General features: G+C 40.9%; 1 long non-coding RNA gene across 1 annotated transcript; it reads left to right on the top strand.

The window, feature by feature from the left end:
• Positions 1-74,792: 74,792 nt before the first annotated feature.
• On the top strand, positions 74,793-489,611 carry LOC129046031 (uncharacterized). The gene is made up of 3 exons (XR_010407794.1): positions 74,793-75,253; positions 264,862-264,974; positions 489,500-489,611. It is a non-coding gene; the product is annotated as an uncharacterized LOC129046031 (long non-coding RNA).
• Positions 489,612-553,202: the final 63,591 nt, after the last annotated feature.

The raw sequence follows: 553,202 nt of genomic DNA, 5'->3' as shown, positions 1-553,202 counted from the left end.
GGGAGGCACCAGAGTCGGCCCACAGGCTGAAGAGGCTAGGGAGCAACCGCCTTTACTGTGGTTGACACTGGAAGGCGAGGCAGGGTGAGCAGGTTAAGGATTGGCTAGGCAGAGTAGTTTCCGTGGGCTCTTGGGCACAGGAGCTGTTCCTACTTATCCCTGCCCCTGGGGTGATCAGGGCACAGTGGATTGTGGCTGGGCAGTGAGAGCTCCATAAAGGAGGTGGTTTGGGTTTTGGATTGGTTAGTTTGCATATGAAATATGCAATCCCTCTCTCTAGGGATTAGCTGACCCTGGGAGGAATAGTTCCTCTTCTGGTATTTAGGCCCTAGATGTCAGAGCATCAAGAATGCAGAAAAGAAGAATATGTAGTTAATACAAAGAAGGAGGGCAGAGCCACTTGGCGGTGCGCCTGGTTTTTAAGTGTCTCTCTCTGGCTAGGTGACACATGAGCTCACCAGTGTCCTGTATGTTTGCTTACTAAATCGAGCAGCCTGACTTTCTAGTCTATAGCTTATTCAGAAAATCAAGTATTGGTTGAATTAATGAATCCATGTATCCCATTTTGGGTAGAATAATTTTGTTCCATCTGTGCTTTAATTTCATTCTCATGTGACACTGACTCTTTAATACCAATTTGCATATCTGTTCTGTTCTAAGCCTGTTGACTTGTCCTTCCTGATGTTAAAGTCTTTCTTCTCGCATATTCGAGGCAACTCTCCAGCTCCCAAACTAGAGCCCTGAGCCTGGTTAGGAGTGGGGAATTTAAGGAGGTGCCAGGGCTACTCCGGAAGTGTTGGCACCAAGTCCGGCTCGCAGGCCAAGTAAGTTAATTAAGGTGGATGATCTCTCAGTAACCCACCCAATACCTCCAGATCCTCTAAAGCCAAGGATAGAAATTCTTCTTGCAAAAGCCATTATAAATATCCATGTCTCCAAATAGCCATTCTCCAACTTCAGTTGTTTAGGGAAATCAAATTACTGGGACCTTAATGGATTTAGAGGAACCCAGAAGAACTGGAAAGCAGGGACTGGGTGTTACCAAAAGAGGGCATTAATGGCTATAAGACCATCAGGGATTCCTATGATACTAATGTGAAGTCAGGCTGAGAAATGTGCTTTACCTTAAGGAATTTCTCAGGGTCTCATCCTTAATTCCTCTCCCTGCCCCTAGTTCTCCCACCATAGTATTCTTGTTCATATCATTTCAGACTACTGACCCTCAAATTTGTATCACTAGCCAGCTGTCTCATCTGAGCTCCAGATTTTCAAACCGATTTGGTGTCTCTGCTCGGAGGTCTTATAAATATTTCAAAGGTAGCATATCAGTTTTGTCCTCCAAGTCTCTCTAATCCTGCTAATGTTCTCCAACCTCGAAATAGATAGTGACAGTAATCTGGTCGCTCTGGCCTGAAATCCAAAAGTCATCCTTAATTCTCTACATCCCTAAGTCCATCCTGTGGTGAGTTCTCAATTCAGACTCCAAAAGATATCCTAAATCTATCCCTTCATCTCCCCCATTTCCTTGAGTCCAGTCTCCCACCATCGTTCTCCTGATTGGTTTTTCTACTTTCATTCTTGATCTCAGCCAGGCAGTTTTCTCTCCCCAACAGCCGAAGTGATATTCCCACATTGTGGATTACGTTGTGTGCCTCTTTGGCATAACATTCGTTGTTGGCAAGTCCTTCAGTGAATTTGGAATAATATCCGAGTTCCTTAGGGCTGACACCCTTCCAGAGCTGGTCCCTGCTGGACTCTCACAGCCACTCTTCTAGTGTTCACACTGCCCCACCCACGCTGATCTTGTTTTAACTACAAAAACCCAGCACCTGCTTTCTGACTTCAGGACTTTCACACATGCTGAACCAATGCCTTCCTTCCACATGGCTAGCTAGCTCTTTCTCATTCTTTGTGCTGCAGCTTAACTGGTACCACCCATGGGAACAAGCCCTGACTGCTGTCTCTTTCTTTTTTCTTTTCTTCCCTTTTTTTTAAAGATTTTATTTATTTATTTGAGAAAGAGAAAGAGCACATGCACAAGCCGGGGGAGGGGTAGAGGGACAAGCAGACTCCCTGCTGAATGCGGAGCCTGACGCTGGGCTTAATCTGGGGACCCTGAAATCATGACCTGAGGTGAAGGTACATGCTTAACTGACTGAGCCACCCAGGCGCCTCCTGACTTCTGTTTCTGAAGTAGGTTTATTTCCCCATCATGTTCTCTACCTCAGTGCCTCATTGGTTGTTTTCCAAAAATGCTAAGGGCAATTGGGGATTATTTTATTTCTTAGTTTTGTTCTCCCTTGCTTAGTATAAATTTCTTATAAGGGCAGGGACCAGGCTTGTGTTGTTCACTGTCATTCTTGAGGTCCTGGTACATGGCCGTGTACAGAATTGGCTGCTATTTCTGGATAAATGACTGAATTAGCACTGGTTTTCATCCCACCCCACCTAAAAGCTAGAGTTTTGTCACTTAGCTAAACTTGGGTGGCTAGATCTTGTATCTACTTGCAGAATTGACCTGCTTACCTGAACCTTTGTCAGGAGAGAGCTAGTAGTTTGTCTTCTGTTTATCCTGCTCACCTTCAGAGTTTACTGCATTCTATTTATTATGCTCAACTTACATAGATTACATAGATAATTTTCTCTTTGCTCTGGACCAGTGCACTTTGCTTTTCATGTCCAGCTGAGTCTTGGGAAGGGACAATTAAGATGCTTTAATTTTCTTGTTATATTGGAAATCATTGTCAAATACCTGTGACTTTTTTTTTTTTTTTCCAGATGGGCAAACTGGTAGAGTGATAGAGTAGATCTTGAGGTCCCTTGTCCTTGGAATGTTCAACTTATATTTTTCTGAGTGACACTTTTTAAAATAAACAAGTGTCATCTGAGGTACAGTGCAAGCCAGTTTGAACAGGACTACATGAAGCTAAATGTTAAATAGCAGAGCAAGAAAAGAATGTGTTTGTGTTTATGCTGCTTTGAATTGTTCACACCTTGAAGGGATTTTTGTCATGCCTTCCCAATGAGATCATAAACTGGGGAGCAGGAGCTGTACTGTAGGATTCGTTTTTCTAGAGCTCTGCTGAAAAGAAACCTTCTTATCCCCTTAAAAGATACTGGGGAGAGACCCCAGTCAATATGAAATGCAGGACCATGTGTTAGAATGGGTAGTCCAAATACCAAATGGGGGAGTATTATGGGTTTGGAAAATATGAGTGGTACATGACTAAATTGTTGGTTTATGATAATTTTTTAATGGGCAAATGAAATAGTTACTCGTGTTCCTCTTCCCCCTTCAAGAAGGGATCAGGAAGAACACGGAAGTGTTCAAAATCAGTGATGGTAATAATAATAATTAATAATAATAATAATAAAACTGTTAATAAAGTTCAGAAAGACTTAGCCTGGAGACTTCTTTCTTTTCTGTATTTCCTTGCAGGGCACAAATATTAGGATATTATATTGACATTAAGAATCTGAGCCAGTTAACTTGGATCTGTTTAAATCTGCCCAGCATCAGGGACCCCTTCAGTGAAGATGTGAGGACAGAGATGACCCTCGGAACTACCTGCCTAAAAATCTGCTGCTTTGTGTCTCTGTCCCAGGAACATCCAGTATCCCCTCTTTGACAGTGGATCGGTGAAGGGGAAGTAAAAGAGTAACTTCATGATAGCCATTTGGTGGCTGCCAGACATAGAGAAAAAAGGCAATTAAATAGGCATTTTATGAGACTACTATGATAGGGCAGACTTCCCACTGGGCCTCTTATTTGGAAGGCTCTAACAGGAAATTGGTCACTGTAGATTCACATGGCAGGAGAGCTCAAGGAGAGTATTTAATGCAGCTCTTTGACATGTGGTTTAAGAGCTCCAGAATCCAGGTACTACTCTGTGAGTCTCCCATTTCAATGGCTCTTATATATATTGGAATGCAGCATTGGGTTTCCCCAAACTTAGAAGGCAACTGTGACTGATTCCTTGATCTTTGAAGGCAGTTAGCTGCTTCACTATAATAGGAAACAAAAGCTGTCAGCAGCAGGGGTGTCCCTGTCTCCTGACAGCCTTCTACAGACTACAAGTGTAGCACTGATCACATTGGTTTATAACTTCTATTTTATATCTGAGCCTTGTATTAAATCTCTGTGCTTCCTGGGTCCCTAGTGCCAGAAATTTCCTAACAAATATTAAGTACTCAGTATTTCTTGGCCTGAATGTACAAATTGCTGGTAATTATATAGTATATTATATACCATTATATACCATATTATGGGATATGATCCTTAAGTGAGCAAAAATCCCCTAAATCATTATTGGCATCACAAAGTACATAAACAGATAGATACACTGTCCTGCAAAAAAGTGCAGCACAGATATATTTTTTCTGAGTTAGAACAATTCTTTGAACAAAATCCATTAGGGTGATTTTATTTTAGAGATATTTGTCCAGGGCATAGATAGTGTATTTTGAAACATAAGGATTACACTTGGAGTGGTACACTGATACCAGGAGAGAAACATGGGAACTGAGGAGGCAACAGCAGATCCCCATCTCACATTTGCATTCTTTTTTTTTTTTTTAAAGATTTTATTTATTTATTTGACAGAGGCACAGCGAGAGAGGGAACACAAGCAGGGGGAGTGGGAGAGGGAGAAGCAGGCTTCCCATGGAGCAGGGAACCCGATGCGGGGCTTGATCCCATGATCCCGGGATTATGACCTGAGCCGAAGGCAGATGTTTAACGACTGAGCCACCCCAGCGCCCCTCACATTTGCATTCTTATTCTAGGACATGTCAATGAAGGAAGTTTGTAGATAGAATTGAACTTTGAAAATTGCTTCTATTTGTCTCACTAGCAAGTAAGTTGAAATAGTATAAGCAAGAAGGCACATAAACCTGCTGTGCCTTTCCTGGGGTGTTTGTATTCATACCGCTCAAAATCTTGAGCTAAAAGAACTATCTTCTGGGGTGCCTGGGTAGCTTAGTTGGTTAAGTGTCCAACTTGATTTTGGCTCAGGTCAAGATCCTGGGGTTGTGAGATTGAGCCCTGTGTTGGTCTTCATGCTGGGTGTGGAGCCTGCTTAAGATTTTCCCTCTCCCTCTCCTCTTCCCCCCCACCCCGCCCTTTAAAAGAAAAAAAGAATTTTAACTGTGGAACTAATTATTCCTTACAAAACCTATTCATTTTTGAATAGGCGATATGGTTACTTGTTTTAAAATTTGCAAATTAGACCATAAGAAGCCCCTTTCTCCCCTCTTTCAGCTACCCAGTTCTCACCAATGTAACCAAGGGTTAGCTGTTTCTTAGGTATTTTTTTCAGAGGTGTTTTATGCATATGTGAACATTTTTGTTTCAGTAGATTTTCTCCTCCTGTCCTCTTTGGACCTCATCAGACTCATACATCCATCCAACAAATACAGTTGAGGGTCTGTAAAACATGACAGGTACAGAGCTGGGTGTTAAGACAAGGTAATGAGTAAAAACAAACATGTCTCTTGCCCTTATGGGATTTCTAATCTACTCAAGGGGACAGACAATTACAAAATCAGAACAATTAATATAAAATTGGAACTGTGACAAATTCTATGAAGGACAGGTAATAGATAATATGAGAGCTTATATTAGGATGACTTAGTGAGATCGTGCATGGCTTCCGTGAGGAAGATGAAACGGATTTGAAGGATGAGCAGGAGTTAATCCGTAGAAGGTGGGGAGGGAAAGAGAATTCCTTGCAAAGAGGCAAAACAAAGTTCTTCTAGTAGGAGAGAAGGGGACTGAAGGGATGCTAGTGTGGCTGGAGGGTAGACAGTGAAGGGCACAGGGCAGAAGATACGGCTGGACAGGTAAGCAAATTTCTGACTTTACAGGCATGGTAAAGGGTATGTGTTTTTCTTTCTTTCTTTTCTTTAATATGTTCAATTAGCCAACATATAGTATGTTTTCTCCTAAGAGAAATGGGAAGCCATTAAAGGATTTAAGGAGTGAAGTGTGTGACACATTATCAGGTATGTGTGTGTATATATGTGTGTGTATATATATATATATATATATATATATATATATATATATATATACATACATAAAATAGGTCTCTCCAGCTGTATTGTGGATAACCAATTGAAGTAGCAGAGAGAGGAGGGGTCATGAGTGGATTGGTTAAAAGTGTGCTGCAATAGTCTAAGTGAAAAAGGATGATAGTTTGAACTAGGTTGATGGTGGTAGAGATAAAGAGAAAGAGATGGAGTTGAGTGATAACTTAGTACCTGGCAACAGACTCGGTATGTGGGGTAAGAGAGAAAGGTATAAAGAGAATACTAGATTTGACGCTTGAGCAACTGGATAGAAGATACCTCTTTTTTAAATTGTGGGTAATTATGAGGTTGATTTTGGTCCTTCGGATTTTGAAGTACCATTATGATCCTCAAGAAGTTTCAAGCAGTTCCTTGGATTTTTGCATCTGGAGCACAGAAGAGAGGTCTGAATTAGACATAAAAACATATGAGTTATTTGCAAATAGACACTCTGCTTGGATGAATGGGAATCTCTAAGAGTTTCAAGTGTGAACAAGAGAGGGCTGTATTTCAACATTTGAGCAACGAAACTTTCTAGGCAGAGGAGGCTGAGCTAGCAAAAGGAGAAAATTAACACGGAAAAAAGGGAAAGAATGTCTCAAGAAGGGAAAAGGGGATATTAATAAGGACAAATGTTGATGAGAAGTCAAAGAAGAGAACTGAAAAACCTCATGTTGGCTTAGCAAAATAGAGGTCATTGATGACTTCAGCCCTATTTTTTTGGTGGATCATTGAGGCAAAGGATTAGACTGAGTTGAGTTGTGAGTATGAGGTGAAGAAATGGACATCATAAAATATGTAAAACCTTTTAAAAGATAAATGGCATCAAAGGATATTATTGAGAGATTTGAGGTTTAAAAAATACAGCAGGGAGACTTCTATTTCTGGCATACAGTGACATATAATCTGCTTTCCACCTACTTTCCCACTTAGGACAAATAGAAAGTCTGGCCAAATATTTTCTAAAAACCTTTTTAAAGGCCATGTAAATCTGTAAGAAAGGCACTGAAATATTCCAGGGCCAGGATCTGGGAAAGAAACCATGAAGAGGAGTCCAGCCTTTGGGACTAATTTTACCCTAGAGGCATTTGCTTATTTCACTCGCTGATAAAGAGCTGAAGAGAACCTTCAACAGATTCATGGGTTTATAATGCCAAAACTTGGATTTTAGTGACCTTTGAAAGGGAGGGGTCCAAGTAAACTGCAATCTTTGGGTTAAAATCACAGAGTTGAGCATTACTAGGTGAGTAAGAGTGCATCAGAAATAGACCAGGCCTCACAGAAATGGAAATTGAGCTTTGAATAATCTCAATCCCCGATTGTTTTATAGTGATTTGGGATTGTTATTGCCCCAGTTTTGCCAGACAAAGTTAAATGTTCTTTAGGAAGATAATTTATTCAAAGTTTCAAGTCATCTCTCTATCTTTTAGTAATCAAAAATCAAACAAAAATAACAGGCATAAAAGTAGACAAGACTTGACTATAAATGAAGGGAATCAATAGGTAATAGAAACAGCCTCCTAAGGCATCAGGTAATGGAATTATCAGGCATAGACTTGCAGATAACCATACCTAAGGAATTAATATAGAATTGAAAATTTCAGCAGAAAATTAGAAACTATGGAAAAGAACCAAACAAATTCTAGGCATAAAAATATAAGATAATTGAAATTAATGATGCAGTGAATTGAATTTAACAGCAGCTTATACCAAGCTCAGGAAGAACTTCAGTGAACTGGAAGATAGGTCAGAATGATCATCTAGATAAAACATGGAGAGATAAAAAGATGGAAAATAAGAGTTGAAGAATTATATGAATTATTGTGAAAAGATGTAATATACCTGAAATTGAAATTCCAAAAGAAGAGAGAGTGAATGCATCAGGAGAAACATTTAAGAGATACTGGCTGTGAACTTTCCAAGTCTGATAAAAGATAGGAAACCACAGATTCAAGAAATAGTATGAACACCAAGCAGGATAAATAAAAAGAAAACCACATCTGGGCATATTAAAAGCTGCTGAAAACCAAAGACAAAGAAAAAAAAATCTGAAAGGCAGGCAAAGGAAAAAAGCTGTATTATCATCAGAGGAGCAATAATGATGCTGACAGTTGATTTTTTTTTTTTTAACAGAAATGGTAGATATCAGGAGAATGGAATAATCTCTTCAAAATACTAAAGGAAAATGCCAACTTAAAATTTTATATTCATTAAAAACGTCTTTCAAAATTGGAAGTATTAAGGTAATATATGCAGTTAAAGTAAAAATCAAGTGGGTAGTAAATAGAGGTAAGGTGTTGTCCTTGCACTGGGGAAGTGGTAAAAGATTTTAAGAAAAGATGCATTGTAATCTCCAAGGTAATCACTAAAATAGCAAGAGAATATATAATCAGTTAGTGGAGAAGAAAAATAGAATAATAAAAACTACCTAATTTAATAGAAGATAAGAAAGGATAGAAATCAGAACATGGAACAGAGGAACTCATAAAATACAAATAGACAAAGTTCATTTTAAAGCATAAAGTACTGCTACAAAGAAGAACATTAATGATAAAAGTTTTATTCAACAGGAAGATAGTTTTAAACTTACATGTACCTAGTAACTTAGCTTCAAAATATATAGAGCAAAAATTGACAAAGTTAAAGAGTCAAATCTACCATCATAGTGGGAGATTTTTAGTATCTTACTTTTTCTCAGTAACTGATAGAACATCTGAAAAAATATTAAACACAAATACAAAGGATTCAAGCAACACAATGAAAAATTTGATAGGCATATACATTGCACTGTACCCTATGGCTGCAAAATCCACATTTTTTTTCTGAATACATATGAAAAATTCATTGAAGTTGAACATATGCTGTGTTATAAATGAGTCTTAACAAATTTCAGAGGATTAAAATTATATGAACTGTGTCATTTAAGCCAGGGGAAAGAAATCAATAAACAAAAGATAAGTAGAAAACTCCTCAAATGTTAATGGATGTTAAGCATTATACCTCTAAAAATCTATAGGTCAAAAAGGAAATCACACTGTAAATTAGAAAGTATTTTCAACTAAACAAAAATGAAAATATGACATTTTGATGGCATTTTGTGGGATGCAGCTAAAGCTATGCATGAATGGGAGTTTATGGCCCTAAACACATAAATTGCAAAAGAATAAGGAAATGATCTAAACCTCTATTTCAAGACATTAGGAAAAAAGAACAGTAAACCCACAGAAGGAAAAATAATAAATATTAGAGCAGAGATTAATGAAAAGATTTCCTAATGGACAATAGAGAAGATTATTGAAGCCCAAAGCAGGTTCCTTGAAAGAGTAGTTGGTATTGAATAAACACACTGGAAAAATTGAGCAACAAAAAGGGAGAGATGAAAAATAAAACTTGACTACATATCCTATAGACATAAAATAAAATTATAAAAATGGTATGAACAACTTTATGGCAATACATTGGGAAATTTAGATGAAATGTACAAACTACTAAAAATCAAAAGTGCCAAATTCAGATGAAAAGGAAAAGCCATAGAAAAAAATGTAACTTAAAGAGGAAAATTTGAAGAATTCTATAAGAATTAAGAAAAAGAATTATATTGATAATTCAAAACCCTCAAAACTCTAGGCTTTGATGGCTTCTCTTTGATGAGTTTTACCAATTCCTTAAGAAACAATACCAGTTTTATACCATCTCTTCTAATAAGTAGAAAAAAAAATTTACACCTTCAATTTTTAAAAATCCAGCAAATAAAATATCAATTCACTTAAAAAATTTAAAACTACCTTGTAATTTTATCCTTCTGAAAATATTTAATAAAGCCTGGGTCATTTCAAGTTTCTTTTCTTTTTTTTTTTTTTTTAAGATTTTATTTATTTGAGAGAGAGAGAGAGAACGAGGTGGGGGGCAGATGGAGAGGGAGAAGCAGGCTCCCTGCTGATCAGGGAGCCTGACATGGGGCTCGATCCCAGGACCCTGGGACCATGATCTGAGCCAAAGGCAGACACTCGCTCAACTGACTGAGCAGCCACCCAGGCGCCCCTCAAGTGTTAATTTTCTTTTTGGTTCTAGCCCCTTTGATTTGTAAAAAATATATTATATATAAATATATATATATTTTTCAAGTAAACTGATAGTAGTCTAGGAACTCCTTTCTTCATTGAAATAGCCATAATGTTACTGGCACCATTAAAAGTATGATTTCCACTTTCAGTAACTGAATAAGAGACAAATATTTCCTTAATAACAGATACATCTTTCTGCCTCTAGGAGGGTAGTCATTTATGACAACTAGTTCACTTTTTAGATAAGATACTTCATTGCTTAAATAGACAAGATACTAACATTAGACCTATTTCTCCACTTATAACCTATATAAAATAGTGAGGTTCTCTGTTTTTTAGCAAAAAACACCTTTGATGTATTAATGTAGTGATAGCTTCTGGAAGATACTTAAATGAGCCTTGTAACTTAAGCAGTTGATCATCTACAAGATGAATACCCATTTAATTTATAATATTTATTTATAATAAATTATAATTTATAATATGAACTACCACCCTTCCATTGCCTTAACTCTTGTAAAGGGCAGTGGTGGACATTTTTTTTTTTTTAAGATTTATTTGTTGACAGAGAGAGACACAGCGAGAGAGGGAACGCAAGCAGTGAGAGTGGGAGAGGGAGAAGCAGGCTTCCCGCCGAGCAGGGAGCCTGATGCAGGGCTCGATCCCAGGACCCTGGGATCATGACCTGAGCCAAAGGTAGATGCTTAACGACTGAGCCACCCAGGTGCCCCAAAGTGGTGGACATTTTTTATGTGAGAGATTCCATATATTCTTTAGGAATTCTTACTTTGGCGCTCAACTTGAGTAAAGGTGTTTAGATGAAGCATCAGTTGGATCATCATTTCTCTAAAACATTAGTGTTTTGAAAAAGGTCATTAAGAATTTCAGAAATAACTTCATTAATGAGATATGTATGGGAGTGGACACCTTACTCAAGAAGAACCAGAGAAATGATAAAGAATGTCCTAGCTTTGCTGCTAGCCTGTGAGGTTAAAGTTTAGGAAATACGGTGAAGCAGGGCACTCCTTTGCATCTTGTTTATAGTCTTTTTCACAAGAATGGTATTCAAAGTAGAATGGAAAATTTTCAGTCCCAACCATTGTCTTTGAACATGTGAGCTAGTTCGATCAGAAACTCTCATCTCTTATATTGCTGATTGCTCTGAAAGGCAGGTTCATATTTCCAACCAGGAGGGATTATGTAGTTTTCACAATAGATTTCTGCTGCAGCATGTTAGCTAGGCAGAGGGACTGTTGTCTGCTGGGCCAGAGCCCATGTTCACCCAGAGTTAAAGAGGTGAATTGGATATCAGTACAGCATGGTTTGCTGAATGAGCCTTGCTGTGGATAAAGCAGGGAATTTAATGACAATTTGGCAGATAACCTCAGAAGGTTTCAGAGTTTGTCATTTTTATGGTCTCTGCTGGAAGTTTCTTACTCAGCTCAGGACTGGCACATGAAGAATTGCAACTCTGCTGGATTCTATGACAAAAGAAGCCCCGGAATAGTAGGCAAAAGCTGTTATTCTGAAAGGTGTATGGTGTTTTATATCCAGATAAGGGGAGAGAAATGTCACAGTGAGTGCCCAGCAGTTTCCAGCCAGCTCTCCTGGCCAGCTCCACCCCCCATAGCTGTATCCCACACTTAACCTATGTGGCCAGCGGCTCACTGCCACCAGCTGGCTCAACAGTCAGTCATTTTGCTGCACAGCTGGGTGTTCCTCAGGGTCAGGCTGTCAGGCAGCCTCAGCTTTGTGGCTGCTGGCTCCTCCACGGGGCAGGAGGCATTTTCCCTGTAATCATCTGAACTCCTTTTATAAAGCTGCCCGATCTTGATAACATGGCTTGATACAGACATTATAGAAAAGTAAAATTACAGTCCAGTCTCACTCATGAATACAGATTAAAAAATCCAAAATAAGTACTGGAAAACCAAATCTAGCAATACATAAAAGGGATACTATATCAGACCAAGATTTTTTTGGAGCTAGCAATATAATAAGGCTGATTGAACATTCAAAAATCAACCAGTTGTAAATCACTGTATGAAAAGAAAAAGGAGGAAAGTCCTAGGGTTATCTCCATAAATGTGAAAAGCACCTTTAATAAAAATTAATATCCATTTAGATAATACAATCTATAAAATGGAGATAGAAGGAAACCAACATGGGGCGCCTGGGTGACTCAGTTGGTTAAGTGTCCGACTCTTGATTTTGGCTCATGTCATGATCTCAGGGTGGTGAGATGGAGCCCCACGTTGGGCTCTGTGCTGGGTGTGGTGCCTGCTTAAGATTGTCTTTCCCTAAGTCAATCAGAGAAAGACATGTATCATATGACCTCACTGATATGAGGAATTCTTAATCTCAGGAAACAAACTGAGGGTTGCTGGAGTAGTGGGGGGTGGGAGGGATGGGGTGGCTGGGTGATAGACACTGGGGAGGGTATGTGCAATGGTGAGTGCTGTGAATTGTGTAAGACTGTTGAATCACAGACCTGTACCTCTGAAACAAATAATACATTATATGTTAAAAAAAAAAAAAAAGAAGATAGGAGGGGAAGAATGAAGGGGGTTAAAGCGGAGGGGGAGACGAACCATGAGAGACTGTGGACTCTGAAAAACAAACTGAGGGTTCTAGAGGGGAGGGGGGTGAGAGGATGGGTTAGCCTGGTGATGGGTATTAAGGAGGGCACCTCCTGCATGGAGCACTGGGTGTTATACGCAAACAATGAATCATGGAACACTGCATCTCCTGCTATCTTCTTCTTCTTCTTTTTTTAACATATATTGTATTATTTGTTTCAGAGGTACAGATCTGTGATTCAACAGTCTTGCACAATTCACAGCACTCACCATAGCACATACCCTCCCCAGTGTCTATCACCCAGCCACCCCATCCCTCACCCCCCACCACTCCAGCAACCCTCAGTTTGTTTCCTGAGATTAAGAATTCCTCCTATCAGTCAGGTCATATGATACATGTCTTTCTCTGATTGACTTATTTCTCCTTTTTGAAGTGAGAAAGATAAGTATATCCATCAACCCTTCATAATTCAACATTTGCTTTCTGGAGAGCGTAGCCAGCCAGTACAGTAAAACCAAAAAAAAAAAAAAGGGGGGGGGGAGGGAACCTATAAAGAAGTAAAACTTAGTATTCATAGAAAATCCAAAGTACCGTATAGATTATTGAGATGAATATGTGTATTTAATAAACACAAGGTGAATGTAAAGAATTAATTGCATATTGTATGTATTGGTAATAATTAGAAAATAAAATATTTAATTTTCAAAACAAACTATCTAGATTATATTTAACCAAAATTTGTGAAACCTTTTCCCAGAAAACTAAAAATGTTAAGAGAAATGAGAGAAGCTTTAAATAATGGGGAGATATGTCATATTCATGTATTGGAAGTCTCAGTAATGTAAACATAGAATCCTTATCAATATTCTAGGTTTGTGTGTGTGTGTAGAAGTTGACAAGTTTATTTTTAAAGCTTTTTTTAAAGTTAATTTTTTTAATAATCTCTATACCCAATGTGGGGCTCAAACTCATGACCCCAAGATCAAGGGTTGCATGCTCTTCATAGTGAGCCAGCCAGGAGCTCCTTGACAAGCTAATTTAAAAAAATACAGGCTGAGGCCCACGAATAGTGAAGACATTCCTCAAGAACACAGTTGGGAGGATTAACTCTATCAGATATCAAAGTTATTATATAACTGCAGTATTAAGGCAGGATGGTATTGGTGCAAGGATAGACACAGACCACTGGGACAGACTAGAACATCCAGGTAATACTCTTATATGTGGTCATGGGATTTACAATGAAGGTAGCACTGAAGAGCAGTGGGGATCAGATGACCTTTTCAATTATTAGTGCTGTTCTTTTTTTTTTTTCCATGTAAAAAAATGCTTGACGCTTGCCACACTCCATGTACAAATATTACTTTTAGGTGGATTAAAGTCCTAAGTCTGAAGCAAAAAAGCTACTAGAGGTTAACTGAAGAGGTATTCATGACCTTGGAGTATTATATTTACTTACTGATAGGTAAACTGAAAAGAGCAATGGGTTTGGATTCTCCATTCTTTGTTTTATTCCCCCTCTTTACCGTGTTCCATTGAATAGACGGCATTTTTGTTTTTGTCTTTGTTGAAAAGTTAAATATTCCATTTTTGGTCTTTATGGTGGTTGCCTTCATAATCTTGATTTTTATTTACCTCCATTGACTCCTTAAATGCATCAATATTTACATACAACCCTTAACAAGAGCAATACATTTACCTTCACTCCCATACTTTGTCTTCCCCAATGGCTCCATCATCTTCATATTGTCTAGAATTTTATTTCTAGTTCATTACAAGTATACCGACTCTTTTTTAGTCTTTTACAGTTGTTTGGACAATGAGATACATTTTTAGGAAATGCGATACCCCATTACTTTCTCTATCCTTTGAACTTCTGAATGTGTTTCCTTATCGTGTGGGTTTTTGTGTAACAAACCTTTTGAAACTTATGTGCCCAAAAATATTTTATCATGTTCTCACATTAGAATGACAGTTTGTCTATAAAAGTCTGATTTTAAATATATCTTTCTTTAATTTTTAAAAAATACCAGTCCATTGATTTCTTGTATCTAGCATTAGGGTTGAGATGTGTAATTACAATATGACTCTAGGGGCGCCTGGGTGGCTCAGTCGTTAAGCGTCCGCCTTCGGCTCAGGTCATGATCTCAGGGTCCTGGGATCAAGCCCCACATCGGGCTCCCTGCTCAGTGGGAAGCCTGCTTCTCCCTCTCCCTCACTTGTATTCCCTCTCTCGCTGTGTCAAATAAATAAATATGATCTTTAAAAAAAACCCAACAATATGACTCTAATTCTTTTAGAGATAATCTGCTTCTTTCTGTAAGCTTTTAGAAGTTTTGCTTTGTCTTTGATAATCTAAAATTTCACCTCTAGACAGAGGAGTACTTTTGCTTGTATCTTCTGTATGGCATTCTCTAGAGGACTTTTAAAATTCAGGTCTTTTAGCTTTATTTATAGGAGATTTATCTCTATTATTTCTTCAAATATTTTCTGTTTATTTTTTGTCTTTCTTCCTAAAAGTCCCATTATTCAGATAAAAGCAGTATTTTTTTTGTCCTGTATATCTAAAATGCTCTTTTCTGACCATATATTTAAGAAAAATTTAGTATAAGTAATGTAAAGTGTTATTAGTTTCAGGTGTACAGTATAGTGCTTCAGCAATTCCATACATTACTCAGTGCTCATCTTGATAAGTGTGCACTTTAATCCCCGTCATGTATTTCACCCAACTCCCTACCACCACCCCTTTGGTAACCATCTCTTTGTTCTCTATAGTTAAGAGTCTGTTTCTTGGTTTGTCTAGCTTTTTTTTTCCTTTGCTCATTTGTTTTGTTTCTTAAATTCCACTTATGAGTGAACTCATATGGTATTTGTCTTTCTCTGACTCATTTCCCTTAACATAATACCCTCTAGGTCCATCCATTTTGTCACAAATGGCAAGATCTAATTCTTTTATTATGGCTGAGTAATATTCCATTGTCTGTATAAACCGTATCTTCTTTATGCATTCATCAGTGGATGGATACTTGGGTTGCTTCCATAATTAGGCTATTGTAAATAATGCTGCAATAAACATAGGGATGCATATATCTTTTCAAATTAGTGTTTTTGTTTTCTTTGGGTAAATACCCAGTAGTGGAATTACTGGATCATATGGTAATTCTATTTTTAGAATCCTCTGTTCTAAAATGGTCTTTTATATTCTTATTCTCTTTATTTTTTCTCCTGCCTCTCCTGGGGGAGTTGCTCAATTTGTATGTTACAAATTTATTCATCAGTACCTGTGAGCTCTTATTTCCCTGGAGGTATAAGGTACCCTGTCTGCTAATGTGTCAGATAATATGTGTTGGGAGAGTTATGGCAGAAAAAGGGGATGAATCCCAGGGCACTGAGACTCTCAGCCAAAAAGAACCACGGCCTAACACTCTTGTTGGCTGTTGTCTTACAGGTAACTCCTTGTGCCAGGGTTTCACTTTCGAATTCTTGGGGGAGATGCAGCTCTTGGAGGAAGCCACCTCCCCAGGATGTACTTCATAGCCTTAGGAGATTGAAAAGGCTGTGTTTTTCTTCTTTCCACTTCACCATACTTACCAACGGGCATTTCTTCAAAAATACTCCAATATAACACAAATAACTACATCATAGTCAAACAGAAAAAGCTGCAAACTCCAGACCTTCAAAATCAAACAAAATTTGAACACACAGATTCCTGGCATCTTTCAAATTCTTTTACCTTTACCTGAATGAATATAAGTTTGCGTCTGGTGCAGAAATCTTTCAAGAACAATATATTCTTGAGTACATATTTTTCTGGTCATGTCTCCAAGATCTGGAGTAGTGCAGTTTGCGACATTGGGTATGTTTTTAAGTTCCTAGGGGATGCCTGGCTTTGTCAAATAGAGGGGTTTTGTTCTTTAGGAGAACGTGGATCTATTCTAAAGTGGTTAGTCTAGTACTCCCTGTCCCCACTTCTTGTTTCTCCCCTATCTCCTTAAAAACAAAGCTGCACCCCTCCCCAACACACCAAGGAAACAATGTCTGAACTTGAGAACTACTAGTGCTTAAATAAGCATTTTAGGACTTTTAAAAAGAAACTTTTCAGTTCCCGCAGTCTTTTTCCACCTTCCAATGTCATTCCAATACTAAATAAGCAGCCATCACATTTTTCTATAAACGTAGGGCTCAATTTACTAAGTAGACTCAAAAGCCATAAAAACTAACCAAACCAAACCATGGCAATAGAAGGAATGACAGTAAAACACAGAAGACCAAACACTCCAAGTTCTAAGAATGATAAGTAATGGCTGGTGTGAGACCACTTACAGAGGTCTCTCATTCAAGGACTGAACCAGCAAAGGTCCCTAAAATCAAAAGACCAAGGTCATTGGTGCTGTTTTGAAGTATTGGATATGTGCATCTTTGCTACAACTTTCAAGGAAGAACTTTATAATTGGATGGGTTAATACTTCTCTCTTCATTGTATACTCTATCCTATACAGTCCTGGGTGCTTCCTCTGTGTGATGCCCTGTAATGATGATTTGACCTGCGGTTCTACTGGCCCAGCTAGAGAGCTCTCTAAAGATGACCAGCTCCTGAAAAGGCAGTGTGGCGTAATGGAAAGGGTCAGATGTGTTGAGGTGGAGATGTTACTTGACTTCCTCTAGGAAATTTATCAGGCTCAAGGAAAATTGCTGACGTGTGACTGTGTGAAAGTCCTATAATCTCTCTGAGCAGGAGTTGGCAAACTTTTTTTTTTTTTTTTTTGTAGTAGTAGTCCCAATAGTTTATTTTTGCTTTTGTTTCCCTTGGCTCAGGAAATATCTAGAAAGAAAGAAGTTGCTACAGCTGATGTCAAAGAAGTTACTGCCTATGTTCTCTTGAGGATTTTTTATGGTTTCAGGTCTCACATTTAGGTCTTTAATCCACTTTGAATTTATTTTTGTGTATGATGTAAGGAAGTGGTCCAGTTTTATTCTTTTGCATATAGCTGTCCAGTTTTCCAAAAATCATTTGTTGAAGAGACATTCTTTTTCCTGTTGGATATTCTTTCCTGCTTTGTTTAAGATTAATTGACCATATAATTGTGGGTTCATTTCTGGGTTTTTCATTCTGTTCTATTGATCTCTGTGTCTGTTTTTGTGCCAATACCATACTGTTTTGATTGATATAGCTTTGTAATATAACTTGAAGTCCAGAATTGTGATGCCTCCATCTTTCAAGATTGCTTTGGCTGTTCAGAGTCTTCTGTGGTTCTATACAAATTTTAGGATTGTTTGTTCTACTCTGTGAAAAATGCTATTGGTATTTTCATAGGGATTGCATTAAATGTGTAGACTGCTTTGGGTAGTATAGACATTTTAACGATATTGATTTTTCCAATCCACGAACATGGGATGTCTTTCTATTTCTTTGTGTCATCATCAGTTTCTTTCATCAGTATTTTATAGTTTTCAGAGTAGAGGTTTTTCATCTCTTTGGTTAAGTTTAATTATAGATATCTTATTGCTTTTGGTGCAATGGAAAATGGAATTGTTTCCTTCATTTCTCTATTTCTTCATTATTTGTTCATTTGTTGATTTTTGATGGGAGTTCTCTTTGCCTCCTGGATCTGGATGTCCATTTCCATCACCAAATTAGCAAAGTTTACAGATTTACTTCTTGATATAAATTCTCTGCCCCCTTTTCTCTCTCTTCTTCTTCTTCTGGAACTCCTATAATAACGTTGTTACATTTGACAGAGTCACTGATTTCCCTAAGTCTGTTTTCATTTTGCATAATTCTTCTCTCTTTTGTTCAGCTTCATTGCTTTCCATTACTTTATCTTCTAGGTCATTAATTCATTCCTCTGCTGCTTCCAGCCTCCTGTTCATTGCATGAAGCATGTTTCTAATATCATTTATTTACACTCTTCATCTATGATTGGTCATTTTTTAAAACTCTTACCTCTGTGGTAAGGGTCTCACCAATGTCTTCTTTTCTCAAGCCCAGTGAATATCCTTATGATCATTGCTTTAAATTCTGCATCAGGTATGTTACTTATATCTTTTCTGCTTAGATCTCTGGCCATGGGATAGATTTTTCTGTCTTGACATTTTGTCTAAGTCTCTGCCTTCTCTGTGTTAGAAAAGCCAGTATGTCTCCTGGTTTCTGAAAGTAATGGTCTTATGAAGAACAGGTCATGCAGTGCCCAGGGCCTGGCGCTTCAGGGAGTGTCTCTGGTGTGTGCTGCTTGCACTCTGCTGTTGTGTTCTGGCTGCTCTGTCCTTCAGGCCAGTTGTCTGCAGTGGCTCTCCTTGTTTGCTGTGGGCAGTGTTTAGTCCCTGGCTTGAATGTGGTGAGTTTTAACTACATGTGCTCTTGTCTGTTTGTGAAATGAGACCTGATGCCACCTCTACTGTAACTGAGGCTCTGAAGAACTCTCTGGTTGGGAGATGTGGTGTGAGCAGGGGTCTGTATTGGTCTTCTGGGGGAGGGGCCCACTGGGCTGACTGAATTAAGCGTGGTTGAGAAGAGCAGTTCTGGAGCGCATGGGGGTGGGGCTTGGTGTAAGCGAGTTAGGCAGTCAGTGTCAGCACTGTGCTGCTTTCTGCATTGGCTCTGTGTTTATGCTGAAGGTTGGAGGAGGGAAATGGTGCTGGTCAGCTCCTTTGTTCCTGGAGAAGTATGTCCATGAACACTGCCTCTCAGGGATGTGGTCTGCGAAGATTGAATAATGTCCCCCCTGTGTGCCCAGGCACTCTTCAGATGGCTGTTTCCACACTGTCTGCCTTCAGGGTTGTTTGCCTGCTTTCTCTCCAGGAGCAGCATAGTGCTCTCCGGGCACTATCCCAGCCAAGCCCTGCTGACCTTTGAAAGTACAGGCCTTGAGTCCTGCTGGTTACAAGAACTCAAGAATTTCAGCTCCTCTCCTTTTCCAGGCCAGTGGCTTTGGGGAGAGATTCTCCTTGGGTGTTCCCTCTTTCTCTCTCGCCCTTCTCCATGACCACGGCTCCCTCCCCTCCACAGCAGCCATGATTCCTTTCTCCCCTAAACTATGTCTCTGCACTGTCTTTTTTCCTTGATGTGGCCTGTTCTCTCCCTTTATTGTGGAGCTTGTTCTGTCAGTCTTCAGGTCAATTTCTGGAGTATTTAGGATGAATTGATAGTTCCCTGGTTGTGTTTGTGGGATGAGATGAGCTTAGGGTCCTCCTAATCTACTGCCGTCTTCCTGCTCTACTGTTCCATTTTTATACTCTTAAATGCCTTTACTAGAGCAACACAAATTGCTCCAACCCCAAAATATAGGCACAGGGTCTCCAGACATTTGTTTAAGGGATGTGAAAACATTTCTTTTTCTCTTTTCATGACTTCAAAGCCTACAACTTTAAAGCATGATAGGGACAGAGGAATTTAATCTATTTAATAGACTAATCAGAAGATAGCTCATTGGTCTTGGGATCAAGTGTGAAAAATCTGAATGTGGCTTTGAATGATGAAGGAGTGATTGTGTATATTTGTGACATCTACAGAAACCGTAAATACATCCAGACTGGCATGAGTACCAATAAAGGGAATTCCATTTATGGGAAATGTTTACTATTAGTAGTGTTAAATGAATGGCTCAGAGACTTCTCATTTTCTCTTGTTATCAAAAACAAGTAAACAAAAGTATGATATTTGAAATAACAGTTCCAATTAAGGTGGTTGAGCGAGGATGGGTGAGCATCTCTTTGGTCTTACAGGTTGCCTCTGTGCTGTTGCTCCCCCTTTACCATCCTGTGGTGTGACTGTCTTTGGCTTGGTGTGTGCTGTGAGTGCATTTGTGTGTTTATATTCTAAAGAATACATATTTATTCCATGGGGCTCTAGAAACCAATATTAACTTTCAAATGGAAAAAAATTTCAGCTAGTGACACTCTTTCCTGTTACCTTTTTCAGCCACAAACCTCTGATTTTCTTTGTCCTTTTTAAAGGAGTGACTGTTTTGCAGGCCCATCCTTATTGAGTCCTTGCTTCTTTGCAGAAACATTACAAAGCTACAGTGTGAGAGGCTGGAGTTCTAAGGGGTTCAGTAATGAGTCCAGAGTGCAGGGAAGGAGCTGGAAGCTGCTATGAATAATGAGAAAACCAAGTGGGATGAGAATAACAGTGACAGCACATAGCTTTGTCTTGTGTAAATTAGGTTTGTCTAAGCAACAGAAGCTAGGATAAACTCAGAGTGAACTTCCATCTTCAGGCTCATGTTACCTTCAAAAGCAATTGAAAAGGAAAAAAAGTACCTAACACACTTTCTAATCAGGAATATTCTTTCCAGGTAACATACCCAATGAGAGCCGAATCCTAAACTGTTCCCTTTTGGTGGTACTGGCCAGCTTTGTTTCATGGGGATACCCACTGGCATGCCTGCCTCCTCATTCCTGGGTGACTTGGCTAGAGAAAGTATCTACCATGTTTTGCTGTTTCTCCAGCAGGCCCTCTGTGTTCTCTGCTGTTCACATCTTTGTGTAAACATCACACTTGAAAGTTGACAGGCCTTGGGTTTCACTTCACACTCAAGATGCAGAGCTCTGTCAGATTTTAAGTGAAAGGGTATAGTTTGTTTAAGCTTGATTCAGGATAATTTGGGAGGAAAGGTGGTCTCCAGGTGCTTAGAATATCTTGTTTTCCTTAAGGTGAGCTCTGAGAAGCACTTTTCTTGGATGACATATATCCTGGCAAAACAACAACAAAAAATAGTTGTAGGGGTAGCAAGGGGCGGGGGGAGAAATGTGGTGATCTTCAGAGTCTGACAGAATTGGGTCCTGATCCCAGCAATCCCAAACACCAGCTTTTTAATCACTGGAGAGCATTAATGGTCCCCAAGTCTTTATTTCCCCGTCTTTCTTTTGTATGTAGAAGAATTAGGCACATTGTTCTTCACCATGGGACTGTATTTCCCAGACCTTTCAAGTACGAAGTTCTCACCATTTAGAATGTGAGTGGAGGTGACATGTGAATTACTAATATCACCTCCTTAAAGGCAGTCACCAGGCCTTCACCCCTTACCTGTGAGTACAAATATTCTTAGGAGCTGAAACACTGATGTGGCAGTGAGGAACCAACTCCTACCACACCGACGGGGGCTGCCACGTAGAGAATGGTGGAGCAACATAGGAGGAACATGGGTCCCTGAACTATCATGTGGCACAGAGCCGTTCATGGATCCCCGCCCACCTGCTCCGTTCACGTATTCCTGCCCACCTGCTATCTCTGTCCTGTTAAATGGGAGAAAATGGATTTGTCTCATCTTTGAATCCCTCACTGTATTACTTGCTCTAGCTTATTTTCTAATTAATAAGTTGACTTTGAAAAAGTTACTTCTCTGCCCCTTAGTTGTCTCGTCTACAAAACAGGGAAATTACATTGCGTATCTTCTTTACAAGTTTATTGTGAGGATTACACACACACAAAAGACTGTAAGGGTTTCTTGTGTGTTCTGTGTTTGCCTAGTACTGTCATTGGTCATATATGCTCTTTTAAGTACTGAAAGGGCAGATGTTTCAACACAAATAAAATGAAGGGCTATAATATATATATATTTTTTTGTGTTTTGCAGTTAGGTTAACCAGCCATCTTGGTTTGCATAGGACTGAGAGGATTTCTGAGGGGTAGGATTGGAGTTTTAAAACTGCTACAGTCTCAGATAAACTGGGTCAGCTTGGTCCCCTAACTGGAGACCCAGCATGTGTGACTTGCAGTGCTAAAACCAAGGAAGTCTCAGGAAAACTAGAAAGACATGGTCACTCTATTCACAACACACCAACTGGAGAAGTTTGTTGAGATAGATAAATTGAAATCTGAAGTAACCTGTACCCAATCTCAGTGTCTGGATCTGGTGGGAATTTAATCCACTGATGCCAACCTTACAATTTATATAATTTTTTTTGAGACACTTACTGCAGATAAGAAATGCTTGTTACATACCTCCACCATGACTGATGAGCTTATTGCTATCCTGAAGAAGTAGATATTGTCATTAGTTTGTAGTAGAGAAATGTAGGCTGTAGTAAAAGGCAAGTGGTGATATAGTCATTGGGTCCCTTTGGGTAACTTTATGACCAAATCTAATTAACTTCTGGGTGATCGAATCAGTGGTTTCACACATTGGGAAAAAGATTGAAATGTTGATTTATTGTGCTGGGGCCCATTTGATTGACTTAGACAGGTTTGTTGAGGAGAGGAGAGAGCAGAATATAGCTCACTTATCCATAAGTACTGAGCTCAGCGGTCCACTTTACAATGCCTATGCCAAAACTGAAATTGGATTTTGAATTTACCTATTAGTAAATGGACTTCATGAGTTTTGACTTAGAACATAGACGGCAAAATCTTTAGTTTTTTTTCTTGTTATGACTTTCTTCAGGTTTTACTCATTTTTCCCTCATCCTCCTGAGTGTGAAGAGAATTACAGTTACATCCTGGGTCACATAGGACTCATTGTTCCCAGCAGTCACCTGAGTACAGAGGACATGCCTCTTACATTCTGGAAGGGAGTTCCCTGGGGCAATGTGGTGGGCCAGGACTGTGTGTACTCTGGAATTGATATTCACCTTTGATTCTGAAACTTTTTTGTTGGTCTTTCTATTACAAAAGCTTGAAAGTGATATTTTCCAGGATTTACTGATATTATCTTTAGAAGTACCTGGAAGAAATCTTCATCTTAAGTGAAATTGTATGGGAACAACAGTCCCTTTGGCAGCAGTAATGAATGCTATATAATCACCATCAAGTGCCAAGCCAGTGTCCCCGTGAGGCTTTGGTGGTCACGACTGCTGATTCCACTGGGCTGGTCAGCTGTAGGGGTGTCTCCTGCCCCTCAGTTTTCCCAGGCTTCACGCTGGACCAAAAGGAAATTGTCCAAATAGAAGAAAAGCATAATTTGCCGAGGACATAAGAGTATTGTTGGTAGGTAGACAGTCCAGTTTTGTCTGGGGAAGGAGTTCCCTAGCTTCACAAACCAAGTTGCGTTTGCATTGCTGAAAGCTAGCACTTCCTTACCAAGTAGCTATTTTGGCTCTCTTTGCCAGAAAAGCAACCTGGTCAGTGTTGCATACTCTACAGTGTTTCTCTCTGGTATCATAATGCTATGACTTTAGCTTGTGCAATATCTATGTGTGCTGAAGTACAGGTCTAGAATCTTTTTTTTGGTCAACAATCAGACTACTATTCCCTAGAAAAAGAAAATGTACTTTCTCATAAACTTGCTGTCTACATCTTTTCTTTCTGCCATCCTTCCTTTCCCTTTTCTTCCCTTCCTGTCTCTCTCTCTCTTTTTCTTTCTTCTCTCTATCTTTGGCTTAAACAACAGATTTTTTTTTTTTCCCTCTGTTCTGGAGGCTGGAATTCCCAGATCAAGTTGCCAGCTGGGTTGGTTTCTTGTGAAGTCTGTCTTCCTAGCTTGCCATGCTCCACATGGCCTTTCCTCTGTGGGTGCCTGTGTGCACTCAATACCTTTTCCTCTTTTTTTTTTATTCTTATGTTAATCCCCATACATTACATCATTAGTTTTAGATGAAGTGTTCCATGATTCATTGTTTGTGCATAATACCCAGTACTCCATGCAGAATGTGCCCTCCTCAATACCCACCACCAGGCTAACCCATCCTCCCACCCCCCTCTCCTCTAGAACCCTGTTTGTTTTTCAGAGTCCATCGTCTCTCATGGTTCGTCTACCCCTCCGATTTCCCCCGCTTCATTCTTCCCCTCCCGCTACCTTCTTCTTCTTCTTTTTTTTTTCTTAACATATATTGCATTATTTGTTTCAGAGGACAGTCTTGCACAATTCACAGCGCTTACCAGAGCACATACCCTCCCCAGTGTCTATCACCCAGTCACCCCATCCCCCCACCCCACCCCCCACTCCAGCAACCCTCAGTTTGTTTCCTGCGATTAAGAATTCCTCATATCAGTGAGATCATATGATACATGTCTTTCTCTGTTTGACTTATTTCGCTCAATATAATACCCTCCAGTTCCATCCACGTCGTTGCAAATGGCAAGATCTCATTCCTTTTGATGGCTGCATAATATTCCATTGTATATATATACCAGATCTTCTTTATCCATTCATCTGTCGATGGACATCTTGGCTCTTTCCACAGTTTGGCTATTGTGGACATTGCTGCTATAAATATCGGGGTACACGTACCCCTTCGGATTCCTACTTTTGTATCTTTGGGGTAAATACCCAGTAGTGCAATTGCTGGATCATATGGTAGCTCTATTTTCAACTTTTTGAGGAACCTCCATACAGTTTTCCAGAGTGGCTGCACCAGCTTGCATTCCCACCAACAGTGTAGGAGGGTTCCCCTTTCTCCGCATCCCCGCCAACATCTGTTGTTTCCTGACTTGTTAATTTTAGCCATTCTGACTGGTGTGAGGTGGTATCTCATTGAGGTTTTGATTTGGATTTCCCTGATGCTGAGCGATATTGAGCACTTTTTCATGTGTCTGTTGGCCATTTGGATGTCTTCTTTGGAAAAATGTCTGTTCATGTCTTCTGCCCATTTCTTGATTGGATGCTTTGTTCTTTGGGTGTTGAGTTTGATGAGTTCTTTATAGATTTTGGATACTAGCCCTTTATCTGATATGTCATTTGCAAATATCTTCTCCCATTCTGTCGGTTGTCTTTTGGTTTTGTTGACTGTTTCCTTTGCTTTGCAAAAGCTTTTTATCTTGATGAAGTCCCAATAGTTCATTTTTGCCCTTGCATCCCTTGTCTTTGGCGATGTTTCTAGGAAGAAGTTGCTTCGGCTGAGGTCAAAGAGGTTGCTGCCAGTGTTCTCCTTTAGGATTTTGATGGACTCCTGTCTCACATTGAGGTCTTTCAACCATTTGGAGTCTATTTTTGTGTGTGGTGTAAGGAAATGGTCCAGTTTCATTCTTCTGCATGTGGCTATCCAATTTTCCCAACACCATTTGTTGAAGAGACTGTCTTTGTTCCATTGGACATTCTTTCCTGCTTTGTCAAAAATGAGTTGACCATAGAGTTTAGGGTCCATTTCTGGACTCTCTATTCTGTTCCATTGATCTATGTGTCTGTTTTTGTGCCAGTACCATACTGTCTTGGTGATGACAGCTTTGTAATAGAGCTGGAAGTCCGGAATTGTGATGCCGCCGGCTTTGCTTTTCTTTTTCAACATTCCTCTGGCTATGCGGGGTCTTTTCTGGTTCCATACAAATTTTAGGATTATTTGTTCCATTTCTTTGAAAAAAGTGGATGGTATTTTGATGGGGATTGCATTGAATGGGTAGATTGCTCTAGGTAGCATTGACGTCTTCACAATATTTGTTCTTCCAATCCATGAGCATGGAACGTTTTTCCATTTCTTTGTGTCTTGCTCAATTTCTTTCATGCGTATTTCATAGTTTTCTGAGTACAGATCCTTTGTCTCTTTGGTTAGATTTATTCCTAGGTATCTTATGGTGTTGGGTGCAATTGTAAATGGGATCGACTCCTTCATTTCTCTTTCTTCTGTCTTGTTGTTGGTGTATAGGAATGCCACTGACTTCTGTGCATTGATTTTATATCCTGCCACTTGACTGAATTCCTGTATGAGTTCTAGCAGTTTTGGGGTGGAGTCTTTGGGTTTTCCACATAAAGTATCATATCATCTGCAAAGAGTGACAGTTTGACTTCTTCTTTGCCAATTTGGATGCCTTTGATTTCTTTTTGTTGTCTGATTGCTGTGGCTAGGACTTCCAAAACTATGTTGAATAGCAGTGGTGATAGTGGACATCCCTGCCGCGTTCCTGACCTTAGGGGGAAAGCTCTCAGTTTTTCCCCATTGAGAATGATATTCGCTGTAGGTTTTTCATAGATGACTTTTATGATATTGAGGTATGTACCCTCTATCCCTATACTCTGAAGAGTTTTGATCAAGAAAGGATGCTGTACTTTGTCAAATGCTTTTTCTGCATCTATTGAGAGGATCATATGATTCTTGTTCTTTCTTTTGTTAATGTATTGTATCACATTGATTGATTTGCGGATGTTGAACCAACCTTGCAGCCCAGGGATAAATCCCACTTGGTCGTGGTGAATAATCCTTTTAATGTACTGTTGGATCCTATTGGCTAGTATTTTGGTGAGAATTTTTGCATCCATGTTCATCAGGGATATTGGTCTGTAATTCTCCTTTTTGATGGGGTCTTTGTCTGGTTTTGGGATCAAGGTAATGCTGGCCTCAGAAAATGAGTTTGGAAGTTTTCCTTCCATTTCTATTTTTTGGAACAGTTTCAGAAGAATAGGTATTAATTGTTCTTGAAATGTTTGGTAGAATTCCCCTGGGAAGCCATCTGGCCCTGGGCTTTTGTTTTTTGGGAGATTTTTGATGACTGCTTCAATTTCCTTAGTGGTTATAGGTCTGTTCAGGTTTTCTATTTCTTCCTGGTTCAGTTTTGGTAGTTGATACATCTCTAGAAATGCATCCATTTCTTCCAGGTTATCTAATTTGCTGGCATAGAGTTGCTCATAATATGTTCTTATAATTGTTTGTATTTCTTTGGTGTGGGTTGTGATCTCTCCTCTTTCATTCATGATTTTGTTGATTTGGGTCATTTCTCTTTTCTTTTTGATAAGTCTGGCCAGGGGTTTATCAATCTTGTTAATTCTTTCAAAGAACCAGCTCCTAGTTTTGTTGATCTGTTCTACTGTTCTTTTAGTTTCTATTTCATTGATTTCTGCTCTGATCTTTATTATTTCTCTTCCCCTGCTGGGTTTAGGCTTTATTTGCTGTTCTTTCTCCAGCTCCTTTAGGTGTAGGGTTAGGTTGTGTACTTGAGACCTTTCTTGCTTCTTGAGAAAGGCTTGTATTGCTATATACTTTCCTCTTAGGACTGCCTTTGCTGCATCCCAAAGATTTGGAACAGTTGTGTTTTCATTTTCATTGGTTTCCATGTATTTTTTAAATTCTTCTTTAATTTCCTGGTTGACCCATTCATTCTTCAGTAGGATGCTCTTTAGCCTCCATGTATTTGAGTTCTTTCTGACTTTCCTCTTGTGATTGAGTTCTAGTTTCAAAGCATTATGGTCTGAAAATAGGCAGGGAATGATCCCAATCTTTTGGTACTGGTTGAGACCTGATTTATGACCTAGGATGTGATCTATTCTGGAGAATGTTCCATGGGTACTAGAGAAGAATATGTATTCTGTTGCTTTGGGGTGGAATGTTCTGAATATGTCTGTAAAGTCCATTTGGTCCAGTGTGTCATTTAAAGTCTTTATTTCCTTGTTGATCTTTTGCTTAGACAATCTGTCCATTTCAGTGAGGGGGGTGTTAAAGTCCCCCACTAGTATTGTATTGTTGTCGATGTGTTTCTTTGCTTTTGTTATTAATTGCCTTATATAATTGGCTGCTCCCATGTTAGGGGCATAGATATTTACAATTGTTAGATCTTCTTGTTGGATAGATCCTTTAAGTAGGATATAGTGTCCTTCCTCATCTCTTTTACAGTCTTTGGTTTAAAATCTAATTTGTCTGATATAAGGATTGCCACCCCAGCTTTCTTTTGGTGTCCGTTAGCATGGTAAATGGTTTTCCACCCCCTCACTTTCAATCTGGGGGTGTCTTTGGGTCTAAAATGAGTCTCTTGCAGACAGCATATCGATGGGTCTTGTTTTTTAATCCAATCTGATAGCCTGTGTCTTTTGATTGGGGCATTTAGCCCATTTACATTCAGGGTAACTATTGAAAGATAGGAATTTAGTGCCATTGTATTGCCTGTAAGGTGACTGTTACCGTATATTGTCTGTGTTCCTTTCTGGTCTATGTTGCTTTTAGGGTCTCTCTTTGCTTAGAGGACCCCTTTCAAGATTTCCTGTAGGGCTGGTTTTGTGTTTGCAAATTCCTTTAGTTTTTGTTTGTCCTGGAAGCTTTTTATCTCTCCTTCAATTTTCAATGACAGCCTAGCTGGATAGAGTATTCTTGGCTGCATATTTTTCTCATTTAGTGCTCTGAATATATCCTGCCAGTCCTTTCTGGCCTGCCAGGTCTCTGTGGATAGGTCTGTTGCCAATCTAATGTTTCTACCCTTGTAGGTTACATATCTCTTGTCCCGAGCTGCTTTCAGGATTTTCTCTTTGTCTCTGAGACTCGTAAGTTTTACTATTAGATGTCGGGCTGTTGACCTATTTTTATTGATTTTGAGAGGGGTTCTCTGTGCTTCCTGGATTTTCATGCCTGTTTCCTTTCCCAAATTAGGGAAGTTCTCTGCTATAATTTGCTCCATTATACCTTCTGCCCTTCTCTCTCTTTCTTCTTCTTCTGGGATCCCAATTATTCTAATGTTGTTTCGTCTTATGGTATCGCTTATCTCTCGAATTCTGCCCTCATGATCCAGTAGTTGTTTATCTCTCTTTTTCTCAGCTTCTTTATTTTCCATCATTTCATCTTCTATATTACTGATTCTCTCTTCTGCCTCATTTATTCTAGCACTTAGCGCCCCCATTTTTGATTGCACCTCATTAATAGCCTTTTTGATTTCTACTTGGTTGGGTTTTAGTTCTTTTACTTCTCCAGAAAGGGTTTCTCTAATAACTTCCATATTTTTTTCAAGCCCAGCTAGTATCTTTAAAGTGATGATTCTGAACTCTAGATCTGACATCGTACTAATATCCGTATTGAGTAGGTCCCTGGCAGTCGGTACTACCTCTTGTTCTTTTTGTTGAGGTGATTTTTTCCGTTTTGTCATTTTGTGCAGAGGAGAATAGATTAATGAGAGAACAAAATGCTAGCAGAGTAACAATGTCCCCAGAAAATATACTCTAAACAAATCAGAAAAGACCTGAAGCAGTGGGAAAAGAAAGGGAAAGAGAGAAAAAAGAAAAAAGAAAAAAAAAGAAAAAGATAAAGATAAAAACAAAAACAAACAAAACAAAACAACAACAACAAAAAAACCAGAATGTGATCAAATATGATCAGGCTGGTATATAGATCAGTGCCACACACTAGATTTGGGGTGTATTTTGGTCTTTTAGAAGAAAGTGCCTCCCAAAATTTTAAAGAAAGAAAAACTTATATGTGTACAAAAATAAGGGTTGATATGATGAAGGGGTGGAATATGACTGTAAAGATGGAAATTATAAAAAATTTTATAAAAGGAATTGATAAGAAGTTGTTTGAAAAAAGAAAGAAGAGGATTTAAAAAAGAAAAAAGAAAAAGAAATAAAAAGGGAGAGAATGTGATCAGGCAGGGGAATAGAAAACACCATATACTAGAGATTTAGGGTATATTTTAATCTGTTAGAAGAAACTATCTCAAAATTTTAAAGAGAGAACAAATTATATATATAAGCCAAAAATACGGGTAACTACTATGAAGGGATAGAATATGACTCTAAAAATTAAAAATAAAATTTTTTTTTTAAAAAAAGGGATTGATAAGATGTTGGTTGAAAAAGGGAAAAAGAAAAATTCAAAAAGAAAAAAAAGAAAAAAAGACAGTTAAAAAAATTAACTTTGAAAGACTAAAGAGTCATGGTAAAAAAGCCACGAATTCTATGTGCAGTAGTCCCCTAGCGCTGGAGTTCTGCCGTTCTCATTGATCGGTAAACTTGGTCTTGGCTGGCTGTTCTCGCTGATCTTCTGGGGAGGGGCCTGTTGCCGTGGTTTCCAAATGTCTCTGCCGGAGGCGGAAGTGCCCCGCCCTTGCCCCCTCCTGGCTAAGTGATCTGCCCGGGTTTGCTCTCCGGGGCTTTTGTTCCCTGCGAGCTTTCCGTCCAGCTTTGGAGGCGGAGAGTGAAAATGGCGGCCTCCCAGTCTCCGCCCCGGGGGAGGTGAGAACTCGGGGCCCCGCTCCTCAGTGACCCCACACACAAAAGCAGTCAGTCACTCCCGGCTCCCTGGTCTCCGGCCGCACTCCGTGCTCACCCGGCCTGTGACCGCGCGTTTCTCTCTCTGGCCCCCGACCCCGGGTGGAGTCTCCAAACCCAGCAAATCCCTGTGGTGCGCTCCCATGCTGTTCTTCCCGGGGGAGGAAGGGGAATGTCCCCAGATCTGCTGCTTGTGGGGTCCCTGCTGGAGGAGCAGGGGCCTGACTGTGCCGCGGATCACGGTTTATGGCAACCCCGAGCTGAGAGCCCTCGCCTGGGCTCCGCCTCTGCAGCCGGCTTCCCTGCGCCGATCCCTGGGAGCTCTGCCGCACTCAGGCACCCCCGGTCTTTCTGTGACCCCGAGGGTCCTGAGACCACGCTGTCCCGGAGGGTCCACCCCCCGCTCAGCCACCAGAGTGACGTCCCTCGTCGGAGCAGACTTTTAAAAGTTCCAATTTTGTGCTCCGTGGTTCTATCACTTGCCAGAGGCAGCCGAGGCCCCTCCCCCGCCGTCTATCCTCCAGAATATCGCCTCGGATTCAATTCTCCCCACGTCCTACCTTCCAGAAAGTGGTCGCTTTTCTGTTCAGAGTTGTTGCTCTTCTTTTCTTCGATCTCCTGTTGAGTTTGTAGGTGTTCAGAATGGTTTGATCCCTATCTTGCCGAATTCCTGAGACCAGACGAAATCCAGGTCTCCTACTCCTCTGCCATCTTGCTCCGCCAACCACCTTTTCCTCTTCTTATGAGGACACAAGTCCTATTGATTTGGGGCCCCACCCTTATGACCTCATCTAACCTTAATTTGCTCCCTAAAGGCCCTATCTCCAGTATAGTCACAGTGGGGCTTGGGGCTTCGAGTTAGGAATTTATTGGGGGGAGACCCAATTCTGTCTGTAACAACTCTCTTTCAACTCTCTGAGGAATGTGGAGAACATCTCTTTAAAATTACTGTTAATACTAAATACTGCACTACTTTGTGGCACAGACTTTCTTCATTTCTTTTTTTTTTAAAAATTTTTTTAAAGATTTTATTTATTTATTTGAGAGAGAGAGAATGAGAGAGAGCACATGAGAGGGGGGAGGGTCAGAGGGAGAAGCAGACTCCCCGACGAGCAGGGAGCCCGATGCGGGACTCCATCAAGGGACTCCAGGATCATGACCTGCGCCGAAGGCAGTCGCTTAACCAACTGAGCCACCCAGGCGCCCAAGACTTTCTTCATTTCAATTGGAAGAAAAAGCTCTTATTATAATAATGGAATCTTAAACATATATATAATTTATAAGGATCCCTATGTGACTAGAGACATTTTATCTTACATTTTGGGGTTTAGCACATTTTTGTAAAGTTTACTGTTTCAGAAAATTTGAAATTCCTGTGTGAGATTAATCCCTCTCCTTTTGGCACTCTGATAATTTTACGAAATTATCAAGAAGAAGCTACAAAGGTTACAAGGTTGCCTCTGTTGTCTTTGAGAACCTGAAAGAAAAATTGATATTATTTATTTCTTCACTGGAAATGTTTATTAACTAGATGTAAATAATTTATGACTAGATTTAAATGTTTAAATGTCTTATTGGCATTGTTTACTCTTAGGCTTCAGTTTTCTTACCTCATGTAGAAAACAAAGATACAATAATATTGTGAGGGTTTGCTGTGGGAATTAAATGAGTAATGCTTATACAACTCTTAGCATGGTTTCAGCAACACAGTAAGAACTCAAATGTCCTATATTCTATTAATGTCATCATTATCATTACACTAAAAACTTTGGGGACATAAAGAACTACCTTAAACGAATTTATAATCTACTTGATAAGACAGGGCTTAAGCTTGTGGATTTTTCTGTAATATATAATGATACCATATGGGCCAAATTTCTGGTTGTATGTGAACTGTTGATATTGGACTGGAAAAGTCAGGCTGTAGCCTAGTAGGTATACAACAGAGCAGAAATTGAGAGAGTGGGGGCAGAGGTTGAGTACTCAGAAAACAAAAATAGATATTCATGACCGGAGTAAGCAATTGCAAGACACAAAATTAGGGAGCAGTTCATTGGAAAAAAATGAGGAAAAAATGAACAGCCAAGCTGGGGAGCAAGACATAATAGACACCAGAAAATTTAAATTGGGCAGATTTTCTCCTTTTTTTTTTTTTTTTTTTTGCTGTCTTGCTCCTTTCATAGATCTAGAGATCCCCTCTTGGTTTTTGCCTCAGTCTCCCCCTGCCTGGCTACTGACAGTAAGTGCATTGGTGTAATTGGGAAAGTTATTTTATGGAGGAAATGGGGACTCGAACTTGATGTTGATAGATGGGAAGAATTGAAGCAGGATGAAGAGGAAATGTAATTGTATGTCCTGGGGGAGGGAAGGTGATGACTAAACGGAGGCCGAGGCCATGAGACCATGTGCCTGTGGGCCCAGTGATGAGGTCATGTGAGTGTATCAGGGTTCCTATAAGGAAGTTGCGGTGTGGGTGGGCTACAATCCTGGTGTGGTCAGCTTAAGCCATCAAGTCTGGATTTTATCATTTAGGCAGAGGAGAGTGTTGATAAGGGTAAAAACCAACTTTTTCTTAAGTTCATGTATTTCATTGACACATAAACAATGACTTATTCCCTGGGTTCCTGAAGCAGTAATCAGACATGGCCACAGTGATGTCTGTCAAAGTGGCTGACCATAAACCTCGAGCACCCCATTGATCTGAAGCGTATGTGTGTATGACAAAGGCAAACTGATTTTGCCATTGTCCTTTATTTTATAGTATTAGTATTTTGGGACCCCAGCTTACCCTTTTTCTCATACATTTAATTCCTTTGGGAGTAGAATAAGAGTTCTTTTCTTAGCATCACTGTGAAATCTCAACACAAGATGAAGGATGGACTCCTTTTAAATACGTCCATCTTCAAGTTGCTTTCCAGCAAGCTTTCAAATATGCAATACTGTATTATTACTACTGTCATCTACTCTATGTTACATTCCCATGGCTTATTTATTTTATAACTGGAAAACTGGAAATTCATATCTTTTGACCCACTGGATCCATTTTGCCCAATCCCTACCCTGCCTTAGGCAATCATCAAGATGTATCAATGAGATTTTTAAAAACGTATTTAAAAAATTTCTTTTAGAGTCCATATACAAGTAAGATCGTAAGATATTTGTCTTTCTGTGTCTGACTTATTTCACTTAGCATAATGCCTTCAAGGTCCGTCCATGTTGTTCCAGATGGCAAGATTTCATTATTTTTTATGGCTGAGTAATATTTCATTGTATATATACACCACACTTTTCTTTATCCATTCATTCATAGATGGACACTTAGGTTGTTTAAATATCTTGACTATTATAAATAATGCTGCCGTGAAAATGGAGGTGCATATATTTTTTGAGTTAGTGTTTTCATTTTCTTCAGATAAATCCCAGAAGGGGAGTTGCTGGATCATATGATGGTACTATTTTTACTTTTTTGAAGAACTTCCATACTGGTTTCTTTAGTGGCTGTACTAATTTACATTCCCAACAACAGTGCAGGAGGGTTCCCTTTATATGCTTGCTAATGCTTATTATTTCTTGTCTTTTTGGTAATAGCCTTTTTAACAGGTGTGAGGTAGTATCTCACTGTGGTTTTGATTTGCATTTCCCAGGTGATTAGGGATGTTGAGTATTTTTTTCATGTACCTGTTAGGCATCTGTATGCCTTTTTTTTGGAAAGATGTCTATTCAGATCCTCTGCCCATTTTTTAATCAGATTTTTTTTTTTTTTTTTGCTCTTGAGTTCTGTAAGTGCTTTTATATATTTGGGACATTGACTCTTTATCAGATAAATTATTTTCAAATATTTTATCCCATTCAGTAGGTTGCCTGTTCATTTTGTTGATGGTTTCCTTTGCTGTGTACAAGCTTTTTAATTTGATGTAGTCCCACTTGATTATTTTCACTTCTTGCGTCAGATCCAAAAAATCATCACCAAAGTTGATGTCAAGGAGCTTATTGCCTATGTTTTCTTGTAGCAGTTTTATGATTTCAGGTCTTAAATTCAAGTCTTTAATCCATTTTCAGTTACTTTTTATGTATGGTGTCAGAATCCAGTTTTATTCGTTTACAGGTGGTTGTCTAGTTTTCCCAACACAATTTACTGAATAGATGGTCTTCTCCACATTGTAAATTTTTGCCTCCTTTGTCAGAAATTGACCATATATGTGTGGGTTTACTTTTGGGCTTTCTATATTGTTCTATTGATCAACATGTCTATTCATTTTTTTTTTTTTAAAGATTTGTTTGAGAGAGAGAAAGAGTGAGTGCACACACACAGGGAGGGGAGGGGCAGAGGTGGAGGGAGGGGGAGAGAGAGAGAATCTCAGGCAGCTACCTACTGAGTGCAGAGCCCAACACGGGGCTTGATCCCATGACCCCAAGATCATGACCTGAGCTGAAATCAAGAGTCGGACATTTAACTGACTGAGCCACCCAGACACCTCTTGATGTGTCTGTTCTTATGCCAATACCATACTCTTTTGATTACTGTAGTTTTGTAATATAGTTTGAAATCAGGGAGTGTGATGCCTCTTGCTTTGTTCTTTCTCAACATTGCTTTGGCTTTTAGGGGTGTTCTGTGGTTCTATATAAATTTTGGGTTTGTTCTATTTCTGTGAAAAACACCATTGAAATTTCAGTAGGGATGGCATTGAATCTATAGATGGCTTTGGTACTATAGACACTTCAACAATATTCTTCCAATCCATGAGCATGGAACATCTTAACATTTGTTTGTATAGTCTTTAATTTCTTTAATATTTTATAGTTTTCAGTAACACATGTATTTTCTCCATAATGTATATCAAAACCTTCTTGTGCTTATTAGGAACACTAAACAGTACTTCAGCATTGTGCTTGGGGGGGAGTTTTGAACAGTGAAATCACCAACAAAAAGCATAAAGTGAAAAACATGGTACAAAATAGACCGTGAAAAGGACTCTTATCTACAGTGTAAGAGCTGAAACAAGAAGACTGAGTATGACCTCAGCTGAGAATGGGTGCTTTGATTCAAATTTTTTGCTGGTCTGCACATGTTTGTGAATGACTGTGAGGCATCATGAGTATTGATTTTGAAGTTACAAAAAATTTTTATTGAGTTGAGGGAATTTGCAAATACAAAATCCACAGTAATGAAGATCAATTGTGTAGCATTTACTGGGTGCTTGATTGTGAGCCAAGTACTGCATTAAGAAATTGATTTTAAATAAACCCCATAATAAACTCATTTTACAGATGAAGAAGCTTTAGAATAATTAATCTTGCACAAAGACACATTGCTGATAGGTGGTAGACCTTTGATTATGAATCCATACCTTTGACTCTAGAGTCTTCTTATAAGCGGTATGTTGTATGGAACATACATTGTATAGAACAAACTAGGGTGGAGAGGTTAAGTTATTCAGCCTTTCCCAATTATAAAATGGTAGGGCAAGGACTTAAATTTCTGCTGTAACTTAAAAACGTGTTCCTGACAGATCATCTCACAGGATAGAGTGATGAATAGAAAGAAAGGAAAGGTAACCATCAGGACAGAGGGCTTATGCCAGTTGGAGTTTTGTCTATAGAAGTATGAGATGTAAACTATTGGTTTTGAAATTTGTCTTCTTGGCTTTGCTTTAGACAGGACTCTAATACACCAATAAAGGTAAACTCCTCTTGATTTTTAAAATTCAAAATATGTTTAATTTGAGGTGATATCAGAAGATGAAGCAGGAAAGAGTTGGAGATCATCTTTTAAAAGTTTTTTTGAAGGAGAAAGGGGTTTTGCTGCTTTTTTGACAGGTTTATTGTGTGTATTGCTTTTGACTTGTAAAGGTTTAGACATACTGGAGGGGTTAAATAAATCCAGTAATCTAGAAAATTCTCTGGATTTGCCTCTTTAATTTCTGAATAATGTAAGGGAAACAATCACTCCCTGTGGACAAGGGGAAATAGACACATTTCTTGTCGAAGACTAAATTTTTGTAGACCTTTTGGAGGGTGATTTTGCTATAAGCATCTGATATGCATACTAGGAAATGTAGCCCAATCTTTTAGTGATTAGTTGTGCAATTAGTACATACATATCTCATTTACTAAGGTAAATCAGTCTGTATCTTCTTTTCAAACAAGACAAGGCTTTTAGAATACATGAACTCCATTTACCCTATCCCTGAATTATATACCATTGTTGTGTATTTTATTTTTATCAAAAAAATTATCATTTTTATTTATATGCTTATATTTAACATGGTTCATGTTTGTTTAATTTTACTCATGTATTTGTTGCATTCTTTGCTCTTTATTTTTCCTGTATCTCTAATCTGCCATCTGGAATCATTTTTCTTCTCCCTGAAGTATATCCTTTAGAATTTACTTAGGCTGGTGGCAAACTCCCTAAGTTTTTGTTTGTCTGAGTGTCTTTATTTCACTTTTATCCCTGATGGATATTTTGTCAGGTATGGAATTTGAAGTTGGCAATTTTTTGCTTTCAGCACATTGAAGATATGTTACTTTTGTCTGGCTTCCATTGTAACTTTCAGCCTAACAGCCACCTCTTTGAATACAGTTAGTCTTTTCTCTCTGATTGCTTTTAAGCTCTTTTAGGCTTAGTTGTTCTGTACTGTCTAAATGTGGTTTCCTTTTTAATTATCCTGCTTGGGATTTGTTGACCTTCAGTGTAAGGATGGACTAAAAATAAACCTTGTTCCCAATCCACTTCCCATCCCTCTCTTGAGAACTGGAAGGAAATTCCTCAGTTACTCAGCAGAAGAGGAAAGATAAAAGTTCCTGAAAAGTTGTAACCACGGTGCCCCTCCCTTGTATTTGCAGCCTGACTTGTTACTACTTGCCTGGTCTGACAAAAACCTAAGAATTTAGTTTAAAGTGGTATCAGGATAGTAGGCCCTTTTACCCCCCAGCTTCTGACAGAAGCAAAGGTAAATCTCCTCCAGAGGAAACCACTTTCATTCCATTCAGGAAAATAAGCAACTTACACTAAACATTTTAAGGAGAAACTCATCATAAGTAAGAACGAACAGAAACAACATATAACAGAAATGAAACCAGAAAAACTTCAGATACTGGTATTTTTAGGCGCAAAATGTAATAGTGTTTCTTGTAAAGAAAAAAAGACCAATTTAAAAGCTTGTGGAGGGAATATTAAAGTACAAAGAATAATCAGATTTGGATTTCATCTGGAAGACGAATTATTTGAAATAAAACTCTCTTACTGTGTTTAATAGCAGACTTGACTAGTTTCTCCAAAGCACATCTGTGTCTGTTCTATCTTCTTGGATTCTAATTATATGGCATTGGTGGTGGGTGGTATTTGAGCTTTCTAAGAATGCCATTTCAAGAAAACACAACTTGTTGGATGTTACTTGGAGGAATGATGCACATTTCACACGTTTTCTGGTACAATTTCAGAAATTTTTTGAGGATCACATAGGGCCAAAACAATGCGTGAAGTACTTTAAAGGAATACAAAAATGAATATGCATGGTTTGTACTTCCCAGAACCCTCAAAATAATGGAAAAGTAAGACAAAAACCTAAAAAGCTCAGATAAAAAATAGATTTTATTATATAAGGATCTTATTATATAAGGATCAGTGGCATACAGACATATAACATGGTAGTTTAGAAGGGATATTAATTCTGAAGGCAACACAACTGGTAAAAATGGTTTTCAGAGGAATTTTGTTCAGGGTAAATGTTTTCATTTTCAAGAATGTTACTTTTTCAAGTTTCTTGACAAATAATTGTGGGTGGAAATGGGATCATAAGTGTCCTGAATGAATTGCCCTACTTAGGATAGAGCAAAAAGTGTGTTGTTGTGGGACAGAGGAAGAGGGAGGGAAGGAGGAAGGGAAGGGATGAGGGAGGGAGGGAAGGGCGGAGGGAGGGAGAGATAGCTTGAAATGGAGCCGAGAGGTAATGAAAGTTTGGCATGCTTCTCATTGTAGTTCCTCCTTAAGAACTGCTAAATCTTCAGTAATGCCTACAAAGATGATTAAATGCTTAGTAAAAATACATTTACTGGACTGAATTGTATGTTCTGGCTCTAGTGAGGCAGAATGGACATACACTGGATGCAGGGCATGGTCAGGAGAGTGAAATGGGAAGATAGATGTGATGGGAATCATGGCTATCATCAGGAGGAGAACTTCATGCCAGCCCAGGTTAGGGAACTGGAGACCAGGTCATGTTTAACTGCATCTCTGAGGAGAAAGAGACCCAGCTGACATCTGGATGATGCTAAGAAAGTTCTTGGGAGAGCTCTGGGAGAGAACTGGGACCTAGAGAGATGGGTTCGGTTTAAAAGAAAGATGAGGGTATTCCAAGAGCAAGAAGGAGCTTGAGCAGAGGCACAGAGGATAGAAGATGCAGGGAGCTTTAGTAGCATCTTCAGGGACCGTGCTTACTGTTTCCCACAGGATCAGCTAAGGGAACAGAGACTGCCTGAACTTGAAACCAGCTGGTTAGGGCAGAACCTAGGATTCTAGGTCCCACGTAGTCCTCCTCACATGCACATAGTTCTTATCTTTCTGTTGCACTTGGAACCTGCATCTTTGTGGCCTCCTTCATGTTAGGCCTGCTTCTATGGGCTTACTTGCTGCCTCCTGCAAACAACAGTGGTGGCAGACTGGGTTTCTGGAATGGGGTGCTCACAGTGGCCAGCCGCATACATCATGCTGCATCTCCTGGTTATGATTAAGTTGTCATTTGGCACATTTTTGCCTGGAAATGGCTTTCTGGAGCACCTTGGGAGATGTCAAAGTCCATAACCGAGCCCTGGGACCAAAGCATTCATGCCAAGTAAATGAAAGCAGACCTATCGCTGGGGCCTACCCCCTGAAATACGGCGGCCCACATCTTTGAAAGTTACAAACGCCACTGTCTATCATCCCCCACAGACTTTCCATTGTTGATGCTTGTCAGCTCCTGCGCAACCTGAATCGCTTGACACTGGAGAAAAGGTGAAGTAAAAGTGCAATAAAACCCACTGTTGACTGGCAGTGCACTTGAACGTGATACTCCAGCTCAAAGAACAATGTTTGAAAGAGCCTAGAGTTTCTGACAAACATGTAATTAATGACCATCAAATGCTTTTGATTAAAAAGAGCATGAATCTGAAGTCACATGGAAGGTGACTTTCTCTAGTTTTTTTTTTTTTTTTTTTTTAAGGCAAGGAGGTTGCTTCCATCTTTGAGGGCTATTTAATGACCACAGAACTTTGGTTCAGGCAGTTGGAAACTGATTCATGCTACGTCACAGTCTATATTTGATTTGCAAACACAGTTTCTCCTTTACCAAGTGGCCACTCATTTGAAGTCAAAGTTATCTGATTACAGGAAAATAACTTGATCATTCTGATTACTGTCAATATTTTGGAAACTTGTTCCAGCCAAGCACTTTCAGAAAATGTCCATCTTTTCATCTTACTGTAGTTTTACAATTTGGGTAACCCTTAGTTTTGGAGAGAGCTGCAGTTTGAGGGGTACTTGGGGGGTGCAGTTGCTTAAGCATCTGACTCTTGGTTTCAGCTCGGGGTTGTGAGATAGAGCCCTGCGCACGGGCTCCATTCCGGCGTGGAGTCTGCTTGAGATTCTTTCTCCTTCACCTCTGTCCCTCCTGCTTGCTTTCTCTCTCCTTCTCTTCCTAAAATAAATAAATGAATCTTTTTTTAAAAAAAGCTGCAATTTGAGATGATGCCTGTGAGGACTTTAAAAATAGTTGGTGATTTTTTTTTTTTACTTGTGGAAGAGTTGCAGGTCATCCCAATGTGGCCCTAGTCTAATATGATAAATTAGTGATCTTAGAGGTAAGATAAGGAAAAGTCCCTTCATGCTAATTTCCTGCCCATTTGTAATCATTAGGTCTTGAAATCCCCCATATATCTCTGTCACATAGATAAAAGGCCCCGATTACTTAACTTCCACTCAGACATGTCACACACCTGGTTTTAGGTAACAGTTCTAGAATAGGAAGAGAGGAAAGTCTAAAGAAACAAAACAAGGAAAATGCTTCCAGTCTGCAACATCAAATTTTATTACATTGGGTCATAAACAACCCCAATTAGCAAAGCGTGTTCACAGTTAACGTTTCCTCTTGAAAAGCAGTTGTGTGGGCATTTCCCTGGGAGAAGATGGCAATTGTGTAGCATCATGGCGCTGTCCTTCCTTTGGGAAATTTATAAGGAGAGGTGGGGCCCTGTTTATCCAGCCTTCTGCTTTCCTCACCAAGTCCGTTCCTTGTCAGGGGCCAGTCAGATCTCTGGAAGGGGTTAAGTAGGAGTCCGGGGGGACCACTTGACATCTGCTGCACCAACAACTTTTTGATCTTGTTGTTTTTGGCTCTTGAAGGGCAGGCCCACGTTGCAAAGGGTGCGTGTGCACGCGCCCGCACACGAGGTGGGGCGTGCTCTGGTGTGGGAGAGAGCAGGGAAACCACCCCATGATGACAGATCAAATGAAGGCAAAATAACTTTTTTTTTTTTTTAAGTTGAGTGGGATTACAAGCTATGAAATGCTGATAATAGGAAGGAAAACAGCGCGGGTTTCGTGTGTGAAACCCTTTGTGAGCAGGAATGTAACTGTGTGGGTGTCTTGATATCGGTAACTGACACTTGAGCGTGAGTGTCCGTGAAAACCAAGTTACGTACTGCGCTCAGAGCCGTGGCCCCGCAGGTTTACCAAGACTCTGGCATGGAGCATTTCTTTCTTTCTTTCTTTTATTTTTTGGGCAACAACAAAGCGAAATCCTGCTGAGAAGAGCATGGGGGAAGCTTGGGCAGAGGTGGCAGAGTTTTTTTTTTTTTTTAAAGATTTTATTTATTTATTTGAGACAGAGAGAATGAGAGAGAGAGAGCACATGAGAGGGGGGAGGGTCAGAGGGAGAAGCAGACTCCCTGCCAAGCAGGGAGCCCGATGCGGGACTCAATCCAGGGACTCCAGGATCATGACCTGAGCCGAAGGCAGTCGCCCAACCAACTGAGCCACCCAGGCGCCCGAGGTGGCAGATTTTAATGCTAGTGGCTCAGTTACCATGAAGTTTGAAGTTTGCCATTTGCCTCCTGTCTTAGTCTGTTCAGACTGCTGTGACAGAAATATTGTAGACTGGGTGACTTAAAAACAACAGAAATTTGGGTGCCTGGGTGGCTCAGATGGTTAAGCGTCTGCCTTTGGCTCAGGTCATGATCCCAGCGTCCTGGGATCGAGCCCCTCATCGGGCTCTCTGCTCCTTGGGAGTCTGCTTCTCCCTCTGCCTCTCTCTCTCTCTCTCTGTCTCTCATGAATAAATAAATAAGATCTTAAAAAAAAAACAAACCAACAAAAAACCCCAGAAATTGATTTCTTACACTTCTGGAGGAGAAGTCCAAGGTGAAGGTGCTGGCAGATTCAGTGCCTGCTGAAGCTGCAATTTTGGATTCATAGAACTGTCTTTTTGCAGTGACCTCGCTGGGGTCTCTTTTCTAAGGGCACACAACACATTCATGAGGACTTCTCCTTCACTACCCAATCCCATCCCAAAGGCCCCACCTGTAAATACCATCACACTGGGGGTTAGGTTTCAACGTAGGAATTCTGGGGGACACAGGCACTCAGTCTGTAGTACATCCATCCCAAGCTCAGGTCCTCATCTTCCTTGGTGGGGGGAGGGAAGAGAAATGAAAGACTGGGATTGGGGATGGGGAAGGAAAAATGGCCTAAAGCATCCAACGCCTGAAGCGTTCCGAAGCGTCTGAGAAAGTACGGCGGAAAGAAGGTGGCAGAAGCTGTCACTGCAGCTGTAGCATCAGGATCTGGGAAGTTAGGGCAGCAGCTCTCATTGGCCCCTTCTGATACCACCACCCTTTGACGACACAGCCCTCCTGACCCTGGAGGGTTTATAAGAGGGAGGCCTGGCTATGGTGAAGACGGCCTGGTTCTGGGGTTTGTAGCATGAATGTGTCTCTCTGCCTTGACCACTCTCACATTGAGTTTCTGATTATGTTTTGTCCTTGACTTAACCAAAAGGTGACCTAGCAGGACCTACAGAAAGCTATCAGGAAGGCCTTTAGACTCCCTCTTCATGCCCCCTTCCACTGTTGGTTGAAGACTGAAGCTATGATTTTGTTCGATTTTGAGCTTGAGGTGTTCCCTTGGTCTACTGCAGACATTCTATTCAGCTGTTCTCAGTCGCTACAAAATTGGTTTATGTGAGGCTTTCCAACATAGAACCTAATCAAAGTGGAGAGGCTGAGTTTGGCTGTGGGGAACAAGGAGAGTCAAGTCCAGGGTTTGGCAACAGGAAAGGTTGGAAGGTGGGAAGATGGGAAGGATAACCCCACAAGCTCCCACTTGTCATGCGAGGTAATGGAAGCCCAGCTTTGGCTGGGATCTGGTTGGCATAAGGGAATCTGAGCACTCCAGCTACAATATCTGGTTCATAGACAACTGTCTTTTTCCAGTAGATTCCACATTTATGCAGTGTCTGCAGTAAGTAAGCAACATCAGTGCACAGGTTTAGAGATCATGAAAGTGGCTTGTCTTCAATCACAGACCTAGAAAGTGAGATTGGAATCCAGGTTTCTCTAAACCTGGGAAAAGGTATCTTAATCCTCTTCCCTGATGCTAAGGGACTGGATGGCTAAGGAGTTTCTCAGTGTGTGCTTTGACATTCAGATCCCACCAGAGGAGGAGGCCTGGCTCCTTAATGACAATCCCATGTATACCTTGAGATGAAAGCTTTTGTTTTTCGGTGAATCGTTCTGGGGGGAGGCATGTTACACATGGTGCTGTGAGGTGGAACCTGCCCTGGCTACATCAGTACGATCCAGCTGCCCTGGACATCCATCTCCACGCCCCGGGTTCTGAGTCCAGACATCTGGAACGGGGTGCGGGGCTCGGCTCGGCTCGCTGCCCCTCCTCTGCCTTTCATGTCACCTGGAGTCCGCTCAGCAAGGTCTATCGTGAGGGCTTAAAACTAATCTCCCGTAGTTTATGAGCCCAAATCCATTTGCAGTGAGGAAGACCCCGGCTGACCAGTGGCTTAAACACATGTCCGGCTCCATAGCATTCCTATGGCGAGACTGGAGTTCCACAGGCATGATGTCAGCGAGAGCCCGGGCAGGCCCTTCTCCCACACGTGGCTCAGAAATCATTTACAAAGCAAACAGAGGAGACAGCCCTGGGCAGGCAACTGTTCCTTTTACTCTCAGCCAGGCTTGTGCTTGCAGGCCACTCCTCGAGGGCTCCTCTGATGTGAAGGTGCGATTGAAAACAGGTGTCTACCCAGTGCCTATAAAATATATACTGGCAATGGGGGAGGTCCTTGGAGATTCTTTCAACTGGTAGAAATATGGAGACAATTCCCAGCTCTGACTCTGCCTAGATCCAGGCCTCCAGCCTCATCTCTCTTAAAAAACATAATCCAAAAAACTTGCAGGGAAACTGGGAGCATATGGTTCCACCATCCTGTTCTGTAGAGAGAAATGTGAAAAAGATTAGAGACTCTGTCAAAACGTCAGACTGGGCATTGCGCAGCTGGAAATGTGGCTCTCATCCCCTGCCTTGGGTCCCCCCTCCCCTCCCCCCAAACCTCCCATGCCCCAAGGCGACCCAAGTGACCTTGGACTGCACAGGCAAAGCCATGACTGTGATTTGGATGCCAGATTTACCCAATTTCTATTTAGCAAATAAACTGAATGTACTGCTGTTTGTGTTTAGGATAAATACCCGATTAGAGTCTCTTAAAATATGACTACTGCTGCCCATGAAGGAAAGGAATTTCAGCTGGGCAGTGTCTGTCCAGGGCGGGAGGATTGGGTTTCCTCTTTATTTGTTGTCAGCAAGTGCTCCTGCTCTGTCCTACCTTGCAAGCTCATTAAGCAGATGCTTGGATGTGGGGATACTGACAACGCAGCTGTATTTCATTTGTAGATAATAGATGCAATAAATGTAATAACCAAACGAGATCTGTTGACTCCTGAGCTAATTTGGGTGTAGATGTTACAGCATTTGTGCAGCTGGAAATATTTCCATCACACAAATATGTTTCAGATAAATGTGCCCTGTTCCTGTCCTCACTAAGACAGAACCTTCCCCCCGCAAGCCATCCCTCTAAACCATCTTGTATATCTAAAAATATGTGTCCATGAGTTACAGTCAGTTGAAACACTGTTTGAAAGAATATTAGTATCAGCCATTCATTACACAAACAGGTGACATTAAACCCTTACCCCTGGGGGGCCAAACCAGCCCTGCTTTCCTTAGGCAGATTTAGTCTGCAGTCTGAAAAACCTTAGGTAGAAAGGTGTGGATCCACTCTCTTTCTTTTGCTTCTTTTTATTACAGGCAGAATTTCTTTTCCATGCTCTATATATTTCTAGAGGCTCCTCACCTTTTTTTTAATCTTCTCTGCTATTGAAGCCAAGGCAGTCTGGGTAGTTGTGTGTGGGAGGCACAGCTCTGTGACTTTAAAACCGTGGCTCTGGGTGTGGACAGCCTTAGCAGAAAGGAGTTCGTAGTACACGCGAGACCCGCATGTCAAAGAAGACCTTACAGTTAGCACCCATAGCCTTGATAAACTATAGTCCTTGCCTGCTTTTGTCCGGCCTGGGAACTAAGCATGGTTTTTACATTTTCAAATGGCTGCAAAGAACCAAAAGAAGAATATTTTGTGATACGTGAACAGTAGCATCCATAAATAAAGTCTTAGAACACAGCTATAGATGTTCCTTTATTGTTTTCTCTGGCTTTTTTGGTGGGTAGTCGCAAAATTACCCAGTTAGGCGATCCAGCAAAAGTTTGCCAACTTCTGACCTAGACTGAACACCCCACCAATTCATGCAAGTGAGGAAAAGCTAAACTTGACTGCAGTGCTTTTTATTTTTATTTTTTATTTTTTTAAAGATTTTATTTATTTATTTGAGAGAGAGAGAATGAGAGAGAGAGAGCACATGAGAGGGGGGAGGGTCAGAGGGAGAAGCAGACTCCCTGCCGAGCAGGGAGCCCGATGCGGGACTCGATCCAGGGACTCCAGGATCATGACCTGAGCCGAAGGCAGTCGCTTAACCAACTGAGCCACCCAGGCGCCCGACTGCAGTGCTTTTTAAATTGAAATTATCTTAACTTCCAGGTATGTGCACCGAGGGAGAGTATGTTAAGCCCTGGTTGTTGGCAGAGTTCCTTCTTCAAGGAAGCATTGTCATTAGCATGTATCAGTAATAGTCTGATCTCTGTTCCTCGCATTGCCATGTCAGCGAGTCACACTGTTTAGTATGCAAGCGCTGCTTCTAATCCGCTTGAAAAGCTTGAGTTATTTTTCATTTTACAATCTTTTGTATTCAAACTGTTCAATTGTTTCGCAATAGATATTCTCAAAAGCCTGGTTTATTGAAGTATAATTTTCATACATTATCTAGGTTTATAGATCCAGGGGTTTTGACAGAAGTGTTTATTCACTACACCATCACCACCAAGATACAGAACAGTTCCCATACCCCCCAAAAAGTTCCCTCATGGCCCTTTGTGGTCTGTTGCCTTTCCGCCTCCCTGGCCCCTGGCTATGACTGATGTGTTTTCTGTTCCTATGGTTTTGCCTTTATAAGAATGTCACAGAGGGCGCCTGGGTGGCTCAGTTGGTTAAGTGACTGCCTTCGGCTCGGGTCATGGTCCTGAAGTCCCTGGATCGAGTCCCGCATCAGGCTCCCTGCTTGGCGGGGAGCCTGCTTCTGCCTCTGACCCTCCCCCCTCTCATGTGCTCTCTCTCTCTCATTCTCTCTGTCTCAAATAAATAAATAAAAAAAAATCTTAAAAAAAAAAAAAGAATGTCACAGAAATAGAATCATACAGGGTGTAATAGGTACTTTAAAGTGATGTCAGTGAACTCTTAATTGATGAGTTTTTACTGTACATGCAACCAACATTATATAATTGAGATTGAATCTAATTTCCTTGGTTATCTAGATGAGGAATGGCAAGTTCGTTGTCCATATGGATACATTAAACGTGTGGGACTAGAATTCCAAAGTTAATATAAAATGTTCTTCTGAAGAAAGAAAATATTGGTATCAATTATACTGAATCTTCTTGGATGGATTTTTTTGATTATATAATCTTAGCCTTTTCGTTTAATGGCCCCAAAATGATTTCTAAGATAGGTTTGTGAGTGAAAATGGAAAAGCAGCTCTGTTTATGTGGTCATAGCCTGTTCATCTAAACCTTTCTCTTCACTTTATATATTATATTTTAGAACTAGAGTATAATATGCTAAGTGAAATAAGCAAGTCAGAGAAAGACAAATACCGAATGATCTCACTCATATGTGGAATTTAAGAAACAAAACAGATGAACATAGGGGAAGGGAAGGAAAAAGAAGGTAAAAACAGAGAGGGAGACAAATCATAAGAGACTCTTAACCATAGGAAACAAACTGAGGATTGCTGGAGGGGAAGTGGGTGGGGGGATGGGGTAACTGGGTGATGGGCATTAAGGAGGACATGTGATGTAATGAGCACTGGGTGTTGTATGCAACTGATAAATCACTAAATTCCACCCCTGAAGCTAATAATACACTATACGTTAACTAAATTGAATTTAAGTAATAAAAAACCACCCCCCCCCCCCAAAATTTATTTAGGCTTATTCTCTAGGAATAGGGAATTGAAGGAAGTCTTGTTCACCACATGCATAAATAAAAGGGGGCAGAAGACATGTGAGCTTGCACTAGGAACAAAAAAAGGCAAGCGTGTGTTTCCTGTGTTTGTATACTGCACTACTTTTCTGTAAGTTGAATTTGTTCTAGAGAAGTAGCTGTTAATAAGCTCATTTTCTTTCTAGACAGTTGTGCAACAAAGAGATCCCTATATGCTTACTGTGCTGTGTTAGTGCAAATAAACTTGCAAAAGGAATTAATATTCAAGATTGTCAGCCCGAATCTTGCCTGTTCCTTCCTTTTTCCAAATTTAGTGTTCACTAGGGTCACACACTTTTGCCCTTTGGTGACCCTTTTTAATTGTCTAGGGTGGAAGAAGTCCAAAGGACCCCTTAAGCGGAAGCCAGGCATGAACTGAAGTAATGCAGTGGATATTTAAGTACACCAAAGGTCTTGCTACGTCTGGTTTTCTCCCTGAACATTTATATGCCTTTGCATATTTTTCCTCTACCTACCAGAAAAGTAGAAGACATAGATTGAATGCACCTTAAGCATCTTTCTCAGTGGTAGGTTTTTTTCCAAGAGGACTAGAATTTTGCCTTCTCTTTCTGCACAAATGGGTTTTGAATTAAAACTCAGGGTAGCAAGTTAAAAAATTAGTCTGAAGTTTTCATTTTATTTCAAACTGAACTCATGTTACTCCTGTTGAAAATTGTACTGACAAGCCTATACATATAATTTATGATATTTCCTTTCAAGATATTTAGCTGAATTAGAAACATTCGTGAACAGGTCTCTCTGCAGTGGGTTAAAATGTACTTTTCTGCTGGGGAAGGGAGCATTGGGTGGTGTGCAAAGGCACAAAGACCAGAATACCTTTTATTTCAATGACTCTTGATCAAGTAATTGACCATAAACTGTTTACAACTGTGACCCTTGTTGCAATCACAGAGGAGGTGTTTATGGATAGACATTAAGCCCTTTTTTAAGTTGTTCACAAAGTACTGTTTACAGAGCAAACTTCCCCAAATATTTTATTTTTCTCCAAAACATTACTTAAAGTAGGTAACAAGGTTGGACAGACTTTGTATTGAGAAGCAAAAGGAGATGAACAAGTGATCCTTTGCCTATGTTTTTAGGAGAACCTGACTTTTTCAACAGTACCACTTTCACATTTTACATCAGGGAAAAGGAAAACCTCAACATAAGGTCTGTTAGAAGCATTCAAAAAATAAAAACTCTAGCATTTTAGACAGAGGCTGTTGCAGTGGCTTGTTAAGTTGCTCAAAGAGGAAAGAGTTGTTGACCACATTGGTTCTTACACAGGATCGATAAAACTTACCAGTGAAGAGCAACGATAGGACTGTGAGAGAGAATATATTTGGAACTACATTTTAAGGGGATTAAAATAAGATACTACCAGTTTAAATCAGAAAAAAAATGCCAAGAGGTTTTTCTGAAGTTCCTGTGAATCATTTCTCAAAAAAAAGTACACTTATTTTTAAAGAATGCATTTTTGATACGAAAACAATGAATTGTGGATTACTCCATCAAAAACTAATGATGTATTGTATGGTGACTAACATAACATCATAGAATAAAATTAAGAGTAAAGAATGCATTTTTGGAAGGCTTGCTTGTGGCCTAGTGAACAAACTCCTGGGACAAATGTGATAGAAACAGAAAGCACAGCTTTCGTCATCACAGCTCCCCAATTGCCACACACGGTTGACATCGCACAGACTGAACAACGTTGCCAACTGATCAGGTACTTCTTGACGCACCACATGTCCCTGCACTTGTAGATGCAGATGAGACGTAGAAGACACTTTTTCTTTCCTCTGGCGAGGCTCAAAGACTTGAACATGGTGAAAAGATAGTTCTTGAATCAGGCATCATCGTGAGCAAAGCAGCAAAGAAGCTTTGGCAACACTTTAGTTGTGAGGTGAAGGGAATGGGTACCCAGGAAGTGGCAGAAGGAAATGAACAGACGGGGTAACTAGGAGACATTTTAGGAAGGACAAATTGGCAGGCCTGGTGCCTGGGGCTGGGAGAATACCCAGGTGACTGGTCGTAAGCCAGAAGGACCAAGAGAAATAGGGGGAATCCAAGGAGAAGGTTTTGATGAGATTGCTAAGCTTAATTTCAGAGGTGATTTAAAGGAGGTTCTGGAACATGCAAGGGAAAGTGCCCAGAGGTAGGAGGAATAACACCACTGATGACTCTGGGATTCATCTCAATGGGAAGTGCTAGTTTTGATGCTTATAATATTAATCAGACAGGATGTTGAATTGAAAGGCAGTCATTTTGACAGTGTCATGTACTGCTTAGGAGCCCAAACTCAGAGTAAATCACAGGAAGAGGAAAAGCAGAAGGGGAAACAAATATTTCCTATAGAGTCTACCAACTCCTGGGCAATGGGCCATGTGTTATTATGTGCTTTCTTATTTTAGTCTTCATGACATTCACCCTCCTTTGCGCTAGGTAACACATGCTGGTTGGAAATGCTCAAAGTTTTGTCCTTCACAGATGAGAAAACTGGATCAGAGAGGCTCAGTAGTTTATTCACAGGCTGAAATTTACAGCCAGGTCTTTCTGATGTCTAAAATCCATGTGCTTTTCTCTGTATTACAAAGCTGGCCTGGCCTGTATTTGTTTTCACATCTTTGTTTCCGTTTTTATGGCCTTCTCCCCATTCATGGTCCTCTTAATCATTGCTCCATGGGTTTTAAGACTTCCAGCCTCTCTTTATGACATTGCTTGATACTTACAACTGAATCTGAGAAAATGTGCAAATTAGTGGAGGTCTACACCATCTTCAGACCCTATACATATACTGCTCATTTCTCACTCAAGTGACTGAGCAGAGCTTTGAATGACTAGTTCAATATTACGGGATAAACATGGATTGAGCAGGTTACTGTGCTCATGACATCATGTTAGGTGTGAAAGACCAAAGTGTATCTTGTAAGGGGGTTGGGCACTTCTCCTTGGTTGTGGATGTAAGTCATACCAGTGTCTTAGGAAACTATATTAAGAGATGTATTTTCATCCTCCTCCTCTATTTTTCCCTCACCTGATCTGCAAAGGTAGTTAACCCCCTTCTCAGCCACCTTACAGGTCTTAACGCAGAGGCTGACTTTAAGACACATCCATTGCTTCCTTTACTTTTCCTAAATGCTAGGCTCATGGAGAGCAGAGTGGGTGGGAAAGAACTTTCTGCTGTATTACTTTGAAGAAAACAGAAAGGGATTTTTGTGAGACTCTTGGCTCTCCTCCCTCCCTGCTCCCACCAAAAAATGAGAGGTGGGTAAAAGAACAGTGGGGCCTACCTCCTGTTCTGTGGCGGTTCAAGATGTCAGAGGAAGTAACTGTGTAGCACCCTTATTGAGGCTGCCTCTGTGCTCTTACTTCTGTAAGAATTCTGGTAGCCATATGTGACTTGCATCCCGAGCTCCCAAACCCAGTGGAATAGACTGGGCTTGGACAATAGGGCTGTCGGCAGGAACTGTGATGTGCTGAATGACTCATGATAACATGCAAGTCTTGTGTCTTTGGGTGTGACCTAAGAGTGTCCTTCGCTTCATGTCGTGACTGATAGCCATGCGGATGAAGTCAAGAGTCAGACTGAATTTGAGTTAAAGAAAATGGAAGAAGATGGTTTTATATATCAAGTTTTTAGGTTGAAGTTCATGCCTACTATATGTGCATGTAGATAAATCTCTGTATCAGATTCATTATCATGGATGGGCAACAAATGGGAGAGGAACAGATAGTGAATGCTGAAGAATTTTTGCAGTGGGGTGGATCTTTGTGGAAAAGGAGTCCAAAAAGCTTTCATTGCAGATTTGAGTATGATACTGTGGCAGAAACTGCTAGTTGCCACCTCTATATCCTTTCTCCCTTATTTTGTTACTAGTCAACTCCAGCTAACAGATTAGTCCCCTTGCAGCTTGGATGGCAGTGTTGCATATTTCTGGCCATTAGATGGAAAAGAAATGTCTCCCAGGAGACTTCCCCCCCCTAGTTTTTATTGAGATCTGTCTGATGTACAGCACTGTGTAGGTTTAAGGTGTATAATATAATGACTTGACATACATATACATAGCAAAATGATTACCACAGTAGGTTCACTTACCATCCATTACCTCATATGGTTACAAATACATTTTCTCCTTGTGATGAAACTTTTAGGATCTAAGCAACCTTCAACATACCATACGGCAGTGTTAGCTCTAGTTATCATGTTGTACATTACATCCCAAGGACTTAATTTTCTTATAACTGAAGTTTTGTACCTTTTAACCACCTTCACCCAGTTTCCTGACTCCTGACCCCTCCCTGCCTCTGGCAACCACAAATCTAATTTCTTTCTGTGAATTTGTTTATTTTTCCCACATAAGTGAAATTATTCAGTATTTGTCTTGCTCTGCCTGACTTCACTTCACGTAATGCCCTCAGGGTCCGTCCATGTTGGTGTAAATGGCAGGATTTCCCTTTTTAATGGCTGAATAATAATCCATTGTGCATATATGCCACATTTTCTTTATCCGTTCATTTGTTGATGGGCACTTAGGTTGTGTGCATGTCTTGGTTATTGTAATTAATGCTGCAGTGAATACAGGGGTGCAGACATAGTGACTGTGTTTCCTTTGGATATATCCCCAGAAATGGAGTTGCTGGATCATATCTTTTTTGTTTACTTTTTAAGAAAGATGAAAAGAAACCTCCATACTGTCTTCCAGAGTTACATGCAACTGATGAATCACTAAATTCTACCCCTGAAACTAGTAATACACTATATGTTAACTTGAGTATATATATAAAATCTCCCTCTCTCTCTCTCCTCTCTCTCTCTTTTTCTCTCTCTCTCTCTATATATATATACTCAATAACTTGAGTATAAATAAAATCTAAAAATAAAAGAAAATATCTATAAAAAGAGCCAGGTTTAGCTAGCATAAAAGATGTTTGCCTGTCTCCATCTTTTTGTCTGAAATGCACACGTGATGCTCAGAGGTGGATTAGCCACCTTACAGCTAAGAAGACGAAAGCTACATGCTAAGCAGGGTGAAGCAGGAGGAGGGAAGGGGTCTGCATCCTAAGTGATATCCTTGAGTACCTATACCAGACCTGGGAGGTGTACTTCTGGACTTCTCGCTGGGCGAGGAAAGACAGTGCCTCTTGGGTTAAGCCACTGCCACTGGGTTTCTGCTCCAGGTGGCCAAATCCGAATGGACAGGGCCTTGAGGGAGCATATCCAGAAGAACAGAGTAGAGGGGAGAGCCATCCATGGGAAGCACAGAGGTAGGAAGGTATGTACCAAATCTAGGGAGCAAGGCACAAACAGTGTGGAGAGTAATTTATTTTGGCTGAAAAATGTCCACTGAAAAGATGGGAAAGAACAGGCAGGTATTGAAATGATTAAATATTAAGGTGTTGTCTTTTGAAAATACTGGAAAGAGGACTAACAAATATGTTTAGGACTAATTGGGTTGGATCAAACTTTCACTGATGATAGTCTTGTTCTGGGAAACATGGTTAACTATCAGTTATTAGAACTTGTCAAATACTCTTTCATAATGAAGATTCCACTCTATCATCCAACAACTGGCTGATGGATTTATGGGGTTGGGATAGCAAATGTTATGTTTCTAGCATATGGTGTAGATTATGTCTACACAATAGAAAGCAAAGTGGGAACCTGGTGATGGTTCTGATTGATTGAATTTTTCCCCTTCTACTGAGTTAAGCTTTATATTTCAGTTGAGATCATTAAAGCAGAGGCTTGGTGAATCCTCAAGGAACTTGAAGGAGCCTCCTTCATCTTTCCAGTGGTTCTTGGATGTTAGCAGGCTTCAAATTTACTGGGGGAATTTGTCCAGGGCAGGTTCCTGGGTTTGACCCTCAGAGACTCCGGTCCAACAGGTCTGGGATGGCTGTCAGGAATCTTCATTTTCAACAAGTGCCCTGGTGATTCTTTGCAGACAGTTTTCTGAGTGTCATTTGAGAAGTGCTGACCTATCGCCTGTTATCCTTTCTTATTTCCTCTCCTTCCCTGTGCCAGTGTTCTGGTGCTTTCCAGAAGGGAAGGTGTTTCAGAAGGTGAGGATCTCATTTAATTTCGATGACTTTCTGTTAGTAGTTGGGACGTTTCACCAAAGGGCACACCACTTTTCTCCTATCTTTTAAAAATTTTGGTTTTTTCATATTCTAAATGAATACTGTTTATTTCTTTATTAAAGATAATGCTGTTAACTACAGAACTTGTAAAAATTCAGGAAGGGATAAATAAGAAAATAGAAAAGATCACCATTCCTCTACCTAGAGAGAACCATTGCTGATGTTCTGGTGTATATCCTTCTTTCTCTTTTCATAAAACTTGGAATCAGTCTGCCTAAAGACACGTATGCTGTATTTCATACCCTTCATGTTTTATCCTGTCAGACTTAGTGATATTATGGTTCTCATTGCTAATGTGAAGCTGAAGGTACTCTGCTCTCTTCGTGAATCTGTTCATTATTATCTTATGAAAGAGTTTTAGGATATTTGTGCACACATCTTTGTTATATGAGGAAAAGCACTTCATAAATTAACGAAGTTCTGATTGGTTTAAAATAAACAACACCATATTCATTTCAGGAAAGACCCAGACAGAAGTCATTTATTACTGTTATTTTTGTGTGATTTTAAGTTAGAAGCAACTCTTTTTGCAGGTAAAGCCTTATCTCTATTGTGGAAAAGGTCACCCAAGGCACCAGACCACCATATCTCTATGCATTTATGACAGTAAATGGTGTTGTGGTAAGAGTGTAGATACTTGGTTTCCTGAATCAACCAGGAGTCTTTGGCTGTAGGCAACATAAACTGATCCTGGCTTGCATTAAATAGGAAGCTTAGTGGCTGTAGTACAGTAGCTCATGGAACTGAAGGACAAGCAGAATTGAGTGTTAGTGAAGGTAGAAGGACAGCTCAGAGGATCTAGGTGGCAAGTGCTAATGGGTGGTCTCTTCTGGGCACTTGTCCTGGAATAAATCTGCACCAACTCTGAGTTTCCTGGAAGAGGGGACGGTGTTGACTCAATCTTGAAAGGATCGTGCTGGTTGCTCTATTGAGAATACACTGAAGGGGAACAGAGGCCGAATCAAGGCCACCAGTGAGAAAGCTTCTGTAGTCATCCAGGTGGGAGATGATTGGGCCGGGGCCAGAGTGATGTCAGTGGAGGTGATGGTGAGAAGGGACCAGGTTCTAGACCTCTTTTGAAGGGAGAACTGTCAGGATTTCAAGGAAGTCAGGATATGGAGTGTGAAAAAGAAGAATCAACAGTGATGCCCAGTGATCAAAAGAATCAAAATCTTTTGACTGAGCAGTTACTAAGATGGGAAAGACTGCAAGAAAGAAAATGTCTGCAGGGATCTGGGGCTTGGTTCGGTTGTGATAAGGGTGAGCCTGGGTGACAGTATCAGGAATAGGCAGTTGGACATGCAGGTGGGCCATTCGGTTCAGGGGAGAGGGGTGTGATGGAGATAGTAATTTGAGAGATGACAGTATATGAAATTTAAGGTCATGAGTTGGGAGTGAGTATAGAACGAAAAGGGAAGCGTGAAGCATACAGGGAGAGGGGGAGACTTGGAAAGGGGACCGAGCAGGAGTAATCTAATTGATTGGACCAACTCGTATCTCATGGCCGTGCCGTGGTTTGGGAGTGGGTGCAGTCTTAACAAGTTGACAGCCATACCAAGACTGCAGGCAATGGTGGAGATGGTTCTGCGCAGTCATTATCAGAACGAATGGACCCTTCGTACACATAAACAACCTGTGGTCATCATAGTCCTCTTCCCAGAATTCATTAGATAGGCATTTACCTCCTATCACAAAAGCATGTAATAAACACAGGTTTTATGCTGGCACACGCAGCTGGGTTCTATAAATTTGCTAGATCCTTATGCCAATCCATGCTATTGAATTTATTAATAAAAATAAACTCAAGAATCCCCACTGTCACTTGAAGTCTTGAGACTGGATTTTGTTGCCAGATCGGGTACTAGATTGTAAAATCATTAAGGCAGGGATTGTGTCATGTCTCTGGGTCCCTAACATCAAGCATAGAAGCGACAGACGGTTGCTACCAATACAAAGTATGTCCTAGGAGCACTGGGGAGAAGCAGTCCAATTCTGTGACTCTTCTGTGGTGTCTGTTTACACGGATATTGCCGCATCTGGTTGTATTTGGTCTAACCATGGCTTGGAATGATTTGGCAAGTTGCAAGCGGTTGCACTTGAACTCCGTGAACCACAGAACCACTAGGAAGATGCTGATGGTCTGTTTATCATCTCTCTCTGCACCTAGAGCCTGGGAGAGTAGCTCCAGGCATTGCCTGCTCCTGTGAAGGCTCAGGAAGCTGAGGTGGCCTGGAGCCCTGCCCCAAGGGTACCCTGTGAAAAGGGGAGATGAAGTTATCATGCACGTGGTGAATTCTCCTCTGGCTGTTCTATCATACCCTCAGCCAAGGAGGCGATCCAAGGTGTGGCGCTTCAGAACGGTGAAGCCCTGTGGTGGAACACCACAGACCTTGGCAGGAAGAACTTTGATACCCCCTGGGGAAAGTTGCTCTAACTTTGAAGGTGTTTCACTCCGGAAAGGAGCCTGTGATTTGTGAAGCAAGACTAATCTTCTCGTGGGAAACTGCAGCATGAAATGAGACAAGGTGTGATAACCTGTCAAGTTCCAAAAAGAGATGATTTAGGGGGAGATAGTGTCTTGAAAACGTGAGGATGGGTGTTACTAACTTAATCCATATGATGCCTTCAAAACAAAAAGTATATTAGGGGCGAAAGGCGTGAAACAGACATTATTCATTGTCTCCAGGTGATATTTCTCCCGTGAGTTTACAAGCAAGTGTTGGCATGCTGTGTGCAGACATTTGTACAATAGATTAGAGCGCCAGATCGCCACAGATGAAAAGTAGGGGGAGACACCTTTGACTCTTTCCCTTCCCCCTCTAATTTATCTATCTCATTTATTCCAGACAAGAGCTCCTTTGCTGTGTGAAAATTAGAGACATCTGTAGTTATACAACCTAAGTCGAGGATAATCAAGGCTTACGCTGCCAGGTGTGAACAGATTGCTTGTCGGGTCAGGAAGGTGACTCCCTCTCCTCCTCTCTTGGGCACCATCCACAGTCATTAGGAGGTGTTTTCCAGGAGTGGATGGGGAGGGAGGAGAAGAAGAATCCATATTCTGGCGGGAGAAGCAGATGCCTGCTGGACCAGGATGACTCACGCAACTGGCAATGTGCTTTTACTTCCGTGAGACAGTTCCACAGACTCTCCTGCTAATCTTGGGGTGGGGGTGTGAAGGGGGACCTTGGACCTCTGAATGGTTCCGTATTTGGGTGATGTTCCAACAGCAGCAACTCACTTTGGCTAGGATGTTCATGTACAACTTATGGACTGGGGAAAGACTTTCCAAATCTAGGGAACAGATTCTCCAAATGGCCTCTTGCTCCTGAGAAGATAGGACTGCAGGAAGTTTCTAATTAGAAAAAAAAAAAAAAAAAAAAAAAAAAAGAGGATGAGGTTCTATAGTGACTCCTATATGATTTTGTTTTGAATTTAAAAAATTATTTTTAGGGGCGCCTGGGTGGCTCAGTCATTATGCGTCTGCCTTTGGCTCAGGTTGTGATCCCAGGGTCCTGGGATCGAGCCCCACATCGGGCTCCCTGCTCCGTGGGGAAGCCTGCTTCTCCCTCTCCCACTCCCCCTGCTTGTGTTCTCTCTCTCGCTGTCTCTCTCTCTGTCAAATAAATAAATAAAATCTTTAAAAAAAAGTTATTTTTAATTAATTTGAATTTAAAAACTGCTATACAAGTCAGTCATTGGAGAATTTTTTAAGTATGTTTGGAACAATGTGGGTATATGAACGTGTTTTTTTTTTTTAAAGTTTTATTTATTTATTTGAGAGAGAGAGAGAGAGAATGACATAGAGATAGCATGGGGGGGGGGGGTCAGAGGGAGGAGCAGACTCCCTGCCGAGCAGGGAGCCCCATGCGGGACTCGATCCCGGGACTCCAGGATCATGACCTGAGCCGAAGGCAGTTGCTTAACCAACTGAGCCACCCAGGCACCCGAACGTGTTTTTTTTTTTAAATAGGCTTTATTTTTTAGATAAAACATAATTGGAAGGCACAGAGGTTGTCCTTACATCTCCTGCCTGCCCCCCTGCACCCCTCCCCCAGTGTCGGTACCCCCCCCCAACCAGAGTGAAAGATTTGTTTTAACTGATGAGCCTACACTGACACACCATTATCACCCACAGTACTTGGTTTACATGAGGCTGCCCTCTTGGTGTGGTTCATTCTGCGTTCTTAAACAAATATATAATGATATGTATCCACCTTTATAGTATCGTAGAGAATAGTTTCACTGCCCTAAAAATCCTCTGTGCTCTGACTACTTATCCCTCCTTCCCTCAGCCCCTGGCAACCAATGGTTTTTTCATTGCTTCCATAGTTTTGCCTCTTCCAAAATGTCACGTGGTTGGAATCATATAGTATGTAGCCTTTTCAAATGGGTTGCTTTCACATAGTACTATGCATTTAAGATTCTTCTATGTCTTTTCATGGCCTGATAGCTCATTTCTCTTTGACGCTGAATCCTCTTCCACTGTTCGGATGTGCGCTTCTGATAGGAATTTGTGATGATGGGTTTACTCCTCTGGGACAAGGGATGTCACATACAACAGGGCAGGCTTGGAGGATAGCCTTTTGGGTTGCTGACACTGGAATGTCACTTGCTGCAGTGGTTTAGCAGGCCTGGGAAAGCTCTGCTGTTTTTAAATTTTTGACTGGATTTCTTTACCACCTATGAGAGCAGAGGTATTGAGTGTTAGGAGGAAGAAAAGAACATGGAATTTGGATCCAGGAGGATGTGTGTTTGGGTCCCAGGTCTGCCATTTATGAACTATAGGATCTTGGGAAAATCGCTTTATCTCTGCCTCTGAGCTGCTGTTTCTCCATCTGTAGAACGGAGACAGGGATCCCAATTCACAGGAAACTTGGGACAGTTAAATAGTGCATGTGATACTGCTTCATAAACTGTAGCACCTTTTCAAATGTTCATTTAATAATTGTGTCACGGGGGTGCCTGGGTGGCTCAGTTGGTTAAGCGACTGCCTTCGGCTCAGGTCATGATCCTGGAGTCCCTGGATCGAGTCCCGCATTGGGCTCCCTGCTCGGTAGGGAGTCTGCTTCTCCCTCTGACCCTCCCCCCTCTCTTGTGCTCTCTCTCATTCTCTCTCTCTCAAATAAATAAATAAAATCTTAAAAAAAAAATAATTGTGTCACATGAAGTGGCCGAGTCCTGAGTGTTCTCCTTCTGGCCTTGCCGGCACTCTGCTTAGCTTTCCCAGTGATGGGAACTGCAGGACCTTTTATTGCATCTTCACACCCTGAAGGGCCGTTGTTGTTGAGTGTGCTCACTTTCAGGGCCAGATTTACTCTGTAACTCATGGGTGAACCTTCTTGCATCCGCATTAGCCCCTGTTAGCCCCCAAAGTCACACACATACCACTGGAAATCTCATAGGTTGACCTAAACAGGAACTGCCCCAGACTCAATCTGGACCACCCCAAACTCTATTCAGCCTGCTCCAAACTAAAAATTTCCAGTTAATTCCGCAGTTGGTTTCTAGACCATGTCATCAAACTGTTTTCTCCTCAGCCTCTGGAAGCACAGCAAGTTTTGGGTGAATGTGAGGAAGCTGTTATTTATAGAGACCCACAGGAATGCAAGACCGTCCATGTTTCTTGTTAAGCCACAGGCAACACAGGTTCAACCATATCATTGATGCTTGGAGGTCTCATGTGCCCTTGAGTCACCCCTGACACAGGTCATTGTTGCCTTATTGATGCTATTAATGTTTTCTCAAATCTTCCCATTGAAAAGGAAATGTAGACAGTCAATCTCAAGATGGAGGGAGACTTCTTAGATCACTTGTCACAGAAGTGGGTTGTTAATTTTGAGCCTCTCTGATCCTCACATCTGAGTTCTGGATCCTCCAGTCTAAAGTAAACTCCATGAGGTCAGGGACCATGTGTCTTACACTATCTTTATGTCTTTTATAACTTGTAGGACAGTGGTTGGAATAATTAGGCCCTGGAGAGATATGAAAATGGTCTAGGGATTTAGAAAAGGGGAGGACTATTCATTCCCTAGATACTCAGTACTGCAGAAAAGGTGATCATTTAGGCAGAGACTGTTGAGCCAGGATTAAGAAATAGGTACCAAAATAAGATCTACAAATGGCCAACAGGTACATGAAAAGATGTTCAAGGTCACTGATCATCAGGTGCAAATCAAAACTTCAATGAGATATCACCTCACACCTGTTAGAATGGCTCTCCTCAAAAAGGGAGACAGAAGCATTGACAGAATGTGGAGAAAAAGGGAACCTTATGTACTATCTGTGGGGATGTGAATTGGTGCAACTGTTATGGAAAAAGTATGGAGGTTCCTCAGAAATTTAAAAATAGAATTACCATATGATCCAGCAATCTCACTTCTGTGTATATATCCAAGGGAAATGAAAACAGGATCTTGAAGAGGTTTTGCATTCCCATATTCATTGCAGGATTTTTCACATTAGCCAAGACACCTAAGTGTCTGTCAGTGGATGAATGGATAAAGAAAAGGTGGCATATATATAAACAATGGGATATTATTCAGCCATAAGAAAAATGAAATCCTGCCCTTTGCAACAACATGGGCCTTGAGGGCATTATGCTAAGTGAAATAAGTCAAGACGGAGAAAGACAAATACCATTCAATCTCACTTATATGTAGAATATTAAAAAAGCTGAACTCATAGAAGCAGTAGAATGGTGGTTGCCAGAGGCTGTAGGGGTTGCAGTGGGAAAAACAGGGAGATGATCAAAAGGGTACAAACTTCCAGTTATAAGATGAGTAAGTTCTTGGGATCTAATGTATAACATGGGGGTTATAGTTAACAATTCTGTATTACATATTTGAAAATTGCCAAGAGATCTTCAGGGTTCGCATCGCAAAGGTGATTATGGGGCAGGATGGAGGTGTTAAGTAACGCTATGGTGATAATCATTGTATAATAGAAAGTGTATCAAATCAACATGTTGTACACCTTAAATGTAACACAATATTATATGTCAGTTGGTTCTCAGTAAGACTGGGGGAAAAAAGAAATGGACACCAATGATGGCTTTGAAGTTTTGCAGTGGGTTTGGGGAAGGAAAGAAATCTAGTGAAGAAAGAAGATTGAGGTCTCTAGAAAATTAGTTTCTTCGACTCCATTAGAATTTGATTCAAATCATTTTTTGGAAGTAGAAGTAGGTATAAATGGTGAAAGAGTAAATATTTTAAGAAAGAAAAATTGGAAACTCAGAATAAGGCATTTCTAAGATGTATTCATAAAAGGACTAGATCTTTGGATACTAGATGTGTGTGTCAAAGAATTAAAGTTTTGTGGTCAAACAGGTTAAACCAAATTAATATATCGGTGATGTTAGTAAGCTAATGTATATTGTAAATTTTCAGTAATGAATATCATTTCTCAAAATTATTTAATCATGGAACCCTCTTTGTTAAGAACACTTAGGAAGTCTTTCAAGGACTTTGTTTTCGGAAATTGTGCTCTCAGGTAAGCCATACCACTTGGAGATTTCTAAAAAGAGTGTATTTTAGAATATCCTTCCAATTACAGCTTCATTTTTGAGCACTCACTAAGTGCTAGGCAGTTCTTTAAATATATAATACGCATTATTTCATTGTTTCCTCAAAGCAACCCAGTTAGGTAAGTATACTTATCCTGTTTTGAAGAAAAGGAAATTAAGGTTTGGAGAAGTGAAATACCTAGAAATGACTGAGCTGTTATTTGAGTCCAGTCATTCTGGCTCAAAGTCCATGCTAATCATCACTATAATCTATGGCCACAGCAAAAATAGGATAAAACAAAACAAATAAAAATCCTTCCATATTTTTTTCTGTACTGTGATTATTTTAGGGGTTGTAAACTGGTTGTTTCATTTTGCCTGGCACAGTATTGTAAAATAACTGGAATTTGAATACCTTTGAGAAGTGTATGGACTTACTGGTTCTACACTGGACTATCTCTTTCATTATTTTATTTTCAATCTGATGGAAACAATTAGTTGCCTGCCTGCCTATAGGCATTTGAATTTTCTGTTGTTCTAGCTCACCATGGCTGGTTCAGAAAAGAAGGAATATGGCTTATGATCATTGGAACTGACTGACTCTCATATTCTTAGGAGACAAGAGAAATCTGGGACCTCCTCAATTTCAGAAAATGAGGTAGAAGATATTAGGCCCTTTACTGGACCACCTTATCGTAGCTTTTCCTCAACATATAAATCCTTTTAAAAACATTCTGGACATAGACATTTAATGTCTGCTCCAGCGTTTTCAGTGACTAGGGAATAATTTTTTGTGTATACACCTAATACACATAAAACTGGTACCATTTTCTCCCCTTAACCAAAAGTTCTACCTGGTGTTTCTGCCCCATGGAGGAACATAGAACAAGTAATTGTCCTTGCTAAAATGTCCATTCAGTTAGCTAGTTCTCTGAACATACGGATTCTTTCCATGGTTTTCCATTAGTAAGCATTTCCACGCCCTTTCCTTGGTTTTATCCCACTGTAGTGGATGACCAGTAGCTTGACGATATGTTACCCAGAATTTGAGTTGCACGCATCACTCAGGTTGTGACTTGATTAGTGCAGGCAATATTTTAGGATGATCTGGGCACCACGCTTCTGATGACACAGGCCCAGATTGCCTTGGATTGACTTTTTCAGTGGCTCTGTCCTTCAACTGATTCACTTAAGTTCATGGTCAACCAAAGGCCAGTATGTGTTTCACACAAAGTCAAGCCACGCCTCTTGATTTGGGAAAATTGTCTTGAAACTCATTTCTCTAGAGACCTCAATCTACTTATCATAGTTGATTTAGAAATGTGTGTTTTGACTGAGCTTTGTGTGTGGGGGCTCTGTGAAATGGAGTAATGTGAAATTTGTGTAATTACAAGAAAACAAGGTTCCTGATCACTTCATTAGTAAGTATGTACTGAGAAATTAAAGATGTAGTTCTGCTTTTCAAGAACTATCCAGCTGGGAAGAAAAGGTCAAGTAATTAGGAAGCAGTTAGTGAAGGATGTGAGAAAATATTTAAATGATGTATCATGCTGAGTATACCGGAAGTCCGGATCAGAGAAAAGTTGGAGCAATGATGGTGGGGAAAAATAAAAGAAGGTTCCATGGAGGAAATGAGACCCACAGGAGAGACAATGCCCACTGCCTCGAGCATGGTAGAGGTGGGGCAAAGGGTGACTGAGGGATAGTGAAAGGTTGATGGGGCCAGTTAGAGGGGGTCTTGATATATCCAGACAAAGGAATTTTCGTCTTGAGATTGTGGGTCTTCTGCATGGTATGACATGGCAGAAGTGCTGTGGAAGGAAGTTGATTCTGGAGGTGATATTCAGAATAGATTAAAGGGGCTAGAACCTGGAGGCTGGGAGCATAGGTCCAAGGCTGTATGTAAGGAAGTAATGACCACCTGCCTTGAAGAACCATTTTAAAGAGAAAAGGCAGGATTTATTTGATTGCGTGGAGGTGAGGAAGAAGGGTTTGCTAAACATGATTTTGTAGTTTCACACCCGGTTGGTTGGATAACAGTGATTCCATGGTCAAAGCCAAAGAAAGAAAGGTCTGGATGAAGGAGAATGATTTTGTTTGGGCCAGACTGGGTGGTGGTTTGGGTTTGGGGAGCATTCAAATGATATGGTCCAGTAAAACCTGGGGATAGGGCGTGGATGAACTGTCAAGGGACAGACTGTTAACTTTAGAATAACTGGGAGTGTCCTGGTCTTCACTTATTAGTATGTGCCACCAGGACCGTGGTGCTTAGGTCTAAATGAGCAGGCGGCTGTGTACCTGCTACAGAGGTGAAGAGAGGAGGTGCTTCAGAGTCCGATCTGGATCCAAACCCAGCTGTGTGACCTGGGCAGTCACTGTAGCATCTCTGAGCCTTAGGAGAGTCACCTGTAAAAGAAGGCATGACAGCGCCGGCTTCATGAAGGCATTGGGAAGATGACGTAAGATTGGGTGCAGCTGCCTTTACAAAGACATGTACAGTGGTGTGTAAAACTCCATGTATCACAGGTGTGGTCACTGTTGCTTTTGTGATGATTGTTGTCTGGGCCCCTGGAGCAACGGCTGTCTACTCACCCGTGGGTTCGGCACTCTCAGGAAATGGTGCTTATGGACTCCCGAGACTGATATGAGTGTGGGATCTCCCTGATGACTTCTCATCACCCTGGAGCTGCTGGGCTGGGAGCCTTCTGTTTGTGAGAGCCTGGTTGGAGAAAGATACCCACTCGGCAGGGGTATAGAGTATTTCTTTAAGCAGCCTCCGAAGCCTCTAGACCCGCTCACCTTTTTAACTGCCTCAGAAGGGCTAGCTTTGCACAGCTGTCTTAATGCCGCTGCGGTCCTTGCCGATTCCCTACCCGCAGCTCCTGCCCGGGCAGCTGCTTCTCAGCTCTGACAGCTGAGGGTGACGATAAACTCAGAGTGACCACAGGCGCTGGCCACGGCGTTTAGGGGCCTTCCTCAAACACTTCAGGTCCTGGACAGACATGGACTTGAAATAGCCCTCCTGTGTCAGGTCTCAGGATGCATTTCAGGTGCTTGTAGGTCACTTGGCATTGGCCACAAGACCACAGTGGAAATACCAGCCCAGCTCTTTCATGTGCTGCCATGTACCCAAGCCAGGGCTGGGCAAGGCTGTGTGTGGTGCCAGAAACGAGGGCAGCCAAGCCTGTCCGGATGCAGAGAACTCTGGGAAACAGGAATGGGGACTCCTGGCAACTTTTGGAGGAGCTGGACTCCTTAGCTCGGGGCTTGGGAAGCTGTTTGTACTTAGATTATTCTTTTCCTAGTAAAGTAAGAGATGATGATGGAACACCCTAGGGCCGAGAGGAAGGCTCTTTGCACATGTCAGCTTCTATGGCCACTTCTTAGGGAAATGACCCTTGTTTGATCCACATGCTACCTAATCTCTGTTTGTATGTGCAGCTCATTGCTTGAAGGGCAAAGCAACTGCATTCCGCTCTTCTGCTCAGATGACTCAGGCCAGAAAGGTGCTCGCTTCTAGTCAGCACTCACCAAATCCCTACAGCTTTGGTTGTCCTGATGTTCCCATTTGGCATCCAGTGAGTGCAGTCTTGGCGTGTTTAGGTTTGATTATGGGTATGGGTTTGGAAGTGCAGATTTGCATGGGTAAGCATTTTGTAAAGTAGTTTCTTCTGAAAGCATTTATCAAAGAGAAATATGTTGGCCCAAAGGCGGAAGGAAGCTGGGGGAGGGTGCAGGGGAGGAGGTGAGAGGGGAGGAGCAGAACATATGCTCTTCAGCTGCGCTGGCCGGCTTCGGCTTCGAAGCAGCACCTCTCCTGCGGGAGGGAGGCTCTGCAGGTTGCAGCATGGATCCAAGAGATTTATGCACTGCACACCAAACACATATCGACGACTCTCCACCATAAGGTGGTTATGGGTCTGACATGAAGGGATATTTTATATGAAATTGCTGAAAGATCTCTGGGTACTAAGCAATAATCACCTTAATGCTTTAGAAAGTGTTCCAATTTGTTTTCCATTGGCTTCTTGGCAGTTGGGATTTGCATGCCACTTCACATCCAATCATGGGCATCCTGTGTGCCCCCATGCTAAGCTCCCTTCAAGAAAAATGCACTGCAGTCTGGGCATAAGTCTCAGTAGCTTTAAAAACGTGCATAGACTTGGCATCTCTAATTCTACCTCTTGGAGTATTTGAAAGAAAAAAAGTCAGAAAAAGGATGTTCATTGAACAAATGCATGTTCAAAGATCTTTATCACAGTGGGGTATTTTTTGTCTATACCCTTCCAAAATTAATGCTATGCGAATGTATGTGTCTACCCATTGTAACAGAGGAAAATTGGAAACACTGAGTGTGGCAAAATAAGGGATTTGGTGTTCTTAAGAGTACTGTAGAATTATTTTTTTATTTTTTTAAAATTTTATTTTATTATTATATGTTAGTCACCATACAATACATCATTAGTTTTTGATGTAGTGATCCACGATTCATTGTTTTCATATAACACCAGGTACTGTAGAATATTATGTATTACTAAGTTCAAAAAATGAGTTGCAGGACAGTTTATATATATATGTATATATATATAATATGTGTGTGTGTGTGTATATATATTCTGTGATTCTATTTTTATAAAAATGCATGTATACATACATAAATGGGAATGAATTCTAGAAGGGCATATATAAATATGCAAAGATGCTTATCTCTGGATGGTAAGGATATAGGTGGCTTTGCTTTTTAAACCATTGGCCTGTCTCTGTTTTCTGTAGTAAACATAGATGGTGTTGAACAAAGCGGGGGGTGCTACCTTAGTGATAGACTGCCTTGTCTTCTCCGGTCCATTGACTACTGTGCTTCCCCCTGAGCAGTTTGTGCTCATGTGACCTTCATGGAGTGTCGAGCAGAACCAGTTCTGTTGTCCCCTGGTGTCCAGTGTGCAGGCTCTTACAAGTGAGTGGACCTGTGAAAAGTAAGCCTAGGCTGCAAGGAAGGTGACAGGTAGCTCCTCTTCTTCTCTGGTCTATGCCAAGGAAAGGAGGCTTTGGTTAGTTGACATCTTTCATCAGCTGAGATTGGACTACTTTATCAGATGCGAGGGCAGAGCGTGGGCCTCTTCACTATTGCTGTAAATGGTTTTGTCAGGCATGGGCCATAAGTCAGTGTACGGGGAGGATGCTTTCTTTGCTTTTGGTCTATTGCATTTCTTACTAAAATCATACTATTTGGATACTGGTTTCGTCAGGATCATGAATCTTTGCTTCTGAATCTGAGTCAAAGGATGAGAGAAACCTGTTGGAATCCGGCTTTTGAGCTTTGTAATTTGTTATCGTAGTGAACCAGTTAGCCTGAAATTTTTTGCTGTAAAAATTCTGGTAGTGAACTATCTCATTGTTGCAGTGTAGAAGCTATGAGAAGACTCTGTCCTGCTTTCTGCTTTCTGTGTTCTTCTCTCTTAAAGTGGGGCAGAAAGGGCTCAGTTTTTACTATACCTGGTCTCCAAAGTGGCAGTAATTTTGAGTAGTCCTTTCACATTTCACACTACTACCCTTGCTACCAGGGAAATTAAATTTGAACAAACATGCTCTAAGAGTACCCCCAAGACAAAAAAGAAACTCCCCTTACTTAAATTGTTTTTCTTTTAATCATGCATGCCATCCTGGAGACAATCAATTTAGCCGTTTCTCAGCAGAGACCCCAGTGCTCATCTTTTGCAAAGGAAAAATGATGCCCTAAGTATCAGATCGCAGTTGCTTTGCCAGTGGCAAAGCAGGGTGATTGTCTGCAACATCTGCGTTAAAATTGGGATTTCTTTTGTTATTGCTGGCACTGCATGGGTGAGATGTGTTTCTGGAAGCAGATATTTAGGCAGCCTTAACTCTTTCGGTTTCAGGAATACACTGAAGATCCTGGGCAACACTGGATAAAGGAAATAACACTTGGGTGGGCCCATGTGTCAGGGGCTTTCAATATATGTTTGATTGCAGGGTTAAGATTACACTCAGCGTTCTGATTCTGAAGTCCATTGTGGACTATGTAGGATGAAGCAAATCAGCATTACCTCTCCAGAGCTGACAGTTCATTTTTCTTAATCTTTTTTTTTTTTTTAAAGGCAGATTCTTCTCTTTTTCTGGGAGTAAATACTAAAATGGATCTCAACAAGAATCAAAATATTTTAGTTTTGCTTAATGCAATTGACCCCAAAATTACTAGTCTTGGACTTAGGAAGAAACCATTTTGCTGACTCCTGTAATTTTGTAGATGAGACCACTGAAATCAGAAGAATTCAGGGACTTTTGTGAAGGAGAGACAGAGGTACAGATCAGATTTTGGAATTCCAGGATGCTGATCTTCCACTACTAGATGATGCCATCTAAGAATAATTTTCCATTCATTTGGTTTTCAGCACGTTCTTTTTCTTCATCATTTTCCCAGTTCAGCTACTGTGTGATGAGAAATGATTTAGGGAGCGAATCTTTCCACCCGGATCCAACGAAAGACCAGGAAGAGCTGTTCTTTCTGATGACTGTTTGCTGGTTTCCTCCATTAGGTTCCCACCAATGTTGAATCCTGAGTGGGTGAAGACAACATGGAAATGTACCACATGGGGCCCAAGAAAGCATTCGTTGAACCCCAAATCCTTTAGAGGTTCCCGAGAGAAAAGAGACAAGGGTTACCGAAAAATGATTTATCTTCCTCCCCCATACCCCAAGAGCTGGCAGGTGAATCAACAGACACTTGGGATCCGTGACAGCAAGTTTGCTGATGGACACGAGCCATCTTCAGGCAAAGAGAATGAAACTCCACAAGAGTCTTAGATTCCGTTTCTTTTTGTAGGCCTTGGAGTAAATTGCAAGTTAGACTCCGTAAATGACAATGTGATGTCAGTGTATACATAAAAATGTATAAAAAAGGTTAATGTAGAGAAAAAACAACAGGTTTCTTTTTTCCTGCCATGAATTATATTTCTTTCTCGGTTGTGAATTGATGTGTACATTCTGTTTCTTACTGGTGTGTTGTGAAAAGTTATACCATCCCCTCTCCCTTGGTGGGATCTTTTAGGACTCTTGCCTTGGCCAAGTAGCCTGCAGAGCAGATCTCTTTCAGCCCCACACTTACCTCAGGGCAATTGAGCTGTCTATTGTCTGGCAAAGCTGTGTTGGTAAATAAAAATGCTTCTGCATTTATGTAAAAGGTAGTTTTATAGACACTATTGAGCTCAATCCTCAACTTTTTACACTAATCCTATTTTAACATTGGCAAGTTGAGGAAAGCCAGGACTGGAGAAGCGCTCGGACGTCCCCAGGCACAGAGCTCACGGGCAGAGCTGGGACTCAGGCTGCACGGCATCCGTGTGCAGAATTATAGACGGGGAAGCCACACAGGCCTGACAGGCGAGAGGCCATCACGCCAACTGAGCGAGAACTGAGGGGAACAGGGTAGAGGCTTGGGACTCCACAAGGAAGGAGTACAATTAATGGGAAGATGAAAAAGGGTGAATGTTTGGTAAACAAATGTTTGCTGTACCACTTGGAAGCAATGGGGCACAGAGCGGAATTTTAATCGACTTGGGCCAAATGCCTCCACGTTTCCACACCTCGTTTATATTATAATGTAATTATCTACGGCGATGGCTCTTTTCCTGGACCAGGTCCTGTGTCTAAATTCTTTTAGGCAGTTGGTCAGGGCAGGTCAGAGTTTCTTCCTGAGCCTTTAGGGCCTTGGTTGTTTTCCAGGCTCCATTTAAGATGGCTTTCCTACCAATATTATGCAGCCATCAAAAGGAATGAGATCTTGCCATTTGCAACGACATGGATGGAACTGGAGGGTATTATGCTGAGTGAAATAAGTCAACCAGAGAAAGACATGTATCATATGACCTCACTGATATGAGGAATTCTTAATTGCAGGAAACAAACTGAGGGTTGCTGGAGTGGGGGGTGGGGTGGGAGGGATGGGCTGACTGGGTGATAAACACTGGGGAGGGTATGTGCTCTGGTAAGCGCTGTGAATTGTGCAAGACTGTTGAATCTCAGATCTGTACCTCTGAAACAAATAATTCAATATATGTTAAGAAAAAAAAAAAGAAGAAGAAGAAGGTAGCGGGAGGGGAAGAATGAAGCGGGGGAAATCGGAGGGGTAGACGAACCATGAGAGACGATGGACTCTGAAAAACAAACAGGGTTCTAGAGGGGAGGGGGGTGGGAGGATGGGTTGGCCTGGTGGTGGGTATTGAGGAGGGCACATTCTGCATGGAGCACTGGGTGTTGTGCGCAAACAATGAATCATGGAACACTTCATCTAAAACTAATGTTGTAATGTAAGGGGATTAACATAACAATAAAAAAATTAAAAAAAAATAAAAAATAAATAAAACTAATGATGTAATGTATGGGGATTAACATAAGAATAAAAAAATAAAAAAAATAAAAAAATAAATAAAACTAATGATGTAATGTATGAGGATTAACATAAGAATAAAAAAATAAATAAAACTAATGATGTAATGTATGGGGATTAACATAAGAATAAAAAAAATAAAAAAAATAAAAAAATCTAAAAAAAAAAAAAAACAAAAAAAGATGGCTTTCCTACCTTGTCCGAGGCGATGTTTGATCTCCTGATGGAGGCATGCTGAGCAGCAGTATTGCATTAGATAAATGTAGACACTGCTGTTAGCTTTCTAGATTGTTCGTGGATTTAGAAAACCCTCAGGCGTCTTTCAGCCAAAGCAGCTGTGATGACAGCGTTCAGTGCTCACCATGCAATGAGAAGGAATAGGATCGTTCTGGTGGCCCTAATTGTTAGCCCAGGTCTTCACCCGACAGCCGTGTCAATTCAATTTAATTGAGATGAGAGCATGGTTTAAAATCGCCAACGGTGCCACCTGTTGTGTCAGATGAGGCAAGTGTGAGCCTCAGTTTGGCGAGAAAAGAGGAAGATCGTGTTGTCGAAAACCAGCCTCTGAGCTTTGGAGCCATAAAGGCAGAGTTTGGGTAAAGAGGAACGATAGCTTTATTGCCTTACCGGGCGAAGGAGGCTGTCACAGGCTAAGGCCTTCAGAAAAAACCTGCAGGCCGGCCCACAGGGAGGGGCCGGGGCTTTTAGGGAAATACAGGATCTAGCTGGCTTTGACAGGAACTGTGTCCTTGGTGCGGGCCTCCTTTGTTTGTATCTTTAGAGTGGTACCCAGTTCCTGAAACCAAAGGCTGGGGAGCGGGGGAGGTTTGCAGAAGAGAGTGAAAAGGTTATGTTTTAAAATCAGGCTTTGCTGAAGCATTAGCACAGCCATTTTGATTTTTTGTTCAGCTTTATGCTTTTGAGTGGTTTCAGTTTCTACTTGAGAATATTGTAGTGAGACAAAATGAAATACTGCATGTACAACATCCAGCCTAGCACTTGGCTCAATAGATGTTAACTCTTGCTGTTAATGTTACTGAAGTTCTAAGGGTGAGACAATGAAATAAATTTTGCGAAAAGCTGTCAAATAATTTTAAAACACTGTTATTCATTCATCTATGTCACTGAGTAATTTTGTTAACTTGAGACTTGATCCATAGAGCCCGGTAGTTTATTGAGAAAGGGAAGAACTGTCAGGCTTTAACTAGTGAGTTTTACTAAAGTAGGTGGAGTATTTCATTAGATTTGCCTAAGGACCCTACCAGGTGGGTTTTATTGTGCAGATTTGACAAATGAGGAAGCCAAGACGTTTAGAGGTAAAATGACTTTCATGTAATAGGTAAACCAGCAAAGAAGGGATTGGAATGTATAGTGATTTGAATTTGATAGATTTTGATACTGATTTTAAGTTTGATCTCTAATGGAACCTGCATGAGTGTTTCTGGAAGGCTAATAAATAAATAAAGAAGCCACCATAACTTCCCTTGATATTTACAAGATTTACCATGGTAGGTTTCAGAAAATCATGAAGTAGATTCATCTGTTTAATGGAGTGATAGTTGGACTAGTTACTAAAAGATGGATTTTTTTTTTTGCCAGCATTAGATATCCTTTAAATTGAATTGAGAGTGTTGAAGATTCAGATGTCTTTATTTATGTATTTATGTAGCTTTTACAAGTAAGATGTGAAGTAAATACAAATGAATGTGAGTTCCAGGGGTATTTCTACTTACGCCCCTCTTTTCTGGCTGTGATGCTTTATGATGAATGGACTAGAATATAGGAGAGATGATTGAAACTTATTCCAAATTAAATTTTGGGCTACATTAGTGACGAAGAGCTTTGAAATGACTGTTTTGAGGAGTCCACCTTCCTCTTTCAGTGGCGACTACTCCATACAACCCTCAATTTACCTCAATTTACCTCAATTTACAGTGGTTTTCCTACCCTGTTCCTAAAAGCGTAGGTATATTTTCTCTATGTTATCATTATACACAAGCCCTGATGAGTTTTAAATGTGAGATTCTCTCCCTGGGGAGATGAACTTTAATTTTTTTTTTTTGTTCTGCATCCTGGCATTCTGGTTATGTTGTGAGAAACTGCTGTATTCCCTGTTGGTGTGACATGAAAATATTCTTTGTAAAGGACCAGAGATGGTGAGAAGGACAGAAAGGAGAGAAAGACAACAGCAGGAAGATGAAGGACAAGGCCAACTGGGAGAGAGGTGTAGAGGAATGGAGAGAGAGAAAGATGAGGGAGAAAGAAATGGAGTTACGTAAGAGAGAGATGACTGATGGAAAGAGACAGTTGGGGACAGTGGAGAATGAGAAAGGAGGAGAGAGAGATGGGGATCAGAGGTGGAGAGGGAAAGAAACCAAGAAGGCGGGACCCCAACTCCTCCTGGGCCCAGCAGGGAGCTGGCAAGAAAGAATTTGAAGCTAGAGGGACATATTATCCAGAACCAGGATTGAGTCTAATTGTAAGCAGACCCTGCCTGCCCCCTTCAGATGAGTGATGGACTCCTGGCATGTGACCTGGCTTGGCAGTCTCCACCCCCTGTCCGGGCTGCCATAAGGAGATACGTAATGTCTCGAGTGATGGGAAAGTCATGCCTGCAGATGGTACAGATGGAGCTGCCTCATAAAATGACTCACTGTGAATCCTCACTGAAATCTTTGCTATAAAGATGATAATGGAAAAAGCACAAGAAAGGCTAAACAGGCTTGAAAGAAATTTGTTCCAGCCTGTGGAGCTCCCTTCAAATTTTGAAAGGAGGAGAAAAAAAGACCCTATTAGTAAAATGCCAGGAAGGTAATGTATCTTCTTCCCTCCTGGCTATAGCCCTCCCTCACCCCCGCCTCCTTTTGACATCAGTATGTAAATGGAAGCAGCAAGGGAAAAGGAGGAAGAGTTTTGGAGGAAGATGTAAGAATTATTTATTATGCATAAGCACTGATGTTCTGGAGAGGGAGGGCTGGGAGGCTCGGAAGAAAGGGAGTGGTGTTTTGGAGAGCAAAGAGGCAGGCTCTCAGGGAGCAGGAGAAGTTGTCTTTTGTTGGGATAGATATTGCCAGAGCGGAGTGGGCCTCCCAGATTGTGAGGTCAGGCCCTGGACGACGGAGGCAGTTAGTGTTAGTCACGAAGGCCTCTGCAGCTAGAAGAGGAAATTTTGAAGTCCAAAAAACAGCATTCTCAGAGTAGCTACTACTGGCAATTTTGAAGTCACCCAAGACCATAATGCTTCTACACATCCCCAGTTATAGATCAGTTTTATGGATACGGAATCAGCCAGAATTCGAGGGTCCTCCGATGGCAGGACTGTTATTTAGTGGAAGGACTTTACAGCTTCAATAACAGCAGGAAGATGAAGAATGAGGCCCCGTGGGAGAGAGGGGGAGGAGAAATGGAAAGACAGACAGAGTGCCCCCTGGCAGAGCTGGGACTGCAGTGGATTACCAGGAGGAGCGCCAGCTGGAGCAGAGTTGTAGGACAGAGAGTCACATTCAGGGCCGCGCACTCTGAGTAGCAGTTGGTAGCTAGTAGTCAGGTTAGAGCTGGGTTTCACTGCAAGGGGAAGAACTCAGAGTGAGGCATCTCCACTGTACTGATGGAGAAGGTGGATCAGAACCAGGGTGTGCGTGAACAGTGTACATTGGGACAGTCACAGATCAGCAGTGGTCCAGGCGGACAGTGAAGGTACGGATGTCTTGCTTATGAACAGAGCAGAGCCTAATGATTAAGGTGTATAGCATGGCTTGGACACTTGGTGGGATACAGAAGCTGGGAATACCCTGTCTGCAGGGCAGAGCTGTCTAAGGAAGTGGATGGGGAACGTGCCAGGTGGAAGATGGAGCGACAGGAAATCACATGATGGTAGGTTCGAATTAGGGACTTTGCAAGAAATAGAATCCAGGTCCTGTGGTTCAAGAGTTGATGATGAAGGGAAAACTTAGGTGTGGACAAGGTTGAGGGAGCCAACAAAGGATGAAGTACTCGGACTAGCCACAGCTAGGAGCTGCTACCACTCTGTGTTTGAAGGGACAAATGAAGGGATATGTTTCTGCAGCCCAGTGAGAGTGGAAGCTGTAGGGGAGGGCCTTCCTGGCCAGTGTTAGGATCATAGAGCCCCAACCAGGAGGGTGTCTTAATCTGTTCAAGTTGCTATGACAAAATGCCACAGACTGCGTGGCTTATAAACAACTGAAATTGCTCACAGTTGGGGAGGCTAAAAGTCCAAGATCAGGATGCCAACGTGATCGGTACCCTTCAGTGTTGTGGACTTCTCCTTGTGTCTGCATATGGTGGAAGGGCTAAGGAACTCCCTTCTAGGGGTCTTTGATAAGAACACCACTCCCATACATGAGGGCTCCAGGCTCATGACCTAAACCTCTACCTTATAATAACATCACACTGGAATATGAATTTTGGGGGAGCACAGATATTCAGACTATAGTAGAGAGAATGGAGATGAAATACTCTGACCTCTTGTCCTTCCCTCCCATGTTCTCCTGATGCCTTTCATTGGTCAGGCCCAGTCTGAAGACAGCAGTGAGGAGATCGGTAAGGTCAGGCTCGTGGATCACAGAGCAAGGCACAGTGAGAAGGCCACTCAAAACTACCTAGGCTCTCAGGCCCAGGCTCTGATGGGCATGACTCTAGTACCAATGAGCAATGGCAGTGCTAAACGGGGAAACTGAGCCGTAAACCCTACCCTTGTATGAGGAGACAAGGGGGAGCTTATGGTTCAGAAAGAGCCTTAGTGGGGCGCCTGGGTGGCTCAGCTGGTTAAGTGGCTGCCTTTGGCTCAAGTCATGATCCTGGGGTCCTGGGATTGAGCCTCACATCCGGCTCCCTGCTCAGCGGAGAGCCTGCTTCTCCCTCTCCCTCTGCCTGCCACTCTGCCTACTTGTGCTCTCTTTCTATCTCTCTGTCAAATAAATAAATAAAAATCTTAAAAAAAAAAAAAAGGAGCCTTAGTAGGTACCTGGGTTGTATACCTGTGTTCTTGCTTTGTTAGATGGGGGTGGAGGCAAGGCTGCAAATGTCCTTGTCTCCATCCTTGTGGGCTCCAGAGTTGGGCAGGGCCCCGGAGCTCCCAGAATTCTGGTGTTGGAGTTGCTGTAGGGTGGAGGCAGAAAGCCTTGATCGGCAGTGGTGGTTTGAGTGCTAGGGAAGTCACGTAACACCGGAAAATCAGAAGCCTTGGAGGAAAGGCTAAGAGTGGCCAAGAGCCTAGAGAATTACTTTCGAGGAACTAGAAGGGCCATATGGGATAGGAAACAGGGCAAGGCAGCATCCATGCCAAGAAGGGCCTTGAAAACAAGGTGGATCTCCTTCACACCAGAGATTTTATTTTGTTTTGGTTGTGATATAAGGGCCAGGCTCCTTGTCATCAGCCTGTAAGGGAAGTGGGAATGGGGGAGAACTTGCTGAGAAGTATGGTACAGTGGGAAGGAGAAGTGTTCATTTTGGTGAGAGAGGTCTTGATAGTCTGGTTTTCAGCCCTGCATTTTCTCACAACATGCCTCTTCAATCTTCCTTGACTGAGGATTGTACTTAGAGGAGGAGCCTTTCTCCTTCATGTTAGATTCAAGGCCTGACCTGAGCTCATTTCTGCATTAGCTGATGACGTAATTAATTGACTCTATTATGTATACATGGGATAGACTTTTATTTCATAGGTTCACAAATAATACTAAAATGGGGTTTTAAAGATAAATGGAATAGATCTTCAATTAAACCCTATGGTCCTTTCCTTGGATAGTCACAAAGAAGATGGTGATTATTTCCCAGTTATACCATAGGCTACATTGTGGCATTTTGAATAATTCTTGGTCTCTGTCTTGACAGAATCGTGTATTATTGTCAGGAGAGAGTCATCTGCATGCTGCTGCTTTTTTGGACATGGCAGGTGTCTCTCAGGTTCCTGCTCTGATTTCTCATCACTTGCGCTCATCACTGTGGGCATGGTGAGTTCCATTGAAAGTTAATACTTAAATACCAATTATGTTTCTAGCTTTAGGTGGATTCAGAGTTGGAAAACTTCGAATTTCCAGAATAAGTAAAGAAAAAAGAAAACCCTCTCAAATCTTTATGTTTTCAGAGGATGTTGAAGAGGTTACTGATAATTCTGTACAGGAGGGGGGGGTGTATGGTTAGAAAGACTGACCCCGCACATCCCCTCTGAGACCACAGGGTCTGCCGCCGTGCATGTGCCCACCTCCCAGCCTCACCCACATCCTACTCTTGTTATTTGCATCTTTGAACCTTTTGATCCTAGCTTTCTCTGCCTCATGCTGATGTTTTGTGGTATCTTGAAAATGACCCAGATGTCTCAGTCCTTGTAGAAATGGGACGATGGTTAAAAGTACATACGAGAGAGTTACACGTGGGGAATAGAATTAATAATTTACTGAAGGTCTTTGGAGAATTAGCCGATATTCAAGTATCTAGTTTGTGAAATACGTAACTTCCAGATTTAAGTGATTATGTCATCACTATTAATGAAAACTCACGTGAATGGCCATTATTCACTCTACATTTTGGATTCAGTGTATCCAGAATTAGCTTCCAGGGAGGGGTTGTTGTCTTGGTTTTGGATGAGAAGAAATACCTTTAGGGTTATTACCGCTGTTAGTCTAGAAAAGATAAAGCTTTTTCTTAGTAATTCAGTTCGTTCACATTCAGTGGTATTTCTGGGCAGTGTGGGTTAAATACCCATCGTAGTCCAGGACTGGAGGACGTCCTCAGAGTCCTTGAAAAAACCTTCCCTGTGTTTTCCCCGCATGTGCCTGGGTTACAGGGGGTGCATCAGCCCATGGCTCTGTTTTCCTTCCCTCCTGCTTCCCAGAGGGACTCTGGTTACCTTTACTGAGTTTTCTCATGTGCCTGAGGGACAGTTACCTTGCTTTTATAAGCTTCTGATTTGGAGACTAAGTGGGCCCATCTTTCATTGATTCATATGTAATTCTAAATGTTTGGGGGAGGCAGTATTATGTTGAAGCAGTCTTGGTGGAAGAGTCCCTTGTAGCCTCTTTTCTAATATTAGTACCTTTGTTTCTCTGCTTATAAAAGTAATATAGGAAATATAAATAATTTAGACAGATACCTAGAAGTAAAAGTGCTAGTTTCATGTAGAGCATAAATATTTTAGACCCTTAATATACATATTGTGAAATTGTGTTCCAGAAAGTCTGTACCAATTCACCTTCCTGCCAGTTGAGTAAATGAATAAATTTTTATTGGAATGGAATATTATTACTAAGAAAATCTCACCAACTTAATAGGTAAAAATATCTTATTCACTGTATTTTTTTTTAAAAGATTTTATTTATTTATTTGAGAGAGAGAGAATGAGAGAAAGCACATGAGAGGGGGGAGGGTCAGAGGGAGAAGCAGACTCCCCGCCGAGCAGGGAGCCTGATGCGGGACCCGGTCCAGGGACTCCAGGATCATGACCTGAGCCGAAGGCAGTCGCTTAACCAACTGAGCCACCCAGGCGCCCTGTATTTTTTTTTTTAAAGATTTTATTTATTTATTTGAGAGAGAGAATGAGAGACAGAGAGCATGAGAGGGAGGAGGGTCAGAGGGAGAAGCAGACCCCCTGCCGAGCAGGGAGCCTGATGCGGGACTCGATCCCGGGACTCCAGGATCATGACCTGAGCCGAAGGCAGTCGTTTAACCAACTGAGCCACCCAGGCGCCCCTTATTCACTGTATTTTTAAAATTATTAGTGAGCTTTTAAAAAATGCATAAATAAGCAAACAGACACATATATATCAGGCTTTTGTACCTTCCACCCCTGGCAGCATAGGAATATAACATTTTAAGTGCTAAAATATATTTCTTTTCCTTTTTCTCTTTTTTGCTTTTTGTCTTTTCAGTCTTTTTCCATCCAGAGTTCATCTTTGTATTTTTTTTTTCTAGATTTAAAAAATGGTCTGATTTAAAATAAATTTATTCCTTCATCTGCATGAAGTTTGTTTATGTGCTGTAGAGGTGAGGATTTACATAGCTTTTTCTTGGAATTAGTAACCATTTTTTTCCAGCACCTTAGTTGTAAAGAACAGAATCCCCCCTGAGCTAGCTTAAGCAGACACATAATGTTCTGAGAATTTTAGGTGGCTCACAAAATCTCTGGGTACAGGGGGTAACTTCCAGCAGTAATGCCTGGAGCTGGGCCCCAGAACTGGCCAGGTGAGGGGTCGGCCAGCTGCCTGTGCTGACGCCCTTCCCAGCAAAATTGAGGCCAGGCCAGGTTTAGAGCTGTTTTTCCTGCCTTACTTTTGAGGAAGAGTGTTAGGTGGCTGCGTCTGATTAGGGAAGAAGTTTTCTGGAAATTATTTTGAGAAGGCAGTTCTCACAATATAGGAAATTAAAAAAAATATATATATAGGGAGAATGTGCAAAAGGTTGAGTGACCACAAGTGACAGACTGAAAGTGACTTAAACCAGTTGTCTGAGCACCTTTCATCATTGATTGGTATGCCACCTTCCTCATATATTAAATTTGCATTTTAAAAAGTGTGTAGCTAGGAGTATCTGTTTTAGGTATGTCTTCGATTCTGATTATTTTTCCGTTCTTGTGCTAATGCCGTAATTATTTTTTGTGTGTGTTATGTTTTAATTCCTACTGGTGTACATTACTAAATTTCTTTTTCAGTTCTTAGTTATTCTTGCTTATTTTTTTCTTCCAGATGAACTTTAAGATCACTTCATCAATTTACAAAAAATAAATTTGCATTTTGATTAGAATGAATCAAATCTTCACATTCATTTGGTAACAATTGACCTTGTTAGAATACTCGTTCTTTCCATCCAGATATATGTGGTACATATATCTTTAGTCAAAAAATTTTAATGTACCTCAATAAAGTTGTGCAGTTTTCTTCATAAGGATATTCACATTTATCACTAAAGTTATTCGGAAGTGCGTATTATTGCTAATATAAATAGACTTAGGTTTCCTTTTATTTTCCTTGTTTTTTCTTGGTAGGTAGGAAAGCTGTTAAATTTTGCATATATGTTTTGTGTTAGACCCTTAAATTTATTAACTCTAAGAAAAGTGTTGGGTTTTCTAAGAATATATTGATGTATGCAAATAAAGTAATTTTCAAACATGGTAAGTCAGACAACTCAGAGACATGAAAATAATATCTGTATAATTAACTCAATGAGCTAGGTGTAAAATGCCCTCAAAGGGGAGATGGTTCTAACGTTGTAATAATGCTTGCCTTCCCTCTGTGCAGATACTCTAAGTAACGTGTAAATCCGGTGATTTATAGCACCCAGATATGCTTTGTAAAATCAACCGCATGCCTGCCTTGGTTTCCCTGTCAATCTACACCGCATACCCAGACACACATGGCATTTTCTCCCCAAATGCAGGTTCTTAAGCTCCACTTTTGGATTCTGGTTAGTAACAGATTAATTCAAGCAGACTGATGCCTCAAGAAGTCTCTGTAGCCTTCCCTCTCCATCAGCGCATTGGTGGAGGGGATTTCATAAATGAAAACAGGCTGGGGCTCACTCAGTTCAGTCTTCCTGCCCCAAGCCAGTCTCTTCCTTTCAACAACTAAGCCAGGTGTTTAGAGAACAGTGTTGGTGGTGGGGTTTGTGGAATGTTATACTTAGAAGATTTTTTTTTTAAACAGTAAATAAGCTCAAACAAGTGGAAGGAATTTGGTAAATGCCTGTTTCTAAGACTTCAGAGACTCCAAATTATCCTGTCTTCCAGGCAAGAGAACAACTCACAAAAGGGCATTAGTTACAGAGAAATTCACTAAAAAGCCTAGGGGTTATAAGCATCATTGGATAATAGCCTCTAGTTCCGTAGGTTATGAAACACACAGAGAGGCAGACGTGTCCTGAATAAGGAAAGGATCTTGCTGGACAGATTGTGCAACTTTAAATATTTTAATAAGATTCCAGTTTTATTTGTAGCCTTAAAGGCAGTTCACAGGCAGCCCCGTTCCTTAGTTGTTCATGGACCTTCTAGCCGTACTACATAGTATCTGCATTCTGCCTATTTAGAGTGCAAATAAAGATGAGCGGACTAGACTCAACCCATGGGAGAAGGTGGGGTTTGGGGTGCTTTTTCTCTAAGGTCTTATCTATATCTCAAGGTTTTTGATCTATGGGACTGTACTGTGATTGGTCACTTTAGGTTGGTTCTTAACGAACTTAGGAATTTGGCTCTGAGCCTAACCCAAGTACAGCTCAGATTCTGCTCTTCCCAGTGAGAGCTGGAGTGGTTGGATGGGATTTGGGAAGGCTTTGTGGAGAAGGGAGGAGATGGGTTAAGTCAACTGTATTAAAAGGCCAGAGTAGGAGCTTTCTTAATACTTGAAGGATTACAGGATATTTGAGGTTGGAAGAGGTTGCGTTTTCGGCAGGAAATACAAGGAATCCTGTCACATCTTGTGGGGATAGAGGCTGTAACATTCTCCTGCTGTGCTTAAATATTAGAATCCTTACCAGTCCTTCCATGCTTCCTTCAGAGTCTGCAGGGTCTGACTTTACTGTTGCCACAAAACAGTGCTCCACGTATTCCTTGCTGCCTAACAAGGACTCAGAGTGTACAATTGCTGAAAAGTTAAAATAAAATCAGTTTGATGTGTGTGTGGATAATATCTTCTGTGATACTGTACTAGAAAATCTGTAATTAGCCATTTTTGCTATTTAAAAATATTGCAGTCTGATCTGGAAAAAAAATGACACAATTTCCTTAAACCTTGAAGTTCATTATGGAATGGAACTTGAAATCTGCTAGAGCCACGATTAATTATTCAATAATCAGTTAATTATTCTGGTAATCAACTTCACAAGGAAATCCTGCCTTTTTGAGAAGGGAAAGCAACTTTTCTTTTTTTTTTTTTTTAAAGACTTTATTTATTTGACACAGAGAGAGAGACAGCTAGAGAGGGAATACAAGCAGAGGGAGTGGGAGAGGGAGAAGCAGGCTTCCTGCTGAGCAGGGAGCCCAATGTGGGACTTGATCCCAGGACCCTGGGACCATGACCTGAGCCGAAGGCAGACGCTTAACGACTGAACCACGCAGGTGCCCCGGAAAACAACTTTCTTTAGGTAGAAAAGGGCTGTAGGGGTTTTGACATCAGAGAGGTAGACTCAAGCTTTTGGAGATATGAACCTCAGCTTTCTTGCTCTTAAAATCATTTCGTAAATGACAATTAGAAAGAAATTAAGTGATGGCACATTATTATTTTAAACTAATGGAATAGAAAATTAGATTTTTTAATAGAAAATGGGATTGAGTGGAACAGTATTGTTTGGTCCAGGTGTCTGTAGCTTGCTAAACTTTTATGAGCGGACCCCCGGGGTTCAGGTCCACACTGTCTCCTTGAGGCGGTCCCCTGCGGCAGAGTAAAAGCTATGCTGTGCACGTGAGCTCAAATGCAGGCATGGAGGGCAAAGTCACAGACCGCATGATGGCTTTTTACTGTGGAATTAACTGATTTTAACTATTTAGCTAGATGCAGTTTGAGATAGTTATTTGGGTTAATTTATTTCCCCTTCGTCTCCCATGTATATTCAGTTACTTCATTTCCTCAGGGACTTCAACAGCAGGGCTGAAAGTGACAAAGGAAGTTGTCAATTCTTCCAGGCTTTTGTTTTAAAGGACAAAGCCTATAGGAGGGCTTGAAACATACAACAAAGACCAGAAAAGGAGAGAGTGGTTCTCAGGGAAGAAACAGAGTGACCTAGCAAAAGTAGGAGTTCATAGAAGGGCTTGGTGCAGATTAGAAGAATATTCTAATGGGCCGCATGGAGGAAATGAGAGAAGCCCTCGAGAAGTGGGGATCCTGGCTGATTCCTGCAGAGGGAGCAAGATGCCAGAAGGTGTATCTAGGTAGATGAACCAGAGACATTCTCATAGAAACTTGGGTTATTGGACCATGGCAGCAGCAGAGAGAAATGGGGACTCAGGGAGCCATAGGGACAAGAAAGTGGCCATCTCTTTGGCAAATTGTATGGACAAATGACTGATTGCCAATAAGCTCTCCCCACTGTCTACCATAGGACTTGAGATTCTGCATAAGGAAAGAGGGGTGATCACAGATGAGGGCCCAACTTCAGAGTTGACTTCTAGAAAAGAAAGATGTGCTGTCTCCTTTAGATTCAATTTTGTGGTCTGAGATTAGTATCCACTACAGTGGATCTGATCAGTTTAGCACCACCATAGTGAAAACAAAAAGGTATTTGGAAGCTTGGATCTCCATGTGATTCAGTTCCTGAGTCAGGGTTCTTACCGTATCTGTTGGAAGCAATGGTGAGAAAAGATTTACATACATTGGAAGAGAACAATGACTCAGGCATTTAGAAATACAACTAAGAATAATTCCCTACATGAAAATTAAGCTATACCCTGTATGGACTTTGTTTTTTAAAACATATATATGTTTTAAACATATAAAAACAAATATATGTATCTCTGAAACATATAAAAACATATATATGTTTTAAATATATATATATATTTATTTTGTGTGTGAGATCACTTGAGTTCTCTCTTAGCAAATTTCAGTTCTACAGTACTACAGTGTCTTCAGTTGTAGTCACCATGTTATATATCAGATCCTCAGACTGTATTCTACTGACTTTATTTTTTAATTTTTTTTTGTAGTTTTAAATTTTATTATGTTAGTCACCATACAATACATCATTAGTTTTTGATGCAGTGATCCACGATCCATTGTTTTCGTATAACACCCAGTGCTCCATGCAGTACGTGCCCTCCTTAATACCCATCACCGGGCTAACCAATCCCCCCTCCCCTCTAAAACCCTGTTTGTTTCTCAGGTCCATAGTCTCTCATGGTTCATCTCTCCCTCCAATTCCCCCCGCCCATTTTTCCCTTCCTTCTCCTAATGTCCTCCATGTTATTCCTTAAGTTCCACAAATAAGTGAAACCATATGATAATTGACTTTCTCTGCTTGATTTATTTCGCTTAGCATAATCTCCTCCAGTCCCATCCATGTTGATGTAAAAGTTGGGTATTCATCCTTTCTGATGGCTGAGTAATATTCCATTGTATATATGGACCACATCTTCTTTATCCATGCATCTGTTGAAGGGCATCTTGGCTCTTTCCACAGTTTGGCTATTGCGGACATTGCTGCTATGAACATTGGGGTGCATATGGCCCTTCTTTTCACTACATCTGTGTCTTTGGGGTAAATACCCAGGAGTGCAATTGCTGGGTTATAGGGTAGCTCTATTTTAAAATTTTTGAGGAACCTCCACACTGTTTTCCAAAGTGGCTGTACCAACTTGCATTCCCACCAACAGTGTAAGAGGGTTCCCCTTTCTCCACAACCTCTCCAACATTTGTTGTTTCTTTCCCTGTCCATTTTGGCCATTCTAACTGGTGTAAGGTGGTACCTCAGTGTGGTTTTGATTTGGATTTCCCTGATGGCTAGTGATGATGAACATTTTTTCATGTGTCTGTTAGCCATTTGTATGTCTTCTTCAGAGAAGTGTCTGTTCATCTCTTCTGCCCACTTTTTGACTTGATTATTTGTTTTTTGGGTGTTGAGTCTGAGAAGTTCTTTATAGATTTTGGATACCAGCCCTTTATCTGTAGTGTCATTTGCAAATATCTTCTCCCATTCTGTGGGTTGCCTCTTTGTTTTGTTGACTGTTTCCTTTGCTGTGCAGAAGCTTTTTATCTTGATGAAGTCCCAAAAGTTCATTTTTGCTTTTGTTTCACTAGCTTTTGGAGATGTATCTTGAAAGAAGTTGCTGTGGCCGATGTCAAAGAGGTTACTGCCTATGTTCTCCTCTAGGATTTTGATGGATTCCTGTCTCACATGGAGGTCTTTCATCCACTTTGAGTTTATCTTTGTGAGTGGTGTTAGAGAATGGTCGAGTTTCATTCTTCTGCATGTGGCTGTCCAATTTTCCCAGCACCATTTATTGAAGAGACTGTCTTTTTTTCCATTGCATGTTTTTTCCTGCTTTGTCAAAGATTATTTGACCATAGAGTTGAGGGTCCATATCTGGGTTCTCTATTCTGTTCCATTGGTCTGTATGTCTGTTTTTGTGCCAGTACCATGCTGTCTTGGTGATCACAGCTTTGTAATATAGCTTAAAATCGGGCAACGTGATGCCCCCAGCTTCGTTTTTCTTTTTCAACATCTCCTTGGTCTTTTCTGATTCCATACAAATTTTAGGATTGTTTGTTCCAGCACTTTGAAAAATGTCATTGGAATTTTGATCGGGATAGCATTGAAGGTATAGATTGCTCTGGGTAGCATAGACATTTTAACAATGTTTATTCTTCCGATCCATGAGCATGGAATATTTTTCCATCTTTTTGTGTCTTCTTCAATTTCTTTCATGAGTGTTTTGTAGTTCCTAGAGTATAGATCCTTTACCTCTTTGGTTAGGTTTATTCCGAGGTAGCTTATGGTTTTTGGTGCTATTGTAAATGGAATCGTTTCTTTAATTTCTCTTTCTACAGTTGCGTTGTTAGTGTATAAGAAAGCAACTGATTTCTGTGCATTGATTTTGTATCCTGCCACATTACTGAATTGCTGGATGAGTTCTAGTAATTTGGGGGTGGAGTCTTTTGGGTTTTCCACATAAAATATCATGTCATCTGCGAAAAGAGAGAGTTTGACTTCTTCTTTCCCAATCTGAATACCTTTTATTTCTTTTTGTTGTCTGATTGCTGTTGCTAGGACTTCTAGTACTATGTTGAACAACAGTGGTGAGAGTGGGCACCCTTGACGTGTTCCTGATCTTAAGGGAAAGGCTCTCAGCTTTTCCCCATTGAGGATGATATTCGCTGTGGGTTTTTCATAGATGGATTTTATGAGCTTGAGGAATGTTCCCTTTATCCCTATACTCTGGAGAGTTTTAATCAGGAAAGGATGTTGTATTTTGTCAAATTCTTTTTCTGCATCAATTGAGAGGACCATATGGTTCTTCTCCCTCCTCTTATTAATGTGTTCTATCACATTGATTGATTTGCGAATGTTGAACCACCCTTGCATCCCGGGGATAAATCCCACTTGGTCGTGGTGGATGATCCTTTTAATGTATTGTTGGATCCTATTAGCTAGGATTTTGTTGAGGATTTTGGAATCCATATTCATCAGGGATATCGGTCTGAAATTCTCCTTTTTGATGGGGTCTTTGCCTGGTTTGGGGATTAAGGTAATGCTGGCCTCATAGAATGAGTTTGGAAGCTTTCCTTCTGTTTCTATTTTCTGAAACAGCTTCAGTAGAATAGGTATTATTTCTTCTTTGAATGTTTGGTAGAATTCCCCAGGGAATCCATCAGGCCCTGGACTCTTGTCTTTTGGGAGGTTTTGGATCACTGCTTCAATCTCGTTACTGGTTATTGGCCTATTCAGGTTGTCAATTTCTTCCCGTTTCAGTCTTGGCAGCTTATAGGTTTCCAGGAAGGCCTCCATTTCATCCAGATTGCTCAGTTTATTGGCATATAGTTGTTGATAATAATTCCTAATAATTGTTTCTATTTCCTTGGTGTTAGTCGTGATCTCTCCCCTTTCATTCATAATTTTATTAATTTGGGTCCTTTCTCTCTTCTTTTGGATAAGTCTGGCCAGTGGTTTATCGATCTCATTAATTCTTTCAAAGAACCAGCTTCTAGTTTTGTTGATCTGATCTACTGTGTTTCTGGTTTCTAATTCATTGATTTCTGCTCTAATTTTAATTATTTCTCTTCTAATGCGTTGTTTGTTGCTTTTTCTCTAGTTCTTTAAGGTGTAGAGTTAGTTGGTGAATTCGGGATTTTTCTATTTTTTTGAGTGAGGCTTGGATGGCTATGTATTTCCCCCTTAGGACCGCCTTTGCAGTATCCCATAGGTTTTGGACTGATGTGTTTTTGTTCTCATTGATTTCCATGGATTGTTTAAGTTCTTCTTTGATTTCTTGGTTGACCCAAACATTCTTGAGCAGAGTGGTCTTTAGCTTCCAAGTTTTTGAATTTCTGCCAAATTTTTTCTTGTGATTGAGTTCCAGTTTTAGAGCATTGTGGTCTGAGAATATGCAGGGAATAATCTCAATCTTTTGGTATCAGTTGAGACCTGATTTGTGACCCAGTATGTGGTCTATTCTGGAGAAAGTTCCATGCGTGCTCGAGAAGAATGAGTATTCTGTTGTTTTAGGGTGGAATGTTCTGTAAATATCTATGATGTTCATCTGGTGCAATGTATCATTCAAAGCTCTTGTTTCCTTGTTGATTTTCTGCTTAGATGATCTGTCCATTGCTGAGAGTGGAGTATTGAGGTCTCCTACAATTAACGTATTGTTATCAATATCACTCCTTATTTTGGTTAACAGTTGGTTTATGTAGATGGCTTCTCCCATGTTGTGGGCATAGATATTTACAATTGTTAGATCTTCTTGTTGGATAGGCCCTTTAAGAATGATATAGTGTCCTTCTGTGTCTCTAATTACAGACTTTAGTTTAAAATCTAATTTGTCTGATATAAGAATTGCTACCCCAGCTTTCTTTTGAGGTCCGCTGGCATGGAAGATGGATCTCCATCCCTTCACTTTCAGTCTGGATGTATCTTTAGGTTCAAAATGAGTCTCTTGTAGACAGCATATGGATGGGTCCTGTCTTTTTATCCAATCTGCAACCCTGTGCCGTTTTATGGGAGCATTTAGGCCATTCACATTGAGAGTGATTATTGAAAGATATGAATTAATTGTCATCATGTTGCCTGTGAAGACATCGTTTTTATAGATTGTCCTTGTAAATTTTTTTTTTAAAGATTTTATTTATTTATTTGAGAGAGAGACTGAGATAGAGAGAGCATGAGAGGCGGGAGGGTCGGGAGGGTCAGAGGGAGAAGCAGACTCCCCGCCCAGCAGGGAGCCCGATGCGGGACTCAATCCAGGGATTCCAGGATCATGACCTGAGCCGAAGGCAGTCGGTCAACCAACTGAGCCACCCAGGTGTCCGACCCTGTAAATTTCTGTTGTAGATCACTCTTGGGGTATTTCTCCTTTTATAGAACCCCCCTTAATATTTCTTGCAGGACCGGTTTAGTGGTCACATATTCTTTCAACTTCTGCCGGTTGTGGAAGCTCTGCATCTCTCCAGCCATTCTAAATGAAAGCCTTGCTGGATAAAGTATTCTTGGCTGCATGTTCTTCTCATTTAGTACTCTGAATATGTCTTGCCAGGCCTTTCTGGCTTGCCAGGTCTCTGTGGATAGGTCTGACATTATTCAGATGTTCCTCCCTCTGTACGTAAAGAATCTCTTCCCCCTGACTGCCCTTAAGATGGTTTCCTTGGTTCTAAGATTTGCAAGTTTTACTATTACAAGCCGGGGTATTGGCCTGTTTTCCTTGATCTTAGGAGGGGTCCTCTCTGCCTCTAGGACTCGAATGTTTCATTCCCCAGATTAGGGAAGTTCTCAGCTACGATTTGCTCAAATACATCTTCTAGCCCTCTCTCTCTCTCCACTCCCTCTGGGATTCCAATTATTCTGACATTGGAACGCCTCATGGTGTCACTTATTTCTCTGACTCTATTTTCATGGATTCTGAGTTGTTTTTCCCTGGCCTCCTCTTTTCCCTTTTGATCTATTATACTGTCTTCCAGGTCGCTTATTCTCTCTTCTGTCTCAGTTACCCTAGCTGTTTGATTATCTAGATTGGATTGGATCTCATTGATAGCATTTTTAAGTTCTGCCAATTCACCTTTTCTTTCTGCCCTTAGAGACGCTATGTTGCCATTAATTGATTTCTCCATTCTAGCCATTGTCTTCACAATTGCTAGCCTGAATTCCATCTCTGACATCTTGGTTATGTCTGCATCCATTTGTAAATCTGCAGCATAAGTCATAATCTCTGAGTCTTTTCTGTTTTGGGGGCTCCTCCTCCTAGTCATTCTGTTGATGGGTGTTTGAGGGAATGTATAGAGTCGAAATTATTGACCAGAACCCAAGCAAGATGCACCTGTTTTCTTGGGACCTTAGGGTTGCTGGCCTCTTGTTTTCCCAGCCTGTCGTCTGGGGCCTGCCGCGCTGTTACTCAGGCAACCCTGTTTGGGTGGAGTTGCCCTGCGGCCCTGTGGCGGGGGATGGGCTCAGTGGGAATCAGTCTTTGGGGCTTTTGTTCTCTGGTGCCTTTCCCTGGTGGCTTTCCACGTCTCTTCCGTGAGTCACAGCAGAAGAGACCATTTCCAACCCTCTGCCTCAGAGCAGAGAGATCGCAGTCTGTTCTTCAGTGCGCTCTCCAGGCCACACCGTCTCCGTTTCTGTCCGTGCTGCTATAAACTACAGCGTCCTGGGTTGTGCACCCCTCCGCAGCGCCCCCAGTCCTGCCTCCAGGTCGGGGCACGTCTATGCCCTTTGTGCTTCTAAAACCACCAGCCGCTCCCAGTTCGCACATGCGTGACTCCGCTGCTTGGGGTTTCTACCCCCGGGGGTTGCAGTTCACTGGCAGGACCCCAGCACACAGGCTTTCAGTCTCGGAGGCTGCAGTTCGCGTGTGCCCCCCCCCCCCCCCCCCCGTCTGGGTTTCCGCCCCGGGGGCTGCCCTAAAGTCCTTTCCCGGCGCTACCGGTCTGCAAGTCTGTGCCCCGTCCGCAGCGCGCGAGGCTGTCGCTCACCGGAGGTGTAGGATCCCCATGGCCAGGCACCCTCCCGCTGCCGTTTATCCTCTGATATCTGCCCGCAGGATCATGGCTCTCCACTTCGGACCTCACAACCAACCGCCTGCGATATTCTGTTTGTAGAGATCCAGATCTTCTTACATCCCAGGCTGGTTTCGCGGGTGCTCAGAGTGGTCTGGTAGATATCCAGCTCAATTCCGGGGACCAGCTGAAATAGGGTCCCCTACTCCTCCGCCATCTTTCCCGTCCCCCCTACTGACTTTCTTTAAATGTATTCAGTGAGAGTCCCAGCAAGAAAGAGGTTAATAAAAGGGCTTATTTATAAAAGGACAGGCACAATGAGGGCAAGCCAGAAAGGCCGGTGCGATACCTTGATAGTCACAGTGGGAAGTCATTCCCATCCCTGGGCCCAAGGGAGGAAGAGGGGCTGTGGGTTCCTTTAACCCAGAGGGGGAGAGGGAACAAAGGAAGGAAGGAAGGAAGAGGAGGATTAGAGGAAGCTTGATGAGGGGGGCCACTTTTCAGGAGTTGTGGTCTTCAGTAGGTGGATGTAGTCAAGTCAACTTACTGTGATGGCCAGGGAGGGGGGTACGGAAATACATACAGCACTTCCACCTCATTCTCCCCCTTCCTTTCTGATTGCTTGTTAGTGCCTTTTTTTTGTTTGTTTGTTTTGCCAAACTTAAGCAAAGCTAGAGGGCAAGGAGCCCAACAATGAAGTCTAATATTGGTCTGCTTGCTGCCCTCCTGGGGCATGGAGCGAGGAGAAACAGGACACAGTAAAGGTAACAGAGTAGTAGTGATAATCACCACACCATCATGCTGGCAAGTAGCTTCAGAGTCAGTTCTCATTGTTGCATGATTAGATTATAACCTTTCTTTTTTCTTTCTTCTCTTCTTTTTTTCTTCTTCTTTTTTTGTTGCTTCTGCAAATGGCATAGAGTAGAAGTAGCTGGCTTAAAATGAATTAGGAGAAAAAAAAAAAGAATAGGCAAGACGTCTAAAATTCTGAAAAACCAGTGATTTCAGATACTCATTTTTGACCAAGTCCTTGGTTTAATTATTTTATCATATAAACCAATTTGCTTTTGTTTTTTTGCCCAAGTCATGTGGAGCCATCGTCCTAGTATAGACAGGGTCTGACGTGGATGACTGTGGTTGGTCTCTCTGAAGGAAATCTAGCAGGTTAAGCCATGAGCAGGATTGACTCAGGTAAGGCTTGCCATGCTCAGGGTCTGGTGAGGGGCACAGGGCAAAGTACACAGTGGCTGCAGGATGCCGTCACGTTGCACGCGAGTGGAGAGCCCTGACATGTGCGGTGCACAGGAACTGGGTACTCTTTGGGAATTTGTATTCACCGATCTCGTGTGTAATGTTTTTTTTTTTTTTTTAATTTATAAAATGGGATTACATATTACCAGATTTAATTCTAAACACATGGCTTGAAAATGAACCATAACAGATACTATTTGAATACCTTGGGTCACCCTCTTGTACTCAGGGCTTATCTATATGAGACTCAGTCTTCACTACATCAAAATAGTAGGTCTCTTATCCTGATTTCAGTGGATGGGGAAAGTGAGGCTGAGGGAGGTGAAATAATTTGCCTGTGTTTACTCAACCAATAAGTGGCAAACCTGGACTTTGAACCCAGGACTCTTTCTCTCCAGAGCCCACACTTTCAACTACAAGCTTCCTACTGTTGATATGAAGGAGAAAGTAACTGTCACTTTTATGCATTCTGATGAATTTTGAGAGTGAAATCATACCTCACCAATTGGTGGCATGATTTCTTGGGATAAAATAATTTAAAAGTATTAGATACCATTCACATGTGGATCAGTGTCACCCATTTAGCAGTTTCTCAAGAGACCCAGGATTTCAGCTATAAAGGAGGGCTGTGGGGAGCAGGTGACAAGACTGGTCAGGTGTTCTGAGTTTCCATCTGTTTAGTCTGTAAATGAACTGAGTGTTACTAGAATGTGAAAGAACGTATTTGCTGCTGCTAGCCTTCTCACGGAGGGGATGAGGTATCCGGATTGCAGTTCATACATTGTTCCATGAAATATGGCTGTAATTTCTACTTTCCTGACCTTTTCCATATTCTCCTTTGGTTGGTCATTTGTCTTTTCTGCACAAGGCAGGGGAGGCCACTAACAAGGGAGAAGTTAAATGGTCAACTAACCAAATGAAAGCATAATGTGAAGGTGAAGACACAGGAGCATACCCCTATAACTTCAGAATGTGTGAGTAATCGTACAATGGATCCTTCATCAACAAGGAAGGGATTTAATTGACTAAGACAATACATCTTTTGGAATCATTGCTTCCTCCAGCTGTGATTATACATGATATGTGAAGTATTTTTAATATGGTAAGAATTTTTCTATAGAGATGGTGACCAAAATAGAAGAGGGAGCTGCTAGGAGGCAGTGGAATATCTCAAACATGGTTTTTTCCCTTTCTGATGTCTAGCTGCCTGTCTTAGGTTTGGCCTCTGGGAAGTAGAGCCTGAGATGGGGAATCTTGTGCAAGTGATTTGTTGAGGGTTTCAGGAGAAATCACTAAGCAAGCAAAGGAGTCAGGATAGGGCAGGGGAGAAGCTAACTTCACTCTGGCTTCAGCCTGACTTCTACAGGATGTGGAGGAGAGATGCATTCCAGAGTTGTCCCATCTCAAAGCAGCTGGGCTGGGATTTTGACCCTGTATCAGTCAGTCATTGGTTGCCAGCTATGCCTGGGGTCAGGTATAACCTCTAGAACATTTCTTGTCAAGATGGCTTTAGTTGGCGAAGGGCAATTACCCAGACAAGGGTATAGCCACCACTCACCAGTGCTGGTGGATGGATTCACAGGCCTGTAAAGGAACCAGCCAGGTGGGCCGCCTACAGCATCCGTTGTACTTTCATGCTTCCACGTTGTTCCCTTCCTAACTGATGTATTGCAGACAGGTAAGATTAGCAAAGTAAAGCTCTAAATCAAGGGTAAGAATTGTGGAAACTTTTCCAGTTTTATATATATTTATGTGTGTGGCTCGTGCAAGGCCATTTTGTAAAATACATTTCTTACTGTGGACCATAGTTAAGAAAGTTTGAAAGCCAACTGCTACACAAAAGATGAATTAGAGATTTTTGCTTTGGTTGTGTATATAGAGTATGCAGACTGGTTCAGCCTCTTGTTAGGGGAAGACCTGGCCTGATTGTTCTTCACCTCCAAGCTGATGGTTGAAAATGGGAATGATTGCATTTCTTTATTCTTTTCATATTTGTTGAAAAATTAAGTAGGACACAGGGGATTTCTTCCTTAGTCCCCTTGTTGCTTATCCCTGCCCCATAAACTTCATACAAATGAGGTTCTTCAGTATATGCTAAACCTTCATCATTGAAATGCGCTGTACTTGGGGAGAATGCTTTTCTCTCACTGAGGCCTTTTTTTAACATGTTGTGGAGAGAACTCTATCAACCCCTTTACTTGCTGTACCCTAGGGGAGATGAATTGACTCATCCCATTTGTAAATTTTGGAAGAAGAACTGGTCATGTTTGTCTTGGCTTTATCCTCCTCTCTTAGGAATGTGCCTTTCTGCAGAAGACCTCCATTCTCTGCTTCCGTGCCAAATACTGTGGAGGGGTCTCCCTGTGGGGTGGACCTGCTGCTCAGGTCAGCTGATGTTCTATGTGCCCCCTAAATGGGAGAGGGAAGGGTGCTGGTATTTCACTTAGAGGTACTGTGAAGAGTTACGACTGGAAATTACTCTTGTGACTTCACCAGATCTTCTGGGGGAGGGGAGGTTCTTCTGATAGAACTTTTCCCATGGGCAGAAGTCTTTGTTCTTCTGTGTCATTGTTCAGAAAGTGTTGAGAACTTCGGGGCTGGAGTCTTATGGAGGAGAGCCACTAGTCTGCTTGGAAAAATACCTGAGCACTTAAATAACCCCCCAGAGGTGGTGTCAGCAAGTGGGACGAAATCTTACTAAGCAGCTGAAAACCTACTGAAGGCCCTCTGGAAAAGCTTACTGCCATTGTGCAGCTCAGTTGCGCAAGTCACGGCTGTTAACTAAACTCAAAGGCTCAACTGTCCGGCAGCCAGCCTTTTCCGTAGCTGCTTGTTTGCCAGTTTGTCTCCAGTGCGTCTTGAAAAGTGTGGTGCTGAGCAGGGAGTAATGTACGTGGTTGCTGGAAGTCAGTGTGTGTGTCCTTCCTCTGAGGGTGGGCGGAGCTGCTGCGCCCAGGACACCAGGCTGTCCTGACAAGTGCTTCCTTGCTCCTCGAGAGGGATGGCAAGGAGAGTTCCATTTGCCAGGAGTTACTGCTCCTTTGCAAACCCTGTGGGATACCCTGTATGGATGGGCAAAGTGCAGAAGCCACATGTGAACAGTTGGCACGTTGGAAACACTCGAGAATGGAAGACGGCAGACCCAGATCATTTTTTAATTTTTCAGGAGTTGGATTGCGCACCAGTGAGGAAGTCGAAAGTTTGTGTATTTTCTTTTCTGGGACCCAGGCCAGGCTTGTGGAAGGCTGATCATAGAAAGCTGGAAATTCTCAGGAACGAGGAAGCGGCACCGTGTCTGCCCTCATTTCCTCACCTCAGGAACTCAGGCTGTTTAATGCCGCTCAGAAGTTTGCCGAATACTAATGTCTGTCTGTCTGTCTCGCTTTCCTATATTCTTGTCAAAATCATTGCCCAACTATTTTCTTCTAAAGCAAAGTAAATGCTTGTTTATGATGTGTAGGTTTGAACATAAGAAGGAAAGAAAGTAAATTGAGATCTAAGTTTATTTTTTTTATGTCACGTACCCTTTTTTGGCTCAAAAGGTATTATTTATTGATATATTATCAGGCTGTACCATATCTATTTTTATTTCCAAATATGTTATTTTTACAAAACTATAAAGTTTTGTGTAGGTGAGATAAAAATTGACCCATAAATTTATTATCATAGCAGGTAGTTTTCTTAAAAACTTTCTTTTGTTGCAGTCCATACATACATGCAACTGAATACACATTCTTCAGATAATAACATATTACAACTTTCCATGTTGCTACATAGGCCTCATAGCCATCACTTAGATGATTTAAAAATACATATTCTTTAAGGAAAATACTGACACTAGCAGTTTTAATAAATTTTTAATTGCTTGAATGTATCTGCATTTGTGTCTTGGTGTTTATTATCCAAACTCTAAAAATACCATGCAACTCAGTATCCTGTTTTTTGGCACTTAACATAAGAGTTTTTCATCATACATACAAAATTAGCATAACATAATTTTAATAGTTGCCTTATATTCCACTTAGTAGTTTTACCAGTAATATATTTAAGCATTCTTTGTTGACAGGTTATTTCCACGAATTTGCTATTATAAAAAAGCTATCATAAACATCTTCCTGTATGTCGCTTTTTCTTTAATGGGATTGTTCCTCTAGGACATTACTGAATCAAAGGATAACCAGTTTTCCAGCTCCTGAGAGTTGTTGCCAAATGGCCTTCCAAAAGTACTGCATTAATTTATATAGCTAGAAACACTGTACAATAGAGCCACTTTGACATGATTCTTAACATAATAATTATTGATTTTATAGCTGTGTTTTAATTTTTATTAAATTAATGGAATTGTTTTTTTTTTTAGATTTTATTTATTTCAGAGAGAGTGAGCATGAGAGAACGAGCACGAGCAGGGGAAAGGGGCAGAGGGAGAGGGAGAAGTAGACTCCTGGCTGAGCAGGGAGCCTGACCTGGGACTGGATCCCAGGACCCTGAGATCATGACCTGAGCCGAAGGGAGACGCTTAACCGACTGAGCCACCCATGCGCCCATCCTATTTAACTTTTAAAATAGTGTTTTTTCTGAATATACTATATGAAATTTTGTGTTAGGTATTGCTGTGAATATTTTTCCTGAGACGGCTTTTTATTTTATTTATTTGACATACCCAAACTGTATTTTTGGTAAATAATAACCAGTGAGTCATTTTCTTCTGTGATTTCTATTTCTTAGAAAGTCATTTTCTGTGCAAGGAATTGGTTCAATCCTGTATTCTCTGAGATTTTTTTTATGACTTAAAAGCAACTTCTCAAGTAATGTGAAATCTTTGGGGAAAGAAAAAAAAAGAAAAGCAATAAAATATTCAGAAATTCTGTTCCTTACAGAAAATAATAGGTAACATTTTTGGTATATGTCCTCTCACACTATGTACACTGTAAATATAGAAAAATAAATGTATACTTACACACATTTTACAAAAAGGGCATTGGATAAAGCACATGTATTCTGGAAGCTGCATGTTTTTCCTAAATTGAAAGATAGCCTATTTTTCTTTATCAGCGACTATAGATCTTCAGAATTTCAAATGGCTCACGTAGCATTCCATTATGTATTTAACCATTCTTTTAGCATTAGACATTTGGGTTTTATTTTATTATAAACAAATCTGAGAAGAACGGTCTCATACAAACATTTTTCACATGTGTCCATTTCCCAGCAGGGAGGATTCCTGGGGTCAAGGCATTTTTAAAAAGATTTTTGGTGATTTTTCCAAGTTGGCTCTCCCAAGAAAGGTTGTACTAGTTTCAGAGATGGGTGAAGTACTAACTTCAGCCGGTTAAGTTTAACACTGCCTCATTTCCTTTATCTACATAATTCTCTTTAATCTTTATCAGTCAGATAGAAGATAAAGATGTCTCATTATTATCGTAATTTGTATTCTTAGGTGATTAATGAGGTTGAATATTTCTTCATAGATTTATTGCCCATTTGTGTTTCTACTTTTGTAGAAAAGTAGAAATCCCATTAAGATTTCATATCTTTGTGTAATTTGGTTTATAATTAAAAAATCTGATGCAGAATGTTCACCTTTGCCCCCTTTTTAGTGGAGTAGACTGCCTGGAAACCAGTTCTTAATCTTAGAATTAAGGGGGAAAAGTACTCTCCACACACAGAGCAACCTTAAAATTGCTGGCCATCTCTGTCTAAGAAAACCACTGTCCTCAGGGCGCCTGGGTGGCTCAGTCGGTTAAGTGTCTGCCTTCGGCTCAGGTCATGATCCCAGGGTCCTGTGATGGAGGCCTGCATTGGGCTCCCTGCTCTTTGGGGAGCCTGCATCTCCCTCTCCCTCTGCCTCTCTCTCTGTCTCTAATGAATAAATGAATGAAATCTTAAAAAAAAAAAAAAAAAAAAGGAAGCTACCGTCCTGTTATTCTGAGTGTGGATTTACAATTTCTATTAAATTGTGGTAACGGTTAGCAAGTAGGTGTGAAGTTACATTAAAGTACGTGTGAGGAGCCATTTATGCCTAAAAGTGATGTTATATTTTTCTGTCAATCATATGAGGAAGAGAAATGTCTTAGCGACTCAGATACCAGAATTGATGGATGGGATGCTAGGTGGGAGACAGAGGAGGTAGATGGCTCATGAGCACAGATAAGTCAAGACTATAAGTTGAGGGTGTAAAAAGGCCCCCAACAGGTGAGGATAGAAGTGGTCATACCTCAAGCTGGAGGTTCCCAGAGCCATTGCCAGGTCAGTGGGAAGGATGCCCAGAATAGCTGGAAGTCCACAGGCAAGTGCAAATGCCTTGCCATTGGGGAGGAGCAGGGAAGATCAAATTGGCAACTTGGAGTACAGACCAGTTGTCTCCCAATATTTTATTTATTTATTTATTTATTTTTAAAGATTTTATTTATTTGACAGAGAGAGAGACAGTGAGAGAGGGGACACAAGCAGGGGGAGCAGGAGAGGGAGAAGCAGGCTTCCCGTGGAGCAGGGAGCCCGATGCAGGGCTCGATCCCAGGACCCCGAGATCATGACCTGAGCTGAAGGCAGATGCTTAACGACTGAGCCACCCAGGTGCCCCATGTCTCCCAATATTTTAAATAATTGAACCACCCATTTATGGCTGGGTATATAGCCATCCATTATAAAGACTGTATTCTGCAATTTCCCTTGTAGCTGTTCGTAGCCACGTGATGAACTTCTGATAGAAGGGAATGTGTATAGAAGCAGTATATACTACTTCTGGGAAATGCTCTCAAAGAGAATGAGGACATCTCTTTCTCCTTTTTGCTGTCCAGAATGTGGATTTGATGGTTGGACAAGGTAGTGGACACAGTTGATGCCCTGCGCAGTTCCTGGCTGGGCTGGGACACCCATCCCCTGGCCTTTGAGAGTGTGGGCAGCTCATGGCTCACAGCTGTCCTCTTCCCCAGGAAATTGTCCTCCATCAATTTTCCTTTCTGGAAGTGACACAGCAATTTCAGGGTCTCTATTTTGGACTGTGAAGTAGAAGCCATGTGTTGAGGATGGTAGAACAACGAAGTAGAAGGAAGCTCTTTCTTTGCTGTTTGTGCTTGTCTGCCTCTGGGATTTTTATGTGTGAAGTACTTGGGAAGTTAATAGCAATCACAGCCTTTGGTTCCACTTGGTTTTGTGAGAAGGAAAAAAAAGTCATTGTGCTGGTGACTATAGGTTCTACTCAGCACAGGATTTTCTTGAGGGTGGCACCTAATAGATGATTTTTAACAGGCAGCAGTCTGACCATCTGACAAGGCATTCAGTGTAGTGACTGAGCATGGGCTGCCAGTCTCAGACAGAGCTGGAATCCTGATCTCTGATCTTGACATTTCTCGCTTGGCAAATAGGCCTTATACTACCTCCATTGTAGGATTGTTACTAAGATTTAATAAGTAAAACATAATGACTCATATAGGGTGGTATAAGTAGAGCCATTCTTTGTAAGTACAAATTCCTTCTCAAACCTAAGACAGGAAAATAATGAGATATTTGGAAACCTTTCAGAAATCTTTTCCACACTAGACCTTTTAGATCATTCTTATTCTCATTAAGGCCATTTCCCAGAAGGGGTCCATCGGATTTGCTGACAGCTTTCCCATAGATGCTTTTTCATGGAAGAAGGGAGGCTGGAACTGAAATCTGTTCTTTGTGTCTTGCTGAATCCTGATGAGCTGCTGGAAGAATGTCTGAAGTAGCCAAGCCTTTCTCTTGTTCCCCAGCCTCTGTAGGAAGCCACCACTCTGAGTCAAAATGAAGATCTACACTGAAATTACCAGCTGTTGAAATTCCCAAGCTTGATTGGACAAACTGAATCCAAAGAAGAGACAGCAATGCACAGGCATTAGGGCAATACAGGCATGAGAGTCTTGGTTCCCTGTCCCGGAAACGTACTATGGATTTTCTTGATCCCAATTCCAAATATGTAATTTCTATTATACGATAAATTTGTGCTTTGCCTGCTCAGTCTGATGACATGGTGGATCTGACAGTACCCAGCTAATGATGGGTAGCTCCAAGTGCAGTCCGTTGGTATCCTGCATAGTAATTGTTTTCCAAATGGAGAATACTTCTCTGCTAAAGAAAGCTTTGCTCGGGAGCCTTGGGGGCACAGACCATAACTTCGCTGTTGAGGTTTACCAGAGATTCCATGGAGCATTCTTATCCACTGTGGATACCTTCATCGACATTGTGTTTACTGGGTCACACAGACTGTGTATGTGTGGCAGGGCAGTTTCTACCACAGTCTGGACCTCCCTTGGGTTCTGCCACATTTGAATCTGGCAGCATTATAGGTCACCAGAGAGAGCCAACACTCTAAGTTCCTGGCCCAGATATCCTTGATTGTCACTTCTATACACCAAAAATGGTTTACCATGAATACCTATGACTCTCTGAATGAGGCATTTTAATACCGTTGGGAGTATTCATAGTCCATGCATGGCAAAAACCCAAGTGCCAGAGAATTAATGCCCCTGAAAGCAGCCCTCAAGCAATTGCAGATAGCTTCACCACTTACTTGGGATAATCCCAAGGTGTGTTATATATGGTCTCCCAGAATTCCTTAGTATGATTGAGCCTCAGGTGTCCAAGAAGATGGTAATCTTCTTTTTTTTTTTTTTTTTAAAGATTTTATTTATTTGACAGAGAGAGATACAGCGAGAGAGGGAACACAAGCAGGGGGAGTGGGAGAGGGAGAAGCAGGCTTCCCGCGGAGCAGGGAGCCCGATGTGGGGCTCGATCCCAGGACCCTGGGATCATGACCTGAGCCGAAGGCAGATGCTTAACAACTGAGCCACCCAGGCACCCCGATGGTAATCTTCTTGATAACACATCCTTTAATGGTGTTCTTGGATTTCTTTTCTTTCTTTTTTTTTTTTAAAGATTTTATTTATTTATTTGAGAGAGAGAGAATGAGAGACAGAGAGCACGAGAGGGAAGAGGGCAGAGGGAGAAGCAGACCCCCTGCTGAGCAGGGAGCCCGATGTGGGACTCGATCCCGGGACTCCAGGATCATGACCTGAGCCGAAGGCAGTCGCTTAACCAACTGAGCCACCCAGACACCCTGTTCTTGGATTTCTTATCTCACTTCTTGAGGATCCCTTTTCAAATAAGCTACTTGTACTCACTTGTACTCACATCCTCATTTTAGAGTGTGCTGTTGGGGAAGCCAACCTTTGACATCTGATAAATGGACAAAAGCAGTATTCCCATATATAGTAAATCTTCCACAATCCAAAGACATCCAGAAAGCACTATGCCCTTTTCTTGCAGGCATAACATGCAAGCTGAAATGACTAGCTAGCTTATGGCAACTAGCTCTTAACCATAGAAGAGAGATCCTGGAATATTCCCAGGCACTTGTATCTGTAAAAAACTTCACTGATGGGGCAGCTCTCCAAGACTTCCTCCCTCAGGGATACAGGTGATACAGGAACATCTTGGTTACTTGGTCTGACTAGCATATTGTCATTAAGAGTGGACCAACATAAAGTTCGGTGGAATGTCAAGAAGATCCAGTTCCCTACAGATGATGTGATGGAGAACAGGAGAGTTCACACAGAGTGAACATAGCCTCTCGGGCAAGATAGGGAATGTGTATTGCTGTCCCTGTCATGTGAAGTTCAGCTGCCTTTGATTCTTCCTCCTGTTGTGAATTGAGTAGAATGCATTTGCCACATTGATAGCTGCATACCAAGTGGCAGAAGTTACGTTAATCTCACTAGTGAAAATAGCACATTTACCAGAGCAGCTGTGATGGGGACAGCTACCTTGGTAAGTTCATGGTAATTCACCATCACCTGCCACAAATAATTTACTTTGTTCAGGAATCAGTTGAGTTGAATAGGGATATGATGGAGATTACCATACTGTATCCTTTAAGGTTTTATGGGAGTGAGGTATTGCTTCTCATTATCTTGGTTGGGTAGGTTGGGGGAGGGTAGTAGCTTCATGGGCTTCCACTTGACTTTTCCTCTCCTGATGGCTCTTACTCCACATGTTAGGAAACAAATGTGAATATTGTGATAGCTGCTAATTATTTATACTCCAATTATACAGAGGACTTTGGGGAAAATAAGCCATACTACTATGAGATAAAATTAGGATGTGTAGCCATTTAACACCTGACTTCTAAAGACCCTACTCTTTTTTTTAATTATGTTATGTTAATCACCATACATTACATCATTAGTTTTTGATGTAGTGTTCCATGATTCATTGTTTGCATATAACACCCAGTGCTCCATTCAGTACGTACCCTCTTTAATACCCATCACCAGGCTAACCCATCTCCCCACCCCCGTACCCTCTAGAACCCTCAGTTTGTTTCTCAGAGTCCATAGTCTCTCATGGTTTGTAAAGACCCTACTCTTAACTAGAGCACCACATTGGCATTTGAGTCTTCTGCTATTAGTGTTAGTTCTGTATCTTTTGGTCTTCAAAAAGCCCAAGTTATCCCTTTCCCCAGTACACAGTTACCATGGCAAATAATTGCAAACTCCTTGGAGAACTATCAGAGGAGTGTGGGCCATTATTCTTGTAGTTGCCTTGCAAGATCCTTCCTCAGCAGTGCCTCATCTCTCTTCCAATCAATGGGCTCTAGGTCAATACATTGGATTAGATCTGGGAGAGGGACTTACATTTTCCATTGTGATGGCTAATGTCAGTCTTCTGCTCTCTGTATCACTATAGTCAGCAACCTAGCTCAAACCTTAATTGTTCAAGTCACTCTTATTTGCGTTTGCTGTCAAATGCAAATTTTGAGCATCAGAGTCATATTCAAAATTGCCAGAGCATTGTTTTTATACTTATAAATGTGTAATTTACAGTGCAAGTATAACAATTGTGAATCTATGTGTATGGAATAATGTAGGCTAAAGTTAAAGAAAAAAATTGGAACCATGAGGAGAAACTGGTAGGATCATGGTTGGTCCTTTAATTATCTGACAGATCAAATAGTAACAAATATGTTTAGAGAATATTTAATAAAATGAAATAATTAATAGGACTATATTGAACATTCTTCTCTACAAAGATAAAATGCATTTACTTTTTAAGCATCTATTAAGCATACTAGGCCAGTGAAGACCTTTCTTAATGTCAAAACTATTTATATATCCCTTGATCGTGAAAAAATTCATAAAACCAACAATCTACCATGAGTTCAAGTGTATGGGTGGATGTGGTTGTAAAAAGAGGCAGCCAGGAGGGTGCATAATCAGTGGGCAAGGAAGAGCACAGATGGGTTTCTTTGGAAGCTGATTGGGTTGAGTCTGGAAAATAGGAACATCTTTTGTTTTTTCTCCTCAGCCCTACCATGCCATATCCAAAATGTTATTTGATGAGTGGGGGATCACTAAAAAAATACTTTTCACTAGAGAAATACAGTGTGGTTCTAGTAATGGTCTTTTTCTATGGTTTAATCTTCATGTTGGAAGCTGGTTCTTTGAGCTGGTGACATGAACCACCCCCCCAGATGTACATCTGTGAACAAATGGACTATATCTTGTTAGGTTAAATTAGTTGGGAAATGGAAAGCAATTAGAAATGGGCCTGGAACACAGTCACTGCCCAGTCAAAGGCAATACTACCCAATTGCTGTTCATCAGTGTCCTATCTGCATGTCTCCCACAGCCCTCACGCTTCTCTGGAGAGTCCAACCCAATCACACTACAGTATTTGCCATGCATTTCTTTCTTGTCTTCTAATTGTTTCCTGGTGTTGACATTATCCCTTGTGCTGTACTACAGTACTTAAACATACGATGCCAAATTTTATAAACCCCATAGCTTGGAGCATTGCAATTCAGTGTATGGTTCTAGCAGGGCCTGCTCGCATTCAACGCTCAGTTCTTCTACTACCTAGTTGTGTGATCTGGGGAACGTTATTAATATCTTAAAGCCATTAAGGTATTTGTGTGTATGGTTTTTTTTTTTTTTTTTTGAGTTATTCTTTTCCCAGCAATAGGATTACTAGGTCAAAGGATAATGTGTCTAGCTGTGTGACTTGGCAAGTTAGCTACGTCTCTATGCCTCAGTTTGCCCACGTGTAAAACGGGGATGATCAAGTCTCTCATAATGTGGCTCTGACAGTTAACAGATAAAACACATGGTCTTTGGCAAATAAGAAACAGTAAGTGCTGATGCTACCTATTATTTTGATTGAAATACTTATGCTGACACTCACTTTTGAACAGATGCTCTGCTGGTCAAAAGATAGGAAGTTTGAAAAAGGAAAGCAAATGAAATTATTCGCTTAAATGAGGCCTTTGTATTATCTAAGGTTTGCAATTTTGCATGCTTTCCTGACTCTTCATATTCACGATTAGTTAAAAGAGCACTGAATTTGGTATGGTGGCAGCTTTTCACAAGATCTACTTAAAACATAAGCTGTAAAAGTTGTTTTGGTAATCTGCGGGGCGGGGGTTGGGGGGCGGTTGCGGAAGGGAAATGAGTGAAAAACTATCAGATAGAAAAATCCTAAATCTTTCTCTGCTGCATAATAAGACCCAATTTTCTTCTTGCCTGTATAAACAATTTACTTTTAGAGCAGAACTTAGGGAATGTAGATCTGGAATGGGAAGGCAAGATTCAATTTGTGGGGTCATGCTTGGTGGGAAAAGTGTTCCCAGAAATAATATTTGAAGAAGGATTACATTCTGAACCCTGGTCCATTTCTTACCTCCTGGCAAAATAAATTATGATGTTGGGCAGGTTTCAAGCCCCCCCAAATGCCAGCGTTGATATTCGATGAGGTTCTATTAGGGGCTTTTTACACACATTATAAATGGTTGCCAAGACTTTTGCCTTTTTCACTACATCTCTGTTTTCACGACATCACTGGAGCTCGTGGCTTGGTGTGCCTCACAAGCTGCAGAAGGGAGTGGATTTTGACAACTTGGTGGGTCCACAGATTCAACAGAGGCTGAGATCACCTGGCAAAGGAAAGCGAGACATGGCCCCATGGTTGGACGCAGCTCTCTGTCCATGCTCTAAAAAGGGTAAAGAGTGTGGCCAGTTTTGGCTGAGGATTTGAAATAAGCTTGTGTCTGTGTGTGTGTGTGTATTAGTAATTAATATATACATAATTTAACATATATTAGTAATTATATATATAATTATATATGCGCCTGTGTGTGTGTGTTATATCCTCATACACACACACACACACACACTCTTGCATAACTTTTTTCTCCTCTATGCTTTGGCCATATTAGAAAAGGAAGAAGACTGAGTTTAGATTAAAAATTACTTGGTAGCATTTATTGTTTGATACTAAACTCTAAATCTGTAGATACCAAATAAGATGATAAACCTGATTAATTGACATCATCAGTGTGAAAGTATAGAATGTTGCATGCCCTCTTGTGTGGTAAACAGATCTGGTTTGTTGTCGGCATTCTTTACAAGAGGATTGAAGTCGAATCAGGATGGAAAGACTAGATGACATTGTAAAACAATGTATATGTCATTGAAATCATTAGAGGACTAGGAAATATTTTTTTCAAATCCTACAGCATACCCAGTGATGACAAAAAATATCACCAAGCTGATATGACTTCATTTGATGGATTTGGTCTTAGTAGAGAAGGCAGATTTATGGTTAGTAATTTGTGTCCTTCAGAATTTAGAGGCAGGAGGCAGATGAAAATATAGCACGTTCAGCAAAACCTCTCTACAGCCAACTGTTGGACAGAAACTCAAGTTTCCTGAAAACTCATGGAAAAGCCATTCTGAGCCCTAACTCCTGGACCCTTATTATGACTGTGGAGAAAATAACTTTTAAAACTTGATATGTTCACTTATGCACAAAGGTATATTTTTACAGTATTGCAAAAAAGGTAAATTAGGAATATTCTTATATTCCAAATGACCTGGTATTATTTTATTTTGCCATAAATTGCATGTATCCCAATGTGATTGAAACCCTACCAGGGTTTGAAGTTATAACCGCAGCTAATGTATTTGTAAAAATAAAAAGCTTTTTGTCAGTATGGTTTCTGCTTCAAACTGTGCAAGACACACTTATTCTCCAAGATAGAAGGACCCCCCCACTTTTTTTTTTTAAACAAAAACCTTAAAAGACTAAGCAGGAAATAACACACACTCATGGAGACATTTTAGCCAAAAAGGAATAATTGAATGCAAGCAAGAAAAGGGATTTATTTTAAATTAAAGAATTTTGACAGGCCAGCCCAAGAACAAAGGGCTGTATTCTATGTTACCTATTTTCCCAGGGGTTCCAGGCTCTCATAGACTTCAGTGAGAGGGTTACTCACAGGAGGGAGGCCAGGCACTTGAAGAAATGGTGATCAAAGCAATCAGCTTAAAGCATCTCAGTCTGCCTTCGATAGGCGAGCTGTTCAGAAAGTTCTATGGCCTTCTGCAGTTATGCTTGCCCTTTCTGAAACAGCAGTTGCAGGACAATTACAGTCCCAGCCTGAATGGTTGGGTTTGGTTTAAAATACTTCGTTAGGTTCCATCTATATTTATACTGCTGTGGGGTGTGAATAGGTTGAGTAGTGATCAGGGACTTTTGATTAATGGCAGAGAGGGAAGCAACATAAAAATGACTATTTCTTGGCTGGATAGTGTAAAGAAGGTGCTTCTTAGGATAGGGTTTGGTCTTGGCCTCTCTATGCTCACAGAGTGAGCCAGAGAATAGGTGTGATGCTGAAGAAAGAAAGCAAGCTTTGGGGCCCCTCAGGTCTGGGTGTGAATCCGGTTGTGACCATTCACAGCAAGATGAGCTGAGACAAACCACCTACTCTCTTTGGGGTTCAGTTTTCTCACTGAAGTAGGGCTAATAGCTACCCCAGGAAGTCGAATAAGGATTAAGTGATAGAAAGGACTTAGGAGGGAAAAGCAAAGGAGTGATGAGTGTGCCTTAGTAATCATGAAATTACATATACATCACTTTTTCTTAAGAGGTCAGTCTCTGTGGCTTCGGAATTAGCTTCATGTTCTACCGTATGTCTCTTGTTCAGCGTGTATGGTGTTGGCAAGGCTCTTTGATCTCTCTGCACCTCATTTAGCTCATCAGTAAAATGCAGATGTTAATAGGTCCCACCTCAAAGGTTGTTATAAAACAATAAAACAGAGGATTTAATACAGATCTTGGAACATGAAAGGTCTCAAGAAAGTCACATTGTGTGTATGTGTTGCCTGTTAGTCTGTTTCGCTATTTTTCTAAACCAGTTGCCAAATTCTCCTCTAGAACCTGAATCTTCTTCCTTTTTCTTTTTTTTTTTTTTTAAGATTTTATTTATTTATTTGAGAGAGAGAGAATGGGAGACAGAGAGCATGAGAGGGAGGAGGGTCAGAGGGAGAAGCAGACTCCCTGCTGAGCAGGGAGCCCGATCTTCTTCCTTTTTCATTGCATCCCCTTCTCTCTGATAGAGAGGCTGTGGGATGTGCGTTGTAGAGCAGCCCCTTGGCCCCCCTGCAGCGTCCCGTGTGCAATTGGGTCAGCCTTACAGTGCTCCTTACCCCAACATCCAGCCCTTTCCCACTGGGCCATTTTGGGTTGGTTTGTTCTGGGACGATAGAAATGATAGTTTTGAAATTAAATCAACTGGGTAATAGTTCATAATTTTGAGGTGATTATATATGATATCATATATAAGAATGATTGTATTCTGTATATTCCACATTTTAAAAAGAGTGACTGTGTATTGCTTATTTACTCATAAGGAACAATAAAAATGGACAATGAAAATATAAATTCAGAATAGGCCTTTCTTTATTCTCTGTTTCCTCCCCACCAAACACCTCAAAATTAATGCATTCTATAAGCTGAAGGATTTGTTGTGCGCCTCCCCAGAAACAATGAGCATGAAGATCCTCTGCATAGAATGAAGGTGGATACCGAGACTATGGGGCTTGTGCCAACCCTTCAAGTCTGGCTAAACTCATTTTGGAAAGGGATGATGTGTATATATGTATTTTCCAAGAGAGGTAGCGATGGCCGGATGACTCTGGGAGAGTCTCTCATTTTTCCATTTCTCATACTATCTGTAAGTCCCAGAGTTTCGTGAGGATGGCTTGGGACAGAGCCGATAGAGCTCCCCTCTGTGCCTCTAAAGTGGTGGCGTGGAATTTATGCTGGACTCCACAGCTTGGGTTTTGTTACGTTGTTACTTAATCATCATCAAAGCTTACATAAATCACTGAATTTCTTTCCTCACCTGTAAGTTGGGTATGATAATGAATATCTCTTAGTGCACAGATTGGTTGTGAGATTCACATGGGAGAAGCATTGGGCGTCCATGCCCCCCCCTAGTGAGACATGACTAGGTTACATAGACAGTGTGTATGCTCTGTGCCATTGTCTCTCTTATCGTGTGATCATCATATATAAACAACTCATGTGTGCTTAAGGCATACGAGCATCATGAATCAATGCTTTGTAATTCTTATATATACTTGTGTCAACTTTTACGTTCTGTTTGGGATCTAGCAGCATTAAATGGCCTACACAAATGAAAGTTATCTTATTTTTATCACCGGGCAAGTTTCCAGGACATTATCAACACATGCTAAAATTTCCTCCATAGAATGTAATACCAAAACCTCTGCTACCTTGCACTTGGACTCACGACTTCCCTATGATCGGCCTCTCACTTACAGAAAAGCCACAGGCCTTGTCAGCCAAATTCCGAAGTGACATTCAGCAGTGGATATTTGAATTCAATTTTGGTTTTGCTTTCAGACACACACACACACACACACACACACATCTTACATGCTTCATGTATCCCCCCACCTTCACCGCCTCTCCCCCCCTTTCTCTAGAGCTTGACTAACATGTTTATTTCAAAACCACAAACACACACATTCATATCCACACCTTCAGCAGGATTCTTAAGCTGTTGCTTCCCACACGTTGATCGTAGATCAGTTTAACTGTACAGCATTGCCCTTGGTTATCATCCCTCCTGAAACCATGTGGAATACTCATCTTCCCTAATCCTGGTCTATAGTATTTCTAAAGTACTTTACAAGCCTGAAGTAATGGCTTATAATGCTTTGCAGCAGCTGAGCTGGTAGCATACCTGATATCTTAAATGTAACAATCAAAGGAGTGCGCAGGATCTTGGTATTTCCGCTGGCTTGCAGATGTGCTGTGTCTAGGTCCAAAATCTGTAACGTCAATTTTAGACAAAAGAAGCTTAAAACAAAATAAAGTCTCCCTGCTTTGTGTCAACAACTGAGCTAGGGTGAGGGAACGCTTCCTGATTGGGAGACTGCATGTATTGTATATCAGTTATTTGACCCCTACAGTAATTTTTTTTTTTGGGGGGTGTGTGTGTCTGTGAGCAGCCTTGCTCAAGATTTATGTAATGGAGGGCATTGTTTTATTAATCTACACCATGTGGAACTCTCCAGGTGCTAAGCTTTGATCTTCCTGCCCTCTGGTACATTAAGTTTTCTAGTACTCATTGACAATGATGTTTGTGATTTAAAGCACTCTTTTCCTTACTGCAGAGGGGAAACAAAAAGGGTTCAGATAACTCTGCATTGAACCAGAGACTCTCCACTTCTTTTCTTGTTTGGTCTCAGTTTGGGATAAAATTCACTCTGATTCTGTTTAGGAGAATTTGATCAGCAGTCCAACGAGTAAAAGAATATCTTTCTGAAACATTTTATGGCACGTTAGATTACTGCTAGAAATGCCAAACTTGGCTGACTGGGGAAGTTTGGCCTTCATCAAAGTGGTATGGGAAGATGGAAAGTAAAAGGCGATTTTCCATTTCTCCTGCTAAGAGCAAAAGGAAAAAGAGGTGGGAGGGATGAAAAGAGATACAGATCTTCAGAAATCCAAGTCTGTTATGACCCTAATAACATTAAGAACAAAATGATAAAATTTGTTTAATAAAAAAGTACAATGAAACAACCTGATTTGTTATATTTCAGAAAATAGATGATTACATTAGAGGAAAATGTAAAGAAATACCAAGCAAGTTAAAGGCAGTGTGATATATATACTCCTTAAGGATATAGACCCAGACATCAGACTGCCTGTTCCAAACTTCATTTATGCTACTTACAGGTATCAGGTTCCCCACCTGGAAAATGGGGATAATAATGGTATCTACCTCCCAGGTTATTGAAAAGATTAAATGAGTCCTTAGAATAGGGCTTGTACATCTCTGTGCTGGGTGTTTGCTAGTACCTGACCCAAGCCCTTTGGCTACAGTTACCTGTGATTGCAGTATGAATTATTTTCTTATCCTCATTTATGTTATTCAATAGTACAACAACATTGAACTTTGTGGGCTGGAGAGATCAAGGCTTGGTCCCTACAAAGTATGTAAACAGCAACCCTTTATTGGGGAAGAGAATAGAGACTGACTACATTTATGTTCAAGAGCACCATTATCAGAGGAAGAAATTTGGGAAGAGGCACCATGACCTTCTAGGGTCATGGAACCCTTATGGCTCTGCAAGGTCATCCCTACCTTCTGTCTTATAGGATAGAGGGACACCCGCTTCCCCAGATCTCTCCACCCAGGAGCATACAAAAAGGCTGCACTTGCCTGTAGCATCTTACACTTATTTTGCCTCTTCTTAAACTTCATATACACGGGATCATATTCTTCCGTGTCTGGCATTTCATTCAGTAACAATTTTAAGATTCATGCATGTATCACTAGTTTATTCTTTTTCCTTGTGTATTATTTCACTGTATGAATATAACATGATTAATTTGCGCATTCTACTGTTGGTAAGTTGTTTTCAGCTTGGGGATACTAGAAATAAAACTTGACCATTACTTGGACAAGACCCATGCTCTAACCCCTGAGCTATGGAGCCAACCACGACTATTACCTGTAAAAAGACATTTAATAGTATCCTCTATCAACAATTTAATTTTGAACTGATGTCTATACTAACTTTTCTTCTTGTCGCAGTCAAGTTGAGTTGAATTCAGACTGCCTTTTGTTGTCTAAGCTTTTCTTTCTTTCTTTCTTTTTTTGGTCCCAACTGCCTAAATCATGCTGTCTTTTAAAGAAGGGTTTAATTATCATGACTTGGGTCCATGCCCACCATCTTCATTATAATATTGATAGCTAATTGAAGAGTAATGAATGATGGTCAGGTGAGATTCGCCATGTTTGCAAAACCACCGAGTTATTCTGTGACTCAATTGGTCTAGCTCCAAAGAAAGATGAAAAATGCCAAGACAGTGAAAGATCGATGTTTCCAAGCAAGTGTGTATAGGACAGTAAGGTTGTTCTAATGAAGGTTTCTACATCCATATTCGTTTTGAGGAGATGAGTGTGGGTTGGTTCGGAGCCAGCTCAGCTGCTAGACACAGGTATTCCAAGATTCCATGTCTTGCTCATATAACATTAGGCAGAAGTTAAGAGACACTTGAGCCCAGAAGTATATGAGAGAGGGCATGGCTTACTCTCCAACAGCTTGAACCTGTCCTACACTGCTCATCACAGTCAGTGCTAGAGGAACAGCTTGTGGGGGGAATGAACTTGGAAATAAATGGAATAGCTGGGGAGACTAAAGGCTGGAAACGAGTATTTCTCCTTTCCCCTTTCGGATGCACAGACAAGGAGAAACAGCCTCATGAGACTTTGTAGGACTTGACAGTGGCCAGAAAGAAGAAGGGAAGGCAGAGGAGAGTGCCAGATAATGTTGATACTTTTTTCTTAGGGGAAAAAAAACAAAACAAAACTGTAGTGGGGTTGCATGACCTTAAGTTGCCTTGTTAGGCCCAGGAGAAGGGTTTTCCATGGGTCTGGGACTTTCAGTGCCAAAACTGGGACAGTCCTGGCAAACTAGGGACTTGGGATAATGAAACAGATTGATGAGGTCTCCTGGGCTTCTAGATTGTTTGCAATGTAAGGGATCATCTAATCGAGTGATTTTTTTTTAATTTTTTAGATTTTTAAAATTTTTTTATTGTTTTGTTAATCCAGTGGTTTTTAAAGTTTGTTTTGCAGACGAGCCTCTCTTCTGGGCATCATTTTAGAACTCAGACTAATGAAGCAGGGAAGCCCTGTTCAAAGCAGGGTGGAGTGTGGATGTTCAGGGAAGTCCCAATCTAGCCTAACTCTGCCCTATTTTGTAGATAGAGAACCTGAGGCCAGGAGACATCAGGGGCTTGAGGCACTGTACCTGGTTTATGACAGGCTCGGGACTGCATCTTAAGCTTTGAGTTTTTAGTTGTTTGTAGCCCATACTTTGGTCCCTCAGAGTGTGAGCAGAGCACTCCTAAATCACAATCACTGGATGCTTGTTAAAAATACCCAGCAGGAAAACAAATAATACATTATATGTTAAAAAAAAGAAGAAGAAGAAAGCAGGAGGGGAAGAATGAAGGGGGGGAAATCGGAGGGTTAGACGAACCATGAGAGATGATGGACTCTGGAAAACAAACTGAGGGTTCTAGAGGGGAGGGGGGTGGGGGGTTGGGTTAGCCTGGTGATGGGTATTAAAGAGGGCACGTTCTGCATGGAGCACTGGGTGTTATACGCAAACAATGAATCATGGAACACTTCCTCTAAAACTAATGATGTAATGTATGCTGATTAACATAACATAATAACAAAAAAAAAATTAAAAAAAAAAATACCCCAGCAGGAGTCCCTGCCCATGCCTATCTGGAGAATATATTGGAGAGGGCCTAGGAATGTGCGTTATAACAAGTTCCCAGGTAATCCTTATGAAGGTGTGGCTCTTAAGTCCCCCCCACCCCACTCCTTCCCTTAGGATTCCTTTCTAAGAAGTGCTGAAGACACTTGCTCTGTAATCTTTGAATCCTATCATTTGTAATTTGGTATTTGAGCTTACTGCAGGGTGTTGAACAGGATAATGAGAAGGGCCCCTGGATCTTGGGGAATAGGCAGGCCATAGAAACGTCAGCTTCTTCTCCTCATATCCATGCCTGCCACAGCCAGACTGGAGCTGGATTCTTACCTGCCGAGCCCTCATCTATCACCTGAGAGAAGTTTCTCAGCCATTACTGGCCTGGGCAGGCTGCGGGATTCACTCTCTTAAATCATAAAGTGTTTCCCCTGTCACTGTGGGAGAAACACTCTTTTCCTTGGACAGAGACATATCAGTCTTCCTGAGATACTATTGAGAAGCTCTGCCCTTCTGACCCGGGGGCTTCCATTCCTCTCCCGTAGGCTCTAGTGGGTCCTGTGAGGACTTCAAGGGCATGAACCCACATGGAGAGGTTTATATGACTTGCCTCATTTTTTCCTGTCTCTCCATCTCTTTCAGAAACATCCTCTTTTGTATCATATGATTGGCTTTGGTTTTGAGAAAGTTGGGAATAGGAGATCCAAATGAGAATGTCTTGCTATGTCTTCATATTTTCCTATGAGGAGGTCCTACTATTAGGATTCTGGGATGGCTTATGAAAACGTTGATAAGTAGCAACCCCAGCGTTGAATACTTCTTTACTTTCTCCCTTTGTGTTTACAATGGAAATTTACAGCTTTATTTTGTATATTGGGTTTGCTTTAGTTTGTTCCTAGGTGACCCGAATAATGGTTTCTTCCACCCTCATCTCAGAACTCTTCCTCACACCTCCAGCCCCAGTCCAGCAAATGAAACCAAACCAGCTGTGGACTTTCAGAGCAGGAGAAGCTGGCTGAGAATCACATATCTTTAGAGGAGCAATGTTCTGCTCTCTTTTTTAACCGCAATTCTACTCTTTAAGTACTAGCCCTGGTCTACTGTTGAGACCAGTCCTATAGTGGCTATTTGGACCTGGCATGGCTTTGGGTAGCTTGCTAAGGGCAGGATTGGCCTTTCTCTGAAGTGCTTGAAGACATTCAGAATTGGTGGTGGCAGATTGGGTCACCAGGATTTTTTAGCCATATCCTGCTGAACTTAATGTCTGCATACAGCCTGGCTACAGACTTCTGAGATCTGGTGTTTCTAGATTCTTTACCTTTTCCAGTAGAATGGCAGAAAACATATTTGTATTCCTTCCTTGGTTAGGAACGTGCAGTCCCAGCTATTGTTCTGAGGTCCATGTGGTGCAGCTGCTAGTTCTCATTGCTGCAGCAGGTATGGGATTCCTCCACGCAGTGAGGTGGTGGGTCATGGCAAGGCTGGGGAGGGTGGGGGGAAGCGTGAGAAATAGTTTCATAGTGATGAGGTCTTTAGGGGCACATTCTGCCTGGTCACTGACCATTCAAGGATCTTGTCTACACATGGTGTGCAGCAGTCATGCTGCGGGCAGAGGTCCTGCCCCTCCTAAAAGAGGGGGAGCAGCATCCTCCTGCAGAGCAGAGAGGGTGGTCTGTGGACACTGGCAAACCAATGGTCCCCCCCCCCGCCCTTCCCTAATAGGATTCTTCTTGGCCTTTTGATCAAGCCTAGCCCCACCTTACTGTTTGTGAATTTCTCTCTAGAGAGAACTCCTACCTCTGACTGGACCAACCCACCCTCTGGGCAACTGCTTGCCAAGGTGCACCCCACCTTTGTTTGGCTTGTGACCTGGCCAGTCAGTCAACATTCACTGCTTCCCAAACAACCCCTCTAACATGCAGCATCATGCAACCCTAAGCAGTTGTTTTCATGAAGTTCACTGAGGGGTGGCTAGGGTAGCTCTGCTCCATGTGTTCCTTTTGGCAGTCAGCCTGAGGGGATAGTACCAACTGGAATCATGGAAACACATGATGGCTCCTGGGGCCTAGGCTTGTACCTGGCACACCTTCATTTCCACCCATACTTTGTCATCTAGAGCAAGTCATAGACAAACCCCAACATCAGTGGAGCTGGGAGATACTTGCCCATGGAGGTGGAGGATGGAGTTCTTATTAGCTGGATAATAATCTGATTTACCCCCCATCATGGTTTGCTAGACTACTTCCCTTTTGGTCTCTGCATTAACAGAGTACAGATCCTGGCATTGACTCCTTTGGAAATTCTAAATGTATTGGTGGGGTGTTGTCCCAGAAGAATCCACTGCCAGGATTTAGACATATCCCCGTATCTTTGAATGACTACAGAGTGGGCCTGCCAGAAATAGATGTATAATAAATTTATGAACGATATTGGTACTCTTTGAAATTTGACTCTAAATAAAATTAGAGACTTACATAAGAAAATGTAGCACTGAATGAAATAGCTGCTGACGCTCTAGCCCAATCATTTACATCTGAAGTTCAACATCAGAATGACGCCACTATTTATCTTGTCTCCACAGCAGACATAACTCATTGATAGTGGATTTCTTTCCTGCTGACAGAGGATGCGGTCTCAGATAAAATTTCAAGATAGTACAAATTACCAGTACTAATAAATGGGTTGCTGAGATGGTTTTTGGTGCCATCTTTGCCCTAGGAACTTGAGTATATGTGGACAGCATCGAAAGTATGACAGTGAGACATGTCATTACATTTCTGGGAAGGATGCTTGGGAGTACCAGACTCAGAGAGGTCCTGGGAACAGGTCCTCGTGGTTTTCACATTTGTGCTCCCAATAAGAAAGATGGGTGGGCAGAGTAGGTCATCTGTGTTTGGCAAGGAAACCACTTTCTGGCACTGATGAAACCAAGTTTACAGTGGGCTAGATTTGGAAACCTAATAGGGCTGTAACTGTGAGTAGAGTTAGGGATCCGTCTCTTTAAAAAAGCATCCGGGCAGTGACCTGTCACCCGCAAATCAAAGGACATTAAGAAAGGAATCCTTCTTGGGCGCCTGGGTGGCTCAGATGGTTAAGCGTCTGCCTTCGGCTCAGGTCATGATCTCAGGGTCCTGGGATGGAGTCCCGCATCGGGTTCCCTGCTCAGTGCAGAGCCTGCTTCTCCCTCTCCCTCTGCCACTCCCTCTGCTTGTGCTCTTCTGTCTATCTCTCTGTCAAATAAATAAATAAAATCTTTAAAAAAAAAAAAAAAAGAAAGGAATCCTTCTAGGATTGTGACTTTGGAAATCAGAAATATTTTTGTTAATGTCCTTGAAGATAGTTACTTTTTGGTGGAACAAAACCAAACAGGTGCCATTTCCAGTGGTTCAGAAGCTAGAGTATGCCTTGGAGGTGTTAGGAGATGCCCTTGAATTAAAAGGTTTGGGTAAAAGAAATTGGAATATGGAAGTACAGAAGAAGTCATAAAAAATCTAGGGAAGCTATCAATGGGAGGAGTGTGTGAACATAGCTCAGTGAATACCTATACCCTCTGGCAACCTAGAGAAGGCATTCAGGGGAGAACTTTGCTGTACGTATTTGGGGGTATTGCTCTGAGTGCCATTGGTATGACTGGAAGGAACACTCTGAAAATGACCCATAGATGATCTTTCTAGCCATCTGGGAGTTGAGAGTCCAGAGAGGGGGGCCCAAATAGGAGAATGAAAAGGATGGCATTGGGATATGGAGTGAAGACTTACTTTCATGTTAGGGCAGGTGTCAAGATGATGTTGATCAGGAGCCCACAAGCTAGGCTGAAGCAGGCATAAAAGACTTTTCTCCCGTCAAGGAAAGTCCTGTCTGGGGCAGCAGCAGTCATGGCTCCGTAACTGAAAGTGGGAGTTCAGGGACTGTTGGGTTTTCACCACTCCTCTGCCGACAGCGCCCAGCTCATAGCTTGGCATGTAGTACTTGGGCAGAGCTTTGCTGAGTGAAGAAGGGTCTGAAGGAACTGATGAGGGGTTTAAGGTATTTCATGTTGGAGATGGAAGTGAGGTCGGCCGTTCTGAGTGCAATGAAGAAATACAGCCTATGTCCAGGCCACTGTGGTTGGTCTGGAGTACTGGGGAGAAAGGGGAGGGTATCCCATACATTGCTCTGAATTTCTAGCACGTAGGAGCAAGGATCCCCTGTGAATGTCATTCTGGTTCCTTAGTAGAATCTCTAGAGATCTGAGGAACCCAGTTAGGAATCCACTGAAGAAGCGCCACTCAGTAACAAAGCCTCAGTTGTCAGAGCAGAAAAGGAACTCTAGAATCTAGCATCATATTTGACATGCCAGTTTGTAAACTGCCCAAGTCTACCGTACACCTTTATCTGGGTTTTATGGAAGTGGCAAAAGGCAAAGAAAAACTAACAGTCATGTGGATATCAAGGGTTTTATGACACCACAATTTTATAAACAGCATTACTTTAATTCCTGTACTAGTTGTTCTTTGCCACCATAATGCTGCATAACCATTACTCTCATGCTCATGGTTGTGCAGGTTTGTGGCGGGGATTCTGCTATAGGCCATAGGTCAGCAGGTCTTCGGAGATGGCTCTTCTTCTTCTTCTTCTTTTTTTTTTTTTTCCCCATACTGGGGATCCGGCTACCCAGAGTAGGTTTTCATGGTGCACAGGAACCAGACCAAAGGTGCAAGCACACGTAAAACATCTGTTCATGTCTTCCCTACTTACATCTCATTGGCCAAAGCAAGTTACATGGTCAGGGCAAGAGTCAAAGGGCAGGGGAGTACACTCTGTGCTGCATGAGGTTTGGTGAGGATGTGGGATATATGCTAATATCACAGGGGAGTGCGGAAGTGAGACCAATAATTCAGTCTACAAATTGGTACCCGTGTAGCACAGTGTGATCACCAGTTGGGAAGGTGACATTCTTCTGTCCTCTGCCTGGACTACCAGCCAACTTCTGCACATTGAGAAGCCCAGAGAATCCAGACCTCCTTTGTCACTGGAGGGCTTCGGTGCATCACAGGGAGCCCCTGGTGGAGGTTACGGCACTGACTGGCAAGGTTAATGGTACTTGGTAAAGGCAACTGGACGGCGTGTTCTGAAAACTGTAGCAAGTGCCTATACAAACAGTTAGCAGAGATTTAGCACGAGGCTGGACTAGTAGTTGGAGGTGGTTAACTGATGTTAACGCAGCACCATATATCCCAGTAGGCTGGTGTGGGCCTGGGGAGACATGGATTTCAATAATTAGATGTAGAATTTCAGAGTCATGGAGGACCTTCGATTCATGTAACACCAACCCCCTACTTTGTAATATCACAGATACGTATCATTCAACACTGTGTGAACACCTCCACTGATAGATGACCCCTCTCCCATAAGGCAGTCCATCCCCCCTTAGACACATAGCATTGACAACACATGGGGCTCAAAAAGGATGAAACAAGGTATCAGGGAGGCAGATGTCCATCATGAGAAGGTTCTTTTTGTGTGTAGGGAGAGAAGAACTTCTGTGGCTGGGCCAACAGAAGATAGAATGGGAGCTCTTTCTCGTGTGCATCCATGTTCTTTGTCAAGATGAAAATTAATGTAGCGAGGAGAGAATAGAGCCTGGGAAGTGGACAGTGGAAGAGTACACTTGGCTGACCTTGGGTGGAGAGACCTTGGGTTCTACTACAAATAGATTACATCCATCATTGAGCTAACGTTTGACCTGGGTTACATGTACCATTTCCCATCTCATGAATTCCTCTCACAGAGGAGGGAGCATATAGATGGGATAAGTCTGCTGCTGAGTAGTGCCAACCAAGGAATAGGAATGTTACCGTGTAGTTCTAGTCTCATAAATCCATCTTGAAAGCTGGAAAAACTTGATGTGTCCAATGGATAAACCTGAAGGTGGCTTATATAGTGATGAACTTTGCCCTCGGTGTTTAACTCTTAGGGAGTTGGGAGCCCAAGCAGCTCTCAGGTGATTTCAACAAAAATGCCAAGATCAGCTGTCAAATCAGTCAGGGGGAAAACTAGTCAGACTGGTTATTTGACTTATGTATAACCAACCAGAGGAGTAACAGCCACCAGCAACAAAGTTTAAAGTCTGATATTTTAAACTTTTCAACAAGCTGTGTTGACATGTAGCCACAACCTTAATGTGCAAACCACTTCAAGCAGAGAGAGTTTTAAAAGCTGTAAATTAAAATCCCATTTCCTTTGTAAGCCTTTGAAACCTTTGAGAAACAAATCAGTCAGATTGTCCCCTGTTGGGAATCCGGACTTTCTTCAGCAAATGTAGAGCTCAGAAAGGAATTGGTGCAGAAGCTGAGACTGATTTTAGACTAGTGATTTACCGCCTGTCAGGGGCATGACCCGTATTGTTGTTTATTTGATTTCATGATATCTCCCTTCCCCTGAGACCTGGGTCAAATCCAATGCATGGTGACGCTTGTCCCTCGTGACTGGACTTCGCTGGTGTGTTCTATCCTTCTGGGTGGTGAGCCAGACTAGAGCCAGACCCCAGTGCGGTCTTACCAGCTGCAGTGGAGGGGTGGCAACCGGTGGGCTCTCTGGAGGGATAAAGCCTCATAAAAGTGGTCCATAGCCAAGGTCTTTTTAAAAATCAAAATTAATAACATCAATTTCAATCAGAAATATTTTACCCTGAAATACCCATTGTAGAGACACTGGGATTTCTCAAAACCAGGATGAAGACCTAATCCATGTTGATAAGATTAGAATGATTATTACTATAAAAACATGAAGCTCTTGGTCAACAATAAAGTTGGTCAGCCTAAATAACTGAGGTATCTAACTACCTTAGGGGAGACCTAGGCTGTTCGTGAGATCCACTTTGTGTATGTGACTTTCCGCTCGGTATGGAAAGACACATGAAGAATTTGGAGCTATGGCTGCATCCTGAACCTGAGCAATGCCAGTATGCTCTCCATTGTGCAAGCTTCCTAAGAACAGGCAGACTCACTCCTGTGGTCGGGGAGAGAGACAGAGAACCTTCGTCCTGCCTTGGTGGTCAGTTAGGAATATCATATTTGGGTTCTCGAATTTTTCGAGATCGTTTTCTTAAAAGAACTAAAAGAAACCCTGTAGCTGCCTCTAATGATTTAGCAGGGATACTCTCCCTTAGAGATACTCTCCTGGCTCAGGAATAACCATAGCTGTGCAATTTCCCATCCATCAGGAATGGTTTAAGCTGTACTCTGTGGCTGGGAATCAACAGCACAGTGGCTGACATGGCCAGTGAGGCAGCAGGAGTGCCCCAGAGAACCCAGAGATCTCCAGCCTGTTCATCTCTTCCAGCTGGAGTCAGGATTTTGAGAGCAAAGAAGGGTGAATGTTTTGTGGGTTTTGTGGTCATGCTGGTGGGGTGAGACAGGCATTGGACACCAGTGGAAATAGAGTGGGAATGAGTTATCAAATAACTGCAGTCAGGAAATCTTGAAAGTCGGGGGCATGACTCAGACAACTTAGGAATAATCAGAGATGCCTAATAATCCTCCATTTCTACAAACATCTTAGATTCTCAGATGGGAGGGTGGGGTGGGAGGCGGGGAGCCAGAGAGTTTTAGTTATATATGTTTATGAATGATTTTGTTGTAGCATGGATTTTTTTCTTAGGTGAGACATACATTCTTCGCCTACATGCATTCATTCATTTGTTGATGTGATATCCATTGAGTATCTATTTTGTGCCGGGCTCTAGAGTAGGTGATGAGAATAAAAAGCTTGACCTCAGACAGGTCTTAGTGCCTGACTTGAAGTGCCACACAGCCTAGGGAAGGACGAAGGCAGGCTTGCAAACCAGTGATCCCCATAAAGTATAATCATGGCTATAAGGAAGGGGCTGTAAGCAGAGCACTGGGGCACCTGACCTACCACGTGGAAAAGGGCATTTGTGTTGTGTTTGGGCGGGGGTCGGGGGGATACTAGCCCTCCCAGTTGACACTGTTGATGAGGTCACTTTAGGGAGTGGATACTGCAGTGCAAATGCATTATAATATTGCCCAAGGGCAGCACTGATGAGTCCAGCATGGCCAGAGTAGATGGAGCATGGTGAGGGAGCGTCGGGAGGTAAGGCTGGAAGGGGCGGGCAGGGGCCAGATCAGGCAGGGCCCCGCATGCCCCCTAGGAAAGCATGCAGAGCCACTGAATGGGTGAAGCAACTCTGTGAGGACACCATCTGAATTATTTCTTCAGGTACCTCTGAATGTTGACTGTGGTGGGTTTGTGTAATTGGGGTTCTTTTTTGGGCCTGGAGTGACTGTTTCATCTGGACCGCATGCACCATGGAGGCCTATGGTGGAACTTCAAAGGGAAGTCTGTGATTATTCTGAGAAATTAGTGCAGGACTAGAGCATTGAGGCAATAGCTGGAGGCAGGACACCCTGAGTGCCTTTAAGAGCCAGCTCCATCTTACCTCCTCACAGGCATGGGGGAGAGAGTATGGGGGGAAGGAGTGGGGACATATTCCACACCTGAGAGTACTGGTCTGACTGTATCAAGTGGGCAGAAGGCTTTTGGGCTGGGGGGACTCAGAGAAAGAAGGAAAGCTCTGCACTGGCCTGAGTTGCAGTATAAGCCATGTGGCTCGGCAGATCCCCTGATATTAGAGCAGTTTGTGGTTAAGTAAAGAAGTTACGTGAAGATGTGGGCCAGCCCCAGGTGGAGAGTCACAGCACAGCACCTGGATACTTGAGCAAGGCCATATCATTGGTAGCAGAGAACTATTCACTATTTGTAAACCAGCTACTGGCAAGCGACGGGGCCTCAAAAGAGACTTGAGAGTCTAATTACGGAACAGCAAGTGACTGTGTGGTCAGAACTGTCCGTTATGGGCTTGGCATGTCAGACACAGTAAGGCAGTGACTCACAGTAAGAAGGAAGTGTTCCATCTAGGGTTGACTTGAGGGAGCTCAGAGGTAGCTGAACAAACAGATGGCCCAGATCCCAGATTACCTTTCCACTGTCACACTGATGTTTCTCCTCAGCTCACACTGTGGTTTCATGGGGCTTTCCCATGACCAAAATAGAGGATAGAAGAGGAGAGACCCTGAGCTTGGTTCACAGATGGGTTGGCGCAAACCAAAGATAGACAGCCATTGTGGTACAACCCCACCCGAAGTGAGCAGTGCTGAGGGGAAAACCTCTGGAGGGCATAACTTGAGGCAGAGAATCTGGTAATTCCTTTTGTGTGGAGGGAGAAGTGGTCCAAGGTAAGTATAAACACAGACTGGTGGGTATTGGTACGTGGCTTAGCAGGTAGTCAGGGGCCTGGAACAAGCATGGGTGAAAGACTGGGGATAAGGTGGTCTGGGGAAGAAGCATGTAGATAGTCCTCTGCGAGCAAGAACAAAGTGTGAGGAAGTCTGTACTGCGCAGTGATGCCCAGCAGAGACTATCCACTGCAGAAGTGTCACTAAATAACTAAGTGGACAGGATGTTAGCCACTTCCGTCCTTGGCCAACTCACTGGCAGGTAGGTTACAGTGGAACCTTTTCACTGGAAAAAAAAAATCCTGCACGAGATTAACACATATTCTAGGTTTGCATTTTTCCTTTCCTTTCCAGAATGACTTCATTGGCATGGCTATTTGAGGGCTCACAGAGTATCTGAAACACTGGCAGGAAGTCCTGCAAAACGTCACCTTGAATCAAAGGATGCACTGTTTGGCAAAGGAGCCATGCCAGTGAGCACAGCATCATGGAATCCTCTGGTCCTACCTCAAGCCATACCATCTAGAGATTGCAGGTCTGATAGGATGATGAAATGATGACCTCTTAAAGGCAACTCGTAGATGAAGTCCCGTGGGGCTTGGTGTTACCCTTCAGGTTTCGATGATCCACATCTTGAGCCATGGCCTTTGGGTAGAATACATAAGTCTGGCAACCTGAGGATGGCAGTAGGAGTGGCTCTGTCCCCTCACTTCCAGTGATCCACTTGGGGGAATCGATGTTTCCCGTCTCTGCAATTTTAGATTCTGTGGAGCTACAGGATTCCCAGAGGGTCACGGAAGCCATACTAAATTTAAAGCTCTGGCTGCAACTAGTCATTTGGGATTCCTTATGCCAGGAGAAAAGCAGGCAAGAATGGAAATTAGGGGTAAATGACTGATGATGAGGAGGACTTAGGGCCACTGCTATGTCATGGTGGCCAGGAGGAAAACGTTTTGCATTCAGATGATTTGCTGTGGCAGCCCTTCCGCATTCAGTTCTAACTGTCAAAGGGCAAGTATAACAGCTCTGACTATGCTAAAGACCTGATGAGCAGGGGCACGGGTTCTTCAGGGGTGAGGTCTGAACCTTCCATCAGTCGAATCACCTGGATCAGCAGAAGTGCCAGCTGCAGGGAAGGGATCTAGAACACTGGTAGGAGAGGGTGATGAACCAGACTCTTGGGGAAGCTGTGTCGGGAAGGATGAACTTCCTACGGGAAACGCAGGGCTCTGAGCGGTGCAAGAGGCAGCCCACACGAGGAGCTGGTGGTGCCCTGCCTCCGTCCTCTTTGCTGAGCTGGTGCACCTGTCTGAAGCTGCTCAAATGGTGGCTGCTAATAGCAGAGCTCACAGCATCATTCGTGTCCAGAGAAACGCCTCGTTAGATGGGAGCTCATGCATCTCTCCATTCCTGCAGGGTTGACCTACAAGCAGTGAGTGCGTATATGGTAGTAATGGTTTGTGGTGTTCAGCCCGCGTTCATTCTGAGTTACCATTCACGCTCCAGGGCTGCCAGTGGCATGAGGCTGAAACCTGACATCAGCTGAGAGCACATCTTTGTTTAGCATCTTTCCCTGTCCTCTCCTGCTCTTCCACCTCCCTTAGAGATTTCTCCTGAGACTCCACAACACTCCCTCTTTTCCTTCTGCTTTTAAGGAACCCAACCTAAGATGGGCCAATAGAAGAGATTTTGGTGGTGGTGGTGGTGGGGGGGGGGGGGGGCAGGCGGCCCTTTCCAGTGAGCTCACATGGTACTGTGCAGGCCCCCAGGAGCCTTTCCCCTGAGGCAAGTGGGTGTGTTCGTGCCTGCGGAACACATAGTCAGGCTTTAAGCTGGGCCCCTCCCTCTTAACATTGACCCTGGGAGACAGCCCTGCCCTCACCAAATAGTTATCTTTTTTTTTTTTTAAAGATTTTATTTATTTATTTGAGAGAGAGAGAATGAGAGAGAGCACACGAGAGGAGGGAGAGTCAGAGGGAGAAGCAGACTCCCCGCAGAGCAGGGAGCCCGATGCGGGACTCGATCCAGGGACTCCAGGCTCATGACCTGAGCCGAAGGCAGTCGCTCAACCAACTGAGCCACCCAGGCGCCCACCAAATAGTTATCTTAAAACTAAACCCAGTAAGGTGGGGAAGTGGAGCCTTGCTTCCTCCACCTGGCATCTTCTGGAATAATGTGACAGCTCCCTGTGGATTCCCCTCATCGGGCGCCTCAGGCTACTCTTGTCAGCTTGAGAACAGGAGGGCAGTGGGTGGACAACACCTGGTGAATAAATTTACACACTGAAATAATGGTTTCCATGTTGATTTTTCATAATTAACTAAACAGGCTGGAGTTAAGTTTCATGTGTAAAAAACTTGTAAGGAACTCTTGACAAGGGGTGAAGGTTGATGAGGGCAGTTAAGGTTTATAAAAACTTTTTTCCTGCCTGAGCTTTGTCCTCTCAGCCTCTCTCTCTCTTCCCCCGCCCCCGCCTTCCCCCAACTCCTTTCCTCCTGCATCTTTTCCCCTCTCCCTTTTCCTTCCTCTCCTCATAAAACCGTGTTTGAGTTTTCGTGCATCCCTACAATTTCCCAGAGCGTGTGTGAAAAGAAAAATAGTAACATCAATAGATTATCCTGGTGCTTCTGTAATTTGAAAATTACATCTGCAGATGTTGATCTTGAAGGAAAAAAACTAAAGGTTTGGCTAAGTTTCTAGCAAAAGAGACTTGGAAAATAAATGGGATGGCAGGTGGTGGGAGCTGAGACATGGAAGCCCAGTGGAGGATGCCACATCCTTACCTGGAGGAGACACTTCCTTTCTTGTAGCTCAGCAGCTTATCTGGGGTGGGAGAGAAACATGCTGTAAACAATTCCTTGTTTGTGAAAACAGACATGGTGCTTCTCAGTTAAGTGTCTATCATATTTGCTGAAAGAACAATAGGCTTTATTCCATTCTGGGTCAGATTTTGGTATTAGGAAGCTTTACAGCTCACCTAGCTGGCTGGGGGCATGCTGCTCTCTCCTGTGATTTAGATGAAGACCCACTGAAAATGGTGTTAGAATGGCTAACTTCCGCCGTGAGGAGATTCTGCCTTTGTGATTCTGTGGCTGGTCAGCTGAAAGTGGTAGGAGGATTAAGTTCTTTTATCTTTTATCATTATTATTTTTTTGCTTGGCAAAGAATGATGTTGGCATTGGCAGTGATCACTTATATTTTCTCATTTAACTGTCTCCTCAGGGCCAGAAGCCTTAAAAAATTAAGATCCACTTTTGCAGATGCCAGTGAGGTCTTTGAGACCCTCCCTTCTCTGTTAAGGTCTTCCAGAGATTGGGCCTCCTTAGCTGAGTGAGTTAAGTAACATCCTTTTCCTTGCATAAAGTCTATGCCTGCTGGGGGTTTTCTGAGAGTGGGTTTTAGTGAGTAATACACTGTGGGGTTCTGTAATCTTTGCTCATGGTTTAGACCCAGTTTACTCTGACATGGGAGGCCTCATTCTAGAGTTTTTCTTTGGGTCTGGACATATGCTGTAGACTTCTACAGGTTGTCGTTGGGTGGATTTGGGTGCAGAGTACACGTGTTTGGTATAGTTGGCCATCTCAAGTGTCCCCATTTGCCATGAGACACTGGTATATTGAGATGCTGTATTATAAATATGTGAGTATGGAAGTCCTACTTACTGATAAAACAGATTTATCAATAATAATTAACACATTGCTTCAGAGATCCAAGTTCCTGAAAGTAAAGCAGTTTTTAGTGCTGAAGAATTTTAGGACAACAAAATCTGTTTACCTTCTTCTTCCCTGTAACTTTTCTTTATTACAGTTCCTTTTATTAGAGAAATTCTCAATTTCATTCTCTAATTTTGATGGATTTAGGAAGATGATTATTCAGCAACAGATCAAACAGAAAACCTTTGTCTAGCCTATCCTTGAGAAACCAGGTGGACTGCTTCTAATGTGGTCCTGCCTGCCACAGAGCCCTTTTCTCTGCTTTCCTTCATACACATGCTCTGCTCCATTACTGTAGCCAGCGCCTGTCATAACGTGTGCTGGCGTCTGCTCCCACCCTCATTCTCTCCCAAACTTGCCTGCCCTTCAGGGTTGAGCTCTCTTTCTTGTCTTTGCCATAAAGACTTAACTGGTTGTTCCAGTCCGCCTGGATTATTCTGAACTCCTGTTGCACTTTCATCAGTTCTACAATAGTGTTCGTTCTCTAATAGTTGCATATTAATTTTTTCAAACCTTTGTATCTAGTGACAGTAGTGACACTTTATTGATTACCAATTAGGTATTAGCTATTATTACTTGTTAGGTGTTAAGCACATTAATCATGTGCACTACCCCTAAGTGTGACATTGGCCCTGTAGAGTGTGTTATTGTCCCATTTTAGAGTTGAGAAAGTGGAGGCTCAGAGTGTTTAATAACTTACCCAAATGGCAAAGCCTTGCTTAGAACCCAAGACCATCTGATTCCAGTCTTTGTGCTTCCTCCTACACTGGGTTCAGTCTCTCAAGGACAGACACTGCATTGGCTATTTCTCTCTCTCTTTCTTCTTTTTTTAAGATTTTATTTATTTGAGAAAGAGAGAGCACAAGCGGAGGGGGAGAGGCAGAGAGAGAGGGAGAAGCAGGCTTCCCTGCACACCTGAGCCAAAGGCAGACGTTTAACCGACTGAGCCACCTAGATGCCCCTGCTATTTCTCTTTTTGTTTCACGTTATTCAGCATACAGCTGGGTATAGAAGAGGTGATATGTAAATTACTGAATGATTCTGTGATTGGCTTTATTTAGCATTTGGTGTTTTTTGGTAATGTTTTAACATGGATGTTTAAAAATCCATCTCCTGTTTATTTTAACATTTATTGAGCATCATCTCCACACCAGGCTCTATGCCTGGTGCTCTGGATACAGAGATGAGTGAGGTGGAGGCCTCATCTTTGAGGTTACAAACCAACTGTGTACTCTGGTACCTGGTAGACATACAGCTGGTCTACCATACGGAAGGATTGCCTTATTTCCAGGACTGGCATTGGATTTACGCACATGCCACCATTCTCTCTTGACCTCATGATAAACATGAATTTTTGTGATGTCTGGGTAGATTCAGTCTATAACAGATGGATAAAAGGTAGAAAATCTGCATGGATAGAATGATCCATAGGAACTTCTGACCAACTCAGCAGCCACACATAATTGATGTTTGTGTTTTTGAGATACTTCGCTGTGATGGTATATATGATGGGAGTTTGGGTGAGTTGGCCAGGGAGTCATTTCAGATTTCTTTAAACAAAATAGAAGTATTAACTACTTTGCAAGGGTAGTATTTTAAAGAATTTCTTGTTCAGTGAAATCTTTATTGATGTTTCAAAAGTCCTTAGCTTTTTGAACTCTCAGGAAATTTTCTGAATAATGTTTACAAAGTCTTTATTGTTCTACCTCTCCTGAGAATAAAATGCTAAAGACTTGTGAAAGATATTTATTTTTCTTTAAAACTCAAGACCTTTAAAATTTCCAGGTATATTCCTAGATACATTTTGTATGGTTTGGGATATCCAACTAGAGAAGTGGGAAGTTACACTCCAACACAATTGCTGGAAAGTTTATAGTGTATGAAATGAATTTTCCACACAGTATTCTTTAGGACAGGCACTCTTTTAAGGAAATTACGAAACTCAGAATATCTAAGCCATACCAATTAAAGGCTATATATTTAACTTATGGAAAATATTATTCTATGAAATTATTAACTTTTAAATAATTAAAACATTACTTCATTTTAGAAAAAAGCTGAATAAACTCTAGCTTTTTAGGACAATACAAACATGTGGGTCTTTATTTATCTGTCTGTCCATCCACCTATCGCCCCTCTTTGAATGCATTTTATTTGATAACTTTCTTATAACCTATTTATTTATTCATTTTATTTGTTAATATATTTATTTCATGCTTCCTTGAGATTACTGACATGTAAAATTGTTTAAGTTTAAGGAGTACAATGTATTGATTTGATACATTTATAGATTGCAAAATGATTACTAACATGACATTAACTAATATTACTTCCATCACATCACCTCATTACTTTTTCTCTGGTGAGAACATTTAAGATCTGCTCTCTTAGCAACCTTCACATATATGATATGGTATTATGAAATATAACCACCATACCTTATATTCCTGGAACTTAACTTAAAACTGGAAGTTTGTACCCTTTGACCAGCATCTTCCCATTTCTCCTACCCATCACTTCCTGGAAACCCCTACTGTATCCTGTTTCTATGAGCCTGACTTTTTTTGATTCTACATATAAGTGATATCACACAGTATTTGTCTTTCTTTGCCTGACTTTATTTGACTTAATATATTGCCCTCAAGTTTCATTCATGTTGTTGCAAATGTCAGGATTTCCTTCCTTCTCACGGCTGAATAATATTCCATCACACACACACACACACACACACACACACATTTTCTTTCTCCATCATCTGCTGATGGATACTTAGGTTGTTTCTATATCTTGGCTATTGTGAAAAATGCTGCAATGAATATGGGAATGCAGATAGTTCTTAGAGATCCTGTTTTTGCTTCCTTGGGATATATATACCCAGAAGTGAAATTGCTGGATCATATGGTATCTCTATTGTTAATTTTTTGAGGAACCTCATGCTGTTTTCTGTAGTGGCTTTACCATTATATTCTTACCAGCAGTGCTCAAGGATTCCCTTTTCTCCATCCTACCAACACTTGTTGTTTGTTGTCTTTTTGGTAATAGCCACTCTAACAGGTGTGAGGTGGTACCTCCTTGTAGTTTTGATTTGGGCCTTCCTGATGATTAGTGATACCGAGTACCATTTCAAGTACCTCTTCACTATTGATACATCCTCTGTTCAATTCCTCTGCTGATCTTTAGATTGGATTGTTAATTTCTTTTTGCTGTTGAGTTGTATGAGTTCCTTATATATTTTGTATATGAATCCTTTATCACATTTATCATTTGCAAATATTTTCTCCTTCGTAGGTTGCCTTTTCATTTTGTTGATGGTTTCCTTTGCTGTGCAGAAGCTTTTTAGTTTGATGTAGTCCCACTTATTAATTTTTGGTTTTGTTCCTTGTGCTTTTGGTGTTACATCTAAAAATTCTTGCCAAGATCATTGTCAGGAAGCTTTTTCCCTGTGTTTTTTTTCCTAGCGGTTTTACAATTTCAGTTCTTATCTTTAAGTCTTTAATCTGTTTCAAGTTAATTTTTGTGAATGGTATAAGGTAGGGGTCTAATCTCTTTCTTTAGCATGTGATTATCCAGTTTTCCCAACACCATTTATTTATGAGAGTATCTTTTCCTCACTGAGTGTTCTTAGCTTCCTTTTCAAGTATTAAGTTGACCCTGTATGTGAGGGTTCATTTCTGGGCTCGCAGTTCTGTTTCACTGGGGAGACTATATGTTTTGAGTATAGCATGATACTCCTGTGAGTTCCTGATATATAAATGTATGTATGTGTGTACAAACATGGAGTTAATTAAGAGACATGCTAAGTGGAAATATCTTATTTTCTGTTATTTCTGTACCATCTACATGCGAATTTTACATTATGATTCTGTTCACTCTAAGCTTCTGGCTTAGAGTGGCCAACAAGGTTTTCTTGCCAATTTACCCTTTTTTATTAAGTTGAAAGATTTGTCCCTCTTGTCTACCCTAGTCTGGGTCTTCCTAGAAGAAATTTGCAGTCATGCAATGAAAAATGCCTATAGCAAGACATATGCAAAGTATTACCACTTTACTTTAATCACCAGAGCAGACTCACTCCATGAATAATTTGAGCCACAAGCATCCTGTTGAAAATCAAGACCTCTGGGTTGAGTCATCTCTTCTTTCTGTGGCAGGTGTTAGGGTCAAAGCACTTTAGATCTTTACTATAGTTTGGAGAAAGGACAGTGAGCTGTACAAATCCCAAAGCTACTGCAGTCAGTGTGCTTTCATTAGACAAATACTCATTTGAGATGGTTACATACTGGACTAGAGAGTTTGCCTTTTTCCCTGCAGACCTGCGTGTTAGGTCTTCTCTGTAGTATTTCATGTGGATGCCACTGTTGATGGATTCTCGTCTCTCAGAGCTGGACCTTTTATCTGAATCACAAAACCACAAAGCGTTTTAACATGCCTGTAAATGTGTCAGGGTCTGTTTTACGGTGAGCCAGGTATGGACAAAGTTTGGAGAGACGTGTAGTGCTGCCATCTAGATCCCACATTTGTGGTTGAATCTTGCTGATATTAACATTTAACAATTGCTGTATCAAAAGTAAGTGGGGGAGAAAGACTATATACTACTATATTATTATTTGAGAGGGTAGTATGAGTACATGAAATATTGATTAAAAATGATATAACTCGGCTGGAAAATATCATTCATTAATTCATTTGTTTCTTCATCACTTGTTCATTCACTTACTCATTCAAACCATTCTTTTTTTTTTTTTAAAGATTTTATTTATTTATTTGAGACAGAGAGAATGAGAGAGACAGAGAGCACATGAGAGGGGGGAGGGTCAGAGGGAGAAGCAGGCTCCCTGCCGAGCAGGGACCCCGATGCGGGACTCGATCCCGGGACTCCAGGATCATGACCTGAGCTGAAGGCAGTCGCTTAACCAACTGAGCCACCCAGGCGCCCCACATTCAAACCATTCTGATGGGTATAGCTTCAGGAGCCTTATGATAAGATACAGTGCTAACTTGTGAGTGGCACATTGATTGGTTGTATATGTGTAGAAATCCCAGAAATTGCTGAGGATGCTTAAAATTTCTCCCCAAAGATATATAATCCATATGAATATAATGCTAGGTAATTTCTTGAAGTGCCATTTTTTGGTCTTTGATTAAGAGACTGAAAAAAGGTAGAAAAGCAATTATTCCACTCTCTTGCAACCATGGACAGTGTCTGTTCTGGCTTACCTTGTCTCTGGAGAATTAATAGCTTCCTTAGATTTTTATGGTCAGCTAGAGAAAGCCCCCAGCATCTTTGTTCGGAAGCCTTAGGATTTCCGAGGGGGGAGGCTAGAATTTCCTGTGACATGGTGCGCAAGAGGTGTGGCCAGCTTTAGGAGCTGACCTGGGCCTTCTCCTATGCCATGTTACAGAGACAGTAGGCCTGCTAAGGGGAGATGGTAGTGTGAATGTCCAGGACAGAACACCAAGTAATGTTTCTCCCCGGGCAAAGGCCCTGGGGGTGCAGACAGAGAAGATACTGCAAACAGGATAGCTGCCACCTTCAAATGGGCTGTGCTTGCTTAAACAAGGATCATCTCAGGGTGCCCACTGAGACAATTTTCAAATAGCGGAGGATGTTCTCCAAGTTTCTGAGACTATGTAGACCCCAAGGTTGGCCTAGGATCCCAGAGATAGAGTCCACAACAAATGAATAAAATTGGGTTTCCCACTCATTCTGCTAAGAATGGGCATAGCTAGCTTCAACTGGATTTAGAATAGTGCTTCTGAAACTTTGCTGTGTGTACATATTACTGGCATTTTGTTCAAGTGTAGGTTCTGATTGAGTAGATCTGGGATGGGGCCTGCAGTTCTACAATTCTAACTCACTCCCAGGGGATAGAAATGCTGTTGGTTTATGTATCACAGTTTGAGCAGCAAGGTATAGAAAAATAATGATGGCATTTTTCACACTGGAATAATTAGGAACAAATCTGTATGTACACATGCATATATATGTATATATAGACATATATAATAATATATACACACACACATTTTATTTTTTTTCAATAAAATCACATGGCGGACTGTGGACCACCTGCTCAGAACTAAAGTACCTGGAAGCATGTATTAAGGATGCAGATCCCTGATCCCACCACAGGCTTGCTGCAGCAGAATCTGGTGGAGCCTCCTGGCAATCATAGCTGCAAATTGAGAACCTTTGGCTAGACTTGCAGATTCTCAGTCTTGTTATATGTTAAACTTATGTGGGCAGTTCTTTTAAGATGTGTCTTCATTGCCAGAGATTCTGATTTAATTGCTCTGGGGTGCAGTCTGGGCTTTGGGCTATTTTTTTTTACAAGCTCTCCAGATGATTGTAATAGGCCATAAGCATTGAGATCCTTGAAGAGGTCACAAGCTGTGCAGCCTGAGTTGGAGTTGGCTTTGAAGCTGGGCAGGCATACCTCCTAGCAGGATGACCTTCAAGAGTTGCTTATCCCTTGAATCTCAGTTCCTCACCTGTAAAATGGGGGCATTATGACGAGAACTTCACAAATGAGAGAACACATGGTAAATATGTGATTATAGCTCTTTGCACATGGCAAACAATAAGTGTTAACCTGTGTATTTCCTCTTACAGCTGTATTTTGTGCTATTCATGTATTCTGTCTCCTATGAAAGGTTTACCAGACAAAGCCAAACTTCATCCTTTGTCCAGATTTTTACAGGTCCAGAATTATGAAAACTGGAATTTGGATTGTAAATATTGTCAATATTGCTATTTTTTATGGTAAGGTTAATTACTCCTTTACTTCCATTACACTTGAAAGTAATTTGTCACTTGAAAAGTAATTTGTACTCACTAGAAAAATGTTTGGAAGACTTAGAATAAAAGGAAAGTAGAATTCACCTATGATCCTTTCACTTGAGGTTAACTCTTACTGATTTCATATATTTCCTTCAAGTATTTTTGAATACACATATAGAGTAATATGCATATACAATAAAATTTGATATATGTATATATTACAAAATTGGAATCATTACTCTGTATAATTTGTACCATGTGTTTTTAACATTAATATTTTGTCATAAACATTTACCTTTGCTATTAAATGTTCTTCAAAAATATGACTTTTAATTTCTACCTAATATTCTATTACAAGGCACACTATAATTTACTGAATCTTTTCCCTTTTGTGGGATTATAACTGAGTGATAAATATTTTTGTACATAAATCTTTTACTACATTTCTCATTTACTTAGGATAGATTTCTAGAAGTGGTATTATTGATTCAGAAGTATGAGAACTTTTATGGTTCTTAATACATATTGCCAAATAGCTTTCCAAGTTAAATTTCCAATAGCAATATATGAGAATACTTGGTTTTCTCACTAAATATTACCTTTAAAAGTATATTTCCATCTGATAGGAATTTTAATTTGTATTTAAAGAAAGAGCTGAACGTGTTTTCCATTTATCACATGTTAATGTCTACTCTTTTGTGAATTCTCTGCTCATTTTATTTCTTCTCTTTTTCCATTGACATGAGTGTTTTTCTTGTTGATTTGGAAGAATTTTTTCATTTAGTATAGATATTATTCCTTTATCATATTCATAGTTAATAATTTTTCCTGATTAATCATTTCACTTTTGGGGCACCTGGCTGGCTCAGTCGGTTAAGCAGCTGCTTTTGGCTCAGGTCATGATCCCCGGGTCCTGGGATTGAGCCCCATGTTGGGCTCTCTGCTCAGTGGGGAGCCTGCTTCTTCCTCTCCCTTTGCCTGTTGCTCGCCCTGCTTGTGGGTGCTCTCTCTCTCTGTCAAATTAACAAATAAAATCTTAAAAAAAAAGTGCTTTAAAAAAATCATTTAACATTTTTTAATTTAAATTCTTTTTCAGTCTTATGGAAGTTTTAAAAATTATTATATTTAAATATGCCAATTTTATTTGGTGATTTGATTGTTTTATACTTTGAATGGTTTTCCTTCACCTCAGATAAGTTTTCTTGTGCTATATTTTAAAAAGTATGTGACTCTAACTTCTATGAATGTTGTTTTGGCATGATAGGATATAAGACAAGACTCGAGGTTTATTTGAGTTGACTGACAGAGGACCAGGCTCTGGAGCTGAAGGCTTGCATAGGTCTCAAAGGATGGGCTCCCAGAAACCTTTTTTTTTTTTTGCTGTTGAATTATTTTGCACAGAGTTAACTGAGAAGGAATGATTTTGTGCTAATCCTGATAAGGGATTATTTTTTACATTTTCTCCTTGCCCCACCTTGTTTTCTAGGTTGTTCATTTTTTAAACACTGGTTGATTAATATCTAATTACACTGTATTATGTTTAAAGACAGGGACTTTATTTTCCATTCATTGAGATTTCCACTGTGTCGTGTCATGTAATGAAACAATTTTCTTACTCATCTGATTTTTAACACATTTGAAAGAATCAAATTGTTCTGTAGATCTTGTTACGAGGAGTGGTGGTCACCCGCTGGTCCCAGCCTCCTGTTATCTCTGTCTTCTCAGAGGCCACCACGTCTGGCTTCTCAAGGAGATTCTTTTAGCATTTACCTCCATGGCGCCACATGACTGTTTATATGGCTACTTTCCACAGTGGAGGATGAGGATTTATCTTCCTGATTTACCTAGGTACATCCAGACACCCAGACACTCTTGGGGTCCTCCCTACCCCCCACACAGACGCACATAGACATACTGTGTTGTCCTCTGGATGTGTTTATGTATTTACTGGATAACTGTGGTTTGATTTCTCTTCAGTGTTTTTGTTTTCACTACACCATCGGTATAGTTCATAGCCAAGGGACTCTGATGGGGCTTATTTATTTATTTATTTTTAAAGATTTTATTTATTTGACTGAGAGATAGAGAGAGCACAAGTAGGCAGAGTGGCAGACAGAGGGAGAGGGAGAAGCAGACTCCCCGCTGAGCAGAGAGCCCGATGTGGGACTCGATCCCAGGACCCTGGGATCATGACCTGAGCCGAAGGCAGACGCTTAACTGACTGAGCCACCCAGGCGCCCCTTCTGATGGGGCTTATTGATTGTTGGTGTCACTGTACTTTGAGCTGATGGGATTGTTTCCTTGGGGAACCCCTGTTGTTAGTTTAAGGCTTTCTTTTTGTACTGGTCAGATACAGCAGATAGGACTCTTCTCATTTCCTGCTTGGAGGGGGCGTAAGACCTGGTTGCCCGCATTATGGGAACTGCTCAAGGAAGGAGGGGTGGTGGTGTTCAGAATGTGTGTTTAATCCCTTTATTTTCGCTAGGGCTCCGTACCCTCATCCTCACCTGTATCTGATATCTTCCTGTGCAGGCCCTTCTGTTGTTCTTTCTCTGGAGATGAAAATTCCAGTGTTAGGCATGGGTTGGAGGGAAGCTTTGGGGGAGGGATGGGCAGTTGCCTGGCCACATGAAGTACTGGAGGGGACTTGGGGATCTCATTACTTGTTAAACAGACTTGCACAAATCCTTTTTTAGTCTGACCTTCACCTCCCACTTACAGAGGTACCTGGTGCTGCCAATTTCTGAGTCTTTTGGGTGTTCCTTAGGGTAAATTGGGTTTTTCATGGGTTTTCCCACTGTCAGCTTAGGATTCAACTTTCTTGGGTCTGCTAAGTCAATTACCATGGGCCATCTGCTTTCCAGCTTCCACAATTGTGTTGCTGTTGTCTTTTCTCCTGTTCTCTTTATTCTAATGTGTTTATATCTTTATAAAAATCCCTTTATTGTCATGTTAGTAGGGAATGTTGGGGATAGTGTATTTAGGTGAAATATTTAAAAATCACCCATAATCTCACTTTCTAGACATACTCATTGTTAATGTCATTTTGGTACAGAGCTTTCAAGATACATAAATTTTTACTTATTGAATATATTTGTAAGGAAATGGGATTATTACATGCAGACTTTTGGTGACCTCATTCAAGATAAACTTAACCTGGGAATAAATATGAATTCACTTAATTATTCATAATAATAATATTTGAAGCAAGTAAAAAAGATGGTCTAAATAATTTTGTAAATATGTTTGCAATGCTGATTATAAATGTCAAACATAATGTTAAAAAATAAATTAATTAAAAATAATTATCTCATAACTATATTTTAGCTTGAAGCTACCAAATTATAATAAACAAGACTAGGACATGGAGGTAAAAAGCACTATAGAGTAGAACCTGCCAAATCCCTTGTTTTTAGATAATGGGATGTCAGGAAATTTCATTTTATTCTTGATTTTGATAATTAGAAAAATAGAGCTTAAAATATTTTGTTGTGTTTAATTTATGTAGTAAAGACAGTGTGGGGGAAAAAAGAAATGCAGTGAATCAAATACAAAGGAAAAACACAAAGACAAAATAAATGACGAAATAGTAACTTCTTAAGCAAAGTTTTCTTTTTCCATTTGTGTAATTTCCTGTCAGTGTCTTGCAAGTTAGTTAAGTTGATTGGACCACAATGCCAACCACGGTAAAAGCCAATTTTCTTATTCTAAAAGTATTTCATGTAGGAGCGACTCCCGTCAATTGTTTTGTTTTGTTTTGTTTTTGAATGTCATATCTCCGAGGGTCTCTGGTAAATGTGGATGGCTGGCAGCTCAAAGACCTTCATAAATCACAGGACAATAGATTGGAATACACGTATTTTTCATTGTAGGTTAGCCATATTATGTTCTGTATTTTAAAATGGACATCATTTATGGTGCATTTGTTTGCCGGGCATTTAACAATAGATGCACATTATCTCTAATCTTTATAGTAAGTGCCAGGTATGTGTTAATGCAATTCATTTACTACGTAAGGAAGTGAAGACTCAAAGAGGTTAAGTGACCTGCTCAAGTTTACTTAGCTAGTATGTGGCAATTTATGGACTTCAACCAAGGTCTTCTGAGATCAAATTCTCTGCTTCTCTGTAAGGTGGTAACTTGAATTAAAGGCCCATATATTTTTCCCCAGTCAAAATAGTAATCTCTTCTCTAGTGCAATTTTCCCTCCACATGCCAGTATTCGGAAAACTGTCAGGTTGTTCCAATTAAGTATTCCAATGCTTAGAAGAGTTTAGGGGATCCTCCACTGGGCAGTGTTAAAGAAATTCTTCCGTGAGCCTTTAAAATGCTGGTGGGTGTTGTGAATCATCAGAGGGGAATGCTATGTACCCATTTTTGTGCACTTACTTGACTATAGAACCCCTTTTGTTTCTGATATACCTGGAGTTGACTCGCCTTCAGTAGTCCTATGGGGAACACTGATTTGGGACATTATGTTCCACTGATCGTTGTACATTGCCCTCTAGGATCATATGTACGGCGTGTTGTAAATTCTTTCCTCTCTGTGAAAGAAAGAAATGGAAGGAAGGAAGGGAAGCAGATAAAAGAGAGAAAAGAAGGACTAACAAACATAGGTAATGTCCCCTTCTTGGCACCATTAGGTCATGTCATTCAAAGAGATTTTCTCTGATTTTGGAAATTCCACTAGACAAATGAAATAATCTTTCATCAATGAGAGTGTGTGTTTTATTTAGCTTTATGTCTATGTTACCTAACATGGAACTTGTTATGGAATTGGTGCTCAATAAATCAACGAGCAAGTGAAAGGATGAGTGAACTGAACTGCAAAGTCTGAGGTATGGAAGTTCTGGGTGGGCTCAGGCACCTCCCTTGACCTCACTGCTCTTCCTGGGTGAAGCAGAGATGGATTCTCTCTTGCAGGGTGTTGAGAGGGTAACACAGGGGCTGGAGTCCTTAGCACAGTGTCTGTAACAGAGGAGGAACCTGCTATATCTCAGTCACCTTCCTGTTTTCTTCCTGGTGGCGATTTCCTGCTTGATCCTGGCATCCTACTTTTGGGAGTTCCTCTTTCATAGGGACATTAAGGTGAGGTGAACAGATGTCTATAAATTAATATAGTCTTAGCATTCAGCCATCTTGTTAATATCTCAAGGATTTTTCCTTAAAACATGTACTCCCCAGCTCATTCTGTTACACTGTTTTTGTGCAAGATAATGGGCTATCTAAATTCATATGCTAAGTATTGATCAAAGCTACATAATGTACAAGTTTCTCCTCAGTATAAATATGGGGATTGTCTTTGTAACCATCACTCAGCTGGTAATCAGCAGGGAGCATTGTGTGATGCTTCATTAGGAAAGTTAACGCATAGAAAGTAATGGGCTCTTCATTACATGGGGCACCCAAAGAACCCCTTGGGAAGAGACAGGCAGGAAACAGTAGGGGATGGAGCAGAGTTCATGGGCTAAGTTCATAATTATCATGGCTTCTGGCTAAAAACTGCAGACTCCATGCAGACACTGAGTGCAACGTTCTCGTTCCACCATGTTTTCTTTATTTCTCACATGCCTGTTCCTAGCCATGGTTGTGTTACCAAGGATTGAAACTTAGCTTGCTTTTCCTCCTTACATCTACTTAACATTTTCAAAAGAAACAGAGAGAAGTGGTCAAAGGACGCCTAGTAATTCTTCAGTGAAAGCAGTGGTTCTTTTTCCCCTCATCATCAGGTCAAATAATTCTGTACAACTTAAGTTTGTGTCTGTGTCATGACATACACGAAAAGAAAATGCTTTTCAGAGTAGACCACAGAGTGTCTGATTACCCGACCTGATAAGGCCTACGAATGGAAAGAGGAGAAAGAGAGTTAATTTTGTGTGCTGACAGCAAATACTTTTTGTTGTCTCTGTGGCCCTGCATTCTGAAGGGTACACATTTGGACCTTCTCAAATTTCCTTACACTTCTCAGCTTGGTTTTTGAGCTGGTGATATGTTGACGTCTCTCTCACCAGCAAGGGCAAAACTATCTCTATGTATGCTGCTTTCGTTTCCATGGATGGATTATTTTCTTCGAAAAGGCTTTAACTGCTGCAGATGGATATTCTTTTGAGTCATTGTTTTCATTATTTTTCACAGGAGAGTGAGGCTAAGGCCCTTGACTGAGAGCATGTCTATCCTTTAAGACCCAGAGAGCCATAGAGCATGCATTTAGTGTGTTTGGGATATCTCCATGTCGTTAGTGCTCAGCTAATTAACTGCTTTCAGGATGAAGGCCAAATTCTCTTCATTCTGTTCTTAAGGCCTTCCATCACTTGGCCTCCCCTTCCCTACTACAACACCTCCTTTTTGGGCCCAGAGGTCTTCCTTTCTTCCAACACTGCTCGCTAATGCACTGTCTCGGGGACAAGCTTTGGAAGTTCTGGAGCTAGAGCACATGAGGGCCCATCAGATCTTAGTTCTTCTTTAGGGACAAGTGTGGTAGAGAGACCTCTGGACTGTGAATCCGAGACCTGATTCTCCCATTTATTGGTTCTGACCACAGAGGAAGCTGGAAGTCTCAGAACTAACATTCAGTTTTATAATTTCTACAATGGGTACTAACACTCTGTTTTCTTTTTTTTTCAAAGATTTTATGTATTCATTTATTAGAGACAGAGAGGGAGAGAGCTTGAGGCAGGGGGAGGGGGCAGAGGGAAGGAATCTCCAGCAGACCCTGCTCTGAGCACAGAGCCCAATGTGGGGCTTGACCCCATGACCCTGAGATCATGACCTGAGCCAAAATCAAGAGTCAGACACTCAACCAACAGAGCCACCCAGGCATCCCCTAACAGTTTTCTAATCTGTAAGATGGGGTAGTAACATCTGGATATATGGTTTTGCACTTGGGAAAGCCTTGGGCTTTCATAGCTCTGGTGGCTTAAAAGCACAGATGTCCCTGCTGATGTTCTTCGCCCACTTCTCTGCGGTCCTCCCCTTTCCTCTCTGCCTATAAAATCCTTAAAATCCTTTCTATCATCAGGGCCCTTCTTGGTTCTCTCATCTTTATAACATATTACCCAGGTTCTCTGCTCCTGTTGGTTTTTCATTGTTCAAATCACCTACAACCTTTACTAACAATGTATTTTGTCACTTAAATAAATAGAGCTCTGTATTTGGTTTAACTTCTCAGCTTGTAAATCATAATAAATTGATCCTACTTCTCATCAGAGTCAGAAGCATCATATTGAGAAAATACATCAGTTTGAGGTCAAAAATACATTGAACATCTATTAGAGTTTCACTACAACTTCTCTGCAAACCCCAGAGGGTCTGGCATTGCATGACAAACCTAAGTGTCTCCTCTTCTGATGGCATCTCAGCCGCTCTTCTCCCCCTCAGAACTCTTCATGCGCCACAGGTTGGCGCCTGGCTCTCTAACCCGTTTATTCTGTCATTCCCATCTCTTTTCTCTTTTTCTCAATGAGTGGCTCTCTGACATTCCTGACACAAATGAAGTCCAACTTTCTGGCCCTTGGGAGAGAAGGGAATAATGTCGAAGCCTTCACAACCTGGCACCAGGTTGAGGCTCTCACCCTCTTTGGGGGCCACTGGCAGCTGGGCCTGGAGGAATTGGGCCCAGCCATCTTGCCCTGCTGTCTCCTCCTCCTCCTCAGCCAGTCTCCTATGGAGGCTCCCCTGAGTCGACCAGATGACCAGGGCTCACACAGTTGCTTTTTCTGGGGAGAGGAACTTTCAGAGCACATCTCCCACTGTGTCATTTTACTACCCAGCCAGACCCTTGGAATTCTTACCTCTGCACAGAACTCCCAGTTTTCAAGACAATTTCACATGCATTGTTAGGATTTGATTCTCAAAACCGCTATGGAAAACAGTGCAGAGTTCTGAATCTCCCCTTTCATAGATGAGAGGAGGGAAACAGAAGAAGTAGGAGGTTTCCTTTCCCTTTCTGGCCACAGAATGTATGTCTGAGACCCTCTGAAGTATACACCTATCCTAGTCCTTTGACTTAGTCTTATCTAGTGCTTCCCTATTATTTACCAGTTTAATTGATGCCATGGACCATTTGTCCTCTACCTTTCAGGTTTGTCAGCACTGGTCTGCCGGAGCTGTGTATTCTCCAGAGGGCAAACTCCTATCATCCTAATCTCAGGGAAGGGGATTCAGCAGACTCTTTTGATTAATTAGGGAAAACGCTTCTGTCTTGATGGTGTTGACAGTTGCATACCTGTTGGAAGCAGGATTGGGGGTAACAGATGGTGACCAAAGAAATGAGAATCATGTGGAAAGAGTCTTCCTTGGCATGTAACAAAGTAGAAGGTGTATCTGGACTTTTATTTGGAGTGGTGGGGATGAAGGGGTGATGATCCTAGGAAAGATACATCTCTAACCAGCTCCATGCACTTGATCTGGATTAACACTTAGAAGTAAGCCCTGCAGCAGCTCCCCACACTTCTGTGACCTTCATCTGGTTAAGAGACACAGACCTGACTTTTAATAAGTTAACCAAACCTGTCACTGTTTGGGTTCCAGCTGTATTTTACTGTTTGTACTCTTAGGATCAATGTTTCCAGGTATGAACTGTGAAAAAGTGGATGGTTCCTTGAAATCACAGGTCACAAGCTGTAGACTTTGGGCCTCATTTAACCTGCCTAAAAGACACTCCACCCCAGAACTCTTTTCTTTGAGCTTGGCATCGGGCAGCAGGGACATAATTTGAAGCTGAGGGACAGAGGGGAGCAAAAGAGTAGGGTTGCCCAGGAAATCTCTTTAGATGTCCTTTCACTTTTCTTATTTCATTATTGCTCTCCTCTTTTATCAGTAGCTTAATTCAGACCAGAGTGTCACAGCACAGAAACTGGAGGATTGCCATTTTTGTCCTGTGAATGATAGGTCATGACAGTGGTTCTGAATGCTGGTTTCACACTAAATCCTGCACAAACAGTGAAAACATGCCAGTACCTGGGCTCTGCCGCAGACCAGTGGATTCTGAGTCTCTGAGAATGGAGCCTGGATATCAGTAATATTTAAAGCTCCTTAGGTTTTCTAATGCTAGGGTGGAGAACTGCTGGATTAAAGTCTTTGCGGAGGTTTACAGGGGCCCTTTTAGGTCTTTGAAACTAAGAATGCTCTACACTAGCCCTTTATCTGATATGTCCTTCCAAATGGCCAACAGACACATGAAAAAGTTCTCAACATTGCTTGGCATCAGGGAAATCCAAATCAAAACCTCAAAGAGATACCATCCCACACCAGTCAGAATGGCTAAAATTAACAAGTCAGGAAACGACAGATGTTGGCGGGGATGCAGAGGAAGGGGAACCCGCCTACACTGTTGGTAGGAATGCAAGCTGGTGCAGCCACTCTGGACAACAGTATGGAGGTTCCTCAAAAAGTGGAAAATAGAGCTGCCCTACGACCCAGCAATTGCACTACTGGGTATTTACTCCAAAGATACAAATGTAGGGATCTGAAGGGGTATGTGCACTCTGATGTTTATAGCAGGAATGTCCACAATAGCCAAACTATGGAAAGAGCCAAGATGTCCATCAACAGATGAATGGATAAAGAAGACGTGGTATATATACAATGGAATATTATGCAGCCATCAAAAGGAATGAAATCTTAACCATTTGCAACGACATGGATGGAACTGGAGAGTGTTATGCTGAGCGAAATAAGTCAATCAGAGAACGACATGTATCATATGACCTCACTGATATGAGGAATTCTTAATCTCAGGAAACAAACTGAGGGTTGCTGGAGTGGTGGGGGGTGGGAGGGATAGGGTGGCTGGGTGATAGACACTGGGGAGGGTATGTGCAATGGTGAGCATTGTGAACTGTGTAAGACTGTTGAATCAGAGACCTATACCTCTGAAACAAATAATACATTATAAGTTAAAAAAAAAGAAGATAGTAGGAAGGGAAAAATTAAGAGGAGGAAATCGGAGGGGGAGATGAACCATGAGAGACTATGGACTCTGAGAAACAAGCTGAGGGTTCTAGAGGGGAGAGGGGTAGGGGGATGTGTTAGCCCGGTGATGGGTATTAAAGAGGGCACGTACTGAATGGAGCACTGGGTGTTATATGCAAACAATGAATCATGGAACACTACATCAAAAACTAATGATGTAATGTATGGTGATTAACATAACATAATAAAATTTAAAAAATGGGGGAAAAAAAGAATGCTCTACACTATCTTGCTAGGCAGACAAAGAGACGTGCCTTAGATAATAAACATCATTAGTATCTGTGTGCATCAACTTACTCTTTTGAGTTAGGAGGTCACTCTCCTCACTATTCTACTCCTCCTTCCCAGACTTGGCTGGGAAGACTGAAAGCAGATTTCTTCCCCGTCAAGATAAGGGGTGCTGTCCAACATTTAATGTCCCACCACAGTGGAACTGGTCTGTGAAGCTGCAAATGCCATTTGCTTTCACTCTCCATTGGCCAGATGCTCCAAGTTCATAAAACTTTTTCAAAGCACTAAGGATTCTTTAACTCACACATTGACCTGGTGGTAGAGTAATAACAAGGATGTCTCCCTCCTCATCCCTAAATAAAGTATTGGAATAAAACAAAACATTCTTTTTTATCCTCCAAACAGATCCCAGCAGTTCCAACCAGGAAATTTAACAGCTAGATGTGGGAAAATAGGATCAGTAGACAGGGCTTGTCTTTCTGGCGCTAATGCTAACTGGTTTTCAGATGCTGCTTCTCCCTACACAGGTCAGAGCCACATGTGTGAGTAATTCTCAATATGATGAATAAGTGATACGTAGCTAATGAGTATCTCTTGCACGGGTAGATGGTTTACCTCAGAGGTTCCTAATCCTGGCTGATCTTCCTATTTCTTTGGACACTTTGGAAAAGTACAGATATTTGAATCCACTTCAGACATACTGCATCAACATTTCCAAGAGCATGGGGCCTGGGTATCTGTATCTGTATTTTTTTTTTTTTTGAATCACCCCTCCTCATCCTTAGTAGGTGTCCTCATATGTGACTCGCAGGATTGTAAGTTGGTGGACCCTTGTTTTAGAGGGCAATTTCATTCTATCAAAATGTAAAATCCATTTCCCTTTGAAGAGCAATTCTTTTGCATCCTTTAAATGTACCTGAATAAGTATCAAGCATAGATGTAACTCTATGATGACAAAGACTGGAAACAGCCTAAAGATTTGTTAATGGAGTTAAATGAATGAAAACGTTTCTACACAATGGAATACTATACAGTTAGTAAGTTAGATCATTTGGGAATGATCTTTGTAGATATAGAAAGATATGCATGTATATTTTAAGTGAAAGTTGCACAATGATTTCATTCTATGTGTGTGTCTGTGTATGTATAATACATACAAATATATATGTTCAGGGCGCCTGGGTGGCTCAGTCGTTAAGCGTCTGCCTTCGGCTCAGGTCATGATCCCAGGGTCCTGGGATCGAGTCCCGCATCCGGCTCACTGCTCCGCGGGAAGCCTGCTTCTCCCTCTCCCACTCCCCCTGCTTGTGTTCCTGCTCTCGCTATGTCTCTGTCAAAAAAATAAATAAAATCTTTAAAAAATATATATATATATATATATGTTCAGACATATAAGCATACACATGCATGTATGTGTGTACATACATCTTAGCACACATATACATCTGTACATATACTTAGTTACCTTCTGGAAGGATCTATCATTTGTTAATCATTTGAATTTATTTACTTTGAGCATGTTTCCTAAGCCTCTCAGGGCTGCTCAGGCATGTCTGAGAACCAGTGGTTGAGCTGCCAAAGTTTCATTCTTAGGTCAAGCCAGTGATCCTTGGAGTTTCCTAGGAGATATTCTTTCAGTGTCCATTGTTAACTGAAGAGAGAGCCATTGCTCTGGTCATGTTAAGGTAGCAACCGAATTTGTTTAGGACTCACCTTGAGTGATGGGGACCCCTTGCTAAAGTTTCAAAGGTGGTATCTATATTTATTTCCAGGCATGTTTTTTTTTTCTCTTCTTTCATGGGTGAGTCAAATTTAGAAATATGTTTTTAGAATCAAAGAGGTGATCTGGTTCTCCTAGTGGAAATAACATTCAAATTTCTTTGATCCTATAAATCTCACTGTATGGATTATTTTAATTTAATTTTTTTATTATGTTCATTTAGCCACTATATAGTACATTATTAATTTTTGATGTAGTGTTCAATGATTCACCAGTTATGCATAACACCCAGTATAGGTTTTTTAATATTAAAACTTCCTTTTACATTTTGTCAGTATAAAGAGGAGCTTTATAATGATGATAATTCATTTGAATCACTTGTTTAGTTTTAAGAAAGCAGGGTGTGTGCAAAGATCCTTCTTCTTATTGATGGTATGTAGGACATCAAATCATGGGTCACAAACATTGTTTCTTGTTGAAATGGAAGGGCTTTTGTCTGCCTTGATCCTGCCACCCCCCTTTACCTTCCCTTCTTCATTTCCAGATGGCTAGACACCCAATGTACGGGCTATGAAGAAAAGAAGAAGAAAAAAATGCTCAAATACTAGGCATTGCACTTCCTGTAAATTGTTTTATTGTTTTCCTGAATAATCCTGTGAGGAGGTGTTATTGTTCTCCTTTCACAAATGAGAAAACATTGAGAGGGATTTTGTGTGGCCCGAAGTCAGTTAGCACATGTTGGAACTAGCACTGGGCCTCCCTAGGCCCATATATCTTTTCCACTGCGTCTACCAAGCAAGCCCCCAAACTAATGATTTCTGTAATAATATTATCTTGGGCATTAAAACAACTTGGGAGTCACTTTATCAAGATTGGAAAATGTGATAGCATCCTAAAGTGCTTACATTTTTCCAGTCGAATTCCAAAATAATCCCTTTCATATAGCCCTTTCTTAAATTATGTGAAATGGTGGCAGGATAATATTCTTGAAGTTTTCCCCAATGCATTTTGTCCCTTTGACCCTTTTCCAGTTCAGCCAAGTGGACTAAAAGTATTGATTGTCTTATGGAAGGAATATTATGGTAGCAATAATAAAAATCTATATTAGTTTGCTAGGGCTCCCATAATAAAGTACCACAAACTGAATGGTTTAAATAACAGATTTTTATTGTCTCACAGTTCTGGAGGCTGGGAGTTCAAGATCAAAGTGTTGGCAGGATTGGTTCCTTCTGTGGGCCGGGAGTGAGAATCTGTTCCATGCCTCATGCCTAGCTTCTGGTGTTTGGCTGGCAATCTTTGATCTTCCTTGACTTGTAGGTAAATCATCTTCACATGGTGTTCTCCCTATGTTTGTGTCTCTGTGCCCAAATTCCCCCTTTTCACAGGAATGCCTCATATTCAATTAGGGGCCTAGCCACTTCGATATGACCTCATCTTAACTCATTATAACTGCAACGAACGTATTTACAAATAAGGTCACATTCTAAGGTACCGGGGACTAAGATTTCAATATACAAACTTTTGAGAGGCACAGTTCAATCCATAGTATACTCCCTGAAACTTTTGGGGAAATTGAGAGCCAAGGAGACCTGGGCCTTATTTCTTCAGTAGATGACAAGGTATAAACAATCAGGTGTTGTGTTCATACAGAGAGGCCTCTGCTTAGAGGAGTGAGAGCAGCAGAATGGCTTTGTGTGGCTGAGCGGGACCTGGGAGAGACACGGCCTTAGAGGACCACAGAGATTCCTGAAACCCCGTGATGATGGTGGAGCTGTAGATTGTGCTCTTGAGCCAAGGAGATTCCCCCTCAACTCGGAGCAAGGTCCAAACTGAAAGGGCCTTTTGGATAGGAATGAGAAAGATTGGAACTGCCATCTGCTTGGAAAGATGGGGGAAGGAAAGTGACCTCACTTATCCGTCTGGAGAGGACTCAACCCCAACCCTTCCCTTTTCTTTCTGCAGGAGGAGTTGTGTCTGGATTGTGCACTTGGGTGAACCAAGCTCGGCTTGCTCCACTAGAGGTGAAGCCCACAACTGTTGATGCCTTTAGCACTAAAAGAAAAGTCTCGAGAGGGCAGGGGCAGCCAGGCCAACCCGGGATCCCAGGCCAACCTAGGTATTCCCAGACACTGCCAGAGGAAAATGGGGAGCTTCCCAGGGTGGCTGTTGAGTGAAACAAATTGATCGGCCTATTAGCCAACAGTTCACAGCACATTGGGGAAAAGCAAATATGAACTGTGTTTTTCCCTATTGCTATTTATGGGTTGAAACTCTTTCCTGATAAAATGCCACGAGACACTAGAAGCCAGGTAGATCACTGAATTCTTCAAATAAAAGTGGGCTTTTCTAAACATTGGCAGCAATTTCCTTTGTAAATAGGTTTAACCTTAGACCTGCTGTCATCTTGCATTTTTGCACAGGAAATTAATTTTCTCTATCCTCTTGGTGTTTGAGGGAAGAGGGGAAAAAGTAGAGAAAGTCCCTGGGATTTCGAAAAGCTGCCATATAAACTTTAAAATTAAACAGATGTTATGTGAGTCACATGTAAATTGGAGCCATGGGAGCCCGGGTCATAAACTGAATGGGATGTTCTGAGGTAAGAGAAGAAGTGGGTTTTGGGGGGCAATTATTGGGGACCTTGTGGATCAAAAATATCAAATGAAGATGGATCTTTGTGTTTCAGCAAGAGCTAGAGAATATTCCACACCATAAATCCTTTCCAGCAAATTTTAAACTTTCTGAGGGCAGAGGCCATGTCTTTCTCCACTTTCTATTCTCAGCGCCCAGCAGGTGCCTCACATGCAGCAGACACTGAGGCATTTACTGAATGTAGTCCTCTGGGAGCAAGCAGATGGTCATAGGAGGTAACTGCCCAGTGCTGGGACCCCTATAGCTGACCTCGGTTTCATTCCTTACTGTTTTAGTTTAGATTTTCCCAGAAGCAGAGCCTCAAGTAAGGACTTGGGTACAGGTAGTTTATTGTGGAGGTGAGCCCAAGAAGTGGGAGTGTGAGAGAGGTGACAACAAGATGGGAAAAGAGGAAAAGAAAACATTAGGGAGAATTATGAAGGCTTCTGCTGTCAGCAATGGTGGGGGGTTTACTTCACTGGAATCCCTTTGAAGGGTATAGAATAATTCCCAGAACTTTCCATCCTGATGGCAGAGGCTGAGGTATTTATCTACTCTTTCCTTTTCTTCACATTGACAGAAGTCTTCAAGGCAGAGAGTAGCACCTCTGAGCACTTGAAGTGGGACACTGTTATCATCAGTTCATCACAGTGAGGGATGGAATCAGAGGTGGGCCAAGAGGGTGCAATGTGGGGCACCAGGAACAGTCAGTTCCCCATTGACTGTAATAACTTTCCTTCTCTTTCTCCTCCTTTGATCTATCTTGGATAGTATTTATATATGCCTTTGAATACCTTTTAAATAGAAACATATTGGCCCTTTATTTCAAGTGATTAATTTTCCTATATGGAGTAAGAGTGAAAGACCAAGGATATCAGAAAGACAATAAGCATATTCTGCCTCTGTAATCCTTATGTACTGCCATATCCTTCATGGGGAAAGATTCCTAGAGGGTCTTTCCATCCTAAGCTGGGCCCATTCGACCTTGTCTCTCTCCCTTTCTCAGTGTTTCCCTATAGCGAGCATTGGCCCTCCCATGCCAATCTCTTTTCTGCCTGTATCTTTGCTGATTTAAGGTACTCATCATTCAATTCACCTGAAAAGCTGTCTCTCCACTTTTATACTCTTGTCTAGCTGTTAGGTGTTGAATTGTGTCCTAATTCCTCATTCATAGAATGAAGTCCAAACACTCCAGTATCTCAGAATGTGACCTTATTTGTAAACAGGGTTAGTTAAGATGAGGTCATACTGGAGTAAGTTGGCCCTAATCTAATTAGAATGTTGTCTTTAAGAAAGGGGAGATTTGGACCCAGAGACAGGCAGGTATAGAGGTAACAATGTGAAGAAACACGGCGAGGTGGTAACCATCTGCAGGAAAGAGAGAAAGGCCTACAACACATCTTTCCCTCACTACCCTCAGAAAACTGGCCCTGCCAACACCTTGACTTCATACTTCTAGCTTCCAACACTGTGAGACAATAGATTTCTGAGTTTAGGCCATTCAGTTAGTGGTGCTTTGTTATGGTAGCCCTAACAAATGAATACATTAGACATTCTCCACATTCAGCTTAAAACCTTCCTCTTCTCTGAATTTCAGTGGATTATAGAGAGTCCTGGGCCAGGTGTTAGAAACACTGGGTCTAGTCCTGACATTGATCATTAACGAGTTGTATAAATGGGGCAAGTGTCTTCACCTCTTTGAACCTCTTCATAGTGCAAAATAGGGTAATAACTATCCTGCCCCATTGCCTCAGAGTGGGGATCCTCACATGTGTACGAAAAGGTTTGTAATCTAGAGAGCAGTACGCTGATGCACAGAGCGGGCATAAAGAAAGGAATGTTGAATTTTGATCTGGGCATCAGGGGGACCTTGGAACAGTATTTCCTTTCAGCCTCAGTGCTGTCTTCTGTAAATTGAGATGACTTTTAAGGCCCCCTCCCAGCTCTCAAGCCCTGGGACTACATGGTATTATTAGTTATTTATTGATTCAACAATTACTGATTGTCTGCTCTGCCAGGTTGTGCACGAGGCACAAGGGAGTGAGTAACTTCAGTCCTGGTCTTCCAGGAACTTTGTTGCTCCAAAGTTTTCCTTCTCAGTAAATCCCACAGTGGCCATCTCCATCCTTAGATGACATATTTTCCTCATCCTTAGAGGAACAAAATCTTGGAGAAACATAAAGATGGGATCAAGAAGGGATGGTTTTGGAAAGAGATTGTTTCCAAAGCCGTGCTGTTTTGTCAACAGTTAAGGAAACGATTGGCTATGGATTCCTTTGTATAGGCCAACAGTGACATTTTATTAAAATTTCATCTTCCAAAGTGTTCTAGCTTGGCCTGGCTTCATTTTGTTGGCATATCTCTGGGTTTACTAACAACACACAGCTGTTTAAGGTGTGGGGAGAGCATATCCTTTCCTTGGATGATTTCTGACAACTAGTATTTGTGTTCTCAGTTGTATCTCCATCTCCTCTTCAGTTTTCGTTTCCTTTTTGTTTTATTTTACATCATGGATATTCCATTTACTAGAGAGAGAAGCTGTATGCCCTTCTTTTATCTAGGTAAACCTCTCTGCATGTCTGTCTCTGTGATCAAATTTCAGTGGATATCAGTCCAGATAGACATTGGATTTGAAGTATTTCACTTATGCAGCCAAAATGTTTTTGGAGGGTCTATACCCGGCTCGCTCAGAGTAGCTGGAAATACAGTAGTGACAAGTCAAGGAAGCATATTATCCCCATGGAAGGTTCCATTCTGGTGGGGAAAAAAGTATATAAAGAAAGATTAAAAAAGAGCAAAACTGGAGGCATCGTGTGCCCTAATTTCAAGCTATATTACAAAGCTATAGTAATCAAAACATTAGGGTGTTGGCATAAAAACAGACACACAGATCACTGGGACAGGGAGCCCAGAAATAAATCCAAGCAGGTATGGTCAGTTACAACAAAGGAGACAAGAATATATGATGGATAAAGAAAGTCTCTTCAGTAAATCATGTTGAGAAAACTGGACCACCACATTACACCATACACAAAAAACTCAAAATGGGTTAACAACTTGAATGTAAGACCAGAAACTTTAAAACTCCTGGAAGAAAACACAGGTGGTAAGCTCTTTGACATCACTCTTGGCGATATTTTTTTTTAGATCTGAGTCCAAAGGCAATGGCAACAAAAGCAAAAATAAACAACTGAGACCGCAACAGACTAAAAGTTTCTGCGCAGTGAAGGAAACCATAAACAAGATAAAAAGACAGGGTACTGAATGGGAGAACTTACTTGCAAATCATATGTCTAATAAGGGGTTAATATCCAAAATCTATAAGGAACTCTTATAGTTCATTAACAATAACAACAGCAAAAAACCCCCAACTCAATTGAAAAAAATGGGCAGAGGACATGAATAGACATTTTTGTGAAGAAGACACACAGATAGTCAACTGACGCATGAAAGTATGCTCAACATCATTATTCATCAGGAAAATGGAAGTCAGAACCATAATAAGATAGCATGTCATACTTGTAAGAATGGCTCTTATGAAAAGGACAAGAAATAACAAGTGTTGGTGAGGATGAGGAGAAAAGGGAACCCTCGAAAATTAAAAATAGGACTACCATGTGATCCAGCTGTTCTATTTCTGAGTATTTATTCAAAGAGAACAAAACACTAATTTGAAAAGATAGATGCACCCCTATGTTCACTGCAGCATTATTTACAATAGCCAAGACAAGGAAACAACCTCAGTGTCCACTGATGGATGAATGGATAAACATGTGGTGTACACACACACAAACATAACGGAATCTTCTCAGCCATAAAAAGAATGAGATCTTCCCATTTGTGACAACATGGATGGACCTGGAGGGTATTATGCTAAGTGAAGTAAATCAGAGAAAGACAAATAACATATGACTGTACTCATTTGTAGAACCTAAAAAACAAAATAAGTGAATGAAAAAAGTAAAACAGTAACTAGATTGGTGGTTGTCAAAAGGGTGAGGGATGGGGAGGATGGGTGAAATGGGTGAAGGGGGTCAAAAGGTACAAACTTATAAAATAAGTCATGAGTATATCGTCCAGCGTGGTGACTGTAGTCAATAATATTGTATTGCACATTTGAAAGTTGCTGAGAAAGTAAATCTCAAAAGTTCTCATCATAAGAGGGATGCCTGGGTGGCACAGTCAGTTAAGCATCCGACTCTTGCTTTTGGCTCAGGTCCTGATCTCAAGGTTGTGAGATCAAACCCTGACTCCATGTTCAGCCCAGAGTCTGCTTGAGACTCTCTCTCCCTCTTCTTTTGCCCTTCCCCTCCACTCACTCTCATGCGTGCTCTCTCTAAATGCATAAATAAATAAATCTTTTAAAAAAATTCTCATCATAAGAAAAAGACATTTTGTAATTTCGTATACTGACATGGTAACTAGACTTACTGTGGTGATGATGTCGCAATATTTATAGTAGCCAAATCATTGTTTTATACCTGAAACTAATATAATACTGTATGTCAGTTACACTTCAGTAAAACAGAGATACAAATAAATATATAAAGAGATGAATTAAGTTCAGAAAATAAGTTCCAGGTCCGTGTGCTAGAGAGTGACAAAAGTAGGTGGGGACCTTGGATGATGTGGACAAAGAAGTCCGCTCTGGGAAGTAATATTTGAGCAGACACTTGACTGAAGAGGAATGAGATGTAGGGAACTTTGGAACATGAAATTTGGGCCATGTAGAAGAAACAGAAAATACAAAGACCTCAAGGAAGGGGAAGGATTTGGCATGCTGAGACAATCAGGAGAGGGCATGGGTAGAGTATAAAAGCACTTCGAATACCCGTGTTATTCCTGAGGGCACCCTCATCCCCAGCCCCATTTCTCTGCTTCTCTTTTGTTTGAATGACTTCTTCAGACCAATTTGTCACCATACCCGTCTGTTTAATAAATCTTCTACATTGTCTGTAAACCTTGGTCCCTGAGAATTGGATTTATTAAGTCATGACCTAAGGGGAAATGTTTGGGGGGAGAGTTAGATTTAGTTCAGTAACAATGGGAAGGCAGGATGAGCTAATAGGTATCTCAGGCAGGAGTCATTCAATGATAAGAAAGATGAACCCATTTGAAATAGCACTAGAAAAGGGAAATTTCTCATAAAAATGTAGGGAATGTTCATGGAACCCAGGGGCAGGAGGTATGGCTGGGCTTCACTGTCTCAGGCAGCTCCTGTCTTCGCGGTTCTCTTTCCGGAGGGCTTGTTCTCGCATGGCTGCTTTGCTGCCTTTCTGCTCCATTCTCCTCTCTGCAGCATCTTTCTCTGCAAGGCATTTCGTTATCTCACTCCCATAACCTTGGCTTGCACTTAAGGGAACAGCCAGCAGCAGCCAGGCAACTTGACCTTTTGTGCCCACCCTGGTCCCAATAACTATAGACTTTAGTCTCAACTACAAAATCCTGGAATAATGATGCGTGGCCCAGTAGGGGTCAGGCATTCATCTTTGGTCAGTTTAGATGTACCTGGTGTAGGGGTTATTCTCTGGGGTCATAGGGATACTAATTTGGTGGGGTGGCTTCTCTAATGAAGATGTATGGATGGGGATAGATAGAGTCAGGGCTGTCTTTAGAAAAGATAATATAAGTAGAATGTGCTTGGTATGGAAGGATTCACAATGAAGGATGAAATGGGGTCTGGAAAGAAAACCAATAGGGAGAATGAAGAGGTTAGATATTATGGGAGGAAGTACAGTGGCCATGAAGATGTGCGTTTAGATTTCATCTGATATTTTTTGTAACATGTCCACATGTATATGTATACACATGCACGTCATCTTCCACCAAGTGATGTGATGCAACTTATAGAAAACAATTTAAAATTCAGAACTAGTTTAACAACTAATTCATTCTGCTCTATCGTCTACCTTCTATAGACTGGCTTAATTGTTAAATCTTAATTAAGATTTAATTATTTGAGACTGCTATGTGGCACCGAACCCCACATTTTTTTTTACTTCGTCAGCATGCAGGAAAACTACATTCCCCAGCCTTGCCTGCAGGTCCATGTAACTAGGTTGTGGTCAGTGATACGTTGGCATACTTTCATCCCTGGCCCCTGAAACCTTCCTACTCGATCTCCATGTTCTGTCACTTTTCCCTTGCCTGCCATTTCAATTCTGATGACACAGTAAAGCACTCGAAGTCTGAAGAGTTGGTTCAGCCATGGGATGGAAAATTCTGGATTCTCAGATGACTCCGTGGAACAGAGACCCTTTATGGATTTGCGTTAGATTAAGACATGAGTGATAAATGAGCAATGCCACTGATTTTTTAGTGTTAATTGTAATGACTCTTAGTTTTATCCTTATTAGTACATTGAGGATATTTATTCTTTTTTTGGAGTTTCTGCCTTCTCCCCTAATGCTGTGGTAGAGATATATGCATATTTTTAAAAAGACTTATTTATTTATTTGAGAGAGCCAGAGAGTGAGCACGAGCAGGAGATGGGGCGGATAGAGAGGGAGAGAGAGCATCTCAAGCACATCCCCCCCTGAGTGTGGAGCCTGATATGGCTTTATCTCATGAGCCTGATACCATGACCTGAGCCCAAATCAAGAGTGGGACACTTAACCCACTGAGCCACCCAGGTGCTCTGAGATTTATGCGTATTTTAACAAAACGCTAATAAATCCATAAGGTAGAGTGGTAAGGCTATAATAGAGTGAAAATTAATGGCAAAGAGGATATATAAATCTGACACTAAAGAAATTCTTTTATAAGTGAACTACCAGTAATGTACCTAGATGTTTAATCTTCAGGGGTGGCATAGAATTCATTTATTGATTTATTTTTTTTGACCACAGAAAGTGTTTGCTTTCCACAAGAATGTTTGAATTTCACCAGTTTCAAGTCCATCCCAGAATGCTAGCTACAGTGCACTCTTTTATTTACTAATGTTGTGCAGGGAGAAATTTTCTTAAGGAAAAAAAAATTCTTTTATTTGCCAGTTAGCTTTTGGTAATGGAAATGTAGATAGAAGCACAGTTTAAGTATTCGTCCTGTCACCCATGTAGCTGACATAGATCTATAGCACAGATGATATATGCAAGTATATTAAGACACACACGCACCCCTATGCTAACAGGTTGCACGTGTTGGTAATAGTGTATGGTTTATTTTATTTTGCTGCTTTGGAGTTTCTGACAGTCTTGTACTAACCTGTTTTGTTTTGTCATTAATTCTGAGTTTGCAAGTTATCAAACTCTCTAAAAGTTGTAGAAAAAGCCCTGGACCAGAGTCAGTGATTTTGGTCTGCTCTCTGCCACTGCTTGGCCTGTGACCCTAGACATTACCTCAGCTCTTTGGATCCTCATTTCCATAACAATAAGATGAAATGAGACTAGAGAATGGACTTTGGAGTCAGATGCACCTGGGTGACTTTGGACAAAGTTTGTTAGCCTCTCAGATCCTCACTTACCTAATGTATTGCATGACCCTCTCAAGGTCAAGGTGAGCATTAATGGGGCATATCTCAAGTCCTGGTTCACCCTGGGTATTTAAATATTTGCTTTTCTTGCCCTGTTCTCTGGATATTTGACAGCTGACCACTTTCTTCTTAAAGGAGCAGCAAATGTGGGAATCTACTCTTTGTTATCTCAGTGGTGGTCAGGCTGTGGTAGACTGACTAGATCAAAGTGGACTTCTGTCCTGTCCTCTTAGTGATCAAAGAAAATATGCCTAGAAGAGGGGTGTGTTGGAGACATCACCTAGCTCACATCACACACATGATGAGCATAACAAGTGAACACCCATTTGTGTGCAAGAGCAGGGATGTGCATGTACACACGCACGCACACACATACACACACACACATGCTTTGAACTCAGTGTCTGTGAGACCCGAGTCAGCCATTATAGGTGCTTTTCTGATCTCCTTGCTCCTATGTAACACCACAGATTGAGAGAAGAGGTGGGAAGGAGAGTGGAGTTCCTGTGTTTGTTGCATGGTGTTCTGATGATGTCAGAGTAAATCCACCAGAAAGTCACCAAAGAAGAACAATGAAGAAATATCTTTAAAATCCATGGCTTATAATCTGTTTTTAGGATGTTGGTTTTTCTCAGTAACTTGTGAAAGATCAAAAACAGCCTGTCTCCTTCCACAGTACTTTCGTTAGTGTGATTAAATGTCCCAAGAGGGGTGCCTGGGTGGCTCAGTTGGTTAAGCGACTGCCTTCGGCTCAGGTCATGATCCTGGAGTCCCAGGATCGAGTCCTGCATCGGGCTCCCTGCTTGACGGGGAGGCTGCTTCTCCCTCTGACCCTCCCCCTCTCACGCTCGCGCTCTCTCTCTCATTCTCTCTCAAATAAATAAAAATCTTAAAAAAAAAAAAAAAAGAAGTGTCCCAAGTGACATGTGAGCTGACCAAGGTAAGAAATCATTTCCTGTGTGGTTCTTGGCCTTGTTACATCCCGGAAAGGGAGAGATTACAGGTGGTCCACTCATTGCCCTTACTATGGTCATGTGGATGGAAAACTAATCTAGAAGCTGAAAGCCTCATTTCTTGTCCTGGCTTTGCTACTCACCACCTTGTAACTTTCAGCTAGTATTTTAATTTTCCAGCTCTCAATTTCCCATTTTTAAAATCAGGGAATTTTGGGTATCATTTAACTCGGATCTTTAGTTCTGGCATTATTTTTCTGAAGTATGCTGTAATGCATATGTCTCAAAATTCACTAACTTTTATGTCTGCTTCATATTTTTGCCTTTATGCATTATCTCGACTCAATATTTTTTCACTTTTTAAACGTAACCTCTTCCTCAGTAATATTCACGCGTGTACAAACTTGCGCAAGTGCGTGTGCGCATGCACAAACATATTAAATCTCCAGCTGTTAACATCTTTTGTTCTTCCATGTAATAACACATTTTGTGAAATTCTGCTATAGCATTTTTTTTGAGAGAGATTACTATACAACTACTTAAAAGTTTAATTTTTCTGTCTTGACTAGCTTATCTGATGTGCCAAAATGAATGCTGTGTCATAGGTCATTTCCCATTAGCCTAAAGACAATCTGAAGTGATTGGTTTTGAGAAATGGCAGCCTTCCTCTTGCCAGTAACACCTGTTGATCTACACCTGGAATTCTGTGTGACACAGACGTAACGTAGACTGTTAAGATTGAAGAGCAGAGAAAGGGGCAGAGGAGGGTTAGAAAAATCATTCAGATCAAGTTATGGGTAATAGAACTTTACTTTTTTTTTTTTTTTTTTTTAACTAAGAAAGCATTGGATCCTATGCCCAGTGCATTGTGTATGTCCTTCTGTGTCCTCTGTATTTTGGCATTGGAGCTGAGTTGCACATACACTGGAGCTGAGTGAAGCCCTCTTTTAGATAATTAAAATATCTAATGTGCTTACACTTATTTAATTGATTTTGGAAAATGAGTTCCTTGCATGTCTTGGTTTTGAAATAGTTCCATAAAGAATTGGGATTCATAAAAAACACAGTAAGTTTAACCTAGGCTTCATTTTGAGATCACCTGATATCAATTAGCATTCCTCCAGTTTGGGGCTGATTTATGATGCCCTTGTAAGGCCCTGAAAATATGAAAGCAGAGAAGCAGTATTTCAAAATGCAGCATAAAATCAACAATAAAATGTATATTTATAACCTGAAAAGTATGATTTCATCCTGGAGAATTACCAACCCAATAGCAGTAATAACCATGATTTTCATTGTGCCATATTGTACTTATTAAGCACTTCAGGGAACTTGTGAATAAATCAAATTGTGGGATCAGTTTTGGATATCTGAACATATTTTTAAATATTGTAAAAATGTGGAAAAGTATCACAACTGGTTATTATTTGTTCATGTTTTCCAAAAGGGTTTTAATCATAAACTCATTCTTAACATCCTCCTACAAGCTGGACTGAGGCTGGAATGGCCTGTAAAGTGACATAGTTTTAATAAATGCAGATTTAATATGGTCATGAGATAAGATTAGACCCTTCAAAAACCCCATTCAAATACCACAGTTTCTGACTGATACTCATAAAAGTCAGGGAGAGCTAGGTGGTTTGGAGGATGCAGTGTTATCAGAGAATTTAGGGTGATGTATATGCCTGCTTTTGGTTTAAAATTTTAATAAAATCAGTCTGGGAAGTGAAGGCCCTGAATTAAAACACCCAACTTACGCTATTCATATTATATTGGCTTCCACAAGTCAAGGCAATTCAATCCAAACATTTATTGACAAGGTGCAATGTTTCAGGCACTGTGATAGGCCTGGGGCTACAAAGTCAAGAGAGTAGTAGTCTGGGAGAGCTCTCACTGGCATCCAGATCAGTGTGAGAGAGCGAATGTTGACATCAGAGTGTGGCCTTCCCTGATTTGGTTAGTATTCTGAATTTAGAGCATTGATTCCAGTGGGACAGGGATGTATGGGTTGGCCTGGGTCTGTAGAGGTCAGTGTCCCCAATGAGTCATTTTATTGCCACCCTGGGTTAAGTTTCAAATAGCATCTGGATTAACGTGGACAGTCTCACTTAAGTAGCTTTAGATGGATGGTTCACCTAATGAGAAGTGGTTACTACTACTTAGTGGGGACAGGAATGGTGACGGGGCATATCCAAGGAGTTTTATGATCGGGACAGACAAACAAGATTTAGAAAAAAAAAATCCTGTCTTGTTGACATTCCTTTTTATGGGGCTGTTAGATCATAGGTTTTGTAGCTGAAAGTAAAACAAACCACTTTTGTCCCTCATGTATCCATGGCAGGGTGTGAGGCTCCCTCCATGTTTCCAAGGGAAATGACAAACATGAGTAAGTCTCAAAGAATTGGAAGGAAAGTCCTAAAGGGTGCTGCTGGGAAGGTGATTGATACTGATGATATTGGAGGAGGGTTTTTCCTCTAAGTTGCCCAGCTGCTTGCTCGTGCTGCATCCCCGGTTCAGTGATGGAAAAGGCCATAGGCTCTGATCATCAGAATAGCATATTAGGCATTGGGTGTCACCTGGGCTAAGCCTGCCGGGTCCTATATCGCTCTTGGCTTCAAAATAGCTGACCCACAGTCTCTGCAAGCCATACAACAACACTTAGAGATACAGTCAGGGAAGTAGATTTCATCCTCTTCTCTGTCTCTTTATAAAGGGTGAAAAATTCTGGGAGGTGATGAGGAACAAAGGAAACCAAGTGAAAGAGGTTTTTTACAGTGTTTTTGATTTACTTTCCATAAGGTTGCATTTTCAGTTACAAACTTGCCTGGATACCAAATTCTCGTTCTGACTAAGCAAAAAAATGTTGTGATAATTAGAGAAATAAATATAAAATCTGATGAGTCCCTTCCTACATTTAACTTTTGTTTTCTCCCTTGGTAACATACGGTGTGGGACTCTCTTGCCATGGAGGTGCAGACCACACACAGGGGCCAGATTTCAATTGCACAGCAACCAGTTACACAATAGTTTCTTACAGTAAACAGATCCTCTAAATAAATAATCATTTGCTTTTGTGAATAATAATAATAATAATATGCATGGCTACCATGTGTTCAGTACTTACTTTGTAGGGAAATACTGTGCCATGTATTTTATATAATGTGCTTATTTCATTTAATTTGAGCCTTACAGTATTCCTGTGGTTTAGCTATCAATGCAGCAGTATACTTAAAAGTAAAGCTTAGAGAAGTTATGAACTGACTTAAAACAAGATTTCAATCTAGCCATTTTTCATTTGTAGCCCATCTATTTTTATTATTATACTCTTTTGCTTACTTGGGGAGGATATTTTAAGTTTTTCTGATTGTAGTTGTCATGTTTTATGAGACTGGAAGTATACTTCTCAGTAAAATCCCTTGATGGGCTTCTGGAACCTGGAAGGAAAGACCTTAAAGGAATGTTTTTTGATCTGGGTGTTATGGACTGAATGTTTGCATCTCCCCAAAATTCATATGTTGAAGCTGCAGCTCCAGTGTGATGGTATTTGGAGGTGGAATATTCTAAAGGTGATTCGATTTAGGTGAGGTCATGAGGGTGGGGCCCATCTGGTAGGATTAGTGTCTCTCCCCACCGTGTGAGGACACAGGAAAGAATGCAGTCCTCTCCAAAGAAGGAATAAAGCCCTCCCTGGGGTTCTGAATTGGCTGACACCTTGATCTTGGGCTTCCCAGCTTCCAGAACTGTGAGAAATAAATTCCTGTTGTTTAAGCCACTCGGTGCCTGGTATTTTGTTACGGTGGCCCAAGCTAAGATAGTGGGTTTTAACTGATTTGAGCCCTGATATCAATTATTAGTAGACTATGACCAGTATGATTTTAAAAAAGGAAAGAGAGGAGAGTAGAACTGAAAATATCTGCATATGCGGTAGTAGGGATAACCATTGTTCATTGAAACTTTTGGTATACATGTGTGTGTACGCACGTGACTAGTGCATATACACATATAATTTAATTTTTGGTATATATATATGACGTGCGTGCACACATATGTGTATGTTTACAATGTAAAATGTATCTTTCACTATGAATTTCACTGGAAAGGTGGAGAACCACGACTTTCGGATATGGATACGTTAGAGAAATAGGATTGAGAGATATCTAACTTATCCTGCATAAGGAATAGAGAGGGGTTTGGGGATTGGAGGGGGGGTTAAGCCAGGGAGGATGAAGGAGGAAGTAAAAAGAGCAAAGGGGGTTCTAGCAGAATGGCAAAAGACTGACTCCTAAGTGGGGAAAAAATGAGTGTAGTTTTCTAGGAGGAAGAAATGGTTGAGGGATTTTTAATAATAGGAACGTCTAGTTCTTACATTATATTGTTTACTGTGCAGTTCTCACTGTACCTTGCTTCCCCCCCCCCCCCCCCATCGCTAGAAATCTTCAGTACAGTCGTCTGGGCGTACAACCTGGGGCCAGTGTTGAGGTGCAGTGTAAAGAAATCAGCAAGGTGTCCAACAATGCCAAGCACAGAATGAACGATTTGAGCAGAAACAGGAACTTGGGGTTTGAGGTGACCTGCAGTTACTGGGGAGAATTCTGGGTTTCCTACCACATCTGAGGAAATGAGGGTAGAAGTTGCCTTGACTTATATCTAGAAGTACAGTGTGCTTCTAGGAAGCTGGTGACTTAGAGATGTCCAAGAGGTTGGGACCCCAAGATTTTCCCCATCCACTCATGCCTCCTTTTTCTCCTGCCATTCCGATGCATATCACAGAAGAGTAATAAGCAGGAGGGATGGGAGAATGTACGATCTGACAGACAACCTAGACTCAGTTGCAGACAAGAGCAAAATGTATGCACGTGCATTTATCTGATTTTGTGCAGGGCCAGGTGCTCACATGGTACCAAGGCTTAGAGTGTATATGATGCACGGGCTTCGATGTTTCCAACACATTTCTTTCCTGGGGAGATTTTATTTTCATTAGGTGGCAGTTTGGAATAGTGAAAAGCACATGGGTTTGACCTCCAGAGGCATGGATTATCATTTGCTTTTGCCCTCTTTGAAACTACTGTGAGCAATCTATCACTTTGGCTCTCTTCCTGTAAAAGGGAGAGGTAAGATTTCATTTTCTTCTGGCTTATAGCAGCTCTAATGTCGGTCTGGGGGAGCAATGGTGTTTGATATGAGTCCTTGGAGACTACGTGGAGACCCTTAAGCAGCTTCTGGATGGACTCGGGGGAAGGAGGATCCCTCCCTTGGGGCTGTTTCCTCTCCTTCTCTGCCATGCTCCACAGCTTCACCAAGAGCAGCCCTGCATTTCTGTCTGTTTCATGTACTGAGATTATCTTTCAAAAAGAAAAAAATGTACAAAACCACTCTACTGGAAAATGCACAGGGAGGCTGTTCACTTTCAATGACTAAGAAGAGGCTAAAATCTGAAACCAATAGGAAAAGAAGCTATTGAGAAATATTTTCCATGGAAAAGCTTCAGAACTACAAAAGGGCATGAGAGAAGCCTGGCAGCCAGTTTTATGGCAGGTGGAGAGCAATATTATTAGTGACCAGTGTGTTCTAAATATTTGGACAGTATTTGATGGGCTTTCTTTACATATTCTAAAATTTTTCAGGAGCGACCTGAATAAATTGTCTTTCTACAGGTGGGAGGTGCACATATGTAAGTGAATATAGCAAATGTAAGAACTTATTTTATGCTGGAACTTGTCTAGTTCAGAATGAACACACAGATTTGGTCCAGGTCTCTCACAGATAGAAAACTGTCTGGTTCACCTTTGATGGGATTAAAGTTTCCCACTCTGAAAGCTTGAGACCAGCCAGTTCTCCTCCAAATCCACATTGGCATTGACTAGATTGGAGGTGACTTGAGCAGAGAGGAAATGGTCAGCAAGTAAGTCATGAAAACCAACAGCAGCTAACATTTGAATACTTACTGTGTATCAAAATCTGGCCCAGATATTTTTCTTAAAACCCTTACCACAACTCTATAAAGTAAGTGGTGTGGATGCAAACAGGCTTCGTGAGGTTAAATCATTTCCTCAAAGTCATTATAGCTGGCCAGTGATTGCCCATCAATGGCTCCAACTTCTCTTCTTTTGTAATTATGCCATGTGGCTGTTCATAACAAAAGACATTTTAAGTCTTACTCGTTTTAAGCATTATTGGGCCACATTCTATGGTCTTTAATCTCAACTTAAAATTTATTCATTTAGTCAATCAAAAATATTCACAGAGCATGTACTATGTTGAAGGCATTGTGTATGGCACTCAGAGGATAAAAAATAATTTAAATATGCTTCTTTATTAAAATCTTAAAGTCTAGTAGAACAGATAAGCTACATACATAAAAAATTAAAATTCAAGAAAGCAACTGACAAGGTTCCTATGAGTAATGAGATTCAGAGGAGGGAGATAAAGATTTCTCTATCTGCAGAGAAGTCTTGTGGAGGAGGTGGCTTTTGGATGGACCCTTGAAGAGGATGTGATTGGTACATGTGGATTTATGGTCAGAAAGGAATTCTGGGAGAACGAAACAACATGAATAGAGCCATGTGTTAAATGAACAGTGAGAGTGGACGGGGGAAAACTGGCTGGAAAGCAGGGCCTAAAGAAGGGGGCAGTAGAAAATGAAGTTGGGAAGATAGACTTGGTCAAATTAGGACATGGCAGGGGCGGGGCGGTCTTGACTCAGATGAGGAATGTTGTCTTCATGGTCTTGGAACAGATGAAAGGCCATCAAAAATTGTCAAGCAGGAATGTGACATGACAAAACAGTGCCTCAGAAAGACCAAGGAGGCCACAGTGCATACGATGGACACGCAGAGACCAGAAGAGGGTAGGCACTTGAGGCTTCCACATATTCTGGTCTGGGACATCAAGTGCCCTGAGTTTGGGGAGTGGGACAAGTGAGGAGGAGGATAGAGTAAACATGGTTTTGGAAGTAGTGGCGAATGCCTGGGGAGATGGGCAGGGACTTGGATCGAATAGGTAATGTGGAGGAAGCAGCAGAACTTGAGGGTACGAGGAGGCATCTGTGACATGCTGAACTGACCATCAGGAGGGACACGAAGAGCAGATGACTATGAAGCAGGTGCACTTGCAAACATGAAGCCTGTGCTGTGTCCATGAGTAAAAGGGTTAACACCCAGTTAGGCAGGGAACAGCACAACAGTGTCCAACCCAGCACTAAATAGAATGTTTTATCTGGGTGACTGTGGCAAGATTTATATTTTCATCCTCATTTCCCCGGCATCAGTGTTGAGTGACCTGAGAGAAGAATGAGGCATTGCCCACTGGCCTGTGAGATAGTCTAGATTGGGTATCTTAAGAATGAATTAATATAAATATTTGACTTTGATTGAATGACTATTATTTTAAAACATGGTTATGTTTTTCAAACATCTGTTTTGATTTAGAAGAGAATCTTTCTCACTGAGATGACGGATGGTTTTAACATCCTTGGGACATAGTCATGTTTGTCAGGAGAAGAGGCATTAGCCTCGAGCTATCTTGGGTTCAAGAACCATTTCTGGGTCTTCCCCATGGAGGCCAGCCTGAAAGTAGAAACATGATTGGTGTCTTGTGATAGGATTAGGTCTGGGGATAAGGTCTCTTTTATTTGGATTTGTTTTTTTGTGGCGGCATAACTTTTATTGCTCCTAATTGCAGTTGAACTTTGCAGCGTAATTTACAAGCACAAGACCGTATGCTACTGAACATTTACTTCCCTGTCTTTGCCCTTTCTTTAGCTCTTCTGGACCAGGTTTACTCACAGTATGCAGTTCCTCTCCCTGATTAAATTGTGGTGCTGATGGAGTGCTTGAGATCGGAGACTGGGCCAAAGTTCTCCACCAAAGCACTGATTGGTTTCCATACCATGTACCTGAGCAGGTGTGTTGATTCTGAGATGTAGTTCTTGTTCCAGGTCAGTGGCGTGCAATATGGTAAGGACCAGGCCCTGGAATTGGACCTAGCTCTCTAAGCTTCAGCAGCGACATTTGAGGTGACGTGTTCTAGGAACATAGTTTGGTGATTTGCGTGCTTATAATAGACTAAGTTACTTTCTCCCTTGTCTCTCTATTGGTCTCATAGTCCTCAGACCTATGGCAGGAAACACAACAACCAAGCAGCTGAGAGCAAAGCCTTGGCAGGCTTCTCTGCCATTAAATGTATTCCCTAGGAGAGCCCTTATAATAAATCCATCTTGATTGACAGATCAGTTGGCACACCATGAAACCATATCTTATTAGCTGGAGGAAAGTGTCATAAAAGTAAGGGACCCCATCTGCGTGAAAGGAGAAAATTCTGAACCATATGGATCATCTCTCTGAATATTCTATAACCAATTATTTATTATTTATGCTTTTAGAAATTTCAGATGTATCAGTTGGGCATCACTTGTGAGATACAGCAAATAGGATGAATGTATTCTTTGCATGCCTTATGGTGGTTGCCTTATTTCTTGAGTTAGTTTGTTTGCTATCAAAAGCCATTCATGGCCCCAGAGATTTAACTAAATACTCAGGATCATATAGAATTTCTAGGAGTATGTGATTAAATATGATCCTTTGGGACCTGGGAGGTCAGACCTGGGGCTGGAGTGTAGGTGTGCATACGGTGGGGGCCACACTGAGAGAATGAGGGTTGTGGCCAAGGGAGTATGAATGAGAGAGTACAAGCCCCCTTGAAGTAAAAGTAGCCCTTTTTGAGGAGTATGAGGAGCATTCTCTCAGATCAAAAATACCAATGAGGATCCAAGGGAGAAAATACCTGGAGAACCCCTGTGAGAAAGTATAAATCTTACTTGTGTTGTTCGTACTATTTTTATTCCCATTTTTCCGATGAGGAAACAGATGATCCATAGGTCATACAGCTAGAAAGTGAAGCCGAGTATTTTTTTTTTTTTTATTTCAGAAGCCATACTTTCTGTCTGCAGTAAAAACATCTCAGAACCTATTTTTTTAAAAGTTATTTATTTAATTGGTTAGATTCCCAAGGCGCAGTAATCAGTTCTTAACCTGTTTATAATATTGTGTGGCCCTATATGAAGAATGAGGGTTTACTTGGGTTACTTGGTAGTCTTGAAGACCACTGTGAAGTCATGCACTAGACTTCTCTTTTTTCAACTTAAGAAAATATGACTTGAAGTTTTGGGGCTCAGAAGCCTCAGATATTTCTATTCTGGAATCTTCCGGCACCCATCCACTGGTCTGGTCTCAGATCATGGTCCCACACAGGTTCTTGTGGCATAACTCCATGGGGCACCATTCATGTTGTTATCTGTGTAAACGCCCCTCAGTGGAGTTGTGTGATGTCAGGGTCCTGGGCCCAGTGGCCTCATTCTGTTGAGCTCCTCTCTGGTGTCAGAGCTGCCCTATGTTCCATCCTTTCTCCGTGGGCACCGTCTGGCTCATTCCAGTGTGAAGTCCGGGTGTAGATGGACCTAATTCTGCATGGTTCCTGAGGCATGGCTCTTAGAGCTCTCTAGATTTTAAGATGGAGAACTCAGGAGCAGGTGGGGGGCCATCCAAAGGTTGGGATCAGCTTTGGAGTCCCATAGATGACATGCTTCCCCTGGTGATTTTGCCCGAATATGCCACCAGTGGGCACATACACCTGCACTGTTTGGCAACCATTTTTTTCTACAGTCTCTCAGAAATGCAGAATTTTAAGAGGGGGTTGTAATGTACTAATATGACATCAGACATTTCCATTATTGACTGATGGTGACGGAGAAAGGGGGCAGGGGCAGCAGTTTTCCAGGGGATGTTTTGCCTTTTAGTCCTATTATAGTAAACAGATTCCTATGGGGACGTTGCAATTCTTCTCAACTTCACTTCCACAGTCATTTTTGCATGGCCTGCGGTGTGCACAGAAGGTGCTCCGCTTCCTGCCTTCTAGGGATTTAAGATCCATTTGTCTACCAGTGGATAACATTTTTTCCAAGGAATAATTGACTGAAATTGTATTTATTTATGCTGATAATATGTGTGTTACTTAACACTTTAGTGGACCTATAAGGTTAGACAATGGGATAATATAACTAAATAACTTCTTAAATGGGAAAACTTGAAATTGTGACTATTTTATTTTATTTTATTTTATTTTTTTATTTTTTTTTTTAAAGATTTTATTTATTTATTTGAGAGAGAGAATGAGAGACAGAGAGCACGAGAGGGAAGAGGGCAGAGGGAGAAGCAGACCCCCTGCCGAGCAGGGAGCCTGATGTGGGACTCGATCCCGGGACTCCAGGATCATGACCTGAGCCGAAGGCAGCCGCTTAACCAACTGAGCCACCCAGGCGCCCGAAATTGTGACTATTTTAAAATTTCCCCAAACTATAGAATGAATTTTCATCTGAAGTCTTCATCTATCTGATCTTGGTTTTCTTACACCCCATTTCTTGGGCTGGGCACTCCCTCTAGGGCTCTCTCTTCTCTGGCTGTAGGACTTTGGGACTTTTCATTTTCCTCTAACCAGCTGGGAGCTAGTCCAGAACACATCTTTTAACTCCCCCAAGAACTGTGTTAACTCTCTTAACCTAATCTGCTGAACGTTTCGTAGCTGAGGGGGCCTTGCTTGGTGCCCAATCTCTCCTGCAGAATTCTCTGGACAAGCGGAGGCAGAGTCTGTGACCCGCTCCTCCCCTTATGAAGGGTATTCCCCCTGAAGTGTTGCATCCATCACTGGCATAAGTGTGCACAGGCATGGCGATGGCAAGTCTCACGCTCCAGTGCCCACGCTTGCCCCTGGCAGCATCTGGCTGGCTGTAGATTGTTGTCTTCGACAAACATCAGTAGGAGATTTTGAAACCTCTGTGGGTTCCTCTTCTTTTTCAGGATGCCATGAACTATCGCCCTCTAGGCAAATGGTGTATGTTCACAGATAATATGAACCCAGCATATGAATTGTAGGCACAGTTGATTTAAAATATATATAACCGGAAAACTTAAAAGTTGGAAAAATTTTCTGCACTCTTTTTTTAATAGGAAAGATATAAAATGCAAACTGAGTTTTTGAGATGACCTTGGTGCCCCTCACTCTTCACTGGGGGTCTTTGACCTCTTTAAATAGGGCCAGAGGGTTCAAAGATAGGTTCAAAGTCATGGTTGGGCCTTCTAGTAAGTCGTGGACTCAGTTGGCTTCAGGTATATGTTCTTTTCTGCTTGCTGTACAGGACCCCATGTAATTCCACTGTGGTTCCATCTTGTACCCTAGCTTACCATTACTGGATCTGAGTTAGCCAAGCTCTCACTCTCTTCTATAAGGTCTCCAGTTTGCCTCAGCTTCCTGTGTCATTATCTGTTCTTACCCTGAAATCCCAGGTCCTTCTCCCATTCTCCCTATGCTTTAGGCATGAATACCTAGATTCTTGGTTTTTTTAGGCCCAGAGTGCTACAAATCTCTCATAACTGTGGGAAAAAATGGGAATTATTGTGGTTGGAATAAAAACACTTTAATTGTATTTGTCAAGCATCATTAATAAGTAATTTATTCATTCATTCATTTGGCAATTGTGGGATTATTGAGTACCTTCTGTGTCCCCAAGAATGTTCTTGAAATTAGGAGTATGGGGTTGACAGTCAAGACCAAATAGAATCTATACCATTTTGTCATTCTTTTTCAGGTGTGTATGTATCTTACGTCTCAGCTAAACAGACTTGAGGGCATAGGCAGCCGAATTCATGATTATGGCTTCTTCCCACCTCCTGTAGAGTTGCTCAGCCTGATGGTGATTGTGAGGTGCGAGAAAAACTTGGGTTCCTTGTCCACCCTAAGTGTGGCAGTGTACTTGCAGAGTAACTGCTCTCTGAAGCCACATGGGAGTAACATGTACCTGAGATAGCATATTTAGGGTGTCACTTTCTAGGATTAGGCCAGTGACAATTTCATGTAAGTTTTTTTGGGGGTGGGGGGCGGTCAATCCATTAAAAAGATAACTAAATATGATTTTATTTAAAAATCTTTTGTCTTCTCACAAATCAAAATATGTTCTTGAAATTAGGAATCCCGAATTTTGGTTTAGAGTAATATGCAGGAGCGGCGTATAAACGTACATTCATAGTTTTCAGTACTATTTTTTAGCACAGTTGCCATTTACTTTGACCAACATTTGACTTCTGACAGAAGTTTCCAACTTTTTTTTTAAGACTTATTTATTTATTTGAGAGAGAGAGAGAGGGAGGGAGAGAGCAAGCGAGCAGGGGAGTGGCAGAGGAAGAGAGTCTCAAGCAGACTCCCTGCTGAGCGGGGAGCCCAATGTGGGGCTCGATCTCACAGCCCTGAAATCATGACCTGAGTCAAAACCAAGAGTCCACTGATTAACCACTGACACTAAACCACCTAAGCCACCCTGGTGCTCCACAACAGCTTCCAGCTTTTAAAGTTTGTGTGGCCAAGTATACCTAAAGGAAAGTAGGGCAGGTCCCAACCATGGGCTTGCTTTCTGTTACATAGTGTGTTTTTATGGATCTCGTTAAAGCTCATGTTTACAAAAAGAACTGAATTTTATTTGCCATAAAAGAACTTGAGAAATAGCTCCCACCCCTTCCCTCTCCCATTCTGTATGAACCTGATGACAACAAACGTGATGGTGAGCTAGTTAATAAATGTTGGGCGCTACTGATGATCTTGGAGGCTTTAATATTATCTAGTATAGATTCTGTGCATTTGGATTTTTTTCAGGGGTTGGGATGGAGGGGTTTGGAGTTTTTACCCTGGTAACTGATCTGCTTGATGAGCCAACTGTGTCAAACCAAAGCAGGCCAAGCCTTGGCCACTACCCTCTGCAGACTCATCCAGAGTGCTCCCGAAGTGACTGGATGCATGGTGTCTCCAATCTGCCTTTTCACTGCATGCTCATCATTTTTCCTGCAGAGGAAGGAAAGCCCAGTCTCTCCTTTCTGCCCCTCAGGAAGGTCCTCATTCCTATTCTGTCCTCAGTTTCTTAGAGCAGCCAACTCCTCAGGCTTAGAAAGAAAAATGAAACCATGAAGCAGAGTGATGTCTGCTGGAGTGTTTATGCCCACATTTAATGCCTGACTTGGGTTAGCATAAATCAAAATATAGAGTCGTTTTATTTTCTGATGAAAATTTCTCTTTCTTATATTTGTTGTTGGTGGGGCCGGGGGCAGGTGGGAGAAGATGATGGAATAGGGGTGGGGAAATCCAGTGGGAGTATGTACAATATGGTTTATAAGTTAATAAATATGAGACAGAGGCTGGTAACAGAGGTTATACACCTCCTCTTAGGCATGTAGCAGAAATTGTAAGGCATCAAAAAAGAGCTTGAAATATCCCAGAGAGGACTCACCTGGACTTGTGATGGGGTCATGAGCCTTGATCAAACTGTTGCTAGGTACCAGGCACTGCAGAGTTCTCCTGTGCATCTCACAGAATCTTTACAATAACCCTGTTAGCACCATTTTCAGATGAAGAAAATAAAGTTCTGGACAGTGGAATAATTTGTCATGATCACACAGTTGCTAAGTGACTGAGCTGGGATTTTTGTCTTCCTCAAAGCCTCTTGGGTTCCCCCAGTGAGGACCTCATAACCCTATCGAAAGAAATGCCAGGATACTTTGGAGTATACTGGCTGCAGGAGTCCAATGACACATCCCTGAAGCCCGATGATACGTGACATTGGTGAGCGGAACGGCTCTAAACACAGGTGGAGGAAATAAGACATATGTGAGGAGTGTTTATGATGGAATTAAAAACAGGCAGGGCTTAGCACAAGGTCTTGGATAATATCCCTTTCTACCTGGGGCCCCAGCCTTCTTGTGAAGGGGAGAGTGGCTACTTTACATGTTCCTAAAACCTCCATATCCTAGGGAGGGCAAGGGCCTGACGACACCATGGTCTGCGTGTGAAACGCTGATACTCAGGTGTGGGGTAGGTGTGTGTTTGAGTGTGTATGGTCACTGGTACTGAATCTTCTTCCCTTCAGGACACCCAGAAAACCTCAGAGAAGGAGGCTTTTTGGCCAAAGTCTATCTCTCAGGAGACTCAGACATGGATGGCCACTGGCAGATGCTAAGATACTTGTTAGGAAACCCAGCTTCTCGGGGGAAATCGGAGGGGTAGATGAACCATGAGAGACGATGGACTCTGAAAAACAAACTGAGGATTCTAGAGGGGTGGGGGAGTGGGAGGATGGGTTAGCCTGGTGGTGGGTATTGAGGAGGGCACATTCTGCATGGAGCACTGGGTGTTATGCACAAACAATGAATCATGGAACACTTCATCTAAAACTAATGATGAAATGTATGGGGATTAACATAAGAATAAAAAAAAAAAGAACACACACACACACACACACACAAAAAGAAACCCAGCTTCATATGCTCACTTATTTCTCAAACCCAGAAAATGATGTCATGTATAATATGGGTCAGAAAACACAGAGACAGAGTATGAACTCTGGTAAGAACCATAGGACCTGGGCAAAGGCTGAGTGTATTTCAGAAAATATTTTAAATAAGGTGTCAGATTTAGGCTTAAAAGATATTTTATCTAGCATGTTCATGTTTCATGTAGTTTAGAATAGGCTGTTCAACAGTGAACTTGGTGTTCAATTTGAGTAAGGGTCTCTGTTCTCTTGCTATTCAGAATGTGGGTCATGGCGTCAGTTTCAACTGGGATCTTGTTGGCAATGCAGAATCTCAGGTCCCCTCCCAGACCTACTGAATGGAAGATCCCCACGTGGTTTGTGTGCACAGTGAAGTTTGAGAGCTATTGTGCTTTCAAAACATACAAGATACAGCACAGTGTATCAGGGATATTGATCAGTGCACCTAATTCTGGTTGCACATTCAAATCACTTGGGCAGTCCCACCCGAGGCCAATTGAATCAGATTCTTTTGGAGTAGGGCTGAGGTATTGGCATTTTCAAAAAGTTCCATAGTGTGCAGCTAGATAGTGGGTGTTCCATATGAATGTGGGAATGTTGCTTTATTGATAGGAGCTCTGAAATAGTTGGCTCTGAGGCAGTTCTACTAATCATGTTCGTTAGTGGTTGAGAAGAGTAAGTATAGGACATATGGTTCCATCTGCCTGTGATGGGCAATTGGACAAGACTGATAACCTCCTGAAACCCATCAGGACTAAAATGTTAAGCGACTGTGACAAGAGGGGAGAAAGTGTGGATACATGTCACAGTCCTGCTAGTCACAGAGAACCTCTATCCTAACACATCAGAAAAGTACCCAGACGTCAAAGTGAACTGCCTGTGAACAGTGATTCAGCAAAGGAGGGCCATAATTCAAAAGCAAAGAAGAATCAGAGCATGTGAAATTTGGGGAGCAAGAAGTCCTGGTGCCACCTTTCCCTGGTACTTGGTGTGGTTAGGAGTCTCTCTAGATTTGCCCCACTTAGGATGCTGGTGCTGAAGTGCAGTTATGATGAACTTTGGGGACTTTCAGAGGACACGAATAAATACCAGGCATGGGGTAAAGTAAAAAAGGTTGATTTTATCTGGTATGTTGGAAAGAAGACAAATGGGAGAGCTTAACATTTTTCAGTTATAAAAAAAAGTGCTTTTGTATGAAAGTTGGTGATTAGCTGATGTCTTTCATCAGCAGGAGAGTAGAATAGAGATGACTTTAGAACTTTCTGATAAAATGTGGGAAGAGTGTGAAGAAGAGGTATGAGGAAAGGAATCTATATATGCTAATGTTGCTTTGGGGCCCAGGAGCCAAAAATGGAACTTAATAATATATCTGGAATGCAAGGCCCCCCAGAAGGGGTAAATAAGACACTTCTGTAACTTGCTTCCTCTATATAGGGAGTGAGACATGGTCCTGGAATTCTGTAAATAGTCACACGCTGACGGAGTTGGTGTTCCTTGAGTTTGCTGAACACCTACCTGAGCTAACTTTGATTTCTGCACATTCAGTCTTAGCCTATGAGGTCTAATGGAAAATGTATTTATTCTGATAAAGGGCATTTACGAATTACTTTCAGCAAGGATCAGACTTGTTGGAAAACATGTGTAAACATTATCTTTAGGATTGCAAATAAGACAACAGTGCCCTCTATCACCACTTTGATTCAACATTGGTTTGAAGTTTCCAACCAACATGTGAGGCAACAAGGAGAGATTAAACATATATAAACGCTAGAGAGGAAGAAACAAAGCTGTAATTACAGATGATATGAATAATTAAGATTTATTAGAAAACTCTAGTGAATCTATAAGTAAATGATTGGAATTACTCAGAATTTGGTTACATTGCTGGATATAAATATCAGTTTGGTAAAACTGGTCCCATTTCTGTATAACAACTATAACTGAAAATTAGTCTTAATAAGATAACATTTTTTGGGGGGGGGTTAAATGTTCTAAGGTTTATTGTGTCTGGAAAACAGTAACAGTATGAATGTATGTTAGATTTTATTTATTTATTTATTTATTTATTTATTTATTTATTTATTAATTTCTTCCTACATTATTTTTTTATTTTCCAAGTTGTCTTACTTTATTCAATTAGCCAACATATAGTACATCGTTAGTTTTTGATGTAGTGTTCAATGATTCATTAGTTGAGTATAACACCCAGTGCTCATCACCACACATGCCCTCCTTAATACCCATCACCCGGTTACCCCATCCCCCACCCTCTTCCCTGTTACTTTTTTCCAGACACAATAAACCTTAGAACATTTAAACCTCCCCCCCCAAAAAAAAGTTGCACCAAAATGTACAAAGGCAAAAATAAAGTATGTTTATATGGGAAGGCCAGTGCCCAGCTCTGTTCACATAAAAGGTAACTACCTATGATATATATAGTTGTAAAAGAATTTCACTCAAGTCCTATAGGAGCTATACTCCTCTGGTGTTTAAATTCTACTAGATTCTACTAGACTGTGTGTCTTAATAAAGTAATTTAAATAACTATTCATAACTCTTGTTTGATGGATTAAGCAATATTCGGCTATTTGTAGCCATTGAAAGTTTGGAGCTAAAAGGACTTTTGGAAAATATTTAGCATTTGTATCTCTCGTTTTACAGATAAGGAAGCTGAAGCCCAGCAAGGGCACCAATTGAACAATAACACAGATGAGATTCTCCTGACACCTGGTTCAGGATCCTAGCTCACTGAGGAAGAGTGAAGACCCTCCCCGCACCACCACCCCCGCCTCCCTCCAGGGTCAATGGACATATCATTTGAATGTGTCATATTTAAGGAAAAGTAAAATTCAGTCAAAATGGAAAGATACAAAATAACATCATTTTAAAGAAAATACACTGTGACCCTCTGCTCTTTCTTATGTTCCACATATGAGTAAAACCATATGATAATCATAGGGAGGGAGGGAAAACTGAATGGGAAGTCACTAGAGAGGGAGAAAAATCATGAGAGACTCTTAACTATAGAAAACAAACTGAGGGGGCACCTGAATGGCTCAGTTAGTTGAGCATCTGCCTTCAGCTCAGGTCATGATCCCAGAGTCCTGGGATCGAGTCCCGCAGTGGACTCCCTGCTCAGTGGGGAACCTGCTTCTCCCTTTCCCTCTGCTGCTCTCCCTGCTTGTGCTCTCTCTCTGTCCATTTGTCTCTCTGTCAAATAAATAAATAAAATCTTTAAAAAACAACAACTGAGGGTTGCTGGAGGGGAGGTGGGTGAGGGGATGGGGTAATTGGGTGATGGGCATTAAAGAGGGCACATGATGTGAGGAACACTGGGTGTTATACACACCTGATGAATTATTGAACACTACATCTGAAACTAATGATGTACTATATGTTGGCTAATTGAATTTAAATAAAAAATAAAGAAAAATAAAAGATAGGCTTTGTAATAGGATCAAAAAAGAAAGTACAAGAGTTTCACTTCCAGTGACAGTGTACAAGGATACTTCAGACCAACCTTGAGAGAAAAGCTACACAAAATACCAAAAAAAAAAAAAAAAAAAAAAAGTGTTGTAAGGTGCAGAGAGCTATGTAGGCAGTGAGAATTCTCAGGTCCCAAATCTAGATTACGAGGGAAGCTGCAAGAAAAGTGAGCACAGCATTTGGAGGTTGCTTTTATTTTTATTTTTATTTTATTTTTCTATTAACATATGTATTATTTGTTTCAGGGGTACAGGTCTGTGATACATCAGTCTTACACAATTCACAGCGCTCACCATAGCACATACCCTCCCCTATGTCCTTCACCCAGCCACCCCATCCCTCCCACCCCCCTCCACTCCAGCAACCCTCAGTTTGTTTCCTGAGATTGAGTCTCTTATAGTTTGTCTACCTTTCTGATTTTGTCTTGTTTCATTTTTCCCTCCCTTCCCCTATGATCCTCTGTCTTGTTTCTCAAATTCCTCATATCAGTGAGATCATATGATACTTGTCTTTCTCTGATTGACTCATTTAACTTAGCATAATACCCTCTAGTTCCATCCATGTCATTGCAAATGGCAAGATTTCGTGTTTTTTTGATAGCTGCATAATATTCCATTGTATATATATATACCACATCTTCCTTATCCATTCATCTGTTGATGGACATCTAGGCTCTTTCCATAGTTTGGCTATTCTGGACATTGCTGCTATAAACATTGGGGTGCGTGTGCCCCTTTGGATCAGTACATTTGTATCTTTGGGGTAAATATCCAGTAGTGAAATTGCTAGGTCATAGGGCAGCTCTATTTTCAACTTTTTGAGGAACCTCCATACTGTTTTCCAAGTGGCTGCACCAGCTTGCATTCCCACCAACAGTGTAGGAGGGTTCCCCTTTCTCCGCATCCCCGCCAACATCTGTCGTTTTCTGACTTAATTTTAGCCATTCTGACTGGTGTGAGGTGGTATCTCATTGAGGTTTTGATTTGGAATTCCCTGGCCGAGTGTTGCTGAGCACTTTTTCATGTGTCTTTTGGCCATTTGGATGTCTTTGCAGAAATGTCTGTTCGTGTCTTCTGCCCATTTCTTGATTGGATCATTTGTTCTTTGGGTGTTGAGTTTGATAAGTTCTTTATAGATTTTGGATACTAGCCCTTTATCTGATATGTCATTTGCAAATATCTTCTCCCATTCTGTCAGTTGCCTTTTGGTTTTGTTGACTGTTTCCTATGCTGTGCAAAAGCTTTTTATCTTGATGAAGTCCCAATAGTTCATTTTTGCCCTTGCTTCCCTTGCCTTTGGCGATGTTTCTAGGAAGAAGTTGCTGCGGCTGAGGTCGAAGGTGTTGCTGCCTGTGTTCTCCTTTAGGATTTTGATGGACTCCTGTCTCACATTGAGGTCTTTCATCCATTTGGAGTACTTTTGTGTGTGATATAAGGAAATGGTCCAGTTTGATTCTTCTGCATGTGGCTGCCCAATTTCCCAACACCATTTGTTGAAGAGACTTTTTTCCATTGGACATTCTTTCCTGCTTTGTCAAAGATGAGTTGACCATAGAGTTGAGGGTCCATTTCTGGGCTCTCTGTTCTGTTCCATTGATCTATGTGTGTGTTTTTGTGCCAGGACCATACTGTCTTGATGATGACAGCTTTGTAATAGAGCTGGAAGTCCGGAACTGTGATGCCGCCAGCTTTGCCTTTCTTTTCCAACATTCCTCTGGCTGTTCGGGGTCTTTTCTGGTTCCATACAAATTTTAGGATTATTTGTTCCATTTATTTGAAAAAAGTTGATGATATTTTGATAGGGGTTGTATTAAATGTGTAGATTGCTCTAGGTAGCATAGACATTTTCACCATATTTGTTCTTCTGATCCATGAGCATGGAATGTTTTTCCATTTCTTTGTGTCTTCATTGATTATTTTCATGTGTATTCTATAGTTTTCTGAGTACAAATCCTTTGCCTCTTTGGTTAGATTTATTCCTATGTATCTTACAGTTTTGGGTGCAATTGTAAATGGGATCGACTCCTTAATTTCTCTTTCTTCTGTCTTGTTGTTGGTGTATAGAAATGCAACTGATTTCTGTGCATTGATTTTTATATCCTGCCACTTTACTGAATTCCTGTATGAGTTCTAGCAGTTTTGAGGTGGAGTCTTTTGGGTTTTCCACATAAGGTATCATATCACCTGCAAAGAGTGAGAGTTTGTCTTCTTTGCGGATTCGGCTGTCTTTTATTTCTTTTTGTTGTCTGATTGCTGTGGCTAGGACTTCTAGTACTATGTTGAACAGCAGTGGTGATAGTACACATCCCTGCTGTGTCCTGGACCTTAGGGGAAAAGCTCTCAATTTTTCCCCATTGAGTATGATATTTGCTGTGGGTTTTTCATAGATGGCTTTTGTGATATTGAGGTATGTACCCTCTATCCCTACACTGTGGAGAGTTTTAATCAAGAAAGGATGGTATACTTTGTCAAATGCTCTTTCTCCATCTATTGAGAGGATCATATGGTTCTTGTTCTTTCTTTGATTAATATATTGTATCACATTGATTGATTTGCAGATGTTGAACCAACATGCAGCCCAGGAATAAATCCCACTTGGTCGTGGTGAGTAATCCTTTTAATGTACTGTTGGATCCTATTGGCTAGTATTTTGGTGAGAATTTTTGCATCCATGTTCATCAGGGATATTGGTCTGTAATTCTCCTTTTTGATGGAGTCTTTGTTTGGTTTTGGGCCAGGTATTGCTGGCCTTGTAAAATGAGTTTGGAAGTTTTCCTTCCATTTCTATTCTTTGACACAGCTTCCGAAGAATAGGTATTAATTCTTCTTGAAATGTTTGGTAGAATTCCCCTGGGAAGCCATCTGGCCCTGGGATCTTGTTTTTTGGGAGATTTTTGATGACTGCTTCAATTTCCTTAGTGGTTATGGGTCTATTCAGGTTTCCTGTTTCTTCCTGGTTCAGTCTTGGTAGTTTATACGTCTCTAGGAATACATCCATTTTTTCCAGATTATCTAATTTGCTGGCATATAGTTGCTCATAATATGTTCTTATAATTGTTGGTATTTCTTTGTTGTTGGTTGTGATCTCTTTCATTCATGATTTTATTTATTTGGGTCCTTTCTCTTTTCTTTCTGATAAGTCTGGCCAGGGGTTTATTTATTTTTTTAATTTTTAATTTTTAATTTTTTTAAAAGATTTTATTTATTTATTTGACAGAGAGAGACACAGCGAGAGAGGGAACACAAGCAGGGGGAGTGGGAGAGGGAGAAGCAGGCTCCCCGCAGAGCAGGGAGCCAAATGCGGGACTCGATCCCAGGATCCTAGGATCATGACCTGAGCTGAAGGCAGTCGCTTAACCAACTGAGCCACCCAGGCGCCCCTGGCCAGGGGTTTATTAATCTTAGTTATTCTTTCAAAGAACCAGCTCCTAGTTTCATTGATCTGTTCTACTGTTCTTTTGGTTTCTATTTCATTGATTTCTGCTCTGATCTTTATTATTTCTCTTCTGCTGGGTTTAGGCTTTATTTGCTGTTCTTTCTCCAGCTCCTTTAGGTGGAGGGTTAGGTTGTGTATTTGAGACCTTTCTTGTTTCTTGAGAAGGGGTTGTAATGCTATATACTTTCCTCTTAGGACAGCCTTTGCTGCATTCCAAAGATTTTGAACAGTTGTATTTTCGTTTTCGTCTGTTTCCTGGAATTTTTAAAATTCTTCTTTAATTTCCTGGTTGACCCATTCATTCTTTCGTAGGATGCTCTTTAGCCTCCATGTATTTGAGTTCTTTCCGACTTTCCTCTTGTGATTGAGTTCTAGTTTCAAAGCATTGTGGTCCAAAAATATGCAGGGAATGATCCCAATCTTTTGGTACCGGTTGAGACCTGATTTGTGACCCAGGATGTGATCTGTTCCGGATAATGTTCCATGTGCACCAGAGAAGAATGTGTATTCTGTTACTTTGGGATGAAATGTTCTGAATATATCTGTGAAGTCTATTTGGTCCAGTGTGTCATTTAAAACCTTTTTTCCCCTGTTGATCTTTTGCTTAGATGATCTGTCCATTTTAGTGAGGGGGTGATAAAGTCCCCTACTATTATTGTAGTCGATGTGTTTCTTTGCTTTTGTTATTAATTGCCTTTTATAATTGGCTGCTCCCATGTTAGGGGCATAGATATTTACAATTGTTAGATCTTCTTGTTGGATAGACCCTTTAAGTATGATGTAGTGTCCTTCCTCATCTCTTATTATAGTCTTTGGTTTAAAATCTAATTTGTCTGATATAAGGATTGCCACCCCAGCTTTCTTTTGGTGTCCATTAGCATGGTAAATGGTTTTTCACCCCCTCACTTTCAATCTGGGGGTGTCTTTGGGTCTAAAATGAGTCTCTTGCAGACAGCATATCGATGGGTCTTGTTTTTGAATCCAATCTGATAGCCTGTGTCTTTTGATTGGGACATTTAGCCCATTTACATTCAGGGTAACTATTGAGAGATAGGAATTTAGTGCCATTGTATTGCCTGTAAGGTGACTGTTACTGTATATTGTCTGTGTTCCTTTCTGGTCTATGTTACTTTTAAGCTTTTTCTTTGCTTAGAGGACCCCTTTCAAGATTTCTTGTAGGGCTGGTTGGGTGTTTGCAAATTCTTTTAGTTTTTGTCCTGGAAGCTTTTTATCTCTCCTTTTATTTTCAATGACAGCCTAGCTGGATATAGTATTCTTGGCTGCATATTTTTCTAATTTAGTGCTCTGAATATATCCTGCCAGTCCTTTCTGTCCTGCCAGGTCTCTGTGGATAGGTGTTCTCCAGTCTAATGTTTCTACTGTTGTAGGTTACACACGTCTTGTCCTGAGCTGCTTTCAGGATTTTCTCTTTGTCTCTGAGACCTGTGAGTTTTACTATTAGATATCGGGGTGTTGACCCTTATTTATTGATTTTGATGGGGGTTCTCTGTGCCTCCTGGATTTTGATGCCTGTTTCCTTCCCCAAATTAGGGAAGTTCTCTGCTATAATTTGTTCCAATATACCTTCTGCCCCTCTCTCTCTTTCTTCTTCTTCTGGGATCCCACTTTTTCCAATGTTGTTTCCCTTTATGGTATCACTTATCTTTCAAATTCTCCCCTCCTGATCCAGTAGTTGTTTATCTCTTTTTCTCAGCTTCTTGATTCTCCGTCATTTGGTCTTCTATATCACTGATTCTCTCTTCTGCCTCATTTATCCTAGCAGTTAGAGCCTCCATTTTTGATTGCACCTCATTTAATAGCCTTTTTGATTTCGACTTGGTTAGATTTTAGTTCTTTTATATCTCCAAAATGGGATTCTCTAGTATGTTCTATGCTTTTATCAAGTTCTGGTAGTATCTTTATAATCATCATTCTGAACTCTAGTTCCGACATCTTACTAATGTCTGTATTGATTAGGTCCCTGGCAGTTGATATTTCCTCTTGCTCTTTTTTTTTCAGGTGAGTTTTTCCATCATGTCATTTTGTCCAGAAGAAAATAGATGAATGAGAGAACAAAATGCTAATAAATGCTAAAAGGGTTAACAATGACCCCAGAAAAATGTACACTAAACAAATCAGAAGAGACCCAAAACCGGGGGGAAAAAGAAAGGGAAAAATAAAAAAAGAATATGATCAGGCTGGTGAAACTAACAGAGCCACACACTAGATTTTGGATGTGTTTTGTTCTGTTAGAAGAAATTGCCTCCCAAAATTTTAAAGAAAGAAAAACTCATATATATACACAAAAATAAGGGTAAATATGAGGAAGGGATGGAATATGACTGTAAAGATGAAAATTAAAAAATTAAAAAAAAAGAATTGATAAGTTGGTTGAAAAGAAAGAATAAAATTAAAAAAAAATGTGATCAGGCGGGAGACTAGGACAATTTCATACACTAGATTTAGGGTATATTTTGGTCTGTTCGAAGAAACTGTATCCCAAAATTTTAAAGCAAAACATATATATATGAAAAATAAGGTTAAATACAATGAAGAGATAGAATATGAGTGTAAAAATGAAAAATTAAAAAAGATTTTAAAAAAGGAATTGATAAGATGTTGGTTTAATAAGGAAAGAAGTAAAATTCAACTAAAAAAATAGAAAAAGAAAAAATAAAGAAAATTAACAAAATTAACTTTGAAAGACTAAAAAATCATGGGGAAAAAAGCCATGAGTTCTATGTGCAGTATTCCCCTAGTGCTGGCATTCTGCCATTCTCATTGATTGGTAAGCTTGGTCTTGGCTGGCTGTTCTTTGTGATCTTCTTGGGGAGGGGCCTGTTGCCGCGGTTTGTCTTTTCAGGAGGTAGAATTGCCCCGCCCTTGCCAGTCCGGGCTAAGTAATCTGGTTGGGTTTGCTCTTGGGAGCTTTTGTTCCCTACAAGCTTTCCGTACAGCTTTGGAGGATGAGAGTGAAAATGGTGGCCTCCCAATCTCCACCCTGGAGGAGCTGAGAACTCAGGGCCCCACTCCTCAGTGCGCCCCCAGAGAAAAGCAGTCAGTTACTTCCATCTCCCCGGTCTCCGGCCGCATTCTGTGCTCACCTGGCCTGTGACCGAGCGTTTCTATCTCTGGCTCACGACCCCATGTGGAGTCTCCAAACCCAGCAGATCTCTGCAGTGCGCTCCTGCGCCGCTCCTCCTGGGGGAGGAAGGGGAGTCTCCCCGGATCTGCCACTTGTTGGGTCCCTGCTGGAGGAGCAGTGGTCCGACTGTGCCGTGGATCACGGTTTATGGCAAACCCGAGCTGAGAGCCGGCGCCTAGGCTCCGTCTCTGCCCCCGGCTTCTCTGCTCTGATACCTGGGAGCTCTGCTGCACTCAGGCACCCCTGGTCTTTCTGTGACCCCGAGGGTCCCGAGACCACACTGTCCCAGCGAGGGTTCCACCCCCTCTGTTTAGCCACTGTAGTGACGTCCCTCATCAGAGCTGACTTCTAAAAGTTTTGATTGTGTGCTCTGCGGCTCTATCACTTGCCAGTAGTGGCTGATGGAGGCTCCCTCCACCGCCATCTATCTTCCTGTATATTGCCTTGGATTTACTTCTCCGCACGTCCTACCTTCCAGAAAGTGGTTGCTTTTCTGTTCAGAGAATTGTTGCTATTCTTTTCTTCGATCTCCTGTTGAGTTTGCAGGTATTCTCAATGGTTTGATAACTATCTAGCTGAATTCCTGGGACCAGACGAAATTTAGGTGTCCTACTCCTCCGCCATCTTGCTCCTCCCCTTGGAGGTTGCTTTTAGATTGCCTTCAGGCAAGTATGGATTCTGAAAACAGAAGCTATGGCCAAGAGATCCAGAAGCTTACCAGAGCTTTCCGTAGTCTTCCAGAGCTGGAGGGACAAATAGTAGAGTTCAGGGCCTAGTAAGAAGAGGTTGCCCTGATAAACACCCCGAGCTTTCAGTTAGGACCCCAAGAAGCTACACAGTCGGCTTAAGAGTGAACCAGAGCCAGGCAGATCCTCATAGGACTAAAGATCAAATCAGTTTAACCCTTGCTGGACCTTAGCTGCCTATAAAATTAACTGCAGTTCAAGTCCCTCTGGAGGAGAATAACAACAGCCAGAGCAGCATAAAAAATGTCTTTATGTGCTATCAAAAAAATTAAATATACCATAGGACAAGACTTCACTTAAAAAAAAAAAATTTCATTGAAAGCAGACCCTGCAGGGAGGTATTTGTGTAAGTTATCAGATACAGCTTTAAAATAATTGTGATTAGTGCATTAAAATAGCTAAAAGAAAATATGGAGAATGTTGACAAAGAATGAGAAAGTAAAAAAAAAAATCAAGTGGATATTCTAAAATGGAAAAATGTAATACTAAAATTAAGAACTCAGCAGATGTATTTTAACTTCAGATTAGACATAGCAGATAAGAAAATGAGTAAACTAACAGATCTGAATAAAACGTCTATACTGAAGAACGAAATGGAAAGGGACAAGTTTAGAAAGAGCATAAATGCATGGGACAGAGTTAAAACGTTAAAAAACAAAAGTGGATGAGAAGGAACATGGCAGAAGGAGTTATGGAGAAGTAATGCTGGAGTTTTATGTAACAGATGAAAGATTGCAAGCTACAGGTTGAAGGAGTGCTGTAATTTTTCTGAACAAGAAAAATATGAAGAAGAGCGTATGTGGGCACATTATTTCCCTTTGTTTCCTTGCTTCTGATGTTTCTTTTAGATTAGCTCCCGTTCGTGCATCTCTTTTCTTCTTGCTTCCTCTGTCCAGTAAGCAGTTTTTGGTAAAGGAGTATAAAATAGAACACTTGAGTATAAAATGGACCCATGAATATAAAGATATTTGTTTTTTTTTTTTTTTTTTTAAGATTTTTTGTTTATTTATCTGAGAGAAAGAATGGGAGACAGAGAGCATGAGAGGGGGAGGATCAGAGGGAGAAGCAGACTCCCTGCTGAGCAGGGAGTCCGGTGCGGGACTCGATCCCGGGACTCCAGGATCATGACCTGAGCTGAAGGCAGTTGCTTAACCAACTGAGCCACCCAGGTGCCCCTATAAAGATATTTGTTAAAATTATTTGGGAGAGTGAAAGAAAAAGATTGTTTTTAAATTTTATTTTATTATGTTATGTTAGTCATCATACAATACATCATTAGTTTTTGATGTAGTGATCCACGTTTCATTTTTTTGTTGTTTTTTATTTTGATGTCAATATAGTTAATATTGTATTAGTTTTAAGTGTATAGTATAGTAATTCAACAATTCTGTATATTCCTCAGTTCTCCTCATGATCCATGCCTTCCTTAATCCCCTTCACCTGTTTAACTCAACCCTTCACTCACCTCCCCTCTATCAGTTTGTTCTCTATAGTTAAGAGTCTGTTCCATAGTTGTCTCTCTCTCTTTTTTTCCCTTTGGTTGTTTGTTGTTTCATAAATTCCACATATGAGTGAAATCATGTGGCATTTGTCTTTCTCTGACTGGCTTATTTCACTTAGCATTATACCATCTGGATCCATCCATGTTGTTGCAGATGGCAAGATTTCATGTTTTTTATGGCTGAGTACTATTCCTATATATATACATATATAGGAATAGGTATATATATAATGTGTGTGTGTACACACACCACATCTTCTTTATTCATTCATCTATCGGTGGACACTTAGCCTGCTTCAATAATTTGACTATTGTATATGTAATGCTGCAATAAACATAGGGGTGCATGTATCCCTTTGAATTCATGTTTTGTATTTCTTGGGTAAATACCCAGTAGCGCAATTCCTGGACCATAGGGTAGTTCTATTTTTAAATTGTGAGCAACCTCCATACTGGTTTTCACAGTGGCTGCACCAGTTTGCATTCCCACCAACAATGCATGAGGCTTCATATTTCTGCACATCCTCGCCAATATCTGTTGTTTCTTGTGTTGTTTATTTTAGCCATTTTGACTGGTGTGACGTGATAACTCATTGTAGTTTTGATATGCATTTCCTGGATGATGAGTGATGTTGAACATCTTTTCATGTGTCTTTCGGCCATCTGTATGTCTTCTTTGGGGAAATATCTGTTTATGCCTGTTTTTTAATTATTTGTGGGGTTTTGTGTGTATGTATTGGGTTGTATAAGTTCTTTATATATTTTGGATACTAACCCTTTATCAGATATGTTGTTTACAAATATTTTCTTCCACTCAGTAGGTTGTCTTTTAGTTTTGTTGATTGTTTCCTTCACTGGGGAGAGCTTTTTATTTTGATGTAGTCCCAGTAGTTTACTTTTGCTTTTGTTTCCCTTGCCTCAGGAGACCTATCAAGAAAGATGGTGCTATGGCTGATGTCAGAGAAATTAATGCCTTGTGCTCTCTTCTGGGATTTTTTTTTTTTTTTTTAACGCTGGGTTTTTTTGTTTTGTTTTGTTTTAGATTTTATTTATTTGACAGACAGACAGAGAAAGATTACCAGCAGGGGGAGTGGCAGGCAGAGGGAGAGGGAGAAGCTGGCTCCCCGCTGAGCAGGGAGCCCAATGTAGGGCTTGATCCCAGGACGCTGGGATCATGACCTAAGCCAAAGGCAAACGCTTAAGCATCTGAGCCATCCAGGCGCCCCTCTTTGGGATGTTTATGATTTTGGGTCTCACATTTAGGTCCTTAATCCATTTTGAGTTTCTTTTTGTGTATGGTGTAAGAAAGTGGTCCAGGTTCATTCTTTTACATAGAGTGTTCCAGTTTTCCCAACAGCATTTGTTGAAGAGTCTGTTTTTTTCCCATTGGATATTCTTTCCTGCTTTGTTGAAGATTAAGTGACCATATTATTATGGGTTTATTTCTGTTTTTTTTTTTTTTTTTTATGTTTTACTGATCTGTTTTTGTGCTGATACCGTACTGTTTGGCTTTTCTTTTTCAAGATTTCTTAGGCTATTTGGGGTCTTTTGTGGTTCCATACAATTTTTAGGATTGTTTGTTCTAGTTCTTTTAAAAATGCTATTGGTATTTTGATAGGGGTTGCATTAAATGTGTAGAGGGCTTTGGATAATATAGACATTTTAACAATATTGGTTATTCCAACCCATGACACGGAATGTCTTCCTATATTTTTGTGTTGGCTTCAGTTTCTTACATCAGTGTTTTATAGCTTTCAGAGTACAGGTCTTTCACTTCTTTGGTTGAGTTTGTTGCTTGGTATTTTATTATTTTTGGTACAGTCATAAATGGGATTGTTTTCTTAATTTCTCTTTCTGCTGCTTCCATTACTAGCGTATAGAAAAACAACAGATTCCTGTATATTGATTTTGTAACTTGTGACCTTACTGAATTCATGTATCAGTTCTAGTAACTTTTTGGTGGTCTTTAGGGTTTTCTATGTATAGTATCATATCTTCTGTAAATGGTGGTAGTTTTACTTCTTCCTTACCAATTCAGAAGTCTTTTTTTTGTTGTTATCTGATTGCTGTGAGTAGGGCTTCCGATACTGTGTTGAATAAAAATGATGAGAGTAGACATCCTTGTCTTGTTCCTGACCTTCAGGAAAAGCTCTCAGTTTTTCCCCATTGAGTATGATGTTAGCTGTGGGTTTTTCACATAAGGTTTTTATTATGTTGAGGTATGTTCCCTCTAAACCTACTTTGTTGAAGGTTTTTATCATGAATGGGTGTTGCGCTTTATCTCGTGCTTTCCAAATTCATTGTATGAGGTCAGCATTACCTGGATACCAAAATCAGATAAAGACATCACAAAAAAAGAGAACTGTAGGTCAATATCTCTGATGAGCATAGATGCAAAAATTCTCAACAAAATATTAGCAAACCAAATCCAGAAAAATCATTCACCATGATCAAGTGAGATTTTTTTTCCCAGGATGAAAGCAAGGGTGGTTCAATATTCATAAATCAATCAATGTGATACATCACATCAATAAGAGAAAGGATAAAAATCATAAGATCATTTCAATAGATGCAAAGAAAGAATGTATTTTTATTTATTTTTTATTTTTTTAAAGATTTTATTTATTTATTCATGAGAGACAGAGACAGAGAGAGAGAGGCAGAGGGAGAAGCAGGCTCCCAAGGAGCAGGAAGCCCGATGTGGGACTCGATCCCAGGACCCTGAGATCATGACCTGAGCCGAAGGCAGACGCTTAACCATCTGAGCCACCCAGGCACCCGAAAGAATGTATTTTTAATAAATGATGCTGAGACCATTGGTTATACATTTGGAAAATAAATGACATTTGATTCCTACCTCACATGATACTCGAAGATTAATTTCATGTACACTAAAGCCCCTATGTAAAAGATAAGACTATATTTTGAAATTAATATAGGAGAATATCATTGTGACATTAAGGTAGGGAAAGATTACTTAACACAGAAAAGCATAACTAATAAAGGAAATACTGATTAAAATAGTCTACAATAAAGTTAAGAATTCCTGTTCATTAAAAGATATCACAAATTGTATAAAAATGTTATTCACAATATATAAATTCCTACTAATGAATACGAAAGGGAAACAACTTAATAAAAATATGGGCAAATGAAACATAGAAGTTTTACAGAATTATTTTCACATGACAAATGGATAAATGGTTAGTTTCATTACTAGTCAAGGAAATGCAAATTGAAATAACAGTAAGCTTCATTTCATACTCCATTGTTGGACGATGCCAAGTGTTAACTGGGATAAGGAGATATAGGAATTGTCATCCACTCTTATTAGAGGTAGAAATGTATATAACTATTTTGGGCATGACTTTGACGCGTTGAACCATGAATGAGCATGTCCTCTGACCTGTGAATTACATGACCAGGTATGTACCTTAGAGAAAATCTTGTATATGTCACCCAGGAAACATGTACATTGATATTTATGATGGCATTTTTATGAACAAAAATATATAACGTATATATTTATATAAATAGTATACATAAATAAAATATATAATAGTATATAAATAACCCAGTAGTTTATTGTGATGGTTAATCTTGTGACTGCACCATGGAGGTCTCTAGATTAAGTGTTATTTCTGGGTATTTCTATGAAGGTGTTTCTAGATAAGATTAGCATTTGAATCACTGAACTCAAATAGATTACTCTCCCCAATGTGGGTGAGCATCATCCAATTCATTCAAAGCGGAGCTAGAACAAAAGGGAGAGGAAGGTGGAATTCACCCTTTTTGCTTCCTGCCTGCCTATTTGAGCTGGGATATAGGTCTTCTCTTGTCTTTGGACTAGGACTTACATGATTAGTTTCTCTGGTTTTTAGGCCTTCATACTTGGTGTGCGATTATACCATTAGACTTCCTGGGTCTCTGGCTTGCAGATGGCAGATCATGGAACTTCTCAGCCACCATAACTGCATGAGCCAATTCCTCATTTTATATTTATATATTATCTATCTATCAATCACAGAACCAATAGGATATATACTGGTTTCTGTTTGTCTGGAAAACCCTAATAGATTTATCTAAAGAAAGATGTATACTTATAGATTACTGGACAGCAGAGAGTATGAAACACACTTATATGTATCAACAGTGATAATCTCACAAACACAATACTGAATAAAAACAGGCCACTAAAGAAGAATATGTTGGTATAATTCCATGATCGTAAAGTTCAAATACAGACAAACTATATACTGTTTTAGGATACCTACGTAAGCGGTAAACACTATAAATTACCAACGTGGTTACCTCCAAGGAGGAAGGAATGGGTGCAGTCTGTGATGTATAGAAGTGGGTTCTGTGGTGGTGGTGGTCTTGAAATGGATGGTGGATGTTCATTTAGGAAAAATACTGAAGCAACTTCTCTACCCTGTGCCAGGCTGGATGGTATCGCCCAGAGTGTCTGTAGTCACCCACATCCTGGCAAACGATGAGTGTGCTAAACATATTGAGTAGATTTTGGTTTTAGCCAAACCTCCAGTTGTAAATTTCCTTTGAGTGCTCTCTTCTTAAAAACTATCAACTCATGATCATTTGAAAACAAACCCAACCCATCACATTTCAAATAGTTTGTGACCAAATTGCCAAAATAGCATTTGGGTGCAGCTCCTTGTTTTCACAAGTTCTTTGGAGACTGTTTGTGACACTATTTAAAGGTTATTCTCCTTCTGCCCTGCCCAACAAATTCTGAAAAGTTTGGGATGATTCAGTTTTCCTAAGCCAGAGGCCTCCATGCAAGGTCAGATGATGACTCTCTATTTTGATTGCATGAACATTAGGGTCTCACTCTCCTACATCAGGGGGTGTCCATCAATTCTCCTGAGTCCAGGGGCAGAGCTTTGTGTTCAGCAGCAGAAGCCCAGGTCAGTTCCAACCCAGAGCTTTGGAAAACTTCCTCTGAAAGAAGAGCTCAGTGTTGCATAGAGCTTTCAGTTCAAAGGTGACACTTTATTCCTCACCCACCAACATCATCCATTGTTTGTATGGGCTACTGGGTCTTCATTTGTTTTGAGTAGGAGGAGGGCGGAGAGAGCGGGGAGGGGGGAGGCTGAGCTTTCATGAAGACTCGGTTCTCCTAATTGTTTACCTACCCCAGTCTTAATCCTCACCTTAATCCTTTCCTCAATGTAGTGAAACACGGTGGTTTGCAGCCTTGCTCTCCTCCCTGGTGTTTTGGTGCCAGACTTTACCTTGAACATCATATGCTCCCTAAAACACTGTGTCCCCCTCAAAAATATGGAGAGGAGAGATGGGGAATTACAGCCCCTGTAAGGGGGTGAGGGAGGACTGTTTGTGTTTTCCAAAGAGAGCTGCATTAGGCTTTAAGTCTGCTGGCCTTTGCTCCTTGGAAATCTTTGGCAATAACCCTTGCTTATTTCCTTCTACATATTTGTGAATTACCCTGAGGTCTTTTATTAAGTTAGCAGTACTGGTTGCTCAGTTTTCTAATAAAGGAGGAAGATGTTGCCTTATGGCCTTAGGCATTTGAGGAGGCCAAAGAGTATAAACTGCTAAAGCTGCCCATGTCCCTACCTCAGATCCCATTATTGCTTAACAGCAGGAAAAAACATAGAAAGGAACTAAAATGCTCTGAATTGTCAAAAAGAAAAGAAGAGCCCCACAGACTGTGTGATAGATAGCCTTTGTGGAAGGAGAAAGTCTGCAAAAGAAGACAAAGTATGAGTGAGCTGGGGGGGGAGCAGTTATATGTGGCTTTTTGAGACTTTGTGATAGTGTATACTTCTGGATTCACTTGGGGTTATTTATCTATTTAGACTGTGTGTAAAAATGGGAAGAGCCCGCCTAAGTGCTTATCCAAGTCCTTTAACACTTGTCTGATTGAAAATGCTTTGTGAATGCTGCAATTAAAAGGTGTTTGTGTATTTGGCTCAGGTAGGGGAACAACAGTTCTTTAATCCAGCAACAGAAGGAGTGGGGGTGGGATGGAGCTGAATGTGGACCATGGGAGAACTGGCATCCAGTGGACCTGTGGGTGCCTCCTGTCTCCTTGCCCAAGGGGCTCCTTTGCAGGACCTCTCGAGGGCAGAGAGCCTATGACAGCTAAATCACTGGACATGGGGGTGGGTGGGGGGAGGCCCTTGTGTCTGCTTGGGCCTGCTTCTGTTTTATAGCCTGATGGATTTGGGCTCTCTCTTTCCCTCTGCAGAGGCCTACAATCCGCACCAAATGTTTCACATTACTCAGTGTGAAAAACCTCCTATTCTTTCAGATTTTTTACAAGTTCATACATCCGTGGAAACCTGATATTCCATATTTCATTCTGCTTCGTGGATGTCATCGTGAGGGATGCGGGTTCACATGCAACAGGCCTCTTTTGGCTTTGATCAGCTTGACCGCAACTAATTGTAAATGGAGAACAAATGAAAGAAATATTTACAAATTTCATGGGAATTCAGGCGGGGCCTAAGCCTATTCTAATGCCTCCATTCACAGTAAATGTTTATTGAATACTTTGACTCTACTGTGCACTTCACTGTTTATACAGTATTAGGTTTTAGCTTGTTCTGAAGGGATCCAAAGAGTTAGTAAAATGACCTTCCCCTTCTCCCCTGTTTTGCCCCCTTCCCTTCTGCAAACTTCCTTTCTTTTGCATCACAAAATCTGCTGCTGGAAAGAAAACCAACTCAAATTCCAAAGCACCAGCTGTAAGAAGGGGAAGGAGAAAAAGGGAGAGAGAGAGAGAGAGAAAGAGTGAGAGAGAAGGGGAAAAAAAGAACCGTAAAATTTAAAACAAATTTTGAATTGCATAGTTGAGTTGGGAAAAGTCAAATGAAAATGTTGGGAGATTTGTTCAAAATAAAGTCATAAATGCCTGGAGCCAAGTTAAGCAGCTGTTGGGTCAGGCAGGCTAAAGCCTGAAAGGCAGCACCAACAAAGAGCTAAATATTATGCAATTCACCAGCAGTTGCCTGGTTATAAAGAAACATGAGTAGCCCTGTTGGAGGATTTTACATTTAGTCCTTTCCATTCCTAAGCATACTTTTCCAGAACAATTTTTATTTACTCAGGAATGAAAATAATCTCTGTGACTTCTGGAGGTTATGAAGAGGAGGCACTCTGTGGCTTGGAAAGGGTCCACTCACCCCTCTTCCAGCTCACCTGCCTCATGGCATAAACTGGGCGCTCCATCAGACCCTGGCTTTCTCCCACTGCTGTCATGAGCTGCTCGCATTTCCAGGGTGGCTTAGACCAGTGATGGTCCAGATGCCGAAAGAAGAGGAGGCACTCTTTGTCCAGAGAATCCTTTGGCTCCCATCTTGGATGGCAAGTGCTTCTTGGGTCAGCCAGCATCATTCTACTGAAAGCCCTAACAACTGCTCATTTAATTAGGAGCATTTCACATCTCTGTCTGCTGTGCCGGGGGCCCGTTCCACTCCAGGAATTGGAAAAGTCAGGCTAGATCCTGTTATCCATGCAGGCTGGCTTAACCTGTCATTCTCTATCTTTCCACCCACGCATGAAAGACATGATTCAAGGATCACACGAAGTAGAGGGTGAATGATCCCATACAACTCAAAACAACCCAGAAGTCTGACGAGAGAGGGGCATGCAGAGGAGGTGGTTGTGACTAAGGATAGAGTAGCAGAAGGCTGACAGGAGAGATGGGACATTGGAGTACGAAGTCAGCTCCAAAGCTGACCAAAAAAATAAAAATGGGAATGGGATCTCAAAGGAGAGTTTTCAGAGCAATTTACTAGTACACCTTTACTTTATAAAATCAGACTTTCGCTTTTACACATTGGGGAGACATGCATTGAAAACAAAGCCTTTGGGTGCCTGGGTGGCTCAGTCTTTAAGCGTCTGCCTTCGGCTTAGGTCATGATCCCAGGGTCCTGGGATCGAGCCCCACATCGGGCTCCCTGTTTGGCGGGAAGCCTGCGTCTCCCTCTCCCACTCCCTCTGCTTGTGTTCCCTCTCTTGCTGTGTCTCTCTCTGTCAAATAAATTTTAAAAAAGAAAGAAAGAGAAAGAAAGAAAGAAAGAAAGAAAAGAAAGAAAGAAAGAAAGAAAAGAAAGAAAGAAAGAAAGAAAGAAAGAAAGAAAGAAAGAAAGAAAGAAAGAAAGAAAGAAAGAAAGAAAGAAAGGAAAAACAAAGCCATTATTTTAGGGGCACAAAAACTGGAAATCAAGGTTATAGATTTTAAACCACTCCTCTGTGTTTTGACTGCACAGCATTGAGCAAAACCTTACTTAGAAAGATAAGTAGCTTCAAATGTTACTATTTTAAATGGTTCACATTGCAATTTCCAGATTCTTTTAAAATTAAACCAATTTAGAACTTTGTAGGAGGACGATTCAGTAGTTTTGTTTCACAAGGAAATTTCTTTACATAATTACAAAATTCAGTTAAGCAGCCCCAAATTATACATGGTAAAAGCATATAAATAGAAAATCACAGTGAATCACATAAAATGTCCACCTGTTATTGTATAACTTTACTGTTACGTTTTCAGGAAAGAGTGGCAGACATTAATTAAGCACAGCACACACATTCTCTGTGAAGAATGGGCTGATCTGTCCAGTTTTACATGAATGGAGCTCCAGAGGTCTGAGTTAGAGAAGAACAGAACCGTGCCCAGTTACATAGAATTCTTCCATAATTTCCTGTACTGTAATGTGTAGATGTGGACATTGAGATGCTCTTGTGAGCATATCAAGCCTTTGGGAACAACTTCTACCAGGGATAGATGTCAGGGTGGAATGGGAAAAGAAGAGTATCCATCCCTGTGGTCTTTCTGGCCATAGACCCAGACTTCCAAAACTGGGGAAGGGTAGGAAAAAGATCGGCAAAGGAAAATGTAAGCCGAGTTTTGTGGACCTTTTCTGCAGGGAGCGGGTCTAAGAGTAGCCCACAAAGGCAACCTTGATCTGTTACCTCTCAGATGAGAACATTCTTGAGAAGAAGCCTTCTTATCCTCAGCTCCCAGCTGCCCTCCTGAAGACCCTTCTTTCACTCTGGGGATTTTAGGAGGACATGGCATTGTGTGAAGCTTGTTCCAGGCTGGATGGAGGAGTGCCATGCACCATCTTTGCCCCTCGGACCCCTTGGTTTCAGTGCAGAGCTCCATAGTCCCTCTGATCAAGACTTAAGAGCCATCAGTAGATGAGTTACTGAAGTTGTGCTAAACTTGGAGGAGTCAGTCCCTGAAAAGCCCAAGCCAGCCTAGACTGGCCAAGTGATGTTCTTCTTGTTCTCCTCTTACCTCTGGAGCTGTCACCTTTCATCCCTAGGAGTCCTCTTTCTTTCAAATACTCTCTTCCCATCCAAATTTGCTCTTACAGCCTTGTTTACTCTTAAAGGTAAATGAACAGTAATAACCAATGGTTTACATTTTTAAAGATTATTTGCAGGAAACTAGATGGACAGAGCTGGGATGATGGAATTTCTTAGCAGGGCAGCAGAGCAGGGAGCCAGCTGGAGCTAAACAAAGCACATGTAAACAGCTTGGCCTTGCAGGTGGTTAGTTAGTAGAGGACAGTGGTCTGGGCAAGTAAGGTAGTGCTCTGTGGGTTCAAAAGGCAAGATAGCATGGTGTTGAAGGACCTTGATTTTGGAACGACATCAAATCTTATCTCTGCCACTTACTAGCTGTGTGATGGGCAAGTTTCTTAATGACTACCTACCTCAGATTCCTCGTCTATAATAATAGTGACTACGTCATAGCATTTTTTGAGAACCGAATGAGTCTAAATAGCACCTAGCACATAAGTGGAACGTCAGTATTAGCTGTTTGTATTGTTTCTGGAGGCAAGAGGTGTTTTCTTTATCAGAGTATTCATGAAATTCCCACTGCCATCTTAGCAATAGAAATGTTTATTTTAAAGTTAGATTTGTTTTTTTTTCCCCCCAACTTTTCTGGAGAGATTGTCTACTTCAGGGCCTTTCTGGCAGTAACAGTCCTATCAAGTCATACTTAGGAGTTACTGCTATGTTTTCATGTAAATGTTTTAGTTATTCCTTATGACTTTTAATTCAATACTGTATATATTTTAAATCATATATGTATTTTAAGAATGAATATTCTATCTTGAGAACCGAACGGAGAAAATCCACCTACAGTGCACTTGCAGAAGAATGCTCAACCAGAAAGATCCTCAAACTGCCTTAGCAGCACGAGTATGTATGGAACAATTTTCTTTAGTGGGTCTTAAGCAAAAACAACAACAACAACAACAATAACAAAAGGCCTTTTTCCTAATTACCTGTTCTAAAGATGTTGATTATAATTTTTCAGTGGCCTCATATCAGATTAATTGTTCAGAAACAAAAGGCAGGCATTTATCCATCAATGGAAGCCGAAGGCAGGGGTCCTGGACCATCACGAAGAAGTGCTATTTACTTTTGCTATTAAGAACTTGTCTGGACTTCCCCAACATGGTGCAGGAGACATTTATTCTACCCACAACTTGAGCTACGAAAATTGTCCGGTGTCTGAGTGTTCTTAATGCCACCAACATTTTTTCAAAACCACAATATAAAGAAGTTAAACAAAAAAAACCTTGCGAATAGTGCCTCTCTGCACAAATGGACAACATTCCAGATGGGGTTTTATGGGGCTCCACCTGCATCAAGAGGACCAAAATGGGGTGACCCATAACAATAGAACCCTTTATCATATTGTTTTGATGCAGAACAAGTGACACTCCTCAGGCCCCTTTTCACGTAACCATCTGTCACAAAATATGTCGGGACTCTTCTTACGTGTAGAACTGGGTTATATCAACTCCAGCACTTTTATAATGATCTGATGGCAAATGAAAGCTGATACTGGTGGGGAGGGTAATGACAACCTGGTTACCAGACTACCAGTCACCTCTGGTTCTCCAGTTGTCTGAGCAGTTTCAGTTTAAATCTGGAATAGTGTTTATAAGTAGTGACCCACCTATGTATCCATGAATATATTCCTATAAGCAATGATGTGCCCATGTACCCATGAATATTGTCATACAAGAAAAATATGCATAAGTGTTTTTCAAATGATCTATATTCACTGATGCTGAGATAAGACATTAGCTTGTAGTTAGGTGTGCACACAGGTTTGTATGTGTGGTTGTAGAGTGTGTAAAGCCCCAAAGCCTTTTACTGTGTGAATGCTAGTCATGTAATATATACATCCTGCGGTACTCCTAAATACTAGAATTGCTGGAAAAGGGAGGCATTCTTGGAATATCTTTTACAACATTCCTCTTGATATCATGATTTAATTGTCCTGGAATGTAGCATGAGATACATTTGCACCTTTTACCCCATTGGGCTCTGAGAACATTACAGGCTCTGCCAAAGGGACAAGGAAACACAGATCCGTTGAAGATGAACAATCTATTTTACTTATTTGTGATGACACAGACTTACTTTATAATTATCCAGTAACTACACATATTTTTCTGGACTTACGATGGGGTAAGTCCCAATAAATCCATTGTAAGTTGAAAGTCTAAGTTGAAAATGCATTTAATACACTGAACCTAGTGAGCACCATAGCTTAGCCCAGCCTACCTTAAATATATTCAGAACACTTACCTTAGCCTACACTTGGGCAGCATCATGTAACACAAAACCTATTTTATAATGAAGTATTGAATGTCTCATGTAACTTATTGGATACTGAAATGAAAGTAAAAAGCAGAGTCGTTGTATGGGTACAGAATGACTGTGGTTATACGGGTTGTTTACCCTCATGTTTGTGGGGCTGACTGGGAGCATCATGAGAAAGGATGGTACTGCATTTGGCTAGCCTGGGAAAAGATCAAAATTCAAAGTACGGTTTCTACTGAATGCATATAGCTTTCACACCATCATAAAGTCAAAGAATCATTAAGTCAAAACTGCATTGGGAGCCTTCTTGCTTATGCTAATAGACACTTCCAGTATATCCAAATTGTCAACTGCAAATATTTCCTAGAATGATTTTCTATAGTCACATGTACTTTCTATGGAAATTATATCTTAGCTGCAGCCTTGAGTAAATTTCAAAGAATCACAGATCGTTGGAAGTGACTCCAGATGTCACTGAATATAGGAATTGAAAACTGGCAGCCAGCACACCAGGTTTTGCCTGCAGTTGGATTTTGTTTGGCCACTTAGTGTGTGTGTAACAGTCTTATTGAGGCCTAATTGACATACAATAAACTGCACATATTTAAAATATTCAACTTGATATGCTTAGGTGAAGGTATATACCTGTTAGACCATCATGACAATACAGATAATGAACATAATCATCACAACCTAAAGGTTCCCAGCCCCTCCAGACTGTCCCGGATCTGCTTTTGGTCACTATAGACTAGTTTGCATTTTCTAGAATTTTTTTTAAAGATTTATTTATTTATTTGAGAGAGAGAGAGAGAGTGCATGCATCTTTGGAAGCTGGGGAGGAGCAGAGGGAGAGAATCTCAAGCAGATTCCATGCTGAGTGCGGATTCTGATGTGGGGCTTGATCTCACAACCCTGAGATGATGAGCTGAACCAAAACCAAGAGTGGGATGCTTGGCTGCCTTAACACCCAGGAGCCCTGCATTTCTTAGAATTTTTATTGAATGGTGTCATGCAGTGTGTGCTCTTTTTCTGTCTGTTATCTTTGGCTCAGCATAATTATTTTGAGGTTCATACAATAGTCATAATAATTATAAGGGTTTTCTCCTATGTTTGTGAAAATTTTATAATTTAGGTTTTACATTAAGGTCCAAATTCATTTGAAGTGAATTACGTAGATGGTCTGAAGTTTACATGGCAGTTTATTATTTTTTTATATGAATATCAAATTGTTCCAGCATCGTTTTTTTTTGGTAAAACTACCGTTATTGCACTAAATTACTAGAGCACTCTCTCACGCTGGGGCAGTTGTAGGGCTTACCTCATTTTCCACCTCTCAGAAGTTACTGTCCCTCATTGACGATGCCCAGAATCTTGAAATCATTGTTTTACATTTTTTGTCTGTTTTTGTTTATTTCAAATGGGAGGGTAAGCCTGAATCTGGCTACTCCATCTTGGCCAGAAGCATGCGTGTCCCACTCAGTGTGTTTTTGCAATAATTTGTTTCCAACAGATACAAATTAGGAGGTATCCTATTCAAATAGAGATTTCTGCCTTTTTATGAGAAATCTACAGATTTGGCAAACTGAGATGTATATTCCACACAGCAAGAATCAACTGTGGAGAACCACAGCTCCCCAGTCTTTCTGAGGCAGGTGATCCCTAGTTTCTCGTAGTTGCCACTGGCTTGCTTCACTTGTTGAAATGAACTACTCAACCCCCTATAAGCCTGATTAGTCCAGACCTTTCATTTTATTCAGGAAGAAAGAGAGAGAGGCATATTGAGATGGAATTAGACTCTGGCTATCTGGCTCCTAATCCAGTAGTATGTCCACAGAGATTCAACAAGTATACTATATTGTTGGCATGGAGATAAGCAAGTTGATGGTCCAAACAATTCCTGACAGAGTTAGATGCTCAGTGTCTATAATTCAAACTCTTAGGTCTCTTGATACTAACCTGTGAAGTGTATTATAATTTACCTGTTGCCATGTTTGGAAGCGCACTAGGTTATAGGATTTAACTGCTACTTAATTAAAGGAATCACTCAGCAAAACCACCTTTTGAGGATTATGTTCATTTTTTTTTCATTAAATATGTTGCTTGAACACCATTTAGAATCCCTAAAGTCCAGAGCTGCCAACACCAAATGCTGGCGAGGATGTGGAGCAAGAACTCTGAACCATAGCTGTTAGGAATGCAAAATGGTACAGCTACTTTGGAAGACAGTTTGGTGGTTTCTTAAAAACTAAAATTCTCTTACTCTCTATCTGATCTGGCAGTTGTACTCCTTGGTGTTTACTCAGAGGTGCTGAGAACTTATTTCCACACAAAAGGCTGCACACAGATGTTCATAACGACTTTATGCACATTGCCAAAACTTGGAAGCAACCAAGATATCCTTCAGTAGGTGATGGATGAATAAACTGTGGTACATCCAGAGGATGAAAAATCATTCGACACCAAAAAGAAATGAGTTGTCAAGCCATGAAAAGACATGGGGGAAACTTAAATGCATAATACTAAGTGAAAGAAATCAGTCTGAAAAGGCTACATAATGAATGATTCTAACGCTATGACATTCTTACTCTAAAACTATGGAGATAATAAAAAGATGAGTGGTTGCCAGGGGTTGTTTGGATGGGGGTTGGGGGGAGGGATGAATTGGCAGAGCACAGAGGATTTTTAGGGCAGTAAGAATACTCTGTAGGATACCATAGTAGTGAATACATGTCATTATACATTTGTCTAAACACGTAGGATGTACATCATTAAGAGTGAAACCTAATGTAAACTCTGGACTTTAGGTGATTATGATATATCAGTGTAGGTTCAGGGATGGTAACAAATGTATCACTCTGGTGGGGGGGTTGTTGATAATGGGTGGGGCTGTGCATGTTTAGGGGCAGGGGGCATATGGGAAATTTCTGTACCATCCCCCAATTTTGCTGTGAACCTTAAGCTGCTCTAAAAATAGTCTTAATAAAAGTAGAGCTAAGTTGCCTGTAACATTTATATTGTTTCAAACTCTTATGAGTTCCCACCATAAAATATTATTGAAATGACCACAAAGTAGAGAATATGTTTTCAGTATTTCTCATGTAGTCATAACTTTCTCTTATACTATGAAAGATGTTTATGTCAGTGTAAATGGAGAAATTTTATCTGTTAGCTTGGGAGACTGTGTGATAAAAAACTATTTCTACCCCTTTCCTTTCCCAACTGATTAGCCAAAATATTATTAAACTTGTGTAGCATAGAGGAAGAAAGTTCAAGAAACAAACCACAAAACCGCTAGGACTCATGTGAAGTCAATATTTTCTTAGTAGATGATTCGCAAAAATGCGTATGATGCATATTTGGAAAGAAGTCCCAACATCTTACAAAAATCTGTCTCCTTGCTCTCAGATGTTAGATGGGTTGGAGATAGAGTCTGTGTAGAAGAGTTTATTGATTTCAGATTCTAGCTTTACACAAATAGGCCCCGTACAAAAAGTAGAACTGAAAGCATAATGAATTATTTGGGTTTTATTTTGACTGAGTTGTCACAGATGACTATTTCTGATTTAAAAATACAGGGGGACTGTTGAATTGTCCAACTTTCATGTAGAGAATTGTATTAGGTACCTACCAGGAAGTGCCGTACCTGCTTGAAAGCTTTTAACACTGCCTGTGTGAGAAAGAACACAATAGGCCATCCCAGAAGCAAAGTGGGGACATGCCTTTACTGAGCTAGTGGGTCATGGCAGGGCTTGGGCTTCCGGGGCATATGTCCCCTGCCAGTGCTATACTGATGGTGGGATGGAGAGAGAAGCTCAAGGCGTGGGTTTCTGCTTTCTTGAGCTTGTGGTATTTGAGTGGAGGATGGTTTATTTAAGTTCCCAGTTGATAAATTCTGCTCTTCTAACAGGTTTTCAAAGGAGCGTTGGTTCAAACCACCAAGCTCGTTTTTTTCTTTCTTTCATGTACCTTCTCTCTCTCCATTCTCATTTTTTTCTCTCTCTCTGCTTTTTCTGCTCCTCCTCTGCACCCTTAGCACTTGCTTCTTTCCAGATTCAAGCATGTCTGTCTTTCTCTCCTTAAGAACCTGCACTTAAATTGTACATAGTGAAATCAAATGGTATTTGTCTTTCTCTGCCTGACTTATTTCGCTTTGCATAATACCCTCTACCTCTGTCCACGTCGTTGCAAATGGCAAGATTTCATTGTTTTTTGAGGGCTGAGTAATATTCCATTGTGTCTTTATCCATCCATCAGTTGATGGACCTCTAGGCTCTTTCCATAGTTTGGTGAACATATGGGAAGGAGGAAAATAAGGAGAAAGGGCAACAAACTGTAAGAGACTCCTAACGATAGAGAACAAACTTGAGGGTTGATGGAGGGAGTGGGTGGGAGATGGGGTAACTGGGTGATGGGCATAAAGGGGGACACTTGTTGTGATGAACACTGGGTGTTGAATGTAAGTGATGAGTCACTGAATTCTCCTGAAACCAATATTGTACAATATGTACTCTATGTTAACTAACTAAAATTTAAATAAAAATTAAAAAAAAAAATCCTCACTTAGCTATGCCTCTTGGCGACCCTTGTCCTCAGCAGGTCTCTTTGGTCAGCCTAAAGAAGAGATTCACACCTGCCCTTGTCCTCAGATCCCGCGGTGCAACCAAGCCCGATCCCGGGGTTCCCCTCAGAGCTTCCACTCTGGCTGGGATCTCCTGTGGCCTCCTTGCATGGAGACAAAAACCTGTCAGACTGTGAATGGTTACAGCAGTCACGTGCTGCCTGGGCAGACTTTGTTCCTCTCCCCTCTCAGCCTCTCCAGTTTGAATACTGGAGACCTTGTTCTTGCTTTATTTTTTTTCCTTATTTAATTGTTCTTACATTTTCTCAGCATGCTCTCTCGTGTCTCCTCTTACCTGCTCACCAACATTTTTGGGCTCTTCACTCAACAGCAGTTTCCTCCCAGATCGTAACTCTTCTTACTGCATTTCCTACATCTTCATAGAGAATCCAAAATTTTTATTTTTGTTTTTGGCCCCAAAGCTTGGAACTTGGCTGGTCAGTTTTTAATAGTTGGGTTCTTTCACCATCTCCCTTCACGCCCTGTCATGCTTGTATTTCCTTTACTCAAACACAAATTGTTATCCTTGCCCCAAAGAGAGACCACTTACTCAGAGTCCACTTTCTCCAGCAAAGACCCTTTGTTGTTGGACGTGCAGCTGTGCAAACCCCCTTCTTTGTTGCTACTCTTGGTGGCCATTCAGTTAGGGGACATTTCTTTCTTGATTCAGTTAGGAGCATTTGTGGTTCTTTACCATTTTCTCCCTGGTCTCTTCTTCCCCCAAATCCATTCTTAGCCTGACTTTGACTTCCTTGCATTGAGGAAGGTTGTGGATGGGCCTGAAGATGAAGTGTTCGAAGGGGCGCCCTTCCCTCCTCCAGGTCCTGGCTTCTGCTCTCAGAGAGCAGAAACTCCAGGGAGGTTTAGGCTGTGGGGAGGAGATGTTAGGGGAGTAGAAGGTGAGTGAGGTGGAAAGTGATGATGGAGAGAGTCTCTCACCCAAGCCAGGGGGAGAGACAGAGTCTCATGGCATGTGGCTTCCATGAGAGGTGGTGACCTGTGACCCACTTTCTCATGTGCCTTAAGGGGGGCACAGGGCAAGGGCAAGGGCAAGGGTGGGGCAAGTGAGGCATTTGACTCAGCTCAAAATTTGAGAGGACTCCAAAAATCTCAGTAACCCATGTAAATGGTATTCTAGTGCCATTTTAAAAAGTAAAAATCAATGCTAAAAATTCATGATGAACTAAATATCACAGTTTTAAATACAGACAGGATTGAGAAAGGGCTGGAACTCCAAAGAGATGGTGGATGGTGTGCCCCAGGTGTTGGGGCACATCTCAGCAATGTTTCTCGGGCTCCAGGGGCATTGATGGAGCAGCGTCCCTCAATTTCTAGGGATCCTGTTCTAGGGATTCTAGGGAATTGGGTGGGAAGCCACTCAGCAGTAACCAGTGTGGAGAGAGGGATGGAGGGTCATCTACAAACATTTTTTGATGCGGAAAAACTCCTAGAGACCTTTGTCTAGCTATGGGTGAGAGCCCTGATAATGGTAAAAATTGGGGTCTTGCGTTTGGATTGATTTTTGACTATGAATAAATAGAGAAGAGGTGCTTCTTGCATTCACAGCTTTTCTGTGACGACTTCGTACTGAATACACCACTTCTGTCTGGAGCTTTGCCACTATCTCAAGTGAAGAATGGGAAGGTGAGACTTTTTTCTCCCTAATTCTGTGTTGCCTTCCCTTTCCTTTCACAGAGGTCCAATCCTCTTATGAATGTCAGTGACTCACAGACCTGGCTTCCACACATTGAAAGATACGGAAAATATATCTAAAAACCGAAGACATCTTCTACTTCTTGCTTTATTTACATCCTTAAGATCTGACTTTTCAGTGTTGGAAGCAGAACCTTAATGTGGGCTCTGCAGGGCAGCTTGATGGAACGGTTGTGGGCCCCAGCATTAGGAGCCAGGGATGGTAGTCCTGACTCTGCTCTGAATCTGCTGAGCAAACGTGGTAAGTAAGTACCTGTCCCGCTCTGACCCTCAGGTTCTTCATCTGTGCAAATTGGGGGTCAAACTAGATGAGCTGTCAGGTTTCTCTCTGGTCCAGCATGCCATGCATTCTAGGGATGATTTTCTTTGTCACCAAACTGCCTGTTTCCGGCCAATCCACTTACAGTTGCTTTAAAACAGCCCAGCTATTAACCCACTTCTCACCCTGTACTCATGCATCATGGTTTCCATTTTCAGTATCTGTTGGCCTCCAGTCATCTTCCGTGTTGAAGTCCGGTTCCTCACTCTTGGTTATCAAAGGAAAATCTCTGATAAAGTCTTTGTTCTTCTTGAATTTAAATCTTGCTTAAACGTTAAAGCAGAAAAGAAACTATAAGACTTCGGGGCCAACTGTAAACTAGTTTCTTTGTGAAATAAAGAGCTTTCATGATGTGTTCTTTTAAGCCCTTGTTTGCTTTAGATTTCTAAGTCACTTCAAGTGCATGATGATGGTCTTAGATTTTGAGTAAGTTTATGATTCTATTTTTTGCCCCAATCATCAGCTTTTAAAGTTCTCCATATTTCTTCTCCTAACTGTTATTGAGAAATTTACATAGAAGTGTTAGACTTTCTAGCTGTAGCTGGGCCCATCACCCTTCTGTAACTTGGTGTTTGACACACATTGCTGTTTTATGAAAAGGTTGGGGGGGCGGTTTACCTGGCTGGCTCAGTCAGAGGAGCATGAGACTCTTGATCTTGGGGTCGTGAGTTTGAGTGGGGTGTAGAAATGACCTAAATAAAAACTTTAAAAAAAAGGTTGGGGAGTTTCCCTAATCCGTAGTATTTTAAACACATATAAAAATCTGAAACAGTCTTTTTTTTTTTTAATTTTTAAAGTATAAAGTGGTCTTTCCAGCCACTGCAGAGGAGAAAGCTGTGAGTATTTTCTGCTTTATTTGCCAAGAGAACTGCCCGGACTTTGTACATTCCAGTGCTTGGGGACGGTAAGGTATGGTTTCTAGAGCCTTGTTTGAAAGGTGGGGGTGGGGGTCTCCTTGCCACCTGGTGTGGTTTCACTTCCAGGTTCTCTGAGCACCTCTGGGTTGTTGATTCAGCTCTCCAGTTTCTGGGGCTGCTTAAGAGGCCATTGCAGAAAGGAGGCACCTCCTGTTGAGTCCTGGCCATGTGGCTTCTGTTCTACAGGCCTTCCCCACAGGACATCCACAGTTTCTCCCTCTTAAGCTGTAGTGTATCAGTTACACAGAAACACACATTAGGAAACAGTGTTTTCTTCCGGAGGGCCCGGAAGATTTCACACCGTCTGCACAGATCATCCCCCACTTGCCCTTCAAGTTCCACTTGGGTTCGATAAGGCTATAAATTCAGCAGGGGACAGAGACACCCAGGGACAGAGTCAACTTTTCAGAGGCTTTCTACATACAAGCAGATCTTGTGATACTGTGTGGACTTTTGAATTCAGAGAGGTGACAGAGCTTATTAAAGTGGACAAAGTAAAAATTCTGGCCTATGGTGGGAATACTCCTGGCTCCAGTACTGCAGAAGGGACAGAGAAAAAAATAGCTTTTTTTTTTTTTTTAAAGATTTTATTTATTTATTAGAGAGAGAGACAGAGATAGTGAGAGAGAGCAGGAGCGGGAGGAGAGGGAGAAGCAGGCTCCTTGCTCAGGACCCTGGGATCATGACCTGAGCCGAAGGCAGATGCTTAACGACTGAGCCACCCAGGCATCCCCCCAAAATGGCTTTCTGTCATTAGGCATCAGTCCTTGAAGAATAGCATAGAACAGACTTTAAAAAACATTGCTCTAGAAATGCAGAAGTGACCACATCATGCTGCCCTGGTTGGAGGATGTCAGTGGAGAGCAGCTTAGAACTCTGTCTCACATATCATCCTTGTTAAACAGCATGAAGACATGTAACTTTTTATGACAAGTCAAAATTGTTGCCTCTCTAAGAACAATATTTAATAAGCTAATTTTATTTACTTAATTTATTTTGAGTATTTTGAGAGAGAGAGAGAGACTGTGACACATAAGCACTGGGGGGGGGGCAGAGGGAGAGGGAGAGGGAGAGAGAGAATCTTAGGCAGGCTCCATGCCCATCGCAGAGCCCCACAGGCTGGATTTCAGGATCCTCAGATCATGACCTGAGCCGAAATCAAGAGTTGGACCCTTAACTGACTGAGCCACCCAGGTGCCCCAATAAACTCTTTTTAAAACCCAATGTGACTAGGGCGCCTGGGTGGCTCAGTTGGTTAAGCAACTGCCTTCGGCTCAGGTCATGATCCTGGAGTCCCGGGATCGAGTCCCGCATCGGACTCCCTGCTCAGCGGGGAGTCTGCTTCTCCCTCTGATCCTCCCCCTCTCATGCTCTCTGTCTCCCATTCTCTCTCAGATAAATAAATAAAAAATCTTAAAAAAAAAAACAAAACCCAATGTGACTATTGCGGATAATGCTGCTATAAAACATTGGGGTGCATGTGCCCCTTTGAATGAGCATTTTTGTATCCTTTGGATAAATACCTACTAGTACAATTGCTGGGTCATAGGGTAGTTCTATTTTTAACTTTTTGAGGAACCACCATCCTGTCTTCCAGAGTGGCTGCACCAGCTTGCATTCCCACCAATAGTGTAAGAGGGTTCCTCTTTCTCCACATCCTCGCTAACACCTGTTGTTGCCTGTTTGTTCTGACAGGTATGAGTTGGTATCTCATTGTGGTTTTGATTTGTATTTCCCTGATGATGAGTAGAATGGTATATATACACAATGGGATATTACTTAGCCAAAAAGAATGAAATCTTGCCACTTGCAATAACATGGATGGAACTAGAGAGTATTACGGCTAAGCGAAATAAGTCAGAGAAAGACAAATACCGTATGATTTCACTCTATGTAGAATTAAAGAAACAAAACAAATGAACATAAAAGGAAAAAAAAAACAGAGGCAAACCATAAAACAGACTCTTAACTATAGAGAACAAACTGAGGGTTGCTGGAGGGGGGTAGGTAGGGGGATGAGCTAAATGGGTGATGGGCATTAAGGAGGGCATTTGATGTGATGAGCACTGGGTGTTGTATGTGAGTGATGAATCACTAAATTCTATACCTGAAACTAATATACTGTATGTTAACTAGAATTTAAATAGGAACGCAAAACTAAAAACAAACAAAAAACACAAAAAAAACCCCCACCTCAAAACCCTCCAAAAAACAAAACTCAGTGTGAGTAATGATTGGTGGAGCCGGTAAGCTAGTGATACGAAGATGTTAGATCAGCATTTTGAAAGAGTGCCATGTTCATTGTGAGGGAAGTTAGAAAATACATCATTTCAGTAAAGTCATATTAGTTTTATCAGTTGTAATTTTTGTAGTTGATGAAAACCATTAGCAAGGGGCAGTTGTGAATTCCAGATGGAATTTTACTCAGAAAACCCATTTTTAAGGAATAAACTCAGTGGTAATATTGGTATGAGAAACCTAAGAAATACAGCCATATTAAGAAAAAGTAGGTGCTCTTTAGGTAGCATCTCTAACCAAAACAAAACAACCAATCCAAACCATCCTATTCCCAATAACATAAAAAGTCCCTGTATGATGACATGTAAAAATTTTTTGAACTGGCCATATTGATCAAGTCTCATATATTTTAAAAGGATCTTATATTCCACCGTTTTTTGATATATAATGCGTAAGTTTTATTATCTGCTAACATTCAGGGTTTGGAGTCTTTTTTACATTTTAATTATGTGACTTTTCATGACCATGAAGCATTAAGGGATATCTTCTCTTTTTAAAGTTCATATATGTTTCTTCATGTGAATCCTACCTGTTCTTTTGTAAATTTTTAATTTACATTCAATTTAGTTAACATATAGCGTATTATTAGTTTTAGGGGTAGAGTTCAGTGTTTCATCAGTTGCATACAACACCCAGTGCTCATTTCATCAAGTGCCCTCCTTCATGCCCATCACCCAGTTAACCCATTCCCCCATCCCCTCCCTCCCCAGCAATCCTCGGTTTGTGCTCTGTAGTTAAGAGTCTCTTACAGTTTGCCTCCCTCTCTGTTTTTATCTTACTTTTCCTTCTCTTCCCCTATGTTCATCTGTTTTGTTTCTTCAATTCCACCGTTTATTAGACTTGTAATTTAAAAATCTAACTTCATGTAAATAAAAGATGGTGATGTGGAGACGCTTGAAGTCTTCCAGTTGAATTTTTTGGTGCTTGGATTCCTCTCGGTGAACGGGAACAGAGCAAGTTAGAGCAGGCCTATATGTTTTCCTGATCCCTTTTGTTGTTTTAGGAGCTATGTCTTCTGTAATGCTCTTTGCCGCCTTTTCTTTTGAAATAAAGGAGAGCATGCTATCATTTGTGTGGAAGAACTCAAGCAGAAAAAAACCACAAGGAGAGAAAATTCTCCAAGGAGTTGCAGCTGTTGACCTGCTTTGGCCCCTTCTGGGATTTTGAACCTTGATTCTGTTGTGTATGTATCCATACACAACACCTGGAACAGTATCTTTAGCATGGGACTGTTTCGAAGGTTAGCGAAAGAGGTGTTATGATACAGTGAAGCATCGAGCAAAGTGCTTCCAGACCACACCCATTGGTATTATCTGGGTGTGCTTGAGATCCTGCCCTCCAGCACAGTCCCACTGACTCTGAAACTCTGGAGGTGTGCCCTGAGAGCCTGCAGTTTTTTGTTTGTTTGTTTTTTGTTTTTTGTTTTTTGTTTTTTTTAATTTTTTTATTCTTATGTTAATCCCCTTACATTACAACATTAGTTTTAGATGAAGTGTTCCATGATTCATTGTTTGTGCACAACACCCAGTGCTCCATGCAGAATGTGCCCTCCTCAATACCCATCACCAGGCTAACCCATCCTCCCACCCCCCCTCCCCTCTAGAACCCTGTTTGTTTTTCAGAGTCCATCGTCTCCCATGGTTCGTCTACCCCTCCGATTTCCCCCGCTTCATTCTTCCCCTCCCGCTACCTTCTTCTTCTTCTTCTTCTTCCTTCTTCCTTCTTCCTTCTTCCTTCTTCCTTCTTCCTTCTTTCTTCTTCTTCTTCTTCTTCTTCTTCTTCTTCTTCTTCTTCTTCTTTCTTCTTCTTCTTCTTTTTTCTTAACATATATTGCATTATTTGTTTCAGAGGTACAGATCTGAGATTCAACAGTCTTGCCCAATTCACAGTGCTTACCAGAGCACATACCCTCCCCAGTGTCTATCACCCAGTCCCCCCATCCCTCCCACCCCACCCCCCACTCCAACAACACTCAGTTTGTTTCCTGCGATTAAGAATTCCTCATATCAGTGAGATCATATGATACATGTCTTTCTCTGTTTGACTTATTTCACTCAACATAATACCCTCCAGTTCCATCCACGTCGTTGCAAATGGCAAGATCTCATTCCTTTTGATGGCTGCATAATATTCCATTGTATATATATACCACATCTTCTTTATCCATTCATCTGTTGATGGACATCTTGGCTCTTTCCACAGTTTGGCTATTGTGGACATTGCTGCTATAAACATCGGGGTGCACGTACCCCTTCGGATCCCTACTTTTGTATCTTTGGGGTAAATACCCAGTAGTGCAATTGCTGGATCATATGGTAGCTCTATTTTCAACTTTTTGAGGAACCTCCATACAGTTTTCCAGAGTGAGAGCCTGCAGTTTTAACAGGATCCCCGGAGAACTCCCAATGAGTTTTGAGAGTCTCTGCTCTTGTCCTTAGTTTCACGGTCTCTGGGTTCAAATCTTGCTCTTCCTCCTTGTATCTGTGTGACCTAGGAAAGGTGTGTGTGTAAGCTCTTAGTGTTCAGCTTTCTTTTTCCCTGAAATAGTAACTACTGTGGTACCACCAGCTAGGGTCATGTGGAGAATTTCGTGAGATAATGCTGTGGAGCACTTACCACAGTATCTTGCTCGCAGGAAACACTCAGAAGTTTGCAAGGTTATTCATATCATAAAAATTTTTATGAAGGATATCAGAATCTTCACTCTGATTGGAGAACCATATAAAATGTATGTTTAAAGGGATGAATGCAAACTATATAGTGGATTCTGATGTTAAACTGTAGTGTCTCTTTACTAGGGAGGTTAAGTTACTTCCTCACCTTTGCCTGTATTTTTCTTGTCCCACATGGTGCTGATGCTCTTTTGGGTGCTCTTTGTGGTTCTTGTCCCTCAGAGGCAAGGATACAGCCGTCTCTATTTGTTTTAAGGCCATTATTCCTGAGTTTCTGCTTTTGAACCAGTTCCTAGGAGAGTCTTTAGCCGGTGATTTACAAAGAGGCCTTTGATGCTCTCCGGCGTGCCCTGCAAATGCTGTCAGTTTTCCTTACTTGTTAACCCTGGTGGCCTTTGAGCACAGGGCCATGCAGCTGTCTCTGTCCGGTCACCCTCCTGTCCCAGCCTGCATCCTTTCTCTGCTGTGCTCAGCTTTGTGTGGACCCTAGCCTTTCTGCTGCAATTACAGAGTCCCCATTTTCTGAGATTTGGTGGGATGAATCACTTTCTTAAGGCCATCGGGGCAGAAGAGGGGTTCCTCATTGTGTATAGGGTGACATTTTCTGCACAGCATCATCAAATACTAGGTGAACTCTTTTCTTCCCACAACTAGTTTTCTTAACTGTGGCATCATTTTAAATTTGTTGTGTTTTAGGGGCTCTATTATTAGCAAAGAATCACTGATTCTGAGACCTGGGAAGGTTCTCGAGCCATTGTTTATTCGACTCTTTTCTAGAAAATATTTTCAGACAAATCCAGATGTTTCAGGCATAAGAAGTATAATATGTGATAATTCAATTTTTTTTTTTTTTTTAAAGGCGACTCTGGCAACACTGTGCATATGATAGAAGCTGGAAACTACCAAGGTTAGTGGGAACCTCAATCGCCAGCATTTTCCTTTTCTGTCCCTTGCAGTAAAGCCAGGCATTCAGGGAGGTACAGAAGGACCCCACCTCCTAGTAGTGTACATCCTAGTTCAGGAGCTGGGATTCTTGCAGTGAAGCAGCTTTACAACAAGGCTAGATGAGGACAGAGGACTCGGAGAAGGAAGAGGCGTGAGCAGGCCCACGTGATTTCTTGGCCATTTCTCACCTCTGTCCTTTGCTTCACCCCAGGTGATCCATCGCTGATACGGTGTGGGTCTTGTCACGGTCCCCGTGGGCCAAGTCCCCAGAGGGAGGAGGCTGGCAGTCTTGGGAAGTTGGCCCTCGCTGGCTGCTGCATCTTGTTGCCAAAGAAATAGAGGGCAGGGGCTCAGCACCGAGTGCTTGCGCACATGCTTGGCCTGCCCCGCCTTGTCTTATCCTCTAGCAACCCCGTGAACCCTGTGGGCAGGGGGCGTCATTCTTACTTAGCAGGCACAGGAACTGAGACCGAGAGGTTCGGTAACTTCCTCCAGTTACCGTCAGCGAGTGAGTGGACTTGAGGTAACAGTCAGGTCTTTTTGATGGCACAACAAACCATCCTCTGGACTATTAATATTGAAGAGCCAGGGTTTTAATGGTTAGCACTTACCTCTAGGAAAACTGCCCCAAGTTCAGCAGTGACCTTATATGCCAGGGTATTATTATGGGGTGAACTGTGAGGGGAACCAGGAAAACTCCAGTCCCTGGACTGTCACCATTTGTGATGCATCCCCTAGGGTTAATGGCCTCCCTCCTTTTCCCCTCCCTCCCTCCCTCTCTCCTTCCCTTCCTCCTTCCAAGCTGTTTTTGTCAGTTTGGACTGCCATAACCAAATAGCAGAGACTGGGTGGCATAAACCAGAAATTTACTTTCCACACTTCTGGAGGCTGGCAAGTCCAAGATGAAGGCCCCAGTAACATTTGGGGTCTGGTGAGGACCCTCCTCCTGGCTTGCGGATGCCTGTTCTCTCCGTGAATCCCCACATGGCAGAGAGTGGGAGAGCAAGAAAGAGACAGAGATGATATCATTTCTCTCCTGTCTCTTCTCATAAGGGCGCTCATCCCATTCATGAGGCTCTACCCCCGTGACCTAATACCTCCCAGAGGCCCAAGCTCCTAACAGCGGGGTTTAGGCTTCAACATAATAATTTTGGGGGGATGCAAACATTCAGGCTATAACACATGCTGTGGCTACTGGGAGAGTTCATCATCATACAGCTTATAAAACCAGGGTGCTTTGAGCCTCCTAGCTTGACTCATGATCAAAAGACAGACTTGAGACTCCTGGTGCAGATGAGGATGAAAGAGCACATTGCTCCTGCAGCCTGGGAATGACTCCTTGCCGGGAGCACACGTTGTCATGGGGCCACGGAAGACCTCAGGAGGGGGATGCATGACCTTGGGTGGAGAAGCCAGGAGACGGTGGGCTCTGAGAGGGTGAGAGGGAGTGCCTCTGCTCTGACCACCTTTACTGGATGAAGGAGCTTCTGAGTCTCATGGAAGGCCACTGTGTGCAGAGCGTCAGAGTGAGTGTGGACAGAGTCAGACCCAGCAGAGTCTGGGGGAGCGCCGGCTCCAGGCCAGGTACAGGCACTTTGAGGTTGCCCTGGTTGTGCCAGTCAGTGAGCCTTCCCATAGCTGAGGGTCCCGGGAACTGGAATGAGCAATCAGTCCCAAGGTTCCTTAGACAATTGGTATGGAGAGCTGCAAGGTCTGAAAGAGAGCCTATGACACCATAGGGCTCAGGGATTTCTGTTCTTTGGACGTCTGTGTCACTTGGGACAGGACGCAGGCGTGGCAGAGTGGTAACAACACTTACCACTTTGGGAGTGAAATCTGGAATCAAATCCAAGCGCCTGTGTTTATTGGCAGCCTGCATTTGGGCAGCGGGCAGTCCCCGCAACTAGCTTTTGCTACACATCTTCTATGTGGCAGACATTGACCAGTACTGGCACCTTGGAAGTGTTTTTAAGCATGTGAAAGTATGTAAGGAGGTGGATGTTGTTCCTGACTTCATTTCATAGTTGAGAGAACGTAGGTACAGAAGGCGTAAGAATTTGCCTAAGGTCACACAGCAAAGATTGCGACTCAGGGAGTGTGCCTTCAGCTCCTACACTCTTTTTTTAAATTTTTTCAAAGATTTTATTTATTTATTTATTTATTTATTTATTTATTTATTTATTTATTTATTTATTTATTTAAAGATTTTATTTATTTATTTGACAGAGAGAGACAACACAGGCAGGGGGAGTGGGAGAGGAAGAAGCAGGCTTCCCGCCGAGCAGGGAGCCCGATGCGGGGCTCGATCCCAGGACCCCGGGATCATGACCTGAGCTGAAGGCAGACGCCTAACGACTGAGCCACCCAGGCGCCCCAAAGATTTTATTTATTTATTTTTTGAGAGAGAGAGAGAGAACACATGAGAGGGGGGAGGGTCAGAGGGAGAAGCAGACTCCCCGCCGAGCAGGGAGCCCGATGCGGGACTCGATCTCGGGACTCCAGGATCATGACCTAAGCCGAAGGCAGTCGCCCAACCAACTGAGCCACCCAGGCACCCTTTATTTTTATTTTAAAGAGAGAGTGCAAGGAGGGGAGGAGCAGAGGGAGAGGGAGATCATCTCCTGCAGACTCTGCGCTGAGCTTGGAGCCTGATGTGGGGCCTGATCCCAGGACCGTGAGATCATGACCTGAGCTGAAATCAAGAGTGGGTCACTCAGACAACTGAGCCACCCAGGCACCCCAACACCTGTGTTCCTAACCACTAAGCTGTCCTCCGTCTGTTTCCTTATCTGTAAAACAAGGACAAAAAGAGCTCCCTCAGCAATGTGAAGAGGAAATTAAATGAGAAGCTAATGGATGAAGTGCTTGTCTGTTCCTGGTTGGGTCAGAACAGGTGCTCAACTATCAGCAGCTCCAAGTCCTGTCTTCTTTTTTTAAGATATGCGGGAGCACTCCCATTTTATGAACAAAGCTGGAGGCTCTTATGCGGATCCAGCCCCCCTTTCCCTGGGCCCCTGCTACGCTTCCTTTCGTACTTAAAACTTCAGCTCCACCACCTTTAATTCTGCACGTGTCCATGCTTGTTATGGTTCCTGAGTGTGAGGCTTATCTTAGGTGACCTCATTTCCGGCTGGCTGTGTCTGTAAGTCACATCATGTACTGGGTAGTGCTTCTCTGCATCACGCTGGGGACTGGATTACTTCTGGGAGGGGCATCTCTCTCTGTGGGGCGTGTTGTAAATTTCTCTTTTTTAGTGACAGTATCTTTCCTGGTCTTTCCTGGCGCCCCATTGCCACTTCTAGTGTCCTCCCTGCAGGCTACCTCATTTTGGCCCCTGTTCCAGTTAGGCTCCAGCCGCTCCTGCAGTGAATGAGAATCCCTTAGAGAAGCAGCCCTCCCAAGTTCCTAACCAGGGTGTGTCCATCCCTGTCTTGGGGAGGACTCGTCCTGGGTAATTTCCATTGACAACTGACTATATTACCCGTGATCTTAGCTTTCTGGCCTCCAAATGGGTTCAGCACACGGAGAAGGAGCAGGAGCCCTCCCTGACAGGCTCTGTGTCTCATAGGACTCCAGTGACGCTCTCTCCTTCCTGGCCCTTGCAGGCCCTGAGGTGCTACTGCCTGTTAGTATCTGGGGGACCCTCCACGCCGCCCGCACCTCTGTGTAGACCCTGATGGATGTCTCTATCTCAGTGACATGAAGTCTGTACCTGCTGGGGCTCCACAGACTTGTGTGGCTAGAGCGGAACGGCCACCAGGGGATGGTTTTTTTTTTTTTTTTTTTTTATCATCCTCACCTTTACAAGCATAATGCTTATTCTACTGAGTGAAAAGATGAGATGTGGAAGGATGACACAGTGTCTGCAAGTACTTGGCTGTCTCCTTTTAGAAGCAGGTGGTTCTTTATCAGGGTCCCATGAAGAGCACAGCTCATGGAGAAGGTTCTGTTAGTAAGGAGCTCTGCTTTGGAGGCCAAGCTGTTTAATTTTTTGCTTTTAAAAAGATATTCTAACTGTGACTTTAGGGCAAATCATAACTCTCTTGATCTCACTTTTCTTACTGAAAATGATGAAGCTACTGGCTTGATGACATTTATAGCTGCCTTTAGGTGTAAATATCAGCCAGGAGGGTACTATCTGGAACAGGGAGAGTTGGCTGAGGATTTTCCTCTCTGGGCAACAGGTAAAGGCTGCCCCAGGCATTTCCCCAGCTTCCCGTGATTTCACCCCCTGATGTTTCTTTTTTTTTTTTTTTTAAAGATTTTATTTATTTATTTGACAGAGAGATAGCGAGAGCAGGAACACAAGCAGGGGGAGTGAGAGTGGGAGAGGGAGAAGCAGGCCTCCCGCCAAGCAGGGAGCCCGATGCGGGACTCGATCCCAGGCTCCTGGGATCATGACCTGAGCCGAAGGCAGACGCTTAACGACTGAGCCACCCAGGCGCCCCTCACCCCCTGATGTTTCTACTTTGGTTTTGAGCACCCTTGTATCTGATCTGATTTCTTAGCTGCACATGTCTCCCCCAGGGTGACGAGCCCAGGTGGGACGCGAGGCTCTGGATTGGATACCCCACTGCAGCGGGGACAACCTCTACTCTTGCCTGAGATAGCAGTGCAGCTGCAGTTAGGGTCTTGCTGGGGGAATTGACCTTTCTCAGGGTCTGACTTCAGGGCCAAATTCACAGTCTTGAGATGACAGTAAAGGAAAATGTTAGGCATTAAAAGCAAAATGACATCTTTTGACTTTTCTGGTTCCAGTGTGGGTTTAGAAAAAGAAGGAAGAGGATTATAGGATGACTCCACTGTGTCAGGCAGTGCCCTAGACAACTTACGTACATGATCTCAACTGATCCTTGCAATAGCTGTATTATCCCCAATGTACAGATGGTGACACTGAGGCTCAGAGAAAAACCATACACTGTAGAGGGACACGTTGCTGAAAAATATCTTAGTGGCTGTGCCGAAGAATTAGGTCTAACTTACCCAGGTTGGTTGAATCTTAAGATCATGTCCAACCTTCCCAGGCAGAAGGTAGATGGGATATTTCATTTACCCTTCTCTTTGGGCCTATTTTTGTAAGTTTGCTTATTCTTCTCTGTTGTAGATTTAATTTGATTTCTGGTCTTTTGCCAACTGGAAGCTCACTTAGGTGTCTGCAGGCATCCCTTCCCTGCTTATTGGCTGTCCTTTGTGCTGCTTCAGAAATTGCTGTCCTAGGGCCTCGCCAGGGAACTAGAGAAACAAAGGAGTAGAGGTTTCTCAACAGTGCAAGGCCATGACCATATGCAAATGCCTCCTTGTGGAGGGAACCCAGAGGGAAACTGTCTTCACTGTATGGGTCACGTCCAAAGCCGCTCTGCCAGTAATCCAATACCTTTCCACCTCCAGTGGGCAGACCACAGTAGCTTTTTACTCAAGATAACATCATTCACCTTGACAAAGTCAGATCTCTTATTTCCATTTTCTCTTAGCCTTCACATTCTTATCCACACCTATGATAGCATGACTGGTTCCTTAATCTACTGGTTGTTGAAGTGGTTTCTAACTACTCTAATTTGAACCGCTGAGTTGACCATCTGTAACCACTTCTTAGGGAAATTATGGGCCGTTTGTACCAGAATTTTTATATCTCCAGTGCTAAAACAGAATCATCTCTCACTGATCTGGGTCAAAACTGTGCGCTGGAAGAATGGGACTTCAATGTATGTGAGGGGCAGGAATAACTCAAGTATGTATACAAAATACCCTGTGGGTTATGTACTTTCAAATGGCCTCATCTAAAAATAATTACAGTAAACTCACACTTTCTGTATCTTATGATGAAAATATTGATAATTCATGCAGAGCATATTTGAAACAGTTGGCCTCAACAGGCTTTTCAAGTTCTTGTTTATATATATATTTTCTTTTCTTTTTCCCCCCCCACCCCGAGAGAGAATAAGAGTGCAACTCACCTTCACTCAGCAGAGCGGAACATGGAAAAATCAACAAATAGCCCATGTGTGTACTTTCTGTTTGCTTTTGTCTTTCACCTCCTTGTGCCAACCCCCATTCTGCTTAGTTCAACCAGTTCCTAGCTTATGTGACCTTGGGTGAGTTGCTTAACCTCTCTGAGCATAGTTGTGTGCCTCTTGGCTTATCTCAAGAGCGGTGGTTCTTATCAGGAAGTCAGTTTTGTCCCCCAGGGACATTTGGCAATGTCTGGAGATATTTTTGGTTTGACAACTGGTTGGTAGGAGGGCGAAGGGGAGGGGTGGGGTGGGGGGTGCACCTGGCATCTAGTGGCAGTCCCTACAACAAAGAATTATCTGGCACCAAATGTCAGCAGCACCAAGGTTGAGAAGCCTAACTTTAGAGGTTGTGGTGAGAGTTAAGTGTTTTATAAATTGTGTAGAGCTGTATGAATATAAAGTCTTCCTATTGATGCTTCCAGAGTGGTGGCTAATTCTGACCTGATAAGTAGATAGTATCCAGCATGTCCAGAGCACCATCTAAACTCTGGGACCCGTTTCTTTCTTATTAAGATGTCCTGGGCTTCATGATCTTCAAGACCCTTTCTGGCTCTGAGCATCTACGCGAGAAAAGCATTAGATGATGTAAAGACCCAGAGCTGACAAAGTCAGTAGTTGCTAATTTCAGCACTTTTTAACCCTCATGCAGATCACTGACCTGAATCTTTTCTCCCAGATAAACTTGAGATTGGCTAGGAGGGAAGAGAAAAAGGCTTCTTAATTTTCTTCTTTTGTTAGGCAGACAAGATTTATCTGTGGCAATGTTCCCATTTGTACCCTGTAGAATAATGCCAGCAGGGACAGAATAACCATAACAGCTAATACTTCTGTAGTGCTCACCTGGTACCAGGCACTTGAATACCTAGCGTGTGGCAGGCCCTGCCCTAGTACTCTAGCTACCAGATCTCATTTTATCATCACAGCGTGCCTGGACTGTTGTTATTATTGGTCCAGTGTTACAAATGAGGAAAATGAGGCTCAGAGAGGCTGAGTAATTTGCCGGAAATCACACAGCTAATGAGTCATCCAATTGTTTAACAATACAAGGTCTGGGTGCTTTTCCCTCCTCTACATTCATAGTCAAGGTGGTCATTTTAATAAAATTGCAATGGAAGATGAAGGAACAGTAAAATGAGTGCCAAGAAAGCAGGTGAAAGCTCCACCATTTTGTAAATTGTCACGGGCTGCAGGCAGATGTGTGTCATCTGGTACAATGGAGGACTCTTCCAGTAAACGTTGCCACCAGCCTGACTGTCAGAGAGCAGTGAGGACAACACTTATCAGTGGCTCATCTCTGCCTTCTTTCAAGTACTTCATAACGTAACCTGGTTATAGGGTTAGGGCAGCATGCTGGGTACTAGTGATAATGTTATTATTGATTGGTGATGATTGATTACACAGTGCTAATACCGAGGTGCCATTGGGTTTTCAAGGTTTTCCCAATTATTTTATTGTCCTAATTGTTGCAAGATTTCATTATATTCTATTTAATAAGAACAATAAATACCACCCAAATGTTTCTGGAGTCTGTCTTTAAACATGGCAGATTAGGAAAAGGGTTTCAGATTATGACTGAATAAGGTTTTGATTATAAAGAGATTAGATATTCTGCTCTGATGACAGTAACTCTTCTTGTCCATCAGTGGTTCTCAGTCTTGGCTGCCCCTTTGAATAATCTTGATGCCCAGGCTATGCGTAAGCCGATTAAATCAGAATCTCTGAGTAGTATTAGTATTAGTAGTATCAATAATTCTTAAAGTTCCCCAGGTGATTCCAGTGGGTTTAATGTTTAATTAAGGCACCCCGTGTCTAGTCGAGATGACATAAAATTATCTGTCACAGTCCTTTCCTTTTAATTTTACTTCTGATTGTTCACATAGCATTTGATGTCTTCTGAATTGCTGTGTCTCTAGAAGAGCCTTTGTTGTCATTACAACAGTCCCCATGTTCCAGAAACATACCCCGCTCCAGCCTCCTAGAACTCATATGGTCAGGCACTGCAGTGGCTCTTTGATATAAATATCTGAATCCCTGAAGCTCAAATTAGTTATATTATGGACACAATTCAGTCTATAGCAGATTTTCTGATCATTCATAAACTTCTGGGTAGTTTGGAAAGCTAGATTTCTACTAGGCTCATTCCACACCATGCTTAGATCTGTACATAATCCAGATCTTTCCTCTCCTCTAGTCAGAGCCCTGAACTGGTTTCCTGTGTGTCTTTCCCGGGGAGAAAGACACACTATGTAAGACACTGTCTTACATAGTTGGCAAATAATAAATATTAAAATATAGGGACTCCTAGGTGGCTCAGTCAGTTCAACATCTTCCTTTGGCTCAGGTCATGATTCCAGGGTCCTGGGGTCGAGGCCCACATTGGGCTCCCCAGGGAGCCTGCTTCTTCCTCTCCTCCTGGCTTGTGCTCTCTCTTGCTATCTCTGTCTCTGTCTCAAAAATAAAATATTTAAAAAATATTAAAATATAAAATAGCAGAATAAATACAAAGGCTTAAAAACTGCAACCATATTCACAGTAAGTAGAAAACATTATCTATTGTTAGACTCCAGATGACATTAACAGGCATTCACAAAATTAACATGATGGCAGAATTTTTACATAAACCATTTGGGAAGTTCACCAGATTCACTTATTCATCTGACAAATAGTGAATGCCAGTCATGTGCCAGGCACTGATATAGACCCTGGAGGTAGAGCGGTGAGCAATACCAAGATCTTGCTGAAGTGGAGTTTATGTTCTGGTGGACAGAAACAGACAATAAACTAATACATAAATACACATAAAATGTCAGATGGTGATAATTCCTAAGAAAGTGGCTAGGTGACAGAATGATGTAGGTTGGGGAGGCTGTTGCCATGGCAGGAATGTATCAGAGGGCAAAAATCAGGTTACCCACCGAGTGACCAACCAGACAGCTGACAGAGTATGGTTCAGTGTTTGCTGGTTCACTACAAATCTGCTGACCTCTGTTCTACTCTCTTCTCAAAATCAACATGTGACTCTGGACACGTGATGTTTTCTGAGCCCCAATTTATTCAGTTGTAAAAGGAGAGGCAAATGGGTCTTTGAGGTCCTCTCTGAATGTACATTTCTGGCTCTCTCTGAAATGGAATGAATGCCTAGCTATAGATGAGCAAAGTGCTTAGAATTCTGTGAGCTTAGGAGGTCTAGTGGGAGAGAAGACTAAAAGAGAATATGATAGTCATTAGAGCTCTTCATAAATACAGTATTCTAGTTCTCTTTCCTTGGACTGCCTAATGACTCCCCAAGATACCAGGTCCTAATTCCTGGAGCCTGTAAATGTCACCTTATTTGAAGAAAGGATCTTTGCAGATGTGATGAAATGAAGGACCTTGATATGGGGAGATTATCCTGGTGGGTCCCCAGGTAGTCAAATGTATGCTTGTAAGAGAGCAGCACAGGGAGATTTGACATGAGTAGAGGAGAAGCCATGTGAAGACTGAGATGGAGAGAGATGTGAAGATGCTGAAGATGCTGGCCTGGAAGCCCGGAGTAAGGTGGGCACAAGCCAAGGAACAGCCACCAGGAGCAGGAAAGAGGCAAGAAGTTAGAGCCCCCTCAGGGAATGTGGTCCCACCAGTGCCTTGGTTTCAGTCTGGTGATATTTTGTACTTCTGGCCTCCAGAACCGTAAGAGAAGAAGTCTGTGTTGTTCTCAGCCGCCATGTTTGTGGTAATTTGTTACAGCAGCCTCAGGAAACGAATACAGTAGGATTGCCCTTCACTTCCTTACCACTTGAAGTTAGAGGTGGCTCTGGGGCTGTTCCAGCTGATGACATGTGAGTGGAGGCCATGTGTGTCTTTAAGGGCCAGTGTGTGCTTTAGTATGTTCCTTTTTTTTTTTTTTTCTGTTTGGTGACAGGCTGGTTTGAAGATGGTGTCTGCTTGTTAGCCTGGGTCTCTGAGTGACCGTGTTGTGCAGAGCACTTGTTTTGACTCGTAAAGGACATGAGTGTGATTGAAAAGTTAATTTTTGTTGTTGAACGCTCCTGAGACTTGAGACTTGGAGATGATTCTTCTAGCCCCTCTGGACTGGAGGCAAGGAACCTGGTTGGTTTCTATGGAACATTCCTGGAGATACACTCTTTGTTGTACCCTTTGCTCTTCAGTGGTCCTCTGGGTCACTGGAACCCCTTCTCTAGCATCCCACTGAGGCTAGGAGAGTCTCAAACCATGTCCTCTAAGTCAGTGGTATCCCATGTGATGGCAGTGTGTATTCCAAGGTTCTGTGGTCAGATATGGGGGAAGTGCTGGGCTGTGGAAGGTGAAATGGTTTCCCTTATGGAAGACTTCTCAGTGGCTTTCATGTGCTAATGCTGAGTGTGACTCTTTAAGATGAGGATGTGGTATTTTTATGGACTGAATGTATCCCCCAACCTTGATATGTTGAAACCCTAATCACCAGTGTGATAGTATTTGGAGGTGGGGCCTTTGGGAGGTGATTAGGTCATGGGGTGGAACCTTCATGATGAGATTAGTGCCTTTAAAATAAGAGGCCAGAGAGCTAGCTTCCTTCTCTCCTTCTCTCTGCCTGCCTGTCTACCTGCCTGTCTCTCTCTCTGATATGTGAAGACAGAAGGAGAAGAAGGTCATCTGTAAAGCAGGAAGAGGGCCCTTACTAGAATCCAGCTATGCCACACCATGCTGGCAACCTGATCTTAGGCTTCCAGCTTCCAGAACTGTCAGAAAGAAATTTCTGTTGTTTAGGTCATCTAGGGTGGGGTATTTTTGTTATAGCAGCTCCAACTAAGACCAGTATACACTGTTGGAAAGCTCTTTTTGGAAGTGCATGTCTCCTCAAGGTGAAAGCAGTTCCCCTTTGCAATGGGTCACGACACTTTTTGTGTCTTCCTTAACGCTCTGTGTTTTCTCACCCAGCTAATCCAGGGCAGCACAGGGTAGGATAGTTTTAACATAACTTCCTATTTAATACATAATAGACCATATTAAGTTGTAAGAGAAGCAGTTTAATACTTTAGCTGATATATTGTAGGTAAATTTCATCTGGCAAATGAGGAAGGGAGGCATGCTTCAGGGACAGTGATGGGGAGATTCACCTGACTTTTCCATGTTTTCTGTATCACCCCCTTGGGCCTGCTCAGAAGCTTGATTGTCTGAAGGATGTGGTCATGGGCTTGAACTTGTGAGACCTCCTCCCAACTCTTACTTGTTGGATTTTGGATGAATTCCACCTCTCGTTTTTCCCAGATATTTTTCCATCTCTTCAGTGGTTGAGACCCCAACCCTTGAGCTCTTGGAGCTCACAGGCCTGAAGAAACAGGTCCCTGCTTTTTATTAGCCACAGTCCTTGGAAAGACTTAAAGTGCTCTTTTAACATCCAAGACCGTATGAATCTTTATGAGAAGAAGCAAGGTTGCCAAAATGAATCAGCATGAGACTTCAGTGACCTGACTAATAAAAAAACAAAAAATAACAATAAAAAGTGATTTGACTGGTCCCACACTTAGTAGAGCCTGGAAAAAACTCAGTTCTTCTGGCATTGTTGAGTACCTGTGATAAACGCCAAAATGGGCCCTTGTTTTCTCCCTGACCACTTCCCAAATCCACTCCCTTGTCCTTGTAACTTTACAGAGCCCTTCCCTCTGGGCGGGCTGGTCTGGATTGCCCCTTCACTCCCACCTCAGCCATACGGCTCAGCCATGTGTACCAGCTCTCTGGACAAAAAAGGCCTGTTTTGTAGTGTTTCCTGATTTTTTTGAAAAAAAGTTTCTACCTACTAGTGCAATTGTAGCTGACTCAAGGACATTATTGAATATAGGTATCCCCTGCTTCTCAAAAGTTCACATTCTGCTATTTCACTTTTAGGAAAGACCTACATCAGTACCCGTTTTCACTAACTGAGGTCAATGTGAAGGGGATTTTAACTTTTAAGAAATGAGGAGAAAAGCAAAAAGTAGTGTTCAGCGTTTGTTTTGAAGCAAGCTGGGCCATTAGAGAGCAGTACAGACCCTGAGTAGTGGGAGTGGTCCCACCAAACTCCCTCCTCAGGAACTCCACTGAGCATTTCAGCCTCAAGCCATCATGGCTTCAGCCTGTGTCTGTGAGAATGTGTGCTTTACGTCCCTTTATTTTGTGCATCCATTAGCAGGATGTGTCTTAAGGTATCAGAAAATCCTAAGAGAAGTTATTTTGGGGTCTGGAAATGCTAAACTTTTTTTTCATAAAAATGGGTAATTGCTTCTTTGCTTTATGCCGTTTTGCCTTCGAAAGATTTCCTAGGAACCTGCTTTGGGGTAGCAGGGGAATCCTGTGTTGAGCAGTTGGCTCTTAGGAAGCTGGAGGAGCAAACTCCAGCAAACTGCTGCTCTGGGCCCAGGGAATGTTAGCAAATAAAATGCAAACAAAGGTTTAAAAAGTGCTTGTAGATGGGGCTTGCACACTCTTGCTGCTTAGCCATTGCCATGGGAATTGCCTGGATAAGCCTCTGGAAGGAAGAGAGACATATGCAGCAGGGATCCCCAGTTGCCCAGCCAATAGCCAGCTGACCCCCATCTGATCTCAGATGCACAAGTAATAAACATACTGTTGTATGTCACCGAGGCTATGTGGTTGGTTGTTTTATGGAATTATAGCAGCAAGAGATAGCTGATAACGCTTAATAGCAGCCACTCACGAAAGATGGGCATTCACACCTGTTCTTCTCTTCGATCCCACCCTAAGCAGCATGAGCACCTGCCAAGCATTAAAGAGTAATAACCTACCCTGTCTCCTACCACTCCACTGGAAGTGGAAGCTTTGGGTGGGGCAGCAAGATTTCTCCTCCTTTAGAAAGCCTTTGGAAAATTCCCCTTTTGCACGGCTACTTAAGGTGGGAAGGCTCTGGCCTTGCCTTGGGTGTGTTTTACATTGGTGGAACTTCCAGAGGGTTATTGTCCAAAGGCCTAGGGGAAAGGAAGTCAGTAATAAGCTGCCTAGAGCTTTCTGTTACCAAGTATTTCCTGGATCATCTCTTTAAGAATGGCCTGCGGACATTCCAGACTAAGGGAACAGCAAATGCAAAAACCTTAAGGAGGGTGTTTCAGACTGGCTTATGCCCCATATCAGCAAATGAGAAACATCCAGCAGATTCTTTTGCTATGCATTGGTCACCAAGGAAGATAGAAGTAAGTTGGGGTCATGAGTCTTTACTCATGTTCAGACAGGTGGGATATTGCATACAGACATGGTCGCTGACTTGTCCATAGCCCTGTGACCTTAGGGTCCATTACAGCATGCTCTGCCAAGTTTCTTCCATCAGTCTCTGCATTCTTGTGCAGGAGTTCACAGTGGTAGCTGGCTTGATCATGTACTCTTCATCCATTGTTTTCCTTTCCTTAAGTCCTATACTCCTGCCCGTCTGTTCCCTTCACCTCCCAACTAAATTACTTGCACTTGAATTATCATCTCAGGGTCTGCTTCTGGGCAAACTCAAGACTGTTACAATAAAAGTACACCCACCTTTAACAAGTGGCCAGACATTTCACAAACATGCACAAAGCAGCTTTACAACCAGTTCTACCCTTGTGCTCCCAACTAAACCTTGCCTGGAAGACTCAGTCTTTGGCAGATATCACAACCTGATCTGGGCATCTTCAGGGTTGGTCAGGCTACAGGGCATCCATGAAGTGGAGGGATCCCGGACAAGCAAGCTAGACCCCTGAGTGATGGTGCTGGCCAGATCTTTGTACTTTATTTACTTCAGGGAATGGGCGCTTTTATAATATTTCTAACCATTCACCTATGTTGACTTACTCACATTTTGCCAGTAATAATCAGATATCTCTTCTGGTAATTCATTTGGCTTTTGGATAACAGTATTTTAAGTACTAAGTAACCAACACTTAAGGTACTGACTCCTGATGGAGTTGTTTATATTTTATACTTAACTACTCTTGGGGTATTGAGATCTGATATAGGAACTCTAAATGCTAACTGCCTCTAGAGTATAAATTAGAATTAACGTGTGTACACACACACTTTGTCTCTTATGCACGCATGTGAACACATGCATAAACATAGCACCTTTTACACTGCATTGCCCCCTGTGTAGTGTGGCGGTAGGAGTGACCTCGTGTGTGCAAACAGTAGAAGGAAGGAGAGAGTGGCCAGTGTGTAAGGAGCATTGTGAGGAAGTTGAGGGAGGTGGGAGAAGCCACATCACACAGGGCCTCTGCAAGGCAAGCAAGGAGTTTGGATTCGGTTCAAAGTGTAATGACCAGCCATTTAAGCAGGAAGAGATGTCTGAGCAATGGGTGGATTTTAGAAGCAGGCCTGGGAGAGAATGGAAGCAGGGGGCCCATGAGGAGGTGAGAGGTGGTTGACTTGGACCTGGACCTGGGGTTAGTTGGGGAGATGGAGAGAAGTGGGAAGATTGGGGATACACTTTGAAAATGGAGAAAACACTTTCTGCTGGTGGATTGGCTGTGGGGGTGACACAGAGAGCACTTAGGAATGGTTCTGAGGGTTTGGGCCTAGCACTTGGGAAGCTGGGTCAAGGATTGTGGAGGAACACATTTTTAGGGGAGAAAAGTGAAAAGCTTTATTTTGGACTTGTTATATTTAAGATGCCTTTTAGATGTCCATTTATTCATTTAACAACTACCTACTGAGTGCTTGCCATGGGCCAAGTACTATTCTTGGTGATTCAGGTATATCAGTGAACAAAAAAGATAAAGATCCTTTAATTCTTGAAGTTTATATTGAATTTTTAGGTGGAGAGAGAAGTGTGGAATTCAGTGATAGGGTCAAGGGTGGAAACAGGAATTTAGGCAGTATACCTAGGCACGTAGACCAGACATCCTCACAGATGCTGGGGATTCCTGGAAATGAGAGTGGTAAGGGAGTTTGCAATTCATGGCATGGTGTGATCTGCGTGCAGGCTCATAATCAAATTCATAATTTATTGTCTCAGATTAAAACAAAATCATGCTTTAAAGGCTGGTGTTTTTATGGATGTGGTTCAGCATAGTATCAAGAATGGTAGCTCTAGACCAGAGTGTCTGGACCCAGCTACCAACTTTACCATTATTATCTGAGTGATCTTAAGTAGATTTCCCAGGTCTCTTAACCCCAATTTTCTCGCTGAAAAATGGAGATAGTAATGGGACTTATATTTTAGAGTTATGTAGGGATTAAATGAATTAGTACATTTAAGACTTTTAAAAGACTTCTAACACCTAGAAATTGCTCATTTAATTTAATTTAATTTTTAAAAAAGATTTTATTTATTTATTTGAGACAGAGAGAATGAGAGAGAGCATGAGAGGGAGGAGGGTCAGAGGGAGAAGCAGACTCCCTGCCGAGCAGGGAGCCCGATGCGGGACTCGATCCTGGGACTCCAGGATCATGACCTGAGCCGAAGGCAGTCGCTTAACCAACTGAGCCACCCAGGCGCCCCGCTCATTTAATTTTAATTGTCATTATTATAAATATTGCTGCTAAGACAAGCATTCACAGATAAAACAAATTCCACAGTGACATATGCCTTTACATCAAATGGAGGAAATTGAAAAATTCCTTTTCAAAGTTGGGAAAGTATATAAACTTTTGACAAGGATGCAGATTTCACCAAAAATCTCAGTCCAGGGGCGCCTGGGTGGCGCAGTTGGTTGAACCTCTGACTCTTGGTTTCTGCTCAGGTCATGATTTCATGGGTCACGATATCAAGCCCTGAGTCGGGCTCTGTGCTTAGTGGGGGTGGGGGAGGGGGAGGTTCTGCTTGAAGAATCTCTCCCTATACCCCTCCTACCCCCTTCAAATAAATAACTCTTAAAAAAAACACAAAAAACAAAAACAACTCAATCCGTATGTGAGGACCTGGAGGAGGAAAGAGAAGGCTAAGAAGGTTATGCTGCTCATAGACACAGAGGAGGGAGTGAACCAGGTGGGTGGACTGCAGGCACCAAGCCGTCCTGGGCCAACTCCGCCCCTGCCAGCACACTGGCGTCCTCCCCTGGCTCTCCCCAGAGCTCCTGGGGACCTGCCTGCACACGGAAATGGGAACTCAGTCATGTTGTTGGGTTCGGCCTTGTATCCTGTCATGCGCAGCAGTATCATTCTTTATTGTGTCTGAGCGAATGAAAGAGCACGTCTAGATGCTCCTCAAAGGACAGAAGACTTTCTGTTGGGGGAAGGTTCTGATAGGCATTTCTGAGAGTACTTAAAGGTGAAATTGTGGGTGAGGATTTTGTTTTTTAGATAAAACATGCAGGGAGTTTTGCTTCTCTGTTTCTTCTCAAATCATTATTTAGATGATTGCAAGGGAAAGTGTGAGAGATGAGGTGGTAGGTCTCTTCTTGAAAATAATCCTTATGTTTTCTTAAGAAACTGTCATATCCATAGGTGCCTGGGTGGCTCAGTCAGTTGAGTGTCCGACTCAGGTAATGATCTCAGGGTCGTGAGATTGAGCCCCACGTTGAGCCCCGTGTCTGGCTCTGGGCTCAGTGTGGAGTCTGCTTGGAGATTCTTTCCCTCTGCCCCTCCCCTTGCTCTCTCTCTCTCTAAGTAAATTAATTAAAAAAAAAGACAAGGGCGCCTGGATGGCTCAGTCATTAAGCGTCTGCCTTCGGCTCAGGTCATGATCCCAGGGTCCTGGGATCGAGCCCCGCGTCGGGGTCCCTGCTCCGGGGGAAGCCTGCTTCTCCCTCTCCCACTCCCCCTGCTTGTGTTCCTGCTCTCGCTATCTCTGTCTCTGTCAAATAAATAAATAAAATCTTAAAAAAAAAAAAAGACAAAAACCTGTCATAGCCATTTTTCACTTCAATCTGAGATAAATAAAATGCCCACCTTTAAAATGTAGAAAACAGCCCAGATGGGCATTTACTATTTTTTCTTTTTATTTTTCATCATGTTGTTGTTTTGGGGTTATGAAACGTTAGTGCATTGGCTTACATAGTGGCTAAATTTAAAGGTATCTCCAGCTGAGTTGGACCCCCAGTCCAGAAAATGAAGTTCTCATTATATTTATGCCTAGAGACTATTTTTTTTTCTCCATGTCAGTTATTTTAAAGGACTGAGTATTGGGGTGCCTTGGTGGCTCAGTTGTTAAGCATCTGCCTTCGGCTCAGGTCATGGTCCCAGGGTCCTGGGATTGAGCCCCCCCATTGGGCTCCCTGCTCAGCGGGAAGCCTGCTTCTCCCTCTCCCGCTATACCTGCTCATGTGGTCTCTCTCTCTCAAATAAATAAAATCTTAAAAAAAAATAGCTAAAAAAAATAAAAGCCTGAATATTAAGTCCGTGAAGTATGAAATCAAGTTACGAGAGGACTGTTCCAAGAGGTCTGTTAAACTGGGACATGAAGATGTTCTCTTTGTTGGGAGGCAAATGTCATTTCAGGAAGACTGCCATTGCTCACAATGTTTGGGGATTCCTTTTTTGAATTGCTTTCTGGTCCGATTTACTAACCTTGAAGACAAAGCATCCGTGCAGAGACATTTTGGTAGGCAGTCCTTTCCAGCCCTCCCCACCAGTCCTCCCCATCAGATGTGTGAGTGAAGCAGAACTGCCCTCCCAACAAGCCCATCTCACCTCTGAATATCACTGAGGAACTTCCACCGAGGCCACATGGAACAGAAGAATCACCCAGCAGAGACCTGCTGGAATTTTTCACCCATGAAAGTGAGAAATAAAATAACACGATTGTTGTTACAAGCCACTAAGCTTTGGGGAAATTTGTGATGCAGGAATAGATAACAGGGAGAGAATTCCTGAAAATAGACAGTTGCCAGAAGTTTATTTTCTGTTATCTGGTTTAGACACTGTGTATTATTAGAAGGCTTTAATTAGCTGAGTTTAAAGAAATGTAGATTTATTAAGGATTGGATTGCCCTAAGTCAAGACCTGAGTGTAATCGATTCATTGTTCATATGTACTTGGCAGTGAAATTCAGAGAAACTTGCCTATGGAAAGTGCCTGGCACGTAGTAGGTGGTCACTTGCATCCATTCACATAGGCATTGCCTTTTGCCAGGCGTTGTTTTAGGTTCTAGGAGTTTGGCAGTGAAAATAATAGATAAAAATTCTGTCCTTATGGAGTGTACATCTTTGTGTACGATGAGACAATATATAATAAATGACTATATGTTATTTTAGTTGGTAATAAGTACTACAGAGAAAAATGAAACCGGGCAAGGAGAATAGGAAATCTAGGGGCACAGTAGAGAGGGGTGAGTGGAGGGCCTTTGCATTTTAGATAGGCAAGGCTTCACTGAGAAGCTGACATGTGAGCCAAGATAGGAGGAAAATATGAGGATCTGGGAGCAAGCATTTCAGAGAGAGGAGGCAGCTACTGCAAGGGCCCGGAGGTGAAGAGTGTACTCTGTATGTTCCAGGAATAATACAGGGGCCATTGTGGTTAGAATGGAATGTAAGGAGGAGAATTGCACTGGTGTGTTTGGAGTGGGCCATCTAGCATGTTGTGATGAATTCAGTGGCTTCTAGTTTAGGTGATATGGGTGTTAGTGGAGGCATGGAGTACAGGAATCACCAATCTGGATGTTGTTATTTTTTGTTGCTTTCTATTATTAGAAGTGCAAATGAGAAATGAGAGGGCTACAATGGGACTCTGGACCTGTTAATCTTCCCAGTGCGTGCTCTGGCATTTTGCTGTGCTGACCGTTTACCACACATGTCCCTGGCTCAGGGTCTTTGAGGTATAAGAGGGCTCCCAGTTTCCAAGAACTCACAATTCTTGGTTGCTTCTCAGCTCTGCTGTGTTTGCCAGCCTGTGCCATTTCCCAGTTCCCTTTATTTACCCTCTTTTCCAGTTTTGCCTCCTTTTTTAGGAAGAACTTAGAAATACATGGACTGCTCAGAAAGGCAAAGGAATTATCCTTCCTACCCTTGCAGAAGGTTTGGGTTTTTTTTTTTTTTTTCTTTTGCCCTCCTTCCCCTTCTTGGGATTCATAAGCCTATCTGGATGAAGAATATCTTATTTCTCAAAGGCAAAACCCTAATGATATTTGGCCCAAATAACCTTTCTTGCCCTTGCAACTCTCACTGAGCTCATCATCATATGGTGACACGATTTACATAAGAAGTGGATCTGTAATAAATTTCCCCATAAATTCCTTCCAGCAGCATGCAAACCTTTTTAGTTCCACGGTGTGTGCTCATATAATGATCCTCCACCTGGCTTGGGACTTTTTTACGTGGGAACATTAAACTAATTTTGCTTGGAATGTGGGATGGTTTCTCAAGATGGCGCACCTGATTCTAAAGTGCAGATCACAAGGCTCCTCAGGAAGATGGATGGATCCCTGGAGGCTCTTTAGGCTCTCTGTGCCCTCAGAACTTCTTTCTGAGCCCAGCTCATCTCTGACAGCCTTCTGCTTCACATTTGGTATCCCTGTGACACCACCAAATGATTGGGTAGGGTCAAGAAGTCAACTGACTTCCTCATATGCTTCTGCCATCACTCCATGCCTGCGTGGGGGTGGTAGCCAGCTGAGGTGTCTCTGTGAGGGTGTGAGAGTGACTGGGATACTGATAGGATCATTTGCAGTTCTTGAGCGAGCATGGGTTAAGTGGCACATCTCAGGGTGGCTTTTGTCTGGAAGTAGCAAAAACTCTGAGTAGTATGACGATCTCTCCTCCAGTGGTTCTGGTAGGAGGATATGCCCTTCTTCTGGAAACAAGTTAATTCTTAGCAGTACATAGCAGGGTGCTACTGGGAGACTTCACAGGGGCCTAATTCCTGGGGGTGCTGTGGCTACAGAGGAGGCGCATTTAAGTATTTCATCTGTCAGCCACCAAATGCCACCCCACACAGGAGCCAGGGATGAGTCCAGGGGAAGCTTGGCATGAAAGGTCTAACTTAATGAAAAAGATCTAAGGAAGTGGGAAAGTACTATGTTTGCAACTGGAGGAAAAGCTAAACCAGGACCTTGTGATGTTTGTTGCCTAAATGGTAACTCCTGCTGCATCCTTAACTTTCAGAAACCTCAGCTGAATTTAAATCTCCTGTTTATGCTTTGTGGAGTATCTCAGCTTAAAGCAAAGCCACATTATCCCGCTTGATATAGCTGGGATGATTGCTGGGTTATGAGTGTAGTCAGAAAACCCTGCATGAAAGAGAGTTTAGATGAACAGATGAATAGAGCAATCAAAGGGCCATCCAATCAGATCTAAGCAGATTAGAACTTCATGCAGCCTCAGATACAAAAATAGATCGAGTGCTCCGTGATTTGTCAGAGGCACTCATCTGAGATGCTTATGTCACCCTGACCCTCAAATGTTCCTCTCAAGGCCGAAGTTCACTCCATTTTTCACAAGCATCAGCAAACAGGGTCCATGGAGTGGCAGCCCAGTATTTAGTATGGTTGTAATTTGTTTCTTTCTTACTTTTTTTCATCTATAAGTATTTCTCTGTTTAGTTTTTGATCAAGCATTTTACACTTATTATGGACATTTTCCAGGCTGTGGCTTTCTACGTGGGGTGATTTTTGGGAGACAGTTTTGGTTGTCACAGCTGCAGGGGACAGGGGTGATACAGGCATCTAATGGGTAGTAGTCAGAGATGCTGCTACAGTGCACACGACAGCCCCCCCTCCCCCCCCGCAACAAAGAATTATTTGGCCCCAGATGTCAACAGTGCTGAGGTCGAGAAACCCTGACAGAGCGATAGTGTTGGCAGTTTTTGTTTCAGGGGAAAAAAAGTCCCAAATTGCCTCTGCCTTTGGCCAGGTGTACATCATTGTCTGAAGTAGACGGTCCAGTAATTTCCAGTTTTCATTAATCTTATCACATCATACTTTTGCCTAAAATCCTTTAATGGCCTTATGTCCCATTCCCTTGGCATGGCAAATAGAGTGACTTCCTCTTAAACATCTACGTCGGTCCTGCCTGTGTTATGTATCTCCACCCACAGCCATCACCCTAGTTGGGTGATGCTCTCCTATCATGGTAAAGAAAAAGAGCTTTGAAATGGACACATCTCCGGGCACCTGGGTGGCTCAGATGGTTAAGCGTCTGCCTTCGGCTCAGGTCATGATCCTGGGGTCCTGGGATCGAGCCCTGCATCAGGCTCCCTGCTCAGCAGGAAGCCTGCTTCTCCCTCTCCCACTCCCCCTGCTTGTGTTCCCTCTCTTGCTGTGTCTCTCTCTGTCAAATAAATAAAATCTTTAAAAAAAAAAAAAGAAAGAAGGAAATGGACACATCTGGGGGGTCAAATTCTGAATCCTCTCTTTAATAGCTCTGTGACTTTGGGCAAGCTCTATAACCTCTCTAAGAGTCTATGTTCTTTTGTCCATAAAATCAAGATTGTTCTAGAACCTTATGGGATTGTGTGAGATAACACCTCGTGTGCCTCCTACATGGCAGATGAAGGTTGGGTGCTATTTTATCTGCTGATATGCTAGTCCATTCAAACCAAAACTGTTGCGGTAATTTCATGACTGGCCCGTCTCTTTCCTTAGGATAATCTAGGGCAGTATGTATACTTGTTCATGAAGACTGATTGAGGGAAATCTAAATGAAAAATTTATTGGTAAAAGTTTTGGTTTTGTCATTCAAAAAGAAAAACACAGCTTTAGTAAGTTTCTAGGGAAAATATATGGTTTCTTCCAAGTTCAATGAATGGCTTTCTACAATTGAACAATATCAATGAGAAAACTGTTGAGTGTTTTTTAGTCAGTAGCAAGTTCATGGCTGTGTATGTTTGAGAATGATAACATATAAGTGGCTCACTATTTTTCATCCTTAAATTAGATCACGGACTTTAAAAATTAACAAGCTAGGGTAGGTCTGTGTGGCCCCAGAGTCCAGGTTGCTCGCTGGTAATCTCGCCCGTCCACTGTACTGGTGACTTGGGTATCAGCCTTGGATACGGTTTGGATTGGGCTGGCGTCCACTGCAGACATCCTTTGCTCTCCAGTGCCTCTGGCATTGAGACCCGACCTCCTTTTCTTTTTTAAAGATTTTTTATTTATTTATCTGAGAGAGAATGGGAGACAGAGAGCATGAGAGGGGGAGGATCAGAGGGAGAAGCAGACTCCCCGCCGAGCAGGGAGCCCGATGTGGGACTCGATCCCGGGACTCCAGGATCATGACCTGAGCCGAAGGCAGTTGCTTAACCAACTGAGCCACCCAGGCGCCCTAGATTGGCTCTTTTAATAACAAGTAAGGAGGTATCTTAACCTCGTTAGATGTAGGTACAATCTCTCAATATATCTGCAGTCTTTTTTATTTATTTTTTTAAAGATTTTATTTATTTATTTGAGAGAGAGAGAGAATGAGAGAGCATGAGAGTGGGGAGGGTCAGAGGGAGAAGCAGACTCCCCGCCGAGCAGGGAGCCCGATGTGGGACTCGATCCCAGGACTCCAGGATCATGACCTGAGCCGAAGGCAGTTGCTTAACCAACTGAGCCACCCAGGCGCCCCCGACCTACTTTTTTTGTTTTCTGCACACCTTGTACCCTTACTGACTTGTTCTAGCTACACAGAACCATTTCTCAAACATGCCCTTGATTTGTCACGCACGTGTGTCTCAGGGCTCACTGTATTGTTCTCTAAGCTTAGAAATGTGCTGCACTCCCATCCCTGCCCCTGACTCCTCTCAAGTTTTCCTTTTTGTCTTTGAATTCACTCAGTCCTCCATGATACCTTTGCAATTTCAGTTGTATTTTTTTTGTTACAGCATTGATTTAATTCACCCAGGAAATACTGGGAGCTTTTCATTCTTGCATTAGTGATGATCTATATCAGATCAGGACTGTGTCTTCTTTTTTAAAGCCCGTGGTCAGATTTTGAAGTTAATGTAATAAACGAGTTACCTTTAACCAAAGGTATCACGACTAGAGGGGCTTTTTTTTAAAGTTCATTTTTATTGAACCATTACTGACATACAACACTAAGTTTAAGGTATTCAGCATAATAACTTGACTTACGTGTATTGCAAAATGATTACTGCCGTCCGTGTAGTTAACATCCATCACTTCTTATAGTTACCAAAAAATGTTTATTTCTTTGTGATGAGAACTTTTAAAATCTACTCTCTTAGCAACTTTCACGTATGCCATACAGCAGCATAACTACAGTAACCATATTGTGCATTATATCCCCAGGACTTACCTACAACTGGATGGTTGTACAATTTGACCACCTTCGTCCAATTCCCTCACCCTCCACCACTACCCCTGATAACCACACATCTGATCTCTTTCTTCATGGGTTTTTTGGTTTGGTTTTGTTTCAGACTGCACATATAGTGAGATCATACAGGTTTGTCTTTCTTTGACTCACTTCACTTAGCATATTGCCTTCAAGGCCCATCCATGCTGCAAATGGAAGCATTTCTTTCCTTTTTATGGATGAATAGTAAGTCTCCCATTGTGTAAATATGTCCACATCTTGTTCCATCCATTTATATGTTGATGATTTATATGTTTAGTCACTTCCATGTCTTGACTATTGTAATAATGTTGTAATGAACATGAGGGGGCTGACACCCTTTTGAGTTAGTGTTTTTCGTTTTCTTCGGATATATACCTGGAAGTGGAGTTGTTGGATCATACGGTATTTCTGTTTTTAACTTTTTGAGGAAGGTCCCTACGGTTTTCTGTAGCAGCTGCACCAATTTACATTCCCACTAACAGTGTGCGAGGCTTCTCTTTCTCCACATTGTCACTAGCACTTGTTATTTCTTGACTTTTTGATGATAGCCATTTGGGGCTGTGTCTTACTCTTCTCATACTATCTGACTTTGTGTCATAGGGCTTTGCAAATGGTGCACATTCAACCGTTGCTCATTACTCTTTTTTTCCTATGGAGAAGAGAAAGAATACCTCCCATATTTATTACTATGTTATACCTTTCTCAGGATTTTTAGGATCAAATGAATTAATGTATATAAGATACTTCATAACCCTCACTGTATTTTTTTTTTAAAGATTTTATTTCTTTATTTGAGAGAGAGATACAGCGAGAGAGGGAACACAAGCAAGGGAAGTGGGAGAGGGAGAAGCAGGCTTCCCGCAGAGCAGGGAGCCCGATGCGGGGCTCGATCCCAGGACCCTGGGATCATGACCTGAGCCGAAGGCAGTCGCTTTTATTAGACTGTGGTAAAGCAGATACTCTTGTCACACATACTTAAAGTCCAGTAGGACTCCATTTCCTAGGTGTCCTGTTGGAGGTGTTCAAACTTTTAGAACAAGTTATTTTGCCTTAGTTTTTTTTAATTTCTCATTTCTATGTTCTATTTTCTTTTTTTTTTAAAAGATTTTATTTATTTATTTGAGAGAGAGAGTGAGAGAGAGAAAGAGCACAAGAGGGGGGAGCGGGAGAGGGAGAAGCAGACTCCCTGCCGAGCAGGGAGCCTGATGAGGGACTCGATCCCGGGATCCAGGACCATGACCTGAGCCGAAGGCAGTCGCTTAACCAACTGAGCCACCCAGGCGCCCTATGTTGGGGTCTTTAATGAAAATTTAAGTGAATGAGATAGTATTCATGATTTTCTTAGCCTAGTACCTGGCACATTGGAAGTGCTCAATCATTGTTAACTATCATTATGACAACTTAAAAAAATATATATGTCATTACTTCTTTGTAATGACAAAAAAAAAAAAATTAGAGAAACATATTACCTCTCTCCTGCATGTATTTCTCTAAAGAAAAGGGTAACATTTTGGCAGCTGAGAAGATGCTGGCTCACAGTAGTTCCCAAAGTAGAATTGGACAATTTTCTTTTGACCCCTACTGTGGCCTTATGTGCCCAGGGCTTCTCCTGTAGCTTCTATTGGAAAATCTGTCCTGCTGGCATGTTGAAGAGGGTCCAGTCTGCTAAGATAATAGAATGCTTCAGAATTTGGCCAAGAGGAAAGACAGATGCTGTGTAAGATTGAGTGAGGAAATATGATCTCTCTTTGGGCATACATTTTTTGTTGCTTTTTTCCTTATTACAAAAGAAATGTGTTCATCCCTAGCTACCATGGAATTATGACTCGTTGCTTTCTGTCTGTCTCACTAAAAGTATGCATCTTTATACTTACTATACCTGCTTCTTTGAAGTTTTTGTGTTATGTTTGAACACTTAGATTTTATTATCTTTTCAGAGTATGAACTATTTTTTATGTTACTGTTCATCTTTCATAGGGAAGCCCTTGATTAATAGATTCATGTAAATTCTGCAAATAATCACAACAATTAAAAGTATTTCTCTCTTACAGTTTTGAATGTGGGAATATGTGGAGGTTCATAAATCTAGACATCCATAAGCAGAGGCCAGGCAGATATCCTAAGTGAGCTGGTGGGTCAGGCTGGAGCTGCGTGAAGTGGAAAGCTGACTAGCCACAGTGGATAGCTGTTATGCACAAAAGGAAGCCACGGTTGCCATACTTTATGACCATTCAAGTAAAGGTAGACACCAAGAAATCTGAGTCATAGTTCTGGTTCTTAAATGTTAATGACTGCTTCAATTAAAACACTGTGGGGACCAAACAAGGTATGTCGGTGAATTACCTTGGGCTTCCATGTGGTGCCCTGTGGTGTGTGGGGTCAGGAACCAACTTAGTTCTCTTTTAGTAGGCAACTTGAAACTTGAGCAGAGTGAAGGAGCAGTTGTTTCATAAAAGAAATCAAACTTGAAAAGTTTCTCATCAAGCAGTATTCTTGGACCATTGAAACTAAGGAAATATTCGAGAAAGATATTTAATGTAGTAGTAGGGCTGTCCGTGCTAATTTCTCAAATACCTCCATATGGATAATTATAATTAGGAAGGGAAAGAGAGCGGGAACAATCCAAATAATAGTCCTGACTGCTTGATTGTCTTTGAAAGTTCTTTTTGGACTAATTATAACTCGTGAGCTGTCTTCTCAAAGTATTTCAGTACATGATCAGGTCTGTGAGTGGTGGATCCAGCTTGTGAACTGCTGGTGATCGTTGGCAGGTGAGGCTGCAAGCTGAAGCAAATGGTGGTTTTTCTCAAGCTGATAACCATTAGTAAACAGAAATATCTCAGTTGTCTGAAGTAGAGCCTGCTGGTTGCATCCCCAATTTCCATTTTCCCATTCTTCTTTTGTACCAGAATCAGGATTTTTTTTTTAAAGATTGTATTTTTAAGTGATCTCTACATCCAATGTGGGACTTGAACTCACAACCCTGAGATCAAGAGTCACATGCTCTTCTGAATCAGTCACCCCCCAAATCAGGTGCCCCCAGAATGAGGATTTTGAGTAGGGAGAGCAGCAGTGTATCCAGCAAAGGAATAAAAACTCAACAAAAGAAACATTTTACTTCCACTTCTTGCCCCTAAGGTGGCCATGTGACTTGCTTCTTGCTAAAGAGAAGTCAGAAGAAATTGCTGGATGAAGCTTCCAGAAAAGGCTTGTGAAAAGGGACAGATTCACTTGACATGTATTCTTTGACCCTCTTCTTCTCTTTCTGTGTAGAACATGTACACAATTCTGACGTGATTTTTTTTTTTCCAATTTATTGTCAGCTGCACCTCTCTGATACTTGTTTCCTTATATGAGCTGGTTGCATCTTTTGGTTTGCCTTTTCTTATGACTCTGATTTTGTAATGTTACTTTTCAGAGAAGAATAGAAAGTTTTCAGTCTCATTTATAAAGTGGTTGGACACAGTTTGACTATTATTATTAGTGAGTAGGAACAATAAATATGGATTTCTATGACTTGATACAGAGATACCCTTCTTCCTTGTAATAGTGGTCAAGATTATGTTAAAACTCAGAAATTTTATTAGATTTAATTTCATATAATTGCCATCATAAAAGAACCAAAAAAAAAAAAAACCATCATGTGTTCATGATGGCATCAGGGCATTATGAAATTTGTTTCTGAAAGGAGAGGTCTTCCATTTTGACTGTTATTAGTAAGAACCTAACCCCCTAAACCTCTGCTTACAATTTTATACATTTTATGGCTGGCAGAATATTCCACACACCAACATTTGGTGGTAGACATTTCAAACCATGTCTCTTCTTTACTCTGTGATTCACCCAGTGCTGTGCACCATAGGATACGTTTGTATTTTGTCATGATCTCTGATCCTATATCTCCATATTACAATGTTGGGTGAATTTGCATTTTCAGCTGTGGGATAATTTCTGCCAGTTGCTGGTTATACCAAGATGGTTAGTAATAACTAGATGCAGAAGTTACTGTAAACCACATAAATATGTCTCCCTGAACCCAAACAACATCTATGCCCATTTCTTGTTCCCTTTCTTTAGATTCCCATAACCAATGTCTGTGGCCATTCAAAAGCCACCCTTTTAGGAGGGAAGTGTAACAGAGTGGAAACATATTACAGTTAACATATTGTGTTTTTTGAGAATTTTCAGTGTCTTATGACGTGTGAACACAAAGGCCTCCTTCTGGGGCCTTGGATGGGATCTGTGCAAGTGAGCTTTAGCCTCTGCTTGAAACTTGAACTGGCTATAGATAAGTCTGTCTTTTAAGGGTGGTGACCTAATTAATAGCAGTGGGGAAACAAATTTCTGTCCTGTTCTCTTTTCATAGAGACACCTGGGGTAGAGTGACAGGGACAAATATGAATTTCAGAGCACGTTTCAGTTCTTCTGTGCCACTCAACAATAGTTTTGGAAGTGAGGATCTGTTTTAGCCAGCTATATATATGATTTTTTGTAAACAGAAAAACTGAGTATAGAAGAATTAAATTACATAATAAAGAGAATTGAGTTTGAGGGACAAAAGCATTTCTGTTATCTGTAACTGCGGAATAAACCATCTCAACATAATGGTGAAAGGGAATAAATATCATTTATTCCTTCTCATGATTCTGTGGGTTCACTGAGCTCTGCTGGGAGCTCTTCTGCTCTGTTTGATGTCAGTGAGGCTGCATCATCAGGAGCCTACATTGTGCTGGTTCATTCTTGATGAATTATTCACATGATGGGCATTCGGTGCCACCAGCTGAGAACTCAACCAGGGCTCTTGGCCATAGAGCCTTGGTCTTCCTCTATGTGGCAGGTCAACGTAGTACGAGGGCTTCTTACACCAGAGTTCCAAAAGGCTTTAAGATAGAAGGTAGAACAATGGAAATTACAGATCTTTTAGGGTCTATCCTTAGAAAATTATACAGCATCATTTCCAAAATGGATCAGAGCAAGTCACAAAGAAACCTAGATTCAAGGGGAAGGGAAACAGACCTCACTGTCTGGTAGATGAGAGGCAAAGAATTTGTGGCCGCCTGAGGAGGTAAGGATGTCCAAAGTTATGCATTCTTACAGGGTTGTCACTTGACATCTGGATTATAAAAATAGAAATAAGCAAAGACAGGGCAATGGTGACTGACGCAGAGTAGGTGCTTAAAAATTGTTTGTTGATGTAAACTTTATGGTCCAGTTTTTTCAGCCTTTGACTTTTAACACAGGTGATCTTACATTTTAGATTCCCCAAGGTGTTTATACTTTAAAATGCTCTGTTCTAGTCTCACATTATTTGCCAAATAAAATTCTGTATTTTGGCTTAGAAAATTTGGTCGCTCTACTTGTAGATCCTTTGTCTGTGGTCTTGACTTGGATAGCTCTCTGGCATTTGGGCTTTTTGGAATTATTTAGAGCCCTGCTGTTTTCTTTTCCACTTTTATTTGCTTAATAGGCATTTTTGTGCAGTGGCAGGAGACATGAACTCTAAGGCTGAGGTTTCTTCTAGATTCTAGGCTCAACGGCATTCTTCCAGTCTGAGGCAATCTGTCAAAAAAGGTAAGCCATCTTACAGTGGGAGTGGTATCCCAATCATAGTACATGTTTGCCTCACACCACAGTATTTCTACCGACAATTAAGAAGAGGGGGAAACCAACTGGGTTAAAAAAAAAAAAAAGGTTTGGAAGATGGAAGGGGAATTAGAGGCTTGTTTGTGTGAAATATTAGTTTGTGTGCAAGAGGAAACTCTGAGAACCATAAAGGTGAAGTGGGAATAAAAACCCTTGATGCATGCACAACTCACCTGGGATTAAAACCAAGGCCATCCTGGAACTTGATATCACCATTCATGTTGTAATCTAAAGCCTTGTCATTGCATCGCAGGTGTGCACCACATGACCAGGTGGGGAAAGAAGAGGTGAAGCCAACTGGGAAGAGTGGGGCAGTTTCATCTCTATAATACATATATCCCAAGGTGCGAGTGTGCATCTGGTTTCCATTTCAGAACTTTTTACTAGTAGCTTTACCAAAAATGGGGCAGACAATCGTGTGAGTTAGGGAGACCATATGTTAACGAGGGCGGGGAGGGATGTGGTGTGGAGGTGATAGACCTGGACCTAGGAGGGCTGCTGGGGACCAAGAGAATGAAATTAAGGGATCTGGGAGGAGGTATACAGACTTGAGATTGGGCCACCTGAACAGTCATATGTGGCTTGGCACTCCTAAATCTCCAGAGAGTCTGTAGAATTTTGAAGACATGGCTATAAAAAATTGTTTTGAGGATGATTGCATTTTGGACAGAGCTAAAATGCTTTTATGATGTGGAACAGATGGAAAATCGTTGAACTCTAGAGCTGGAAGGGATTTTAGAGTCATCCAGCCTAGCTCTTCATTGACAGGCAAATCCCTGAAAGCCTTGTGTGTCCACTGGATCACTGGACCTACCTAAGGTTACAGAGCTTGTGTTCAAAGCAGCCTGGAGATCCATATTCCTGCTCTATGTGGGGCTCTGTTCTTAAATGTATGCTGCTCTGTGGAGCACCAGCCACATGTGCTAAGAACCCTCTGGTCCCAGGGTTTTGGGCCACTGCTCTGCCCCAATGATCAACTGTCTTACATTTGTCCAGGACCCTTGTTGAAATTCACATTTGGGAATATTTTTCTTATTTTTAAGTGAAATAATGCCATGGCTGTAGTGGTGCTGGAAGCTTTGCTCAGTGGTTTGACAACATGGGAATGTATTGGTTTTCCTCCTGAAAACCATTGTCTCCATTCTTATCAAGTGATGGCTGGATGTCCCCCTCCCCAAATGCAATCACTTTTCACCAGTGCACCTATTGAACTCTTGATATCACCCACTCTGAACTCTTAATTTTGTTCTTATTTAGTTAGTTGATAGATTGATGAAGGCTTTATTAAGGACCTATTTTATTTTATTTATTTTTTTTAAAGGTTTTATTTGTTTAGAGAGAGAGAGCACGAGTGGGGAGGGCCATAGGGAGACGGAGAGAGAGAATCTTAAGCAGGCTCCACGGTCAATGTGGAGCCCAGCGTGGGCTTGATCTCATGACCCTGAGATCATGACCTGAGCCAAAATCAAGAGTTGGACACTTACCCAACTCAACCACCCAGGTGCCCTGAGGAGCTATTTTAGGCAGAGGACCATGATGGATGCTTTAGGGGTGACATATGAATTGGACATGAACCCTAAACTTAAGAAATAGACTGTTTAGTGGGATTGAACATCTAACAATAGTTTTCTTTTTTAAATGTTTAATGTATTTAACCAAAAGGACAAGGGGAGTTTGGTTTTACAGTTGAGGCTTTTGAACTAGGCCTTAGAAGACAAGTAAGAAGTGGTTGTGGAGAAGGTTGGAGAAGCATCTAGATGAAGAAGGCTGTATGAACCAAATCACCTCCTTTTCTCTGGAAGCCAGAGGCTGAGAGAAGAGGATACCTGAGTTGTCCCTGCTGCTGCCCCATCAGCAGTTCTCCCAACTCTTGTACTAAAAGTACACTTTCTCAAATTTTCTTTTTCTCTTCTTTTCCTCATCTCTGGCATTTTTATTAGACATCAGTAAAAGAGAAACAAAAAACAAATTAATTGTTTTTTTTTTTTAATTTTATTATATTGTTAGTCACCATACAATACATCATTGGTTTTTGATGTGGTGATCCACGATCGATTGTTTTCATATAACACCCAGTGCTCCATGCAGTACGTGCCCTCCTTAATACCCATCACTGGGCTAACCAATCCCCCCTCCCTCCTTCCCTCTAAAACTCTGTTTCTCAGAATCCATAGTCTCTTATGGTTCATCTCTCCCTCCAATTCCCCCTGCCCATTTTCCCTTCCTTCTCCCAATGTCTGCCATGCTATTCCTTATGTTCCACAAATAAATGAAACCATACGATAATTGACTTTCTCTGCTTGACTTATTTCACTTAGCATAATCTCCTCCGGTCCCATCCATGTTGATGTAAAAGTTGGGTATTCATCCTTTCTGATGGCTGAGTAATATTCCATTGTATATATGGACCACATCTTCTTTATCCATTCATCTGTTGAAGGGCATCTTGGCTCTTTCCACAGTTTGGCTATTGCAGACATTGCTGCTATGAACATTGGGGTGCATATGGCCCTTCTTTTCACTACATCTGTGTCTTTGGGGTAAATACCCAGGAGTGCAATTGCTGGGTCATAGGGTAGCTCTATTTTTAATTTTTGAGGAACCTCCACACTGTTTTCCAAAGTGGCTGGACCAACTTGCATTCCCACCAACAGTGTAAGAGGGTTCCCCTTTCCCACAACCTCTCCAACATTTGTTGTTTCTTTCCCTGTCCATTTTTGTCATTCTAACTGGTGTAAGGTGGTATCTCAATGTGGTTTTGATTTGGATTTCCCTGATGGCTAGTGATGATGAACATTTTTTCATGCGTCTGTTAGCCATTTGTATGTCTTCTTCAGAGAAGTGTCTTTTCATATCTTCTGCCCACTTTTTGACTTGATTATTTGTTTTTTGGGTGTTGAGTTTGAGAAGTTCTTTATAGATCTTGGATACCAGCCCTTTATCTGTAGTGTCATTTGCAAATATCTTCTCCCATTCTGTGGGTTGCCTCTTTGTTTTGTTGACTGTTTCCTTTGCTGTGCAGAAGCTTTTTATCTTGATGAAGTCCCAAAAGTTCATTTTTGCTTTTGTTTCACTAGCTTTTGGAGATGTATCTTGAAAGAAGTTGCTGTGGCCGATGTCAAAGAGGTTACTGCCTATGTTCTCCTCTAGGATTTTGATGGATTCCTGTCTCACATGGAGGTCTTTCATCCACTTTGAGTTTATCTTTGTGAATGGTGTTAGAGAATGGTCGAGTTTCATTCTTCTGCATGTGGCTGTCCAATTTTCCCAGCACCATTTATTGAAGAGACTGTCTTTTTTTCCATTGCATGTTTTTTCCTGCTTTGTCAAAGATTATTTGACCATAGAGTTGAGGGTCCATATCTGGGTTCTCTATTCTGTTCCATTGGTTTATATGTCTGTTTTTGTGCCAGTACCATGCTGTCTTGGTGATCACAGTTTTGTAATATAGCTTGAAATCGGGCAACGTGATGCCCCCAGATTTCTTTTTCTTTTTCAGCATTTCCTTGGCGATTCAGGGTCTTTTCTGATTCCAAATTTACAAATTTTAGGATTGTTTGTTCTAGCACTTTGAAAAATGTCATTGGAGTTTTGATCAGGATGGCATTGAAGGTATAGATTGCTCTGGGCAGCATAAACATTTTAACAATGTTTATTCTTCCCATCCATGAGCATGGAATATTTTTCCATCTTTTTGTGTCTTCTTCAGTTTCTTTCATGAGTGTTTTGTAGTTCCTAGAGTATAGATCCTTTACCTCTTTGGTTAGGTTTATTCTGAGGTATCTTATGGTTTTTGGTGCTATTGTAAATGGAATCGTTTCTTTAATTTCTCTTTCTACAGTTATGTTGTTAGTGTATAAGAAAGCAACTGATTTCTGTGCATTGATTTTGTATCTTGCCACATTACTGAATTACTGTATGAGTTCTAGTAATTTGGGGGTGGAGTCTTTTGGGTTTTCCACATAAAGTATCATGTCATCTGTGAAGAGAGAGAGTTTGACTTCTTCCTTGCCAATTTGAATACCTTTGATTTCTTTTTGTTGTCTGATTGCTGTTGCTAGGACTTCTAGTACTATGTTGAACAACAGTGGTGAGATTGGGCATCCTTGATATGTTCCTGATTTTAAGGGAAAGGCTTTCAGCTTTTCCCCACTGAGGATGATATTCGCTGTGGGCTTTTCATAGATGGATTTTATGAACTTGAGGAATGTTCCCTCTATCCCTATACTCTGAAGAGTTTTAATCAGGAAAGGATGTTGTATTTTGTCAAATGCTTTTTCTGCATCAATTGAGAGGACCATACGGCTCTTCTCCCTCCTATTAATCTGTTCTATCACATTGATTGATTTGTGAATGTTGAACCACCCTTGCATCCCGGGGATAAATCCCACTTGGTCGTGGTGTGATCCTTTTAATGTATTGTTGGATCCTATTAGCTAGGATTTTGTTGAGGATTTTGGAATCCATATTCATCAGGGATATCAGTCTGAAATTCTCCTTTTTGATGGGGTCTTTGCCTGGTTTGGGGATTAAGGTAATGCTGGCCTCATAGAATGAGTTTGGAAGCTTTCCTTCTGTTTCTATTTTTTGAAACAGCTTCAGTAGCATAGGTATTATTTCTTCTTTGAGTGTTTGGTAGATTCCCCAGGGAATCCATCAGGCCCTGGACTCTTGTTTTTTGGGAGGTTTTGGATCACTGCTTCAATCTCGTTCCTGGTTATTGGCCTATTCAGGTTGTGAGTTTCTTCCTGTTTCAGTCTTGGCAGCTTATAGGTTTCCAGGAAGGCCTCCATTTCATCCAGATTGCTCAGTTTATTGGCATATAGTTGTTGATAATAATTTCTAATAATTGTTTCTATTTCCTTGGTGTTAGTCATGATCTCTCCCCTTTCATTCATAATTTTATTAATTTGGGTCCTTTCTCTTTTCTTTTGGATAAGTCTGGCCAGTGGTTTATCGATCTTACTAATTCTTTCAAAGAACCAACTTCTAGTTTTGTTGATCTGATCTACTGTGTTTCTCGTTTCTAATTCATTGATTTTTGCTCTAATTTTAATTATTTCTCTTCTAATGTGTGGCTTAGGCATCGTTTGTTGCTTTTTCTCTAGTTTTTTAAGGTGTAGAGTTAGTTGGTGAATTTGGGATTTTTCTATTTTTGAGTGAGGCTTGGATGGCTATGTATTTCCCCCTTAGGACCACCTTTGCAGTATCCCATAGGTTTTGGACCGATGTGTTTTTGTTCTCATTGATTTCCATGAATTGTTTAAGTTATTTGATTTCCTGGATGACCCAAATATTCTTGAGCAGAGTGGTCTTTAGCTTCCAAGTGTTTGAATTTCTGCCAAATTTTTTCTTGTGATTGAGTTCCAGTTTTAGAGCATTGTGGTCTGAGAATATGCAGGGAATAATCTCAATCTTTTGGTATCGGTTGAGACCTGATTTGTGGCCCAGTATGTGGTCTATTCTGGAGAAAGTTCCATGTGCGCTCGAGAAGAATGAGTATTCTGTTGTTTTAGGGTGGAATGTTCTGTAAATATCTATGGTGTCCATCTGGTCCAATATATCATTCAAAGTTCTTATTTCCTTTTTGATTTTCTGCTTAGATGATCTGTCCATTGCTGAGAGTGGAGTATTGAAGTCTCCTACAATTAACGTATTGTTATCAATATCACTCTTTATTTTGGTTAACAGTTGGCTTATGTAGATGGCTGTTCCCATGTTGTGGGCATAGATATTTACAATTGTTAGATCTTCTTGTTGGATAGGCCCTTTAAGAATGATATAGTGTCCTTCTGTGTCTCTAATTATAGACTTTAGTTTAAAATCTAATTTGTCTGATATAAGAATTGCTACCCCAGCTTTCTTTTGAGGTCCGCTGGCATGGAAGATGGATCTCCATCCCTTCACTTTCAGTCTGGATGTATCTTTAGGTTCAAAATGAGTCTCTTGTAGACAGCATATGGATGGGTCCTGTCTTTTTATCCAATCTGCAACCCTGTGCCATTTTATGGGAGCGTTTAGGCCATTCACATTGAGAGTGATTATTGAAAGATATGAATTAATTGTCATCATGTTGCCTGTGAAGACATTGTTTTTATAGATTGTCCCTGTAAATTTCTGTTGTATATCACTCTTGAGGTCTTTCTCCTTTTATAGAACCCCCTTTAATATTTCTTGCAGGGCCGGCTTAGTGGTCACATAGTCTTTCAGTTTCTGCCAGAGTGGAAGCTCTGCATCTCTCCATCCATTCTAAATGAAAGCCTTGCCGGATAAAGTATTCTTGGCTGCATGTGCTTCTCATTTAGTACCCTGAATATGTCTTGCCAAGCCTTTCTGGTTTGCCAGGTCTCTGTGGATAGGTCTGATGTTATTCTGATGTTCCTCCCTCTGTACGTAAGGGATCTCTTCCCCCCTCACTGCCCTTAAGATGGTTTCCTTGGTTCTAAGATTTGCAAGTTTTACTATTACATGCCGGGGTGTTGGCCTGTTTTCCTTGATCTTGGGAGGGGTCCTCTCTGCCTCTAGGACACGAATGTTTGTTTCATTCCCCAGATTAGGGAAGTTCTCAGCTACGATTTGCTCAAATACATCTTCTAGCCCTCTCTCTCTCTCCACTTCTTCTGGGATTCCACTTATTCTGACATTGGAACACTTCATGGTGTCACTTATTTCTCTAATTCTATTTTCATGGATTCTGAGTTGTTTTTCCCTGGCCTCCTCTTTTCCCTTTTGATCTATTATATTGTCTTCCAGGTCGCTTATTCGCTCTTCTGCCTCAGTTACCCTAGCTGCTAGATTATCTAGATTGGATTGGCTCTCACTGATAGCATTTTTAAGTTCTGCCAGTTCACCTTTTATTTCTGCCCTTAGAGACTCTATGTTGCCATTAATTGATTTGACCATTTCCAACCCTCTGCCTCAGAGCAGAGAGACCACAGTCTGTTCTTCAGTGAGCTCTCCAGGCCACACTGTCTCCGTTTCTGTCTGTGCTGCTATAAACAGCAGCATCCTGGGTTGTGTGCCCCTCTGCAGTGCTCCCAGTCCTGCCTCCAGGTCGGGGCCCGTCTCTGCCCTTTGTGCTTCTAAAACCGCCAGCGCTCCCAGTTTGCCCGCATGACCCCGCCGCTCTGGGTTTCTGCCCTGGGGGCTGCCCTAAAGTCCTTTCCTCGCCGCTACCTGTCTGCGAGTCTGTGCCCCGTCCCCAGCGCACAAGGCTGTTGCTCACCGGCGGTGTAGGATCCCCACGGCCAGGCACCCTCCCGCTGCCGTTTATCCTCCGATATCTGCCTGCAGAATCACGGCTCCCCGCTTGGTACCTCAAAACCAACTGCCTGCGATATTCTGTTTGTAGAGATCCAGATTTTCTTACATCTCAGTCTGGTTTCATGGGTGCTCAGAGTGGTCTGGTAGATATCCAGCTCAATTCCGGGGACCAGTTGAAATAGGGTCCCCTACTCCTCCACCGTCTTTCCCCCCTCCTCAAATTAATTGTTTTTTAAAAAGATACTTAACATCATATTATCATTTGAATCTTTAAGAGTCCCTTAAAAAAAGGGGATAACCAGGGCCTTATAAATGTGAGAATAGATTCTTTTCCCTGAATGTATCTAATCTTGCAGTCTCTGAGGCTTTCCCATGTTCTCCTTTTTTTTTTTTAACCTTAAAACTTTCATTTTATGCTCTTGAGTATCTAGAAAACTCAGTGACAGAACTCTCTGAATGGGCAATCCTCTGGGATCTCCTTCTTTATGTGGCACCAGCGGGTTCAACAGGGCCCCCTTGTCTTGTCCAACAGGGCCCCCTTGTCTTGTTCAACAGGACACCCAAGTGAAACCTTCAAGTGGCATGCCTAGGAATGGTGGGCCCAGATGCATGTTTTTGGCAGTGTTGAGCTGACAGGAACATCTGTCAGGCCTGCCTTTTTATGACTCCCTCTGGACTGCTTGAAAAGAGATGAAAAGGTTTATTGGATTTGAGGAAGAAAGTGCTCAGGAAAGAGCACGAGAAGGGTGAGGCTCTTACAGAGCTCAGATTCCCCTCTGATGTCTCAGAACACGTGGTTTCTTTGCTAGCCAAGTAAGGTATGTGGTTTGCGTTCTTTTCTCTCTCAATTCTCTCTCTCTCTCATTTGATGGGAACCATCTTTGTACATTCTCTTTGGAACCTCTTGCCTTTTATTTCTTTGTTTTTGAGGACTTGTGAACCACCCTACTGGTATTTCAGATCACGGCAGTCTTCTTAGCCCTGTGTTTTGGAGTCCTTTCTGGAAGGTGTGAGAGGAATTGAAATGCTATTGTGTTTCATTTGTGCAGCGCCCCCTACCCTCCTCCTTGAATTCTGTGAAGCTGTTCACCTCCTGTCTGCTAAAGCTCATGTGCTCTCTTTGGGCTCCGCAGCCTCTTTTGATGATCATTTTGATGGAATTTTACCTATCTAACCACTCCATCCCTACCAGAAGTCTCACCTTTATCCTAGGCCCTAGAAGCAACCCAGTCTTTGATTGGAGCAATTGTAGGAACACTGATTTAGCCCATAATTCTCAAAATGAGGTCTTTTGCTGCCACTTGAGATCTGACTCTGTGTGTTTATTCATTTGTTCACTAATTCATTAGACAATTTTGTATTAATAATCTATTAGTCTCAGGCAATGCCTTAGAATCTGGGAATATGGTAGGGAAATAAAACAGAAAAATGTGTGCCCTGAAGGAAGACAGAAGACAGCTCAATAAGCAAGTGAACAATGTATAGAGTATATTAGATTGTAATAAGTTTTAATGGGGAAAAAATGAATGTGTAAAGGGGTAGTAAGATATGCCAATAGGGGAGAATGTTGCAGTTTTGAATAAGGTGGTCAGTGAAGTCTTCACTGATAAGGTAACGTTTGAGCAGTTACTACTTGGAGACCTGGAAGAAGAGCATTTTAGGCAGAAGGAACAGCAAGTTCAAGTTGCCTGAGTAGAGAGTCCACTCAGAGTGTTTGAGGACCAGCGAGGAGGTCTGTGGTGGTTGGGGTAGAATAAGTAAGGTGTGGGGAGCTGTTGGAGATGATATCAGAGTGAGGAATAGAGGCTATAGAGTCTTGAGGGCAATTGTCAGGACTTTAGCATTTCTCTGATTGACATGGAAGCTATTGGAGGGTTTTGTTCAGAGATGAGAAATGATATATTTTTAGGGTATTTATTGTGTTCAGAAAAATGGTAGGGATACAAAAAAGGAAGCAGTTTAGAGGCTTTTGCTAGGAACAAGTTGATAGTATCTTGGACAAGGGTGATATTGGTGAAGTTAGGAAGAATTTCTGGATTCTGGATATACCTTGAAGGTTGAGACAATAGTATCTGCTGTTGGATTAGATGCAATGAGAGGAAGAAAGTGGTTAAGGATGATGCCAAAGTTTTTGACCTGAGCAACAGAAGAATGAGCTTACTATTTCCTGAGATATCATAGAAGCAAGGCATTTCAGAGTTTAGGGAGATAACAGAAATTGGTTTTGATCCTGTTGGAGTTGCTTATTAGAAATTCAAGATGCCAAGTGGGGGGGTTGATTAAAACATATGGAGGTCATGGAAGAGGTCAAAGCTGAGGATATAATTTTAGGAAATGTTACTTTATAGATATAATTGGTAGCCAGGAGACTGGCTGTAATAGCTGAGGAAGGGTATGCAGACAGAGGAGAGAAGTGTGAGCTCTGGGATACTCCAGCATTTAGAATGTGTGGAATTAAGAAGGAAGCAGCAAAGGCAGCTGAAAGGCAGTAGCCAGTGAAGTAGAGGGAGAACCAGGGGAGAGCAGTCTCCAGAGCCAAGTGAAGGGGTATGATCAGCTGTTGCAGATGCTTCTGATAAACCAAGTCAGATGGAGACTAAGAAACTGACCTTTGTGTTTATCAATGTGGAGTTCATCGGTGGCCATGATAGTGCAAAATCCTTACTGGAGTGGGTTTCAGAGAAAACGGGAGGGAGACTTATTGGTGATGACACCTCTTCCAAGGATCTTGCTGAAGATGGGAGCGGAAAATGTCAACATTAGTTGGGAGAGATTTTGAATCAAGGAAGGTTTTATTTATTCTTTTTAAGATGTGAGATTCTAGAGCATATTTGATGTTGATGATAATGATCAAGTGGAAAGACAAAAATGGACACAGACTGAAGAGGAAAATTGCTGAGTGATGTCCTTGAGTAGATGAGGGGGGATACAACCTGTTGTACAAACAGATGGAAGATTGGTAACACCTCTTCATAGAGGAAAATTCTGACAAACAATGAGCCATTCCTCCCCAAAGGATCCCAAAAGTCTCCTAGAATGTTAAAAGCCAGACTTATACCTTCTGGGTAGGAAAATGGAAGATTTTTCTCTGGAAGAACAGGTATAGGAGAAAAAATATACAGATAGTGTCATGGGAGAGGGACCAGTATGAAAGTCCCATCACCCTAAAATGAAGCTCAGTGGCCTGTAAGCCTAGTTCAAGCAAACAAAGGAGGAAAGAGCTTTTATTATTCACTTTTCCAAAATAAATAGATGCTCAGAAAGCAGTGGCTAACATGAGATCCTGAGACTATAAAAAATACAAATGATAGGAATATGGGGGAAACAGATGGTTCAGGGATTAGAAGAGCTGAGGGAAGGTACTGCATCTATATAGTGAGAAAATAGTACTTTTTTTAAAAGATTATTTATTTATTTATTTGACAGGGACAGACACAGAGAAAGCACAAACGGGAAGCAGCAGAGGGAGAGGGAGGAGCAGGCTCCCCGCCGAGTGGGGAGCCCAATGCGGGGCTCGATCCCAGGACCCTGAGATCATGACCTGAGAGCCAAAGGCAGACGCTTAACCAACTGAGCTACCCAAAACATATTTTGCCAAGTATGTTCATGACCGGCAAGATTACGATCTTACAGAAGGGAGGGATAGGCATGGAAGATAAAGACAAGGATTGCAGAAGAAAGAGAATTCTTAGGCAATTAGAATTGTTACAGAGATTAGAGAATGACCCAGACTAATGGGATTTCCAGAAACAGAAATGGAAGAAGGGAAAATTTGAAAGAAATGATATAAGAAAAAATGTCCTTAATGGACGGAACATGAGTTTCCATATTGCAAAAATCCATTTCGCCCCTGAAACCATTACCAGAACCTGGGCACATTTTTGTGACAGGGATGAAGAAGCAATCCTAAAACTTTCTAGAAACCAAGTGCAACTCACTTACAAAGGTTGAGACACTAAGATAGCGTTGGTCAGTAGCAACATTGGAATCAGTCCAGAAGATAACAGAGGAAAGCCGTCAAAATTGGAGGGAAAATATTTCCGACATAGACTTATATGCCCAGAGAGACTGATAATTGAATGTGAGGGTGATACAAAGACAGCCATTTTCAGATATGCAAGTCTTCATGGAATATTCTTCTTACGCCACTCTGAAGCTACTGGAAGAGGATATAAGATCCAGGAAATAGGAAATTCAACATAGGAAAGCAGTGAAGGGCATTTCTAGGTGACAAGAAGGAAATCTACCCCAGGCCAGCAGCTCTGCAGCAGTACAGGAGAGTTACAGGTCAGCCAGGAGCAAGAAGAGGGCAAGAAAAAAAAAAAAACGTAATTAATGACTTTATGTAGTTGAACTTATGGAAAATTGTATTGAGCAGCTTTGAGAGAATGTAGGAAGATCTTGTCATAAGTGTCTAGAAAACTAAGGAAATCCCAGAAAAAGCAAAATGTTCTTTGAGGAAGGAAATGTAATCATGCTTCCTACTTGTCACAGCACTGTAATACTGAATGTGTGTGTGTATATCTTAAATTATGATGATGATGATGTAAACCTGAGCAGTACGTTAATTGTATCAGTAGGTTGTGGAAAAGGACAGTGGAAGTATAAGGAATGGTGGTATAGATGAGCTAAAGTATCCTCTCCCATAGTAAGAAATCAATATATAGAGGTTAAAATCTAAATTGGGAAAGAATATTATAAGCACAAAAATTTAAAATAGTTTCATAGCAGAACAGCTTAAAGAACTGGCAGTGGTTGTTTCTGGAAGAGAGGATTGTTGTGAGTGAAGAAGAGGTAAGTCAGGGGTCTGTTGTTCTTTGTTACATACCTTTCGACATTATTCTTTCTAAAACCTTTGTATATTTATGACTGATAAGTAAGTATGAACTTCAGGGAAATTAAAAATAAATGAATGAAAAATGATGTGAGACAGAGTAGAGAGTTCATGGTATCTCTGTACGTCTTGGTATAAGAGTGAGGAGAAAGAGAGGGAATCTTCTTCCTGGAAGGTAGTAACTCAGCTTACCCAGGTTCAGTACCTCTGGTTACAGTTTAGTCCTTCCTCCATTAGGGCTGCTTGATCCCACCAGGCCCAGCGGTGATGTGTGTCTTCCTCTCTCTGAATCAAAGGCAAGAAGTAGTGTTCATCCCCGAACTCACCATAAGATCTGCAGGATATTTTCACATGAGTGGCATGGTGGCAAATAAGATGTTTTGTTCTTTAGAATCCAGGCATTTGGCCTGGATTATAACACATTCAAAAGTCCCTCTCAAACCATTCTTTTAGCATTTTTATTTTATTTTATTTTTTATTTTTTATTATGTTCTGTTAATCACCACACATGACATCATTAGTTTTTGATGTAGTGTTCCATGATTCATTGTTTGTGTATAACACCCAGTGCTCCATTTTTAAATGTTATGAACTGGATGGGAAAAACAGAACTAATTGTTGGTATGGAAGTCAAGGGGAAATTAGCCTATGGTCTTCACTCTACTCTGTCCTGACCCACATACTTGAGCCTCAATCCCCTGCACATTCCAGTTGACTTCAAACAAAAAAGGTGTACCTCCATATCCAGAGGTCCATGAGGTGACCAGATGATTGGATTCTTTGGGGGTAGTGATTCACCTCTCAACTAAGAGGAAAACTGCTATAATGATACAGAGAATATATGGAAACCAGAGCCCTGTTAAACTCATAACTTGAATGAGCATTCTTATCTCCCTGTGCCCCTTTTAAATCAACATGCCCATTTTATGTTTTTTTTTTTTTTATTACATATGATATCATTTGAGGAAAAGAAACTTGATTCTTTTAACAGGTCTGTTCTTTGCTAGATGTTACACTCGGCTCTTACAAGTGGGCCCCACAATATATTTCTGGACACCTTGTATATATATGATAAAGAGTGAAAAGCTGACATCTTTTGTAGACTGCAGCATTATGATGGTTTTGAAAAGTGTGTGTGTAATTGATAGGGCAGTGAGGGATCTGGTTAGATACACCATGTAGCCTGGGGGTTCCTATTTCACCATTAATTGTAGTTCAGAGATGTGGCAAGTAAGGCAATGTTGTGATCTCCCATGTGTGGGTGTGGAAAAGTGTGTGCACACTTATGCACACATATATTTAAGTTAAGAGTAAATATACACACACATATGGCAAAGATAAAGCTATGGTTGAGAAGAAAGGGCATAACCTCACTGGGGTGACCAAGGGAGCTTCAGGAATGTAGCAAGGGAAGAAGATTAGAGGAAATGAGAGGACCCACAATAAAAGACAAAAAGGGGGGTCTTTTTGTGGATCTGGAATAGATTTTGTTCAACTGCCTTCTGCTTATAAACAAGGAAATGGCTGCCCAAGGAAGTGACATATTCAAGGCACACAGCTAAGTAGTGGCAGTTATAACTAGACCATGACTTGTCTAATTTGTGGTCCAGTGTGTTTTGTAATTGATTCTATTGCTTGAGTAGTTAAATGGTGAGAGGAATCCAAGATGGTGACCAGGAATTCAGGACACAGAGTGATTAGGTCAGGCTTCACTGTGACCATAACACAGGCAGAGTTGACAAGGGGACCGGGTGGAAAAGTTAGGCATTGATCCCTGCAGAAATGATCTGCTGTTCACCAGAATTTAGGCTGGGAGACTGAATAGTTCAGAAATGACTGACGATAAAAAGAAATTCATCTTGAATACACCAGTCTTATGAGTTAATTCGTACCAGGTGGGACTTTGAGACAAAATGGATTGATGGCAATTTATCTGATCATTTTTTTAGATCTCAGAAATAATTACATTGCAAAAGTAGATACTGCTTTCAAGGACTGACTGAGAATGTTAAGACTGGCTGATGAATAAGCATAGAGAAGGGATTGGGCTAAGGCATGAGGCTGAGGGCAGAGTGACAGGATCCAGACAGGGACAGGAGACAGGTACTCCTTGAGTGGAAGGGACTAGCATTTGTTTAGTGTATTGTATAAGTCAGAGTCCCAGCAGGAAATGGATGACACACTAGGATTGAATAATTGAGAATTTGATGAACTATTTGCAAAAGTGTGGCCAAGATTTAGGGAAAGCATCACTGATATTGTCACTTCTTGGAGCTGAGCAGTGGAACCCTTACCACCCTAAGCTAGAAGGGGTGAACAGAAGATGGAACATGGAAGAGAGTGGCTCCAGCTCTAGGAGAGGGTTACTGGCAGGAGATATAGATATAAGGGTGTAGCCAAACCATATGATGTGGTAGGGAAGGAGCTGGGGGGGGGCGCAGGGTGGGGGCAGACCCTCAAGTCATTCTTCTCCAGTGTTCTGATCTACTGCTACCTCCCTTTATCATCCCAGCAGGAAGCTGGAGGGTATTATAGTTTACTGATAGTTCTGTATGGGTCAGCCTTGACCAGTGATAACCACTGTGGTTTCTAGGTGTGATTTCTAGGGTTTGTGAGGCTGTTGAGATTTGAAAGTTCATGAATTTCAGCAGACAGAGAGCTTGCTCTTCCATAAAGCCAACTTCTGCAGTAAAAGGCTAAATCTTGCCTCAGTGTTTAGAGGTTCATTGATATATTTTATCAGCTTACCTTGGGGTATTCAGCTTACTAACAGGCAGTTAGTTAGTAAATCATAATGAAAATTAATTCATATAAACTAATAAGTAAAACTGCCAAATGAGCAGGAATGCTTAATTGGACATTTGATGGGTTCACCTCATAGTGATGATGAAGATGATGATGTTGATGATGATGGTCAACAGTTCTTGAGTTCTTAGCATGGATATAGGAGAACTTTATATATCAACAGCACAATGCATGGATCCCTGTTTTACATATGAGGAAATAGGCCTGGAGAGGTAGGTAACTTGGCTAAGGCCACACAGGTAGCAAGTGATGGAATCAGGACTCTTAGTTCCAGATGTGATTATTTGATAATTTAAATGAAGACCAGAGGGCATCTTACTGAATAAAATAAATGTTTAGCCTTAATTTCCTCCCCTGTAAATGTGGTAAATATAGAACCAACCTCATAATAGGATTATTATGATCATTAAGTGACTAGTACTGATGAAGTACTTAGAACAAGATCTGACACATATTAAGTAAGAGAAGTAGCTTAGCACAGTGGTTAAGAGCACAGATTGTTGGGGTTCAAATGCCAGCTCTGATGAGTTACTAGGAATCATTACTTGGGCAAATAATTTAACCTCTTTGGGTCCTGGTTTTCTCATCTGAAAATGGGAATTACAAGAGTAAATAACTTACAGGGTTTAATGTGGGTTAAATGAGTTGATGTTTATTTAGCTCTTAGCACTGTGCTCTGTTAAATGAAAGTTAGCTTTTGTGGTTACATCAATCAAGGCACTCATTCCCTGCTGTAGCACTTGAAGCGCAATGAAAAATTCATATTCCTTCTTTTTCTTTTGTTATTTATTAGTTCATTAATGCTTCTCCAAATACATTATCTCCTTGTAACATTTTACAGTTCCTCAAGTTACAATTTAAATTCCATGCACTTTAGTTTCTTAGGTAATGTAGTGGATGCTGTGGTGTATATTCAGATTCTTTTTCAAAACGGAGGGATTCATGCTTCCCTTTGTCAGGAGTTTTGACTGCTGAAGGCTCCTGTCTGATTTCCTCTCTGGAATTTGCCCTTAGCCAATGGGAACTGTCTTACTCACAGTTACATCCTAACCTGAGGGAATTCCCCATTCAGTGGCTGGTACAAATGGGTTTAGGAGGGGCTGGGCTCTGTGCCTCAATTAGGGATGTCCCTCAAGAGCAATTTCAAGTTCAGATTTTCCTGTGAAGTCTCAGCTGAGAACTCAGTTGCAAATATACCATATTTGATCTTCTCCCCAAGCCCAGTCCTGTTTCTCTTACTCCTGTACAGGTGTTGTTCTTAGTACAACTGACCAGTAAATTTCCTCCATGCAAATCTTCATATTAGAGTCTATTTCTATGGAACCTAACCTATGACAGTTGGTACCAGGAACTGTCCCAGGAAGAGGATTTCAAAATGGGATTTTGAAACTGGATCACCTGTCAGCTGGCTGGGACTGAAGCCCTTTTCACTGGTGGTAGATGGAGTACTCATACACCTGGCATGGAGTTGCAATGCAGATGTTACTGGTGGTGAACTTGAATGAGACACAGGTGGAAGGGAACGCAGTGCATTGTGCAGTATTTCAAGCTTTTGAGGGGTTCATGTAGTAATAAGGACTACGGAATTGGATAGCTCTTGCTAAGACCTATTCAGGAACTGGAAAAAGACAATAATAGGCTGAGGGTAATTAATTACCAATTTGATCCTAAGTATGAAAGCCAGAAAGTTCATGGCAGCATATAAAAATATTCTCATCTGCTGCAGTTGGAAAATAGAAAGAGCGGAGGATCCTAACAACTTAACCCTCAGTTGTAAGGATAGCAGAGCAGCAGGGAAAGCTAAAATTTTCACTCTGGCAAGTCTGCCCTGGCAAGGTTAGGACACTGATTGAAAAAAAGGGAGAGCTTGGGATTTGGCACAGTGACAGTACAGTAGAAGATTTTGTCTCCTCAAAATGTTTTCTTTTCTCCCGAACCCTCTGGGCCATGGTGGGCCCATTTCTCCCTGTATAGTCTAGCATGCCCCCTTTAAAGAAGATGCAGAAGAATTTGTCTTGGATGACAACACATAGCCTTCTCAGGATCTACCTTCACCACCTTCCTAGCCAGCAGACCAACAATTAGTGTCAGATTACAACAGAGGAAATACTCTTATACTAAGGGAGGAAAGGAACTATACCCCCAAGAAGCTATAGGACTTAGCCAATTTATGCCAGCAGGAGCTAGGAAAATACGGTTTTTGTACTGAATAAAGTGGGAGGAGGGAGATATGGTTGGATATGTTGATGTGGGTATACTCCTGTGATACAGGGCCTAATACGTATAAAGGACCCAAGAATATAATGCTAACATACTGCTAACATACTCTTAAAGCTTGAGAAAGTGATGGTCCACACTGAGTGAAGCAGAATTGCCAGAACTGTCATGGCAGATGATGAATGCTTCAAAACTCTCAGAGAAGAGAGCGTGTAGTCTGCAAGAACTGTCAGCCAGCTATATTCTGTGTGAGGGCTTAAAGGACATTCCTCTAAACAACTGATAACAGGGGCCAAAGCATTGTAGAAGAGCTCAGTGGTGGCTGTCCTCTGAGGTCAGAGCTGATAGAAAGCTATTATAGAACTGGGCTCTTATGCAATGGGATTGACTGGAGCCTGATAATATAGGCCAGGTAGAAGCCCTTGCCCATCAAAAGCAAGGTGGGAGCAATTATGATGATGCACAGCAAAGTTGAAATGGCAGCTGGTCAGCCTGACCCCAGAGAGCTATGGACATATCAAAATACAGTATTCTTGGGGACCAGAAAAATGGGCAGCCAGTGGTAGTATTACTTAATCAAAGGAATCAAGGATTAATGATCAGGAATCTGAGGGCAGTTGCTCTAATAGACAGTCACAATGGCTAGCCCTGCTTTAGGACCTGAGCCAGTTTTCAGACCTGAAAGTCAGTGACTAAAGGAGAGGCTGAATATCCAGAAAGAAAGCTCTTCTGACACCATGACAACTGTATACATTAATTATACCCTCATTCATTCCCCATAGGGAACTATGGCTATTTACGTGGAAAATCATGCATTGGGGAAAGGATATAAACCAAACATATTTGTGGACTCTTGGACATGGAGTCTAAGTTGATACTGATTTATATGGCCCCCAAATATCATCGTTGCTCTCCTGTTAAAGTAGGGACATATGGGGACCAAGTCATAAATGATGTACTGGCCAGGTTGGATTATAGGGAATCCACTGGGTCCAGGGACCTCCAGGGATTATTTCCTTGGTCACTGAATGTATAATTGGAATGAACATCTTTGGTAATTGGAAGAAGTCTCCCAGTAGCTCCTTAGACTTTGTGGTAAGAGAGTTCATAATAAAACCAGTGGAGGCCTCTGAATCTGCCCTCATGCCTGGTGTTCAATCAAGTAGTTGCCCCAGGTGTAACTTTATGTCAGGTGTGGCAAACTTTAGAGATTAGTATGTCATCAGGTACATAGTATGTTCCCATTGATTTGGCAAATAGTCTTTCTTTTTGATCCTGTGAAGAAAAAAAACCAGATGCAGTTTGCATTTACATGGAATGGCCAATAGTATACATTCATGGTCTTGCCCCAAGGCTCTGTTTACTCTCCCAATCTCATTAGAGTCTGACAGTTTATCCTCCCACAATACAGGCCAAAGGGAACTGGACCATTTGGATATTTTATGGAATATCATGTTGATCCACCATATTGATGATATCTTATTATTTGGACCAGATGAGAAAAATGTGGAAAGAATATTGGAGGCCATTGTACAACACAGTCTGGAGAGTAGGAGAAAAGATTCAGGGTCCTGCAACATCAGTGAAAGTTTAAGGGTCCCATGGTCTGGTGCATGCTAGGGCATTCACTTCAGTAAAGGGAAAAGATACTGTACCTTTTTCTTGGCACTACTAAAAAAGAAATATAATATATTGTAGGTTTCTTTGGGTTCTGCAGGCAGCATATTCCACATTTGGGAATACTACTCGCACCAATTTACTAATTGACAAAGCTGCCAACTTTCAGTGGAGGCTCAGAGCAGGAAAGGTTCATGTAGCAAGTCAAGGGTGCCTCTAAGATCATACAACCTAGTAGATCCTATGGTATTAGAGGTAATTATATGATGGGAAAGAGGCCATGTAGAGTTTGTGGAAAGCCACAAGGACTCTTGAGTGAGGCCATGACATCTGCAGTAGAGTAGTATACACTGTTGAAAGAGTGGCTCCTAATGTACTGATAGAGATGGAACACGTAAACATGGGATATCAAGTGACCACCCTGAGCCCAGTTCTGTTAGAGCCACTGAGTCATAACCTCAGGTAGGCCTGGCAGAAATTCACTGTAAGATGGAAGTAGTACACTCAGGACTGAACATGAACATGGCCAAGAGGAGGTAAATAAGATGCTCCAGCACATTCTTAGACCACCGTATCATCTACCACTATTCCAGTGTTTCTATCTCTGCTCCTACCTGTATGGGGAGTGTCCCTGTGTCCACCTGACAGGAGAGGGAAAAGTCTGAACTTGATTCACGGATGGGCGCAAGCTGAAAATGGTTTGCTGCTCCACTGCAGCCCTGCTCATGGACGGCCCTGAAAAAAGACATAGGGGCAATCATCCCAGTGGGCAAAGCTTTGGCAGGTGTATCTGGCATCCACATAGTGTGAAAAGAGATTTGGATATAAGAGTGTATATGGATACAGATAGTGGTGGATGGTTAGTGGCTTGCCAACAGCTTGGAAGAAGAAAGAATATTAGAGACAGGGAGATTCGGGGAGTAAAAGGCATGTGGATGGACCGATGAGAGTGGGCACAAAGCTTGAAGTCCTTTGTATCACTTTTGATTTCTCATAAGAAAATCTCCATCGTGGAAGAGGCACTAGACAGAAGGACTTGAACAGTTGATGTCAGCCGGACATAATCAGCCACTCCATTTTTGGCACACTGGGCTCATAAACAGAGCATTCTTGCTGGCACGGATGGGAAACACTGCCTGGACCCAAGATCATGGGCATCATTAACGAGTGCTGATCTAGCTGTTGCTGCTGCTGAATGTCCAACCTTCCAATCTGTCCAACCTGAACCTGTGATACAGCACTGTTCTTCAAAACCCAACTAGCCACTGTGGACACCCCTTCACTCTAAAAGGGGGCAGCATTTCATCGTAACTGGAAATGACACGTATTCTAGGTATGGATTTGCCTTTCCTGATGGCAGGGCCATGGGCACCACACCACTAGATACCTTAAAGAGGGTTTTATTCACTGAAACAGGATACCACAAAATACTGCTTGAGATGAGGGACTCCTATCAAAGGAGGTATGACAGTAAGCACATGACCAAGGGCCCACTTGTCCTATCACATACTACACTACTCAGAAGCCATCAGCTTACAAGGAAGTGGAGAAACCTTTTGAAGGTACGGCTGAGGTGTCAGTTTGGAGGTGGTAAACCTGTGACTCTGGGAGACCACCCGGGAGGTTGTGGCATGCACTCTAAAATCATTGACACAGCTGTGTCCTTAATAGGCAGAAGACTTGGGTCTAGAAAGGGTTGGAAATAGAAGTAGCCCTGCATGTCATCACTCCCAGTGGCCTACTTGGAGGAATTTATACTTTGTATTTCTGCAAGTCTAAGCTGTTTAGTTCTGGAGGTTCCCAGAGGCTGAATACTTCCATAGGGGACACAGCAAGAATCCTATTATGTTGTAAGCTATGACTGTCACCTGGCCACCCTGGGCTCTGATTGCCAGGACATGAGCAGACAAGGGAATGAGTCATCATCCCAGCAGGAGTAATTGACCTGGATGTTAGGAGAAGATAGGGTTGCTTTTGTATAACAGGGGGCAGGGAAGAAGGCCTTTGATTCCCAGGTGCTCTACTGGGGATGTTTCTTGGTTCTCTTTTGTACAGTTTTGACAGTAAGTGGACAAAGTGCTACAGCTACAGCCTGAGAAGGGCTTGCTGACCAGGATTTAGACTGGTTAGGGATGAGAGTCTACATCCGCACCTGGTAAACCATCATGACCTACAGGGGTGCTAGCAGAGGGTGAGAGAAGCCTAGAATGGATAATAAAGAAGACATTGAGTACCAAGTATGTCCCCATGACCAGTTGTAAAGGCAGAAGTTCTAATTTGTCTCAATAACTGTCCTCCTGAAAGGTTCCCCAGGAAAAGGCACAAACTAGAAATTTGTGGGAGTTATTTCTAGAAGGAATGGACTTACTATGTGAAGCAAGTGGTTTAGGTGGCAAGGAGTGGTTTCTGGTGGGTCTGTGATGCACCCAGATCCTGCTTTAGGACCAAGGTGCTTATTCTCCAGCTACTATGACTATGGCTGTTTACCACTCAGAGCTGAGTCTTTTTTGGGACTGGACAGAGCTGCCTCTCCCAAGTTTACATCCTCTCTTTAGGTGTAGCCTGCTTTCAGTGACGGGTAAAAGCATGGGGGCAAATGTCTGTTTTGTTCTTAGTCTGGGACACTCTGATGGACCACTGCAGCTTTCTAGCCCCCCTGTGGAATTGCTCAAGTCTGTGGTTACAGCCTTGTGGTTCGACTTATCCCTTTGTCCAATCCTGCTTCCCCTGCTCCCTCAAAGAAGCTATTCCCAGTTAATTCCCTTCATACAAATCTCCATCCCAAAGTCTGTTTCCTGAGAGACCCAAACTACACCATGTAAACACTCTGTAAATCATAAAACATAAGGGATGCCTACTGCTCCCAGTCATTATAGGTTGAGTTTCGCTAAATTGAATTTTTATAGAGAAACCTTTTCTGACATTGTTACTGGATTTTATCCTATATGCATTCCAGTAGTCCTCTATTCCTTTATTACATTAGAGACACAGACATTTTCTGAATTCCCAGCTGTAGGAAAAGTGTTTGCTGAGGAAGACATCATCTTGATGTGGATTTGCATTTTTCTGTGGGTTTGTTTGGTGGCCATACCAGCTGTCAGTTTCAGCTGCTTAGAGTTGGCCCACGTTGTCATCACCCTCTGGATGCCATTAAAGGAAACTTTATTTCATTATTGTGTACCTATTGTGCTGGTTAGATATTTGCACAGAGATTATTTCATCTAGTTTTTGAAACAAGATTATGAACTAGATATGTCTAGTAGATAAGGAAAATTGAGGCTCACTGAGATTGGATATCTTTTCAGTACAGCTAGCTAGCATGTTTTAAATACTCCAGATTCAAAGCCACATCGTGACTCCCAAGTCTCGTATTCATGAGGTGGTCACTCAACACGTGTGGACTTCTATCTGGTACGTGGACCTGGTCCACGTGACCTTCTGTGTAAAACAATCACTTGGAATGAACCAGTGTCTATTGAAAATCTTTGAAACATTCCATATTCCTTTTCTAACTGACATGGACCGAGTCTCGGTCATGGACACTGTTTTCTCCTATTTTGGTGGGCCCCTAAATCCTGGTCGGGAAGTTGTACCACTGTTCTGGCTAAACTTTTCTCTTTTACATGAGCACAGCCCAGTGAAGTACTCATTTATGAGCGGCAGTGGAGCAACTCAGCAAACTCTCATTCTTGTTTGTTTGTTTGTGTTCTTCCCCATTCAGCTTTACTGGGAAAGTCACTCTGTTAGGCACAGTGTAGATCTGTAGTCCTTGGCTGGGAAAAGGCTTGTTGGTGAAGTCTGATACTGAAAAGTAATCTTCTTCAGGAAATGAGTACCAAAGAGTTGTTACTCTGTGTAATAACAAGGAAACAGTAAGGATCCCAAGAGAGAAGGTCATTTGGCAACTGATGGACAATGGTCATTATCGTCTGAGTGCTCAAATGAAAATACCTTCCAACCCAGAAAAGTGGGTTTCTGTGTTTTAAGTATAGATTCTTATTTTACAGGACTGTTTCCAGGTGACCTCCTGACCTTCTGGGGTAGAGTTAACAACTGAAGGCAGTCCTGTGTGTGGGGAAATGGAATGAGACCAGAACTGTGGAAAACACAGAATGGATCTTCTGGTGTTGCGTGTTTGAAGCACAGAATCTTCAGGTGCAGGAACAAGAATATGCAGTGGTAAATGCATGGTATCCAACTAATATTTGGTGGCCAGATGTCATCAGTGTCATTAGTTTCATCGAGAAGGCTCAACAGGACTCATAATGAAGCTGGTCCCTTTGAAACATTGTGTGTATGTGTGTGTGTGTGTGTGCGTGTGTATGTATGCCAAATGTATAGGCCAATCTTATGATACTGAATACTCCCATTTGATTATTCACTTTAAAAAAATCTGTGAATTTCTTAAAGAAATCACTTTGCCATACTGTATCCCATTTATGTCAGTTGATTCATTTGGCTTGTGGAACTAAACTGAAGAAAGCAGCTGGTGAGACTGACCTCACCAGGATGACAGGTTCCTTGGCCATTCTTCAGAACACATTTAAAAAAAGAGAGGGTGGGGGTGCGGAGCAAGATGGCGGAGGAGTAGGAGACTTGGATTTCGTCTGGTCTCAGGAATTCAGCTGGATAAGGATCAAGCCATTCTGAACACCTACGAACTCAACAGGAGATCGAAGAAAAGAATAGCAACAACTCTCTGAACAGAAAAGCGACCACTTTCTGGAAGGTAGGACGTGCGGAGAAGTGAATCTGAGGCGATATTCGGGAGGATAGACGGCAGGGGAGGGGGCCTCCGTCGGCCACTTCTGGCAAGTGATAGAGCCGTGGAGCACAAAATTGGAACATTTAGAAGTCGGCTCCGCTGAGGGACGTCGCTCCAGTGGCTAACCAGGGGGTGGAACCCTAGCGGGACAGTGTGGTCTCAGGAGCCTCTGGGTCACAGAAAGACTGGGGTGCCTGAGTGCAGCAGAGCTCCCAGGGATCGGAGCAGGGAAGCCGGCTGCAGAGACGGAGCCGAGGCGTGGGCTCTCAGCTCGGGGTTGCCATAAACAAAGATCCGGGGCACAGTCAGGCCACTGCTCCTCCAGCAGGGACCCAACAAGCGGCAGATCCGGGGAGACTCCCCTTCCTCCCCCAGGAGGAGCCGCGCGGGAGGGCACTGCAGGGATCTGCTGGGTTTGGAGACTCTGCACGGGGTCGGGTGCCAGAGATAGAAACGATCGGTCACAGGCCGGGTAAGCACGGAGTGTGGCCGGAGACCGGGGAGACAGGAGTGACTGACTGCTTTTCTCTGGAGGATCACTTAGGAGCGGGCCCCCGAGTTCTCGGGTCCTCCGGGTGGAGATTGGGAGGCCGCCATTTTCACTTTCAGCCTCCAAAGCTGTACGGAAAGCTTGCAGGGAACAAAAGCCCCCGAGAGCAAACCCGAGCAGATTACTTAGCCCGGACTGGCAAGGGCGTGGCAATCCTGCCTCCAGCAAAGACATTTGGGAACCACAGCAACAGGCCCCTCCCCCAGAAGATCAGTGAGAACAGCCAGCCAAGACCAAGTTTACCGATCAATGAGAACGGCAGAACTCCAGTGCTAGGGGAATCCTGCACATAGAATTCAAGGCTTTTTTACCATGATTCTTTAGTCTTTCAAATTTTTTTTTTGAATTTTTCTTTTTCCCTTTTTTAACCAACATCTTATCAATCCCTTTTTTAAAAAAACATTTTTATTTTTCATTTTTAGAGTCATATTCTATCCCTTCATAGTAGTTGCCCTTATTTTTGGCATATATATATAAGTTGTTCTCTCTTTAAAATTTTGAGATACAGTTTCTTCTAACAAATCAAAATATACCCTAAATCTCTAGTGTATGGCTTTGTTCTAGTCTCCTGCCTGATCACATTCTCTCCCTTTTTTTTTCTTTTTTTCTTTAAATCCTCTTCTTTCTTTTTTCAAAAAACTTCTTATCAATTCCTTTTATAAAATTTTTAATAATTTTCATCTTTACAGTCATATTCCATCTGTTCATCATATCAACCCTTATTTTTGTACATACATAAGTTTTCCTTTCTTTAAAATTTTGGGAGACACTTTCTTCTAACAGACCAAAATACACCCAAAATATAGTGTGTGGCACTGATCTTTGCACCAGCCTGATCATATTTGAACATATTCTGGGTTTTTTTTTGTTTTGTTCTGTTATTGTTTGTTTTTATCTTTTACTTTTTCTTTTTTTTCTTTTTTCTTTCTTTCCCTTTCTTTCCCCCGGCTTCAGGTCTTTTCTGATTTGTTTAGAGTATATTTTCTGGGGACGTTGTTACCCTGTTAGCATTTTGTTCTCTCATTCATCTATTCTCCTCTGGACAAAATGACAAGACAGAAAAAATCACCTCAAAAAAAGAACAAGAGGTAGTACCGACTGCCAGGGACCTACTCAATACAGACACTAGTACGATGTCAGATCTAGAGTTCAGAATCATCACTTTAAAGATACTAGCTGGGCTTGAAAAAAACATGGAAGTTATTAGAGAAACCCTTTCTGGAGAAATAAAAGAACTAAAATCTAACCAAGTCAAAATCAAAAAGGCTATTAATGAGGTGCAATGAAAAATGGGGGTGCTAACTGCTAGGATAAATGAGGCAGAAGAGAGAATCAGTAATATAGAAGACCAAAAGATGGAAAATAAAGAAGCTGAGAAAAAGAGAGATAAACAACTACTGGATCACGAAGGCAGAATTTGAGAGATAAGCGATACCATAAGACGAAACAACATTAGAATAATTGGGATCCCAGAAGAAGAAGAAAGAGAGAGAGGGGCAGAAGGTATATTGGAGCAAATCATAGCAGAGAACTTCCCTAATTTGGGAAAGGAAACAGGCTTCAAAATGCAGGAGGCACAGAAAACCCCTCTCAAAATCAATAAAAATAGGTCAACACCCCGACATCTAATAGTAAAACTTACGAGTCTCATAGACAAAGAGAAAATCCTGAAAGCAGCTCGGGAGAAGAGATATGTAACCTACAAGGGTAGAAACATTAGACTGGCAACAGACCTATCCACAGAGACCTGGCAGGCCAGAAAGGACTGGCAGGATCTATTCAGAGCACTAAATGAGAAAAATATGCAGCCAAGAATACTCTATCCAGCTAGGCTGTCATTGAAAATAGAAGGAGAGATAAAAAGCTTCCAGGACAAACAAAAACTGAAGGAATTTGTAAACACGAAACCAGCCCTACAAGAAATATTGAAAGGGCTCCTCTAAGCAAAGAGAGAGCCTAAAAGTAACACAGACCAGAAAGGAACAGAGACAATATACAGTAACAGTCACCTTACAGGCAATACAATGGCACTAAATTAATATCTTTCAATAGTTACCCTGAATGTAAATGGGCTAAATGCCCCTGTCAAAAGACACAGTCTATAAGATTAGATTAAAAAAAAAGACCTATCGAAATGCTGTCTGCAAGAGACTCATTTTAGACCCAAAGACACCCCCAGATTGAAAGTGAGGGGGTGGAAAACCAAAAGAAAGCTGGGGTGGCAATCCTTATATCAGACAAATTAGATTTTAAACCAAAGACTGTAATAAGAGATGAGGAAGGACACTATATCCTACTTAAAGGGTCTATCCAAAATGAAGATCTAACAATTGTAAATATCTATACCCCTAACATGGGAGCAGCCAATTATGTAAGGCAATTAATAACAAAAGCAAAGAAACACATCAACAACAATACAATAATAGTGGGGGATTTAACACCTCCCTCACTGAAATGGACATATCATGTAAGCAAAAGATCAACAAGGAAATAAAGACTTTAAATGACACACTGGACCTTCACAGACATATTCAGAACATTCCATCCCAAAGCAACGGAATACACATTCTTCTCTAGTGCCCATGGAACATTCTCCAGAATCAATCACATCCTAGGTCACAAATCAGGTCTCAACTGGTACTGAAAGATTGGGATCATTCCCTGCCTATTTTCAGACCACAATGCTTTGAAACTAGAACTCAATCACAAGAGGAAAGTTGGAAAGAACTCAAATACATGGAGGCTAAAGAGCATCCTACTAAAGAATGAATGGGTCAACCAGGAAATTAAAGAAGAATTTAAAAAATCTGTGGAAACCAATGAAAATGAAAGCACAACTGTTCAAAATCTTTGGGATGCAGCAAAGGCTGTCCTAAGAGGAAAGTATATAGCAATACAAGCCTTTCTCAAGAAACAAGAAGGGTCTCAAGTACACAACCTAACCCTACACCTAAAGGAGCTGGAGAAGAACAGCAAATAAAGCCTAAACCCAGCAGGAGAAGAGAAATAATAAAGATCCGAGCAGAAATCAATGAAATAGAACCCAAAAGAACAGTAGAACAGATCAACGAAACTAGGAGCTGGTTCTTTGAAAGAATTAACAAGATTGATAAACCCCTGGCCAGACTTATCAAAAAGAAAAGAGAAAGGACCCAAATCAACAAAATCATGAATGAAAGAGGAGAGATCACAACCAACACCAAAGAAATACAAACAATTATAAGAACATATTATGAGCAACTCTATGCCAGCGAATTCGATAACCTGGAAGAAATGGTTGCCTTCCTAGAGATGTATCAACTACCAAAACTGAACCAGGAAGAAATAGAAAACCTGAACACACCTATAACCACTAAGGAAATTGAAGCACTCATCAAAAATCCCCCCAAAACAAAAGCCCAGGGCCAGATGGCTTCCCAGGGGAATTCTACCAAACATTTTAAGAAGATTTAATACCTATTCTTCTGAAACTGTTCCAAAAAATAAATATGGAAGGAAAACTTCCAACCTCGTTTTATGAGGCCACCATTACCTTGATTCCCAAACCAGACAAAGACTCCATTCAAAAGGAGAATTACAGACCAATATCCCTGATGAACATGGACGCAAAAATTCTCACCAAAATACTAGCCAATAGGATCCAACAGTACATTAAAAGGATTATTCACCACGACCAAGTGGGATTTATCCCTGGGCTTCAAGGTTGGTTCAACATCCGCAAATCAATCAATGTGATACAATACACTATCAAAATAAAGAACAAGAATCATATGATCCTCTCAATAGATGCTGAAAAAGCATTTGACAAAGTACAGCATCCTTTCTTGATCAAAACTCTTCAGAGTATAGGCATAGAGGTTACATACCTCAATATCATAAAAGCCATCTATGAAAAACTTACAGTGAATACCATTCTCAATGGGGAAAAACTGAGAGCTTTCCCCCTAAGGTCAGGAATTTGTCAGGAATGTCCACTATTACCACTGCTATTTAACGTAGTATTAGAAGTCCTAGCCTCAGCAATCAGACAAGAAAAAGAAATCAAAGGCATCCAAATCGGCAAAGAAGAAGTCAAACTCCCACTCTTTGCAGATGATATGATACTTTATGTGGAAAACCCCAAAGACTCCACCCCAAAACTGCTAGAACTCATACAGGAATTCAGTAAAGTGGCAGGATATAAAATCAATGCACAGAAATCAGTGGCATTCCTATACACCAACAACAAGACAGAAGAAAGAGAAATTAAGGAGTTGATCCCATTTACAATTGTACCCAAAACCATAAGATACCTACGAATAAATCTAAGGAAAGAGGCAAAGGATCTGTACTCAAAAAATTATAAAATACTCATGAAGGAAATTGAGGAAGACACAAAGAAATGGAAAAACGTTCCATGCTCATGGATTGGAAGAACAAATATTGTGAACATGTCAATGCTACCTAGAGCAATCTACACATTCAATGCAATCTCCATCAAAATACCAACCACTTTTTTCAAAGAAATGGTACAAATAATCCTAAAATTTGTATGGAACCAGAAAAGACCCTGCCAGAGGAATGTTGAAAAAGAAAAGCAAAGCCGGCGGCATCACAATTCCAGACTTCCAGCTCTATTACAAAGCTGTCATCATCAAGACAGTATGGTCCTGGCACAAAACAGACACATAGTTTAATGGAACAGAAGAGAGAGCCCAGAAATGGACCCTTAACTCTATGGTCAACTCATCTTTGATAAAACAGGAAAGAATGTCCAATGGAAGGAAGACAGTCTCTTCAACAAATGGTGTTGGGAAAATTGGACAGCCACATGCAGAAGAATGAAACTTGACCATTTCCTTACACCACACACAATTATAGACTCCAAATGGTTGAAAGACCTAAATGTGAGATAGGAGTCCATCAAAATCCTAAAGGAGAACACAGGCAGCACCCTCTTCAACCTCAGCCAAAGCAACTTCTTCCTAGAAACATCACCAAAGGCAAGGGAAGCAAGGGCAAAAATGAACTATTGGGACTTCATCAAGATAAAAAGCTTTTGCACATCAAAAGAAACAGTCAACAAAACCAATAGACAACCGACAGAATGGGAGAAGATATTTGCAAATGACATATCAGATAAAGGGCTAGTATCCAAAATCTATAAAGAACTTATCAAACTCAACACCCAAAGAACAAAGAATCCAATCAAGAAATGGGCAGAAGACATGAACAGACATTTTTCCAAAGAAGACATCCAAATGGCCAACAGACACATGAAAAAGTGCTCAACATCGCTCGGCATCAGGGAAATCCAAATCAAAACCTCAATGAGATACCACCTCACACCAGTCAGAATGGCTAAAATTAACGAGTCAAGAAATGACAGATGTTGGCAGGGATGCGGAGAAAGGGGAACCCTCCTCCACTGTTGGTGGGAATGCAAGCTGGTGCAGCCACTCTGGAAAACAGTATGGAGGTTCCTCAAAAAGTTGAAAATAGAGCTACCATACGATCCAGCCATTGCACTACTGGGTATTTACCCAAAGATACAAATGTAGGGATCCCAAGGGGTATGTGCACCCCGATGTTTATAGCAGCAATGTCCACAATAGCCAAACTGTGGAAAGAGCCAAGATGTCCATCGACAGGTGAATGGATAAAGAAGGTGTTGTATAGGGGCGCCTGGGTGGCTCAGTCGTTAAGCGTCTGTCTTCGGCTCAGGTCGTGATCCCAGGGTCCTGGGATCGAGCCCCGCATCGGGTTCCCTGCTCGGTAGGGAGCCTGCTTCTCTCTCTACCACTCCCCCTGCTGTGTTCCTTCTCTCGCTTTGTCTCTCTCTGGCAGATAAATAAATAAAATTCTTAAAAAAAAAAAAGATGTGGTATATATATATATATATATACACACACACACACACAATGGAATATTATGCAGCCATCAAAAGGAATGAGATCTTGCCATTTGTAATGACATGGATGGAAGTGGAGGGTGTTATGCTGAGCGAAATAAGTCAATCAGAGAAAGACATGTATCATATGACCTCACTGATACGAGGAATTCTTAATCTTAGGAAACAAACTGAGGTTTGCTGGAGTGGGGGTTGAGGTGGGAGGGATGGGGTGACTGGGTGATAGACATTGGGGAGGGTATGTGCTATGGTGAGTGCTGTGAGTTGTGCAAGATTGTTGAATCACAGATCTGTACCTCTGAAACAAATAATGCAATATGTGTTAAGAAAAAAAAAAGGGCGCCTGGGTGACTCAGTTGGTTAAGCGACTGCCTTCGGCTCAGGTCATGATCCTGGAATCCCGGGTTCGAGTCCCTCATTGGGCTCCCTGCTCAGCGAGGAGCCTGTTTTCCCTCTGACCCTCCCCCGTCTCATGTACTCTCTCTCATTCTTGATCTCTCAAATAAATAAATAAATAAAATAAAATAAAAAGAAAATAGTAGGAGGGGAAGAATGAGGGGGGGAATTGGAAGGGGGGACGAACCATGAGAGAAGATGCACTCTGAAAAACAAACTGAGGGTTCTAGAGGGGAGGGGGGTGGGAGTATGGGTTGGCCTGGTGATGGCTATTAAGGGGGGCATGTTCTGCATGGAGCACTGGACGTCATGCACAAATAATGAATCATGGAACACTGCATCAAAAACTAATGATGTCATGTATGGTGATTAACATAACAATAATAAATAAATAATAAATAGATAGATAGATAGATAGATAGATAGATAGATAGATAGATAGAGGGTGATTTTTGCCATTTGCCCTGAAAGTGTGACTACAGTTTTATGTGGCTTCCAGGAGAAGAGATGGTAGAGAAATAGCCCCCATTAATTCCACATACGAATTTCGGCTTGATGTTCCTAAAGGGTTTGGAAATTCTATGCATATTGTTATAATCCCATTTTTTAAAAAATTGCAACAAAAACGTAAAAACCACAGTCTTTCCTTTAGATGTCACATGTATTGTGTTTTCACTTTAACATATTTATCTTAAAACAAGATTCCCCTCACCCTGATTTCTTCTTTTTTTCTTATTTTTACCTAGGATTTTTTCTTAATCATTTTTTATAAGTAGTTATTTAAATTAAAATCCTTTTCAGATGAAGAGGGGCCTTTTGAGGGTTATTAAACATTAAAAAAATCATTAAAATGTGTATTGATTCATTGATCCTTTTGACACCATATGTGTCTAGTGATGATTCTGCCCCAGGTACAATTTTGGGTCATGGGTGACAGCTGAAGGGAAGAAAAGTGCTGGAAAATAGTAGGAGTTTTAAAAATTGTAGAACTGCCCTGTACATCAGCTTCTGGCCTTTGAGTGACTAGAACTGCTTTTGGAGGTGGTAGGGAAATGAGTACTGCTTCAGAGGTGTATTTTAAATGTCTAAATGGAAATATCTGAACTAAAAACCTCTGAAGTCATCTGAAAGAATGCATTTTCTTAATCTTTTAGTGAGCCAGTTCCCTAAAAATAATTTCGCTGTCTAAACATGCTGGCTAATTAAAAATGGTACGTACGCATAAAAAGTATTAGTTTTGTTTATAAGCAACAGAAACCAATGCCAGATAGCTGAGTAGGGAGGCAGAGGGGGATTTATTACAAGGAAATAGAAGTTTTCTCAGGAAATTCAAGGACAAGAATGCGGCTGAGCCTTAGGAATAAACTGAATGAAGGACTCGCTGTCAAGATCCTTTCTCCATATGTCACCCTGCTCTTGTCTGTGTGTTGACTCAGTTCTCTCCCTTTCAGGCTGACCGTCCCAGCTTTGCCAGATCAGCTGGTGGAAACCACGACCACTGGAAATCCTCCTATTTCATTTGATACAGACCCTCAAGCAGAATAGATGGGGACTGTTACTCAAGGTAAGAATTCCCACTCCTCTGTCCCAGATTGGGTGACAAGATCCCCTGGGACCAGTCACCTGAGCCTGGTTGGTGGGGTCACAGGATAAGAACTGGACTATGAGGAGCTCAAACCCAGACGTGGTTAAAGGGTGGACAAGATTTTAGAGGGGGGTGACCATAAAGTCTTTGGGAAAAACTGTGAAGTTGACAGAGTACTTGTCCACAAAAATTAAAGCTCTCTTGTCTACATTTATTGCATTTACATTTTAAAAACTTGTGTGAGAATATCTGGCAGTGAACTGGAATTGGCGAACTATGGCCTCCAGGCCACATCCAGCCCTTGGTGCAGTGTTGTAATTGCCTGTGAACAACATTTAAAATGTATTGTTAAAAAAAGAAGAATATGCAACAGAAATCCTGACCCCTGTTCTGGATAGCATGGTGAGCGAACCTGCAGACTGTGTCTAGTCTGCTGGGTACTTATTCTGGCTGAGCAGTTTCAGAGAGAGACCTGAGGCCAGTCACAAAACGCACCGTCCCTCTGTGCCGCCATTTGAAAATTGAGAAGAATAGTCATAATAATACCTGTCTTATAGTGTTGTCATACAAAGTAAATGAGTAAATATTTACAAGTCATTGAGAACAGTGCCTGATCTATTGTAAGAATGTTAATTAGAATGATGTCAAATTACTTATAATTTAGACATGTTTGCATTTATAAATGCATATATGCATATATGCATATATATTACGTATAAATAAATATGTCTTAATACATATACTTAACATATATGAATGTTTTCTTTTTGTGACTGTAATTGTCCATGAAATGTGCTCTTGGTGAATACTATTGACAGGAAAGCTATAAGGTGATGATTTGGAAAGGAAAGAGTTATTTCTTTAAAAAGGAAATTTTCAGTGCTCACACACACACACACAAACACACAAAAGACTCTTAACAACTCGTAAAGCAGGCAGAACTGTATTTGGATGTGGTCAGACTTAAAACCAGTAGCTCATATTAAGCCAAATGATATGAATTTCACAGGGTCCTAAATGTTATTCCCTTCTTTAAAAGCAAAATTTGCTTTCTAAACCTAGATGGGAACATTCATAGGGTAGCAATCGTGATGTTTCAAAATCAAATTTGAATCATAGATGTTTTGACGCCGCATAGATGCTATTTTGAATGCTCATACTTCTTATTCAATGGAATAGTACAATATGAATATCTAAGTATGGGCGAAAATCTACATGAATACAATAACCTCCTCTATATGATTACATTTTATACAGGAACCATCCCAGTTTCAGTCTCTCCAGTCTCTTATTCTCTCTTTCCTCTCATATTTATGTAAGCTTGTATACACACCATACACAAAGCCTTTGAGAGCATGTAAAGAGAAAAATATAGAGGCACAGTCTATATTTATCTGTAACCATATTTTACATCACATACTGTCTACAAAAAAAAATCACCCTTGTGATATTTTTATCGGAAACAAAATCTATGGTTGAAAAATTATATCTTACTGACTTTATGGTACTTGATTTAACACCTACAGTATAAAGTCCCATTTGGAAAAGATCTTTCTGAAAGAGGGGTTATCTCATCAATCAAGTGCTTCCTGTGCATGTATTGTAAATAATAAATGTATGCCACATGTGTGGCTGGAGGAACAGGGAAAAATCTCTATTAGCACGCTGAGGAAATACAGCTAAAATAACTTCTCCTACCAACCCAGTTCATTCCACTCAGCAAAGATTGGACAAGCCAAATTCATCAATATTGATTTCAGGTTTCATCAGCAGGGACTTTTTGAGCAAGACTCTTTTAGTTACATTTTCCATTTGACATTTCTCATTAGACTCAAAGTGTTCGCTGTGTAGAAGTGTTTTCATGTAATTCAAAACTGAGCTCATCAAGCAACCTTTCCAACAGAAAGAAACAGTAGACCCATTTGCTTCTTGAAGAAGTAAATTTACACACACACACACACACACACACAGTTTTGTGGAGGTTTTTTTTGTTTTTGTTTTTTTTTTAAAGAGAGTAGATACATTGCAGGGGAAGGGGCAGAGGGGGAAAGAGAGAATATTAAGCAGGCTCCAAGCTCAGCATAGAGCCCAGCGCAGGGCTTGATCTCAAGACCTTGATCTCAAATGAGCTGAAATCAAAAGTCAGACACTTAACTGACTGAGCTCCCCAGGCACCCTGTAAATTTCTATGTTTAGACAGTCATCATATATCAACCCAGAGTCTTTGCTTCCTCCTCATTTTTTTTTTGAAGTTAGGATTTTTATTTGTTTTTTTTGTTGTTTTTCAAAATTCACAAAGAAAGGTAATGTCTTCCTGTCAGAGCAATATTGGAGATACCATGAAGCACTGATTCTGAGGAATCCCTCTGCTGGCTGTTTAAGGGAGTATAAAGCTCTCGCTAGGCTTTGGGGTAAACCTCATTCTGTTCTCTTGACTCTAGAAATCAGATCCGTTTGTGACTCTAGGTGACTCTTGTTTTCCTGGAGCTCTCCATGTCCACAAGATGAAGAATAAATCACGAAGTAGCTCTTACATGTTGAGGTGAATGTAAAGTGTTGGGTTGTATGTTACGCTCATTTTACTATTTTTACACTCTCCTTTCTCCTATAGTTCTCCATAGTTGTTGTGTTATACTCAGAATAAGTATTAGAAAAGAAGCAATGGTGAACTGGGAAATCTAACTCCTCAAAGAGAGGGACTATTTTAAAAACTTACTTTAATGCCAAAGACAACTTCTCCATTTTCAGGACCCCCCCCCCCCCCCCCGGTAATAGGCCTACATACGCTGATCCTACCCCTTGGTGATCTAGGGGTAGGCATATGATCCAAACTAGGCCAACCCAACTAGGTTCTTGGTTCTGGAAATCTGAAACACAAACTGGAATGGTCAGGAGGCCAGGACTCCCTGGAGTCATGCGAGGAGTAATTAGCTCATTAGAGAGAACTTCTGCATACTTACTGAGACTCTAGGGATATATTGGTGTCTTTCTCAAGGCTTAACGGTTCAACAGTTTCTTTGGTTTCAATAAATGACCACTCCTTTGCTTAAATTACTCAGATTTGATTTCTGTTGCTTGAAACCAAAACAGATATACTTACCTTTAAGCAACTGGTTATATGTACAAGATAACCAATTTATGATTTATTTTAATGTGTGTATGTTGGGAATGGGAAGAATGGAGTAACTGCGTAAATATTGATGAACTGAAAATGATTGTATGGTAAAAGTTGTAATGCACTTCCTTGGAACTGGATCTATTACAGCTGTCAAGCTCTACGAATCAAAATCAAAATATTTTTCAGGTATAATTTGCTGAAATTTATGACGACTTTCCTGTGAACTGGAGGGAGTTCAGCTCTGTAGTTCCTTAACATTTTTGGATCATTCTGTATCAGTAATCCCCAGCCCTCCAATTGGGGTGGCTCTTGGTGCTATATGTAAGTTAACCCAGACTCAGAATCCTATATAAGCAAGCAGAGGGGTGTGAGAGAAGGATATAAATTAGGGTAGACCTCATGTAGCCATCAATGAAACCTAGTGTTTTTTTGTTAAGGAGTTTATTTTGCATATGCAGTTGTTCATTTCCTTCTCTTCCATTGTACTTATTTATGAGATGTGATTGTATGAAATATTCTTATGGTAAAGTCTGTATCTTATTCAGCTCTGTCCCTAGTGCCAAGTGATTCTTGGCACATAGGGGGTTTATACAATGAATGTTTGTTGAATAAATGAGTGTGTATATGTGTGTGTGTGTATGTGTGTTTATACGTGTGTGTGTGTATATATATATATATATATATATAACAAATCATCTCACCTCAGTTGATATATTACTTGAGGTTCTAAACATTTTATGAAAACAGAATTCTTCTTAGTTGAATCAAATTTTAAGTATACTAACATCAAGTGTTATTTCAGAGAGTTTCATTATGATTCCTTTTATGATGGAAATAATCATCTCCGATGAATACTTTTGGTAGTTTGGGTTGTCATGTCACAGCTTTGCTTACATCAAAGTACAGGGGTAAATACTTCTCATTAAACAACATAACTTACTTGAATGTGATTTAGCTGCTTAGGCTTCAGGTCTGCACTTACCAGGATTTAAAAGCAGGGGTGGGGGAGGAGAAACCCACACAGCAGGGGAGGGGCCTACAGGGGATTTATTGATCAATTAGCAATCCACATCACAAGCCAGATGGTAGGGGCCCCAGAATTTCTTTCATTTTTCATCTTACTATATTTGTAGACATGCAGAGCACGTGTCATCATAAAAACAGTGTTAAAACTTAGAGCAAAATGGAAAGAATTTTAACATTAGATAGTGGGTATTTTGACATGTAAAATCTAACTGCCACACTCCATTATATTTAAGAGATTTGACTGTGTGTTTTACATAAGTTGGATTCCTATTTATTTTATTTTCTTTCAGAATAAAAATGAATGTCCTAATTGTGAAACCTGGATTTCTTTTTGAATCCCTTATAGAAATGAGGGTCATAGTCACATGTATTCTACTTCAAAAAATATGTTTAAAATCATGGCTGGCTCCTTAATAAGAAGAGGTTAATTGAGCCCAGTGGTTTATAAGTACCATTGTGTAGATATTTTGAGAGGCGATTTTAATTATCACAATATCAAGTGAGATTAAAAATGGGAAGTTCTTTTTAGGGAAATGGAAATGTGACCTATTTCCAGAGAAACTTCAGAATGTACAATGTTTTCCTGCCTCTTGTAGGACATGAGCTTTTGGAATCCTTTTACATGGAGATCATTTATTCCCTTTAAACATTCTTTTTTTTTTTTTAATCTTTTTCATTTCATGCCTGAGACCAATTAATGACCTCTGTGAAAAGATGAGGCACCCTGAGTGATGGGGCCACATGGACTGTGACCTAGAGATTGCTTTAATGACACATTGAAACTCAATTTAGAGATGGACCTTGTCACTTTTGAAGGATGGTGGGTAGAAGGTTCTCTCGTGCCTGGGCCGAGTTTGGATAATCTTTCATATTCCTGCACTGAAAATTAAATTAAGATAAAAGAGCAACCTTTGCAAAGATCATTTTTATTGTGTGCAAATTTAGTGATTGTCTTAGTTTCCTGGGGCTGCCGTAACAAAGTGCCCCAAACTGGGTGGCTTACAGCGACAGAAATTTGTTCTCTCCCTGTTGTGGAGGCGGGAAGTCTGAAGTCAAGGTGAGGGCATGGTTTGTTCCTTCTGAGGGCTCTGAGAGAGCGTCTTCTCCCTGCCTCTCTCCTCGCTGCTGCTTGTTGCTGGCAGTCCTTGCTGGGTTTCCATGGGCCACTCCCCACCTCCATGTGGTCATTCTCCCTGTGTCTTTCTACTGTCTTCATAAGGACACTGACTATACTGCCCTAAGGGCTTGCCCTGCTCCAGTGTGATGTCATCTTACCTAAGTACCCTCTTTCCAAAAAAGATCACGGTGTAATGTTCTGGGGCTTGGGACTTCGGCATGTCTTTTGAAATGACAAAATTCAACCCACAGCACTAATTATTTGTAGTAATTTCTTTTTTTTTTTTTTTTAAAGATTTTATTTATTTATTTGTGAGAGAGAATGAGAGAGAGCACCTGAGAGGGGGGAGGGTCAGAGGGAGAAGCAGACTCCCTGCCGAGCAGGGAGCCCGATGCGGGACTCGATCCAGGGGCTCCGGGATCATGACCTGAGCCGAAGGCAGTCAGTCGCTTAACCAACTGAGCCACCCAGGTGCCCCTATTTGTAGTAATTTCTTAAAGAAGTGAGGTATTTATGTTTTTTCTATAATGGGAGTAGAACTGCTTGAGGTCCTGGAGTCCTGGGATGCGGGCTGAGTATCTCTTGTCTGGCCCACTGTGGGGGTTTTCCACAGGAAGAATGGAGGCTCTTAATATACTACACATACCTCCTTTAAGTGAAGTTGGCCTCACATGGGCTTCCTGGAATCCTAGACACGGACACTGCACAGGGCATTAGAGGACATCTAGTCCTGTGCTTTTCAAAGCAGCGAGTCCCTCTTCAAGCTTTGGGGGCCCTTGTTTTTTTTCTTTTTTTTTAAGATTTTATTTATTTATTTGACAGAGAGACACAGCGAGAGAGGGAACACAAGCAGGGGGAGTGGGAGAGGGAGAAGCAGGCTTCCCGCCGAGCAGGGAGCCCGATGCGGGGCTCGATCCCAGGACCCTGGGATCATGACCTGAGCCTAAGGCACGACTGAGCCCCCCAGGTTCCCCAGGGGTAGGGTGGCCTAATGTTAAATAAAAGAAGGCTGAGCTGCTTCCCTGCGTGCAGGGGTGAAGAGGTAGAGCCCTGTATGCATCTATTCCCTCAACTTAAAACTGGCACCTGTGCAGGCCAGATCAGCTGGAAATTGTAATTGAGGTTGCTGGGTCCTGTGTCCTCCTCAACCTACTAAATCAGTTTCATACGCGGAGTGTAAGTATGGTCTGTGCGCACACGTCCCATGTGATTCTTACTGCTCACCAAAGCTTAACCACCTTTTTCCTAAAATCTTCACAGAGCACAGTTACAATCCCCTCTGTGATCCTCTTGGATATGGAGACACTGAGAAACAGATGGAGTGGCTGAAGGTTGAGGACAGACAAGGCGGCTTGCCTCACCTGCCCCCCACGCCCCTCACCTCCAGCCTCTTTGCAGGTTCTATACACGGGGAGCTCTTTATTTTGTGGTGGAGTAGGGTGTAAACTCCACCTCTGAACTCTTCTAGAACATTTCCCACACATGACTTATCAACAAAAGTTATTTATTTCTTGATTTTGAGGGTGAAAAATAAATCTTTTACCCATGTTTTCACCTAATACAACACTGTATTCTCCAGGGTCAGCATTTAGGCATCTTGTAAAAACCGATCTCCAAAAGCTAATGGTTTCACTGGGGAGGTGAGGATTTTGGTTCTCAGCCTTTTCTTTTAACTAATGGCTCAGTAACAGGACTGAAATCATTTGGGACTGAAAGGAATTTCCAATGATGAAGGAGCATCTTAATAGGAAATGAGTGGGATAGTGCTGCAACCCTGAAATCTTGGCACTTTCAGCCTTGTAAACCTGCCTGAGTTCATGAAAGCAGTCTTTGTACCTCCTTTGGCACCATGTGGAACAGAGAGCCCAGATTTCTCTTGAACTGAAGTGACCTCAGTGATGCATCTGATCGTGTGAGGTGACACACACCAGGCCTTGGAACTGCCTGTAAATGGACGTCCCTTTTAGCATTTAGGATTGAACCTTGGGCAGGCAAAGTCAGAGGAACTCCTCCCCTGCCCCCCTTTTTGGTTGGTTGTTCGAGGCATGCAATGCAAATTGGAAGTGAAGGAGAGAGGGGGGCTGTGTCCGCTAAGTATGGGTGTAATGTGAGTTTGTAGCAGAAGGTACAATAAGACAGGAGCATCAGACCTCATGATCTTCAACAGTTGGAATCCTCTTGGAGTCCTACTGGGTTTGTGTGTGTACTGTTTTAGCGCTAGTCAATTACTGAATGTCTCCATGCTGCATTTGTTCTTCTGGAAGTATGGGGGTTGAAAGCTCTTTTGTATTTCTTGCTTTTGAGGAGAGGCCCAGCGGTTTCACAGAATAGGGACCAATTTTAAGATTCAACATTGTGCTAGGTTATGGTAGCTACCCACCTGTCTGTCTCTAAAGAGGGTCTGGGCATGAGCTAGGGGGAAAAGTTTTCTTTTTGTCTTCCTACCTGGTACAAATAAAGCTCACTTTTCCGATCACAGTGCCACCTGGCACCCTCTCAGAGATGAGACCCATTTGTGACAAAGAGAACAGAGCTTCTACATTCATGTCTTGGAATGCTCATGTCAGCCCAGCAACGCAATGGTGCCCTCTCTCTCTCTGTGGGCAGACTTCTCGTGGGAAGCAATGCCAGCTACATGATTTATGGGCCTCCTTGTTCAAAAACCAGGAAACAGTTGTCACTAAAGGAACGAAAATATAAAGCTTTTCCTTTTCTTCCCTGTTTTTTCCTCTCAATGAGTCATGCTACATTTGATTTGGTATTGCACTTCATTTAAGTAAAGAAAAAATAAAATTTTACATTATTTGCGTGAATTTGACCATTTCTATTGTGCCCATCAGTTTTAATTGTAAATTTATGAGCGTTTAACTCCTATATGGAGTCATTGAAATTACACAACACGTATTTGGTAGCTCATGTGCATCTGTCTTTCATCCTTGCCCCGAACAGTGGAATTGCTGCACGATACTAATTCATTTGTTTTTATTTCACTTTTTGATTCACCTGCATCGTACTAGCACATTCTACCACCACTTACTGGAGAGTAAAGAAGAATTGAAAGGAAAAGGAGCTGTGGGCTGTCTCGTACCTTTAACTTTCTGCGTCATCATTTTCAGCATAAGTGGTTTGGTGAAAATAGGGAAGTGACCTGAGTATGGAGATACGGACAGCCTTCTTGGGAGGTCTGATTTCCTGGAATACCATCGCATTCTTTCTATGTGTGAAGCACATTCTGAGTAGAAGAGAAAACATGGCCTCTCTGAGGAGTCAGTGCCCCTGCTTCCTCCAGTGGTGGACTTAACACACTTACATGAAACTCGCTTTGAGCATCACGGAACTCCTGTGCATTACAAGTCCGCCAGAACCCTGTGTTCCTAGGGCCTGCCCGGGCCGTGTGTGAATGGGGCAGCATCCATGATGCGCACACCTACTCGGCCCACATACCTGCTCTGTTGTCCTGTGGGAGCTCACTTACAAAACAAGTTCGGGGATAAAACTACAAAGAATTTCAAGATGGTGACAGTGGAGCTTTAAGCCAAAGGTGGGGCCCTTCGGAGAGCAAGGACTTCTGTGACCGCACAGGTCACACATCCATGAAGCTAGCTGTGAGGGAAAATGAACCTCGGAGAGTGTTTGGTAAGCATGAAACAAAGACCAAAATTTTAGGAGACCTGAAGTGACCACTGTGGGGAACTAAGACCACGACATGTCCTAGCGCAGGTGACATTCAGGTCTCAGCTCAGATGTTTCCTTCTCAGGGAGGTTTTCTACGGCCACTCAATCTAAAGCAACTCTCCTACCATCATTCTTTCCTATGGCCATGGTTCTCCAAACTTCACTGAGAGTGTTTGCTGCGTCCTATTGCTAGAGCATCTGATTGGGAAGTCTTGAGGGAAGCCTGAGAGTTTGCTTTTCTAGTGAGTGTCCAGGTGAGGCTGACACTGCTGAGTCACAGACCACGCTGGGGGGACAACTGCCCTGTTTCATGACTCTGCTGTATTTTTCATCTAGCATATATCTGGAAATTGTCTTTGTATTCATTTACTTGTTTATTGTCTGTTTCCACCACATGAAATTAAGTTCGATAAGAGCAGAAATTTAGTCTGTTATGTTCACTACTATACCCTTAGGGCTTGGAATATGCCTAACCTGTAACTGGTACTCAGTAAATATTTATTGAATTAAGACATGACTACATGACCCAGAAGTTTAGTGGGTGAGAGGTTATTAGATGGTGGTGATTGGGGTAAGGTTGGGCCAAAGAAATAGTTGTCCCTATGCCCAGATAGGAGGTATTACTGGTCACATTTGCTTCTAGGCAAATAAAATGCAAAGTTGCAAATCTAGGGGCAGGGAGCAGTAATCCTGAAACATAATGTTAGGGAACCAACTGGATAATTTAAATGGTGGGGATAGAAGGGACTTAATAGTTTTCTTTCACCCTTGGGTATTTGGCCACAGCTCTGACAGAATGATATGCAAGGGTCCCTCTTGTCCACAGGTGGATTCTAGAGTCTCTGGAGCTCTTTGTGAGATGGATCCCTGCATGGCTTTTGGTTTACCAGAAGCAAGTATTCAAGCTAGACCACATATTATAACCTCCCCAGTGCTACTGCCTGTGTGTTTATGAACTGAGATGAGCAAGGCGGTTTTGCATGATAATTCCTTGAAGAGTGACCGTGGCTTTCCCAGATTTCCTTTCTGGAGCCTGGCATACTTGGACTCTGCAGCCCCAGGAAAAGCTGGAGACTTCCAGGGTTAGTGAGCTCATGACGCCCTGCATAGAACCCTGGAGCCGCTGAGCTGCCCTCATCTCTTATCAGTCGTACAGGAGGCTGGTCAGCTTGACCTGATCCTCTGCTTTTTCTCTACATATTTCTTTAAAAAAATAGATCTTAATGTCATCTTCACATACCCCTTTGAGCTATCTTTCAAATAGCTTTGGTAGAAGCAGGTTCTGAGGAGACAAGTTCTAGTGAAACTCTTAGAACCCAAAGGCAGCAATTATTTTATGCGTCAGGTTTCAGAAGGAGGAAGAACTGAGACTCCACTGTAGACACTTGAGTGTTGCTGGAGCAAGAGTGGGCCCAGCACTTGGCCACAGTCAGAGCAGGTCAAGGTGCTGGGCGATCTGGGGAAGGGCTTTAGCCTCTTGGGAAGAAATTCACAGTTGCGGTTTTCAAACCCTGGTGTGTTAGACTTACTTCTGCTCCCAACCTCTACTGATTCTGAGTCACTGTGTCTAGGGAAGGGTGTCTTACTCAGCTTGACTTTGTAACAGACTACCACAGACTAGGTGCTTTATACAAGAGACATTTGTTTACCTCACAGTTCTGGAGGCTAAAAGACTGAGGTGAAGGTGTCAGGGGGGTTGGCCGTCTGCTCCCTGTATCTTCACTTGGTCTTACCTCTGTGCTTGTCTGTGTCCTAACCTTCTCTTTAAAGGATGCCAGTCGTGTTGGATTAGGTTCCACTTGACCAAATTTAACCTTAATTACCTTTTTCAAGACCCACTCACTAAATACAGTCATCTTCTGAGGCACTGGGGTTAGGACTTCGACATAGGAATTTAGAAAAGACATAGTTCGTCTCATAACAGGTAGAACTCAGGGAAGCTGTGTTTCCAGCCCTGTCTCCAGGTAATTTTGATATAGCCAGGCTTAGAGTCAGTGTTTTGTAGCTGCTAGATCTGCAGCTCTGTCCAGTGGCACAATTCTCATTTTTCTCCTTTGCAAATGAGACCTTCTCTGCCAAGCCAGCTGATTTTCAGTGGGATTGTAACATATACCCTGGAAGGACTCAGTAACTCAATACTTGGCTGCCTGCAAATATAATCTGGGCTCATCTGTGGCTGGACTTTGGGTGTCAACCCAGAGACATTTCACTTCCAATCACCTGTGTTCTCAACAGCAAAGCAGGTTTGGTATTTGCAGGAAAATGTGAATCTGAAGACAGATTATGAGTGGAACTTAGGGTGCTGGAAAACGGATCAGATGTAGACCTAATTGCCTATAATTTATTGTCTGTGGCTGCAGTTTGGTCTGCTCTCCAAAAATCCTCATTAAATCTAAAACTTCAGGATATATCCCTGCCCCTTGAGGAGCAGTGCAACACTAACAAGCATTTGCCTGAAAAGTCAATCTTCAGTATATATTTCTCTCAAATAAGCCCTTCCTTTCTTTCAGCTGTCAAAACTGTCTGTATGAATGCAGATAGCTCATCTATAGTGGGAGCCATTTTCTCTACATGTGTGTTTTTTGGGGTGAGGAGTATGGGGTGAGGTGGGTTTAACTCTAAGAACATACTTTACTTGTCATTTCTGGAGTTTATGAAGTGATAAATTCTCCTAAGTGGAGATAGTATTTTCATTAGAATTTTGTGGGGCAAGAGCATTTTTTGAATTGTGCCTTCTCTGTCTCAGGGTAGTAAAAATGATACATTTTCTTTTTTTAAGATTTTATTTATTTATTTGAGACAGAGAGAATGAGAGACAGAGAGCATGAGAGGGAGGAGGGTCAGAGGGAGAAGCAGACTCCCCACCGAGCAGGGAACCCGATGCGGGACTCGATCCCAGGACTCCAGGACCATGACCTGAGCCGAAGGCAGTCACTTAACCAACTGAACCACCCAGGCGCCCAAAAATGATACATTTTCTTGACTGATCCTGCTATATCGACAGCAGTGGCACCAAGACCACAACCTAAATATCTAATTCACTCTTCGTGTGGGAAATTAAGGGTCAGCCATCCTCAGTTTTGAATTGAGACCAAAAGGAAGCCCAGGCACATGGGCTTTACCATCCTTCTAGAGGGTTTGGGAAAGTGTGGGGGTGTTTTTCATGTTCACAACATCTGGGAGCATTCCTGGAATTTAATGGTGGGAAGCAGAGAAGTGAGACATCCCTACAATATTCAGAACAGTTTCACACAACAAAAACTGATGCACCAAAAATTGCTTTTAACAACCCTTTTGAGAGGCACTGATAGATATCATGGGATGATCTTTAGTACAGCAAAGATGGAATGAAAATTGATGTAGTGCCTTCCTTCAACCCTTCCAGCACCGAATGTGTGCCATATGGAAAGATGGCCTTAGCTTGTTCTACCTACATTGTTTGGGAGGTGAGCCAGAGCAGGATAAGTCAGCAGATCTTGGCCATGCTTCCCAGAAGGGGGTCCTCTCTGAACTGCATTTCCTGCAGAACCTGCAAGCCAAGACCGTGGCCCTGAATTTTAGTGCTGCTGGACTAGGGGAGAGGTGAGGCCACCCATGTGTACACGCATCCCACCCAAAGAGAAATATGGTCCCGTGATGGCAAGTCAGAGGGACAGGAAGTAGGGCGTTGGGTGGAGTGAGGAGCGGAAGTTTCAGAACTTCCCTAGAAGGACTGAAGAGGTGACATGGTTGGAATAAGGTGCTTGGATGGAATATTGAAGAATGATTCTTCCTTCTATTTTGAACTCTATCTTGTATGAATTCATATAATTTCATGACTTCCTCAGCATTGTCCTCTTTGTCTCTGACTCCATTAAAAACAAAAACAAAACCAAAACATTTTCTCTTGTAGTGGACACTCTTCTACCCTTAAAAGAAAATAATAAATTTTTAGTTTAATTCCACACATTGTTACCTTTGACCAAAGAGTTAATGAGAATAATTTTTTTATCCAGATTCATTTTGCTTCTGTTAAACTTACTGTATGTGACCATTTAAAGCAACAATTGTCTTTACAGGCATCCTGTCTTTATTGATCCTAATAGGACACTCCAGATAAATTTTGAAAAGAATCCTTGCCACAGGTGGAGTTGGAATTAAGATAATTTCTGCACTAGTAAAAAGTATATATTATTTTCACTATGTGAGGTTTAAAAACATCTTATTTTTGCAGTAGTGGCCGGCTGACAGTATGAGAACAACATTAATTGCTTCCGATGGAATTAGTTATTTCAGCTTAAAATGTTACAATTAGGAAATGTCAAAAACCTAAATATTATTCCATGAGTTTTAGAGATTTCTATTTTGTATTATAGCTGCCTTTGTTATATTTTTCACTTGTGAAGAAAAAGTTCTCCTGACTTCAAGAGGAATAAATACATTCAACTGTGTAATTTCACAAATGGGAATTTCACAAACACACCCAAGTACCTGGTGTGTTTCAGTTAGTCCTCTATGTGCAGGGGAGCTGCCAGAGTTAGTAAGACATGTTCTTACTCACTACTGTGAGGGGATAGAGACAGGAACCGTCATGGCTGGGATGTGGGCAAGCTGTGATCAGTGCTGCAGTCGACATATGGGGAAGAAATGATGTGCTGTGAGGTAGGTGTGTAGTTATTCAACAGATAGGTGTTGAGCATTTGCTATGCCACGGTCTCTTGAGTGCTGAGACTACATTGGCCAGCAAGACAGACATTGTCCTTGCTCTCTTGGAGCTTATAGGGTATGGAGGGCGTCCGTGTCTAGAAGGGACTAACTGTGAATTAAAATTTCTTGGGATTGTTTGGTAGGATCTCAACATGTAGAGATATCAAGGGAGAGGGATTCCAGACACAACAGAAGCTCAGAGAAGAGACTCTGGAGGGTGTATTTGGAAATGGAAAGTAAATCCCAGACACTGGTTCCAAGACCGTGGAGCATAGGATATGCTCTATGCATAGCATAGAAAGATCCACTGGAAATTGTTTCCATGTTGTAGATGATTTCCCAGTGAGCACATTTTACTTATCATTTCATGAGTCACAAAATGACAAACATCTCTTCATGATGGAGGTATTTCCTGTTTTGTAGGGCAATTTTTTCCCTCCTGTTGTCGCCAGGCCTTGAAAGCTTAGATAATTTTGACCAGAAGGATACCATGATCATATCTGAGATTGAAAAGAATATTTAGGGCAACAGGGCTGTTTACAAGATAGCAACTGTAGCCTGTTCTGCCCCCTCTTGACCTCCAGTAGGCAGGCATGGTAGACATATCATTCACAGGCACATGAGCCATAGGTAATAACTTAGTGGTGTAGCAAGAAAATATGAATGGGGCCAATCAGAGTCTTGCTTTTGTGAACTTAGTCTTTAAGACACAGAAATTTGTGAGTTAGCCATGTAACTGAAGGAGGCCAGGAAGTTGAGTCTGAACCACTAAAATTCAAAGCCCTCTGTGAGGAGAAAAAAAAAAAAAAGAAGCAGGTGATGGAGAAGCTAGAAGAGAGATGTGGGTAGTGCGGGTGAACAGAGGAGGGCAAAGACTGTGTGAGAAGATGCAGTGATTCCAAGAGCAAGTTAGATTCATGGTCATGAGAATGAGAAGCGATAGCTAGGAAATGCAGCAAGGCAGGACATCTGTGTCTCTGTAACTCAGTGGATGTGGGGAAGGGGAGTTAGTGAAGAGGAAAGAGTTTAACAGGACTCTGATACTTCAAGACTGTTACTAGGATGGTGGTGATTCCATCACTTGTGTTAGATCATAGGACTAAGGGAATTTTGTAGGGGCAGAAGGTGCTGAGTTTTGTCTTCAAGTTGGGTGGGGGTACTTATGGAATATCTAGATAGAGAAACACAGAGATGAATGACTTTGTGAATCTGTAACTCAGAAAAGAAATCATTGAAGGTGAAGGGGGAGCCAGCATTTATGATATACCTATTATGTGACAGGCACTGTGCTAAATGCTTCACATATGGGTCTTCCTTTAGTTAACATTCTCTGGGCTGGGCATGTCATTTGCCTGTTTGTTCTCAAATCCATCCCCTGACCTTTTCTTGCTTTGTTCCACATTGAAGGAGGCTGTCCTATGCAACAACATTTCCTAGACTTTTGGAAAATGGCTTCTGTCTAGGTTTGGTCAGTGAGTGTCATCATGGAAGATTGGAGGGCAGGAGAAAGGTATTTTCTCTCCTGTCTGCTTCCAGTTGTCTCCCAGTGTCGGTAGCTGCCCTGTCTCTTCTGTGACATCTTTTCCCACTGGGTAGAAAAAGGGAGAAAACCCCCATATATATGCTATATTTGGCTGAATTTGCTTATAAGAAAAAAAAAACCCTGCCAAGTAGTAATTTTCCTCTACTCTGTTATATAAAATGCAGGCTGTTCAGGGCTGTTACAGTAACTTTGCAGTCTCTGTAGGGACCTAGTAATTTATCTTTCTGCTTGGCCATCTCTGGCACCTGGTGTCTACTGTCAGGGTCTCCTCAGGATCCAAAATGATGGATGAAGCTCAGCCATCATATCTGTGTTCTAGGCAGTGGGAATGAGGAAACAGAGAAGAAAAATTATTCCTTGCATTCCTCACCTTGTATCTCACTGGCTGGAACATAATCACATGACCACATGAAGCTGAAAGGGAGGCTGAGGATTGGTGTGGTAGGTTCAACATAATGTATTTAGCTGAAAACCAGGGCACTGTTACCAAGAAAGAGCAGAGAATGTCCATTAGACAGTACCTGGTTGTTTCAGCCTCAGCTCTGAGGTAAATATTATCCCATTTGACAGATATAAAATGGTTCTAGAGAGCTTAAAAAGGTCCCGCAGGTCATACGTAGTTGTGCAGGTATTCCACCCCAAGTCTGTTTGACTCCAACATCCCTAAACTTTTGCCTAGACTAAGTGTGGGGCTGGAGAGCTAATGGAGCATCCACTGCATAGAGCAAGTGGTTCAAGCATGAGAGACAATGTCATTACCCAGGAAGAACATAGAAATAAAAAGAGCAGAGGGGACGACGAGGAGAGAAATAAAGAAGCCAGAGGCTAGAGAAGGCCTGGAGTCAAAGGGGAAGATGAATAACCATTTGGGGAAAAAAGGATGGAAGAGAAAAGAAGAAAGCCAGGGAACCGACATGCAGAGCAGCCAAGGGAGGAGCAAGCCAAAGCAGCAGTATCCTACCATGGAGAGATACTGGCCTTGGAGTCAGGGAATTTGGGTCTGGGTCTCAGCTCTGTCATTTTCTGATGACATGACCTTGGATAGTTTTTCCATGGCCTGAACTTGATTGCACTCATTTCTTGGTACACAGAAACCGTGCTCAGGTCATTGCTAGAGAAGGTCAGGGCATTTTATTTTTGAATATGGACACAGGCAATATTGGCGGGGTGTTCCACAGGTTAAGCACCCCAAGTGAAAGCACTGCTTGCTAAATTCCTTCTTTTGATAGTTCCCACTACCTTGGATGTGGCCTAGGAATAGTTGTAGTTTATGGTGCATGTCTTAATTCTGGATCACTATTTCTACCTCTGTTTACAAAACAAGTGTGGAATAGCCAAAGCATGGAGAGGTCAAGCCATTTCCTCCTGGAATTCGTAGCAGGGTAGAAGAGCTCTGATCCAGCAGAATGTGCCCTGCCCGAGAATGGGTCCTCGATTCCAGATAGACAGCCCTCCATCTACCTCGCTCCTCTCCTCTTCCTTCGGACGCCTCTGCCCCTGGACTGGACTTGCTGGTTCTTTCTTCTGCCTCGGGAGAAGATGGTGTTATTGCATTGGCCCTCTCTGTGATATTGTGCAGCGCTCTGCACATTTATAGCTTGTATAAGTATTGAATAATAATAAATAACTACAAGGGAGGAAGAATATTATAGGCTGGGGAGAGTGAAAGATACTGAACTCATTACTGGAGGGCCAATCTCGGGCCTCTTGGCTATCTCCTTCAAGGAGATTTGTTTGCCAGCCGTGTTGAGAAATATACTTTCCATATGATGAGCCCAGAGAAGCTGCCAGTTTCCCTACAGAGCTCTTTCAGAGTGGCCCCAGGAGGGCCTGCAGAATTGTTAATGGTATTTCAGAGAGGATAACCCCTTACGCCTCCTTGGCAACTAGATTAGAGGAAAGCCCTGGGGAGAAGGGCTGTAGCAAGATGACGAAATTAGAGGAATGGGATAGATTCTTTTTACTTTGTTTTATTTTCTGATTCCATGTGCAAACAGGGCAGCTTTCCAACCATTTTATGGATGCATCATCGGCCGAGAAAGTCACTTGCTTTTCCACAATGATCTTGGCTCAAGGAGGGCATTTCTTGTTTAATACGTAATCCAGGTTCAGCGTGTCAATCAGATGCTATCTCCTCCATCTTAAGAACTGGTTCTTCTGTTTGGTGTTTATAAACCAGTTAAGAGAGACAACTGAAATCTTAAATTTAAGTATGGTAAAATATTGAGTAAATATTTACAGAGCTGGGAGATTGGAGGAACTATAAAATAAAAAAATAAGCTTTGCGCAAACCAGTTGGACTCACATTTTTTGTAGTTCTGACTGGCTACAGCCAAACCCAGTAAAGGGGGGGTGTTTAATAAATAAAACTAATGCCTCCTTTATAGTGTCATCAATATCTACATGTTGTACTGAAAACGTTTCCATTGTTTGTGAACAAATTGGTTTCATTATCTCAAAACGTCTCATATCGAGACATTCTCATGTCTCATATCATCCCCCACTTTGGGATGGGAATGAGTTTCTTCCCGAATCTGGAATAAACAAGAATGAGCAGCTGCCTTGCCCGTGCATCCCATAGCCTTATTTCTCGATGGACCCTCATGATAGCCTCCCTTTGGGTGAAACAGTGGGCATGAGGAGGGAGTGTGAAGTGGCCTGGACAAGTCAAAACAGGAGATGAATGGGGATGGAAAAGGCTGTTCTGTGAATAACAGCTTGCTGAGCATCTTCTTAGATATCAGGGCTCTGGAAGCCTCCAGAGCTTGGTTTGGCTTTCCAGTGGTAGCTGATAGCACCTGGCACCAGGAGTGTACTCAGTGGGAGATATTTTTCAGAGATCCAGAACTGTTTACAAACAAAGATTTGAAGATCAGATTTTAGGATTCCAGCTTTTTCCTAATGACAGCGAATGATACAGTGTCAAGGTTTTTCTGATGTATCTACCAACTATCCCCACCCCCCAAAATAAATTCTCTTAAGCAGAGTCTTCTCCATCCTTTTCTTATTGTGAAAGACCCATGTCTAGAAGTGGGTTAAGAAGATGTAGAAGGCACCGTCTTTGACCACTTCATAGGAGGATGGGCCAAAGAAACTGAATGTTTTACCCAGAAAAGAAGGCAGTTTTTCTTGGGCCTTAGTTATCTTCAAATTTTTGACGGAATTTTATAGGGATATTTTATTATTAGGAAGGCCCTTGCTGACCTCCTTAATCTAGAATAAGCCTCCCCTGTATACTTGCCCTTGGTTGATTTCCTTCACGACATTTCTTAAAACTTGCAATTGTTTTACTTACTCGTTTGTCTCCTTATTTTAGTGTGTCCCCTCACCCCCACCAAGAGGGCAAGGATTTTATTTGTCTAATTCACCTTTGTCTCCCTAGTCCTGGGTGTATTGCCAGGTATGTGATTGACTTAGTAAAAATGTGTGGAAAGAATGAATACATAGGATAGCCCAGGAGACTAAGTATTCCTGAACGTACACACTGAGGCCTTCATGAGCAGGTGAGCTGGCTGTTTTCTGTCCCCGAGTCAGTGGCTGCTCCTAATTTCACTCCTATCCTTTCAGTTACAGTATAAACTCACACGAGTCACTGGGGGGACCAGGTCAGAAAATAACAGTGCATTGATGCGAATCTTCATTACAGAAAAAAACAAAATCAAACCTTTAGAAGTATATTCTTCATCATAGTTTCCCTTTTATAGCTACAGTAGTTACAACTAGGACTTAGAGTCTATTATTTCCTTAATGGTTTTTTTCGGGCAAGTGAGGGGACATTTTGGGTTGGTTAGGCCACGAGAATTCCTCTAGCTTGTGGTACTTTCCAGGGCTTCATGGAGGCTCCATTTTACTCGGCTTTCAGGAGTTGGTGCTGTGTTTTAATACTTTAGGGACATGATATCAACAGAGGATAAATTTCTCAAAAGACTTCAGTAAATCTTGCCTCAAGTGTCATGATTGGGGTTAAAGAAAAAAGAAATATATAAATTTGGAACTTGCAGTGCCGGGTTCTCAGCCTACCTTGGCAATGCAGTGGAATTTATTGCTCCCTCCGCTTCCCCAGGGTACATTCAACCTCTTGGGATCTATTCTAAGATGAACCCAAACTCCTCTGGCCTTCCCGTGGCTTCCCAATGTCTACTGTCGTTCCCTTCCATGTCTTTCCACCACTGATGAATCCTTAAATGGCAGCCATCCATCACAATGAGCCCCACTTACCATTTCATGTCGTTCGTGCTTCCTCTTACTGTTTAGGGTCTCTGTCTAGCCTCAAAATACCAGATCCCACAGTATTTTTGTCATATTCACTGGATGTTTAGTAGTTAAAAAGGACTGAGGAAAAAGGGGATGCTAAATTTGCAAGACCAGGAAAAAGGAAGATCATCTCAAAATGATGGGAAGCTTTTCCACTGATACCTCGGACCTCTGTTTTGTGGGTCACTGCCCTGTATCAGTTATTTATAGAACTAGGATTTGTCAGGTACTGTGGTTCTCGGGGAGTTTTCCTCATTCAGCTCAGTGGAGTCTAATGTATTTGTGTTATGGAACCTAAATTCAGTGTCTTATTACTTCAACCAGGGAAGGAACAAAGTTAGAAGAATGACCCCACCTACCGAGTATGCCTAACAAAGTGGATTCATGGGATGGGGCAGTGAGGGTGGGGGGTGGGCTTGGAGACCTATCGGGAAGACTTCACAGGTTTGTGAGTTGGCATGTGCTGCTCCACATGCAATGACCGTATCCTCCGGTTTATACAAATTACTAATGACATGACATGTCCACACTTAACAAGATTTCATTCTTACTTTGTTTATGATTTTTTAAGTCAAACAAGAAAAGGTTGGAGACGCTGGCTCTCTAACACTCACTCCTAGCTCATTTGAATTATAAGTTTAACCTTTTGCCATTTAGTCCAGGTTAGGTTACAAATCTAGAAGAATTTCAGCAATTACATACTGATATATGCCTTTTTGTATTTTCTCCTGGAGATCTCTCTTTTTTTTTTTTTTTTAAGATTTTATTTATTTGACAGAGAGAGACACAGTGAGAGAGGGAACACAAGCAGGGGGAGTGGGAGAGAGAGAAGCAGGCTCCTCGCTGAGCAGGGAGCCCGATGCGGGGCTCGATCCCAGGACCCCGGGATCATGACCTGAGCCGAAGGCAGACGCCCAACGACTGAGCCACCCAGGTGCCCCAGGGCACCAGTTAAATTTTATTTTTTATTATTCTTTAAGATTTTATTTATTTGACAGAGAGAGACACAGCGAGAGAGGGAACACAAGCAGGGGGAGTGGGAGAGGGAGAAGCAGGCTTCCCACTGAGCAGGGAGCCTGATGCGGGGCTCGATCCCAGGACCTGGAATCATGACCTGAGCCGAAGGCAGACGCTTAACGACTGAGCCACCCGGGTGCCCCTCTCCTGGAGATCTCTTAGAGTTAGGTTTGAACTACTTAGTATTTGTTTTATATGTCATCTCCCATTTCCATGTCTTTTGTCTTTCTGCTGTGTCCTGAGTGACTTAATCAGTTGTATCTTCTCATTTACGGATTATTTCTTTTAGTTGTGTCTAGTCTATCCCATCTCTTGAGGTTTTAAGAAGATAAATGATAAGATTTCTATTCATGAATTTATTATTACATGCTTTGGTTTTATAATCTCCTGTTTTCATTTTATGGATACACTTTTCCTTTTGAAGGTCTTAGAAATCCATACTTAGAATTCTTTTTGAATTGCTTTATATTCTTGGCTATCATTTTTTCTTGGTGATTGTTTGCTAACAGTCTTTCCCAGTGCTAGAATTTTTTTGTGTACTTTGTAATTTTTGTTTGAAAGTTACCTTAAGTGGTTGTTTTTTTTTTTTTAGTTGTCCCTGTGCATCAGAGGATTTTAATGATGTCTCAGCCTGTGTTGAGTAGTATTGGTGATAATGGCGATACACAGCTCAGAAGCAGAAGCAGGTCTGACTTATTAGATTGGAGCTCTTACCCTGCAGGAATAGCACTGTTCCGGGCCCTTAGCCAGAGCAGGGCATCGCCACTTCCCAGTTTTGAGGGTGTATCTGCTTCCTCCCTTCTCCATAGGCTGCAACCCCATGGAGGACCCCATTTGGACCTTAGATTTCTACCACGCTTGGGCGTGTTTGATCTATGTTCTCCATAAATAGGATTTTCTTGTTTGTAACTTGAGCTCGTTGCCATTTCTTTGACTCATTAAAATGGGATTTTAGTTCTGTCTTCTGTTGTGATATGCTCATGTTCTGGTGTGTGTCTGTGTGTGTTTATACATGTATGTTACAGTGAAATAATAGAAAAAAGGGTCTCATTCAGTTACATAATGATTTTTTCCTCCTTCTATTTTTAGCCATTTATTTATTTTTATTTTTTATTTTTATTTTTTTTAAAGATTTTATTTATTTATTTGACAGAGAGAGATAGCGAGAGCAGGAACACAAGCAGGGAGAGTGGGAGAGGGAGAAGCAGGCTCCCCGCTGAGGAAGGAGCCTGATGCGGGACTCGATCCCAGGACCCTGGGATCATGACCTGAGCCGAAGGCAGATGCTTAACGACTGAGCCACCCAGGCGCCCCTATTTTTAGCCATTTAAAGTAGTAAAGTAATCATTTTCCTGAGTACTTGATGACTAATCTGAACCTCAATAAATAAAGGGTAAAAAACTTTGAGGAGATCATATGACTTATTCAAAGTTGGATATTAAGTAGGTGTAAAAGGCAGGATTTTATATACACCGGGTCTTCTGGCTTCTTAGAATACTAAGTACAGTCATTAATAATCCTTCAAGTTTTATTAGAAGTTTTCCTGTTTGGGGTAACAAATATTTGAATGAGTCACTGCTGGATCCATTATATCTTGGATTGGATTCCTACTTTGTGAGATTGTGGGGATGCTTCCTATAATTCCTGTAATGATGACTATAACAGCAGTAACGTGTTTGAGTGTGGCTAAATGGGTGTGTGACACCGTATGTACTGTTGTTTCCTATTCGCTTGTCACCGGCCTGCTCCTACTCCCTTGCTCATCATGGCAAATCACCAGTAGCATCATGACTCCATTTTAAAACTTGAATTAGGTAAAAGAAATTGATTCCGGGCCATTTGAAGCTTTGCAAGATAACCCGCTCCATCCAGTTCAATGCCCTGAAATGACCAAGAGAGTCAGATATGAAGTACGTATGAGAGAAAGGGAGGTCCTCACTTTGAGGGGACTCAGAGAGCCCTACAGGGGTGCACTGAATTGTGATGTATGATCTTTGTTGCTGGAACCTCCAAACTATCTCCCACCCCAATCTCCTAGTAAGGGAGGCCTCCTTTTCTTTCCTGAATACACACCCCTGAGCTACAGGCTTCAATTTGCACCCCACATTCTACCTGTGTATAAGGTAGTGTTACTGAAAAACAAATGCTGGGGAGATGTGGGGCCTTCCATTAGCAAAGGTCTGAATTCTGGAGTATAATCTGCCTCCTGCCTGTCTGTTTATCATCATGAACTGCCATACATTCTCTGAACTTTACGCTCTCAGTTCGTAACTAAACTCTCTCAAATGTCTGTGTCTTGGCCCATACCCTGTCCTAAGACTTCACTGCCACACTCACGTCTCCACAGCGGTCCAGCAGATACATGTCTACTCATCCTTCTGGTGTGCCCTCAGGCAAGACTTTCTCTGTGAGGTTTCCTCTCATTCTACCAGGCACATGGAGAGGCTCTGCCCCCTTGTGTACCTTGTACACGCCTCTTTCACAGCAATCACCACTTCTACAGTGTCTTTGCCTATCCGTCTGGGCACTCTGAGGGACAGTGTAGCTTCATCTTTATTTCCCCAGAGCCTAAACACATTAAATTCTTGCTGAATGAGTGATTGTAAACCAGAGCATCTGGAGAAATAGTCGATGCATTGCCCTCAAAACCAGAGGCTCACTTTGGAACCCCTGGCTCAACTGCTTACCTTTGTTCAGTCACCAAAACCCCAGTGTCTCTGAATTCGGGCATAACTTAGCATGGGGTTATCCGGGTTGTTGATAAAACAGCAGCTGAAGTTGGGCTTGACTTCACTGAAATCTCCATTCATTCTCTGGAAAGGAATAGCCAGTGTAGCCTAAGTGAAGTCATACTTCTTAAATGCTTACCACGTAGTGAAACATTCAAGTTTGTGAGCCGGCAACATCTAATAATTAACAAAAGTGCCTTTTTCTTTTTTTTCTAAGTTGTAGTCTTTGGGATAAAAAGGCTCCTCCTCCAACTCTTTCCAGCTCCCCTCCTCTCTTTCCCCGCCACTCTTGAAGTCTACATGGTTGAGTTACATTCAAAAACACTGCAACAGCTGTGTGCTGTTTAGTCCGTGAGTTTCTACCAGTCTGTGTCCAAAGAAGATTGTGGGTAACTGAACTCTGAATTTGGAACAAGAGTGGTGTGTCCCCAGAATCTCTGTTTTAATAGTGATCCTCACAGGACGGGGGCCAGGGATGTGCTGTCCAACTGTTCAGTCGTGTGGATGTCTCATAGCCTGGCCCGGAGAGGGATTCTGGAAGCACAGATGTGCTCACAGTCCTCCTGTCAATTTGGCGTTGCTGGAGAGAGTCAGGATAGCCTAGCCTGTGCCTCCCTGTGACATTTGCTGGAGGAGACAGGGGAATGAATGTTGGTTTACTTCCACAGTTGTGGATTTTTAGAGGAGCTCCCAGAATGTGGAAGATAATTGTATCTCCGTTTCTCTCACTTACATCTTCATTTTGCTTTACTTATAATTGAGATACGATACTTACCAGGGAATATTCTGAGTTTTAAAAAATGTGTTAAAATCGGCTCCTTATGTTGTACATATTTTAAAGATGTGCTTCATACATTAAAACAGACAGGTTAAGTTGTGAAGGGGCCCCAGAGATCACTGAGTTTTTCAGCTTTATGATACATAGGGAAAGAGCGCTAGAGGTGTGGTGACTTCTGAAATATCATCTGATTTCATTGTCGTTCTAAAAGAGGGGTGGTGCCTGGGTGACTCAGTCATTTGAGTGGCTGACTCTTGATTTCGGCTCAGGTCATGATCTCAGGGTCCGGGGATCTGGGGATCTGGCCTGTGTTGGGCTCCATGCTCAGTGGGAAGTCTGCTTGAGATTCTGTCTCCCTCTGCCCTCCCCCTCCCCTCACTCTGTCTCTTTCTCTCTCTCAAATAAATAAATGTTTGTTTTTTTTTTTAAATGGGTGTGGATTCAGGTCTCCTTTTTCAGGACCTGGGGCTCTTTTTAGTGTACCAAGTAACTTGACATGCTTGTGGTCATAGAGAGTCTTAGATCACAGTCTCAATAAAACAAGGATCTTGAAAAAGAGGTAATTAAATTAGTTTGTCTACACCATAGACAAATGGAAATCATCTGAACCTAGCTTCTGAGCATTCTAGAGTGTAATGTACTTTTAGCTCCCATTGACTGTCTTTGCAACAACAAATATATCTATAAAATAGCTAGGTGGTCTCAAGGAAAATATTACTAGTGGAAATAAATTTTTAAAATGTTTTTCTTCCACCAAAGAAATAAGGAAAATTGAGATGATGACTGTAAGCCTGTGAATATTCCAGAGAAGAATATGGCTGGAATAGGATTTTGTGGGTGATAATTATGCTTTCTTACTTTGTGATGGAGTTCTCAGTTCTAAAAATGAAATAAAGTCATCAGTCTGAAACCTTTCACCTAGTATTTGTCAAATTCTATCTATTTTTTTTTTTTAATTCAGAAAAGTCGATTCCTGATGGATAGACATCTCTAGACCCCAGAAGGAAGGTGTCACCAGGGTTAATTTTCCTTGTACTTTGCATAGGGCTACACGAGTGGTTTATTTAATATTTGGGTGTTTCCCATGCTTCTGTCTTTCTTAAGTAAAGGGAGGAAGGGGATGTAACTGGACTGGGTGGGTCTTGAGCCGTTGGAATCTTTGTTCAAACAGAATAAGGAAGATTTCACATCTGATACACAATCCCAAGGCAAACACAAAATATTTTATAAATTGGAAGATTTTTGGCTTAATTACTATATCTAAAAGACTGACATATATGCCAATCCCCTCAGAAGCTGTCCGTCTGAAATTCTGTTTGAGTCAGGTGACTTGCTTTATACTCAGCAGACACGAACCAGGGGCATTCGGCTCATCCAGACCTCTCAGCAGAAAAGCTTATGCTCTTTGTAAAAATACAGCTCTTCTTCACATCTCTTAGCAATTCTACATTGATCAGCTGGGATATGGAAGCTGAAAGAATCTCAGGCCATGCCACAGTGCTGTATATCCTGAGAATTCTCTGGAGAAAATTCATACTCTTATTTGCTACAGACACTGGCCAAGATAAAGTGATCCCAGAAACACATGGAACGCATTGACAAGTGTAGACTTGCTCTGCTCTTACATATCTGTGATTATCTTGCATTTAGGAACTGAATCTATGTAACTTGTATTACTAGTGCTGAAATCCATCATAAAAAGGACATCTTTTTCCATTAAAATCAAAGATGCCTATCATTGAACTCAGAGAAAATAATATTTATTATAAAAGTAAATGCCATATCCAGAGCCACAATTGATATCAAATTCCTACCCTACCCCCAAGATCCTTCATAAAAGAATGGAGGGAATAAATTTCATAGGCACTGGGACTACCCTTTCCACAGCAGGTTTTTTTGTTTGTTTTATTTATTTATTAGAGAGGGAGAGAGTGCATGTGCATGTGAGTGGCGGGGAGGGGCAGAGGGAAAGAGTCCTCAAAGAGACTCACCGCTGAGTGTGGCCTCCATCCCAGGACCTTGAGATCATGACCTGAGCTGAAACCAGGAGTTGGACGCTTAATCGACTGAGCCACCCAGGCACCCCTCAAAGCAAGTATTTTTAAAAATTAGGGACAAAAAAACACAGAAGGAGTCAACCTCTAATCTCTCTGAATTTTAGTTGTGTCATCCATGGAGAAGGACTAATAAAATTCCGTCACACTGTTTCTAAGCATTTACTGAGATACTGCATCTAAGGTACCTGGCTTATGGTGGGAACTTAATAAATGCTAATTTCTGTCCCCCTTAGTAACTTGAGTACTTGGATGTTGCTTTTGAATGACATGATGGTTTTTCCCTGGAAGTGTTTTTTCAGGTTCAGCAGCTCTTGTTGGTTCAGTTGGAAGCACCAAGGGAATAACGTTGAGGTGGGTCAGAGATCTGTCCCCAAGAAGCTTAAGGAATGAACATTTTGTGAGCCTCTCAATGAAGTATAAAGTCACGGGTGTTATACCTGGTTCCATTGCCCAAATCTCCCAACACCAGTGCATTGGTTTCCCTTGTGGTGCATTCTTCCTCCTGCCCAATATTTTCTTCTTGCAACAGCTGGAGATAAACTGATTTTTGAGTCTGGGGAAGATCAACAAACCGGTCTTCCCTTAGCATTGGACAGAGATTCGGTTAGGTGCAGGACTCAGATAAAGCAACACGTCCAGGGAGGGCATGAGCGGCAGGGGCTTATCGGCAGAGCACACAGAGATTACGTGGCGGTTCTGTGGCGCTGTGTGGTGGTGGGACTCAGCACAGATGTGCACAGCTGGGCTGGGGAAGCTAGCCCTGCCAGCGCAGGAGGAGCTGCACGCCGGCTGTTTCACTTCTGAATGAGATAGAACGGGCCATAAATCTCTCTCAGTAGAGAAAAATAACATTGTTAATGTTTACTATTTATCAAATAATTCTTTCTCTTTTATAAGGTCTAAATGGGGCCATATGTCTTTAATGTGCTTTTCCCAATTTTAAAAGTACGAGAACAATTTTGCAAAAGATTTTTCAATTCAAGTAGCCGGTTTCAAACAGGTTCCATTTATTCAGCAATATATACTTTTTATTTTTTATTTTTTTTAAAGATTTTATTTATTTATTTGAGAGAGAGAATGAGATAGGAGAGAGAGAACACATGAGAGGGGGGAGGGTCAGAGGGAGAAGCAGAGCCCCTGCTGAGCAGGGAAGCAATATATACTTTTTAAAAGGCTCCACTTTTCTTATGAAATTTTTAAAGCCAAATCATGAAAAGGAATGAGCTGCTGATCCTGTGCATGGCAATATTGCTTTTACAACCATATTTTTTCCTTGCGTGAAGAAAGTCATTTAAGCCACCTCCAACAAATGCGATTGCTAGTGATCGTATGTACGGTGGGACTGACTTTTCTCTGGAGTAGTTAGTCCATTGGGAAAATTATCTGCTGTGACTTACTCTTTGCTGTAGGTTAACACCATGGTCTTTAACAAAAGCATTTAACATCTGGTCATGTGTTATTAAGCAATGTTTACTTTTGTGGGACTGTTCTTAGGGAAAACAAATACTTTTGTAACTGAGTTATAAGTTGAACACATTCGGCCAGAGTTCAAACAGAAGAAAGATACAGTACAGAAGCCTTGTTTTTAGAGTTTCCATCCGTCAAATGCTAAGTTACCTGGAAAAATTGGCTAGAGCTAAAATACTGCTTAATTTCAACCTCTTTAAAACCGAGCTTCCCCCTGTGTCTATACATATATGGAATGGTGCTAAAATGCAAAACAGATAAGACAGTGTTTAATATTTTCTAAAATGTCTTAGTTTTTACAATTCATTTATACTGACAAGTCAAGTTGGAGACCATACTAATATATTAAGATAATACTGAAAGAGAGATTAGAATATAAGGAGATAAAAGCAGCAGAAAATCCCTGTTCCTGTCCTGCTTTCTCATTTGAGGGGAAAGACTGGAAAACTTAACTTGGTTTAAGCCACAGGGGAAGAATACCTTCTCCCTCACAAATTGACATTGACTTTTCAGCGTAAACACATTGTATGACCCGTAAGGGGCCAGATTTCTTCCTTGTGTAAATGCTGCACGTGGGCACCAACATCTAGGAGGTGGAGTGATAAAGTCAGACACTGCCCTGGAACTCTGCAGATATCCTCTCCCAAGGCCCAGGATTTCAGGGCTCAGAAGCAAGGGTGGCATGTGGGACGTTTGGAATAGTGAAGGACCACTGCCACCTGTGGACGGCAGAAAGCATCAGCACAAGCATGCTGTAGGCCCAAGGGAGAAGGACCAGTGATGAAGTATTTGTGCAAAAATTTGACCACCTGCTGAATGTGACAATGTAAATTCTTCCAACAGTAATGTTTTCCTGGGTACACTTGTGGCCCAGGTTGGGGCTTTGTTCCACGAATCAGTAACTATCCCTCTGACCACATGAAGGATGTGATTTTTGTGTGTTAATAATATAAAGCACAGGATATGCATCACAAACTCAAAAGCCTTCAAGAGGCAGGTAGATGATGTCGATGTAAATGGATAAAAGTGATAGGGACAGTGAATTGGAGACCACATGCCCCACCTAGAGGCGTTCAGTTTCATTGAAATTGTTTTTAGGAAGACTGGACTACAACAGGCAGCGCCTTCAGCCATCTAGCCCTGGAAGTCAGGGAGAGGACAAAAGATCCCAGGTGACATCTGTGTACCCAGGAACAAAAATCTAAGCATACTTAATTCACTATAAAATACTTAATGAAAGTGCACTTTATTCCAGGCATCAGTCCGTATTGAGAGACAGGTTGGGGAGATAGATGTTAATTACTGAGGTAGAATTACAGTTGTAATAAATGGAGTGAATGAAAATCCCAGGCAACTACACAAACATGACACCTTGTTTCCTAAAACTTGCTTGCTTATAAGTCACATCACGATTTTGTATACTGCTAAGAAAGATAAAAGTCTGTTAATGGAATTACGGCCTTAGGCTTGCTTGTTTATAAGAAATGAAAGCCCTATGCTTTCAACTCATTTTGTTTTACTGATAAAGCTCATTTTGGGCTTTTTTCAAAGATTTTAAAAATCATATATGACTCTTACACATCCATAAAAAGGAAAATATAAATTAAATAAGGCATTCCTAAAACTTTTTCAGAATGAGAGTTGGACTCTGGGCTCACTTGCTGACTGAGCATCATCAGCATGCTTGTTTCCCACCCAGTGTCACTCTCTGGTCATCAGAAGCGTTAGGAAGAGCATTTCTTAAAAACAGTGCTTTGCTCTTGCCTGGTCTTCTCCCCAGTGGCTGACCTGTTCTCAGAGTTCATGTGCCAGTGCTTTCTCGATCTTACCAAGAGGTGTTAATGGGAGCTTTTCAGACATCAACTAAGACTTGGATTCTTTCCTCAAATGGTCCTTCAGTGGTTTGTTGGCAAAGGCAAGAGGCTTCAGTGGTGCAGTCAGTTGCCGGGGCTCACCCCCACGTGCACACGTGTGTGGGCTCGATGGCCACCTCATCAGCCTGAGCTGACTGTTAGAAAGCCACGTCTAATTTCAGAGATGTGGGAATATAAAAATAATGCAGAATCAGGGCACCTGGGTGGCTCAGTTGGTTAAGCGACTGCCTTCGGCTCAGGTCATGATCCCGGAGTCCTGGGATCGAGTCCCGCATCGGGCTCCCTGCTGCGCAGGGAGTCTGCTTCGTCCTCTGACCCTATCCCCTCTCATGTGTTCTCTCTCTCTCATTCTCTCTCTCTCAAATAAATAAATAAAATCTTAAAAAAAAATAATGCAGAATCAGTGAGATACAGTCACTCCGTAATCTGACCCGGTCTTCCGGGCCAGCGACATTTTCTTGGAGATGGTGACAGTCCTAGGCCTGAAAACCAAGAAGTTATCCAGAAGTTGAGGTGGAAAAGTGTCATCCTGGTAAAGGCAGGGTCAGATTATGGGGCCGACCAGCTGGACAGCTCGTCCCACCACCAAACTGCAGCGGTGCAAGAGGGTTGCCCGCGCTTGCGGTCTAAGCTTGTTCCACGGGCTTCTTCCCTTCCTGAAGCTGAGGGGATTGTTGAGTCAGAATGAAACCAAACCCTCACTGGTTTGTTGCTCTCGAGTATTCTTAGTGTGCCCTTATATAGGTGCAGCTGGTCATCTGGAGCTCCAAAAGCACATCGTGCATGGTGCCCAAGAAGTGATGGTCTTTGTGACCTAAATGTGATGTACTCCCCACCCCCTAGGAAATCATCTTGTTTCATAATTGACAAAATAAAGCCTAAGGGGAAAAAAAAGCTAGAGCACAAATGAAAATAGTCCAGCTTTTTCTAAATACTGATTTTGCTTCTCCCAGGTGAAGTAAAACGTATATTAAATCCATTCATGTAAACAGTTTTTATCACTAATACATTAGGTTCCCTGCACTCTCACTAGGTACCTATTGAACAAATATTTAAAGGCTATCTGTTTGTAGGGCCCCAGATGACTGCGCTTCCAAGGAATGGACATATTTGTCGCTGGTGCTGGCCAGCAAGGAGCTTGGCAAGTTCAGGGAACCAAGTGAGGGGCATTGCAGCTGGGACCTGAGTTAGGATGTAGGGCAGAGTGCAGGGAGCCAGGCAGGAGGCTAGTCCAGAGTCGTGGCATGTAAATTATCTATTAAGGATTTCATTCTTCATCCCAAGAGAATTTGGGGGTCCTTAAAGAATTTTTTTTTTAAATTTTATTTATTTGACAGAGAGAGACACAGCGAGAGAGGGAACACAAGCAGGGGGAGTGGGAGAGGGAGAAGCAGGCTCCCCAAGGAGCAGGGAGCCCGATGTGGGGCTCGATCCCAGGACCCTGGGATCATGACCTGAGCTGAAGGCACACGCTTAACGACTGAGCCACCCAGGCGCCCCGGTCCTTAAAGAATTTTAAGCTGTGAAACAACATGATCATATTTGTATTTTTACTCTGGCTACTGTGAAGTGAATGGACTGTTGGGAGTGAGTTATTTTCTCTCTGGATGAGGGAGAGCTCTTTGTTCATGCAGCAGTCTGGATTTTAGACGTCTGTGAACCTGCTTTCAGGAATTTCCTCAAAAGGGGCATGTGAATTATTATTAATCATCCTCAGCACCGTTTGGAATTTTTACTGAGCTGAAATTAACAATTACACCCCAATAACAATAATACATCACTGAGCAGTCTATTAAATGGAGTCTTTGGTGGTTTTATTTCTTATTTTTGTTTTGGATAAGTGAATTAAATCATAAATGAATGAGCAAAATCAGGATTTGGGACCAAAAGAGTTTCCCGTGACATTTTCCTGGGACACGGGGTGAGAAGAGATTCTGCTTGGTAGACCATAGGAATGACCCTCTTGGCAACACAAAGTAAGATGAGTCTTCATTCATTAAAAATATGCGACGACACTGAGGCATTAAATCATTAATGGCAGTTTTGGTTTAGTTGGTGGTGACTTCTTCCTATTTTAGTGAATGCTCAAATTCATTTCAGGAATACTCCCTGAGAGCCAGGCCGATGACAAAAGTGTGTTTTGGCTCCCCGGTCATTTGTCTTCAGCACCTCTTACATACGTCTGGGCTAGACGCTCAGCTCATTATCTGTCTTAATTCTTACAAAAGCTTTTGGGGTAGGCATATGAATCTCATTTTATACCCTTTACTTGATTATCCCAGTGAAACAAGAATAATTTTAATAATGATGATGCAAGCCAGTGCTAACACTGCTTATTATGAACCAGGAGCTAACTTGATCTTCTCAGTAGCCACAAGAGGAGGCACTGTTATGACCCCATTTTACAGATTGGGAAACCAATGTACAGAGAGTTTAAGTAACTTGCCTAAGGCCACACAGCCTTAGGGAGTGGTGGAGCTAGAATTTGGGCGCAGGGAACCTAGCTTCAGAGTCTATGTGCTTAACCACTCGACCCAGCACCTCTTTAAAATTAATGCTTTTTGAAAAGTTAGTTCATGATATATACATATATGTATACACACTTAAAAAAAAAAAAAACATTTTTATAAACCCTTTTAACTGGATCACCCCACCATAAAAACAGGGGAGATTTTTGAAACTGAATCCAACTTCATGGCACAAGATGAGTAAAGTTTAAAAGCAAGCAGATGTTTGCAAAGCATATAAAACACAAAATTGCTCTACACTCGATGTTATTTGGAACACAGGCATAATTCTTTTCAAATATGATTTTATCTAAATGGTGTCCCTTAAAACTTCATTTTAACACCCAAACGATCCCCAGCTGTTCGGGTAGATTGGCCCCTGCTGAGCATGTTTCCCAACACTTCCCATATTCCACCATAAATATTCATGATGCAGTACTCCTGCTACCCAAAGAGGGGCCAGGATTCATTTTTATGAACTCCTCTCAACTGGGATTAGCATCTTTCACCTATTACCCGACTCCTGAATTATGGTTTTGTTCTGCCGTGGTCTCCATGTGCTCTATTTTTACTGATACCTGAGAAGTCTGAAGAGAATGTGAAGTGTGAAAGAAAACTTCTAATCCCAGGAAGTTGGCCCAAGGAGTATACAGAATCAATTTTTTTAAAAATACAATATCTTATTCAAGCTTTGTACCCGGACCAGTGTGAAACCGCGGTTTGCTTACTTTGCCAGATTTCCTCGGCAGCAGCAGGGCCTCTGTGCGAGGTTGGTGTGCTGAATTTGAGGGCCAGGGGTTGGTATGATGGAGGAGCGAAGTAGAAGGGACGCTGTTTCCACAGATAACACATGCTTGGACTACAAAACTGATGATTTTTTTCCGTATCATTTATGTTTGACTGTGTTTCAATCCCAGAAAATACTAGGAATAAATCTGCCTTTTTTGAGATTGAGAGGTGGCAGGAGAAGTGTGAGTTTTCCCACCGTTGCAGTTCTCTCTCTCTCACTTTTAGTGAGTTTCTTAAATCAGATCTACTGTTTGCATGTGTCGTATTTATAACATACCCTTATGTACCCAGAGATGCTCTTGACCTCCTCCCGACCAAAATCAGCAAACTACGACAAGTCACCTTCTCACTGGGAAGAAGGCTTGTCTTTGGCGTTAGGCTCAAGACTTGGCACTAACCAGTCAGATGGACTTAGACACAGTATTTAACTTCTTGAAATGTCTGTTCTTCTATTTGCAAAATGGAGAAAATGTCCGTCACAAAGGCTTCTTGTGGCGCATAAATAAGGTATGTAGATGGAGTCCTCAGCACAGCCCTACATGAGGAGTGTTGGCTCCCCCCTTTCTCCTTTGTGTGATTGCAGCCACTCAGGGGTCACAGGAAGAGGTGAGTCATGGAAGATCAACGGTGGCCCTTAGCACTGGGGGACCGTGGTCACTTCCCACAGTTTGTGGGTTGGCCACGCCACCCAATGGCAAGAGGACAGCCTCTGAACATTGTGGAAATGCCGTCCAATTCTACGAAGGTTTCTGCTATAATAGAGTGAGTTGGGAGGAGAGGCGGACCGAATTAACTGCACTGCCTGGGTTGATTAACTACATAAAGGAGTGGGCAGTACCCTCACCTGCTCTTTCTGTAAATGTAATTTTCCTCCCTCTGAAACGCACTGGGCCAGCTACCGCCAGCCACCCCTTCCAGCCCTGCAGCACTCTGCTACACGACCGGAGATGCTGAAAGAACACTTACTCATCAGCAAGGATGGACTATCAACTTTGTGCAAATGGACCTCCTAAAGAGACGCCTGCTGGCACCCTCACTGCCCAGGTCAGAAGAACAGACTAGATTATAGCAGCAATGTCCACAATAGCCAAACTGTGGAAAGAGCCAAGATGTCCATCGACAGATGAATGGATAAAGAAGATGTGGTATATATATACAATGGAATATTATGCAGCCATCAGAAGGAATGAGATCTTGCCATTTGCAACGACGTGGATGGAACTGGAGGGTATTGTGCTGAGGGAAATAAGTCAAACAGAGAAAGACATGTATCGTATGATCTCACTGATATGAGGAATTCTTGATCGCAGGAAACAAACTGAGGGTTGCTGGAGTGGTGGGTGGGGTGGGAGGGATGGGGTGACTGGGTGATGGACACTGGGGAGGGTGTGTGCTCTGGTAAGCACTGTGAATTGTGCAAGACTGTTGAATCTCAGATCTGTACCTCTGAAACAAATAATGCAATATATGTTAAGAAAAAAAAAGAAGAAGAAGAAGAAGAAGGTAGCGGGAGGGGAAGAATGAAGCAGGGGAAATCGGAGGGGTAGACGAACCATGAGAGACGATGGACTCTGAAAAACAAACAGGGTTCTAGAGGGGAGGGGGGTGGGAGGATGGGTTAGCCTGGTGGTGGGTATTGAGGAGGGCACATTCTGCATGGAGCACTGGGTGTTGTGTGCAAACAGTGAATCATGGAACACTTCATCTAAAACTAATGATGTAATGTATGGGGATTAACATAAGAATAAAATAAAATAAAAAAAATAAAAATAAAAATAAAAAAAGAAGAACAGACTAGAATAAGTCAGTGATCCAAAAATCTGGAGCTAATACCTTGGAGTCATTAAGACATGAGGTCTGTGGTCAGACTTTGGGGGTTTGAATCCTGTCTGTGTTGTGACTTTTACTGTGATACCAGGCAAACCACTTAACCTTTCTAAGCCCGAGTTTCTCATAAGAATAGGACCTGTTTCATATGGTTGTGATTGGGATTAAGTGAGATGGTCCAGGTAAAACATTTGGCACACAAACACAGCGTTGGAGGAATGTGCTCCATTTATACCAGCTTAAAAATTAGTTTTGAAAGAACTGGCTGAGAGCAAACATTAGGTTCCATCCCATATACTTAAGCCTGGATACGTAATTGGCCATGCTCATAGGGCCTCGGGCAGCAATGCAGTAAAGGTATTGAGTGTCCACTGAACATAGAGCATGTTTTTAACAAAACTGAAGGCTACTCTGTATTTCTGCTCATATTTTAAGGGGCAGTACTGAGTGGGTTGCTCTGCGTGGGGAGGTGAATAATGTGTGCATTTGGAGGGTACCATGCTTTCTGAGGTGTGCACATGGAAAGATCATTTTTTGATATGAAGTAGCAGTTACTCTATGCAGAACCTGGTGTCACTTGCGATTCCATTTCTTTTTTTTTTTTTAAAGATTTTATTTATTTATTTGACAGAGAGAGACATAGTGAGAGCAGGAACACAAGCAGGGGGAGTGGGAGAGGGAGAAGCAGGCTTCCCCCGGAGCAGGGAGCCCGATGTGGGACTCGATCCCAGGACCCTGGGATCATGACCTGAGCCGAAGGCAGACACTTAACAACTGAGCCACCCAGGCGCCCGCGATTCCATTTCTTAAATACAACTGTCACCCTCCCAGCAGAGATGTCTGCTGTTTCCATCTCTGGCATTTTCAGGCTTGCCCTGTTATTTTAAGCTGTGCTTCAGTGTTTATTTGGAGCATTTCTTTAGCTTTTCTTGCTTCTAGTTGCATCATGTTTGTCCCTCTTGGGCTGTCTCATGGCCTTCTAGGTCGTTTAGGAATCCAGCCCAGTGGGGGTGTTGGGCATTATTTAAATGCATTATAGTAGCATACTACTGATAATAATTTTCATCAGTTAAAATTAATTTAACTGAGTGGTAACAATAATAAAGTCATCCAAGAAATTAGGGATAACATTGTAGTGCTTCTCAGATGACAAATCTGGCAAAGTAGGGTCAGAGACTGTTGGGGGAAACACCATTACTCTTCTCCACATACACACCTTTGTCTGTTTATCTCAATATATACACATACGAAAGATATTATTTGGCTAGGAGCCACAAACATGGGGTGAAGAGCCTCATCCAACCATGGATATGGTGGTGTCTGTTACCCACTGACCCCTCGGACTAAGTCTGAGGCCCTTCTGTTAGAGAACGAGGGCTAGAAATGGACTGCATTCATGGGAAACTCTGAATGCAGGTTGGGCTGTCTTGGCCTCAGGCCAGAAGGTGGAGCATGTGATAGTCTCCCCTGCTCTACTCAGAGTCTAGCACTGACTGGTGGCAAACTGGCGCTCCTTGACTACATCAAGCCTCATTGCTCAAGATGGCACCATCAACATGGTATTGGGGTGATTCCTTCAAGCAGCTTCACTTGACATTGATAGGTTCAGTGGAAGTAGGAGAGGAAAATTTGGAGGCCACTTAGTGATTATAGCTGACAAAATGGTTCACTTTGAGGACTCTAGAAAATACTTGGTGGAATTTCAAGGAAGTCTCGGTTCTTACCTGGTAGATCTAACTGGCGGGGAATAGAGGCTGTTAAGATTATTGTAACATTGGTTGATTATCAGGTGTTTAAATTCAATGTGATTTTAAATTGTATAATAAAACATATTTTGAGTTGGGGGGATGTTTTGGTATAACCATTTTTGGAGTCTTAGTCTGAAATAGAAAAAGATTCTGGGGTATGTTTACAGAGTTAGTAGCTGCAAGGAATTCCTTAACCGCATCATTCATAAGCAGTTATTACAACAGAATAGTTGAAGGCAAACATGCACAGCTTTCTAGGTAATGTTATTTATGTATTTAATTTTATTTTTAAAGTATGTATTTAATTTTATTTTAAATATATTTTAAATTTAATTTTCTGTATTTAATTTTATTTTATTTCAAATAATGGCGAATCCCTACAATGATGGTAAGAGATGGTGAGTGATCTGAAATAATATTGTTCCATGCTGAAATGTGTTGGCTGTTAAAACAGCCATCTGACTTAAAGAACTTTCCTGATCTGTTTCCACTTGTTAAAATGTGCACTTGTTGTGAAGATAAAATGGGAGACTGCATATAAAGTGTCTAGCACAGTAGATTCTAAGTAATTGGTAAACCACTATCTCTATAAGCTATAAAGTTTTACTTAATACATTTGTAAAGGCAGGGTTTCAGCTGTGGACATTCTGTTTTTAATTTGGAGCTTCTCTTTTATAAGATTTGGGTAACAGTGTCTGGGTATAAAGGAAACTATGAATGCACAAGTTAGAAATGAACCATGTGATTTTGGCAGCCATGTTTTGGAATGCCTTTCTGCCCAGTGATACTTTCTTTGGAAATCGCTCCCACCTACAACCTCTCTATCAGAAGCCTCGGAAGCCATGTTATTTCATAACCCATCCCTCCATTACAGAAGATCAGATGAGAAATGGTTATGCGAGCCAAGTTGGGCCAATTATACTGCTCCCCAATGGAGGTTTGAAATCAGGGAAGTGAGAGGATTGTTCTAGTTTGGTTTTCCCCAAAACTGCAGGTAAGGATTTCAGTGCAAAAGTTTGAGAGGAGATCCTAAGAAAACATCTGTGGGGGAGTGGAAAGGTAAAATAGGGAAGGGAAATATGCCAATAAAAATGCATCAAACAAGTGACTACTTGGGAACTGCAGCTTAATGCAGTTAAAGAATTTAGTGGGGAATGTGTCTGAGTTGCCCCATCTTATGGGGTGAGGGAGCTAAGATACTCATCCATCAGTTGGTGGTGTTCTTGGTTAAGAGCTGCTCCCAGGAGGTGCTAATTCACAGGCACTGTCTTTGGGCAGAGCAGACCCAAGCAGCCAGAGGTGACTTTGGGATCAAGGGTTGCAAGTGTGATTAAGAGTCTCTTATGGTTTGTCTCGCTCTCTCGTTTCTTCTTGTTCCATTTGGGTGGCTGGGTGATGGACATTGGGGAGGGTGGGTGTTGTGGTGAATGCTGTGTATTGTGTAAGACTGATGAATCACAGACCTGTACCCCTAAAACAAATGATACATTATATGTTAATAATAATAAAGAGTTGCAAGTGTAGGCATGGAATAGTGGGTTAGCAGATATAGAAGTCTTCAGGGCTTGAGGAGATATGAGAAAGGCACTGTCAGAGTCTGATTACTGAGTCAATTTGTTACCAGTAGATGAATCATTTAAACAGAAGGGCTGAGGGCAAAGTTGTAGGTCTTGTGTAAGCTGGTGAAGAAGAAGAGAAAGCTATTCTTTAGGCAGAGGGTGGAGAATGTAGTATCAGGTACACAGAGACAAATAAGAGAAGACATGTGGTCCCTAAAATATGACAAAGGTGAACTGGTATATAACATTCCAACTCACACAAGATTTGGCTGTGTTTCATTTTTCTGTTTCTAGATTATGTGAAAATAACTGACCCCCTACTCCTGCTCCACCCCCCCCTTTTTTTTGCTAGTCTGAGTAGCAACCATTCATAAGATGTGGTGGATTGTATCTTCCAGAAATGGCCTCAGCAGTGTTTCAGTATCACATGCTCTTCAGAACATGAATGGTCCCCCATCAAAAGGCAAAGCCTATTTTCCTTCTCCTTGAGATTATGTGGGCCTTTGTAGCATCATTGGTGAATAGAATATGGTAAAAGTGATGCTGTATGACTTTTGATACTAAGTCCTACAGAATGTGCTTTCCATTTGGCTTTCTTTCTCCGTGTGCTCCTCCTGGAAACCCAGCTACCATGTTGTGAGGAAGCCCTGGTCATATGGGGAAGCTCCTTGTAAGCATTCCAGATGATGGTTCCAACTAAAGTCTTACCTGGCAGCCAGTGGGAGAGAATTCCAGTCCCCAGGTTCAAGTTGCCCGTCCTGAGACCACATGCATCAGAGATGAGCCATCCTTACTGAGCCCCACCCAAATTGCAGATATGAGGGCAACATATGTGTTATCTTTGTTGCACATCACTAAGTTCTTGTCTAGCTTGTCTGTTACACAGCCCTGGATAACTGGAACACAAGATAAGGTAACTTTTGTGGGTTTATATTAGTGGATTTCAAATAGTTCAGAGTAGCATAAATGCATAGTTAGTCAGTCACCCATTAATTGACAATTAAAACTGCTTTTTCTCCTCCCAGCCCATCAGCATACTGGAGCCCTTCATGAGGAATTTGTAGTGAGTCTCACTGGTTGATAGCACCAAAGCCAGATCTGCAAACTCTTACCCCAACCCAGTGAGTGCCATTAGTTCATTACCATCATATTATGAACTCTACAGGAGTCTAAGGACTCAGGAAGCCTGGGAGTTGCTTTTTTGTTTTGTTTTGTTTTGTTTTTTTAATTGTAGGGGCCAGTCATTGTGCCTAGATATTTCAGCAACTGTGGTTTTCATGCATTGTCTCATTTAATTTTTGTGAAAATGCTCGGATAGAGATTATACCTATCATTTATAAAACGAGGAACCGATGATTCAAAAAGTCTAAATGACTTGCTCAGGATTATGCCGTGAATGTCAGAATTAGGACTTGAAGTCAGCTGTGTGTGACCCCAGAGTCTGCCTGCCTTCTTTCCTCTCTGTTTACTCTCTCCTGGCCTTGAGGCCAGTGAAGGACTTGGGGTTCACAGTTTGTTTTTATCCCATTTTAGCCATATTCTGCACTACATTGATTTTGTAAGTTGGCATGGTACATAACCAATAGTCATACCTCTAGTTTGTGTGAAATTACCTTTTGAGGTTAAAAATTTTTTTTCTGGGGCACCTGGGTGGCTCAGTTGGTTAAGCGACTGCCTTCGGCTCAGGTCATGATCCTGGAGTCCCAGGATCGAGTCCCGCATCGGGCTCCCCGCTCAGCAGGGAGTCTGCTTCTCCCCCCTCATGCTCTCTCTCTATCTCATTCTCTCTCAGATAAATAAATAAAATCTTTAAAAAAAATTTTTTTTTCTAACATAAGTTAGGGTGATCTGCTTATATATGGATGCATATATATACATATGCATTTAATTATGTATACAAAATATGTATTTTATAAAAATAAAGTATAATGTATAATTATACAATATGTATTACAAAATTAATAACAAGAAATTGTATATATACACGTTACATGTATTTATATAATTGCCTGTTTAAAGAAAGATTTGGTAGAAATTACTAATTTATTTGTGTTACTCTACAACAAACTAGGCATTGCTTCATTTCTGTCTCATAAAATTGCATGCCATTCTTCTAATCGGTTCAAGAATTACTGATTGATTTTAAAATCTATTTTTTTTACTTTTTAAAAAAAATTTTATTATGTTATGTTAGTCACCATACAATACATCATTAGTTTTTGATGTGGTGATCCACGGTCCATTGTTTTCGTATAACACCCAGTGCTCCATGCAATACGTGCCCTCCTTAATACCCATCACCGGGCTAACCCATCCCTCCACCCCCCTCCCCTCTAAAGCCCTGTTTGTTTCTCAGAGTCCATAGTCTCTCATGGTTCATCTCTCCCTCCGATTTCCCTCCCTTCATTTTTCCCTTCCTTCTCCTAATGTCCTCCATGCTATTCCTTATGTTCCACAAATAAGTGAAACCATATGCTAATTGACTTTCTGTGCTTGGCTTATTTCACTTAGCATAATCTCCTCCAGTCCCATCCATGTTGATGTAAAAGTTGGGTATCCATCCTTTCTGATGGCTGAGTAATATTCCGTTGTATATATGGACCACATCTTCTTTATCTATTTTATTTTGAAATAATGTTCAGATTTACAGAAGAGTTACAAAGATAATACATTGAATTCTAATGCCCCTTTACTCAGTTTCTTTAAAAGTTGGCATCTTGCATGTGAAATTAACCTTGGTCCAGTGCTGTTCTCGAAATTACTCACTGTATTCAGCTCTCACTGATTTTCCACTAGTAACCTTTTCCATTCCAGGATCTAATCCAGGATACCACATTGCATTTGGTCAGCATGCCTTCTTAGTCTTCTCCAACCTGGGACCATTTTTTAGTCTTTCCTTGTCTTTCCTGATCTTGAGACTTTTGAAGAGCATTTGCCAAGTATTAGTAGAATGCATTTCAGTTGGGTTTGTGTCTTGTTTTTTCATGAAGAGACTGAGGTTATCTGTTTTCTGGAAGAATAGCATGGAGGTAAATACCTTGGTACCCTTCTCATTGCATCATATTTAAGGTACTCGATATCAGCATGACTTACACTGGTCACTGATGACCTTGATCACTTGGTTGAGGTGCTGCCTGTCACGTCTCTTCCCTCTAAAGATGCATCTTTTCCCTTTCTATACTCTGCTGTTAGAAGTGGGTCACCAAGTCTAGCCCCCACTCAAGGAGAAAGGAATTATATTCTATCTCTGAGAGGAAGGGGTATGACTGGCTGACTTCTTCATGCGGCAGAGGGAAAGAGTGTTTGCACTCCTGTAGTGCTCCCCAGGCCTACAGTGGGAACAGGTGTCTGGCTAGTAGGCACTCCTGGGCACTCAGACCTCGAGTTGTACACATCTTTGATTTCTTCATTATAGGACATGCATCCCACAGAGAAATGCCTGATCTTGTTTATTGCATGATTGAGGGCCAGTTGGTAAGCCTTCTAGCCCTGGTCTCTTCACCCCCAAAACAAAAGGTTCACTTTTGTCTTTTAAATCCTGAAGTCTGTGGTGTTTGATATAAAGTATTCTTTTTTTCAAGTGTATAGGACTTCTTTCCTCTGAAAGGAAGGAGATAAGTCTTTTTTAATCTTTAAATTTTCCCTGGCACTTGGAAAGTAAAAATAATTATTGTAAATCATAAAATGATTTACAATATGCATCATATTGTATTTAATATACTTAGATATTTTATATTTACATAAAGTATAAAAATTTGTGAACATAAAGTTGTAAAACTTACAAATATTATAAAATAATAATAATAGTCCCCATTGATTAAATGCCTCCCAAACGTTGAACACTGTGGTTGGTATCTTACAACCCTTCTTTCTTTTCTTTTTTTTTTTAAAGATTTTATTGATTTGAGAGAGAGAGTGAGAGAGAGAGCACAAGAGCGGGGAGTGGGAGAGGGAGAAGCAGACTCCCTGCTGAGCAGGTAGCCTGATGTGGGACTCGATCCCGGGACTCCAGGACCATGACCTGAGCCGAAGGCAGTTGCTTAACCAACTGAGCCACCCAGGCACCCCTACAACCCTTATTTCTAATCCTTATAAAAATATTTATGAGGGAAGTATTCTAAATCTCATTTTATAATAAAAAGAAGCAGATGTTTAGAGGAAGAAATTATCTTCTCCAAGATGGCATGGCAAGTAGCTGGGGTTAGAACTTAGGGCTTTTTGACTGTTGTTAACTGTGAACCCAGTAAATGTTTATAGATTGGCTGATTAAAATTGGGTAGGGTAGGGAAAAAAAAACAATATTTGAAGATTGGACTAGAAATAAGTATTTCAAACATTACACACAATCACACATGATTGCAGAAGACAGGTGTTTTGCTGTGTCTGTGTGAAGAGTGGCTGCCACTCCGAGTCAGAAGAACCATCGTGAGACATCCAGGCTGACGGGGGAAAGCAACAGCCTGTCCTGCGTTCTGTGAGGGGGAGCCCCAGCTTCTACCCCCCGCCGCAGTTAGAGGTGGGCTATATGATACCATCTCCTACCTTTAATGTGCCCCAGGTAGGGCGATAAGCTGTCTCATGAGGAGACAGGGCGTAAGTGAGAGGGTTCTTAAAACGGTCGCAGAGAGCTTGGAAGGGGACAAGCAACAAGTCACTCTAGGATTAAAGCTCCCATACAGTCATCACAGGGTAATACTAGAGATGAAGCATGAATCATGCAGGTAAAACTAGTGTGTGTGTGTGTGTGTGTGTGTGTGTGTGTGTGTGTGTGACAGAGAGAGCGAGAGAGAGAGAAAGGGGTGGAGGGAGTGGGTAGAGAAATGCACGGGGGCACTTGGGTGGCTCAGTTGATTAAGCGACTGCCTTCGGCTCAGGTCATGGTCCTGGAGTCCTGGGATCGAGTCCCACATCGGGCTCCCTGCTCAGCAGGGAGTCTGCTTCTCCCTCTGACCCTCCTCCCTCTCATGCTCTGTCTCTCATTCTCTCTCTCTCAAATAAATAAATAAAATCTTAAAAAAAAAAAAAAAAGAAATGCATGAATATGAATCTCAGTCCGTGAAACTGCCAAAGCTTCAGTGTGGCAGTGTTGCAGGTCTGTTTTCTAGAAATCAGCTTCATTTTGATTTTGTGCCCCTTCCCTGCTGTACTGTGGGATACTTAACTTTGCTTACTATTTGGAATTCTCCCCTCGGAGTCATGTTGAGAGGCCTGGGGATCTTGGTAGTGAGCCGGGAGGCTCTCAGCCTTGGCCTGGTGCATCGTCACGGTGTCCCTTTGGGTTGGCTGCTGCTACTGTATACCCTTTATGGTACGAAGTTACCATCACAAGGTCAGTTCCCTTCAACTCTTAGGAGCAGTGCCATCCAAAAATAAGGGCTAGAACCCCTGCCAGGCTTGTTTTACAGAAGTGGCAACCGCGCCTCTTGGGGGGGAATAGGAGGACCCCTGTAGCTCAAGGTTTTGTGGCCTGGCCTGTTACAGTCTCAGTGGGATAGAAATTCTGGTGTATGAAGCTCCAGGCCTAGCAGGATGCTCCTCCCATCGGGGAAATCCGAGTTGCCACTCTGACACTGACTTGAGGATTCCTGACTCTTCTTTTCCTTTCTCATCCCTTGGTTACTTGGTTTAATATTTCTACCGCCATCCACTGAGAGACCTAAAGAACATCCTGCTGTCCCAGGCTGGCACGGTGTCCCCGGCAAGCAGCTCAGAATGTCGCTCACAGGAAGGCTGAATGGGACACGCACGTTGACAGCCACCTTTCAGAGCAGGGCTGGCCCTCATGGTTTCCGCCGCGCCGTACAAACTCAGCTGCCAATCTGTCCGCCGAACACAGGCCTTTCAGTTTAGCCATGGTGAGGTGTGCGTAACTGAGCCTAGAGGACAAACACACAAAAGTATGCACGTCTGTTCCCTTCTAGACACCCTGCACCCACCCTCCGCCTTTCCTCTGCGCCCTGTCTTAATTCTGTAATTTCAAAGTGAAAACAGAACGTCTACTCTGCTTTCTTTCTCCCAGTAATCGTCGGTCAAGGATTCCTGTCTGTCACCCTTCCTTCCCCAGCGTAAACAGCCCCAGTGTTTTCCTTCTAAACGTTGACTCGTGAGACAAGCCAGCTCTGACTTCGAGGCTGGTCTAGAAAGTGTTTTCAGACGTCAGGTTCCGCTCGGCAAGCCTGTGCCCGGTGGGTCGAAAGGGTACGCAGGGCTGGCCCCTGTTTCTCAGCTCTGAGCTCATTGATTTGATACAGCTTCTTTTGTTACTGCTGAAATGAGGGCGGGGAAGACTTGGATTAATAAAAGCATGAAATAAAATACATGTGTAAAAACGCGGTGAATTACAAAGAGGCGTGTGGGGTTGAGTTGTGCAGGGCCCACAGAGCTCGTGGTGGAAAAATTGAGGTTTCTGTGGTCTATACATGGTTTATTTAGGGAAATCATGACAGTGGCACCTCAAGAAATTCACTGAGGACTGGCGACTGATGGATTTCCAAATGGAAAGCCATGCGTGAGAAATTAATTTCCAGGTGTGCATGGCCACTTACTGTAGATTTCCCCTCCCCCTGGCTGATGTTGCCACAGGCCCGATTGTTACAATGAAATGAATGTATCGTTTATGTCACTCACGGTAGGCAACGGGTATTCTCTGGGGCGTGGAGCAAAACACTCATTTGGCACATGCAGAGGCCCTCTCCAAGGATTCTATCTTTATTGCAAGTGACGTCTAAAGTATTTGGCGCATGCCAAAGAATAACAGTGCTCCGTGGAGCTAATGTATTACATGAAAAATAATCATGAACTAAAAATCTCAGTATAGCTGTTACTGTTTTCTCTAAAAGTTATGAGAAAACAAAATAACAGCTTCCATGCTTCATGCAAACAGATGCCACATTCTAGTTACTGTGGTTTGTGATTATCGTCGTCGTTATCAAATAGTTGCGACGTATGTGAGCTCCATCAGAAATGGTTTACAGAGATGCGGGCCATCTTCCTGACTTGGGTGCTAACACATGTATGTGTCCCTTAACCCGTCTTACCTGCTAAATGAGCAGGTTGGTTCAGATAATTTTTATTTCCATTTAAGTTGTAAAAATTCTGTAATTTGAGGTCATAAAGACTTAACACTGATCTGAAGCAAAATGTGCAAGGTAAATGATTTGTGCTGTGTCGGACTAGGCCCTCCATGTAATTTTGAGTGCTCAGAGGGCAGTCTTAAGACTTAAGCTATGACAGGGGAGGGCAAAGGATTAGGCTTTTTTAGTCCTCTAAAAGTCAGCTGGAGAATGCTCACTTTAATTATTTGCAATTTAGTGATCTTAAGTGGCATCTTTAGACAAGCAGAAGGTGAACCGGAACTCCTTCAGCATATGCTAGAGCCCACAGTTGTGTGACAGACCTTACCCAGAGCTTTCTTAGCACAGGTCATAACAGCTTCCGCTGCAGCCTTTGTATTTCTAACTGACAGAAAAAGCCTTATTCAGTTAGTCTTTTTCTCGTGATCAGAAGGCATCACAGTTACTTGAGATTCATAATAGATTCCACTCCTTATCTGTTTACAAATGGTTTTTCTTTATTGAAGTCTTCTGATGTCTGTGATTTCTTTTATGCGATGTCTTATACTTTTATTTGCTTATTACTATAAAAATCATGTAAAGTTACAGGGAATAGAAGAGCAATGTCAAGCTCCCATAATGTTTTAGTCTCCAACAACTTTCATGATTGCATATTTGTTTCCAGTCATTGTTTCAATGAAAAATATGTCTTCACACAGTGATAATCCTTCTGTGTGGGTAAAAATCTTTTTAGTCAGTGTCAGCGTCAGTAATTTTTCACTTACTTGGATGTTCTTTAAGCTGAAGAGTGTCTGTATATGTGCCCTAAGCAAACGAGTGGATGCGAACTTACTTCAGAAACTGGAGGTCAGATGGGGATGGAAGCGTGTATTACCTGATCGTTGTCAGAAGAGGAAGCAAGGAAAAGAACTTGCTGCCTGTAGAACAAGGAATTGTGTTAGCTTGCTCTGCAGTGTCATCTGCCCTACACCTAAATTGGTAGTTTTGGCTTTCTTCCTTCATTAAATAGATTATCTAAATCTCTTTCACTTTGAGTTCTGTTCACAAAGCTGGCAGCTCTGTCTGTGTTTATGAAATGGAGGGACTCCTGTTAGGCCAGTTGGTGATTTGGTCAGATGCTGAGAATGATCATACTACTCACTGAGCTGCCTTGCCATGGTTGCTATTCAGAGTTTCTAGGATTCTAGAATCACAGGCATTAGAGCGGATCATAAACACAGCCTCTAACCCCCAAAAGGATCCCCAGTGCAAGCCTTTCCACCTGAGTCATTCACCAGCTTCCAGCCTTCCAGGGGTGGGGTGCTCATCACCTATATATCGGTCTGTTCTAGGAGTACAAGCTCAAATAGCTATGGGAGTTGGGCCGGTAACCAATGAATAAAGAAATAAGAAAATCAAATGCAGAAATGTATTCAAACTGTTTTTATTGTTCCTGAATTATGGCATAAGGATGTAACATAAATATGTAGATACATAAATATTTTAAATTCAAAAGTGAAAAAAATACAAATTGAAAAATAGAAACAGTGATTCTTTTAACACAGCATCCTTTGTATGCATATTAAACCCACATGCCTTCGCTTATTTTTCTTGAAATGTGGCTTTTTCAATCTGTCTTTTATTTTCCTTCATTGGATATAGATGCAGGTTCACAGAAATAATTCTCTAATATAAGGAAAAAAACCGGGTGAGCATAATGCTAAGTGGCAACTTAGCAGCCAACCCCAATGGCAGGAAGGCGATAGGCCTGTGGTGGGCTCTGTGGTGGCCGGGAAGGCCCGTGCTCCCTCCAGAGTGGGCAGGCACTGCTCAGCTGCACATACTTGCTGACACTTGTTGACATGTAGGAATGTGGGCCCTGTGTTACTAATCTTGCGCTTTCTCAAGAAAAGCTAGGAATCTGGAGTTTTAATAAAATCCTCTACCTTTTCGGTGTTTTCTATTTTAGAACACTGTTTGGGCCAAATAAAACAAGTCTGGAGGGGGCGGAATGACATCTGTGAGCTGCCATTTTTCTTTCTCTGGCCCATTGCAGGGGTCAGCAAACTGTGGCCTGCAGGCCAAATCCAGTCCACAGCCTGATTTTGTAAGTGAAGTTTCATTGGAACACAGCCCTGCTTATTTGTGTGTTGTCTGTAGCTTCTTTTGTCTGCAGCGACGGAGATTACAGGCCTTCAAAAACTAAAGTGCATACGATCTGGCCCTTTACAGAAAAACTATGTCGACCCCTGGTTTATTTGGATCTGGTAAAACTCGTAACCTTTAGAAAGCCCTTCCTTATTTTGAGGTAAAATCTGCCTTTCTTTGACTTTCATTTCTTGGTTTTGTGTCTGTTCCTGATGACCCTTGGGCATTTGTAGAAGACACTTGAACCCTCTGGGATTACTTAGCCATAAGACCATCCAGCATTGGGTTGAACATCTTTCAGGGCCAAAAGCTTCCACCCAAATTAGACCTGACTTCTTGGATAAGTGGTGTATTTTGGAATAATCTAAGATACCACATGTCTATCCAGAAAGTGGATGGAGCTTGTTAGCAAATTGCAGAACCATAAAAAGTGCCCCAGAGGGGGTTAATAGGAGCACCAGATGAGTTGTCTTAGCCTGTGTGAATCTACCCTATGAAAGGTTGGTTGGTGGCACATCTCTGTGTCCCTAAATTCTTTGTTGCTCTTAGGATAGTATGTAAACTTTGTTCCGTGCCCGCAAGGTTTTGGGCTACCCAAGCTGGCCTCCCCATTGCAACTGTTACTTCTTTCCCCCACACTCATATTGTTTCGGTCACCTGGCTCTTCCTTTACTTGCTCAGACATTCGAAGCACTTTCCTATCTTAGGCTTTTAGCGCTAGTTATATTTTTTCTGCCCGACACAGGTATCCCCATGTCTTTATAAGGTGGATCATTTTTATCTTGTAGATTGTAGTTTAATGTTACCTGTTTAAAGACTTCTTTCCTAACCACCTTCTCTTAGATAGTACTTCTGCTAGAAAGTACCTCATAGCACATTTTTCCATTTATCAGATTCCTTGTCCTTTGTTGTGATCATCTTGTTAATCAGTCTGTATTCTGGTAGACTGCTGGTATCCTCTGTTAGAATGTAAGTGTACTGAGACCAGGACCTTTCTGGTCTTGTTGTTGCTTTTTCCTAGCACCTTGAAAAATGCGGGTGCTCAAAAATATTTGAGGAATGAGAGAATTGCACATTGGCAGTAGTTTCATAAATAAAAGCATTATATAAATTACACTCCCCATTATTCTGTTTGATAAATGAACTTGGAAAACCCATCAACCGCATCTTAAAAAACAAACACTTCTCACTTAGGAGAGCAGGCTTCAAATGAAATTACTCCTGCTTAGTAATAACTCGTTACCTGTGTATTTGATGAGGACATTTTTTAGTTGTTTTTATTAGTAGAAACCAGTAATCATATACTAACATGTTGATTATTAACTGAATTAATAATATGAATATTTTCTATATGATGCTTTGCCATATACAAAATATAAATCCAAAAAGCTCCTGCTCTGCCATTCTCCCACGAGAGGAAAATCAGAAGGGACATTAGTGATTTTCCACTTTATTTTACAGGTGAGGAAGTGAAAGCCCAAGAGATTTCTTGGGGTCATGCAGCCTGTTAGTTGTAGTCTGGAGGACAAGTGAAGGTGGTCTGTTTCCAGCCTCTGTGCATTTAACTGTATTTTCCTTTTGTTGGTGATTGGCTTATTTTATAGGTTCTGGTGGTACTGAGAACACCTCACATATTTTTTTTAATTTTTTTTTTATTCTTATGTTAATCCCCATACATTACATCATTAGTTTTAGATGAAGTGTTCCATGATTCATTGTTTGTGCATAATGCCCAGTGCTCCATGCAGAATGTGCCCTCCTCAATACCCACCACCAGGCTAACCCATCCTCCCACCCCCCTACCCTCTAGAACCCTGTTTGTTTTTCAGAGTCCATCGTCTCTCATGGTTTGTCTACCCCTCCGATTTCCCCTGCTTCATTCTTCCCCTCCCACTACCTTCTTCTTCTTTTTTTTTTTCGTAACATATATTGCATTATTTGTTTCAGAGGTACAGATCTGAGATTCAACAGTCTTGCACAATTCACAGCGCTTACCAGAGCACATACCCTCCCCAGTGTCCATCACCCAGTCACCCCATCCCTCCCACCCCACCCCGCACTCCAGCAACCCTCAGTTTGTTTCCTGCGATTAAGAATTCCTCATATCAGTGAGATCATATGATACATGTCTTTCTCTGTTTGACTTACTTCGCTCAGCATAATAAAATCCAGTTCCATCCACGTCGTTGCAAATGGCAAGATCTCATTCCTTTTGATGGCTGCATAATATTCCATTGTATATATATACCACCTCTTCTTTATCCATTCATCTGTCGATGGACATCTTGGCTCTTTCCACAGTTTGGCTATTGTGGACATTGCTGCTATAAACATCAGGGTGCACGTACCCCTTCGGATCCCTACTTTTGTATCTTTGGGGTAAATACCCAGTAGTGCAATTGCTGGATCATATGGTAGCTCTATTTTCAACTTTTTGAGGAACCTCCATACAGTTTTCCAGAGTGAGAACACCTCACATATTAATAATAGTACTTATTTTCTTTGTAAGAAAACTGTTATACATGTTCTATTAGTCTACACGAATCCCATGAGAAAATCTGAGTAATTACTGTTGCCCTATTATCTTAATTTAAAAAATGATTAAGAAGGAGTACAAAAATAGTAGTTCAAAAGGATACATGCTGCCCAGTGTTTATAGGACATTATCAACAATAGCCAAATTATGGAAACGGCCCAAATGTCCATCTGTTGATGAATGGATAAAGAAGATGTGCCGAATATATACAATGGAGTATTACTCAGCCATAAAAAGAATGCAGTCTTGCCATTTGCAGCAACATGGATGGAGCTAGGGAGTATTATGCTAAGTGAAATAAGTCAGAGAAAGACAAGTACCATATTTCATTCATATGTGGAATTTAAGAAACAAAAACAAAATAAATGAGGGAGGGTGGGATAGAAGGGGGACAAACCAAGAAACAGACTCTTAACTATAGAGAACGAACTGATAGTTACCAGAGGGGTAATGGTGGGGAGGGTTGGGGGAAATAGGTGATGAGGATTAAGGAGGGCACTTGTGATGAGCCCCAGTGTTGTACGGAAGTGTTGAATCACTGTATTCTATACCTGGAACTAATATTACACTGTAAGTTAACTAACTGGAATTTAAATAAAAACTTAAAAAAAATGATTAAGAGGAATTCTGGATAGCATTAACACCATGACCAAAGTCTCACACGTGGAATGTGGTAGAAATGGAACGTGAATCTAGATCCTTACCAGTGCTCTTTTCTACCTTTGGTGTAGTATCTGCCTGTTATTCTTTGAATCTGGGGGCTGAAATTTAAGCTGAAGTCAGTGATTAATAAAAACGCAGGTACTTCAGATATGCCGAGGACCCTTCTGAGGATATACTAAAATATTAGGTGTTTACAGATTTATAAGAGTAGCAATAACTTCAGATAGTGCTTAAATATATGTAATCATGGTTCTACATACCTTTATTAACTCAGTCTTTGCAGAAAGCCTGAGGTTGACGCTCACCTATCCTTATTTTAAATCTGGGGAAACTGAGGTACAGAGGGATGAACTATCTTGCAAAGTAACATAGCTGGTGGGTGCCCAGGAAAGCCTGGTTTGAAGCCAGACAGCCTGGCTCCAGATTTTGTCCTTTTAACAATTGCGTTAGGTTACCTCCTTTCTGGCCTAAAAAATCGTAAAGCTAAAGGAGTGGGCTTATTGTGAGGCCCGAGATGAAGCCCTGGAGAACTTGTCACATTAGGAAATGGAATTCTAAGCTGCTGGGGCTCCTGTGTCCTCTCCCTCACAGCTGCATTGGCCTGTGGAGAGGAAACCTCTGCTACCTTCTACCTTCTGGAGGAAACCTTGAGGAAGGTGCTTTGCTCCTCATGCAACCTGCTGATTGGCTCTTGTCCGTGGAAGAGGGACGTGTTTAGCCATTGAAATGGGGGAAGCCTGTTCTCCTTTAGGCCATGCTGATCACATGCGATCGGCTGTGTTGACCATGGTACCACAGTTTGAGGCCCAAGACCTCGTTCACAGTAATCAACATGTCCTTTGCTAGAGTGTCCCCACTTCTTACCTACTTCATGACCTGGTGGTTGTTACTGGTGGCAGCGGGGGGATTTAGGTGTTGGGGAGTGCTGCCAAATATCTTTGTCTCTCATCAGAGCAAACTGGGGGCGTGGCCAAGAAGAAGGGGTTAAAGGCAGTGGTGCTGAAGGCAGGGAGGCTACTTTGGAGGTCTTGGTGCTCACAGATGAGGGAAGGGGACAACGAACCATGAGAGACTATGGAATCTGAGAAGCAAACTGAGGGTTTTAGAGGGGAGGGGGTGGGGAGATGGGTTGGCCTGGTGATGGGTATTAAGGAGGGCATGTGTTGCAATGAGCACTGGGTGTTATACACAAACAATGAATCATGGAACACTACATCAAAAACTAATGATGGGGGCGCCTGGGTGGCTCAGTCATTAAGCGTCTGCCTTCAGCTCAGGTCATGATCCCAGGGTCCTGCTCAGCGGGAAGCCTGCTTCTCCCTCTCCTGCTCCACCTGTTTGTGTTCCCTCTCTTGCTGCGTTTCTGTCAAATAAATAAATAAAATCTTTAAACAAAACAAAACAAAAAACTAATGATGTACTGTATGGTGACTAACATAACATAACATAAAAAACAAACAAACAAAAAACAACAAACCAGGTCCCTGAAATAAGGCAGCTTTGCATATGGCCAGGGAAGATGATGTAGAGTAGAAGATTTCATTCACTGAAAATCAACTTGTCGAATCATTCTACGTGCCAGGCCTTGGGCATTCCGCTCTGAACAAAATAGATAATCATCCTTGCTCATGTAGGACTTACATGCCAGCGAGAAAAGACAGACGACAAAAAAGTGAATAAATAGGATAATTTCAGAAAAAGAGAAGTGTTCTAAAGGAAAAACAAATTGACAGGGCAGCTGGTGATGGGTCAGAGAGGGTGGTCAGGGGGGCCTTCCTGAAGAGGTGACATTTGAGTGATGAGGACCCAGCCTTGTGAGGGTCTCAGCAGAGGGTTCTTGCAGAGGGACCTGCGCCATGACTTCCTTCCCCCTTTTCCACCCATTTCAGACATGTGGTCAATTTCCCAAATGCCTCTTCCATCCTGGAGGGTGTGACTGCTCTTGTCTTTCCCAGTTTGCCAGATTCCACCAGCGAAGAAAGCTCTAGTGTTAGCAGATGTCAGTAAAGACTATCAGGTGCCTTGTGGATATGACAGCCCCTCTCTTCTGCAAATCTCTTAGTCCAACCAAAGAAAGAAACGAAGTTAGTTTGGCATGATGTGTTTCTAGGGAGCCCACTACTTCCTTTGCTAAGAGCTCAAAAGCCATCTGTTTAATAATCTGTTCTTGAATTTATGCAAGGGTTGATGTCATGTGCCTCGGGATCAAGTCTCTGAAATTCACCAGTCTCCCTCTCTTGAAAATCTGGACAACATTTGTAAATTTGCAGTCTTCTGGAGCCATGCCTGCTTTCTGTAATTCCTCTAGGATTGCTGACACTGGTTCAATGACCACATCTGCATGTTCCTTTAATACCCTGGGATCTGACGTGCAGCTCAGGAAACCTCAACTCATTCATCGTAGCCACTTCCTCTGTCTCTCCTCATCTAACTTTGGCAATAACTCTCTCCTTTTCATCTATTTGTTATATGTGGTTTTCTTATTAGGAAAGTAATACATGTTGTAGAAAATTGTAGAATATATAAAAACAGGAAAAAAGTCACTTGTACCTAGTGACAATTACTTTTAACATCTTGGGGTAGGTCTTCCAGCCTTCCCTCACTCATTGCCCCCATACACATATATGGGCAGACCCTCCACACACACATTAACACACATGTCCATAAACATACGTGTTCATAAGTTTATATTGTAAAATTTGGGAAGGAATGCAAAATCTCCTTTGTTGTATGATTTTTTTTCCTTAGAATATATATTGTCAGTATGACTCTTTTCATTCTGAAAATTGCTTTTCTATGACAGAAATAGTGGAAGCAAACCAGGACTGAAGGGTTTTTTTTTTTTCTCCTGGACACACAGTGTTATATCTCTTTTCTCAAGTGGAAGTAATGTGCCAGTTCTGCCCTTTTTCACTTTTGGTGCTGAACGTAACTAAGGCAGTCCCCTGGGTGGCCTCTTGTAACAGTGATACCTTTTCTGGAGGTTCTGAGTGGAAAAGGAAGAGCACATTTTCCTGTCTGTCTTGGGACTTTGAAAACTCCTTGCAGTAGGACGGTGTCTCTGTCTTGCATTTGGGTTTATATCGCACTGTCATCAGTACATCAAGTAACTTTCTCCAAGTAATTAGTATGGTGCCAGTTTAACAGAGCTTTCTTTCACAGATCTCTTGGGAATATAGGAGAGAAGAGACCAGCATTCCTTCCAGAAACTTGTATGAAGACTTGCAATTTATAGAAAATGGTATGTAATACACACATCCAGTAATAAAAGTGGTGACGTCTTACATATGCTGGAGATTTGTGGTCCGCTTCAGTCTACAAAACTCATCAGCCCATCTGCAACTCTGATTTTGCTCCTGAGCTGATGGGGGGCCAGGGGGCAGCATGGTCTGTGCTGACTTTCAAGTTTGGCCTTCCAACTTCCTGGGTCTTCTTGCAAGCTCTGACCTCTGCACCCTTCCAGTTCAACATTGCATGGATCCTCACTGAACATATTCCTGTGGTATATTCCTGTTCTGAAGACGCTTCTCCCAAAGTATACCAAAACTTGAAAATAATAAGAGAAAACTCTCCATGCTTCATCTATACCAAATTGTCTTCTTGATGGGAGTCCATGGGCCCAAGATTCACTTTGCAGAAAGAGTGGAGAACTGAATTCATCTCGCAGGCAAGGGCAGTCTCTCTGTGCATTTCCCTGAGGAATTAAATTTAGGTCCTCTGAAGGCTATTCTGAAAGGCTGGCCCTCTGAAAATCTCTGTAGTATGTTCCTACTGTTGTTCCTCATTAGAGTTGATTATGTATCCTTTCTTCCTGTTTCTGTAAACAAATGCAGCAATATGAGTTCACCAGAGTGGTCCTTTTGTAGATCACAGCTAGATTGTAAGCTCCAGCAGAGCAAGGCTCATGTCCGCAGTTCAGTCAGGTTCTATCTGCAGGGTCTGGCAGAATGCCTAACATAAGGTAGGTGTTCAGTAAACATTTGTTTACTCGTTTAACCAGTATAACTTGATATCTACCACGTCAGGAAAGTTTTTGCTTTTATGGTGCTTAGCTTCTCACTGCCCTTGTCTTTGGAAGACAGACAATAAAAAATGGTTATAATACATAAGTGAATTATACAGTATGTTAGAACATGGTAAGTGGTAATGAAAGATGAGAGCAAGGTATCCGGGTTGACAGTTCTGGGAGTTACAATTACAAATAGGGTAGTCATGGGAGGCCGCATTTGAATAGGTGACACTTGAACAAAGACTCGAAGGAAGTGGTGGGGGGCGGGGATTGGCTATGCAGTATCTGGGGGCTGTCTGCGTGCAGAGCGCAGCTCCGGCAAAGGCCCTGGGGAGAGTGGGAGCTTATTGGCAAATTCAAGGAGTAGCAAGGCCAGTGGACATGCATAACTGAGAGAGAAAATACTAGTAAATGTAGCCATCATGGTAATGATTGCAAGGTGGAATTGCCATCAGCCAGGACAGGGAAGACTGCACGTGGAGGAGGGTTGTGGAAGGTAGATCCCAAATTCATCTGGGACATGTTAAGTTCAAGATGACTGTTAGACATCCAAGTGGGAGAGGTGGAGTGGACAGTTGGATATTTAAGTCTGTGGTTTAGACGAATGGCCTGACCTAAACATTTGGGAGTTTTCAATAGATAAATGGTTTAAAGCCAAGAAACATGATTTCAGGTGACTGTGTATAGAGAAAGAATGGAGGGATCAATGATGGGGTCCTGGCACACTCCAGTGGTAGGGAATTTTCAAGAAGAGGAGACACTAGCCAAAGAAACTGAGAAGGAGTGACCAGTGGGGCTGAAAGAAGATCAGGAGAGCGCAGTGCCTAGAAGCCAAAGGCAGGAAAGGCTGAGGAAGGCGCCAGTGCATTCTTTTGGATAGGTTTTCTTTATTTTCTGTTTTTATGGGCAGTGTTTTTTCTCATTTTACCTACTTCCTGATAATGGTTTTAGTGTCCCTTGATTTCTGATTATTTTTCTTCCTTCCATCCTTTATTGTCATCATGGACCATGTATAGAGAGGATATTGTTTGCTTTAACAGCTAATTATCCTGAGCAGTAACTCCTGGACCCCATTCCACTGATGCTGACATTTTCGGGTTCATAAGGAAGTGTAACAGTAATATAAGTATTAAAACCAGCCTGACTGAGGCATCTTACACAGAGTGTGGAGACAGCTGTGGGCATTAAGTGAAACTTGGAAGTGTTTCTGATACCATCTTTATCTAGGGCCTCTTGTATGACACTAACTCACGTATCATCAGATCAGTCATTGGTTCCCAGGAACTGAGGACTGTATATCAGAACAAAGCCATCAGTAAATGTAGGATTTTTATGTTGATGCAGTAATATCAATTAAAATTATAGGGAGCAGCACTTTCCATATAGTGTGCTATAATTAATCTCATTAGATTTAAAATACAATTGCTGGAGCAGTATTTCCAAAGACATATTTGAGCAACTTTATTGCATAGGCTGTGATGGTAGGTATGGGGGTAATTCACAGAAATATAAGACATGATCACCCTGTGCTGTTGGCAAGACTAGGCTGTATAACAGGAAGGTCCCCAAATGCGGTGGCAGAAAGAAAACAGATGCTTATTTCTTCCTCACAAATAATTCTGAGGTGAGTGATCCAGGTTGGCAAGGAAGCTCTGCTCACAGAGTCATTCAGGGACCCAGGTTCTTACTATCATTCTGTTCAGCCATCATTGAGAACATTGTCCCCACTCACATGGTTGAAGCTTGAATGCAGGCACGTCATGATCCAGCTCATGGCACATGGAGGGAAATTGTGGATAAACACACACCCCATAGTTTAATCAGATCTAGAAGTTGCGGAATCATCTGAACTCACTAGCCATTGGCAAAGCATAGTCAGTTTCATGTGACTATGAAAGGAAAGGAAGCCAGGAAATCTAGCCTCTCCACAAACCCAATTTCTTCTACTTTCTAACTGGGCGGGGGGGTGGGGGGGGTGGCGGTGGAGCAAAGACTAGGTTTTGGTAGATAGCTATCCATCTCCAGTGCCTTTTATTGTGGAATCATAAACACTAACATTTAAAAATGTTTTAGGAATTGTCTAGGGATCCATAGACTTTATCTTATTCAATCCTTATAACGACCCCATAAATTAGGTACTGCTGGGCCAATTTCACAGATAGAAGATTAAGTGCCTTGCCTGTGTTCTCACACCCAGTAAGTGTGGACCTGGAGTTTGTTCCCAGGCAGTCTGCTTTGGAAGCTCTTGATCCTTTGACACTTTTTACGTGGCCTCTGGTGGCTTGAGACTGTCATGATAACAACAGAAAAAACAATTGCTTAATAATTTCCTGATGGCATTTTCAAATCTATTGTCTTATTTGAAATTCACAAGCACAGCTTCAGTCTGTCCTTTTATAAATGATGAAATGGATCAAGAAAAGTTAAGTGATTGATTAAGCGCCCATAAGTTTGTTATTAGTGATTGGAAGCAGAACTCAGAACTCCAGATGTGCATTTGAATTTTTCCCCCCAGTAAACTATATTAACTCAATAAATACTCATGAAATGGACAGTGAAAGAATGAAGTAGGATTAACTCTTACTCAGCTGAGTCAGATTTTCCAGTTGAGGAGATGGGATGTTTAGCTTAATAGAATGTGATCGTTCCAATTGAGTTTAGAATATAGTGGTCCTTAGTGGAAACTGGTAATAGAAATTGGGGTGGCAACTTCTACCGATGAACTCTTTGTGAATATGAGACAGTACTCCATTTCTCAGATTATGATTTCTGTTATTTTCAAATAAAAATGTATTCACATCATAGGTCTTACTGCAACTACCTTTGAGTGGTTCTTAATGCTAGAGACACATTTATGGCCACTTGGGGGCTGACTCATGAGGGAAGATTACTTCATGTTGTGGCAAATGTCATCATTTATTCTCTCACTTGAGGTGATGAGTCACAAATTGGGTAGGGATTTAAAATGAAGGCAGAGTATATGTGTGAGACCTCACACAACTCATACATTTGGTGTCCAGAGAGACAAGAGAATGCAAACCAGAATACTTATAGGACTTGCTATAGTTGAACTTAGTGGGTCTAACACATAGAGTGAAACCAGTGACCCTCTCCCCCATTCCTCTTCCTCAAAATTATACAGGACTTTCCTTGGTTTGGGGATAGAAAGAGGGAATGATTATATGAATGTTTTGTGTGTGTGTTTGATATCGAAGTTTAGAATGGAAAATGAGCTACAACATACTAAATGTTATTGCTCTTAGAGAAGACACAATTCTTTGGACCACTTTTAAGTCTAAACCTTGCCAAATATAGAGTATTGGGCATAGTTGTGTAAGTATGTTGGGAAATTCCTTGGATGACACTGTATGGCACAACACAATTCTACACCTGTTGGAGGGCCAAGAGGATGAGCATGCTCTAACCGTAATTGGAGGCTCATGCAAATATAAGGATGTGATAAGCTTTTCATGTGCTGCTTACAGTGGGGCCTCGGGGTGGGGAGAAGAAGAAAATAAATTTCATAATGGGGCTCAGACTGCTGGAAAAATCCTATTAGCATGTGCGAAGAGCTTACTGAATTCAAACAAACAATTATCCAAGCTTTTACAGGCATTGTAAAGACCTATAGTAGAAGTTGGCTAAAATTGTGGGTGATGGGGAGGACGGATGTGCTCAGTTCCAGTACATCACCTGGAAACTTTCCTGGAGGGCCTGGATAGAAAAAAGCAAGTCCTCTCCTGGGCCTGCAATTAGTACCACCAAAGGAAATTGTATACCATGTCATTGTTGAAGATGCTTTGCACAGGGATCACCTAGTTCCTCCCATCTGGGCCTGAAAACAGAGGTGCCATAGCACCTCAGTAGAACCTAGAAAACAACATACAGGTTTTGTTCTTGTCCCCTAATTGTAGATTTGGAGGTCTGTTTAGTGGGTTGAACTGGAAGGATTTTTTGCCCGTCTCATTGTGCCACTGGGTCATTGCCATTTATTCTTTTTATACAGACAGTGCCCTCTTTCCGTTAACAAGTATACCTGGGGAACAAGGTTGGTTGGAGGCATGGGGACAGAGTCTGGACAGGCTAATTATTGGGGGGTCTGGAGCCTTTACATTTTTTAACTCACATTTAGAGAGAAAACTGGCATAGTCTGGAGAAGGGTGGGGAGGAGTTTCTCACTGATTGACCAGCAGCCAGTGGCCCCTCGATGGTCCAGAGCCATTCAGCTCTGGGCAAACCGCCACACCCGACCAGCAAAATGGAGGCTCTGCAGAAGACAACCTCCGATCCTTAGAAGGTGGTATAGTGACCACTTTGTCTCTCTAGCATGTCTCTTGCAAGCTCTTACTCTGCCCCCTCCTTTCAATAGGTTACAAAAGGCTCTAAGCACATACGGAACGTTGCCCAACAGGTGCTCTTAATGTTTTTTCTAGTGCATTATTTGCCCGGCAATAATTTAGTGTTCCTTAAGTAACAAGGCAATTTCCCTACTGACCTGGTTCTTAGAAGGACTTTGCTGATAAATTCTATCTTGTATGTAATATTTAAAATTTTCAGTTTTCAGATGTACTTTGCACTTTCTCATTTGACTCATGGTTACATGAGGCTTGTTGTTTCCAGTTCACACATGTAGAGATTGGGGCTCAGAGCTGGGACTCCCAGGTGTGCTGGGAAGAAGAAGAGGAGCTAGGGGGGAGGAAGCCTGTGGATATCCTCTCAACCAGAAGGGGATCATCAGGTGAACCTGCAAAATGCTTTGTTTCATCTGCAAACATTGAAAAAATATTCAGAAACCAGAGAAGTGGACAAATGAGGGTTGAAGGCAGAAAGAGGCACAGTGTGGGTACAGGCAGAAAGAGGCACGGTGTGGGTATATTTTGGGGCTCCTTGAATGTTGGGAGGAGAAAAAAATGGTCAAAGGCCAGAGTTTTTCAGGGTATTTTTCTTACCAGGACATGCACTTGAATGGTATGCATCAGAGATGACAGGAGGAGCCTGGGCTTTGTGCTTCCATCTGTGTGTGCTATAGAGCATGGGGGAAATACAGAGGGGGGCGCACAGGGACCCCCTTGCAAAATTAAGAAATGAAGACTGTGGGCAGCCATGACTTAACAAGAACTTGTTGGAAAGACAAACCACCGTAAGGATGCGGTTGAGTGGATTCCTGGTCACACAGAGCCTCCTGGTCAGGGGTGAGAGGTCCTGGTTGGCAGCTTCAGTCTGCTATCCCTTGCTGAGTGGCTGAGCCTTGTTACTTTATTTGCAGTCAGGACACAGTCCCCTGAAGCACAGGGCTCACTGCTGAGAGAGAAAGGAAGATGAGGTTTCCTAAATGCCTGCTGTGGATGACCTCTGCAGGAGGAGTGGGCCACAGCATTCAGAGTTCTCAGGTCATTTCACTGTGTGTTACTGAAAAATATATCTTAAGTAAGGAGGTGAGCTCTCTGAGGGAAAGGACAGTGCTGAGTTCTGAAATTCAAATAAATCACCCAGATGTATTGTGTTATAATAGCCACATACCTGGATTTTCTGAGATAGTCCTATTTTCAAGTCTCTGCCGTGTTATCTTTATTCAATATCAAGTATTCCAAAAATGCCATCGTGTGGTTGACTGCTTTAAAATAAGTAATATTGATAGAGCACTCACCCACTGTAAGCTGGAATCTCTGAGCTTAGAGTCTAGAGGGCTAGGCAGGCCTGGAGACAAAGAATTACAAAAGAATCTGGTGCGTCTAAGATTGTGGGGCATACCCAGTCTCTGGAAGAGCCAGGGAGGATGGCCCAATGCAGGCTGGAGGGTAGGAAGTCTTTCTAGAAAAAGTAGCATCTAAGCTGAGCCCTCCAGGACCAGTGAATGATGGCCAGATGGAAAGAGGTAAGATAGATCCTTACATAGAACAGGTGAGGTGTGGGAAAAGTCTGAGATCCTAGATGGGAGTGTGCTTGGGATATCAAAGTTTTGTTGGATTTTATAAAAAATGCTTATGTTTGGAAAGGGGTTTGCAAGGATGGGGGTGCTGAAAATAAATTTGGGCAGGTGGGCCATGAGGAAAGAATGTTTATGCTGAGATCAATGCTCAATTTCATGTTTTACCAAATCTTTGTGACAGCTATAGAAGATGGAATAAGGCAAGTCAAGAATAGAGGTCCACATATGATCAGGAGGCTGTTGCAGGAGTACAGGTGAATAGGAAAGGGAGCTGGACCTAAAGTTTCATGTTTGGGTTGGAAAGGGAAGAAGACATGACATGCGAGAGCTCTATAGCACTTAGCATGCCCTTCCTTGTCTCTTCCCTATTCCTTTGCTTTTTTTTCTTCCTCCACTTCTGAATCATGCTGAGATAAGGAACACAGGAAGAAGAGCAGGCTGGGGAGAGGAAGTCATTAGTTTTGGATATGCTAAATGTGAGGAGCATCTGTGATACCCAGGTGGAGATGTCCCATCCATAGGGATATGGGATCCATGAGAGAGTCAGCCTGCACAACATCTATTTATCTAGGGGTCATTGGCCTTCAGGTAGCAGTTGACGTGGTGAGAGTGGATGGATGAACTTTCCAGGGAATGATGGTGGCAGTAGAGAACAGAGCCAGTGACAGACACTGGGAGAACCATAGTCAAGGACCGGCTGGATGAACGGGATGGTGCAGACAGGAAGGCCAGAGGGACTCAGGCCTGGTAGACCAAGAGAGGACAGAATTTCAAAAAGGAAGGTGCTTAGGAATGTCCAGGTACTTCACAGAGGTCAAGGATGAAGGGATTTAAATAGCGGCCATTGGCCTGGTGATGGGTATTAAGGAGGGTGCGTACTGCGTGGAGCCCTGGGTGTTATACGAAAACAAAGGATCGTGGAACACTACATAAAAAACTAATGATGTATTGTATGGTGACTAATATAACATAAGAAAATAAAATTAAAAAAAGAAAAAGTAGCAGCCATTCGATTATCACTCAGGAGCTCCTGGGAGATAAGTGCCAATTTCCCTCTGGAGTCCAGAAATGGTGTAAAACTGTGTCAAATGATTTTTGTCAGTTTTCTGACACATAGGGTCCCCAGCACACACATTCTAGATTGTTTATCTGTCTCTCCCACATGCCAAATGTGTCCTTATCTCTGGTCTTCACTGCCACTTACTCTCCTGCCCGAGATGTCCTTTCCCTCTTCTCTTTGATGATCTTACTCTTGCCCCTTTCTCAAGGCTCAGCTCAATCCCTGTTTTGAAAGTCTTTCCTAATCACTCTTTCTTCCCTCCCCTCTCCTCTGCCAACCATCCCTGTACTTAGTACCAGCACGCTTGTCTCTTAGCCTTTGTGTGATCAGTCCCCTATCCAAGGCCCCTGTAAGGTCATAATGTATTTGAAGACAAATTACATTTGTTGTACATATTTCAAAATGTCATGAAAACAGGGAATTGTGCACATGAAAGCAGCACTCATGAGCACTTCTTGAGGATCAACTCCACAATGACATCTTGTCCAAAAAGAAGATGAACCAAAATAAAGAACTCAGGAACTAGGGGCACCTGGCTGGCTCAGTCATTTAAATGTCTGTGTTCGGCTCAGGTCATGATCCTGGGATCGAGTCCCACGTCGGGCTCCCTGCTCAGTGGGGAGTCTGCTTCGCCCTCTCCTTCTACCCCTCCCCCTGCTCGTGTTCTCTCTCACTCTCTTAAATAAATAAATAAAATCTTTAAAAAAAATCCTCAGGAACTAGAAAATACCTGGTAAATCTAAACATAGAATTAATACAAATCTAAATAGAGAGGTACAACTTGGTAACTCGATCAAATGTAGCTGGAGAACAGAACAGAAAAGTTAAACTCTAGTAGAGTAAGTGTTCTTTACAGAGAGAGCAGGAAGGGTTAAAAGAAACAGAAGCATGTTAATTGTGCTACAGTGGAAGGGATAGTAGTTTCTAAAATACTTCTCTGAAGTTCCAAAAGAAATTATGAAAACCTTTAAGAAGCAGAGTTTCTTAAGTTACTGTCTTAAGCCTCAATTTTAGACAGTATGGATGGGCACCTTCTTTTCATGTTTTTGAATACATAAAACATATGATTACAAAGGAAACTAATTAAAACTCAACCTAGTTGTAAAATTAATAAGAATTTTGATACAGTAATATGTATTGTTTTGTTAATACTTTAAAAACCGGGGCGCCTGGGTGGCTCAGTTGTTAAGCGTCTGCCTTTGGCTCAGGTCGGGCTCCCTGCTCGGTGGGACGGGAAGCCTGCTTCTCCCTCTCCCGCTCCCCCTGCTTGTGTTCCCTCTCTCGCTGTGTCTGTCAAATAAATAAATAAAATAAAAAAAAATACTTTAAAAACCAAATCAAAAGGTGAGTTTAATAATTACTGAAAATTTGAAATTGTGATGAGTATTAATATTTTGAAATATTTACAACAAATGTAATATGGTATGAAAATGTCTGCCACAGTTACTATTTTTTAATTTATTTTTAATGTGTAGTGTATTATTGGTTTCAGGGGTAGAATTTAGTGATTAATAAGTTATATATAACACCCAGTACTCATTACATCAAATGTCCTCCTTAATGCCCATCACCCAGGTACCCCACCCCTCTACCTCCCCTCCAGCAACCCTCAGTTTGTTTCCTAGAGTTAAGAGTCTGTTATGGTTTGTCTCCCTCTCTGTTTTTATCTTATTTTGTTTTTCCTTCACTTCCCCTATGTTCATCTGTTTTGTTTCCTAAATTCCACATGTAAGTGAAATCATATGGTATTCGTCTTTCCCTGACTGATGTATTTTGCTTAGTATAATATCCTCTAGTTCCATCCACGTCATTGCAAATGGCAAGATTTCATTCTTTTTTTTTTTTTAAGATTCTATTTATTTTTTGACAGTGAGAGAGGGAACACAAGCAAGGGGAGTGGGAGAGGGAGAAGCAGGCTTCCCGCTGAGTAAGGAGCCCGATGCGGGACTCGATCCCAGGACCCTGGGACCATGACCTGAGCCGAAGGCAGACGCTTAACGACTGAGTCACCCAGGTGCCCCGCAAGATTTCATTCTTTTTCATTCTTTTTGATGGCTGAGTAACATTCCATTGTGTGTGTGTGTGTGTGTGTGTGTCTTTTTATCCATTCATCTGTCAGTGGACATCTGGGTTCTTTCCATATTTTGGCTGTTGTGGACATTGATTGCTGCTATAAATATTGGGATGCATGTGCCCCATGTATCCTTTGGATAAATACCTAGTAGTGCAATTGCTAGATAATAGGGTAGCTCTATTTTTACCTTTTTGAGGACCCTCCATATCGTTTTCCAGAGTGGCTACACCAGTTTGCATTCCCACCAACCATATAAGAGGGTTCCCCTTTTTCCACATCCTCGCCAACATCTGTTGTTACTTTACTTGTTAATTTTAGCCATTACAGGTACTGTTAATACTACTGTGGTTTGTGGTCTGCATTCATAGTGGAAGGAAATGCTAGATTTTAGTTGGAGGTTAACAAAATTGAAGATGCATTTTTTTTCTTAAGTTCAAAGGACATCTAAATTCTTTCTTTGCACTGATTTCCAGGACTCCTTAGACCTACATATTAAGAAACCCTCTTGCAATGCTAATACATCTCAGAATCTCATAATTTTTTTAGTCTTGAAAAAAATGTAAATAAATGAATCAGTGAAATGATTTTTTTCTTTTGTCCTTAAATGGTGGTGAAACAAATCACTTTTCTTTTTTTTTTTTTTTCCATGTTCATTTGCTAATGAGTGACTTACAGAAAACAGTACTGGTTTTAAGTGTTCTTATCTAATTTTCCCAGCAGCACTTATTGAAGAGACTGTCTTTTTTTCCACTGGATATTTTTTCCTGATTTGTCAAAGATTAGTTGACCATGGACTTGAGGGTCCATTTCTAGAGTCTCTATTCTGTCTCAGAGGGGAGAGGGTATGAGGATGGGGCAACAGGGTGACGGGCTTTAAGGAGGGTACATGTTGTGATGAGTACTGGGTGTTATATGTAACTAATGAGTCATTGAACACTACATCAGAAACTAATGATGTACTATACAGTGGCTAACTGAACATAATAAATAAAACTAAAAAAATAAGTGTTCTTATTTTGGTATATTTTGATTATGAAAACAAAGGGAAAAGGCAAGGGGAGAACTTTGTCTTCAGGTTGAATTGTGTTAGGTAAATGTGAGTATTAGCAGTAAAGTAATTGTCTTGCTTTGGACACAATGCATTCTTTCTGGCTCCTTTGTGCTTCCTAGTACTAGGTTAGTTGAATGGGAAATTCCCGAAGAGTTGAACTTATGGCTTGAAATCCCTGGGGACATTGAGCCATTTCAGCACAACAAAATTTGAAAGTAATACATCAATTAATAATTTGCCTAGTGGAACTGTTGAACTTTGTCCGATAGAAGAAGTCCCACAAGCTCAAACCAAAGCTTTACTCTTACTGAGGTTACCCCTTTAGAGAGATAAATAGAAGGAAAGACAAGGCTGAGCAAAATAAGGTAGATTCTGGCAAAATTATACCTTCCCAGGATGAGAGCCAGGACAGACATTTACATTCTTTTTTAACTAGGATTCTCTGCAGGATGTGGGATAAAAAGGATTTGCTTGTCCAGTGTACATGACCAGTTTTTCATCCACACATTTTTGAGGTTCACTTGAGCTTGACTGTGTCCTCATGCTTCCAGGTCCACTCCAACTTCCTCTTATTATCAGCCAATGAGTCTAAAAGGTATCATTTTCTTTTTTTCCCAGGTGGCCTACATATGCTGTTCACCCCTACACTCCCACGTTGAGCTTGCTCTATTAATCAGAGATTGACTCTTTCCCATAAGATAGCCTCCTTGGGTGGGCAGTTGGCGTCCAGATTTCTATATAATGAAGAGGAGAAATTAACTCAGCACCTGTGGAATTATATGAGGAACATTAATGGGAAGATTTCTAGGTTAGAAAGGGATGGTCCCTTTTTTTCCTTTAGGTCCCATGAAAGTGCCACTTGAAGGCACTTTAAGTACAGAAGTCAGCTAATAAATTCATTTTTAAATAAACAGACCTACTGCAACTCAGGCACTAGGTATGACACATTTTGTAGACAAAGATTATCTGTCCAGAAATTTGTTTTTACATACTCATCTCCAACAAGAATAAAAGATGCCACCAAATGCCAAACACTGTGTGTTATAATAGTCTTCTGTCAAAGCAATAATCATTTGCCCATAGTCAATGAGATATAATACAAATATTACTACTTTAAAAAAATACATTTATTTATTTGATAGAGCATGAGCAGGGAGGTAGGAGCAGAGGAAGAGGGAAAATCAGATTCCCTGCTGAGCAGGGCGCCTGACGTGGGGCTTGATCCCAGGACCTGAGACAGTGACCTGAGCCGAAGGCAGATGCTTAACCGACTGAGCCACCCAGGTACCCCCATATAGTACTACTTTTAAGTTTAGGAGTAGCAATATCATCTGCATGTATGAGAGATCACCACGAACTTTCTGAAAACAAAGGCAGGTGTGGGAGACGCTGAATTTACTTCACTAGACTTTTCTTTAGAAATACGTAAACTGTTTCTTCTGGTGGGTGAGCATATGCTGTGAAGGGAGAAGCACACTTATTTTTCATGAAGTAAAACTGGAGATAAAGACAAGTAATGAGAAAGTAGAACTTCCTTTAGAAAGAAAGAAGGGAAAGCAGAAGAAATGGTGACTCCATAAAAAGATGAGACTGGCAAGCACTACCCTCATGCAAGGGTTTGGCCAACTTTGCCCGGGAGCAAGGAATGATATCTTCTGAGTTAGCAAACATAGTTTGTTGGAAGTGGTACATACTTAAAATCCTCTGTAAGTTCTATCAGTTTTCAGTTCTCAGTCTTCAGTGTTGTTGTGACGGTATTTTTTAGATAAGATTAGCATTTAAATCAGTAGACTTTGAATAAAGCAGATTGTGCTCCATAATGGGTGTGGGCCTCCTCCAAACAGTTGAAGGCCTTAAGAAAAATACTGACTTTTGAGGAAGAGGAAACTCTGCCAGAAGACTGGCTTCTGACTTGAACTGCAACATCAACTCCTCCCTGGGCCTTTAGCCTGCCAGCCTACTCTGCAGATTTTGAGGATTTGCCAGTTCCTTGTAATAAACCTCTCTCTGTATACTGTCTCTCTCTCCCTATTGGTTCTGTTTCCTCCTTTTATAGAAAGCCCTGACTACTCTTAAGTTCTTACCACAGTCTGTCTCAAAATGGGAGAGGTATAAGGTCACCAACTCCAGAAGGTACTCAGGATGGGTGACTTGGGTGGACTGGGCAAAAATTGGGGGGTTCTAATTGGCCCTTTTGTATTTGAAGGCTAAAACAGGAAGTGGCCTTGACCCATGGTGAGCCAAATTAGGCAGAGACTGTTAATTGGTATTGGTCTCAGCACAAGCTGATCCCATGTTGCAATGCTAGCTTTGGCCCAGGAGGTAGCAGTGCATGCACATGGCATTGGGGGCATGTGGTGGGATGCCACCTGGCTATACCACCTACTACCCTTATTATTGCTGTCAGCTGTTTACCCTTGGCTCATGCCACCCTACTTCCATCCTTAGTTCCTTGAAAACTTTGGCTCCTGGCCCTAATTCTATCATCATTTTTCATGACTTCAACATGTAGAACAGATGACCCATCTAACACTCTGGCCTCTCCTTCCCTTACTTCCCCATTTCCAACAACACACTATTTTCCACCATACTGCAGCCAAGTTTCATCTTAGACCTTGTCATCACCAGTTAACTGTTCCAATTCCAAAGTCTCAGTTTCAAAATCCACTCACCCCATATACTATTTCCTGTACTTCTAGCTTATGTGCTCTAATATCTCTCTGCCACAGGTTTTTGACCAGGGAGACCCACAGATTCCTTGATTCACTGCTTTCCTACTACCCATCAACACCTTTCTGTTTTGTCTGACCCCCTCCTTATTCAGCTTATCATCTCAACCCATCATTCTACTGTCACCATCAGCGAAAGCATTCAGCTAGGTGGAGGCAAACTGCATGGACCTCTTTGGCCACTTGAACCTGTGGATTCTTTTTTTTTTTTGTAAAATTTATGTGGAATTTATTTATTTTTATTACTTTTATTTTTTTAAATTTTATTTTATGATGTTATGTTAGTCACCGTACAATACATCATTAGTTTTTGATGTAGTGTTCCATGATTCATTGTTTTCATATAACACCCAGTGCTCCATGCAGTATGTGCCCTCCTTAATACCCATCACCAGGCTAACCCATCCCACACCCCCTCCCTTCTAAAACCCTCAGTTTGTTTCTCAGAGTCCATAGTCTCTCATGGTTCATCTCTCCCTTCGATTTACCCCCCTTCATTTTCCCCTTCCTTCTCCTAATGTCCTCCATGCTATTCCTTATGTTCCACAAATAAGTGAAACCATATGATAATTGACTTTCTCTGCTTGACTTATTTCACTTAGCATAATCTCTTCCAGTCCCATCCATGTTGATGTAAAAGTTGGGTATTCATCCTTTCTGATGGCTGAGTAATATTCCATTGTATATATGGACCACATCTTCTTTATCCATTCATCTGTTGAAGGGCATCTCGGCTCTTTCCACAGTTTGGCTATTGCAGACATTGCTGCTATGAACACTGGGGTGCATATGGCCCTTCTTTTCACTACATCTGTGTCTTTGGGGTAAATACCCAGGAGTGCAATTGCTGGGTCATAGGGTAACTCTATGTTTAATTTTTGAGGCACCTCCACACTGTTTTCCAAAGTGGCTGTACCAACTTGGAATCCCACCAACAGTGTAAGAGGGTTCCCCTTTCTCCACAACCTCTCCAACATTTGTTTCTTGCCTTATCAATTTTTGCCATTCTAACTGGTGTAAGGTGGTATCTCAATGTGGTTTTGATTTGAATTTCCCTGATGGCTAATGATGATGAACATTTTTTCGTGCGTCTGTTAGCTATTTGTATGTCTTCTTCAGAGAAGTGTCTGTTCATATCTTCTGCCCATTTTTTTGACTTGATAGTTTGTTTTTTGGGTGTTGAGTTTGAGAAGTTCTTTATAGATCTTGGATACCAGCCCTTTATCTGTAGTGTCATTTGCAAATATCTTCTCCCATTCTGTGGGTTGCCTCTTTGTTTTGTTGACTGTTTCCTTTGCTGTGTAGAAGCTTTTTATCTTGATGAAGTCCCAAAAGTTCATTTGCTTTTGTTTCACTAGCCTTCAGACATGTATCTTGAAAGAAGTTGCTGTGGCCGACGCCAAAGAGGTTACTGCCTATGTTCTCCTCTAGGATTTTGATGGATTCCTGTCTCACATTGAAGTCTTTCATCCATTTTGAGTTTATCTTTGTGTATGGTGTTAGAGAATGGTCGAGTTTTATTCTTCTGCATGTGGCTGTCAATTTTCCCAGCACCATTTATTGAAGAGACTGTCTTTTTTCCATTGGAAATTTTTTCCTCTTTTGTCAAAGATTATTTGACCAGAGAGTTGAGGGTCCATATCTGGGCTCTCTGTTGTGTTCTGTTGGTCTGTATGTCTGTTTTTGTGCCAGTACCATGCTGTCTTGGTGATCACTGCTTTGTAATACAGCTTGAAATCGGGCAATGTGATGCCCCCCGGTTTGTTTTTCTTTTTCAACATTTCCTTGGCGATTCGGGTCTTTTCTGATTCCATACAGATTTTAGCGTTGTTTGTTCTAGCACTTTGAAAAATGTAATTGGAATTTTGATCAGGATGGCATTGAAGGTATAGATTACTCTGGGTAGCATAGACATTTTAACAATGTTTATTCTTCTGATCCATGAGCATGGAATGTTTTCCATCATTTTGTGTCTTCTTCAATTTCTTTCATGGTTCTTTCATTCCTAGAGTATAGATCCTTTATCTCATTGGTTAGGTGGTCCTAAGGGGGAAATACAAGCCTCACTCAAAAAAATAGAAAAACCCTGAATTCACCATCTAACTCTACACCTGAAAGAACTAGAGAAAAAGCAACCAACTATGCCTAAGTCATGCATTAGAAGAGAAATAATTAGATTAGAGCAGAGATCAATGAATTAGAAACCAGAAACACAGTAGATCAGATCAACAAAACTAGAAGCTGGTTCTTTGAAAGAATTAATAAGATCGATAAACCACTGGCCAGACTCACCCAAAAGAAAAGAGAAAGGACTCAAATTAATAAAATTATGAATGAAGGGGGAGAGATCATGACTAACACCAAGGAAATAGAAACAATTATTAGAAATTATTATCAACAACTATATGCCAATAAGCTGAGCAATCTGGATGAAATGGATGCCTTCCTGGAAACCTATAACCCCCCAAGACTGAAACAGGAAGAAATTGACAACCTGAATAGGCCAATAACCAGTAACGAGATTGAAGCAGTGATCAAAAACCTCCCAAAAGACAAGAGTCCAGGGCCTGATGGATTCCCTGGGGAATTCTACCAAGCATTCAAAGAAGAAATAATACCTATTCTCCTGAAGCTTTTTCAAAAAATAGAAACAGAAGGAAAGCTTCCAAACTCATTCTATGAGGCCAGCATTACCTTAATCCCCAAACCAGGCAAAGACCCCATCAAAGAGGAGAATTTCAGACCGATATCCCTGATGAATATGGATTCCAAAATCCTCAACAAAATCCTAGTAATAGGATCCAACAATACATTAAAAGGATCATCCACCACGACCAAGTGGGATTTATCCCGGGGATGCAAGGGTGGTTCAACATTCACAAATCAGTCAGTGTGATAGAACACATTAATAAGAGGAGAGAGAAGAACCATATGGTCCTCTCAATTGATGCAGAAAAAGCATTTGACAAAATACTGCATCCTTTCCTGATTAAAACTCTTTAGAGTATAGGGATAGAGGGAACATTCCTCAAGTTCATAAAATCCATCTATGAAAAACCCACAGTGGATATCATACTCAGTGGGGAAAAGCTGAGAGCCTTTCCCTTAAGATCAGTAACACGTCAAGGATGCCCACTCTCGCCACTGTTGTTCAACATAGTAGTAGAAGTCCTAGCAACAGCAATCAGACAACAAAAAGAAATCAAAGGTATTCAAATTGGCAAAGAAGAAGTCAAACTCTCTCTCTTCGCAGATGACATGATACTTTATGTGGAAAACCTAAAAGACTCCACCCCCAAATTACTAGAACTCAACCAGCAATTCAGTAATGTGGCAGGATACAAAATCAGTGCACAGGAATCAGTTGCTTTCTTATACACTAACAATGCAACTGTAGAAAGAGAAATTAGAGAAATGATTCCATTTACAATAGCACCAAAACCCATAAGATACCTCGGAATAAACCTAACCAAAGTGGTAAAGAACCTGTGGATTCTTAAAGGACTAGGCCCTCAGTAAATTATTAGGAGAAATGATGAGGGGGTAGGGACATTTAAAAATCTTGAGGGAATTGGAAACTGATTTGTCAGTTTGTAAAATAAAGTTATTTCTTTTGAGTTTATCAGCTTTGGGACTTCTTATAGATAACAAGGATTAACCTTGGCTTTCTGAATCCACCAACTGAAGTAACTTCATGTAATCACTAACTCTGAAAATCTTTTACTTGATCTGAATTGCACAAATGGAGATTTTCTTTTGTAATGCTTAGGTAACTTTGGGGACTTTCTGGTTTCTTGTATCATATTGAGCAAAGAGACCCATTATTACAGATTTTCTGGTTGCTGATGGCCCATTTCCAAAATAGTCTGGTCATATTAATGCCAGTGGGTTGGTAGTTTGAATGATCTTTAAATTTTCTATTCACGTAGGCAAACCAGTATGCATGTACGACTATTAAAATTAATTAAAATGAGATAAAATACAAAATTTTGTTCCTCTGACTAGCCATAGTTCCTCATGCTCAATAGCTGTATACAGTTAGTTGCTACCATACTGAACAGTGCAGAGAACATTTCCATCATCATTAAATGTTCTCTTGGGTGGTGCTGTTTTAGATCGGGGGTGGCTAACTACAGCCTTGGGCCAAATCTGGTCCTTGGCTTGTTTTTGTACAGCCTACAAGCTAAGAATACTTTTTACATTTTTAAAGGATTATAAATGCAAACAAAGAATATGTGACTAGGACTGTGTGTAGTCTCCAAAGCCTAAAATATTCATTATCTGGCCTTTTACAGAAAAAGTCGTTAACCTTGTCTTAGGTAAAAAGTTTGTTAAATGTTTATGTTTTTGTAATGTATTATGGAATGTAACTCCTTGTGGTTGAGAATCATATTTTTAAAATTTTATTTATTTATTTTTTTAAAGATTTTATTTATTTATTTGTCAGAGAGAGAGTGTGCACAAGCAGGGGGAGTGGGAGAGGGAGAAGCAGACTCCCCGCGGAGCAGGGAGCCCGCTGCGGGGCTCCATCCCAGGACCCTGGGATCATGACCTGAGCTGAAGGCAGACTCTTAATTGACTGAGCCACCCAGGCGTCTCAAGAATCATATTTTTTACAGTTTATTATATGGAATCCAATACGTGGCTTATGCCTATTGAGTATTAATTAAACATACATTACTGAAAGCTTTTTAGTAAAATTAATATTATATTAAAAAATAACATTATGTTACTGAAATATTGTTGTTGTTGGAAAGTTTTAGATAAATGAGACTTTCAAATATATCAGATTCATGTTTTAGTGGAGTAGGTAGACCTGCAAAGTATTATAATACTAATGAGGTGCTACTAATAATGGTGTTAAAAACGGTAGTGTTGGGATATAGAGGGTGATGAATTCTGATTACAGCTGTGTGTGGCTGGGGAGTAAAGAATGCAGCATGTAAGTGGGTCTTTGAAGGAAGAGTAGGAATTAAATAGGCAGAGAGGCAGGGAAAGGCAGTCCAGGTTATACAAACAGCAGAAGCACACGTGTAGAGCAGTGAAAACAAAACACAAGGTGCATTTTAAGAAATATCACGTAGCCAAATGAGATTTAATCCTAAGATGGCGAGTAAGCCGGGTACCAGGAAACAAGTAGAGGGTGTTGGAATTTGATGAGAGGTGCTGGTTTTCTGTCACTAACCAGTGAATGGGCAGCCTGTCTTAGGTTCTCACAAGAAAGTCCCACTCTGTTGTGTGTCTTTTGGGGAAAATGCTATATCCATTTTTATGCTTGTTGGTTTGGCTTCTATACTTATCAGATGTGAGGAAGGGCTTTGAAGCTACTAAAATGGTGGACTCAGGGGTATATATAGCAAGGGGAAATTGACACAGCATCCCTAGTGATTTCGCTTGGCTCAGAACTTAGTTCTGTTTCCATGATGCTTTGTTCTAGCAAGTCTTGTTTATTGGGAAGAGTGGATGGAGAAGGTGGTCACAACCAACCAGTTTGCTGGGTACACCTATAAAAATGTACATTATGCTTGTGACTGCAGGGAAGAAAACTGAAAGAAGAATTTTCTCCCTTGCACACACAGCTCTTACAGAGCTCATTGTTGAATTCCCAGGAAACAAAGCAGGGTGATGGAATCAATGTGAGAATCATAATGCTATATAACGCTATGGGATTGCATCTAATGAACTTAGGTTCCCAATCCCATTTTCTGGAGTTTTTTGATCATGAATATTTGACAAATGACTTAGCTGAATTCTCTGAAATTCTAGTATTTGGTTTCTGGGAACAAATCAACTGTTCTGTAAGCTTCTTAAATAACACCAATGGCTGATACAAAACTTCTGAGGAGTTTGGATCTTTCCTTTTTCCACGTGATGACATTCAATGTTTTATCATTAGCTGCACTTGTTCAACTTTCTCATTTTATTTAGATATCAAGAAGTCATTTAATCAAGAGACTATCTTTTCTAACTGATGACTACAAGGTCCAGATACAGAATAGACTGTGCCAAGTTTAGAACCTATTCAAAATTCATGGATATGACATTTCAGCGTGAACTCAAACCTCTTGGTGTCTGAATTAATTCTTATTTGGCAAAGAATAATTTCCAGGTTTCAAAAAGGGAAAACAAAACAAAAGAAACCTTCTGTGGAAGCATATTTTAAGGCTTCTTGGATACTATATACCATTTAGGGGAAAAAAATACACTGATGTTTTAAGAGAAAGCCAGTCAGAAACACATGAATTAAATTGCCTTCAAAGGAAAAAAAGCTTTAAAGAATAAGAGGGACTAAGACTGAAAAAACCTGATGATGTTTTCAAGACTCAAAAGTTTGGGAAAAAATGAATAAATCTTTAATATATCCTTAAAATAGATGTCTTTTTATCTAACCTGATTTAATTATCAGTGATTTATCTCCTACTGACTCTGCTTTGTGGATGAGGAACTTGAGATAATAGGTCCCTACATCATGCCACATGGAGATCAAGGGTTTATCCAGGAGATGGTGGTATCACTCATTCTTGTCCCAGAGTGTGGGAAGGCGTAATAGGAGTAATAATTTGCTGGTAAGTCTTAGAGAGCGATCTAGCATCATGATGAAGTACATTCGTTTGGACAAGAGAAACACACTGGTCTTCCATAAAGCCAAAATTCAGCTGCACGCTAACCAGGGATTATGTAATATTCTCTTTATATCTCTATGGAGGCACATTGCTTTATAAACGCATGTAACGTATGCATACTCAGCCTTTAGTGCTGTCCAAAATTTGAAATGGAAAGAGTGAGGGAGACAGAGAACAAAAGGTAACAGTAATTGTAGGTGATTCCAGGTACCATTCTACTTAGTGAGCATGAGATGGAAGACAAAGCCCATGTAACTTGCTTAGAGCATCTTGCTGCACTAAAAGTAACTCTGGTCATTAAATATACAGGTAAGTGTTTATGTGTAGAATGGTCCTTAATGGAAGCAACTAGTGCGACCACAGCTCAACCAAGGTAGTGGTTTTCCAAAGATAACCCTGAGGATTTACTGGAAAGTTGTCCATTTGCTTGCAGTGTGATCCTTTTCTAAGAATTTTCCAAGAGAAAATTTGATATTATGCAAATTATTTTCTTATGCCCTGACTTTAGGACTTAACCACTGCATAAAATAGAATTCCACTATCATCTACCTGCAGGAGTCCAGGGACTAAATGAAGACCAAGAGTTTCAGAAGGATAGGAAGTTATATCTATGGCCTAGTACCGTCAACTAATGTTAGTGTTCAGTGGAAAACGTTAAAGACAAAAAGAAGGAAGAGCTGGCTGTAAAATAAATGTGGGCAAGAGACATGCTGGGCATTATCCTGATTTTCTGTACCTGGAAGAAATACGGGGACAAAGGAAAGAGGATTGTTAAGGCAGGAAGTAAGTGAAGGAGAGAAGCTCAGCAGTGACAGATGCACAGAGGCTGGGAACATGGGGAGGGTTCAGTACAGAGGAATCATCATGTTGCGTATGCACAGGATTTTTAAGTGTTTGACTCATAGTCACAGAAATCAGTGGCTGCTGGTTCTATTGGAAAATTACAGACCCTAAATCTACTGAGGATCAGTTATGAAAGTAGGCAGTGACTGATGTAGAAAGAACACAGAATTTGGTGTCAGATGAAAGTCCTTATCTACAAAATGGCTTTGACAATAATGCTTAACCCATTGGATTGTTAAAAGGCTTAAAGAGATATGCCAAAGTGCCAACATAATGCTTGGAAAATGGAACATAGAAAAACCTACTCTTTACTTGGGGGCATTCGGAAATCTCTAAATGTAGATGTATCTGTCAGATCTTCTATGAACTTGTAATAAAACTCCATCTTCCGGGATATAGAAAATAAGGGCTGGACGGAGGCCTTGGAGTCAAATTGACTTGAACTTGAATCACTTCCATGTCTCTAGCTGCTTGATATCCTTGAGGTGATTGCTCAGTCTGACTTTCAGAGTTCTTGGGAGGATTAAATGAGGTGGCAAAGACATTAAAAGAACTTAACACATAGTTTTCACTCAGAATCTTAGTTCCTTTCTCTTTCACTCTATTTTTGTAGTATCTCAAACAGATTTAACACAATTAAAAACAAATTTTGGAACTAATTTTGCTTGTGAGATGAAGTTCTGAATTATTATTTTTTAACTGCTTAAATGACCTCAAATATTTCTAATTAACAACATTTTTTTGAATTTATAGCAGGGTCTAAACATCTGACAATGTTATTTCAAATATCCTTTTTCTTTTACCTCTGAGATTCAGTTTCACTATTTTACACACACACACAGACACAAACACACACAGACACACACACACACAGATACAAATTCTGTTGTGGTTAAAGACAGTTGTTTTTGTTAGCTTTCTTGAGGTATAATTTACCCATAATAAAGCTTATCAGTTTAAAGTATGCAATTCAGTGAATTGTGACCAATATAAGAAGTTGGTTCATCACCACTCCTATGATGTTACAGCATATTTTCATCATTCCCTGGTACCTCCTTTGTAGTCACTGTCCTTCTACTACCTCCTGATCTCTGACAATCACTGTGTTTTTTTGTCCCCCTTTTCTTTCCTATAGTTTGCCCTTTCTAAAATTTTAAACTACAGGTGTCATACAGTATATAGTCTTTTGTGTCTAGATTTTTTTCAACTTAGCATTGTTTTTGAAATTCAACCATATTGCTAAAAGCATCATTAGTTTGTACCTTCTTATTGACTAGATAATCCCATTTTATCACTGCACTAATTTAGTATACATTCACAAGTTGATGGCCATTTGAGTTTATTCCAGCATTTGGATATTGGGAATAAAACTGATAATGCACATGCATACACAAGTGTTTGTGTGAATGTATATTTACATTTCTCTTGAGTAAATACCTAGATGTGGAGTTACTAGGTTTTATGGTAAGTTTATGTTTAAATGTATAAGAAACTTTCAAATTATTTTCCAAATTGCTTGTCCTGTTACTTATTCTCATCAGCAATGTAGAATACTTTCAGTTGCCCCACCTCATAATATTTGACATTGTCAATATTTTAAATTTTAGAAATATCTAATGAATGGGTGTGGTATCTCATTGTGGTTTTATTTGCATTTCCTTAATGACTAGTGATGTTCAGCATATTTTCATATGCTTATTTCCACCCGCAAATAAGAGTGTAGAGTGTCTGTTCCAATCTGTTGTCCAATTTTTTATTGAATTGTTTGTCTTACTGAATTGTAAGAGTCTTTATAGATTCTGACTACAAGCACTTTTTAAAGTGTATATATTTGCAAACATCTATCTGTCTCATCCATCCATCTATCTGTCTGGTCTACTGTTTTGTTTTCTTAATATTATTGAGGAGTAAAGCTTTTAATTTTGATGATTCATTAACTTTTCTGGTATATTTCATGTTTTTTGTGTCCTAGTTAAGAAATTTCTGCCTAACCCAAAGTTTCACAGTTTTTTCTGTTTTCTTCTAGAAGTTTTTTCTGTTTTCTTCTAGAAGTTTTAAGCTTTTAGCTCTTTTATTTAGGTGTATGATCTCTTCTGAGGTATTATATGAGGTGAAGTTTAATTTATTTTAATATAAAGGTACACTCATTCCAGTGCATTTTGTTGAAAATAATATCCTTTTCCATGTGACTTATTTTGACACATTGCTACATCCAGTTGTCAACGTATGTGTGGATTTATTTCTGGGCTTTCTGTTTTATTGATCTGTATGCATTATGTCAATACCAAGCCATCTTACTTACTGTAGCTTTAGAGTTAAGTATTGAAATTAGATAGTGTGAGTCTTTCAACTTTATTTTTCATTTTAAAATTGGTTTGTCTATTCTGGATCTCTTACATTTTCATATGAATTTTAGCATTAACTTTCAAATTGTTACAAAATATAGTTGGGATTTTGTTTGGGAATGCACTGAATCTATAGATCAATTTGGAGAAAACAGTGATCTTAAAAATAAAAAATCTTCTTGTATGAAAATGATACAGCTCTGCATTTGTTTTCTTTAATTTGTCTCAGCAATATTTTGCAGTTTTCATTGAGTATGACATACATATTTTATTAAATATATTCCTTATTTCATGTTTAATTCTAATGTAAATGGTATTTCTTAAAATTCTGATTATTTGTAGCTAATATGTAGAAACTGATTGTTAAATATTTATCTAGTATACCATAATCTTGCTAAACTGACATTATTTTATTTCTGGGATCCTTTTTGGAAATTCCTTAGGATTTTTTATAGATAAATGTGTCCTCGTGAGAACAAAGACAATATGTATTCCATTCATTTACAATATGTATTCCATTCATTCATTCACTCATTCATTCATTCATTCATTCTTCCTTTATTGCTCTGGCCATAATTTAGAGCATAATGCTGAATGGAAATAATGAGAACAGACATCCTTGTCTTGTTCTTTTTCTAAGAAGGAAAGCATTCAGTCTTTATCCATTAAGTATACTATTAACTGTAGATTTTTGGTGGGTGCCCTTTATTAGATTGACAAAGTTCTCCTTTATTCCTAATTTGCTGGAAAGGTTTGTTTTTTTTTTTTATCACAAATGAATGTTAAATTTTTCAAATCCATTTTATGAATCTATTGGATCGTTTATATGTATTTTCTTTTTATGATTCTTAATGCGGGGAATTATATTAATGGGCTTCCAAATGTTAAACCTACCTTGAATTACTGGGTTAGGTTCAGTTTACTAAATTTTTGCTAAAGATTTTTGCCTATATTCACGAGGGATACTGTTCAGTTATTTTCCTGTAACTTCTTTGGTTTTGGTGTCAAGGCAATGGTGGTCTCATCAGTGAGTTGGAAGGGTTTCCTTCTGTGGTATTTGGTAGAATAGTTTGAATGAAATTTGCATTATTTCTTATTTAAATGTTTTAAAGGATATGCTGGGGAACACATCTGTGCTCAGAGTTTTCTTTTTGAGAAGTTTAAAAATGATCAGTTCAATTTCATTATTAGATGCAGATTCTCAGGTTACCTTCTTGTTTTGTGTTGAGCTTTGGTAGCTGATATCTTTCAAGGAATTTGTCTGTTTCATCAAGTTGCTGGACTTTTTAAAAAAATTCTTCATGATATTCCCTAATTAAAATTTTAATGTATGTAGAATGTGTAGTGATGTCCTTTCTCTTGTTCTTGATATTTTTAATTTGCATCTTCTTTCTCTTTTTCCTTATCACCTTGCTAGAGGTTTATCCAGTTCAATGATCTTTAGAACCAAGTTTTTAATTCATTAGTGTTATCTATTTTATCTTGTTTTCTGTTTCATTAATTTCTGCTCTGCTTTTTAAACAATTTCTTCTTCCTGCTTACTCTGGGTTTACTTGCTGTTCTTTAACTATTATTGTACTACCATTTATTTCTCTTTTTAGCTTTGTCAGTGTTTGCTTTATATATTTAGGTGTTTCTAAGTTGGGCACATAAATGCTTATAATTGTTATATTTTCTTGATGTGTTTACTCACTTATTATATCATCACTATCATCACCTTCTTTGTCTCTTTTTATCATTTTTAGTTTAAGGTCTGTTTTGCCTGATATAAGTATAGCTACCCCTGCTTTTTTGGTTAGCATTTGCTTGAAATGTTTTTTTCCATCTCTTCACTCTCAGTCTGTGTGTGTCTCTTGTAGGTTAAAGTGAGTCTCTTAAAGGTGGCATATTGTTGGATCTTTTTTATTTTAAATCCATTCAGCTGTTCTATGTCTTTAATCAGATAATTTAATCCATTTACATTTAAAGTAATATTGAATAAGGACTTACTATTGCCATTTTTTTTTTGAGAGAGAGATAGAGAGGGCACACACCTGGTGGGGGGGATGGACAGAGTGAGAGGGAGAGAGAGAACCTTAAGCAGGCTCCATGCTCAGCCCACATGGGGCTCACTTTCACTGCCCTGAGATCATAACCTGAGCCAAAATCAAGAGTTGGACACTTAATGGACTGAGCCACCCAGATGCCCCACTATTGCCATTTTAAAAATGTATTTTGATTGTTTTATAGATCCATTGTTCCTTGTTTCTTATCCTGCTGTCTTGTGTGTGTGTGTGTATGTGTGTGTGTGTGTATGTGTTTTGATGTCTTTTGGTAGAAATATGTTTTGACTTCTTTCTCATGTTCTTTTGTGTAATTATTATAGGATTCTTTCTTGCAGCTAACATAAAATATCTTCCACTTAAAACACTCTATTTTATTTTATTATTTTTTGGTTTATTTTTTTTTATAACAATCTATTTTAAACTGTTAAAAACTTCACTAGAATTTGTAAATGTTATGCTTTTACTTTCCCTCCCTCTCACATTTTAGCTTATTGTCTTTATAATTTACATATTTTTTATATGGTGTACCTAATAATAGGTTGTTATGGTTATTTTTACTATGTTCACTTTTAAAACTTTTAAACTGGAGTTGTAAGTGAATTATGTACCACTATTATATAGCAGAATCTAACTATAACTATATATTTACCATTATTGGTGAGATTTATGCTACCTTTTTATGTTTTTATGATGTTAATTAGCATTGTTTGACTTCTACTTAAAGAACTCCCTGTAGTATTTATTCTAAGGCAGGACTGGTGTTAATGAACTCCCTCATCTTTTGTTTGTTCAGGAAAGCCTTTATCCATGCTTTGTTTCTGGCAGCTTTTTCAGGCCTATAGATTTCTTGTTTGATAGTTATTTTCTTTTAATATTTTGAATATGTCATTCCATTCTCTCCTGGCCTGAAAAGTTTCTTTTGAGAAATCTGCTTGTAGTATCATGGGGGTTACCTTAAATGTAACTTCTCTTTTTTCTCTTGCTGCTTTGTAAATGCTTTCTTTGTCTTTAAATTTTGACAGTGTAATGGTAATGTGTCTTGGTATAGCCCTGTTCAGGTTCAACCTGTTGGGGATCCTTTAGGCCTCACAGATTTTGATACCTATTTCCCTCCCCAGGTTTGCCAAGTTTTCAGCCATAATTTTTTGAAATATCCCTTTCGCTTCTCCTGGAATTCCCATAATGTGAATAGTCTTTTATTTTGTCCTATAATTCATGTAGGCTTTCTTTATTCTTTTTCATTCTTTTTTCTTTTTACTCCTCTGACTGCCTAATTTCCAGTGTCCTATTTTCTAGGTCTCTGATTCTTTTTTCCATGTGGTTGAATCTACTTTTGAAACTCTTTATTGGGGGCGCCCTGGGTGGCTCAGCTGGTTAAGTGACTGCCTTCGGCTCAGGTTGTGATCTCAGGGTCATGGGATCAAGCCCCTCATCAGCTCCCTGCTCAGCGCAGAGTCTGCTCCCTCTCTCTCTGACCCTCCTCCCAACTTGTGCTCTCGGTCTCAAATTTTTAAAAAATCTAAAAAAACCCCCTCTTTATTGAATTCTTTCAGTTCAGTTACTGTATTTTTCAACTCTTAAGATTTCTGTTTGTTTGTTTTTAATGGTTGCTTTATCCTTGTCAAACTTTTCATTTTGTTCATGCATTGTTTTCCTAATTTCATGTAGTCATCTGTGTTTTCTTGTAGTTCACTAAATGTTCTTAAGAGGATTATTAAGAATTCTTTGTTTAACAGTTCATAAATAACCATTTCTTTAGTATCTCTTATTGGAGCTTTATTAGTTACCTTTAGTGATATCCTATTTACCCGATTTTTTTGTGCCCCTTGATTCCTTACATTGGTGTATGTGCATTTGAGTAATTAAGCTCCTTTTTCAGACTTTACAGATTTGCTTTGGCAGAGACTGTTCTTTACCATTCAACTCATTTGAGTTTCTGGATGTGTCTTCTTGTAATGTCCTTGGGCAGGTGGGGCCTGCTATTATGGTTTATTTTTGGGCAAGGCAATGATTTGAGCTTTGAGGATGGGGATGGGGTGGAGTGTGCCTCTGGCTAAGAACAGCTACATAGAAATGCTATCTTAATTCCCTATCTAAGTGAGGCTATAAGATGAGCTCTGTGGATACTAGTTGTTTTTGTGAGGGCCTGTGAAGTCAGGAATGACTTATTTCAGCATCTTGGTGATGTCACTGGCTATCTAGTTTCTTAATGTGGAAGCATAAGTAATTGGCTTGAGGTATTTATTCTTTTCTGATATAGGTATTTGATATTATAAAAAAATTCTTATAAATACTGCTTTAGCTGAATTGTACAACTTTTGATATGTGTGTGTGCATTTTTATGAAGTTCAAATATTTTTTAATTCCTTTCATATATTCATTGAGACATGGGTTATGTAGAAATGTGTCATTTAATTTTCAGATATTTGAGGGTTTTCTGTGTATATTTCTGTTATTGGCTTCTAATTTAATTATATTGTGATCAGACAATATACTTTGTATTGTTAAGTACTTTTAAATTTTTTGATGCTTGTTTTGTGGCCCAGACCATGGTCTGTTTTGTTAAATGTTTTGTGTGCACTGGAATATAATGTCTATTACATATAGTGTTCAATAAATGTCAAGTTGATCGAATGTGTGGTTCAAGTCTTCTATATCCATATTGATTTTGTCTGCTTTTTCCATTGTTGAGTCAGAAGTGTTGAATTCTCCAATTATCAACTTTTTGATTTGTCTCTTTTTTCTTTCACTTCTGTCACTTACTGGCTTACTGTATTTTAAAATTGTGTTATTAAGTACATATGCTTTTAAGATTGTTATGTCTTCTTGATAAAGTGACATCTTTATTATTATGATATGTACTTTATCCCTGGCAATATTATTTACTCTGAAATCCCCTTTGTCTGATATTTATATAGCCACTTCGTCGTTCCTTTGATTTGTGGTTATACGGTATATTTCTTTCCATTCTTTTACTTTTTCATTTATCTGTATTTATATTTTAAAAAGTTTTAATGTAGACAGCATAATATTAGGTCTTTCTTTTATTATCAATCTGGGAATCTGTGCTTTTTGTTGAAATATTTAGAGGACTTACATTTAATGTGATTATCAATATGATTGTGTTTAAATCTACCATCTTGCCATGTGTTTCCTATACGTACCATCTGTTTTTTTGGTAGTTTTTCTCTTTCTTTTGCATAAATTGAATAACTTTATAATTCCATTTTATTTCCTTTGTTGATTTATGATATATAAATGTGCATATGTATTTATTAAATATGTAAATGTATTTGGTATTGTTTTTTAGTGGTTGCTCTGAGGTTTATAATCATCTCCTGCTTAACATATTACATCACTTCACCTCAGGGTAATAACCATACAAAAGTACATTTCTAGGGGCGCCTGGGTGGCTCAGTTGGTTAAGTGTCTGTTCCACACAGGACCTGCCTCTCCCTCTCCCTCTGCCTGCCGCTCACCCTGCTTGTGTGCTTGCTCTCTCTCTGTCAAATAAATAAATAAAATCTTTTAAAAAAATTGTTGTGATATGCCTTGCTGAGAATTTCTTTATGTTTCTTCTGCTTGGGGTTTGTTGACTATTTTGGATCTGTGCGTTTATGGTTTTCTTCAAATGTGAAAAAATTTATGTCATTATTTATTCAAATATTTTTTTCTTCCCTAACTTCCTTTAGCCTCCAGTTACACATTTGTTAGAATGTGTGTTATTGTCCCACAGTATTATTGATGTTCTGTTTAATCTTTTCTTCTTTAATCTCTGTTTCATTGTGGATTGTTTCTATCGCTATGTCTTATCAACTTTTTCCTCTACAGTGTCTAATATAATGTAATTATATTGTATTTTTTATTTATGTATCACATTTTTAATCTATTGTATATTATTTATAATGTGTATATATAATGTGTTTTTTATTTATGAAAATTCTTTTGGGTCTTTCTTATATCTTATAGTTCTCTTTTTAACACCTCTGGTCTGCCAACTCTGTCATCTGTGTGATTTCTGGGTCTATTTTTGTTGATTGTTTCTCTTGATGTGGGTCATATTCTCCTACTTCTTTGCATACTTGGTAAGTTTTTATTGGATGAAAAATTTCTGAATTTCATATGTTGGGTGCTATGTATTCTTTTAAATCTTATTAGGATTTGTTTTGAAACCCAGTTATTGAGACTCAGTTTGATCCCTTGAAATACACTTTTTAACTTTGTCAGGATAGGTCTAGAAGTACCTTTTGTCCAGGATAAATTTGGCTCTACCACAAAAGAAATACCCTGCTGAGGAACACATGTATGTCCTTTATGTTAGGAAGTGTTTTAATTTAGTGTTGTAGGAGTTAGAACTAACTCACTGGTTTTTTGTGGGCCCCAGAGTTTTTTGCCTCCTCTTTTTGAGTGGTACTTCTGTGCTCTTCTGGCAAAAATACATGATACATATTTTTCATAATGTAACCATATACAGAAAACAGATAAACTCAAACTTAGGAACAATTTATAAAATAATTGGCCTGTGCTTTTAAAAGTGCTAAAGTCGGGGTGCCTGGGTGGCTCAGATGGTTAAGCGTCTGCCTTCGGCTCAGGTCATGATCCTGGAGTCCTGGGATCGAGTCCCACATCGGGCTCCCTGCTCGGCGGGGGGTCTGCTTCTCCTCCCTCTGACCGTCCTCCCTCTCCTGCTCTCTGTCTCTCGTTCTCTCTCTCTCAAATAAATAAAATCTTAAAAAAAAAGTGCTAAGGTCACAAAATACAGAAAAACTGAAGGACTTTTTCAGATGAAAAGAATATAAAGAAACAGGACAACTAAATGGAATGAATGACTAGATTGGATTTTGGGTTGGGGGAAAAATCTAAACTATATTATTGAAACAACTGTAAAATTTGAATATGATCTGTGGATTCAATCTGATAACTGAACTGTGGTCGAGTAAGCAGATGTTCTTGTTCTTAAGAAATACATGCTGAAGTCAGGGTGCCCAGGTGGTGCAGTTTGTTGAGTGTACAACTCTTGATTTCAGCTCAGGTCGTAATCTCACGTGGTTTGTATTGTTAAATGGTTGTGAGGTTGTGAGATTGAGCCCTGCATTGGGCCTCTCTTTTGGGCAAGGAGCCTGTTTAGGATTCCCCCTGCCCCACATTCCTGTATGCATGCACACTCTTTCTTTGCTCTCTATTTAAAAAAAGGAAGAACTACATGCCAAAGTATTTAGGGTTATGGGCATGATATATACAGGTTTCTTTTAAATGGTTTAAGAAATTGGGCGCCTGGGTGGCTCAGTTGGTTAAGCGACTGCCTTCGGCTCAGGTCATGATCCTGGAGTCCCGGGATCAAGTCCCACATCGGGCTCCCTGCTCAGCAGGGGTCTGCTTCTCCCTCTGACCCTCTTCCCTCTCGTGCTCTCTGTCTCTCATTCTCTCTCTCTCAAATAAATAAATAAAATCTTAAAAAAAAAAGGTTTAAGAAATTAAACACACACAGGCACATGTACATAGCACAAGCAAGCAAATGATAATGCAAGTTGAAGAAAATGTGACTATTGTTGAATCTGGAAAAGAGATACACAGATTCTTTGTATCTTTCTTAACAACTTATCTGAAAGCTTGAAATTATATGGAGAAAATTTACCAAAAGTGAATTGGCTCAAATACAGAGGATTGAATTTCTTTTTATTGCTAGGTGTACATTGCTTAACCTTTTGGGAGTTGATGGATTCATTCTAAACATAGACAAAGTGGTATGATTTGTAATTTTCTCCTGATTGCCCCCCCTTTTGAATCAAATTGAGCCACAACCCAGCAGCTCTCTGATGCTAGAACTGATACGATAGTAGCTTATCTTTGTCAGTCAAGGAGACAATTTACCGCATGCCTCCCTGTCACTCCCCGTTACCAGTGGCATGAAACTGACACCGGAAGAGAAGAGGGCATAAGAAATAGCAATCCTTTCTTCCTGGAGTCATTCATCATAAGCTTTAGTAGCAGAATGTTCCCAAAGTCTTAGTGTAGCCTCATGAAACCAGAGCTGACTTCTTGCTAAATTCCAATATTAGTCACAGTTCTGTGGTCACGGTGCTTTTTTTTTTTTTTAATTTTGTTTTATTTTTTGTTTTTTAATACAAAAAATTTCTCATGATGGAAACACTTTATTTTGGGTGGAACCGGTAGAGCTGGGGTCAAGGGAGAAGAAGAGGGAAGGGTAGTTTGTCATCCTCCATTACAGGTGACCACAGAAGGCACTAGTAGAGAAAAACATCTTTCCGAAAGCAGTGGTCATTGTCAGACTCAGTCAAGTGGGAGAAATGTGGGCAGTGTTACAAGTGAATGAAAACTTTTCAGCAAGGGTGTTTGTATGTGTGTGGTGAGGACACCATATGAAAGTTAAAACAACCCACCGTGAGTTGCTCACAGCTTCACTGACCTCGTTCTGGTTACAGATAGCCCCATATACCTCCTTGTCTTTGCTTGTTAACAGAGAAAAATGCATCTGATCTCCGTGTCTTGTCCATATGATTAATGGGGATGTGACTGCAGGGAGAAATGCTATTTCCTTTCATGCATCCTTGGCATCAAGTAGCACCTGCTCAGTTACCAAGGAGTGTTCTCTTACAATCAGTAGATGAAGTTGGGGTGAACCAGAGTGAGCGTCCTAGACTAATCGTAGTGTTTAACAAGGCAGGAAGCTGAGTTGTAAGCAGGACACTGGAGGGTCATGTGTTTGGTTTGTTTGATCAGTTTGAATATGGCCAGGCATCAATACCTGCCCGTGGTTCCATGAAAATTGTCCTCCCTCCAATAACACTTTTTTCCCTAGGAGAAAACTGAAAAGCTTCAGATAAATTGATAGTATAACTATTCCCTGGGCTGGTCCTAAATGAAATTACTCTCTCATGTTGTGTCCTTGTGCTCTAGTAGTCCTTTTGGGGATTCTTGTTTCACCCCTTTTCTTCCCCTAAAGTCAGTTGTGGTAGAAGCCATAACCTGATACTTAAAATTGAGGTCTGGACAAGTGAAGGTTTAAAGAAAAGTGGTCAGGTACTGACCTAGATGATTTTAAATGATTTAAATGGTCTCTTGTCTATCTACAAACCTTCTATAAATATTATTGCCCTTATTTTAGAAATGAGGAATTTGAGGTAGGTACCTGAAAGATAAGCAACTTGCCCCAGGCAAACAGGTCATATTTAGAAGAAGTAGGATTCAAGCCCAGTTCTGCCTGACTCCAAGAGTCACCTTTGCTACCAGATTGTAGAGATGAAGATCTCCTATCCTGCTCTGTCCTTCCCACAAAAAACTGCCCCTTCATTCAACAAATACATCTTGAATACTCTGTATGCTGGGCACCGGGCCAGGTGTTGGGGAAACAATGCTAATGAGACTAATATAGTTGCTGCTTTAACAAAAATCACAAGCTAGTGGGGGACATCGAAGTAAACAACCAAATACATAAAAATATAATTACAGAGTTGGATAAGTTTTATGGAAGGAAAAATGCATGGTGGTATGATAGAAAAAATACATGTGTAGGGAGGTAGTTTTTGTGCAATTTGGTTAGAGACAGACTCTCTGAGCTGGTGACAATAAGACCTGAGACCTCAAGGATGAGAGGTAGAAAGCCATAGAAGGCAGTGAGCTGTGAATGTTCCAGACCAAAGGAACAGTAAAGGCAAATGCCCTGAAGCAAGGAGGAGAAGGTCTGTTCATGGAACCGAAATGAGACCAGTTGGATAAGCTCAGAGGAAGATAAGACCTGGGATTGGAGAATGAGGCTGAGCAAGATCATGGAGGTCTTTACAGAATTTGGTTGCACTCCCAGGGCATGAAGCAGGGGGGAGTGGTCATGTCACCCAAACTTCCAAACTCCCAAGTTTCAGCTCTTTTTTGCAAGTGAATCTTCAGTGATGCTTTGAGTTGGTTTTGACTTTTAATTGCAGTCTCTCTTTCTGAGCTGATTTTGAGGATGGATTACTGTTAGTTAAATAGAGAGAGCCTAGATCACCATCCTTGTTACTTTCCAGGTAATATCTGTCACTAATGATAATTGGATTCTCAAAGTTTTTCACAAGTTCTGATTTGGTTTCACTTCCCATAAAGTCTATAACGAGGTGAGGAGGATGACCTAGAAGGCATTTCAGCAGGTTGCTGCCTCCAATTCCATCTTGTACTTTCTGCTTCAAAGAGTTTAGTTAATTAATTAAGCTAAAAAAACTTTGTCATTTGGACTATGTAGTTTCAGACCTCCATGCATTTTGCATATATTTGCATGCTCTTTGTTCTTCCTAGAATTCCATTATTTTACACTTTGCCTATGTAAACTTCAAAACTAAGTCTCTTACTAACTTTACTGTAAGACTCACTTTATCTGAGAAAGAATTACTCTAGCTACTTCTCCTTTTTCTATGTACTTCTGTTACTTTCTTTACCAAATTTTAATTATTTGCACTTATGATTCCTGTCCTTTAAATAATGTCTGAGCTCTTCGAAACTGTTGACCTTGTATCATTCGTCTTTGCATCCCTAGCACTTAGCATTGTGCCTAGCACAAAGACTTGGAGTAGATGCTAAATGAAAGTGAGTGCCTGGTGGAAGTTTATGCTCTGCTATTAACTCAGATTTCTAATGCATGGTCTTAAGCAAGTCACTTACCTTCTCAGGGGCCTCAGTGAATTGTATAATTTATAATACTTCATTTGAGTGGATTAGTACTTTCTAATAATAATTATTGAGTACTTGCTTTGAGTACTTACTCTCTACAGGCTCTATGCTCGGTCCCTTCTATGTATTCTCAGTCGATCCTTGCATCAGCGTGATAAAGTAGCCATGGTTATCATTCTCATTTGACAGATAGCAAGTTGAGGTCCAGGGAAGAAAAGGGACTTGTGCAACGTCATACAAACCAGTAGAAATTAGAACAAATTTGAACTGAGTCCACTGGATTTCAAGACGCATGGTTTCAGGTACGTGCTGAACTCTTTTCAACTCTGGATTTGTAAATAAAGGTGGGGTGCTTCTTGAATTCTGACTTGGGCAACATTCAAGCCACTGTAGATGCTGATTTTTTATTTTTTGCCTGCTTGTTTTTGTTTGTATAAATCTTAACAGGTTTTTGTGGAAATCTGTTCTAAAAAGAGCTTTGGGGGAAGGCTGAATTCCAATGTCAGAAGGGCTCCATCTTCTAAGAGAATCACAAAAGACTGGTAGGGCCTAGGGAAGGGAAGCTGGTTAGAGACCTCAGAGAAGCAGGCTGCTGGGTGTGCAGATAGTGATAGGAGGTTAGGTAGGATTAAAAAGTAAGAGTAGGAGGCTCCCAGCAAATGTAACCAATTGTAAATCCCAAAACTTTGAAACAAAAGTACATCAACACTGGTACATGGTTATATTTAACTTGTGAAGATTTAACATTGTGCCTCTGTGATTTAATCCTTGGGAACAAACAAAGCTCAAGTTACAAATCTCACAGAAAAGACTGTGGGAGTCTGGGACACAAGACACCCTTGTAGAAGGGATATTTCACCAGAATATGGCCAAGCCAGTCAGCACCTGATCTGCATTATGGAGAAGGGACTGTCCTGGTGGGTTCTGTCCATATCAGCCACCTTAGGGTGGACAGATGTCCTGGAGCAGGGAGGAAGAACACATTGTCACATGCGCATTTTTGTAACAGTGGTGGCGTAGGATTCTGTAGTTTATAGACTAGGGATGAGGGGCAGCTGAGCTGTGGAGGATGGAGAGGTGGACAAGGAAGAACTGAAAAACAGGCATGAATGGATGTGGAAGGCTCTTGGCTTAGCACAAAATGACCAGCACTGCTGTAAAGTTCAGACACCAAAATAAAGGTCTAGTTAGAAGGATTGACTAAATCCTAGACAGTCTTCCTGCCCACTCCCTCCACTTTTGTCTGATCCACCCCAGGCAGCCAAAGACTGTTCCAAGAGCTCTTCCCTCTTCCTTATTTGATTCTTGAAGGTCTGCTCCCTGCTTCTGCTGTCTTAAGTCAGAGGTTGCCTGTTACTTCCTGGTTTCCCAGGCACTTTCATACATACTCTTTGTTGGCCCTCCTGGCTCATAAGCTATTGGTGCCATCCCCATTTTGCACATGGAGAAACTGAAGCTCAGAGAAACGCAGTGATTTTCCCTGAGGTCACAGGCTAAAAACCACTCCTGTTAGGAAAGAATCCGAATCATTTAACTCCAAGTGTTTGACTTAATTTTCCCTTCCTTTCATTTCTGTGGTCACCACAATTAACTTTGAGAATCACATCCCAAGCAAAGCCTATGTCCTACTCCTTTGCAGAACTGACCCTGCCTTGCTTTTCTCAGTGTGTTAGCTATGCCTCAACAAATTTCCATGAAATTAGGTATATGAGAGTTCTAATCTCCTGAATTGCTGTTAATTTCTCCTAAAAAGAACACTTTTATGAGGTTGACCATAAAATTTATTGTCCAAATTGGGATACATTTGGGATTTTAATGATCAAAAAATAATAAAAATATGTATTTTTTGAAATATTTATATTACTTGGCTAATGAATTAGATGGTAAACATTTCTATTAACAGTTTTCAAACAAAATTTTTTCTAAAAGTAAAAATAACACTTACCAGTTAATACCTCAATTTTTGAAAAATGTGTATTGATTATGGGAATACTAAACATGCAAAATAATTATTCATGGTATTTTCACACATACTATATAATCCGTTTCTTAGTTACATTTTTCTAATACCATATCCCTAGTATTTTCCCTAAAGAATTTATCTTTCAATCTGAGCATATTATTATTTTTAAGTAGCCTGACGTCTTCTTCAAAGTAGCATCTTATAGCCAATAATTTGGAAGTTTTTGATATTTTCATTGTCTCTATTCCGTAGGCCATATTTTTAATTGAAAAGAATATTTTTTTCTTCCAGAAAATTAAAAGTTTGCTAATTACAAAACATTTCTAGTTGTAATTTTTGTTTGCTGAAATGCACAAATATTTCAACCCAAACATTTTCACAGACACTGTCTTTTTTGCCTCTCTTCTGTGCATATTTATTTAATAAATAATTTTATTTAACGTACAACCAACTAAATTGTCTGTATTTATGCTTCTTCCAATTATTTTGCTAAACTAGATGTTGAAAAATGTAGGCTTTCGGCGCCTGGGTGGCTCAGTCGTTAAGCATCTGCCTGCGGCTCGGGTCATGATCCCAGAGTCCTGGGATCGAGCCCAATATCGGGCTCCCTGCTCGGCGGGAAGCCTGCTTCTCCCTCTCCCACTCCCCCTGCTTGTGTTCCCTCTCTTGCTGTGTCTCTCTCTGTCAAATAAATTAATTAAAAAAAAAAAAAGAAAAATGTAGGCTTTCTATGTTTCATTCTTTTCTAACATAGAATATAAACTTAAACCATTAAAATAGGAGCTCCATCAGAGATTTGCCACAAGTCAAGGTACATTACAAAATTTCAAATTAAATCTTACACCCCAGTAGAATTCTCATTGCTTAATTTGTTTAGCTTCTTCCTAGATTACATAGAGATGAATTTCAACTTTTGTCAGTTTGGAATGTTGTTTTCAATAAGTGCAATTAAATAAAAGCAAAAATTATGTTTTTTGTGCTCCATTCATTAATTCTTTGATTGAAGCTTTCCAATTGATTTTGAAAAAATGCACGTAAATCACATACAAAAAGTTTAATATGATTTTAAGACATTGTGGTTGATTTACACAGTAGTTTTCCCAAGTCTAAAACTTTTCTGAAGTCTTTGTTCTTACAGAAAAAAAAGAAATGGAGTAAGATAGCAGGTTGGTACGAAAAAATGGGCAGCAAAGAAAATATATGCCTCCATGATATAATATTTTTTTACTCAATATGAGCTTCATTACAAGATTTTTATTATTCACTCTAATTGTATGTAAATAAAATATTTGTAAATTTTGACATCATAACTTCTATTTTTTAACTTTTTATTTTTAAAAGAATTATAGACTGACTGGAAGTTGCAAGAATAGTAGATAGAGTTCTGTGTCCCCTTCATCCAACTTTATCCACTGGCATTCTCTACAGATGTATTACAGTTTTAAAACCAGGAAATTGATATTGATACATTATTGTTGACTAGACTGTAGACTTTATTCAGTTTTCCCTATTTTAAAACTTTCATTCATTTGTGTGTGTGCATGGAGTTCCATGCAGTTTTATCCCATGTGTACATTCATGTATCCACCAGCACAGTCAAGACACAGAACTCTTCCATGCCCATAAAGGAAAATCATCGTTTTACCTCTTTCTTCTACGCACCTCTCCCTTCCTCTCCCCAGCCCCCAGTCCCTATGTCCTAGCAAGCATGAATCTGGTATCCATCTCTGTAGTTTTGTCATTTTGTGAGTGTTAACATAAACACAATCATACAGCATGCAATCTTTGAAGATTGACCTTTTTCACTAAGTGTCGTGTCTTTGAAGTTCATTTATGTTGATGCACACATCGGTGGTTGATTCCTTTTTATTATTAAGCACTCTTTTTTTTTCACTTTTTTTATTATTATGTTATGTTAATCCCCATACATTACATCATTAGTTTTTGATGTAGTGTTCCATGATTCATTGTTTGTGCACAACACCCAGTGCTCCATGCAGAAAGTGCCCTCCTCAATACCCACCACCAGGCTAACCCATCCCCCCACCCGCCTCCCCTCTAGAATCCTCAGTTTGTTTCTCAGAGTCCATAGTCTCTCATGGTTCGTCTCCCCCTCCGATTTCCCCCCGTTATTAAGTGCTCTTACATGGATATACTACCAGAGTTTGTTCTACCATTTACTCCAACTGCATTTGAGTTTTTTCCAGTACGTGGCTGTTATGAATAAAACTACTAAGGAAATCTGTATATAGGATTTTATTGTGGACGTAAGCTTTCATTTCTGTGGGATAAATGCTCAAGAGTATGATTTCTGGGTCATGTTTCATTTTGTAAGAAACTACCAAACTATTTTCAAAAGTGTCTATACTATTTTAGATTTCCACTAGTAGCGTTTGAGATGGTTTCTCATATCTTCACATTTGGTATTATAACTATTTTTTTAAAATTTTATTTTATTATGTTATGTTAGTCACCATACAATACATCACCAGTTTTTGATGCAGTGATCCATGATTCATTGTTTTTGTACAATACCCAGTGCTCCATGCAGTACGTGCCCTCCTTAATACCCATCACTGGGCTAATCCATCCCCCCAACCCCTCACCCTCTAGAACCCTCATTTTGTTTCTTAAAGTCCATAGTCTCTCATGGTTCATCTCTCCTTCCGATTGACCCCCCTTCATTTTTTCCTTCCTTCTCCTAATGTCCTCCATGCTATTCCTTATGTTCCACAAATAAGTGAAACCATATGATAATTGACTTTCTCTGCTTGACTTATTTCACTTGGGATAATCTCCTCCAGTCCCATCCATGTTGATGTAAAAGTTGGGTATTCATCCTTTCTGATAGCTGAGTAATATTCCATTGTGTATATGGACCACATCTTCTTTAACCATTCATCTGTTGAAGGGCATCTCGGCTCTTTCCACAGTTCGGCTATTGCGGACATTACTGCTATGAACTATTTTTTAATTTTAACTCTTCTAATAGATACGTAGTGGTATCCAGTTGTGTTTTAATTTGCATTTTTCTAATAGCTAATGATATTAACCATTTTTCATATCATGTTTGCCATCTATATCTCCTTTTTGGTAAAGTATCTGTTCATGTCTTTTGCCCATTTTTTAAAAACTGAATTGTCTATTTTTTATTGTTGAGAGTTCTCTATCTATTCTAGGTATAAGCCTTTTGTTTGGTACATAATTGGGAAATATGTTCTACCTAGCTGTAGCTTGCATTTTCATCCTCTTAACATAGTCAGCCTTTCACTGTGCTAAAGTTTTTAGTTGTGATGAATTCCAATTTTAATTTTTTTTTTCTTTCATGAATTGCCCTTTTGTTGTCAAGTCTAATAAGTCTTCACCTAATCCTAGGTCCTTGATGTTCTCCTGTGTATTCTAGAAGTTTTAGAATTTTACATATTATTTTGAATTGATACTTGGATAGAGTATGAAAATCTACTTTTCTTTTGCCTATAATGTCCGTTTTTTCCAGCATCATTTGTTGAAAAGACTATCTGTATTCCATTGAATTACTTTGCATCTTTGTCAAAAATCAGTTAGATGTATTTCTGGGTTCCCTATTGCATTCCATTGATCTGTATGTCTGTTCCTCTGCCAGTACCTTACTGTAATGATTACTATGGTTATAAATTAAGTTTTAACATCAAGTAGATTGTTTTCTACCATTTTAAACTTCTTTAATTTTTCTTAACTATTATAACTGTTTTGCCATTCCATATAAGTTTTAAAATGTTTGTTGTATATTTACAAAAAAATTTGCTGAGAACTACTTCTATTTATATGTAAATACTTTGAGTTAAAATGTACATGCCATATAATTCGCCCCTTCAAAGCCCATTCAATGGCTTTTAGTATACTCATAGAGTTGGATATCCATCATCACAGTTTTAGAACATTTTTTATTAATCCATAAAGAGAACTTGCTCCCGTTAACCATCACTCCCCAGATTCCCCATCTACACCCCCAGCTGTAGGCAGCCAATAATCTTTCTACTTTCTCTATAGATTTACCTATTCTGGACATTTCATACAAATGGAAATCATATAGTACGTGGTCCTTTGTGATTGGCTTTTTCATTTAGCATATGTTTTCAATGTTCATACATGTTACAACATTCATCAGTGTTTCTTTTATTACTAAATATTTCATGATGTGGATATACTACCTCTGTAATTATCTGTTCATCAGTTGGTGGACATTTGGGTTGTCTCCACTTTTTGGCTCTTATGAATAATGCCACTATGAACATTCATGACAAGTTCTTGAGTATTTTCATTTCTTTTGGGTGTATACCTGGGAGTGGAATCGCTGGATCATATAGTCACTCAATGTTTAACCATTTGAAGAACTACCAGGCTATTTCCCACAGCAACTCCAGCATTTTACATTCTCACTAGCAGTGTATGATGATTCCATTTTATTCATGTCCTTGCTAACACTTTTTATGATCTTTCATTTTTACTATAGCAATCTTACTGTGTTTGAAGCGATATATCCTGTGGCTTTAGTATGCATTTCCCTGATGGTTCATGTTGAACATCTTTTTCTGGTGCTTACTGGTCATTTTTATATCTTCTTTGGAGAAATGTCTATTTAGATAATTTGCCAATTTTAAAATTGGGTTGTGTATGTTCTAGATACAAAAACAAAGCACATGATTTGCAAACTTTTTCTCCCATTCTGTGTTCTTTCTTTTCCTTTTCTTGATAGTGTCCTTTGAAGGACTGAAGTTTTTAATTTTGATGTTGTCCAGTGTATCTAATTTTGGTTGTGTTGTTGCTTATTTTGCTCTTGGTGTCATATCTAAGAAACTATTGCCTAATCCAAGGCCATGAAGAAGAAAGTTGTACTCACAGTTGCTTATTTCAACACATACTACAAGCTTCCGTAACTACATTATGGTACTAGCATAAGAATAGACATATAGATCAATGGAATAGAGTTCAGAGTTCAGAAATAAATCCATACACTTAGGACCAAGTGATTTTGTTTTGTTTTGTTTTTTATTCTCTGTGTCTTTATTTTTTTATTATTATGTTAATCACCATACATTACATCATTAGTTTTTTTTTTAAGATTTTATTTATTTATTTATTTATTTGTGAGAGAGAATGAGAGAGAGAGAGAGCATGAGATGGGGGAGGGTCAGAGGGAGAAGCAGACTCCCCGCTGAGCAGGGAGCCCGATGCGGGACTCGATCCCGGGACTCCAGGATCATGACCTGAGCCGAAGGCAGTCACTTAACCAACTGAGCCACCCAGGCGCTCCTACATCATTAGTTTTTGATGTAGTGTTCCATGATTCATTGTTTGCGTATAACACCCAGTGCTCCGCGCAGTACGTGCTCTCTTTAATACCCGTCACCAGGCTAACCCATCCCCCAACCCCTTCCCCTCTAGAACCCTGTTTGTTTTTCAGAGTCCATCATCTCTCATGGTTCATCTCCCCCTCCGATTTCTGCCCCCCTTCATTCTTCTCCTCCTGCTATCGTCTTTTTTTTTTTTAACATATATTTTATTATTTGTTTCAGAGGTACAGATCTGTGACTCAACAGTCTTGCACACTTCACAGCACTCACCATAGCACATACCCTCCCCAATGTCTATCACCCAGCCACCCTATCCCTCCCACCCCCCACCACTCCAGCAACCCTCAGTTTGTTTCCTGCGATTAAGAATTCCTCATATCAGTGAAGGACCAAGTGATTTTTAATAAGGATATCATCATTCAATGGAGGAAAAGATAATCTTTTTAAAAATGATGCTGGGGCAACTGGATATGTATGCACAAAAGAAATAGATCCTTACCTTATACCATGTAAAAAAAATTAAAACATTTTTTTTTTAAAAACCTAAATGTAAGGACAAAAACTATAAAGATCTTAGAAGAAAGCCTAAGAGTAAGTCTTTAAGACCTTTGATTTGGCAACGGACTCATAGATATGACTTCAAAAGCACAAGCAACAACAACAAAAAGTAGATATATTGAACTTCATTAAAATTAAAAACTTTTGTACACCAAAGGACACTGTAAAGAAAGTACAATGAATTACAGAATGGGAGAACATACTTGAAAATTATATGTCTGAGAAGCACCCAGTGTCTAGAATGTGTAAAGAAGTCACACAACAATGGAAAGACAAACTAAAAAATATAGGCAAAGGACTTAAGTATGCATTTCTCCAAAAATAAATACAAATAGATAGCAAGCACATGAAAAGATGTATAATATCATTAGTCATTAGAGAAATGCAGATCAAAAACATCTGAAATCCTACTTCACACTCACTGCGATATCTAAAAATAAAAAAAAAAAAAACAGAAAATAGCAAGCGTTGGTGAGGATACGGAGATGTGTTCAACCCTTGTGCATGGCTGGTGGAAATGTGAAATGGTTACACTGCTGTGGAAAACGGTAGCTCAAAAGGGTCTCAAAAAACTAAACATAGAATTACCACCTGGCCTACCAGTTCCACTCCCAGGTGTGTGTCCCCCAAACTGAAAACAAGTATCCGAGCAAAAACGTATACACAAATGTGTATGCCACACTATTCACAGTTGCCAAAAGATAGGGACAACCCAAATGTTCCCCAGCTGAAGATCGAAGTAAGAAAAAATGTGGTATATTCATGCAGGGGAATACCAGTCATCTCTTAGGAATGGAGTTTTGATACCTGCCACCACATGGATGAACATAGAAAACATGCTCAATGAAGAAGCCAGACACCAGGGGTCAAACGCTGTGTCATTCCTTTGCTAGGACATATCCAGAATAGGTGGTCCATAGAGACAGCAGATTAGTGGTTGTGGGGGCCTGTGCAGAGGGAGATGGGGTAACTACTTGATGGGTATGAGATTTCCCTTTGGAGCAATGAAAATGTTTTGGAATTAAATGGAGGTAGTGGTGTGCAACATCACGAATGTAGTAAATGCCACTCAAGCGTATGTTTCAAAGTGATTAATTTTATGTCATGTGAATTTCACCTTGAGAAAAATAGAAATTAAAGATAGTGGGAAATGCTAACCCAAATGAGATACTAACAAGATAGGTGGAAGCCAGGCAAACTGTTCAGGTGGTAACCCTATCTTGTGCATGTTAGGGCTTAAGGCTAATGAGGTTTTAAAATGAAGTTGAGATATATTAGCGACATACTTTCTTACTCAATTTCTTGTTACCCTTTGTTACCCAATGGCAGTCTTTTTCTTCTGGTCTCTCTTCCACTCAGAAATTTGCCATGGGTTACCTGTGCTCTCCTTCTGTAGCAGAACTTCCCAAGCACACATCTGAATGTGCCAATCTCATTTTCAGTCCTTTGAGAAGCCAACTGACATACTGGAATTTCCAAGAGACAGCTGCCTCTTCTACCAAAGTTAGGATACCGTTCACTCTTATATTTTTGGTCTTGTTGTTCCCAGTCATCTCACTCTAAATCAAGATTACAGATTCAGGTGCTGTCCCTGGCGAGGAGGAGGGTAAAGTGGGTGTGGAGAGTGCACAGATAGAGTCTAATAGGAAGTTTGGGTTTTGTAGCAAAATGCAACATACTGCCTAAAGGAAATTCAAATCCCAGCTGTAAAACCCTGTATCAGCTAAACAAAATCTATCTGCAAGCCTGAATTCAGCCCATAGTCTGTGAGTTTACAACTTCTGTAAGTAAATCCTCCATGTTCTAGAAAACTCAGTATCTGTGTTCTTACTCAAAAGATTTGATGAAGATTATTAAGCAGAAGAGAAAGATTATTTTTTGTTAAATTCAAAACATTTGGGACAAAACTTTTTATAAGTGAAAGTAGTTTTAATTCACTTGTTCACTTGATTTTATGGCATCACAGAACCTTAGATATGGATGGAAACTTTGAGTGTCATTTTCCACTTAAGTGCAAGAACCTTCCTCTGACAGAGGCCCCCCCCCCCCCTGCCCTTTTAGCACTTCATTAATTAGGACTTCATAGTACTTCAAAGCAGTCATTTCACTACTGACCTGCTAAGTTGTTAGAAAGTGATTTTTTTGAGGGGGGAGGTGAGGTCTATTCTGTCTCCTTGCTGCTTTCTCCTATCCATCTTGGTTCTGCCTGTTGTGGAGGTACTAAGTGCATCCATTCCTGCTTTTACAGGTTTTCCCTTCAAATATTTGAAAACAGCTGTCCAACCTCTCTTTGGTGCATTTTTTTTTCAGGCTAACCTGTTCTAGCTCATGCAGTCTGTTTTCATTTTGACATGGTTTACAATTCCTTACCTCATAGTCCTCTAAAGGTATTCTCCTTTATCATTACCCATTGGACATTTGTGCATTGAGAACCAAACTTTGCAGTCCAGAGAACTTATGAGAAGAGCAAAGCATAGTGAGACTATTGCTTCCTGTGTTCTAAGCGTGACTCACTCCCATCGGATTTTCAGCTGCTTGCAGGCAAGGACTGTGTCTGCCTTGTTCATCTTTTCCTCAGCACCCTGCACAGTGCTTAGAATTATAGATTTCCCATACATAATTGTTTGATTATTAAATAGGTCTTATGTCACTGTCCCTTCATTGGCAGCTACTTATAAGGACTGGGAACTTAATTTTGTTCGTAGCATGTGGTGCTGTTGAGATTTCCAGCATTGTTTTCTAATTTTCCTTTTCCTTTCTCCTTTCCTCTCTCTTCCTTGAATTCCTCCTACTCTTTAGACACCTTTAAAGACAGAAAAAAGTTAGTGAACTAAGCAAACATGAATTTTAAATGTCCTCCATTGGGTTTCAGGAAAATACTGTCCTTTGGTCTTCACAGTATTTTTCACCCAAAGTAAATTCCAACATGTGTAAAATCTAGAATTAGAATAAACTTTATTCATCCCTAGATCATTCCCAGATTGCTGCAGAATTCTTTTTCTTAGTGAGCATGTGCATTCTCGTGCATGTGTTGGGGTGGGCATGCCATGTCTACGCATTGCACATGAGAGTTGAGGGAATGCTGAGTTAGGATGGAGTCCCAGCATGTGCCTGGTTAACTCTAGAGAGAGCAGTGGTTACCAAACACTAACTTGTGGGCCCAGCACCAACAGAATTACCTGGGGCATTTGGAGATTTGGGGCCCCATCTTACACCTCCAGAATGTAAAATTTTTGGATTTAGGAATTTGTATTAAACTCTGGTAATTTTTCTCTATAGGCTGGAAAGAAGACTTGGTCTTGTGTATTCATTCTTTTGTCCAGTTTATTAACTAAGGAAAATCAGCTGTGGGGGCCCTATTTTGACAGAGGGAGAGGTCCTGGAAGTGAAGTAGGTTTGCAAAAACACAATTGGGTGAAAGACTCCTACAAACAAAGGACACAGAGGAACAAAGCAGGAGTAATTCAGAAGTCTAAAGCCATTTCACTGGGGGCAAATGGCCTTGCTTACCTAAATGACTGGCACCTGGGGCCATCACAGGTCCTGCCCAGGAAAACAATCACATTAATATGGATGACACATAGACATTTAAAATCTGAACAGTTAAAAAATATATCCAGGCACCTCTTTTAAAAATAGTCATTAAATAGAGTGATGATTTATTAGCATGGGAAGATGTCCACAACATAATAAGTGGGAAAGGCCTGACTAGAGTTTGCAACTTTAAAGGGAAGAAGTGGTTACTATGATAGTCGTATTAGCCACTACCTTTTCAGGGAGAGAGGTGGGCTTGGGAAGGTAGCAGGAGTGATTTTCTGGGATGTTTGCAGTGGTGGGTGCACCAGTGTTTGCTTTATGATAAGCCATCAAGATGTATGTTAGTGTTGTGTGCACTTTCCTGATTGTGTGTTACCTTTCTCAAAATACTTCAAAAGCATTTCTATAAAAAATGGCTAAGGTTGGAAGTTTTTACACCAACTGCCTAATGTTTTAGTTGTCTGGAAAATGCATTTAGGATGAATGCCCCAGCTTAACTTCTTATTAATTCCTAGAATAGAAACTTTAAATGTTTACTTTTGCTCATGATTCATAGAATTTGATTTTGAACAACTTGCTGTTAGGAATCACTTGACAATAATTTGTTCGTTTAATAAAACATACTGTGCTCTAAAATTGAATCAGGATTCCTTGGCTTAAAACCATTACATGGGTCTTTGGTTTATTTTGTTTTTCATTAAAAATTATTTTTCCCACTGCATTATTTTATGTTTCTTTTTAATTCTAAAAGCTGGGATATTTTATAGGTCTGTAGCACTGGGGGGGGGGCAGTTAGAAGCAGCTTCGTCTGCACTATTTGATTTGATTTGGTATTTAGAGTATTTCTCTAAGACAGTAGGGAGGTCATCACTAATCTCTCTAAACCTAGGGCTTACCTGTGAAGTGAGCAGAATTAACTTAGCTATTGTCATGTAGATAGTGATCATTGGAATTAGGAATCAAGCCCAGATCTTGTGAATATAAGTATAATGCTCTATCCATTACATGGATATTTCTTTTAAAAAAAAAATAATTTGCCCTCTACTTAAGAGACTCAGATTTTATTCTTCGGGTTAGTGGTCCTTGGTGGAATCAAAATTTCCTCAGGTCTGGACTAGAGAGCCCACTTGTCATTACTTAATTCTATTTTATAGAGAAGTGAATGCTTGCTTAAATGAAAACATCTAAATTTTGCATTCAGTTATAATATACATACGGAGAAGCGTACATTGGCATGTTGCTCAGTTGGTTTTCACAAGCTGAACACAACCTTGCAATGAGCACCCGATCAAGAAACACAATATTTATCATCACCTCAGAAGTTTCCTTTATGTTCATTTCTAATTAGTATCCATAACCCAAGACTCACCACTGTCATGACTTTTAGCACCGTAGATGAGTTTTACCTATTTTTATACTTTATATAGATGGAACTATACTGGCTGCATTCTTTCACGTCTGGCTTCTCTAGCTCAGTGTTCTATATATGAGATTCATCCATATTACTGTTTGTACTTGTTAAGTGCTCATTATCTTTGCTGTCTAGTATTCCCTTGTATATCACAGTTTATCCGTCACCTCTTGGTGGGCAATCGGTTTTTCGTTTTGGAGTTAGTACCACCAGAATACCATGATCATTCTAGTCCAAGTCTTTTGGTGAACAGGTGTACACATTCCTATTGAGTATAAATAGGGCTAAGGATGGAAATGCTCAGTCCTAGTTTATGAATGTGTTCAGATTTAAAAGATACTGGTGAAAAATTTTTCAAAACCTTTTGTACTCCCACATGCCTCTCATAGCCAGCTTGGGAGAAGGAGGGGAGGATGACAGTTGTCTGGGTTGAGACAATTAAATTTTGTCACTGGAGACTTGAACCTACATACTGTGAAAATTTGCTGGTGGGTTGCAGGGATTCTGGAAATAGATACAGAGAGGCAACAGACCAGGTTAATGACAGAATACCAACTTCTAAAGTCAAGATGCTGGGTCTACCCAGACTTGAGGACTTTTCTCGAAGTCCCTCTCCTGACAGCTACAGCAAATGCTTGATTTCCCATCTTGGCATTAGGGAGGTCTGTATCTCTACAATGCAACCAGCAGTTCATTTATCGAGATTGCCTGGATTTTTATGCTTTCAACTAATCTATCCTCAGTGTTAAAGCAGTCAAAAACCACTTGTTAGGTATCAGGATTCCAGAAATTGACAACATATGTTCTTAGCCCACATTTTAATCCTGGGAAATTTTAAAAGTAATTAGTTAATAGTACTTACTTTGTTAAATGCTGTAACTAAAGTACAGAGAACACTACAGACCAAGGAGGGGAGTGGGCAAGTCTCTCAGGGGTGGGTTTACTGAGAAGTTAATGATGCTTAAGAGTCAGGGTCCCACTTACACAGAAGCCTTCCTAAAGTCTAGAGGGACCCTAGTAATCATGTTTGTATAAATTTTAACTGTAATTAGTAAATGTCTATTTTATATTCTTTTACTAAGGAATCTTCCTCCCTGTAATTTTTCATCCTTTGGGTTCTGCAATACCTGGATCTGCTGCATTCTGGGGGGTTTAGGAAAGACTTCAGAGAGGAGGAGACCTTGAATTGAGTCTGAAGTCTGAGAAGGATTTTTCTCAGGTGGACAAGGACAAATGATGGGTCAGGCCATGCAGCAAGAAAACCATGTGTCAAGGCATGGGTCTGTGAAGCAAGAGTGATTGTTTGAGGACAGAAAATAGTTTGCTACTAGACCTGAGCAGGCAGTGGGCCGCTGTGAGTAACACTAATTGGTGAATTCAGAATCTCGGGGGGTCGGCAATGGAGACCCATACGGGCCATGATTAAGATCTTGTATTTATCATGTGGGTGATGGGAGTTGGGGAAAAGAGATGGCATGAAGGGGTCCTATAAAGCTTTTATAGATGAAGACTCCCCCAAAGAAATACACTCTTGGTTCTAGCAATGCTCACAAGATCAGGAGTTTTTGCAGAAACTACGTCTGTAACTTGGAGGAAGGGGGGACATGGCAAACGAGCGAAGAAAGCAACAATCTATCCCTTTGGAGAGAAAGATAATGCAGTGAGTAAGGATAAAACATAAGCTGAAATATTGTACAAATGCACAGTTGAGATCACTGAAGGCAGTTTCTGAGATACTAGTCAGAAGGGAGAGGGAGAATAAGGCGGCACATATTTGTACCAGCTCCTGTTTAAAGCATCCATTCCCACGCTGTGTCTCCATGGAGGAAAAGACAGGACACAGCAGAGTAGAAACAGCAAGTCATTGGAATTTCCCCAGCACCTTCCACCCGTGCTTCTGTAAATGTACACACATTAAGTGCTGCTTAGAGTAGGTCAGGGGCATGAGGCCCAACATGTTGGGGAGGGGCCCTTACCAAATGCCCTCATCTGATGAGCTCTGACTCCCCAGCCCCTGACAGCACACTCTTCCAAGGAGTGCAACGTAACCCGTAGCCAGTCAGCTCCGGGATTTCAGACTTGGCCGTGCACTCCCAGAACCCAAGTGTCTTGGCGGCAGTTGCCCTATCACCCCTGCTCCATAATTCTTATCTGGGCACAAAAAACTTTTAAATTGCATTTGGGTCTAAGACTTCAGCAGCAGTAAGTTAAATCCTGGAAATGAGCGTGCAGGATTGTACGTGTATTTCCATAAGGCTGTTTTGTCAAATAGACATCAGTTAAGTGGCTGCCCTACATGTGGCTGTTAGGATATTTCACACATCTGGAGGAGATGCTGCTTCCTGTGTTTGCCAAAGCCACGGGCCTGGGGGCTAAACACACCGGGAGCCACAACAGAGGCTCGTGACTTAAACCCCCCACATCAAGAAGAGTTCTCACCATGAGTGCTCTGTGGTCAACATGTGGAACTAGTGAAGCTCCTTCCAAATGGTCAACAGTCATTCTCTGGATCCTGTATCTGGTATCACTTAACACCAGCAAGTCTGGGCAAAGGGAGCCTGGCCAGTAGGGAGGAATTAAGGCGTTACTGTCTTTGCCTCCAACCCCGGCATTTATAGTCTTACAACATCAACCTTATGTATTTATTCCATGCATTTTAGCAACAGTAAAAGGTATTGAGTCAGGAATAAGATGTAATTCAGTTCAAGTTTGTACTGGCCTAATGAATCAAACATTTCATGGGCTTCCTGTAAGGCTATTGTAAAGCCACTGATTAAACCTCAAGGGTCCTATTCCACTTTTCGGGGCAGGGAGACCAGCTGACTGCCCTGTGAGCGGGAGAATGTAGACAAATTTTTCTCACCTTTCTTGGATCCTTCAGTTCAATGCCAATAATGGCTTCCCAAGCCCATGTTCTGACAAGCTTCCCCTGGGACAAGAGAACCAGGGATGCAGTCAAGATATGAAGTATGATTAAGATTTTTTCTTAAAAAGATTTTATTTATTTATTTGACAGAGAGAGACACAGCGAGAGAGGGAACACAAGCAGGGGGAGTGGGAGAGAGAGAAGGAGACTTCCCGCTGAGCAGGGAGCCTGATGCGGGGCTGGATCCCAGGACCCTGGGATCATGACCTGAGCCGAAGGCAGACATTTAACGACTGAGCCACCCAGGTGCCCCTGGATTAAGACTTTATGCATGGTCACCCAAGGCAAAACTTTGAGGTCAGATTGGGGGAGAATGGAGTGAAAGGGACATAAGTTAACTCTTATAACCCCAATTATTTCTTAGATGAGGAAGCTGAAGATGAGAGAAGTCAGACAATGTGCCAAGAGTCACAAAATTATTTAATGAAAAACTCAGGATATCTCAAGGTCTCCCATTCCTTACTCCATCCGCTGTTAGTCCACTACAGAGATGAACTTCGTCCTTGAAATTTGTTGTCCTCAGTTTCAGCAAAGCCCTGCCATCCTCCTCAGAACTGTCCTTCCTTCCTTCAGGTGCTGAACGCTCCTACCTACTCTGTGTTCTGTTCTGTTAAAACCCGCTTCTCAAGAAAGAAAGATTGCTTTAGGAGTAGCTCAAGTCATACCCTTCCCAGGCATATTTACGTGGAGGGACTTATTTAATTCAGGGTTTCGAACAGGGAACTCACTCATTACAGAGCCTCAACATCACACTCATGGACAGTCACCTCCGACTCCTGTATATAAAACCAAGTGAATTATTATTTAGAGCTTCACACCATGGAGTGAGAATATTTGTGCAGGCAGAATTTTTTGAAGAGGTAGACTATATGGAACAAATGTATTTCTGGGAAACATCTAAAACTCTCCAGCAAGAAGGATGCTCCTCTCTTCCGAAATATTGCTGAGTTACTCTGTGAGTTCTGAGATCATCATATTCTGAAAATTATATGCCTCACAGTCTTTCTTTGGATGCTCTTGTGTTGTAGACACCACCTCACTAATTCAGAGAGAAAAACATTCCCTGGTAACAAGCAGGAACTCACACACACTTTGTGGAGCATCTTGGTGATGAGCAAACCTTCTTTCATTTGATTTATTCCGTAAATACTTAACTCTCAACTCTATCAGGGTTTAATACTGAACAGAAAACTTCACGTTCCAACTTGAATCAATCTGAAGTGGGGTCCCTGCTCAGGCACATGAAACCATGGGTTCTGGGTACTGATGGAGGCCGTATGTGCAGGTTATTCAGTTTGAGGGGACTGTGTATTCAGGGAGTTTTAAAGTTACTGTCTGGGATTAGCTAGGTCTAAATGGTAGTGAGACCATAGGCCTGGATGAGATCATTTGGAAAACCACAAAGTTTATGGCTTGAACTAAATGGGAAGACTAAGGATCATCAAAGATGTCATTCTTGAAACGAGCTTTAGGAACACTGAATTTATATAGGAATAACTTAAGAGCATGTGGCTTATAATGAGTCTATTATATCCCAACAATAAAGGCCGAGAAGGCTTATGGAGTGTTTTATGCTAAAACAAGAGCAAGTTAGTATTAAAAGCAATAATAATAATAATGGTTAAGGTGGTTTTTAGTATTTTATTGGAGCTGTGCCACACTTTCATCCTGCCTGTGTACCCTCGAGTGGATTTTTTTTTATTTACTTAACTGTGGTCAGAATCAGATGAGAGGTAGCAGGAATATAACGTAAGGAACAAAATAGTAGAGGAATAAGAGTAGAGATGGTGACCAGTGTTTTCTGAAAAGGAGCCTCTGTGGTTCAGAATGAGAATTCAAGGCTACTTCAAGTTCAGTGATCCTTCCACCAGACACCTTGCAACCATAGGGCTCAGCCTTTTGGTCAAAATATAAGGTGATATCTCTGCTTGAATATGTAGTTTAGCAGGTCCCCATGAGAAGGGACTGGGCGCTCTACACAGTCAGGAGCATTTGGGGTTAAATTTTGCCTCTGTGTATATACCAATGAGTAATAGTTTTCCTAGAGCAAGTAAAATCTACAATGTGGGTTAATTCCTTGTTCCCAGATACTAACATTATGATAGGACTCCAGAGTATCACTACAATATACACAGCCAACACCAATTATTAATGAATTTTACATGCCACAAGGTCAAATTCATTGTGTGTACCTCTTTTAAGATACCACCTTTTAACAGAACATTCACCATTACTCTCCACTTGCCTCCCTATTCCCAAATATCAGGTAGTGCATAGTGTTGAGCACATGGACCCCGGAACCAGACCAGCTGCATTTTAATTCTGACTACTCCACTTATGAACTCTGTGACCATAGGCAGAAGAGTTGTCTGACCTCTTTGTTTCTTAGAAAACCTACAAAAAGGAGATGAGAAAGAAATAGCAAAAAATAGGGGCCAGCCTCTTATCTTTTCATTTCTGTCTTAGAGGTGAAGAAACAGGTTAGGGAGGGTGGTTATTAGAATTGAGTTAATTTATGTAGGAAAATCACTATAATCCCTGGCACAAGATAGGTGCTCGAAATGTTAATTGTTTTTTGTTTGTTTGTTTGTTTAAGATTTTATTTATTTACCTGAGAGAGAGAGAATGAGAGAGAGCGAGTACATGAGAGGGGGAGGGTCAGAGGGAGAAGCAGACCTCCCGCCGAGCAGGGAGCCCGATGCGGGACTCGATCCAGGGACTCCAGGATCATGACCCGAGCCGAAGGCAGTCGCTCAACCAACTGAGCCACCCAGGCGCCCCGAAATGTTAATTGTTACTGTAACTATTGTCTTTTTCAAAACCTGAATTTTGCTCCCCATTTCTTTCAAGGCAGCAGTGGACAAAGTGGGTCAGTAAAGTCAGAGATTTGGTTTGCCACCTACTAGATCATGACCTTGGTTAAGTTACTCCCACCAGCTGATTTGGTTTTCTTTTCCATGAGTTGTTTACACTAACAACAATATGAGTCACACCTTACATATTCGATAAATAACAGTTTTCTTCTTCCCTCCTGCTTGATGTACAGGCCTCATAAGACAGACAATTCACATGGACTTGTTATTGGGAAGAAAATCTCTTTTCCAAATTAAATAAGAAAAAGTGGGTAATAGTGAAGGCTTTCAGCTAAGAAAAAGTATGTAATGAGGATAAAAACTCCAAATCTCTACTTTGCTCCTGATAGCAAGAGAGAGCTTGAGGAGGGCCTGAGTGAGTAGTTAACTGAGGCATAGCCAGCCCTGGATTTTTTCATTTTGGGCCTAGAATTTAAGTCTGCCACTGTTTGGTTGTCTTCTCTGTAAAACACCGTATGATACTAGGAGGAAATGGGAATAAACAAGGGATCAGAAATACAGTCCCTTTTTATAAACAGTTGATAGCTCATGTAGAGTTACAGAGTGCCACATAAACCCAACCAGATGAAGATACCTCTAGTGGCCAAGAGGTAAGAGGAGAAAGAGAAGAAAGGTATGACCTTGTAGAAAAGACCCATGAAGTCTCATGAGGCCAAATGAGCCCCTATATTTGATCAGGGTATAAAAAGTACTATGACTTTATAACTCTAGGGAAAGGAACAACAAAGACTTAATTAGAAATCTTATTTCCCATTGCAAACTGTAGCTAGTTATAGTAATTGTTTATTGATATGTTGATATAAATTGCATACGAAGCCAAGTACCATAACATTTAATGAAATTCAGGTTGTATTGCTAATAAGGTGAATGGCCACAAGCATAGATAACCAACTCATTTGTATGGTCTTTTTTGGAGGGCTACTCAAAATCCAGGAACCTAATTCTTAGTAGAAAATGTTGTGGGGCGCCTGGGTGGCTCAGATGGTTGAGCGTCTGCCTTTGGCTCAGGTCGTGATCCCGGGGTTCTGGGATCGAGTCCCGCATCAGGCTCTCTGCTCCTTGGGAGCTTGCTTCTCCCTCTGCCTCTCTCTCTCTGTCTCTCATGAATAAATAAATAAAATCTTAAAAAAAAAAAAAAAAGAAAAGAAAATGTTGCAACAGAGACAGACATGAGCAAGCTTCAGGGATATTGGTTAAGGATTCCCAGGATAGAATTGAAGGCTGAAGCTGCCTTCTTGTTCATTAAGTTGAGAACTTGTTCCTCTGAATATCATTTTGAAGTGCCTGCACTGGGGGATATATCTATGATGAAATGACATTATCAGTAAATATCAGGAGGACAGGAAGATAGTTTTGCTCCTAATGATAATGCGACGTCTCTGAGTAAAGGTTTATTGTTCTTGATGCTGATTTGGTTTGGCTTTACTAAGGTGCATACCAAAAGTGCAGACACCAGATCTTTCCTATATTCAGTTCCCTTACTATGAAATGCCTAGAGCTGTACAGCATCCTTTGGGCACTTTATAAATGTTTATTGGAACCTGAGGGGTTCAATTACTCATAAAGCATTCTGCTTATCTTGTAAGAAATTATTCTGATCTAGTAATAGCCCTTCACCCAAGGTGTAACTTAGCTTTGCTAGCATGGTGTGGACTACAGAAACTGGCATCTGAAAGGATTATGTGTAAATAAGACCAAGGTAATACCTGGGAATGGTGGCCATCTGGTTCAAAGACAGTGAGACCTGTTACCAGTCTGTGCAAAGCTGATTGCTTCTACACCTTCTGTGCTTACCATGCATAGCCAACTTTGGAAGCCCACTGCAACTTGCACAAGCAAGTGTGCACGCAGCTGCTGGAGTCCCTGGAATAAGCTTGACAGCTTTGGACCATTTAGCTAAAAGAGCAGTGTATTAAACCCTGTGTCCCCGGGGTCCCATGGCCCATTTGCCATTGGTTTCCAAGATTCAAGTTCTGTAATGGAATAATAGAGACGTGCACCAGGGATCCTGCAGGAAAATACACATTCATCAAGGTCAGGCCAGGAGTGGGGGATGGTTGAAAGAACCATGAAAATAGAAAATACATATCTACCCCTGCCAAGATGTCTTTCTGGCTTTCCTTCCAAAAAATCATCTTGTTCTCCTCTTACTCTGAGTTAGGGGTCCTAAACTCTATCTGAGCACCTCTCTCTCTCTCTCTTTTTTTTTTCTATAATGGATATTTATAATACCCGTGTGGTATTCTGAAATGGAAGTATGTTAAATGACCTGTCTGTACCTACATCGACAGAAGTCAGTGAAATGCTTTAAGTAAATGTAAAATAAAAGGAAAATATAATTGAAGTACTTAGTAATAAAACAGCATAACTTTGAGCATATCCATTTTGAGGCAAAATGAACCATAAGACACAATTTTACCTGTATACATAATCAGCACCAAGCTACAAATGCAGACTGAAAATGGTGTTAATTTTGGCTACTTAAATATCTTTAATAGTATGGTTATTGGTGATGCAGTTTTTCTGAAATGGTGAGCACCTCTTGGTAAATACTCAACAACATAAAGATGATCGTCCCTTGATTTGCAAGGTGGTTGCATTCCTAGAAAATTCAGTGAATATAAAAATGAAGCAAAAGTATGTATTTTTGTCTATATTTAAAATGGAGTTAAGGTCTGGGCTTGGCTAACTCAACATAATAAAATAAAATAAAATTAAAAAAAAGGAAAAAATGAACAGATGTTTCATCTATATGGATATCTGGGAAAACATGTAGGAATTGCGAGAGATGTGAAAAAATTCTTCCCTGGGACAGACTGTTCCACAGAGTATATAGCGATTTGCGTCTTTGACCATATCCAGAACACCAGTACCAGTCCCCGCCCCGCAGTCCCACAATCATCGCGAAGAGCAAAAACTCAGATTTCGAAAACAGCCTGGAATATAGTTGTGTTTGTCCAATTGCTCAAAAGCAAATGCCACGATGAGCTTAGACATGTAAGAAATTTGCTCTGAGGAAAAGTTGGGGGGGGGGCAGGAGGAGCTGGGAGTATTATCTAATCTCTCCCTTAAGATGGGAGATTTCAGGAAGGAAAGAAAGAAGCCTTTAGGCTGTAGTGCATGTCTACAAATGTTTGGGTAGGATCAGCAAGGATCCACAGTTGCCCCTCAGAGGAGTTTTACATGTCCCGGGACAGGGCCTGCCTTAGTTTCCCTGCTGTACTCATTCATTGGTTGGGAACCACCGATGGGAATCATGGTCTTGGCACAAGCAAGGATGGATTTTAGAGCCCAGACCTCCATCTCTCTGCACTTCAGCAGGGGATTTGAGAGATACGTTTTCACGCAGCCACACATGCATTCCTCCTCTTTACTTATTTAACTTTACCTATATTTCAGCTCAAATTCTGTCTGTCATCTAAAAATTTCCCCAAGAACTTCTTTCATACACATGGGATCGTTACTTTTGACCTATTCTACCCATTGCTGGTAAGTGTAGAATAGTTGATGCTTGGCATTCAGAGATTCAACACATAGTTTCCATCACTTGTGAGCAACTGAGAGGCCCATGATGGGTAATGACTTAAATTTGAGATTTTGTTTCAAACTCTAAGAACTGTGAGGCTGGCTTATGGAAGTAAGGCACATGACTAATAACGGAATCTAGTTGATCACTTAATACTGATACCTTGTTCTTTACACATATGTTAGGTTTTTTTCTTTTCTTTTTTTTTTTTTTAGATTTTATTTATTTATTAGAGAGAGAATGAGAGAGAGAAAGAGGGAGCATGAGAGGGGGGAGGGTCAGAGGGAGAAGCCGACTCCCCACCGAGCAGGGACCCTGATGCGGGACTCGATGCCGGGACTCCAGGATCATGACCTGAGCCGAAGGCAGTCGCTTAACCAACCGAGCCACCCAGGCGCCCCTACCTTGTTCTTTACAAATGCAGCAATTCTAGTGCTTACTAAAACTTCCTTTTGAGGTTAATTTCTTCCACTAAAAACATGTGGATGCTGGTAACGGATTGAGAAGCAGCTGAAGAGTTATAAGGAAGTGATTATTCCTAGCCAGAAATAGGCTATGTTATATATAATTTTAGACCTATTTAGGGAAAATCATTTATGTCTGAAGGTGCCATTTAAATATTTTTGACCATATTTTGTGAGGGAAATTATGAATTTTGAGATGCAAGAATGTCTTAGGACATAATTCTTAGGGATAGCAAGAGTCTTTTATTCTGCCCAAGCAGCATTTTATGCATCTTGTTTCAGCTCCCCGGGTAGATGTGACCTCCTGAAAAATAAGGACTATCTTATTTCTCCACAGCTCCTAGCATGGATCCTTTAACAGACACATATTGCTCAGAAATATCCAATTCTTCAGGTGCAAGTAAAGCTCACACAATACATGAGCAATAATTGGTTATCCTGCCAAATGAACTGCAGCAGCTGGGGTGAATGTCGGTTTTAGCTGCATGATAGGGAAGTCACTCATTCTACCAAAAGTGGGTAGCAGTCCTGCTGTTATCACTAGAGCATGAGCCACACTAAGAGGCAGGTCAGAAAGCATTCGAAGCGAATGTTTTAAGCCATGCGATTGGCATGAGAAGCCATTTCCTGGAAAATAGTTACTTGTCACCAGGCATTTAGTAGATGTCATTGGAAGAGAGTGACTGCCTTTACATAGCATAGATAGTGCTTCTATTCAGAAGGATCTGGAGCTTCTGAAAATGCACACTGGTAATCTGGGACCTTGATTTGGGTAAGTGACGATCATCACTCAGACTCCCGTGGAATGGGGCAGCACAAGGGTGACACAAAAGAGTAGAAACAGGACCGTGATCCCAGAGAAGTCCAGCAGGGTCGTTATGTGAGTTTCACCCCTCACTGAGTTCAGCTGGAGTTAAAGGGATAAAGGACTGGAAATCTGGAGTCCCAGTTGCACGTACACAGTGTAGGTCATAGGGCATAGTTATGTACCTCATTTTCATTTCATACAGAAAGTCGAATAATTCTTCATTTAAAGCATCCCTCCAAGTATGGCAGTAGAAGAGGAATGAGCCTGATATACCTGGCCTGACTATTGGAGACAAGATGCTACTGCTAGGATTGGGCTAACCCAAGCAAGGTACATCTCTTTAGTGAATGCTGCTTTCATGAAGTTCATTTCCGTCTTGGTGGATTGTTGGTTACACCAATTAAAAAAAAAAAGGCAGAAAAACCATATTTTTTTACAAAAGGACTCAGTGGTAAGTCCGTCCTAAGTGGTAAAGTTTTCACTGAATTATAAACTTCGCAATAAGAGGCTGTTCAAAGTAGATTTTACAATTCTCAAAGCACTTAATTTGTCCAGTATACTATTCAGTATAGCATTTGATGATCATAATAAAAACAGTAAGGAAGAGAAATAATTAAATTATGGTTTTGGACACCAGTGTTCTAAAATTTTCAGGCACTCTAGATTTCAAATACTTTGTCTCCAGGGTCCTTGTAAGGATGTTTTTCTACTATGAGTTCTCTGTTTTCAGTTAACATAATAAGGACATCATTTCAAAACCCTAAGGGGGAAAGCCACGCAGTGTTTTGAATTTATAAGCCACATAATCAGATTAACTTAAGAAAAAAGCCATGTTATTATGGAGGAAATTACTGTCCTAAAAAAAAATCCCTTTAAATGCTCTGGGTTCTGTGATTTTCTGTATTGTTTCCACTGTATTGCATATTTATTATGGTTACAGCTTGATTCTTTTCCTTTGGGAAAGGGCATGGAGTATGATGAGATGTTGGAGTCCCATGTAGTTCTATATTTCTCTATACCTTTGTTGTTGGAAATGGTGGCAAAAGCATTTTAAACATCCTCAGGGCAGGAGCCATGTCACACCCATCTCTAGACACACACACCGCCCCCCTCCATAGTACATGGCAGAGTACCTGGCACAGTCAAATGGTGTTCAGTTCACTTGTATTGAAGGAGATTGAAAAGTCCTGCCTTAGTCCCATTTTTTCAGAATAACTGTGGCTCTGGGAATTTCCGGCTTCGGTGTCTTTAGAAGTCTATCCAAGATGGGTGACATTTCAGAAACTTAGGGTTTCCTCTAGAATTTGAATAGAGAGTCCCTGGCTGGTTTGCCACTTTATTCATTTTTTTCCTTTGGATCAGTGACTTTATTATTTTTTTGAAATTCTTTACATAATTCTTTTTTAATCTGAGTATTGTTGACATACAATGTTATGTTAATTTCAGGTGTACAACATAGCGATTCAACTTCTTTCTATATTATGCTGGCTGCCATCAGTCACCCCCACAGCGCTATTACATTATCACTGACTATATTCCCTATGCTGTGCCTTTTATTCCTGTGACTTATTCATTCTTTTTCCATTTATAGCCGGAAGCCTGTATCTCCCACTCCCCTTTGCCCTCTTTCTGTTCTCTGTGTTTATAGATCTGATTCTGCTTTTTGCTTCTTTGTTTATTCTTTTTTTTTTAGATTCCATATGTAAGTGAAATCATAAGTCATGTTTATCTTTCTCTGTCTGACCTACTTCACTTAGCATAATGCCCTTGAGGTCCATACAGGTTGTTGCAAATGGCAAGGTCTCTTCTTGTATGGCTGTGTAATATTTCATTGTATGTATCACATCTTCCTTATCTGTTAAAAGTAAAAATTGCATATGATCCAATAATTCCGCTACTGGGTGTTTACCCAAAGAAATGAAAAACCAATTTGAAAAGATATATGCACTCCTATGTTTACTGCAGTGTTACTTACAATAGCCAAGATATGGTAGCAACCCAGCTGTTCATCGATGGACAAATGGTTTATCAGTTTGAAGCTGGATTTGGGGGATGTTGTGTGAAATGTATGGATTTTGGAAGGCTAGGTAACTTACTGCATTCTTGTATAAAAGAGACACTGAGGTTGAGGCTGTAGTTGTAGCTGGCTTGTATAGCCTAGTGGAAAAAGCCAGAACATTCGCGTCTGTCAAGGATGGACACAGATTCTAGCATGCACTTAGCTATGTGACTTTGAAAAACAAAGGTATAATATTATATCAGTTAGGAACTTTGATGTTGTACTTTAAAGAAATCCAAGTCAAACTGGCTTAAATCCAAAGGAAATATATTGGCTCAAGTATAAGTCCAGGGGCAGTTTAGAGACTCAGATCATATACTCAGGTACAGTTTCCCTGAATCTCTGTTTGCATTTCTCTCTGTGATGTTTCCTCTTGAGTTGGCTTTCCTTCTGGCATAAACGCGGCTGCAGGAATCCCAGGCTTGCAATACTACTGAGTCCAGGGGAAGAAAGGAAACTCCTCTCTCCCAGAAGTCTGGACAAGTATTCCTTTGAGTCTCAAGCCTCTCACTGGAATACTTTCCCTTTCTTGAACCATATATGATGCCCAAAGGGACTGTGATGGGCTGAATTGTATCTCCTCCCCCAAATTCATATTTTGAACTCCTAAACCCTAGTAGTACCTAAAAATGTGACTGTATTTGGAGATAGGGCCTTTAAAGAGGTAACTAAGGTGAAATAAGGTCATATGGGTGGGCTCTGTTATATGACTGGTATCCTTATAAGAAGAGGGGATTAGGACAGGTAGATGGGTGCACATGGAGGAAAGACCATGTGAAGACACAGCAGGAAGCCTGACCTACAAGCCAAGGAGAGATGCTTCAGAAGAAATCAAAGTTGCTCACACCTTGATTCTGGATTTCTAGCCTCCAGAACTGTGAGAAAATACATTTCTGTTATTTAAGCCGCCCAGCCTGTGGCATTTTGTTATGGCGGCTCTCACAAACTAATATAAGAAGACAGGTTATCCTGGTATGAGCCAGTCAGAGCCTAGTCCTAGGCATGGGGTATCGTCAACCTCTTTCACCTTTATGGTTGAAAATGAAGCAAGAGCAGTTTCCAAAAGGAGATTTCCATTTATGTCTCTAGTTGGAGAATAAATCTGGAGTAGTCAAACTCAGATGCCCCTTATATATATTAACTATATATATATATATATATAGAGAGAGAGAGAGAGAGAGAGAGAAAGAGAGAGAGAGTGTAGAACAAGGCCTGGCTTATGGTAGATAGTCAATAAACATCCACTGGCCCATCCTTCCCTTCTTGCTTTCCTTTCAGTTAATATTAGTTCTGTTTTACCTCCTGCCTCCACCATGTATGTGTTCCCCAACACATGTCTTCCCATTGAAGACACGAGGGTATAATTCATAACCTGCCGCCCTGCAGGACGGCACCCCATCAGCACAGATGATTGTGGGCTCGCACGTCACCCACGCCTTCAGCGGGCGACTACAGTGCTCTGTCAGGATTCTGGGGGCTGTGATGTATGGTGGGACTAGTGGGTCCCATGAGCATGGGCTTACTCCTGTACCTCCTTTGCTGCAAAGTGAGTCCCCTGTTCTGCTGTACTGTTTGTGAGACCCCACGCCAGTGGATCAAGCACTCTGTACTTAGATGGTGGTATTTGTGTAGGCCCTTATAGGCAGGAAACACAAACACATACATGGCAAAAACTGTCTATTCCAGGGGCGCCTGGGTGGCTTAGTTGGTTAAGCGTCTGATTCTTGATTCCGTTTCAGGTCCTGATCTCAGGGTTGTGGGATCAAAGCCCACATCAGGCTCCATGCGCAGTACAGAGTCTGCCGGAGATTCTCTCTCTCTCCCTCTGCCCCTCCCCCCATTTGAATGTATGCTAAATAAATGAATAAACAAATAAATCAACCTTAAAAAAAAGTATTCCAGTGAAATAGAACCACTGACCCTTTTAGGAATAAAGTGGCTAATGGTGCCACATCAGAGGATCAGTGTCGGTTTCTGTTGCTGGCATATTGGATATCTGTTGATAAGTGGGGTGCATGGTGTTGGGCCCAGGCAGAACCACCATCTCCCTCATTTTTGGCCACTTAGTTCACGTTCCATTGTCCCAGTGCTGGGACTGGCTGACGTTAACTGGCTCAATGATTTTGGCTGATGGGTCTTAACATACACACAAAACAGTCTTCAAACTTCATGACCACTGTGCTGTGTCCATGAACACGAGCGAGTCCCAACCTCTTTGTCCTTCCACTGGCAGAGCTTTCTCTCACTACAGTTACGTAAGGCTGCGCCTGAATGTTATGCAGCTGCACCCACATAATGAGCCAGCTCCTCTGCAGATCAAACGCAGGCTGTTTTTTTCCTCCTTCAGCTAGTCATAAGGGATCTCTCATACAGACGTAGGTGTGAGCTCAGGGGCCTACTGGTGCATCCGTGGCGGGCACCATGGGGGATCTGAGCTACTGCTGTGTTCATACTCGATCCCAAATACACTGCTTTCATCTTAGGGTCATTTGTTGCTGAGCCCACCCAACTTTGTAACTTGGTGAATTGACAGGATTCAGCTCATAATGGGTAGTTTTGGATTCAGAGTCTTGTGGTGGCCCATGCTCAGGCATTCTGTCCCTCCCCACGTCTGGTAGCATGTCACGGGTTGTTTGCAGAAGGCTCCTCTGTGACAGATGACGTAGCCTTGCTCCAGAGCTCCGGGTGCTTGTGCTGTGAATCTCTCAGTGGGACCTGCTGCAGCTCCATGTGATGTCTTTTTCCACGATGGACACCTGCAATACCTTGGGCTCTGCCAGTTTGTATGTTCCGTTCCATGTGTCAGGGTGGTGGTTTTTCCCTACAAGGCCCTGACCTTGGTTTAACATATCTGCCTTGGTTAGACATTTAACCAACTTTAAGGCTCAGTCTCTCTGATTGGGCCTGGTTCTCACCTTTTCTGTCATTCTTCCATATCCCAAGAGACCTGGTTTTCAGTTCTTGTCACTCACCCTCAGATGTTCATTATCTTTCTGTGGCATGTCCTTGTTGCTTAGCAGAAGTCATCAGTATCATTATCCTGAGAGCTCCTATTTCCTTCATGTCTCAAAAAACCTACTACCTTGTCCACCCCACCCTCAGTGCCTTCCTTTCTGGTTCATCATCCCCATTTACCTCCAGTAGAAGACTTAGCAGGTGGACCATCAGCTTGTGCCAGGAGTTACCACTAGCGATGGTGTCCTCAGTGGTTGGCTGGGAGGTACACGATCCAGCTCCAAACCCCCATCTTAGTATGGCTTCCGGAGACTATTCCAGGTCATAGCTCTCCCCTGTTGGGTTCTTTGCAATCAGACACTGAGATGACATGGATGTTTGGACATAGGATGTTTATTATGGCTCAGTGCCTGTGATAGCAAAGGGGCAGGGAAGCAGCAGGATTGGGCAGAAAGCAAGTTGAGTTGCAATGCAAGCCTGATAAAGCCTCAGTCAGCCCATTAGGAGGTGAAAGGTGCACATCAGAGTGTCTCCCATTAAAGCCAAAATGGATGAATCCTCTTTCTCTGCCATGCTCTGACACCTAGTAGGGGTGGCCTTGGGAAGGATGTGACTGCAGACAAGGGGGCTCTCTGCCGCTGAGGCAGAGCCTGCAGGAGCTGAGAGCTGGAAGCGGTTTGCTTATGGTAGCGAGGCAGCAAGTGCATCCTGGATGGGACACAAGATAGCACCTCTCCATATCTGGCACATTTGCTACTGTTCAGGAGTCGTGGTTACGTGAAACAGTATCAGGCAAATCTTTGCAAGGCCACTTCCTCCTGAGTAGAGTCATATCAGAGTGAGTTATCACAAAACCCTCTTGTGATGGGTGGAATCGCCAACTTGAGACAGAAGAGCTTGGATCACCATTTTTCCCAAAGTGTCTTCTGGTCGGCATTGGTACCATGAGAAACTTTGAGGAAAAGGGTGCTTAAGTCACATGGGTTTGGGAAGTGCTCCATGCTACATCCCCCTCTCAGAGATTCCTGACAACAATGGTCTAGTTTAAGCATTGAGACGTTCTGCATTAAATACACGTGTTTAACTTGTTTTTCTCAGTGTTTCCACAGTGTATTGGATGATGGGAAGCTCTCTTACCTCTTTGTCGGTAACATCTGTCCATAACCTATGGAAAGGGAATCTGTTGAAATACATTTAGGACTGTGCTGGGCTAGAGCACTCCCAGTCGTGGGCTGCAAGGAATCAGATCTCCCCTGTGTTACGAGGGTGAGAACTAGTTTTATCCATCAAGCCAGACCCTGGAACGGGTCTCTCTGCAGAGAGCGGACAGAGGCTGCCCTGTGAGAGGCAGATGGCAAGAGGGCTCTGTGGTCCATGGCGGGACACGTAGGCCAAATGGCTGTTCCATCTGTTGCATTTGGTCTTTTCATATAAACAAAGCGAACATTAGTTCAGAGAAACATTTATATCAATAAGCACATGGATGGAACATGTACTTGGAACCGTTTGCATATTACATCACTTTTGAAAATCACAGATGACACCTGTTTGCACAGTGCTTACGGATTAACCAACTTAAATCATGTATCAAGAATTAATTCGTGGTTAAGGAAAAACATAAGATTGTAATATTTTCTCCACAAACATCCCCCTTTTATACTCCTAGAACTTGGAGTCCATAAATATTATAGTTCATAAACATCTAAATAAGGCAGGTAAAAGTGTCTTTCAAAAGTAGCAGGGAAGAAAAAACAAAAGGAATATTTGGAGAGAATCAATAACCGTCATAAAAGGTCACAGAGAAAATTAAACTGGGGATGCAAAACACACTTTGTTCTTTCTGTAGCAACAAACCCTCTTCCCCACAGGATTCGCACACGTGACTCTATAGGCTTTTAGAGAAAATGCATTTTGCACTGTCTTCAGAATAGGTCCTCACTTGTGTTTTCTTATCTCTGTAGTTGTGTTGACAAACAGTTGCTTCCTCTTCAAGGAGGATGTGTTCACACGATAACTCTCAGTGGTGGCACATGGAGAATCACATAAGGCTGACACTCGTGGAGTCTCTCCTTCCATCAGATGACTTCTACAGGTCCTGTGTTTCCTAGTTCCTGTCGCATTGATACAGGATCCTGTAACTGAGTTTTGACAATGAAATATGCTCAGAATCCATGTTGCCACTTCCAGCAAGGGCACAGAAGCCTCCCCTGTCATCCTTTGTCCTCTTTTCTGCTGTCTTCTGGAGGAATGCATGGGATCTTTCCAAAGATCCTGACACCATAGGGGCTGCTGGAGCTAGATGGAAGGCCATGGACTGACCAGGAACATGCCTATTGCATTTTGCTCGAGTAAGAAACAAACTTACATTCTGTTAACTCTTCTCAAGTTTGCAGAGTTTATTATAGCAACCACTGATTCTTACGTAACAAGTAACAGCTATCACTGAGTCATGTGTCATTAAAAAGACAGTATCACAGCTGAGGGAGGGAGGAAGGAGACAAAAAACAAATAAAAAATTAAAAAAAAATTTTTTCTTCTCCTTCCTCTTTAATTAAAAAGGAAGGTCACAGAAATAAAGGCTTTATTCGCATATTCCTTTTCCTAATATAACATCACATCAAGCCCCAAGTTTTACAAATGGGGATATCAAGGCTCAGAGATGGGCATTAATTTTCAGTGTCACATAGGTGAATGACGGATCTAGGTCTTGAACCAGGTCATTTGATGGGAGAGTCAGCACACATTTTGTATATTTCTCCATGACATGAATCCAGATAGATCCTCTTGAAGGACTCCGGACATCATCTGCTTCAGAATGGAAGCTCGGGGAGACTTCATTAGATACAAGTTTATATATGGGGTTCCATTTTATCAAACATTTCACTGCTAATACCATTTTGAAAGCCGATGGACTTTCACTTCCATACTTGTAGGATTCCAAAGAAGGTGACATAGCACAGAGATGTCACTGAAGGGATAGCCTGACTTAGCACTTGGGTTATTAGGTTTTGTCCAAAACATTCTCAAGTTTGATAACTCCCACTTCATTTGATGGCTTTCTATTTTCTCTGTGCTCTTTTGAAATGTCATTCTCCACAGTGCCCTACATAGGAGAAAATTCTATTATGCAAAATAACTCCACTCAAAATGACATCACCACGTCACTTCACCTTTCCCGACCTCTTATATTTCGCCCCCAGCCTTCTGCAAACATAATTCAAAGATGAATATTGCCTCTTTCATCAAGCCAGGAATTTGTGGCTTTGTTTGAAATCACTTCAGCATATTCTTTAGGCCAAGGGTGAAGAATGACAAAATGAGACCTGATCATGCTGAAATGTTGGGTCCCTGATTGCTGCCCAGCTCCCACAAGCTGACATTTCCCAGCTACCCAAATTGCCAAACACCCAAACTCCTCCTACCCTTTGTTTTGCTTCCTTTCATCAGACTTTAGCTTATCTTTTCAGGTATGAAACTGCCAAGAAACATTGGCTTCTATGTGAATTTCGCTTTCTGGACCTACTTCATACTGAAGCCTACACCTGCCAGCCTGGTGTCTCTGAGGCTAAGGAGTTCTTTTTTTTTTTTTTTTTTTTAAATTTTATTTATTTATTTGAAAGAGAGAGAATGAGAGAGAGAGAGAGCACATGAGAGGGGGGAGGGTCAGAGGGAGAAGCAGACTCCCCGCCAAGCAGGGAGCCCGATGCGGGACTCGATCCCGGGACTCCAGGATCATGACCTGAGCCGAAGGCAGTCGCTTAACCAACTGAGCCACCCAGGCGCCCCGGCTAAGGAGTTCCTTGACAAGGAGTAACAGCTCCATAGATTATCTGGTGGAGGGTTCATGGTGTCAGGGCATCTGAACTGTGAGGTCGAACACAGTGACCTCTTTAGGTCTGCTTTGCTATAGCTGAAATTCTTAGCTTGAACCTGGAGGTTTGGGAAGGAGCTTAACATCATTTTAAGAACAAGGACGGAATAAAGCATTTAATATGAGTGCTACCTCTGCTTAATGGTTAGAGTTGTTTCTGGACCAACTTACTTACAGAGATTGTGAGTCATGACTCAGCAGAAAAGAAGGACATGATTGATTTTGCTGATGGCCGCCAAGGATGGTATTGGCTTATGTGCTATTTGCCAACCCAAACCTAGTTAAATTCTTCAAGGCACAGATAAGGAAATCAAGGCTCAGAAGAATTTGTATTGAAGAGGCAGATGTTGGTACCAGATATAGCGATGACTGAATCCCATACTCATCCTATAACCCTGGATCAATTACTCAGGTTTTTGAGTTTTATTTTCTTTGCATGTAGTAATGCAGCTAACATTATTCTCCCCACGTGCTGGTGGTGATAATTAAACGAAATCATGCATGTGAAATCGTCTATCATAGTTTGTAATTCATGGTCTTTTTATTTTTTTATTTATTAAATTATTACTATTATTTTTATAATCAGTCTTTTTATTTTTTAAAAAATTTTTAAAGATTTATTTATTTGAGAGAGAGAGAGAGCACGAGTGGTGGCGGGGGAGGGCAGAGAGGGAGAAGCAGACTCCCCACTGAACAGGGAGCCTGACATGGGGCTCAATCTGAGGGCTCCTAGATCATGACCAGAGCAGAAGGCAGACGCTCAACAGACTCAGCCACCCAGGTGCCCCAATGGTCTTTTTAAATAAGTGCTAGCTACTATATGATCCAGCAATTGCACTACTATTTACCCCAAAGATACAAATGTAGGGATCTGAAGGGGTATGTGCACCCCAATGTTTATAGCAGCAATGTCCATAATAGCCAAACTGTGGAAAGAGCCCAGATGTCCATCGACAGGTGAATGGATAAAGAAGATGTGGTATATACATATACAGTGGAATATTATGCAGCCATCAAAAGGAATGAGATCTTGCCATTTGCAACGACGTGGATGGAACTGGAGGGTATTATGCTGAGCGAAATAAGTCAAACAGAGAAAGACATGTTCATATGACCTCACTGATATGAGGAATTCTTAATTGCAGGAAACAAACTGAGGGTTGCTGGAGTGGGGGGTGGGGTGGGAGGGATGGGGTGACTGGGTGATAGACATTGGGGAGGGTATGTGCTCTGGTAAGCACTGTGAATTGTGCAAGACTGTTGAATCTCAGATCTGTACCTCTGAAACAAATAATGCAATATATGTTAAGAAAAAAAAAAGAAGAAGAAGAAGATAGCAGGAGGGGAAAAAGGAAGGGGGAAAATCGGAGGGGTAGACGAACCATGAGAGACGATGGACTCTGAAAAACAAACTGAGGGTTCTAGAGGGGAGGGGGGGTGGGAGGATGGGTTAGCCTGGTGATGGGTATTGAGGAGGGCATGTTCTGCATGGAGCACTGGGTGTTATGCACAAACAATGAATCATGGAACACTACATCTAAAACTAATGATGTAAGGTAGGGTAATTAACAATAAAAATTTAAAAAAATAAAATAAAATTTTAAAAAAGGAAAAAAAATAAATAAGTGCTAGCTCCTTCTCTCTATAGGAAACAAACAAACTTGAAATGTGACATATGAGGGCATCTTTTCTTCTTTTCCCTATAAGATCAGCGCATCGCAATTCAGTTTCAGGGAATCACCTCATTTCTATCTTTAACTGAACCTAACCTTGCGTCCCGCAGGAAAAGACTCTTATGTAGCGAATACTTTCTGAGTGCCCTGTGTATACCAGACATAAATATAAAAGACGGATTGTTTTCAAGAAGTTGTGTGACTAACATTGTATATAACTAGAAAATTATATTGACTTCCAGAAATGAAGCTCTGCATAGCTTTTTCTCAGAATGTGCTCTCAATTTATTCTAAGGTAATTTTCCAGAGATTGTGCATTAAGGATTTGAAATCTTCAGTCTAGGTATTTTGTTATAAAGAGGTTCCAACTCAGTTTTGGGAAGTGTAAATGATGAGGATCTGAAGCCAGAGTGGATAGTAGGTCCAAAGACGTAGCTCTTGTCGCTGTTCTGTGCAGTTGGAATAGCAATAGATACAGTATCAGTGCCCTATATGCATGAGGTAAGCCCTTTAGAAGTGCCAGAATGTCTGGAAAAAGGAAGAAATTTGGCGTGGTTCATGTCAGAACACTTGAGAAAGGCCATTTGGTGGTATTGGCCCTCATATGATTTAGAACCAGAGATGTTTATGTCACTCTAGCCATTTTTTCACTTTGCTTTTCCCTGGATGCTAGCTGCTTCTTCATTCTCTCAAGAGGTGTTTGCGGAGGGTAAGGAGTAATGATAGAGACCATACACAACTTTGAAATTAGTCTTTTTTTTTTTTTGTCCTCAGGGCTAAAGGTGGGAAGGAGGGTATTGGTGCTTGGATCTCCAGTCCTTAAAAAGAGGAGACAGAATAGCAGGCTGTGGGTGCCCTGATGAGGATGAGAGATCTGAGAACTGGTGCTTGGATCTCAGGTTCATAAAGAAAGAGGGTGGAGTGGGGGCACAGGCATCTTTATTGGTCTTGAAGAGGCACTGGGAAAGTCATCCCATGACAGCTTGTTAAGATGAACCCGGATATTGCTCCAACATTAATAGGGTCCTGGGAAATCAGTCTTACTTAAAAGGATCAAACCAACTCCATATTGGGCAACATTCTTAAAAGGTTTCCTAGGAGTAAGAGTAAACCATAATTAAAGAAGACTTCACGTACCTACTTCTGCGTGGCTTTGAGTCATCAGAGGCCTGGAAAATCTGAAGCACTGAATTTGGATTAAGATGATCCCAGAATGCTAATGACTACAAATACTAAGTCAAAGCAATGGGAAAAAAATCCTATATAGAGGAAAATAATGTCACCGCAGTCTTAAAATTGTTTCCCTTAATAATTTAGAAACACAATACCAAACACAAACCCAGAGAGCAGCAGACACACAAGGGAGTAAGATACCCCAAACAAGAACCAACAGATGAAAGGCATATGGGGTCTCCACATAATATAATAATCAGATATAGACCGAAAAACAATGATGTTTACAATATTCATGAAATAAAACCAAGCCTGAAAATTTGGTAAGAATTTTGACAAACTGAAAAAATAGGAATAACCAGCACTCACATAAAACCACGTTGTCAGCACTCCACATGCCCCCTCATGTTCTCTTGTAGCCACTGTCCCTGCAGGGATAGTCACTCCTGCTAGCATCATTTAGTTTTACCCATTTTTCTGCTTTTACAAGTGAATGCATGTCATGTGAACACTTTTGTGTCTGCTTCTTTCACCCAGCACGATGTCTGTGAGGTTCATCCATATTGTTGTATGTGGTTGCAGATTGTTCACTGTTGTATAGTGTTCTACTGTGTGAATATACCATTAAGAATCTATTCTCTATTGATGGGCATTAGTAGTTTACATCTTTTGGCTGTTATCAGTAGTGCAGCTACCCGTATCTCTTGGGAATGTGTACATGGGAAGTGACTTTCTGGATGATTGGTCTATCCTATGTCTCGTTTTAGTAAGACACTGCCAAACAGTTTCCCCAAGTATTTGTGCCAGTTTTGCATCCCTTTAGCAGTGTATGAGAGTTCCAGTTGTTCTACATTCTTTTTTTTTTTTTAAAAGATTTTATTTATTTATTTGAGAGAGAGAGAATGAGAGACAGAGAGCATGAGAGGGAGGAGGGTCAGAGGGAGAAGCAGACTCCCTGCCGAGCAGGGAGCCCGATGCGGGACTCGATCCCGGGACTCCAGGATCGTGACCTGAGCCGAAGGCAGTCGCTTAACCAACTGAGCCACCCAGACGCCCCTGTTCTACATTCTTTTAAAAAAAAAAAATTACATTGGGCGCCTGGGTGGCTCAGATGGTTAAGCATCTGCCTTCAGCTCAGGTCATGATTCCAGGGTCCTGGGATCGAGTCCCGCATTGGGCTCCCCGCTCAGTGGGGAGGCTGCTTCTCCCTCTCCCACTCTCGCTGCTTGTGCTCTTGCTCTCTCTCTGTCAAAAAAATAAATAAAATCTTTAAAAATTTTTTTATTATTGGGGCACCTGGGTGGCTCGGTCAGTTAAGTGTCTGAGTCTTAACCTCAGCTCAGGTCTTATTCTCAGGGTTGTGAGTTTAAGCTCTGCATTGGAGTCCATGATGGGCATGAAGCCTACTTAAAAAAATTTTTTTTAAATGCAAAAAAAGTTTTATTATTGAAATATATTTGACGTATAATGTTACATTAGTTTCAGGTATACAACATAGTGATTTGACAATTCTGTACATTTTGCAATGCTCACCATGATCTGTCACCATACAATGTTATTACAACATTACTGACTGTGTTTCTTGTGCTGTACTTTTCATCTCCATTACTTATCTGTCTTATAAGTGGAAACTTGAACTTCTTAAGTCCCTTCATCTATTTCAACCATCCCTCCACCTTCCTCCCCTCTGGCAACCACCAGTTTGTTCTCTGTATTTATAAATCTGTTTGTTTTGTTTGTGTATTTGTTTTGTTTTTAGATTCTACATATAAGTGAAATCATATGGTATTTGTCTTTTTATGACTTATTTCACTTAACATAATGCCCTCTAGGTCCATCTATGTTGTCACAAATGGCAAGATCTCATTCTTCTTTATGGCTGAGTAATATTCCATTCTCTCTCTCTCCCTCGCTTTCTCTCTACACATACCACATTTTCTTTATCCGTTCATGTATTGACAGACACCTGAGTTGCTTCCATATTTTGGCAATTGTAAATAATGCTGCAGTAAACATAGGGGTACAGGTATCTTTTCAAATTAGTGTTTTTGTTTTTTGGGAGTAAATACCCAGTAATGGAATTACTGGGTCATATATTAATTCTATTTTTATTTTTTTGAGGAACCTCCATACTGTTTTCCACAGTGGCTACACCAGCTTGCAATCCCACCAACAGTGCACAAGAGTTCCTTTTTCTCTACATCTTTGCCAACACTTTTGTGTGTGTGTGTGTTTGATTTTAGCCATTCTGACAGGTGTGAAATGATATCTCATTGTGGTTTTGATTTGCATTTCCCTGATGATGAGTGGTGTTGAGCATCTCTTCATGTCTCTGTTGATCATCTGTATATCTTTGGAAAAATGTCTGTTCATGTCTTCTGCCCCCCCGCCCCTTTTTTGTCTTCTGCCCATTTTAAAATCAGATTATGGCTTTTTTTTTTGGTTTTAAGTTGTATCAATTCTTTATATATTTTTAATATTAACCCCTTATTGGATATATCATTTGCAAATATCTTCTCCCATTCAGTACATTGCATTTTGTTTTGTTGATGGTTTCCTTTACTGTGAAAAGGCTTTTTATTTTGGTATTGTTCCAGTAGTTTATTTTTGCTTTTGTTTCCCTTGCCTGAAGAGACATATTCAGAAAAATGTTGTACAGAAGATGAACTGCTTATGTTTTCTTTTGGGAGTTTTATGATTTTACTTCCCATATTTAGGTCTCTAATCTGTTTTAAGTTTATTTTTGTATATGGCATAAGAAATAGGTCCAAAAAAAAAAAAAAAAAGCTGGTCCAGTTTCATTCTTTTGCATGTAGCTGTCCAGTTTTTCCAATACCATTTATTGAAGAGATTATCTTTTCCTTGCCTTCTTTGTTGAAGATTAATCAACTGTAGATGTATGGGTTTATTTCTGGGCTCTCTATCCTATTCTCTTGATATATATGTCTGTTTCTATGCTGGTACCATACTGTTTTAATTACTGTAGCTTTGTATTGTATCTTGAAATCTGAGAGTGATACCTCTAGCTTTTTGTGAACTTCATTCTTATGTCTTGCTAGCCAAAGAGAAAAGGGTTCTCCTCTTCTAGTTGAATTTAATAAATCTTGGAGAAGGCATCTGATAATTATGACTTGAGTCATGTGCTTCTCCTTGAATTATGTCTAAGACTGGCCCACACTGAGTCATGTGCTATGACTGCCAGACCCTGCTAGAACCAGCTGGGCTGAAGAAGTATTCATTAAACTTAGGGATAGGAAAGGATGGTGCTATTCTGAATAAACAAAACAATATCTACTTCAGTGAAGACATCCAAATTCCATTTACAAGAGGGAAAACAATGAAGATTCTATCCAGACGGCTATAGCATATTGTCTCTGGTGTGTTCTGGGTTGTGTTTGGTACTCTTGTAGCAGAGTCAAAGGAAAACAAAAAATTACACCCTGAACAAAAAGACGAACAGAGTAAAAGGAGAAAGTAAAGAAAAATGATATGATTGGAAGTTAAAATTTATAATGGACCATTAGCTCATAAGAGAAATTCTAAGGATTTCCTGACTGTTGTCCATATATTTTTCGATTGGTGTTAAATTTAAATAAAATTAAGCATTATTAAGTGAACAATTCAGTGGAATTTAATACATTCACCATGTTGTGCAGCCACCATCTCTAATTTGAAAACATTTTCATCCCGCTGAAATAAAACCCCACATCATTAAGCAGTTACTCCCCATTCCACTCTCCCTCCCATCTCGGGCAACCACCAGTCTACTTTCTATTTCTATGTATTTACTGTTTTGGAATCTTTCGTATAGATGGAGTCCTACAAAATGTGACCCTTTGTGTCTGACTCGTTTCACTTAGCATAATGTTTTCAAGGTTCATTCATGTTGTAGCCTGTTTCAGTACTTAATCCTTTTGTGACTGAATAATATTCTAATATATAGATTTACCACATTTTTAATTTCATTCATTATTTTGAAGAGTGCCACTATAATCAGTTGTGTACAAGTGCTTGTTTGGGTACCTGTTTTGAATTCTTTTGGGGTCTCTACTTAGAAGTGGAATTGCTGTGTCATGGGATAATTCTATGTTTAATTTTCTGAGAATTTGATGAAACTGCTTTCTCTAGTGGCTGTCATATTTTATATTCCCACCAGTAATGTACAAAGTTTTCAATTTCTCTGTGTCTTCACCAATACTTATTTTTTTAGCTTGAATTATTCTATTTATTTATTTTTTATTATGTTCAATTAGCCAACGTATAGTACATTATTTGTTTTTTATGTAGTGTTCAGCAATTCATTAGTTGCTTATAACACCCAGTGCTCATCACCACATGTGCTCTCCTTAATATCCGTCCCCTGTTACCCCCACCCCCCAACCCCCTCCCCTCTGAAATGCTCAGTTTGCTTCCTGGAGTCCAGAGTCTCTCATGGTTTTTCTCCCTCTCTGATTTCTTCCCATTCAGTTTTCCCTCCCTTTCCCTGTGGTCCTCTGCACTATTTCTTATGTTCCACATATGAGTGAAACCATATAATTGTCTTTCTCTGCTTGACTTATTTCACTTAGCATAATCCCTTCCAGTTCCATCCATGTCAATGCAAATGGTGGGTATTTATCCTTTCTGATGGCTGAGTGCTATTCCATTGTATATATGAACCACATCTTCTTTATCCATTCATCTGTTGAAGGGCATCTCAACTCCTTCCACAGTTTGGCTATTGTGGACATTGCTGCTATTAAATTGGGGTACATGCTGCTATTAAATTGGGGTACTCGACCATTCTCTTACACCACACACGAAGATAAACCCCAAATGGATGAAAGACCTCAATGTGAGACAGGAATCCATCAAAATCCTAGAAGAGAACATAGGCAGTAACCTCTTCGACATTGACCACAGTGACTTCTTTCAAGACATGTCTCTAAAGGCAAGGGAAACAAAAGCAAAAAGCAACTTTTGGGACTTCATCAAGATAAAAAGCTTTTGCACAGCAAAGGAACCAAGACTTATTTTTAATTTTTCTTATGCTAGCCATTCTAGTGGGTATGAAGTGGTTATCTCATTGTGATTTTGATTTGCATTTCCTGAATGGCTAGTGATTTCTTTTCAAGTGCTTTTTGGCCACATTCATGTATCTTCTTTGGAGAAATGTCTATTCATATTGTCTGCCAAATCTTCAATTGTGTTTCTTTTTATTTTTGAGTTGTAAGAGTTCTTTTTATATTCTGGACACTGATCCCTTATCAGAGATATGAATTACCAGACAGCCTGGTTGTCTTTTCACTTTCTTGACAATACTTTTTCATGTGTGAAGGTTTTCAGTTTTGAAGAAGTCCAATTTATCTATCTGTTTCTTTTGTTGCTTGTGCTTTTGATGTCTTATCTAAGAAGCCATTGTCAAATCAAAAGTCATCAAGATTTATGTCATGCTTTCTTCTAAGAGTTTTGTTTTAGCTCTTATTTATAGGTCAGTGATCCATTTTGATTTATTTTTGTATATAGTAGAGGTAGGGTTCCAACTTCATTCTTTTGTGTGGATATCCAGTTGTCCCAGCACCATCTGTTGAAGTGACTATTTTTTTCTCCATTGAATGATCTTGGCATACTTGTTGAAAATCAATTGGCCATGAATATATGGGTTCATCTCCAGACTCAGTTCAACTGCAGATGTTCATATTTTTGAAAAACTACTCTGTACCTAATAAAATTTCATCCTGTGTGTAACCAAGATGATTCTGAACTCACTAGGCTGAAGCTTTTGGATAGTTTTTCCAGTCATTGTGTGAAAGCACCATGCATTAGCCATCAGTGAATATTTACCATGGAGATCCTTTCAGAGTTAGATGGTTCCACAGCAGCATTTAATTTACTGTCAATATTACATTTCAAACAAAATGTAGGCACAAATTTCTATGGAAGTCTACCTGTGCCAGGTTTAAATGACTATTTTTAGATTCCTCAGACCTAATCGATTCCAATATGGATCACATTTTCACATTTCGCTTTTTTGCTAACAATTTTCTTCTACATACCCTCCATGGCTTGGAAAAATCTTCTTTACTCCTTTTCAATAGGAATGAAATACTTGAAAAATGTTATTTTCTTACCTTATCTTTAATGTGATCTCCTATAAGTCAACATGTTTCAGATGGATTTTAGGAGGTTTTATATGGAAGGGAAGAAACTGGTAGAGTAGCTCTATACTTGAGGCTTCCAAAAATGCAGCTTCCCCCCGCCCCCACCAAAAAATGAAAAGACATTCGAGCTGTGGTTAGCAAGCTCTTAGGCTCTTTCAGGATAGATTATATGCCTGATTAGATTTGTGATTGAAGATGCCACTGGAGAACAAGGGCCCCATTTAATATCAAGAGTGCATTACTTTTGTTATGCTACATGGTAGATATTTTTTGATGATGGCAAGAGATTCTTCTTCCTGGATTTGCCATGAAAACCTTATTTTTCAAAAATGTAGTTTTTGGCATGGCATCAAAACACCTGAATTCTCCTTCAGTGGAGATGCTTCTTGGGAGTTCCTCCTTACTAACTCAAAATGGACATGGCGTGAAACCATATTGCATTTATCTATGTGACAACCACAATCCACTCTCTTACTAAAGGAAGCAATCATGTTCCACTTTGAAAGGATGGGGGGGCAGGAATGGAGTCAAGTATCACCATCTCACATGTAACTCCCAGTTTGTGTCTCTTGAATCATTGTGGATGGGAGGCAGGCAGGGACAGAAGAAAAAATTTCAAGTGTCTGAGACTGACACAGATGCTAAGAAGACTTTTATGACACAATTGAACAAAATATGTGCCTAAATATTAAATCATCTCTGTGAGTACTGTGACTGTTGATTTGTCTGCTGAGGTGAAGATGCTAGAAGGGCCTAGGCAGGTCTGGGTAGATCTGCAGTCAAATGCTCTACCCCTGAGTTATACCCCCAGGTCTGGGTAGATCTGGACAAGCCATTGGAACAGGTATCCCTTTTCTAAGACATTTAGATTATGATACTAGAAATTAAGCTAGACAACTAGTGCTGTGGGTATTCTAGCTATGTAGCCACATACTTGATGTCTACGACTTGCCCAAATGCTGTTCCTCCCATTTAAGACTTTAATTGCCTCTATTTATTATTATTTTTAGGGGGGAGGGGCAGAGAGAGAGAGAGAATCTTAAGCAGGCTCTGATGTGGGGCTTGATCTCAAAACCCTGAGATCATGACCTGAGCTGAAATCAAGAGTTGGATGCTTAACTGACTGAGCCACCCTGGCACCTTTTAGGCTTTAGTTACCTCTAAGTGAAAATATAGACAGGTTAACAGTTTAACTTATTACAGCTAACTTCTGCATGCGTGTGAATGAGCATTTGAATTTCAGGGTTCTGATATTCTGATAACTGGTTCTGGTTCGGGGAACACTGAAGATCGGAGAGAGGCAGGGATACAGTCTAGTGAGGCCTGGGATGGGGAACAGCTGCTCCTAAAGTTTTCTCAGCTTACCTGCATTGATGACTGACTTCCTCTTGTCGTTAAAAGCAGGATTCCATGTCAGTTCATCAACCACTGGGAAAGTGTAGAGGAAAGAGCACTGAGCTTGGAGTCAGAAGACCTCTCAGTTACCATCTGTGTGATTTTAGAGAAGTCATTTGATCCCTCCAAGCTTCTGTTGCCCCAGCTCTAAGACATGACTAATACTTCTTTGTTGCATTGATGTGAGGATTAGATGAGCCAACACATATAAAGCACTATATAAATGTATTTCTGTTATTAATCTGAGGTCTTTAAAACAGCAGAGGTGAGGTGTAAAATCTTGCAATCCACTCATTACCTCTGTCAGTGGAGAGAAGAAGGGATTAAATCTGGCAGGTGCTAAGCTTTGAGTTTGATTTAAGTTCTTTCCTCGCACTCCCCTATTTGCAAAGAGTTTTCTTCCATTGTTGAGAGTTACTGGAGCTTGGGCCAATGACTTGTGTTGACAAGTCATTAGAGAAAGTCATAAGCACCTGGCTCTGATGTCTGCTTGCCCAAAGGCAGCTCCAGGGCCTACTAGCTTGTGTGCAGTGTTGGGAGGAACCTGTCTTTCCCTCCCCTGCCCACTGATGGGCCCGGTGGCTTCCAAAGATTAGTTAAGAACGAACTGTTCTTAACTGGACACTATTAACTCTGCTTTTAAAGGTAAAGAAGATCGAAGCATTAGTGACCTGAGCTTTCACATATGCTTACTGATTTTGTCATAGAGGTACAGACTTTCTTACACTGTATACTCATGGGGTGTGTGACCTTACTTATAATGGTCATTGAGATTTTCTTACTCCAAATATAAATTCATAGCTATTATTGATCTTTGTCTACTACAAGGGAATTATAGAAAAATTTTGTAAAATGAATATATTTATCTTTTTACATTGTATAAGGTGGTCTTTTTAAGTTAAAATACTTTAATAACAATACAATATTTTTGAGAAATGAACTCATACTATAGAATTAAGTTGGAAGAACCTTTCACTGAAGATATAAAATGTATGCCTACACACACATATATATGCATATACATGTATGTATACACATATAAATACTTGCATGTTTATATATGCATATAGATACACTTTACACACCTGATGTATTTACATAGTGGTATGCTGGCAAATGCTTAATAACTGGCTCTCCAAAGGAAAAAAAAAAGCCCTGATTTCTAGTATTTGGCAGTTTCTATTGTGTAAGTGTTCCCACTGTGGCCAATTTCAGGCAACCACAGTGACATTACTGAATGTGGAGTTAGGATGTGAACAGTCCACTCATGTGAGCCAGGAAGGGCAGGCATCAGCAAACCCACTGGATGGTATGCACACAGGATATGCACAACATGTACACAGAAACCTGTAAATCACACATATAATGTGTATTTGCTGTTAAACATAGTTGTGGTATTAATAACCAGTCTCTTCGTACTAGGGAATCACAAAGCTTTTTAGGTGTAGCATGAAGGAAATATGTTTGGCCCATCCTGTCTAGAGTCTCTGCATTTTCATCCTCTTGCCTCTTGATTCTTAACTAATCTTCTTCTGTAGGAAACCTTATAAAGAGTCATGTTAAGATCACTCATGGAAGGGGCACCTGGGTGGCTCAGTCGTTAAGCGTCTGCCTTCGGCTCAGGTCATGATCCCAGGGTCCTGGGATCGAGCCCCGCATCGGGCTCCCTGCTTGGCGGGGAGCCTGCTTCTCCCTCTCCTGCTCTCCCTGCTTGTGCTCTCTCTGTCAAATAAATAAATAAAATCTTAAAAAAAAAAATCACTCATGGAAGAATTCGGCTGGACGAAGTACCATTATTACCGATTGTCCAAGAGAGTTTCTAGTTCGTAGTGACTTACTAGTAGCTATAGGGGAATCACTGCTGTTAAGGGAAGCAAACAGGAGGGTCTTAGTCATTAGAGAGCACACATACCCACCACCTCTACCTCAATTTTGGTGGAGCCTGCGCTTGTTCTCCGGGTAGACCTACAGCCAGGAAGAGAGGTTGCCCGTGTGTTGTGACTTACGGTTGCTGGGAAGCCTTTTTCCTCTTTCCTCCCTTCAGAGAATGTGCCTACCAGCTTGGGAGTCTGGAATTCTTCCTCATTTTATATATACTTCTTTACTATTAGGGATCCTTTTGTTGTCATTAATAATGTTTTCCTTTTAAAGAGTTTAGCCTGCCTGGAAAGAGGGGCCCCTGGGTGAGGTAAAGGAACACAAAAATGGAAGAGAAGCAAAAATTCAAAGATAAACTTGCTTTCTGCACAGTTTGGCCTAAAACAGCCTGCCAGGTGGCAGCCTTATTTCCCACATTTTCCTAGCCCCCTACCACTCATCTCCCCACTTACAGATCCACTCCTAACTCACTTCCAGTCTATACTTGAGTTGAAGCTAACTTGTAGATTCAGTTCCCAAACCTTAAATCATTTTGAGGGCTTTAGTAACAAGTCTTGATTAATTTATTAAATTCAGTATTGTCCAGGGACCCTGCCCTCAAAGAATTCACAGTTTCTTTGAGGAGATATTAAGAAAACAATAATTATTCTAGAGCTATATACTTTATCCTACTAGAGAGTTATTTCCAAATGGCTTAGTGGAACCCTGAGAAAATACTATCCAGTAGCTATCAGTAGGTGCCTTGGAATTAGATGGGCTTGGTTTCAAACACTGATTCTGATTTTAACTAGTGGTGAAACTTTGGACAAGTTGTTTAACTTCTCTAATATAAACTTTCATAATAATGCCTTTTACTTAGCAATTTACATTGGTGTAACTTCCATGAGGGCTGGCACATTGCTTTGTTCACCAGTATATCCCTCCCAAGTAGGTGGTCAATATGTATTTGTAAAAAAAAAAAAAAAAAGAAAGAGAGAGAGAGAAAAAAAAAAACAGACACGGGATGGATGGGTGGCTCAGTCGCTTGATCGGCCAACTCATGATTTTGGCTCAGGTCATGATCTTTGGGTTGTGGGATCGAGCTCTGAGTTGGGCTCTGTGCTCAGCATGGAGTCTGCTGGAGAGTCTCTTCTCTCCCTCTACTTCTGCCCCTCCCCCTACTCGCACTTTGTAAATAAAATCTTTAAGAAAAAAGCAGGCATGATGCCTAGTACATTGTCTAAAAGTAGTTGATAATTTTTTAAAATGTATTTTGTTATTATTTTGCTTTACCCTCAGAGGAGACAGGCAGTATTTCTGCCTGTGTTATTAGAGAAAGGCTTACAGAACTGCCATCTCAAATGAGACATAAAAGTTACCAGGAGGAGGAAGGCCAACTGGCTCTCCAGGGAGAGGGAGTAGCATGGACTGTGGCAGTCATGAATGGCGTAACAATTGCAGAAGAAGTAAAATGCTAGACTGAAGAGGGATATAGTGGCCTAAAACTGACCATGGCCATCCATCCACTCCACAGATAATCTGCCTCTTTCCAGGCCAGCTGCTGGGTCCCCATATTTGTTCTCTAATAATGGTCATTACTTACATGGTGCTTACTACATACTAAGCTCGACATATTAATTCATTTAGTACTTACAACACTCTTTTGAAGTAGGTACAATTTGAAGATGAGGAAAGTAAGTTGAAGTCCACACCTAGTAAGTAGAAGAGTCAGGGTTCAAACTCAGACTTTTTGGCTCTAGTATCTTGCTCTAAATGCCTGTGTTGGGTAGCTTCTAAGTCATAACCAGATTTTGTGGTCAAAAATAGTGCTGTTCTTCAAAATCTCCGGGCTTACAAGGAGAGGGATGGTCACATAACTTACTTCAGGCAACCATAATGTGGTCAGAAATAAGGTCCTTTACTTCCATGTTTCTTGTGCTCTTCCCCAACCATAAAGAGGGTAGTTTACACAATAGTGAAGCCTCTGTCAGCCTAAAGTGTTGCATTTCTGTGTGGAGGACAGTTGCCTTGGAAAGATAACTAGGTCCACAAGAGTGTGTGTGAAGGAATTAAATTTTGTTGCAGTAGATTTGGGGATTGTTTGTTCCTGTAACGTAACCTAACCTCTCCTGACTGATCCAGCTATCTGTGCCCAGACCCTTATTCTGAGCAGGTGGGCCCCATGTTTGACTTCCTGTGCTAGTTCTTCCTTTCTAATCTTTGTCTCTGTCCATTCACCTGGGCTTCCCTTATTCCTTTTTTGGTAATGTCCCTAATATTCCAGTCCATTCCTAGTAGCTCCCACACTTACTTGTGCTTGCCAGTCACACTTCCCCAGGAGCTGAAGTTTCAGCTCACAACTCATGTCTGCACATTAACTAATCAGATCTCTTCCTGGCTGTATTGCCTAGCATTACCCACCTGATGCTGTGATGTGTGCAGATAAAGTACTTTTCCCAATTTCTTTGTTTCCTAAAAACTGTAATGGTGTGTTTCTGGATATTGTGACATTGACTTGGTAAGCCTCTCTTAGGAGGCATAATCATTAATTCTCAGCCAAACCTGCCCCTGAGGCCTTTACACTCCTCCTGGATCAGAGCTAGTGTCTGATTCTGGCTTTCCCTGGTACTGTCTCTTATTTATAGTCATGGGTTTCTGATGATCTTCTCAGTTAAAGCCACTTCACGCGTGCCCAGAATGCCATGCCAGCAGTGCAGAAACTTCCTGAGTGTCCGTTGATCTGTCGCTCACTTCAGCATCCCTCAGTCCTTGCATCTTTTCAGTGGTTTTACTGTTTTGCTTCTGCCAAAGATGACAAAATAAGTCAGAATGAATATTTAATACCCCCAAACCTGGGAAAGGAACAAAAAGAGAAAATTTGTATAAACAAGTATAAAATCTTGCCTTAGTTACAAATAATTATGACAGGCAGAATTCTAAGATGGCCTTCAAGATTCCCGCCTCTTGGTGTACACGCCCTGTAGAATCCCTTCTCCTCAGGTGTGAGCAGGGAATATGAATACAATGAGATATCACTCCAATGACTACTATACATTTTAAAGCAAAGAGCATTTTGCAGATGTAATTTAGGGTGCCTCATCAGATGACTTTCAGTTAATCAGAAGGGAGATTTTCAGGGGGGAGCCTGATACAATCAAGTAAGTCCTTAAAAGAGACAGGAACAGCTGCTGTTCTGCTGGCTTAGAAGTAAGCAAAAATTCCTCTTATCAACTGTCCGTGGAAGGGGCCATGCAGTTGGGATGTGAGAATGATTTCCAGGTGATAGCCAGATGGGAAATGGGACCTCAGTCCTACAACCACAAGACACTAAAGTCTACCAACAACTTGAATGACCTTGGAAGAGGGCTCTCAGCTCCAGAGGAGACGGCAGCCCTGGCCAATCTGTTTTAGCTTTGCATGATCCCGAGTAGAGAACCCAATGAGAGCATGCCTGGGTTTCTGACCTGCAGAAACTATGAGACAATACATGTTTTTTTGAGTCACTGAATGTTTGGTGATTTGTTATGTAGCAAGAGAAAACTAATAGAATAATCAGTTGCTCAAATGGGCAACAGGAGATAACTATTGGAGACTAGTATAAATGTAAAAGAAAAATAAGATTTGGTAAATAAAATGTCCTTATGAATGCCTTTAAATGGCTAAAGAGGTAAAGAAAACTTGGATTTTACTCAATGAGAAAATAATAGTCCTACTGATCTCCCTCCAAGAATAATTCATTATAAAGTTCCATAACTTTTTAAAAATTTTAATTCCAAGATCTTGCCATTTGCAACGACGTGGATGGAACTGGAGGGTATTATGTTGAGTGAAATAAGTCAAAAAGAGAAAGACATGTATCATATGATCTCACTGATATGAGGAATTCTTAATCGCAGGAATCAAACTGAGGGTTGTTGGAGTGGGGGGTGGGATGGGAGGGATGGGGTGACTGGGTGATAGACACTGGGGATGGTATGTGCTCTGGTAAGCACTGTGAATTGTGCAAGACTGTTGAATCTCAGATCTGTACCTCTGAAACAAATAATGCAATATATGTTGAGAAAAAAAAGAAGAAGAAGAAGAAGAAGAAGAAGAAGAAGAAGAAGAAGAAGAAGAAGAAGAAGAAGAAGAAGAAGGTAGCGGGAGGGGAAGAATGAAGCAGGGGAAATCGGAGGGGGAGACGAACCATGAGAGACGATGGACTCTGAAAAACAAACAGGGTTCTAGAGGGGAGGGGGGGTGGGAGGATGGGTTAGCCTGGTGGTGGGTATTGAGGAGGGCACATTCTGCATGGAGCACTGGGTGTTATGCACAAACAATGAATCATGGAACACTTCATCTAAAACTAATGATGTAATGTATGGGGATTAACATAAGAATAAAAAATTAAAAAAAAAATTTAATTCCAGTATAATTAACATATAGTGTTATATTAGTTTCAGGTATACAAATTAGTGATTCACCAATTCTGTCATTTATCAGTGCTCATCATGGTTAAGTGTGTACTCTTAAGCCCCATCATCTATTTCACCCATTCCCCTATCCACCTCCCCTCTGGAAACCATTAGTTTGTTCTCTATAGTTAAAAAAAAGTCTGTTTTTTGGTTTGTCTCTTTTTTAAAATTCCACCTGTGAGTGAAATACTATGGTATTTGTCTTTCTCTGACTGACTGACTTCACTTAGCATTATACTCTCTAGTTCTATCCATGTTGTTGCAAATAGCAAGATTTCATTCCTTTTTATGGCTGAGTAATACTTCATTGCATATATATATACCACATCTTTTTTATCTGTTCATCTATTGATGACACTTGGGCTGTTTCCAATTTGACTATTGTAGATAATGCTTCAGTAAACATTGGGGTGCATATATCTTTTTGAATTAGTATTTTGATATTCTTTGGGTAAATACCCAGTAATGGACTTACTGGATCATATGGTATTTCTATTTTTAATTTTTTCAGGAACCTCCCTACTGTTTTCCACAATGGCTGCACCAGGTGGCAAAGGGCTCATTTTTCTCCATATCCTCACCAACACTTGTTTCGTATGTTTTTTATTTTAGCCATTCTGACAGATGTGAGGTGTAAACTTACATAAATTTTTGTATTTAAAAATTGTTATGTTACTGTCAACAGTTTTAAGGTACAGATGACATAAAATTAACTGAATATGTGTAGAGTAAGTTTTGACATATGCATGCATCTGTGAAATCATCAGGATCATAAAGATTGTGAACATATCCATGACCCTCAAAGTTGAGTCTGACTCATTTGTAATCCCTTTGTAATCTTGTTCCGCACAGCATGGGACAGCATTGCCAAATGGCAGCTTGAATCAAGAATATTTAAATTATTTTCAGCTCTTTATTATGATTTTCTGCTTACTATGCACATGTTACAACCATTCTCCTTTATAGATGGGCAGTCTCGAATCTGGTTCAGTGTGGAACCTAGGGGGGAATTGAAGAATACCAGAAAAGGACAGGGAAAAGAAGACCTCATGCCCCAATTTCCAAATAAAGAACTGTTAATAGAACATTATGAATTTTCATATCTAGATATGTCAGAGAGTAACACACCCTTATAATGCATTAATCAGGCATACAACATGATCCTGTTGCCTTTTTCCAAGTCCAGAGATTAATCCATCCATGGTTCTTACCTCCTAGCATTCACACACGTCCATTAGCCTCTCTCTTTTTTTCTTCTGAATTATTTTTGCACCTACCCACCACCTAGAAAATCAATACTGGAGAAGGACAGTAGTGACCTCTTTTGTTCTTGGACTTCTATCAGATCATTCACTTAGGAAATATTTATTTTTACAACTATCCAAACATGTTTTACTTCAGGAGTACAAAACAAACCTAACATAATTTTTTTTCAATGAAGTATATAAAACAGGCATTTTCACCTTCAGTTTTTAGAGTTCCCAGAAATCAGTTTCACAGTTCTTCAAAGCACTTCTCCTATATCCCCTCTTCTGATCCTTTAGTACTCCTGTGAAGCAGATAGGCAAGTGGTTTTATTCCCACTTGAAGATAGAGGAAGAGTGAAGGTCAGACAGATTAACTGATTTGCCAGAGGCCAGTCAGTGGATTGCTCAGATTAAAATGCAGATCTTCTAGGTCTTTCTCTCACTGGGGACTATTTGTGCTCATTTCTCAGTAGGCATAATTTTAATAAACTATACCAAATAATGGGTAATATGTGACATGTATTTTATTACCTTACAGTACATCCTGAATGAAGGAATTCCTTAGAAACCATTTCTCCATCTCAGACAAATCAAAGTAGCATAGGTACCTAAAAATAAGAGTTTTGCCGAAAGGCTGTTGAAGAAAGACAGTCCTGAAATAGTTAAGGGTCAGAATTAAATACCCCGACTCTAGTTCCCTCTTGGGTAGGGAGATACAAAAGCGTTGCAGCTGTGCAAGTTCCTGCAGGCAAAGCGAAGGATGGAAGAAGTTCTCCCCATCTGTGTTTATTATGTCAAATACTGTTTAATCTTCACCTTAAGTTCCAATTGCCAGATTTTTTTGTTGTTGTTAAAAATAATGACAACATGAAAATGGAAGGTAAGGCCCTCGTAGAGTCCTCATTGTCTACAGAATAATTCTGAACAAATCTCTGCTCTGGGCTCCACCTGTCAGCTTCTAAGTGATGGAGAATGGCTCTGTAATTTACATGTGAATAGGGAAAACCATCTCCCAGATTCACTGTTCAGGCTAACACAAATGAAACTGTTAAAAGACAGATTCACCAGCAGGGGGGAAAAAACAACAACAAAAAACCAACCAAACAAAAGGCAAACAGGAATATTTGTTCTCTTGGTCAGGCAGTGCCAAGAGTGGGGAAAAAAAAATGTTGAAGAAGGAAAAAGCTACCATGCTAAAGTGGGTGGTGTGACTCTAAGGCAGCCTTACTGATGTTTCAAGCTCTCATGGGCTCTGTGCACTTCATTACTTAGTAGGGGGATTTTGGCTGGTGGGAAAGTAGATGGGAGTAAAGGAACTACATACCAGAAGGCAGGTGGAAAGGCAGAAGCTGAAGTCTGAGCTGTCATGGTAGCCTCCCTGGATGATATCAGGCCAAACATCCATCTGCCTTAGAACTGTAAGGGGATGAAGGGGCTTGGTTTCGGTAACTCATGGTTTTAGTCTTATTAACGTGTAGATATGCCATATCTTCTTCCTTTCCACTTCCTTTCTTCCCTCCAGCCTCCATACAATCTCACATGGCTCCAGTTTCCACAGTTCACCCTGCTCCCATGTCCTTCACTTGTCTCACACTAACCACCTCCATGAGCCGGGTGTCTGCAGAAAACCTGGAACTGCTGAGAAATCTCTCCTCCCTCTTCCTTGCCCATGCGTCTGCTGAACAGTGACCCATCACAGCCCCATTCTAAGTGAGCTCTCTCACTGGTATCCTCCTCTCCATTCATTCCTGAGGGCAGCCCCTCACTAACATTCTTCTGTTTGCTCAAAACTTTCTGGCAAGTCTTTATTACCTACAGATGGAAAGCTAGACTTCTTAGTCTGGCCTTCAGGTATGTTGAGGGAGGCTGTCTACCATGGGTGAGGAGGATCCCTGCACATCTTCACTGAGTATGTCAACTGCAAGGCCTAACCATCCTCTGCCCCTGAGCCGCTTCTGTAGCTAGTCACATGGGCAACTAAATGGGTCATAGCAACTACAGCCTCTCTGCCCTGAGATCCCTTGCTCCCTGGGGGAACGGCACTGCTTGCTTACTGCTTGCTACAAAATGTGCTGAGACTTGAGCTTTGGGTACCTCTGTGGTACCACACCCTACTGCATGTGTAGCTGTCATTTGTGTCTGTTGTATCACCCCTTTGGGACAGGGAGACTTTGGGTCAGGGAAAAGCACAACCATCCAGATCCTACTGCTGTTGGCCATGCTATGAGTAATGAACTGTCTTGTTTGGATCCATCGAACCTTGTCTACTTTTGGCATCTGTGGAGCTTCCGCAAGCCAACGTCTTGCTTGCTTAATCTGTAGGGGTGGGGTTCTTCTGTGTTTTCATAGTCTACAGTTCCCTTTGGTACTGAATATATATTTGTTTGATGAATCAATTAATAAACGAATCCTTAAGACTGGCCAAATCAATCTGGCTCCTTTCACTTAGAAACCTAGCACATATCAATTTCTGCTCCTACTCTTTGCTTTACTTGAAGTTCTCTTTCCTTGTATTGCACCTAATCCACATCCTTCCCTTCCATTAAGAGCCCTCTCTAATATTACTTCATCCAAGCCTGATGTAATTAATCACTTCTTTCTTTGACCTTTCACAGGACATTATGTGTACATCTAATATGACACCGATTACTTTAAGCATATTATTATATTTAGGTATTTTCAATTTTCTTCCAAAATAATAGGCATTTGTGGAATACTTAATGTATGCCCGGAACTGAGCTATTTGCAAGAAATGTTGGAAATGCAAGGATGAACAAGATATGGCCCCTATCTGCTCTAGCTCTCAGTCTGTAACAAAACAGTCCTGTATATAGAGATGTGTCCTCACAAGGGGTAAGACTAAACTGCTGTAGTAGCAAGCCAGGGGCTACAATGATATCTCCCTGGATGGAAGCTCTGGGAAAGCTTCAGAAAGGAGGTGCCATTTTCTCCTGTTTGTTATTCATGCCCATTCTGTCCATGGTAAAAAAAAAAAAAAAAGTCTCTGTTGTGTCATTTTTGAATCCCTCACAATGAACTAAAATATCCATTTATTTCGTTTAAACAGTTATTTATTTAATATTAAATTTAATTAGCATACTTACTGAGTACTAATTCATATAAGGCAATTAACTAGGGACCAGGGAACATGCACCTTTCCTATAAAGGTACCCCTGCTTTATGGAAGTGCAACCTCATAGCAATTGCTGTTGGTAAGGCTGTTTTCAGATGATCCAGTAGTCCTACTGTGATGTGTACCATTTTTGTTTAAGATGTACCAGTGCAACAAACAATGAATCATGGAACACTACATCTAAAACTAATGATGTAATGTATGGTGATTAACATAACGATAAAAAAAATTTTTTTAAATACCATTAAAAAAAAAAAAGAACAGGCTTTGTTCTCTTTGTTTCAGAAGATAAAATGCAGGTGATATATTTTTAAAATGTTAATTTAAAGCCTAATGTAAAAGAATAAACATGGACATATTATGTAAAAAAATGTAAATTTTTTGTGCAAATAAAAAATGATTTATCATTCTGAATTAATATAATATTTAGTGTGATTATACTTTTTTTACATAGTTTGTTTATGTGGCATACCTCTTCATCCTTAAATGCCTAGTTCAAATGGCTTTGCTTCTGAAAGTCTTCATTTAGGCAGAATAACTTCACTGCTCCCTCCCCTCCACCCCCAATAGAATCTTTATTCTCTTGTAGGTTTATTTTTTTAATGTCTTGGTTTCCCCTTTAACAATGAGCTCCTTGAAGGCAAGTTTTTTTGTTAGGGGTGTTTATTTTACTAGGGCCTACAGAGTTCTTGGCACTTAGAAAGTACCAAATAAATGTGTAATGAATGATTCCAAAACCTCTACTTCTTCATCAAGATTTCTGACATCTGATGAAGCAATTGTAGTCAAACACACTCTAGAAATAATGTTTTGATCCTATTATGACTAATAAATAGATCAAGGACTTACAGTTTGAATACGTAAAGGACTCTTAAAAGTCAAGAATATGCCGGAAGAAATTCTCATAAAAAATAGGCAACGATATAAACAAACACTTCACAAAAGAAGATTTATAAATGGCCATTTAATCATGAAAGGATGGTCAATTTCACCAGTCATCAGGGAAGTACAAATAAAACCACAATGAGATACCATTTCATGCTCTTGAGAATGGCTAAAGTGAAAAAGACTGGCAATACCCAGTGTTGGTGAGAATGTAGATCAACTAGAACTGTCAAAACATTGTTGGCAGGAGTGTAAAATGGTACAGCTACTTTTGAAACCAGTTTGGCTCTTTTCTTCTAAAGCTAAACATGCAGTACAATTATGCTACAACACAGCAGGTCAACCCTTAGGTATTTACCCAAGAGAAATGAAATCCTATGTCCACAGAAAGATAAGGACATAAAAGTTCATGGCAGCTTTAAACTGGAAACAATCCAAGCGTCTCTCAACAAGTGAATGAATAAACAAAGTGGTATACATCATAGAATGGCATTCTATTCAACGTTTGAAAAGAATGGACTATAGATACATAAAAATAACATGGAGAAAATGCAAGATTATTTTGCTGAGTAAAAGAAGTCAGACTAAAAATAGAACACGCATGTATAATTCCACTTACATAAAATACTAGAAAATGCAAACTTATCTGTAGTGACAGAATGCCCCTGGGGATGGGAACAGAGGTAGTGATGGATTGAAAAAGTGCACAAGGAAACATTGGGGAGTGATGGATACTTTTGGTATCTTGATTATGGTGATGTTTTCATCGGTGTATACATATGTAAAACTAATCAAAGTGTATGTTTTAAATATCTGCAGTTTATTATATGCAAATTATATTAAATTATACATCAAGAAAGCAATAAAAGTAGTATTAATTTCAAAAAATAAATGCCACTGTATTTCATAGAAACTGTCTTAGGAATGAAGTGTTGAAACACAATCAGAAAAACACCTTTAAAGACTGCCCCTGATAGTTGTCACTCCCCTTTTCTACCCTGAGCACAATCCATGCACATTGGAGGGGACACCTGTTTCCCACAAATAGCATTTGGAACTCACTGACACTGACGTCATGGCACAAAGTATTGGATCAACTGGGGAAACACAGGGGATTATTTAGGAGACTTTTATATTCAGTATAGATGTTGGGTTGGAATAAAGCCCATCTGAGAAATCTCAGTGGCACGTTTTTCACTGGACTGAATTCCGATGAGACAAGTACTAGTAGATTAGTAGTAGCATCCATTCTGGCTCTCAGCCTTACACCAGGCTTTTCCATATTGGAAAAATGTTTGGGTTGTAAAGCTGTGTAAGAATGAGGAGTGGTACAGTGGGATTCCTTCCTCCCAAAGCATATGGTCTCTTGGGAAAACATGACACACACACACACACACATACACACACACACACATATATATACATACATATATATATATATATATACATACACCAAGAAAGACTTGAACTATAATTCATGCCCAAGAATCAAGAATTAGGAGAAGACTGACACACAGGGAGGATAGAGAACAGTTTCCTGCCTTCATGGACGGGTTGGATAAAAGCCTCAGAGTTTGGAATTTGGCATTGTATCTGAGATGGTAAGGAAGGTTTATACAACTTTAAAAAATTTAATAAAAAGATAGAGCTGTAGGGGCATCTGGCTGGCTCAGTCAGTAAAGCATGTAACTCTTGATCTCAGGTTTGTGAGTTCGAGCCCCACTTTGGGTGTAGAGCTTAGTTAAAAATGATTTTGGGGCGCCTGGGTGGCTTAAATGGTTAAGCGTCTGCTTTTGGCTCAGGTCATGATCCCGGGGTCCTGGGATCGAGTCCCGTATTGGGCTCCCTGCTCAGCGGGGAGCCTGCTTCTCTCTGCCTCTGCCTCTCTCTCTCTCTCTCCCTGTCTCTCATGAATAAAAATAAAATCGTTAAAAAAAATGATTTTAAAAAAAGGTATAGTTAATGATTATGGTTATGGATACACTCAGTTCTTATCCTCTGAGGCTGTCTACAGCATGTAATTCACACTCTATAGGAAGGAAATACCTGGATTAAACATATATATTTTAAATATTTATTTATTTATTTGGGAGAGAAAGAGAGTGAGCAAGGGGAGGGACAGAGGGAGAAGGAGAGAGAGAATCCTCAAGACTCTTTGCTGAGCACAGAGCCACACACAGGCTAGATCCCAGGATCCTGAGATCACTACCTAAGCGGAAATTGAGTTGGACGTTTAACTGACTGAGCCATCCGGGTGCCCCAAACATATTTTTTAAAAGAAGAAAGAAAATTATTAAAGGTGGGGTATGAATGTTTTGAATAAATGGTTTTGGGAAGGCACATTATGAGTGATTTTACTGAAGTATATGATTTTAAGAGTGTGTGTGCGCATATGAGAGAGAGAGAGAGATCATCAGAGAGGGTGAGAAAGAGATTGAGCTAGCGAAGCACCCTTTCATGGGTGTTTCAGAAGACTTGCTATTCTTCTTCCTCTATCTTTATGTATATTCTTCTTTTACTTAGAATTTCTCTTAAATTTGCCATTAGAGTGGTGCTGGGATGACATGTGCTAAGTAGAGAGATGAGTTGACTTACCTGCTGACTCCTGCCCTGTATGCAGAAGAGCTCTGTTGGTCTCAGCTTGTAGCTGGAGCTCTGACAGTGTGTCATTCATCAGCAGGGGTGTCACCAATAAAGGAATTTTAAAAGCCTTGCTATACCATCCAAATTCCTTAAGTGCCATGAGAAGCAAAATTCTGACAAGAGTAACTGTTTTGTTTTGTTTTACTTTAATCAACCTGGGAATGATATGACCTCTGCATCTGTGAAAAGTAATAAAGAAAAAGGAAAAGGAAATCTTTGTCTTCTTCATCTGTTTGGAACATCCTTATGGCTGCTAAGATAAGATTTGTTCCAACATTGTATGTATATATGACATCTTCTTTATCCATTTATCTGTGGATGGACACTTGGGTTGCTTCTACATCTTGGCTATTGTAAAAAATGCTGCAGTAAACAGAGAGGTGCATGTATCTTTTTGAATTAGTGGGTATTTTTTTTCCTTTGGTTAAATACCCAGCAGTGGAATTACTGCATTATATGGTATTTCTCTTTTTAATTTTTTGAGGAACCTCCACACTCTTCTCCACAGTGGCTACACCAGCTTGCATTCCCACCACCAGTGCACTAGAGTACCCTCATTTCCACATCCTTGCCAACACCTGTTGTTTCTTGTGTTGTTGATTTTAGCCATTCTGACAGGTGTGAGGTGATCTCTCATTATGGTTTTGATTTCCATTTCCCTGATGATTAGTGATGTTGAGCATTTTTTCATGTGTCTGTTGGCCATCTGTATGTCTTCTTTGGAACATGTATATTCAGATCCTCTGCCCACTTTTAAATCAGCTTATTTGTTTTTGTGGTATTGAGTTGTGTAAGTTGAACAAACAAGGAAAAAGCGACAAATCAAGAATAGATTTTTAAATACAGAAACATACTGGTGCTTGCCATAGGGGAGCTGGGTGGGAGGATGGGTGAAATAGATAAAGGGAATTAAGAGACTTATGATGAGCACTGATTAGTGTGTAGAATTTATGAATCATTATTTATACACCCAAAACTGTTAATTGTATTTGAATTAAAAAAAAAAAAAAGATTTGTTCCAACATAAAAATTGGTTAAGGTAGTGGGAAGAGCCCTTCCTAATTGAGCACTTCTCAACAGAGGAGAGAGATACTTTTCATAAAATGCCTTGTGTCTTGGTATCCCTCACTGGTCTTGAGTGATAATGCACTTCCGTTCTGGCGACAAAATAAATACGTGCTTTTAGGGAGAGATAATGAGATCTGTGCTCTTTGGAAAGGATAAAATTGTATAAGGCTGTTTTTTTCTTCTTCCAAAATCAGTTCTCAGGTGTACTTATTTCTCTGTTTTTTGTTGTTTTCATCGAATTTGTTTTCCTCTTGGAGCTCTGAAGTTAGACCCTTCAGTTCAAGTCACAGGTTCACCACTTGCTACATAGGTGAGCTTAGGCAAGTTACTTAACCTCTCTGAGTCTCAATTTCCTCATCTCTGAAATGAGAAAAGGGAATAGTAGTCATTACAAATGAATGGGGAGAGAATTTTTTGAGATAGGCCATAAACGTAAGCAGCGTCCCTGGTACATTGGAAGTCCCCAGTAAGTGTCAGCCTCTTATGGGTATTGTTTCTCAGGCCCAGATGCCTGCCTCTTCCTCTGCTTCCTACACTGCATGGACATCCTGAGAATACTATTCAGCAGCCCATGGCTTAGTTAAACAAGGACTTGGGTAAGGCTGGGTCAGAATAATTTTGGGGGGGTCTCTTTACTCACATGCAGGTTCTCAGCATACCAGTCTGGTAAGACCAAACCTTTCTGGGCCCCCCATTCTTGCAAGTATATTGCCATTGCCCAGGATGGGGAGGAATGGGGAGAGGGGGCATGAAACCGAGGAAGAGAAGGAAGAGGAGAACAAGACAAATTCATGCTCTATTATGTGTTAGTGCTAAATGAGAGCATTCTGAAATTATTAACTAAAATGAGAAGCCAGAGTCTCTGTGAATTATAGATACTGTTATTATAAGCAATGTAGTATGAAAACAAAATGTAAAGATAAGTAAGCAAACCTAAGAATGGGAAGGAGAATATAAAAGGGGGGAGAAAATTACCACCTCAACATCAGTGGTGGTTATCTTTGGGTCAAGGGATTGTGGGTGTTATTTTCTCATTATTTTTATTATGTTTTGTACTTTCCCAACTTTTCATATCTATATCTCTATATAGATACTGTGCATATCTGTGTATATATGCATCTACCTGTCTATGGATAATATCCATATTGCTGTTTATGTCTACATCATGGGACTTTAAGCTATGTCTCTTACAAACTAACATTTTGAAAGCCTTCGTATTCAAAAGAACTGGAATGTGTAATTTTTCCACAACACTTGGATTTTTCTCACGCCTTATGTAAGAGCTGCGTGCCATCTCTCTTTTGAGGAAAAAAAGATGAATTCTTAGTGGTTCCAAAAATCCTGGTGTGAGAGAAGCAGACCAGAAAGAAGCCACCCCCGTAGAATAACACTTTGAGCCCTTCCGTTTAATTTATCTCATTTGATCCATACAAGAACCCTCTGAGGAAGGCAAAAGGACGAGAGGATTTACGATACTCGTTTCAACAAATGGGTTTATCGATTCATTCACTTATTTCTTCATTCACCCAACTAATCTGTATTAAATCCTACTATGTGCTGGGAATTTTGGCCAGCATAATGAGATCACAGGACAGACTTCAAGTAGTGGGAGACAAATAATGAACCAGTATATAAGTGTGCAAGGTAGTTTGAGATGCTGGTAGAAATAAACAATACTTCATTGTTCTTTTTTTTTAAATTTTATTCTTATGTTAATCCCCATACATTACATCATTAGTTTTAGATGAAGTGTTCCATGATTCATTGTTTGTGCACAACACCCAGTGCTCCATGCAGAACGTGCCCTCCTCAACACCCACCACCAGGCTAACCCATCCTCCCACCCCCCTCTCCTCTAGAACCCTCAGTTTGTTTTTCAGAGTCCATCATCTCTCATGGTTCGTCTACCCCTCCGATTTCCCCCGCTTCATTCTTCCCCTCCCGCTACCTTCTTCTTCTTCTTCTTCTTCTTTTTTTTTCTTAACATATATTGCATTATTTGGAAATAAACAAACCAGGCTTGCCTGAGAAGACTCTTTGTGAGGAAAAGACATTTGCACTGAGAGCCAGAGTAGACAAAGTAACCTGGTTGTGCATTGAGTTAGAGAAGTGTTTGGGGAAGAGTGAACAGCAAGCATGGAGTCCTGGAAGCTGGAAGGAGCTGGAGCTGTTCCAGGAGCAGAAGGGATGCTGCCATGGCTCGAGATAAGGGAGGTGAGGGAGGAAAAAGCAGATGAATAAGTTTTCCCCTCCAGTTTTCTAAATGAGTATCTGGGTCCTCAGTATCTCCTTGTCTATAGGAATTTTGTAAAAGCTGCTGGAGAACTAAGACTTTTAGGAAAGGTCAAGCTTATTCCAGAGTATGATAAGGTTGGAAGGCTGGGTGGGTAAAGGAGAGAGAAAAGCATCAGTCCTTATTTGTTAGATACATAGAAACATAGATGATGGATGGATGGATGGATGATGGAGAGATAGATAGATAGATAGAGTTCTTATAGACTGAGAAGTAGACAGAGGTTAGTACTTCCAGAGGCCTGGGAGGACACCTGTTTCTTGAATGGGCTTGGTGAGATGGCATAACCTTCACTGGAAATAATTATATGGTGACCTGTGGAGGCCAAATGCTGGCCATAGGGAAGCATAGGTTCTGAGTCATGGCCTAGAGAACTCACCTGGACCACTGGACCTGCAAGGACCATTGGTACTGAGATAAGAGATCCTCAGAAGTTACTAGCATGAAGCAGTGACCACAGGTCCCGCTGAATCTTTCGGTACTGAGAATCACCCCAGGAGTTTGGCCCAGCCCTGTGGGTTGGGTAGGGGCAGGTGGGAAATAATGACTAAAACTGAATGTGGCAGGATTTTGAATGGGGACAAAAATAACTGATTTGTTAGTTACTCTCTCTATGTCCCACCCCTAGATCCATTCTGCTCTTGTCTTCCCTGTTCTGAGCGTGGGAGGCCCACTGCTTTGGTATCTGTCACCCACTTTCTCTTGTCCTCTGACTTATGCTTGGATTCAGCCATTGGGAGATATTAGCAGATGTAGGAGTGGAGTTCACATACTTGTCGTCTTAGCCCTCTTCCTATGGGCCACTATGCTGGCAGTGGCTCTGTCCCTGGGGCCACAACTCCTGCTTATCAGCTCCTCTTTCAGGGTTCCAGCTTTGTCACTGACCTAGTAACATTTTTTTCTGGCACTGCCCATTTGGGCTTAGGAGAGGTCACAGGCTTTGTGCTGTTGTTAAACCCTGCATTGCTCTCCCTTGTTCGTTTCTTCAACTCAGCTCATACTCTCAAAATAATCCTTTCATGAAATCCCTTTCAGATGAATCCCTCACAGTGGACCATCTAGTTCTTGCTGGGACATGGATGGACTCAAGTAAATCATAAGGAAAACAAGTGATATTTCTTACAAACCTTTTTTTTAATAGATATCTGAAAATCATTTTATTTTATTAATTTTTAATTTAATTATGTTATGTTAGTCACCATACAATACATCATTAGTTTTTGATGTAGTGTTCCATGATTCATTGTTTTCATATAACACCTAGTGTGCCATGCAATACGCGCCCTCCTTAATACCCATGACTGGGCTAACCTGTCCCCCCAACCCCCTCCCCTCTAAAACCCTCAGTTTGTTTCTCTCAGAGAGTCCATAGTCTCTCACAGTTTGTCTCCCCCTCCAATTTCCCCCCCTTCATTTTTCCCGTCCTTCTCCTAATGTCCTCCATGCTATTCCTTATATTCCACAAGTAAGTGAGACATATGATAATTGACTTTCTCTGCTTGACTTATTTCACGTAGCATAATCTCCTCCAGTCCCATCCATGTTGATGTAAAAGTTGGGTATTCATTCTTTCTGATAGCTGAGTAATATTCCATTGTATATATGGACCACATCTTCTTTATCCATTCATCTGTTGAAGGGCATCTCGGCTCTTTCCACAGTTTGGCTATTATGGACATTGCTGCTATGAACATTGGGGTGCATGTGGTACATCTGTATCTTTGGGGTAAATCCCCAGTAGTGGAATTGCTGCGTCATAGGGTAGCTCTATTTTTAATTTTTTGAGGCACCTCCACACTGTTTTCCAAAGTGGCTGTACCAACTTGCATTCCCACCAACAGTGTAAGAGGGTTCCCCTTTCTCCACAACCTTGCCAACATTTGTTGTTTCTTGCCTTATCAATTTTTGCCATTCTAACTGGTGTAAGGTGGTATCTCAAGGTGGTTTTGATTTGAATTTCCCTGATGGCTAATGATGATGAACATTTTTCATGTGTCTGTTAGCCATTTGTATGTCTTCTTTGGAGAAGTGTCTGTTCATGTCTTCTGCACATTTTTTGACTTGATTATTTGCTTTTTGGGTGTTGAGTTTGAGAAGTTCTTTATAGATCTTAGATATCAGCCCTTTGTCTGTGGTGTCATTTGCAAAAATCTCCTCCCATTCTGTGGATTGCCTCTTTGTTTTGTTGACTGTTTCCTTTGCTGTGCAGAAGCTTTTTATCTTGATGAAGTCCCAAAAGTTCACTTTTGCTTTTGTTTCACTAGCCTTTGGAGATATATCTTGAAAGAAGTTGCTGTGGCTGATGTCAAAGAGGTTACTGCCTGTTTTCCTCTAGGATTTTGATGGATTCCTGTCTCACATTGAGGACTTTCATCCATTTTGAGTTCCTGGAAACCTATAAACTGCCAAGACTGAAACAGGAAGAAATTGACAACCTGAATAGGCCAATAACCAGTAACAAGATTGAAGCAGTGAACAAAAACCTCCCAAAAAACAAGAGTCCAGGGCCTGATGGATTCCCTCAGGAATTCTACCAAACATTCAAAAAGAAATAATACCTATTCTCCTGAACCTGTTTCAGAAAATAGAAACAGAAGGAAAGCTTCCAAACTCATTCTATGAGGCCAGCATTACCTTAATCCCCAAACCAGGCAAAGACTCCATCAAAAAGGAGAATTTCAGACCGATATCCCTGATAAATATGGATTCCAAAATCCTCAACAAAATCCTAGCTAATAGGATCCAACAATACATTAAAAGGATCATCCCCCATGACCAAGGGGGATTTATCCTGGGGATGCAAGGGTGGTTCAACATTTGCAAATCAGTCAATGTGATAGAACACATTAGTAAGAGGAGAGAGAACCATATGGTCCTCTCAATTGATGCAGAAAAAGCATTTGACAAAATACAGCATCCTTTCCTATTTAAAACTCTTCAGAGTATAGGGATAGAGGGAACATTCCTCAAGTTCATAAAATCCATCTATGAAAAACCCACAGCAAATATCATTCTCAATGGGGAAAAGCTGAGAGCCTTTCCCTTAAGATCAGGAACAGGTCAAGGATGCCCACTCTCGCCACTGTTGTTCAACATAGTAGTAGAAGTTCTAGCAACAGCAATCACACAACAAAAAGAAATCAAAGGTATTCAAAATGGCAAAGAAGAAGTCAAACTCTCTCTCTTCACAGATGACATGATACTTTATGTGGAAAATCCAAAAGACTCCACCCCCAAATTACTAGAATTCTTACAAACTCTTTTGTGCACTAAGATTTATGCCTTCTCACTCAGGATGGGAGTCACCCTTCCTTCCCCATTTTACAGATGGAGAAAGGCTTAGTAAGTTGGTCAAGTCACACAGCAGCTAGTGAGTGGCAGAGCTCTGTAATTCAGACTGCATGGCTGGTGTTCCCTTTCATATACCAAAAATACCAGAGTTAAACAAAATATAAATCTCCTCATCCTACTATAAATAGAAGGTGCCAGCTAATCAGTAAATTATCTTGTACTTTATCATCCCAAGTTCCCTGGCTTCTCCCAGGTCCCTTTTAGTTCACCATTCTAAGATGTTATGCCCTCAAGTTCTTCAAACCTAAAAACAGGAGGTAAGATTGGCTTCCACAGAGTAAACATATTTGTCCCCACAAGAAGAACTTCTACCCCTTGTTGCCTTCCAAATCCTACAATGTCACATAGCTCCCTGCTTTTCAACAGGGTGAACATTTGATGTCCATTGCCACTAAGTCTCATGGTTGCTAGTAGGAAAAATGGGCTCCAGTCCCATGGACAAAGTTCATTGTAGCTTCTCCAGTTGAATTTCCTTTTTCTGTACCCACCAGTTAAGTGTCACAGATAAGCTTGCCATTTCCAATACTAGTTGACCTATTAAAGAAAAGTCATGTGAAAAGACATTTTCTTTTTTTAAAGATTTCATTTATTTATTTGAGACAGAGAGAATGAGAGAGACAGAGAGCACATGAGAGGGGGGAGGGTCAGAGGGAGAAGCAGGCTCCCTGCCAAGCAGGGAGCCCAATGCGGGACTCGATCCAGGGACTCCAGGATCATGACCTGAGCCGAAGGCAGTCACTTAACCAACTGAGCCACCCAGGCGCCCCAAAAAGATAGATATTTTTGTTTTTGTTTTTCCTTGCAGACAAAATAGTCCCAGCAATCTTAACCTGGGTATCCATTGGTCTGTGAGTTACGTGCACACGGTGTTTTTAAAGGTGAAGTAACTGGATTTTGCCTTTTGTCTGAAAACACTGCTGCCCATTTAATCCCTACTGCCTTACACCTGACCCTATCACTCATGTTTTTGAAAGCCATGCCCTCTACAGTCATTTAAGTTGGTGGATGTTGGTCTAAACCAACCCCAAAGAGAAAATATTTTCTCAATTAGTAAATGATCATCTTGGTTGTGCTGAGATGTACTAGCTTTTTTCCCCCTGCTGTTCTTGGTGCTTGCCTGCAGAAGGCTGAGATTACTTTTTATTTTCATTTAAAGTTTTTATTCAAGTATAACATACAGGCAAGGATACTGAACAATGATAAATGTACAGCCCATATTTCACAGTGTCAACATATCCATTTAACCACCACCTTAAGAAGTAGAACAATATCTGTACCCGAGAAGCCACATTTGTAACTTCTCCCAGTCACTAAATCCTTCCCCAAAGGCAATCAGTCTCCTGGTATTTATCACCATTGGTAGATTTTTCCTGTTTTGGGACATCATATAAACAGAGTCATATAGTATGACTTTTGTGTCTAGTTCCTTTTGCTCAGTATTATATCTGTGAGCTTTATCCATTGTTTTTTAGTGCAACAAATTCATTTTCATTTCTGTAGAGGATCCCATTATGATTTTATCAAAATGTATCCATTTACTGTTGAAGGACATTTGGGTTGTTTCTGTCTTTTTGCTATTGCAAATAGTACTGCAGTGAAGATTGTGATAAGCTTTGGGGTACATGCATAGGTATTTCTGTGGGTATCTACATAGCAGTGGAATGGCTGGGTCAAATGGTATGCATATGTTCAGCTTTAGTAGATATTGCTGGTTTTCCAAAGAATATACTTAAACCCCCTTGAATAGTATATGAGAGTTACAGTTTCTCAACCTTTTTGTCAAGACGCAGTTTTGTTAGTCTTTTAAATTTCAACTTTTAATATGTGCATTTGTGTTTTTCTGATGACCGAGGAAGTTCGATACCTTTTCCTATGTTTATGGGCCATTTGGGTATCCTCTTTAGTGAAGGGCCTGTTTAATACTTTTCCCACTTTTTTCTTTTTTACTATTATGTTGTGTACATTCTTTTATCAATTTGTAAAAATTCTTTATTTTTTCTAAATGAGTTTTTTATTAATTACAGATATAGTAGCTATGTCTTTGAATTAGGGGCATGCCGTTTCATTATCTGAATGATGCAGTTTATGAACACTTTCCATTCTTTTAATTATTTCTTCCTTCTTACAAATTTCCATCCTTTTAGACCTTATAGGATTTTTCCTTTTTTGAACATATCAGAGAGAATGTACCTAATTATATTTGTAAACTGCACTCCCCCCTCCCCCCCCCGACAAATAAGCACAATATATAAAACTCATTCCATGGTAGACCTAGGAACAAGGCCATGGTCAGGACCAAAAAGATCCTGCAGTAGTGCTAACACTGGCCATTTAGTGAACACAGAGTTCTATTTTGACACCTTTGGGGAAATAATACAATGTGGACAGTATTTGATGATAATAAAATACTTTTGTATTTTGTTTAGATGTTGTAGTTGATTTTTTAAAAATAGAGACTCTATCTTCAGAAATACATACTAAAGGGGCCCCTGGGTGGCTCAGTCACATGAGCATCTGACTCTTGATTTTGGCCCAGGTCATCACCTCACGGTCCTGAGATCCAATCACGCATTGGCTCTGTGCTCAGCACTGAGTCTGCTTGAGATTCTCTCTGTCCCTCTTCTTCTGCCCCTCCCCAAACTCATGTTCAATAAGTAAGTAAGTAAATAAATAAATAAATCTTTAAAAAAAGATGTACTAAGATATTTACACAAAGCTGTATGATATCGAGGATTTGTTTCAAAATAATCCAGAGCACAGCAGTATTGGACACAATTAGTAATTGTTGAAGTCAGCAAAATGGGTCAAGGGGATTGGGAGGTACAGACTTCCAGTTATGGAGTGAATAAGTCAGGGATAAAAGTCACAGCATAAGGAATACAGTCAGTGGTATTGTAGTAGCGTTGTGGGGTGACAGATGGCAGCTACACTTGTGGTGAGCACAGCATAACATTGCTGAATTGTCAAATCACTATGCCGCACACCTGAAACTAATGTAACATGGTGCATCAAGTATATTGAAAAATTTTTAGATGTAAATGTATTTTAAAAATTGCAGAAGTTGATAATGGGCACAGGAGTGTTTTTTGTACTTTTCCTATACTTTTTTAAGTGAAAAGTTTGAAAGGGAAAGAGGAAAAGAGTGGGAAGAGGGGAATTAAAGATTTTGAGTCTAAACAACTCTTTCAGAAAGTTTTACCATGAAGAAAGGAGAATATAAGGTGTTATCTGGATCAAGGAGGAGATTTGGCTTTCTTTTCTGTATGTTTTCTCCTATGTTAAAGCATGTTTGTAAGGTATTTGGGAATAATCCAGTAGAGAGGGAAAATTGGATATGGTAGAGAGATCAAACACAATTAATTACATGATGTCTTCATGATAGCAAAAGAAGGAAGAATATTCCAAGGGGAGGAATAGCATGGGTGAAGGCTTTAGGACAACAGTGAGCTTGAAGTGTCCTAAGAGCAATCAGAAGACCAGAGGGCCTGGAGGGAAATGAATGAGAGGAGTTTGAGCAGGAGGGCCTGATCCTGTAGAGAATAATCATGGTAACTTCAAGGAAGAACAAAAGTGGGACTTGCTCACATAATAGCTCATCTTGTAGGGCCCAATAGGCCCTTGTAAGAAGTTTAGGTTTTATTATTCTGGCACTGAGAAGCCATTGGATGATTTTCATTAGGGGAGAGATATGAATGAAGTTAAGCTTGAAAATATCTGCCATGCTATGTGGAAATAGACTTCTGTGTATGCAAGTGAACGTCTGTGAATTGTGAGGCACAAGGTCAGAGTGGAGGCAGAAAGAGCAGTTTGGAGACTTTTTCAGTGTTCCAAGTGATAGACACTTGTGGCTTAGACTGAGATTGTGGAAGGGAAGTATTATGAGTTAAACTGTGTTCCCTCAGAAAAGATACATTGAGGTCCTAACCCATAGAATATGGCTTTGTTGGGAAGTAGGGTCATTGCAGATATGATGAGTTAAGATGAGACCATACTGGAGTAGAATGGTCCCATAATTCAGTATGACTGGTGTCCTTGTAAGAATATAGCCACATGAAGACAGAAACACACAGGGAGAAAGCCACATAAAGGTGGAATTGGAACAATGCATCTGTAAGCCAAGGAACACCAATGATTGTAGGCAACCTACCAGAAGCTGGAAAGTGACGGGAAGGATTCCTTTGCGGGAATCCTCTCAGAGGGAGCCTGACCTTGATGACAGCTGTATTTTGGACTTAAAGCTTCCAGAACTGTGAGACAACACATATTTGTTGTTTTAAGGCCTCTAGTTTATGTTGCTTTGTTCACAGTAGCCTTAGAAACTAATATGAAGGTGGTGAAAACTGGCCATACACATTGAAGAGAAAATATAAGTAATATATTATTAATATTTGTCATTAATAATATAATTTTGGGGTGTTTTAATTTTTAATTTTATTACTATTACTATTTATTACTATTATTTATTACTATTATATATTATTATGTATATTGATTAATGTACTTATTGAGAAAATTATAAACATTTATTGAAGAACATGGAAAAAGAACTGAATAAATATTATATGAAAAGGTTCTATATCATAAAGATGTCAGTGGTTCCCCAATTTAATCTGTATGCTTCTATCTATATAGTCCCAAAATAAATCATAACAGAATTTTTCATGAACTTAACAAAATAGTTATAGAGTATATGAAAAAATAGAGTTCTAAGAGTAATCATGGCAACTTCAATGAGGAAGAACAAAAGTGGGATTTGCTCACATAACAGCAGATATCAAGAGTGTTTCTAAAGCTGTAGTAATTAGACTGGTGGTGGCCTTGAGACAGTGTCAGAAACAGTAGACAAATGAACAGATAATGAGCCAAGAAATGAACCTAGATAAATATGGAAAGTTGCTATATTATAATGATACAATGAGTAGTTCTATAAATCAGTAAGAATGATTACTGAATAGATGATGCTAGGAGAGTATGAAAAATACCAGTAGGTATGATTCTTACCTGATACCGTAACAAAAAAATTCCCAAAAATGAAAAAATAGAACACTGAACATTTAAGAGAAATTACATAAAAATATCTTTGCTGCTTAGTGGCAGAGAAAGACAGTCCAGTTTTAAAACAATCCAATTTTAAAACAGTCCAAATTATCCATGTTATTAATAAATCCCCATCAATCAGTAAGAAACTAAAAAGTCAATAAGCACATTTAAAATATATTTAATATCACTAGTAATGAGGAGTACTCAAATTACAACATCAAGATATCATTTTACCCAAATAAAAATACTCAAACATACCAAATGCTGGTTGAAAATTAAAAAAGACAGAGAGAGAAACTGGAATTCTAAAACATGCCTGCTCTGGGTTTGGAGTCAAAATTGGCACAACCACTGCTGAAGATGAATTAGTAATCTCTAGCATAGTTCAATATATGCATTCACTAATGACCCAGAGGTTCTACTTACCAGTAAACTCTATACAGTAACCTTTACACACATGCATAGGGAGATATATATTTGAATGTTCATTATTTGTGATAGCAAACAATTGGAATGAATCTACATGCACACCAGTAGAAGACTAGATATGATGGTGTTCAGTTGAACAATATTCTACAGCAATTTACATATGCATGAATTAATTTTTGTGTCTCAAAAAAGATAGAACACAAATAATTATATTGAAGAAAAAGGTTTTAGAATATCAATCAGTGAGTATGAGGTTATTTATGTAAAGTGTAAAAGCACACCAAACAATCCAGTGCATCGATTTTGATCCATAAAATCAAGATGGAAGGACAGTATAACCATGTGTATCAACATTTAATTTGTGAGGTTTTTTTGACACAACAGTTCTACCTTTAGGAATCCATTCTTAGGAAATAATTGGACAAGTAGGCAAAGAAGTGCAGCTCTTGTGATGTACAAGGTGAGGCTCTTCATACATATGAAGTGATATTCCTCATAGAATATTTTTATTATAGTAAATTTAGAAACAATTTAAATGTCTCAATCAGTAGGTGATTGATTAATGAATTTATGATGTATTTACCTAATGGAAAACCCAAATTGTTCTACTGTCATGAAAGTATATTTGTGACATATGTAAAATGAGAGTAAAATGATTACAGAAAAATACTTAAATGTAGGATTCACTTTTCTTTTTTTTAAATGTACCTATTGGGATTATGTGCATAAGTCTGAATTTATTTTAAAGTGTACAATGAAATAATGAATTATGGTTTGTTTATAACTTTCTTTATAAAGTCCCAATATCTTTTGTGATAAGTTTACATAATATTTATAATAAAAATTAGAGACATTTTCATTTGAAAATAAGAACTGAAGACAGGAGTTATTTAAAGAAAAAGTATAAGAATTTGAACAGTTTCTGAAGACAATGAAGTGACATCATTTGTTCTTAGACAGTGATATATTATCACTTACTGACTTTATCTACAACTTTCTCTAGGGAAGAGAGAAGGACCTAAAGAATGAACATCTCAAATTGGGGGTCAGTACATACAATAGAGCAGAGCAGAATATGTCTTCCCAACAGGGGCAGTATTGCCCCTAAGAGGGCAAAAATTTGTTCTTGGTGGGTGAACAAAATCTTAGCTATTACATTGGTCTAAAGCTCAGTCCTGTCCAATAAGATATTATTGCTTGGTCTTTCATTTCTCACATTAGAGAAAAATGAAATATAACTTAAATATAAGTTATTTTAATTAATGGCATAAAATTACAGTAACAAAATCTAAATTTTTTTTTCTCTCTAGGGGGGTGATAATGATAGAGACTGAGAAATACCAGAGTAGATAAATTAATTGAGAAGTACATCATCCCCTCCAAGGGGGTGGTAGAGGATTTGGGACCAGTTTACCTCTCTAGAAAGCAATTCTGCTTTTTTATTTCAGTTGTTCTGGATATAAGAACAGCAGATTTTTAGGATTACAGTATTATTTGGAGACACTGATCCTAGTCACTATTACTAATTAAACTCAGTCTGGTTCATGTCTACAGACACATAATAAGATTGCGGAAAAGCTATTAGGACTTACACTTGCCCCACTGGATGGCCTCTCCTGGCCATTCTTACCTTCTTTTGAGTTTTCCCACACCATTCTCAAATCCTCACCATACATACAACTTGATACCCCTCTGTCCTCTCACCACATCTGCCCCAACCATACACACTGCACACAAATACGCACACCCACTCATACACAAAGGGGGAAAAGGAATGGAGGCCGCAAATAACAGTGATGACAGGGCTTCTTTGTGAATGGGCTCAGGAGAAGATGTACTGTACATGCCAAGGGATTTCACTGAGCTCTTGATGGATGGGAGGGACAACGGAGGGAGGGGCTTGTAAAGGATTTATGGGGGATTAAAAGAGCATGTGAGAATGTCATCACTAAGCTGGCTTGAGGTGAAAGAAACATGTGGAGCACTTCAGTGAGACATTAACTAATGCTTCTGCACAGGTGCAGCTGAATGAAGCCAACACCTTATATCAGATGCCCTTCGTGTTGTCCAGGATGTCTGTGGGTAAACAAACATAGGTGGTACAGATGGGGAGGCCAGGCAGGGGAGGGAAATCATTCCTACATTCCTTGCTCTCTAGGCTTAGAAATGTAGCCTGACTCCATGCCCAGAATTTATCCACCTGCTTGTACCCACCCTGTTGACCACAGGTGTTCCCAGGAAGGCCGTGGAGCCCGGATCTTAAGTCTTCCTGTCACTTCCCTCTGTTCCCTGTGCTGGACAGTAGACTGCTCTATAATTTTGGGGGTCTGAGTCAATTTATAAATGTGGGGTTGAGAAGAATTCATTCTGCTACTGATACTATTTCTTTGAAAAGCAATTCAACTACTATACAATTACATAGCAGGGTGTGTTTGAGGGATAACATTTATTATATGCCTCGTAATTTTATGTGCATTATTGCTGAAATTCTCAAAGCTATGGTGTAAAGCAAGTTTATTTTCCTGATGTTAGCAAAGAGGTTAGGAGAATTTCTAGCTCAAGGTTTCAATAATTGTCAGAACTAGACTGAAAATCAGTCTGCATGGAATTCTAGAACCTTATTTCTACTCTATAGGCTTTTATAATCTGAGGTTCCAGTTATGTCAGTTGGTTACAACTAGTATTTTTGTTTTGATGAGATAGAAAACTAAGCAGAATAGAAAACATCAGAGAATGTTCTATGAACCCAGGGTGTTTTATCATGAAACTTTAATGTGTGTGTATCCATGATACATGAAAATCTATTTCTTTTTTTTTTTTTTTTTTAATTTTTTTATTCTTATGTTAATCCCCTTACATTACAACATTAGTTTTAGATGAAGTGTTCCATGATTCATTGTTTGTGCACAACACCCAGTGCTCCATGCAGAATGTGCCCTCCTAAATACCCACCACCAGGCTAACCCATCCTCCCACCCCCCTCCCCTCTAGAACCCTGTTTGTTTTTCAGAGTCCATCGTCTCTCATGGTTCGTCTACCCCTCCGATTTCCCCCGCTTCATTCTTCCCCTCCCGCTACCTTCTTCTTCTTCTTCTTTTTTTTTTTTCTTAACATATATTGCATTATTTGTTTCAGAGGTACAGATCTGAGATTCAACAGTCTTGCACAATTCACAGCGCTTACCAGAGCACATACACTCCCCAGTGTCTATCACCCAGTCCCCCCATCCCTCCCACCCCACCCCCCACTCCAACAACACTCAGTTTGTTTCCTGCGATTAAGAATTCCTCATATCAGTGAGATCATATGATACATGTCTTTCTCTGTTTGACTTATTTCACTCAACATAATACCCTCCAGTTCCATCCACGTCGTTGCAAATGGCAAGATCTCATTCCTTTTGATGGCTGCATAATATTCCATTGTATATATATACCACATCTTCTTTATCCATTCATCTGTCGATGGACATCTTGGCTCTTTCCACAGTTTGGCTATTGTGGACATTGCTGCTATAAACATCGGGGTGCACGTAGCCCTTCGGATCCCTACTTTTGTATCTTTGGGGTAAATACCCAGTAGTGCAATTGCTGGATCATATGGTAGCTCTATTTTCAACTTTTTGAGGAACCTCCATACAGTTTTCCAGAGTGGCTGCACCAGCTTGCATTCCCACCAACAGTGTAGTAGGGTTCCCCTTTCTCCGCATCCCCGCCAACATCTGTCGTTTCCTGACTTGTTAATTTTAGCCATTCTGACTGGTGTGAGGTGATATCTCATTGAGGTTTTGATTTGGATTTCCCTGATGCCGAGCGATATTGAGCACTTTTTCATGTGTCTGTTGGCCATTTGGATGTCTTCTTTGGAAAAATGTCTGTTCATGTCTTCTGCCCATTTCTTAATTGGATTCTTTGTTCTTTGGGTTTTGAGTTTGATGAGTTCTTTATAGATTTTGGATACTAGCCCTTTATCTGATATGTCATTTGCAAATATCTTCTCCCATTCTGTCGGTTGTCTTTTGGTTTTGTTAACTGTTTCCTTTGCTTTGCAAAAGCTTCTTATCTTGATGAAGTCCCAATAGTTCATTTTTGCCCTTGCTTCCCTTGCCTTTGGCGATGTTTCTAGGAAGAAGTTGCTTCGGCTGAGGTCAAAGAGGTTGTTGCCTGTGTTCTCCTTTAGGATTTTGATGGACTCCTGTCTCACATTGAGGTCTTTCAACCATTTGGAGTCTATTTTTGTGTGTGGTGTAAGGAAGTGGTCCAGTTTCATTCTTCTGCATGTGTCTATCCAATTTTCCCAACACCATTTGTTGAAGAGACTGTCTTTGTTCCATTGGACATTCTTTCCTGCTTTGTCGAAGATTAGTTGACCATAGAGTTGAGGGTCCATTTCTGGGCTCTCTATTCTGTTCCATTGATCGATGTGTCTGTTTTTGTGCCAGTACCATGCTGTCTTGATGATGACAGCTTTGTAATAGAGCTTGAAGTCCGGAATTGTGATGCCACCGGCTTTGCTTTTCTTTTTCAATATTCCTCTGGCTATGCGGGGTCTTTTCTGGTTCCATACAAATTTTAGGATTATTTGTTCCATTTCTTTGAAAAAAGTGGATGGTATTTTGATGGGGATTGCATTGAATGTGTAGATTGCTCTAGGTAGCATTGACATCTTCACAATATTTGTTCTTCCAATCCATGAGCATGGAACGTTTTTCCATTTCTTTGTGTCTTCCTCAATTTCTTTCATGAGTATTTTATAGTTTTCTGAGTACAGATCCTTTGTCTCTTTGGTTAGATTTATTCCTAGGTATCTTATGGTTTTGGGTGCAATTGTAAATGGGATCGACTCCTTAATTTCTCTTTCTTCTGTCTTGTTGTTGGTGTATAGGAATGCCACTGACTTCTGTGCATTGATTTTATATCCTGCCACTTTACTGAATTCCTGTATGAGTTCTAGCAGTTTTGGGGTGGAGTCTTTTGGGTTTTCCACATAAAGTATCATATCATCTGCAAAGAGTGAGAGTTTGACTTCTTCTTTGCCAATTTGGATGCCTTTGATTTCTTTTTGTTGTCTGATTGCTGTGGCTAGGACTTCCAATACTATGTTGAATAGCAGTGGTGATAGTGGACATCCCTGCCGCGTTCCTGACCTTAGGGGGAAAGCTCTCAGTTTTTCCCCATTGAGAATAATATTTGCTGTAGGTTTTTCATAGATGGCTTTTATGATATTGAGGTATGTACCCTCTATCCCTATACTCTGAAGAGTTTTGATCAAGAAAGGATGCTGTACTTTGTCAAAAGCTTTTTCGGCATCTATCGAGAGGATCATATGATTTTTGTTCTTTCCTTTGTTAATGTACTGTATCACATTGATTGATTTGCGGATGTTGAACCAACCTTGCAGCCCAGGGATAAATCCCACTTGGTCATGGTGAATAATCCTTTTAATGTACTGTTGGATCCTATTGGCTAGTATTTTGGTGAGAATTTTTGCATCCATGTTCATCAGGGATATTGGTCTGTAATTCTCCTTTTTGATGGGGTCTTTGTCTGGTTTGGGGATCAAGGTAATGCTGGCCTCATAAAATGAGTTTGGAAGTTTTCCTTCCGTTTCAATTTTTTGGAAGAGTTTCAGAAGAATAGGTATTAATTCTTCTTGAAATGTTTGGTAGAATTCCCCTGGGTAGCCATCTGGCCCTGGGCTTTTGTTTTTTGGGAGATTTTTGATGACTGCTTCAATTTCCTTAGTGGTTATAGGTCTGTTCAGGTTTTCTATTTCATCCTGGTTCAGTTTTGGTAGTTGATACATCTCTAGGAATGCATCCATCTCTTCCAGGTTATCTAATTTGCTGGCATAGAGTTGCTCATAATATGTTCTTATAATTGTTTGTATTTCTTTGGTGTTGGTTGTGATCTCTCCTCTTTCATTCATGATTTTGTTGATTTGGGTCATTTCTCTTCTCTTTTTGATAAGTCTGGCCAGGGGTTTATCAATCTTGTTAATTCTTTCAAAGAACCAGCTCCTAGTTTCGTTGATCTGTTCTACTGTTCTTTTAGTTTCTATTTCATTGATTTCTGCTCTGATCTTTATGATTTCTCTTCTCCTGCTGGGTTTAGGCTTTATTTGCTGTTCTTTCTCCAGCTCCTTTAGGTGTAGGGTTAGGTTGTGTACTTGAGACCTTTCTTGTTTCTTGAGAAAGGCTTGTATTGCTATATACTTTCCTCTTAGGACTGCCTTTGCTGCATCCCAAAGATTTTGAACAGTTGTGTTTTCATTTTCATTAGTTTCCATGTATTTTTTTAATTCTTCTTTAATTTCCTGGTTGACCCATTCATTCTTCAGTAGGATGCTCTTTAGCCTCCATGTATTTGAGTTCTTTCCGACTTTCCTCTTGGGATTGAGTTCTAGTTTCAAAGCATTGTGGTCTGAAAATAGGCAGGGAATGATCCCAATCTTTTGGTACCGGTTGAGACCTGATTTATGACCTAGGATGTGGTCGATTCTGGAGAATGTTCCATGGGCAGTAGAGAAGAATGTGTATTCCGTTGCTTTGGGGTGGAATGTTCTGAATATGTCTGTGAAGTCCATTTGGTCCAGTGTGTCATTTAAAGTCTTTATTTCCTTGTTGATCTTTTGCTTAGATGATCTGTCCATTTCAGTGAGGGGGATGTTAAAGTCCCCCACTATTATTGTATTGTTGTTGATGTGTTTCTTTGCTTTTGTTATTAATTGCCTTATATAATTGGCTGCTCCCATGTTAGGGGCATAGATATTTACAATTGTTAGATCTTCTTGTTGGATAGATCCTTTAAGTATGATATAGTGTCCTTCCTCATCTCTTATTACAGTCTTTGGTTTAAAATCTAATTTGTCTGATATAAGGATTGCCACCCCAGCTTTCTTTTGGTGTCCATTAGCATGGTAAATGGTTTTCCACCCCCTCACTTTCAATCTGGGGGTGTCTTTGGGTCTAAAATGAGTCTCTTGCAGACAGCATATCGATGGATCTTGTTTTTTAATCCAGTCTGTTAGCCTGTGTCTTTTGATTGGGGCATTTAGCCCATTTACATTCAAGGTAACTATTGAAAGATAGGAATTTAGTGCCATTGTATTGCCTGTAAGGTGACTGTTACCATATATTGTCTGTGTTCCTTTCTGGTCTATGTTGCTTTTAGGGTCTCTCTTTGCTTAGAGGACCCCTTTCAAGATTTCCTGTAGGGCTGGTTTTGTGTTTGCAAATTCCTTTAGTTTTTTTTTGTCCTGGAAACTTTTTATCTCTCCTTCAATTTTCAATGACAGCCTAGCTGGATAGAGTATTCTTGGCTGCATATTTTTCTCATTTAGTGCTCTGAATAGATCCTGCCAGTCCTTTCTGGCCTGCCAGGTCTCTGTGGATAGGTCTGTTGCCAATCTAATGTTTCTACCATTGTAGGTTACATATCTCTTCTCCCGAGCTGCTTTCAGGATTTTCTCTTTGTCTGTGAGACTTGTAAGTTTTACTATTAGATGTCGGGGAGTTGACCTATTTTTATTGATTTTGAGAGGGGTTCTCTGTGCTTCCTGGATTTTCATGCCTGTTTCTTTCCCCAAATTAGGGAAGTTCTCTGCTATAATTTGCTCCATTATACCTTCTGCCCCCCTCTCTCTTTCTTCTTCTTCTGGGATCCCAATTATTCTAATGTTGTTTCGTCTTATGGTATCACTTATCTCTCGAATTCTGCCCTCATGATCCAGTAGTTGTTTATCTCTCTTTTTCTCAGCTTCTTTATTTTCCAGCATTTCATCTTCTATATTACTGATTCTCTCTTCTGCCTCATTTATTCTAGCAGTTAGTGCCCCCATTTTTGATTGCACCTCATTAATAGCCTTTTTGATTTCTACTTGGTTGGATTTTAGCTCTTTTACTTCTCCAGAAAGAGTTTCTCTAATAACTTCCATATTTTTTTCAAGCCCAGCTAGTATCTTTAAAGTGATGATTCTGAACTCTAGATCTGACATCGTACTAATGTCCGTATTGAGTAGGTCCCTGGCAGTCGGTACTGCCTCTTGTTCTTTTTGTTGAGGTGATTTTTTCCGTCTCGTCATTTTGTGCAGAGGAGAATAGATTAATGAGAGAACAAAATGCTAGCAGAGTAACCACGTCCCCAGAAAATATACTCTAAACAAATCAGAAAAGACCTGAAGCAGTGGGATAAGAAGGGGAAAGAGAGAAAAAAAAAAAAAGAAAAAAAAAGAAAAAGATAAAGATAAAAACAACAACAAACAAAACAAAAGAACAACAACAAAAGAAAAACCAGAATGTGATCAAATATGATCTATATGGTATATAGATCAGTGCCACACACTAGATTTGGGGTGTGTTTTGGTCTTTTAGAAGAAAGTGTCTCCCAAAATTTTAAAGAAAGAAAAACTTATATATGTACAAAAATAAGGGTTGATATGATGAAGGGATGGAAAATGACTGTAAAAATGGAAATTATAAAAAATTTTATAAAAGGAATTGATAAGAAGTTGTTTGAAAAAAGAAAGAGGATTTAAAAAAAGAAAAAAGAAAAAGAAAAAAAAAGGGAGAGGATGTGATCAGGCAGGGGAATAGAGAACACCATATACTAGAGATTTAGGGTATATTTTAATCTGTTAGAAGAAACTATCTCAAAATTTTAAAGAGAGAACAACTTATATATATAAGCCAAAAATACGGGTAACTACTATGAAGGGATAGAATATGACTCTAAAAATGAAAAATAAAAATGTTTTTTTTAAAAAAAAGGGATTGATAAGATGTTGTTTGAAAAAGGGAAAAAGAAAAATTCAAAAAGAAATAAAAAGACAAAAAGACAGTTAAAAAAAAATTAACTTTAAAAGACTAAGGAATCTTGGTAAAAAAGCCGTGAATTCTATGTGCAGTAGTCCCTTAGCGCTGGAGTTCTGCTGTTCTCATTGATCGGTAAACTTGGTCTTGGCTGGCTGTTCTCGCTGATCTTCTGGGGAGGGGCCTGTTGCCGTGGTTTCCAAATGTCTCTGCCGGAGGCGGAAGTGCCCCGCCCTTGCCCCCTCCCGGCTAAGTCATCTGCTCGGATTTGCTCTCCGGGGCTTTTGTTCCCTGCGAGCTTTCCGTCCAGCTTTGGAGGCGGAGAGTGAAAATGGCGGCCTCCCAATCTCCGCCCCGGAGGAGCCGAGAACTCGGGCCCGCTCCTCAGTGAGCCCCCAGAGAAAAGCCGTCAGTCACTCCCGTCTCCCCGGTCTGCAGCTGCACTCCGTGCTCAACCGGCCTGTGACCACGCGTTTCTATCTCTGGCACCGGACCCGGTCTGGAGTCTCCAAACCCAGCAGATCCCTGCGGTGCCCTCCCGCGCGGCTCCTCCCGGGGGAGGAAGGTGAGTCTCCCCGGATCGGCCGCTTGTTGGGTCCCTGCTGGAGGAGCAGGGGCCCGACTGGGCCGCGGATCGCGGTTAATGGCAACCCCAGCTGAGAGCCCGCGCCTGGGCTCCGCCTCTGCAGCCGGCTTCCGTGCTGCGTTACCTGGGAGCTCTGCTGCCCTCAGGCACCCCCGGTCTTTCTGTGACCCCGAGGGTCCTGAGACCACACTGTCCCGGAGGGTTCCACCCCCCGCTGAGCCACCAGAGTGACGTCCCTCGGCGGAGCTGACTTTTAAAAGTTCCGATTTTGTGCTCCGCGGCTCTATCACTCGCCAGAAGCGGCCGACGGAGGCCCCTCCCCCGCCGTCTATCCTCCCGAATATCGCCTCGGATTCACTTCTCCGCACGTCCTACCTTCCAGAAAGTGGTCGCTTTTCTGCTGAGACAGTTGTTGCTCTTCTTTTCTTCGATCTCCTGTTGAGTTTGTAGGTGTTCAGAATGGTTTGATCCCTATCCAGCTGAATTCCTGAGAGGAGACAAAATCCAGGTCTCCTACTCCTCTGCCATCTTGCTCCGCCCCCCTGAAAATCTATTTCTTTTGAGAGGAATAGGCAAAAGAGTTTGAAGTTTACTATACTACACCCTGCTGTATCCCACCTACCTTTTCCTCATCTCCTCTTCCACCTATAAGCCACAGGTCCTCCAAACTGAGCCATGGGGCACCTGGGTGGCACATTCGGTTGAGTGTCCAATTCTTGGTTTTGGCTCAGGTTGTGATCTCAGGGTCATGAGATCAAGTCCTACATTGGGCTCCATGCTCGGTGTAGAGTCTGCTTAAGATTCTCTCTCTTGTTCTCCCTCTCCTCCCCCCTCCCCCTCTAAAACAAATAAGTCTTTAAAAAAAAAAAAGCTGGGCCATAAAAATAAGCACAGTCTCTTCTACTTATTTGAACAGTGTCAAGACAGACATAAAGGGAACCAAGAAGTCAAGTGAAATTAAATATACATTTTAAGATAAAAGAGATGTGTGGCTTCCTTTTGAGTTTTTCTGTGGAACTTGTGTGAAGTTGAGGGCCGATTAGTTTTCAGTCATTTTCACATTATTAATTATGCATAGGGCAGGGTAAGAAAGTAAGCAAAGGGAAGTGAGTGGTCTGGAAAATGCTACTGGAGCTGTTGCCCATTTGCAGGCTCCATGAAGTTGTGATTTTTGAAAATTATTTGCAAGATTGAACTATACTGTACCATCAGGAAGACATATAGAAAACACGTGGTTAAAAGAAAATTATAGTACAACTGATTAGCAAAGGTTATTCTAGGACCTTGTCCTGCTCATCACGTATAGTCAAGTTCCCTGAATATTTTTCATAACAAAGCAGAGCACTGAGCATTTAGAATACTGAAACTCCCAGGAAATCAAGTCAACTGGGCAACCATCTCTCTTATAAACAGTAACTTCATTCACTCAAACACTATAGGTGAATTAGGCATCACTGCCTTGTACTGTTGAGAGATACATAGCTCTTTCCTTCTTCATTTGGTTAAGAAACATCATTGAGCATTTACTATTCTTTGCAAAACACAGTGCTAGAGACTGTGAAGTACACTTCATAGAATAAATGGTGGAAGAGAATTCAATTAAACAATCTAGTGAACATAAAGGAAGATGATTAAGTGCTAGACAAGAGAGTTTTTTTTAAATCTGCTAAAATAAATGCCACATGAGTAGATCAACCTAAAGAAAGTAATAATTGCCAGTGGTGTGTTTAATTTGTCTAAAATTTTGAACAATTTAAGAATTAAAGAGGGCATGTACTGCATGGAGCACTGGGTGTTATACAAAAACAATGAATCATGGAACACTACATCAAAAACTAATGATGTACTGCATGGTGACTAACATAGTAAAATAAAATTAAAATTTAAAAAAATTAATAAAAAGTTGCAAAATAGTTAGAATTCCCATATACATTTCTCCCAGCATCCTCTAATGTGAACATGTTATATAATATTTGTCAAAACTAAGAAATTCACACTGGTATTGGCTATTAACTAAATTACATAAGGTTTCATCAGTTTTTCTGTTATTGCTTGTGTTCTGTTCCAGGATCCCATCCAGGATACTGTATTTCCTTTAGGATGTGCTTACTTTTGATATTGTTCCCAAAAATTATGATTGTTTTTCCAAGTCTAGTCATTTTGTAGTGAGCAGAGGAAATAATATAACAGGTCACCTGCTAGGATATTTTGCTGGATCACAGCAGTCTTAATCAAAATGGAACTCATGTATGATTGTACCAGTCAGCTAAAGAAGCTGATTTTTTAATCTGGCTTATATAAAACCATGAACGCTTCACTTTTCGAAAACCTTCAGTTTGGTCATGAGAAGCGTTTTCAGACTTGTCCACAATTATTTGTAGAGAATTACTAAAATCACATATATGTATAGTTGAAGTGAGCCCAACAGCTAATCTGATTCACCTGTCTCATTTATAGCTGTAGGAACTGAGGCCTAAAGAAATTTAAGTGACTTACTCAGGGTCACTTTGTGAGTTAATAGCCAATTTGGATTCTACTTTTGGCTTTCTTCCTCCTTTAGGAGAGGAACACAAATCACTCTGCAAGTCCTATAAAAAAATAAAATGCATTTCTTTTGGGAGAACAGAAAGGAAGAGAAAAGAGTTTGGGAGAAAGGGCATTACGGTATCCTCTTTTCTCTGTGTCCCCAAACTTCATACTATTTTTACCAAACACACTCTCCATTGTGAAGAAGGCTTGCCGTCTCTACATGTGTGGCCTTTGGAGAGTACTTACTCTCTTGGGTGGATAATTACCTGTTCTCAACTTTCTACACATCATTTCAAAGAAGTTGGGCTTCTCAAGTCTGGAATTCCTCAACGACTTCATATCTCCCTTACTTTGAGGAGGTTGGTTGAGCTCTCTCCTTCTTTTCTATGCTCTTTCTTCTCAGGTTTTGCTTTTACCTGTGTTGAATTTTAGTTAATATTTTCTTATATTACTAAGAAAACTAAACTGCGGCCAGGTACTTTGGAAGGAATGTCTGTGGAAATCATAAAATGCTTCCTCTTAATCCAGTATGATTAATTTTTCCATAGAAATTTTGAGTCTATTAGGCTTGTTTTTATAGCAGTTACTGAAAAAGGATATCTGTCAGGCATACCTTATATTTATTGTAGATGCCGTTGTTAACGAATTGAAGTCAACATATCACTTTTCAGTTTTAAAGTGGTGGGTATCAAATGAATTACCAGAAACAAAACTTGTCAGTTGTGTCTGGAAAGCCATTGTTCAACACACACTAAATAAAACACAGTGCTTCACTTTCAAAGAGATGAGAGCTCAGTTTTTTAAAACCCATCACCCAGTCTTACCTCACACAGAAACAAAATAAGGCTATTCCTTCTCATAGTATATATTGCTCTTTCAGAAACAGTGGCTTGATGACCAACTAGAAATGTAAAGAGTCATAATGAACTTTGGAGTGGACTATTTAGTGATGTTTAGATGCTTAAGTGGAAAGAACATTTACTTTCAAGTCAGAAAGAACTGGATTTAAATACAGGCTCTTCAACTTTATTATTATTATGACCATGGGTAAATTATCTTTTCCTTTGGGAGATTCAGTTTCTTCATCTGCAGATACTTCTCACGACCAAACTGAAAACTGAAAATGTTGCATTTTTGCCCTCTTAGCATTTTGCTGCAGTCCATGAGGCAGAATCCTTTTAAAATCATGTCTCCTCAAGTTACTAAAATGTCTAAGCTGCCCAGAGCAATCTACACCTTCAATGCCATCCCGATCAAAATACCAATGGCATTTTTCAAAGTGCTGGAACAAACAATCCTAAAATTTGTATGGAATCAGAAAAGACCCCGAATCACCAAGGAAATGTTGAAAAAGAAAAACAAAGTTAGGGGGCATCATGTTGCCTGATTTCAAGCTATGTTACAAAGTTGTGATCACCAAAACAGCATGGTACTGGCACAAAAACAGACACATAGACCAGTGGAACAGAATAGAAAGCCCAGATATGGACCCTCAACTCTATGGTCAAATAATCTTTGACAAAGCAGGAAAAAATATGCAATGGAAAAAGGACAGTCTCTTCACTAAATGGTGCTGGGAAAATTGACAGCCACATGCAGAAGAATGAAACTCGACTATTCTCTTACACCATACACAAAGATAAACTCAAAATGGATGAATGACTTCAATGTGAGACAGGAATCCATCAAAATCCTAGAGGAGAACATAGGCAGTAACCTCTTTGACATCGGCCACAGCAACATCTTTCAGGATACGTCTCCAAAGGACAGGGAAACAAAAGCAAAAATGAACTTCTGGGACTTCATCAAGATAAAAAGCTTCTGCACAGCAAAGGAAACAGTCAACAAAACAAAGAGGAAACCCACAGAATGGGAGAAGATTTTTGCAAATGACACCACAGACAAAAGGCTGATATCTAAGATCTATAAAGAACTTCTCAAACTCAACACCCAAAAAACAAATAATCAAGTCAAAAAATGGGCAGAAGACATGAACAGATACTTCTCCAAAGAAGACATCCAAATGGCTAACAGATACATGAAAAAATGTTCATCATCATTAGCCATCAGGGAAATTCAAATCAAAACCACATTGAGATACAACCTTACACCAGTTAGAATGGCAAAAATTGACATGGCAAGAAACAAATGTTGGCGAGGTTGCGGAGAAAGGGGAACCCTCTTACACTGTTGGTGGGAATGCAAGTTGGCACAGCCACTTTGGAAAACAGTGTGGAGGTTCCTCAAAAATTTTAAAATAGAGCTACCCTATGACCCAGCAATTGCACTACTGGGTATTTACCCCAAGGATACAGATGTAGTGAAAAGAAGGGCCACATGCACCCCAATGTTCATAGCAGCAGTGTCCATAATAGCCAAACTGTGGGAAGAGCCAAGATGCCCTTCAATAGACGAATGGATAAAGAAGATGTGATCCATATATACAATGGAATATTACTCAGCCATCAGAAAGGATGAATACCCAACTTTTACATCAACATGGATGGAACTGGAGGAGATTATGCTAAGCGAAATAAGTCAAGCAGAGAAAGTCAATTATCATATGGTTTCACTTATTTGTGGAAATAAGGAATAGCATGGAGGACATTAGGAGAAGGGAGGGAAAAATGAAGGGAGAGAAATCGGAGGGGGAGCTGAATCATGAGAGACTATGGACTCCAAGGAACAAACTGAGCGTTTTAGAAGGGAGGGGGGTGGGGGGATTGGTTAGCCCGGTGATGGGTATTAAGGAGGACATGTATTGCATGGAGCACTGAGTGTTATATGCAAACAATGAATCCTGGAACACTACATCGAAAACTAATGATGTACTGTATGGTGACTAACATAACATAATAAACAAACAAACAAACAAAAAACAAACAAAAGCTAAATGGATAAAAGTCCTATATTGCATATTTAATTTTAGACACAACTCAAGACTCCTCTAAGTCTGGTCAATTCTGTATCACATACATCCAAAAGGTTGTAAAAATCTTGAGGTCCTGAGCCATAATATATGCATCTTGTGTTTTGTTTTCTCCTATAGCATCTTTTTTACTCCCTACATGGTGAGGAATTAATGGAACTAAGAAACAAATTGAGTCTAATTGGTCTTCAAATGGCTAAAGGGAACTTTCAGTGAGGAAATCCTTTATGGAATACAGGCAGTGGGGTTAATTATTTGTGTTAGGCAGCATAGTAGCTCCCCACAGATAGCTGTATCCTAATTCTCCAAACCTGTACCTGTGTTCATTTAAATGGCAAAAGGGATTTTTCAAATATGATTAAATTGTATGATCTTGATTTATCTGGGTGGGTCCAATCTATCATATGATTCCATTTAGGACTTCTAACCTACAAAACTGTTGGGTAATAAATTTGTGTTGTTTAAAGTTACAAAGTATGTAATCATTGGGCATAACAGCAATAGAAAAATACACTATTTCCTGAGGAGTCTTTTACTTTTAAGGAAAGGAGGAAAGAAATAGAAGAAAAGAGATATGAGGGACCAGAAATGCTCATGGATATTTTTTTTTCTTTCAGTTCTCAGAAATTCAGCAATGAGTTCAATGTCCTACAGTGAGAAGGGTGATTCAGAGATCTGCCATCAGCAAAACCTAACAAGAGGTTGGTCTCCTAGTCATGAGGTCAAACTAATGGTCCATATTGGATGAACCCCCCACCTCCATATGACCCTTACAGGCTGAATGCCCTAGTTGAGCTAAGACCTAGGGAGAGAAATAGGACAGGTGGTTGTCTTCAATTCTGGTACCATTAATTACCAGCTCTCTGAATTTGGGAAATCCCCCAAACTGATCTGAGTTTCAGTGTCCTCACCTGTCAAATTACGATTTTAATATACTTTACTAGTGGAGGTGCCCTGAAGCTAATGAATACAAATCCTTAGCACAATTCTGTGCACACAGTAAACATTAAAAAAAAAAAACAAAAACAAAACATTAGCCATTTTTAGTTATTATCCTTATTGGAAAATAATTGAGATTCCTGAACTCCAGCACTCTAAAACAAGGTAGCCACATGGGATTAATTTATTTGATCAATCAAAAGATTTCACTTTGATTCAGGTACTGTATCAAGCACTGGAGATAAGGCAATGAAAACAACAAACACAGGCCTGCCCTTGGTGAGCTCCCAAGCAAGAGTAGTTTAAAAAAAATGGTGAGTTTATTTAATGTTTTCAGTCAATAACAATGTGAGTGATGATATAAACTGATTTAATACAAGTGCATATAATCTATATCATAAATAATATTGATAATATGTGAACTTTATAATGATAATCATATATAAATATTTATTGAGGATTCTTATTATAATATTAAGAGAGTGACAATAGAACATCATTGAATAATGTCAGAAAAACAGGGAAATTATGATATTAGTGGCCTAACTGGGCAGCTGCTCTGTGTTTTCACTGCTTTTTTGGGGGCCCACGTTCATTATTAGAATTAAAGTAGTTTCAAAATCTCAACAGTTGTTAAAGATAAATTAGACAAAATAAAAATAATAATCAGTTCATCCAAACAGCAAATGAGTGAAATGATATACAAGTAGAAAAAAGATGACTTAAACTTCCCTGGATAGTATACAGAGTAAAAATTCTTATTTCTGAGTTCTGCTGTAGGAGGAAGATAGGATTTTCAGCATCAAACAAGAGAGAGTTAGGAAGCAAGAAATTTTATATCTATACTGTTTAGGGGCAAGTAACAGCTCATGCAAGGGAAAGGAACAGGATCAGAGTTCCTTGGAAGGCAGTGTAGTTGTCATGATGGTGTGGTTATTGCAACCATTGCACAAATACAGCCTTGAGCAGTCATGGCAAATCTTATTGTTATATACTCCTTACAATACTTAATTTTTCCCTATCAAATGAGTATAGCATGGTATATCAGTGTGGCCTTCATTTTCACTTTCTTGATTGCTAATGAGGTTGCATGTTTTCATGAGTTTATTTGTCCTTTGAGTTTCCTCTTCTCTGAAATGCCTGTTGATGTCTTTAGTCCATTTTTCTATTGGATTGCTTGAGTTCTTTTTTTTTTTTTTTTTTGAGAGAGAGTATGTGAGCTGTGGGGGGCGGCAGAGGAAGAGAGAATCTTAAGCAGGCTCCACACCCAGTGCAGAGCTCCATCTCACACCCTGAGATTATGACCTGAGCCAAAATCAAGAGTCGGACACTTAACTGAGCCACCCAGGCACCCCTCCTTTTGCTTATTTTGGATTTATTTTGCTTTCTTGTTTTAGGTTTTTGAGGTGAGAGCTTAGATTATTGATTAGAGGCTTTTCCTTTTATTTAAAACAGCTTCAGAAGAATAGGTATTAATTCTTCTTCAAATGTTTGGTAGAATTCCCAGGGGAAGCCATTGGCCCTGGACTCTTGTTTGCTGGGAGATTTTTGATTCCTCATTCAATTTCTTGGCTGGTTATGGGTCTGTTCAAATTTTCTATTTCAGTTTTGGTAGTTTGTACATTTCTAGGAATTTATCCATTTCTTCCAGATTGCCCAATTTGTTGGCATATAATTGCTCATAATAACTTTCCCCTTTTTTTAATGTATATGTTTAGTGTAATAAATTTCCCTCCCTCCCAGCAGTGCTTTAGCTGAGCCTCCAAAATTTTGATATGTTGTATTTTTCATTCAGTTCAATGTATTTTATAAAAATTTCCCTTGAGATTTCTTTGGTGACTCATGGATTATTTGGAATTGTATGGTCTAGTTACTAAATGTTTGAAGATTTTCCTTATAGCTATTATTAATTTCTAGTAGATTTTATTGTAGTTAGACAACATATTTTATATGATTTCAATTCTTTAAAATTTGTTGAGGTTTGTGTGGATAAGGTGTGTCTTGCTATGTGTTCTGTGGGCACTTGAAAATTTGTATTCTGTTCTTACTCTATGGGGTGTTCTTTAAATTTCAGTTAGATCCTCTTGGATGATGGTGTTGTTGAGTTCTACATTGGTGTTGATTTTCTGTTGTTCAATCAAGTTTTGAAAGGGGGCATTGATGTCCTTAACAGTAATTGTGGATTTGTCCATTTCTTCTTTAAATTCTATCAGTTTCTGCTTCACATATTTTTTAGCAGTGTTGTTTGCTCACACACATTTAGAACTTTATGTGTTCTTGGTAAAGTTGCTCTTAATCTCCTTCTCTGTCTCTGGTAATTTGCTTTGCTTTGGTATCAGTATAGTTACTTTTGCCTTCCTTTGATTAACATGTACATGATATATTTTTTCCATGCTTTTAATTTCATCCTAAATTACCTCAGCCTGAATGGTAAAAGGCACTTAATAGAGGCAAGCACTAAGATGTCAAAAATTTTCGAATTATCTAAAAAAAAATAAAATTTTAGAATTATCTGACAAAGACTTTAAAGCAGCCATGATAAAAATGCTTCAATGAGAAATTAGAAACAAACTTGAAACACATAAAAAAATAGAAAGTAGCAAAAAAATAGGGGATATTAAGGAGAAACAAATGGAAATTTTAGAACTAAAAATTATAACAAATGAAAATCTCAGTGGATAGGTTCAAGAGCAGACTGGAAGGGATAGAGGAAAGAATCGATGAACTGGAAGGCAGGACAATAGAAATTACTCAGTTTGAAAAGCTGAAAATAATCTGGAAAAAAAAAGAGAACAAAGCTTTAGGAACTTGTAGAACTTTAGCAAAATACCTAAAATTCATGTTATTAGTCCTAGAAGCAGAAGAGAAAGATGATAAAGCTGAAAAATATTTGAAGAAATAGTGGCTGAAAACTTTCCACATTTGGCAAGAGACATAAACATACAGACTATGAAGTGAGCCTCTAACAAAATCCAAGGAAACTCATGTCAGGAAGCATTATAATTAAACTTCTGAAAGCTAAAGATAGAAAAAATTTTAAAGCAACCAGAGGAAAACAACATCTTACCTATAAGAATAAAATAATACCACAATGGATTTTTCATAAGATACCTAGGGGGCCAGAAGGAAGTGGCACAGTATTTTTCAGATGCTTGAAGAAAAGTGATGTTAACTCAGAATCCTGTATCAGTGAAAGTAGTTTAGGAAATAGGGGTAAATTGAGACATTCTCAGATGAAAGAAAAGTGAGATAATAGAAATAATTTGTTCTCTGCAGACCTGTCTTTTAAAGAATGCCTAAAGGAAGAGGCTCAGGCTTTGTTAAGAACATTTAAAGACAGAATGTATTAGGCACTGTCACCTGGGCCAAAGAATAATGGTTGGGGTAAACAATAGACTAACGAAAAGTCTTGGTAATAAAGGTTGAGGAATAAGATGCTTTAAGGAAAAAAGGCTTTATAAAGCTCTCACAAATTCGTAGGAACCAGAATGCCACACACATGCCCAAGTCTGGGTGCATATTCAGAAAAGACTTGAGAAGAATCTAAACTCTTACCTCTGGCTGAACTTCATGCTCTGTGCAAGCAGGATCTAAAGGGGAAAGCATAGTTGTGAACTGCTTGTCTGAGTGCTAAAGGCATGTCCTGGAACACATTCATAGTCCATCTGCAAAGACTGGGTTGTATGTGTGTGCACACACATACAGGCACACACACATGTACATAGACGTGTTTGTGTGTTCATACATTTGAAGAAACTTCTGTTGCATAATTAGCTGACCACTAAGCTAATGGAACAGAGGCTTCAGTACCACTCATAACAAAGAATACAAACTTTCAAAATTAGTTAAAGTCATTAAACTAACAATAGCTGTAATAACAATAAACCTAGAGACAGAGGAGCATCGTATTTCTAGAGTTGTCACATTATAATACTCAAATTTTCCTGCTTCCAACCAAAAATTAGAAGGCAGGCATGCAAAGACATAAGAAAATATAGCCCATACACCAGGTAATTAATAGAAAACATTACAGAGGAGGGCCAGACATTTGGCTTACTAAACAAAGACTTTCAATTGACTATTTTAAATATGCCTACAGGAAACCATGAGGATGATGTTTCATCCAATAGAGAATATCAATAAAAAATAGAAATTGTGAGAAAGAGCCAAAGAGAAATTCCGGAGTTGAAAAGTACAATAGTTGAAATTTCACTAGATGGAGTCAACAGATTGAGTAGGTAGAAGAAAGAATCTGTGAACTTGAAGATAAGATAATTAAAATTATCCAGTCTGAGAGCAGAAAGAAAAAAGAATGAAATAAAAATGAACAGTGCTTAAGAGACCTGTGGGGTATCAACAACCATATTAACTATGCCTAATGTAAATCCTTGAAGGATGGGGTGCCTGGGTGGCTCAGTCATTAAGCATCTGCCTTCAGCTCAGGCCATGATCCCCGGGTCTTGGGATCAAACCCTGCATCAGGCTCCTTGCTCAGTGGGAAGCCTGCTTCTCCCTTCTTACTCCCCTTGCTTGTGTTCCCTCGCTTGCTGTGTCTCTCTCTGTCAAATAAATAAATAAAAATCTTAAAAAAAAAAAAAATCCCTGAAGGAGAAGTGAGAGAGAAAAGGGCAAAAGGTATATTTGAAAAATAATGTCTAAAGACTATCCAAATTTGATGAAACATAAATTTATACATTCATTAAGCTCAATAAACTCCAGGTAGACTAATGCAGAGAATCTTACACCAAACCACATTGTAATCGAACTGTCAAAATACAAAGACAAAGGGAAAAATCTTTAAAAAATTAGGCAAGGGACTCATGTACATGGGATTCTCAATAAGGCTAACAGCTGATTTCTTACCAGAAACCATGGTGGACAATGGGCAGGGACATATTAAAAATGCTGAAAGAAAATCAGTATCAAACAAAAATTCTGTATCTGGCAAAAATGTGTTTCAAAAATAAAGGAGAAATTAAAACATTCCCAGGTAAATAGAAACTCAGAGTTTATCACCAGTAGATCTGTCCTATAAGTAATGCTAAAGAGAGTCATTCAGGCTGATATAAAATGATAGTAGTCAGTAACTCAAATCCAAACTAAGAAATAAAAACACTGGTAAAATAACTGCATGGGTAAATATAAAGGTCAGTATTAATGAATTTTGGTTTGTAACTCCTCTTTGACAAATCTTTCAAAAAGATCAAAATTACTATAACAAGGACCAAAAGTAGGGACCTAACTATCCACCTTTCAGAAATAAGAGGTATTTTAAGAAAATATTATTAATCATATACCAATATCTTAGGTAATCTACATACACATATCAAAACTGACTCAAGACAAAGCAGAAAATCTGAATAGACATATAACAAGTGAAAAGATTGAATCAGTGATGAAAACAAAAAACTTTCCACAAAGATGAGCCTAGATTCAGTTGGTTCCCCTGGGGAATTCTACCTAATATCTTAAGAACAGTTAATATCTATCTTTCCAACACTCTTCCAAAATAAAAGGAGGGAACACTTACCCATTCAGTGATGCCAGTGTCACCATGATATCAAGGCCAGAAAAAGACATCACCAGAAGGGAAACTATAGACCAGTATCCATAATGAATACGGGTGCAAAAATCCTCAGTAGAACACTAGCAAATGGAATCCAGTAGCATACTAAAAAGAATATACACCGTGACCCAATAGGGTTTATCCCAGGAATTCAAGGATGGTTTAACATATGAAACTCTATTGGCATTTACATCATTTTAATAGACTGAAAAAACTCACATGATCATCTTAGTTGATAGAAAGTATCTGCCAAAGTCCAATACCATTTTATGATAAAAATATTACAGAAACTAGGAAAAGAAGGGAACTTCCTCAGCCTGATAGCCTGATAGAGGGCATCTGTGCAAATACATAGCTAACATCATATTAATGGTGAAAGATTGAAAGCTTTCTTCCTAATATCAGGAACAAGATATGGATATCCACTCTCACCACTTCTGTTAAGTATTATACTGTGAGGTCTCACCAGGACAGCTATGCAAGGAAAAGAAATAAAAGGCACTCTGATTGGAAAGGAAGTAAAATTATCTCTACTCATAGATATCATGATTTATATATAAAAATATGCACAAAATGTTATTAGAGATAGTAAATAAGTTCAGCAAAGTTGCAGCATACAAGATCAATATACAAAATCATTTGTATTTCTGTGCACTAGCAATGAACAACCAAAATGAAACTAACGATTCCATTTATAAGATCATCAGAAAGGGGGCGCCTGGATGGCTCAGTTGTTAAACGTCTGCCTTTGGCTCAGGTCATGGTCCCAGGGTCCTGGGATCGAGTCCCGCATCGGGCTCCCTGCTCGGCGGGAAGCCTGCTTCTCCTTCTCCCACTCCCCCTGCTTGTGTTCCCCCTCTCTCTGTGTCTCTCTGTGTCAAATAAATAAAATCTTAAAAAAAAAAAAAAGATCATCAGAAAGAATAAAATACCTAGGAAAAAATTTAACTAGGGAGGTCCAAAACTGGTACACGGAAAACTACAAAAGAAATCAATGAAGACCTAAATGAATGGGAAGATATTTGTGTTATGGGTTCAATATTAATATTAACTATTACTTAATTATTTAATATTGATTTTAATAATTAATATCAGTATTGTTAAGATGGCAGTACTTCCCAAAGCAATCAATAAAGTGCAATCCCTATGAAAATTTCAATAGGTGTTTTTGAAAGAAATGGAAAATCTAATTCTAAAAGTCAGATGGAATTGCAAGAGGCCCAAAGAGTCAAAACAGTGTAGAAAAAGAAGAATGCAGTGGTCGATCCTCACTTCCTGATTTAGAAATGTATTCTAAAGCTACTGTAATCAAAACAGTGTGTCAGTGGTGTAAAAACAGAGCTTTAGATCAATGGAATGGAATTGAGAATCCAAAAATAAACCAATCCTCTATAATAAATTGATTCTCTACATGGGTGCCAAGCCCATTTAATGAGAAAGAACAATGTTTTTTTTAAAGTGGTGGTGGGACAACTGGATATCCAGATGCAAAAGAATAAAATTAGATCATATATAAAATCAACTGAAAATGGATTAAAAATCTAAATGTAAAAACTAGAAATATAGAACTCTTAGAAGGAAATATAGGGATAAATCTTCATGAATTTGGATTAGGTATTTTTCTTAAAGATGACACCCAAAGCAGAAGCAACCAAAGAAAAAGTAGATAAATTGGATTTTATCAAAATTAAAAATTAAAAATTTTTGTTCATGAAATGGCATTATCAAGAAAGTAAAATATACCCTGCAGAATGGGAGAAATTATTCACAAATCATTTACCTGATAAGGGTCTTAAGATCCATAATATATAAAGAACTCTTAAAATTCAGTAAGAGACAAATATAATGCAATTTAAAAACAGGTGAAGGATTTGTATTGACATTTTTCCAAAGAAGATATGCAAATGCAATAAGTGCATGAAAAGATGCTCAACATTATTGGCTATCAGGTAAATGCAAATCAGTACTTCTATGAGATATACTTCATACTCACTGGGATGGCTATAATAAAAATGGTAAAAATTAACAAGCATTGGCAAAGGATGTGGATAAGCTGAAACCTCATACATTGCTTTTGAGAATGTAAAATGGTGTAGGTACTGTGGAAAACAATTTGGCAGTTCCTCAGAAATTTAAACATAGTTACTATATGACCCAGCAGTTAAACTCCTAGTTGTATACTTAAGAGAACTGAAAATAGATGTTTAGAAGAAGATTTTATATGAATGTTCATAGCAGTATTATTCATAATACTGCCCAAAATGAGAAGTCAAATACCCATCAACTGACAAATAGAGAAGTAAAGTGTGATCTATGTATGCAGTGGGCTATTTCTCAGCCATAAAAAGAATGATGTACTGATATGTGCCACAACATAGATAAACCTTGAAAACAGAGTGAAAGAAACAAATCACAAAAGACCACATATTGTATGATTCCATTTATATGAAGTATCTAGCATAGGCAAATCCATAGAGACAGAAAATTGGTGGTTACCAGGAGGTGTGTAAAGGAAAGGAGAGGGGGTGATCATATAATGAGTAGGGGTATCTTTTTAGGGATGCTGAAACTGTTTTGGAATTAGGTTCTGGTGATGGTTGCACACATTGTGAATGAACTAAAGGTCACTGCATTATACACTTAAAAATGATTAAAAGGGTGAATTTTACATTATGTGAATTTTACATCAATTTTGAAAAATGAAAGAGAAAATAAGGTGGCTTTGGAGTTCACCATCTCAGGCACCTGGAAAGAGAGAAGAGCATGCAGGGGTACATGGGAAAACCTGTGGGCCCTGCCTGGAGCAAGTACACAGTGTCAATTCATATTCCATTAACTAGCACACAGTCACATGGCCACATCTCACTACAGAGTAAGTTGGGATACATGGTCTAGCCATGTGCTCCCCAAAAAGAGAAAGTGAACTTTGCTGAGAGCCAGTGTTCTTCACCATAGAAGTAGAATCTTAGGGAAGGGACTCATGAATTTACTAATTGAACTTCCGAGATGATTCTCATGCTTACTGGTGTTTGATTGGCACTATTTTATTTTATTTTTAAAGATTTTATTTATTTATTTGAGAGAGAGAGAACACTAGTTGGGGAAAAGGGCAGAGAGAGAGGGAGAAGCCGACTTTCTGCTGAGCAGGGTGACTGCCGCCAGCCCAGGGGCTGGATTCCAGGACCTGGAGATCATGACCTGAGCCTAAGGTAGACACTTAGCCAACTGAACCACTCAGGTGCCCCTGCTCAACACTATTTTATTTTATTTCTTTTCTTTTTTTTTAAATTTAAATTCAATTAGCCAACTTATAGTGCATCATTAGTTTCAGATGTAGTGTTCAGTAATTTATCAGTTTTGTATAACACCCAGTGCTCATCACATCACATGCTCTCCATAATGCCCATCACCCAATTACCCCATCCATCCCCTCCCTCTAGCAACTCTTCAGTTTGTTTCCTATGGTTAAGAGTCTCTCATGGTTTTTCTCCTTCTCTGATGACTTCACATTCTCTTTTCCCTCCTTTCCCCTATGGTCCTCTGCCCTGTTTCTTATATGCCACATATTTGTGAAACCATATGATAATTGTCTTTCTCTGATTGACTTACTTTGCTCAGCATAATCCCCTCCAGTTCCAGCCATGTCGATGAAAATGGTAAGTATTCATCCTTTCTGATAGCTGAGTAATATTCCAGTGTGTGTGTGTGTGTGTGCGCACCCCACATCTTCTTTATCCATTCATCTGTTGTTGGACATCTTGGCTCTTTCCATAGTTTGGCTATTGTGGATGTTGCTGCTATGAACATTGGGGTGCAGTCGCCCCTTCAGATCACTACATTTGTATCTTTGTGGTATATACCTAGTAGTGCAATTACTGTGTCATAGGATAGCTCTATTTTTAATTTTTTGAGGAACCTCCATACCGTTTTCCAGAGTGGCTGCACCAGCTTGCATTCCCACCAGCAGTATAAGAGGGTTCGCCTTTCTCCATATCCTTGCCAACATTTGTTGTTTCCTGACTTGTTAATTTTAGCCATTCTGACTGGTGTAAGGTGGTATCTCATTGTGGTTTTGATTTGTATTTTCCTGATGCTGAGTGATGTGGAGCATTTTTTCATGTGTCTGTTGGCCTTCTGTATGTCTTCTTTGGAGAAATGTCTCTTCATGTCTTCCGCCCATTTCTTGACTGGATTATTTGTTTTTTGGGTGTTCAGTTTCATAAGTTCTTTATAGATACTGGATACTAGCCCTTTATCTGATATGTCATTTGCAAATATGTTCTCCCATTCCATAGGTTGCCTTTTAGTTTTGTTGACTGTTTGCTGTGCAGAAGCTTTTTATCTTGATGAAGTCTCAATAGTTCATTTTTGCTTTTGTTTCCCTTGCCTTTGGAGACGTGCCTAGTAAGAAGCTGCTGTGGCTGAGATCACAGAGGTTGCTGCCTGTGTTCTCCTCCAGGGTTTTGATGGATTCCTGTCTTACATTTAGGTTTTTCCTCCATTTTGAGTTTATCTTTGTATATGGTTTAAGAGAATGGTCGAGTTTCATTCTTCTTTATATAGCTGTCCAATTTTCCCAGCACCATTTATTGAAGAGACTGTCCTTTTTCCATTGGATATTCTTTCCTGATTGTCGAAGATTAGTTGACCATAGAGTTGAGAGTCCATTTCTGGCTTCTCTATTCTGTTCCATTGATCCATGTGTCTGTTTTTATCAGCACTATTTTAAACCCCAGGACCCACAATTCTGTCTCTGCCATTCTGTTTGCAGGTTTCCTTTAGTAGGTAGGAAAGTAAGATACAGAAAGCATTCGGGAATCTAAAGGGAATTTGGAGGGAAGGATGTCTAACTCTACTTGAAATATAAGAGGCCACAAGTTTGAACATGCTAGGTGTCTACTGCAAACCAAGAATGTGAAATGAAAAAGTCAGCAGTCTCTCATTGATTCACAAAAGGGCATAAGAGAGGAATTGTAATTGTAATAGTTAAGGATTAGTTCCAAAGTACACAGTTGTAATTTAAATCCATATTTTTTTCTTTTAATGATATGAATAGATGTTTTAATATAAGCAAAGCAATATCATTTTTAATTAGTGATGTTTTGGATTGTAAGCATGATTGAATGGAAATGCAAGATATTTTTCTCCATGCACTTTGTGTATAGCCACAGTGTACCTACTAAAATACAAGTTCGTAAACTAGTCAGCACTCCATGGCTAAGATTTCCTCAGTGCAAAGAGCCTAAGGAGAAATAAACTATTTTAATGTAGTTTAAATGAGAGATGATGGCAGTGACAGTCATATTACTGACTAATATAAATCTAATCAAGTCACTCATTGGCTCACAACAGCAAAAGTAACAATAATAAAAAACATAAACAACCAAAAATAGTCTTGTAGGTTTCTAGATGTCTAAAACTAAAGGTGTATCACACCTGTAGAATTGAACTTCCTGGGAGAACAAGATTTGAGTTAGGATGAAATCTAAAAAGAAAAGGATTAATTGAAATCTGAAGAAGAGCTGTACCAGTTAGCTTACTTACTCTTACTCTCATTCTGCCCTGATGGACTACCCCAAGCAAGAGGTTTCCCTCAAAGAGCAAAAACAAAACAAAGTAAAACAAACAAAACAAACAAACAAAAAAACGTGCAGAGAGGAGGGAGGGAGGGAAGGTCTGAAGAAGAGAGGGAGAGAAAAACAGAGCAAGACACAGAGAGACAGAGAAATAGAACCTAGAGATTAAAAGACATTTAATCATATCAACTATTCACAGCTAACATCATAGTTAATGGTGAAGGATTAAATGCTTTCTTCCTAAAATCAGCCATAAAACAAAGATGTCCACTCTTTCTGCTTCTATTCAACATTGTACTGGAGATTCTGGCCAGGGAGTTAGTCAAGAAAAATAAATAAAAGACATTCATATTGAAAAAAGAAAAAGAAGTAAAATTGTCTCTTTAGCATGTGACAAAATTTGTATACAGAAATTTCTAAGGACTCCCGACAAAAACTGTTAGAACAAATGGGTTTAGCACAGTTGCAGGATGTAAGATTAATATACAAAAATGAATTATATTCCTGTACATTAGCAATTAAAAATGTGAAAATGAACTTATGAAAACATTTCCATTTATAATATCAAAAACAGGAATGAATTTAACAAAATGAGTGAAATATTAATATACACTGCAAGACATTGTTGCAAGAAATCAATAAAGATCTAAATCAATGGAAAGACATTTCATATTCAGGCAATGGAAGATATAATATTGTTAAGATGGCACTACTCCTCAAGTTGACCAACAGACTCAAAGCAATTCCTATCAAAATCCCAGCTAGTTTTTTTTTTTCCTACAGAAATTAACAAGATAATCTAAAAATCATGTAGAAATTCAGGGGACCCGGGATAGGCAAAATGATCTTGAAAAAAGGAACAAAATTATGACCTACACTTTGCAAATTGAAAACTTACTACACAGTTGCAACATTCAAGACAGTGTAGTACTGACATAATGACAGATCAATGAAATAGAACTGAGAGTTCAGAAATAAAACCCTCGCATTTATGGTGAGTTGATTTTTGATAACAGTGTCAAGATAGTTAAATGAGGGAAAGAAAAGTCTTTTCAAGAAATGATGCTGAGGGCGCCTGGGTGGCTCAGTTGGTTGGGCGACTGCCTTCGGCTCAGGTCATGATCCTGGAGTCCCGGGATCGAGTCCCGCATCGGGCTCCCTGCTCGGCGGGGGGTCTGCTTCTCCCTCTGACCCTCTTCCCTCTCTTGCTATCTGTCTCTCATTCTCTCTCAAATAAATAAATAAAATCTTAAAAAAAAAAAAAAGAAATGTTGCTGAGACAACAGGATAACCACATACAAGAGACTGAATTTCAACCTCTTCCTTCCACCTCACTTACATAAAAATTAACTCAAAGTAAATCATATACCTAATGTAAGAGCTAAAAGTATAAACTTTGAGAAGACAATTTAGGAGTACATCTTCCTGAACTTGGATTAGGCAGGGGTTTCTTAGGTATGACAGCAAAGGACAACAAAAGACAATATAGATACAATGAACTTGATCACGTTAAAAACTTACTGTACTGCAAGTGATACCATCAAGAAAGTGAATAGATCATGAATGGAATAGGAGCATATTATTGCAAATCACACATGTGATTAGACCTCGTATTCAGAACACATAAAGAACTCTTACATAGCTTAACAAAGTAAAGACAACTCAATTTAAAAAAATGTCAGAGGGTTTCAATAGGTATTATTTCACCAAGGGATATATACAAATATCTAATAAACATGTGAAAAGATTTTCAATAACATTAGTTCTTATGGAAATTAGATGAAGACCGCAATGAGATACCATTTTACATCCACTAGGATGTGGGTGTAATGACTATAATGAAATGGCTATAATCAAAAAGGCAAATAATAACAAGTACTGATGAGGATGTAGAAAAATTTGAATCCGCATACACTGTTGCTTTGGAAAACTGTTGGGCAATGCCTAAAATTGTTGCACATAGAGTTACCATATGACCCATCATTTCACTTTTAGGTATGTATCCAGAGGAAATGAAAATATATGTCTAAAAATATAGGCTAGGGGCACCTGGGTGGCTCAGTCAGTTAAGCATCTGCCTCCAGCTCAGGTCATGATCCCGGAGTCCTGGGATCGAGTCCTGCATTGGGCTTCTTGCTCAGCAGGGATCCTGCTTCTCCCTCTCTCTCTGCCCCTACCCCTGCTTGTGCTCTCGCTCACTCTCAACCTCATTCTGAAATTAAATAAATAAATAAATAAATAAATAAATAAATAATCTTTAAAAAAAATAAATAAAAATGTAGGCTAATATTCATAGCAGTATTGTTCATAGTAGTTAAATAAAATGTGGTATATTCATACAATGGAGAATTATTTAGCCTTAAGGAATGAAGTGCTGATTCACACTATGGCTTGGATAAACCTTTAAAATACTACGTTAAGTTACCTTTTACAACAGACCACATACCCTGTGATTCCATTTATATGAAATGTGTACAACAGGAAAATCTAAAAAAAAAAAAAACAAAAAACCAGGTAAGTGTGTAGAGACAGAAAGTAGTTTAGTGGTTGGCTGTGGCTGGGGAAAGGCATCTGCTAAAGGATAGGGTATTTCTTTTGGGGGTTGTTAAAGTGTTCTAAATTTACACTGCTGCAATGATTATACAACTCTGTGAATATACTAAAAACTATTGAATTGTACACATTAAATGGGAAAGTTTTAGGATATGTCAGGTATATCTCAAAGATGTTTAACATAATTTATGTATAATTTGTATATAAATACAATTAAATTATATATGTTGTATACACACACACACACAGTATATATTTGAAAACTTACTACACAGCTGTAGTAATCAAGACAGTGTAGTACAGACATAGGGATAGACAGATCAGTGGAATAGGCCTGAGAGTCTGGAAATAAAACCCTCACATTTATGATCAGTTAATTTTTTTTTTACTCTTTTTTTTTTATTATTATGTTATGTTAATCACCATACATTACATCATCAATTTTTGATGTAGTGTTCCATGATTCATTGTTTGCATATAACACCCAGTGCTCTATGTAGAACGTGCACTCTTTAATACCCGTCACCAGGCTAACCCATCCTCCCACCCCCCTCCCCTCTAGAACCCTCAGTTTGTTTTTCAGAGTCCATCGTCTCTCATGGTTCGTCTACCCCTCCGATTTCCCCCACTTCATTCTTCCCCTCCTGCTACCTTCTTCTTCTTCTTTTTTTTTTTTAACATATAATGTATTATTTGCTTCAGAGGTACAGATCTGTGATTCAACAGTCTTGCACACTTCACAGCGCTCACCATAGCACATACCCTCCCCTGTGTCTATCACCCAGTCACCCCATCCCTCCGACCCCCCACCACTCCAGCAACCCTCCGTTTGTTTCCTGAGATTAAGAATTCCTCATATCAGTGAGGTCATATGATACATGTCTTTCTCTGATTGACTTATTTAGCTCAGCATAACACCCTCCAGTTCCATACACGTCATTGCAAATGGCAAGATCTCATTCCTTTTGATGGCTGCATAATATTCCATTGTATATATATATCACATCTTCTTTATCCAATCATCTGCCGATGGACATCTTGGCTCTTTCCACAGTTTGGCTATTGTGGACATTGCTGCTATAAACATCAGGGTGCACGTACCCCTCTGGATCCCTACCTTTGTATCTTTGGGGTAAATACCCAGTAGTGCAATTGCTGGATGGTATGGTAGCTCTATTTTCAACTTTTTGAGGAACCTCCATACTGTTTTCCAGAGTGGTTGCACCAGCTTGCTTTCCCACCAACAGTGTAGGAGGGTTCCCCTTTCTCTGCATCCCTGCCAACATCCATCGTTTCCTAACTTGTTAATTTTAGCCATTCTGACTGGTGTGAGATGGTATCTCATTGAGGTTTTGATTTGGATTTCCCTGATGCCGAGCGATGTTGAGCACTTTTTCATGTGTCTGTTGGCCATTTGGATGTCTTCTTCGCAGAAATGTCTGTTCATGTCTTCTGCCCATTTCTTGATTGGATTCTTTGTTCTTTGGGTGTTGAGTTTGATAAGTTCTTTATAGATTTTGGATACTAGCCCTTTATCTGATATGTCATTTGCAAATATCTTCTCCCATTCTGTCGGTTGTCTTTTGGTTTTGTTGACTGTTTCTTTTGCTGTGCAAAAGCTTTCTATCTTGATGAAGTCCCAATAGTTCATTTTTGCCCTTGCTTCCCTTGCCTTTGGCGATGTTTCTAGGAAGAAGTTGCTTCGGCTGAGGTCAAAGAGGTTGCTGCCTGTGTTTTCCTTTGGGATTTTGATGGACTCCTGTCTCATATTGAGGTCTTTCAACCATTTGGAGTCTATTTTTTTGTGTGGTGTAAGGAAATGGTCCAGTTTCATTCTTCCGCATGTGGCTGTCCAATTTTCCCAACACCATTTGTTGAAGAGACTTTTTTCCATTGGACATTCTTTCCTGCTTTGTCAAAGATGAGTTGACCATAGAGTTGAGGGTCCATTTCTGGGCTCTCTATTCTGTTCCATTGATCTGTGTGTCTGTTTTTGTGCCAGTACCATACTGTCTTGATGATGACAGCTCTGTAATAGAGCTGGAAGTCCAGAATTGTGATGCTACCAGCTTTTCTTTTTCAACATTCCTCTGGCTATTTGGGGTCTTTTGTGGTTCCAAACAAATTTTAGGATGATTTGTTCCATTTCTTTGAAAAAAGTGGATGGTATTTTGATGGGGATTGCATTGAATGTATAGATTGTTCTAGGTAGCATTGACATGTTCACAATATTTGTTCTTCCAATCCATGAGCATGGAACTTTTTTTCCATTTCTTTGTGTCTTCCTCAATTTCTTTCATGAGTATTTTATGGTTTTCTGTGTACAGATCCTTTGCCTCTTTGCTTAGACTTATTCCTAGGTATCTTATGGTTTTGGGTGTAATTGTAAATGGGATCAACTCCTTAATTTCTCTTTCTTCTGTCTTGTTGTTGGTGTATAGGAATGCCACTGATTTCTGTGCATTGATTTTATATCCTGCCACTTGACTGAATTCCTGTATGAGTTCTAGCAGTTTTGGGGTGGAGTCTTTTGGGTTTTCCACATAAAGTATCATATCATCTGCAAACAGTGAGAGTTTGACTTCTTCTTTGCCGATTTGGATGCCTTTGATTTCTTTTTGTTGTCTGATTGCTGTGGCTAGGACTTCTAATACTATGTTGAATAGCAGTTATACCACATCTTCTTTATCCATTCATCTGTCGATAGACATCTTGGCTCTTTCCACAGTTTGGCTATTGTGGACATTGCTATTAACATCGGGGTGCATGTACCCCTTCAGATCCCTACATTTGTATCTTTGGGGTAAATACCCAGTAGTGCAATTCCTGGATCATATGGTAGCTCTATTTTCAACTTTTTGAAGAACTTCCATACTGTTTTCCAGGGTGGCTGCACCAGCTTGCATTCCCACCAACAGTGTAGGAGGGTTCCCCTTTCTCCACATCCCCGCCAACATCTGTCATTTCCTGACTTGTTAATTTTAGGCAAATGGCAAGATTTCATTCTTTGTTATGGCTGAGTAATATTCCATTGTGTATATATACCACCTCTTCTGTGTCCATTCATCTATGGATGGACACTTGGGTTGCTTTCATATCTTAGCTATTGTAAATAATGTTGCAGTAAACATAGAGGTTCATACATCTTTTCAAATTAATGTTTTTGTTTTTTTTGGGTAAATGCCTAGGAGTAGAATTAATGGATCATATGGTAATTCTATTTTTAATTTTTTGAGGAACCTCCACACTGTTTTCAACAGTAGCTGAAGCAGTTTGCATTTCCACCCACAGTGCACAAAGGTTCCTTTTTCTCCACATCCTTACCAACACTTGCTTTTTCTGTTTTGGATTTTAACCATCCTGACAGGTGTGAAGTGGTATCTCATTGTGGTTTTGATTTGCATTTCCTTGATGATGAGAGATGTTAAGCATCTTTTCATGTGTCTGTTGGCTATCTGGATGTCTTCTTTGGGAAAAGTCTATTCGGGCCTTCTGCTCATTTTTAGTTGGATTTTTGTTTTGTTTTGTTTTGAGTTGTACAAATTATTTACATATTTTTGGTATTAACTCCTTATTGGGTATTTATTTGCACACATTGTCTCCCATATGGTGGGTTGTGTTTTTGTTTTGTGGATGGTTTCCTTTGCACAAGCTTTTTATTTTGGTATAGTCCCAATAGTTCAGTTTTGCTTTTATTTCCCTTGCTTCAGGAGACATATCTAGAAAAATGTTACTATGATTGATGTCACAGAGATTATTACTTATGTTTTCTTCTAGGAATTTTTTGGATTCATGTCTTACCTTTAGGTATCTAATCCATTTTGAATTTATTTTTTGTGTATGGTGTAAGAAAGTGGTCCAGTTTCATTTTTTTGCATGTAGCTGGCCAGTTTTCCCAATTCCATTTATTGAGGAGACTGTCCTTTCCCCCATTGTATATTCTTGCCTTCTTTATTGTAGATTAATTAACCATGTAAGTGTGGGTTTATTTCTGGGCTCTCTATTCTTTTCTATTGATATATGGGCCTGTTTTTGTGCATACTGTTTTGATAACTGCAGCTTTGTAGTATGTCTTAAAATCTGGGCTTGTGATACCTCCAGTTTTGTTCTTCTTTTTCAAGATTATATTGGCTATTCAAGGTCTTTTGTGGCTTCTTGCAAATTTAGGATTATTCTAGTTCTGTGAAAAAATGCTATTGGTATTTTGATAGAAGTTGCATTAAATCTGTAGGTTGCTTTGGGTAGTATACACATTTTAACAGTATTTGTTCTGCCAATATGTTGAGCTGATTTTTTTTTAAATTTTTTTATTCTTATATTATCCCCATATTACATCATTAGTTTTAGATGTAGTGTTCCATGATTCATTGTTTGTGCATAACACCCAGTGCTCCATGCAGAATGTGCCCTCCTCAATACCCATCACCAGGCTAACCCATCCTCCCACCCCCCTCCCCTCTAGAACCCTCAGTTTGTTTTTCAGAGTCCATCGTCTCTCATGGTTCGTCTACCCCTCCGATTTCCCCCCCTTCATTCTTCCCCTCCTGCTACCTTCTTCCTCCTCTTTTTTTCTTCTTAACATACATTGCATTATTTGTTTCAGAGGTACAGATGAGATTCAACAGTCTTGCACAATTCACAGTGCTTACCAGAACACATACCCTCCCCGGTGTCTATCACCCAGTCACCCCATCCCTCCCACCCCACCCCCCACTCCAGCAACCCTCAGTTTGTTTCCTGTGATTAAGAATTCCTCATATCAGTGAGGTCATATGATTTTTGATAACAGTGTCAAGATAATTAAATGGAAGAAAAATGTTTGCAACAAATGGTGCTGGGACAATAGGACAGCCACATGCAGAAGACTGAATTTTGTACATAAAATGTATATATTATTTATACAATATATATACTATAATATTTATATTCTTTTCTCTTCTCTCCAAAAGGGATTTCTTTTTCCTTAAATGGAAGAAAAGTAAGTTGGCTGTAATATGACCCAGTGTTGGATTTTTATCCATTTATGTGTTTTGCTTTCCTCTTTCATGAGGAGGCCTAGGGAAATCCTAACATAGGAGAGAAGAGCTGGGTGAAATAGAAACCCGTCCAGTGTGTCCCTGGCCTAGGTTGCCATCTTTGGGGCACAAACCTGAACTGACCTAGCATGGCACATCTGCTTGTTTTAACCTCTCTCACTGAGCTTTTTTAACGGGCTGCTGCTGGGTGCTAAGTGCTGATCTATGCTGATCAGCTGGCGGGAAGTCAGGAAGAGACATTCACCTTGTAACTCATGATACATTCGATAACTTTCTCAGGGTCACACATATCTAATGGGGATGGGCACAGAGGGCCTTGGAGCATCTGAACAGAGTTGGACATGCTCTGGAGGCATTGACTTTTGGGCTGTGTCTTGAGTAGGAACTGAGGATGGTGCCTGGGTTGGGCCCTCAAGGTTCTGGAGGTGTTTCACTGGGAGGGCTTCCTAAGAGGTCCTTGCGTCCATCACCTCCTTCTTCTAGCAACCCTCCAAACAGCTTCTGAGAGTACACATTAGCCCCTTGATTTACAAGCACCCCTGGGCCCTTACTGACCTCACGTGTGTATCCATCCACTCAGGTGGTTAAAACACAATGCCATGGAGTGGATGGCTTTAAAATCAGAAGTGTCCTTTCTTACAGTCTGGAGGCCAGAGGTCTGAGATCAAGGTGCCAGCAAAGTCGGTTTCCAGTGAGAGCTCTCCTCCTGGCTTGTGGACAGCCACCTTCTCCCTGCGTGCTCCCATGACCTTTCCTCATGGTGTGTGCTCACAGAGCAGAGAGGCTGCGAGCTCTCTGGGGTCACTTTCTTCTTTTTTAAGATTTTATTTATTTATTTGAGAGAGAGAGAGAGTGCATGCGCAAGAGAGAGAGCATAAGCAGGGGCAGGGGGAAGGGAAGGCAAAGGGAGAAGCAGACTCCCCACTGAGAGGGGAGCCTGATGCGGGACTTGATCCCACGACCCTGGGATCATGGCCTGAGCCGAAGGCAGATGCTTAACCGACTGAACCACCCTGGCGTCCTTGGAGTCTCTTTCTATAAGGTTAAAATAATCCTATCAGATCAGGGCCCCATCCTTATGACCTCATGTAACTTTATTTCCTTACTTAGAGGTCCCATCTCCAAAACACTCCATACTGTGGGTGGGGGTTTCAAAGTATGAATTCGGGGGCATTGGTGGGGGCAGGGGTATTCAGTGCATGCCAACTGCCATCTGCCAGGCCAGGATCTCCACTAGTTAGTGCCTCTGTACCTTTGCATATACCGTTCCTTTTCTTTGGAGTGTCCTGGCCTCTCAGCCATCCCTCCTCCACCTGGTAGACTGTTCCTATCTCACGGAGAAATTGAATAGCGCTTCCTGTGTAATCTTCCCTGACTCTCCCTTCAGGGCCCGAAAGGCACTTATGTACTTTCTAATTAAACATGTCACCTGGGCAGATTACTTATTCTGTATGAACCTGTTTCCCCCATGTAAACTGGGAATAACATTGGTTGTTGTGAGGATTAAGCAAGGTCAAGCACATGGAGTACCTAAAACACAGTGATACTTGCTATTATTAACTACTATTACTCTTTGCTGTGTCTCGCATGCCGTGGTGGGCTCCTTGTCACGGAGACTCGCCTTGTTCATCTTTGTGTCCCTAGGATATAGCACCCAGTCAGTAAACATTGACCCATCAACCAGGAAGGACCCTTCCAGATCATCCTCTACCTCTCTGACTGCACGGGTCGGCCCACTGAGGCTCAGAGAGAAGGAACTTGCCCAAGGACCCACAGCTAACTGGTGATGAGGCCAGGCCTCTGGCATCAGAAAAATTCTTTCTTCTCTTTCTCATGCCACATTATGTGCTCACAGATTCAGAGACTCCTTTTTCTCTTCCCAGGAAAAACTCTGTGAGCCTGTTGCAGTGATCAAATGACAGTAAGAAAGAGTTGTGTTGGGTGCCTGGGTGGCTCAGTTGGTTAAGCGACTGCCTTTGGCTCAGGTCATGATCCTGGAGTCCTGGGATCGAGTCCCGGGATCGAGTCCCGCATCGGGCTCCCTGCTCGGCGGGGAGTCTGCTTCTCCCTCTCCCGCTCCCCCCTCTTGTGCTCTCTCACTCTCTCTCTCTTAAATAAATAAATAAAATCTTTAAAAAAAAAAAAAAAGAGTTGTGTTTTCTCTGGGCAAATACATATGTTGTTAAACTCTGCCCAGGGCCGGTTTCTCTGGGATGGTGCTGCCAGGCAGCTGCAACAACTGCAGGGGCTGCGAGGAACCGCCGGAAGCCCCTGCCAGGCTCCTAATCTCACCCCAGACCGCCTCCCCTCTATGGTCCCATAAATCGCTGCAGAGGGTATGCCAGACCGGACTGATGTGTGGAGTTTCGTGGCCCTGACAGTCTTCAGCTGAGTTATTACCAATAGAACGTGAACATATGCATTTCACACATATGTGCTGAGACCTCTGGAATTTGTCTGAACTCATCAGAATCTGAGACCGAGACAAAGTTCATGACCCAAAGATAAGAATTCGGAGAGCTTCTGGAATACCTAATTCACTTGACGTTTTAATCTTTCCTATTTTTTTTTAAACAAGGGTTTTTTTTGTTGTTGTTGTTTTGTTGTTAATAGTGAATGGACACTTCTGACACCCTGGATAAAAAGAGCCGTTTGTGGTACAAAGAACTCTCTAATTTGTTAATGCAGTCTCTTGGGTTTTAGCTCCCACTCTCTGACAGGCTGTGTGGCCTTAGGCAAGTAGCTTCATCTTTCTGATGGTCTGTTTTCTCATCTGAGTAATAGGAGTGTATGGTTTCTAAGATCCCTTCAGGGTTAACATTTTAGCTGTGTAAATATACCCCATGTATTTAAAAATACCTCGTGTATTTAAACAAGCCCCCAGGAAGTGTCTGCCCGAGCTTTGTGATGCTCTCGTACTGCTGTGGCTGACCTTGAGGCGCCTTATCTCTGTTCCGTGGGGCGGTGGGGGGAAGTAAGTATAAGCTGAGCGTTTGTCCTGTGACTGGAGAGTTCCTGACACAGAAGGAAGAAACACTGAGACTTAAGTCTTTGTTCTGCTGGTAACACTCTATGTGGTACAACTTAGTTATACAGCAAATATATGTTCTTAGCGCAGTGAATTATATTTATTAAGTTTAAGTGTATTTTAAATATATATACTTCACTTCACACAGTGTAAGGCATATAATAAGTGCTTATAAATACTACCTGCTTATCTCCTTCCTCTTGCTGCTTCTGCTTCTCAGTCGGGATCCAGGTGAGTGGGTGGCAGTCTCCCATCTACACTGAGCTTCCAGTGCTTTCATCTTGCGCTCCCTTGTGACCCATCCATCTGGTGGCCTCCCTTGCTTGCAGAGAGCTGACCTGCACAAATCAGACCTCACATGGTTTCCTTGGCAATCCTGTATTTTGTAATCAAGGAACACCCACTCCTGACATTATTTAGTGATTATTTCAGGTTGGACCCTGCAAATAGGCAAACAGGACGGATGGTCCTTCGGATATGAAATTGCCAGGGTGGGGATTACCTAGAAATGCCGGGTCCGTTCAGAGCTTTGAATTCCCAAAAGGTGGGGGCAGGGGAGCAGTTGGAGTTTGCACGTGTCTCTGTGGGGCCTTTTGCTGCAGTATATTTTAGGTATTTAAATGAGAGTTGATCTCCCATCCATTCTCCTTTTGCTTCCTCATTTTTGATTAGAAATCTCCATCCTGCCCAAGCAATACTGCTTGGACCTCTGCTTTCAAGGCACATCTTAAAGCGGTTCCCACTCTGACCAAATACAGTGTATTTCATTGCCTGGTCACAGGGTCCCCTGAGTCTCCTGATGACATGGGATCACTTCCTGTGCTGCTCGGAGACACTTTGCTTGGTAATGTGCTCACAGCATTTAGATGCTTCAACCATCACCTCGCATTGAAGTAATCCATCCTTATCCACAGAATCACGGTTGTCTGGGGAGGAGAGAGGGACAGACAAGATCTTTTATCCTCAAATTCATGCAAACTCTTCTCTGGCAGGAGATAATTTATTCCACAAATCATTCATTTACCTGGTAAATTTGAGGGGCTGAGCAACTTATTGACAGACTCTTTGTCCTGGCAGTTTTATTTTGCCTCTCACACAGTGTCCTGCCTCAGCACATGGATGCGACTCTTTCACCAAAATGTTTTCTTATCCTTGGTTGTTATAAGCTTTCCAGTCAATTTCCCAAGGAAATATTTAAGTGAGAGAAGGATGATATAAAATAGATTGGTATTTCCTATCCCGGGGACAGCTGGGAAAGGTTCACTGCTTGCCAAAATGTTTTCTAGGAGAAATGTTTAAACTGAAATTTAAAATGAGTGTAAAAATGACTCTTTTTCCTCTTCCCCCACCTCCTTGTTCCTACAAATTTCTGGGAAGAGAGAAAGAAGATTTTACAATACGCTGAATGTACCTGTCTCTCTGGGTAGTCATATCCCGAAATAAATAACACAGTGTTCCAGTCCCTCCCGAAGGCAATTGTTGGTGTATTTTTATTTATGACCAGAGAAGTTTTACATTTTTGGTAGACTTATTTATTTAAAATATCCTGTTATTTGTGCTTACTAAATGCTGTGCAGAAAAGAGAAAAGTCATATATTCATACTTGATTCGACGATGTCAAAACCCTTAGTGAGTAGACCCCACAGAAACCCAGTTTTCTCTTGATAAAAAAGAATCTGCCTTCTCTTTCCAGGAGAGAGTCTGAGGCCAGGAAAGTAGCCTGTGAAAGCTCTGCTTTTACGGCTGCCCCTGGCTGCAAGCCAGCAACATGCCCACCTCCCTTCTCCCAAAACTCTGTGGCTTGGCAGCGTAGGAACTTTGCACAACTTCAGGGCAAACTTGATCAATGAATATCAAATCTTAGTAAGTTTTTAAAATCTATACACACACACATGTACACACGCTCACAGTCTTAGGTTTTCCCAGAAGTATATCCCGTGACACGGATTTGGGGTGAGTATTTTATTTAGTTGCTGAGCCCACAAAGCACTAGTAGGAAGTAGTACAGATGTGTGCTAGTTATTTGAGTAGTGTTGGGGCAATTGGAGCTCAGTATTGCCAGGGTAGGACTCGCGTATGGTAGTTGGAGTTTGCCCCTGGAGGAGAGAAGGCAGGGTGGTTATCCACCTGCTCCTATCTGCCATTGATTGGGGTCCCTCCTCCAGAGGAGCATGAAGCCCCAGCACTTGCAGCCTGTCTGGTGTCTGCCAGCATGTTCTCTCAAGCAGAATTGCAGGTTGTCACGTAAGGTGCACCCTTAGGTCCAGGAATGGTGAGTGCCAAATGGCCAGAGCTAGAACACTAAGAACACCTGTTCCATAGGCCTTCTAGCAGTTCGGGAAAGGGAAGTTAAGATGGGAATGAGGAGTAGCTGAGAGTTGTGAAGTCAAATAAATGCTCAAGATGGACAAGACTCCTCTCCCCCCTTTTTAAAATTTATTTTTTAAAAGATTTTATTTATTTGTTTGACAGAGAGAGAGAGACAGCAAGAGAGGGAACACAAGCAGGGGGAGTGGGAGAGGGAAAAGCATGTGGGGCTCGATCCGTGATCCGAGCTGAAGGCAGACACTTAACCACTGAGCTCCCCAGGCTCCCCAGACTCCTCTCCCCTTTTAATTTTAGTTGCACAGTCATTTATACAATGCTGTAGGAAGAATAGTAATAAATAATAAATAAATAGATAAATAAAAATACAAACAAAACCCTACTTTAGATGCAGCCGAAATGAGGAGCATTTTCCTTTGTGGATGTTCTTGCCTGTCTCGGCTGTCACCTTTTCTCTCAGCACTTAGTGGCCAGCGCTGTGCCCTCCTCACAGCAGCTACTCAGGCATTCTTTCTCTGCAGCTCCTCTCATTTCTCAATGAAACTTTCTAACTACTTTCTTTCTTTTTTTTTTTTTTAAAGATTTTATTTATTTATTTGACAGAGAGATAGAGAGTGAGCACAAGCAGGGGTGTGGCAGGCAAAGGGAGGGGGAGAAGCAGGCTCCCCGCAGAGCAGGGAGCCGGATGCGGGGCTCCATCCCAGGGCCCCGGGATCATGACCCGAGCTGAAGGCAGACGCTTAAAGACTGAGCCCCCCAGGCGCCCCTGTAACTACTTTCTAACTTCCAAGTGCAGCCTGCTACATGTGACTCCAACCTCCCTTTGTCTCCCAAGGTTTTACAGAATCTGACCCAACTCCTGATTTCATGAATGAGGCTGATCTGATGCCACAGGGTGGCCGGCTCTGGCCACAGCGTAAGTAGCCAGTGGCCTTCTGGTCCCTTCCTCTTCCAACTCCAGCTGTCACTCCTGCTTCTTGCTTGTTTAATTGCAGCAAGGGTAAGGCCCATCAGTTATGTTCGTCTGGTCCTAAGTGTTCACTTTTTCTGTGGTCTTAGGGTGACTTGAATCTAGTTCACGCCCCGTCTTGGGATCCCTCTCCTACTCTCAGAGGACTGGGGGGCAAGGGGACGGCTTTGGGCCAGCGCTGCCACCTCCATCCTCAACACTGACTCGAGTGCAGATTTTAGCTTCAATGTACAGGCTATATCCAGTACAGGTGGGAAGATTTCTGTTTCCTTATGTACTAAGAAATGAAGCGGAGTCTGTCCTCTTAAGGGAAATCATGTATTTTCTTATTTTTGCCTCATCTGTTAAATCAGACAAAGGTAATATAAAATTCTGCTGGGTATCTCTGAATTCCCTATTGATTTGAAGCTTAAATCCTATGAATTTTTTTTGCCCACTCTAGTAAATACTTCGTAGTCAGCCTTCGATCTGTGGCAGAGAGAGTGGAAAACTTCAGTAAGAGGCTGCGATCTCCAATCCACAATGGACGAAACCCATTCAACCCCTTGGCTGGTTGACGGGGAGCTAAATCAGTGGCACCAGATGCAAGCAAACAGGGTAGCACAAAGCAGTTCATTTCTTCAGGGATGGGAGATTGTCTTTTCTGGTGTCGTGGTTGTTCCAGTAGACTGGGCTGAGTGTTTTCCCTACCAAAGATGACAACTCCTACTGATATTGAATGAGAGAGAAAAGGGAGTCGTGAAAAGTCAAGTGGACTGTTCAACATCCCTCTGTAGGTCCTCAGCTCTTACTGAAAGACCACAAACTGTGTGGTCTCTTAATTCCAGGACCAATTAGTCATGTAAACAGGGACAAAAGCATTGTTTGTTCGCTCAGCTGTGAAGTAGGGACTAATACTCCCCTACTCACCTAAAAAAGGGTTTAGAGAGAACAAAATAATATAGAGAGGAAAATGCTATTTTGTAATCACAAAGAGTAACACTTGAAGAGACCGATTTTTAAGAAGGGGAGTAGGTTTTAAAATCACTGTTTATTTCCATGATAGAGACACTTGTAAATAAGTTCTTCCTGAGCCCTGCAAAGGTAGAGAATTTTAATTTTCTGTTGGGTATGGAAGATCTGATTCTTTTAAGCTCCTAACTGTACCCTGAAATTCTCAACCTGTTGTTCTTGGCCAATTTTAGCAGAATGTCAGGACCTGACTTTGGCAGGGATGAGCTATGGACTTTGCTACTCAGGAGCCAGATGCTTGAGATTAGTTTATGGTTATTAAACCTCCCGTGGTCCTGAACATCTCCTGAAACAGGAAATGCTTTTTCCCAATGCAAGATGTACTTCACATTAGTGATGCCGTAATTCCCCCCAAACATTGCGGTAAGAGTAAGGTGCTTACTTGTCCTTTATGAAAATGGAGGTTACATTTTGTTAATTTACATAGCATAAGAACTCAAGTCTTAGACCCATAACCTAGCATGCGTTTTTCATTTGTCACACTTAAGTCCACTCTACTTCACCCATGCAGTGTGTATTAACTGCATTAAGTACCTACCAGGAGCCTTACACTCTTTAGGGTTCTGGGGAGACTAGGATGGGCTCTCATGGGTGTGTTCTTGACAAACAGTACTTCTCGCTTGTTGGCTTGACACATATGCTGAATTTGAGAGCATGACAACCCTCGATCAGCTCATCTGGGGACTCAGTTTACTTTCTGCCCCTGGGTGATTGTTTCTTCTGTCCCTTGGTGAGGCCCAGGGAGGTCAGCATTACCTTCCTCTGATATAGAGGCATGTCCCCAGTGCTATTCAGTGTTTCTTTATCTGTATCCTACACGGACGCCTTTGGCAGTCCAATGAAACCAGAGGACCTTGTTCAGAATAATATTTTTTCAATTCACATAATAAAAAACACTAGAATTCTGGAGGAAAACTATATTGAAATAGAATTTTATATCAGAAAGTGTTAGGTTAAGAACCCCTGTGAAGTACCCCTTTTCTTATAAAACCAGTGGTACAATAATGACAAAAAGATTCAAACTCTTTCTACTGAGCTTTCTAGTGTCTTGAGGTTCTCAGCTCTCCCTTTCTTCCCTCTCTGATAGATGCCCTGTCCAATGGATTGGACCAAGGCCACCCTTAGTCTTGAGTGCCTGACCCTGAGTAGAGTCACAGGGACTAAGGTAGAGCTGTGTTGTAGAAGCAGCGAATGAGAAATGCTCTAGGTTGAGTATAATATTGGGTCAAAACTGGAAAGGCTAGAGGGGTCAGACCAGAGAGACAAAGTGAAAAATAGACCGATGCAGTGAAATGTTGATCTAAGGATGGACACAAAGTGCAGTAGAATCCAAGGTTGTGTTAAGGGTTCATTTCTAATTTTGTTGGCTGTGTCATGGTATGGCTCTATTATGAAGTGTCTAAGTCAGGGGACAGTTAAATGATGTTTTTAGGTAGTAGTAGCTATGTTTGACGTTACAGTACGGAAAACAGGTATTTTATGTTTTCTACATATTAATAAAAATTAACATTTTGGCAAACAAGCCCTAGGCATGAAAAACCAAACCTAGAAATGTCTCATAATTTTAGTGGGCCATTTAGGAGAGTGGATTTATTCGTAGTTTCTTTCTGATGACTTAGAAAAGATTTTTTAAAAGACAGCAGATAGGTCATCATCCTCCATAGCTTCTTAGGAGTAGCATCAATCCTGGGCTCTGACCACCCAACTGCCTTCTTTCCCCACTCTGTCCTGACCAACAGAGCCACCTAGCGGGTGTTCCAGGAAACTCTCCCATTCGGGGTTTCTTGACCATGGTGCTTCTCCAACGGTGGCCTGCGGGATCTCCTGGAGGGTCTCTTCAGAGATTGCTGCACCCTGTTCCCAGAGCTCCTGCTTCAGTAGGTCTCGGGTTGGGCCCAGTCATTTTCATTTCTCTCAAGCTCCCAGGTGGTGAGCAGCTGGTCCTAGAACCACACCTTGAGAAGAGTTGCTTTATAATGTTCTTTCTTTTAAGGAGGCCATGCCCAGGCTGTACCCTGTGATTGTCAACAATTTCACTCACCACAGATTAGCTAATTTAAAACTTCAGGTCATTTGCTTTTTCATAACAACACACATTTTCTTATGTATCTGCCTTTTTGTAAAATTTACCTACCTTTCACCTAAGATATCTTAGGAAAAAAAAAATCTTTTCCTGCTTTTCCTCTCATTTTCTTTGGCTAATTTTTTGGGGGGTTATAATTAAGATTTTAAAAAGGAAGAAGAGGAGTCCAACACGGTCTGATAAGCATGACTAGTTAACACATTTGATTAAGTAAATAACACCACAAATTTTGAAATTTCTAATTGCCGTTATGTCCTGAAGCCTTAGAAAGTGTCCAATTATTTATATCTACAGTAAGTTTCCACTGGCTCTTCCACATCTTCCTCTAATAAAAAAAAATGTGCTTTCATCAGAAAATAATGTTCAGAGTAGAAAAAGTTCTTTTAGCTTTTTGGTGTTGTTAACTATGTTTTGTTTAAAGCATAGACTAGTATAAATACATTATGCATAAGGACATTTTGAGGAACCATAAGCATAATTTCTTTTTTTTTTTTAAGATTTTATTTATTTATTTGACAGAGAGAGACACAGCGAGAGAGGGAACACAAGCAGGGGGAGTGGGAGAGGGAGAAGCAGGCTTCCCGCCAAGCAGGGAGCCCGATGCGGGACTCGATCCCAGGACCCTGGGATCATGACCTGAGCAGAAGGCAGTCGCTTAACCAACTGAGCCACCGAGGCGCCCAGCATAATTTCTAATCTTACTTCTTCTGTAGAATGGTTCTGACTTCCAGAAAAATCAACTTATAAGTGAACCTTTGGAAATTGCCTGTAAATAAGTTTAGGGTCAACAGTGTTTGTGCAAGACGTTGACAACCCAGTTTTGTGCACCTGCCAGAAATCACAAAGAGAACGCTCTTTGTAATGAAATGCAACCAGTGGCAGAGAAGCAGACCTGGGGTGCTTAATACTTCTAGTCACAACGCATGGGGGGTGCATCTGGGTTACCCCATAAGCTTCCGAGTAGTCATGGTGGTATTTGTAAAGACCTGGCACTTCTTTTTCACTTGAGGAGCATTTTTGAAAATAAACGGAACAGCTGTTCCTCCCAGTTGGTTTCATCCTTTCGGAGAACAACCAAACCAAACCGTCCACGAGATCCGGAGGCTTGTGCTGTTGTCTCACAGCGATATGGCAGTCCATCAGTCACATCCCCTCGACTTGCGTCTCCCAGACGCGAGGAGGAGAAGCTCGAGTGTCCCCTTCAGTGAGAGCTCTGAGTGGAGATGCGCGGAGGACGCCCGACCCCACCTCTGTCATCGTCTCTGCAGCCCCGGAGACTTCACAGGGGAAGTGAAAACTACCGGGGACAAACTTGTAAACAGAGGCTTTCTTTGAAGTTAGGCAGACGAGTGGATCCAAAACATTGGATGTGTAAGTAAATCAGGCCTGCTTTTTTTCCCCTGGAAACAGCCAGGGCTTTGGACACAGCAGAGTCACACGTGTGGAGCATTTATTTAGTGGGAACTTGGTGACTGGCCGTCTTAGATCTCTGGACCTCAGGGAAATAAGGAGAACCGTTTGGCAGACTGATATGCCAGTCTGTTTGAAGGTTTCTTCTTGAGGAAAGATGGAGTCATGCATCCGCTCTGTGTTCAGCCCTGAGATCCAGCTTCCACAGCCCAAGGCATGGGAAGGTACCAGTTTATGGAAAATCAGTATTCAAGAAAGTAAAGGTGTTGCAGACATCCTTGACCCCGAAGACACAAGACCTCGAAGGAAACGTGGGAGTTAGTACTCTAATACCTTCTAAATATTTCCAATTGGGGTTTGAAGTAAAGACCTCCAAAGATGTTGGATTGTTTGTCTCTGGTTGGGAGAGAAACTCCTTGGACATAAGGCTTCGTGACTGACTGAGACTCAAGAATCTGGTGCTGGGCTTACCCCACATAGCACCGGGCAGGGTGTGCTCTCCTTCCGTAGGCTACTGGAAGTAGACCTTACACCAGAAGTGAGGCCTTGTCTCCTGAGGGCACATATTGCACTGAGCCCCACAGAGGATGACAGCCAGGTTGTAATCAATACAATTCGAATTTAAATTATCCTGCATTATGCTTACTTGAAATTCATAGCCAAACTCAGCAGTGGCAAAGACTGCATTATCTTATCAGAAAAATTCTTTTCTAATCGATTAGATTCATTACACTCATGTACTTAATTCCCATCCATATCCAGTATGAATCATCTTCTTCAAATCAGTTGTTTATGCTAATCAAGCAGTCAAAACCGACCTCTAGATTCCTGGGGAAGCATGGGGAGCTGGGAAGCAGGGCAGACTCTCCTGCCAAGAGCAAGGGATTTTCCAGCTTGGGTCCTGTTTTGCCTTCTCCCCTCTTTGCCTTCAAGGCAGGATTTCTGCCTTCTCTTGGTATTTTTGGTCACTGAGCTCTTCCTCTTCTAGCCAGCTCTAACATTCTTCATTGATCAGGAGCCAGAGAGCCCAGGCAGAATACCAGTGTATCTCTCTGTCCAGCAGGCTGCACATCTGTATTTATCATAGTAGGAATAATAACAGCATATGCAAAAAACAGCTGCTGCCTTAGGGTCTTCAGCACCCAAGAACAAAAATAAGTCTAACCGACCTAATATATTTTCCAGTGTATGTCCCAGAAGTTTGAAAAGAGCTCTTTAAATTGCTTTTGTTTAAGCATTTTTATGGCCCCAGGGGGAAAAATATCTATCAAATTTAGTATATGCATTTTACTTTGTGGCACTTTGAGATCCAGCCATATCATCTGTAATGAAAACAGAGCAACCTTTAAAATAAATTAAAAAAGAAAAGAAAAAACCTCTCTACCAGAGACATGGCCTGAACCAGTGCCAAAGATTTCAAGCTGGTTAACCAGTAAAGGAGTCAGATAAATCAGAATGAGTGTAACAGATCTGATCTATTTCAGCTCAGATTAACCTCTTTACTATGTCTTCAATGGCCAAAAATCCTGGGTTGCAAGAATAAGAATGTTTAATAGAGCAGAACTTCAGAGGAAAAAATAAAAAGAGAGAAATTGCATAAAGAAAAGTGAGACGTGTGACCATAGCTATACATGACCCGACTATAGTGAGAGGTCGAGAGCAGGGGAGGGAAGGATTCTGTAACGTGCCAATCTGAAAGGCAGATTTATTTCACTTGTATATAATAATTCCAGATCCCAGTGACAATTTACATTAGTTGGCAACAGCTGCTGATAGGTCAGGTAACAATAGCATTGAATAACCTCATAATGAACAAATGCGGATTTCACATTGGTGTTAATTGCATTTCATGGTCTTCGAAAACCCCAAGCAGGCTGTGTGAAAAATACAGAACCAGGTTCTGCTTTTCTGGTTATTTTTATCTTGAGGCAAAAGCCCTTTCTAAATCTTCAGAAGGAAGGTGCAGGGTGGGAAGATGATCATGAGTCACGGACCAACTGGGTCTTTCTGGGCCAGTGTCTGTGGATATTTTCTAAGAATGGAGGACATCCATTCAAGCGAAAAGGTTGGAAAGGATGTGTAGAGGAACTCATTCCTGGGGCCTGACCAGGGCCGGGACAGATTTTATTCAGGGTGAGCAACTTATAGTTACAGCATATAGGGGTCCCCTCCCCTTTGTCAGTCATGATGCTGGGTTTAGTCCTGCAATTTAAGTATTACAGTGAACAGAAGAGTCCAGATCTGAATCCACACCTGTAGGCTTTGGGTAAGCAGTTAGTTTGCATTTCTCATGCTTCCCCCCACCTGCCCCCTGGCCCCCGCAGTTTTATTGAGATATAGTATAACATTAAGGTGTACAACATAATGATTTGAAATGTGTATATTATGAACTGATCACCACAATAACTTAGCATCCATCACCTCACAGAGTTACATTATTTTTTCTCGTGATGGGAACATTTTAATTCTGACATTTTAAAAGTGGATATGACTTTGCCTAGGATCTTGCACCATGCAGACGCTGATCTAGCAGATCTAGGGTGGAGCCCAAGATTCTGTATTTCAGATGAGCACCCAGGTGATGCCAGATGCCCAGGTCCTCAGGCCATACTCCCAGCTAGGTTGCACACCTCAGGCATTTCAACAGTTTTGCAACTTTGCAGCTCTGAACTGTATTGAAATTTGAACTCCAAGACTAGAGGTAAGTTACATCAGATGGTACCCAGGGATGCCACATGCATCCATGCAGAGGCAGGTTGGCCTAGTTTCTGACTCCTTTACCTCGTAATTTACTACGATTTCTCCAAATAATTTGCTGGGCTGCAGCCACAAACATTGTTCTCATTTTCACTGTAGACATCTTCAGATTTACCCACGGGCACCCTGGAAAGAGCTATGACAAATCTTTGGATATGCGTTAAAGTCTGTGACCCTTCTTCAGCTCTGATAGCCAAAAATATTCCTTAGCGACAGGAAAATATAAATTTCAGCCACCTACTCACTTTCCTACTTGAAGACCCTATTATCATTTAAATATATATTAAGAAGGCAAAAAAGTGTATAGCACCAGGCTAAGAACTGTAATCTTTCATTACATTGTGAGACTCTTTCCACAAGTGTTCAGGTTCTGTGATAAAGTCAAGGAGCTTTACATGAATTCTTGTAAATCAACACATAATTTTAGTACCTGTATTTAATTTTTAATTTTATTACTCTATCCATAGGAATTTTTATTATGGAAGGATATGTGGCCAGAAAATGCTCCTCTAACGAACTCTCAGGGTATTTTTCCTAAAACCATACAAACTAAGTTGTATTAGAAGTGTCTATAGTATAGTAAGGTGCTGCACTCCATAAGGCTGGTGAAAACTCATGTCTTAGTAGGTCACCAATGGGTTTGAGTTTTTCAGATAGTGATGGTTGGAGTCATGGAATGGAAGAGGTAATTTAGTGGGATCTTGAGGAATATCTCCTTCAATCTGAAAGTCCCTCATCTAACCCAGCTGAGATGTCCCTTCTTTTATAAAGTTCCTACCCCTAGGTTAAACATTGAGCAAGATTATGAAAGTTGAGAAGGATTTTAGAGTCATTTCATGTGGGTAGGGTGACCATAGGATTTATCATCCAAACTGGGACATTTTTGAAAGTGAAATGGGGCAGAACTAATAATTTTATTGGAACAAAAGATGTAAACTGCAACTGTCCTGAGAAAATCAGAATGTGTGGATGCCCTAAATGTAACCCCACCTTCTAATGAAGATAAAAATCCACCCAACCACATCCCAAGCCATTGGCCATCTGACCTCTTCTGGAATTCCTCCAAGAAAAGGGTACATATTCCTACATAGCAGAACTAGATTGGTTTGGTTATTAAAATATCCTTTCTACCATTGGCATGGTATTTGCATAACATTCACTTAACTTCATGCTTCCTATCAGGGCAGCCTAGAGCAAGCTTGCTGACTTTTTTGTCTGATTGCTCGAAGGGTTGAGTGGTTTTGTAAATGTCACATGGGAATAAAGAGAAGGGGAAACCAAGGCAACGTCAGTGTGGCATGAAAGACTTTGAAGGAAGTGGCAAGTGAATGGATGAACAGTATTTCTCTAGATAAGATGGAGAAAGCTGCCTGAGTGTAGAATATATACAGAGAGATGACTCAAGAGTCTCAGATTTGATGACTCAGAATTTATTGGATTCGTTGATTCTCAGATTAAGTGACTTAGAAATTTTTATATTAAAGAGTGAAATTTCTCAGGTTTATTAACACTGTATATTTTAGAGTGAATGAAATTAACTTGACAACTTTTAAATGCTTTGAAGAGAGGATTGTTGGAAGTCTTGGGCCTTGTGCTTGCAGTATAATGGACATGGATTGTGAGAGCTTCAGGGTCCCTTCTATCTCCAGAATTCTGCTAGGGTCCTGGGTGCAATAGTAAGAAGATTCCCGGAGTGGGACCCTGGGTCCTCGCCTGTGGCCACGCCATACTATTTTTTTTTTTTTTAAGATTTTATTTATTTGAGAGAGTGAGCGAGGACGAGCAGGGGGAGGGGCAGAGGGAGAGGGAGAAGCAGACTCCCCTTGGAGCAAGGAGCCCAATGTGGGGCTGGATCCCAGGACCCTGGGCTCATGACCTGAGCTGAAGGCAGATGCTTAACTATCTGAGCAGGTACCCAGGCACCCCCAGGCCATACTATTAATTAGCCTTTGTGATTGAGGAAAGTCCTTCTTTTCCTTGAGGATTTCCTCCATTGTAAAACTAGGAGTTGTACCTCATAATTCTTATGGTTTTTCTTGGACCTCGAATTTTATAAGATTACCCTCTTTCTTTCCTTGAGTGTGCTCTGTGTTTTTTGTGAGGGAACTAACTTTCTTTATTTTTCTTGCTGTGTTTTCTTGTGTGTTATTAGTGGCCATGTCTAGACTTGGGAGTTGGCTCCCTGAGGTCTAGTGTGATCAACGGCCAAGTCCGTGGGCCAAGGGAGCTGGGGATAGACAAAAACTGGGCTTGGGGAAGGTCGAGACCGACTGCATTGTCCATGTAACAATCTGAGTAGGAAACATCAAGTGTGTCAGAGCTACACAGTGAAGCTTAGCATTTCATTGCATTGTTTGCATCTTAACCCTGAAAATATAATTGCCACATTCTCAGAATTAACTCCCAACTTCCTTTTCCCAATATGGGCATCATAATTATTATTCTTAATTATGAAATGTTTTAAACACACTGTACAGAGAACAATATTCAATATGAAGACACCAGTGAACCTACCCCACAAATTTAATGAGTATCAACATATATCCATATATTTGTTTCATATCTTCGTAGGAAATAGAATATTGCAAATATAATTAAAGCCCAGCCCTCCCCCAACCCCCATTCCCTTCCTCCTCCCCAGGAGTAAATACTGCCCTGAGGTTGGCATATATCATTTCAGTACATTTCTTTTTTAACTTCGGCAACATGTGAATATATTCTTCAAAAAAAGAAAAAAAAAAAAAACATATGTAGTGATTGTGTACCTTAAAATTTTATATAACTGGTATTTTTCTCTAGGAATCTGTGACTTTGTTTTTTTCACCTGATACTATTTTTTGATATTTGTTCATGTTGCTACTTGTAAATCAAACTCACTCAACCTCACTTCGTTACGGGTTACTGTAATGAATAAACCTCCTCTTTTATGTATTCACTCCTCTCTTGAGAGAGATTTTTACAAAAATATTCTGGGAAGGAGAATCTAGAGTTGACTTAAGGACCCTTCCTCTGGCTTCCGTTGACTCCTTGGTAGGCCCTTCTCTAGCATTTGTCATACTGTCTTTTCATCACTGGTTATTTTTCTTCCAAACTAGACCAAAAATACTCAGAAGCAGATACAATACAATTCAATTCATTCATGCAGTCATTCATTCACCAAGTGTTTTGATTACCAATTATATTCCAGGGAGTTTGCTCCTTGTATATATCAAAAGTCAAAGACCAAAAAGTTCCAGAATTAGAGATACAGCCTAGAATGGACGTTGTGAACTGGACTGGAGTTTTACGGGCTAGATTCATCACAAAGTGGAGTCTTGCTTTATTTTGTTGGTAATGAAGCGAACTAATGTTGAAAAATTGAGAGGCCACCTACAAGTCCGAGGTTCTGGCTTCCTTGCAACACAGCCCTGTTCTCCTTCCTTGGTGGAAACTGTCTGGGGCCAGGTACTGCCTGTGCCCTTTGCATGGGCCTTTCTCTACTTGGCGGCTTCTCTCATTGATAGTTTCTGTTTGGGCCTCGTAAATCTTCAGGTTTGTCGTGCTTCACACAGAGGAATGTGGGGGAGCTAGGGCTGACGTCGTGTCTGTGAGCAGAAGGTGAGCAGAAGGTGAGGTAGAAGCATCTAAGCAGTAGGTATACGCGTTCAGGAGTACTGATGATCTTTACTTACCACACAGACAAATGGTGCTTTGTTTAACCTCCCACGCATCTGGGTTCCTGTCAGTTTCTCCCTGTGTTTCACTCAGTTTTTTCTTTTTACTAAGGATTTGATCCATTATATAAAGTTGGTGTCTAACATAATTTCATTATACATATTGACAATTCAGAATGGCCTCATTTATGCCATATAATATTTTCTCAAATTCTACCTTCCACGATATTAATAATACCCATTTTCCTTTTTTTTAACTTTGCATTTTCCTGATGGATCTTTGCTCCTCCTTTTTTTATTCATAAATTTTTAGTATCATTTTGTTGTATATGTTTTCCATATATGATACATTTTTGGTTTGGGACTATTTACCTTTTGATAAAGAACTACAACCATTTTATGTTTACTGCTTTTGTGTTTTAGTAAGGATATTTAAGCAAATGATGTTTAATTTATATTTTATACCTTATTTTACATCTTCTGATTTTGGTACTCTCATCTTTCTTGTATGTTTTTCGTGGTTTGTTTTGTTCTATCATGTTTGATTGATTGTTTGAATGTGTTTGATTATGTTCTATCATGTATTTTAATATTTTACAGTGATGATCAAGATACAAAATATTCTGATTCTCAGTTTCTTAGAGATTGATTTCACATTTATAAAGCATATAATTGAATGTGCATTTCTTTATCAAAGACAAGACAAGGTAATATTTGGTCTGTCTCTGCCCGAGGAGCAAATTAACATGCTATCATGGCCCTGCCCTTCCTGTCCCTCAATTGTCTGTCACTTCCATCAGCAGTCACAGATACTTTTTAATTATTATATTATTATCATATTAATTACATAATTAACTATATAGTGGTATGTTACGTATATTAAGACACTACTAGTTTTGCTTTATTTTTTATTTATTTATTTATTTATTACTACTTTTCCTTCAAAAGGAGGTTTGCTTGTCACTGTGTTTGATTGATTTTCCTGAACACTCTAAATCCTTTCACTACATTTTCCTGTTCCCCTAGTCACCACGGATGTGTGAGCAGGAGAGGTGGAGACAAGGGGAAGCTTGCATAGTGGGGAAGGCTATTTCTAGGTAGTACTGAGGCAGGTACCTCGTTTTCTGGTCTCTCTACCCCTTGTGACACAGCATAAGTCCAGTAGGGACCCAGGTTTGGAGTGAGATGCTGCTTAATAACAAATCTTCATGTTATTTAAAAGAGAATAATGGAAGGAGGAACCATGAAACATTAATGCTCAATGTAGAGGGTGTGAGACAATCCTAGATAATAGTTTTAAGGTTTCAAGATTCCCTGATTTACAAATTTGCTTGCTTGTCTGTTTTAAGAGAACTGATTGCCTAGGGGCATTTCCTCTTTGACCACTTTGAGACAGGATGGCTGGTGGCTGAAACTTTGGTAATTTGAAGACTTGGCTATTGCCTTTGACTTGTCCTTTGCCAGCTGTTCAATTTTAGGTGCGCCATACTATCTATCTGAGCCCTTGATTCCTCTGTGTCTGTTAATAGCAATAATATTCTCTTCACAGGATTAAACAAGGGAGCAAAACATAAAGCACTATGGCTGTGCCTAGTAGATCTTAAGTACTCAATTAAAAAATACTAGAGATTTTTAGATTTGCTGCCTAAGCAATTCCCAAATTTATCAAATTAGCAGTTTCCAAATTTGCTTTATACAGTGCACCGTCGGTCCATAGAAAAATGTATGGACATCAGTCTGTGTGATAATCGTTGGGAAGGAAGGACACTGACCCGCTGACTTGTATTTGGGCATATTAACCAAGGCATTTTTACAGTTGTACACTCAGCCTTCTCTAATCTGCTGATTCAGAAATTCTCAGAGCTGCTGCCTTAGTTACCCCATCTCTCTGACTTTTGATGACCTCTCTGCAATGTGTAGTTCATTGTTTATCCCTCTTTTCCACTCACAGACTCATTGTTTGATGGGATTTCCTTTTCCGTCACCCTCATGCTCCCCTTATTCTAACCCATGTTTCACTTCCGAGCATTGCCTTCACACCCCTGGATCACCATTTATCCATGTCTCCTCTGGAGCTCATTATTTAGCGGTGTCCCCTCTGCTAGGTCTCATCGAGGTGCATCCTGAGCTTTCTTATCCGTTCTTCCTGGTTACTTGTGTCTATTCCCAGGGCTTCAGTGACCACCTCTGTTGACTCTCAGTTCTGTATCTCCAGCCAAGGTCTTGATTCTATTCCAGTTATTTATTGAACATCTCCTCCTGTGGATCCTGCGGAAGCCTCAACCTCAGCGTATCTCAAACTGTCCCCTTTATCTTCTGCCTCTTATTCTTTTTTTTAATTTAATTTTATTATGTTATGTTAATCACCATACATTACATCATTAGTTTTTGATGTAGTGTTCCCTGATTCATTGTTTGCGTATAACACCCAGTGCTCCATTCAATACGTGCCCTCTTTAATACCCATCACCATCTGCCTCTTATTCTTATGTGCTGTCTCAGGGAATGTATCATGCTTTATCAAGGGACATTTTTCAGAAGCCTTAAAGGTCCAAGTTCACTTGTCCTGCCTCCTCTCCAGGTTGTAGAGCTGTTGAAGTCTCGGCTGGAAGTCATGCCAAGTCCATCATGCTCTTTGCCCCCACTGCTGCTGACTTGCTTCTGGCCTTTCCTGTCTGTGTCCAGATTGAAACCAGAGCCCCTTTGCTTTCTGGTTCACTCCCTTCTGATATGTGTTCTCCTCATGCTAGGATAATAATTGTTTTAAAATTTAATGTTTTTCATGTTACTTCCCCCATCTTTGAAACCCTATAATGTCTTCTCATAAACTTTAGGGTAACCCCCCAGATTCTAACTACGGCAAACAAAGCCCTTCATCACGTGGCCACTGCCTTCCTGTCCTACCACACTTCCTACCACCTTCTCATGACCTCCTAGAGTTCAGCTTGTGTCAAAATATGTACACTGCTCTGAAGACTCCTACTTGTTCTTGCTGCCTTCCCTTTAAACATGTCCTTCTCTTTGTCTGGAACACCCTCCCCTTCCTTTATCATCTATAATTTTGTCTGACTCTTTGAGACCAAGCTCAGCTGTCACCTCTTCCACAAATCTCGCCATGAACCTGGTGTTCATTAGGCAGAAGTTTGTTCTGAGTAATGGATGGTGAACAGAAGTGACTCTGTTACTCGTAGGCCCAGATTATTAACAGCAATGTGCTGCTTCCACACCTCTTTTTCTCTCCCACAGAACCTTTGAGGCCACATGTTATAGATGGTATAGCTGCAAGAAAGCTCTTCCTTCTCTCTTACATTCTTAGTCAGGGTCCCACAGAAAACAGGTGGTGCCTTTGTAAGGGAATCTGTAAATAATTGTTTTAATAAGAGAATAATTTAGAGAGGGGTGGGAAGGGTTAAGGGAACCAGCAAGGGGTGTTGAGGCACCTGGGCACCAGCAACAGGGCAAAGGTGGAAATGGTGTGCCTAGAGCCGAGTTTAGAGCTGCAGCTAAGGAAGAGGGTCCCTAACAGAAGCTCTATCCTAGGATGATCTGGTGACTAGCATAATTGCAACAAATCTGAAAGCAGTGTGAGTTATAAATACTCTAGTCTCTCTTCTTCCGTGGAATCTTCACCTGGTGCTTCCACATTGGCCAAATCCAACTGAAGCCAAAGGGTAATGGAGTCAAATGATGTGGCCTCTGGAGGTTAGCCTCTCAGTGAAGATAGCGTAAATCATTTGGGGGATAGAATGAAGAATAACCAGCATGTACCGCAAAATAAGCATTTGATAACTCAACCAAGGCTTGGTAAAGGTTTCCCTACCAAGTGGGTTTCTAGTGAAGAGTAGGAGGAAAAGATGAAGACTTAATCTATTTTAACAGTAGCCTCTAAATCATCCTTCTAGGCCTAGCTAATATATCATATCCTTCAAGAAACCTTCCCTGAACTTCACCTCAACATGGAGTAAATGCCCATCTCTGTGTTCATTTAGCTTCCAGTTCCTACTTCTTTTATAACACTTACCAGATTATGATGAAATTATATCTCTTTATGTGTCTGTCTCCCTCACTAGACTCTAAGCTCCGTAGGAACGTCATCTTATGCATCTTTGAATCTTTAGCTCCTGGCATATGTCTGGTATCTAAGATTGCTGACTTTGACTGATGGATTTTTGCAAAAACCATACATTTTACAACAAGTTCTAAGTCCTCAAATTGCAAACTCCTGTATGGCACTGAGACTGCACATGACTCACAGAAAACTCATGAACAGTGGTTCATAAAGCATGATATAAAATTGACCTGGGAGATGCAGTCGAATTTCTGGTCCATTGAGGGAACAAGTACAACTATCCCATCCCTTTATGTGTGATAGTAACGAGACATCTCAACCAGAACATTGAAGAATAGCAGTGTGGGACAGGCATAGTGTCTGCCATATGGGTGCTTATGGCCTGTGAGCAACCTTCTGGTTATGGATAGGTACACTAGGGCTAAAGACAGAACTTTGACACTTGTTTCAGGTTTGCTTAGTTGCAAAAGGTCTTTCTGTTTGAAAACAGTGTGTTATAATGGAAAGCCCATGGGCAATAGGGTTGGATTAATTTGAGACTAAATTATAGGACACCACTTTACGAGTTTGCTCTAGTTTCTTAATTGTTCTGAGCCTCAATTTCCTCATCTGTAATACCTACAAAAAGGGGTTGTATGGGGCTTAAAATGAGAAATTTCTGTAAAGTTCAAGGCTCAGCATAGGCATTTGTCATAAATTTGTTGTTTTTGCTTTACATTAATGGCATCATGCTCAGGGACTGGAGATAACCTGACAAGAGATTATATTCCATCTTACACACTCTATAGAAATTTAACTTTGGAGTTGCCGTGTAGGTAGATATGGAGGGATGCCAAAGGGAAAGACAGTCTTTTAGATATGAGTAACGCAAACAGATATCTGAAGCTCTTGAACTAAAGTAACTGGATCAGGTCTAAATTCCCCTCTGTTCTGTAAACACAAGCTGAGTCTTTGAATCTGGTGTTGTGGCAGGTAGGAGCTCCTATGTCCTTACCCAAATTCCTTTGCTCTTTATTTCATTACAGCCTTTTAGTGCCCTTCTTGAGGCTGCCCAAGACTCATTTCCCACCCCTTCTCCTCCTTTACAACCCAACGCTCACCACAACCACAAACACACAGTGAACAAAGCTGATGAAAGGAAGTACAAGATTTCCCAAATAAAACAAGGAATGTAAAACCAGTCTCTCCATTTTCTGCTGTCAATTCTTGCTGAGTGTCAGAACACAGTCCCATAGCAGACAATGCCATCTTGTGGTTCTTGTGAAAATCATTCCTTGGAAAATCCAAGAAGGTCATTGTTTATTTTTCACCACTAGTGTTCCTTCCTGTCATATTTTTACAGATGAAGCCAACATCCCCTTAGATCTCACCTAACAAAAACAGAAGCCAGGTTATTGATAAAGCAGCATCACTCTACTCTGGGAAAATCCCACTGTCCTATATGTAAACAATTTTAATACAATTATGCTCTTGACAGAAAGATAAAGGCAGGCTGGCTGCATGGTTTGTTTTCCTTCGGGAGCAGTCATGCATTACTGTTTAGAATAACATAGCCTGGAATACTGATTCCCTTGCCACACTGTCGTCCTGTGTGTCAGCCCTTTGAATAGTGAATCCAGTGCAGAAAGGCCTCATCCACATTTGTCCAAAAATGTTTCCTCTGGGTTACGATCTGCACATAAAGGTTTCGGCAGCAGAAGCTTTTCGGGCCACTTTTTGGTGTTACATGAGTGTTGTGGGTTCAGCTATATTTCCTTGGAACATAAAAAAGGGAGGTTTTGGTTTGTTACCTTTGAAACCTCAGGGAAATGAAAACCAGAACTCATTTTGGATGCTGAAGTGATTAATCCACAGTGCCCTGTGAGTTGAAATAATGATTTGATGCACTGGAATAGTTCTGCAACAATATTCTGTTTCTCTTCCAGTCGGAAGTGACCAGAAAGAGCATTTTTTAAAAAATCATGCATTAGCACACTGAGTGCTTTTATGTATAATTAACATGCTAATTAATATTTCTTTTATTGTTTATAACCCAATTCTAGTGGAATATAGTAAAAGCAAACTTAAACTGTGTGGTTTTGAATTAGTAATCTTTAAAATTGGTCATATACTATATTGAAGCACTTTGATAACATCTATGGGAATAAACTGACCATGTTTTGGAAGACAATTTGCCCTTTTAAGACATTGCATCTATCTCACAAAATTTATTGATTCAGTCAGTAGATATGCTTTGAGGGCTTACTAGGTCCCAAACACTCTGTGAGGGGTTAATTCTGAGAAGGGAAAAGATATGTTTCTTCTCTCATGGAGTTCATAGTGTAATAGGAAGAACAGCCAAGTAAATAAGCAATTACAAATGCATGTAGTTAGTTGTATAATTGGAGGTGTTAGGGGTTATCTGGGGCAACACAGAAATCCAATCTTAAGAATTAAATGGCTTCTAGATGAAAGTGACAAAATAAAAGATGAGAAAAAGTTTAGGTGAAAGGGGTGAGAAATAATATTTCACCCAGATAGAAAAGCCTGTGCTTTTCTGGAGACTATACCAATTGGGGCAACACTTAAAGTAACCATTGTAAACTAGTGTAATAACCTCAATAGCATTTCCACTTGTTTTTCTTCATTAATTTTTTTACTTTCAAACCCATTCTAGTAACAGCAGCCTGTGACCCTTTAAAAAATTTAAACTATATCACAATAACTCAGAAAACTATACAAAGAGATACACTAAAAAATACTGTTAAAAATTAAGTTAAGGGACACCTAGGTGGTTCAGTCGGTTAAGTGTCTGCCTTCTGCTCAGGCCATGATCCCAGGGTCCCTGGATCAAGTCCTGCATTGGGCTCCCTGCTTAGCAGGGAGCCTGCTTCTCCCTCTGCCTGCCACTCTTCCCTGCTTGTGCTCTCTCTCTCTCTGACAAATAGGTAACATCTTTTAAAAAAATTAAGTTAAAATTCTAAAAATTGTTCAAGTTATTCCACAGGAAGACAAGAAAATAGAAACACAGGAATAAGAAATAGAAAACAGACAAACAAACTTACAAAATGGTAGACATAAGCTCTAACATATGAATAACTGTCTTAAATGTAAATGGTCTAAATACAGTAATTAAAAGACAGAGATTGGCAAAGTAGATGAACTATTCTTATTAAACACCAAAAATACAGCATGAAATGAAATGAATGAATATGATGTGAATATGGAAACAAATTGATAAATGTGAACTTAGCAAAATTAAAACCTTTTGTTCTATCAACAACTCAGCTAAGGGGGTTAAAAGACAAGGTATAAAGGAGGAGAAAATACTTACAAATTGCATATCTGACATAGATTCTGCATCTAGAATATATAAAGAACCCTTCAAAACTCAATAGTTAAAACAATTCCCAGACAATCCAGTTAGAAAATGAGCAAATATATGAATAGACATTTCATTGAAGAGGATATATAGATGGCCAACAAGCACATGAAAACACATTCAACATCATTAGCTGTTAGGAGACTGCAAAATAAAACCACAATGAGTAATCACTGCAAACTATAAAAATAAATTTAAAATAGTGACAAAACCAGATTCCTGCAAGGATTTGGAGAAACTGGATTACTCATACATTTCTGGTACGAATGTAAAATGTATAGCCATTTTACTAAAGAGTTTTTCAGTTTCTTTTAAGTCTAAAAATTTATTACTCTGTGACCAGCGATTGCATTTATCCCAGAAAAATGTATGCTTAGACTCACACAAACACTTGTATGTGAATATTCACAGCAGCATTATTTGCAATAGCCAAAGACTGGAAGCAACTCTGATGTCCTTCAATGAGTAAATGTTTCAACAAACTGTGGTACATCCATACTGTGTAATACTATTCAGCAATAAAAAGAAATGAACTATTGATGCACAAAACACCTGAATGAATCTTCAGAGAATTATACTGAGTGAAACAAGCCAGTCCTCCAAGATTATATGCTTTATGATTTCATTTATAAAGCATTATTTAAATTGCAAAATTATAGAAATAGAGAACAGATTAGTGATTGCCATGGGAGGAGACTGGGAAGGAGAACAAGAGGGAGGTGGGTATGGTTGTAAAGGGCAACTATAAAGGATCCTGTGGTAATGGAACTGTCCTGTATCTTGACAGTGCTGATCATACATGAGCCTGCAGTGAAATTCCACAGAACTCATACCACAGGCCGAGAAAATATTTTCAAAAGACTAATGTAAAAGACTATTTTCTAAAATTTCCAAAAGAATTCTTGAAGCTCAACAATAAGAAAATGAGCAACCTTATTTAAAAATGAACAAAAATAGGGCAACTGGGTGGCTCAGTCATTAAGCATCTGCCTTTGGCTCAGGTCATGATCCCAGGGTCCTGGGATCGAGTCCCACGTCAGGCTTCCCGCTCAGCAGGGAGTCTGCTTCTCCCTCTGCCTCTGCCTGCTGCTCTGCCTACTTGTGCTCTCTTTATCTCTCTGTCAAATAAAATCTTTAAAAAAAATAAAAAATAAAAATGAACAAAAATAGACCTCTATCTATTAAAGAAATTAAATCAATAATTAATAATCTTCCAAAACAGAAGACACCAGACCCAGATAGGTGCATTGGTGAATTTTACATTGACGAATTCATACATTTAAGGAAGAAATTATACCAATTCTCTACAACCTCTTTCAAAGAATGGAAGCAGAAGGAATGGATCCCTAGCTCATTCTATGAGGCCAGCATTACTCTAATATCAAAGCTAGACAAAGACATTATAGGAAAACTACAAACCAGTATCTTTTGTAAACATAGATACAAAAATCACAAATTAAATCCAACAGTGTATAGAAAGAATTCTGTACCACAAGCAGATAGGATTTATCTCAGATATGCAAGGCTGATTCAACATTTGAAAATCAGTTCATGTGACCTATCACATCAACAGGCTAAAAAAGAAAAATGCATAATCCTATCAGTAGTTGCAGAAAAAGCATCAACAGATGAATGGGTAAAGAAGATGTGGAATGGAATATTATGCAGCCATCAAAAAATGAAATCTTGCCATTTGCAATGATGTGGATGTAACTAGAAGGTATTATGCTAAGTGAAATAAGTCAATCAGAGAAAGACAAGTATCATATGATCTCACTGATATGAGGAATTTGAGAAACAAGACAAAGGATCATAGGGGAAAGGAGGGGAAAAATGAAACAAGACAAAACCAGAGAGGGAGACAAACGATAAGAGACTCTTAATCTCAGGAAACAAACTGAGGATTGCTGGAGTGGAGGGAGATGGGAAGGATGGGGTGGCTGGGTGATGGACCCTGGGGAGGATATGTGCTATGGTGAACACTGTGAATTGTGTAAGACTGTGAATCACAGACCTTTACCCCTGAAATAGATAATACATTATATGTTAATAAAAAAAAAAAGAAAAAAAAAAAGAAAAAGCATTTGACAAATCCAATACCCATTCATGATAAAAACTCAGTAAACTAGAAATAGAGGAAAATAACTTAAACTTGATAATCTACAAAAATTGTACAGCCAGCCTCATATTTAATGGTGAGAAACTTGAAGCGTTCCCACTAAAATCAGGTGGAAGACAAAGATGTCCCTTCTCACCATGCCTTTTCAACATCTTACTGGAAATCCTTGCTAATACAATAAGACAAGAAAAGGAGAAAGAAGGCATACAGATTGAGAATGGAGAAATAAAACTGTCTTTGTTAACAGATGACATAACTGTGTAGAAAATCTGAAAGAACTGATGAAAAAACTTGAAAATAACAAATGATATAGCAAGGCTGTAGAGTAAAAGATTAATATATAAAAGGCAATTGCTTTCCTATACACCAGCAATGAGTAAGTGGTATTTGAGTTTAAAAACACAGTACCATTTATGTTAGTGAAAAAAAATGAAATATTTAGGGGTAAATCTATCAAAATATATACAAGATCTATATGAGGAAAACTACAAAACTCTTGATGAAAGAAATCAAAGACAAACTAAATCAGTGGAGACATATTCCATATTCATGCACAGGAAGACTAAATATTATCAAGATGTCAGTTCTTTTCAACTTGATCTATAGACTCAATGCAATCTCCATCAAAATTCCAGTAAGTTGTTTTGTGGATATTAACAAACTGATTTTAAAGTTTATATGGAAAGGCAAAAGACCCAGAATAGCCAACACAGTATGGAAGAAGAACAAATTTGGAGGACTGACACTACCCAACTTTAAGACTTGTTATAAAGCTGCAGTAATCAAGACAGTGTGGTACTGGTGAAAGAAGAGACACAAGATTAGTGGAATAGAATAGAGCCCACAAATAGACCCACATAAATATGGACAACTAATCTTTCACAAAGGAGCAAAGATCATACAGTAAAGATACTTTTTTCAACAAGTGGTGTTGGAACAACGGGACATCCACATGTAAGAAATAATAAAAATAATTCTATCGACTCTGAGAAACAAACTGAGGGTTCTAGAGGGGAGGGGGTGGAGGGATGGGTTAGCCTGGTGATGGGTTTTAAGGAGGGCACAAACTGCATGGAGCACTGGGTGTTATATGCAAGCAATGAATCATGGAACACTACATCAAAAACTAATGATATAATGTATGGTAATTAACATAACATATTAAAAAAAAGAGTTAACTGAATACTCCAAATATCAAAAAAATAATAATAATAATTCTAGATATAGACCTTATACCCTTCATAGAATTTAACTCAAAATGGATCACAGACATAAACTGAAAATTCAAAACTGTAAAACTCCTGGAAGATTAATATAGGAGAAAACCTAAATGACCTTTGCTATGGTGATGACTTATTGAGAATACAAGCCACAGATTGGGACAAAATATTTGCAGAAGACATATCTGATAAAGGACTGTTGCCCAAAATGTACAAAGAACTCTTAAAACTCAATAATAAGAAAACAAACAACCTGATTAAAAAATGGTCTAAACACCTTAACAGACACCCCACCTAAGAAGATACACAGATGGCAAATAAGCATATGAAAAAGGTGCTCCACATCATATGTCATCAGGGAAATGCAAATTAAAAGCAATGAGATACCACTACACATCTCTTAAAATGGTTGAAATCCAGAACACTGACAACACTGAATGCTTGCAAGGATATGGAGCAACAAACTCTTAACTCATTCTGGTGGTGGAATACAGCCATGGTGGAAGACAGTTTGCCAGTTTTTTTTTTACAAAACTAAATTTACTTTTATGATCCAGCAATCACATTCCTTTGCATTTCCCCAAAGGAGTTGAAAACTGTGTCCACACTCAGATTGTTATGGTAGTGTTATTCACTTTATTCAATTGCCAAAACTTGGAAACAACCAAGATGTTCTTCAGTAGGTGAATGGATAAATAAACTGCGGTATATAGAGTCAACGGAACATTACTTAGCACTAAAAAGAAATGAGTTGTCAAGCCATGAAAAGACATGGATGAAATTTAAATGCATATTAATAGTGAAAGAAGCCAATCGGAAAAAGATACTTACTGTATGATTCCAACTATATGACATTCTGGAAAAGGCAAAAAGGAGACAGTAAAAGGATCAGAGGTTGCCCTGGGTTGGAAAGAAAGAGAGGTGATGGGCGGAGCACAGAGAATGTTTAGGGCAGTGAAACTATTCTATATGATACTATAATGATGGAGATGTGTCATTATACATTTGTCAAGACCCATAGAATATGAAACACCAAGAATGAACCCTAATATGAACTGTGGACTTTATGATGTGTCAGTGTAGTGTCATGGATGATAACAAATATAGCACTATTGTACATGAGGTTCATGGTGGAAGAGGTGTGAGTGTGTGGATTCAGGGGACACATGGGAACATTCTGTACTTTCTGCTCTGTTTTTTCTGTTTACCTGAAACTGGTCTAAAAATAGAGTCTGTTAAAAATGTCATTGAACTAAATACACAAGTACATATACAACGTGAGAAATCTGAATAAGATTGGTGGATTGTATCACTTTCAGTATCTTGGTGGTTATACTGTACTGTAATTTTGCAAGACATTACCATTGGGGGAACCTGGGAAAAGGGTACATGGGATCTGTTTTATTTTTCACAACTGCCTGGGAATCTATAATTGCCTCAAAATATAAAAGTTTAATTTAAAAAAATGTACACTAGATCAAGTCTCCATCCTCCTTGAAAGCATTTGACTTCCATCCCCCTTAGAATAAATAGACCTTCTTTCTAGATTTTATATGGTTTTGTGAGATCTGTTCCCCCTTCAGCCTTTCTAACCATCTCCCTCTCTGTCGCTCCTTCTGTAGCTTCAGATGCAATGGCTTCCTTTCTTTTCCTTCGATAGGTCAGGCCACTTACCTTTCCAAGACATTCTACTTGTTCCTTCTGCCTCGGACCCTTCTGCAAGTCATTTGGATAGCTGCCTCAGGCATGCCCCTCAGTTCAAATGTCACCATTTCAGAGTGTGTCCTAGATCATTCTGTGGAAAATGGTCTGCACAGGTACTCTCTTCACATTACCTTTATTACCTCATTTATGCTAATCATAATTAAAAGCTTTCTCTAACTTGACTTGCCCTTTCCCCCTTACACATTTGCTTCTGAAGAATGCAGATTTCCTGAGTGCAGAGATGTTTGTCTGTCTTGTTTCCTACTGCGCCCTAGTGCCCAGCTCAGTACCCGATTCCTAGTAGGTGCTCAGTAAATAAATGCTACGTGAGTGAATTTTTATAAAAGATGCATGAATATCGCTAAGAAGATCCCCATTAAAATAAGGAGGAAATGAATAGAAGTTGTTTAAATTGCAATTTCACTGACAAGTAATAGTTTTAAAAGAAGGAAAACATTTTGCTTGGTGGGAACCAAAGTCAGTTTCCCAGTATGTAGAAGTGAGTCTGAAAAGTAATTAACTACAGGTTCCAGACTGAGATGCAGACTGTGTCTGAGTGAAATCAATGGATTATCAGGGCAAATAAGGCCCTGTGGTCTCCTGAGATGAAGATCCAAGTTCAAGAAGAATTAGAAAGCGTAAAACATTACAAAAATTACAAAACATAAAAGAAAGAGAAAATACCCAACTCGTGGACAAAATGTGTTTACTCCCCACGGCAGCACATTGGTCTGAATTCTTCCTGTAAGAGTTGTTCAGAAGCAGAGCTCAAAGAGCCAAGCATGGGTTTGCTTCCCTCACCTCACATTTCACACTCCCTAGACGTGTCCTACTGTCGACAGGCCCCTGGCTGGTCTTGGGGTGGGTTTTTGTTTGTTTGTTTGTATTTTTCCATTCTCTGCTGTCTCAGGCAGTTTCGGCTGTTATAACATGATACCATGGACTGGGTGGCTTACACAACATAAATTGATTTCTCTCAGTTCTGTAGCCGAGGAAGTCTGGGATTGAATTCTGGCTGATTTGGATCCTGACAAGGAACCTCCTCTTGGTTGTGCCCTCATGGGATGGAGAGAATGGCAGTATATCTCTTCTCATAAGGGCACTAATCTCAGCATAGGGGCTTCACCCTCATGATCTAATTACCTTCCTAAGGCCCATCGCCAGGTACCATCACATTGGCGATTAGGGGTTCAATATATGGATTTGGGGTGACAACAAACATTCAGTCTATAGTACCTGCCAGTCACACCTATCTCTTCTGACCCCAAATGAGTTTACCAAAGTGTAATTCCTCAATCCCTTGCTCTCCGCTGGGTTCTGGAGTGTAAGAAATGGACAGACATGAAGCTTTGGTTAGGAACCTCTAATTATCCCAATGAGGGGACGGTTGACCTTCAGAAAGCCCAGGGTTCAGGAAGCATTTCTTACCAACAGGTACACATCCAGCATCCCCAACACTCCTTTCTTAAACAGCAGGGTTTAAAATGTTTTGTTGTTGTTGGCTTCTTGTAAGATTAGATTTAGCAATAGTTTGTGTGTGGGTTTTTTTTTTTTTTTTTTTTTAAGACTTACTTATTTTAGAGAGAAGAGAGTGCACGGGGGAGGAGCAGAGAGAGTCTTAAGCAGACTCTGCTGCTGAGCACAGAGCCCGACATGGGGCTCAATCTCATGACCCTGACATCAGAGCCTGAGCTGAAACCAAGAGTTGGACACTTAATTGTGCCACCCAGGTGCCCAGATTTAGCAATAGTTTTTGAAAGGAGTTACACTGTTCTAAGAAGAAAGTTTGAAAGCTGATCTACCACACTCCTGATTTTCCTCCTTTCTTTCATGGTATGATGGCTACACTTTTTCAGTTCTCTTTGTTGGACACCTCTCGTAATCCAGATTTCTAAAGGTCAGTTTGCCCCACGGTTGGCCCTCTTTTTTTCCTGTTCACTCCCTTGGTGCCTTATCCAGTTGCTTGACTTTAAATACCATCTGCATGCTGATAACTCAGAAACATATATTGCTAGCCTTGACATTGCCTCTGAACCCCAAACTTACCTATTTGGCAGCCTATAAAGTTTTTCTACTTGAATGTGTGCTAGACATCTCAAGAGTGACATGCCATCCATCCTGAATGCATATTCTTGACTTTTCTCCATCACTGCATCCTTCATCAAGTCCTGAATCTGCTCGGTCTTCAAAAACCTGTCCCATCATTTCTCACCACCTGAATAGCTGGCACCCTCATCTCTGTGATTTCCTGCAACAACATCCTGTTTCCTTTTCTTCTACTTCTGAACTTCCACAGTCTCCTCAGGGCAGCCAGAGAAATCCCTTCCAGATAGAAATCAGATAATAGCATCCCCTTGCACAGAATCCTTGAGTGATTTCTTAACACAGGGAATAAACTGGGTGGCTCAGTCATTAATTGTCTGCCTTCGGCTCAGGTCATGATCCCAGGGTCCTGGGATCGAGCCCCGCATCGGGCTCCCTGCTCGGCGGGAAGCCTGCTTCTCTCTCTCCCACTCCCCCTGCTTGTGTTCCCTCTCTCACGGTGTCTCTCTGTCAAATAAATAAATGAAATCTTAAAAAAAAACAAAAAACACAGGGAATAAAAACCTAAGTCCTTAATGTGGCCAAGAGGCCCTGGCCCTTCTCCCTCCACCCTTCTGTGGCTGACTGCTCCAGCCTCCTAGCCTCCCCGCCTCCCCACCTCCCCGCTGCCCTCATTCACACCGAACATGCTGCTGCTCAGGTCTTTGCATCCTGAGACTCTCTTTCCTGAGGGTTGGGTGTTAAGGGTGAAGAAGATATATCTGATATATCTCCCTTCCTACTTCTGATATTATATCAGTGGTTCATCTAATCTCGTGATAAAGCAATTTAAGGAAAAATGTATGTGAAGATATGCATGTACATACCAGTAGATAAGATAGATACTTTGTTCTCCTATAGGTATAGGGAAACTATTTTATAAGGCAAATAGAGTCTCTGTATTAATCCTTTAAAAAATTTTTATTTGTACTAATTTCTTGAATTAAAAATAATTTTTAAACTCTTTCTTGCAATCTACCTCTCATACTGTGGACATTTCTCCATAAAGAAGAGTGGGGATGCCCCCTGACAGGGCAACTGGTTGTTTCTACTAAATCATCAATAAGTCTGTTGATTTGTTTACATCAACTTCTTTGGCCGTTAACATTGCCCTGGTGGGCTGTTTTTTACAGCCCACATCTGTGCACACACACACACCTTCACACTAAACATACTCCAGCTAATTTCCATTTGCAAGCAGTTGCCTGGATAAGTATCATTCACACCTGCTCACGTCCAATGCTAATGGAAGTCACGGTCTTCCCGTGAAACAGTGACATAATGTTGGAAGCCCAGCAAAACCATTCCTGAGTCTGAAGCTGTACCCTATCTAACATATTAAGTAAATCCTTGGTAATGAAAACACTTTTCCAACTACAATTTGGTATTAGCAAAACCCACCCACTCCCGGAGAAGATGTGCTGAGAAACTAGACACCATTGAACTTGACGAGGCCTGACTGTTACGACCGGGTTCACCAGATTCTTCTGCAGTAAAGTCATCAGCACAAAGGGACACGTGAACAGGGGTCATCAAACTCTGGCCTTGTCATCTGTTTCATGCTGTATTCTTTTCATTCTTTCAGAGTTCAGCTCAGTGACCACTTCCTGTAGGCAGTGTTCCTCCGTTACCGCCGGACTCCACGGAGACATGGCAGTCGGCTTGAGCCCTGGCAGCGGGGTGCAGTAAAACCACATTCTCCAGGTATGTGATCTTCACCTCCTTCATGATGACAGGGACTGATCTGCCTCATCTTCCCCTTTTACAGTTGGCTGTCCTGGAGGACTCATGTTCAAATTAAAAAAATTTTTTAAAAATATATCACCTGGGGAACTTTTAGAATATGCCCGTGCCTAGGTCCTGCCTCCAGGGATTGGGGCTTACTTGGTTGAGGGTGAAGCTCGGGTAGAGAAATTATTTTTAAAGGCCCCACGGTGCTGCCTATTTGCAGCAAGGGTTAAAACCTCTTGGTTAGGGCAGTTTTGAAAGCATGTTTGCCACCTATGAATTGTTTTCTCCTATATATATAAAAAAAACAGGACTAACAATATTTCCCTGGATTATTATTCACTGGGTGGGATCACATCTTGCCCATTTTGAACACTTACGTCACCTTAGGGAACTGCTTAACCCCTCAGAGCCCTGGATTTCTCTTTTGTAAGGTTTTTTTTTTTTTTTTTTTTCCTGAGAGTGGGAGAGAGAGAGAAGGTGGCGGGAGGGGCAGAGAGAGAAAGAGAGAATTCCAAGTGGATTCCCCATTTTTGTGGAGCCTGATGCACGGGGCTCGATCTCATAACCCTGGGATCATGACCTGAGCTGCGGTTAGCAGTGGTATGCTTCACTGGCTGAGCCACCCAGGTGCCCCTGGGAGTTTTAATAAGTAACAACACCTGGGTTTGTTGTGAGAAATAGATGAGGGAATGTGAGACGAGTCCTCAGTCTAGGGCTTGGAATATAGGAGTTCAGCAAGCTTTTAGCCATGGTGAACACCACCTAGCACAGTAAGTATCTGGTCCGTGGTGGACCCTAAATAAATGTTAATCTTTTCCCATCTTTCCCTTCCGTCAATTGCTATATTCTGTCCTGATCCCTATACTTACAAGCCAGGCCTTTGGTATGCAGTAAGGAAGACCAGGATGTCTAAGTCCTGTTTTGAATTCTGTCCCTTATTTAATTATGGTGACATAAAGAGGATATGGTGTGTGTACGTGTGTTCTAAGGAGTATAATTATAGATATAGTTAAGGAATTGTTGTTTGTAACCCTTGAAGAGAAACATCAAGGGGACAGAAACTGTAGCATTGTGATTTAAGCAATGGGCAATGCTGGGCACCTCAGAGGAGTTTAAAAACTTGTAAGGGACCGGGGTGCTTGGGTGGCTCCTTCGGTTAAGCGTCAGACCCTTGATTTCAGCTCAGGTCATGATCTCAGGTTCATTGGATCCAGCGCCACGGCCTGGGGCTCTGTGCTTAGCAGGGAGTCTACTCTTTCTCCTTCTCCTCTGCCTCCACCCCAGCTCACATGCATGCACTCTCTCTCTCAAAACAAAACAAAAATGAACAAAAAATTTCGATGGGACCTTGTGACTCTGAGCGTGCCTCTCAGATGAGGAGCATTGGTATCTCCTGGGAGCTTGATGGAGAAGCGTAATGTCGAGCCCCATCCCAGACCTGCCCCATCAGAATCTGCATTTTAACAAGATGCCCAGGCGATCCCCGTGCACAGTCAGGTGTGAGAGATGGTCTCATAAGGTGTTGAGATGATGGCTGACAGCTGAGGGTGCCCGCGGAGCTGGTTTACAGAGGTGTTCACTCCTTTCCTCTCCACCACTCTCGCCGTCCTCAGCCCAGGCTGACAACTCGGTGCCTGAGACCACATTACAGTATTGTCAGGCCCAACTCTGAGTCCGAAACAGCTCTCAGTCCCTGCCGTGCGTCCGGCCCCAGTAGTGTGAGCACCCAGATCCCTTGCCGTCTTCACACACTGAGCCTTGACTTCCGGCACGTCTTACCCACCCCCAGCTTTCCGGCTCCCATCCTGACCTCCTTGCCTTCTGACTCATTGCCTCGGCCCCTGTCAGGATCTCTGTCCTTCCCTCCAGGATCGGACACATGGTGATGCTCTTTTACTTTCAACTGTTGGCTTGCCCTCTCTGTCTTTCCTCATGTGTTCTTCTTGTTCCCACTCTGGAATCCAGCCCTCCCAGGCTCACCCAGAGGTCGGGGGCTTCTGGAACTGTACTATCCACTGTGAAAGGAAATCAGATCCAGGAGGCAGATTCCAGTGAATCTCAGAGGGCTGCTTGAACCCTCTCTGGAGGCATCTGACCTTCATTCTGGCTCTTCTGTGGTGCATGGCTCTCTGGAGGTACACTCCTAGAGGAGGCTCAGGAGGGAGAAGGAGGCTGTCAACAGAGTACACTTAGCTTAGCAAAGATAATACTGCAAGTGACCAACGCCGCCTCCCCATGTTCTCTTGAAACTCCCACTTGGGAATGGCCTGCAAGTTCTGGCCTTTCTCTTGAACTGTGTGTTCATTCTCGACGAAACTGGTTAACTGCAAGATACTCTCTGCTGCTTTGCAAACCACAATTATGTTGGAAATAAAACTCAGTAAAAGCTGCACCTGACATCTACATGGATCGATTATTGACTCAGCAGCAGCTAGAGGAGCCCATCAAACTGCCCTCACTTGTTTTCTTACAGATAGGATATTTTGGTTTATTTGAGTGCCTATTGTTTGGCATTTAAAATTATATATATATTTTTATCCTAGTCATTTCTGAAGCAAAACTGACTTCCCTGGTAATTAAATTTTTCCCACAATGGCAATTTCACTGCTTGTTTTCATTTTACTACAAGACGCCTGTGGATTATGATGCTGCTGTCAGTTCTCACCCACCCACATCCCTTCAAGGCAGCGGAAAAGGTGTCAACATTTCTAAGGTGGGCCCAGATAATGTGTAGTTCCCCCAATTTCACTTTCGGAGGCAGGTGTCATATTACTTATGCATATAGGCTGACTAAATACATGTTTTGGATTTATTTTAGAGGCTACTAAATTTGGGAACTCTGTATGAAAAGATATAGCCTTGAATTGACTAAGTTCTATTAAGACATATGTGAAACTTAAGTATACTGTTATTAAGATTATTTTGATTTTAAATAGTATTTTATATTCCACAAAGTCCATTTCAGAAGAAATTTGGCTGGAACAAATGATAGTCTATGAGACGGGCAAATTCAGGAAAAGATGGTCTGTGACCCCTATACATTTAGAAGTTCATCTGATGTGCTGGATTGACTTGACCTCTCCTGTTTGATGAATAAACTATTCCCATCCTATTCATTCTTTCCTCCACTTTGCTACCACTCACATATCACCACTTGGACAGATCCTTCATCAAGCCCCTAATGTGGTATTTTTCAAATTGCCAGTTTCAATCCTTTAGTAAGTCACGAAAACAATTTAGTGAGCTTTATACAGTATTTAAAAAAAAATGAATAGATCAGAGTGACTCACAGGCAGAAAGGATAAGTATTTTTTTGTGAAAATTTTATTTCAGTGGTGTGCGTGTGTATAATTACATGGTAATGTGGATTATATTGCTTTTTGGGGGTTGTAGCAAAAGAGGTTGAAATGCATAAATGGACCTAATATTGGTTCCTTCCTAAAATGATTCCATGCTCTGGATATTAAGGATCTTTGTCTTTCAAGAACCTGGAGACTTTAGGTTGCTACTAAGCTAATGGCCATCTTCAGGACACCCACATGCAGCACACGCCTGCCCCCACATAAGTGCTTGACTATTTTGCCTCCATGAATTATCTTTCCTGTGCCTCTGAGCCTGCTTCTACCCTCCTTCACGTGGGGGGAGGGGTGAAGAAACCACGTCCTTTCCTTGACTTCCAGCCATTGAGATAGGTGGAAAAATGTGAAGTGTAGTGAAAAAGAATCTGAAGAGAACAATTACCTTGAAAACAAATATTTAAAGTTGTCAGAGAATTGCTTGAAAAAGACTTCAGGTCCAGGTGGTGTTACAATTGGGAGCTTTCAGGCCTTAAAAGAATAAATATTTCTCTCTATATAAATGATTCCATAATATAGGAAAAAAGAAAACTTTCCAATTGACTTTACAATGTGAACATATCCTGGAAACCAAAGACAGGTAAAAAAATGGCAACAGAAAAACCCCAACATGTCAACTGTACCTATTACTATAGGCAGAAAATTCCAAAATTAAATGCTAGCAAATAGAATCTATCATTTTGTTGAAAGAAATACATGACAGTGTGATCCTGTAATTGGAGAATATAAAAATGGTTGAACATAAAGAAATCTATTAATGTAACCCATCACATTAGTAAGGTAAAGGAGAAAAATAAATGATCATACATAGATATGGGAGAGTGTTTGGATAAAAGTCAACATTTGTTCTTAATTCATTCTTAACACCAGTGATGACAACAATGCTCCAGGAAACTCCAATACCACATATGTTAACATTACACATCTGAAAGGGTAGCAAGCACATTACATAATAACTGATACTGAAAAGTCAGAAGAATATCAAGAATAGATATGATGACTTCTGTTATTCAGCATTGTTCTTTATAATTTTCTGTATATGTACCTATCCCTAAATAATACAGTGCTTCATTTTCCTATCTTTTAACGTTGTATAAATAACACTATACTGTACGTATTCTTCTGTGATTTAGGTTTCTCACTGAACATTATACTTCTGAGACTCGACTGTGTTGGTGACTAACATTATTTAACACATTCATTTGAAATTTTTTAGTATCCCACTGTATGAATACAGCCTCATTTTTCTAATCTTCTGTATAATGGCATATAGTTTGTTTCAGATTTTTTTGCAGTTACATGTAATGCTGCTCTGAATATTTATGTGCATATCTCTTGGTCCCAATGTGCAAGAATTTTTCTAGGGTATATACCTAAGAATGGAATTCTTGAGTCATTTGGCAAGCATACATTCAACTCTATAAAGTAGTGCTGAGTTATTTTCCAACGTGCATGTACCCATGTATAACTATACCCCAAGAGTGAACGAAAGTTTTGTTGCTCTAGTCCTCATCACATTTATTAGTCTACATTAAAGATCAAAATATTTGCTAATCTATTGGGTATGGGATGCCAGCGCATTAAGGTTTTATTTTGTGTTTTCTTTATATTGACGTAGTTGAACATCTTTTCATATGACCTGTTCTCTGAAATGTTTGTTCATATTGTTTGCCAAATTTCAGTAGGGTCAGTTTTTTTTTTATTGAGTTGTAGAAGTTCTTTACATATTTTGACACAAATTCTTCATCATTTAATGTGTTACAAATATCTTCCACCAGTATGTGACTTGTCTTTTCCCTCTGATAGTGTCTTTGGACGTCCCATTACCTTTCTCAACTCTCTTACTGATTTTAATAATGTCTGTTACTTTTGTGTTTTATGTCAACAGCTATATTACCTATGAATAATAAGAGTTGTCTTTATTTTGAATCATACAACTTCTACATCTTTTTGTGGCTAGCATGTTCAGTGTAATTTTGAATGGAAGTGGTGATGGTGAAAATTCTCATCTTGTTTCTGGTTTTACATAAAACATGTCTTACATTTTACCATTGGATATGATGTCCATTTAGATTTTATAGATATCCTTTCTTAAGATTAACAAAATAATCTTCTTTTCCTGATTGTGAAAATTAATCAGTATTCCTACATCTTTTGAGATAGCCATGTAATTTCTTCCCTTTAATCTGTTGATTTGGCACATTGCCCTATTAGATTTTCTAATGTGGCACCAGTCTTGCTTTTGTGGAATAAATCTAAATAAGTAATACTTAGGGATGGAGTTTGCTAATATTTATTAGGATATTTTCATATATGTTGATGAGTGAACTTAGCCATCCTTATCTTTTTTAGGCCTCTCAGATTTTATTTTATTTTAAGGATTTTATTTATTTATTTGGGGGAGAGAGAGAGAGAGACAGAACACACGAGCAGAGGGGAGGGGAGAGGGAGAAGGAGAAACAGGCTTCCTGCTGAGCAAGGAGCCCAATGCTGGGCTCTATCCCAGACACTTAACTGACTGAGCCACCCAGGTTTCTCAGATTTTAGCATTAAGTTTTTATTAGCTAGCCTAAATTTGTTGGAAAGTATTTTCTATTATCTGAAAGAGCTTCTATAATATTGTAACTATCTATTCTTTGAATGCAGGTGGAATTAAGTCTGTTTTCTTTGTGGAAGGATTTTTAACACTGGGTCAATTTTTTTAATGTTTATACAACCATTCAGATCTCATAGTTCTTCTGATCTATCTTGGTAATTTATATTTTTTCTAGAAATCTCTATATTTAACCATTCTAATTTATTGGCATAAAATGACTGAATGGAGCACTGGGTGTTATACGCAATGAATCATGGAACACTACATCAAAAACTAATGATGTAATGTATGGTGACTAACATAACACAGTAAAATAAAATTTAAAAAAAGATTCTTAAATATTTGTTATATTTTTATTTGTAAGTCTTTATTATTCTGAATCTTGTTTATTTTTTAGCTTTTCTTATTCAGTCTGTGTCTAAATTCTCCCATGTATTTATTGACTTCTTTGCTCATCATTCTTCAGGGTTTCAGATTTTTCTTTTGAGATCATTTTCTTTCTCTTCAAGTTCATCCTTTAGAAATCCCTTTAGTGAATTATAGGGCAAATGCTTTCTATTTTAGTTGCTCTGAAAGTATCTTTATTTCATCTCATTTCCTAAGTAATGATTTCACCAGATGTAGAAGTTCAGGTCTCAGCATTTCCAAGATACTATGCCACTGTCTTTCCCTTCTGCTCTTGCTTTGGGAGGCTGGATAATGGTGCCCCAAAATGTCCATGTACTAATTACTGGAACCTGTGAATATGGTACCTTTCATTGTAAAAGGTAGTTTACAGATGTGATTAAATTGAGGATCTTGAGATGGGGAGATGATCCTAGATTATTCAGATGAACCCCGTGTAATCACAAGGGTCATGTAAGAGATAGGCTGGTGGGTCAAAGTCAATAGTAGGATGTGTGGTAACGGAGCAGAAGCTGGGCTGATGCAGCCACAAGTTGGCAGCTCTGGAAGCCAGAAAGCGGTAAGATCCCCTGGAATCTCTAGAGGGAATCTCCCCTGCTGATATCTCGAGTTTAGTCCCATTGGACTCATTTTGGACTTCTGACCTTCAGAACTGTAAGAAAATTAATGTGTGGGGATTTTAGACACCACATTAATGGTGATATGTTAGAGCAGCGGTAGGAAACTAAAGCAGTTGCTTTTGAGGAGTCTGCTGTCAGTCTGATCATAGTTCTATCACTGGTCACTTGTTTTTTCTCTCTGGCTGCCCAACTTCTTAAGTCTAGAACTTTTCTTTGGTACTCTGCAAGTTTATTTTGATGTCTAAGTGTGGATAACTTTATTTACCCTATTTGAATTTCCTAACTGGTGTCTCTCTGATCATTGGTGGAAAATTCTAATTTATTGCCTCTTCATGTCATCTCTCCTGCATTCTCTCTCTTTCCTCCTCCTGGGACTCTGTTGACATTTGCATATATTTTCCTTCTGTCCTCTATGTCTGTTAACCTCTCTTTCATGTTTCATATCCCTGATTCCATGTGCTAAATCCCCTGTAATTCTCATGTGTATTTTCCAGATTCCCTCTTTAGCTGTGTCCAGTGTTCTGCCTCTTCCTCCCATTGACTTTTTAATGCAAATTGCTATATTTACATTTCTGAAAGTTCTGTTTAGTTTTTCAAACGTATGGTCGGTTTTAGTAGTCTAATATTTTTTCATCATTCTTTCAACATGCTCATTTAATTCTATAAACATTTGAAACATACTGGTTTTATATTCTCTGTTCAATCATTCCATGATCTACAGCTTTTACAGACCTAATAATGTGCTTTGTTGTTTCTCCTGACTCTTGCTCATGCCTTTAGTTCCTTCCTGTGTTCAGTAAGTTGGTGAGCTCCTGTGCCTTGGGTCTTTTATCCACAGAAAATCTTTTAGACATTTGTATAGTGTGTTCCTCCAGAGGGAATTTACATTTGCTTCTGCTAGGCACCTTGGAGAACTATCAACCAGGAAAGACTTTAAACTAAATTTTAGCTTAGAATTTTATATGACACAGTACAAATTCAAGCCTCAATCCTGTGTGTTGTGTGGGTTTGAGGTTAGGGATTTTAATGGGCAGCTTTCCTTCTTTTTTACTCCTCTCTCTGTTCTGTCCAAGGTCAAGCCAGGGACATACCACTGCTATCTCCTTCTGCATGGTAGATTTTTTTCTAGGTCACCTACTGATCAAGTCAGACTTTTGATGACATACGTGTGAGGGGATTCCAGTCAGACCTCCCACACTGCTCAGGCCCTGGGCTTTGCTGCCGTCCTGTCAGTCCATTAAAACGAGGACCTAAGCCACCAGGGACTGGCAGATATCTTGAGGGCAAAACAGACTCTAGTACTTGCTTATTAGTTCCTGGGTTTTCACTTCTGTCATTTCTAACTTCTGAGATTCCTTTATTTTCCTGGCAGCTCATGTATACATTAAGAAATATGTCATCAATATTTTATGCAGCATCTTTTGGTGTGAGGCCTCTAAAAATCTAGTATGCCATATTTTTATGAAGTTCCTTGAACTAGGTAGCTGTTTCTGTGTAACAAATTATCCTAATACTTAGTGTCTTCAAGCAACCTGCTATTCTCTCACAGGTTCTGTGGGTTAGGAATCTGTCTGCAGCTTTTCTCTCAGAAGGCTTCAGTGAAGGTGTTGACCATAGGTTGCGTCATTTGCAGGTTCAACCTGGGAAGGATCTGCTTCCAAGCTCACTCATGTGCTTGTTGGCAGGTCACAGGACATTTATGTCCTGGCTCACTCACATGGCAGTTGGCAAGGCTCATATCCTTGCTCGCTGTTGGTTAGAGACATTATTTCCTTGGCTGTCAGGTCTTTCCACAGGGCTACTCACAACATGGGAACTTGCTTCTCCCAGAGCGAGGGCTCTGAAAGGAGGAGAGATAAAGACAGTAAAAGCAAGTGAGCAACGTGGAAGTTACATCTGTTTGTAACCTCCTCTCAGAAGTGACATCCCATGACTTTTGCCATCCTCTGTTCATTAGAGGAAAGTGATTATTTCCAGCCCATTCTCAAGGGAAGGTGATTCCACAAGTGTGTGAATACCAGAAGGAAAGGATTTTTTGGAGCCATTTTAAAGGCTGCCTACTTCGCTTCTGTAAATCATAAAAAAAGATAATGAGCATCGAAGTGGAAAAAAAGATTAAGAACATATGTAGGGGCATTTTTTTTTCAAAGAAGAAATTTAAATGTCTAATAAATACACAAAAATAGTATGCTCTCTCTAGTAATCAAAGAAATACTATTTAAAACAGCAGTTAGGTAACAATTTTTACCTTTCAGTCATTGAGTGTATACAAGAATATATAGAAACGAGCAACCCTGTACAATGCTAGTGGGAGTATAATTTAGAATCTGCTTTATAGTTTATTTTGGGAGTATGTTAATATACTTAAAAAATCTATATATCCTTTAAAATCTATGTTAAAATTTATTTTCTGGGGTGCCTGGCTGGCTCAGTTGATGGAGCATGGGACTCTTTGTCTTGGGATGGTGAGTTTGAGCCCCACATTGGGTGTAGAGATAACTTAAAAATAAAATCTTTAAAAAAATTTTACAATGAGAGACTCATCCCAAGGTAAAATTATAAAAGCATGAAAGTATTTATATAAAATATGCTCATCTTTATGGTAAACCGGGAATAAATATCTAAAAGAAGTCATTGGTGAATAAATTACCCCATATGCTCGTAAGAGAAAACTGTGCTCTTTTAAAAATCATATTACAGGGGTGCCTGGGTGGCGCAGTTGATTAAGTGTCTGACTCTTGGTTTTGGTTCAGGTCATGCTCTCAGGGTTGTGAGATTGAGCCCTGTGCTCAGTGCAGAGTCTGCTGGAGATTCTCTCTCACTCTTCCCCTAGCCCTCCCTTCATGTGCATTCTCTCTCTCTCTCATAAATAAATCTATATAAAAAAATAATATTACAGAAATACATGTATTACATGGGAAAATGTACCCAACATAGTGTTAGTAAGCAAAACAATGTATATTGTGTGATCCACTTTTATTAAATGTAACATTTGATATATGTAATGTTCATATATGTATATGTAGAACAAATTAGCAAGTTTAGCTAATACTGTTAATGAGGTCATCTCAAGGTAATGAAATTACAGTTGACTCATTATTTTCTTATTTGTGTTGTCTAAATTCTTGTTAAACAATATATTAAACATCTGTTGCCATAATTTTAAACAAAAATGTTATTCTAAAATAAAAAAGGCAGGATCCAAGCAACCTCTTATAAGACATAACTTCCCAATTATTTAGTAATTTTTTCCTAATGTTTTGTTAAAAGTTCAGAAATCTACATTTATCACTAGATTGAAGGTAAATATGTAATGCGGGTGTTTATTTTGCATGCAGGACTCTTGCCATTAAGAAATTCCCACTCGATTGTTAAGATGGCAGAGGAGTAGGAGACCTGGATTTCGTCTCCTCTCAGGAATTCAGCTGGATAGGGATCAAACCATTCTGAACACTTACAAACTCAACAGGAGATCGAAGAAAAGAAGAGCAACAACTCTCTCATCAGAAAAGCGACCACTTTCTGGAAAGTAGGGCGTGCGGAGAAGTGAATCCGAGGCGATATTCGGGAGGATAGACGGCGGGGGAGGGGCCTCCATCGGCCGCTTCTGGCAACTGATAGAGCCACGGAGCACAAAATCGGAACTTTTAAAAGTCTGCTCCGCCGAGGGACGTCACTCTGGTGGCTAAGCGGGGGGTGGAACCCTCCGGGACAGTGTGGTCTCAGGACCCTCGGGGTCACAGAAAGACCGGGGGTGCCTGAGTGTGGCAGAGCTCCCAGGTAATGGAGCAGGGAAGCCGGCTGCAGAGGCGGAGCCCAGGCGCGGGCTCTCAGCTCGGGGTGGCCATAAACCGTGATCCGCGGCACAGTCGGGCCCCTGCTCCTCCAGCAGGGACCCAACAAGTGGCAGATCCGGGGAGACTCCCCTTTCTCCCCTGGGAGGAGCGGTGCGGGAGTGCACTGCAGGGATCTGCTGGGTTTGGAGACTCCACACCGAGTCGGGTGCCAGAGATAGAAATGCTCAGTCACAAGCTGGGTGAGCACAGAGTGCAACCGGAGACCAGGGAGCCGGGAGTGACTGACTGCTTTTGTGTGGGGGCTCAATGAGGAGCGGGGCCCCGAGTTCTCGGCTCCTCCAGGGCGGAGATTGGGAGGCCGCCATTTTCACTCTCCGCATCCAAAGCTGTACGGAAAGCTCGCAGGGAACAAAAGCTCCGGAGAGCAAACCCGAGCAGATGACTTAGCCGGGAGGGGGCAAGGGCGGGGCACTTCCGCCTCCGGCAGAGACATTCGGAAACCACGGCAACAGGCCCCTCCCCAGAAGATCAGCGAGAACAGCCAGCCAAGACCAAGTTTACCGATCAATGAGAACGGCAGAACTCCAGCGCTAGGGGAATACTGCACATAGAATTCATGGCTTTTTTACCATGATTCTTTAGTCTTTCAAAGTTAATTTTTTTTTAACTGTCTTATTTTCTTTTTTTTTTTTGAATTTTTCATTTTCCCTTTTTCAACCAACATCTTCTCAATCCCTTTTTTAAAAAACCATTTTTATTTTTCATTTTTAGAGTCATATTCTATCCCTTCATAGTAGTTACCTGTATTTTTGGCATATATATATATAACTTGTTCTCTCTTTAAAATTTTGAGATAGATTCTTCTAATAGATTAAAATATACCCTAAATCTCTAGTATATGGTTTTTTCTACTCCCCAGCCTGATCACATCCTCTCCCATTTTTTCCTTTTTTCTTTTTTTAAATCCTCTTCTTTCTTTTTTCAAACAACTTCTTATCAATTCCTTTTATAAAATTTTTTATAATTTCCATCCTTAAAGTCATATTCCATCCCTTCATCATATCAACCCTTATTTTTGTACATATATAAGTTTCTCTTTCTTTAAAATTTTGGGAGGCACTTTCTTCTAAAAGACCAAAATACACCCGAAATCTAGTGTGTGGCATTGATCTATATACCAGCCTGATCATATTTGATCACATTCTGTTTTTTCTTGTTGTTGTTTTGTTTTGTTTGTTTTTGTTTTTATCTTTATCTTTTTCTTTTTTTCTTTTTCTTTTTTCTCTCTTTCTGTTTCTTTTTCCACTGCTTCAGGTCTTTTCTGATTTGTTTAGAATATATTTTCTGGGGACGTTGTTACCCTGTTATCTTTTTGTTCTCTCATTAATCTATTCTCCTCTGCACAAAATGACAAGACGGAAAAAATCACCTCAACAAAAAGAACAAGAGGTAGTACCGACTGCCAGGGACCTACTCAATACGGACATTAGTACGATGTCAGATCTAGAGTTCAGAATCATCACCTTAAAGATACTAGCTGGGCTTGAAAAAAATATGGAAGTTATTAGAGAAACCCTTTCTGGAGAAGTAAAAGAACTAAAATCCAACCAAGTAGAAATCAAAAAGGCTATTAATGAGGTACAATTAAAAATGAGGGCGCTAACTGCTAGGATAAACGAGGCAGAAGAGAGAATCAGTAATATAAAAGACGAAATGATGGAAAATAAAGAAGCTGAGAAAAAGAGAGATAAACAACTACTGGATCACGAGGGCAGAATTCGAGAGATAAGCGATACCATAAGACGAAACAACATTAAAATAATTGGGATCCCAGAAGAAGAAGAAAGAGAGAGGGGCAGAAGGTATACTGGAGCAAATTATAGCAGAGAACTTCCCTAATTTGGGGAAGGAAACAGGCATGAAAATCCAGGAAGCACAGAGAACCCCTCTCAAAATCAATAAAAATAGGTCAACACCCCAACATCTAATAGTAAAACTTATGAGTCTCATAGACAAAGAGAAAATCCTGAAAGCAGCTTGGGAGAAGAGATATGTAACCTACAAGGGTAGAAACATTAGATTGGCAACAGACCTATCCACAGAGACCTGGCAGGCCAGAAAGGACTGGCAGGATATATTCAGAGCACTAAATGAGAAAAATATGCAGCCAAGAATACTCTATCCAGCTAGGCTGTCATTGAAAATTGAAGGAGAGATAAAAAGCTTCCAGGACAGACAAAAACTAAAGGAATTTGCAAACACAAAACCAGCCCTACAGGAAATCTTGAAAGGGGTCCTCTAATCAAAGAGAGAGCCTAAAAGCAACATAGACCAGAAAGGAACACAGACAATATACGGTAACAGTCACCTTACAGGCAATACAATGGCACTAAATTCCTATCTTTCAATAGTTACCCTGAATCTAAATGGGCTCAATGCCCCAGTCAAAAGACACAGGCTATCAGACTGGATTAAAAAACAAGACCCATTGATATGCTGTCTGCAAGAGACTCATTTTAGAACCAAAGACACCCCCAGATTGAAAGTGAGGGGGTGGAAAACCATTTACCATGCAAATGGACACCAAAAGAAAGCTGGGGTGGCAATCCTTCTATCAGACAAATTAGATTTTAAAACAAAGACTGCAATAAGAGATGAGGAAGGACATTATATCCTACTTAAAGGGTCTACCCAACAAGAAGATCTAACAATTGTAAATATCTATGCCCCTAACATGGGAGCAGCCAGTTATATAAGGCAATTAATAACAAAAGCAAAGAAACACATCGACAACAATACAATAATAGTGGGGGACTTTAACACCCCCCTCACTGAAATGGACAGATCATCTAAGCAAAAGATCAACAAGGAAATAAAGACTTTAAATGATGCACTGGACCAAATGGACTTTGAACACAGACATATTCAGAACATTCCATCCCAAAGCAATGGAATACACATTCTTCTCTAGTGCCCAGGGAACATTCTCCAGAATAGATCACATCCTAGGTCACAAATCAGGTCTCAACCGGTACCAAAAGATTGGGATCATTCCCTGCCTATTTTCAGACCACAATGCTTTGAAACTAGAACTCAATCACAAGAGGAAAGCCGGAAAGAACTCAAATACATGGAGGCTAAAGAGCATCCTACTGAAGAATGAATGGGTCAACCAGGAAATTAAAGAAGAATTAAAAAAATACATGGAAACCAATGAAATGAAAACACAACTCTTCAAAATCTTTGGGATGCAGCAAAGGCAGTCCCAAGAGGAGAGTATATAGCAATACAAGCCTTTCTCAAGAAACAAGAAAGGTCTCAAGTACACAACCTAACCTACACCTAAAGAGCTGGAGAAAGAACAGCAAATAAAGCCTAAACCCAGCAGGAGAAGAGAAATCATAAAGATCAGAGCAGAAATCAATGAAATAGAAACTAAAAGAACAGTAGAACAGATCAACGAAACTAGGAGCTGGTTCTTTGAAAGAATTAACAAGATTGATAAACCCCTGGCCAGACTTATCAAAAAGAAAAGAAAAATGACCCAAATCAACAAAATCATGAATGAAAGAGGAGAGATCACAACCAACACCAAAGAAATATAAACAATTATAAGAACATATTATGAGCAACTCTATGCCAGCAAATTAGATAACCTGGGAGAAATGGATGCATTCCTATAGATGTATCCGCTACCAAAACTGAACCAGGATGAAATAGAAAACCTGAACAGACCTATAACCACTAAGGAAATTGAAGGAGTCATCAAAAATCTCCCAAAAAACAAAAGCCCAGGGCCAGATGGCTTCCCAGGGGAATTCTACCAAACATTTCAAGAAGAATGAATACCCATTCTTCTGAAACTGTTCCAAAAAATAGAAATGGAAGGAAAACTTCCAAACTCATTTTATGAGGCCACCATTACCTTGATCCCAAAACCAGACAAAGACCCCATCAAAAAGGAGAATTACAGACCAATATCCCTGATGAACATGGATGCAAAAATTCTCACCAAAATACTAGCCAATAGGATCCAACAGTACATTAAAAGGATTATTCACCATGACCAAGTGGGATTTATCCCTGGGCTGCAAGGTTGGTTCAACATCCACAAATCAATCAATGTGATACAATACATTAACAAAACAAAGAACAAGAATCATATGATCCTCTCAATAGATGCAGAAAAAGCATTTGACAAAGTATAGCATCCTTTCTTGATCAAAACTCTTCAGAGTATAGGGATCGAGGGTACATACCTCAATATCATAAAAGCCATCTATGAAAAACCTACAGCGAATATCATTCTCAATGGGGAAAAACTGAGAGTTTTCCCCCTAAGGTCAGGAACGCGGCAGGGATGTCCACTATCACCACTGCTATTCAACATAGTATTGGAAGTCCTAGCCACAGCAATCAGACAACAAAAAGAAATCAAAGGCATCCAAATTGGCAAAGAAGAAGTCAAACTCTCACTCTTTGCAGATGATATGATACTTTATGTGGAAAACCCCAAAGACTCCACCCCTAAACTGCTAGAACTCATACAGGAATTCACTAAAGTGGCAGGATATAAAATCAATGCACAGAAGTCAGTGGCATTCCTATACACCAACAACAAGACAGAAGAAAGAGAAATTAAGGAGTCGATCCCATTTATAATTGCACCCAAAACCATAAGATACCTAGGAATAAATCTAACCAAAGAGACAAAGGATCTGTACTCAGAAAACTATAAAATACTCATGAAAGAAATTGAGGAAGACACAAAGAAATGGAAAAACGTCCCATGCTCATGGATTGGAAGAACAAATATTGTGAAGATGTCAATGCTACCAAGAGCAATCTACATATTCAATGCAATCCCCATCAAAATACCATCCACTTTTTTCAAAGAAATGGAACAAATAATCCTAAAATTCGTATGGAACCAGAAAAGACCCTGCATAGCCAGAGGAATGTTGAAAAAGAAAAGCAAAGCCGGCGGCATCACAATTCCGGACTTCCAGCTCTATTACAAAGCTGTCATCATCAAGACAGCATGGTATTGGCACAAAAACAGACACATAGATCAATTGAACAGAATAGAGAGCCCAGAAATGGACCCTCAACTCTATGGTCAACTCATCTTTGACAAAGCAGGAAAGAATGTCCAATGGAACAAAGGCAGTCTCTTCAACAAATGGTGTTGGGAAAATTGGACAGCCACATGCAGAAGAATGAAACTGGACCATTTCCTTACACCACACACAAAAATAGACTCCAAATGGTTGAAAGACCTCAATGTGAGACAGGAGTCCATCAAAATCCTAAAGGAGAACACAGGCAGCAACCTCTTTGACCTCAGCCGAAGCAACTTCTTCCTAGAAACATCGCCAAAGGCAAGGGAAGCAAGGGCAAAAATGAACTATTGGGACTTCATCAAGATAAAAAGCTTTTGCAAAGCAAAGGAAACAGTCAACAAAACCAAAAGACAACCGACAGAATGGGAGAAGATATTTGCAAATGACATATCAGATAAAGGGCTAGTATGCAAAATCTATAAAGAACTCATCAAACTCAACACCCAAAGAACAAAGAATCCAATCAAGAAATGGGCAGAAGACATGAACAGACATTTTTCCGAAGAAGACATCCAAATGGCCAACAGACACATGAAAAAGTGCTCAGTATCGCTTGGCCTCAGGGAAATCCAAATCAAAACCTCAATGAGATACCACCTCACACCAGTCAGAATGGCTAAAATTAACAAGTCAGGAAACGACAGATGTTGGCGGGGATGCGGAGAAAGGGGAACCCTCCTACACTCTTGGTGGGAATGCAAGCTGGTGCAGCCACTCTGGAAAACTGTATGGAGGTTCCTCAAAAAGTTGAAAATAGAGCTACCATATGATCCAGCAATTGCACTACTGGGTATTTACCCCAAAGATACAAAAGTAGGGATCCGAAAGGGTACGTGCACCCTGATGTTTATAGCAGCAATGTCCACAATAGCCAAACTGTGGAAAGAGCCAAGATGTCCATCGACAGATTAATGGATAAAGAAGAAGTGGTATATATATACAATGGAATATTATGCAGCCATCAAAGGAATGAGATCTTGCCATTTGCAACAATGTGGATGGAACTGGAGGGTATTATGTTGAGTGAAATAAGTCAAACAGAGAAAGACATGTATCATATGATCTCACTGATATGAGGAATTCTTAATGGCAGGAAACAAACTGAGGGTTGCTGGAGTGGGGGTGGGGTGGGAGGGATGGGTTGACTGGGTGATAGACACTGGGGAGGGTATGTGTTCTGGTAAGCGCTGTGAATTGTGCAAGACTGTTGAATCTCAGATCTATACCTCTGAAACAAATAATGCAATATATCTTAAGGAAAAAAAAAAAGAAGAAGAAGGTAGCGGGAGGGGAAGAATGAAGCGGGGGAAATCGGAGGGGTAGACGAACCATGAGAGACGATGGACTCTGAAAAACAAACAGGGTTCTAGAGGGGAGGGGGGTGGGAGGATGGGTTAGCCTGGTGGTGGGTATTGAGGAGGGCACATTCTGCATGGAGCACTGGGTGTTATGCACAAACAATGAATCATGGAACACTACATGTAAAACTAATGATGTAATGTATGGGGATTAACATAAGAATAAAAAAAATAGAAAGCCAAAAAATATAATAATAATAATTCTTTATATCAGTAAGATCATATGATAGATGTCTTTCTCTGTTTGGGGTGGAGTCTTTGGGGTTTTCCACATAAAGTATCATATCATCTACAAAGAGTGAGAGTTTGACTTCTTCTTTGCCAATTTGGATGCCTTTGATTTCTTTTTGTTGTCTGATTGCTGTGGCTAGGACTTCCAATACTATGTTGAATAGCAGTGGTGATTGTGGACATCCCTGCCTCATTCCTGACCTTAGGGGGAAAGCTCTCAGTTTTTCCCCATTGAGAATGATATTTGCTGTAGGTTTTTCATAGATGGCTTTTATGATATTGAGGTATGTACCCTCTATGCCTGTATTCTGAAGAGTTTTGATCAACAAAGGATGCTGTACTTTGTCAAATGCTTTTTCTGCATCTATTGAGAGGATCATATGATTCTTGTTCTTTGTTTTGTTAATATATTGTGTCACATTGATTGATTTGTGGATGTTGAACCAACCTTGCAGCCCAGGGATAAATCCCACTTGGTCGTGGTGAATAATCCTTTTAATGTACTGTTGGATCCTATTGGCTAGTATTTTGGTGAGAATTTTTGCATCCATGTTCATCAGGGATATTGGTCTGTAATTCTCCTTTTTGATGGGGTCTTTGTCTGGTTTTGGGATCAAGGTAATGGTGGCCTCATAAAATGAGTTTGGAAGTTTTCCTTCCATTTCTATTTTTTGGAACAGTTTCAGAAGAATGGGTATTCATTCTTCTTGAAATGTTTGGTAGAATTCCCCTGGGAAGCCATCTGGCCCTGGGCTTTTGTTTTTTGGGAGATTTTTGATGACTCCTTCAATTTCCTTAGTGGTTATAGGTCTGTTCAGGTTTTCTATTTCATCCTGGTTCAGTTTTGGTAGCGGATACATCTATAGGAATGCATCCATTTCTCCCAGGTTATCTAATTTGCTGGCATAGAGTTGCTCATAATATGTTCTTATAATTGTTTATATTTCTTTGGTGTTGGTTGTGATCTCTCCTCTTTCATTCATGATTTTGTTGATTTGGGTCATTTTTCTTTTCTTTTTGATAAGTCTGGCCAGGGGTTTATCAATCTTGTTAATTCTTTCAAAGAACCAGCTCCTAGTTTCGTTGATCTGTTCTACTGTTCTTTTAGTTTCTATTTCATTGATTTCTGCTCTGATCTTTATGATTTCTCTTCTCCTGCTGGGTTTAGGCTTTATTTGCTGTTCTTTCTCCAGCTCTTTAGGTGTAGGTTAGGTTGTGTACTTGAGACCTTTCTTGTTTCTTGAGAAAGGCTTGTATTGCTATATACTTTCCTCTTGGGACTGCCTTTGCTGCATCCCAAAGATTTTGAAGAGTTGTGTTTTCATTTCATTGGTTTTCATGTATTTTTTTAATTCTTCTTTAATTTCCTGGTTGACCCATTCATTCTTCAGTAGGATGCTCTTTAGCCTCCATGTATTTGAGTTCTTTCCGGCTTTCCTCTTGTGATTGAGTTCTAGTTTCAAAGCATTGTGGTCTGAAAATAGGCAGGGAATGATCCCAATCTTTTGGTACCGGTTGAGACCTGATTTGTGACCTAGGATGTGATCTATTCTGGAGAATGTTCCCTGGGCACTAGAGAAGAATGTGTATTCCGTTGCTTTGGGATGGAATGTTCTGAATATGTCTGTGTTCAAAGTCCATTTGGTCCAGTGCATCATTTAAAGTCTTTATTTCCTTGTTGATCTTTTGCTTAGATGATCTGTCCATTTCAGTGAGGGGGGTGTTAAAGTCCCCCACTATTATTGTATTGTTGTCGATGTGTTTCTTTGCTTTTGTTATTAATTGCCTTATATAACTGGCTGCTCCCATGTTAGGGGCATAGATATTTACAATTGTTAGATCTTCTTGTTGGGTAGACCCTTTAAGTAGGATATAATGTCCTTCCTCATCTCTTATTGCAGTCTTTGGTTTAAAATCTAATTTGTCTGATAGAAGGATTGCCACCCCAGCTTTCTTTTGGTGTCCATTTGCATGGTAAATGGTTTTCCACCCCCTCACTTTCAATCTGGGGGTGTCTTTGGTTCTAAAATGAGTCTCTTGCAGACAGCATATCAATGGGTCTTGTTTTTTAATCCAGTCTGATAGCCTGTGTCTTTTGACTGGGGCATTGAGCCCATTTAGATTCAGGGTAACTATTGAAAGATAGGAATTTAGTGCCATTGTATTGCCTGTAAGGTGACTGTTACCGTATATTGTCTGTGTTCCTTTCTGGTCTATGTTGCTTTTAGGCTCTCTCTTTGATTAGAGGACCCCTTTCAAGATTTCCTGTAGGGCTGGTTTTGTGTTTGCAAATTCCTTTAGTTTTTGTCTGTCCTGGAAGCTTTTTATCTCTCCTTCAATTTTCAATGACAGCCTAGCTGGATAGAGTATTCTTGGCTGCATATTTTTCTCATTTAGTGCTCTGAATATATCCTGCCAGTCCTTTCTGGCCTGCCAGGTCTCTGTGGATAGGTCTGTTGCCAATCTAATGTTTCTACCCTTGTAGGTTACATATCTCTTCTCCCAAGCTGCTTTCAGGATTTTCTCTTTGTCTATGAGACTCATAAGTTTTACTATTAGATGTTGGGGTGTTGACCTATTTTTATTGATTTTGAGAGGGGTTCTCTGTGCTTCCTGGATTTTCATGCCTGTTTCCTTCCCCAAATTAGGGAAGTTCTCTGCTATAATTTGCTCCAGTATACCTTCTGCCCCTCTCTCTTTCTTCTTCTTCTGGGATCCCAATTATTCTAATGTTGTTTCGTCTTATGGTATCGCTTATCTCTCGAATTCTGCCCTCGTGATCCAGTAGTTGTTTATCTCTCTTTTTCTCAGCTTCTTTATTTTCCATCATTTTGTCTTCTATATTACTGATTCTCTCTTCTGTCTCATTTATTCTAGCCATTAGCGCCCCCATTTTTGATTGCACCTCATTAATAGCCTTTTGATTTCTACTTGGTTGGATTTTAGTTCTTTTACTTCTCCAGAAAGGGTTTCTCTAATAACTTCCATATTTTTTTCAAGCCCAGCTAGTATCTCTAAAGTGATGATTCTGAACTCTAGATCTGACATCGTACTAATGTCCGTATTGAGTAGGTCCCTGGCAGTCGGTACTACCTCTTGTTCTTTTTGTTGAGGTGATTTTTTCCGTCTCGTCATTTTGTGCAGAGGAGGATAGATTAATGAGAGAACAAAATGCTAACAGGGTAACAATGTCCCCAGAAAATATACTCTAAACAAATCAGAAAAGACCTGAAGCAGTGGGAAAAGAAAGGGAAAGAGAGAAAAAAGAAAAAGAAAAAAAAGAAAAAGATAAAGATAAAAACAAAAACAAACAAAACAACAACAACAACAACAAAAAAAACCAGAATGTGATCAAATATGATCAGGCTGGTATATGGATCAGTGCCACACACTAGATTTGGGGTGTATTTTGGTCTTTTAGAAGAAAGTACCTCCCGAAATTTTAAAGAAAGAAAAACTTATATATGTACAAAAATAAGGGTTGATATGATGAAGGGATGGAATATGACTGTAAAGATGGAAATTGTAAAAAATTTTATAAAAGGAATTGATAAGAAGTTGTTTGAAAAAAGAAAGAAGAGGATTTAAAAAAAGAAAAAAGAAAAAAAAAGGGAGAGGATGTGATCAGGCAGGGGTATAGAAAACAGCATATACTACAGATTTAGGGTATATTTTAATCTGTTAGAGTAAACCATCTCAAAATTTTAAAGAGAGAACAACTTATATATATAAGCCAAAAATACAGGTAACTACTATGAAGGGATAGAATATGACTCTAAAAATGAAAAATAAAAATGTTTTTTTTAAAAAAGGGATTGATAAGATGTTGGTTGAAAAAGGGAAAAAGAAAAATTCAAAAAGAAAAAAAGAAAAAAAGAGAGTTAAAAAAATTAACTTTGAAAGCCTAAAGAATCATGGTAAAAAAAGCCGTGAATTCTATGTGCAGTAGTCCCTTAGCGCTGGAGTTCTGCCGTTCTCATTGATCGGTAAACTTGGTCTTGGCTGGCTGTTCTCGCTGATATTCTGGGGAGGGGCCTGTTGCTGTGGTTTCCAAATGTCTCTGCCGGAGGCGGAAGTGCCCCGCCCTTGCCCCCTCCCGGCTAAGTGATCTGCTCGGGTTTGCTCTCCGGGCTTTTGTTCCCTGTGAGCTTTCTGTACAGCTTTGGAGGCGGAGAGTGAAAATGGCGGCCTCCCAATCTCCGCCCCGGAGGAGCCGAGAACTCGGGGCCCCGCTCCTCAGTGAGCCCCCAGAGAAAAGCCGTCAGTCACTCCTGCCTCCCTGGTCTCCGGCCGCACCCCGTGCTCAACCGGCCTGTGACTGCGCTTTTCTCTCTCTGGCCCCCGACCCCGGGTGGAGTCTCCAAACCCAGCAGATCCCCGCGGTGCCCTCCCGCGCGGCTCCTCCCGGGGGAGGAAGGGGAGTCTCCCCGGATCTGCCGCTTGTGGGGTCCCTGCTGGAGGAGCAGGGGCCTGACTGCCGCGGATCACCGTTTATGGCCACCCCGAGCTGAGAGCCCGCGCCTGGGCTCCGCCTCTGCCCGCTCCGTTACCTGGGAGCTCTGCCGCACTCAGGCACCCCCGGTCTTTCTGTGACCCCGAGGGTCCTGAGACCACACTGTCCCGGAGGGTTCCAGCCCCCGCTCAGCCACCAGAGTGACGTCCCTCGGCGGAGCAGACTTTTAAAAGTTCCGATTTTGTGCTCCGCGGCTCGATCACTTGCCAGAAGCGGCCGATGGAGGCCCCTCCCCCGCCGTCTATCCTCCCGAATATCGCCTTGGATTCACTTCTCCGCACGTCCTTCCTTCCAGAAAGTGGTCGCTTTTCTGATGAGAGAGTTGTTGCTCTTCTTTTCTTCGATCTCCTGTTGAGTTTGTAGGTGTTCAGAATGGTTTGATCCCTATCCAGCTGAATTCCTGAGAGGAGACGGAATCCAGGTCTCCTACTCCTCTGTCATCTTGCTCCGCCCCCCCATATGAGGAATTCTTAATCGCAGGAAACAAACTGAGGGTTGCTGGAGTGGGGGGTGGGGTGGGAGGGATGGGGTGACTGGGTGATGGACACTGGGGAGGGTGTGTGCTCTGGTAAGTGCTGTGAATTGTGCAAGACTGTTGAATCTCAGATCTGTACCTCTGAAACAAATAATGCAATATATGTTAAGAAAAAAAAAAGATGAAGAAGAAGAAGGTAACAGGAGGGGAAGAATGAAGCGGGGGAAATCAGAGGGGTAGACGAAGCATGAGAGATGATGGACTCTGAAAAACAAGCTGACGGTTCTGGAGGGGAGGGGGGTGGGAGGATGGGTTAGCCTGGTGGTGGGTATTGAGGAGGGCACATTCTGCATGGAGCACTGGGTGTTATGCACAAACCATGAATCATGGAGCACTACATCTAAAACTAATGATGTAATGTATGGGGATTAACATAAGAATAAAAAAAAACAAAAAGATAAAACAAAAAACAAAAAGTATTCCCACTCTTGACCCACAGATAATTATGTAGTTAATCAAATTTTCCCATTGGAACCCCATTACAAATGAATAATTAAAATAATCAAACGTCTTATAACACAGTGTGCAAAACAATTTCTACATCACCAATTTTTTTATCCATCACAATCCTCCTGTGAGATGGGTACCCCAATTATGATTCATTTTTAAAATAAGGAAACTGATGGGGCGCCTGGGTGGCTCAGTCATTAAGCGTCTGCCTTCAGCTCAGGTCATGATCCCAGGGTCCTGGGATCGAGTCCCACGTTGGGCTCTCTGGTCAGCGGAGAGCCTGCTTCTCCCTCTCCCACTCCCCCTGCTTGTGTTCCCTCTCTCGCTGTGTCTCTCCCTGTCTAATAAATAAAATCTTTAAAAAAAAATAAAATAATGAACCTGAGACTCATTGAGACCAAATATTGCTAAGGACACGATTATTAGCCACTGAAAGGGTTGGGATTGAAGATTCTGCACCACTGACCATGGGCCACTGATGTCCTTTCAGCCTCCAGTGCTTGTTTGTGCCTCATCTATGCTGCGGTGCTCTAAGAAGTACAGGGAGCAGAGAGAGAAGGAAGCAGAATGTTGTTCTGTCCTTGAGTAGTTTTATTTTAAGACCCGCAGGTGCCCTTCTCTCCTACCAGGTAGTCTTACAAATCAGCATCCGGCCCAGACCATGCTTCACAGTATACACACTGAGATGCTCCTGTGCCCCCTCATTGGCTAAGCTGTGTGCCATTCACGGAGTGATTTCCATGGCTGTGCTTTCTAATGGTCAGGGTCTTGGCTGGCTGGCTTCTCCAAGCGCAAGAACGCCCCTTAGTTCTGAATGCTGTGCAAAGTCAAAACATCTTCCTTTGCACCAGTAATGGGAGTGGAAGGTCTGTTGTGCCCACCAGGTTACGTAGCATCACAGATGAAAGTGCGAAATGGTCCTCCTAGGAAAATGTAAAATGTGCCCCCACAGCACAGCTCCTGGACTGCAATAAGGAGCTGGGGAAGTGGTGGTTAGAACCCTCCACAGGGCAATTGGAGAAGTTTGCATTAGAAGCATTGAATTTAGTTATTGCTTTAATTTCTATTTGACTTCCACTTTTGATATCTATACCATTTTATGGATATTAGCATGAAGTTCTATTTTCATAGTTATGTTGTACAACATTTGTGATCTGCTTGTATTTTCAAAATACCAAAGCTCTGCTTTCAGAAAAAAAGTGCCATGTGTCCTTAAAAAGCAAACTGTTAAAAGAAGAAGAAAAATTTCGGGGGCAGAATTGGAATCATGGAGCCCATTTTAAGAGTTTGATCTGAAATGTGATCTTATTAACTTCAGTTAATGCATTTAGCTAATATATTAATTATCCTCAGTACATTCCATTTATGTTCTGAATCTCCATTTGAGATAATATATTTATTAATAATATAATTATTACTATTTCAAAATGTACTCCTAGCTCTGTGCTTATATTAACTGCCACCCAAGGGGAGAAGTCAGTCCCTTGTTAGGGCAGCTGTGGCAGAAGGGAAAAGGAAGTGGAATATGATTCAGGTGACTTAGTGGGAATAACCAGGATTCCTGTGCTCTGACTTATTAATTGTGTGATTCTGGATAAATCACTCAGGCTCCCTGGAAAATATGGCTAATGGTGGTTCCAGAGTTGTAGGATGAAACAGGATAATTTGTATAATGATACCAGCTCATATTTATTGAAAATTCACTAGGCCTGGCACTGTTCTAAATCATTTAGGTGAATTATTTTACTTGATTGTCACCATATTGTCTTTTAGTGAGTACTATTATTATCATCATAATCCTCAGTTTACAGCCGAGGAGACTAAGCCACAGAATGGATTGAATAATTAACTAGATTTGTACAGCTAGTAACAAAGGCAAGAAGACTCAGGCGTTTGGTTCCAATGCCCACACCTTTAGCCACTGGGCCACCGGGATGTATTGCCTTTCAAGTAAAATCTCTGAGTCTTAGCTTATAGTGATGCAGAGTAAAAATTTGTTCTTATTATAGCCAATGTCTATATAAAGTGGTGATTAAAAACCACTTTGAAGAACTACAATAAAGGTAAATGAGACTTACATATGGAATTATATGGCACAGACCAGCTTCTCAATATATGCAAAACATCAGTTCTTCCTAGGAGGGGGGAAGCGAGAGCTGGGGCAGAGAGAGATGGAGGAGTGCATTATGGGGTGGCAGTGAGGGGCTTGGGGCCAGTGTGGGCTTCAGAAGAGACATGAAGACTTCTGTGGGATGCCTCTTGCTACTCCATTCTGGGGCTTCATCAACCAGGAGCCCAGATTCTAGCCATTCAGCAAAAATACCTTCTCTGACATGGAATTACCGCTGCAGGCAGGATTCCATAGCAGGAAGGACTCTTGCAGTAGTATCAGAAACAAAGGACAATGCGTAGACATGTTTCACTGCTGAGCGGGGAGAGCCCACGGAGAGAAGGTGGTTGAGGAGGAAGGGAGTAGTTAAGCATCATTATTAAAACAAAGGGCTTTGGATTCAAATTGGTCTAGATTCTCTCTCCAGTTCTGCCACTCAGGGCGTGTCATCACATTTACACTCACTAAGCTGCTGTCTCTTTATCTGGAAATGGGTACCATGTTGTTGCTACCTTATAGCTGTGAAGATTAAAGAGGATGTTGCATGTAAAGGGCTTAGCACTGTGGCCAAGTTGGAAGTCAGTAAGCATTAGCGTGTATTAGGCTCATTATTATCATTGATGCAATGAAGGCTCTCTGGTAAACGCAGCACATTGTCTACACATGATGGACACACAACAGATGCCCATTGCCTGGTTATTGTTGTTAGAAAAAAATCATGATTAGAAAAATAATGGTTATCATTTAGTTGTGATATTTGAGTTCTTTCCCTGTTCTGCTCTGTGACCTTAGAAAAGTCATTTCACACTTTGGGTCTTGTTTTGTCTATCTGTAAGATGGAATAGTTGGACTACATTAGTAGCTCCTGAACACAGGTAGGTGGATCTGTGCTTGTTTATCCCCAGGTTTCTGTGGGGCCATATTCAGACTTGTCTCTTTAAAACTGCTGATGATTCCTTAGTCTGAAATAAAATCTTTCCTACATTTTTACTGCTAGTAATTTATTTCATGAGCCAATCATGATAGACAGTAGCCTTTAAAAATTGGTTTTAGGCAAAAAACAATGCTAGCAAACCTTTTATATGTTCATACCCCTTCTGTTTTAAAATATATTTTAAGAGGCACCTGGCTGGTTCAGTAGAATGTGTGACTCCTGATCTTGGGGTTGTGAGTTTGAGCCCCACCTTGGGTGTAGAGTTTACTTTAAAAAAATTAAAATAGAGGTTCTGGGTGGCTCAGTCAGTTAAGCGTCTGCTTGAGTCAGTTGGCTCAAGTTGTGATCCTGGGGTCCTGGGAGCAAGTCCCAAATCACGTCTGGCTCCCTGCTGGGCAGTGAATCTGCTTCTCTCCCTCTGCCTGCCACTCTGCCTACTTGTGCCCACTCGCTCTCTGTCAAATAAATAAATAAAATCTTTTTAAAAATTACAATATGTTTTAAGTATACTGCTCTGTGAAATATAGGGTTGTGGGAACCCTCACAGCCACGATGATCTCTAACGATACTTCCCAACACTGCTAGCTTGGAGCAGAGAACACGGAGCATCTTGCTGATGGGGAAGTATAGAAACAGATGGTGGTCAAAAGTTGTAGCCTATGGAGTCAGGCCAGTGGTGAGACCCTTAGATAGAAGCAAAAAAAGGAAGAAAGCTCTGGAAAGGAGCCAGAAGCATTTGCTTTTCCTTTTAACAAATGTTTATGGATCAGCAACTACAGGCCAGACACCATGCTAGGCACTGGACATGAATGGTCAGCAGTGGGTTGAATGCTGGCCCTTCCTGCTAAAACATGTCCATGTCCTAATGCCTGGGACGAAGATGGAAAATTAATGCCAGGAGAGGGGCGTCGTCCTAATAAATACCTAAAAATGTGGAAGTGACTTTGGAGCCTGGCAACGGGCAGATGCCAGGAGAGTTTGCAGATGTTTCTAGCAAAGCACTGTTAACAGTGATTTTTCTGAGGGCTTAGGAGAAGAGGAGAGCTGTGGAGAAAGCCCCAGTCTTAGCAGGGAATCCCAAAGTCATATTGAACAGGACATCGGTAGAAATTTGGATGGTAAAGGTCCTGGTAACGAGGGCTCAGATGGAAATGAGGAACATGTTATGGACACCGGAGAAAGCATGCTCCCTGTTATAAAGTGGCAGAGAGCCTGGCTGAGTTGTGTTCGTGTCCTCTTGTTTTGTGGAAGGTAGATTTTGGAAGCATTGGAATTCAGTATTGGGCAGAAGAAATGTCAAAGCGAAGTGTTGAGGGAGCAGCCTGGCTTTTCTTGAATGCTTATAGTAAAATGCAAGAAGAGAAAAACAATTGAAAGGTGAGATTGTTAATCACAAGAGAAACGGAAGTTGAAAATTTGGAAAATTCTCAGCTTATCCATATTGAAAGAAATAAGAACGTGTGCTTGGGAGAGGAGACAGGTATGGCCAAATGACTTTTTGAGATTAGTCAGCCATCTAAACAGAAGCCAGACCAGCCAGAAGCATGACTCTGCAAGGCGTTTTGGAGATCCCAGGGTTACCCTGCCTACCACAGCCTCAGAGTGCAAGGGCCTGCTGGGCAGAGTGATTTCAGAGCTTCCTCACCTCACTGGCTTGGCTACTCCCATTCCAGTACCACACTGAGCAGCTGCTCCATAACCTGTTCTAGGGGGCCCCGGGTACTGTGCTGGCCCGGTGGCTGTCCCTCTGGAGGACCAGGTGGCAGTATTGCCTCCTCTGCAGATGCAGAGTTGCAAGAGTTGAGGAGGTGGGGCCCCTGCAGGGAGCCCTTGGTAAGACAGTGCCTGGGAGAGCAGTGGGACAAGGCTGTCCTAGGATTCCAGCTCAGGAGAGCCACAGACCCAGAGAGGACTCCAACCCATGGGAGATGCAGAATGAGCTGTGCCCAACAGAGCCATGGAGGTGGGCCATACAAAGCTATGGAAGAGGGAACCCCTTCCCCATAGTGGGACTTGAGGTTTTGGACTTGCTAGAGATCCTTTCTTTTTTCCTGTGTCTTCCTTTTGACATGGGCATACTTACCTTATGCCTGACTCACCATTGTATTTTGGAAGCACGTAACTTGTTTGATTTCCCAGGTTTACAGCTGGGGAGCAGTTTGCCTTGGGGATGAACCTACCTTGAGTCTCACCCATATCTGATTTAGATGATACTCAGATGACGCTTTGCACTGAGACTTTTGAGTTGATGCTGGAACAAGTTAAAAACTTTGGGGTCTGTTGGAATGGAATGAATGTATTCTGCATGTGAAGAGGATGTGAATACTGGGGACCAGGGGTGGACTGCTATGGTCTGAATATGTCTCCCTGTCCTGCAGATGTTTATATTGCAATTCTAACCCCCAAAGATTATGGTATTAGGTGGAGCCTTTGGGTGGTACTTAGATCATTAGGCTGGAGCCTTCATGAATGGGATTAGTGTTCTTACAAAGGACACTGCAGAGAGCTCCCTGGTCCCCTGCACCATGTGAGGACACAGAAAGAAGGTGGGTTACAGTGGCTATAGGAAAGTTAAACAGTCAATAACTTGGACATAGTACCTTGCTTGCATGGGGCTTAGAGAGAGATAAAGAGCATTGCAATCAGGAGGGACGACAGTGATGTGGGATGGGATAGGAGAAGAACATGGGTGCTCTGAGACTCCTGACATGCCAAGAACAGCCTACTTAGATGAAGAATCAGGGAAGCTTTTCCACTGCAGGTTGAGCAGGGACAGAGGGCACCCCCTATCTTTGTGCTCTTGCCTCTGTGTATTTACAGCCCATGAGGGGCATGGTCCTGATATTACTGCATCTCTCCTCCTCCACCGGGAAGGTGTGTAGGTTGCAGCTGCCTGGCCTCTGGGCTTGGACTTGGAGTCCACTGGTCAAGACTGACGAAGCAGAGCACTGTGAGTGTTAGCAAGCACCGGAAATGCTGCCACGTATGTGTGAGACAGCCCCGCAGCTCCCAGCAACCAGGTCTGCCTCCTACCAGCCTCAACATGTGCTGATTCCGCAGCACACTGTTCATTAGGACATCCCTTGGCATTTATGAGACAGACAGAGAAATCAACGGACTAAGAGTCCCAGTTTAAATTTCAGGGAGTTTACCATGAAAAAGCCACCGGCCTAAAGATAAATTCCATTACCTTTGGTGGGAGTGCACATGTAAGCGTGAATTAGGGGCCTCTGCTTGTGATTTTTACACTTTCTGGCACTGCAGTTTTTCTCCTTTTAAAGCATTATTCTTAAGGACATACTCGAGCATTGACAAACTAGACAGGAAGCTGGGGGAATATGAATACCTGTAAATACCAAGTCAGACATTTTTTAAGGATGTCATTTATTCTAAAGTGTATAAGAATTACTTTCAAGCCATTAGTGTCTGGAATTCTCTAAAGGTAGAGACACGTTTTAAAAAACACACTTTTCCTATCAGACTTTAATAATGTTAGAGGCAGATCTTTTTTTCAGCAAGAAAAAAACAAAAAATACTGCTTTTGACCTGACAAACCATAACATCTGCCTGTAAGCTTTTCATCAGGATCTCAAACACTTCTTGAGGTGCTCAGCCATAAAGAATCACTCTGATTAGAAATTTTAAGAAAAAATTGGTGATGTTGACTCAGGTCCTGTAGGTTCTCTATTTGGGGGGAAGTCAGACCTTGAACAACATTGACTGTTTGACTTCCGATTATTGCACATTTGACATGTTTCTTCTGTGTTCCCTTTGCCATCCCTGGAGTCAGAGGCAAAGAGTGATTCTTTCTTCTTTCTTCCACCCATCCTCAAATTATGTTTCAAGCATCTTTGTAAGGCAGTGCACCTTGTAAAGCACGGTGGATGACATAAAACAAGAATAAAATATTAAGTATCCAGTCAAAGCTTTTAAACAAATCACAAAAATCTGCCAGCCCTTAAGAGTAAACTTCTGTTTACAAAAGAATGATTTAAAATAAGAAAGACAGTCATGGGCAACTCCATTTGCATTCTACTTCCAGCAGTTTTCACAAACTTCCCTCATCTCCTGGTGCTTCCCTTCCCACATATTTTCCTGCAGGTCCATAGCAGTCCTGCATTTACACCTTGCCCTCTGACGACTTCCTGGAAACTCTTTGTACCAGCTTTACAAGCTGCGCTCTTTGCATGCTTTCTGAGAAGTTCCAGTTTGATGGCAATTGATTCTAACCGTGGATGGGAAAATGGGTTTGGAAGGATGAGAACCCTTTCTGGAATGGTACTTTTGCCAGTTTTGGGAACCGGTCTGGCAGGAAGTTACAGATGCTTGCCTGAAATGATGTAGTCTCTCTCTCTTGCTCTCTCTTTCTCCCTCTCTCCCTCCCTATAGGAAGAATGTGAAGAGCTTTCTCAGAAAACTCTCCCCCCATTAATTTTACACTTGAAATCTAAGAGTGATTTTGATTCTCGGTACCAAGAATGGGGAAGGGAGAAAGCTGGATAGAGCAAACGTGTGAGAAAAGAGGAGGAGGAACAACATTGTGCAGACACTGTGTGTTCTCAGCCTCTGTCCCAGTGACATATTTCCTCATTCATTTGAACATGTACCTGGAATTAATATGAGTCCCTGCAGACAAAGGAATGATCCCTGGAAAGTTTCAGGCATTTATTTCACCTTCCCATAGTTTGACTTGTAGAATAAATAGAAAATAACTTTCAGACCAAGCAGTAGTTGGAGGTGACAATTTTGTGATGCCTGTAAATCTGAGCTCTCTCCTAACCACTCTGTGGGAAACACTAGTCTTGTCAGCACGCAACCTTGAGATGATAATTAAAGGACACTTCCAGGGCTCTGTTGGTATGTTGCAGCATTTGAAAATATGTGACATGGCAATTTGATCACAGAAATAAAGACAAATTACAATTACTTTGATATAGGTTTGCTCTGTCTGAAAGAACACCTGAGGATTTAAATGATTAATCCATGGGAAGCTCTTAGAACAGTCTGGCACATAGCTGGTCTTCCATAACATCAGCCATCATTAATATTATTACCTAGACTTTCTCTTCTTGTCAGGAATGTTATTTTGCTTTAGAAACTACATGTTTATAGGTATTAGAAGAAGCTGGAAAAACAAGTTGAATTTAAAAGAAATCTAAATGGTCACATGGTCCCAGGGAGCAAAAGTGTTTTGTCTTGCCCACACTGGATGTTGACATTTGCACATGCCCTCATCTCGCTTCTGATCCATATCCAGAGAAATGACTCTTAATTTGGGAGGATGGTGGAGAGAATGTAGGATCTGAGAGTCAGACCCGTGTGAAAACTGTGCCATATTCTTTGGGGTCGCTACCCTCAGTGTCATCCTCGGTAGCATCGTTGTCTGGGTCATGGGGGCAATTGTCCTTGCTCTTGCAGGTACGACGGTAGCTGTGAGAACCCTGACTTAGAGTCCTGGCTCTTGAATCTTTTTAAGTCCTTTGATCTGTTGATTTTCCTTTCCCTGAGGTAAGACTCCTCTCTATAGCTTCTCCTTTCTTTCCTCCTACTTGGAAGACTCTGGGAGTATAGACATGCACCAGATGGGAGTCCTACCCTGCTGGGTGCGAGGAAACCCGGTCACATTCTCACATGAGGACAGCTGTGTTCTGGGCCCATGCAAGGAGACCTGGGGGCTGAAGGAGAAAGCCACGGGAGCTGCCTGCAGCAGTCCAGGAAGGTGTCCGGGAGGAGACGCCATTGTGCTGGGTCATGAAAAGTGAATATAATTTTTTCCAGCAGTGAAGATATCTCTAGGGGGAGAGCACTGCCAGCTGATGGATTAATGGGTACCACACGTAAAGCCGAGACCCACGTGCACTTCCTTCCTTGCAGGATCACTAGGCCATGTATCATCATCAGCTAGTCTTAGTACCACTCAAACACAAAATTAGAATGTTGAGAAACTTCACTTCCAGTACTCATGGTGATGTTTATTCACTGTTCACTCAGTACCAGACCCTATCCTGTATACTTTATATGCTTTAACTCACTTACACCTCAGAGGAGCTTGAGGGTGCTACTGTTATTATACCCATTTGACAGATGAGAAAGCCGAAGCACAGAGACGTTCAGATACTTGCCAAAGATTACACATCTAGGAAGTGGAAAAACGGGGATTTGCTCCAAGACGGTCTGGCTCCGGATCCTAGGCTGGTATTCAGCACACGCTCCTGCCTCTACAGCAACAGTCTGCAAGCTGAAATATCAAGACGTTATTTCCAATGCTTTACAATATTATTTACACTACAAACTAGGTGATTTTCTAAAAACAGGCTTTTGCAGTTTTGCAGCCATTGCCAAAAGCATGTAAAATGTGAGTTTGGGGGATTAGCTAAGAATTCAAACATCACCTTCGGAGCCCTACGTGGAATTCCACAGGAATAGAAGTGACTTCAGTTTACTGTTAAAAGCCTCTGGCACTTCCCCCATCTGTACTAGGAAGGACACTGAAGAGCTCTTTCATCCTGACCTCAGCCGTTTAATTAATCCATCAGTCCGGACGACGAAGGCAGTATGCTTGGCTTTATGGGAAAACCGAACCTTCATGAAAACCAGGGGGCGGTTGCATCCAAATGTTGTGGGGCATTCAGAGTGACCCATCATTCCCCTGGGTGATCACTTTTGAGGCCTCCTGCTGCATTCATAGCTGAAGAATGCGGCCGGGCTGTTGGGCAGTTCAGCTTTGCCACATGAGAAACTCTGTCGCAGTTCTTCGTTCCTGCCCCTGTTGTCATTATGGCTTCCCAGGCGGGGTGCTGCGCTCGCAGAGCCGGGTGGGGGGACCCCACTGCTCTGAGCGGCCTTCCTCCACCCAGCCACCGGCCTTGCGCGGGGCCCCGGGCCTTCTCTGAGCAGCCACTTCTCTTCCCCTCTCTAACCTTGCACACACCCCGCCTACAATGCTCTGCTCTGCCTTGGGATTGAAGAATGGCCTTGATTACAAATGCCTGCTCAGACAGGCCCAGCCCCCCAAGAGAAAGCCCGGCCGTGGCCTTGGCGGCATCTGAGGGGGACACTCTGAGCGGGGCCAGCGACATGCTGAATCCGCGGCAGCTCTAGTCATCCCTTGATTAGGCCCCGGAGCCAAGGCTTCCAGGAGGAGCCACACTTGTCAGCTGTCCGTCAGGAGGCAGCCTGTCCCTCCTGGGCACTGCCCCTGCCCCGGGGCAGGGGGGTGGGGGTGACCAGACTGTAAAAATGAAATAGACTTCGGTGGGATGCCAGAAATTCATTTTCTCCCTCAGATGCTTTCATCTCTCTCATTTCACTGTGTTTACAGGCCCACAGGTTTCCTGAGGGCAGCCATGATTTAGATTTACAGTTCCCCAGGCAGTCTGATTCTGAGGAAAAGTTATAACACCTGTAATGTATTACTGTCTCCTAGAGGAGCAAAGAATGTCAGGGGCTGTGGAGGTTGGCTACCCCCAATAACCGCAGGCTCTCTCTGCATTGCAGCACTGAGAAATGCTGGCTGGGCTAGACCGGCCTCAGCCTCCTCATTATCTACGTGCACAGAGCACACTGCACACTCAGGTTCTTAGGGGTCTGGTGGCATGGTGGTGACTTCAGTGCGTCTGCCTAGCAGCAGTCCAGGTGGCCAGGACAGAGAGAGTTCAGCTACTAGGCCCGGAGACTAGACTCGATTTGGGGGGACGACGGCGAACATGAGATAATCTGGCTGGGTTGGCAAGAGGGGTTGCCGTTAGGAAAAACAGAACCTTCCTTCAAGGGCTTGTCTCTTGTTGATCCCTTTCACTTAAAATCCGGTGCATCTTTGCTAAGAGAAGTAGTATCAACATTGAGATGAGTCCTGAGGGGTGTTGTCAGATGGACACATGCTAAGTGAGGGCAAGGTCACTAAGCTCTGCCCTACAAGGAGCCAACTCCGTGGTCAGCCTCAGGCTCAGGGAGGAATTCAGCTCTTTTTAGGGTCTGGATGCTGCCACTCAGCTCAGTACCCACTTGAGGAGCAAAACCACAACAAAGTCACTTTCTGAAAAGGGAAGTGGAGATGCGCATTTGAAATGTTAAGCCAGGTTTAATCTCTAGCTTGCCCCTAGCACATGCTCTGAAACATGGAGATCCAAAGACCTCGTTGTCCTTCCTCATGGTGCCCTGTCCTTGTTCTTGGAGATCTTGTCTGAATTCAGTTCACAACTTCTGACATGTCTGCATTGCTCTGGCTTGCCTAAGGGTAGACGAGATACTGAGAAACTCATTTACTTCCGCACCTCCCCCTTCTCATTCCGCTCCGCTGTCCCATGTGTGGGAGGGGCCATTGGCTCTTGTGAGCTGTTCAGGTTGGTGTGTATGAGGACCATGTCAGTGAAGATGTGCTCGAATCACCAAGCAGAAATCCATACTTGCAACTATATAGTTAAATGTGTCTTATTGATAAAAAAAAAAAAAAACAAAATTGTGCACCATTAGGAGACTGTGCCCTTTAGAACCCCGTGATAATCTCAAAACCTGAAAGAACACGATAGGCTTGAACATCAGTGTCCATCCTGCCCCCTCCCCTGATGCCAGTAGTTATGGAGTGCCTGCAGTGTAAGTTCAGTACATAATTTTTTAATTGGTGCTAGACCTCACTGTTAGACATGATCTGGGAAGTTTTAACATTTCAGTCAAGATTATTAATTTGTAAGATGTGGAGCCATTTGGAAGGCCTGGCCAAAAGCTTGCAGATCTCAAAGGGAAATTTATCTTAAAGAGAGACCAAAGACTCACTGTCTGGGTGAGCAATAGAGAGGATCAAGCACCCTAGTAGGTTCAGAAACTCTGTTGCCTCTGCCTTTTAGAAACACATTTCTCAGCTTCCCTTGCAGTAAAGTAGAACAACGTGATTATCTTCTGGCCAGCTTTCAGATCTGGTCCCATGTGATCCTGCATATACTCTCTCCCCCTCTTCTGCTGGATGGGTACAGAGGAAGATGAGGCCCTAAAGCACATGAAGTCACGTAACACAAGGAGCCTTGTCCCTGAATGGCAGCTTGGGGCAGAGGCCTCGCTGTGCCCTTCTCCCCTTCCTCCTCTTCCAGGCCATGTTGGGCTCTAACATGGGTGAGAAATAAACTCATACTATGTCAAGCCACTGGGGTGTTAGGGCTTATTTATTTTATGTGATCAAATCGGTGATTTTTTCGTTTGATTAAAAACAAGGGTGCCTGGGTGGCTCAGTCGGTTTAGCATCTGTCTTCTGCTCAGATTGTGATCCCAGAGTCCTGGGATCGAATCTGGCGTCGGGCTTCCTGCTCAGCGGAGTCTGCTTCTCCCTCTCCCACTCCCCCTGCTTGTGCTTGCTCTCTCTCTCTCTCTCTGTTAAATAAATAAATAAATAAATAAATAAATAAATAAATAAATAAATAACAGTATAAGAACTTCATCTCTTGATAAACATTAACATAACCTCCCCACCCTTTGTTGCTAATGGAAGTTTTCTTTCTCCATCACCAGTGCTTCATCTTTGTTGAGTAAGCTCACCTCACCAAAGGAGACAGGCAGGATCACCAGTCTGGATAAATAACTTCCAGAAGTACATGCCATTTTGCAAACAGTGACACAAAGAAAGTGTTCAGAAGAAGGAAGTAAGATGATGTTAGAAAGGCTTTTGCTTCCGTTCAATCCAGCTGAGAACCGTAATCATCTGAAGGAGAACATCTCCCCTTTCCTTATGTACTGTAAATAAATAAATAAAATGATTTGAAAGAAATTATAGATAGGAATAATAATAGCTTACATTTATAGGAGGCTTAATATGGGCCAATGTTTGTGCTAAGCACTTTACATGAATTATTCCTTTAAAAGATAACTTGGGGCCTAGGAGGTCATGTAATTTGCTTAAGTCTACATGGCTAGGAAGCAGCAGATCCAGGAATCCAATAATCCAAGACAGCCTGGCTCCGAAGTCCATGCTCTTAAATACCATACTTCCCCTAATGAAAGACCAACAAATGTCAAGTTATCCCTAAGATGAATGGTGCATCCTGACCATCTATAGTGAAAAAACAGATCCCTATTTCCAGACCCAAAAAATCCACTTTAATTTTCTTTTCATAAGAAAGGCTTTGATTGGCAAGGGCACGATGACCACTCCGTCTATGACTTCTGACAAGCAGGCTGTTTAATCAGTTTCATATCCTCATCTGTTGATTTTCTTGCCGCATGGACATGTTGCTTGGGCTTTATGTGATTTTTCTGCACAATGTTCCCCTGTGGCCAGATCCCAACTTACCTGACCCTGTATTCCAGGTAGGACTCAGGCCTGCCATCCTGTGACAGAGCAAACTCAGGGTGAAAGAGACAGAGAGTGATGCTTGCTCAGTTCCCCTACGATTCAGCTTTGAGTCTTATTCTGCCACAAGATGTCACTGCCATGGTAGCACTCTAGTGTGGCTTGGGACAGCTACAGTGGGATTTCTTGCTGTTCCTATATTAAGAATGTGTTCTCAGAAACAGCTGGTGTGTTACAAATGCACCCGAGTGCCTTAAGAAGTGGGATGATTGGAATCCCACTCCTAAGCCCGCAGGCTGTCGATATTTGAGAGTTGGTAAATGACATGGCAGGAAAGGGGTGCGACGGGGACCAGAGGGGGTTGAGCATGAGAAAGCCAAGCTCCATGCATCTGCTGGTGCTGTGAGCCTGTCTTTCACCAAACCATGACCGCGGAGGACTGTTGTGGGAAGTGTAGTGAGTTTGTATTTGTGAATCAGTTCTCAGATCTTTGCAGTAATGTGTTGGCTGAGAAGAATGCTTTATGACACTCTTCCTGGACAAACGTGGGTGGCATATGGGTAGCTGTGAGTAGTCGTTCTTCATCTCTTTTGAGATAAAATGGTCAAATTGGTATGGGAAGGCTTTTTGTTCGGTTATATCTAATATTAAGGGTCATATTAGCAGTAGAGGCTTCACAATTTCTTATAAAGATAATCACAACTAATTATTAATAACAATTAATAGAATGCTTTATAGTTTGCAACTCAGTTTTCCATGCATTGCCCCAGTTGATCTATAAGAAAAGTTCAGTGGCAGGGATGAATGTTACTGTTACCATCTACACTGAGATTTCAGAGAGGTCGAGTGACTTGCCTAGCCTACCTACCTACAAAGTGATGCTGCATCCATTACCTCTCTGACCTCCCTCCTTCAGTCTCTATGTTTGCCTTCTAGAACAGTGTATTTCTGGTTCTTTATTTACAATTTCGATCACTCTTATCAATTTTACTTCTTGGCTGTTTTTGCTTTTCTTCCTTAAAGTACTTATATTACAAATACGCATTTGCTCTTTCCCTTCCCTCCCTTTTATGATAAACTTTTATTAGGAAACCTTATCCATTCCTATTGGATGGAAACCAAAGATTGGTTTGGTCAACATTCATTTCAACCTCTTTATATTTTATCTTCCCATACAATGAAAGCTAGAAAGCTAAAAATTACATTTCCCCAACTCCCTTGCAGCTAGGTTTCAGGGTCCTGCCAGTGAGAAAATAGGTAAGGTATTTCAGTGTCTTTATTGAGCTATAATTCACATACCATACAATTCACCCCTTTAAAGTGTATAATTCAGTGGCTTTTAGTACATTCATAGAATTGTGCTGCCACCAACACAATCAAGAAAAGATGTACTTTTCGAGAGGCAGAAGTGAGGCCAGAGTCCTGTTTTTACTGCTCTTCGTTGTGATTGCCGGCAGGCACAATCACGGAAGCAGTGGGTGTGTAACTTCTAGTCACTGACTTCCTCTGTGTCAAGAGGCAGTAGCATCCATGGCTGTAGTGGCTTCCTGATTACTTGACTGAGCTTCCTAAGTAGGATGGGGATTGTAGTTTTCCTAGCACATTATTTCTGCAGCCATTTTCTGGGCATTATTCCTGGAAATTCAATTTAGAGACAGCTCCTCCAGCTTTTCCATTGATTTCATGAACACTTAATTCGCTGTATTAATTTCTTGCTGAAAAAAAAAAAGTTGTGAGAGTGATTTGTTTCTTACAAATGGACTAATTTGAGCTCAATTTTTGAATCTTTAACTTCCAACCTCTTATGAATCTTCCCTACTTGAGAGATACGCTATAGGCAATATACCCCAAACTGAATTGATTATCCTCATTTAAGCCTTATCCTATTTCCCCAAGAAATGGCTCTACCCAAAGCCTGGTTACAAGGCCGCTAACCTCAAAGTTTTCCTTAATTGCTTTTCCTTCCAACATCCCTCTCTCCCCCTGTAATCACTTTTTTTTTTGTAGTTTTTAATTTTATTATGTTATGTTAGTCACCATACAATACATCATTAGTTTTTGATGTAGTGATCCACGATCCATTGTTTTCGTATAACACCCAGTGCTCCATGCATTACATGTCCTCCTTAATACCCATCACCGGACTAACCCATCCCCCCACCCCCCTCCCCTCTAAAACCCTGTTTGTTTCTCAGGTCCATAGTCTCTCATGGTTCATCTCTCCCTCCAATTCCCCCCGCCCATTTTTCCCTTCCTTCTCCTAATGTCCTCCATGTTATTCCTTATGTTCCACATCTGAGTGAAACCATATGATAACTGACTTTCTCTGCTTGACTTATTTCACTTAGCATAATCTCCTCCAGTCCCATCCATGTTGATGTAAAAGTTGGGTATTCATCTTTTCTGATGGCTGAGTAATATTCCGTTGTATATATGGACCACATCTTCTTTATCCATTCATCCGTTGAAGGGCATCTCGGCTCTTTCCACAGTTTGGCTATTGCAGACATTGCTGCTATGAACATTGGGGTGCATATGGCCCTTCTTTTCACTACATCTGTGTCTTTGGGGCAAATACCCAAGAGTGCAATTGCTGGGTCATAGGGTAGCTCTATTTTTAAATTTTTGAGGAACCTCCACACTGTTTTCCAAAGTGGCTGTACCTACTTGCATTCCCACCAACAATGTAAGAGGGTTCCCCTTTCTCCACAACCTCTCCAACATTTGTTGTTTCTTTCCCTGTCCATTTTGGCCATTCTAACTGGTGTAAGGTGGTATCTCAGTGTGGTTTTGATTTGGATTTCCCTGATGGCTAGTGATGATGAACATTTTTTCATGCGTCTGTTAGCCATTTGTATGTCTTCTTCAGAGAAGTGTCTGTTCATCTCTTCTGCCCACTTTTTGACTTGATTATTTGTTTTTTGGGTGTTGAGTTTGAGAAGTTCTTTATAGATTTTGGATACCAGCCCTTTATCTGTAGTGTCATTTGCAAATATCTTCTCCCATTCTGTGGGTTGTCTCTTTGTTTTGTTGACTATTTCCTTTGCTGTGCAGGAGGTTTTTATCTTGATGAAGTCCCAAAAGTTCATTTTTGCTTTTGTTTCACTAGCTTTTGGAGATGTATCTTGAAAGAAGTTGCTGTGGCCGATGTCAAAGAGGTTACTGCCTATGTTCTCCTCTAGGATTTTGATGGATTCCTGTCTCACATTGAGGTCTTTCATCCACTTTGAGTTTATCTTTGTGAGTGGTGTTAGAGAATGGTCGAGTTTCATTCTTCTGCATGTGGCTGTCCAATTTTCCCAGCACCATTTATTGAAGAGACTGTCTTTTTTCCATTGCATGTTTTTTCCTGCTTTGTCAAAGATTATGTGACCATAGAGTTGAGGGTCCATATCTGGGTTCTCTATTCTGTTCCATTGGTCTGTATGTCTGTTTTTGTGCCAGTACCATGCTGTCTTGGTGATCCCTGATTTGTAATATAGCTTGAAATCGGGCAACGTGATGCCCCCAGCTTCGTTTTTCTTTTTCAACATCTCCTTGGCATTTCGGGGTCTTTTCTGATTCCATACAAATTTTAGGATTGTTTGTTCCAGCACTTTGAAAAATGTCATTGGAATTTTGATCGGGATGGTATTGAAGGTATAGATTGCTCTGGGTAGCATAGACATTTTGACAATGTTTATTCTTCCGATCCATGAGCATGGAATATTTTTCCATCTTTTTGTGACTTCTTCAATTTCTTTCATGAGTGTTTTGTAGTTCCTAGAGTATAGATCCTTTACCTCTTTGGTTAGGTTTATTCCGAGGTATCTTATGGTTTTTGGTGCTATTGTAAATGGAATCGTTTCTTTAATTTCTCTTTCTACAGTTGCGTTGTTAGTGTATAAGAAAGCAACTGATTTCTGTGCATTGATTTTGTATCCTGCCACATTACTGAATTGCTGGATGAGTTCCAGTAATTTGGGGGTGGAGTCTTTTGGGTTTTCCACATAAAATATCATGTCGTCTGCGAAAAGAGAGAGTTTGACTTCTTCTTTGCCAATTTGAATACCTTTGATTTCTTTTTGTTGTCTGATTGCTGTTGCTAGGACTTCTAGTACTATGTTGAACAACAGTGGTGAGAGTGGGCACCCTTGACGTGTTCCTGATCTTAAGGGAAAGGCTTTCAGCTTTTCCCCATTGAGGATGATATTTGCTGTGGGTTTTTCATAGATGGATTTTATGAGCTTGAGGAATATTCCCTCTATCCCTATACTCTGGAGAGTTTTAATCAGGAAAGGATGTTGTATTTTGTCAAATGCTTTTTCTGCATCAATTGAGAGGACCATATGGTTCTTCTCCCTCCTCTTATTAATGTGTTCTATCACATTGATTGATTTGCGAATGTTGAACCACCCTTGCATCCCGGGGATAAATCCCACTTGGTCGTGGTGGATGATCCTTTTAATGTATTGTTGGATCCTATTAGCTAGGATTTTTTTGAAGATTTTGAATCCATATTCATCAGGGATATTGGTCTGAAATTCTCCTTTTTGATGGGGTCTTTGCCTGGTTTGGGGATTAAGGTAATGCTGGCCTCGTAGAATGAGTTTGGAAGTTTTCCTTCTGTTTCTATTTTTTGAAACAGCTTCAGTAGAATAAGTATTATTTCTTCTTTGAATGTTTGGTAGAATTCCCCAGGGAATCCATCAGGCCCTGGACTCTTGTTTTTTGGGAGGTTTTGGATTACTGCTTCAATCTCGTTACTGGTTATTGGCCTATTCAGGTTGTCAATTTCTTCCTGTTTCAGTCTTGGCAGCTTATAGGTTTCCAGGAAGGCCTCCATTTCATCCAGATTGCTCATTTTATTGGCATATAGTTGTTGATAATAATTTCTAATAATTGTTTCTATTTCCTTGGTGTTAGTCATGATCTCTCCCCTTTCATTCATAATTTTATTAATGTGGGTCCTTTCTCTCTTCTTTTGGATAAGTCTGGCCAGTGGTTTATCAATCTTATTAATTCTTTCAAAGAACCACCTTCTAGTTTCGTTGATCTGATCTACTGTGTTTCTGGTTTCTAATTCATTGATTTCTGCTCTAATTTTAATTATTTCTCTTCTAATGTGTGGCTTAGGCATCATTTGTTGCTTTTTCTCTAGTTCTTTAAGGTGTAGAGTTAGTTGGTGAATTCGGGATTTTTCTATTTTTTTGAGTGAGGCTTGGATGGCTATGTATTTCCCCCTTAGGACCACCTTTGCAGTATCCCATAGGTTTTGGACTGATGTGTTTTCGTTCTCATTGATCTCCATGGATTGCTTAAGTTCTTCTTTGATTTCTTGGTTGACCCAAACATTCTTGAGCAGAGTGGTCTTTAGCTTCCAAGTGTTTGAATTTCTGCCAATTTTTTTTTTGTGATTGAGTTCCAGTTTTAGAGCATTGTGGTCTGAGAATATTCAGGAAATAATCTCAATCTTTTGGTATCGGTTGAGACCTGATTTGTGAAAGTTCCATGTGCGTTCGAGAAGAATGAGTATTCTGTTGTTTTAGGGTGGAATGTTCTGTAAATATCTATGAGGTCCATCTGGTCCAATGTATCATTCAAAGCTCTTGTTTCCTTGTTGATTCTCTGCTTAGATGATCTGTCCATTGCTGAGAGTGGAGTATTGAGGTCTCCTACAATTAACGTATTGTTATCAATATCACTCTTTATTTTGGTTATATATATTTGGCTTATGTAGATGGCTGTTCCCATGTTGTGGGCATAGATATTTACAATTGTTAGATCTTCTTGTTGGATAAACCCTTTAAGAATGATATAGTATCCTTCTGTGTCTCTTATTACAGACTTTAGTTTAAAATCTAATTTGTCTGATATAAGAATTGCTACCCCAGCTTTCTTTTGAGGTCCGCTCGCATGGAAGATAGATCTCCATCCCTTCACTTTCAGTCTGGATGTATCTTTAGGTTCAAAATGAGTCTCTTGTAGACAGCATATGGATGAGTCCTGTCTTTTTATCCAATCTGCAACCCTGTGCCATTTTATGGGAGCATTTAGGCCATTCACGTTGAGAGTGATTATTGAAAGATATGAATTAATTGTCATCATGTTGCCTGTGAAGACATTGTTTTTATAGATTGTCCCTGTAAATTTCTTTGGTAGATCACTCTTGGGGTCTTTCTCCTTTTATAGAACCCCCCTTAATATTTCTTGCAGGGTCGGCTTAGTGTTCACATATTCTTTCAACTTCTGCCGGTTGTGGAAGCTCTGCATCTCTCCACCCATTCTAAATGAAAGCCTTGCCGGATAAAGTATTCTTGGCTGCATGTTCTTCTCATTTAGTACTCTCAATATGTCTTGCCAGGCCTTTCTGGCTTGCCAGGTCTCTGTGGATAGGTTGACGTTATTCTGATGTTTCTCCCTCTGTATGTAAGGAATCTCTTCCCCCTGACTGCCCTTAAGATGGTTTCCTTGGTTCTAAGATCTGCAAGTTTTACTATTACATGCCGGGGTGTTGGCCTGTTTTCCTTGATCTTAGGAGGGGTCCTCTTTGCCTCTAGGACTCGAATGTTTGTTTCATTCCCCAGATTAGGGAAGTTCTCAGCTACAATTTGCTCAAATACATCTTCTAGCCCTCTCTCTCTCTCTCCACTCCCTCCGGGATTCCAATTATTCTGACATTGGAATGCCTCATTGTGTCACTTATTTCTCTGATTCTATTTTCATGGATTCTGAGTTGTTTTTCCCTGGCCTCCTCTTTTCCCTTTTGATCTATTATACTGTCTTCCAGATCGCTTATTCTCTCTTCTGTCTCAGTTACCCTAGCTGTTAGATTATCTAGATTGGATTGGATCTCATTGATAGCATTTTTAAGTTCTGCCAATTCACCTTTTGTTTCTGCCCTTAGAGACGCTATGTTGCCATTAATTGATTTCTCCATTCTAGCCATTGTCTTCACAATTGCTAGCCTGAATTCCATCTCTGAAATCTTGGTTATGTCTGCATACATTTGTAAATCTGCAGCATAAGTCATAACCTCTGAGTCTTTTCTGTTTTGGGGGCTCCTCCTCCTAGTCATTCTGTTGATGGGTGTTTGAGGGAATGTATAGAGTCGAAATTATTGACCAGAACCCAAGCAAGATGCACCTGTTTTCTTGGGACCTTAGGGTTGCTGGCCTCTTGTTTTCCCAGCCTGTCGTCTGGGGCCTGCCGCGCTGTTACTCAGGCAACCCTGTTTGGGTGGAGTTGCCCGGCGGCCCTGTGGTGGGGGATGGGCTCAGTGGGAATCAGTCTTTGGGGCTTTTGTTCTCTGGTGCCTTTCCCTGGTGGCTTTCCACGTCTCTTCCGTGAGTCACAGCAGAAGAGACCATTTCCAACCCTCTGCCTCAGAGCAGAGAGATCGCAGTCTGTTCTTCAGTGCGCTCTCCAGGCCACACCGTCTCCGTTTCTGTCCGTGCTGCTATAAACTGCAGCGTCCTGGGTTGTGCGCCCCCCCGCAGCGCCCCCAGTCCTGCCTCCAGGTCGGGGCACCTCTCTGCCCTTTGTGCTTCTAAAACCGCCAGCCGCTCCCAGTTCACGCGCACGCTACTCCGCCGCTTGGGGTTTCCACCCCCGGGGGTTGCAGTGCTTGGGGTTTCCACCCCCGGGGGTTGCAGTTCACTGGAGGGACCCCGGCGCACCGGGTTTCCGTCTCAGTGGCTGCAGGTCGCGTGCGCAGGACCATAGTTCAGGTTTCTGTCTGGGGGGTGGGGTGGGGGCTGCAGTTCGCATGCGCGCGACCCCGCCGGTCTGGTTTTCCACCCCGGGGGCTACCCTAAAGTCCTTTCCCAATGCTACCGGTCTGCAAGTCTGTGCCCCGTCTGCAGCGCGCGAGGCTGTCACTCACCGACGGTGTAGGTTCCCCCCGGCCAGGCACCCTCCCGCCGCCGTTTATCCTCCGATATCTGCCCGCAGGATCACGGCTCTCCGCTTCGTACCTCAAAACCAACTGCCTGCGATATTCTGTTTGTAGAGATCCAGATTTTCTTACATCTCAGTCTGGTTTCATGGGTGCTCACAGTGGTCTGGTAGATATCCAGCTCAAATCCGGGGACCAGTTGAAATAGGGTCGCCTACTCCTCCGCCATCTTTCCCCCCTCCTCCCCCTGTAATCACTTAATCAACCACCAAATCCTACACTTCCAGGTTCTCTATCATCTCAACTTAGACCTTTCTCTGTTTCTCAGATTGTGACAGAGTCCTTACTCCTACCTGGACCCACTCCCACTCTTCCATCAGCCCCCACAGAGGCCAGAGTGATGTAGCCAAGCACCATTCTCATAATGTGTGCTCTTTCTCTAAGACTCTTCAGTAGTTCCTCTTGCTTTTAAAGAGTAAAATGTAAAATATAAGTTCCTTACCATGGTGTTCAAGGCCTTCATGACTTCATCACTCTGTCTAGCTCTCTAGACTCATTTTTCTGCTTTTTTCTTTTCTTACATTTTATTTTATTTTTTTTTTCAGTTTAAAAAGTATATTTCTTTTTTTATTGTTAGGTTAATCAGCATACATCACATCATTAGTTTTTGATGTAGTGTTCCATGATTCATTGTTTGTGCATAACACCCAGTGCTCCATGCAGAATGTGCCCTCTTTAATGCCCATCACCAGGCTAACCCATCCTCCCACCCCCCTCCTCTCTAGAACCATCAGTTTGTTTTTCAGAGTCAATCGTATCTCATGGTTCGTCTCCCTCTCTGATTTGCCCCACTTCATTCTTCCCCTCCTTCTATCTTCTTCTTCTTCTTTTTTATTTCTTAACATATATTGCATTATTTGTTTCAGAGGTACAGATCTGTGATTCAACAGTCTTGCACAATTCACAGCGCTCACCATAGCACATACCCTCCCCAATGTCTATCACCCAGCCACCCCATCCCTCCCACCTCCCACCATTCCAACAACCCTCCGTTTGTTTCCTGAGATTAAGAATTCCTCATATCAGTGAGGTAATATGATATATGTCTTTCTCTGATCGACTTATTTTGCTCAGCATAACATCCTCCAATTCCATCCATGTCATTGCAAACGGCAAGATCTCATTCCTTTTGATGGCTGCATAATATCCCATTGTATATATATACCACCTCTTCTTTATCCATTCATCTGTCGATGGACATCTTGGCTCTTTCCACAGTTTGGCTATTGTGGACATTGCTGCTATAAACATCGCGGTGCACGTACCCTTCGGATCACTACATTTGTATCTTTGAGGTAAATACCCAGTAGTGCAATTGCTGGATTGTATGGTAGCTCTATTTTTAACTTTTTGAGGAACCTTCATACTGTTTTCCAGAGTGGTTGCACCAGCTTGCATTCCCGCCAACAGTGTAGGAGGGTTCCCCTTTCTCCGCATCCCCGCCAACATCTGTCATTTCCTGACTTGTTAATTTTAGCCATTCTGACGGGTGTGAGGTGGTATCTCATTGAGGTTTTGATTTGGATTTCCCTGATGCCGAGGGATGTTGAGCACTTTTTCATGTGTCTGTTGGCCATTTGGATGTCTTCTTTCGAAAAATGTCTATTCATGTCTTCTGCCCATTTCTTGATTAGATTCTTTGTTCTTTGCGTGTTGAGTTTGATATGTTCTTTATAGATTTTGGATACTAGCCCTTTATCTGATATGTCATTTGCAAATATCTTCTCCCATTCTGTCAGTTGTCTTTTGGTTTTGTTGACTGTTTCTTTTGCTGTGCAAAAGCTTTCTATCTTGATGAAATCCCAATAGTTCATTTTTGCCCTTGCTTCCCTTGCCTTTGCTGATGTTTCTAGGAAGAAGTTGCTGTGGCTGAGGTTGAAGAGGTTGCTGCCTGTGTTCTCCTTTAGGATTTTGATGGACTCCTGTCTCACATTGAGGTCTTTCAACCATTTAGAGTCTATCTTTGTGTGTGGTGTAAGGAAATGGTCCAGTTTCATTCTTCTGCATGTGGCTGTCCAATTTTCCCAACACCATTTGTTGAAGAGACTGTCTTTTTTCCATTGGACATTATTTCCTGCTTTGTCAAAGATGAGTTGATCATAGGGTTCAGCGTCCATTTCTGGCCTCTCTATCCTGTTCCATTGATCTATGTGTCCGCTTTTGTGCCAGTACCATACTTTCTTGATGATGACAGCTTTGTAATAGAGCTGGAAGTCCGGAATTGTGATGCCGCCGGCTTTGCTTTTCTTTTTCAACATTCCTCTGGTTGTTTGGGGTCTTTTCTGGTTCCATACAAATTTTAGGATTATTTGTTCCATTTCTTTGAAAAAAGTGGATGGTATTTTGATGGGGATTGCGTTGAATGTATAGATTGCTCTAGGTAGCATTGACATCTTCACAATATTTGTTCTTCCAATCCATGAGCATGGGACGTTTTTCCATTTCTTTGTGTCTTCCTCAATTTCTTTCATGAGTATTTTATAGTTTTCTGAGTACAGATCCTTTGCCTCTTTGCTTAGATTTATTCCTAGGTATCTTATGGTTTTGGGTGCAATTGTAAATGGGATCGACTCCTTAATTTCTCTTTCTTCTGTCTTGTTGTTGGTGTATAGGAATGCCACTGATTTCTGTGCATTGATTTTATATCCTGCCACTTGACTGAATTCCTGTATGAGTTCTAGCAGTTTAGGGGTGGAGTCTTTGGGGTTTTCCACATAAAGTATCATATCATCTGCAAAGAGTGAGAGTTTGACTTCTTCTTTGCCGATTTGGATGCCTTTTAATTCTTTTTGTTGTCTGATTGCTGTGGCTAGGACTTCTAATACTATGTTGAATAGCAGTGGTCATAGTGGACATCCCTGCCGCGTTCCTGACCTTAGGGGGAAAGCTCTCAGTTTTTCCCCATTGAGAATGATATTCGCTGTAGGTTTTTCATAGATGGCTTTTATGATATTGAGGTATGTACCCTCTATCCCTATACTCTGAAGAGTTTTGATCAAGAAAGGATGCTGTACTTTGTCAAATGCTTTTTCTGCATCTATTGAGAGGATCATATGATTCTTGTTCTTTCTTTTGATAGTGTATTGTATCACATTGATTGATTTGCGGATGTTGAACCAACCTGGAAGCCCAGGGATAAATCCCACTTGGTCATGGTGAATAATCCTTTTAATGTACTGTTGGATCCTATTGGCTAGTATTTTGGTGAGAATTTTTGCATCCATGTTCATCAAGGATATTGGTCTGTAATTCTCCTTTTGATTGGGGTCTTTGTCTGGTTTTGGGATCAAGGTAATGCTGGCCTCATAAAATGAGTTTGGAAGTTTTCCTTCCATTTTTATTTTTTGGAACAGTTTCAGAAGAATAGGTATGAAATCTTCTTGAAATGTTTGGTAGAATTCCCCTGGGAAGCCATCTGGCCCTGGGCTTTTGTTTTTGGGAGATTTTTGATGACTGCTTCAATATCCTTAGTGGTTATAGATCTGTTCAGGTTTTCTATTTCTTCCTGGTTCAGATTTGGTAGCTGATACATCTCTAGGAAGGCATCCATTTCTTCCAGGTTATCGAATTTGCTGGCATAGAGTTGCTAATAATATGTTCTTAAAATTGTTTGTATTTCTTTGGTGTTGGTTGTCATCTCTCCTCTTTCATTCATGATTTTGTTGATTTGGGTCCTTTCTCTTTTCTTTTTGATAAGTCTGGCCAGGGGTTTATCAATCTTGTTAATTCTTTCAAAGAACCAGCTTCTAGTTTTGTTGATCTGTTCTACCGTTCTTTTGGTTTCTATTTCATTGATTTCTGCTCTGATCTTTATTATTTCTCTTCTCCTGCTGGGTTTAGGCTTTATTTGCTGTTCTTTCTCCAGCTCCTTTAGGTGTAGGGTTAGGTTGTGTACTTGAGACCCTTGTTTCTTGAGAAAGTCTTGTATTGCTATGTACTTTCCTCTTAGGACTGCCTTTGCTGCATCCCAAAGATTTTGAACAGTTGTGCTTTTATTTTCATTGGTTCCATGAATTTTTTAAATTCTTCTTTAATTTCCTGGTTGATCCATTCATTCTTCAGTAGGATGCTCTTTAGCCTCCATGTATTTGAGTTCTTTCCGACTTTCCTCTTGTGATTGAGTTCTAGTTTCAAAGCATTGTGGTCTGAAAATAGGCAGGGAATGATCTCAGTCTTTTGGTACTGGTTGAGATCTGATTTATGATCTAGGATGTGATCGATTCTGGAATGTTCCCTGGGCACTAGAGAAGAATGTGTATTCCGTTGCTTTGGGATGGAATGTTCTGAATATGTCTGTGAAATCCATTTGGTCCATTGTGTCATTTAAAGTCTTTATTTCCTTGTTGATCTTTTGCTTAGATGATCTGTCCAATTTAATAAGGGGGGTGCTAAAGTCCCCCACTATTATTGTATTGTTGTAAATGTTTTTCTTTGCTTTTGTTACTAATTGCCTTATATAACTGGCTGCTCCCATGTTAGGGGCATAGATGTTTACAATTTTTAGATCTTCTTGTTGCATAGACCCTTTAAGTAGGATATAATGTCCTTCCTCATCTCTTATTACAGTCTTTGGTTTAAAATCTAATTTGTCTGATATAAGGATTGCCACCCCAGCTTTCTTTTGGTGTCCATTCGCTTGGTAAATGGTTTTCCACCCCCTCACTTTCAATCTGGGGGTGTCTTTGGTTCTAAAATGAGTCTCTTGCAGACAGCATATCGATGGGTCTTGTTTTTTTTTTTTTTTTTTTTTTTTGATGGGTCTTGTTTTTTAATCCAATCTGATAGCCTGTGTCTTTTGATTGGGGCATTTAGCCCATTTACATTCAGGGTAAGTATTGAAGGATATGAATTTAGTGCCATTGTATTGCCTGTAAGGTGACTGTTACCGTATATTGTCTGTGTTCCTTTCTGGTCTATGTTGCTTTTAGGCTCTCTCTTTGCTTAGAGGACCCCTTTCAATATTTCTCATAGGGCTGGTTTTGTGTTTGCAAATTCCTTTAGTTTTTGTTTGTCCTGGAAGCTTTTTATCTCTCCTTCAATTTTCAATGACAGCCTAGCTGGATAGAGTATTCTTGGCTGCATATTTTTCTCATTTAGTGCTCTGAATAGATCCTGCCAGTCCTTTCTGGCCTGCCAGGTCTCTGTGGATAGGTCTGTTGCCAATCTAATGTTTCTACCCTTGTAGGTTACATATCCCTTCTCCCGAGGTGCTTTCAGGATTTTCTCTTTGTCTCTGAGACTCATAAGTTTTACTATTGGATGTAGGGGTGTTGACTTGTTGTTATTGATTTTGAGAGGTGTTCTCTGTGCCTCCTGCATTTTGATGCCTGTTTCCTTCCCAAATTAGGGAAGTTCTCTGCTATAATTTGCTCCAATATACCTTCTGCCCCCCTCTCTCTTTCTTCTTCTTCTGGGATCCCAATTATTTTAATGTTGTTTCGTCTTATGGTATTGCTTATCTCTCGAATTCTGCCCTTGTGATCCAGTAGTGGTTTATCTCTCTTTTTTTCAGCTTCTTTATTTTCCATCATTTGGTCTTCTATATCACTGATTTTCTCTTCTGCCTCATTTACCCTAGCAGTTAGCACCCCCATTTTTGATTGCACCTCATTAATAGCCTTTTTGATTTCTACTTGGTTGGATTTTAGTTCTTTTACTTCTCCAGAAAGGGTTTCTCTAATAACTTCCATGCTTTTTTCAAGCCCAGCTAATAATCTTTAAAGTGATGATTCTGAACTCTAGATCCGACATTGTACTAATATCCGTATTGAGTAGGTCCCTGGCAGTTGGTACTACCTCTTGTTCTTTTTGTTAAGGTGTTTTTTTCTGTCTTGTCATTTTGTCCAGAGGAGAATAGATGAATGAGAGAACAAAATGCTAACAGGGTAACATCCCCAGAAAATATACTCTAAATAAATCAGAAAAGACCTGAAGTTGGGGGAAAAGAAAGGGAAAGAATGAAAAAAGAAAAAGAAAAAAAAAAAAAAGGAAAAAGAAAAAGATAAAAACAAACAAAAACAGAACAAAACAAAAAAACCCAGAATATGATCAAGTATGATCAGGCTGGTGCATAGATCAGTGCCACACACTAGATTTTGGGCATATTTTGGTCTGCTAGTAGAAAGTGCCTTCCAAAATTTTAAAGAAAGAAAAACTTATTTATGTACAAAAAAAGGGTTGATATGATGAAGGGATGGAATATGACTGTAAAGATGAAAATTATGAAAAAATTTATAAAAGGAATTGATAAGTCGTTTGAAAAAAGAAAGAAGAGGATTAAAAAAAAAGAAAAAAAAGGGAGAGAATGTTATCAGGCAGGAGAGTAAAACAAAACCATACACTAGAGATTTAGGGTATATTTTGATCTGTTAGAAGAATCTCAAAATTTTAAAGAGAGAACAACTTATATATATATGTCAAAAATAAGGGCAACTACTCTGAAGTGGTAGAATATGACTATAAAAATGAAAAATAAAAATGTTTTTTAAAAAAGGGAGTGATAAGATGTTGGTTGAGAAAGGGAAAAGGAAAATTCAAAAAAAAAAATTAAAAAAAGTTAACTTTGAAAGACTAAAGAATCATGGTAAAAAAGCCATGGATTCTATGTGCAGTATTCCTGTTGCACTGGAGTTCCGCTGTTCTCATTGATCGGTAAACTTGGTCTTGGCCGCCTGTTCTTGCTGATCTTCTGGGGGAGGGGCCTGTTGCCGTGGTTCCCAAATGTCTTTGCCGGAGGCAGAATTGCCCCTCCCTTGCTGGTCCAGGCTAAGTAATGTGTTCGGGTTCACTGTCAGGAGCTTTTGTTCCCTGCAAGCTTTCCGTACAGCTTTGGAGGCTGAGAGTGAAAATGGCGGCCTCCCAATTGCTGCCCCGGAGGAGCCAAGAACTTGGGGGCCTGCTCCTCACTGCACCCCCGAGAAAAGTGGTCAGTCAATCCCGTCTCCCCGGTCTCCGGCCACACTCCGTGCTTACCCGGCCTGTTACCGAGGGTTTCTATCTTTGGCACCCAACCCCGTGCGGAGTCTCCACACCCAGCAGATCCCTGCGGTGCGCTCCCATGCTGCTCCTCCCGGGAGAGGAAGGGGAGTCTCCCCGGATCTGCCGCTTGTTGGGTCCCTGCTTCCAGAAACTGGTCACTTTTCTGTTCAGAGAGTTGCTGCTATTCTTTTCTTGGATCTCCTGTTGAGTTTGTAGGTGTTCAGAACAGTTTGATCCCTACCCAGCTGAATTCCTGAGACCAGACGAAATCCAGGTCTCCTACTCCTCCGCCATCTTGCTCTGCCCCCCCTTTTCTTACATTTTAGACTTCAGTCATATTAAACTATACACCTTGGCTTTTCACACTCTTATTTTTGAGTATACAGTTTTTCAACCTTGATTTTACTGTTGAATTTTTATTTATCTTTCAAAAACCCTACTCACGTGTCATGTCCTTAACTGTAAAGCCTTTACTGAACAGCTTCCCTCAGTGCCCCAACCACAACTCACTGTGATCAGCCACCTCCTTCTCTCCTCCACTGGGTGTATCTCATGTGCTGTGCTTGTCCTACTAGCGTGCTACTGCGTCTCACATCTGTGCACCCCAGCTACCTAGCCTGCCACACAACAGATACCCAGAATTTATTTGAAGAACTTACCCAGATTGGAACCCATTCTAGATCCAGATCCTTTTATTAAATGTTTAAGAAACAGGTGGCTAGATCACAGCATGGGCTCCAGCTTGCCTATTATTTTAAACATTGTGGTATAATCAAGACAGCACTCTTTAGAAATTTTATTTCTAGATATGTACCCAAAAGTTTGAAACCAAGGATTCAAACAGATAGCTTACATTAGTGTTCAGAGCAGCATTATCCACAACAGCCAAAAGGTAGAAACAATCCAAATGCCCATCAGCAGATGAACAGATGAACAAAAACGCAGTATTTACATGTAATGGAAAATTTGCAGCCTTAGGAAGGACATTCTGACATATTCTATAACATGGGTGAACCTTGAAGACATTATGCTGAATAAAATAAGCCAGACACAGGAGGAGAAGTGTAATCCCACTTAATATAAGGTACCTGGAGTAGTCAAATTCATAGAGACAAAAGGTAGAATTGTGGTCATCAGGAGCTGGAGGGAGAGAATGGGAAGTTATTGTTTAATGGTTACAGATCTTAGTTTGTAAAGATAGAAATGTCCTAGAGAGGGGCGCCTGGGTGGCTTAGTTGGTTAAGCAACTGACTCTTGGTTTCAGCTCAGGTCATGATCTCAGGGTAGTGGGATTGAGCCCCGGTGTTGGGTTCCATGCTTAGCGGGGAGTCTGTTTGAGATTCTCTCTCCCTGTCCATTTGCCCCTCCCCCCCACTCTCTTTCTCTCTGTCTAAAATAAACAATCCTTTTTTTAAAAAAAGATTTTATTTATTTATTTGAGAGAGGGATTGAGAGAGCACAAGCAGGGGGGAAGGAGGGAGGGGAAAAGGGAGAGGGAGAAGCAGACTCCCCGCTGAGCAGGGAGCCTGATGTGGGGCTGGATCCCAGGACTCTGGGATCATGACCTGAGCTGAAGGCAGAGGCTTAACTGACTGGGCCACCCAGGTACCCCTAAAATAAATAAATAAATAAATCTTTTAAAAAAAGTCCCAAAGATGAAGAGTGATGGTGGTTGCATAACAACATAAATATATTCAATGCCATTGAACTGTACACTCAAAATGGGTAAAATGGTAGATTTTATGTATAAAACAAAACAAAACAAAACCCTACCAGTCTGTTTAGGATACATGAGTTCCATTCTCATATCTTCTATCCCACTGCTATTTTATAGAATTGAACTTGATAGTCTACTTTCCTAGGGCTCACTTTTCTTATCTATATAATGAAATATCTGAAGTAAAGTCTTGACAGTTCCTTCTAGCTCTAGCATAGTTTTGCCATCTACTGGAAGATGCAGTTCTGTGTGGTTGAGAGTCCATGTCAGTGAGCTCGCCACAGAAGGTTCACCTCATCACCATCCTGGCGAGCCTTTACACCTTTTCTCCTGCGGGTTCATGGGGGCAGCTAAGCTGCAGCAGAGTGGTCCTAGTGACAGTTGACTGGAACATGATACTTCCTTGGTGTCCATGGCATATCATAAATGGAACAAAATATCTGTCCAGGATTCTGTTAACCATTTATTCATCCATTAATTCATTCAGCATTCATTAAGTATTTGCCTTGTGTCAGGAACTCTACTAAGTGCCAGGGATAGAGATAGCAATGAGACATCTGTGGTTCAGAGCACTCACAGTATAGTGGGAGACATTGACATGTTAACAAATACTTAAAAGGATTTTGCATTAAAAAAATAAAAACAGAGATATGTATAAACAACTATGGGATTCATAAAGAGTCACTGATTGCCTGTGGGAAGTAAAACATCACAGAAAAGTTTAATTTTGAGCTAGTCTTGAATGACGAGAAGCTCATGAAGCAGGAGCCGAATAAGAGAATTTCTGATTTTCCTTTCTTGATCTACCACCTGTGTTCATTTTGTCCCAAAATGGCAGGTGGGTATGAATTCAGGAAGGGCTGCCATTTCCTTGGCAGGATGGCTTCTACAAATGGCATTTTTTTTTTCTTAAACCTGGTATCTTCTGATACATTCCCATAGATATACCCTCTCCTAATATCCTTTATTATTTTTTTTAAAGATCTTTTTTTTAAAGATTTTATTTATTTATTTGACAGAGAGAGAGATAGCTAGAGCAGGAACACAAGCAGGGGGAGTGGGAGAGGGAGAGGCAGGCTTCCTGCCGAGCAGGGAGCCCGATGTGGGACTCGATCCCAGGACCCCAGGATCATGACCTGAGCCAAAGGCAGACGCTTAACAACTGAGCCACCCAGGCGCCCTCCTAATATCCTTTAAAGACCCCCTTAGGCAAAGATAAAATATTACCCATGATCTGCTATTCTCGTAATAGCTTTGCCAATGTTTGCTGTCCCAATGTCAACAGTCATTATATAGCTTGGCTTTCAATGTGGGATTAAACCTCTTTTATTCTTGTGGTAATCAGAAAAGCAATTGGATAGTTAGTATGCTCTTTGGAATCCCATTGCAAAAGAATGAAGTTCTGCCAGATCCTGTTATGGAGGAAGAAAACAGACACAAAAGATGAAAAAAAAAAAAAACCTCCTAAAATGGAAGTGCTGACAGGTTACACCAGTCACAAAACAGACATGCAGCACCCAAGGGTCACCGACTTGGAAGACGTTCCAAAGTTGGCCAGCAGGTCCCAGCATGCAGGGGCTGGAAGGGAACTAATTAATTAAAGAGTGTCAAACATGTTGTCAGAGTGCAGACAGCAGAAAATAAAATGGACTTCACATGGTTTAACCAGTAGGGGAAGAGTAGGATCATGCTAAACTCATAAAAAAATTACTTCAGAAAAAGGGAGGTTCTAATACATTTTGATTCTATCATGGTTAGAAGATGAATTGCTCTTTCAAATTCTGGCTGCAATAGAGGTTAATGCCTTCCCAAAAAGAAGGAAAAATGAACATTTATTGAGCACCTACTATATTGCCAAATACTGAGAGAAGCCTTCTGGGAAGATATACTGACACTTTAATTTATACTGTATTCTGTGTAGAGTTGTGTTGTTTTAGCCCAGGTAACATTTTGTATATGTTACTTCATTTAATTACTGTGAAATCTCACTGAAGGATATGTTATTTTTCTAGTTGAGGAAGCAGGTAACAGACCTACATCTTAACTCTGGTTCCCAATGTACTAGCTATGTTACCTTTGGAAATTACTTCATCTCATGGGACCTGGAAGCTCTCTGTCTTCCCACTTTTCCATCCATATGGATCCCAGGCAATGAATGGCTTCCATGGGAACAACTGAGGGAATAATCCAAATGCCTTGCCGGCCTAAGCAAAATGCTGACATGGTCAGGGTTTGCTTCAGCCTTAATTTTTCCCTCTTAGAAGGTTTTCTCTTCAAGGCATGAGCCTTCTCAAGTTCTCTTCTCCCTCCTTTCAAAAATCTGCTTTCAAGTCCTGCTTTTCACATCTTAAGATCCCTAAGAACCTTTCTTTGGTGTCAACTCTTTCAAGAGCATCTTACTTTAACAGGGAACTAAGCACTGAACTAGGATCCCTAGCAGTCATTGGCATCTGTCTGGAAACCTTAGACCCTTGTTTGGTAGAGTTCTCTTGCCAGGCTTCTTTAAGCGCCCACTCTTGGTACTGTGTCTCCCATTTGTGGCTGCTGCTGGAATACAGGCTCTTAGATTCATATTCTTACTAGGGAAGGGCGTTCTGTTGTGTCCACAGGCAGGTTTCTGGCTCTTCTCAGCAAATTTTCCTCTTCATTTCCTTTACATTTGGATGCTCTCTTTGGCCCTAAACATAGGGTTAAAATCACTGCTCGTGATGGGAAAAAGATGGAAAGAGGAAAAGCAGGTGCTTCCATGCTCACCCAAATGACACCACTTTCTTGATCCATTGTTATGCCCTGTGTCTGTGGTTTGTTGAGATTCCCAGCCAAAAGGAAAGAAAGCATTATAAGGCTAATCTCGCTTTCTTGATCAAGTCACACTCAGTCATTTCTCCTATCCTAAGCCCCTGCCAACTGATCTTACAATTGCAGAGGTAAATAAACAAACAAACAAACAAACAAACAAACAAATAATAAATTGTCCTTTACAAGAATGTTGGACATCTTTGCTTTTAGCAAAAATGAGAAAAATAGAGAAGATAGATGTTTAGGCTTCAGGAAATTGTTAAAGCGGGGTATGAAGGTTGGTAGCCTTTGTTTTCTGCTCATTCCCTAAAATCACACTAGCAAGCAGTCAACTAGTCCCTTTACCTGGAGGCTATTCTTGCTTAGATTTCAATAATAGTTTCTCTCTTAGCCAGGGGTACCATTGCCACTTACTTAAATTATCCTTACAGGGATGTTGGATGCCTACCCTTAGGTTCCTATTTGCTGTATTCTCCTTCAGGAGTTTGGAAATAAGGTTTTCATTTTGGTTTCAGACCCCTCTCTTGAAAGTTTTGAAAGAGCTAGAAAAATAGAGGGACATAATATCCATTGAACACTACTTATAAACTTGGCTCTTTATATAAATGACTTTACTGAATCCCTCATAAGAATACTCTGATGTAGATCTTATTATTGCCAATACACAGTTGGTTATACTGAATCCCATACATTGTCCTGAACTTGCCCAGGCTCCCAGTGACAGTAGATTACCTCCCTGTACCACTGTCCCTACACAGTCCCAGTCTTAGACTCTCTTTGTCATCCATATAACATGAAGAAACTAGGAGGCTCTTAAGTTCTACCACAGTCACATTTGGTAACAGATTTATTGCTTCAAACTCTGGAAACCATTGCTGATTCTATCTTCAAGCTACAGGGCAGCTGAGCCCAGAAGGGAACACTGGAGAAGCTGTGAATCAGAGCATAGAGTCACAGTACAGTGTGGACTTTGATAATCATCTTGGTCTCTTCCCACTTTGGGATGGGGGCCCTGGACCCAGAGAGAGACTTTGATGTGTACAGGGTCACATAAGGAATTAAGTTCAGCTTAGGATCCACATCTGCCAAGCCTAGGCTTCAAAGGGTATCCATATGGCCACCCACAGTGTTTATTCACTCACATACCTCTGTAGTCTCCTACCACTGAGCTTCATGGGGAAATCTGAATGTTGCCCCTGGAAGATAATGCTGAGAAAGAATGATTCCACACACTGCACTATTTCAAGAAATCAAGTCATTCATTTAAGGATTCTAGATATTCACAGGCCAATCTACCCAATGACAAGATACATCCAGTGCTGAGATCAGAGTCAACAGTGCAATTCCTAGCACCTGACACCTTGCTTCTTTTGATTTATTCATTGTCTAAAAGATGATCCAGAAGTTGGGCGCTACTTCTAAATCACCAGGTTTTTCATTGTAAGTGACAACCTTTGCATTTTATTAGCATAGTCTACTTTTTAATAAGCCTTTACAGGGCCAATATATCATGACAACATCATTAAAGCATTCCCCTCTACTGCTTATAAATTGCCTTGATGGTGCTGTGACTACATCTCCCAGAGCACCTCTGACAGAATGAGTCTTAAGATCCAGGCATGTCATTGTCACAGCAGAAGGATGACATTGCAGCCCAGCTTGGCTCCCCTCCTCAGGGAAAAGGCATATGGTGGTATAAGAAAGGAGACAGGCAACTGTCCAGGGTGCCACTGGTGGGTCTGTCACTGATGAGCTGTTAGACTTTGGAAAGCCACTTAACCTCTCTGGGGCCCTTCTTTATCTATAAAATAAAATTGTCATTGTTTAGCTTACAGGGTTACTGGGAAGAGCAAATAAGATCATGTATATTACAAAAATGTTTTGAAGACCAGGTTAGGTTCTCCAGAAAGCAGACTCTGAGACAGATTTTATCATGAAGGACATTTATTGGAGAGTGCCTTTCCCCATTATGTAAAAACAGTCCTCTGATAATGAGGAGACAAAATGGTGTCTCCTCTTCTTTCTTTCTGGTCCTTAGACACAAGAACCCAAGAATTAGAAGATAGCTGCTATAACTTTCAAATCCAATGTATTCTAGTCTGAAATGTTCCTCCTTAGGTGACCAGGACTGCTAAACCCACAGAGCTCAATGTTGGGAATATGCAGCACATGAATTTCCTAAGTATGTTATTAGGAGTGATGCTAATTGGACCACTCCTGCTTCTACCCCTTGACTTACAGGTTGATGTATTCTAACTATTAGAGATGAGCCACTTACAGAGATCTTTGGTTCAAGGATTCTCTGTCCTAGAAGTTGGTATACTGTTCTTGCAATAAAGTATTGTTTCTTAGATAGTAGTTCAGTCAGGCCTTCTACAGGCCGTTCCCACACATTATCAGGACAGAAGTGTCTGGATGGTGAGATGTGTTGTATGACCAGTGGATCTCTTGGTTCACATTCTCTCCCTCTGCTTGCTTTATATGGTCGTATGGTCTGATTTCAGCATGTGTAAGACTGTGGTGGTGGATCCAACACTCAATAAGCCCTTGGATGCTACTTACTCCTGAGTGTCTGTGGGCAAGAAAGGCACACTCATACCTGAGAAATGTGTCTATTTTGTCAGAATGAGTATCTGCCATTTTCTAGATTGAAGGGGTGTAATGTAGCCAACTCGCCACCAGCTGGCAATTTGGTTTCCTCAAGGAGTGGTACCATATTGGGGACTTAGCACTGGTTTCTGTTTCTGATAGTTTGGACATTCACGGGCAAGAGTGTGTCATTGGTCTTTAGTAAGTGAGAGTCCATGTTTTCAGAATGCAAACAATCTCTGTCCCTGTTGTGATAGCCACTTCGCTCAACTCTCCATCATGCTAAAACTAGGGTAGCCAATAACAGAGGCGGGCTGACATCACCTGGCCAAGTAATTTTGTCTTACTGGTTGTTTGATCTCTCTACTGCCATAGAAACTCTTTTAGGCATTAACATGCAATACAAAGATTTTCACGCACTGTGTTTACCTTCATGCTCCTGTCACCTTCCACCCCCACAAAACACCTTGTCCCTGATCTTCCCATTTTTCCTATTCCAGTTCCACCACTAGCCATGACAGTCATTCCCCACTGTCTGTGAGTCTGTATATAGCAATATCTCAGGCCACTTATTGTTCCACTTTCTTCCTCTTCTTTCTCCACTGTTTTCTCTCACCTCAGCCAGCTCTTCTGCTGGTCTTGGTTTCTTACCTGGAATGGTGATCCAGGCACTTGAGTGTGAAGGGTATGAACATCTGGTCCTGGAGTCCTTCTCAGGCCAGAGAAGAGTAGATGCTCAGGTGCATTTTCAAATTAGGAATTCCATTAGGAATATTTTCTCTCATAAGTGTTTTTCAAGGGCAACTCTGAGTGAGGATTTAATATACCCACACATTTTCAGCTTGGACACGGAATGAGTCAGCACATTCATCTGTATTGCATAGGTCCTTTTCTCCTCAGTCAGTTGCTCATAAGGAACCTCTCCTACTGACCCCTTACCATTGTGAGTGTGATTTGAGGAAGGAATCCTGGTGTGCCTGAGCTCCACGTGGCTCACTTGCTTTCCCCCTTTGGCCCTGCTTGTGGTTTATTCCAGGTGTACTGTTCCCATCTTATAGTGTATTGTTGTTGGACTCGCCTGACCTGATGGCTTGGTGTATCTAACAGAACCCAGTTAATAATAAGTCATTCTTAATCATGGTCACTTGATGTCCCATGGTCAAATGCTCTGTATCTGTCAGAGATCAGTAGCATGACAGACTTATTTTTTCAAAAAGTATCTGATTCTCCAATGCAAGTGGCATAGCCTTGTTCCAGAACCTCAGGCATCTATATTGTTATTCTCCCTTTGGTCCTTGCCATAAACTCCAAAAGATATCTTTTCCTACCACTGGCATATCTAGTATCATAAGCTTTTCAGGATATTTGCACTGCATTCTTAACCTGCTCTGCAAGGGTCTTTCCTACTTTGGGCTGTGTGAAAACTGGCCGCCACCTTTCTATGGGCTGAAGCAGCATTTCCAGGTATGTAATAAGCTACCTTCAAAACATGAAGAGTTCTAGCAGGCACCGGGCTTCATTCTTTCTGGTAGGAGAAGCATGATGAAATAATCTGACTTGGATGGAATGTCTCCGCATGCCCCTAACCACTAGACCTCTCAAAATTTTATGAATGTGGCAGGCCTCTTGATCTTTGTCAGGAGCATGGAAATGCGGAAGCACATGTGTCTTAACAAGGCCTCCACGGTGCTAACCAGTTCTTGTTCATCTAGACCAATAAATATGATATTACCAAAGTAAAAGATTAGTGCAATACTCTGTGGGATATCAAGATGGTCAAGATCCTTTCAAACAAAATTATGACAGAGGACAGGAAAAGTTAACATAGCCCTGAGACAAAACTTTTAAAGTATATTGGTGTTCATTCTTTTTTTTTTTTTTTAAGATTTTATTTATTTATTTGACAGAGCGAGAGAGAGCACAAGTAGGCAGAGGGAGAGGGAGAAGCAGGCTCTCCACTGAGCAGGGAGCTGGACGTGGGGCTCGATCCCAGGACTCCAGGATCATGACCTGAGCCGAAGGCAGCCGCTTAACTGACTGAGCCACCCAGGCGCCCCTTGGTGTTCATTCTATGTGAATTCAAACTGTTACTGTACCTTTATTTAATAGGGAAAGAAAAGAATGCATTTGTGAAATCAGCAGTTGTATACCCTGTACCTGGGGCCATATAAATTTGCTCTAACAAAGATATCACATCTGGCTCAGCAGCTGCAATTGGAAATACTATTTTGTTGTGTTTGCAGAAGTCTCCTGACATCTTCCAGGATGCTTCTGATTTCTTCAGGGACCAGACTGGTGTATTGAGAACTTGATGGGTACCAACATTCATGCATCCTTGGGATCTCATGGATAGTGCTGATTTCTGCCATCCTGAGTATGCAGTTTTTAAAACTAAGTTCTTCTCCTGAAGCCAATATTACCCTATCTGTTAATTAACTAGAATTTAAATAAAAACTTGAAAAAGAAAAAAATAATAAGAAAAAAATGTATTATCTTTTCCAAAAGAGAGAAGAGGGGAGCAGTTTTAGAGATTGCTGTTTGGCCTTTGCACTAAGGTTATCCTTGACCCTAAAGCCAAGGGATCCACTGTGGGAGTTACGCTGACCATAGGCTATGTTTATCCCAATTATATTTGGAAGGTGGTGAAAAGACAAAACTGGTGGGTTTGAGGACCCACCATGAGCTGAACCTGGGCCAGGATTTAATTTATTAACTGGCCCGTCTAACGAAAGGACCATATTGCTACATTAGGTCTGTAGCCACTCCAACCATGTATCAAGAAACTCTAAAAAAGTTTGGATAGGAGTCTCCAGGTTAAAATGGCATCAGAGGAGGCTCCTGAATTTTCTTCCTCCCACCGACACACCGAATGTACATTTACACAGAGGGTAATTCCTTCTGAAGGAAGTTGAGAAACAAGCTCAGCTACTCCTACACATCAGGCAACTGAGAAAACACCCACATTGAAACAGATAGAAAAGGCTGAGACACACTGTCACCATAAATCCCACCCCGTGGCACAGCAGCATACAGTCAGGAGGGAACTCCATCTTCATGAGGAGTGAGGGGTTTGGACTGCACATATCGGACTCCAAATTTTAAGGCTCCCACCCAAGGATGGGCCCCTAAAACAGCTAGCTTTGAAAGCCAAAGCAGCTTGCATTCACAAGTTTCACTGGAATATAGTAAACAAAGAAGAAGTTCTTAATGGGTGCACTAGTACTTGCATAACTGTCCTTCCAGGGAGGGAGCAGGCAAAGACACCCTCTCCCAGTCTCTCCCTGGAAGGGGTTTGAGTGCATATCTTATAAGCTGCTGCATGAGGGTTCAACTTCTAATTAACACACATCTGGATGCTGACTGCAGTCCTCCCTAGAGCTCCAAAGAGCAGATGGGCACTTTCCCTGCCTTCTCTCTTTTGTCTCACTTCAACAATAAATCCAAGTTGCCACTATCTCCCAGGAAGGAGCTTGTCCACCTATCTAGCACCCTAACTTGCCATCCAAGGAACAGGTTGCCAAATCACTTAGCTCTGATAGCCAGTAGGGTGTGCATCCTTGAGTCCCAGAGGACTATAGCATACATAAATGCAGTTTTTTAAATGGGCATGAGAGCACTCCCATAGCTTTATATCCAGACTCAGTGCAGAGGGAATAGACAAAAATGCTCATTTCTACTTTCTTTCTAGAAGGGGCTTAACTGCATATTTTACCAGCTGCTACCTGGGGGTCCATCTTCTAAATCAGCCTGCATCTGAGTGATGACTGCAATCTTCTTTTTTGGGACACTGATGGATCTTGGCATACCCTCAACTCCTGAGAGCCACTAGAACAAAGATGCAGCTCAGATAATCACAAAGTTTGGAGAGGCAAACAGGAGCCTGGGACAGCCTGACTGATGAGATACATCTCCTACATGAGACCACTCTGTCATGATTAGAGGAGGTGGGTGTTTCATCTAATGTGGAAAAATCAACACAACAACCATAGGAAAATGAGGAAACAGGAGAATATGTTCTGAACAAAAGAACAAGATAAATCTCCAGAAACTGATCTTAATGAAATGAAGATAAGTGATTTATCTGATAGATATTTCAAAATATCAGTAATGAAGAAGTTCGCTGAGGTCAGGAGAGCAATGCATGAACAAAGTGAATATTTCAGCAGAGATAGAAAATATAAGGACCAAGCATATCATAGAGCTGAAGAATAGAGCTAAACTGAAAAATCAGTAGAGGGATTCAACAGAAAAGTAGATCAAGTGAAATAAGGAGTCAGAGAACTTGGAGACTGGGCAATGGAAGTCCTTCAATCAGAAGAGAAAAAAGAATGGAAGAATGAGGACAAAGGACTCATGGGACACCATCAAGAGGACCACTGTATGCATTAAGGTAGTCCCACAGGAGAAAAGAGAGGGAGAAAGAGTCAAATAGCATTTTCAAGGAAACAAGGGCAAAAAAATTCCCTAATGTTGGGAAAGAAACAGACGTCCAGATCTAGGAAGCCCAATGAATACCAAATAAGATGACAAAGAGTTCCACTCCAGGACACTTTATAATTAAGTTATCAGAAGTTAAAGACAGGGGGTACCTGGGTGACTTAGTTGTTGAGCATCTGACCCTTGATCTCAGCTCAGATCTTGATCAATGATAATCAGGTCATGAGTTCAAGCCCTGTGTTGGGCTCCATGCTGGGCATGGAGTCTACTTAAAAAATCACTACATCAAAAACCAATGATGTATGATGACTAATATAATAAAATAAAATTTAAAAAATAAAATAAAAAAATAAAAGAATCCACTATTTAAAAAAAAAGGAAGTTAAAGACAGAATTTTTAAAAGCAACAGGAAGAGCAACTTGTACATAAAAGGGAACTCCCATAAGACTATTAGAAAAAATTTTAGCAGAAACTGTGCAAGCCAGGAAGAAGTGATATATTCAAAGTGCTGGAAAAAAAAAAAAAAGAAAGAAACAAACAAACAAACAAACAACTCTGCCAACCAAGAATACTTTACCTGGCAGATTTGCTTTTCAGAATTGCAGAATTGAATAAGAGATAAATGTTTTCCCAAAATATAAAAGGAACTCATACTACTCGATAGCACAAAATAATAATCTAATTAGAATGTACAAAGGACCTGCATAGACATTTTTGTAAAGAAGAAGATTACAAATATTCCACAGGTACATGAAATGGTGCCCAGCATCACTAATCATCAGAGAATTGCACAATA

Source organism: Mirounga angustirostris, unplaced genomic scaffold (assembly GCF_029215605.1).
Source record: "Mirounga angustirostris isolate CCGP_5_RB_7025 unplaced genomic scaffold, mMirAng1.0.hap1 SCAF_15, whole genome shotgun sequence".
In the NCBI taxonomy this organism is placed as follows: domain Eukaryota; kingdom Metazoa; phylum Chordata; class Mammalia; order Carnivora; family Phocidae; genus Mirounga; species Mirounga angustirostris.
Note: the sequence above shows the minus strand (reverse complement) of the source record. Positions and strands in the feature narration are given on the sequence as shown.